This window comes from Marmota monax, unplaced genomic scaffold, assembly GCF_021218885.2.
Source record: "Marmota monax isolate L192 unplaced genomic scaffold, Marmota_monax_Labrador192_F-V1.1 WCK01_AAM20220418_F8-fsc00024, whole genome shotgun sequence".
Lineage (NCBI taxonomy): Eukaryota > Metazoa > Chordata > Mammalia > Rodentia > Sciuridae > Marmota > Marmota monax.
The window spans coordinates 1,625,866-2,202,581 of NW_026695224.1; the positions used below are offsets into that span (position 1 = coordinate 1,625,866).

Consider the following 576,716-nt stretch of genomic DNA (forward strand, 5'->3'; position numbering starts at 1 on the left):
TTGGCAAAGCAAATATCTTTAATTTAGATCAGATCAAATTTATTAATTTTTTCTTTTGTGGATCATGCTTTTAGTATCATTTCTAAGAACTCTGCTTAACCCCAGGTCATGAAGATATTCTTCTATGTTTCCCTCTAAAAGTTTTGTAGCTTTACATTTTATGTAAGGTTTACAAGCTGTTTCAAGTTAATACAAGGTATAAATTCAATTTTCTTTCTTCCCTTTGCATATAGATATCAATTGTTCTGACAGCATTTGTTGAAAATGCCTTCCATTGAATCATTTTTATACCTTTGTCAAATATTGTATAGTTATCTTTGTGTGGGTCTATTCTGGACTCTATTTTATTCCATTGACCTATGTGTCTGGCTTGATGAGTATAGTTTTATAATTAACAAGAAATCTGGTAGTTAGATTCCTTCAACTTCATCTTCTTTTTCCAAATTGTGTTAAGATATTCTAGCTCCTTTTGTCTTTCATATAAATTGTACAGTAGTCTTTTTTTTTGTCTACAAGAAATACTACTGGGATTTTGATAGGGATGGGGTGAAATCTATAAATCACCTCAGCAAGTGTTTACATCTTTATTATGTTGGGTTTTCACATCTCTGAATAGTGTCTTTCCATTTAAGTCTTCCTTGATTCTCCCATTATTATCTTTTTTTTAAAAAATATTTTTTAGTTGTTGATGGGCCTTTATTTTATTTATACGCGGTGCTGAGATTCGAACCCAGGGCCTCACACATGCCAGGCAAGCACTCTACCACTGAGCCACGATCCCAGCCCCTCCCATTATTATCTTGTAGTTTGTAGTTAAACAAATGGATCCCTTGCATGCTTTGTTATATTTCTACCTAAGACACTCATTGTTTGGATCTTATTTTGAATGACATTTTTAATATATTCATTTATTTGCTTTTAGATAATTTGTGTGTGTGTGTGCACTCGCGCGCATTGACCTTTGTATCCTGCAATCTTGGTGAACTCATTTACTAGTTCATTTGTTTGTTTGTTTTTTTGGTACTGGGATTTAACCCAGGAGCACTCAACCACTAAGCCACATCCCTACCCACTTTTTACATTTTATTTAGAGATAGGATCTCACTGAGTTGCTTAGGGCCTTGCTAAGTTGCTGAGGCTGGCTTTGAATTTGATCCTCCTGCCTCAGCTTCCCAAGCTGCTGGGATTACAGGCATACAAAACTGTACCTGGCTCATTTGTATTTGTATGTATGTGTGGGCTCTCTCTCGTCTAGGGAGGAGATCCATAAAACAGGATAGAGGAGAGTGTGGCTGTGCAGTCACGAATCAAGACTGCCAGATACCAAGCTGGAAGCAGATCTGATTTTATTGCGTAATTACCATGTATATATACTCAGGCAATAGCTAAGCAGATTATAGGCAGCCATGGATACAATTATTTGCCAACTGTCTTTGTAGCAACCAATCAAGGAGTGGGCCATGGAGCAAGCGCTGTGACTGCAATACCAGAACTCTGCCTTTGGGGCCATTTGCAGCTCAAGTGCCTAGCAGGAGGGGAGTAGTTTTGCCACTCAGGCACGCTTAGAGTAGGCCACATAGGCAGTACTCCGCGCACCTGTCCCCACATGTGTATGTAGATTTCTTGAGATTTTTCTGTATACCATCATCTCATCTAATAGGGAACATTTTGATTCTTCCATTCCAATCTGTCTTTTATTTTCCTTTCTTGGCTTTTTAATTCTGGTTAAGATTTCCACTAGTATTTTAGAAAGTATTAGTTATAGGGGGACATCCTTGCCCTTGGTCCTTTTATGTACAAACAATCATTTTGAACTCTCCTTTAAGGTAGGTATCACACTTAACTATCCTAGTTTACAGATGAAGAAATCCAAACTTGAAGAGCTAAAGTAATTGATTCAAAGTCATAAAATGGGGCAGTTGGGCTCTGAATTCAGTTTTGTCTGACCTCAAAGTCTTGTTTTCTTTGCACTACAGTATTCAAAATTAATATAAACATCTTTGTTACTGATTCTCAGTGTTGTGGCAATTTTTTACTTGCTGTCTCTTAATAAATAATATTAAAAGTTGTGTTTGGAGACACAGAAATAGTATTATTATCATAGACTATATTTTTGTCATTAACATTTTGTCTGTCATGCTATTCTTTGTAGACCCTGATTCTAAATAGTTTTAAGACTCATGCTTTATTAGTTGACAGATATGAAGTTTATTATCCTTGGAAATGTAAAACAGTGCATGGTTATAGCATTATGGGTTTATAGTGAATATAAGTAATGTCAGGAGAATCCTGCCTTGTCCCTGTCTCACAAAGTGGTAATGGGAAAGTCACCTTATCTTGGTCTTATGGTCCAGATAAGTGATTTATGTTCACTTAACCCTTGAGGACTCTTCATGTTCCAAAATAATTATTTCAAAACTCATCACAACACTTTGCTTCAATGAAGAATATTTATTAAGAAGACACATTCACATGCTCAGATAACAAAGTAAACTAATTTAATACATGCCACTTTCAGTGAACGATAAAGAAAAAAAATAACATGAAGAACGAAATTGTTTTCAGAGAGATTTTATATTTTGGAGCCATTACATGTCCGTGTGCACATTAGAAAATTATTATCCTTAATATATGAACTTTTTTCTCAATCTAAATTTAAGTCTTTTAAATTTAATTTTGGCAAAAGGAAGTTCATAGTGTAAAATTTGCATTCAAGTCTGAATGTAAATTATCAACTGTTGCAAGCCTTGAGAATAGAAATTCGATTGAAAATTTGTATTCCTAGATGCTGTCTATAGCAGGTTCCTTTGAAGAAATAAAATGTTCTTCATTGTCACATGATGATTAGTTTTTCAAATAAAAAATTTTAGGACATATTTATTCTTGGGTAATACTATAATTTTTAGTTAATTTATGATCAAGAAAATTTTATGTAAGATATAAACCACCAAGAATTTTAGTTTTCCAAAGAATGTGATTTCTTCATGCTTAAAAGTAAAATTCTATCAATTCTATATATTTTTATAATTATTTGTAGAAGTCTAATAAAATCACCTAAAATAGTAACAATGACAGCTGCTATGTATTGAGCACTTTACTCTGTGTTAAGCACTGAGCTTAAACACTTTATATACATTATCCCACTTACTCTTTTCAATAACTTAAGCGAGTAAGTATATTAGTCCCAATGTATAAACAAACCTAGGCTTACAGAGTTTAAGCAATAGCCAAATTCAAACAATCACTTTGTAAGCTGTGGAACCAGGAATTTAAGGCAAGTCTTACTGTGATTCCAAAGCAAGAGTACTCAATTATATTGTATGCCATCATTGAGCCCCCTGAACTGCTGTGTTGAAGGTGAATGTTTAATAACTTTAATCTGTGATACATTTGCAAAAGTAGAGTTTGCACCATTAGAATAAGAAACAAGATCAATTCAAGGGGAACAAAGAAAAATCCTGCTTATTTAAATATTTTTATTTATACATATTTTTTCTATGATTACCCCAATAAGATTATAAATACATAAACACCAAAGTACATGCAACACATTCCACAAAAGAACAAAAATGCACAGTAGTACTGAGTAAATAATTTAAATTACTGTTTACAAAGTGCTTTAAAAAAAAAAGACTTTGTGAGACATTCAGACTGTATTTATTTTAATATCTTTCAATAATTACCAAGAGATGCATCATTTATAAATAATATTCAAAATCCCCTATTTTCTTCTATAGGCCAGGATTTAGTATTTCAGCTAATCAAATGAATAGTCATTCCATTATGTAATATTAAAGCCAAATCACATAGCATCAAAATGAAACCGATGGGCCTCTTGTCGTTTTTCTCTATCATCTGCTTTCTGAAAAAAGAATTTTAAATTAGTTTATAAATGATAAGAAAACGTTAAGAAGACTCATTTCTGAAATAGAAGTGATTAATTTCTTAAAAAGCCCTCCCTCAGCAATTAGTAGATAATAGTTGTGATTTTATAATACAATAATCTTATGAAATATTTTTGTAGTTTATAGTAGCTACTTTATAATCAACGATCTACTAATTAAATTTAAAAATCAACAAAAATGTTACTTAGTTTGTTTTGTTGTTTGTTTGAAAATAAAAGTTAACACTTGATTCTATAAGGATAGAATCAACTATTCTATTTTTCTCCAATTCAACACTGATATTAATAAATGAACTAAACTAATTACATTAAAGTATATTAGTTTTTGTTTTTTTGTTTGACCTATGGATTTAGCAGATATTTATAGACCCTCTGCTCCCAGCAATGTATTATGCTCAGTATTTTGAAGAATTAAAAACCCCTCAGTTTTGTATTTTGTTCTCCAGGAACTTAAAGCCTCAGGAAAAAGAAGCAAAACATATTGTACTTCAGGATACAAGGTGAACAATGTTACTTCTAAGAGAGAGATTACTTCTGGGGTTGAGTGATGAAAGGGAATGCTTTGAAAAGACAGCATTTTTGGAAATGAGGTTTAGGAAGGGAGTACAACATGAGTGATCATGAGAAGTCTAGAAGGAAAATGGAATGTATGAAAAGAATAAGGTTGGAAAAGGTATATTGGAAGTAATATGAAAGCCAGGTTAAGGAATTTACACATTTTAGGCAGTGGATAGTGCCCTGAGGTTTTTTAGCAAGATAGTGTTATAATTAAGGCTAAACTTAATGAAGAACAGTCAGATAGCAGTTTGATAAGTGGAAAAGGAAGAGAATGAAACTGGAGAGGCCAGGCGGGATATAATAAGGGGCTGAAATGAAGAAGTGGTAGTAGGAATGCAGAGCAACAAAAAAAAAATTTTTTTTGGGGGGGGGACCTATACTGAAGTGTTTCATCTCCAAGCTATACCCCCAACTCTTTTTATTTCCTTTTTTTTTATTGAGACAGGGTCTTGCTTTGCTGCATGGGCTGGTCATCCTGGAGATCCTCCTGCCTCAGTTTTCTAAGTCACTGGGGGATTATAGGCATGAGCCACTGTGCCTGGCCTGATGAGATTCTTAGTGGAGGCAGAATCAATAGGGCAATAGATTAAATCTTGTGAGTAAAAAAAAAGAGAAGATATGAACTTTAGAATACTGATTTTGAGGTGCTTGTAAGATGGAAAGAGACCTTTAGAGAGAGGTGAGGGCTAGGAATATTTCGAGTTAATGACTGAAGCTATTATTAGATGAAATTGGCAGGGGAAGTGTAGAAAGAGGGCTTAGGGCAGATACTGTGGAAAGCCTGCCCTGAGAGAAAGGGAGAAGGCAGCAGCCAGCCTAGGTGAAAAGTTGGTCAAAGAAGCAGAACTACAGTGCCACCAATGATACTGTGTATCTATTTTTTGCCACAACATTATAATTGCTGTAAGCCCACAATCAGATGTCCTGAAAAATTGATGAAATTAATTTCCTTTCTTTCATAGGTCAAGAGCTGTCTTAAAATTTTAGACTATGTTCTGATAATTCTGGTCAAAGTACACAGGATGATCATTGGTCTTACCTCAAGCTGCAGTCTTAAAGTTAACTAAATATATAATTTTATATTACTATTTTTGATATGTAAAGAGTGACTTTATTTTCAAATGATAAATCTATGAATACTTATTAGAAAAATTATCGTGTTCTCTTTTTTGTAAGTTAAAAGAGAAGCTAAGAAAAAACAGTACTTTTAGTTAACAAAAATGATTATGATTGACATGATAATCCAAAGAGAGTAGGTGTAACAACAAAGTGTTTCTCTTTTGTGACACAAAGAAGCCCTTTTATTGGGGTCATTATTGGGATGAAATTACTAGTTATGTATTTAGTACTTTTTTGTTTTTGTGGTGCTAGGGTTGAACTGATGGCCTCATACATGCTAGATATGCACTTTACTATTAAGCTACATTCTCAGCTCTTTAATGATAATTTTAAAGAGCAATCAATACATATAATAAATTAACCAAAGTTAATGTTTCATTTAAATAAACAAACCTTTTCTTGCCAATGTAAAATGCCAATTATAGCCAAGATGAAGACACAGACACCAATGAGAGCTATAGCGGTAAGTAGCACAATATTACTTGGTGTAAGATATAGTTTGGCACTCCAGCTGTAGATAAAAACAGACAAATTAAAATTACAAATGTTAACTTAAAGATAAGCTTAAACTGAGATCAAAAAGCAAAATAGCTTATTAAGTGATAAAATGAGCCATTCATTAAATAACTCACCCTCCTATTCATTAACTATAAGTAAAACAAAAGCAATTAAATTTAGAAGAGTGCTAAGACTATGACTCCTGCAGAGTTCATATTTTTGTTAGAAGCTAGGTGGAATTTTGTTTTTTTTTTTTTTGGTCTGATGCTAGGGATTGAACCCAGGGCCTCATGCATGCTAGGCAAGTACTTTACCATTGAGCTATACCCCCAGCTACCTGAAGTAGAATTTTTGATGAGATATTTTGATATTTTTCTTTTTCCAAGTTTGACCCTCTAAAAATTATTATTACTTTTTGTGGTATCAGGGGTTGAACCTAGGAGTGCTCTACCACTGAGCTACAACCCCAGCTGTTTTTATTTATTTAATTTACTTTATAGAGATAGTCATGCAAAGTTAAGAAGGCTGGCCTTGAACTTGTGGTTCTCCTGCCTCATCCTTTGGAGTATCTGGGATTATAGGCATATGCCACTGTGCCCAGCTAAGAAGTATTATTAATTTATCAAGGGTACTTTGGATGAGCAAAGACATCGTTTTCACATTTTGACTGACCTGCTAAATTTGAAACCTGAACTCTTAAAGATATGTGGTCATGACTTCAATAAAGTTTCTGTATCATTTTTTTTTATTGACCCTTGCCTACACATGCAGTATGACCAACTGAAACAACTGTATACATAGACGGCATGTGCAGGACTCGCCCCATTTCTGTGTCTTGGTTAGAGGGTTTACATTACTATAATGATTTTTATATTGAGAACAATGATAAAATCACCTTCAGTCCTTCAATGTTAATGTCAACAAACAGGTTAAAGGTCATCAACATAAACATAACTAGTTCTTCTTGCCTGAAACAGTATATACAACACAACTTATATATACAACACAACTTATAAACCCCGAAAAGCTTAAAGCCAAGATCTTTATCACCAACACTGCAGGGGGTTATATACATAGAGCATTTTGTTCTCCATGGAAACAGAAAATGGATATTTTCATTTCAAAAGTTTAATAAAGGTAAGATCATTCTGAAGAATAGCAAATAGCTATTGATATATTTTGGGATAATTAAAATTTATTGATCCAGAAGGTAGATTCTAGTCAATAAATATTAAAATATACCTCAAACTAAAATCAATTTGATTTTTATTATGTACATAAATTTGAAAAGAACATTTCCTCAGAAAGAGCAAGATAAATTAGTTGAGGAACTCTGTAGATTGCTCATATTTTAAAAAACAGTTCTTTCATGAGATATTTTGGGTTTTGCTTTTTAAATATATATTTTTTAAAAGTCAGTAACAGACACAAGGTAAATCCTCAAGGCAGTTGCTTGTACCAACTATCTTGCATACATGAACATATATACATAGATACCTTTTAGATCACAGTGGTTGTTGATTACACATACTTTTTTGCATTCTTTTTTTTCCTTACCATTCCATGGCAGTAAGAATGAGTCATGATACTGTACTACATAGAAATACCTATATATAGTTTCCTGCTTATTATCTATTTTCTAATTTTTTAAATAAATTTCATGTATAGAAATATGAACCAGGCCTAGGTATGTATGGTAGTGCATGTCTGTAGTCTCAATTAAATGGGAGGGTAACTTGAATCCTTGAGTTCAAGACCAGCCTAGGCAACACTGACTCAAAACAAAACAAAATGGAACCAAGTTTCCAGTGAAACAGTTTCTATTGATGTTGAAGCATAATGCTGTAATAAAGTTTGTTTTCTCCAACATTTTGGTTCTAAAGGCCATATATCTGTCATAAAATTACGTATAGATGTGCTGGTAAACTTGTTCTCTGCAGGGTAGGGGGAAATAGAACTGATTTATGGCATTTGCCAGTTTTCAGAGAGTAAATTCTCCTACAATAACTGATTTTAATGTGACTTCACTGAATAGAAATGGAAAAAGATGCACACAGTTGTTGAGGTGTCATGAGATGGTCTGGTCTAGCACACCACAATAATACATCTCATCCAAAAACTTAATAAAGAAAAAGGCTGAGAGTGTAGCTTTGTGGTAGAATGTATGTTTGGCATACACAAGGCCCTGGGTTCAGTCCCAACCCAGGGGTTGGAGCAGGAGTTGGGGGAAGACAAAAATTCCTATATTTTGAGAATAAATGTAATAAGCAGGATCTTACTGATAGAACAGAATCAATGTAATTAAAAACTTAACAGATAAATTAAGGATTTAAAGTTAAATGCTATCTCAAGAAAGGAATGCATGCTGATAATAAGAATAAAAACATTTACCTACTATGTGCTTGGCACTGTGTTAACTATTTCGCATCCTTATCCTCTTAAGATAGGTGTTCTATCTCCCATTCTATAGACACAAAATTTGGGCCATAGAGAGCACAAAATATTAGCTCCCAATCTCACAGGACATCAGTGGAGCTGAGTTTTTCTAGTCTAGGTCTGTTTGGCTCTGAAATTTGTGTGCCCAATTTCTTGGGATGTATACTACTTTTCAAAGAATTTAGTTAAAAGATCAGTACTTATTAAAAAATGAACCATCTTAAGGCTGAAGTCATATAACTCAGTGGTAGAGTGTTTGCCTAACAGGTCTAGATCTGATCCCTGACACTCAAAACAAAAACAAAGCCAAAACAATTTAACATCCTGAAACATTAGAATTTATGAGTAGTAAAACAAAGAGTAATTCATTTAAGCAGAATATATATATATATATCCTTAACTAATTAACCTGCTATTTTTCTAATAGGATTGGATTTGTTCTTCATGAAAAATGTCAGAGACCTTTTGTTGTAGGTATGTTCAGTCATTTAAAATTTGCTGTAAGCAAATTGAGTGATGAGCATTCTTAGGAACATAGCAGGAATGTGGGTTTCTTTGTGTATGTTTATATGTGTACAGTGCTGGGGATCAAACCTAGGACCCCTAAGAATAAGAAAATTTTAGGGGCTGGGTGTGGCTCAGTGGTAGAGCACTTGCCTAGCATGTGAGAGGCCCTGTGTTTGATCCTCAGCATCACATAAAAATTAAATAAAATAAAGGTATTGTGTCCAACTAAAAGCAAAAATTAAAATAATTTAAAAAAGAATAAGAAAATTTTAAAGACATTACTATATCTATCATACAGAGTTGGCAGTATCTTTACTCAATTTAGTCAAACAGGAACATTACCTTCGAGGGACATTGTGAGGGTATGGAATGACAATTAGCTGGGAATTTGGAATGATTGCAGTCCACTCTTGTTTTCGTACAGACTGAAAAAAAGAATTTAAGAACATTTAACATCTAGGGTATAAAGAACACAATTATTTAATTCTAAGTAAACAAGGAAAAATTTCAAGTAATGTGAGATGATGAAATACCAGGTATGAATTAAAACTAAATTTACATATATAGGGCTTCTGTATCCTCTGTTTGAAAAATTTTCTTATTTTTTATATTATACTTGTATCTTATGAATTTATTCACCCAACAAATATTTATTGGGCAAAAATATTTAGCAGGTGCTGTGTACAAATGCACATTGAGGGGAGACTGACAAAAAGAGTAAGATGTAATTTACTAACACAAGTAAAATATTACTATTATATATTGTATTTTTATGTATTATACTTATATATTATTGTGCTTATGTCAGTAAAATATTAAATGTTAGGTGGTGAAAACTGTTAAGAATAAGCAGGAAAGAATAGGAAGTCATAAAATTTACGGGGGGTGAGATGGAAAAACTACACAATATCTTCAGATCATGATGTACTACTTAGTAAGATAAGCTTAGATAGGTCACCATCAATCAGTTTTTTTTTTTTATTCTTTTAAGGGAAAAACAATATTCAAATTATTTGTATCCAACTGGACTCAAATTATTGAATTGAAATATTTAAACATTGAATATTTAAGGTCAGAATTGTAAACAACTAAATTTTTACTTACTGTCTCTCCAGAAGGACGGGGAATACCAACATAAAGATGGTCAAGAAAATTTGCACTTCGACCTAAACCAAGTACGTTGTATGGTAGTTGGAGAGCTAAATGTGCTGATTGGCTGAGTTGTCCAGCTAGATTTTTTTTAAAACAATGCAAAACAAAAAACATCTTTGGAAACATTATTCCCATCAAAAGATAAAATGAGAAAAATGTAAACATTCAGGTAATAAAACTATTCATAAGTATAAAAAATGTGAAATTAACATCCAGTTCATTGATATTAATGATTTACTTTTTACAGAAAACAGATGTGATCCTTAAAGCTGATTTACAAATTTGATTCACATACCAGATATATCACCCATTTAAAGTATACATTTAAGTGGTTTTGAGTATATTCAAAGAGTTTAGCCATTACCACAATATAATTTTAGGACATTTCCAATACTTGAAAAAGAAACTCCATATCTACTTAGGGGTATTCTTGTTTCAACTCCCATACTTCCCACTGAAGGAAATCTCTAATCTGTTCTCTGTCTCTACAGATTTACCTATTCTGAAGACTTCACATAAATACAAACAAACAATATATATGGTTTATTGTCACTGGCTTCTTACATTTTGTTTCAATAATTAATTGCCAAATAATGTTGTATTATGTGATGTATACTATCATTTTATTTCATTTATTACTTAATGGATATTTGAGTGATTTCCCCTTTTTTGCTATCATGAAAAATACTGCTGTGGACATTAATATACAATTTTTGGAATCTCCTTACATTTTCCTGTCTTTTAATTAACATCTAAGAGTGTTTAACATCTTTAGGAACTACAAATTATTTTCCAAAGTAGCTGTACTGAAGTTTGATAGGATAAATAACTTTTAATGTTCTGTAGTATAGCAGGATAATTATGGTTGACAACAATTGTATATTTCAAAATGGCATAGAGGATTCTGAAGAATAATAATGTTCTAGGGTGATGGCTATGCCCATTACCCTCATTTGATCATTACATGTTGTATATATGTACTGAAATGTCAAACTGTATTCCATAAACATATATAATTATTATATCAATTAAAATATATATACATTTATAAAAAGTAGTTGTACTTTTACATATTCCTGCCAGCAATGTATGAAGGTTTCAATTTTTCTACATCCTTGATAACATTTTTTCTGTATTTTTTTTGACTATAACCATTTTCAAGGTTGTAAAGTGGCATCTCACTGGGGTTTTTATGTGCATTTTCCTAGTGACTAATGATATTATGCTTTTTTTCATGTGTTTATTTGTTATTTGTTTATCTTCATTTATATTTTCTGTAAGGTTACTAGTGGCTTCCTTTTGCATTCTGGATTTTAGTTAATTAGAATCTTCTCTTTTTACTGAAAACTTCAGACCAATATCCCTGATGAAAACAGACACAAAAATCCTTAATAAAAATACTGGCAAATTGCATGCAAAAACATTCAAAAGATGATCAAGTGGTTCAACATATGGAAATCAATAAACAATTCATCACATTAATAGACTTAAAGACAGGAATCACATGATTATCTCAGATGCAGAAAAAGCATTTGACAAAATACAGCATCCATTCATGTTCAAACTAGAAAAACTAGGGATAGTAGGAACATACTTCAACATTGTAAAAGCTATATATGTTAAACCTAAGGCCAATATCAATCTAAATGGAGAAAAATTGAAAGCATTCCCTCAAAAAATTGGAATAAGACAAGGATGCCCTCTTTCACTACTTCTATTCAACACAGTCCTTGAAACTCTAGCCAGAGCAATTAGAAGGAAAAAACTAAAGGGATATGAATAGAAAAAGAAGAACTCAAACTATCCCTATTTGCCGAAGTCATGACTGTATATTTAGAAGACCCAAGCTACTCCACCAGATAGCTTCTAGAGCTCATACATGAATTCAGCAAAGTAGCAGAATATAAAATTAACACCCATAAATCAATTGTGTTCCTATACATTAGTAATTAATCAACAGAGAAATTAAGAAAACTATTCCATTCAGAGTAGTCTCAAAAAAAAATTTGGGAATCAATCTAACAACTACAATGAAAACTACAGAACACTCAAGAAAGAAACCTTAGAAGATGGAAAAATCTCTCATGTTCTTGGAGAGGCAGAATAAATATTGCCAAAATGGCTATACTACCAAAAGTGCTATACGGATTTAATGCAATTCTTGTTAAAATTCCAATGATGTTCTTCATAGAAACAGAAAAAGCAGTCATGAAATTCACTTGGAAAAATGAGGCCCAGAATAGCCAAAGCAATTCTCAGCAAGAAAAGTGAAACAGAAGGCATCACAATATCAGACCTTAAATTGTACTGCAGAGCTATAGTAACAAAACAGCATGGTATTGTCACCAAAACAGACATGAAGACCACTGGTTGAAAACAGAAGACATACAGAAAAACCCACATAAATACAGTTATCTCATACTAGACAAAGGTGCCATAAACATACATTGGAGAAAAGATAGCCTCTTCAACAAATTGTGCTGGGAAAACTGGAAATCCATTTGTAGCGAAATGAAATTAAACCCTTCTCTCTCACCCTGCACAAAACTCAAAGTAGATCAAGGACCTAGGTATTTGACCAGAGACCCTGCCACCTACTAGAATAAAAAATAGGTCCAAGTCTCCATCATGTCAGCTTAGGAACTAACTTCTTCAATAAGATTCCTAAAGTGCAAGAAGTAAAATCAAGAATCAATAAATGGGGGCTGGGATTTTTAGCTTAGTGGTAGAGTGCTTGCCTAACACATGTAAGGCAATAGATTCGATCCTCAGTACCACATTAAAAAAAATAAAGGTATTGTGTCCATCTACAACTAAAATAATAATAAAAAAGAATAAACAGGATGAGATCAAACTAAAAACCTTCTTCACAGCAAAGGAAACTCCTTAATCATGAACATGAAGACAGCGCCTACAGCATGGTAGAAAATCTTTGCCATCTGCACCTCAGACAGAATGTTAATCTCCAGGATTTATAAAAAACTCAAAAAACACCAAAAAATAACAAACCCAAATAACCCAATTAATAAATGGGCTAAGGAACTGAACAGGCATGTTGCAGAAAGAGAAATACAAATGGTCAATAAATATATGAAAAAAATGTTCAACATCTCTCAAAATTAGAGAAATGCAAATTAAAACCACACAGATTTCCTCTTATTCCAGTCAGAATGGCAATTATCAAGAATACAAGTAACTATAAATGTTGGCAAGGGTGTGGGAAAAAGGTACACTCATACATTGCTGGTGGGACTGCAAATTAGTGCAACTACTCTGGAAAGCCATATGGAGATTCTTCAGAAAACTTGGAACGGAACCGCCATTTGTCCAAGTTATACCACTCCTCTACATATACCCAAAGTACTTAAAAATCATCATATTGTAGTGATCCAGGCACATCAGTGTTTATAGCAGCTCAATTCACAATATCTAAGCTATGGAACCAGCCTAGGTGCCCCTCAACACATGAATGTATAAAGAAAATGTGGTATATATACACAGTGAAATATAACTTAACCATAAAGAAGAATGAAATTATGGTATTTCCCAGTAAATGAATGGAACTAGAGACTATCATGCTAAGTGAAATAAGCCAGTCCCCAAAACCAAAGGCAAATATTCTCTCTGATATATGGATGTGAACACACAATAAGAGGGGAGTGGAGGGAAGAACCAGAAGTTCCCTGGATTAGACAAAAGGGAATGAAGGGAAGGGAGGGAGGGGATGGAAATAGGAAAAACAGTAGAATGAATCAGACATAACACTCCTATGTTCATACATGAACACCCGACCAGAGTAACTCGACATCATGTGTAACCATAAGAATGGGAAAGTACACACCATGCATATATAATATGTCAAAATACATCCTAATGTCATGTATAACTAAAAAAAAATAACAAAAAGAGAATCTTCTTTTTTTCCTGATATTTCTATTTAAAGGTTGGTCAATTTTGTTAGTATTAAAAGAAATAGTGTTCAGTTTATTCTGTTTCTGTATTATTTATTTTCTTCATTATTTGCCATCTTCTGCTTTCTTTAACTGTTGGCTTTACTTTTTCTAGTTTCTGAAAGTGGAAGATTAGGCTTATGCTACTTATTGGGGATTGTTCTGATTTTCAACAAAGGTATTTACAGTGGTAAATTACCCTATATGAACTGTTTTCGCTTCATTCCATTGATTTTGGTATGGTGTGTGTGTGTGTGTGTGTGTGTGTGTGTTTTATCTCAAAATGTTTTCGATGCCTAATGATTTTTTCTTTGCCTCATTGTTTATTTTGGAGTGTATTGTTTGATTTCCACACATTTATGAATTTCCAGTGTTCTGTGATTTTTAATGTCATTCCATTATGGTCAGAGAACATAACATGGTATGACTTCAATCCTTTTAAATTTATTTATTCAGGTTTGTTTCATGACATAGCATATGTATGGTCTATCCTAGAGACTGTTCAGTGTGATCCTGAAAAAAGTGCATATTCTGCCATTGTTGGTTAAAGTGTGCTATACACGTCTTTTAGGTTTAGATGGTTTATAGTTTTCAGATTCTTTCTCATTGATCTTAGTTGTTTGATCAATTCTGAAAGTGAGGTATTAACGTTTTCATTATTTATATTGAACTATCAATTTCTCTTTTTAATTCTTCATGTATTTGGGGGCTCTGTTAGCTGCATGCATCTTTAGAGTTGTTATATCTATCAGGTCTCTGGTTAATAAAATATCTGTCTTTAGTAACAGTTTTTATCTTACTGTTTACCATATACTGAAGGCAGTATATTTCCTTTATTTATTCTGCCAATCTATGTTTTGATAGAAGTATTTATTTAATTTACATTTAAAATAATTAACTGACAAGGCCATATTTATGTCTATCATTTGCTATCTGTTTTCTATGTCTGATGTTTATAAAATTCTTTTATTTCTCTGTTCCTGCTTTCTTTTGTTAAGTCTTTTCTATAAACCCTTTAAATTCCTTTGGTATTTCTTTTACTATATATATTTTTAGAGTTACTTACTGTCTTAATGATTGCCCTGGGGATTTCAATTAACATCTTACCTTAAAAAAAATCTAGTTCAGATTAATACCAATTTAATTCAAAGTGCATCTAAAAACTTTCCTCCAGTGTAGCTCCATTCCCTTCTTTTCTTCTGTGATGTTATTGTTATATAAATAAAATTTTATACATTAGTAGACCATTAATACAATTTTTCTCTTTTAAGATAGTTTAGTATTATTTTCACTTGATATTATTTTGTGAATACTCACTAATTGTTGAAAATCTTCAAAAACAGATGAGTAGAGAGAAAGATTATTGAAATATCAAAATTCTATTAATTGAGAGAAAATCAAAGGTAATGCAGTGTAAAACATACTATTATATATGTTAACAGCTATTTTTCTAAAATATCTCTGCAGATATTATACAATTCTTTCTTCATAATATCCTCTTATCATTTAAAACTAACCCTCTAATGTTAGATATGAAGAAATTTTCCTCATCTATCAGTTCTTTAGAGAACATCTCTGTATTATCAGTAGTTTGTATCCAGATTATTTTCTTACATTCCTAGATAATGAACAATGAATTAAGGAGTAAAAAGTTTAAAACTATTTTTAAATATGGAAAACTTGTTTTCTAAGAAGAGGTTGTGCCATTTTACATTTCCATTAGTTTTCAACAAAAGCTCCCATTTCAATTTAATTTTTCTTTAATTAAGGTGAAATTCACATAACATACAATTAGCCATTTTAAAGAATAAAATTACAGCATCTTAAGTATTTTCAAAATGTTTTGCAGCCACCAGTTCTCTGTTGTTCCTAGTTTTCACCCATCATTCCATAAACACACCTTGTACCCGTCATCCATAATATTCAAGCTTTCAATCCCTATGGATTTGTCTATTCTAGATACATCATATAAAAAGAATCATATAAAAATTGACCATTTGTGCCTGGCTTCTTTCACTTAGCATAATGTTCACAAGGGTCATATAAGTTGTAGCAAGTATCAGTACTTCCTTTCTTTATATGGAATGATACTACATTTTATGAATACACTTTGTTTATCTATCCTACTAATGATGAAAATTGGGAGTTGTTTTTGTTCTTTGGCTGTTATTGATGTTGCAGTAAACACAGATGTACAACTATTTCTTTAAGACTCTGCTTTCAACTCTTTGGATTATATACTCAGAATTGTAACTGTTGATCATATAGTAACTCTAGGTTTAATTTTTTGAGGAATTGCCATATTGATTTTCATAGCATTTGCACCATTTTACCTTCTCACCAACAATATATGAGGGTTTCTATTCTTCACATGATTGCTTATACTTATTTTTTTGGTCTTTTTAATTAAAGTTATCATTATGGTTGTAAAGTGTTAACTCATTTGTAGTTTTGATTTATATCTCATAATGAATGATGTAGAATAACTTTGAGACTTTGGGCTCTCTGGAGAAACATCTAGACCATTCTTAAATTGGGCTGTATGCATTTTTGCTGTTTGCTGCAAAGGTTCATTATGTGTTATGGATACAACAGCAGTATCAGTGGTGAGATTTCTAAATATTTTTTTCCCAACATTCCATGGGGCTATCTTTTCATTTTCTTGAAAATGTCCATTAATTTTTGCACAAAATTTTTAAACTTTTAGGAAATTCCATCTACTTTTTTAAAAAAAATTGTTACTAATGCTTTTAGTGTCAAATTTAAGAATCCACTGCTGCCAAATCTGATGAAATGTAGATTTACTTCTGTTTTTATTCTAAGACTTGTAATAATTTTAGTTCTTACATTTATGTGACTGACCCATTCTGAGTTAATTTTTTTTTTAAAATGTGGAGTACAACTTCATTCTGTTGCATGTCTATATACAGATATCCCAGCACACTGGCTTGTTGCAGAGGCTATTCTTTCCCCTTTGAATAGTCTTGCCATCTTTGTTAAAATTAATTGGCCATAGGTGTTTGAATTTATTTCTTGCCTCTAAATTCTACGTGATTTAGATGTCTGTCTTTATTCTAGTACTACAATGTTGATTTCCTATAGGAGGTTTTGAGCTTGGGAAGTATAAGTCCCCCCTTGCTAAAAGAATATGAGAGTCATATATGACCAAATTGACTTGAATCAGTTCTTAACATTTCTTCAAATTTGTAACTCCATTGTAGAATTCCAATCCCTGAATTCTAGGCTCATTTCCAATAGCATACTCAGCATCACTTTTTCTATGTCTAAGAGAGATTACAGTACATACAATGAATTCAAAACAGAATCCTTAATTTTACCCCCATTTCTGTTCCATCTCAGTTTTAGCAACACCATCTTTCCATTTGGTCAGGCCAGCGACCCTATAGTTATAGTACTCTCTTTTTCTCAAATCTTCCAAAGAATCAAATATATAATCAGAATAAAAACATATCCATAATCTAAGCACTTATTTCTGTTTCCACTGCTGTCCTCTTGGTCCAAACCATCATTATCTCTTGCCTGAATTACTTTAATGTACTTCTATTTGGCTTCCCTCCTCTGTTATTTCTTTTACAGTACACTGTTTTACTCAGAATAAAAGCCTGTCCTGGGTCCTACCTAGTTTACACTCCTCACCCCACATTTAACTTGTGACTTCATCTTCTATAGTTTAACTCTTCTGTTTCAGAACTTCCAATATACTATTCTTTTTGCCATGGAGATTCCAGGAATGCTTACAGCTAAGGAGTTCATGCCCTGGCTATCTCCTTTGTCTGGAATGTTCTTCCAAAGATAATTACTTGTCTAACTCCTTCACCTCTTTCAAATCTTTGTTTAAATGACACTTTCTCAGAAAGGCCCAATATGAAATAACATTGATGTGAATACCTTCCTGTGACAATCACTATTCCTCTTACTCAGCTTTCCCTGTCTCCCCCTATCCCTTTGCTCCCCTGCCCCATACTACTTGTCACTTCCTCACAATTACATAATATTACATAATTTACTCATTGCTTGTATTCCCCTACAAGGATTTCATTTTCATGAGAGCTGAGATTTAGTCTGCTCTATTCACATCTATATTTTAAGAGAATAAAATAGGCCCATCCCTGGCCCTGGCACATATTAGCTGCTCAATACATATTTGTTGAAAGAATGTGTATGTAAAAAAAATCTTAATCCTCTAAATGTGTCAGACCTGAGACTTGTAATGTTTTCCAGTTGAAATATGGTATTTGACAACAGAAAAATACTGTATCAATTTGTACAGCATAAATACAAATATATAGTCTACCTAGAGGTAAAGCATCAATGACAAATAAGAATTTTGAATAATTTTTAATGAATACATAAAAAATATTTGCAGTATCAGACTTCCCAACCACCAGATTCAAATGCTTGTGTCCTTCTGTCTGTGACTTCTGTGACATAGTCTGACTTTCCAGAATAGTTCAAGTATACATTATGCAATTAAAAAATAAGTTTTTAAGGTTGATTCATTCTTATTTTCCTGGAGAACACTATACTGACATGCAGTTTTGACTGTTAATGTCATTCTAAAGCAGGTTATGTTTTAATTTATAATCTTGAATTAAAGAATCAGGCAATATAGGAGAAAAAGTACATTGTAATAATTTTGTTATACTCTATTTTTAAGCAAGCTATTGAACCCAAATTATGAATATTAGATAGGACACCCTATCACAACTTTAGCTCTGACATCTATTTGTCAAAAATAAAACTTAATAATACCCATATGCTGACCTAAGAGGTAGGAAAAACATACAGGAAAAATATATTAGCCAAAGAAAAAGTCATTATTTTATGTGAACAAACGTGTTCAAAAGAACATTGAATTATTTTTCCTTGCAAGATTTTAAACCACAAGGAATTTTCATATTAACCGCATTATTTGTAACTCACTCTGGCACTGACCTAGCTTAAGCATCTCTATAAAAACGAGATGAAAGGACACATGCAAATAACCAATGTTTTGTTTAAATTTGGAAGAGAAAACTTTTCGAAAAAGTATCTGTTAATCTCAAGTTGATACTCAAACAAACTATGTTGCCATTGATTAAAATGGAGACAAAGAACACCAAAAGATGACAAAATATGAAAATTAAAAAAATACATTCTGTAAGCAATAATAAAGGAATTAACAGGCATTAGCTTTAGGTGTGCCAAAAATTGTGGCACAGCTTCTCGTGTATTTAATGTTTCTTAACAATAATTGTGTCAAAGGTAATACTATTACTTCTTTATATTCAGGAAATTGAGAGTTAAGCAATTTGATTGAAAAAAATATATATAGCTACTAAATGGTAGAACTAAGATTTAATTTCAGCAGCTTAATTCCAAATCCCACACCCTTTTCATCACCTGAGATCTTGTCTACAGTTGAAAAAGAAGTGTGATATTTGTCTACTGCACTATAAAAAGGACTTCTTATGACATAAAATAACTTTTCCCAATGTTAGCTCCTTTCTTTTACTATTTGTTTCTCTATAATATGCATGGGGTGCTATCCTGTTATTTGGGAATCTATAAAATTCTATACCCAGTTGAGGATTCTAGTTAGCATGACATTTGTTGATTTTTGTAATTCTAGGCTATCAGCTACACTTAATTTTTGTAGTGTTTGAGGTTGTTGAGCATGTCTTAGGCTTTGTGATATTCCCATTCTATACCCAAAGCCTGGGCTTATTTAGCCATCCTTCTTTGGGATAAAGTGATTAATCTTGTGGATCTTCATGGAAAGGCACCAATTTGCCTTTAAGAGTTTAACCCAATTATATTCCTGCTGGAAAAGATGATGAAAAAGTCAAGTGTTCTAGATATGGACTCTACACCAACTACCCTGGAATAGGCTCAGGTCCTCTGGCTCATTTCAGATGATTAAGAGTTACATTTGACAGAGATTCTCACTGCTTATATGGGAGGGGGATGCTAAGAGAAATAACACATTTTGGTTTATATGTATGAATGTTAAATTACATTTTTCTATAAGAAAATGAAAGAGGATAATAGTTTTCTGTAAGGAGAATTTTTTAAATTTTGAGAATGGCAAGTGGGATATATAACATGAATGGTAGAAGTTAATGAATATGAAACTAAGACTTTGAAAGAAAAATATTATTCAAGCTTTAATATTACATATATTTCACTATTACATATATTTCACTATACAAAGACTAACATACAAATAATTTGGCTAATAGCGTTTCCTGTTACTAATGGGCATGTGCTCCTTTTTGTTGTATTTGTTGTTTTTAGATATACATGACAGTAGGGTGTATTTGACATATTTTACATACATGGGGTGCAACCCATTACAACTGTGATTCCATTCATATGACCTACCCAAATTGTACTCCTTCTTTAATGGCCTGCTGGTGATTTTCATGCTTTTGTTGTACCGTCATATCTGCCTTGAGTTTTTCAAGTGTAAGTGACAAAAGTTCTCTTCATTAGCATGTTCTTTATTAAAAGGGACTGATTTATGATTCTTCTGACTGGGAAGGGTATAAAGGGATGGAGAAAGAGACTGTGTTCCAGATACTGATATATTTGTTTCTTAATCTAGTCTTATTCAGAGTAATTAGGATTCTATTAAAACCAAGGGTTCAAGGCTTTTTTGATAAAAGATGAAATTAAAAATTAAAACATTTTCTTTGCTGATATTCTGTTTTAATTGATAACAGGATAAGTTTCTGAAAGATGTATAGAAATCTTAGCTATAACAATTATCATGTTACCTTGTTCATAAATGCAAACCTGGAGTAATAGTTTTGTATTACTTAATGTGATAAAGCTCACTGTATATGCACATCAAAGTAGATTTTAAAAAAAGGTCTGGCAAATATATTGGTATTTATTGTCTATTCTGATAATACAGTTCTTTCCTGATATTTTAAAATAATTTTAAGAAAGCATTCCAAATTTTAAACTTATGGAAATGAATCTATATGTTAAATGCTGCACATATATACTTTAATTCTACTGGAATCAATTAAAAAAATCGAAGGTGATTTTTAGTGACTTCTTGTCAAAAAGATCTGACCTGAGACCTCAGAGCCCTACATATTCTGGATAGCACAGAATTTCACAATTGTTATCCTAGGAAAATTTCTTGACCACTATGCCACATCCCCAGCCCTTTTTTATATTTTATTTAGAGACAGGGTCTCACTGAGTTGCTTAGACTTGCCATTGCTGAGGCTGGCTTTGAACTTGTGATCCTCCTGCTTCAGCCTCCCAAGTGGCTGGGATTACAGGTGTGCACCACAGCAGCCAGCTCACTTTTTTAATTAAGAAGATTATCAACTAAGCAAGAACAGTGGTCAAAGAAAGCAAAAAAAAAAAAAATGTGTTACAAGTGTGGTGATTTTTAACATTTGGAGTTAATTTTTTTTAAATTTGTTATGTATAACAGAATGTATTACAATTCATATAACACATATAGAGCACAGTGTTTCATATCTTTGGTTGTACACAAAGTAGAGTCACACAATTTGTGTCTTCATACATGTACTTAGGATAATGATGTCCATCTCATTCAACATTTGGAGTTTTTTGATAAGTGTTTATCCAGCTAAAGGGAGATATTCCTAATTCTTATATGTAAAACACAGTAATTGCTAAAAAAATATTAGTTGTCAACAGGCTAAATTTACCTATATGAATATTATACATGACTCTAGAATTCAGATTTGTGGAGAAAAAAAAGGGACAAAATAGATATAAAGGTAGGAAGTCAATTTTGACAGTACTAAAAAAACAGAGGCATTTTATTTTAAAATTTGTAAACTTTCTAGGCCATAGTTACTTGATATTTAAAAACTTTGCTAAATCATCAGCTTTTTATTATCTTTTCTGTTTTAAAATAGATTTCAGTTAAATGAATGGTTACCCACATAGGAAAAAAAGAATAAATGGTCTCTATGGCTTATGTGACTAAGGTACATCATTTAACTTGGACTGAGTAAATCTAGTTTCCAATGTGAGTGGATCCTCACTAATCACTAAGTTTGTGTTTAATTACTCTGTTCATTAGATAGAAGTTAAGCATCTTCCATAAATCAGGCATTCTATTGAGTAGAGGAATACCTTAATCACTAGTGATAAAAATACAAATCTAAGACCTGTGTTAATTTAATGTCACTATATAAATATTCCTGGGTTTTAAACAGTCTAATTAGTGATCAATTTAAGAACAAGGAGGAGGAGGCTGTCCTCAAAGAAAGGGATAATCCATGAAGAGAAAATGGTCAAACCTTTTAAAAGTATGTGGTGTATGAGTGTTAAAGGGAGCACTCTTCTGAAGACTCTAGAATGTGGCTCCAGAAGAAAAAAGTCCCAAAGTATCCTACACATATGAGGAATCTGTGGTGATATATGCTTAAATGCTAAATTGATAGATTTTAGAAGTTGAGAAACTTTATGCAAAACTTCTTATAACAATGGTTGGCTCTGATAGTTGATGTGTGGCTTAAAATGAAGAATAAAGGAACCACTGACTTTGTTTTTCCTTTGGAATATTTTATATTATATCTGAACTTAGCTACATGGTAAGACTTTCTACTAGACTGAAAGTAGCTCCATCAAAAGAGGTGCCTAGATGCTTCTCTTCTTAGGGCACAGCATATTGGCTGTTACATGACAGCATTTAATAAATGTCTGATGTATAAACTGAAGGTTTGGTATAAATAACAAGTCTAATTTGTATAATTATTTCTCTTTAGTTTCCCCTGAGGCCTTATAATATGTCATATCAATGACTGCTGTTGAGACATACAATAACATGATACAAGTTTACCTGAATAACCGTGCAGAGAACATAGGAGACTTTTAATATATTATTGAAAACACATAGGATTTGAATGCCAACGATATATATTCTGACACTGCTTTGTTTGGTCTCTTGTCCTTCCTAAGCCTTAATTAATTTGTGTATTCGTTCACCTAAACATTTACTGAATGCCTTTTATACAAAGATGAAAAATACACAAACCTTTACCTGGAGATTCATAAGGATTCAAACAACAGAAAAAATATTATTTCCTCATTTGTAAAATTAGAATAACAATACCACCTACTGGATTTGGAGAGGCAATTATAGCAGTACATAAATTTTAATGTATATAAAAGTTCTTTATAAACTGTCAAGCACTATGTAAGTGTTAGTTCCTGAAAAACAGTATAAAAATTAAGTTTTTTTTTTGGGGGGGGGGTTTCTGGAGATTGAACTCACAGGCACTTGACCACTGAATCACATCCCCAACCCTATTTTGTATTTGCTTTTGCTGAGGCTGGCTTTGAACTGGCAATCCTCCTGCCTCAGCCTCCCAAGCCACTGGGATGATAGGCATGTGCCACCACTCCTGGCACAATTGACAGTTTTTAATGGAAGTTTTTTCTAATTAAATTTTTGGAATGAACTAAGAAGCCTGAAACTCTGTTTCAAGCTGTATTTGTCAACCTGCTTCCCAGTTATACATTATACATTTAGAATGTGAATTTTTTTTTGTCTCTTCTTTTTTGTTAAATTGATATATAATTCACATGCCACAAAACCTACCAATTAAAGTATAAAATGCAGTCATGTATATGAGGTTGTACAACTGTCACCATTTATTCCAGAGTATTTCTACTATCTCACAAAAAATATTCTGTCCATTAGCATTACTTCCCATTTCTTCTTCCAGCCCTGATAACCACTTATCTCTTCTTTCTAGCTCTAAGGATGTACCTACCTATTCTAGATCTTTCATAAATCTGCAATCATAAATATATGTGGCCTTTTGTATCTGGTTTCTTCCTCTGTGTTATAGCATGTTTCATATTTTTATGGCTAAATGATATTGCAGTGTATGAATACGTTTGGTTTATCCATCCATCAGTTAGTAGACATTTGGTTAGTTTCTACTTTTTGGCTATTATGAATAATGCTACTGTAAACATTCATATGCAAGTTTTTGAGTAGACATGTTTTAATTCCTCTTGGGAATACACCTAGGAATGTAATTAATGGGGGTTCCATGCTAACTTTAATTTTTTGAGGAACTGAGTAGCCTGAGTTGATAACTGCTTTTCTACAACCCAGTGCACACATACACATCTAATGAAAGAATTGTAAAAAGCCATTGCCAATGCTTGTGAAAAATGCAAAGGGAAACAATAAAAGATATTCACAGCTCTCATAAAACCAAATTGCATTAGGTGTTATTACCTATGGTGTTCCAATTTAATGGTCAGTGTTCCTTTTGAGTTGCATTAGGGAGTAAACTTTTCTGAGGTTATGTGCAATTATGTTTCAGTTGTCATTCTCTGATTAAAACAAAACAAAACTCTGGCTTCTTAAGTGGACAATGTCTTATAAATGAACTTAATGGGAAAGCTTTCCTTATGCTTTAGTGTACTTTATTTTCTATGGAGGAGATCTATACCTCTGAGAGGCAAACCAGTGGTCATTTTGCTGTAACAGGTCTTCTTTTTAAAGTAGCAACCTAAAACTGCTTAGTTCTGAATCAGGGAAAAAAGATGTGTAACTACCAATCAAAGGTGAGATTTTTTTTTTTTTTTAAGTTTCAAATTGCAAGTTGTTATTTATACTGAAACATGTAATTTTAAAAATAAATGTTCACTAGATTAAGGAAGCTGTTACATGCTACTCAACTTGGAGAGACCTGGAGGCAACTACTAGCTATCAATAGACATAAAATGCAAAAATACTGTATAATTTTTTTCTTTTGCAAAGTAATTTCTTTCACATGTGCCTTCTTTAAAGAGGACATGATTAAATTGTGAATATCAGTAACCATATTATTTTTAACTCCTGAATTCTTACCTTCTGCTTCTCTACATTTCTTTCCCTTTACTAGCCACTCAAGTCTGTACTGTCCATTTTTAAAAACTGATTTTAACCTTTGTAAATTCTTTCATATTTGGCTCTCAAGAGAATACATTCTTTTCATAATTATTTGTTGCTGTGTAATAAACTAAGCCCAAATTTAGTGGCTTACAACTCTAACCATTTTATTTCTCATGATTCTGTGGAGAGCTGGGCAGTATCTGCTGGTATTGCCTGGGCTCACTTAAGTGGCTGCATTAAGCTGCTGATGATTGGGTGGACCTTTCTCTTTATGGTCTTGCATCCTCAAGGAGACTGGACTGGACTTCTTCACATACAGTCTCAGGGCAACATACTAGGAAAGCAAGTTCCACTGAATGTTCATGATGTCTCCTTGACTAAAGCAGAATCAAGCTAGGAGGGGCTTAATTACAGATGGGAGGTGGGGAGGATAAGTATAGCACTTTATACTTGAATGTTTATTAAAATACAACTGAAGCTTTGTTTTGTAAATTAATGAATTCATTTATACCTGAATGTTCTTTAAAATAAAACTGAAACTTTGTTTTGTAAACTAATAAATTCATGTTGGTGAAGCTGGCTTCAAACTCCTCTACTTAAGTGATCCTTGTTGCTACCAGGCCTGGTTAAAATTATTTTTTATTATTTTTCTCTCATGTCTTTTCAGTTTGGGAAATTTCAACTAACGTATCTTCAAGGTAATTCATTCTTTCCTAGGCCATGTCCAATCTACTAGTGAGCCCATCACAGGCATTCATTTGTATTATACTGTTTTTATTTCCAACATTTATTTTTTCCATTAGAGTATATTAATTACAGTTATTTTAAATTCCTCTCTTTAAATTCCAAAGACTCTCTGCTTTGTTCAGACCGGTTTTCTGTTTTTGCCTTTTAGCATGCCTTATAATTTTTTGTTGAAAGCTGGACATGATTGATGTAAAAGGAACTAATATAAATAAGCTGTTAGTATGAAGTTTTACATTAGGCCATGAGTTAGGCTGTGTTTACTGGTTGTTGTAGCTATATGTCAGAGGCTAAAATGCGTTTCATGCTTGTTTTTGCCTCCTCTGTAGGCTTTGGGATTCCTTTTTAAATAGGGCCTGAAGGGGTCTGGGTGTAGCTCAGTGTTAGAATGCTTGCCTAGCATGTGTAAGGCCCTGGGTTTGATCTCCAGCACTGCAAATAAATAAATAAATAATATCACAGAGGGCCTTAACTTTGTTTACCTCTCTTTTTCTTTTTGGAGTGCTGGCAACTGAACCCCAGGGTCTTCTGCATGATAGGCAAGCACTACACCATTGAGATACAGTCCAGCTCTCCTTGATTATTATTTTACAGGAGACTGACTGATGTTGCTGTTAAGTTTTGAGAGAGGGTAAGTATTCTATAATGGGGTCACAGACTTCTCCATTCAGTCCCTACTGCAGCCCCCACCAAACTTCTGTTTGGTGGGGGCTGCAGTTAAGTATTTCACTTCTCTCAAGTCAGTCAGATAACTGGGTTTTACCAATAATAAGCAGGTTTTACCAAGGTTACAAGATTTGGTAAAATAATTTCCCTTGATGGCAGGTATTCATTAAGGAGAACAGTAGCTCTGTTAGTAGTCTTAAAAATATCTACTCCCCTCCTGCTACACACATATAAAAGTATAAGAGGATTATTTCTCATATTTCCTACTTGGCTATGGCTCTCAGCACAAGTGTACACACACACCCACACAAAGATATATGTTTATGTCTGCTATAGATTTAAAACACTGGAACAAATTTTTTTCTTTGTTGATAAATTATTTTTTGTATTCTCCTAATAAATTTGCATTTTGCATCATTTTGATTTAGCTAATTCTACAACTGTATTTCTTGTTTACTTCTTTATACATTTCAATCCTTCAATGTTCTTTCTTTCAGTTCCTGTTGCACATATTGTTACCACTAATTTGACATTTGATTAAGAAGATATTTAAAAATGTAAATGTTTAGTTCCTAATTTATAAAGTTTTTGATGGCAATAATCTTAATATTTTTCCACATTTATAGTTCCTGGAAAAGTGTCATGCTCAGTTGTTCAGGGAAAGATGAAAAGTATCAAATATCAAGGAAGTCTTGTAGGATATGGAATCCTAGTTCTTTAAAGATTCCACTCTAGACATCTAGATATTGTAGAAGAAACCACTGACTAGTGAAGTCAATCATTTTATTCTGGCAAAATTTTACTAGTGGCTCAGGCTATCTTTTTTTCTTGTTATCCCTCTGTAAATATATACTGCAGACTTTTTGAGAATAGTGAATACATGTTATTTTTCGTTAACATTCCCAGGATTATAGCTTTAGAAGATGCTCAGTACTTTTTGAATAATAATAATTTATCATATAAATCTGTAGGAATGGGGGTTTGGTTTTGTGAATGCTTGCCTAGCATGTGGGAGGCCCTGGGCTGGATCCCTAGTATTGCAAAACAAAACCAATTTTATAGATTAATCCACTATCACTATAGAGTTTACTGTGTACATGCACCCCAATACCCAGAAAACACACATTATATGATTCTAAGTGCTTTTATATTTTTCATTTGTCAATATTCAATTTCTCTTAAATTTTTATTTTCTTTTATAAAAATAACTTGATCATGCTTATTTTATAAATATATCCTTGTAAGTATCTTTCTCAAAAGGGAGAAATAAAACAAAAATTCTTATTGTTATGGTTTTGACATGTGGTAACCCTCAGAAGTTCATGTGTAATATAATGCAAGAATGTTCAGAGGTGAAAAGATTAGATATAAGATCTGTAAACTAATCGGTGAATTGATTCACTTATGGATTGTGTGGTAACTTGTGGGCAAACACGGTATGGCTAGAAGGTGGTCACTGGGGGCATTTCTTTGGGGTTTATATTCTATCTCTGAGCTGAATTCACTCTGCTTCCTGGCTGTCTTGGACTGAGCAGCTTTCTTCAGCCATGTCCTTCTGCCATTATGATCTGCCTCAGCTCTGGCCAAAGGTATGGAGTTGGCTGACCATGCATTGAACCTCTGAAACCATGAGCCAAAATAAACTTTCCCTCTTCCTTATCGTTCTTGTTGTGTCTTTTGGTCAGCTGACTAAAACATTATCCCTTACCTTACCTCATCTCTTCTCTACTTCTTTATAAATATATGTGAGAAAAGTGATGCGTCACTCATCTTTGAAGACATAATATATTAAAGGTTTTAGCCCACTACTAATTCATGGGAAGAGGTCGCTGCTAACAGCTGGTGGGAAGGAAAGGGCAAATTTTAATAAAAGAGTATGCCCAATTCCCATTTCTCATTTCTTATGGTATTGTTATTCATAGTGATTATCATAGGCCACTATTACCTAGTAGTATTATTACTTTAAACTGCTATTTTTCAGATTAACTAAGAAGAAAAAAAAAAGATCTTGGTTTATATCTCTTCATTCCTCTAAGACTTGACTCTTCTTAACTAGATGTGAATTTCAGATCTACCAGAAATTATCCCTGAGGATTATCTTTTAACATTTCTTTAGGGAGCAGATCTACATGTGAGAGTTCCCTCAGTTTTTGTCTGATAGTTTTTATCTTCCTTCATTTAAAAAAAATTTTTGCTGGATGTATAACTCCAGATTGGTAGTTTGTTCTTTTAGTACTTAAATGCTTTAAATATTTCACTTTATTCGTTTTTGTTTGCATGATTTTGTTCTGCTATAGGTAAGATATTTTCTTTTGGCTTATATCTAATTTTTTTCTTTGCATTTGCTTCTTTGTAGTTTGAATATGATATTCTTAGGTGAAGACAGTTTTGGTATTTATCCTGCTTGGTGTTTCCTGAGTTTTTTTGGATCCATGGTTTTGTATGTGTCATTAATTTTGGAAAACTCTTGACTATTAATTACTTCAAACACTTCTTTATTCTTTTTTTCTTTCTGATACTCCAATTATACACATTTCTCACACTTTTAAAATATTCCAGTTTTTGGATGTTCTGTTTTATTTCCCCTTCCTATTCTTTTTTTTTTTTTTTTTTTTGTCTTTGCTTTTCCTTTGGGGGAATGTCCTTGACAGTGTCCAGTCTACTGATAAGCCCATCAAAAAACATTATTTATTTCTGTACAGTGCTTTTGATTTCTAGCATTCCCTTTTGATTGTTTATCTGTTCTTAAATGATCACTTTTCTATTATTATCTCATTCACAGTTTTTATTAATAATTATTCATAATTCTCTACATCATAATTCCAAACTTTGCAAAATATCTGAGTCTGGTTCTTATGTTTGCTTTGTCTATTCAGACTATTTTCTTGATTTGTAACTTAGTTGAGAAGTTGTTATGATGTATTGGATCAGGTATTAAAGGAAATTAGGTAAACAGGCCTTTAGTGTTTAGTTTTATGTTAATTTTGCTACAACTTAGGCTGTGTTTAATGTTTGATATAGGTGTATGTGCCAGAGCCTTCAAATTCTTTTAGTGTCCTTGTTTTTGTCCCTCCTTTTGTCTAGGGCTTCATTATGAGCTCCTCATAGAGGCGGCCTGGCAGCTCTTTCAGCTATAATCCATTGCTATCACATTAAGCATTGCTGATATGGTGGTGTAGCAATAAAGTGGTAGGGATGGAAAGTATTCTATAATCTTATGATTAAAGCAGTCTTTTAGAAGGTTTCCTGATTAGTGAGTTTCATAAGTGTTTCTTAGTATTTCTGTAACCTCCACACCTACGTACCTGAGACTGCTGTTTAGAAGGCTGGAGCCAGGTAAATTTATACCCCTGTAAAATCTTTTTCCTTGGAGAGTAGGCTTTTGTTATGCTCTGGGCATATTTCAAAATGGTAACTGACCCATGTGAAGGGGAAACATGAGGGAATCTTTTTTGGATTTCTACAATGAGAAGCACGTAGAGGGGTAAAACTCATGAAAGTGTGGGGGCCACTCTTAATAAATATATGACAAAATAAATTTCTCTGTTTTTACTACAGCACATTTGCTCCATTGATTTTGTATGTCAAAATAGGGGAAGTCACTATATCATAAGTTCAATAGTATAATTTCTTCTAATAGAGCTTTTACAGAGATTACATTTTGGTAGATAGTATAATCAGATGGTTGTTGACTGAACTTTAAGAAAACATGAAATATTGGGTCTATCCCAATGAAATCATAAAGAAAATAGTAAAATTATTCAGCCATCAACCACAAAACTTTTAAATTGTCTTTACTTGAAATAGTTATAGGATGAGTAAATTGAGCTTAAATTTACGAGTGTATTGGATTGCCTCACCAAATTACTTGAAATTTTCATATTTACCACATGAAAAGTTTAAATAATATTTCAAATGTATGGGGGGCATTGCTAATTGTTCATTTATACATTTCTACATAGTGCATTCTACATTTCTACATAGTGAAACTCAAACACTAAAATATATAATAACTATTCTATAATGCTTTCTTTCCAAAAATGATATAAAGAAATAATAATGAGTTGGGCATGGTGGCACATGCCTGTAATCCCAACCACTCGGAAGGCTGAGGCAGGAAGATTGTGAGTTCAAAGCAGCCTCAGCAATGGCGAGGTGCTAAGCAACTCAGTGAGACCCTATCTCTAAAAATACAAAATAAGGCTGGGGATGTGGCTCAGTGGTTGAGAATGCCTGAGTTTAATCCCCAGTGCCCCCCCCCCCCAAAAAAAGAAATAATAATGAAAGTAATAATGACAGTGATTAATATGTTTATTTACCACCTTATATATTTAAATGTCATTATACTTAACATAAAAAGTTAATTTATGGGCAAATGGAGAAGCTGAATTAGTTATTATAGGTCATTCACATCAATTGTTCTACATATCTATAAAACTTTGTAAAAGGGAAAAGGAAAAAATGGAATACTTACACTTCAAACATTGGGTATATTTTTAGTTAAAAAATCCTTATATAAGAGTTCTAAAGATGTGGTCACTGGATGTCCTAACTACCCTTCAGAAGTTGTTATAAAGGCAAATTCTAATCTCTCACACCAGACCTACTGAGTTGAAACTTCAGTGTGGGTCCCAGAAATATGTATTTAGCATGTAAAGTCTGAGAATCATTATTCTAATTTAAAAAAATTTAATATGGTATTAAAAAGAGAACAGCTATAATATATAACAATTTACTAAATTCCCAGTTCATTTTCTTTATAATGTTTTAAAAGCCAACAAGATAGTAACAATGAATGTCAACAAATTTAAAAATGTTTTTTTGGAACCACTACAATAGAGAGAATATTTGTTTTCTATAGATTAAACCACAGCTAGCTATACTGAATATTTGACAGTGAAACTCAAACAGAATATATTTTCTAAAATTATTAAAACTTGAGAAGGAAGAGAATATTGCACTTAGTATGAATTTTTCATTTTATATATTAACTTAAAACTAGAAGTATTCTAACTGAATTCATCTTTGTATCAGAAGATTCTTAACTATTTATTTATGTAAGATAACATGAATTAAGTGCCAAACAGTATGGTAGAGTGAAGTGAGGATCCATGAATTACTACCTCAGTGAAGCTCTATGTCAGTAAATAAATGAATAAAGTTCCCTAAACTTAGTTTATATGAGTGCTCAGTATATGTTATTTGTAATTATTCATATTATCTATTCTGATAATGGTCTAAAATTATACAAATGTCAATAGAAACTACACAACAGGGATATTGCACAAGACTTCGAATGTAGAGTTAGTAATTAAAAATATGCACAGAAACAATGAAGTTCAAAGTGATCCTGTAATGTTTATAGCTTGGCGATAGTGGCATTTTTTTTCAGGATGCATTGTTGGATTTTAACAATTTTATATTCAGATATAGAGAGGATTGATAGATTTTTATCGTGTGGTTCTGATTTACAATGTAAATTATAGCATCAATCCTTCAATCATTATGCTAAAAACCAATAGAAATGGCAGCAATTTACATATTAGTAATGTGCCTTAAAGAGATTTTGTTTGATCTTAAAAAAATATGTAAATAGGGTAACAGTATATTTTTATGCCTGATACATGCCTAACATCAAAATAGTACATGGTTTATCATAGGTGTTTTTCATGTAGACATTCCACTTTTGCATTTTAATTGGTAAAATGATTACTCCTAAGAATTTACTATACTATTCTTATTTAATTAGGGGTCAATCATAAAAATAAATGGATAGAAATATGGAAATGAAAATCTTTGTTTTTCATCCTAGGTAAATAGCTGAACAATGATACTATGCTTATATTAATCTATATTACCTGTCAAATAATTACATAGGAATAGCTATGTTAAAATATAAATTACTCACATTTTAAATTACTGTTCATAATAAAATGAGTTGAACACAGTGCTAACCCACACCCCACCATCCAATCAGTGGATTTCAGAATGAATTGTGAGTACTATACAACCTGAGTACATTTTTGGCTGCATGATACATCATTCATGTATATTACAGTGATCACTTTTTCACACAAATGATGAGTGACTACATAAATTTTTTGGTAGAACCGCATAAATTAAGTTTTACTACATAGGGGATTCATATTTATTTTGTATTTTTTTATATGGAAGAATGTTATAGAAATCAAAGCCGCTATGTTATGAAGATAAGGTTTTAAAGATTTTTTTAAAATATATTTTGAATTTAAAAAAATTTTTTTTTAATTAGGTATATATGACAGCAGAATGCATTTTGATACATTGTACACAATTGCAGCACAACTTTACATTTCAATGTAGCATCACACCATATATGCATGCTGATTCATGATGGGGAGGGGAGATGCATGGGAAAAATGAAGGAACTCTGATTGGGTAAAGGGGAAGGAGTATAGGGGGAGGGTGAATGGGGCAGGAAAGATAGTGGAATGAGATATTTTTGAATATTGATTCAATTGAATCATCATAAAATTGTGGAATAAATAGTGTTTTAGTAATGCAAGACACACAAGTTTGAAGCTGTCCCCATCTCCAATACATATACACACATGTGCACACACAGTCTGCCAGTTTTTTGTTTGAGAAGCTTAGCCTCAACTGTGATAACAGGGACTGGGAAGGTCAAACTGTGAAGCATAAAACTTACAGGCAAAAATTTTCCCCATCAATTTTTCTTCAGAATCAAAATCACTGAGGCTGAACTTCCATTTCTGGAAACATGCTATATAGTAGATGTACTTTTCCCTATTCCTCCTGCTTAAGTATAACTAAAACCCCTGGAAAATAGATGGAGAGAAGGCAGGCCAGCAAATGATCTTGGGACTTAAGGAATGAAATGGTGGTGAGTTCTCTGGGTTTCCCTTTGGCATTGTATATCTTACAATTTGATCTACAGAAGCCAGAAACTTCAGAAATGCCCATAGATGTATATAAAAACAGTGTCAACAAAATAAAAACAGTGTCAACAAAATCCTGTTATCTTTAGCAAAAGGACCAGGAAAAGAGCAGCTTAGCAAGACAGAAAATTTTTAGGCAACAACTCATCTACTAAAACCAAATAGCACAGAAAATACCATGACATCACCTCTGCTGATGCTAGCAAATGCAGTAAATGCCAAATAGGGAGCTGTGACTTTCACCTTCATAACCATTATGATCCTCCCCTTCTACTGTGGTGGTAGTGGAGACCACATGGGTGCCTTGCCTGCCACTCCTATCTGGAAGTAATGAGGAGAAACAATAAAAGGAAATGTTACAAAAAGAAATCTTGAAACATGAGGAAAGAAGGCTATAAGCAACAATGTATGTAAATACAATAGGCTTTCTAACTCTTGAATTTTCCCAGTTATGTTTAATTGAAGTAATTATATGTTTGGTTGAAGTAAAAACTATAAGTGATGTACAGTTACTATAACTGATGTACAAACTATAACTGATGTGTGTACAGGAAGCATATGACAATTATATTTTATATATGTATGGTTAAAGGAATATTACCAAGGTAAGATTTTCATATCAAATTGGTAAACTGATGATGCCAGTACTCTGTCAAACCTGGAACAATCACTATAAAATCTTAGCAAAGAAATACTAAAACACTAACGATAGTTCAAAATGGTAAGTTGTAAGATGGGGAAGAAAATAAAATAAAAAGAAAAAACAGCAAAAACTAAAAAGGTAGATTATGCCATTATTTTTCAATAACTTATTACATTAAGCATAAGTGATCCAAATGGCAGAGCAAATTAAAAAATATTACTCAGCTATAAGCTATCCACAAGAAAATTACTTCAAATATAATGATATAAGCAGAGTAAAAATAAAAGGATGGAACTTTCAGTTTCTGGTTCCACATATAAGGGATCAGGAAGTTACCAATCTGTTGAAACAATAAGTAAAAATCTGAGCAAACTAAAAAACCAATAATTCTTAGATCTGTGCTAAAGTAAGGACATGGGGCAAACTGCTGCTCTTCAAATTGTAGAGACAGATAGGGGCACAGACTGTCATAATTTATCAGAGCAGATACCCTTATTCTAAAACTGCCATTGGAACCAGTGCTGGTGTAGGTAGACATGAAACATAATTGATGAATTTCTGGATGCCCACAAAAATATGCCCCCACTCTTGATCTGTGCCTGTTGAAGAATAAAGCTAAAGAAACTGCCAAGATCACACTGCTGAATTCATCCAGAATTAAAGCTTAGATGTGTCTCCTTAGGATCCACCCTCAAATAAAACAACTTTGTTAAATTCAAAAAGGTAGCTTTAAGGGGCTGGGGTTGTGGCTCTGTGGTACAGTACTTGCCTAGCATGCGTGAGGCACTGGGTTCAATTCTCAGCACCACATACAAATAAAGGTCCATCAACAACTAAAATATATTAAAAAAAAAAAAAAAAAGGTAACTGTTACACTGGATGCATAAGAAACATGAAAAAGGGCTGGGGTTGTAGTTCAGTGGTAGAACACTTGCCTAGCACGTGTGAGGCACTGGGTTTGATCCTCAGTACTACATAAAAATGAATAAATGAAACAAAGGTACTGTATCCATCTATAACTAAAAACAAAACCAAACCAAACCAAAAAACACCATGAAAAAGCAAGGAAACATGATACATCCCTAGAGATAACCATAAAGAAAAGGAAATTTACCAAATGCCTAAAAAAACAATTCTAAACAGTCGTCTTAAGGAAGCTCAGAGAAATACAAGAGAATATAGAGAAACACCTAAATGAAATCTGGAAAACAATTCATTATAGGAAGAAGAAATTCAACAGAGAGACAATTACCAGAAAAAAAAAAATTGATAGCCATATGATTAGATCAAGCAGAATGAAAGAATTCTGAACTTTTAAGACAGGTCTTTTGAATTGATCCAGTTAGAGAAATAAAAAACAATAAGAATGAAGGAAGACTGTTGAATCTATGGGACACCATTAAATGAACAAATAATCCCATTATGAGAATAAGGAAGGACACAGAAAAAGGCACAGGAAGCCTATTTAATGAAATTGTAGTTGAAAATTTCCCAAGTCTAGGGAAATTTCCTAGAAATTTCCATGAAGATCAAAGAACTTCAGTTAGACTCAAAGAGGCAAATTATAATCAAGGTAATAAAAGTAAAGGACACTTCTAAAAGCAGCAAGAAGCCAGGCATGGTAGTATATGCCTGTAATCCCAGCAACTCAGGAGGTTGAGGCAGGCTGAGATGAGACCCTGTCTTAAAAAAAAAAAAAAAGCCTGGTCCTTACCCACCAAAAAGGTGCAGTACAAGAAAAATGTCAAGTTTCTAACAAGTGAATTTCGATTAGAAAAAAGATTATTCAGCAGAAACCTTGCAGGACAGGAGAGAATGGGAACTTATTAACATTCAGAGTGCTGAAAAGAAAAATACTGCCTGCCAAGAATATTATGCCCACTAAAGTTATCCTTTAGAAATTGAGAAGAAATAAAGTCTTTTGCAGACAAGTAAAAATGGATAAAGGAGTCATACACCTAGAAGCAAAATGATAATTACCACCATGAAAACATGTGAAAGTATAAAGCTCTGTGATAGAGTAGCCACACAAAGAAGGAAGAGGAATGAATAAATCTTTATCACGATAGGAATCACCAGATCACAAAGATTCAGGGTAAGAGCAGAGGAGAGGAACAAAAGTGTACAAAACAACAAGAAACAGGAGCAGGTTTTTAATCTATCAATAATACCCTTGAATGATGTAAATGGATTGAATTCCTCAATTAAAAGACAGAAGCCAGGTATGCTGGCACAAGGATCGCTTGAACCCAGTAGAGGCTGGCCTTGGCAGGAAAAACAAACAAAAAGCTACAAACTAGCTGAGTGCATTAAAAATAACAAAACAAAACCAAATAAAAATGAAAAACCAATACCTAACATAACTCCCCTGTAGTCACACAGACCAAAAGTGAAGGTGTAAACATACTTTATATACAAACAGAGATATGAAAAATTGTTCTACATGTGTAATAAGAATTGTGATGCATTCCGCTGTCATGTATTTAAAAAACTAGAACCAATAAAAAAAAGTGAAGGGATGGAAAAACATTATTTCTCACAAATTGAAGCCAGAAATGAGTAGAAGTAGCTATACTCATGCAAAATAAAACAGATGGTTGGTCATTATATCACAACAGAACAATTTAGCAAAAGTACATATAACAATTGTAAATATATATCCACCCAACACCAAACCACTAAAATATGTAACATAAATATTAACAGATCTAAAGGAAGAGAGATTCTAATACAATATTAGTTAGAGAATCTGACATCCCAGTTTAAATCAACAGTTCATACAGAAGAAAATCAATAAAGAAACATCAGAGTTAAACTATATTATGGACATTGATATTTACAGAACATTTCATCCAATAGGTGTAGAATATACATTCTTTTCATCACCACATGGAATATTCTCCAGGATAAACTGTTTGTTAGGTCATAAAATAAGTCTCAAAAAAAAAATCAAAATAATATGAGCACAATGGAATGAAATTAGAAACGAACAAGAGGAATTGTGGAAACAGCACAAGTACATGGAAATTAAAAATGCTGCAGAATGATCAATGAATAAATGAAAAAGAAAAACATTTCTTCAATGAAAATGGAAGCACAAAATGATATAAATAAATAAAAATAAACCTATTTGATATAGCAAAATCAGGATTAAGAGGGAAGTTTATAGTAATAAACATATCACGAAGTAGAAATATTTCAAGTCATTAACCTAACAATGTAACTTGAAGAACTAAGACTAAAAAAATTACCAAAGACCAGAGAAACAAAGTTGTTTTTTTTTTTGGAAAAGATAAAGAAAATCAGCAAATGTTTTAAGACTGACTGGCTAGATAAAGACACAAATAAAGTTAGAGATTCGGAAGGATTCATTACATCTGATGCCACAGTAATACAAAAGATCATTTGGGACAACAAGAAATGAATAAGTTCCTGTACACATACAACTTGTCATTAAACTATAAAGAAATAGAAAACTAAATGACCAATGCTGAGCAATGAAATTGAATTGGTAATTAAAAAAGAAACTTCCAACAAAGAAAAGCCCAGAACTGGATGGCTTCATTTGCTAAATTCTACTAATCTTTTTGTTTTTTAGTTGTCAAAGAACCCTTATTATTAATTAATTAATTCACATGTAGTGCTGAGAATTGAACCCAGTGCCTTATAATGCCAGGCAAGTGTTCTACCATTGAGCCACAATCCCAGCCTTCTACTAAACTTTTTTTTTGGTACTGGGGATAGTACTCAGGGGCACTTGACCACAGAGCTACATCCTCAGCCCTATTTTGTATTTAATTTAGAGATAGGGTCACACTGAATTGCTTAGTGCCTCACTGTTGCTGAGGCTGGTTTTGAACTCACTATCCTCCTGCCTCGGCCTCCTGAACTGCTTGGGATTACAGGTGTGCACCACTGCACCCAGCTCTACTAAACTTTTAAAGAAGTAACACCAACTCTTCTTCTCACACCATTCCAAAAATTGGAAAGGTAGGAAATCCTTCCTTATTCTATGAGACCAGCATTTCTTTGATATGAAAACCAGAGAAAGATACAACAAAAAATAGGAAATAACATACCAGTATATTCTGTGGAAAATAAATGTAAAAATTCTTAACAAAGTACTACCAAATTGAATCTAACAGCACAACAAAAAGATTATACACCATGACCAAGTGGGACTTATCCTAGGGATATAAAGATGATGCAACATACACAAATCAATAACTGTGATATATTAAATATTTTTAATGAATAATTAAATATTTTGACATAATAAAGGACAACTCAAATGATTATCTCAGTAAAACACAGAAAAAAAAACATTTGATAAAAATCATGTCCCTTCATGATAAAAATACTCAACAAATTAGGTAATAAAAGAAATAAACAATACAATTAAGTCCTCCTTATATGGCAAACCAAACCCACAACTAATATATTTAACAGGAAATAGTCACAATTGTTAACTTTTAGATCTAGAACAATTCAAGGATACCCAATTTCATCACTTTTACTCAACACAGTACTGAAAGTTTTATCCAGAGCAATAATGAAAGAAAAAGGCATTTGAATTGGAAATGAGAAAGTCATATTATCCCTTTTTGTAGACATGATTTTATATATTAAAAAAAACCTGGGATGGATATGTAACTCAGTTATAGAACACGTGTCTAGCATGTATAAGGCTCCAGCACTGCAAAACCAAACCAAAAAGAAAACAAGACAAAGTCCCATCTAAACACTGTAGAACTGAGAAATGAATTCAGTAAAATTGCAGGATACAAGATCAATATATAATATGATATATCAAGAAATATGTAATGTTTTGAACAACCAACAATAAAAATTAAAAAAAAAATAAAAAATAAATACAAAGTTAAGTACAAAAAAAATGAGTTCCATGAAATGAACTTTTATAAAATCAATATATTAAGTCAATATCATTTCTATAAACCAACAAAAATGATTAGAAAAAAAAAAGATCAATATATAAAAACCAGTCATGTTCTTATATACTAACAATGAACTAGCTGAGGAAGAAATCAAGAAAGCAATTCCATTTACAACAGCTACTAAATCAAAACAAACAAACCAAATCAAATCAAACAAAGGCTAGGAATAATTGTTTCTTTAAATACTTTTATTTTATTTATTTACTTTTATGTGGTGCTGAGGATTGAACCCAGTGCCTCACACATGCTAGGCAAGCACTCTAACACTGAGCCATGACCCCAGCCCCAAGCTCGGAATACATTTATCCAAGTAGCTAAAAGAACTCCACCATAAAAACTAAAATGTCTGATTAAAAACATTAAAGAGGACACGCAAAAAAGGAAAGGTAGATCATATTCATATACTGGAGAAATAATATTGTTAAAATGACCATAATACACAAAACAATACACAGATGAATAATGAAATAAATTACCTATGATAATACCAATGAGAGTTTTTATAGAAATACAAAAACTCCTATTAAAGTTTCTATGGAACCACAAAAGATCCTGAAAAGTCAAAGCAATCCTGAGCAAAAATAACAAAGCTGGAGGCATTATAATACCTGACTTCAAAACATTATAGGACTGGGGTTGTAGCTAAGCGGTAGAGTGCTTGCTAACATGTATGTGTGAAGTACTGGGTTCGATCCTCAGCACAACATAAAAATAAAAGTAATTGTGTCCATCTATAACTAAAAAAATATATATTTAAAAAAACATTGCAAAGCTATAGCAACCAAATAGCGTGAGACTGGCATAAAAACCAGCACAAAGACCAAAGAAATAGAATAGAGAACTCAGAAATTAATCCATTGCACATAGAGTCAACTGATTTCTGATAGAGGCACCAAAAACTGAAGAAAAGACATCCAGTTTTCTCTGCACCTTTTATTGAAGAGGCTATCTATATGCAAATGAATGGAGCTATTGTTTTGAAGTATCATCAAAAGGCCTATGTGTTAAAGGCTTGGTCATTAGCCTATAGTGCTACTGGGAGGAGGTAGAACTTTTAAGGAGAGGAACCTAGTGGACCACTAAGCCACATCACCAGCCCTTTTTATTATTTATTATAATTTTTTTCTTTTTAGTTGTATATGGATACAATACCTTTTTTTATTCACTCATTTTTTATGTGGTACTGAGAATCAAACCCAGTGCCTCACACATAATAGGCAAGCGCTCTAGCCACAAACCCAGCCCTCATTTTTTATTTTGAGACAGGATTTTGCTAAGTTGTTTAGGGTCTTGCTAAGTTGCTGAGGCTGTCTTGAGATCCTCCCACCTGAACCTCCTAAGCCCCTAGGATTACAGGTGTGTGTCATGTCTGGCAGGGTCTCTAGTCTTAACTACTTATTATTATAAATAATCTGATCTAAGAAAGATTTTAAAGCATAGATAAGGTTTCTGAGTAAGTCCTCCTGATTTCAAGTTTTGGCTTTTCTAATCTCTTGTGTTATATCAGGCAAGTTATTTAACCTCTTCAAAGTATAGTTATCTCATTTATAAAACAATTAAATAATTATAACATGACATTTTATATATTAAAAGCATACATGACATTTGGTACTTAGTCATTTCTTCAATAAATACACCAATCATTCAATAAATGTTTATTATGTGAATGCATTAATCTGTGTCAGGCATAATTTTTGGCGGAATAAGTATATACTGTTGAACAAGCCAGGTATTGCTCTCAAGTCATTTAAGTTTTGTGGAAGGGATGGGAGGGTTAGGATAAAGAAAATAAGAAAATAATCTTATTGATAACTGCTATCATCCCTGGGGCCTGGCACAGTCTGAATCTCTATTATCTTACAACATCTATTTCTACTCTCATGCTCACTCTGCATCTGTTATATAGGCCTCCTTAATGCCATGATTTCACTAAGAACATTCCCATCTCAGAGCCATTTTACTTTTGGTTCCCCCTCCCTGGGACAACCCATCCTTCTGATATCTCAATGGTTCACTTCCTTAATATCTTTGTTCAAATGTCACCTCACCAAGCACTTCTCTGATCACCTTTTAATAAAAAACCACTTCCCACCTTCACTATTCCCAAGTACTTACCACTTATATTTTTATAAGTTCATGTGAGAAGGATCTTTGCTTTGTTCTCTTCTATAACCCCAGCATGTAGAGTAATACTAGCATAATACTGAATAGATATTTGTTGAATAAAGAATAATACAAATAAAAACAGGTTGATGTGATATAGAGTGGTTCAAGGCCTACTTTTGGTTAGTCAGAGAAGGCCTCTTTAGGAAGAAAACATGTAAGATCAGTTTGTGAATGATGGGAATACAGGTAAAAATATGGGAAGCATTTTAGGCTCAAGACGGTACATGTACTTGCAGGTTGAAGCAGTGATAGAAGGAAATCAACAGGGTAGGGGATATGTTATGAAGGTAGGATCAAATAGATTTTTTCATGGACTAATGTGGAGGTTGTGAAAGTAGGAGGTAATCAAGAAGGAATCTGAGATACTGAATGTTTTCAGCAGAAAGAAATGATGTTTAAATAGTTAAATATGATTATCCTAAGATGAATGTAAGTATGGTCAATATTTACGTGTTAATTTAAAAAAAAATCTGAGGAAGAACTTTGAAAACATTATGCAAAATGAAAAAAGCTTGCCACAAAAGGACATTTTTATGGTATGATCCCATTTATATGCAGTTTTCCGAATAGGTGGATTCATAGAGAAAGATGATGGTTGCTAGGGGCTGGAGGGAAAGGGTAATGAGGCATGAATACTAATGGGTATAGGGTTTTATTTTAAGGTTGATGAAAATTAGGAAGTGTCATGTCTGCAAAACTTTATACATAAACCAAAAACCACTGAACTGTACATGTTAAATGGTGAATTTTGTGGTATGTGAATTACATCTGAAAAGAATCATGGGATTTGGGGCTGGAGTAATAGATACTAGGTAGCTATCTCTTACAAGAAAGGTGGTTAATCACATGTTCTTTAGATCCAACTGGAGAGATCAAGTTTTTGGAAAATGAATACACACTATGGTCCTGATTGATTAAACTGATTGTTGTACACTGATGATATGATTGGAATCAGTGTTGAATCTCTGTATTTGTTCCTAGGATGAAGTCTGTTAAAGCACATAGCTCTCTCACTGAAGATCTCTTCAAAAGGCTGGAAACTAATAACTTTATTAGAATATTAAACTAATAATATAGCATAGAAAACACGGATGAATAAAAATAATCCCTTCTTCTTCCTCTAAATTGATTATGCAGAATATTAAGTGCCCCCTTCCCCATTTTTTATACCTTTATTTTATTTATTTATTCATCTTTATGTGGTACTGAGGATCAAACCCAGGGCCTCGCACATGCTAAGCAAGCGCTTTACTGCTGAGACACAACCCCAGCACCCCCTTTTTTTCTTAATCCTTATTCAGAAACATATCGTCTAGTGCAGGAAGAATCTGAGTAATAATTGTCTTTAGACTAGTTCTTAATCAAAGGTGATTTATACTCTCAGGAGACATCTAAAAATATCCGAAGACATTTTTGGTTGTCAAAACTGGAGCGTGCTATTGGACTATAGTGGTTAGAGGCCAGGAAGGCTGCTAAGAATCCAACAGTAAATAAAATAACGCACAACAAAAATTTAGCCCAAGTCAGTAATGCTGACTTGAAAAATTCTTATATAGGTTATAAGTCCCAACAATAAAACTTTATAAATTCATGAATACTCAGTTGATTCTAATTTTCTGTGGATATTTGCATATTTACTTTTTTGCACTGCTAGGGATTAAACCCAAGGCCTCGAGCATGTTAGGCAAGCACGCTACCACTGAGTTACTTTCTCATCCCTTTTTGTGGATATTTGGACTTCCTTCTATCTACTTATCTCAATGGTAATACTATTTGCTAGGTATTTTATGGCAATGCAAACAGAAAGCTGAATTAGGCAAAGATCTGCAAGATGAGGAACTTATGTTTCAAGGGCAAAGACAAGAAAGGCATATCCATATGGTCTGGGGCTCCTTTTCTCTTATTTTTTGATAGTTTAACAAGGAGCTGGGTCAGCCCTTTGAATAGCTTAATGATTAAGGCATAGTTGCAGATATGTTTTAAACAGGGAAACACCATATTAATCCATAGTGGCTGTACAGTTATTTTTCTTCATCCTTGTGTTATTTTCTTTCTTTTTTTTTTTTTTTAAAAAAAATAGATAGTAGTCATTCTGTTGGGTAGAATCTTTTTGCATTTTCCTACTGACTGATGATGTTGAGCATCTTTTCATGTGTTTACTGGCCATTTGAATATCTTCCCTAGAGAAATGTCTATTCAAGATTTATGCCCATTACAACATTTTATTGTTGAGTACCCCATATATTTAAAGATTCTTCTTGAGGCAACACTTTTATCTAAAGTGGCTTTTCTTTGTTTATTTTTGAATACTCAAAACTAATAGTAGCCTTTCAAAATAATTACTCCTTCATAGGGTGGACTATGAAAAGGAGAACATTACAGGATAACATTAAAGAATACTGATTAGGCTGGGCTAGGTGGTACATGTTTATAATCCCAGCTACATGGGGGAAGCTGACGCAGGAGGATTACAAGTTCAAGGCCAGTATCAGCAAATTAGTGAGACCCTGTGTCAAAAATTAAGGCTGAAGATGTAATTCAGTGGTAGAGTACCCCTGGGTTAAATCCCAGGAACACACACACACACACACACACACACACAAAGTGATTTGTGTATGTGGGTGAAGGAATGGCAGATATTTTAAGGGAAAGTTTTAAAGTTTTACCTATAAAATTTTTGTTCCTGAAATTTAGTTGTGTAATATAAAATTGAGGCCTGAGTTTGCCAATGTTGTGGAACAATTCTGTTTTAATGATAAGATGTTTATCAGACCACCACTGTCTCCATTTCTAAACTATTTGAGTGTATTAAATAGTATCTTCCTAGGTAAAAGAGATAATTTGCATCTTAAAAATGACCACCTACCCCATCTCATCTATTATTCAGAAGTCACTAAAAAAATGATGAAATATTTATTGACAGAATAAGTGCTTCTATTATCTAGTTTGACATAAAAGAATGTCAATAACCTTATATTTGCCTGAGAGCACTATTTGGTTTCTAGTATTCAGTCTGTAAGTTAGTACTGCATTTTCTAACTTGTGAATATAAATAAACTGTCATTTTTGTTTATTCAATCAAACCACCAATACTACGTATTATTGAAAAGTTTGTATGGAAAAGGCTTACATACTAAAGTAAGGCAGTTACAATGATACATTATTTTATCTATAAATATGACCAGGTTCTTTGATTAAAATGACTGAGTTTAATTACAGTTGAATAGTTGAAAATGTAACTTTTCTGGTCTTGAATGTTATAAATATCAGAAAGTTAAAATCTGTTTTTCTTTCTTAAACCATTGCAAGAGCAGAATATCAGGATAATAATTTGGACTTACTATACTGGGGAATTTTTTCTTTTTCCTTATCCATCAATAGATTTCCTGACAGAAGTCTCACAGCTAATACTATTAAATAAGAACATCATGAGAAGTACTTAGCATTGTACTAACTGGTACAAAGTAATTTCTAATGAATTTTAGCCATTATTATTACTTAGAAGTAGCTCCTAAGTCCTAGGTTATGAAAGAGATCTCTCAGGAATAAACATCAAGCTTTTTGCAAGATGACACCTACAAATAATGTTGTAGTTTTAAAATGTATAATTTTTGTTGTTAGATAGTCCTGAGTTTAAAAGATATTCTACAGCTGAAAAACCTGAGGCTCTGAAAGCTTAAGATCAGTAATTTGAGCTTTCAGAGCCTCAGTTTCCTCAGCTGTAGAATGGTGATAATAGGAGATACCATGCAGAGATACTGTAAAATTCAATGAAATAATATCCAGGGTCTGAAATAGCTCCTAGCACATGTAGGTGCTTTACAATTACAAATCTGTTGGCTTGCATTTAATTTTTATGAACGATTTCCATTACTTTATATTAGACTAAGTAATCTTACAACCAGAAATGAACTATAACTATGATATGTTTTAGTTAAGCACTCTTCAAGTTTTCTGCCTTAAGTTTTATTTTTAAAATATGAAAGCCTTTGAACTAATTTTAAGCAAGCATTTGTTTAACAAATACTTGGATGTCCTAGAATGGGTAAAACACATAGAATCAGTTCTCAAAGAGTCTCCAGGCCAACTTAGATAAGAAACACAAGAGACAGTTCTATTGACATTTGATAGGAAGAACTTATTTCTGGTTTGGAGAGTGAGGTTAATAAAGGATTGATGGGACAGTGCTATTTTTCTAAGTTGTAGAAATGCTGCAGTTATGAGATAGGGGAAGAGGGAGAGATTGAAAATGGAATGGAATGTGGAGGTGGAAAAGCTAGATATACCGGAAGTCAAGCTGGATATGTGTGGAGTTTATAAAAGGAATAGAAATAGATAAGGGTGATGAGTAATTAAATGGAAGATATAGCAGAAGAAAGAATATAAGAGATTAAAGACAACTCTGTCATAACAGTACATTCTGACAGCAATAAAAGAACTTCTTCATGACATACCTCATCTCCTGCCCCTCAGTACTGGCAATTGAACCCATGGCCTTGTGCATGCTAGACAAATAATTTACCACTGAGTTCCATCCCCAACTCCGTTTATTTTATTTTGAGAGAGGGTCTTACTGTCCTCCTCAGGCTGACTTTGAACTTTGTGATCCTTTGACAAGCACACACCACCATACCTTGTGCCATATTACATTTAAGTTGCCAAAAGTACAGAAGAAAGAAAGAATATAAAAAGCTGCAAGAGAGAAACACCAAGTCACATTTAGAGAGAAATCCATCAGAATAATAGCAGGGTAGGAGGGCATGGAATGATGTATTTCAAGTCAATTTTATTCTTCAGATTTGAATGAAGGTCTTCCAAGATAAGCATAAACTCCAGGAATTCATAACCACTAGAAAACCATTACAGAAGATACTTAAGGGAACCTGTCACTCAGAAGAGGAGGAAAGATTAGCACAATCATAAGATCATGGGAAAGAACAAATTGCATTAGAAGAGTAGACAAGCAAAAAAAAATAGTAAAGACTCAAATATTATCAATATAGTGATCAATCAAAATCTCAAGATCAATAGGACAGGATGAAATGAATGCAAAATATTCAAAACAAGCCAAAAAATCTGTAAAATGACAAGAACAATTATATACCTTTCAGTAATAACCCTGAATATAAATGGTCTTAATTCTCCAATTAAAATACAGATTAAAACAAGACCAACAATATGCTATCTTCAAAAACACATATCACCTGCAAAGACATATACAGACTAAAAGAATGGAAAATGATATTCCAAGTAAATGAAACCCCAAAGCAAGCAAGAGTAGCTATACTTCTAGCCAACAAAATAGCCAAATTAGAAGAGACAACGAAAGTGTATCATGAAAAAGATATAATGATTATAAATACTTATGCACTGAAAGGCTGGGGCAATGAATTTTATAAAATAATACTAGCCATGAAAAGGGACAGGCCCCGATACAATACAATAATAGTGGGTGACTTCAATACCCTGTTTTCACATATCATCCAGGCAAAAATTCAAACGGACTTAACAGTCATCTACAGACTATTTCATCCAATAGCTACAGAATGCATATTCTGTTCATCAGCACATGGATTTTAAGGAATTCGATTAAACTGAAGTAATCTCTTGCACCTTTTTTTTTTTCAAAAAATTTTGTATTTGTTTTAATTAGTTATACATGACAGAATGCACTTGTATACTTTGACGTATCATACATTGATGGGATATAATTTCTCAGTTCTCTGAGTATATTGTAGAATCACATTGGTCATACAGTCACATACATACATAAAGTAATAATGTCTGTTTCATTCTACTATCTTTCTTATCCCCACATCCCTTTCCTTCCCCTCCTTACACTTCCTTCTACCTAATCTAAGGTAATTTTTTTTGCATTACAATTTTTAATACACATATATACCACATCATTTTTTATCTCTGTATATAAAGTATGTTGACACTCAATTCAAGTCTTCATGCATGTACTGTGTATAATTATGTTCATCACATTCCACCATCCTTGCTAATCCCCTGACCCCCCTTTACCTCCCACTCCTCTTCCCTATGTAGAATTCATGTCCTCTCATGCTCTCCCTCCCAACCGCACTATGAGTCAACCTCCTTATATCAGAGAAAACATTCGGTATTTGTTTTTTTGGGATTGGCTGACTTCACTTAGCATTGTCTTCTCCAACTCCATCCATTTACCTGCAAATGCCATGGTTTTGTTCTTTTTTTAATGCTGAGTAAAATTCCATTGTGTATATATGCCACATTTTTTTATCCATTCATCCACTGAAGGACATCTAGGTTGGCTCCACAGTTTAGCTATTGTGAATTGTGCTGCTATAAACATCGATGTGGCTGTATCCCTGTAGTATGCTGTTTTTAAGTCCTTTGGGTATAGTCTGAGGAGAGGAATAGCTGGGTAAATGGTAGTTCCATACCCAGTTTTCCAAGGAATCTCCATACTGCTTTCCAAATTGGCGGCACCAATTTGCAGTCTCTTTTGCATCTTATTAAACCAGAAGGGACTTAAACTAGAAATCCATAGCAAGAGAAATTAGAGAAATTATACAAACACATGGAGATTGAACAACATACTATTGAATGTACAGTGGGTCACTGAAGCAAGTAGGGGGAAAATAAAATTTCTATATAATCAAATAAAAATATAAACACAACATATCAGAAATTAGAGATGAAAATAGAAACATTTAAATACTTTGAAGACCCATATATGAACTGGAAAATCTAGAAATAGACGAAACTTCGGTGCACATGATAATCTCAGAAATTGAATGAGGAGGATAAAAAAACATTTAAATATGTTAGTAACAAGTAATGAGACTGAAGCAGTAATTTGGTCTTCCAACAAAGAAAACCTCAAGTCTGGATGGATTTACTGCTGAATTTTATCAGAGTTTTTAAAGACACACAACAATTCTTCCCCAAACCATTTCATAAAATAAAGGGAAGAAATTGTTCCAAACTAATTTTATGAAGCCAAAGTTATCCTGCTTTTAAAAGAAACAAAGAAAATTATATACCTAATGAACATAGGTGTAGAAATATTTTTAATGTTTCTATTTTCATCTATAATTTTATTTATTTGGATCTTCTTTCTTCTGGTTAGTTTAGCTAAAGGTTTGTCAATTTTGCTAATCTTTTCAAAGAAACCAACTGATCCTCTGTATTGTTCTTTTAGTCTTTATTTCATTTATTTCTGTTAATGAATATAGATGTAGAAATCCTAAACAATATATTTACAAATCAAATTTAACACAACCTTAAAAAGATCATATAACCATGATCAAGCTGTTTTCATTCCAGGTATATAAGGATGGTTCAACATATACAAAACTAATAACTGTAATATAGCACATAAATAGAATCAAGGATAATAATCATGCAGTTATCTCAAAAGATGCAGAAAAGGCCTCATAAAATTCAGCATCCCTTCATGATAAAAGCCCTGAATAAATTAGAGGATCATACCTCAACATAATCAAGTTTATATATATTAAAAACATATAACCAACATCATAGTAAAATGAGGAAAAATGAAAGCATTTCTTCTAAGATAAGGAATAAGACAAGAGTGTTCACGTTTCATCATTCTTATTCAATATAATACTAGAAATTATAGCCAGAGAAAATTGTGCAAGAAAAAGAAAGAAAATAGATACAAATAAGAAAGGAACAAGTTTTTGTTTTTTTTTTTGATGATATGAATCTACTTAGAAAACCCTAATAACTTCACCAAAGACTCTCAGAGCTGATAAACTCAGCGAAATAAAAGGACACAAAATCAACATATAAAAACCAGGGACTTTTCTATATACGATACTTGCTGAGAAAGAATTCAGGAAAGCAATCCCATTTACAACAGCCTACAAAACAAAAAATAGCAATAACAAAACACCCTAGGAATGAACTGACCAAGGAGGTGAAAAACTGCTATAATGAAAAGTTACAGAACACTGAAGGTACAAATTGAAGAAGACAGTATAGAAGATGGAATGACCTCCCATGTTCTTGGGTAGGCAGAATTAATATTGTTAAAATGGCCATACTACCCAAAGTGATCTCCAGATTTATTGCAATTCCCATCAAAATGCCAATGACATTCCCAGGAAACAAAAATACAAAAATTCATATGGAAGAAAAAAAAAAAACCCAAATAGCTGAGCAAAAAGCAATACTAGAATTAATTATGTCAAAATGGCCATTCTACCAAAACTGTTATACAGATTTAATGCAATTCCTATTAAAATCCCAATGGCATTCTTCATAGAAATAGAAAAGGCAATCATGAAATTCATTTGGAAAAATAAGAGACCCAGAATAGCCAAAGCAATCCTTAACAAGAAAAGTGAAGCAGGAGGCAACATAATACCAGACCTTAAATTATACTACAGAGCCATAGCAACAAAAATGGCATAGTACGGGCACCAAAACAGACACTAGATCAATGGTACAAAATAGAAGACACATAGACAAATCCACATAAAGTTATCTCATACTAGACAAAGGCACCGAAAACATACATTGGAGAAAAGATATCCTCTTCAACAAATGGTTCTGGGAAAACTGGAAACCCATATGTAAAGCAGAATAAAATTAAACTCCTTTTTCTCACCCTGCTCAAAACTGAACTCAAAGTAGATCAAAGGATTAGGCACTAGAACAGAGACCCTGTGCCTAATAGAAGAAAAAGTAGGCCCAAATCTCTACCATGTCAGCTTAGGAACTGACTTCCTAAACAAGACCCCTAAAGCACAAGAAATAAAATCAAGAATCAATAAATGGCATGGAATCAAACTAAAAAGCTTCTTCACAGCGAAAGAAACAATAATGTGAACAGAGGAGCCTACAAAATGGGAGAAAATCTTTACCACATGCATCTCAGAGAATTACTCTGCAGGATATATAAAGAACTCAAAAAAACTTAACACCAGAAAAAAAAAATAACCCAATCAATAATTGAGTAAAGGAACAGAAAAGACACTTCACAGAAGAAAAAATACAATTGGTCAACAAATATATGAAAAAATGTTCAACATCTCTAGCAATTAGAGAAATACAAATCAAAACTAAATTGAGAATGGTAATTGTCAAGAATACAAAAAACAATAAATGTTGCTGAGGATGTGGGGAAACAGGGAACACTCATACATTGCATATATCATAATTCTATCAGAGCAAACTATGTAATCACTATGGAAAGCAGTATGGAGATTCCTCAGAAAACTTTCAATGGAACCATCATATGACCAAATTATCCCACTCCTTGGTTTATACCCAAAGGACTTAAAATCAACAAACTACAGTGATGCAGTCACATCAATGTTTATAGCGGCTCAATTCATAAAGTAGCTAAGCCATGGAACCAACCTAGGTGCCCTTCAACAAATGAATGGATAAAGAAACTGTGGTTTATATGTACAATAGAATATTACTCAACCTTAAAGAAGAATGAAATCATGGCATTTGCCAGTAAATGGATAAAGCTAGAGAATATCATACTAAGCAAAATACCCAATTCCCAAGGAACCAAAGGCCAAATGTTTTCTCTGATAATGTGGATGCTAATTCACAATAAGGGGAGGGGTTAGTAACAAATAGAGGTATTTTAGATTAGACAAAGGGGAGTGAAGGGAGGGGGTATGGATGTGGGAAGGATAGTGGAATGAATCAAACATTATTACCCTATGTGCATATATGACTATGTGACCAGTGTAATTCTATAACATGTACAACCAGAAGAATGAGAAGCTATACTCCATTTATGTATGATATGTCAAGATGTATTCTACTGTCATGTGCAACTAATTACAACAAATTTTTAAAAAGCAATACTGGAGAGAACATTATCTATTTCAAAATATACTATGCGGTCACAGTAACAAAAACAGAATGGTATTAACATAAGAATAGACATATAGAATGGAGGATTCAGAAATAAACCCACGACACCCACAGCCAACAGACTGTTGACAAAAGTACAAAAAGCTGGCCCAGTGATGTCAAATGTTGCTGGGAAAATTGGTTATCACTGTGTAGAGGATTGAAAGTAGGCCTCTATCTTCTATCCTGTATAAAAATCAACTCAAAATGGATCAAAGTCCTAAAACTTTGAAACTACTAGATGAAAACATAGGGGAAACAGTCCAGGCTACTGGTACAGGCACCTGAATAGAATTCCAATAGTTCAGGAACAAAAACAATTGAGAAGGGGGACTGCATAAAATTAAAAAGCTTCTGTACAACAATCAACAGAGTGAATTGGGAACCTGTAGAATGGGAGAAAAATCTGCCGACTATTCATCTGACTGAGGATTAATGGCCAGAACTTATAAAAAACTCCGTACATTTAACAAAAATGGACAATTAATCTAATAAAAATTGGCAAATGATTTGAACACATACTTCTTTTGAAGAAGTATAAATGGTCAATGAGTATATGAAAAAATGCTTAATATCTTTAGCTAACAGGGAAATGCAAATCAAAACTTCACTGATATTGTATCTCACCCCAGTTGGAATAGCTTAGAAAACAAAAGAAAACAAAATAATAAATGGTGGCTACAATGTGGAGGAAAAGGAACCTTATACACTATTTGTGGAAATGTAAATTGGTACATCCACTATGGAAAATACTATGAAGGTTGCTAAAAAACTAAAAACAAAACTACCATATGATCCAGTTATTCCACTCCTGAGTATAATATCCAAAGGAAATGATGCCAACATTCAAAAGAGATATCCACATATCTATGTTTATTTCAACAGTATTCATAATAGCTAAGAAAAGGAATCAGCTCAGATCAAGTTAACAGATAAATGTATAACAAGGACTTAGAATCTCTACCTTTATTTTGTATTCATCTTCAGGTCCCTCCTTAGCTCTGCACTTATGTGCATGTTAATCATTTAAAAAGTTCATCTAAAAACTGGTGATACAATGTTTATTAGCCCTAAATTTACTAACCTATCTCATCCCACTCAAGACTGAGGCAACATTTGTAGCATCCTGTTTTAGATCCCTGGGGTGGCATATAGAAATTTTTAGTCCTACTCCTTCCAGGAACATCAGAATGAAGGGTACCTCACCCTATGATAGGACTATCTCCTAAGCAGGAACAGTCATTTCTCAGGAACTGAAATGCTCCTTTCCAGGATCACAGATCTGATAGATAAATATCTTAAATAGAAAGTATCCTGAGATACCACCCCAAGCCAGATCTGAAATGTTCATCAACTAGTCCACAATTTGACAAAGACTACTTAATTATGCCTACCTCTCACCCCTGCCCAATTCTTGCTCCATTTAAACTGACAGGGCTGAAATGCTGCATCTCACCTTGCCTTCCCATGGTCATAATGATTAAAGTTCTGTTCCTACTTTTATCATTACTTTTTCTTTTGGTTTTTGTGATGAGTGGCTGGACCTGGTTATTTGGGATCCCTAGAGGTAGGCATCTGGCCTAGGACTCTGATAAAAAGTAGATAAAGAAAATATAGTCTGTACATAGACATGAATTACTATTAAAAAATAATTTCATTTGGAGAAAAATTGATGGAACTGGAGAAAGTTATGTTAAGTGAAATAGGTGAGATACAGACAAATATCAGGTTTACTCTCATGTGTAGAACCAAAAGCAAAGTAACACAAAACAAAACAAAACACAAAACACTACCTGAATGTATAAAAGACTTAGGTGAAGGGAGGGTGAACACAATCAAGGAAGGATATATATATATATATATGTAAATGTCAGAGTGAAAACCATTCATTTGTACAATTAGTTTATGTTAATAATTATAATCAAAACAAGTATCAAAAGTTTTAGGTACTGAAAAATGTAATGAATAATTATTGATTAAAGTGTAGAAATCAGAATGGTTATAATTAAAATTATATAAAGACAATATCCATGTGTTACAACCAATAATTTTCCTTAATAATCTGTTTATCAGCCATATTCATTTTATCATATTTTAAACCAAATTTTTCTTTGCTTTTCAGACATGATGAGTCTGCAGTACATTTTAATTGCTCTAAAATATGAGGTATGTGTGATACTCTAATGTATAATAAGAAATATATTGGGCTGGGGATATAGCACAGTGGTAGAAGGTTTGTCTTCCATGCTTGAGCCCCTGAATTCCATTCCTTAGACCATAAAAATAAAAGAAAAGTAAATGAATATTTTATTTTCCAGGTACATGACTCCTTGGAATCTCTGAAATGGTATCTTTTTTGTATGGTAATAATATGGCTAGAAGCTCCTTGAGAATCTCAGGATAGGGGCTGGTTGCAAGGGTAACTAACTATCCATGTAAGAATAGGTTAGAAACTTTCAGCCTCTACTTCCTTTCTAGGAAAAGAAGAGGGCTGAAGGTTGAGTTGATCACCAGTGGCTAATGATTTAATCAATTATGCCTAACCTAGGAAGCTTCCATAAAACCCAAGAGGAAAAGGTTGGAAAGTTTCCAGACTGGTGAACATATCAATGTTTTGGTAAAGTGGCACACCCCAAGCTCTTGTCCTATGTATTTGTTCTTCTGGCTATCTGTATCGTTTATAAGAAACCAGTAAATGTAAATGTTTTTTTCAGTTCTTTGAGCCATTTTAGGAACTGATTGAACCTAAGGATACAGCTATGGGACATATCAATTTAAAGAAGTACTGGATACCTGGACAGCACTGCATCTGGTGTCTAAAGTATAGGGCATTCTTGTGATAGTGACAGAAATTAGTAGAATTATAAGACACTTGATACTGGAGAATCAGTTGGTGTGGGAAAAACACACATATCTGGTTACAGATGTATTCTTTGTTGAGTGAGTGTGAACAAGAGAAAAAACAGTTGTCTTTTTTTCTTTTAATCATAGTATGTGACTGCTTAATACTACTTTTAGAATAGACCAACCAAGAGAACACAGAAGGTAGGGGTTACTTGGGTTTCTTTCCCGGCTATGTGAACAAATAATTAACTCAAAAGAAAAAGTAAGTAATTTAAGAGGGAGAGAAAAATTCTTGGTCTCAAAATATTATTATTCATAAATGACTAATAACCCACTGGCCCACCAAATTTTGCCAATATGATCCAACCTACTAAGTTCTTGGCAAAATATTAGTTAGGGAATTTAGGTCCCTGTTGCAGATTTTTGGCTAACTTATTAGCAGTGCACAAAGTCCTACATTCAAACTTAGAGTTGTTTAGCTTCTAAAATGTTCATAATAAATGTAGTTTTATGTTTTTTTTTTCCCATAGGAACTTTGGTTTATTTGCAAAATTAATGAGTCTTCTGTAATGTAACTCTCCAACAACATTTGGCCTTTCAGGCTTTGCTAGAAAGTAAAAACCACAGAATAGTGTATAAAAATGATAAGATCTACGTATAAGCAAAAAGAAAATTAGGCCAGGCCTATGCTGAGTAATATTATGTAATTATCTCTCTCTGGTTTTCAAACTTTTAAAACTATAGTCTACAATAAAAACCACATTTTATGTCATCACCAAGTATGAACAGACATACATATTCCTAAAATTAAAAAATATCATAAAATAATACTTTTCTGTGATATACTTTCATATTTCCTAGGGTTCTCTTTTATTTTGTTAAATAAAAATTTCTATTAGCCACTAAATTAATTTCATGATTGACTAATGGGTAGTGACCCTCAGTTGCTCTATGAGAAAGCCAGGAGTACAGTTTCTAAAATACATAAATGTAGTCATCCCTACATCCCTACAGAGAATTATCTACTGATAATGCAGGATGGAATGTGGGGAGGGTTATAGCTTCACCACAGAATATAAACATGTTTAACATTAAAATTTGGGGCAGGGTTTCATGATTATATTGCCTAAATCAATTAAATTCTCACTTTCCAGTTTAGAAAATATATTTATGCCTGAAACACAGCATATGCTTGTAATATTTTTAAAAACTTTTCATAATATTAAAATGTAACATATGCTCAGTATAGTAAAATAAAATGTAATCACCCGGTTGGTGCATTTTTTGAAATGTGGATGGATTTAAATTGTTAGTTTTAACATAGAAGTTTCACTGATAATTCACTGGGGAGCTAAGTTTTTGGTTTTAGGTATGTTGGGTTTGCCTGAATTTACTGGGTTTGTGAAATGAAATGAATAGCTTCATTTTATTTTTCTGTATTCTGGAACATTTTACATAGTAGTGAAATAGAAGATAAAACTAGCTGATCCTAGAGCCTTTTTTTTGTACAAAGTATAGTATGTACATAAATTAAAAATAATTTGTTCAAGTCATCTTATATCCTTAATTATTTTCATTTTTTGACAGACAGTGGTATATTAAAGTATTTGACTATAACTGACAATCTTTCCTGGAATTTTTAAAGTAGTTTTTGTTTTATGAATGTTTCTATGCTGAAACTGCAATTGTGAGTTTTAACTGTGTATAATTAGCTAAAAAGTACACTCATTATTATGTATGACTATCAAATAACACGAGAATGGTCATATTATGAGCTTTTTTTTTTTAAATCCAAAAAAAGTAGGAACATAGCAGGTCTGCTTATATTTCTTCATGGGTAAGACTTGGAGACACTAAGAAGTGTATTAGTGTGTTAGGATCCCTTTTCTTATTTAGATAATATAAATGATTACCATGTATTTATTGTATTTTGGATCTAATCTTATGTCAAATGTACTTTCTTTGCTTAGTCTTTTCCTTTTTTGACTTAATTGTATTTCCCTTTATTATTTATCTGAATGTATAACTAGATTTTTTCTTCATACTCACAACTCAAAAAAACCTCTCAATATTTTCCAGCTTTTATTTCACATATTAAAATCTAGCATTAATTTAGATTATAGTATTAATTGGATTCTAATTTTTACTTCTTCTAAAATGAGCTTAATTTAAATAATTTACCATTTTACTCTTTAAAATAAGTCTAATTTCTTCAAATTTCTCTCTTAGTTCAACTGAAAAAAATAATAAGAAAGGACTTGGGTCTATCACAATGGTGATAAATGAAGAATTAAATGTTAATATTTTGCCTTGAGAATCTTTTTATAATTTAGTGGTATAAGCCTAAAGACTAAGTCTAATAAAAAAAAATATTAGGGGGTATGAAACCAATTTTTGTCATCAGTTTACCTTGCCAATATATTGAATGAAGGTGCTTCTATACATTATGGACATTATATCTGGCCTTACCTGAGCCATTTTTCAGATACCCATTTGCATCTACAGCTGTATACATGATATATGGTCCAGGCTGATTCACTCCAAAAGGCTGCAATAAGAAAAGAAATAGTTTTGAAATGTAAGTGAGTGATTTGAAATTTCATGCAAATCTATCGTGAACACAGTAAAAAATTCTTACATGTAATTCTTATATGGATAAGAGTTACTTAGCACTTCTATAATACTTCAAAATAAAACTTGGTTAGTAGAAAATTCTTAACTTTGTAAATGACTTGATAGTTACATTTATATAGTTCAAACTGAGTATTTACAATATTTAATATTGTTTTTCTTTATAAGGACAAATATTTTAAGCAAAATTTTATTCACTACTTTCGATTTTACCTAGAATAGAACTACAACAGTTTTGGGATGGATGTAGCTCAGTGGTTGAGTGCTTGCTTTGCATGCATGAGATCCTGGGTTCAACCCTTAGCACTACAAAAAAACTAAAACAAAAAAACCCCCAAATCAATAGTTTTATTATATAATATTTCTGTTGAATATAGCATTGCTTTATTTCCTACAGTGATGGGTAATGTATACATTCTCTAACTAAAATATCAAAGTAAATAAAATTCATCTATAATAATTACAGTTGATGAAAAAGTTTATCTTCAACTTGTATATTGCTTCTTATACTAGAATTATTTTTCAAACTTTGAATGAAAGATGATATATTTATTTTCTTTACAAATTAAACAGGACATAAAGAAACTAATGGCTGCAATGGATTTTCCTATAGAGATGACAAAAAGTTTAAGAAATGCTTTAAACTCTTGAATATTGTCACAAAAATGAAATTGTATTTATCTTTCCAATAAAGTAGGGGAAAGTTAATAACATTTAGATAGTCTATTGATGCTCTGAAAATGATTTTCCTCCAGGATAGGCAAGAAATAATTAATTTCATCAATACCACAATTGCCTGATTGATATTTTTAAGAACCTTAGACTTTCATGTGCTTCCAAAGGCCATGAGAAACTAGAGTGCTATAAGAATGGAATAATTACTCATCAGAATTTATTTATTTATTTAGTTAAGTTGAATAAAATATGTGAATAATATCACACAAATAAAGCATATACTTTGTATTAAGTACTGTTTCATGAAAGAGTTAATGAGATTCCATATACGTATATATTCTTATTTTGTAGACAGGAAAGGAAAAGCATTATCTTTTAATATCCAGTTTTGAAGCCAACCACAGATAGTTTTTTGTTTTTTAAGTATAGCAGAGATTGAATGCAGGGGTGTTTTATCACCAAACTACCTTCCCAGCCTTTTATTTTGAGACAACTTCTTAATAAGTCTCTGAGGGCCCCGCTAAGTTGCTGAGACTGGCCTTGAATTTGAAATCCTCCTGTCCCAGCTTCTTGAGTTACTGGGATTACAGGGTCAAATTACCATATCATTTAACCACAGATAGGTGAACAAAAGTTAAGGTAAGAAATTATCTTCTTCATGCAATTTTTCTTTTTCTTTATAGTTTTACATATGCAAATTCATTATGTGCTTTGAAAAGTACATTATTTTGAGACTCATTCATAATTAAGCATATAGCTGTAGTACATTTCTGGTGCTTTAGGATATTCCATCATATAACATGTTTTTCTTATTGTTGACAGTTTCCCATTGCTTTTGCAGTAATAAACATAGCATTCTTATATATGAATTGGTATTACCTCTATATTCCTATCAGCAGCATATAAGAGATATTACTGGTTTATGTACTTAACATTGTGAATGCAGTACATACTTCTTAAAATAAATTTTTCTTTGTATGTGTTTCTTTGGCATAGGGTATGACCTTTCATACTTTAAATCTGTCTTATTCCCGGGAGATCTGGAGATACTTATGAGGTCACACTGTCCACTGTGATAATGACTTCAAATTTAATTTGTTATAGTGTAGTGTAGACACTGGAACAGCTATCTTGGGTTATAAGAATTCTCAGTGAATATTTCCAATTATATTCTTGAATATTTGTACTAATTCACCTGGCATATTTCATATTACTATACGTAGTATCTTATTTTTACAGGTTATGTGGGCATTTTTCTCTTTCCCACCCATATTCAATTAAAAAATTAGGTCAGCACGTCTCTGAATTAGAGAGCAAAAGTTCACCACATCATGAGCTAATCATTCTGATATTGAAAGACAATTTCCAGAAATCCAGGTTCAATTCCTCTACACAGTGTTTCTAAAAGTATAGCATAAAAGCTCCTAGGGCTCCCGACACACTCAGAGCAGATCACATTAGGTAAAATCACATTTCTATTTTAATAGTAAATTTAAATAGTACTTCACTTTTGCTGAGGCTGGCTTTGAACTTTGTATTTTACACTGTGTCAACAACTATACTAATGACACAAAAGCAAAGGTGGTTAATTAGCAGTAGCACCAAAAATGGGTATTTAGACTTGGTTATTAGTCAATGCTTTTCTGAAAATGGAGAAATAGAGTCTGAAAGTATTTGTTGATCATAAAAAAATTTGAGCTTCCAAGTGAAAACTAGAATCTAGAAAATTGCTACTGTAATCTGACATCTTCCCAATATTTAAAAGCTTTTCTGATGTAATTAATGGTGGTGTTAATTCAAAATATTATACTATGAAATGTGTCAACATCAGAATGATCTGTGTAACTCAGTATTCCAAAATTTTCCAAATGAACAATGCATAATATTACAAAACCATGCATATGTAAAACCATTTGTAGTTGAAGTTGAACCAATAGTTTTTTTTTTTTTTTTGGTACAAGGATTGAACTCTGGGGCACTTGACCACTGAGCCACATTTCCAGCCCTATTTTGTATTTTATTGAGAGACAAGGTGTCAGTGAGTTGCTTAGTACTTCGCTTTTGCTGAGGCTGGCTTTGAATTTGCTATTCCCTTGCTTCAGCCTCCCCAGCTCCTGGGATTGCCAGGTATGGGCCGCAGCACTAGGCAAACCAATAGATTTTAATAAGCCAAGTTAGGTCTATCACTTCTGAAGTGGTATAGTAAGGACCTCCAAAACTCTGCTTCTTCATAAAAGCAATGAGAACTTTGGCAAAACATTGTCAAAATCACCTTTTCAAAACTTCGAAGAATCTAAGCAGCAGTTATTCAAGAAAAACAGCTGAATCTTGTGAATAGTGACCTTTGGTGTATATTAATTTGCCCGACTTCCATTACCCTTATGTTAACTCTAATGAAATATTAAAAACCTACAGCTTTGGGGGGCTAGGTTTGTGGCTCAGTGGTAGAGCACTTGCCTAGCTTATTGAGGCACTGGGTTCGATTTTCAGCACCACATATAAATAAATGAATAAAATAAAGGTCCATCAATGTCTACAATATTAAAAAAAAGAAAAATCTATAGCTTTGCAACTAAGGTAGCTATGAAAATGAATAGCCTTATAGTTACTGGAGGGGGCAGAATAAGGTTCAGAACTCCTAAAAGCCCCATTTCCACAGAATTCATTATTTGACTTATCCAGAAGCTCCCTGGAAATCTCCATTCTCAGGATTTGTCTCTGTTTAGGAGACTGAGAATTTGCTTGTATGAACAGCCCTATCACTGGAATGCTTGTTTAAAATAATCATCATCAGAGGTTTACGACTACAGCTATCTGAGGCAGTGATATCAACTGGGGTTAATGAGACGCTGACAAAACCTTAAAAGGAAAGATAGAAAGAAGATGTCAGTAGGGGGATTTGAGAAGCTTTCATATATTTCTGGGAAATCAGAAGGTCACATACATGAATAGTATTATGTTCATGCCCCTAAAGCCCTGAGAAGGTTCTCATGTATCATTTAAGGCACTATCTGATCATCCAAGATGACCATTAAGCTGAGGGGGGAAACTTTAGTAGCCACATGCATAAGGAGTAGAGGCTTTATAGAATTTATCCAGGTGAATCATATGACAACAAGCAATAAAAAAAACTCAGGGTAGGTAGGGAATATCTGATATCCAGAGTTGATACATATTTTAAAATTCACATTTTCAACAATAACAAGAAAGTATGGCTCATATACTGGGGACGGGGGATAGTCAATAGAAACTGCCCCCAAGGAAGCTTAGGTGGCTGATTTACCAAAGATTTTAAATCAGCTCTAATAAATATATCCAAAGAACTAAAGGATATCATGATGAAAGAACTTACGGAAATCATAGAAAACAGTGTCTCACCAAAAAAGAATATGAATAAAGAGGCAGAAATCACAAAACAGAACCAAAACTAATTTCTGGAGTACAATGACTGAAATGAAAAATTCAGTACATTGGCCCAGTAGATTTAAATTGGCAGAAAAAATAATTGAAGATATGTCAATTCAGAAAATGAAGAGAGCTACAGAGACCTATGGGGTACCATTAAGAATATTAACTATAATAGGAGTTCTAGAAAGAGAGTAGAGAAGGGGAGAAACAATATATGAAGCAATAATGGCCGAGACTGCCCAAATTTAATGTTAACATTCACATGTAAAAATCCCAGTGACTACCCGGTAGGATGAACCATAGAGATAATACAGCATAATATATTACAGACAAATACTAACAATCATATCATAGTAAAAAAAAAAAATTTTTTTTTTTTTTTTTTTTTTTGTGGTCATGGGGCAAGTGCTAGGCAAGTGCTCTACCACCTCAGCCCTCATAGTGAAATTTGGAAATGAAATAGAGAATCTTGAAAGCAGTAAGGGAGGAGAATTCATTCATTATGTACAAGGGATCCTCAATAAGATTAATGGATGAGGGGCTGGGGCTGTGGCTCAGCGGTAGAGCATTCGCCTAGCATGTGCGAGGCCCTGGGTTCCATCCTCAGCACCACATAAAAATAAATAAAGGTATGGCATCCAACTACAACTAAAAAATAAATATTAAAAAAAAAAAGATTAATGGATGATTTCTCATTATAAACCCATGAGGCCAGAAGGTAGCAGAATGATACATTTGAAGTATGAAAGAAAATGACTATTAATCAAAAAGTCTAAAATATAGTACAACTGTCCATCAGAAATGAAAAGGAAATTAACACATTGCCAGATAAAAACAGAGAAGATTTTATTGGTACACTTAACTTACAGGAATACTGAAGGGACTTCTAGCTGAATGAACTAAAAGGACCCTAGAAAGTAAATTGAATCTACACATAAAGCAATAATATAAAGTTCCTGGGCTCAAAATGTTTGAAGATGTTACTTGTATGACAATAAAAGCAGAAAAAAGGGGGTAGTAAAAATGTATAATGGAATACAGTTTTTGTAGACAAGTGAAATATGAACCACACTGTTTCAGAGATAAAATGTTAATTGTAATTCTGAGCAATTACTAAGAAAATAACTTAAAAAATATAGAGATAACCTAGAGAATATTCTAAAATAAAGCAGTACGAATGCAGTAGAGGAATGAGAAAATTCAAGACAAAAGAAAACAAACAGAAAAAAGATATACATAAATACTGCCTTATCAATAGATACAATAAATGTAAGTGAATTAAATGCCCTTAACAAAAGATAGATTAATTACAGAATAATTAATAACAGTATGATCCAATTATATACTTTTTATAAAAAGACACTTTGTAAATTCAAAGATTATACTGTATGAAACCCATTGAAAAATACACCATGTAAACAGAAAACAATGAGAACTGGAGTGGCTAAAATATAGATTTTAATATACAAATTTTACTAGAGACAAAAAAGGACATGAAAAAAGGGTCAGTCCATCAAGAAGATATAACAATTTTAAGCACACATACACTTATCAATAGAGTCCCAAAATATATGAAGAACTGAAGGGAGAAATAGATAATTCAATAATAATTGGAGACTTTATTGCTCACTTTCAAAAAGGATTAAACAATTTTCTCCAGGAAAGGCCAAATACCAGAACTTAAAACAAGCTATAATAAATGTTAAAAGTATTGAAATTATACAAAGGATGATGATCTCTTTGTTATTTGGAAAATATATTTTTCATAATATACAGGCTATATTAACACAATATGTTATTATTATTATTTTTTTTGGGGGGGGGAGCAGGCACTGGGGATTGAACACTTGACCACTGAGCCATATCCCCAGCCTGTATTTTATTTAGAGACAGAGTCTCACTGAGTTGCTTAGCGCCTTGCTTTTGTGAAGGCTGGCTTTGAACTTGTGATCCTTCTGTCTTAGCCTCCTGAACTGCTGGGATTACAGGCATATGCATACCTGGTTTATTATTATTTTTTGTACTGGGTAGAACTCAGGGGCATTTTCCACTGAGTTATAGCACTAGTGTCCTCCCTGTTTTATAAATTTTGAGATGGAGTTATCTTGATAAGTTGCCCAGGCTGGCCTTGAACTTGAGATCCTCCTGCCTATGAGTGTGAAGAGAGAACCTACAGAATGGGAGAAAATCTTTGCTAGTTACTTTTCTGAAAGAGGATTAACATCAGAATATATAAAGAACTCAAAAAAACTTTACAGAAAAACCCAAATAACTCAATTAATAAATGGGCAAATGGATTAAAAGGAACTTCTCAAAGAAATACCAATGGGCAACAAACATGAAAAAATGTTCAGCATTACTAGCAATTAGGGAAATGCAAATTAAAACTACCCTGAGATTTTATCTCACACTAGTCAGAATGGCAGTCATCAAGAATACAAATAATAAATGCTGGAGAGGATGTGGAAAAAAAGAACACTTGTACTCTGTTGGTGGGACTATAAATTAGTTCAATCACTATGCAAATCAGTATGGAGGTTCCTCAAAAGACTAGGCTACACCCAACTAACTATACTACTACTTGGTACTTATCCTGAAGAATTAAACTCATCATACTATAGAAGTACATGCATATCCATGTTCATAGAAGCACAATTCACAATAGCCAAACTATGGAACCAGCCTAGGTATCCATCAATGGATGAATGGATAAATACAAGGTGGTACCTATACACAATGGAGTTTTATTCAGCCATTAAGAAAAATGAAATTATGTCATTTGTGGGAAAATGGATGGAACTAGATTATCACATTAAGCAAAATATCAAACTCAGAAGGTCAAGGGTTATAATGTTTTCTCTTACATGCAGAAGCTAGAGAGGAAAAAAGGAAAGAAATGTGGAGCTAATCTCATGAAAATCAAAGGGAGATCAGCAGAAGAAAGGGCTGAAGTGGTGGGAGATGGAGAGGGAGGGGGAAAGTACTGGGGAGTGATATTGGCCAAATTATATTGGTACATATTTGTACGTATACACAATATAACAATAAATCCCATCAAAATATAATGCACCAATAAAAAATGTGGAGGAACAACAACAACAAAAAAAAAGAGCGAGGGATATAGCTCAGTGGCAAACCATCTTTGAGTTTAGTCTATAGTACCAAAAAAGAAAGAAAGAAAGAGAAAGAAAGACTAATTTTCCAAGAAAGAAAGAAAGGAAGGAAGTAAGAAAAAAAGAAATATTAATTTTCCAGTTATTCCTTGATGTGAAACCTAAAAAGTTAATATGCAAGGAGCTCAACCTATGAGAATATCAGCATGCCTGGCACTATGATCTTGGACTTCCTTCTCCAGATCTGTGAGAAAATAATTTTCTGATGTTTAAATTACCCAGTTTATAATATTTTGTTATGGAAGCATTAGCTAATACAACAACCCAACGCCTGTGAGTTCTTACTACATATTTCATATTCTGAGAATATTTTAAATATTTTCTTTACAAATTTTGAAAATAATAATGTAGTCACCACACACACATTCTGGGTTCAAATTTCTTCTTTTCTACATAGTTTCTGTGTGATGTTGGGCAAGATATTTTTATTTCTCTGAGTTTCACTTTCCTCACTTTTAATTAGGGATGGTCAGAGTATCTATATAATAGGATTATAGTAAGGATGGAACAACTATGTGTAAGGTACATTAGACCCCTTTTATCCTCAAGGGATACATTTCAAGACCCCCAGTGGATGCCTAAAACCATAGATAGCACTTTACCCTACATATGTATAAGTATAATAAAGTTTAATTTAAATAGAACAATTATAACAATACGCTCTAATAAAAGTTATGTGAATGTGGCTTTCTCTCTCTCTCTTACTCTCAAAATATAATTTGTTTTTGAGAGTCCATGGTTCTTTGCTTTGAATACTATGCGTGGCATGTTTTCTCATGTAGCCTGCAGTGTTGCCATGCAGTACCAAAGTACCCTTCCATGTTTTATGCCCTGGATCATTCTTTGCACTTTTAGGAATATAGGTTCTAGCTGGCATCTTCTAGAAGATCCCAGTTTCATTATAATGTAAAGAATTGCTTTGGATGGTTTCCTTTCTCTCTATTTAAGTCTTTCACTTGTGCTGGATATATCACAGCAGTTTCTTTTTTTGGCAGACAAAGGCCTCTACATTAATCATTATGTTTTTCAGTCTAAATCTATTTCAATGTAGCAATTAAATATTATAGCATAAAATCTATTAAAATTACAAAAATACTAACATCTGTTAATACTAATGGACATTAATATCTATAAAATTAAAATATTTTATTTTATGATTTATATTAATTGATTAAATATAACAATATAAAATCTATTTCAGTATAACAATCCGTTCCTTGCAGTAAATGCTTTGGTGTCAGTAGTGGATATAGTGATGCATCATCCAGATCTTTCCAGAACTCTGACATTTGTTCTGTGGGCTTTCTGAAGTATTAGCTGCTATTTTCTCACAGCTGGGTCCTACCTGGAACTTGTTCTCAGCAAAAGAGGAGTGATGTCATAGATATTATAATCTACTCCTGGTGTTGTCTGAGTGCAATGAAGAAGTACAAAGGAGTACAAAGGTCAGACCCCTTTGCCCCAACTAGAGCCATCATCTTAGCTTCAGAGATCCCAAAACATTTTAGACGAACCTTTCTCCCCTGCCAATCCTCACTACTTCAGAGGTATTGCTCCCAAGTAGAGTTCAGATTAAATCTCTGGGTCAGGATCTGTTTCCACATGTTTTAAATATAGAAGTTTCCCAATTATATATATAATATTGGGAATACAGTGCTTTAATGGGATAGAAAGAATATGAAACTATAATCACAACACCTAATTTTATGTTGCAGTTCTACTATTAAACAACTTTATGACGAGGCTTGTTTTCTTGTGTTTAAATGGGGAACAATTTTTTTTTTTTATGAAATAAGGGTGATTGAGAGACCCAAGCAGGTCCATGAATAAACACACATATATGTATGAACATGCCTTCTCTCTCTCTCCCTCTATCTGTGGTGCTGGGGATTGAACCCAGGGCCTTGTGATTTCGAGGCAAGCACTCAACCAAATGAGATATATTCATAGCCCTGCACATGCCTTCTCATATAATGTAATATCCTCATTACATTTTACATGAAAAAAGCTACTTAGAAGAGTAAACTTGATTACTTTCTTTCTATCCTTTTTTTAAAACAATTATTTTACTGAACTGTTCCATTAGACAGAAGGCCAATATTAAGGCCATGCAGAAAAAGTCATCTATTGCCTAGTATGTATTTGACCCTTGCTCTATTTCAGGTATACAAGGATCAATGGCAAGGTTCTTGACCTTAAGAGCTTACAGTCTAGTATAGAGAGGCATCTAATCTAAAAAACGTTATGAGTGATCAAATATTATAAATGCCAAAATGTCCAGGAATGATGGTAGGATACCAGAAAATGCTTCATAAACGAGGCGATCCTTACTCTGAAAAATACCTTTAGGAAAGATAATAAATTCCAGAAAAGTTTTTGAGTAACTTGTAATGACAATTTTAATTATAACATATAACCACTATTTTGTGTGTATCTATTTACAAGGCAGAGACTTTTCATAGAAATATTTATGAACAAGAATTAAGTTTACTTACTGTTATCTTACGAGGACAGTCATTAGAACACAGACCACTAAGAACTGTGGAAAAATAAAGAAAAGGCTATTATTCCTGTTATAATGTAAGCTTATATTGAAAATGAGCTTTAATTTCCTCCCATAACCAATTAATACACCAATTTATTGATGACCACAAGCAGAAACCCTTTTAATTTCTTTGGATCTGAACCAATTAAATTTATGCTATTTACTTTATAATATTTCAAAAACCTTTACTATGCTGTCAAAATGGTGCTGTTTTGTATACTATATAGGTGAGATAATTAATTATGGCTATATTATACTGTACCTACTGTCATTTCTATTTTCCACTTGGTTAGTTAAATTCCAAGGATGACTTAGAATCTGTCAGAGAGGTGCTAAATGCAAACCAATTAAAATGTATACTGAAAAAACAAATAGAGCACTTAACACTTTATATCTCAAACAAAACTTTTTTTTTCATTTATCTTGTCAAAAATTTTGGGTACAAATATACAGAAATAATTTAGTGATAAATTTATTCTATGATCACCAAAAAAAGAAAAAAGATTACAATATCTGTACAACGTTTATATAAGTAACGTGAGTTTTGAAATAGAACTATAGTTTGATCACTTTTGGTGAAGTGATACCTTTTTAAGAAAGCAGGTATTGTGTGCTATTAAACACTTTATGTGTTATAAGTAAGCATAAATTATTTTAATTAAATTATGAATATCTGTGGATTAAAAATATTTGTAAGACTATGGCTTCTTATGTTTATTCATATTACATAAATGTAAAATAATAATCACTATATTAGAAATGTTGGTGTCTCTTTAAAATTCATGTTAGAACCTAACAATCAATGACAAGATTAAGAGATGAGGGCTTGTGGAAAGAAATTAAATCATGAAGGCTCCACTTTCATGAATGGGATTAGTACCCTGATAAAAGAAAGTTGAGCCAACTCCCTTGCTCCCTTCTATCATGTGAGGACACAACAAGGTACCATCTGAAGAAGAGTGAGCCTTACCTTGATTTTGGACTTCCCAGCATTAAGAATTATAAGCAAAAATTGATATTGTGTATAAATTACCTTATCTAAGGTATTTTGTTACAGCAGCCCAAACAAACCAGAATATAGAATAGGTAAAGTACACAGGCACCAAGTAATGAGCATCACAAAAGATATCTGTAGTATATTTACATTAACTTCAACTTGAGGAAAGAGTGAAAAAATATTTTACACTTGCAAAATGGGTTTTTAATATTAGATTTTCTACTTCGGCACAGTGCATGGTTCTTGCTATTTTACTCTGAAAGTTTCCTTGTCGTAACTTCTCAGTTTGTTTTTCTCCTCTCTAAACTTTTCCAATGGCCCCCAGATATTTTTCACAAACCTTTATTTAAACCATTATCTTGCTCAATAGTAATCCTTTACTCATACATCTGTCTTTGTACCTGGATGTTAGCTCTGCATCATATTATGCTTATTTTCCCCAGTATCTAATACCATATATTTCTTCAATAAATATTTTTTAAAGGATGAGAAAAGATGGATTATTTATTAAATGAACCGGATAATTGCTAGTTGAAGAAAAATAAAGCTTAGGTTTTAACTCACAACAAAAATTATAATCTGGCAGATACCTAATAATAAAAGAACTCTTATAACTTATTAATAAAAAGACAACTGATCTGATAGGCAAAGAATCTGAATAGACACTTTTCCAGAGATGACATAATCAATAAGCTCAGGAAAAAATGCTCATTAGGGAACAGTATATGAACACTGCTATGTTTATTGTAGAATTATAACAACCAAGAGGTAAAAGCAACCCAAATATCCATGGATGAATGAATAAGATGTGCTAAATACATATTAATCAGTCTTAAAAATGAAGGAAATAGAATCACGTGTTACAACATTGATGGTCCTTGAAGACAGTAAGTGAAAATTAAGTCATAAAGACAAAGACAGCTGGCCCTTTGTATCTGCAGGTTCAATACCTGAGGATTCAAGCAACCGAGGACTGCAAATGTTCAAAAAAAAAGTCCATCTATACTGAACATGCAGATACTTTACCTGTGATTATTACCTAATCAATAATAATAACTATTTACATAGTACTTAAGTTGTATTAGATATTATGAATAATCTAGAGATCATTAAAAGTACAGGGGAGGATATGCATAGTTTATATGCAAATACTATGCTATTTTAATAAGGACTTGAGCCCTTGGATTTTGTTATCTGCAGAGGAAGCTGGTATTCCTGGAACCAAGTACCTGCAGACACCAAAGGATGATTGTACTGTATGATTTCACTTAATGAGATATCTGAAGAGTCAGGTTCACAGAGACAGACACTATTCTACATAGTGGTTACCAGGGGCTTGGGTTAAGTTAAAAAGGGGAGTTGTTGTTCAATGGGTTCAGTTTTACAAGATGAAAAAGTTCTGGAGATGTGTTTTACAACAATGTGAATATCCCTACTATGAACTATACCTTAAAAAGTGTTTAAGATGACACACTTTATGTAACATGTTTTTTTTTTTTTTTTTTAGCCACAATTAAAATTTTGAGTTAAAAAGAACCCACCCTAACACAGACATACATACACACACACACACAAAAAAAAAAAAAAAAAAAAAAAAAAAAACAAACCAAAAAAAAAAAAAACCCCCCCAACCCACAATGATTTAACATTTCATAGTCAAGTACAAGTATAATTAAGTCAGATGAAAATAAATGTTATTGAAGATGTGAATATATTGGAACCCCTCATACATTGATGTTGGGGGGATGTGGAATGGTGTGTGCTTTGGAAAAAAGTTTAGCCAGTCCTTAAAAGGTTAATTAAGAGCTCTTATTTGACCAAGTGATTCACTGCAGCTATATCCCAAGAGGAAAGAAATATTCATACAATGACTTGTACACAAATATTCACAACTGCATTATTCATTTTGGCAAAAAGGTGAAAACAATATACATATCCATCAACAGATGAATGGATAAAGATAATGTGGTATACACATGTAATGGGATATAATTTAGCAATTGAAAGGAATAAAGTACAATACATATATTACAATATGAATGAGCCTTGGAGACATTATGCTAAGTGAAAGAAGCCAGTAACACAAGACTACATATTATATGATTCTCTAATTATATAAAATGTCCAGAATAGTCAGCAGAGAGGTTACCTAAGGGTTGTGGGGGCTAGGGGTTTCTTTTGAAGTAATGAAAATATTTAAAAATGATTGCAGTGAGGGATGCACAACTCTGAATATGGTATAGCCACTGAATTGTATACTTCAGGTGGTTAATGGTATGATATGTGAATTAGATCTTATTAAACCTGTTACAAAATAAAAAAGATGCCATAAAAATTTAAGACTAGTGACAAAGGGGATGAACATTTTTGTAATATATATTAAAAAGATTTATAGATATTAGTTATAAAATAACCTAAGAGAAAATAAAGAATTTCAGAAGTAATATCCAGAACAGAAAATGAAAATAATAAAAAAAAATCGAGACACTCTACCCCACTCGTTAGTGTTCAATGAGGTCAGAACAATATAATAAGATATATAAAGAAATACAGAGTGGGGGAAGGAGAGAAAGAGACCCAACTCACACAACTTATTACAGTATATTGTTATAACTATTTAATTATTATTACTAATCTCTTAGGCTTAACTTATAAATTAAACTTTATCATACGTATGTATAAGAAAGAACAGTATACATAGAGCTCAATAGTATTTGAGGTTATCTGCGGGTCATGAAATATATTCTCTCCAGATAAGAAGATTCTACTGCATATGAAAAGATTCTGGCCTTCACTCATTATAAGAGGCAAAATAAAAATTACATAATATTTAATTCACTTATTAAACTTTTGAAGTTGTCATTTATAAAGTCCCTGGACAGGTAAAGGTGCTAGATATATGTATTTTCCTACATAAGTTTGATAAAATTTATGCAAAAGGATAGCTATTAAAATAAAAGACTACAATATAAACTTTCAAATCTGGCATAAGTAATCTATTGTGTTAGAAATCAAAGTAGTGGTTCTCCTTATGTGAACTGGGGGGATAAAGAGAGTTAGGAATGTTGGTAATATCTGTTTCTTCATCTGGGAATAATTACATCAGTGCTTTTACTCTGGATAATTTATAGAACTGAATATTTATGTATGCTTTTCTGTATATTTCAATAAAGTTTATTTTAAAAATGTGTGTATATATACATATATAAGCACATATACATATATATATATATATATATATTCTTTTAACAATTCTAGTTTTGGGGGATTTATCCACAGGATATTTGTTGGAGCATTATTTATAATAAGAGAGTGAAGATAACATTGGTATCTGTTAGTAAGGAACTCATTAAATTATGGTGTACTCTTACTATGTGATACTATTCAGCAGCTAAAATAATGAGGCAGCTCTAGATTATACTGCTGTTATATACTTTCCATGATATATTGTTAAGCATAGAAAGTAAACTCTGGAGCTATTATTTATGTAATACAAAAGTATGATGTGTGTGTGTGTGTGTATTATATATATTTGTATATGCATAAAATATTCCGGGCAGACACAAATAAGTTTTTTTCTGGGAAGAAACAGAGTGAAAGGAACACTAACTTTTCACCACATAGTATTTTCTTCTTTCTCCTCTTCTTCTTCTTCTTTTTTTTTTTTTTAAACCATTTGTATGTATTACTTATTTCTTACAAAATAAGTAATTTATTTTAGAACTCTCAGAGGAGTATGTGGTAAACTGGACAATATCATATGCTGGTGGTAATAAATACAAATGCATTTTTGGTATTTTGGTAATTATTAATATTAAAATTGCAGTCCCTCCTACTCTTTTTCATGTCTATGAGATATTGAAAACCACCTAAATATCCACTGAGAAAAAGCTAAATAAAGTAATAAATATCCATAATATGAAATGATATGGAGCTATTAGGATGAGGGAGGCTAAGTTCTGACCTTAAGGCAAATGTTTAGTAAGATTATGTTTAAACATGTGTTAGATGAATCTTACAGGCACAGTGCTGACTGAAAGAAGCCAAACAAATATGTACATACTGTAGGATTTCATTTATATTCTGTTCAGAAACAGGGAAAGCGGGGCGGAGAAGCTGAATGTGTAATCAGCAGTGGATTGTAAGTACCCGAGGCAAAGAAAGCTCAGTGCGCCCCGCCTTTTTTTTTTCTTTTTTTTTTGAATATTTTTTATACAGGGAGAGTTTGTGGATTGGGATTGCTGGCGGGGCTGTGGTTTCTGTGCCGAAAATCCACTCCGCGGGAGCCGCCATTTGCTTTCTGCTTGCTGTCTTGATGGCTCTGTATACACTGTCCGGCAGCCGCACCTAGAGGTTGGAGCTGGGCTGCGTGCCGAGCCCTGTCCTCCGAAGGCTGGACTTCAGCCTCGAGCGTCTCTGTGGCCTGTTCGCCGCTGCACCTTCGGGCAGAGCCTGCTCTGGGGTCGTTCTGCACCCCCCTGCCAGGGGACCCGTGCTCCGGAGGAGGGGGACGGAGAGCCGCGGCGGCAGCCGCTTGGGCCCCTGGGGCCTGGCACCGGGCTGAAGAGCTGCGGAGGCCAGGGCGGCTCTGCTACGGTCGCAGACAAGCACGGACGCTCGTCAGCGCGGCCCAGAGTTTCATTTCTAGAAATCTGGACTGGAAACAGAAGCAGCAGTTTGTATAATCCCAAGAACTTGCTTATACCAGGAAGCTGTAAGGGCAACATGAATATCACTGAGGAGATGTAACATGGTGGCAGGCGCAGAGAGATCAAGTCTCTGACATCTTCAACTGCGCGGGCATAGGGAGCCGTAAACTGTCTAAATGCTGTTTGCTCAGGATCACTAGGCAATGCTGAGCTGACGTGGATCTGGGGTGTACAGGCTGGGCCCCTCAGAACACACACACAGAGCCCGAATCGGAGGCAATTAAGCTCCGGTTCGCCTGCTTCGTGTGACTCAGCACTAAAGATCCCGCTGAAATAATTGGCCGGCCCTTAGGAACTTACAGAGGTAAAAGCCAACCGAGCCTTCATAGGCAGTGGCCACAGGACTGAAACGGGGATTGGGAGAGACAGTCAGGACCCACCCGTTGCATTGGTCATCCGGCAAAGGGAACAAACGGTCACCATTTGCATGGGATATCACCATGGCAGAGAAATGGCGTCACGGGCGGAGGAGATAACTGCATTGAAACCAGCGCGACAGGTGTGTAATCCCCTAGCCATCTCTCTCCACACAGCGGGGAAACCTTAAGGGCCACTCCCAGCTCTCCTGTGAAAGCAATAACCAGACTGAGGGAATCAGGAGTGGCGCGGGACTCGCGGCGCGGAACTCCCGGCTACCGCTCCCACCAGTGCTGACAACTGAGGTCTCTTGCACCAGCTACCGGGGGCGTGGCTACAGGAGGGCAAGCAAATTCGCTGGGGGATCTCAGCCCCAAGCTCTACAAACTTAGGGTCTGAGGGAGGCAAACAGGGAGAGTGAGCCCAGGTGTTCATGAAAACAGGGCTCCCAGGAGCAGCAGACCTGGCGTGTAGCCAGTATTGTGGTGAGCGCCACAGGTGACCATGGCCTGGCTTGAGGAAACACAAGACAAGGCCCTAGACACTCAGGATTGGAGACCCGCCCAGTCTAGGAGAAAGAGCTGCTGCACAGTGAATGGTTCCCACCTATTGAGAGGAGAAGCTTGGCCCAGTGGGCACAGCTCCACCTACTGGAAGAGAAGTTAATAGAACTCTAGGACTGCATTTATTATTATTATTATTATTATCATTTTTTTTCTTTTCTTTTTCTTTTTTTTTCTTCTTTTTCTTTCATTTTCAATTTTTATTTGTTGTTGTTCTTTAATTTTTTTTGCAATGTTTCTATTTTTTTTAATTTTTTTTATTTTATTATTATTATTTTTTAATTTTAATTTTCATTTTTTATTATCACTATTATTTTTGTTAAAATTTTTTTTCGTCTTTTCTTTCTTTCTTTATTATCTAATCTTTGTTATTCTTGTTTCTTTTGTCTTTTCATTTCTTTTCAATCTTCTTATTCCCCCTTCCTTGAATTCTACCTGCCTACTCTCATTCTCTTTAGTAACTTCTTCCCTTCCCTTCTAATATCTTTCCTCTCAAGCATCAAATAAATCTATAAGAGTAAACAGTAACTCAGCAGTCAAACAGAACAAGAAGTAACATGAGCAGCATAAAAAAGCAAGGAAGAAAAGGAGTACAAACAATGAAGGACAGCCTAAATATTCAGGAGGACCTAGAGTCAGCAGAAAAATGGTCATATAAAGAACTCAAGGAATACCTTAGACAGATGGAATGGAACCTTAAAGAAGATACGAGACAGCAAATCCAAACAGTGAAAGAACACTTTGAAAATGAATTACATAGACAGATAAAAGAAGAAGTTAAGCATCTTTATCAGGAGATTGAGATTATAAAAAAAAAACCAAACAATAATTCTAGAAATGAAGGAAACGATAAACCAAATTAAAAACTCAATTGAGAGTATCACTAACAGAGTGGAGCAAGTAGAAGCCAGAACATCAGATAATGAAGACAAAATATATCATCTTGAAAAGAGCCTAGCCAACTCAGAAAGGCTGGTTAAAAACCACGAGAAAAACATCCAAGAGATATGGGATAACATAAAGAAACCAAACCTATGAGTCATCGGGATAGAAGAAGGTACAGAGATTCAAACCAAGGGAATGAGTAACCTGCTGAAAGAAATAATTACAGAAAACTTTCCAGAAATAAAAAAGGAAACGGATATACAAATTGTAGATGCATACAGGACACCGAGCACACAAAATCACAGTAGACCAACGCCAAGACACATTGTTATGAAGATATCCAATATACAGAACAAAGAGAAAATACTAAAAGCTACAAGAGAAAGGAGACAGATTACATTCAGGGGTAAACCAATAAGGTTAACAACGGATTTTTCATCACAGACGCTGAAAGCGAGAAGATCCTGGAACAACGTATTTCAAACACTGAAAGACAATGGATGCCAACCAAGAATTCTATATCCAGCAAAATTAAGCTTCAGGTACGATAATGAAATAAAAATCTTTCATGATAAACAAAAGCTAAAAGAATTTGCAGCCAGAAAACCAGCATTGCAAAGCATCTTGAGCAAAACACTACACGAGGAAGAAATGAAAAACAATAACCAAAACCATCAGTGGGAAGTGCCTCTATAAAGACAGAGGGCGGGGGGAAAGCTAACCATGGAGAAACAAACTAAATTAAAAAAAAAAAAAGAAGATAAATAATCAAACATGGCTGGAAGTACAAACCATATATCAATAGTAACTCTAAACATTAATGGCTTAAACTCTCCAATAAAGCGACATAGGCTGGTAACATGGATTAAAAAAACAAATCCAACAATATGCTGCCTCCAGGAGACACATCTGATTGGAAAAGACATACACAGGCTGAAGGTGAAAGGTTGGGAAAAAATATACCATGCACACGGTCCTCGTAAGCAAGCAGGGGTGACCATCCTCATATCGAATAAAATTGACTTCAAGACTAAATTAATCAAAAGGGATAAGGAAGGACATTATATACTGTTAAAAGGAACCATTCACCAACAAGACATAACAATTATCAATATTTATGCACCAAATAATGGTGCTGCGACATTCATAAAACAAATTCTCCTCAAGTTCAAGAATCAAATAGACCACAACACAATAATTATGGGTGACTTCAACACACCTCTCTCACAATTGGACAGATCCTCCAAACAAAAGCTGAATAAAGAAACTATAGAACTCAATATCACAATCAACAACCTAGACTTAACTGACATATATAGAATATATCAACCATCATCAAGTGGATATACTTTTTTCTCAGCAGCACATGGATCCTCCTCAAAAACAGACCATATATTATGCCATAGGGCAACCCTCAGTAAATATACAGGGGTGGAGATAATACCATGCATTTTATCTGATCATAATGGAATGAAACTGGAAATCAATGATAAAAGACAGAAGGAAAAATCCTACATCACATGGAAAATGAACAATATGTTACTGAATGATCAATGGGTTACAGAAGACATAAAGGAAGAAATCAAAAAATTCTTAGAGATAAATGAAAATACAGACACAACATATCGGAATCTATGGGACACAATGAAAGCAGTTTTAAGAGGGAAATTCATCGCTTGGAGGTCATTCCTCAAAAAAAGGAAAAACCAACAAATAAATGAGCTCACACTTCATCTCAAAGCCCTAGAAAAGGAAGAGCAAAACAACAGCAAATGTAGCAGAAGGCAAGAAATAATTAAAATCAGAGCGGAAATCAATGAAATTGAAACAAAAGAAACTATTGAAAAAATTAACAAAACTAAAAGTTGGTTCTTTGAAAAAATAAATAAGATCGACAGACCCTTAGCCATGCTAACGAAGAGAAGAAGAGAGAGAACTCAAATCACTAACATACGGGATGAAAAAGGCAATATCACAACAGACACTACAGAAATACAGAAGACAATTAGAAATTATTTTGAAAACCTATATTCCAATAAAATAGAAGATAGTGAAGACATTGATAAATTCCTTAAGTCATATGATTTGCCCAGACTGAGTCAGGAGGATACTCACAACTTAAACAGACCAATAACAATAGATGAAATAGAAGAAGCAATCAAAAGACTTCCAACCAAGAAAAGCCCAGGACCGGATGGGTATACAGCGGAGTTTTACAAAACCTTTAAGGAAGAATTAATACCAATACTTTTCAAGTTATTTCAGGAAATAGAAAAAGAAGGAGCTCTGCCAAATTCATTCTATGAGGCCAACATCACCCTGATTCCGAAACCAGACAAAGACACCTCAAAGAAAGAAAACTACAGACCAATATCTCTGATGAACATAGATGCAAAAATCCTCAATAAAATTCTGGCGAATCGGATACAAAGGCACATCAAAAAAATTGTGCACCATGATCAAGTAGGATTCATCCCTGGGATGCAAGGATGGTTCAATATACGGAAATCAATAAATGTTATTCACCACATCAATAGACTTAAAAATAAGAACCATATGATCATCTCAATAGACGCAGAAAAAGCATTCGACAAAGTACAGCATCCCTTTATGTTCAAAACATTAGAAAAACTAGGGATAACAGGAACTTACCTTGACATTGTAAAAGCTATCTATGCTAAGCCTCAGGCTAGCATCATTCTCAATGGAGAAAAATTGAAGGCATTCCCCCTAAAATCTGGAACAAGACAGGGATGCCCTCTATCACCACTTCTATTCAATATAGTTCTCGAAACACTGGCCAGAGCAATTAGACAGACGAAAGAAATTAAAGGCATAAAAATAGGAAAGGAAGAACTTAAATTATCACTATTTGCAGATGACATGATTCTATACCTAGAAGACCCAAAAGGGTCTACAAAAAAACTACTAGAACTAATAAATGAATTCAGCAAAGTGGCAGGATATAAAATCAACACGCATAAATCAAAGGCATTTCTGTATATCAGCGACAAAACTTCTGAAACGGAAATGAGGAAAAACACTCCATTCACAATATCCTCAAAAAAAATAAAATACTTGGGAATCAACCTAACAAAAGAGGTGAAAGATTTATATAATGAAAACTACAAAACCCTAAAAAGAGAAGTAGAAGAAGATCTTAGAAGATGGAAAAATATACCCTGTTCATGGATAGGCAGAACTAACATCATCAAAATGGCGATATTACCAAAAGTTCTCTATAGGTTTAATGCAATGCCAATCAAAATCCCAATGGCATTTCTTGTAGAAATGGATAAAGCAATCATGAAATTCATATGGAAAAATAAAAGACCCAGAATAGCAAAAGCAATTCTAAGCAGGAAGTGCGAATCAGGCGGTATAGCGATACCAGACTTAAAACTATATTACAGAGCAATAGTAACAAAAACAGCATGGTACTGGTACCAAAACAGGAGGGTGGACCAATGGTACAGAATAGAGGACACAGAGACTAATCCACAAAGCTACAACTATCTTATATTTGATAAAGGAGCTAAAAGCATGCAATGGAGGGAGGATAGCATCTTCAACAAATGGTGCTGGGAAAACTGGAAATCCATATGCAACAAAATGAAACTGAATCCCCTCCTCTCGCCATGCACAAAAGTTAACTCAAAGTGGATCAAGGAGCTAGATATCAAATCAGAGACTCTGCGTCTGATAGAAGAAAAAGTTGGCTCCGATCTACATATTGTAGGGTCGGGCTCCAAATTCCTCAATAGGACACCCATAGCACAAAAGTTGATAACAAAAATCAACAAATGGGACTTACTTAAACTGAAAAGTTTTCTCTCAGCAAGAGAAACAATAAAAGAGGTAAATAGGGAGCCTACATCATGGGAACAAATTTTTACTCCTCACACTTCAGATAGAGCCCTAATATCCAGAGTATACAAAGAACTCAAAAAATTAAACAATAAGAAAACAAATAACCCAATCAACAAATGGGCCAAAGACCTGAACAGACACTTCTCAGAGGAGGACATACAATCAATCAACAAGTACATGAAAAAATGCTCACCATCTCTAGCAGTCAGAGAAATGCAAATCAAAACCACCCTAAGATACCATCTCACTCCAGTAAGATTGGCAGCCATTATGAAGTCAAACAACAACAAGTGCTGGAGAGGATGTGGGGAAAAGGGTACTCTTGTACATTGCTGGTGGGACTGCAAACTGGTGCGGCCAATCTGGAAAACAGTATGGAGACTCCTGGGAAAGCTGGGAATGGAACCACCATTTGACCCAGCTATTTCCCTTCTTGGACTTTTCCCTGAAGACCTTAAAAGAGCGTACTACAGGGATACTGCTACATCGATGTTCATAGCAGCACAATTCACAATTGCTAGACTGTGGAACCAACCCAGATGCCCTTCAATAGATGAATGGATAAAAAAAATGTGGCATTTATACACCATGGAGTATTACGCAGCACTAAAAAATGACAAAATCATAGAATTTGCAGGGAAATGGATGGCACTAGAGCAGATTATGCTTAGTGAAGCTAGCCAATCCCTAAAAAACAAATACCAAATGTCTTCTTTGATATAATGAGAGCAACTAAGAACAGAGCAGGGAGGAAGAGCAGGAAGAAAAGATTAACATTAAACAGATACATGAGGTGGGATGGAAAGGGAGAGAAAAGGGAAATTGCATGGTAATGGAGGGAGACCCTCATTGTTATACAAAATTACATATAAGAGGTTGTGAGGGGAATGGGAAAATAAACAAGGAGAGATATGAATTACAGTGGATGGGGTAGAGAGAGAAGATGGGAGGGGAGGGAGGGGGGATGGTAGAGGATAGGAAAGGTAGCAGAATACAACAGTTACTAATAGGGCATTATGTAAAAATGTGGATGTGTAACCGATGTGATTCTGCAATCTGTATTTGGGGTAAAATTGGGAGTTCATAACCAACTTGAATCTAATGTATGAAATATGATATGTCAAGAGCTTTATAATGTTTTGAACAACCAATAAAAAAAATTAAAAAAAAAAAAAAAAGAAACAGGGAAAGCTAATTAATGGTGACAGTTTAGTGGCTACATCTATGGAGGGGTTACTGACTGAGTTGGGGGAATTCTTCTGAGATAAATGTATATATTTTATTTTAGAATGGGTATGGCTATAATTTACATAATTTTTAACTATGTAAAGATTCATCAAACTATATTCATCATTATTACCTTATTTCCTCTGTTAATACCTATTGCTACAATCTTCTTTATATTATAGTCTTACCTCACATCTAGACGACTATTCCAAGCTGGTCCTCATGGTTCTGTCCTCTTGATTCCATCTATTTTAAACTTCTGAACATTGTTGAAATATTCATCTTCTTAGTCCACACATTTTATCATAGCCTCTCTTTGACGAAGAATTTAAATACTAAGTATGATAGTTTATTTTGTCAATTTGACTGGGTCAAAAGGCTCTCAGATGGGATGTAAGTTTGATGCCAGCCTCTGTAACTTAGTGAACTCCTTGGCAACTCGGTGAGCCCCAGTTTTAATCTGGGGATTAAGCTCAGTGGTAGAGTAGCCCTGGTTTCTATCCCCAATATCAAAAATACTAATACTAGTGGATGAGATAAATATTTAAATTGATAAACTAAGGAAAACAGATTGCTTTACACAATTTGAATGAGCATCATCCAATTAGTTGAAGGTCTGATTAGAATCAAAGAATGAGCCTCCCTCTAGGAAGAGAATTCTCCTGTTTAATGGGATATTCACTCTGCAGGTTTTAGACTTGCCAGCTCCATAAACCGAATAAGCCAATTCCTTACAATAATTTTTTTCACACGCGCACACGCACACACAAATTGGCTGTGTTTGAAGAACCCTATTAAGTATCTAATTATTGGGTCACTAACAAAAATATTATCTTTGTCATAGATGTCTACTCATCAGTTCATATGTCAGTATGCTCTCTTACAAACCTTCAACAGCATTCAAGAAGGACAGCTAGTCTTTCTCCCTGTTCATTCTCTTACAGTGATTATGGCTTCCTATTTTGGTTATCCAAATTGTAACCATCCTATGGATCAAAGTTTTTATCTGTTATCTTCACGGAGCATTCTTTGACCTTAATAATTTTATAGCATGTATAATTCCACTCAATAGAAAGTATTTTCCACTGTTCTTTAGTTATTTTGTATATATGTACATTCCTGTTGATAGTAAAAAAAAAAAAAAAATGCGTGCCATGTAAATGGAGAAATCCTCACTGAAAAAACTGAGTAACAGTCAAAATATAAGACAGAAATGTGCAGTGTGGGAGAACTCATTCCATCTTTGCCAGTGTTATTTCCAAAACCTCAGATAAACACATACATTTTTAATAATGATGAGATATAATTCTATCTATCAAATAATTTATTTGTTTAAAATGTATTATTCACTTTTCTTTTACTATAGTCCCAGAATTATGCAACCATTACTGCAATTTTAGAATATACTCATCTTCTCAGGAAGAAACCTTGTGCCCTTTAGCTATCATGCTTTAATCCTCTCATTCCCCCCAGCTCTAAGCATCTACTAATTTACTGTTTCTATGCTCATTTTTTATAGAAAGAATTTTTAAACAGAAGTACAAAAAACCCCACATACATTCCAATCATCCAAAAGTCACTCAGAAGTACATGTTACAACCTGGGACTTGCAACTGACATCTGAAGTGGGGGCAGCAGTGTGGGGGTAAAACATCAATCTGTGGTATCTGACACCATTTCCAGGTAGATGGCATCAGAATGTTTGATAAAAGAAAGTTTGATTTTTCCCTGTCTCTATACTATCACATTATCCCCTCAAATTCATATGTTGAAATCCTAACCTGATGTGTGGCAATATTTGGAGACAGGTTTTGGGTTAAATGAGTTCATGATGTCTGACAGGATTAGTGTCTTATAAGAAAAGGAAGGACTTGTTATTTCTATGTGCATGTGTGTGGGCCTCCCTGACACCTCCCCACCCATATACACAGAGGTCATGTTTAGACCCAAGAGGCCTCAGAATAAAATCTAACTTGCCAGAACATTGATTTTAGATTTTTAGGCTTCAAAACTGAGAGAAAGAAATTACTGTTGTTTAAGTTACACGGCTTGTGGTATTGTGTTATAGAAGCCCAAGAAGACTGATACCACATATAGTTTTATTAAAAAAATCACATAAACAAAATCATAGTACACACTACTTTGTAATTTGCTTTGTTGGGGGGTAGTTAATTAAACCTAAACTTTCTCCACATAATTGCATGATATTCCATTATGTATGTGTTTATGATTTACCCTTTCTTCTTACTAGAACTTTTAGGTCTTCCCTACCTCAGAAGCCAACTTTTTCTCTTAAAACACTATTGGGGCTGGGTGCGGTGGCAACTGCCTATAATCCAGTGGCTTGTGAGGCTAAGGCAGGAGGATCACGAGTTCAAAGCCAGCTTCAGTTATTTAGCGAGGCCCTGCGCAACTTAGTGAGACTCTGACTCAAAATAAAATATAAAAAGAGCTAGTGCTTCTGGGTTCAATCCCTAGTACCAAAACCAAAACCAAAAAACAACCAAAACACTATTGGGAAGATAATTGTTGCTGTTATAGTTCATTCTTGCAAAGATCTTTGGCGTATCTCAGACCTTTACCTTGGGGATAAATTCATAGAAATAGAATTTCTGGGTGTAATCTTGAACATTTTAATATATAGACAAAATTATCATCCTTCAAAAGGGTTATCAAACACCTTTTTGGCAAACATTCATTGATCTTCCAAGAAGTATCAAGCTCAGAACATGAATTTACTTTTAGAAATGTTTTTACTTCAATCCTCATATGAAAACATGAAATTAGTTTAGTTGTTCCCCATCTCTTCCTTTGTTTTTCAGAAGAGGAAACTTAAAAATTCCACATAAACATAACTCAAGGTCACAAAGTGAATATACCTCTTTTGTAAGATCATATGGACACAGCCTTCAACAAGACACTAATTCCTTTAAAGAACATATATTCCTATTTCTATGACCACCCTGAATGCGTCCAATCTTGTCAGATCTTGGAAGTTAAGCAGGACTGGGACTGGTTAGTACTTGGATGGGCTATGGCAATTGGTGAATGATTTTATTTTCTGTATAACGTAAAATGTGTCTTGTTTAGCATAGTCAAAAGTATTTACTCAAAATTACATATTAGTCTCTTTCATTTTGTACATAATAAACTAAAAATGTAGTTCTTGCATCTAGTTTTTCTTTAAAACAAGATTTGCTTTTAAGTTTGATGTTCACCTTGTTAGAATCAAAACGTTAGTTGATATAATCTTAACTCTTTCACATCTTAGAGATTTTTCTCTACTAAAAATTGTATATGATAAAAGTCAAAGTAGATGTTATTAAACATTAATATATACCTAGATGTACTACATGTACATCACATACATGTTACAAAATGATGCCTACATACTACAAATGAGATATGCATTTACTTAGTTTTTGCAACCACAGATTCAAGAAAGAACAATACTAATCCTTGAGCTTAATTATAATAATTATTATAGCTTGATAATACACAGCTTGTTTAATACTATTGAATTAGGGATTCAAAACTCCCATCATTACCAATACAAAGGTCCAACCTGATCTAAATCTGAAACTATTTCACCTATAGTATGACTTCATCCTTTTCTAGGGACATGTGATGCCACCCCAGCAGATAAGGTAGACTTACACTATATAGCTTTGTATATCCGACATAGGTAGAAAAAAATTATGTTTTAGCCACTGTCAGTAATTACACTGCTAATGAAATTTTACTTTAAACTTTGGCCCTTATCACTAACATCCTCTGGTGAGCCATCATCTTAGGAAAAGAAGGGACACACTTTCACATCCATTGTGTTACTTTCTTCTTCCCCTCTTGAGTTAGTGAAATAAATACTTTCTGAAAAGTATTAGGTTTCTTGAAATTTACGAGCATATAAAGAACATTTTAATTCTTCTTGCCTTTTATTTTTCAGTATATTAATCTGACAGACTTATCAGGAATATGATTTAAATAGTAGTTTATTAAAATTGGACATAAGTTCTTCAAAAAAGAAAAGAACTGAATTAAATCCTGCTGGGAAATAAAATACAGTATAAGTTCTATATATGTTAGTAGTTTATCTTATGAATAGTTAGGTCCCCCACCCCTTAGTTTTTATTCATGCCAGATTAATTATAGTGTCTGTAGGTTGTGAGTGCTGATAAGAGCACATTTTGAAGTGAATATCTGATATCAACACTGACTAAATACTAAAAGCTCTAGTCCCTTCAGGCATCCTACTCATGCTGTACATGAAATTTCATCAAGTGAGGATTTCTTGCTGTGTTAGCTAATGGGATATGTAGTCATTAGCCAATCACTTCACTGTGTTCTCCTTATGGTTTTAGAAAAATCTTCAAGGTAATATAGCTGGATAAAATAATTTATAAAGTTTATAAAAACTCCTAAATTCTATGAATCCTAAATGCAGTCTACATTGATATTAGTTAGTTTCAGTTGCTTAATACTGTGCCCTAGCACAGCAGGAAGTAGTCTGGGTTTAAAGGGCCTTTTGTGTAAGGTTGCTCACATATAACAAAATTATCTATAAGAGGGAGAGCCTTGAAAAGCTGGGGTCTGAATGAATCATGGATGATACATCCTCTCTAAAGTAAGAAATGCAAAGAAAAATGAGGGCTACAATATGGTACTTGGTAAGCTAATTTCTGTTTTCTTTCTTTACATAATATATAGCATTATACTATTTTATAAAGGTATATATTATCATGTATTTTCATTTAAAATTATCATATAGAGGATGCTAAAATGGTACAACCTTGTAAAACACTTGGCAGAAGTTATGGTGCATGATAAATAATAAATATTTGCTAGTGTTGCTTTGTTTTTAAAACAAATTAAAGATTATATAATTCCAGATTCTGAATCAGCTTTCATTGCTATCGTTTCTTTTGGTGTGCTTGAAATTTCAGCAACCAACAGAAGGAAACAGAGAAGGTTCTATATTCATGGTAGTCATATGTATGAAGTGGCAAAGAGTATAACTTTAAAAAATGCTTTTCTAGACTTTCTAAATGTTTTAAAACAGGCTGTCTTACTTTTGCAGTCAGAAAATAAAACAAAATAAATACCAACCCAAAATTTTACCAATAAAAATAATGATTCAAAGTTGTACTATATAATTGAAAAAGTGAAAGGGTAGAATTTGATGTTGTTTCTACAATGTACCCCTGAAATTATAATTTTAAGACTTTATGACCAAGTAACAAGGTACCAGCAGTTTATTAAATGACTTCAAGAATGTAATATCCCCCAGTTATATCAGGATAGAAATTTCATCATTTGGTAGGAGAAAAAATTCCAATATAATAAACATCTAAATGATACAAGAAAAAATTTACTGTCACTACAGAAAAAGCCCACTTTCCAAAATGGGAGTTATATTTGTTGATATAAAGTATATGGTTATGAGTGAAGTAAAAATTTTCTTAAGCAACTATAATATCCTTGGTATGATAAAATACATAAAGGGCTATGGGAAACGAAATTTTAATAGGACAGACACCTGTATATAATTCCTGCTCTTTGTGTTGTTTGCTACTGTGAGTTTCTTGAAGGCAAGGACTATTTCCGATTGGTTGTTTTTTAAGTATCACTGTATTGATCAAGTATCAATATTTTCTAACTAGCTTGACTATGGCTAAAGCATAGTAAGAGGTTAAAAAAATTTTAACCATTTCATAAACTTTTAAAATTATATATTATTATTTATAATCATATTATAAAATTCCATAGATTTATTATTACATTTTATAATTCCCTTTAAAATAAACATCTCCCAAAGCAATTTTAAAAACTCCTAGACTTTCAAAACCAAATACTTTAAAAAAAGGTTAATAAAATATATATAAAGATAGCCTATTCACAGAATTAAATGAAAAATAGTAATTAAAATACTTAGGTAAGCAAAGTACTAGTTATCAGTAGATTTAATTAGTTTAAAATATGGCTAATGAGATGTGAAATTTATGTTTCCTTTAAAATGACAATGCTTGGGATTTTATTACTTCACTTTAAACCATACAATGTGTAACAAACCCATGTATTCTTGAAGATATTTCAAGTCTAAAAATTTGGCTTCTAACTTTGTAACTGAGTTTAAATTAGGTACTTCACACAAATGCCAAAAACAAACCCAAACACTAAACCATTGTGCAAGCTCAAAGAAGGATGAACTGGATAAAGCTGGAGCTGTAAAGGTCATTGTAAACCTATAATGGTTTTTGAAATGCTTAAAATGAAAAATCTATGCATGGATTATGGGTGACTGTTCACATTTGTTCTCTGAAAACATATGTTTGTTTAAGGCACAAAAATACACAACAAACAATGTATGGCAATTATTCAAGCTTTTGCATATATCTCTGAAATAGCCCACCACCATTCTTGTCATTTAGACAACATTATTTTAGACACTCCAAAGAAGGATTATATGTTATTGATTACCTATCTTTTATTTATTATTTTTTAAAGTATATGCTCTTTGTAAAAAACTTCAATACATAGGGCTGGGACTGTGGCTCAGTAGTAGAGTGCTTGCCTGGCATGTGTGAGGTGCTGGGCTCGATTCTCAGCACCATATAAAAAATAAATAATAATAAAGAAAGGTACTTTGTCCATCTACAACTAAAAACATTGTTTCTAGGTAAGTGTGTTTGAAAGAATGTCTTGGAAATAATTTCGAATATAAAACATTTTTACCTGCCTTAATGTTACTGTGATGATAGTTATTTTGGGAAACTTCTAAAGGAGATAGTATTGAATAAGAATAAGAAAAGAGTAATTAGTGCTGAACATGTCAGAGTCACTAGGTCAAGAGTGGATGGACTCCCAGCAGACCACCAAAATATTTTTCATCTCCAAATTGTAGCAGCTAAGAACATGCATGGTGGGACTGGGGAAAGAAAGGGGAGCTGAAGCTCTCTGATAAATTAGGCCAGAGGCTCATAATAGGAATAGCTACATGTGTCACTTAGTGGTTCATGCTAGCTAAGTGAAATGGGGGATTTCACTATACTTCTGTTATAGTGCTCTAAGTAACTTCAAACTATTGCCAAAAAACCCCTCCCAAACTTCTGACCTACAGGGTAAAATAACATAAAAGAGCTCAGCAAAATAGTGAGACTGTTATAAGCCCTTCCTGTGACTTGGCTTTTCTCCTTCCTGCTGGGAAGCACAACTCTTTGAGATTCAGAAAATCTACTGATTCACCTGGTTGAGGCTCAAAAACAGCATCTACCTTGGGGTGGCTCCCAGCTTAGAGGAGCTTCTACATGGAGACGGAAGAAAGGAAGGCATGGCTGTCATCTGCTGGGCAGAATTATATAGTGATACAAGTGTTTCTGCTATCCATATTCCTGTCAAAACTGATCTATTTTAGGAATATAAGCATAGAAAAATTCTCAGATACATGAAAAAAAAACCTTAAAAATGAGGAATCATATAAATATTCCCCACCTAAACACAACTTGCAGGAAAAGAGAATTTCAAAAACTACCATACTCTATTCAAGAAAAACCTGGAATAATGTCTATTAAATTCCATGTTAATATGTAAGGGCAAAAAAAATGATACCTTGAAATACTAGAATGTTCTCAGAAACTCTATTAATTATATACAGTTTTTCTAAAAAATCACTTAAGCCAGTGCTCCACCAAAATAAACTGAAGTTGGATGAAGACATGCGGTGTATGTATATGTGTGTGTGTGTGTGTATACACACACACAAACACACAAACACACAATGGCAATAAATGTGGTGAAACCTGTTGTTTAAATAATTATTGATAATATAGTTGTAATATGGTTTCATAACAAGAAAGGATTTGCAAAATAGAAAACATAAAAGGTAAAACAAAATTAATCATCCAGAAATAAACTTACATATTTAACAAAATCTGGAAACAGGTGGGGGAATAAAAGCTTTCTAAAGGAAAGATCTCATGTTGTTTGGTAATTAAAAGTACAGAAACGGTGATGACTTTAAAAGTGCTAGGGAAAAACAGGTTCATGATTGTTAGAAAATTGAGTTAAGTTCTAGCAGAAAAGAATTAGGATTTGGAACTTCCAAATGTAGCTGACAGTAATAAGAGAAAAAAAATTGGAGCTAGGAATTAGTCTTGATTTAGGAACACTATGGAAACTCACAATTCTGCAGTACACAGAGTCTGTTGTCTTCATATAAATGCTGTGGACTTGTGCTGTTGTATGAACCAGCAGCCAGCAAATGGATAGGCAGCACAGTTTTACCTTTCCATAGCCACATATAAATTCAAATATAAATATATATAATATTTATTTATTTATTTAAATTTCCTTAATTGGAAAACAATGATATTTAGTATAGGCTGGCTTGAGCATCAGAGTTACAGAATAATTTTAGAGCAAAATCAACTCTGGACATTATACATGGTTTTGAAAGGGTAATTATATACTAATAGCTGGCTGACTTAAGGCAAACAACTAATAATCAAAGGAAAGAGAGGAAGGGCATATCAAAATGACTAGAAGGTTATGTTTTTTTCAAATGATTGCTTTAAATTGGTATCTCATTTCCTGTGACCTTTCTGTAAAGCATGTTATTAATATTTATGTTAATGTCCTTAATGCAAAATTACTCAGCTTTCTAAAACTAAAACCTGCACCAAATTGGCTATTTCTGGGCTTTACGTTGGAGATGTGTGGAGAACTCTGTTTTCTCAGGAAAGTTAGTTAGATGGCAGTAAATGGTACTTATCCTGAGTTAGGGAGGTCACAGGCCAGAGACTGTCAAGAATCACTTGAAATTATGTATTATTATTATTTTATTTTATTTTATTTTTTTGTGGTACTGGGGATTGAACCCAGGGCCTTGTGCATACAAGGCAAACACTCTACCAACTGAGCTATATCCCTAACTTGGTTATGTATTTTTATAAATACTTTTGATCATGGGTTTTCAAACAAAATTTCAAGCACATACAAAATTAAAAAAAATAATATAATGAACCCTGCACAACACATTTCACATGACTTCAAAAATTGTCAACAAGAATTGGCTACATTCCACTTCTTGGATAACTTAAAAAACAAAACATTTATTGTTGTCTGTATTCTTGAGAACTACTATTTTGACTGGCATAAGATGAAATCTTAAGAGTAGCTTTGATTTGCATTTTTCTAATTACTACATATGTTGAACATTTTTTCATATATTTGGTGATCAAATGTATTATCTTCTTCTGAGAAGTGTCTGTTCAGCTCCTGAGTCCATTACTGATTGGGTTAATTTTTTTGGTGTTAAGTTTTTTGAGTTCTTTATATATCCTGGAGATTAATGCTCTATATGACATGTGTGTGGCAAAAATTAAGATTTCATCTCACACCAGTCAGAATGGCAGTTATCAAGAATACAGACAACAATAAATGTTGGCAAGGATGTGGGGAAAAAGGCACATTCATACATTGCTGGTGGGACTGTAAACTGGTGCAACCAATATGGAAAGCAGTATGGAGATTCCTTAGAAAACTTGAAATAAAACCACCACTCAGCTATCCCACTTGTTAGTCTATACCCAAAGGACGTAAAAGCAGCATACTATAGTAAAGCAGCTACATCAATGTTTATAACAGCTCAATTCACAATAGATAAACTGTGGAATCAACCTAGATGCTCTTCAATAAATGAATAGAAAAAAAACCTGTGGTATATATACATAATGTAATATTACTCACCATTAAAAGAGAATAAAATATGGAATTTGCAGGTAAATGGATGGAGTTAGAGAATACCATGCTAATCAAAGTAAGCCAATCTCAAAAAACCAAAGGCTGAATATTCTAATAAGTGGATGCTGATACAAAATGGGGAGCGGCATGGGAAAAATGGAGGAACTTTGATGAGGCAAAGGGGAGGGAGGGGTGGGAAGAAGGCATGGGGGCAGGAAAGATGGTGGCATGAGATGGGCATCATTACCCTAGATACATGTATGACTGCACATATGGTATGTTGCTACACCATGTACAACCAGAGAAATGAAAAATTGTGCTGCAATTGTGTACAATGAATCAAAATGTATTCTGCTGTCATATATACCTAATTGAAATAAATAAATTAATAAAAACAAAAGAGATTTCTGATTAAAGGCAAATGGCGAATTTAAAAAACAAAAGAAAACTATGTCAAAACTCAAGAAGTTTGTGGTACTTAATTATTTACAGAAGCTCATTTTTTCCTGAGCAAGACCATGATGTGCATATAGGTCTTCAGTTACTACAGTTTTCATTTACAATCTGTTTTAAGGATAAAACACACAATAATTTTATTGTTTTTTTAAAAAAATTATCAGATATTAATCAATGGTTTACTATATGCCAAATATTAGCTCAATGGACTTAAGTAACTATAAATGCATAATTGTGACTTGAGATGGAATAAATTTTGTTTTAGCTGTCTCCTATAAGAAGTTCATGTTATTTTATGACTCCAGTCTTAAGACTTCTCTGCAAGGCATCCAAGAAAAAAACAACTGAGATGCTGCACTAGGCTGGCCTTGAAAAAGATTGCATAGGAGGCCTTTCCCATCTCCATTATTCCCTGATCTTATTTTTGTAATTTTTAAGAATATAAATGAGTAAACATCAAGGAGGGGCTCAGGATATTAAATTAAATATATGTAATTTTCCAAATTATCAGTGTTAAAAAATGTCACTCCTTTTTTCTGTTTCATATTGAGAACTGCCTTTTCTCTTTAGTATTTTATTACTATAACTAAGAATTTGTAACTCTCATCAGTGTTAGATAAACTATGCTCTGATTTACTTCTGTACCACATGACAGAACATCTGTAGGAAGGAGTCTACAGACTCAAGCATGGAAAAAAATGGCATGAGATGCCCTCACAGTAGTTAGCAAATTTGTTACAAATGTAGAAAATTCCCTCATATTCCTTTTTGAAAGCACAAAAGAGAAATTTGTGGTTCTAAAGCTAGGTTAAAAGAACTGAGTGCAGGGAGAACATAATTTGACCTAACAATATACAAATTAATACCTTTTTCAGTTGAATTTTTCCTTACTACTCAATGTCTAACATCTGTTCTAGAAAGCATTAACCTTTACTCCATCTAGGCATACACATGAACATATCACACTCAGATGAACTAAGTAATAAGAGTGCACAAAATTTGAGAAACTAGTTTCTTTATAGTGGTAAAACTCAAATGAAAGACACAAATCCTATAGCTATCTCATTAAACAGAAAGAAAACAGTACTTTGAAATACAGTACTATTAACTAGAATTTAATATATATTTTTGAATAAATAACATTTAAGTTTGGAGCAAAGGGTTATTTTTATATCATCCCATTAAGGTAATGAGATAGAAACTCCTTCTCTCATTTTATATTATTCTTTCTGTGCAGTTCTGGTGTAAACCTGGAATTAAGTTAGAGTTTATGGTGACAGAGAATCTAAAAAGCTATGTAGTTCTGAGAACTAGAACAGGGTATTTCAACCTTCTTTTTCAAGAAATAAACTTTAAAAAGTTGTATTCCTGATAACAGAAAATGGGTAAAGGTGGAGATCTGTCCATGAATAGGAGTTTCATAGGTTGGTAGAATGCTTTCTAAAGATAGAATACAGGATCAGAGGCATCACATGCTGCTTGGGTACTAGAGGAGAAAGGAATATTCTTAAATCAAGATAGCTAAGCCAACCTCAAAAGGTAGGTTGGTAGAATGCTTTCTCGAGACAGAATACAGGATTTGAGGCATTACATGCTGCTTGGATACTAGAGGAGAAAAGTATATTCTTAAGACAACCAAGCCAACCTCAAAAGGTAGCTGGCTGTTCATTTGTCATAAATTTCCCAAATGCCTCTATGTTACAGACCCCGTGTTAGGCATTGGGGAATCAAAGACAAATAAGACAGACACTACGCCTTGAGTTGCTTCAACTATCACAATATACTAACTAGGACAGAGAGATTCTAATACAAATGCACAAATAATCTTAATTTTAGAGTGTTTCTCAAACATCCTGGGATGAAGGGAGAGAATGTATTATTAAATGTGTTATTTAATAATGTTATTAAATATATATGTTAAAATAAATGGAGACTAATGGTGTGTTGCTCTTCATAAAGGAGGATGATTCTAGTGCTTTAAGGCCAAAGGACAAATTTTTTTGAGATATTTTCTTCCTAATGATGATATGACTTCTTTTGAATCTCCCTTTTGGAACCAGAGTTTGCGTCAGTAGTCAAATGGCTAAATTGGAATTAATAGTTGGATTTAGTAGTTTATCACTATGGTATCAAATCCTAGATTTTTACTCCAATAGCCCTTTGGTTCTATTAACTGAAATACATTATTCTAATTATACACATGACAGTCTGAAAATGTTTTAAGGATTCCTTGTCTCATCTTGAGATTTAAATTAAAGTTGAAGGAAAACCACTGAGGAAAAAAATTCCAGATTATGTAAGTTAACAGCATACCAGATACACATTATAGGATATTTTAATATTTTTAGCTCTAAAATAGTAAAAAAAAAATCTCTTGAAAATGATAAAGGAGAGAATGTGCTCAAATGGATGATAAAAAGTATAGAAATGGTTAAAACCCATCTGTCAGTATTTTAAGGCTATAATATTAATGAAATGGGAGCCAGTGTTAGTTCATCATAATAAGACTGAATTTGCTGTTTAGAAAGAGGTTACATATTTTGTCATTTTCATCTCTTAAATCTTTCAACACATTCATTATACTGTTGCTTTTCTGTGTTCAGCTATTTATCTTCATTTCAAAACTAGTATTTTTACAAAGTATATGAGGCATTTCATTAATAAATGAATTGATATGATGATTGTCTTGATGTTGACTATAATAATAGAAACACAATAGTCGTTTTCCAACATGAATTCATCATAAAACTCCCAGTAAACTAGGAAGAGAGTAAACTTCTTTAATATGATACAGAGCATCTACAAAAAATCCTCTATAGCTAATAATATTTAATGGTGAAAGATGGACTGTTTTCTCTTAAGATTGGAAACAATGCAAGGGTTTCTACTCTTAACATTCTTTTAAGATAGCATAAGAGAAAGCATAAAAGGTATAGAGAAAGATGGAAATAAAACTGTCTTTCTTTTAAGATGATGTCTGTCTATGCAGAATATCCCAAGGAATCTAAAAAAAAAAAAAACCCTCCAATAATCAATAGTGACTGAGATTATAATCTTGCTTATATCAAGATCAAAAATCAATTTCCATATGCTAAAAACAAACATGTGGAAACCAAGCTTAAAAATACAACATCTATAGTCTTTCCATAAAAAATAAAATAATTATGCAAATACTTAATAAAACATAGAGGGTTTTTATGATGAACATCAACGTCAGATGGAGACGTTTGCATGGCCATGAATTGGTTACAGTGAAAATAGCACTGAGGAAAACAAGAGCCCAGATTCTCACTGCTAGAGAAGATAGCTACAAATACAGATGATATCAGAAAGAACCTTGAAGCACTGTGTTGGATTAGAAATCTAGATATTGATGACTTATGGTTTTACATTGTATATACAAATATGAACAGATACTGGCTTTTAAACAACATACTCTGCCAAAAGGAACCAGATCTCCTTAATGAAATGTCTGACTCAAGGCTTGGACAGGGAAGTATAAGATTCCAATCTAGAATAATGCAGAAGGAAAGGAGATAATCACTATTTCACAAAGAAGGCTGACTCAAGTAGTGTGGTTCAATGGAGCATAAGGGTAGCAGGTGGAGGTCTGATGAGAAAAGGATATTTAAGTAATAGCAGAATATGTCCCCATAAAATACTAATCAAATTAAAAGGGGAAAACAGTGAACTGGTTGGATGAAATCAGTAGTCATCAAAAAGACTAGGTGAGCAATGTTAACATGACAATGGCAGACCAGGTCACTACCATGTACTTCCTAATGAGATGAACTGAGAAGTGCACAGGATCAGTTCTGCATTTCTTTGCAGTGGAATTTCTGCAAAGCATTTATGATCTGAGTTACGAAATGAGGAAACAGCATTATCTCATACTTTTAAAATGGATATGGTCAGGACATGAAACAGAAAAAGACTAAGGAACTGTTGCATATTGAAGAAATCTAAAAAGATGTGACTTCTGCATCAGATTTTCTCGACAGAATTGTGGATCAGGAAAAAAATGTTATTTTTGGGGTAGGTGAAAAAATATGAATGGGGTCTATGCATAGATATAGATGATACTGAAGTTATTCCCTGACTTAGAGGGTTGTGTTTGGTACACAGGGCAATATCCTTGCTCTTTGGAATATGGGGCGGGAGGGAGAGAGAGAGAAGAACAAAGATGAAGAAGTAGAAAAGATAGGGTATAGGAACAAAATTATTTAGAATACTCACCAATGACTTTAACAAAATAAGCATCTGCTTCAAAGTTATTTTTTAGTGTATGGATGGCAAAATCATTCTTTGAATATCCTTTACTTAGTACTACAATGTCCAAGATTCCCTGGAAAAAAGAAAAACAGTTAAGAACAAACTATTAGATGAACTAAAAAAAAGAAAATGACCATTAAAAAGTATGGTGTGTGTTATAGTTTGGATAAGTGTCCTCCAGAGGCCTCTGGGTTAAAGGTTTGGTTGACAGCCTGTGGAACTACTGAGATGTGGTAAAACTCTTAGGAGCTGAGGCCTAGTGGAAGAAAGTTCAGTTATTGGGGGTATACTCTTGAAGGGGATATTTGGGCCTAGATGCTTCCAACTGCCATGAGGTGAGTAGCCTCCTCCAACCATGAACTCCTGCCACGATACTCTATCCTGCCAAAGGCCCAAAGCAACAGGGCCAACTGATTGTATACTAAAATCTCTCAAACTGAGGCCTTCCTCCTTTTAAGTTAAAATAAGCCTTCCTTCCTTTTAAGTTATTTCAGGTATTTTGTCACAGTGACAGAAAGCTTACACTGTATATTGACCACTTAAGCGTAAAATGTATTTACTCAAGTTGAAGTTGAATAGTAAAATAAAATGAAAACATCTAGTTTTATTCTTTGAAAAGAATTGTTAGCATTTTGGTGTATTTCCTTCTGGCCATATATGCATGAATTTTTAAAGCCTGTGACAGTGATCACCAGATCTTTTCCAATAATCAGAGAGAGGACCTTTTATCTGTCCTTGCCACCTCAAGGTGTCATTTTTCTTTTTTTCCGTAAAAAAGGGGGAAGCTTTGCTAATTATATTAAAATAGAGTGTACTCAATTTAAACTGACTCTGTCGTGTCTCATGAGGCTATTCATCTATCATATTTTTATGTATGTTAGCAAATTTTTCTTCCTGTAAATTGACTATGTGCTATTTTTTCCAAAGAGTTTTAGGTGACATATCAGTTTGTCTGAATCCTTTTGTATTAGGACATTAATTATTTCACTCATTCATAGAAAACTTGTTACCCAGTTTCAAAAATATAATTTTAAATTTCATTTATGATGTTTTGATGTAGAGAAATTAAAATTGATTCATAGTCAATTCTTGTGATTTTTTTCTCCTCTTGTGATATTTCTGCCAATTACTTTTCTGCTTGGAAATTTCTAAAATTGAATGAGATCTGGTAGGAGGAGAACAGAAGAAAACAAGTTCCTGCATTATTCATAATTGGAAATAGCCTCTTATAAAAACAAAATAAACCCAAAACAGGGATGAAGAAGAAATACATGTCCTGATGAGCACCTGACTTTTTAAAGTAAATTATCTTGCATGGATATGCTTGGATACTTTGAAATTTAACAAGTTTATTATTTTTTTTTCCTAAAATTTATTTTTCTGAGTGGTAAACTGACTTTCCTCCTTGGAGAAAAATCCAAGCCTTTCATAAGTTAACCTGGTAACCAAATAATCTGTAGCAATAGATGCTACTTCTAGTTCACAAGGATAAAAGTGAGTACATAACTTTTCTTTTGCAATGTAGTAAATGTTTAAGAGTTAGTTATCTATTGACTCTGCTTTTGTCTACTGCTGACCATGCACATTTACCAGTCTCAATGCATGATTCTTCAGTGGTTTAATCCAAATAATTACATAAGGGCATTTTCATATTTGACTGTAATGATAAATTTGTTTTCTCTGTCATTTAACATTAAAAGACGCTTTCTTTAATTCATTTGCTTTCATTATGTCGTCTACATTTTCTATTCAAAAAGAGTATAAAGCTAAAGGGAGATGAAGTAGATGGAAATTAAACCCCAAACACTTAGGACCGCTCTGAACTCACATCTTCATAAATGTCAAAAAAGGTGGCAACCATAGCATCCCTGATTTGATTTAGGTCTGTCAGCTCCCAGTAGACTTTAAACATCCGATGTGCCTCCTCACAGCTTACATTATTACAAGGGACATTTTCCAATAAAAAGGCTTGCTGGTTGCTGTATAATAAACAAAAGGCATTTAGTTAATATGACATCTCAAAACTGTGCAACAACAGGTGTAATGTATTTTTCTAGAATCAAAAAATAAATATATACAGTGAAATTATACTAACCCCCCCCAAAAAAAAATCCAGCAATCAATTATGATTGCTGTACTGTGACATTAAAAACAACAACAACAAAAACAATGAACTAAAATTGTTGTCACTTCTTTTCAGTCTTTGATAAAAATTGTCTGACTTTTTGAGGCAAGTCAGTTGCTTGCCTTTTTCCTCTTTACATAGAGTTTCTACATACATCCCTCTGGTGCTCTCTTGTTATTCTATTATCCATATACCTTGTGTTCTGTAACTGAGTTCCTGGACCAGTTATTACCATTTACACCTATATTCTTCTTCTTCTTTTTTTTTTTTTGAGAGAGAGAGAGAAAGATTACTGTTCAATTTTTCTCTAATAATCATTTTAACTAAATTAGTGGAGATTTCTTCTTTTTTTCCACATAAAAATGTTTGAGTCTCGGTGATTTAGGGGGAAAAAAAAGAATTATAAGAAAGGAACATTTCTAAGTATTTAACACATACTTGAAACCTATGTACAAAATATTCAATTTGTATGAAGTACTAATACATGATTGCTTATTTTTCCAAGACTAAAAAAATTTCCAGAACAAATAGTTCATTAGAACAATTATTTAATCAATGAAAGCTTTCTCAGACCATAACATTTACTTGGAAAACTTTGAGGTGACCTTTGCTCAAGATATAACATGTAACAGCATTCTCATTACAAAGAACAAATGATTTTTCTTTGTCTCTTATCTAATAATTGATTTTTAAATTCTGATTTGCAATTTTTTTTTCAGGTAACTTATGTATCCTACTTTTTAAGCTAAACCATTTTACTATAAATTTCATAGAGATGCAGCATATTCTAGCTTCTCATTAGAGAGTATGTTTAAATATGAAAATATGTGATAAAAGCAGCTTTCTACTATATTTTGTGATCACTGTATCACATTCATCAGCCTTCTGCATGTATTCTATTTCTCTTTTCAAAGCCACTGCATGGATTTCATTATAACAACTCTGGTCAGTTTCATGTAAACAATCTTTATTGTAACTGTATAATTTAAAATTCCATTCTTAATTTTTTTTGTGGGGGGGTGCCAGGGTTTGAACTCAGGGGCATCAACCAACCACTGAGCCACAATCCCCAGCCTATTTTGTATTTTATTTAGAGACAGGGCCTCAATGAGTTGTTTAGCGACTCTGGTTGCTGAGGCTGGCTTTGAACTCATTATCCTCCTGCCTCAGCTTCAGGAGCTGCTGGGATTACAGGTGTGTCCAACCGTGCCTTACACCATTCTTAATTTTTGATACATGTTTGTAAAATAACGAATGTCTCACTAGTTATACTGGTGTTATACTGTGCAACTTGGGGTCTGTAAAAGCTCAGTTCTTTTAAATTCTGATGAAATCTAAAGACATAGTCTTGCTCTATTTGGTTTTGAAACCCTTGCGGGAGAATGGTTTTGCCTCTTTGAGTCAGATTTTCTGTATTTTTGGCAATTGCAATGAATGCATTGTTTAAAAAATTGTTTTTCAAAATGATTACAAAATTCAAGTAACAGAGACATTTAAAAAGTCAAAATCCTTCCTTTCCTGTGATAAACATTGTTAATAATTTGGTATGTATCTCTCCAAACTTTCTCCTAGGCTATTCATGTATGTAAGAACCCACCCATATCCTTATAAACAAAAAAGAAAACCTTCAAACCAAACTGGGTTCTGCTATGGGAAAATGATACTAAATTATCAAGACTTCTGACACTATTTTGAAAATTTCCTTTGGAGAAGTTGCATATCTTTCACCAATAGCCCACCAAATTATCAATTTCCCCAGTCTCATTCTCCCCAGTGGCAACTCTATTGTACGGATAAGCTATCATTCATTTAAAAATTCTATTATTGATGGTCAGGTTATTGCCAGATGTTCCTCTTTTATTTTTCTTTGGAAACTTCTACAAGGATTTTCAGATGATAATCATCTGGCCAAAAGATATGTGTATTTAAAAATGTACCAATTTATAGTTCCAATTTAATATGAGTGTGTCTTTCATGTCTTGGCAATAATAGTAGCATTGCTTCTTACTCTTGCCAGTTGAATTGCTTACAAATGATCTATTTTTTTTTTTCTGATTATGAGAAACTATTACTTTCAGGTTCATCAGTCCTTTTTCTTCTGTGAATTGCCACTAAAATTTTTTCTAACTGATTCTTAGATCTCTGATTGTTAGGGACATTAGCCCTTTACCTGTTATTCTTATATCCTCATTCATAAAATAGTAGTAATAATAGCACATTGCCTCAAGTGACTGTTGTAACCCTAACCCTAACCCTAACCCTTAAGGATTTGAATAGATATTATTTCTCCAAGCAATAAAAAGCTCATTATGCACAAAAAGGATAGTCAACAAAATGAGCTATCAGAGAAGTCCAAATCAAAATCATAATAAGACACCAATTAACATCTAGTAGCATGGCTGTAATAAAAAGAGACAGAGCTAGCAAGGAAGCATTGCATGTGCCTGTAATCCCAGCTATTTGAGAAGCTGAAGCAGTAAGACTGCTTGGGGGAAGCAGTTTGGGGCCAGTCTGGGCAACAAAGCAAAACACTGTCACTTAGAAAGAGTGAGTGAGTTAGAGTGAGGGGTGGGGGTAGGGGGAGAAAGAGAGAGAGGAAGATAATAGCTAGTGTTGGAGAGAATATAGAGAAATTTGGACCACATACATTGATGGGAGGCTTATAAACTGGTGCAGCTGCTTTGGAAATTACTGGAAAGGTTAAACAAAGTTACTGTTTGACCTCGGATTTCATCCCTAGGTATACCCAAAAGAAATAAAACATACATTCATACAAAAATATGTATGGATAATTAATTGTTCATAGTAGCATTATTTGTAAAAGTCAAAAGTGAAAAGTATACAAATATCCATCAACTAATGAATGGACAAACAAAATATAGTATACAACGAAATATTACTTGGTCATTAAAAGGAACATATTACACCAATACATGGATGATCCTTGAAAATATGCTAAGTGAAAGAAGCTAGAAAGTGCATGATTCCATTTATGTGAAATGTCCACAACAGGCAAATCTATAGTGAGAAAAAGCATACTAACAGTTCCCTAGGGCTGAAGGAATTGGAAAGAAAAAAGCAAGACTGGTAATGGGTAGAGGTTTCTTTTGAGATAATGACAAGGTTCTAATCTAGCAGGACAGTTATATAACTGTATTTGAAAAACCACTGAATTGTACATATTAAGTGAATTGTATTGTAAGTGATCATATTCTAATAATGCTATTATATATGTTTAAAAAGTGATATACCAGTCTAAGGTAAATTAGAAGACTTGATTGGCTATATTGATAAAAGACATGGTAGACTTCAGAACAAAGAAAATCACCAGATCAAGTCAGTAATTTCATAATAGAAAGGTGTCAGTTCTTCTAGACAACATAAGAATCCTAAATGTTTATGCACCTAGTAACAGAGCTTACAATTATATGAAACAAAAAACTGAAAGAGTTACAAGGTGAAAAAGACAAATTTACACTGTGTTCAAAGATTTCAATATGCTTCTTCCAATTACTGGTAGATTAAAAAGACATAAATTCAGTGAGGATAAAGAAGACTTGAACAAGATTATCATCCATTTTAAACTGGCTGACATCTTTTGAGGTGTAAATTATATTTGTCAAGATAGAGCATATACTGATCATAAAATAAGTCTCAATAAATATAAAGGAACTAAAGTCAAAGAAAGTATGTTCTCTGGTCATAATGGAATTAGATTAGAAAGCAATAATAGATACTTGGAAAATCTCCAGATATTTGGAAATTACTTAAAACACTGCCAAATAATCCAGGAGTAAAAAGGAAAAATAGAAAGTACTTTGAACTGAATGAAAATGAAGATGATGAATATCAAGATTTGCGGGACGTCATTAATATAGTATTTAGAGGATACTTACAGCATCCTATATTAGTAAACACCTATATTAGTAAAGAAAAGTCTCAATTCAGTGATCTCAGTTTCTTTCTTAAGAAACTAGAAATAGAAGAGTCAGTTTAATGTGAAATAAGCAGAAAAGGGAAATATCATAGAAGATAAATGAAGTACAGGACAATAATTAATTAAAACAAAAGCTGTCTTTTTTCTTGCCAAGATTAATAAAGTTAGTAAACTTCCAGCTAAAATAGTCATTTTAAAAAATAAAGATACAAAATGCTAATATCAGGAATGAGAGAGGTGATATCACTATAGATTTTATTGGTATTTAAAGCCACCAAAGGAATATTATAAAATGGGTGAATTTCTTGGAAGTATCAAAGCTCACTCAAGAGCAGATTGAAAAAAAAAATTAAAGTGTAGTTCAAAAGAGAAAATTTCATACTGAGATGACTTCACTGACGAATTATACCAAATATTCAGAGGGAACCTCTCCCACCAATTCTACAAAAACTCTTAAGTAAACAGATGAGAAAGACATATTTCCCAACTCATTCTATGAATCAGCATCATACACCAAATCAGCAAAGACATAACAAAAGAACTATAGACCAACAGCATTCATGAACACAAGTGCAAAAATTTTAACCAAAATTCTAGTAAGTAAACTTCAGAGTACAGACAGATCTTGCTTTGCACAGTACACTCACTGTTCATTGCAACTTCAGCATTTTGAAAACAATCTTCTGCTTTATGATTACCACAGAACTGTGCAGACAAGAGAACATAGTTCTGATAATGGACATGTTTCAATGAACACAGTACTTGCAAAGTGAGGGCTAGAGGTATATGAAAAAGAGAAAAATCATGAGTAGTTGAGCTTATTGCAGGAATGCAGAATTGCTTTAATATTTGAAAATAAATCAGTTTGATTCAATAGTTGGACATAAAGCAAATCACACAGTCAAATAATTTCTCAACATTATGAAGGACATTTACAGAAAACCTATAGTGAACTTCATACTAATGGTAGAAAATTGAAAATATTTTCCTCCTAAGATCTTTTTTCCTAAAAAACAAGAATGCCTGCTCTCACATTTCAAAAAATGTAATACAGGTTCTTGCCATTGCAAAAAGAAAAAAGTCCTAAAAACAAAGCAAATCACCAAAAAAAACCAAAATAAAATGCAACCAGATTGGAGAGGAAGAATTAAAACTGTTTTTATTTGTAAATTATATTGACAACTTATTTAGAAAATCCTATGAAACATGCAAAAATTTTTAGAACTAGAAAGGAAGTTTAGCTGGGTGGAAAATACAAACACAACAGTCAACTGTATTTCTATATACCACCAAAGACCAATCAGAAATTAAAATGAAAATGTTCGAGTCATATGCATCAAACAAAAGAAATACCTAGGATGCACAAGACCTCCATATTAAAGCCTAGAACACACTAATGAGAAAATTATAAATCTAAAATAAAAAATACACACACACACAAACACACCATATTCATGGCCAGAGGACTTGGTATTACTAAAATGTAAATTAACCCCGAATTTACATCTTCAGTATAATCCCAATCAAAATTTCTGCAGATTTTTTTAAACTGTAGAAATGGTTACTAAAATTTATAGAAAATGCAAAGGATCTAGAAGAGTTAAAATAACCGGAAAAAAAGAGTAAAGTTGGAAGACTAAAGCCATTTGAATTTTAATCAAATGTCATCAAAATAGTGTGGTACTGTTGCAAAGCTGGATGATAGATAACTGAAACAGAAGAATAAATGTACTCATACAGATATTGTCAGTTGGTTTTCATCAACAATCAAAGATAACTGAGCAGAAAAAGGAAGTCTTTTCAATAAGTTGTACTGGGACAATTTACAAAAAAAAAAAAGAATTTGGATTCATACCTTGTACCATATTCAAACATTAATTCAAAATGGATCACAAACATAAATGGAAAACCTAAAACTATACAATGTTTAGAGCAAAAGAGTAGGAAATCTTTGTGTTAGGTAATGATTTCTTAGTAATGACATTAAAATCACAATCTATAAAAGAAAAATTCAAATACTGCATTTCCTCAAAATTCAGTGCTTCTGCCCTTTGAAAGAGACTGTTCAGAGAATAAAAATCTAGAGATTGAGAGAAAATATTTGCAAATGACTTTTCCTTTTTTTAGTACCAGGGATTGAACAAAGGGGCATTCAACCACTGAGCCACATTCCCAACCCTATAGTGTATTTTATTTAGAGACAGGGTCTCATTGAGTTACTTAGTGCCTCGCTATTGCTCAGCCTCCTGAGCTGCTGGGATTATATGAATGTGCCACTGCACCTGGTTGCAAATGACTAATTTTTTGGGGGGAGGTGGTGGTGATACTGGAGATTAAATCCAGGGGCAGTCTACCACTGAGCTACAGCCCAGCTCTTTTTGTTTTTCATTTGGAGACAGGTTCTCATTAAGTAATCAAGGTTAAAAGCCTTGATAAATTGCTGAGGCTGGCCTCTAATTTATGATGCTCCTGCTTCAGCCTCTTTAGGTGCTGGAATTTCAGGTGTGTGCCACTGCACATGGTTTTCTAACAACATATTTATTTAATAATAAAGGGCTTATATTAGAATATAATATTGAGAGTCTTCCATGTATCCCTAGTTCATTGACTATTTTGATTCGAATATTCCCTTGTATAGAATCTCAATATTATGATGATGAGTGGAAGAACCCAGACATTAGAGAGAATTCTAATTATATAAAATATTAGAAAATGCAATCTAAATTATAGTGGCAGAAAGAGAAGGGAAGGTTATAAAGGGTTAAGAGGGAACTCTGTGTGTGGTGGACATGTTCATTATTTTGATTAGCGGGTTTCATAGATGTACATATATGTAAAAATGTATCAACTAACATACATGACACACTCATAAAATGGACAACAGAAAGATGTGCTACAAGCTACCACATGAGCAAACACTGAAAACATTATGGTAAATGAAATAAATAAATATCACATACTGTATAACTGCATTTATATGAAATATCCAGAATAAGTAAAAGTGTATAGACAGAAAGAAAGTAGATTAGTGTTTTCCTAGGGCTAGTGGAAGTGGTTGAAGGAATATTAGGGGACTGGAAAGTGATAAGCTGAGTGAGCATCTTTGTATGATAGTGAAAATGTCCTAAAATTGATTGTGATGATGGATGCACAACTCTGTGAATATACTAAGTCACAGAATTGTATATATACTAAATGGGCGAATTGTATGGTGTGTGAATTATATTTCAATAAGCAAAATTTAAAAAGTTATTATAGAAAATTTTAACCCATTAAAACTGGAATGTTTAAGTTGTATAACATGTAAAATGCACATATCAAATGCCCCTTCTCTGAACAGGCTGATATTTACACATTTAGTTTGCAGTCTTTTGAGACTGTTTTTAATTTCTCTTCAAAGACCATAAAATCACTGTTGTTTCTCAATACACCACCCCTTGACAAAGTTTAGGTTATTCTAGATTCTTAATGTGCCGTGTGCATCTGTCTTATTTCTCATTAAGAAAGGTAGTTGATGGATCATTTAACTTGAAGTCTGATTGTCTCCCTGGCGGCTCTTAAAGTTGTGTGTCCATTTTAGTCATTTCTACCTTCAGTGGGTTCTGCTTTTCTAGATTGTTCTTAACTTTCTTCCTGTTAATTCCCCAATTTCATTATCCGCCTAGGCTCTCGTAGATGGAAAAGAGCTTCAATTTTCGGAAATGTTTATCTTTCCAGGTAAACCTTAGGAAAGGCAGTTTACATGCAGAAGAGAAACAAATTAAGAAGAAACACAAGTCTATTAGGAATTTAAAACTGAAACAAAAATATCTTTTTTTTTTTTTGAATTGCTGCTCTGAATCCATGCTGTCTACTATTGGTAAATGCAGAATACTCAGTCAGCTAAGCTAACATAAAACGTCTACTTTGAAATACTAAAAATTATTGAAGTGTTTTGTAATATAGACTATTGATAATTAGAAATGTTCAGATACAGTTTTAAAATCTGATATTTGGAAAAAAGTTCATTTAAGCTCTGGGCAAAAGCAATATATTTATTCTCGTGTGTCGGATATGAGATTCAGTGGGTATACAATAAGTGTTTCATGAATGAAAGAAAGCAAGTAACTTTTGTAAAGCAATGTCAATATATGGAATCTAAGACAGAATGCCTAGAAGTTCCCATCAAATGAATGGTTTGAAAACATTTTGCCATGTTTCCATTTATCTTTATTCAATGATATTCCTTATATTTGTTAATTTGGTGGTCATTACAATATTTTCTTTCTAGGTGTGATACATTTGTGTTTCTTATTGTAAAATATGAAATATAATTGTAATTTTCTTGGTTGGATAAATAAGCACATAAATAAATAAACAGAATATTCAACTTTTTATTTTTTTTTTCCTGTCTAGGGATTGAACCCAGGGCTTTGTGCATGGCAGGCACAAGCAATATACCACAAATTATGTACATCAATTTGTGGGTATGCTACAACTCATAAAGTATATAGGCAGAAGGATATGCAAAAGTATTCATAAGATGTTAAGTGAAGAAAGTGGGCCACAAAACAGTATGAATGGCATAATCTTGTGTTACAATGCAAGCAAATGTCACATACACACAAACTCATGAACACAATGAGGTAAAGCAGGAATACACAAACATGATTAATGGTGACTGTCTCTTTTGGACAGGTTTTATTTTACTTCTTTTCATTTGTATGCATATTTCTTTAGTATGTTGTAGCCACCAGTTACTCTTACTTCACCTATTTTAATTCACTACATTTTCAGAACTATCTTATAGTTTCCTTATTTGTTATTTGTTGTTTACCGTCTACCTTCCCCAACTTTTGTGTTTTATTCACACTTGTCTACCTAGTACCTGTAGCTTTGTTTCAATAGAACAGGTACTCAGTAGTTTCAAAAGTTAGCAAGTGAGGGTCTGGGGTTGTGGCTCAGCAGTACAGTACTCGCCTAGTACATGCAAGTGTGCTTGTTGATCCTTAACACTTAACACTTGATTGGATAGATATTTTTTTTAAATTTATATGCATTTATTTTATTCTATTCACATTGTACAATTGTTATATAACCTACATATAAATAAATAAAATAAAGGCATTGTGTCCAACTACAACTAAAAATAAATATTAAAAAAAGTAGGTGATTTCATTTGACAGGAAATAAATTCTAATGAAGATATAAAATGTTACATGGAGAAAAATTTGTGGCATATAAATATATATAAATATATAAAATTTTATAGCTCTAAATGTACTTATCAAAGAGGAAAAATTGAGAATTAATAAATTGTTGGAGAGTTGAAAAAAAAAAGCAGGTAAGTCTTTTTTAAGAAGAAAAATAAACACTAAAGGTTAATTTATTTTTAAGCACAGTTATCTGTCTCCTCAATTCCTCTCTTTGTGAGGTGACTGAATATCTTTGTATCAACAACAACAAAATGGTGAAGAGGGAGTGTGGCTAATAGGAACTTCATCTACATCCATTGTGGATGGTCAAACATTTCTCTGGGCTGTCTAAGCCCATTGTAGACTTAGACTGCTACAGCAGAAAACATGGAATGTGACCAGTTGATATGAATGACTTCTATAAAATAATAATCTCAGCACATGTACACACACACACCCACCCACACCCCTTGTGTTCTCCAAGTAAGTCCCCTATAGATCTCTTTACATATTTCAGTGTCATTGTTCACGTTTTTGTGATACCTCTTTGAGCATGCCTTCAGAAGTAATTTACTCTTCTAACATCCTCAGTGATGGTAAATCATTGATACGAGTGGTAGTACGAACTGAAGTGTTAAATGTTAAGGTCGGTTAATAAGTTGTGCTAAAATAATTAATTGGTAAGACATTAGACTGAGGCAGATCCACTGTACTTACTTCCTATTTAAACAAACAGAAATCTAAGTTAGTGTTAAAGGCAAAGGGAACTTAATACCTAGTAAGAATGCACCAACCAAACTAGAACTAGGGACTTTTCTATAGGAATGATCCAAAGACTGCTACTGCTCCACTTTAAACACTCATTTTTTTTTGCGGGGGGGTGCTTATTTGGACATTCACCCTATAAAATGCTTCTCAGAACCCCTTCATAAAGCCCAGTTACAGCTTGTGGTCTAGAAATTCAATTCATGAATTTCTGTCTGCTCAAATAAAATTTCAATGTGCCTAAATTTATCTTTAAACAGTTGGTTAGAATAGTATTTGTACAAAATCAAAGTACATGTAAAGTAGTAAGATTCATCTCAGTCTTTTTTTTAAAATAACATTTTTATTAATTGTTGATGGATATTTATTTACTTATTTATTTATATGTGGTACTGAGAATGGAACTCAATGCCTCACACATGTTAGGCAAGCACTCTACCACTGAGCCCTGAGTCTGACTCTTTAACTGAATTATTTTTATGGAGATATAACTCATATACCAAAAACATCACCATTTTAAAGTATATAATTTAGTGTTTTTCAGTATATTCATTCCCATATGGAATCCTATCCTGTTTGCAGTCATTCCCCTTATCAGTAATTCTTAAGTGCTTGCTTTAGCAGCACATATACTAAAATTGGAATGATAAGAGAAGATTAACATGCCCCCCGTGCAAGGATGACACGCAAATTTTGTGAAGCGTTCCGTATTTTTTAATGGATATTAAAATATAAACATTAATGATGAAAAAACAAAACAAAACAAAAAAGCAATTCTCAAAATTTCTAAAATGTTTAAATATTATTGAAGAAATGTTTATTCTACTCAGGAGACACCGCTAAAGGACACTGGATACATATGTATATATTATTTCTAGATAAATATTAGTCATATCACATACAACTTCTATGAATACTCACGAGCTCACAAAAGGTATGAAATCTATGTACCTTAATACTTGTGAGACCCAAGAACTAACCACATTTAAGATTTAATCTTATCTTTTTTTGAAATAGGCTGATGACATGCTGAGTTAAGATAATGATGTACCTTAAAAAAGGGCATTAGTCCACCATTGAAAATGAATTAAAATAAGATTAAGTCAGGAATGTACACATAATCACATATTAAACCCTTTATTAAGCAGAGGACAAAACATTTAGATAATGAACTAAAACTTGGGCTAAAAGGAAAAAAAAGATGTAACAATTAACCCTTGTAAAATATTGAAAATTTTTTCCTTGGCAAGTATTTGTTGGCACTGGATGACCCCCAAGTGACCCAGTTTAAATTTGAAATTCAGCATGCTAAGTTTCTTTTTACCATTAGTCAAAGATGAGATAAAATTCTCTATTTTGAGACAACGATGGCATTAAAACTGCCAAGTAATGGCATACCTATGATAAAGAAAACCTATAGAAAATACCATTAAGAAATTGACATCTATATTAGGATATTCATGCCAACAAATAAGTTGAAGATGTAGGACAAGGAACTATGTTAGGAAATACTGAGTCAAATTTATGTGCCGTGGGAAAAAAGATGAGTAAGTCTGTTTTGAAACCCTACCTTGCAAAAGGAGTTTTCAGGCAGTACCAAGATTCTACCTTTACTTCTTTAGAATTCTATTTCAAAATCTTCAGTATGTGGAAAATGACAATTTATAGCCTATTCTCACTTTGGTATTCTACTTGGTTTCTGATGTTCACTTATAGGAATAAAAGGGAGGGAAGAAACTCTAAAACTCATTAACATTTAAAAAGCTTTGACTAACATAATCAGAGTTTTTTTTTTTTTAAATGCTCATTTTTTCTTTTTTGTTATGTTTCTACATGTTCCTGAGAATGTATGAATCTGTTATTCCAATATGTTTAGTGGACAGTGGTTAACCTCAAGAATGAATATTTTCTCAGAATTTGAGAATTCCAGTCCCCACCCCTTGTTATATTCTATTACATTCCTTTGACTGTTTTTGTATTACAAAGGACACTATTTTTAAAATGTCAACTATGGGGCTAAACAAAAATGCTAGTGAGTAAAGACACAATAATAGGTATTTACAAAATGTAGTTATAAAAAATACAGTACATTTTAATTGAGGTGCATCTTATACAGCATAGGTTTTTCAGGTAAGGTAAAAACCATGTATATTCTAGAGTTAATCCATTTACACTAATATCCTAAATCTAACTAATGTGTAATGCTTGGCACACTCTAAGAAAATAATATATAACCTGTTATTCATAACTGAAAAAGTACAGTAAGAAGGCTAAAAATTGTATTTTCATTATGCAGTCTTTATTTCATATCACAGTAGAGGGAAGATCACACAAATGGACATATATATATTTTAACTTATGAATGACTGAATGTATAAGAGTAATATTGCCATTTTTAGATTAATTTTAAAACCTTATTTATTATTCTTTCCTATATGAAAAATATCTATAATGTTCTAATTTAAAATAATAATATTAGAAATAATAGAGTAGAGCCAGGAGGTCACAGGAAGGGAGGAGGGTAAGGAAAGGGGAGGTACGGAGGAATGAGATTAATCAAATTATGTGCATGTACAAATATGTCATAATGAATCCAACTTTTATATATAATTTTAATGTATCAATGAAAAATATTTAAAAATAGTGATCATCATTTGGTAATGTAATTATAGACATTAAATTTACATTTATTTGTACCTCCTATACTTCTATCATTTGTTAGAAAAATATGTACAATAAAAATACTGTATGGGATTGGGAGTGTAGCTCAGTGGTAGAATGTGTGTCACCACACACAAGCCCTGGGTTCAATCTCCAGCACCAAAACAACAATAAACAAAACCCAACCAACTAAACAAAAAAAAATTCTTATTTTTCAAATGAAACTGCATGGGAAATTTATGAGAACATACAAATTATGAGAATAAGAGAATAAAGCAAGATTGGTGAATATAAAATTCACATATTAAAATCAACAGGTTTCTTACATATGAATAATAATCACCAGAAAGTTAACAGAAAAAAATCTCATTATAGTAATAATGATGTCTCTAGGAATCAATATAAGAAAAACAGTATAGGAGTTTCATGAAGATAGTGACAAGACATTACTAAAGGATATTGAAAGAAAATGTGAATAAATGTTATGGCCTTGAAGAGTTAATGTCAGAAATATGCCAGTTCATCCCAAGTTAATCTTTAAATAAAATGTAATAAAAATCAATCAAAAGCCTAAAATTTTTAATTTTATTTTAAAATATTTGTATTGTTGCATAATACTTATATATAATAGTGGAATTCACAGTGACATATTTGTACCTATATATAATATAATTTGATCAGTTTCATCTCCAGAATCTCTCTCTTTCTTCCCCTTCTTCTGTCCCCCTTTTCTCTACCCTATTGGTTAGTCTCTTCTATTTTCATAAGATTCACTTAACATGATGTCTTCCAGTTCCATTCATTTTCCTGCAAGTGACATAATTTCACTCGTTTTTAGAGCTGACTAAAACACCATTGTGTATAGTGTCCATCCAATTAAGTATTGATGGACACTGAGGCCAGTTCTATAACTTGGTTATTCCAAATTGCTCTGCTGTGAACATTATGTACATATAACTATAGTAGGCTGACTTTAATTCTTTAGGATAAATACTGAGGAATAGAAAATCTGTCTCATATGGTGGTTCCATTCCTAATCTGCTCAGGAACCTCCAAGTTGATTTACATATTGGTTGTATTAATTTTCAATTCTATCAATAGTATTACAATTCCATAAAAGTGTTCCTTTTCCTTCACATTCTCACCATAATTTATTATTATTTGTATTCCTGATGATTTCCTTTCTAAATTGAAGGAGATGAAATCTCACTGTAGCTTTAATTTGCATTTTCTTCATTGCTAAGGATGTTGAACATTTTTTCATATATTTGTTGGTTATCTGTATTTCTTCTTTTGAGAAATGTCTGTTTCTTTAATTTGCTCACTTATTGAAATGGGTATTTGTCTTGGTGCTACATTTTTTTTTAGTTCTGGATATTAAACCACTGTTAGAAGAGTAGCTGGCAAAGATTTTCTTCTATTTTGTAGGCTCTGTCTTTATGTTCTTAACGGTTTTCTTTGCTGTGCAGAAACTTTTTCATTTCATGCTATCAATGCAGTAATTCTTGGTTTTATTTCCTAAACTTTAGTAGTCCTATTGAGGAAGTTGTTGCCTATACCTGTATATTGGAGCGTTGAACCTATGTATTCTAGTATTTGCTAAGTTTCTGCTCTAACTCTTTAGGTCTTTGTGCATGGGGAGAGAAAGATGTAGTTTCATTCTTCTGCATATAGATATCCAGTTCTCCCAGCATGATTTCTCCAATGTATGTTTTTAGTACCTTTGTCAAGGATCTGATGACTATATCTATGTGGGTTTGTCTCTGTGCCTTCTACTCTATTCCATCTGTCTTTGTGTCTTCCAATAGAGTTCTTCTGGTCAAATAAAAACAGTAACTCCAAATTTATGTGGATGGAGCAAGAGCACAAGAACAGTCAAGATAATTCTAAAGGAAAACTACACTGTAAGATCCTACCTTCCTTCCCCCCCCCCTTTTTTTTTGTTTTTTTTTTGGGGTACTGGAGATTGATCCCATGTCCTCACACAGATTAAGCAAGCACTGTACCATTGAGGTATATCCTCAGCCCTTAGAAGATTTTTCTTCACCAGATACAAAACATTGTTTAAGAGCTACAATAATTAACATAATAAGGAATCAGTGCAGACTGATAATCAAGGTAAGAAACCAGAACAGAAGACACAAAAACAGAACTACATACAGAGAAACTTGATAAATGACAAAGGTATCATTTTATGTCAGTGGACAAAGAACACTACTCATCAAACTTGGGGACAACTGGTTATCTAAGTGGAAAAGAATAAAATTAGATCTCTATGATGCTATAGCAACAAAATTAATTTTAGGTAGATTATATGAAAAGCAAAACTCTAAAGCTTTTCTGATGAAATAAAAGTAAATATTGTTCCTGATACTCTACACTCTAAAGGGAAGCTCAAGTTTATATCCATTCATGGGTACTGAGGTTTGTTTCCTTTTCATTTAAAGCAGAGTCTTACTAAAGAGACTACAAATGGAGGGTCTGTGCATGAGTATCAATGTTTAATACATGTTTTCATGTAAAGAAAAAAGACACATAGAGTGGGGGAAACACAAGATTCACAGAGTTCTCAGTTATAGTTTGAATGATCTGAAGTAGTTGTCACAAAAAGTTAGAAATTTCTCTGAGTGGTGGGACTTACAAATGCAGTTTTTATCTAGATACCAGGGCTCGGGCTTAGTAGAGTCTGGCATAGAACAGAAGAATCAGCTACTGCTACCATGTTCTACATTTTAGATGACAGAGTGTTATGCGCAAGTGTCCACAGTCCAAGCAGAATGGGAATGGGAGAGAGATTAAGCAAAAAAAAAAAAAAAGGGGGGGGGGGTGCGGAGAAGGAGACAATTGTTCTTGCTTTTTCTTAATCCTGCATGGACTGCCAATTCCACTATTCAAACTATGATATTCAGGATTAGATAAACATTATTTCTTGCATAGAAAAATAATTTGTGAAATTGCTATTTTTGAATTCCTGATGTTGCTACTGCAGGACAAACCAGTAGTAGCAATGGGGAGGAAGGTAGAGAGATACTATTTGAGGTGAAAATAACCAAGTAAATATAATAGAAACAGTGATTTCCATCAACTGAAAGCACAGTCATGTATAATCAGTGATAAGAATATAACTTAAGGAATGGTAAATACTTATGAAAGACTTGGAATTCCTATATTTCTTGTTCATTCAAAGTGTAATCCACATGTAAAATGAGGAATCAGGCTACATTGAACCTTCTTATTTTATTATTATTGAGTGTACAGTTCTTTATATATTATGGACACAGGCCCCAAATTAGCTTTAGGATGGAGTTTTAGGATGCAGTTTGGTTGCCAGAAAGTCAAATTAGTGTTCTAATCAATAATGTAATATTAATCTTCATGTCTGGTATTTGTCTTTGCTCTGAAGATTATTTTACTCATATTAAAATGGCTACTACAACTTACTTATTAAAAAGTGTATTCTTTTTAGATATAAATGCCAGTAGAGTGTATTTTGATATATAAATTCCCATTCAATATAAATTCCCATTCTTTTTTTTTTTTTTGGTATCAGGGATTGAACTCAGGGGCACAACCAATGAGCCACATTCCTATCCCTATTTTGTATTTTATTTAGAGACAGGGTCTCACTGAGTTGCTGGCTTTGAATTCGCAATCCTCCTACCTTAGCCTCCGGAGCTGCTGGGATTACAGACCTGTGCCACCATGCCCGGCCCTAAATTCACATTCTTGTGGTTGTACATGATGTGGAATTATACTGGCTGTGTATTCATATATGAACATAGAAAAGTTATGTCTGATTCATTTTACTGTCTTTCCTATTCCCACCTTCCCTCCCTCCCCCTCATTCTCCTTTGTCTAATCCACTGAACTTCTATTCTCTTCTCCCACTGCTTATTGTGTGTTAACATCCACATATCAGAGAGAACATTTGGCCTCTATTTTTGGGGGGATTGGTTTATTTCATTTAACATGATAGTCTCCAATTTTTTCCGTTTACTGGCAAACACCATACCTCATTCTTCTTTATGGCTGAGTAATATTTCATTGTGTATGTATACAACATTTTCTTTATCCACTCATGTGTTGAAGGGCACTTGAGTTGGTTCCAAAGCTTAGCTATTGTGAATTGAGCTTCTATAAACATTGATGTGGCTGGTTCACTATATTATGCTGATTTTAAGTTTTCACCAAGAAGTGAGACAACTGGGTCAAATAGGGGTTCCATTCCAAGCTTTCTAAAAAAAAATCTCCATACTATATAGTCTACTTTTCATTAGGGTTGGCATGGTACCTTTCCCTCCCTTTTAATGTGAACCTACCTATAAAAGTATATTTCAAGTGATTTGATTACAGACTGCATTCAATGGGTCATAAATTTTTAATCGAATTTGATATTACTTGCTACAGGAAATCTTATTTTTAAAAACTTTTTCAGATACAAATTATAGTGTTCATTTTGACATATTAATAAATGCATATAACATAGTTCTGTTCATTTCAATCCACAGTACTGCCCGTTTGTCTCCCTTGTCCCTCCCTTGATTCCTTTGCTCTACTGTATTGGTCTTCCTTCTATTTATTTACTAATTTAAAATATGCATTATAGTTATCTATAAAACTACAAAATGCATTGTGGTATATTCATACATGTACCGATATAATTTGGTCAACTTCATTTCCCAGTTCTATGTCTTTCCCAACCCTCCTCTCTCCACTTTGGTTTTCCACTTCGACTCTACTAATTTCCCTTCTATTTTCATGAGATCTTAATTTTATATCCAGTTTTTCTTCTAGCTTCTGAGTCTGGCCTTCTTCACTTAACATGATGCTCTACAATTGCATCCATTTACCAACAAATGACTTAACTGCATTCTTGTTTATGGATGAGTAGAACTTCATTGTGTACATAAACCACATTATCTTTATTCATCTATTGATGGGCACCTAGGCTGGTTCCATAACTTCAATATTGTGGATTGTGCTGCTGTAAACATTGGATGCATGCCTCACTATAGTATGCTGATTTTAGTTCTTTTTGGATAAATACCAAGGAATAGGATAGCTGGATTATATGGTGGTTCCACTCCCTTTCTTTTGAGAAATCGCCATACTGCTTTCCAAAGTTTGTATTAGTATGTAGTCCCACCGAGAATGTATAATGTACATGTCCCCCCTACATCCTTGCCAGCAGTTATTTGTATTCTCCATTCTAACCAGGGTGAGATAAGATAGTGTAGTTTTGATTTGGATTTTCTTGATTGCTAAGGATGTTTAACAACTTTTCATATATTTGTTGGCTGTTTATATTTATACTTTTTTTCTTAATTTTTATTATTGGTTGTTCAAAACATTACATACTTCTTGACATATCATATTTCATACATCTGATTCAAGTGGGTTATGAACTCCCATTTTCACCCCGTATACAGATTGCAGAATCACATCGGTTACACATCCACTGTTTTACATATTGCCATACTAGTGTTGATGTGTTCTGCTGCCTTTCCTATCCTCTACTATCCCCCCTCCCCTCCCCTCCCCTCCCATCTTCTCTCTCTACCCCATCTACTGTAATTCATTTCTCCCCCTTGTTTTTTTCCCCCTTTTATATTTATACTTTAGAGAAATGTTTCTTTAGATCTTTTGCCCAGTTATTAAGTGGTTTGTTAGTTTTTTGGTGTTTGGATTTTTGAATTCTTTGTATATTCTGGTTATTAATCCCCTATCAGAAGAATAGTTGGTAAAAAATGTTCTTCCATTCTGTAGGTTCTCTTCAAGCTCTTTATAGTTTCCATTGCTGTGAAGCAGCTTTTAAATTTTGTGCTATCCCACCTGTTGATTCTTGTTGAATTTTATTAAGAAAGCCAGGGCCTGCACCAATGTGTTGGCAAACTGCTTCTATGTTTTCTTCTAGAAGTTTCACTGTTTCTGGTGTATGATCTATGTTGAATTTATTTTTATGAAGGGTCAGAGGTAGGGATCTGGTTTTATTCTTCTGCATATGGATATTCAATTTCCCCAACATTATTTGGTAAAAAAGCTGTCTATTCTCCAACGATATGCTTTGGGCACCTTTCTCAAGAATTAGATGGCTATATTTAGGGAGCTTTGTCTCTATGGTTTCTAGTCTATTCCGCTGGTATTCATTTCCATTTTTAATGTCAATATCATACTATTTTTTGTTACTACTGCTCTATAGTATAATTTGAGGCCAGGTATTGTAATGCCTCTAGCCTTGCTCTTTTTTTTAAATTTAGTGTTTTATTCTAATTTGTTATGTATTTCAGTAGAATGCATTCCAATTCATATTAAACATATAGAGCATAAATTTTCATATCTCTGGTTGTATATAAAGTGTATTCACATCATTTGCATCTTCATACATATAATGATATCCATCTCATTCCACCATCTTTTTTACCCCACTCACCCTTCCCTACCCCCCACCCCTTTATCCTATCTAGAGTTCCTCTATTCCTCCCATGCTGTCCCTCCAACCCCACTATGAATCAGCCTCCTTATGTCCGAGAAAACATTTGGCATTTGGTTTTTTGGGATTGGCTAACTTCACTTAGGATTATATTCTCCAACTCCATCCATTTACCTGCAAATGCCATGATTTTATTTTCTTTTATTGCTGAGTAATATTCCATTGTGTATATATACCACATTTTCTTTATCCATTCATCTACTGAGGGCCAGCCTTGCTCTTGTTCCTCAGAACTGCTTTGTCTATTTTGGGTTATTTATTTTTCCACATAAATTTTAGGACTAGTTTTTCTAGTTCTGGGAAGAGTATGATTGGTATTTTGGTGGGGATTGCATGGAATCTGTAGATTGCTTTTGGTAATATAACCATTTTGCCCATTTTAATTCTACCTATTCATGAACATGGTAAGTCTTTCCATCTTCTAAGGTCTTCTTCAGTATCTTTCTTCAGTATTTGATTTATTATTATACACGTCTTTTACCTATTTAGATTTATTCCTAAAGTTTTTTTTCAGGTTATTGTGAATAGAGTAATTTTCTTGATTTCTTTTTTGGCATATTCATTATTGGAATATAAAAACATTTATATTCCAATAAATGAGAAGATCTAGAAGGTATAACAAATTTCTAGACCCACCCAAATGGAACCAAGAGGACACAGAGAACGTAATCAAATCATATCAAGCAACAAGATTCAAGCAGTAATAATAAATTTTCTGACAAAGAAAAGTCCAGGACAAGATGGATTCTCAGTTCAGTTTTGCCAGACCTGTAAAGAAGTAATGCTAATCACCTTCTCATTATTCCACAAAATAGAAAGGGAGGGAACACTCACAAACACATTTTATGAAACCAGTGTCCAACAAAGTCACTGGACTTTGAAGAAAGGAAGACAGAACACAAGAAAGCCTATTGTGACTATGATAACCTATCAAATGGGAAAGGGAAACAGATAGATTAGGTTCACATAAGCTCTCAGAAAATGGTGTTCCAAGTGCTTCAATCAAACTTATATTTTATTTTTTTAGAATGGACTATATTTTTTTAATTTTGATAATATTCTTTTAAAATTTTATTTATTTGTAGTTATACATGGTAGTAGAATGTATTTTGACATATTATACATACATAGAGTATAACTTGCCATTCTTGGGGTTGTACATGATCAACATAGTTCTTGATGTTGTAACAAGAACAACCAGGCAAGAGAAGACAAATAAAGCGATACAAATAGGAAAAGAAGCCAAATAATCTTTATTTGCTGATGACATTACTCTATACCTAAAGCACCAAAAATAGCCACCAGAAAACTTCTAAATCAATAAACAATTTCAGCAAAGTAGCAGCATATAAGACTAACACAGTAATCAGTAGCCCTATTTTTTTCCTTTAATTTTTTTTACGTTTCTGAAGGGGAATGCTAATGGCAACTATCTCATTCTTTGCCTCCACCCTCCTGTGATATTTTTTGGGAATAAATAGCTAATTTACTAGTTTCACAGGTTCACAGATGGAGAAGAACTGTGCCTTATGATGGTATGATATATTGAGAGCTCTAATTAGAGTGAAAGTCTTACTTAGGCCCAATTTGGATAATTTAGATAATGAGATTTAGGACTTTTGAACCAATGAGTCTTCAGTGACATCCTGTAATTCAGTTGATGTAATGGTTTGAGAATTTTGGGAATGTTACATAGAATAGATATATTTTGCATGTAGAACAAGGACTAATCTTCAGGAAGCCAGAAGGTGGACTGTGGTAGTAGACTGAATAATATTCCCCTACTGCTGGTCACAAGGGTCCTTAATAAAAAGCAAGTATGAGAATGAGAAAGAGCAGAAGAGTTCAGAAAGTAGATAAGATTGTGAGGATTAATTTGTGTGTCAATTTGGTCCATGGGATACCACAACATTTGGTCAAACATTACTTCTGGTGTGTCTGTGAGGATGTTTTTGGATACAGTTTATATTTGATTTGGTAGACCGAGAAAAGCAGACTGCCCTCTTTAATGTCAGTGGGTTTCAATTTATTCAATTAAAGAATCAAATGAGACAAAAATGCCGATTAAGAGGGAACTCCTCTTGATCACCTTGAGCTGTGGATACTGTTCTTTTATGGTCTTCATCCTTGGCCTGAATATTAGTTTTTCTTGGTTTTAGAGCCTGCTGATTTTGGATTGGAATTTACACCACTGACTTTCCTCACTCTCTGTTCTTTGGACTAGAACTACACATCAGATCTCCTGGATCTTCATCTTGTTGATTACAGGTCTAAGGAATACTAAGCCTCCTTAATAACATAAGCCAATTCCTTACAATAAATTTCTTTCTTTATTCTTTCTAATGGTTCTATATTCTGGAGAACCAAGACTAATACAAATATATTATAATACTGACTTTGAAAATGGATGAAGGGGCCATGAGTCAAGGGATGTTGGCAACCTTGAAAAACTTGACCAGGCAAGAAAATGGATTCCTTCCTGTAGCCTCCAGGAAAACCAGCAGTGTTAACACTCTGACTTTAGCTCAGTGAAACTAATTTTAGATCTCTGACTTCCAGATTGTAACTGAATAAAGTTGCATTTTTAAAAAAACACATTATGTGTTGCAATTTATTAGTAAGGCATTAGCAAACATACAATCCAATGCTATTCTTGACACCTTTCTACAATATTGTATCACCCGTTGAAAGTCATGAATGGATAAATAACATCTGGAACACCTATACTATGGAAGATTATTTGGCAATAAAAAGAAATGAAATACTGATATATATTATGATATGAGTAAATCTTGAATACACTATGGCAAATAAAAGAAGCCAATCATAAAGAATCATGTTTATGATTCCATTTATGTAAAATGACCAAAACAGCAAAGACACAGAGGCAAAAAATTAACTAGCATTGCCAACTTCTGGGGAGGTCATACCTTAGAGATACCGGGTATACTTTCGGGGATAATGTTCTAAATTGAATGTTGGGATGGATGCAAAACTCTGAAGTTTTTAAGTTGTATACTTTCAATGCAAAATTTTATGATATGTGTATTTTATCTTAATAAAGGTGCTAAACAATTATATATTTTAAAAATATTCATAGAACAAAAGTATTAAAAAACATAGTAAAGGGCACCAGTAAGATATATCATATTCTTCTATTCATGAATATATGCAACTTTTAAAAGCAGATACTATGTTCATTCTATACAAGCCTCAGAAAATACTCAAATTTCTGTATTTTTTAAAGCTACAATGTACAGTGCAACTATCAATTAAATAGATATAATTTTTTTCATAATAGTTTTTCCTTAAAACAAAGCAATAACTAAGAGATTTCAATACTTTCTTCAAACACCTGTAAGATTAGTCCATAAGTGAGAAGTAAAGTATGTTTATCTTTCCCAGAACCACTCATTGAAATTGTTCTCTGTGCTCCCTATAGTCAAGGGAACAAATGAAAGTGCCATTTTAAAATACATATATTTGAAAAAAAATCCATGTGCTTATTAGTATAATTCATACAAGGATAATCTTGTTTCTGAATTTATATAGCTGTTTTAGCTTCTCACCAATAAACAAAATGCTTCAATGAATTATTCTGATGTTACAGATGAACACCCAGATTATAAGATTTTTCTTGACTCATACATATATTTTATTAAAATTTACAGTGCAATATTTATTTGGAGCAATTAAAAGATTAAAAACTGTTGAAATCATATGTAATAGAAACTTACTTAGACCAAAAGTTAAAACTGATCAAAAGGGGCCGGGGATTTAGCTCAGTGGCAGAATGCTTGCCTGGTACACATGAGGCACTGGTTTGATACTAAGCATCCCATAAAAAATAAACAAAATAAAGGCATTCTGTCCACCTACAACTACAAAAAATTATTTTAAAAAACCAGATCAAAATGTTAAGTATTATCATTATTCTATTTCAAAGGAGCCACAGAAAACAGTGGGGGCCAATTCATAGAATTTTAGATATGTTAAAAAATTTGCTTTCTTTGCTATATCTTTTGCTTCAGATGATCTGTGTTTTGGCAAATGCAATTCTTCCTGCAAAGCATTTATTCCTGCCCCACCCCTCTTACTCACTGGCAAGTTGTTTCTAATTCCTTTGACACTCAGTTTAAATATGTTTCTCTCAAAAGACTTGGTAGACCCTGTAACCCACATTCTAGGGTACATGAGGAAGGAGCCATGTCATTTCACATGACCTTCAAGCACCTAGCATGGTGTTGAGTAGAAGGTACTAACATTACTGATCACTGCAAGTTGGGTTCCTAGGGCAAGAGACTGGAAAGGGAGATTAGGGAGACAATAATTTTATTAGGTTAGGTTGAACTCATCATCAGCACCTATGGGGAAGACAAGGAAGAAGAATAGGAAGAGGAATAATTCTGACAGCAATGTAGTCTTGGAGTTGTAGTCCATTAGGGTGTGGATGATAGGTCTTTTATTGACCAGTCACTAGATGAGATAAAGACAATTTCCAGAGAGTTCTAACAGTTGATAACACAATACAGCATCAACATACTGTCTATATATTAGGTGTTAGGTATGGAATGTTGGTACATTACTCAATTGAGAATCTTATAAAGTATGAATTACTATCCCTGTTAGGCTCAAGACACAACTGTGGCTGACAGAAGATACACCTGACAATGGGATTAATGTCCAAAGTCTGTGTTCTTTCTGCAATCATATAATTTCATACTGTTCACTTTTGTGGAATTTCACTGGTGGTATATTCATATATGAACATAGGAAAGTTATGTCTGATTCATTCCACTGTCATTCCTAATCCCAGATGCTCTATATTTTTGTAATGGCTTCTGAAATGTGGTTACTGCAATTGATGAACTGAATTTTAAAGTTTTATTTAACGATTTCATTCCTTTCTTGGGTTGAATAATATTCCATTGTATTCTTTCTTTTTTTTTTTTTTGGTATTTGTTCTTTTTAGATGTAGATAATAGTAGAGTGTATCTTGACATAGTATACACAGGTGGAGTATAACTTATTCTAATTCAGCTCCAATTCTTGTGGTTGTACATGATGTGGAGTTTTACTGTGTTGTATTCATATACAAACATAGAATAGTTATGTCTGATTTACTCCACTGTCATTCCTATTTTCATCCCCCCTTCCCTTCCCTTCATTCCCCTTTGTCTAATCCACTGAATTCTCCCCCCCTCTTGTTGTGTGTTAGCATCCACATATCAAAGAGATCATTTAACTTTTTTTTGGGGGGGGGATTGGCTTATTTTACTTAGCATGATAATCTCCAGATCCATCCATTTATCAGAAAAAGTTCCACCTATGTTTTAGTCGCCAGATCCATTATTTATCAGCAAAAGTTCCACTATATGTTTATCCATTCACTTGTTGATGAATATTTGGATTGTATCTACTTTGGATTCTTATGAATAAAAGTTTGCTTGTGAATATATGGTTCCAATTCTCTCAAGTATACATCTAGGATTGGGACTCATGTGTCACATGGCCATTGTATGTTCCATTTTTAAGAAATTGTCAAGAGTTTTCAAAAGTGGATGTATGACTTTATATTTTTACCAGCAACATATATACAACTGTGGCTATACTTGTTACAATGTAAATTTCTGATTTTAATTTCTTGTCAGTGTAAAGTGGTCACTTATTATGGTTTGATTTGTATTTCATTATTGATTAAATTTGTAGAGTAGCTTTTTAAGTACCTTTTGGCCATTTCTGTATCATCTGTTTAGTTTGTTTCCAAGGTTAAAAGTGAGCATTAGCCAGGTGCAGTGATGCACACCTGTAATCCCAGGGGCTGAAAAGGCTGAGGTAAGAGGTTCACAAATTAAAAGCCAGCCTCAGCAACTTAGGAAGGCCCTACGCAACTCAATGAGACCCTGTTTCTAATAAAATACAAAAAAGGGCTGGAGATATAGCTCAGTGAAAGAGTGCCCCTGGGTTCAATCCCTAATACCAAAAAACAAAGTCAAAGCAAATTAAACCAAAAACCAGACAAACAAAGTGAGCATTAACCTCTTCTGTTAAAATGCATGGCCAGTATTAATATACCTTCTTTTGTGTACAGTGTCATAGATATGTTAGAACTTCGACTACTGACAGCTCTTCCTCAAAGAAGCCATGACAAGAAGGATATTTATATCTTGCTCATTTCTGTATTTTCAGATCCTAGCATAATACTCCTTTCCAAGCACAGGCAAATTCTTGAATGAATAAATAATCAGTATAATACAACGAAAGCACAATGAACTGCATCTACTACTGCTTGATTCACAAGTCTACTAGTAATTGAGTGAACTTAGATAAGTCATTTAACCTTTCTAAGCCTTAATTAATTCATAAGAAAAAGAAATACACCATGTGATTTTAAATTTCCTTTCAGTCCGAAAAACTCAAGTCTAAATTAAAAGAAAGTTTTAGAACACAGAACTCTATGTGCCTTTACAAACATGAGTAAATAAAATTTCATTACTAGAGAAACTTACCAAATGAGAACAAAATACACTGACAAACAAATCAATGGCATATCAACAAAGATATTCTTGGTGCACATTTTTATTGAGATATAGTGGAATAAAAACTAGACAAAATAGAGGTTAATGCATAAGAATGTAGTAAGGTCAAACCTGTAGATGCCTTAGTGGGTGTGTGATTTAGGGTAAAAATAAATTCAAGTTTGGACTGCTAACATATCCAATTTTTCTAGCTAAATACATGATTTCATGATAAATGATCTCATTAAATATAGGTGATAATATAGAGACTAACTGATTTTTGCAGAATATCATTTAGAAAACAATTTTATCTTTATCTGGTGTATATTTTTAACAAACTATTCAGAGATCTCAGTTAAAAATTTGATTTAATAGGTCTCATTGATCAAAACAGAGGAAGATTTTTTATTGTTAGATTATAATACCTGATAAACTCAGAATTGCCTTCTAACTCAATTCATTAAATATTTTCACATGAATGCCAGCTGCAGAAGAGACATAGATGTGACCTTGCTCAGTGACTCTTTAAAAGAAAAAACAAAATCATTTCTGATTACAGAAGTAATACTATGGTGTAGTAAACTTGAAAAGAAATGCAAAAATAAATAAGAAAAAGAAATCCCTGTTAAAATAGGGTAACATTCTGGATTTTTATGATTTTTACTCTATATGAAATGATATTAATTTTTTCTATTACTGGAAATATTAACCCTAACTTTTAATCGTGAAAGTTTGTGTTCATATTTCTAATGCCAGAGAAATTTGAATTTTGTCTTTTAAAATAAGGCATAAGCATTACTTGCAAACATTTTGGTTAACATAAGTGCTGACAAGGTACAGAACTCTTTAGCTATGGCCATTTTGGACTTGCTTCTTTTCAGCAATGTTAATGGTGAAAATGTTAAGCCTACACTCTTAGAGTACTATACTCTCTAAACATCACAAATTTAAACACTGTAAAAACTTATTTTGGTAGGTAAAATGCTTCATTCCATATAGAAGGAAACTAATTTCTACTTTTCTGGCAAATCTTTTTATGCAAATTTAATTCTCACACCTCTGTGACATGTTGCCTTGTCTTACATTTGGTACATTTGTATACTGGGATAAAGAAAACACTTAGAATAGTCTGAATTAAGCCTTCTGTATTCAAAAATAGTCCATCTCTTAAACTTTCTATTTAAACTTAGTGATCAAGAAGAAAACCTGGTTTATATTTTCATCATATATATTTTGGTATTGAGAATTGCCCCTCTCATGCAATTTTCTTTACATATGTTATGTTCTTTATTATTATCTCCTTCTGTTTGCTCATAAAAGAGAAAAAATTATGTACTTATGTAAAGTGATACATTTTGCTATCATGGATCTATTATGTTTTCTAAAAAATATTCATGTACAGAACATTGAAAATGGTTATATATTATGGCATTAATCTAGTAACTACAGGGCAAAAGGGTTACAAAGAGAGGATGTAGAAAGACTTGGAAATTTTAAGTTACTTCTTGAAATCATCAGATGAAGAGAACTTTTTGCTGATGCTTTTTAATTCTCCCTTTTAGAGTTACTGATTTTGCTCTTCAAGTGTCAACCAATTCCACCTTTACTTCTGTTCTGTCTATACAACATATGTTTGAAGAAAAATTTTACTTTCATTGTTAGGCTATTTTTCACAAACATATACATTGCTTTTTGCAATTTAGATTGTGGAACAAAAAGAATAGAAATGAAAGAACTGAGTATTTTCCCCACCAACAATCTGTGTAGCCTCTATCTAGCTGTCACAGATCTTTTGGAACTGAAGTCCACATACACACTGTGTCAACCTAGCTTTTAATACAGATTTCTTATTAGGCTTGAGAGAAAAGGGGAAGAAATGGTATTTTGCTCAATCTTCAAAAGGAATTTGCTGGGAAGACATAACTACCCTAATTTTATTGACTTATAGAAATACAGATGGGTTTTATATGTTGCTGAAGAAAACAAGAGTTTTCAAGTGATAGTATTGGCATTTAAACTGAAGTCCAAATTTTATGCTCCCACCCCCCACTGCATCTTTAACTGTATTTAAAAATAAACTTCAATTTAATCTCATGTGACATATAATGTAGTGGAAGAAATAGTTTGTGTTACATATTATACTCTCACCTAAATTCCTTTTTATGATAAATTTTGTCCATAAATTTGAAAATGAAATTTCCATTTGTGTTTTTTTAATATACATAACTATATGTAACAGAGAGGTCTGAATCTAAGTCTTGCCCTATTTATGAACTATTAGGAAAGGGATTTTCCATTTGTTCATCCTTGAAAATAGATTCCACATACCACCACGGGATTGATTCATAAAGGCGTTAAAAAAAAAGTTTAATAAAAATTAAAAAAAGATTTATAAAAATAAAAGCTCCAAATCTTCCATGAAACTGCTTTTGTTTTATTGAAGAAGACAATCATATTCCTTAGAAGTCATAAAACTCTGTGGTTACTATTATTATAAAGAACCTGACTAAAATAAAAGAGATTTAAGTTTATTATTCTAGAATGCCTTTTTCCTTTCCGAGCACTACTATACCAAATACAAAAGTTAACTACATATGCTGATGATTCAATATCCAATACACTTATTTTACTTTAGCATAGTGTAATTTTATGCAAAAACATAGCATCACACCCACCAGTTACTTAGAAAATGCCTACTGGCATTTATCTTTGTAGTATAAAGATATTTATCAACATAATTTGGATAGTAAACATACTCAAACTCTACATCAACATATAAACTGCATTATAAAAATGATCCTCCTAACCCACTGTCAGTATTTATATTTTCTGAGTTCTTTTCACAGTGGTGACTAGTAGTTTGTAGTGATTAAATCTCAATTCAATCTTAACACTTTTGCAATCAAGGTAGTTAGCAAACTGAACAATGATACGTTTTCTACAACACAACACAAAGAAAAATAGATAAAAAATGTGAAAGGGTAGAAGGAATGATAAGGAGCACAGATCTAAAGTTACTTCTTTTGTTTTAATATTAGCTTCAGAAAACCTTAACAAGCAAATAAAGAACAGAAGAGAAGACACTTAATAAATAACAGAAGGAGTAATAATCAGACTCAATATATTAACATTAAGAACAGTATAGATAAAGTACAAATCCTGTATCATACAGGGAAGATAAACAAGGCTATCTGCAACAGAACAAACAGATTAGTACCAGACCTTTTACTACCAAAAGTAAGTACTAAAATTTAATCATTAATTATTTTAAAGGATAATAAAATAAAATGACTTTGAATGTAGACAGATCCCAATACTCAGCCAAGTTAACATTCAGACTATAGAAAAATATAGGAATTGTCAGACATGTATGATCTTTGAATTTATAGACCCTGTTAAAATTACTCAAAAACTTATCCTGAACAAACACATATAAATTTAAGAAAGAAGGAAAGACAAGTTGTTCAATGTTAATCAAAGAAACTAGCAAATCCTGTAGCTAAACAAAAAACTGTAGTATCAAAATGTGAAAATCAGTTAATCAATCAACTGATGATACTGAATGGGAAGTGACAGAAACTGAGAGAAAGAGAACTGAAAGTATGCTACAACTGTTGTTTCAGATTAAATTTGGTAGTTCATCAAAAATAAATTTCAGGCTTATGTGATAAACATTGAAATACAACCACTATAACAAAAATGGATAATATATAAACTCCCTTAGTAATTATAAAGGGGGGAAAAAGGTAGAAACCAAGGCATAAATGAAGGAAACCAGAAAAAGCAAAATTAAAGGAAAACATAAAATGGCATGAATAAATCAAATAATGTGTGACCTTTTAATAATAACAACATTAATATACATTAGCAACCATGCAGGACACCCAGCTGCTGTCCACGTGCAAGAACTCCGGCCGCCACTCCCATGTGGACCCCCATCTACCAATGTGGGACTCCTCTGGTCGCCTCCATCTTAGAGCACTACAACCACTGCCACAGTCCCCTACACACAGTAGCCTGCATCCAGGGACACTCCACTGGGTCTGGAGATAGCTGCCAGCCACAATACTGCACGCCACAGAGTTGTGTCTCTGAACACGCCTCTCAACACCACTACTCGGGCCCACCTACCTGACTCTACAACCCATCACTGAAAGCAGCCGCAAATCATGGCTCGATAATAGCCCTGAATATTTATAGCCTAAACTCACCAATCAAAAGACATAGAGTGACAGATTGGAATTTTAAAAAACACCCAACAATATGCTGCTTTCAAGAGACTCATCTCATAGGAAAATACACTGAAGGTGAAAGGTTGGGAAAAATCATACCATTCACTTGGACTGTGGAAACGAGCAGGGGTTTCCATCCTCATATCAAATAAAGTAGACTTTAAGTCAAAGTTAATCAAAAGGGATAAAGAAGGACATTTCATACTGCTTAAGGGAACCCCACATCAGCAAGACAACAATTATAAATATATATGCACAAACAATGGAGCATCTACATTCATCAAATAAACTCAAGTTCAAGAGTTAAAGAGACTACAATACAATAATTCTGGGTGACTTTAACAATCTTCTTTCACCACTGGATAGATCTTCCAAACAAAAGTTAAAAAAAAAAAAAAACCACAAACAAAACAACAACAACAACAAAAAAAAAACTGTAGAACTCAGTAACAGAATCAATAACTTAGACTTAACAGACATATATAGAATATTTCAGCCATCAATGAGGGAATTCATTTTCTTCTCAGCAGCACATGGATCCTCCTCTAAAATAGACCATATATTATACCACACAAAGTAACTCTTAACAAATACAAAAAAAAAAAATCATACTACCATACATTCTATCAGATCATAATGGAGTGAAATTAGAAATTAATGATAAACTAAAAAATTGAAGGTACTCCAACACCTGGAGACTAAATAACAGGGTACTGAATGAACAATGGGTTGTAAAAGACATCAAAGAGGAGATTAAAAAAATCTTAGAGGTAAATAAGAACACCAACACAACATATCAAAATCTCAAGGACACTGTGAGACACTAAGAGGTCATCACATGGAGTTCTTTCCTTAAAAGAAGAAAAAGTCAACAAATAAATGACTAACATTACATCTTAAAGTCCTAGAAAAAGAAGAACAAATAAAAACCCAAAGCAGCAGAATACTGGAAATAATTAAAATTAGAGCTGAAATCAATGAAATTGAAACAAAAGAAACAATTGAAAAAGTTGACAAGAAGTTGGTTCTTTAGTCATGCTAACAAAGAGAATGGACACTACAGAAATACAGAAGACAATGGGAAATTATTTTGAAAATTTGTACTCCAATAAAATAGAAAATATTGAAGGCATGAACAAATTTCTGGAGCCATATGGTTTGCCCAAACGGAAATGAGGATGACACACACATGTTAAGCAGATAAATTTCTTTTTTGTGAGGCAAGTGCTGTATACAACCCCAGCGCCTAAACAGATCAATTTCAAGAAATGAATAGAAGATGCCATCAGAAGTCTACCAAGCAAGAAAATCCCAGGACCAAATGGATACACAGCTGAGTTCTATATAAAGAAGAACTAATACCAATACTCCTCAAATTATTCCATGAAATAGAAAAAGAGAGAACACTTCCAAAACTCATTCTATGAGGCTAATATCACCCTGATTCCCAAACCGGATAAAGACACATCAAGGAAAGAAAACTTCAGACCAACATCTCTAATGAACACAGACACAAAAATTCTCAATAAAATTCTGGCAAATTGAATACAAAAACATATCAAAAAGATAGTGCACCACGATCAAGTGGGGTTTCATCCTAGGGATGTAAAACAAAGAAAAAAGAAAATACCTCAGGCAAGCAAATAAGAAGAAATTAAATATAAAAATGATAAAATAGCCATGGAAAAATTTATCTTATCATTGAAAATAAAGGTGATATATGTTTTGAAATCTTAGCCTGTATAACTCATTCTGTTTCATCATTGAAGAACTTATACTGGCTAGCCTTCACTTATTAACAACTCCAGCATCAATAGTAGTTAGAATTTATGGATAATTTTTTTCTGCAATAAGAATGCCTATTCTTTTACCCTAATAAATTGTATACTAAAATTCTTAATTCTGTATTAAAATAAAAAATAATCCCCTCATTAGTTATGAGGGGAAAACTCCAGTGAGCTAAAACATTGGCAGGAGTCTATAAATTCCAAAGGAGATATAGTGACCATTTATTTACTCTATCAGCAATTAGTATTGAACACTATATAGTCTGCCAGCAATCCACCTATAATCAAACTATTGATAATTATTCATATACACTAAATTTTCTGCCATAAAGCTGCTTTCTTCAATTTTCTATGAATCTACAGTTATAATTCCTTCATGTTTTTAATATTGTTTCCTTTTTTTATTTCTTTCATCAGACTTGATAGACTTATTTCATTCATGTCAGTGTTTTTGTTATCATAGTGGTGAAATTGCCTTTTTTTTTCAATTATTAATTTAGTATCCTTCCTCATTTGAGGTTCAGAAGCTACTGAATAAGATGATATAATCAGAAGTAGTGTAAAATCAAGTCAATAGCCTTAAAGACGCTCTACATTGTAAAAACTGATTTAAAAGAAAATAACATATTGAATATTTCTGTAAGCTTCAGAATAACTGCTCAGGAAGCAGTAAAGCATTGTTAAACCCAATGATGAAATGGATATGATTTTCATTTTAATTCTGAGAAGAAAACATTTGAGAAAAATATTCTACACCCCACCTGTAATTTTATGAGCAAAAATATTAAAACACTCCCTAGTCTTCTATAACTTGTGACTGCAGCTAATATACTTACTCAGAGTTACTTATTAACTGAAGATAAGTTAATAATTTAATGAGGTAGGTTGTTAGGTGAAAATTAGCCTATCCTTAGTAATGTCTGAACATGTGGATATGCTAATATCGAATATGAGAGCAAACCAAGATTTTCTTGGCGAAACTAACAGCAAACATTCCTAGGCAGAATATGCATGGACAATATTTTACTTTTGTTGCTAGTTACATTTTTCTCATCTATGAAAAAGTTGGCAAATAATGTTATTTCAAATTATGATGAACCACTTAAGGTATAAAATGTAAAATCAGTGAGATAATGAAGACTATTTTAGTATATTTCATAGTGAAAATGAAAAGTAATTGGCTAGAAATGTTCATACAGATCTAGGCCACTATACTATACATTACTTGACCTTTACAGTAAAATATCTAGATCATACTGTAACCTTCTCTTGCTGAGTCAGGGTAATTAGTGTAAAGCCAAGTGATTATTATGAAGCCAAGAATGCATATGAAAATGTAGATTATAACTGAACGGGCAATTAAGTAACTTCTGTTGAAGTGCCCAGCAATTACTGTCTGGAAAAATCTCAAATCTCAGTTTGCGGGATTCTAAGATTGTGGGCCAGAGGGAGGCAGCATCCTGTGTCGCTCTGTGATCCAGGTCTTAACTAGTTGGAATACTGCATTCTCAGAGAGTGTAAGAGGACCCCTATACAGCTGATTTCCGCAAAAAAACAACAACAACAACAAAAAAACATATCACCAGTGCTGTGACCCCCCCTGGAGGGCTCAGAGCCTCAGCTTTCAGTAGGACTCAGGGCCCCTGGCAGCCAGCCAAAACCCAAAGCCCTCAGTTCTAGCCTATGCACGGCTCCCAAGCACCTTAGCAGAATCACTTATCAGCACCTCTGTAGAACTCCAGAGTGCGTTCCGCTCCCACGCAGGTAACTCAGTTACTATCTACCCACATTCCCTGGCTCCCCCCACCTCACCAGACACCCCAGCGCTGAAATCAGACCGACTCCATCTTGGATAACCTTTATCGCCATATTTGGTGGGGATAGCTCTCAGATCCCATCTCCATCTGGCCAAGTATCAAGTATTCCCCCCCCCCCAGTGGCGATAACTGGGCACAGCAACCACTCAATACAAAAACAGCTCCCAGTTGGGCAGGTGTGCAGTGCAACCAGGGCGCTGCCCACCTGGTGTGAGCCTGAGTGTGAGAAATCCTATAGATGGGAACTGCTAAGTGAGAGGGGATGGGACTAAAGTTTGGAGCTGAAGAGAGAGACCAGGAGCTGGGAAATCTCCAGGCAAGAGAGGGAGATAATACTGGGTGCTCAAGTCAGAAGAGCCCTCCCAAACAGAGACCTGTGAGGTACAGTCTCCCTGCAGGGACTGGAAGGTGGCATTCCCCACTTCCAGATGACCTACATCAGGATCTGTCTTCCCACTCTGGTTACCTACACCATCCTGAGGGCAGAGACAACAGCTTAAAACAGACAACCCCACTTATTGGATGAGAAGAGAAACAGAAACGAAATGGATCTCTAAAACTAGCAACAATCCTGGTTTCTTTTTTTTTTTTTTTTTCTCTTTCTCTTCTACCCCTCTATCCTCTGGCCCTCACATCCCCAACATATGTGACTGGCCCTCACATCCCCTACATATGTGAACCAAGAACTTTGCATGAAATAGGATTTTGAGGACTGAGTCATCTGAATAATATAGAGGTGTTGTATATGCCCCACCTTTGTTCCTTTTTTCTTTCCCCCTCCAAATTTTTACTATTTTAACATCCAGTATTTTTCTAAATACATATGTGTGTTTGTTTTATGTATTCTATTGTCTTCCCACATACTTGTCTACCCTAAATTACTTCCTGTCCATTCTCTTCCTACTAACTCTCTTCATTAGATTACTCTTTCACATTTTCTAAGATATAAAAACTATACCCTCACATCTTTCCCTGTCAACATATGGTCCTATGCCCCAAACACAGTTCATTGTCCACCATCAGAAACTGTAAACCTTTTTATGAAACTACTGATAATATTTTAGATAATAATTGAATCCAACATTTATGTACATTGAGACTAAACTGTAAATGTCTTAATAACAACAAATTGTTCACAGGTGATATATTATGGATATTGGGATCAGTTAACATTGTCTTTCCCCACAAAGGATGGATCTTGGAACCCTACAAGAGCACTACAAACCTACAGAGTAAAAACATTAACACCCCAGTCCCACAGAGCTAGGAAGGAAGACACAAGAAACATAAAAAGACAAGGGAAGAAAGAATCACAAACAAATGAAGACACCACATCATTAGAATCATTGGCAGCCACAGCAGAAGAAAACTGACAGAGACAGAGGTCAGGATATACATGGTTAAAATGTTCTGTGAACTCAAGGAAGATACAAGAGCGCAAACACAAGCAGTGCAAGATTACTTTGACAAGGAGCTACAGAAACAAATCCAAGAAGCAAAAGACCACCTCAACAGGGAGATAGAGGTTCTGAAAAAAAGAAAAAAAAGAAATCCTTGAAATGAAAGAACCAATAAACCAAATTAAAAGCTCAAATGAAAAGGCAATATCACAACAGACACTTCAGAAATACAGAAGATAATTAGAAATTATTTTGAATCCTTATACTCCAATAAATTAGAAGATAGTGAAGGCATCGATAAATTTCTTAAGTCATATGATCTGCCCAGATTGAGTCAGGAGGATATAGACAACCTAAACAGACCAATATCAATTGAGGAAATAGAAGAAACCATCAAAAGACTACCAACTAAGAAAAGCCCAGGACCGGATGGGTATACAGCAGAGTTTTACAAAACCTTTAAAGAGGAACTAATACCAATACTTTTCAAGCTACTTCAGGAAATAGAAAAAGAGGGAGAACTTCCAAATTCATTCTATGAGGCCAACATCACCCTGATTCCTAAACCAGACAAAGACACTTCAAAGAAAGAAAACTACAGACCAATATCTCTAATGAACCTAGATGCAAAAATCCTCAATAAAATTCTGGCGAATCGGATACAAAAACATATCAAAAAAATTGTGCACCATGATCAAGTAGGATTCATCCCTGGGATGCAAGGCTGGTTCAATATACGGAAATCAATAAATGTTATTCACCACATCAATAGACTTAAAAATAAGAACCATATGATCATCTCGATAGATGCGGAAAAAGCATTCAACAAAGTACAGCATCGCTTTATGTTCAAAACTCTAGAAAAACTAGGGATAACAGGAACATACCTCAATATTGTAAAAGCAATCTATGCTAAGCCTCAGGCTAGCATCATTCTGAATGGAGAAAAATTGAAGGCATTCCCTCTAAAATCTGGAACAAGACAGGGATGCCTTCTCTCACCACTTCTGTTCAACATAGTTCTTGAAACACTGGCCAGAGCAATTAGACAGATGAAAGAAATTAAAGGCATAAAAATAGGAAAAGAAGAACTTAAATTATCAATATTTGCAGGTGACATGATTCTTTACCTAGCAGACCCAAAAGGGTCTACAAAGAAACTATTAGAGCTAATAAATGAATTCAGCAAAGTGGCAGGATATAAAATCAACACGCATAAATCAAAGGCATTCCTGTATATCAGCGACAAATCCTCTGAAATGGAAATGAGGACAACCACTCCATTCACAATATCCTCAGGGGAGGGGAGGGGGGATAGTAGAGGATAGGAAAGGCAGCAGAATACAACAGACATTAGTATGGCAATATGTAAATCAATGGATGTGTAACTGATGTGATTCTGCAATTTGTATACGGGGTAAAAATGGGAGTTCATAACCCACTTGAATCAAAGTGTGAAATATGATATATCAAGAACTATGTAATGTTTTGAACAACCAACAATAAAAAAATTACAAAAAAAAAAAAAGCTCAAATGAAAGCATCACCAACAGAGTAGGCACTTGGAAGTCATGACATCAGACAATGAAGATAAAATATATAATCTTAAAAAGAACAGAGACTACACAGTGATAATGGTAAGAAACCATGAGCAGAACATTCAAGAAATATGGAATAGCATAAAGAGACCAAATTTCCAAATTGGAAATCAACGATAAAATAAGGAAGAAAAATTCCTGTATCACATGGAGACTGAACAATATGCTACTGAATGAACAATGGGTTACAGAAGACATTAAGGAGGAAATTTAAAAAGTAAGAACACAGACACAACATATAAAAATCTCTGGTACACTATAAAAGCAGTACTAAGAGGGAAAATTCATTACATGGAATTCATTCCTTAAAAGAAGAAAAAGGTAACAAATAAATGACCTCACACTACATCTCAAAGCCCTAGAAAAAGAAGAACAAATCAGCAGCAAAAGCAGTAGAAGGCAAGAAATAATTAAAATTAGAAGTGAAGTCAATGAAATGGAAACAAAAGAAACAATTGAAAAAATTGAAAAAACAAAAAGTTAGTTGTTTGAGAAAAATAAATGAAATTGACAGACTATTAGCTATGCTAATGAAGAGAAGGAGAGAGAAAACTCAAATTACCAGCATATTGATGAAAAAGGTAATGTCACAAAAAATAGACACTACAGAAATACAGAGGATAATTAGAAATTTTCTTGAAAACTTATACTTCAATAAAATAGAAGACATTGAAGGCACTGACAAATTTCTTAAGTCATAAGCGATCTGCCCAGATTGAATCAGGAAGATATACACAATTTAAACATACCAATATCAAGTGATGAAACTGAAGACACCATCAGAAGCTTACCAACTGAGAAAAGCCCAGGATGGGATGGTAACAGCCAAGTTCTACAAGTCTTTAAAGAAGAACTAATACCAATACTCTACAATTTATTTCATGAAATAGAAAAAGAGGCAGCACTTCCAAACTCATTCTATGAGGCCAATATCACCCTGATCCCAAAACCAGGCAAAGACACATCAAAGAAAAAAACACGTCAGACCAATATCTCTAATGAACATAGATGCAAAAATTCTCAATAAAAATTCTGGCAAATCAAATACAAAAACATATCAAAAAGATTGTGCACCATGATCAACTGGGAGTCATCTCAGGGATGCAATGTTGGTTCAACATGTGGAAATCAATAAATGTAATAGACATATCAATAGACATATCAATAGACTCACCACATCAACAGAATCATATGATCATCTCAACAGATGCAGAAAAAAAGCATTTGACAAAATACAGCAACCATTCATGTTCAAAACACTAGAAAAACTAGGGAAAACGGGAACATATCTCAATATCGTAAAGGCTATCTATGCGAAGTCTCAGGCCAACATCATTCTAAATGGAGAAAAATTAAAGGCATTCCCTCTAAAAACTGGAACAAGACAGGGATGCCCTCTTTCACCATTTCTATTCAACATAGTTCTTGAAACACTGGCCAGAGCAATTAGACAGATGAACGAAATTAAAGGGATGTGTATAGGAAAAGAAGAACTGAAATTAGCACTATTTGCTGACGATATGATTCTATACCTAGAAGACCCAAATAGCTCCACCAGAAAACTTCTAGAACTAGTAAATGAATTCAGTAAAGTACCAGGATATAAAATCAACACCCATAAATGAAAAGGAATTTCTTTCTTTCTTTCTTTTTTTTTTTTTTTGGTGGTGCTGGGGATTGAACCCAGGGCCTTGTGCATGCAAGGAAATGAAAAGGAATTTCTGTATATCAGTGACAAATCCTCTGAGAAGGAAATAAGGAAAACTATCCCATTTACAATGACCTCAAAAAAAAAAAAAAAAGATACTTGGGAATCAAGGAAAGAGGTGAAAGATTTATACAACGAAAACTACAAAATCCTAAAGAAAGAAATTAAAGAAGACCTTTGAAGACGGAAAGATCTACATTGCTCTTGTATAGGCAGAATTAATACTATCAAAATAAGTATACTACCAAAAGCACTATACAGATTTAATGCAATTCTAATCAAAATCCCAATGGCATTCCTCATAGAAACAGAAAAAGCATATAATGGAATTCACCTGGAAAAATAAGAGACCCAGAATAGCTAAAGCAATCCTTATCAGGAAGAGTGAAGCAGGTGGTATCACTATACCAGACCTTAAACTATACTAGAGAGCAATAGTAACAAAAACAGTATGATATTGGAACCATAACAGACAGGTAGACCAATGGTACAGAATAGAGGAGACTAACCCACAAAATTACAATTATCTTATATTAGACAAAGGTGCCAAAAACATGCATTGGAGAAAAGATAGCCTCTTCAACAAATAGTGCTGGGAAAACTGGAAATCCATATGCAACAAAATGAAATTAAACCCCTATCTCTCACCATGCACAAAACTCAACTCAAAGTGAATCAAGGACCTTGGAATTAAACCAGAGACTCTGCATCTAATACAAGAAAAAGTAGGTCCTAATCTTCATCATGTGGGATTAGGCCCCAACTTCCTTAATAAGACTCATGTTGTGCAAGATTTAAAACCAAGAATCAATAAATGGGATGGAATCAAACTGTTTCTTTTCAGCAAAAGAAACAATCTGTGAAGTGAACAGAGTCTCCATCCTAGGAGCAAACTTTTACTCCTCACACATCAGATAGAGCACTACTAATCTCTAGGGTATAGAAAATAACTGAAAAAGCTAAGCACCAAAAAAATAAATAACCCACTCACAAATGGGCCCAGGAACTGAACAGACATTTCTCAGAAGAGGATATACAATCAAAAAACAAATATATGAAAAACTGTTCATCATCTCTAACAATTAGAGAAATGAAAATCAAAACTACTCTAAGATTCCATTTCACTTCAGTCAGAATGGTAGCTATTATGAAGACAAACAACAATAAGTGTTGGAGAGAATATGGGGGGAAAGTACACACATACATTGCTGGTGGTGCAGCCAATATGGAAATTGGTGCAGCTAATATGGAAAGCAGTATGGAGATTCCTTGGAAAGCTGGGAATGGAACCACCATTTGACCCAGCTATCCCTCTCCTCGATCTATACCCAAAAAGCTCAAAAACAGCATACTGCAGGGACACAGCCATGTTTATAGCAGCGACAATACACAATTGCTAAACTGTGGAGCCAACAAAGATGCCCTTCCGTGGATGAATGCATAAAAAAAATGTGGCATATATACACAATGGAATTTTACTCAGCAATAAAAGAGAATAAAATCATGGCATTTGCAGGTAAATGGATGGCGCTGGAGAAGATAATGCTAAGTGAAGTCAGCCAATCCCAAAAAACAAATGCTGAATGTTTCCTCTGATCTAAGGAAGCTGACTCATAGTGGGGTAGGGAGGGGGAGCATGGGAGGAATAGATGAATTCTAGATAGGGCAGAGAGGTGGGAAGGAAAGGGAGGAGGCAGGGGATCAGCAAAGATGGTGAAATGTGATAGACATCATTATCCAAAGTACATGTATGAAGACAAGAATTGGTGTCAACTTATTTTATAAAGAACCAGAGATATGAAATATTGTGCTATATAAGTGTAATAAGAATTGTAATGCATTCCACTGTCATTTATTTTTTAAAAAAAAAAATCAATAAAAAAATCTTAGTTTAATTCTGATCATTTTCCATCTTCTTATATAATGGCCTGAATGTGTCTCACTAATATATTCAAATATAACCTCTGGTTTCTGAATAAATAACACGGAAGTCTACATGCTTGCAAATAATCTCCTGGGCTAAAAAGCAGTTTCAATGAGGAATTGCTGCTATGTCATATAGAGAGAGATGTTTGCTTTGTCCTTTACAAGGCTCACAGAACTTCTGTATTTTGTCTTTCAGTTGCTCCTTTCCTTTTGTCAGAGTAACTAGTCGTCCACACTGTCATTTGTAATCTCTGCAAAAAAAAATGTGTTCTTTTTGCTTATCCAGCTTTCCCTTCCTTACAAAATTTTTTCTTACAAAGAAAGGTAAAGGATTTGGACTTTGAAACTTTAGAGTCCTGACTACAAGTTATTACCGGGTACTATTAGCAGTTTTCTGATTTGTCTATTTTCATATTTTAATATAAAGATAATACTACCCTATAAAACTTATACATAATAAAATCACATTAAAATTATAGTTGTTTTCTTCCCAGCACTAAATAATAGGTAATATGCTGTATTTGGCCATTTATTTACTTGATGTTTAAGAGGTTTTAGATATAATCAGACCGCTTCTTTGCTGGTAAGATTTTTTTTTTTTTAAAGATGCTTCTAGGTTTGGCTATCCAATAAAGCCTACTAGAAGATAAAGTTTGCTGTACAATTTTATCCACTGAATGACAATTTATTAATATCAATAACACTTCTTAAAAATACTAACATCCTGGTTGTATCTGATGAAGGTGTAATGGAATAGTAAAGTAAATCAGAAGTCATATTCTTAAAATATATGCTCAGAGAATAACAACATGACTATGCATAGAATACAATGGTAAGCAAAGGCAACTGAGCAGCAATGGGACAGCTAGGGTGAAAGAAACCAGAGCTTTTGGTTTGTGGTGAAATAGAGGAAAAACAGGGGATCTCTGACCATGCTTGTTTCTTCCATAAACTGTCATTAGTAAAGATCTTTTAAACGTAACATTATTTTAAAGGTTATCTTAAGACATATTAGGCCTTTAGATTAAAGTGAAAACAAATAGAAATCCAAACAAATAGAAATCCATCTTCTTAAAGTAATAAAAACCAAAAAACCAAGTTAAACATGGTTTCAAATTTCTGTTATAGTCTTTTTACAGATGTTATAGGTTTTATTTTCATTTACATAGTTGCTCTCTACCTGATTTTCAAAATCTGTAAAAGGAGATAGACTTCTCTAGATAGCAACACTTCAAATTAGAAACATCAACCCAGCACTAATTATCAGCAATACAGCAGTCTTGAAATCAGTCAAAAATTATAAACTATTTTTTGATTAAAGCAAATTCATGTAAGAAAGAGTTCTAATATATACCATATCTTTTCTATTCCTCACAATCTATACAAATTTCAGGGATATTTATTAACAATATATGTTTCTTTAAAAACTGGATTTCTAGACAATGTTATCTGGTGTTGAAAGCAATAAAAAATGTGATTTTTTTTTCCCTGGAGCACTGTATTACAATAGGAGCTTGGTAGTGAATGTGGAGCTGAGTTATTACTAATTCTGCAGTCATCAAATTAATTAATGCTCAGAACAAACTATAAAGAGATAAATGATGGGAGGCACGAAACAAAAAGAGCCAGGGAACACAACTTATTATAAGATAAATAAAAGAGTAAAGTATAATACCAATAATCATACTGGAATTTTCAATGCCATTGCCAAATAAGAAACAATAAGGTAGAGTGGGGTTATAGCTCATGGTAGAGGGCTTGCCTGGATTTGAAGTACCACATATAAATAAATAAAAGGTCCACTGACAACTAAAAAGAAAAAAAAAAAGAAACAATAGGTAACACCTATTGCAAAATAATATTACTATGTGCAGAGTATCCTACTAAATGATTTGTTTACTTTTCTTTTACCTCAGTTGTACCAGAAGTAGAATTTTACAGTTGAGGAGTTTAAGTAATCTGTCCAAGGTCACACAGATAGTAAGTAGTTGGACTGATACTGAAACCATGGTAGTTAATCTGCTCTTGACTACCATGGTATTCAGTTTCAAAATATAATTGGGTGGGCTGGGGATGTGACTCAAGTGGTAGCGCACGCACTCTCCTGGCATGTGCGGGGTGCTGGGTTCGAATCTCAGCACCACATAAAAATAAAATAAAGATGTTGCGTCCATCGAAAACTAAAAAATAAATATTAAAAAATTCTCTCTCTCTCTCTCAAAAAGAAAAAAAAAGTATTATATGTGTGTGTATGTATGTATGTATGTATGTATATATATATATATATATATATATATATATATATATATATATATATATAAATAAATGGGCAATTTGTAAATTTTTTGGTATCTTTTAAAAAATCAAATTTTATTGAATGAAAACCAGGTTTTTCCTTTAGATTAGTTAATCAATTTTTTTCTTAAAAAAAAATGAATCTGTGAAAAAGAATAGGTACTTTAAGTAGCTGGGAAGTTTGGGGACCAAATAAGAAAATAAGAACTGAGCATCATGATCTATACCTACAAGACTATATGATATTTACGTGCTGTTCAGTTATAAATTGCCATAGTGAAGGTATCTTATAAATATTTCTCAGTTAATTTAATTTCCCTACCTTCCAGATGTGTTCTTTAGTATGGCGAGAGCATCCGGATAGCCATCCATGTTGTAGTCTCCAATATGAAGGGTAATTGGAATTGGTATTTCAGTTGGTCGTTCTTCGTGCACAAATGGTACAAAGCCCCAGAGTGTACCCTTATTGTTGAAATCCTGTAGGACTGGAACCCACTGTAGATTTAGAGAAAAAAATTAGACTTCATAGTTACCTTGGGAAAAAAATTACAATTTGCCAAAGAAATGATCCATAAAAAGTATCCATAAAAAGTTCTGAAGATAAGCATATTTTATTTATCTTTTTCATCTCCATAGTATGGTAGGGTATTATGATTTCTTTTGATGAATAAGTTGTCTCCCTTAGAATTTATCAGTAGTCATCTTTGCTTTTTTCACAAAATCATAGAACCTTGGGATTAAATGGATATCAATATGCATATAGTCATATTACCCAATTTAAAATTAGTGTAAAGTAGAAATAAAACTTTACTTCTTTAAAATACAATGAGTATTTTAAAGAAGTAAAGCAGACTATAACATTATCTAATGCTAGTGAACTTTCAGGAGGCCCAACTTAGGAACGAAGTTAGAACATGATGAGTCTCCCTTGATCTGTTATGCTTTATTACACAAAGAGGACTAGTTATCACCTCAAGCCAAGCAGCTCACAAGGCTTTCCAAACACCATCAGGTCTGACAAGCTCTATCTGTAACTGATAGGTACTTCTCAGAAAAAGTAAATGAAGTGACACAAAAATAGCTCTAAGTTAAATTTTTACTGCATGTCTTTATTTTTATATTGATAATAGAAGACAAGGTTGATTTCTAAAAGAGTTTAGAATTCCTTTCTCTTCTGAGTACACAGATATTCACTTTTTGATAAACTAATATAAAGCTAAAAGTGGAAATCATGCAATTAAAATTAGAGGTGTGCCCACAATGTGCTGAGAGTATGGATGTTGTCATATAACTTGGAGATAATGTGAACCAAAGTTGGAACAGCTGACTGGAAACGGCAGGACAAACATGCCTACAGAACTTTTTGGTCTTATAAACAGGTGATTCATTTTTATAGTTGCAAGCTAAAGTGTATTAAAAACGGCTTCTTGAAAAGGGTTTAGCAAGTTATGTCATAGGTTTTCTAAAGAAAGTATAACTTGCCAAGGAAAAAGAAAGAAAAAAAATACTGATAAAGACATATTTTCAGAAAGTGAGATTTAAAAAAAAAAATTGGTCTGCAGCTTTAATTAGTTTTTACATTTTTCTTCAGGCAAAAAAGTATTATTTTACTTATCATAAGAAGTATTTCCCATTAAAACAATTGTATTATGCTCCAAAAGTAGTTAAGATTTTTCACTTAATGTGGTATACATAATAGTCCAACAAAGAACTGTGACCTTTATGCTCCTTCCTATGTACCGTATTCCTTCCTAAGGAGAAATGACCTTATAATTTGAAAATATTCTCATAGTAATCTGTGATTTGAATATATGCTATAATTACTAGGTTTGTTTATACCTATGAAACAGTGATGAAGTGTTACTTAACATGTTAACTGATTCAAAACTAAAAAAGTTTTAAGGTAATAAAATATAAAGGTGTAATAGTTAAATGGTTTGAGAATGCTGAGTGAATGATTTGTTTTAATATAAAATGTGATGTTCATAGAGATATAAAAGTCAATGTGGTATTTTTACTGTTTATTACCCTACAAAAGAAAATAAAGCTCATTAATTCTGTTGTCATAACTATCATTCCCATATTAATTCTCCAATATGATTCTCAGATTTCAAACTGTTTACTCACAAGCTATAGGTAAAAAGTCAGCATGACAAAATGAAACAGATCTAGATACCACAGACATAAACAAGGTTAGCTTTGAAAATAGATACGATATTCTATTATTCTTCTACAACATATCTTTATTATAGTGTTTTACCATTTCTTCTGGCATATAAAAATGCTAATAGTTCATTTAATTATAGGATTCAAAACGGGTTTTTTTAATCAGAAATGATTGTAGCAGTGCTTTCTGCTTCAATAAATAAATAAAATGAATTTAAATTTAACATGAGGAAAACAATAACTTAATTTTGTATTTCTCTTTGTTCTGATTCTTCAGATGTCTTTTCTAACCTTTGAAGATTTTTTTTAATATTTATTTTTTAGTTGTAGTTGGACATAATACCTTTATTTTATTTATTTTTATGTGGTGCTAAGGATCGAACCCAGGGCCTTGTATGTGCTCTCTCCAGCTGAGCCACAATCGCAGCCCCAAGATTTTTATTTTTTAAACACATAACTCTGTTGTGTTAAACAAAACAAAACAAAACAAAACAAAACTGATATACCTGTTTTGTTCCAGATCTCAGTAAGTAGATTGTGCTTCTCTGGCAGTTTTGATCTTCACAGCCTGGAAGTAAATGATCCATTTGTCCATCTCCATCTGCCAAAAGAAACTTTAAGAGTCCATTAACAGCCACAAAATAAAATGTGTGTGTATGGCAGATTAAAGTTCCTATTTGTTCTAAGTCTCCATCAATCTGGATAAAACCGAAAGAATTAGTTGACATATGGTTTTATAATAAATGTGTCTCAATTAAAATCAAATCACTTGGCCCTTAGTACTTAATATTTGAACTTTGTCTTGTTCTAAATTGCAAACTTTTCTGTGGTTAAATGCTTATCCAGGGTTGGAAAAAGGTCTTTTCAGGTTTTAATGTTAAAATCATCAATTTTTAAAAAGTCGCTTTGGATTTATTTATATAATTGTCACTACTGCCACAGAAGAAAAATAAGCAGCATGTCAATAGTAACATATTATTATACATCCTATTGTAAATGTGAGGCTAATCTTTTATACATACTTTTAAGTACCTTTATTTTAAGATGGATTTCAATCAAAGAGCTAAAATGTTTTCAGCACTCTGGCTTCTAAAAAAGCACAAATTTTAAAAAAAATCAACAAAAAAGTAAATGAAGGAAGTACAGGTTTTCTTTATAAGTTTTTTTTTTTTAAATTATTATTATTATTTTTTTGGTGTAGATGGACACAATACAATGCCTTTATTTTTATGTGGTGCTGAGGATTGAACCCGGATCCTGCCCACACTAGGCAAGCGCTCTACCGCTGAGCCAGAATCCCAGCCCCTTTATAAGTGTTTTTACAGAGCTGTACATTATTCTACAAACATCTCTAGAGGTGAGAGTATGGAGGAACCTGGATTCAGTTCTTTTTATGGTCATTCCTAAGTACCATATCTTTCCAAAGACAGTCGGTGTATATATATATATGCCATATATAATTTTGCACAAATAGTATAGTGTACTTTATTTTTTTTTGTACCATAAATTTTTGATTTAATATATCTCTAAGATGGTTTCATATTGGTAAATTTATATCTGCCTGATTTACAGTACAGTATTATATTGTATGAATATATTTCAATATAATCAATTTTCTATTATGTGCAAACACTGGGCTATTTGTAATCTTTTGGTAGTCTAAATCTAAAAATGAATAAATTTATATCTTTTTTACAGTCTTACAAAAGTGAGTATAAATTAGTAACCTTAAAAGTGAGTATATATTAGCAAAAGTAGTATACATTTCTAAAATGATAATTATTGGTTTGATCATTTATAAAATTCAAATTTTTATTTAATCTCCACAGAAGAATGAGTCTCCAACTTATAGATACCATAAGAACTGAGGAAATCAAAGAACTTTAAGTGGGTTACATCTATGGTTATTTGTAGTTTTAAAAATTAAGTAAAAAATAACAAATGTAAAAATATTGCATGTAAAATAATATTTTCATGAAAAATAACTATTTTCCAAAACAAATAGCTTTTGTGAGAAGACTGGAATTGCCTGGCTTCAATATCTGTCTTAACAAAAAATGATATTGAATTTTTACACTGCTTTCACAGGCCACTTATTACAGTATATTGCCACTTGTTATAGTATGGTTGATAAATGTGAAAATATGTAGTCTTAATAGCCTTTTCAGAAAACTCTGGATATTATTCATGGTACTACCAAAATGCAACAAGTGATAATCTACAGTAATGCCAATGAAAATTTCCTACTGTTAATTAAAACCCACTCATCTATATTTTAGATCACAAAGCAAGTCTTAGCAAATACTTAAAAAAATCAGTATAATCCCTTGACTTTTATTAGATCATAATGGAATAAAATTAGAAATCAACAATAAGAAAAGCAATAGAAAGTATATAAACACATGGAGATTGAACAATACAGTTTTAAATAATGAATGGATCATAAAATGAAGTCAGAGGAACAATTTAAAAATTCCTAGATGCAAAGGAGATAGAGATACAACATATTGAATCTCTGGGACAATATGAAGGTGGTTATAAGAGCAAACTTTACATTTCTTTGGGCATACATAAAAAAATCAGAAGATTCCTAGTAAACAACTTGATGCATATCAAAGTCCTAGAAAAACAAGTGCAAACCAATTCTGAAACCAGTAGATGGAAGGAGATAATTGAGATGGGAGCCAAAATTAATGAAATATAGTATGAAAAAATGTTATGGTTTTGATAAGTGTCCCATTAAAAGCTCATGAGTTAGGCAATGCAGGACTGTTCAGAGATAAAACAGGCTATGAGAGCTGTACCTATATGAATGGATTTCTGGGTGGTAACTATAGGCATGTGGGCATGGTTCGAGGAGTAGGTCACTGGGGGCGTGCCACTGGGGATTATACTTTGTCTCTAGCCCCCCCCCCCCCACTTTTTACTGACACCAGCAGGACAGTTTTCTTCCACCATGTCCTTCTACATGATGTTCTGTGTCACCTTAGGCCCAGAGCAAAGGGGTTGGCCAACCATGTACTAAAACCTCTGAAACTGTGAGCCCCAAATAAACTTTTCTTCCTTTGAGTTGTTTTGTCAGATATCATGGTCACATTAATGAAAAGCTGACTAACACAGGAATTAGTACTAAGAGTGGGAGTCTTTATTATGACTAACCTGACCATGCGATCCAAAAGGTTTTGGAGATGGGTATGGTGGTGAACCCCTGTAATCCCAGCAACTTAGGAGGCTGAGGCAGAAGGATTCCAAGTTTGAGGCTATTATTTATTAAGCAGTTTATTAAGGTCATAAGCAATAGCAAGATTCTCCAAAAAAAAAAAAAAAGTTCTTGTAACTGGTTTGCAGAAGAAAACTTAGAATACTGTTTACAGACAACAACACACTGGATGATTCTGGTAGAAGCTCAGAAGACCAGAATGCTAAGAATGTACACAGTAAAGATGACAATGAGTACTCAACTGGGAATTGGACTAGACACCATTCATGTTATGTCCTGCCAAGGAACTTGTCTACATTTTGCCCATGCTTGAGACTTCTGTGAGGTTGAAATTAAAAGTGATGGACAAATTAATCTGGTTCAGAAAATTTCAAGGCAGCATAATATTCAAACAGGGCATTTCAGAAATAAGCAACACCACACCCATGGCAGGCTCAAGGGCAAAAAAGCAAAAACTCATTTCAGAGACAACAATGGGAGCACCCTTCTCACACAGGGGTGACTAGGAAGTTGTTCTCTCAAGGTTCATTTCACCTTGCTCAACTGCTTAAGTACTGAGAAGTCAACTGCAGTCAGGGTCCAAGGGGGCATGGCTACTGCTTGAGCTAGCAGCCGACCTTGAAATCATCCACTTGGTGTTGGTTCTACAGGAATGCAGAATTCTAGAGATAGGGGGTCATGGAGGATTCCAGTGAGATTTCAAATCTAATCACACCAGTGCTTTTTTTGCCTTGACAACCATCATATTTGATGTATAGAACAGTTTTGCTGGGTGTGGAGGCATATGCCTGGAATCCCAGTAACTAGGGAGCTTTCTTGAAGGAGGACTGCAAATTCAAAGCAGCCTTAGCTACTTAGTGAGACACTCAGCAACTCAGCGAGACACTGTCTCAAAATAAAAAGCAAAAAGGGCTGGGGGCTGGAGCTTGGGCTCAGTGGTAAGGTGTTTGCCTAGCATATATGAGGCACGAGGTTCTATTCTCGGCACCACATATAAAGGTTCACCCACAAGTGAAAAATACATATTAAAAAAAAAAAAAGACTTAAAAAAAAAAGGGGCTGTGAATATAGCTCAGTGGTAAAGTACCTGAGTTTAATCTCCAGAACCAAAAATAAAACAAAAAACCCAACATAGAATATTAAAAAGATATACATGGAATATTGATATTTATTAAAATTATTGTTTGCTATTTCAACAAAAACATTCTTTAGTAAAACTATGTGTCTCATTTTCTTCCTTCTGCTGTGTTTTAATAGTGTAAGTGTAGGTGAGAGAAGAATACAAGGAATACTTGGATAGCTGGTGTTACCTCTTTGATTTGTGCTAAAATGAAAGCAGCTTTAACCGCCATTGACAATATAAATGTCAACACAGTGAAAAAGGCAAAAAATAATTTAGATGTTATGAAAACAGTTTTGACCTTGTGGACTCCCTGAAACAGTTGTAGGGCCTCCCATACAGGCCAATATTTTGGAGCACAGTTTGAAAATTATTGGCGGAGAGGTTGCACCAAGAACTGAACTATTACATGTTTTAATTTTTTCCAGTCTGATCTGTGAAAATGCTATTTTGTGAATTTTAGTTTTTCTATTAATGATAATGTTCGCCTTTCAAATGCCAATTCATAGAAGCCCTTCCCATATTAACAAAAGTATGTTTTTGTCTGTGATGCATTAATATGTTCCCTTCCTCCCCCTCCCCCTCCTTTCTGTTCTGGAGATCAAAGCCAAGGGCACTCTATCTCTGAGCGACATCCTAGCTCTTTTTATTTTAATTTTGAGACATGGTCTCACTAAGGTGCTGAGTATCTCGCCAGTTGAGAAGACTGGCCTCAAACTTGTGATCCCGCTGCCTAAGCCTCCTGAGTTGCTAGGACAATTGTCATGGGCCACTGCGCCCTGCTGATACATTCTTTTATGGTTTCTAAGTTTTGCTTATAACTTATAAAGGCCTACCACACAATAGTGGTGACTATTAGCCTAACCCCATTCTTTTTGTTCTAGTATGTTTGGGCATTAGTTTTACTTTTAAGCCCCTGAAATTTACTTTGGTATAAAACTTCAGTCATGATCCAATTATAGTTTCTAAAGATAAAAATCTAGTTGTCTCAAACCAAGAACTATTGAATGAAAAAAATTATTTAATACAGTTTTCAGAAAGGGAGGTCAAAATGGTTGGGGATGCGTCACAGTGGTAGAATAGTTGCATGCATATGTGAGGCCCTGGGTATGATCCTCAGCACAACCAAAAAAAATAACAAAAAACAAAACAAAACAAAAAAAAAAAAACAGAAAGAAAGAGATTCAATCTTTTGTATTTTGATCTGTAATGAGGAATTCTGAGTTAAATTACAAAAATAAATTAATGATTTTTTTAGTAAGGATATAGCATGACAGCTTAAAGGCAATAAGTCAAAATGTCACCTTTCTCCATCTGGAAAATTTACTCGTTGATGACTATAGAATCCATGAGATATAAATAATAAAGTCATATGATTATTAATGGTAGAAGGTTTTAAACAGAATTCAAAGTTTTCCTTAACTTTCAATAAGTAGGACTTAAGGATGAAAGATTTCTATCTTGAGTTTCTAAAGCTCCATTTCTGGCTAAAATAAAACCTGATTATAGGTAGAAATAACAGCTTTCCCGTAACATTTGTCAAGAGACAAAGTAGATATGTTATCACATATAAAACTACATTTTCTGGGCTAGGATTGTGGTTCAGCGATAGAGCACTCGCCTAACGTGTGAGGCCCTGGGTTCGATCCTCAGCACTATATAAAAATAAAAAAATAAAATAAAGATATTAAAAAAAAGACCCCTACATTTTCTTGTGACTCATCATTAATATAAAGTTGGAAATACATGTACTAAATGAAAAAAAGAGTTCCAAACATCCATTTCTTCTTCTACCAGAATATATGAATAATATAATTTTATATTTCTTAGAAGAGCACAGAAATGCACTGAATATGATAAAAATATTTTTATAATAACCAGATTAGATGCTTTTATGAAAACATACAATTTTTAAATAAGGAATGATCAGCATTAAAATAGATGGCATGCATGAAAATACTCAGATTATTGTTTATTTGCTTTAATATGTTTTAAAAAGAACATTATTTATTTTTAATTGATGAAAATGTATATATTTATGGAGTACAATATGTTTTAAAATATGTACCTGTTGTGGAATGGCTAAATTGAGCTTATTAGCATGTCATTACCTCACATACTTAACATGTTTTGTGTTACAAACCATTTAAATCTGTTCTTTTACCAATTTTCCATTATGTAATACATTATTAATTGTAGTCATCGTGTTGTGATAAGTTTATATATGTTAATATAATATTAAACTTTGTAACTAGCCTGCTGATAATTTTTCAGATTCAAATGATAAAAAAAACTCTTCCAGCTGGGTATGGTGACACAGGCTTCTAATCCCAGCAGCTTGGGAGGCTGAGGCAAGAGGATCATGAGTTCAAAGCCTTCCTCAGCAACTTAATGAGGCCCTAAGCAAATTAGGGAGACCCTGTCTCTAAATAAAACATAAAAAAAAAGGGGGTGGGGATGTGGCTCAGTGGTTGAATGCCCCTGGGTTCAATCGCCAGTACCAAACAACAAAAACAAAAACACTTTTTTTCTTCTCATTTTAATCACAAAATATGTAAAGATTTAATAATGTCTCCAAGATACTTAACTGCTACTGCTTTTCTGTTTTGCTGAACATATTGATTCTTTCAGAATTTTTTCCCCTCAGAGTTACACAAAGCAAAGTCATGACCTGTTTTACTTACTGTTCTGGCTTTGCTTTCACTTATGTGTGAATAGAGGTAAAAGACTATGTAGTGCTTAGGTGCTAATGGGGTGGAACGAGGCCTGGTTCCAGCCCGAAGTACATGATGGTATAAACCTCTAAACATTGTACATGGCAATAGCTTTGTTTATTTTAGTTTCTGAAGCTGGAAAGGTGAGGAGAGGAAGCTGGACTAGATTATTCTAAAGATTCCTATAATTAAATCTAAAACTCAATAAATAGTATCAAATGTGCTTTCAAATATTCTTTTAGCTTTCCTTATCAAAAAAACTGATTATTCATTGATACACAGATACAATATACTTTTCTATAATATTTATATATCATAAAAAACAAAGGGAATATTTCTATTGATAGGGTTTTAAAATATTTTAATTTATCTTTAAAAGTTAAGCTATACATTATTTAAGCATTTAATAGTTAATGTGATAGTTGGGAAATAGGAAACTAAACAGGTTAAATTTCCTACTATTGAGGTAAACATCAGTCAGTGTCTAGGAAGAATACTGTTCGTTTCTTGATTGTAAGAACTTCTACAAGGAAATGGAGCAGGCACAATGTCCCATGTGGTAAGCCATGCCCACAATGGCTCCTAGTGGCTCAGGAGGCTGAGGCAGGAGGATCACAAGTTCAAAGCCAGTCTCAAGAACTTAGTGAAGCTCTAAGCAACTTATCAAGACCCTATCTCAAAATAAAGAGTATAAGGAAAAAGTGGGGATGTGGCTCATTGAGTGACCCATTGATTGAGTGACTCTGGATTCAATCCAGGTTGGAGAAAAAAGAAAAAAAAAAGGAAGGAAATGGAGAAGTGGGCATTGGCCACTTCCCTTGTCCTCAATCTTTAGGTTGGGATTAAAGCAGCGCAGCCTTGGCTGTAATGTAAAAGAATGCACAAAGAAAACATCTGAAGAAATCCATCTGCATAGTGGGCATACAAATGATCCTGTTTCTCTTGAATGTAGGTTCAACTCTTCATATTGTCCTGGCCTGCAATACCACGCAGGAGCATAGGAGCTATAAAATGTACAAAGCTTCTCCATTGAGTCCTCCAACTACTTTGGAATTGGTAAGCAGAATGCGGAAGTGTTTGCAGCCCCAGGTTTGAACACCTACATACATTTATCATATTGGTAAAGAGCAGAGAAAATTTAAGAATATTCTTAAACTTGTAGGTAGGTCTGGTGGCTCATGCCCAGTCACTTAGGAGGCTAAGACGGAAGATCCTTGTCTCAAAATAAAATAAAAAGGGCTGGGGATATATCTCAGTGGTAAATGTACTTTTATACTACTGATCAGTTTACTTTAAATGTTCCTTTTTTCCACAGAGCAGAGTGCTATTTAAATAGTATTATTTTATCTATTTATTTTGGAGTACTCTCAATTTAAAAGGAAATTCTGGGGGATCATTTTAAGATTAGCTCACTTAAGTAAAAGAGATTAGAATTTTTCATCTCAAAGGTTTCTAAGCCTACTATTAAATTATAACCAAATTACTAGCTAACTCAAACCCATAATCTGAATTCTACAAAGAAACAAACTAAAACAAAATCCATTTTTTTGCTTTACATATTTATTCATATCTACTCTGTAGAGTAGGGAAAGGGGACTAATAGTCTCCATTCATAAAATCCTACATCCAAAATAAGGCCAAAGATGAAAAGAACAGAAATATATTTAAGCATGAAAATCCACATGTAAGCAAATGGGCAGCATAATGGCTCAAACTCTTATTTTGACAAGGATGAGAAAGTAAAAAATAACAGTCCAAGTAAAATTAGTATTTTTAAGAATGAAATCTTTACACAAAGCCTTAATTAAATGCCATTAATCTAGTATTTTATATCTGGGCAGAAGAAGAGAATCAAAACGTGTGTCATTTAAGCTGTTTCAAAGAATTCTCAAGAAATGCAGACATGCTTGGCGTAATAAAAAGGACAATGGGAAAGATTTTGCTTTCAGGATTGCTTTATAACTAGGGTGCTGGGCTAATTCAGTTTTTCCATCCACAAAATGAGAAGTATAGATTCCATGTATGACATTCTAAAATGCTATCAAGATTCTACTTCCAAAAAGGTCATGGTATATTTTAAGAGCATGGGCTTACGTACATCAGAAGGACCTGAATGCAAATATGAGCTATTATTTGCTTGCAGTATGGGCTTAGGCAAGGTATTTACTATTCTAGCCTCAGTTTCTTTTACTTGTAAAGTACACAAGTATCTCAATATTTTCTTGTAAAGATTAAATGATGATGATGATGAGTAGGATATGAGTAAGTACTCTTTATGTATTTACTATGTGGAAAACACTTCATAAGTCTTATAGTTGCATTATCTTCTTTAATCTTCACAATAACTTTGTGTTATCATCTGATACTATCATCCGCACTTATCTAAAGAAACAGAGGTAAAAAGAGGTTAAGTACCTTGCCCATAACCCCAGAGTTAGTCAAAGGCAGAATCAGAATCTTAGGCAACTTGTTTCCCATATTCTCAGTCACTGTCCTTTTCATAGTTCTTGGTACCTAAGAGTTTAATAAACAGTACTTTGTTGTTAGGATGATGAATACTTAAAAGACATCAAGTGCTTATACAATGTCAAAGACAGTTGCTTTTTATTTTCTTTTGATGGTGCTGGGGATTAAACCCAGGGCCTTGAGCATGCTAGGCAAGCACTCTACCAACTGAGCTATATCCCCAGCTCCAAAGACAATTGCTTAAACATAAGGGAGTCACCACTCCAAACCAGCAGAGCTGAGCTACAGCCTCTTAAGTTTCTTGTCCACACAGAAAGAAGGAGAGTGTTCAGCAAAGAAAGCCCAAAATGGCAAATTTCAGAAATTATAAAAAATAGTTTAAAATATTATTTTGAAAACTAAATGAGCACTTTGCTTATGATTTTGTAAAATTTATGTAAGTATTTTAGATGTTTTCAGTTTGGTTGTACAACGAATGAGTTAATTAGCATTTTTTCTCAGAATACAGATATTTTAAAATCACTTGACAATTGCAGTTATTTGCACTTGCAGGTATTTTAGATCAACTATGAAACCAAATGCATAATTTTTCCAATAGGCTGTAAGTTATTAGGACATCAAATTCGCATTTCTTAATACCTTGACTTTTTGTTCGTTTCAAAGAATCTTTTAAAAAATTAGTTATATTTAGATATACATGACAGTAGGGCATATTTTGACACATTATACATACATGGGGTGCAACCAATTACAATTTTGATCCCATTCTTGTGGTTGAACATGATGTGGAGTTACATTGGTTGTGTATTCATATGTGAATATAGACAAGTTATGATCCGATGAACTTCTATTTCCCCTCCCTACCATTCCTTCCTTGTTATGGGTTAGCATCCACATATCATAGAGAACATTTGCCTTTTGTTTTTTTTTGGGGGGGGATTAGCTTATATTATTGGCTTATCATATAGCATGATAGTCTCCAGTTCTCTCAACTTAACCAACAAATATCATAATTTCATTCTTCTTTATAGCAGAGTAATATTCCATTGTTGTTTCCTTAACTTGGCTATTGTAAATTGAGCTGCTAAAAACAGATGTGGCTTTGTCACTGCAGTATGATGATTTTAAGTTCTTTGGGTATAAGCATAGAAGTTCATTGGATTAGACAAAGGGGAATGAAGGGAAGTGGGGGATGGGAATAGGAAAGAAAGCATCTTGTCTTTAAGAAGTAGGTTTCTTTCTTCATAATGTTAACAAAGACCCTTATGTCTGGCTCAATGTTGCCTTTTATGAGCTCAGGCTAAATTCTTTTTCCACTGAGTGGTTGTGAACTTTTTGTCAGAAGGTTGGGAATGATAAAACAGCTAATAATAATACTCCATTTATCTCATAATGTATACATTTTCATGATTAAAAACTTTATTATCGATCCTTTTCAAAAGACAAATGGGGAACATAATGAAGTTGCTATATTCACAAGCAAGATGCCCAGAACATTCTATGAATTTTCTGTGACTTCTAAATTTCCTAGCTCCTAAAGGTAAATGTTCTAACTAATAATCCTTCTAAAATGTTTTTTAATATACTTGTTTTATTCATACTTTTCTAGTTACTGATCTATTTTAAATAATCAGTTAACAGAATTTAATAATCAGCAACAACTAGGTTAATTTCTCACTAATATCAAATGACATAATGTTTGAACTATAAAGGGCCTAAGAAATAATGTCCTTTACCATTTTATAGAAGAAAATACTGAGGCCCAGAAAACTTAAACCATTGGCTCAGGATCTCATAAAGAGGGAGAATCAAGACTAGCTAGCTGTTCATTCAACCAGGCAAGCTTTATTTAGAGATGGCCAGAACCAAGTAATTATTCAATTAGGTAGGCATAAATCACAGCACAACATTAGAATTACTGATGTCAGCCTTTTGAACTAACTTCTGCATTAGAGCACCAGTTTATTGAAAGGTACAAGAGCAATTTAAGAGGTTATTCATTTATAAAATAATTGAAACATCATTTAGTATAATATTTAGAAACATTTTAATTGTGTTCATAAGCACTGAATTAAAAAAGGGGAAACATCTAGATATGCAGTTATTTTTTAAAAAATATTTATTTTTAGTTGTAGTTAGACAGAATACGTTTATTTTATTTTTTATGTAGTGCTGAGGATCGAACCCAGGGCCTCACACGTGCTAGGTGAGTGCTCTACTGCTGAGCCACAACCCCAGCCCTAGACATGCAGTTACCTTTATGTTAATAAATATACAATGCTTAATGCTGCGATTATAAATTTTTTCCTATTTAGATACACACATGCTGGGATAGGGAAAGGCAATCAGTAATTCCCGAACAACCACTAATTCTTGGCAGAGGTTCCTTTATATATGCAATTGTATTTAATTTTTATGAAAACAATAAAGCAAATAATATTCTAATTTGAAAGATAAGGACATTAAAGTTTGGTAATATTAACCACCTGGCAAAAAGCCATTAAGGGGCAGGCAAAAGAGTGATTTCACTATCCAAAGCTGTCTCCTTCCATGACTGAAACCGACAAGCATTTCTGAAGGGTTTTTCCAGAATTAGAGATCTAATCTAATAGCTACAGAATATGAATCTTCTCTGGGTTGAAAGGGAATGGTCACTACTGGACAATACATCCTGAAATATGACTTTTAACCTCATTTTGAGTTAATCAGATCAGGTATAAAAAGAGTAAACATTTGCTGTAAAAATTTTCAGTTAAGAAAGTTTACTAGTACCGAATAATCCATAATATAAAATTGTCAAGTACTTTTCATAAATAATTTCAGGGTTGGAGGTGGTAGAGATAGAAGTTAGTAGGTGGTAGAGATAGAAGGCATGCCAAGAACTATCTGGCTTCAGAACAACACACAAGTTGCTGTAATTCATTATGGTCAGTCTTCTAATACACAAAACAAGAAGCATAGATACGAGGCCTCTTTCTTGCTGTAAGAAATTGACCTTCTTCTACCTTGGTCATCAAGCAGGAAAGCAAATATGTATTCTTTATCACCAAATAGGTGTTTATTAAGCAATATGAAATGTTGAAAAATACAACAGTGGGAATTTAGTGAATTGTGGTATCAACCTATACTTGACTTCACTGTACATTAAAAAATATCTTACTAATATGCACAAAAGCATTTAAAATATATCACTTACCATATTGTTATACTGGTTCACCAGTAGAAATGTAGTGAAATAGTAGGTGAAAAAACCGTTAGTTGTATTCCATTTGGTTTAGTTAATCACTGATTTTGCTAAGTATAAGGAAACTTATTAATATTTTGTCCTTAATACAGGAGTGAATTTTGTTAGTTTCTTGATAAAATGATGTTATTTTCCATAGGATGAGTTAAAATTATAGAATGTATGTCAGGTTGTACTAAACAAACACTTAAATCTAGGTGCAAAGAACCTTAAAAAATCTTAGGGCAAGTAATTCAATGTCTACATCTCTGTAAATATTTGAATCTATAATCTTCTAAGGCAAAACTTAGTATCTTTATGGGGTGAGCATAGAACTAGCAGTTAGGTTATAATACTGACACTTTGGATTATATAATTTCAACTCTGACAACCAAGAAATTTTTGTGATTTATTTAAAGGTATAGCAAACCATTATCAGTTATTGTAAATCTAATTTCTTAGGTCAAATTTTATGATATTACTATCAGTACACACAGATAATTAAGATGAGAAATGCTCTAAGTCAGTGGCTGAGTATAAAAAATCTTTTTGATAACACATAATTATCAAGAACTTACTTAAAATTAATGCAAAACAGATTACAGACCTAAGAAGCTAAAAATTAGAAAACTTAAAGAAAAAAGAATAGGAATAAATCTTCCTATCCTTAAGTTGGTAGGCAAAGATTTCTTAGATATGAAACTGAAAACATAATTTATAGCGTTACAGCCAGGTGCAATGGCACACCTATAATCCCAATGGCTTGAAAGGGTGAGGCAAGAGGCTTGTAAGTAAACTCTAAACAAAATACAAAAATGGAATGGAGATTTGGCTCAGTGGTTGAGTACCCCTGAGTTCAATCCTTGGTATAAAATGTGTATGTATGTATGTGTATGTGTATATATATATAATGTAATATATACATATATTATAATACACATAAATATATATTATATATGTATATACATATATATATATATATATATATATATATATATATATTTACAAAAGCAAAATTTGATAAACATGACTTCTTGAAAATTGGATATTTCTGCTTTATGGAGAATCCTTGGAAAACTGGGAATGGAACCACCAATTGACCCAGCTATCCTACTCCTTGGTCTATAACCAAAGGACTTAGAAATAGCATACTACAGCCACATCAATGTTTACTGCAGCACAACTCACAATTGCTAAACTGTGGAACCAACGTAGATGCTCCTCAGTAGATGAATGGATAAAGAAAATGTGGTATATATACACAATGGAATATTATTCAGCACTAAAGGAGAATAAAATCATGGCACTTGCAGGTAAATAAATGGAGTTGGAGAATATAATGCTAAGTGAAGTTAGCTAATCCCAAAAAACCAAATGCTGACTGTTTCCTCTGATTTAAGGATGCTGATTCATAATGGGGTCAGTTCATAATGAGAGGATTAGATGAACTCTAGATAGGGCAAAGGGGAGGGAGAGGAAGGAGGCATGGGAAATAGGAAAGACAGTGGAATGAGATGGACATCATTACCCTAAGAACATGTATGAAGACACAAATGGTGTGACTCTATTTTGTGTATTGTACAACCAGAGATATGAAAAATTGTGCTCTATATGTGCAATATGAATTGAAATGCATTCTGTTGTCATATATAACAAATTAAAATGAAAAGACAAGCCACAGACTGGAATAAAATATTTAAAAATCATATATATGCTACAGGATTTGTATTGAGAATATATGAAGTTCTTCGAATTAATAAGATGACAACCAATGAATTTTTTAAAAAATGGACAAAGAATAGAAATTTCACTACAGAAATTCTACAAATGACACAGCATTTGAAAAAACATAAAAAAAAATGCTCAGTATTATAAATCATAAGGAGGAAGCAAATAACAGGAACAGAAAGATACCACTACACATCCAACAGAATGACAATATCATTGTTGACAAGGATGTAGAAAAAGTAGAATCCACATATATTACTGATAGTAACATAACATGATATAGTCATTTTGGAAAATAGTTTAGCAGCTTTATAAAAAGTAAGTATACACCTATCATATGGATCTGTTAATTCCATTCCCAGTTATTACAGAAGAATAAACAAAATCATCCACGTTGGTTCCACAGTTTAGCTATTGTGAAATTTTGTATATACCTATCATATGGATCTGATAATTCCATTCCAAGTTATCATAGATGAATAAACAAAAAAACCCTTTTAAGCACATGTTCATAGTAGAATTATTCATAATAGTCTCAAACTGGAAATAGTCTAAAACAGCCATAAATGGGTGACAGATAAATAAAATGTGGTATTCTCATATAATGGAACACCGTTCAGCAATAAAAAGGAAAACAACTACTAATACACATTACAACATGAATGAACCTTAAACACATGATGCTAGCTACAAGGCAGAAGTGTTATATGATTCTGTTTATATAAAACTTCTAAAATTGGGAAAACTACAGAGACAAAAAGTGGATCAAATGATGTCAGCAAAATTGTAGAATTGGTAGCTCCAGGCTCTGGTTCCCTCATAGGCACATTGAATAAACAAGCAGAAAATGACAGAAAACAACTTTGTCAGAACTCAGAAACTGCCAAAGGTTGACAGCAACCAATCAAATTCTGCCTCAAGAAAAAAGGCAACTTGAAAATGAAAACTCAGCATGTATAGGACTCTGTTCAAAGTGTGAGGACTGGGTTCTAGTCTGGCAAACCAAACACACACTCCCATTCACAGACACAAACATATACACTCACACATGTGAAATTTGTGTAGCTTTTTTACTTGCCCTTGCCCCTGTGCCTAGTTCTGATGTGGTAGCAGTGTTAAAGCAGTAACTTCCCAAGTTACTGGATTCTGAGGCAAAAAAGCAGACCTTATTCACAAGTAATCGTATATGTCTGTTCTAGCCTGTCTAGGGACTATCTTGACAACGGACTCAAGGTGCTGTCTATTTCACCTTAACTTTGAACTTAGTCTATGAAAAAACCCTGCAAGGCCTGCAGATGCTTGAGCAAAAGATTTATGGATTAAAATATACAAGTGGCCACTGAAGGCACTACAGGAAAAATTGAGAGAGATTCTTTGGGATATTAGGATGTTTAAGCAAATGCTTATCAAAGTTGAAGACACTTGTACTTAAGAAACATTTGCCTCCAAATTCTAGCTGGAAATTAACCAGAATAATTATTTAAAAAAGAATCATAACACAAAGCTTTGCAAATTTTCATAACGTACTTAAGAACTGTATACAAAATGAAATGTTTATGTTTTAATCCTCCACAACCAGTAAAATCTCAATTATGAAAAAAAAAAAGCTCCTATATATGGTGGGAAGGATTTAGATAAATACATGCACATCTAGGTGAGATGCATGCTCAAAATAGACCCGAAAAAATCCTGAGCTTTCCCCTTGGGCTGCTCCCTCGACTCAGGGCAAGTGCTCAAGAGTGCCTTAGCACAAAGCTAGTCTGTAAAGAGTGGAAGAGGTGGTTCTTTGTTTCTCTGTTTGTTTTAATTCCTGATATTCAATAAAATCTCTGCCAAAACATTAGCTATGGGGTAAAGAAACAGACTTCAGGGAATGTACATGACAAGTAGTGCAGTCTATGTAGAAACATTTTTGAATGTTAGTAAACAAATAATCAAATAATCAAAAAGTCAACAAATCTTGGGCAAGGGTGAGAATCTGATTTCTACAGTTACTACATTATAATACTTTTATGTCCAGTTTATAACAATACACCACAAGGCATGTTCTAACTGATTCTTTTCTCATGTACAACATGGAGTTGTTATAATTTGGATTTGGTGAATATAAAATACAATTATATTTAGGTGCTTGAATGCCTCATACTTAATCCATGCTGAATAAATATAAGCTTCATTAATAATAATAATTGAAATTCTAGGAGAGCTAGAATTTCAATCTGGATCTATATGAATCAAAAGCATATGACAACTCTTTAAGAAAACAGTACTAACTCCTATGCTTGATTGGTAATAGATTTAAAATAAAATATATGTTATTCTTTAAAATAAAAAAAATATATATTTTATAAACCCTCAAAAACTTTTAATAGGTTGGTGGTTTATTCTGAAGTGTGTTAAGGTGTGATCTACTAAATTCATATTCTCTATTAACTTTAAAATCATAAATTATGTCACTTTGGGTTTATTTTGAAAAGACCATAAGAAATGAAAAAAGCACTTAATTGACATACAGGATGGAGAAAATAAAATTCTTCATATGCAGACTCCTAAATCAAAGGAGAAAAATGGAAAAGAAATCAATAGTGTAGTGAGATCATTTTGTTTTAATTTAAGAAATATGAAGTGGGAGTGGACATGAAGAACTTTTATATTTATTCCTGAATACTTAATAAAGAAAGTATTTGACTACAGAAAGGTCCTAGTCCCAAATGATGGATCACAATTTAGAAATGATCACAGCTTTGAAAACTGACTGAAAATTACTAATATGTGGCTATAATTCTAAACAACTGGAGTAGGGGGAAAATTGAAATCCACAAAGAGAGATCCAGGAGCTTATTTCTAAGAAATGCCTCTCATCTGAACATAACAGTCAAGTGATTTTACTCTTGTAATAACTTGAAATTTGTTATACTCGATAAAGGCATATTCTGCAAACACTACCTTATCTAACCTAAAGATACATCAATATTTAGTGAATTTTGTATTAAAATCACCATTGCTTGTTTTTTTCATAAGTCAACATCAAATTTTATTATTAAAAACATATAAAATACTATAATGAAAATAAAAAATAGTATCACAAAAAATAAAATAGACAATTTCAGAGGGGAAGGGAAGGAAAGCAATGGTAGGGGAGCTGGCATCGAGTCACCACCGCTTGGCTTTGATTTTTTCTCTACAATTTGTAGATATAGAATTACACATACACATAATCGTTTTTTGGAATGGATGACTTGGGAGAATGGTTACATAGTATAAAAATTCTAAAAATAATAAGAGAAAAGCCATCAGAAAATGTAAGGAGTAAAATGAAAAGATTTACTATCAAAATATTATATGGTTTAAAATTAAGTGAAATGGTGCAATTGACGAGGATGGTCATGCATTTTAATAAGTAATATAGAAGAAGGGGTACACAGCATTTAAGAATACAGCTTATGAGACAGGGCCCAAGGTCATTTCCCACCTCTACCAATTCTTTCCAAGATGTATGACCTTGGGCAAGTTTCTTAACCTCTCTGAATCCCTCCATTGTAAAATGAGAATAAATAATATTGTTCATCACAGAGAGGCCTTGAAGGATACTTGATAAAAATATACAATATTTTCAATTTTTTTCCTTATTATGTTGCCCAGGCTGGTCTTGAATTCTGCAACTCAAGTGAATCTCCTACCTTAGCCTATAGTGGCTGGGACTATTGATGTCCACCACTATGCTTGGTTAAGTAAAAAACCTCTTATAAAATGGTTCTTGACATAAAACAAGCATTTTAAAGTAATTTGAAGTAAACAAATATTTGCAATATACTAATCCCCTAAATCCTTTTGATGTTATTGATATAAAAAGACCTAAACCTTCCTCTTGATGAAATTAAAAATATGTTAGTTAGATGGGGTAATGTGATGACAGGAGGTTAAGTACAGACAATGTGAATTTGACTCTGTGGGAATAAAAGGGAACTGTCTGTTACAGAACAGTCAGGAAATGGAATTACTTTGTGAAAGTTGCTAAGGAATGGATTACTCTGGACAAAAGACATTCACTTTCATCCATTCATCCTCCATTCATTATGTATCATCTATCTAACCCCCATCTACTTACCCAATTCATCACTTAACTCTTTAGGGAGTGAAGATTAAGCACAGAGGAGCTACCTATTTACATACACGAAATACAACTGTGATTTTATCAATTCATGGGGTATTTACCCAGAAGGAAAAATGCAGAGCTATAGATTGTTGAGAGCCACAGCCAAAGGGGCCCCAGCAAACTTCCAGCTGCCAGCAACCTTCTGATGATTGGCTCACAGCTGATGATTGGCTCACAGCGGCCCCAGCAAACTTCTAGCTGCCAACTGATTGGCTCCTCTGCAGTGATGCTCATTGGGTTGTTTCCCCGACCTTTCAGACCACGGAGCTGCTCATTGGGGGACTTTTTTTGGCTCTGCCCAGGCTACCCAGCCAATCAGCCTCAAGAGCAGGAGGAGTGGGGGAGGTTGAGAGGCTTGTGGAAAGCTGGTGGTGGCAGTTGGGCTCTGAAGGTTTTTCCTGAGGAGCTGTGTGGTTTGGTGTGTGTGTTCTAAAAATAAAGTTCGTTTCTTTTGACAAGTGGCTCCTGAATTGTGCCCAGCCAGACTGCGGCAATAGATGAAAGAAAAGGGGTCAAAATGGAAGCCAGAGTTGTTTGAAAAATAGAGGATATTTAGAAAAGGCTCTTCATAATGTATTCTCAGGCTTCTGACTGATAGCAGAGAATTCCCTTTAGGTACATGTGCCAGAGAGAAATAAATTTCACTACTTTCCAGATATATGTATCTGTGAGATCTATGAATAGGCAAGGTATCTAAAACAATCACTTCCACAGTACTGTGGCAATCAAATAATGAAGAGATATGCATGGGAAGTTAATAGGGAAGTTTTATGGGAAGCTCCACTTATCACAGATCCATTCTACTAATTAGACTTAGAATGACAAAAGTTCCAATTAAGTCGTAGATTCTATTACAAAGTACTGAAAATGTCACCCATTAAAATACAATAATGTAACAATATAATATATAACATTATCCTATGGAGTTTTTATGTACTTTAAATATTGAAAGGGCTAATTACACATTCATAATGCCATGCATCATTAAAAATTAAATGCACAGTATAGTTTTGAAACTACAATGTCAGAGGTATAGCTTTACAAAAAGAACACTCTCATCAAGACAAGCAATAATTCACTATATACATAAAGGGTTCAGGGACCTATGGTTCTAGTTTTTCCTCATATTTATGTACTTTAAAAGGTGATGTTAAATGCTGAATATGTATATAATCAAGACTCTTCAGTAGCAATTTTATAATTTTTATATAAATTACTGTTTCCAATCAAAAAGTATTCAAAGAATTTATCACATCTTGCATTCATGAGTCACCATGATAAATGCCTCACCTGTGTCTCTGCTACAAAATAGAAACTCAGGGACTTTTGCCATGACAACCACTATTTTGCAATAATCACAATGACAAGGAATGGAAAGGGAATACTCATGAATTGGATTTATTATTTGTTTGAAAGAGCACTGTGAATGTTAGTAGAACACTCTAAGAACATCTAATCAATTTAAGTGTTGTACAGAAATGTATGCACTTAAAATATTTCAATTTTACCAAAAATGTTTTTTCTTGGTGGCACAAAGATAAGTGTTTAAACTGGTTACCTTTAATTTTTTCATGTGAGAATAAAACTGGCACTATAAGGATACAAAAGGATATTAAGAAACTGTTTAACTAATTGTTTATTTAAATGTTCAATAATAACATACTGTAGGTAATACATGCTGTTGTTCACTGGTCAGAATTCAATAACTAGGAAAAATAAAAAAGAAAATATAAAGATGAGAGTTATAAGTTTTAAGGCTCCAGGATATTTTCTACTGAAATCAGCATCCATCTACTTTAGTGAAATTCAGAACAATTTTTAGTTTAATCACTTAACTTCAATCAAAATAAGCAAAAGTCTCAATATATTAGTCTTCATCATGTGAATGACAGAAGTTTTCATTTAGGATTCTAGTTGAAGGTACTTAAGATGTCCTAAATTTGGGTTCTATTTTCAAAAACCAATAATTTATATCAATGAGAAGGTTTTCCCCATTTAATTAAATAGTTCATTCAAAATTATTTAGTCAATATGTACAGTATAACTGGCACTACTCTGTGCTTGAGAGAGAATAATAAAGAAAGTACACCAATGAATACATTCTATCGAGGGTACATGAGAAGAATGCATACTATGTCAGATGGTGATAAATGTTATAAAGAGGGAAAAGGAGTAAAGAGTCCTGATGGTAGGGCTTACAATTTTAACAAAGCAGCCAAGAAAGGCCTCCAGGAGAGGGTGATAATTTAACAAAATGAGAAGGTGGTGAGGGAGTAAGCCATGAGGAATACTTGGAGGACAGGATTCTATGTGGAGGGATGAGCAATGGCAAATGCCTCAAAAAGGAACTATTTGAAGAACACCAAAAAGGTCAGTGTGGCTGAAGAGCTACTTTAGTAAAAAAAGCAAGATGCTTTGAATTATACTCTTTCTTTTATTTATCCATTATTTATTGTCAATCTTCTAAAAGGTAGTTAAAGAAGGATATGCTGGTACCAGAACTGTCACTCCAGAGCTTCTCTCCTGCTTGTATCTTGTTTTGGTATCTAACAGACATATCCAAGCTAACTGTCCAAAACAAAAATCAAAATCTAGGTCATCTTTGATTTTTCTTTTACTCTTCCAACATCAAATCCTTCAACATGTCCTGGCAATTCTGTCTTCATTATACCCAAATAAGACTGCTTCTCTCCATTTCCTGATAATTGCCCTGGTCTAACTTATTCATAGTCTTTGCCTGGTTAATTGCAAGTTCTCTTAATTAACCTCCTCCAAACTTCCAATTATATTTAGATAAAATCTAAACTCCCTACTTTGGTTCTCAAAGTCATAAAAGGTCTTACTAAGGGGCTGCTTTCATTTTTTTTTTTTTCCCCATTGAATATTTGTCCTCAGAACCTTCCCTTAGGGTGTTCCCTCTGCATGGAGCATCCTCCCCTAAGATCTTGTATAATAGCTGAAAGCTCAACTTTCTGGTCAAATGTGACCTTCAACCAGCTACGTAAATTCTTATCAACTTTCTATCGCAGGACATTGCTTTATTTCCTGAAAGCTCTTAACACTTTCTAAAAATGCTTGCTTTTGCTTTTTTTTGTCTTTTCTCCTTCAATAGAATTTAAACTCCATGAAAGAGTTTAGCTATATGCCAAACATCTAAAACAGGGCTTGTCCAAATAATAGGCACTCAAAAATTATTTTTGAATACTTATATATAGCATAAATCCTTCATTACAAAACAGGAAGAAAACTAAATGGAAGAAAAACTGACAGAAATACATTTTAAAGAATATATACATTGAACTCTAATTGAATTGATGTCTGTACCACACAATTCATTCAAAGATGGCAAAAGTATTATATTTCAGATTCCTTGAACCTAATCCCTATATACCATTTGTTCATATTTCACATACTAAATAGTCTGCATTTGTGTTTACTTGATAAATTCTGACTGGTGGTAAAAGTTATATGATAGTACATTTAAGACAGAGTACCTGAAACTCCACACATTTTTTTGTTTTGTTTTATTGATGATTCTAACTGGAGTTTAGTGTCCTTTTAAAGCAAAAACAATAATAAAAAATGATAAGGGCACTTAACAAAACAGTCAATTTTCAACTATACAAAATAAATAAGTAAAATTCCACTATTAATTTAGGACTTTGGAATAAAAAGCAACCATAAATGACTCACATAAGACCGAATCCAGAAAGCATAACACCTAGACCTTTCCCCTATATAGCTTTTTTAGATATAATATCACTCATCTAATTGAAGGTATTTGATTTTTAAAATTATTTTGTAAGAGAAAATATGAACATTCAGATCCAATTAGCATACAGACTAAATATAAAATTTAAATCTTAGTATATGGCTTATTTGATTTACTTTTACTTCTAGATCAAGAGATATACTAATTTAAAACAAAGGGAGTATAATTGCTAAAAAGTATTGTTTTGAAGTAAACATTTCATGGTTAATTTGAAATTAACATTTAAATTTGTACCAGGCATTATGAAGACTTCATAACATAACTTCATTGATTATTTACTGTGCTATGCACAACTGAATTAGATTTGCTCTCAACCATCAATGACAATGCTTTTAAGTCGTTTCCTATCCTCCAATATGTTAATAAATTTGACGGATGACAAATTTTTCTGTTTTCATTAGCTCCACTGTTCATCACAGTACTGTTTATAGATCTGATTGACAATTCTGAGTCTCTAGTATCATGCCTGGTACTCTTTCCTGAAGAAGAAAATACCAGATCTTGTGATGATCTGATACATCAGTTAGCACTGGAATGGAATATATAAATTTAAACATTATATTTCAAATGATCTAATCTATAGATAATCCTAACATCCTGTATAATGTTTGATTTTCCTGTAGTTTGGAAGGGTTCCCCTCCCCCCCCCCCCCCACTATACGTGGGATTGCAAACAGTAAAAAACATCAACACATGGGGCTGGGGTTGTAGCTCAGTGATAGAGTGCTTGCCTTGCATGCGTGAGGTACTGGGTTCGATCCTCAGTACCATATAAAAATAAATAAAATAAAGATATTGTGTCCATCCGCAACTAAAAAAGTATCTTAAAAAAAAAAACCACCAAAAACGTCAACACATTTTCTCCAAGTTTGGTCTTATTCCTTTTTATTTTTTTAAACAGAAAAATACACCTTAATTCTATTGATTTTTGTCCTATATAATTTATGACAAACAACTGATTAAAAGAAATTTTTGAATTTGATATTCTGAGCCTAATATATTGTGTAAAGGGAAGAGACATAAAACACGTCTCCTCGAAGATATACACTCCTTAATGACCTCTTAGCTAACAGAAGCATTTATGTGTTGCAGATCTTCCAAGCATGAGAATAAGGACCTAGCACTTTGTCTAGCAGCCAGTAAGAGCTGCTATTTATTGGGTGACTTCTCTGGCTAAAGGACTTCTCCAACTTCTGTAAATGGTAGAAGAAAGAATCAGATCTTGTGATGATCTGATACATGAGTTAGCAGTGGAATGGAATTTTGTGACTTTTGTGAGACTGAGGGCCTGCTAAACTGCTGGTTTAGCAGGCCCTCAGTGTCATCCTGTTGCACTACATTTTAGTATCTATCAATGGTTTCTGACTACCTCTTTAGCATTCCTTTTTACTATCCTTAGCCCTCTCATATATATTTCCTTTGTTGGAGGGCTCATGCAGGTCTTGACCGCTAGGCTCGTGGAGGATTCTCCAACCTGCTTTGGTTTTATTCCATTTAGATTGGCTATATAGTCTTCCAGCTCCGTTGTCTTATCATCATGATTAATATGATAACTATCTTAATATTCAATCTAGCTTTCTCCGCTGATTTACCTGTCTTTATGAATAGTCCTGATTTACCTGTCTTTATGAATAGTATAATCATTCTCTTAATTAGTCACACAGTGTTTTCTTTTTTATCCTCTATAGGGTCAAACCAATCCGCAAATTTACTGATTCACTCTTTGTTAAGTTTCTTATGCCTATCAGTCTATTTATTGATGTAGTTGTGGCTCAAGCTCTCACCACCTCATTCCCTGACCTGTCTCCTTACTGGTTTCCATCCTAGAAAATATCTTAAAACTGTTTCAATCTGACTCTCTTTGGAAATAAAAGGCACCTCAGAGATTTTTATAATCTTCCTTGAACTCTAATTTAATATCCAAGAAACATTACTTTATGCATATCCCTCCAGATCAAAAGATCTCAACTCAACTTTATTTCCTGAAGTTAATAAAAAAAGTTATTAACAAAGAGCTGTTTGAAATTGTTACTACTTCTCATTAGTTCTACAGAATAAAATCAACATTTGTTTACCTGTTACTTACCTGATAATCCAAATGTGTTCACAGTTCATTTGTATGTTTCTACATTTTTATAGAAATTCTATTCAAGCCAATATGTTTTTAGCATTTACTAACCATGCCATTTCACATCACTATAAATTTAGATAAACCTTAGAGATGCTTTCAAGTCCAGACCAAAATTATCTCATGAGGCTTTCCTATCCTTTCTCAGTCTAGAATGATCTATATTACCACATACTTGGGTTGAATTTTTCCTGTGGCATTAATTTCATAATTAACAATGAAATACAGTCTTTTTTTTCCTCCTATATATATCCGGCCCTCCCTCCCGTCCTCCCTCCTTCCCTGCCTCCCTCTCTCCTACCCAGCCACACTCACTTTCTCTCTTTCTCTCTTATTCTAGAGATTAAACTCAAGAGCCTTGACAACTGAACTACATTCCCAATCCTTTTTATTTTGAGACAGGGTCTTGCTAAGTTACTTAGGGCCTCACTCAGTTGCTGAGGCTGACCTCGAATTTCAAATCCTTTTGCCTCAGCTTCTTGAATTTTATTTTTGTACATATTTGTCTTTTATCTTCCCAAATAGATTATAAATTTCTTGAGATCTTATTTGGAGATTCTAGCAGAGGAGCACAGCTATTCATATACTCTTGACCAAAGAATGATCCTCCTTTATGGGGGAAGGTCATCCTCTTCGACAGTGCGTGCAACTTTGGAAGGGACACACATGGAGAAGTGAGGGAGGAAGAGGTCACCTGCCTAGCCAGCCAGATAAGCCAAATCAATTCTGGCCATCCACCGAGGTGACAGAAGACACAGCTAGATTGCCTTCACATCTTAGATTATAAATTCTTAAAGGCAAGGACCTTAACTTAAAAATCTCAGCTTCCTTGCATGGTGTTCAGTAGAATATTTAAAGCATAATAGAGGCCCAATTTTTGTAATCTTACTTACAGGAGTTGATGACCTTGAGAAAATACACAACTTTTTCTAAGGGAGTTGTTAATGGAAATCAGAAGATAGAAACAATTTAACATGAGTTTAGAAAATCTCTTATAAAAATTCTAACATTTAAAAATTTATAGGATAATAAATACCTATTTTGGTTTCTTTATTACCACTCTTGACTATTACTCTTCTGTAATTTACTACTTTACTATTAATGTAACAACAGAAAATAGCGAAAACAGGGAGTAAAAGTAAGATAACCCACTGTTTATATACCCCCCCTTTTTTAAAAAAGACAAGTAATCTTGAAATCATTGTTTGAATGGAAATACTTGGAATACTCTTCTTTGATCCAGGCTTCTTCCTGTCACCTATATCATTTATTCAAACATGTGAATTTCTGAAATCATGTTGACTTCTTGGCTGTCAGTCACTTCCCTCATGTTGTTTCAAAGGGAGTGGGTGTAGTAGAAGATGAAGGGCAGAATGCAATTCACAGATGTATTCAAACATATACTTTTCATAGGAAAATGCATATTTCAATATATTAATATTCATAACCTTATTCAATGCCATCTGCTTTTTTGGACTCATTAGTAGTATTTTTGGCAATCTCCGACTAAAAACACACCTTTAAAAGGCATTGTCAAGTAGTTATTAAAGGTTTACTGATACATAAAGTTGTTGAAAAGAGGGAAGAAATATTTAGGTTTTTTTACTTTGACTATATCCTATGTTCTGCATGTCTTAATACTAATATGTAAATGTCCACATTTATGATTATCAAAACAAAAAATTTAAATTGAACCTACTCATAATTTTTGTTACAAGCAGAACACTTTATGATATAAACACAATCATAATACATACAAGTTTATTTTGTAGGTTTTTAACTAGGGGATTAGGGGGTCAAGGAGGTCTGTGAAATCCTAGAGAATTATATAGTACATATATGCTTTTTATTTTTTCATAGAGGATCACTCTCAAAGGCATCTGTTATTAATACAGCTAACCAAATTAATCAGTAAACTTTAAAAACAATAATTTCATTGTTTTATTGACTATTTTCAATAAAAACCATAAACCAGGCTCAAGAAATTTACTCCAAACTAAAGTAATACTCAATGAAATAAAGCTAAAATACAGTTCATCATTTTCATCCTATGGAAATATCCACTATATAACATTGTCAAACCTCCTGCTTTAGCTGCCTTGTTCAGTAGTTCAGTGTATTTCCATGACACTGAACATCAAATCGATTTAATCATTCAAGTAGCAGCAACAAAAGATAGGTAAATCCAATAAAAAGATTAAAATTTCTTATACTCTTGCTATGAGCTTGACTCATACTGTGTTATTTACAATAGACTTGAAGGTGGATATCATTGTCATTCTCATAATATAAGTGAGGAAACTGAGGTCTCTGGGATGGTGACATGTCTTTATGTTTTGAGGAACAGGCTGTGGTGTTTGTTAGCAAACTGAAGGAACAACAGGATGAGAGTGAGCTAGGGACACTTTTTAGGTGGTGGTCATGTAGAAGTCTTTCCCATATAATACAAAAATCCTTTTACAGTAACTCTAACAAATGATGAAAGGAATCATATGTTTCAGAAGTTCCCAATCAATGTGAACTTGATTAACTAACTACATAGAATCTTATGAAACCTGAAATCTTAGAAATTGTTATTCCTTAGAATTAATATGTAACTAAAAGTGTTTTTAAATATTCAAGTTTTAATAGTTCAGGTTAACTTAATTTTGTTTGTTTCATATTATGGATATAGAGGTTGAATATCTATAAACTGAAAATCTGAAATGTTCCACAATCTGAAACTTCTTGAGTGCCAACATGATGCCACAAGTAGAAAATTCCACACATGAATTCATGTCATGGGTTGGCATCAAAATGCAGGCACACTAGTTACATTCTATAAAATTATTTCTAGGCTATATACATGAGGTATATATGAAATAGAAATGAACTTTATTTTCACTGAGGCCCCATTCTCAAGATATGTCATTATGCATGTGTAAATATTCTAAAATATGAAAAAATCCAAAAATATGAAACACTCCTTGTCCTAAGCATTTGGAGTAAGGAATACTCAAATGTATATATGAAAATTCATAATTCCTATTTCTAATTATAGTAATTTCTAATTATTATTCAGAAAAGTTTCAGTATATTTTCTTGTTTTGCATGTCATTCCTATAAAGAAGATCAAGTTCAAACTATTTTAAAAACATATAAGCCAAAAATTCCTCATTATCAAGGAAGTAACCATATGCCATATTGTACTTTAGAATAGGTATCTTTTAAATCTACAATAGTTCTAGAAAAAACTGAAGTTATTTGCTGTTATAAGGAATAACATGACTAAGTCAGAAATAGGGGGAAAATCTGAAAGGCAAAAACAATCTTACCAAAGTCTGCGAATGCTGACTGTCCAACTACCATCATATTTTGAGGTTTTGTAAGTATACTATGGACAGAGAAGTTCCCACCCTGTGAAAGTCAGAAAACTTTGAATTAGATCATCATAATACACTCAACTGTCAAGGGTGAAACAAAGCATTTTAAATTAAAGCATCGAAAAAAGCTAAGACTTCTGTCATATTACACTAAAATCAATCAACAATCTCCTGTCCACTTTTATCACTTATTACGAAACAAAAGAACCATTATAAGAAAGTATGAATCTGGATTACTTTTTTTTGCTATCAATTCTGGTATAATACCCTTTACCAAATCATCATCATAATTTCAAACATAATGAGTGTATTCTGTGGAAGGCAATAAAAATATATATAAGCATAAAACTACCAGTTAGGAGACTGATGTAAGTCAGATAAAGAATTTCTAAAGGTAACATAGTGGTAGAAGGAAACAGGAAATTTTAAAATCTATTTTACACAATGTATGGTAATAAAATTCAGTCAGCTATATTTAAGAAAAGCTGTTCAGATGAGAGAAGAATTCTATTGATCCATAATGGGCCAATCCAAGATCAACTTAAGTTTATGTAATAATGAAAAGTATTACAACACCTGACATTGTACTATGTTGAGTCACCTATAGTAAACAGAACTCACTAGAGACCCTTTGTTTCAATGACTTTTTCCAAAATGAAATGGTACACATCTGACTTCCAAACATAATATGCATTAAAAATTGTTTCCTGGGGTTGGGGTTGTGACTCAGCAGTAGAATGCTTGCCTAGCACATGAGAGGCGCTGGGTTCGATCCTCAGCACCACATAGAAATAAATAAATAAATAAAATAAACTTATTGTGTCCAAATACAACTAAAAAAGAATATTTAAAAAATTGTTTCCTTTCCCTTCTATTGTTTTGTTTTTAACAAAACATTGAATTTGGAATTCTGAGCTCCCGTTTTTTTTTCCCCCTGCCTTTAGGTACTAGGATTGAACTTCGGGGTGCTTTATTATGGAGCTATATCACCAGGCCTTTTTTTACTTTTATTTTCAAATTTTGAGACAGGGTCTCACTAAGTTCTAGAGTCTGGCCTCAAACTTGCAATCCTGCTACCTCAGCCTTCTCAGCTGCTTGAGTACCAAGGTGCCTGATTGAGCTCTTAATTTTATAAAGAGTTCTCTTACCACTAAAAATCTCCATTCACTGATATATTGACTTTGATTTCTAAATCGTACATAGGATGTCTAAATATTTGAAAGTTTTTCCTTCTTTATTCCTCTAAGGATATTATAAATCTGAAAGTCAGTTTGTTAAGAAATCATTTCTGACCTTTACAGAGAAAGATACTGGTATAATGAAAACATGAAAATCAAATGCTTGAGCAGAAGGAATAAGATTTGTCCTGTGCCAGGCAATTTTCCAATTATTTTAACACCCCATTATCAATATACAGAAACATGTTTATCCCACCTTTATCTAAATATCTACTATACTTTTAAAATGATTTTTCTGTAGACATTTTATTTACAGAGGTGTATAAACTTCAGGTTTCCCCTTTAGTTCTTACTACATCCTAAGACTGCATTAGGGATATTGTGTTAAAGTTGCTAAATTTCTTTCTTTCTTTTTCTATTTTAGAGAGAGAGAGGGGTGGGGAGAGGGGGAGGGAGGGAGGGAGAGGGGGAGGGAGGGAGGGAGAGAGAGATTTTTAAAAAATATTTTTTAGTTTTCAGTGGACACAACATCTTTATTTTATTTTTATGTGGTGCTGAGGATCGAACCCAGAGCCCTGCACGTGCCAGGTGAGCGCGTTATCGTTTGAGCCACATCCCTAGCCCAAAAGTTGCTAAATTTCTGACTGGTGTATTAATTGCTCTTGCATTTTAGAAAGATGACAGTACTGTGTGGATACAATATTTCTTGAAAGGCTGAAAACAACTCTCTTAAAAAAAATTAGCATTATATGAGATATGAATATCAATTGAATATATTGATAAGTGAATGAATTACTCCAGTGAAGGTCTGTGAAATTTTGTGAGTATATCCTCATGATTCATCTCTATTGAGAAACATTGACAATTATCAAGTAATAGGATCTTATGTCTAACATGCCATATTCGCAGTGAGCATTGATATAAGAAAAGCAATACTTGTTTTTAATTAATGGAGAAAGAGAACACATACTGTCCAAAGTTAAGTATATGCAGAACACATTATATATTGACATAATTGGGGGAAAGACAATAATTTAATTTAGATGAATTTTCTATCACAACCACTATTTTTCTTCATTCCAGTTGCCAGTGAAAATCTATAACTGAATCCATTCAGATTAGTGTCATTTACATATTTATTATTTGATGAAAATGATTTAATAAACTGCTTCATCCATATGTTATTGCCCTCATTAGATAACACATTTCAAAGTGGAGCATGACTATACTTAATCAAAGGTGAAACTGCCATAGCTATTTAATGTAGAAGACAAACATGAGGTTTATTTTTCATTCTGAACCTATATTGAAAACAGAATAGTATGGTCGAAAGAGCATTAGACTTGAGTTTAGATGATATGGGTTCCAGTCTTGCTTTCATTGATAAGTTATTATAACACTCTGGGATAGACATTTACTAATCTCCGTTTTGTTTCCTCATTATCAGAATGGGATATATGTGCTGTCTAATTGCAGGACTCTGGAAAGGGCCAAATTAACAACAGAAAAGGAAGCATTAAAAAATATATCACACAACCGGAAGTTATTTTTATAATAGCAGTCCTATACTTATGATCTGACAGAAATTTTTTTCATGGACTCACCTACTCTGTGGTTTGCCTCATTCTTTGCTATGGTGTTCCCACTGGCCTTTACTGCAGTCCAAAATTGGGCCAACTCACTAGCGGTTCTCCTAAAGCTATATCCTTATTTTTTTCTTTTGTCTATTTAGTTTCTGAAATTATTATGCAACAATTTCAGGATAGATGTTTTAGAGACACATTTCCTACTTCAACTCCTAGTTCTACTCCTTGTTAGACTTGAGGCCTGAAAAAGTTCATTCTTCTATAAGCATCAGTTGACTTAACTCCTCAATGTGTTTTTACAAGTTTTCTCCCTACCATCTCAGGGGACAAATGATATCATCCATCTAAAGTTGCTATCATACAAAATGTATTTAGTTAACATAAACTGATATTAGTAGTGGAAATATTCTGCTACCATAACTGCCACCACCACTGAAGAAGCTAACCCATTGCTGTTGATAAGAAACACATTCTGCCATTTTCAGCTTGCATTCAAACCATAAGTGCTATGCTGTAACAAGTATCCTTTTCATTGATGACTGTTAGTGTTCTGGCCTGAATATTTTAGCATTTAGTGTTAAAACTGCTATATTCATAATATTAAAAAATGATCAGGAAGCAAAATGTATTAACTACTATGTAATCCTATCTTTATTCACGTAAAACAGTGGTTCTCAACCGGTGTGATTTTACCTCCACCTCCCTCTCTGAAAAACATTTGTCAATGTCTGCAGATATTTTTTATTGTTACAACTGGGGAAGGCTATTAGCATCTAGTGAGTAGAAGCCAGGGATACTACTAGACAACCTACAATGTAAAGGCTACCTTTCCATGACAAAGTAGCAATAATGTCAAAGTTGAAAAATTCTGAACATAACAGATGTTAAAGAGTCTGGCTTTGCCATTCTTCTTAATTCTTTTCCTATGACACTTATCTACATTTTTCCTTGAATTTCATTTTCACATTTTGAACTACTTGCTTGACATGTTTCTATTCTAAAATATTTGTTCCTACCCCAAATTAGACACTTCTTTTACTTTTTATATTTTTATAAGTCATCAGAACAAAACACAAGTTATCATTGTGTTATTGGTCATCCTTTCTTCTCCTATCTGTCCTTTCTTCACCATTCCCAACACTTTAATCACTCACTTCTTTCCCAGGTTATTGTGAATCCCACCTGAGTTATCTCCCTACCTCCAGACATTCCATGACAACTGATTTGATATGAAGTTTCAAGGTTAATTGAAATAGTGAAAGCTCCATTTATCTGACCCTCAGTCTTAAATTATTTAATAGTTTCTTAAAAGACCAAATTACTTAGTTTAGAAATTGGGCTTTTAATGTTTTGTTTAAATAAATTTTTCTAATCTTACCTTCCAACATCTCTTTCATATTGAGGCCCAAACCAGCCACTTGCTACTCTCTGAATGTATCCCATGTTTCCTGTGCACTTTCTTGCCTATCTCTTCCTCTTTCTTTCTTATTTCCCGTCACTAAAATCCTATTCCTTTGTACTAGCCATTGCAAACGCCATATCCTTCTTGAAGTCTTCACTAATAATCCTGGGGAGGTCAGAAGGACATCCCTTCTGTGTTACTCCTATAGAATGAGGTTTGTACTTCTTATACCAGTCTTTATACTCATATCTCATAAGCTCTGTTTACTTCTGTGTCTTCCAGAACAGCAGTACCATGTGGTTTTACACACAGCTGATACTCTACAAGAGATTTCTTGTAGCTCTTAAACTTCTACTAATCAATATAATTTTATAGGTTTGAGTTCTTTTTGGTCAGTTGGAATGCTATTGTACAGAGTTTGACCAGTTTCTCATTAAAAATGGTCATTTAAGATCTTTACTGACTTGATTATTGTTAATTGGGGTACTGACATAGATTCTATCTTTGCCCCAACTTTTGATAAGCTCTTCTGAGATCTATTTTCAGCCCAAACTTAGGCTTCCATCTCTATCCTTGTAAACTTTAGTTTTAGCAAGGATGCTACTAAGTCAATTTAGTTAGAATACCCTAGTTAAAAATCTAATCATTCTGGCCTATTTTCAGCCAGAATTCTGTTAGGGGAGTTTAGCAAAGAAATTATGCTACTCTCACAAAAATTTGTAATCTCTGCTCCTGGGATAGAAAGTGTTTTTGTTGTTGTTGTTGTTGTATTTGTAAATGCAAAACCCCATTATAAGCAGTCCTCTTGAATAAAATCTCCCTTTCCATCTTCAACAAGCATCTGAATAATATTTTCCTTAACAATATTCATTGACTCAGACACACTACAGAAAGAACAATTCTTAGTCCTATTATCCATATCCAATTTATTAATTTTCTTTAAAAACAATATTAAAGGAAAAAAATGTCCCAATCAAAATGTATTCACTACATGAAGATTGTTTTCCTAATGAGTTGCTTCACTTGATTACCTTTAAGATGAGTCTAGGCTGAAATTTTAAATCAGATGTCTAAAAGTGCTTCATAATTTTATATACATATTCTACTTATTTATATCGAGGCCCTTCCCCCCAGATACAAATTAATTAAATACATATCTCACTTTCTAATATCTCAAGATTCATTTGAAGTAGAAATGAAAGACCATCTGTAAACAAATATCCCCCAGCAGAGGAGTCTTAATGTAACAATCATGAAGAAAATAATAATCATATTTCTATAATCAGAAACACAAATATAAGTACATTTTTTAAAAGTAGTACACTAAATAAAGACAACCTTTTTAGGTTTAGATGTCTTTCTCACATTTCCTTGCCATGTTTAAAATAAAAAAAGGATCAATTACTTAGTTTAGAAGCAGTTAGAAGTTCTGATCTTGTCTAAATAAATTTCAAATCCCATCTTGGTTTCTGCCCATGAAGAAATGTAAGTTATGACCAACCCCACTGACCAGGCTCTAAGAGATGGCTAATGATCAATCTCCTTCCACAGTCTATGTTTTATCTTTGTTGGAACTGATTATTTTTATCAGCGTTTTCATAAAACCTATGAGTTTAATTTGGATGAAATAAATGATAATCAGGAGTAATTACGTGAGAAATTAAGAGATCTAAAACTAAAATTTGATTAGTGACTACTGTGTGCTGGGTACTTTACATATACTTACACATTTACATACTACATGTTTCATTTATTTTCACAAACATTTTATGAAGCAGATTTTTCCATAGAACAAAGGAAGGTATCATACTTGACCAATATGTGACAAATGTCACTGAGTTAGCCCATTTTAATTGGCCTTAAATCCTGTCTTCTATTGTGCAGTCTAAAATCAAATGTTAAGATTTTGGTGAATAAATAAAATAAATAAAATCACGCCACATCAGTTTAGGAATATTTAATCTACATCAAACTAAAAATAAAATCACGCCACATCAGATTGGGAATCTTTCATTGACAATTTAAAAAAGCAAAAACCTACTGGAAAAGACTCCTTAATCCTACCCAACTTAGCAGTAAGTTTAGTGTCTGTTGTTCTTATTTCTTTATATAAAGCCTAAAGGCAAAGAGGAAAAATAAGTCTTTTAAAAAGGATTTTCTTCATAAACCACCATGCTGAAAAATTAAATGACAGTAACTTCTTTCAACAGCTGACAGCGTAGCAGGGGTCCTGTTAACATGCACATTAGGATAGACTGATTGGTTTAATTGGCAGTCATGCCTAAAAACCTGCAGAGGAACTGATGCTGAATGAATCATTTCCTTCAGTAATATTCAGCAGTTTGAATGCAGCAATGCAACCAAAAGGCTCTTAAAGTTGTTCTATTTATTGTTGAAACCAACCCAACCAAGTGATTACTTTGATTTTATTTTCTAAATTGTGTGCCTTTACTGAAAACCATCATTTAAAAATGCTTCAAAGAAAAGATTTCTTACCAAATTTTCCCATATCTCAAACTGGAAGGAACTAGAGGCAGACAATGTTGTGAGGAATAAATCTAGAAGAAAAATAATACAAATGTAAATTTCTGCAGTTATACTGATGTGTACATTTGAAGGCAGGAACAAATGAATGCAATTATTAATGCAATTCTACAGAAACATATTTTAAAAAGTTTGATTCTCTAAAGAAAAAAGGAGAGAGAAGAGCGGGGTGGGTAAGAAGATGATGACCTTGTATTAGTACAATTAAGGGAAATGTATTTAAAAGAAGATTTTGGTATTGGTCCTTCAAAATTTTTTTTTATTTTAAAAATAATTATTTGTAGTGTGTGTGTGTTTGTGTGTGTGTGTGCAAGAGTGCGTGTGTGGTGCTGGATATTTAACTCAGGGTCTCAATGCTAGGCAAGTGTTCTATCACTGAACTACATCCTTAGCCTCACAAAATATATATTTTAAATAATCTTTCTTGTTTTCCAGAGTATGAGGTGATATTATGATCATAATCACATTTTACATTTGTACCCTAAAAGCAACACTTCTCTATGTCATAGGCAGGTTTCAGCATCATTTTAAATAGGCATCTCAGCATCCAGAATTTTTTGTACTCATACTAAATGAGCAATATGTTATTCCAAATTTTAAGTATTAGAAAAATTGTCTTCATGAATTCCAAGTAAAGAAAGTATGGTTTATTGGAAAGTGTAAGAATTTCAATAAAACATCTTTAAAAAACAAGGTTGACAGTAGAATCAAATATCCTAATGCAAAGACCAGTTGTTCCCTACATCGATTCTAGTATTGTCATTTAGTATAATGTTTGCATAATGGCAATTAGTGATCATTAAAGGTTTTAAACTTATGAAGGGACTCACAACCATATTATAATGACATAACTTTTTTATGATTTAAATAATGGGGCTGTGGATATGGCTCAGTGATAGAGCACTTGTCTAGCATGTGAGGCACTGTGTTCAATTCTCAGCACCACATAAAAATGAATAAACACAGGTATTGTGTCCATTAACTACCAAAAAATAAAAAAAAAATCCATTTTAAAAAATGGATTTAAATGACTTCTTAATCATTCATAGTAATGTAAAGACCATGACTATTCCAAATTTATTTTCCTTACATTAAGTATGCTTAGTAAAACTGATTCACATTTTAATGTTCTGTGTAATGTTTTATACAAATTTATGAAGTTAATTTATGTTATTATAATTATGAAGATGTACATAGAATCCCCCAAAAGCTAAGTAATTTTTTCATTTTTATAATTAATAAACTTGGAAACTCCCAATTCCAGAGACAATCATTCTTATGTGCTCATATCAAATATCTCTGCATTCATTTCCACTACTCTGGGTATGCTCTGCTTTTGGATACAGAATCATAGTCTTTATTATAAAGATGACAGGTTTCATTAGTGTCATACATGTACTCCCAATGAAATGATTACTTCCTTATTCATCTCGGAAAATCTCAAGTATAATCTGAGACTTGTAAGATGATATACCTATACCAGTTCCTCTCATTCTAAAGATTCTCCACATTGCCCTCAAATTATTTACAAGCAAAAGAACGAATTAGATCAGTTATTTTCTTCAAGACTAGGGCAGCAAACCCTTCATACTGTGTGTCAGATGAAGGCTATGTTATCTATGTTTACAGGCACATTTCCTATTACTCCTCTACAAGAAGGGTGTATTCCAGATAGAACATAGTTGTCACTAGATTTTATCATATTCTTTCACATATATTTGCCTCTGTACATGCCATTCCTTTTTTTCCATATTGCCCTTCTACCTCATAGCCACCCTGTGAATTAATTATTTAAAGTAGGCTTAAATGTCCCCTTCTTTTTGCAGACCTTAACTCTCCCTAGGCATATCCCAATTGTTATTCCATTGTGGTGCCTCCCATCACTGTGATGATTATTATAATGTACTATGACATTCTGGCTTCACATTTGTCCTTCTGTAGCTTCTTGAGGCTACAAGTTTTGTTTAATTGATTTTTATATGTTTGTAGCTTCTCTGTGGTTGGAAGTAGTATGTGTTCAAGTGATTATAGAATAACTAAGAGAGGCAATATTTTATTTATATATAAATATATAAATATATATATAAATATCTATATATATTTGGTGCAGGTCACACAAATTTGCTTGAAAAAAGGAGGGCTCTGTGTTAAATAATTTTATTAAAAATAAGTATGACTGAACATAGGAACTATTGATGAAATAATGTTTAAAAGCTATTATAGATTTTTCAATTATCTAAAAATGTAGATAGTTAGCATAAGAAAGTGATTAGGGATTAACAGTCCAGAGATTTTTTTTAGTGGTTCTCAGAATCACTAAGGAAGTCATGTCAATGCAAGCCCTGAGCTATCTGTAAGTAAAACCCAGACAGGGGCAATTACTTTGTTCTATAATAATTCAACACAGGCTGCATTTGTTCAAATTGAATATATCAAACTCTTATCCTGTTTAAGGCAGTTAGCTTCACGGGATTAGATCTATTCTGTTATCACACAAGGCTAAGCAGGCACAGTTAGAGCGAGTGGTGAATGAGTACTAGGAATCTATTGCTATTCCTAGAAAAAGAATTCAACAATTTTTTTTCTATTGGTATTGTATTCGTCTCAATATATGTTAAGGGTTGGAAATATGGTGTCCCCACCAAGGTCCTGTTAAGGCAGAAATATTCAGAGGTTAAATGATTAGATTATGAAAACTATAAAATAACAAACTATCCTATTCTGAATGGAGTGACTGGGTGATAGACTGTAAGCAGGGGTCATGGCTGAATGGCTGGAGGAAGTGGGTCATTGGATTGTGCCCTGGAAGAGTTAGTCTTCTTGTTGCCCCTTCCTCTTCATTCTCCCCAACCCCCAACTTCCTTTCTGCTATAAGGGGAATAGCTTTCCCATGCTGGATACAACCTCCATGATGTACTGACTCATCATGGGCCCAGAGCAAAGGAATCTACCACCTATGGACTGAGACCTCTGAAACAGTGAACCACAAATAAACTTTTTCTTCTCTAAGTTGTTCTGATAGGGTATTTGGTCACAATGACCCAAAAGCTAACTAAAGCAATATATGTATGCATAAAAGATGAGAAATTATGAGCTTCTTATTGTTTTATGCATATTTAGAAAATTTAAGAACTCTATTAACACAATGCTGATTCTATTTTCATAGTTTTGCTAGCTATTTATTAAAACTATGAGAATCACTTATAATAAATGATGAATTGAAAACACCCAGTAAAATAGATTTTTAAAAAAATCTCATTTCACTATTTAATTATGTAAAGAGGTTATAGAAATATGAATGATTCATTACACAGAGAAATAAAAATAGAGACAATTATTAATAATTCATTATGAAGAATCATGCTTCAGACTTTGAACAAAATGAGAATGAAATAACTGCTAGAGAAAAATTTTAGTCAACAATGTAATAACATTCTCACCCACATGGCTAAGAGTAATTCATACAACAAAATTAAAGGAAATGACATTCTACCCAGAGCACTAATTAGGAATAAAGGACTTATTCTCTTGGCTTTTGGAAGTAGTAGACAGCCCTAAGTAGTCTGTGCTCTCTGGAGCAGCTTTTGGGGAGCTCATATCCAAAATTCAGGACAACTCTGCGGGTCATTCCACTTTTCAGAGCTCCCCTGGAATTGAAGTTTTGTGCACTGACTCAATCAAAGTCCAACTCTGTCTGCTTCCTTCCATTCCTGCCCACTGGTGTTGATTATAAGGAAATATCTGAAAATGAAACTTTTACATATGAATCTCAGTTTTAGAACCTGTTTCCCAAGGAACCCAAACAATGACACTTGGTATCAATGATCTAAGGAAGAAGGCACCAAGATAAGATTTTAAATCACATGTAACAAGAAACTGGCAATAAGGATTCCTTCACTGGGCTGCTTCCAGTGGTACTTGCCTCTACAGGGCCTGAGAATAGGTCTACTCTGGTCCTTACTCCAGAGCCCCTGCTAACCCCCCATATCCACCAGAGGCCTCCAGTGTAAGTTGCATTCACCCGAGTGGAGCCTCAGGACATGTCTATCATGTACTACAACACCACAGACATTACTGCTGCTGCTAGAAGCCCCTACAACCAGTGGTACTTGCTCCTATAAGTTCTATGGACACATCTCCCCATCTCCATGCTCCTGATGCCTCTGCTATAGGAGTTCCCATGCAGTGGGTGCCCCAGTTTGCACCACACTTACATGGGACACTAAAGTGCCCCTACTCCTATTGCAGCCCTTAGGCAGAGGCAGGCTCTCTGACCCTGGTAAGCATCCTGACTAAAACCATCAATTACAGTTGAACAAGCTATAGAGAGACTAATACTATGGTGCCTAGTTAGGAATCAAGCCAAAGCTGCCCAACAAACTAACACCCTAATACACATTTTAAAGAGAAAATTTTCTACTGTGAAAACTGCCTTATTAAGTTGGTAAAGACAACTGATTTGGCAGATGGACAAATATCATTGAAATGAAAGAAACAGTATAAAAACATAAGTTCATTCACCAAGATCAAGTGGGATTTATCCCAGGAATGCAAGGATGTGTCTATATGTATGTCAAGAAACTAAAATATCACACCAACAGAATGAAGGACAAAAATCTCAAGAGATGCAGAAAAAACATTTCATAAAATTCAAGAATGCTTCATAATGAAATTCTGAACAAATTAGGTATAGAGGAATCTACTTTAACATAATAATGGCTGTATAAAACAAACCACATTCAACATAAAAGCAAACAGGGAAAAGCTGAAAGCATTTTATTTAAGATACAAAACAAGACAAGGATGTTCACTTTTACCATTCTTATTCAATATACTGTTGAAAGTATTAGAGTAATTAAGCAGGAGACCTAAATAAAAGGCACATATAAATGTATGCACACACTTGTGTGGGTGCGTGCGTGTGTGTATAGAGAGAGAGCAAAATTACCAGATAAAAAAACCCCAAACACTAAAATCAGTAGCTTGCCTTTTTACACATCAATAACAAACTTGCTGAGACAGAAAAGAGGAGAGCAATGCCATTTACAATAGCCACACACAAAAAAAATATGAAAAATTTAATCAAGGAAATGAAAGACTTTTACAACTGAAGTTACAAAACACTGAAGAAAGAAATTGAAGAAGGCACACAAAAATTGATAGACTTCTTATGTTCGTGGATTGGAAGAATATTAATTAACAATATTAACAAAATGTTCATACTACCCAAAGCAATTTATAAATTCAATGCAATCCCCATCAAAATACCAATGCATTCTTCTCAGAATGAGAAAATATAATCCTGAAATTCACATGGAATACAAATAACCCTGAATAGCCATTGTAGTCTTTAGCAAAGGGACAAAAATAGAGGTATAATCCTTGTTCCGAAGACATGCTCCGATGTTACAGTAATAAGACAGCATAGTACTAAGCATAAAAACACAAAGATCAGGAACAGGATAGAAATCCCACAATAAATCCACACATCTACAATCAACTGATTCTTAGCAAATGTGTCAAAAACATATGTTGGCAAAAGGACAGCCTCTTCAACATATAGTGCTGAGAAAATGGTTATCCATATGTAGAAGACTGAAACTTGACCCCTATCACCCTATACAAAAATCGCCTCAAAATACTTAAAAGCCTAAATGTAAAACCTGAAACAATAAAACAAATTAACAATGTTAGAAGAGTTATAACAAGCAAAAATAAAAAACACCAGAGAGGATGTAGAGAAAAGGAGACATACTTGTACACTGCTGGTGTCAACGTAAATTAGTGGAGTCATTATAAAGGAATAGTGTGAAGCTTCTTCAAAAAGTTAAAAATAGATCTATAATCTGATTCAGCTCTCCCATTCCTGGGCAATAAATTCTGTATATCAAAGAGAGAGCTGTACTTACATGAACATTGCAGCCTTAATCACAACAGGCAGGCTATGGAATCAATGTAGGTGTCCATGGATGGATGAATAATAGGTAAAGAATATGTAGAGAATACACATAATGAAACGTTATTTAGCATTTTTTTTTTAAAGAAGTACTCTCATTTACAGCAACATGGCTGAAGCAAGAGGACTTGCTTTATTAAATGATTAACCTAAAAAGAGAAAGACAGGTATTGCATATTCTCTCTCATAGACTAAAGCTAAAAAATTCAATTTGAAGGGAGAATACTAACTACTAGAAGTTAGGAAGGGTAGTGGGGAGAGGGGATAGAAAGAGTTTGGGTAATGGATATCAAAATAGATAAGAGGAATAAGTTCTATTGTTCTAAGCACAGTAAGGTGACAATAGTTCACAATAACTTATATATTTTATGAAGGCACCAAACATAGCAAGGTTCTCATCTCCTATAGCAGGAGGATTTTGACTATTAAATGGAGATAAGTTCCAAAGATTAAATTTCAACATAAATAGGTCTGCTATGTCAAATTTTGGGACAGAGGTGGAAAACAAAGACATTGGACCTATGGAATAAAGACATCTGGGTTGATGAGTCTGAATTTCTTAAATCCCCAGATACATTAAAAACTCTATAGAGTCTATGGGAGTGTTCTACTATTCACTGTCAGTGTTTTTCCATTTAAGATGATGGAGAAGTTTCTGTCATCATTAGACAGCATACTCTCCAGTTCCCATGGTCTGCCCTTCCTTTTCTCCTGACTAGTAGATCAAAAGAGTGGAGTTAAGTGACTTGTTAGGGATGTGCTAAACATGTAAGGGAAAATACCCTAAATTAAGTGCAAGACCTAGTTAACTGAGAAGAATAAGAGAATGCATGAGACTATACCCAAGGTGCGGGTAGACGATGAGGAGGTAGAGTGTGAAACAGGGGAATGAGGGATACAGGACAGAATAAAAATTTAGGGACACAGTGATTATATTAGACTCCTTCAACCCTGGAATTGAGCCCCAATTACTTGCACAGAAATAGATATATATTCTGGAAGTGGGTTCGTGTTTCTTCTCTTGAAGACTAACATTTAAATGCTAATAGGAACACCATGATAATAGCTGAAATCACAGTGTTGACTTGAAGAAATACTCTTTTAAGAAAAAAATCATACCATGATTTACTGAAAATTCAGAATATAAATCTCAAGTCAAATTAAATGTCTTTTCATTAGATTTATCTAACAAATAAAATTGTGAAAATATTCAATGCGTGCTGGGGATGTGGCTCAAGTGGTAACATGCTTGCCTGGCATGCGTGGGGTGCTGGGTTTGATCCTCAGCTCCACATAAAAAATAAAGATGTTGTGTCCACCGAAAACTGAAAAATAAATATTAAAATATTCTCTCTCTTTAAAAAAAAATTCAATGCATATGCATTTTGTTCTCCTCAAATAACAATCACATAGTCAATTATCTCAATTCATGGCTCAAAAGAAATAAACTAATAATCTTTGTCCAGATCAGCACAGTGTTCCCTTCAAATAAAAAGCCCTCTGTTTAAAATTGGCATTTAAATTTTTGATGGTTTGGTATATCCCCCAAAGGTTCATATACTGAAAGATTGGTCCCAGTGTGGTGGTGCAACCTTTAAGAGGTGGGACTCAGTGGAAGGTAGATAGGTGACAGGCCACTGTCCTTAAAAGGGATTAATGCTGGTCTCCTACAGTAGCTGTTCTGCCCAGAGTAGATTGCTATAAAAATAGTGAGCCTGGTCCCTCCAGAGTCTCTTTTTGTCTCCTTGTGTAATCTCTGCCACAAGTGATGCCATCAGCCAGAAGGCCTTCTCTAGAGGTGAGCAGAGAACTGTCATGCTCTTGAACCTTGAAAACTGTGACCTAAATAAACCTCTTTTCTTTATAAAGTACAAACCTAGACAAAAAACTTCAGGAGTTTTAGAAATTGATAACCGAAATTTGATGTGAATTAAATCATACTGGAAAAAATCAAAACAAAGCTAAATGATTAATGTCATGCTCATAGTGTGCTATTAATTTGTCAGGTTACTTGGTATACGAAAGAATAAGTTAAAGATGAAAGAATAAGTTAAAGAATAATGAAAGAATAAGTTAAAAATTATGATTCTGGTACTCTATCCTTTCAGTGTGAAGTCTTGACATTTTAAGTTGAATACTCCAATGGAAATGTTTATAAGTATTCATAATGTCACTATAGTTCCTGAATGAAGAAGTTCTCCTCAGATGATGTTACTATATTCCCATTAAAGTAATATTCTGATTCATTTTTGAAACACACAGTTAACAAAACAATTATAGTATTTTCTAGAAACCTCGGACATTCCCATAAAGAATGCCTGAAAACAGTACTACAACCTATACTGTTTAAAACTAGAGGTTATGCCAAGCTCATATTAATATCTATTCCATAAATATCACACAGTTCCTCTTAGGACCAATTATATTAGTGGAAGGGAAGAATAACTGTTTAGAATAAAAATATCCTTTAAATAAAATGTCATTTTTTTCTATTCATCTATAAAAAAGAATACAGAAAACCATGACTTTACTATGACAAACAAGTGAATGCCAACAACTCTCACTCCTTTTAGCAATTTAAGTGCATTCTGTAGCTCAGAGGTCATCAATTCAAATGTTGTCAGGCATAAGGTGCTAACTTAAGAGGGTACAAACAAGTTGGTCAAATAGTAAAAAAAAGGCACGGGGGTGGGGTGGTCTTGGGATGGAGAAATGAGGAAGTAGAGGGCTTAAATGAACCAAAAGAGCCCATCCTCGACACAGGGGACAGAAGTTAATTAGCTTCGGCCAAATGTTGTTATAGAAATATAATTTAAAAAATTTTTTTTTCAGTTTAAGATGGTCACAATACCTTTATTTATTTGTAAGCAGTGTTCAGGATTGAAACCAGTGCTCCACACATGCTAAGCAACCCTGAAATATAACTTTTTAAATATGAAAATTATATTTTTAAGGTACTAGAATTTTAATCCAAAATATTTTTTTAATATAGTATCAGTAAAAAAAAATCATGTCTCAGGACTGATGTTGGGCTATAAGTACTAGTTTGAAACTTTTGACAGAGATTATGGCTATAGTTGCATACTCTCTGTACATGAGAACTAACCCTATATTTCTCCGTATCAAATAATTCTGACAAATGATACTCTTCACAGATGCACTCATTTAATAAGATTATGAGGAGCCTATTTGAATAAGTCCTCATTCACAAGTTACTATGCTTAGGAAGAAGTCTAAATTTCCAGCAAACATTTTAAAATTTAATTCCTGAAGTTCCTAATCTTCTACCTAGACTTTTCCTCTTTATTTCCCCAGAAACATACCACTAACAAGACAGACAGGCTCAGACACTATGCCCTGTAGGCATGAGTTCTTTCTTCCTTTTTTTTTTTTTTTGAGAAAAGGAAAAAGATGGTTGTTTATTGCTTTGCTAGCAAAGGAGAAACACAGGGACTCCTGTTCCAAAGGCTGTGATTCTGGCCCAGCCGCAGGAACAGGGGGCTTTTATAGAGGTGATACAGAGAAAATGAGATTAGGGAGGAGAGACACAAGAAAAGGAGGAGAAAGTCATGGAGAAGAAGTTTGAGAAAGACAAAAATGTGTAAGTTTCAAAGCAACAAGGGATACAGTCAAAGCATCAAGTGAATCCCTGCTACAGCAAGACCTCTGCTTTGCAGTCCCATTGAACTGCTTCCTCTCCCTGGACACACACAGGCACATGTACATGCCCCCTGCCACACCAGATCTGCCTGTTCTCTGCCTGATCCCTCATCAATGGCTGTCCTAGTCAAAGCCCCCTCTTCTCAGCTCAATCCCGGCCTCACCCTGTATGCTAAAGCAGGGAGGCAGATATAATCTATGGAGTGCTCAAACCACCATCCCACCAGCTTCTTCATGTCTTATAAGCATTAGCTCATTTCCTGCTCACAGTGACCTTATAAAGTAGGCCTGTTGTTAGCTCCATTTCACAGACAGGGAAAGGGAGGCTTGGAGTGTGAATTAGCTTTCCTGTGTTCACCCAGATGCCACAACCCCCTCTTCCCCACTGCATGAGTTATTTCAAGAATAAAAACTGTTCATGCTGAGTAAACAATAAACATATTCCCATCCTATTTTCCCTCATTAGTTAAATCATGACCAGAAGTACATTTATTTTATTTCTAAAAAATGTTATTTGTTATTTTTAGATATACCTGATAGCAGAGTATATTTGACATATTTATATAAACATGGATTATATGTCTCCAGATCCATCCATTTACTGGCAAATGTCATAAAGTCATTATTTTTGATGACTGAGTAATACTCCACATTTTCATAATATATTCATCTGATGAAGGGCATCCTGGTTGGCTGCATATCATGTCTATTGTAATTTTAGGTGCTATAAACATCGATGTGGCTGTGTCATTATAGTATGCAGATTTTAACTTCTTTGAGTATATATCCAAGAGTGGTAAAACTAGGTCAAATGGTGGTTCCATTCCTAGTTTTTTGAGGAATCTCTAAGCTGCTTTTCAGTGTGGTTGCATCAATTTGCAGGTCCACCATCAATGTATGAGTGTACCCTTTTCCCCACATTCTCATCAGCATTTATTGTTACTTGTATTCTTGATTGTTGCCATTCTGACTAGAGTGTGATAAAATTTCAATGTAGTTTAATTTGCATTTCTTTAATTCCTTTAGGGATGAACATTTTCATATATTTGTTGACCATTCCTATTTCTTCTTCTTTGAAGTTCCTGTTCAGTTCCATTGCCCATTTATTAATTGGATTATTTGTCATTGTTATATTTTTTTGGGTTAAGTTTTTTGAGTTCTTTATATATCCTGGAGATAAATGCACTAATCTGAGGTACAGGTGGCAAAGCATTTTTCCCATTCTGTAGGCTCTCATCATGCTCTTGATTGTTGGCATTCCTGTGAAGATGATTTTAGTTTTATACCATCCCATTTATTGATTCTTGATTTTACTTCTTGTGCTTTAGGAGTCGTGTTGAGGAATTTGGTTTCTAAATTGACATAAAGGAGTGTGGGGACTATACTACTAGTTGCAGGGTTTCTGGTCTAATGCCTAGGTCTTTGATCCACTTTGAGTTTTGTGCAGGGTGAGATAGGCATTCAGTTTCATTCTGCTACCTACTGATTTCCAGTTTTCCCAGAACCACTTGTTGAAGAGACTAACTTTTCTCCATATATGTTTATGGTGCCTTTGTCTAGTATTGGAAAGCTGTATTTATATGGGTTTGTCTCTGTCTTCTATTCGGTTCCATTGGTCTTCATGTCAGTTTTGGTGCCAATAATATGCTATTTTTGTTACTATTGCTCTTAAGATTTATTATTGTGATTCCTCCTGCTTCGTTTTTCTCAATAAGGATTGCTTTGGTTATTCTGGGTCTCTTATTCTTCTAAATGAATTTCAGGACTGTTTTTCTATTTCTATGAAGAACATCATTGGAATTTTAAAATAATTACATTAAATCTGTAGAGTGCTCTTGGGAATATGTCCATTTTGATGGTATTAATTCTGAACCCCAGAGATCTTTCCATCTTCTAAGGTCTTTTTCAATCTCTTTCTTTAGTGTTCTGTAGTTTTCATCATAGAGGTCTTTCACCTCTTTTGTTAGATTGATTTCCAAGGGTTTTTTTTTTTTTTTTTTTTAAAGGCTACTGTGAATGGGATAGTTTTCCTAATTTTTCTTTCAGCTGATTTATCATTGGTGTATAGGGATGCAATTGATTTATGGATATTAGTTTTATACCCTGCTACTTTGCTGAATTTCTTTATGAGTCCTAGAAGTTTTCTGGTGGAGTTTTTTGGGTCTTCTAAATATAGAATGATGTGGTAGGCAAATAGAGACATTTTGAGCTCTTCCCCCTCCCCTATTTGTATCCCTTTAATTTCTTTATTTTGCCTAATTGTTCTGGCTAGAGTTTCAAGGACTATGTTGAATAGAAGTGATGAAACAGTACATCCCTGTCCTGTTCCAGTTTTTAAAGGGAATGTAAATGGGCCTAAACTCTTCAATTAAGACTCAGACTAGCAGACTGGATTAAAAAAAATAAAGCCAACAATATGCTATCGTTAGGAGACTCACTTTATAGGCAAAGACATCCATAGATTGAAGGTGAAAGGATGGGAAGAAACATATCACACACGTGGATCTCATAAACAAGCAGGGGTTTCTATCCTCATATCAGATAAAGTGGACTTTACTCCAAAGACAATCAGAAGAGAAAAAGAAGGACAGTTTGTACTGCTTAAGGGAATTATACAACAACAAAAAATCACAATCATAAATATTTATGCCCCAAACAGTGGAGCATATACATACATCAATTTCAACTTGACTTCTCAATTTCAAGAATCAAATAGACCACAACACAACAATACTGGGTGACTTTAACATACTTCTCTCATCACTGATAGATCTTTGAAACAAAAACAAGACAAAGAAGCTACAGAATTAAAAAATATAATCAATAATTTAGACTTAACAGACATATGCAGAATATTTTATCCATCAATGACTGAATACACTATCTTTTCAGCAGCACACAGATCATTTTCTAAACTAGACCATATCATAAGCACAAAATAACTCATAGCAAATACAAAATTATAGAGATAGTACCTTGCATTCTATCAGATTATAATGGAATGAAATAATAAATTGACAATGAAATAAAATATAGAAGCTACTCTAACTGTGAAGACTAAATAATACACTATTGAATGATAAAAGGATACTGCTGGGAGCCATTAGCCAAGTAGGTATGACAATTTCCTTGCCAGCGTACCCCATGTTGCTTAGTGGAAGGACTCATGGAAATAGGACATTCTGCAGTGACATTGCATGTAGGTGACCTTGCTCAAGGACCAAGGCGGATCCGGGTTTAGGGCGTTCCCGGTTTAGGATAATCCGGGTTTAGGGTGGTTCCAGGTTGAAGGTTATTCCTGCTGGGAATAGGGCGTATCCTGCTGCCTGAGTTCCCCTTGAGTTCTCACGGGATTCAGACAGTATTTTTTGGGAGACAGAAGCCCAGTGGGAGTGGATTTGGGCAGAGAACGTGGATTTCCCCAGAACCTGATTGTAGACGGCTGGTGTGAGTTCGGGAATAAAGAGTTGCTGTTTGAATCTACAAGCTGTGTGGTGGCTCGTGATTTTGTGCCCAGCCAGACTGCGGCAGGATAGCAGAAGCATCAGGGATAAAATAAAAAAAATAACTAGAGGTAAATAAGAACAGTGACACAACATATCAAAACCTCTGGAACACTATGAAAGTAGTTCTAAGAGGAAGTTTCATTGATGTGAGCTCATTCATGAAAAGAATAGAGAGTCACCAAAAAAAATAACCTAATATTACATCTCAAAGTCTTAGAAAAAGAGCAAATCAATACCCAAAATAGTAAAGGAGAGGAGTTAACTGAAATCAGCAAAAATCAATGAAACTGAAATAAAAAATAAAAAAATTAACAAAATGAAAAGCTGATTCTTTGAAAAAATGAACACAACTGATAAACCTTTAGCCAAGCTAACCAAGAAGGAAAACTCAAATTATTAAAATTTGTGATGAAAAAGGAAATATCAACAAAGACACTACTGAAATACAGAGGATAATCAGAATCTATTTTGAAAATTTAGACTCCAATAAAATAAAAAATCATGAGGACACTGACCAATTCCTACAGACATATTATCTACCCAGACTGAATCAGGAAGTCATAGAAAATTTATACTGATCATTTTTAGGCAATGAAATTGAGGATGCTATCCAAAGCCTACCAATAAGAATGGGATACTAATTAGAATAAGTTATATTCCCTGTATGTAAAATATGTCATAATACATGCTACTGTCATGTATATCTAAAAAGAACAACAACAAAAGAAACAAATAGAATAAAACAAAAGAATAGAAAGGATTGACAAGTTAAAAAAAAAAAAAGCCTATGAAGAAATAAAAGACTAGGACCAGATGGATTCTCAGTAAGTTCTACCAGATCATCAAAGAAGAACTAACATCAATTCTCCTCAAAGTATTCCACAAAGTAGAAAAGGAGGGAACACTTCCAAACTCATTCTATGAAGACAGTATCACTCTAATATCAAAATCAGACAAAGTCCTATCGAGGAAAGAAAACTTCAGATCAATATGCATTCTGAACATAGATGCAAACATTTTAAATAAAATACTGGCAAATTGCATTAAAAAAACCATAAAAGATACTGTACCTTAATCATTGGGGTTCATCCCAGGGATGCAAGGTTGATTCAACATATGGAAATGAACATATGTAATTCATCACATCAATAGACATAAAGACAAGAATTGCATGATTACCTCAATAGATGCAGAAAAGCAGTTGACAAAACATAGCATCCACTGATGTTCAAAACTCTAGACAAAGTAGGAATAGAAACATACCTCCACACTGTAAAAGCTATATATTTTAAACCCAGGGCCAACATCATTCTAAATGGAGAAAAACTGAAAGCAATTCTTTCTAAAAACTGGAATAAAAAAGAAGTACTTTTATTTTAGGGGGTGGGGAAAGGTTGGATTCATTTATTTCAGATTGTATATGAACATGAAAATCTTAGCTAAAACAATAAACTCCAAGTAGCATGTAGTTGGAAGCAAATAATGATAGGACCTATTAACTGCCCTGAAATAGAATGTCAAGGGGATTATAATATTTATGAGGGTTATTAACGATATTAAAAATTAAAAAGTAAACAAGTGTAAATTCTAATTAATACATTTTTTATTATAGGGGATTTATTCTTCATAATTTGTACATTGAACTGTTAAGAGAAACATAATCAAGGAAATTATGGTAAGTTAAAGATATTCAAATACGTGGCACTATTTTGAATTCAATTGTTATCTGTATATCTTAACTAATGTTACATATTTTCTCTACTAGATTTTATAGATTCAATATTTTCATTTTTACATTTTTTGTTTTAATTAGTTATACATGACAGTAGAATGCATTTATGCACTTTGATATATCATACGTAGATGGGATATAATTTCATTTTTCTGATTGTATGTGTTGCATAATCATATTGGTCATGTAGACACATATACACATACAGTAATAATATCTGTTTCATTCTGGGATGTTTCCTATCCCCACATTCCATCCCCTCCCCTTCCATCACTTCCCTCTACCTAATCTAAGGTAACACTATTCTTCCCTAGTCCCCCCTGCCTTATTGTGAATTAGTATCCGAATATTACAGAAAACATTCGGCCTTTGGTTTTGTGGGATTGGCTTTTTTCACTTAGCATGATATTCTCCAACTCCAACCATTTACTGGCAAATTCCATAATTTCATTCTTCTTTAAAGCTGAGTAATATATACCACATTTTCTTTATCTGTTCATATATTGAGTGACACCTAGTTTGGTTCCATAGTCTAACTATGGTGAATTGAACTACTATAAACACTGATGTGGCTGCATCATTATAGTATGCTGATTTTAAGTCCTTTGGGTATAAACCAAGGAGTGGGATAGCTGGGTTAAATGGTGGTTCCATCTCCAGTTTTTTGAGGCATCTCCATACTGCTTTCCATAGTAGTTGCACCAATTTGCAGCCCCTCTGGCAATGTAAGAGTGTACCTTTTCCCCCACATGCTCGCCAACATTTATTGTTGCCTGCATTCTTGATGATTACCATTCTGACAGGAGATGAAATCTTAGTTTTAATCTGCACTGCTCTAATTGCTAGAGATGTTGAATACTTTTTCATATATTTTTTGATCAATTGTATTTCTTCTATAAAATGTCTTTTCAGTTCCTTAGCCAATTTATTAAGTTGTTTTTTGGGTGTTAAGTTTTTTGAGTTCTTTATATATCCTAAAGATTAATGCTTTATCAAAGGCACATGTGGTAAAGATTTTCTCCCAATATGTAGGCTCTTTCCTCACGTTATTAATTGTTTGCTTCGCTGAGAAGAAGCTTATTAATTTGAATCCATCCCATTTACTGATTCTTGATTTTACTACTTGCGCTTGAGAAGTCTTGTTAAGGATGTCAAATAGTAGGCCGACGTGGAGATTTGGGTCTATTTTTAATTCTATTAGGCCCAGAGTCTCTGTTCTAGAGCCTAAGTCTTTGTTGTACTTTGAGTTGACTTTTGGGCAGGGTGAGAGATAGAGGCTTAATTTCATTTTGCTGCATATGGATTGCCAATTTTCCCAGCACCATTTGTTGAATAGGCTATCTTTTCTCCAGTGAATATTTTTGGTACCCTTGACTAGTATGAGATAACTGTATTTATGTGGGTTTGTCTCTGTGTCCTCTATTCTGCACCATTGGTCTACAAGTCTATTTTGGTGCCAATACACTACCAGTTTTGTTACTATAGCTCTGTAGTATAGTTTAAGGTCTGGTATTGTGATGCCTTCTGCTTCACTTTTCTTGCTAGAAGGATTGCTTCAGCTATTCTGGGTCTCTTATGTTTCCAAGTAAATTTCATGATTGCTTTTTCTATTTCTATGAAGAATATCATTGGGATTTTAATAGGAATTGCAGTAACTCTGTACAATGCTTTTGGTAGTATGGCCATTTAAAAAATGTTTTAGTAGTTGTTGATCAATATTTATTTGTTTATATGCAGTGCTAAGGATAGAACCCAGTGCCTCATACATGCCAGGCAAGTGTTCTATCACTGAGCCACAACCCAAGCCCAGTAGTATGGTCATTTTGACAATATTAATTCTGCCTATCCAGGAGCATGAGAGATCTTTCCATCTTCTGAGATTTTCTTTAATTTCTTTCTTTAGTGTTCTGTAGTTTTTATTGTAGAGGTCTCTCTCCTCTTTTGTTAGATTCCCAGGTATTTTCTTTTCTCTCTCTCTCTTTTTTTTTTTTTTTTGAGGCTATTGTGAATGGAGTAGTTTTCTTCTCTTTCAGTGGATTGATTGCTAAAGTAGAGGAATGTGTTTGATTTATGGGTGTAGATTTTATATCCTGCTACTTTGCTGAATTATTTATTAGTTCTAGAAGTTTTCTGGTGGAATTTTGTTTGGATATTCTAGATATAGAATCATGTCATCCACAAATAGTGATAGTTTGAATTCTTCTTTACCTATTTGTATCCCTTTAATTTCTTTATTCTGTCTAATTGCTCTGGCTAGATGATGTTGAACAGAAATGGTGAAAGAGACATCCTTGTCTTATTCCAGTTTCTAGCAGGAACGCTTTCAATTTTTCTCTATTTAGAATGATGATGGCCTTGGGTTTAGCATTATATAGCTTTTACAATGTTGAGGTATGTTCCTACCATTCCTAGTTTTTCTAGTATTCTGAACGGGAAGGTGTGCTGCATTTTGTAAAATGTTTTTATTTTTGCATCTACTGAGATGATCATATGATTCTTGTTTTTATGTCTATTAATATGATGAATTATGCTTATTGATTTCCATATGATGAACCACCCTGCATCCCTGGGATGAATCCTACTTGATCATGGTGCACCATCTTTTTAATATGTTTTTGTATTCAATATATCAGAATTTTATTGAGAATTTTTGCATCTATGATCATCAGGGATATTGGTCTAAAGTTTTCTTTCCTTGATGGGTCTTTGTCTGATTTTGGTATCAGGGTGATATTAACCTCATAGAATGAGTTTGAAAGGGTTCCCTCCTTTTCTATTTCATGGAATACTTTGAGGAGTATTGATATTAATTCTTCTTTGAAAGTCTTGTAGAACTCGGCTGAGAATCCATCTGGTCCTGGGTTTTTCATGGATGGTAGGCTTTTGATTTTTTTTTCTATTTCATTACTTGAAATTGATCTGTTTAAATCATGTATGACCTCCTCATTCATTTTGGGTAGGTCATATGTCTCTAGAAATTTGTCGATGTCTTCGATATTTTTCTATTTTACTGGAGCATAAATTTTCAAAATAATTTCTCATTATCTTCTGCATTTCAGATGTGTGTACTGTGATATTTCCTTCTTCATCTTGTATTTTAGTAATTTGAGTTTTCTCTCTTTTTTCTCTTTGTTAGCATGGCCAGGGTTTATCTATTTATTTTTTTTTTCAAAGAACCAACTTTTTGTTTTGTTAATTTTTTCAAGTGTTTGTTTTGATTTCATTAATTTCAGGTCTGATTTTAATTATTTCCTATCTTCTACTGCTTTTGGTGTTGATTTGTTCTTCTTTTTCTAGGGCTTTAAGATGTAGTGTTAGATCATTTATTTTTTGACTTTTTATTCTTTTAATGAAAGCACTCAATGCAATACACTTTCTTCTTACTACTGCCTTCATAGAGTCCCAGAGATTTTGATACGTTGTATCAGGTCTCTCTTTTACCTCCAAGAATGATTAGATTTCTTTTTTTTTTTTTATAATGGTCTCGGTTTTTTAATACCTTTATTTTATTTATTTATTTCATGTGGTACTGAGGATCGAATGCAGGGCCTTGCAGGTGCTAGGTTAGCTCTCTAGTGCTGAGCCACAACCCTACCCCCACCCCAGATTCCTTATACTATCCATTCATTATTCAATTGTGTATTATTTAGTCTCCATTTGTTAAAATAGCTTCTATTTTTTTTTTATCACTGATTTCTAATTTTATTCCATAGTGTTCTGATAGAATACAGGGTATTATCTCTGTTTTTTTGTATTTACTAAGAGTTGCTTTGTGGCATAAGATATGGTCTATTTTAGAGAAGGAGCCATGTTCTGATGAGAAGAAAGTATATTTGTTCATTGATGAATGAAATATTCTATATATGTCTGTTAAGTCTAAATTATTGATTGTATTATTTAGTTCTATAGTCCCTTATTTAGTTTTTGTTTGAAAGACCCGTCTAGTAGTGAGTGAGAGGTGTTAAGTCACCAAGTATTATTGTATCGTGGTCTATTTGACTTTTGATATTGAGAAGAGTTTGTTTGATATACATAGATGCTCCATGGTGTGGGCATAAATATTTATAATTCTTTTAATTTTCTTTCTTTTTTTATTAGTTGTTTTTATAATTCTTATGTCCAGCTTATATATACTTCCCTTAAGAAGTATGAAATGTCCTTTGTTTCTTCTGATTAACTTTAGTTTGAAGTCTACTTTATCTTAAATGAGAATGGAAACCCCTGCTTGTTTATGCAATCCATGAGTGATAAGTTTTTTCCCATTCTTTCACTTTCCGATTATAGATCTCTTTGCCCATGAGGTGAATCTCTTTAAGACAGCATATTATTGGATGTTGTTTTTCAATCCAATCTGCCAGTCTATGTCTTTTGATTAATGACATAGGCCATTAACATTCAAGATTATTACTGAGATATGACTTGTATTCCCTGTCATTTTGATTTACTTCTGGTGTTGGATTTGTTTTAGTTTGTCTTTTGGTTGAATATCCCTTTAGTGTAGATCCTCCCTTTGCTGATTTTCACTTTTTTTTTTAATCACTTTATCTTCAAGGAATATTTTGTTGAGAATGCTCTGTAGTGTAGGATTTCTATATTTTTTTTTATCATGGAATGTTTTAATTTCATCTTCAAACCTCAAAGTTAATTTTGCTAGATATAAAATTCTTGGTTGGCATCCATTTTCTTTCTGAGCCTGAAATATATTATTCCAGGACCTCCTAGCTTTAAGGGTCTGGGTTGAAAAATCAGTTGAGATCTGAATTGGTTTCCCCCTATTCATAATTTGATTTTTTCTCTCTCATAGCCTTTAAGATTTTATCTTTATTCTCTGTGTTCGTTATTCTCTTCATAATGTGTCTTGGTATGGGACTGCTATAATTTTGTACATTTGGGGTCCTGTAACTCTCTTGTAATTTGATTTTCCATTCCATTTTTAGATTTGAGAAATTTTCTATTATATCATTAAAAAGATGGTATATTCCTTTGGTTTGTATCTCTGCTCCTTTATCTATTTTGATAACTCTTAAATTTGGTCTTTTCATGTTATCCCATAATTCTTGGATGTTCTGTTTATGTTCAAATCCGCTTTCAAGATTATATATTTTGTCTTCATTTTCTGAGGTTCTGTCTTCCAAATGGTCTAGTCTGTTGGTGATGCTTTCTATTGAATTTATAATTTGGTTTACTGATTTCTTCATTTTGAGGATTTCTGCTAGTTTTTTGTTTTTTTCCCCACAATCTCTAATTATTGAAGTGGTCTTTCGCTTCCTGTATTTTTTCTTTGATTTTACTCCTTATACTGTTCTTACTTCACATATCAGTTTAACTATGATTAACTAGATGCTCCATGGTTTGGGTATAAATATTTATAATTCTTATGTCCAGCTTATTCCTTTTTGGACATTTCTTTTACACTGTTATCAGTGCCTTCTGTTGTTGAAGTATCTTGGTTTGTTTGGGGCACTTCATTCCCTTGTTTTTTCATGTTGTTAGGGCGTTTTCCCATCTAAAATTATAGATCTAAGGCAGGATAAATTCTACCCTGTACATCTATAGTGTCTCTGAAGGTTTCCAGCACTTTGCCTTTACTGGTGAGACCGGTATCAACAGCAGTACCCAGTGTACACAATATATAGCCTTAAACCTAACTTAGCGGGTGCTTACTAAGTCATCTACTACTTTCTCGCATTAAACCAAAATGATGAGTTCAATAACTATCTACAGTACCAACAGAATATTTGTTAAAACTATTTACAATTTCAAATGGTGGATGAGAGAACAGAGGTAGTGAAGTATGTAATATCTGCGAAGGAGGAAGAGAGAACTAGAAGTACAAATTCACAGGAAGAGTGGAAGAGGAGCTGACAGAGATTGGCTATTGGTTGGAGAAAAGTTGGAAAGAAAATCCGAGAAAATAGACAGGAGAGAGAAGCATACAAACAAAGAGAAAAAATTAAGGATTTAAGAATATAACAAAAATGCAAAACATCATTCATATATCATTGTCCTCCACTCACTGATGCAAAAAAAATCCTATTCTAAATATGGTAGAGAGATTAGTGAACCAAAAAATAAAATAAAATAAAATAAATCTTGCTGGAAAGTCGAACCATCTATGTCAGTGTTCAACAAGTTTTTCAGCCCTGTTTCTGAAATCTCTCAGCAATCACCAAACCCAGATCAGCCCTCAGAAACCCAGTCTCTATCACACTGATCTGGGATTCAGATACTTTAGGCTTGGCCATGCTGTAGTCCCAAGATCTCAATGCTGCTCCTATTGCAGAGAGACTACCAGGGATACACTCATGCAAAGGAGCAACCCTGAGATGCAGCAGTAAAACAAGGGCCACCAACACTCACAGCAGGAAGACCCTAGCTCCTCCAAATCCACAGGCACCACCACACTGGACCTGCAGGTCCCAGCTGGAGTACCCAGAGGCTCTTATGGTGGTAAACCTGTTGGCACCCAGGCTCTAGGCCCTGGCTTGTGTCTGAAAATGAGTGTAGCCATGTGCAACCAAACCTGGAGTCTCCCCCAAAGCAGTCTTCTGGGCCCCAGGTAGCAGCAATAGTGGTGCTGGTGGTTGGCAGCAGTAATGGCTACAATGGCAGCTGCAACTACTCCGGGGGTCAGGAGCAGTGTCAGCTTCAGTTGCATACAGGTTTGTTCTGTGGCATCAGCACCCAGAAAGAAGACCTCCAGGCAATCTCAGGCTTGCAGCAGCAGAGTCAGAGGCCGCAGCAATGGTGGTAGCAATGTGGGCTGTGGTAGACTGACAGGAGACTTCTGGTTCAGCAGCAGTGACCACGGAGGTAGCGCTGGAATTCATGCTTGAGGTATCAGAGAGAAGAGACCTCTGGTCATGGCAGCGGCTTGTGTAGCACCCCAGAAAGAAAACCTCCAGCTGACCTCTGGCTGGCAGCAGCGGAATCAGAGGCAGCAGCAATGGCAGTCCTGAGTAATTTTTAAATGGGGGAGCAGGCCAGGCACTGCCCACTTACACCAGCCAAAGGCTGTGGTCCCTGTGGGGCTTCTTCACTGGATGGCCTCAGATCTTGAGGGTCCAAGGCTCTGGCATGAGGGCACCTCTGACTCATAATTAAATCCAGTCCCTTGTGAGAAGAAAGCACACACCATGTGTGTTCAGTCTTGCTCTTGAAATCACCACATAAATGAAAACTAGACTATCGCTCCCTGGGGGTGACAGCATCAGAGGGGCAGGAAGGGGGCGGTGTTGCCACAAAGGGACAATGTAGCCACCTTGGGATGGCAGAGCTGATCTGCAGCCTGGCTGTAGTGGCAGACAAACCACTCTCCATATGTCAGATTCAATAATTTCAATCTTGGAACATTTCTATGTGTTAACAGATGTTAATTCAATATTCCAATATGAAAACCTTCCACCTTCTAGAAAGGTCCTTTATGTTCCAGATGATGAAAAACTCTCAAGGATGGAAAGAAAGAACTAGAGAATAGAATCTTGACATTATTACAAAGATTGTCTCACTTTCTATCAATTCTCAACTATGTATTTATTTACTTGAATAAAGGAATTTTAAAATGCAAATTTTAGAATTATATATGGTTGATGTTTTTTTCCCTAGGGCAATTTAGTCAGCCTGCACACATTTGGTTTATGCAGTAAAGATACCTACTTTCATTAGTACTGTTCATACTAAAACCCTGATCCTTTCTTATCATGTCCACCTGTTCCCCATTTAGAAATAAATGAGACTTTATACTTGCTAATCATTCTATAGCTACATATGTAAGCACTACTATCTGAAAATGTTTTGTTTTGACAGCTGAAACATGGGTTGTTGGATTTCTTAGTACTTATTTCCTCTGAATGAAAAGACTGTATTAGGCTCCTGTTGATAAGCACAATCAAAAAATGCTTATTGGAATGTACTTTAATTTTCTGATTTCATTTTTAACAGAAATTTAAATTCTCACTATATTGTGGGTTCTTACATCTGGGATTTAGTTAGAAAACAAAACAACCAAACCTTAATGCTGCTTACAAAACAGTGGCCAGATAGTTTTTTATATGTATTTTTTAGTTGTAGTTGGATACAAACCCTTTATTTTTATGGGGTTCTGAGGATGGAACCCAGTGCCTTGCATGTGCTAGATGAGTGCTCCACCACTGAGCCACAACCCCAGCCCCCAGTGGCCAGATATTTAAAATCAAATTCAACCTGAAAAATAATGTATTTCTGATGTGGCCCAATTTAATCAAGGTGATGAATGCTCTAAAACTATGGGTAGAAACTTGGTCATGGGTAGAAACTGTTGATTTCTCTAATAACTGCTTTATCAGACAATTACAAAACACAGTACAGACATTCAGCTGAGGTGTAGCAGTTTATTCGTCTAGAAAATCCAAGGACAGGATAGTTAGCAATACAAAATGAGTTATTTAAAATGATTTAAATTTCATCACTAAAAATCAAAACCTTGTGCCCCATCCAGTCCAGAACTCTTTATTTGTTTACTATCTTCCCAACTGTTCTTGGTTCCCCTTTATATACAACAGAGAGGAACTTAACTGCACACCAAGATAATAGTGGACTTACTGAGTAATGCAGACACATCAATGTTTATAGCAGCTCTATTCACAATAGCTAAACTATGGAACCCACTTAGATGCCCTTCAACAAATGAACAGATAAAGAAAATGTGGTACATATACACAAAGGAATATTACTTAGCCTTAAAGAAGAATAAAATTAGGGTACTTGCAGGTAAATGAATAGAGTCAAACCCAATAAACCAAAGGCTGAATGTTTTCTCTCATAATTGGATGCTAATCCACAATGGTGGGGGGTGGTGAGTAGGGAAGAATGAAGGATCTTTGGATTATACATAGGGAAATGATGGGAGGGAAGGTGGTGTGGGGATGGACAGGATGGTAGAATGAGATGGATAGTATAACCCTACACACACGTATGATTACACTACCAGTGTGACTCTGCACCATGTTTAGCAAGAGGAAAGAGAAGTTGTGCTCCATTTGTGCACAATGTGTCAAAATGCATTCTGCTGTCTTGTATAGCTAATTAGAACAAATTAAAAAATAAAATAAAAAAACATAGTAGTTGACTTATTGAGATGTCTATATGGTTTCTGAGGTAGGATAGAAGAAATAAGAAATAGTAGGAAATATAAAGGAAGGATAAAGGAAAAAGATTTTAATTCATAAGTTTTGCATACTTTTCAAGTCTGTCCTTTTCTAAGCCAATCTCTCTTCTAGGCCTGTTAGGCTCCCAAATTCTTAAGAAATCTATAAATCTACTTTAGCATTGTTAGTTACATGCCCCCCCCCAAAAAAAAAGATAAAGCAAAGAGAGAAATGATGTCTTGAGGAACGTATTATTTAGGGGAATTTCTGGCACTATACTAATCAAATAACAGAGACCACATCAGCCTGAGGAGCCTGAGAATGACTAGTACATCAGAAACCATCTTGAGATAATGAGACTGATATTATTCTTACCTATCTTGTGATACCCACCCCTCACCAAGTTTCCATTAAAAGAAGAGTCAGGAACCCCCAAAAGGTATCTCTGTCAAGAACGCTCTTATTCTACCTTGAATGTATATTTCTTGTTTTACTCCCAATGGTGTCTCTTTCTTGAGATTGCCCCATTCTTCCCTGATTATGAATCTGCTTTTCTACATAAACCTCTGTCTGGTTTGTTGACTAGCATGTGCTGAAATTCTTTTCCATTACATATGCCAAGAATGAGGCTGGTCCTAAACTGAGTTCTCCTTTCTCTCTGGGAACTCCTTGGATCCTTCTTTGGAAATACCTCTTCTCCATAAATTTCCACATATAATTTCTGGAAAATACTAGCAGGGAATATTTTTGCTAAATCTAGAGCAGTGTGATAAAATTCTTGAAGTATAATAAATTCTAATCACTATGGAAAAGTAAAACAATGTATTAATCTCTCTAGGTTGTCCATTTCCTTCCCTATAAAGTGATGTGGTTAGATTAAATGGTCTAAGATTTTTTTTTATATCACATCCATCCACTCATTCAACATCTTTTAAGTATCTCCATACACTTGACACTCAAATAGGCATCAGAGAGAGAAATAAAATGAAGTGTGCTTTTGACAAACTTTTTGTCCCTAGAAGAGACAGATATAACGGAAACAGATAAATATCATGTGGTAATGGTTCCATTAGAATTATGAACATGTACAATGGAAATAGAGCTGGCAGAAGTACTCATTGCACAGATGAGTTGTGGGGGGCATTACTGAAGAGGTGATATGTACACTAGTCAGAAACTTAATAGATCTACAGCAGATCTACAGATCTGCTGCATATTTATTATACTCATACCAGAGATAGGCTACAAAGCTCTCCTCTAAGGAATATAACATTTTTTCATCCATAGGGCTTTTAATATACAGAATAAGTTAAAATCAGATCATTATAAAATTTCAGGTTAAAACAACTTATGAAAATAAAAAGACATACTTGTGGCCTCTGGTTCCCCAAACCAAACCAAACTACAAAACCAAATAAAGCATGTCATATCAATAATGTAATATATACACTAAGTACATTTGACCATTATAAAAATTGCATATATACCCATTCCACCTGTGTAAAATCTGAAGTTAATAATTCGGAGAAGTAAATAATTTCCTCAGCTCTATGGCATTTGGTTAAAATAATCCCTAAACTTCACATGTAAAATTATGAATATATTTCTCTTTAATCACAAACAGGTATAACAGTGACTAAAATTAAATGCATATTAAATATTTAGCAAATGTCCTTTCAAATACCTACAAGAAATAATTTATGAAACAATGTTAACTCTAACAGTATATCTTTAATGATATGGAAAGTAGATAGTTGCAATGCAAATAGTAAACCTTACAGTGACTAATAAACTTCCAATTAACCTTTTTCTCAGCCTTCTCTGCCTGTTAGATTATAATGGAATACTATTTATAATAGAGTACTATTTATACTACTAGGTTAAGAGACCTAATCTCTTCAACAAGAAGAGATTTAACATTTTTTTTTTTTTAATTTTTAAATGTCAAAAGGCCTTACAGGAGAACTGGAATTTTTCCCATTTACAACTGACAACTTAATTAAAATGCTGTACCAAAAATAAGGAATGGCTTGTTAAGAAAGAAAAATTCTAATGCTGTTTTATAAAATTGTCATGTTAAATTTACACAGTAATCTGTAATATGGCAGAATAATCTCACTCAGCACCTGTTATAAATCCTAAAAAAAAGTTGCCTCATAAAAAGTGAACAACAATTTCCTAATGATATATAACATTACTATTGACCAATTTTAGGTAAGTGAATGCCTACCATATGCAAAGGTTCTGGAATCACACCATACAGAGCTCTACATATCTGCTGGAGCAAGTCTTTCCTGGGGAGGCAAGTCAAGATCAGAAGCTACCACTCCGTCTGTTTTGGTACCAGTACCATGCTGTTTTTGTTACTATTGCTCTGTAGTATAGTTTGAAGTCTGGTATCGCTATACCGCCTGATTCACACTTCCTGCTTAGCATTGTTTTTGCTATTCTGGGTCTTTTGTTTTTCCATATGAATTTCATGATTGCTTTCTCTATTTCTACAAGAAATGCCGTTGGGATTTTGATTGGCATTGCATTAAACCTATAGAGAACTTTTGGTAATATCGCCATTTTGATGATGTTAGTTCTGCCTATCCATGAACAGGGTATATTTTTCCATCTTCTAAGATCTTCTTCTATTTCTCTCTTTAGGGTTCTGTAGTTTTCATTGTATAAGTCTTTCACCTCTTTTGTTAGGTTGATTCCCAAGTATTTTATTTTTTTTGAAGATATTGTGAATGGAGTGGTTGTCCTCATTTCCATTTCAGAGGATTTGTCCCTGATATACAGGAATGCCTTTGATTTATGCGTGTTGATTTTATATCCTGCCACTTTGCTGAATAGAGGACACAGAAACCAATCCACAAAACTACAACTACCTTATATTTGATAAAGGGGCTAAAAGCATGCAATGGAGGAAGGATAGCATCTTCAACAAATGGTGCTGGGAAAACTGGAAATCCATATGCAACAAAATGAAACTGAATCCCTTTCTCTCGCCATGCACAAAAGTTAATTCAAAATGGATCAAGGAGCTTGATCTCAAATCAGAGACACGCCGTCTGATAGAAGAAAAAGTTGGCTACGATCTACATACTGTGGGGTCGGGCTCCAATTCCTCAATAGGACACCCATAGCACAAAAGTTAATAACTAGAATCAACAAATGGGACTTACTCAAACTAAAAAGTTTTTTCTCAGCAAAAGATACAATAAGAGAGGTAAATAGAGAACCTACATCCTGGGAACAAATCTTTACTCCTCACACTTCAGATAGAGCCCTAATATCCAGAGTATACAAAGAACTCAAAAAATTAGACAATAAGAGAACAAACAACCCAATCAACAAATGGGCCAAGGACCTGAGCAGACACTTCTCAGAGGAGGACATACAATCAATCAACAAGTACATGAAAAAATGCTCACCATCTCTAGCAGTCAGAGAAATGCAAATCAAAACCACCCTAAGATACCATCTCACTCCAGTTAGATTGGCAGCCATTATGAAGTCAAACAACAACAAGTGCTGGCGAGGATGTGGGGAAAAGGGTACACTTGTACATTGCTGGTGGGACTGCAAATTGGTGCAGCCAATTTGGAAAGCAGTATGGAGATTTCTTGGAAAGCTGGGAATGGAGCCACCATTTGACCCAGCTATTCCCCTTCTCGGTCTATTCCCTAAAGACCTAAAAAGAGCATGCTACAGGGACACTGCTACATCGATGTCCATAGCAGCACAATTCACAATAGCTAGACTGTGGAACCAACCTAGATGCCCTTCAATGGATGAATGGATAAAAAAAATGTGGCATTTATACACAATGGAGTATTACTCTGCATTAAAAAATGACAAAATCATAGAATTTACAGGGAAATGGATGGCATTAGAGCAGATTATGCTAAGTGAAGCTAGCCAATCCCTAAAAAACAAATGCCAAATGTCTTCTTTGATATAAGGAGAGTAACTAAGAACAGAGTAGGGTCGAAGAGCATGAGAAGAAGATTAACATTAAACAGGGATGAGAGGTGGGAGGGAAAGGGAGAGAGAAGGGAAAATGCATGGAAATGGAAGGAGACCCTCAGAGTTATACAAAAGTACATACAAGAGGAAGTGAGGGGAAGGGGAAAAATAATATAAGGGGGACAAATGAATGTCAGTAGAGGGAGCAGAGAGAGAAGAGGGGAGGGGAGGGGAGGGGAGGGGAGGGGAGGGGGGATAGTAGAGGATAGGAAAGGCAGCAGAATACAACAGACACTAGTATGGCAATATGTAAATCAATGGATGTGTAACTGATGTGATTCTGCAATCTGTATATGGGGTAAAAATGGGAGCTCATAACCCACTTGAATCAAATTGTGAAATATGATATATCAAGAACTATGTAATGTTTTGAACAGCCAACAATAAAAAATTAAAAAAAAAAAAAAAAAAAAAAAAAAGAAGCTACCACTCCAATCGAGCACTCAGCTCCTAAAATAAGGTTAGCACTCAGAAGGAAGGGCATCAATGTCTCTATTCTCTGCTCTGGGGACATGGCTCAAGAACTTTTCCCCAAGAACAGAGATAGGCTACAAAGCTCTCCTCTAAGGAACTGACTTTATTTGAAATGGCAAATGGGCAAGTTAAAACTTAAGGGCATGTTCAAAACCAATGTAGATTTGGTGGAAAGAAATTAAGAGGAGGCTGTCAGCTTCATGAAAGATACAACTCAAACCACAGACTTGCTAGTAAACCAAAGAGAATCAGGGAAAGAACTAGGAAGAGCCTTTATAAGGTCTGAACAAATCTACAACAATGACCTAAAAAAGTAAACCCACAAAGGGATCTGAACTCAATTATTAAGACTATGGAACACTTTATGTCCCCCAAACATTGTGAAGAACAATAGAATAATTAGCTGGCAACTAGTGGAGCCTAACAGCTCAATGTGATCAAAGAAAGAGAGCCCTGATAAAATCAATGCAATCCCAGAAAGACTGGGTATATGGGGAAAATATCTTCACAGAAGTATTGTATGTAGCCAGTCACCAAACAAATAAATAAGGAAAGAGATGCACATAGTAAAAATCATAGTAAATCACAGATAATAGGAAAAATGTTGAAAATCAAAGAAAAAGTCTTGAAAGGAGCAAGAAAATAATTGCTTGTCATGTACAATGGAATCCCAATATGTTTAACACAGACTTCTCATTGGAAAGAATGAAGAACAGAAGGTAGTAGGATAACTTATTTAAAGTGATAAAAGAAAAAGCCTATCAAACAAGAATCCCATATTTAGGAAAACCAATTTTCAAAAATTAAGGTTAAAAAAAAGACATTCCTAGGTAATTAAAAATCAGAAAATTCATCATAAACAGACTTGCCTTATTGTGAAATACTAATGAAAGCTATTCAGACAGAAGGGAAATAACCTCTGAGCATAATTCAAATGTACTTGAGAAAACAGGCACTGGTAAATAATTAATTGTAAAACATAGCATGAATTTGTTCATTTTTCATTTTTGGTGGTGTTAGGGATTGAATCCAGGGCCCTGCATATACCAGGTACACATTCTACCATGGAGTTACATCCCCAACTCAAAGATAGTATAAATGCATATTTCTCTGTTTTGAGTAACTTATACATGTATTTGTGTAAAAAATGTATATAATTGTACTACTGAGTTTATAATACATAGAAATATATTTTGGCAATAAGAGCACTAAGATGAGTAGGATAAACGTTATATTGCACTAAGGAAATGACACCAGATGATGACTTGAAGTCATAGGAATAAACCAAGAGAAAAAGAAATGGTGCCTAATAAGGTTAGTGTAACAAATGCTATGATTGTATAATTGTTCAACTTTCTTCTCTAAGCTTTTTTAAGAGATATAAAGGTATATAAAGTAATAATTATAATAATACATGGTTGGAGTTGTAACATACAGATATAATACATATAAAGAGTAAAGTTAATAGATCTATATAACACAACATTTTCATATCTCACTCCAATTAAATTAGTATACATCTGAAGTAGATTCTGATTAAATGTATGTGGTAAGCCCTATTGCAACCAGTTTAAAAAAGAAAGGAAAAATCTCATTAAGGAATTAAAATGCTACACTAGAAAATAATCACTAAATATAAAAGAAACCTGTAGAACAGGAATATAGAAACATACAAGATATGAGACATATAAAACAAAAGTAAAAGAGTAAAGATCTGAAGGAGATAAGGGGTTGAGCCATGTAGTTGCCTGGAAGAGCCTTGCTCAGAGTATTCAGCAAGGAGGCCTCTCTGAGGAGTACATATTGTGAAGGTCTGTGTGGGTGGGGAAGGATAATGAAGCAAGAGAAGATCAAGCCAGATAGGTGTTGTGGGGGGTGTCACTGAAGTCCACTGTAAGGACTTGAGTTTACCATTGTGGACAGAGTGCAAAGAACACAAAATTTTGGAACTAGTTAAGTCAGGTATGTTAATTGTGTCTAACCCATTGCTCTGCCCTAAGGTGTTAACAAATCTTAAGAGATGCTGTCACTCATAGGTATAGAGTTGAACAATACCTGACCCTAGTCTCAGAGAATTTACAAGGTCCTCAGTGACAAAATATCTAGCAGCCTAAACATAGGTCATAGAAATATCATTCAGTCACAGTTAGGAAGGAAGGCACTGACTAGCTCACAGGTGCCTTAATCCAATATGGTTTATCCACAACAGGCAGGTAACTCAAGAAGAGGCTGAGTGTAAAAGCTATGCAAAAGATAAGTAATAATGATTTGCTAGGCCAAAATTTTAAATAGAAAAATACAGAAAGATTGACCAGCTAGTAGAGGGAGGAGAAAAAAAAATGCATAAGGAGACACAAAAGTAGAAAAGAGTTGGAATTGACATTTTAGTACAACTGGAGCTTAGTTGTTCTAGAAGAGGTTAAGAAAGGTCATATGGTCCCCATCACTTTTTTGGTTCTGTAATAAGAGCCAAGGACACACCTTCCTAAAGTATGTGCTTCTCTTTTGACAACATCTTATGCAAGAATGCCCAAGTCTCTACTCCTCCAGTATAAGTAAATAAGCGGCAGTGATATGCCATGAGACACTGTAGAAATAAAATTTTCAAGAGACTATTGATGTTGCAAAGTCCTGGGAGTTCAGAAAATCTCTGGCTTTCAAAAAGATCCCCTATGAGCGGATAAAATAAGACATGCAAATTTGGGTTTTCTATAGTGCTTCCAGGATTGTTTTTATATAGTTAAGTGTGACTATATGTTATTATAAATACAAAGTTAAGATATTAAATACAAGAAAATGTATAACAAACTTCATCAAATATTTGGTTCATTTATGGTTTTGGGATTAAGCAAAATGATAGGCAACTATAACACATTAACACATCAGTGTAATTTGACATATGTAGGTTTTAAGTCTCTTGAGATAAACTGAACTCTCAATTAAAGAGTAGGTTAGTACTCATCCTTTGGGATATTAAACACTTTAAATACTTTGGTCTGCACTCTGGAATTACCACTTATTCTAGGATAATATGAGAAATACTTTTGTAAGAACTGGGAAAGGATATATTCCACAGCAGCCGGTTTTAACAACTCATTCTCTGTTCAGTAGCTCATGCTCTAAATGTTTTTATAAGCGAATTCATTTCTTTCATCTGCATTTATATATGTGTGTGTGTGTTAAGTGTGTGTGTGTGTGTGTATGCACCCGTGTGTGCACATGTGCGCAATTATTTACTTATTTTTTGTGGTACCAGGGATGGAACCCAGGGATACTTTACTGCTGAGCTATATCTCCAGACTTTTTTATTTTATATTTCGAGACAGGATCTCACTTTGTTGCTTAGGGCCTCACTAAATTGCTGAAGCTGGCCTCAAACTTGTGATCCTCTTGCCCCAGTTTCTTGAGTTGCTGGGATTAAAGGCATGGGCCACCATGCTTGGCTTGCATTATATTTTTAATGTTTATAAAAATTAACTCTGGCTTAAGAGGACAGAAAAATTTAAAGCTAGATCTAACTAAACCACTTCAAAGATATACTGTGTGGTTCTTTTAAGTAAAAACAGTGTGTGTGAGTGTGTGTGTGTGTGTGTGTGTCTGTGTATATGTGGGTACATTTAGCATACTGATCAGCATTACTAAATCAACTGGAGTCTATTACCTACTTTAAAGTCAGCTGATTTATTTACAACTCTATGAACTCTAAGAGTACCTGCTATTTTAGCTTGCTCAGCCCTGTAGCCAGATTTGTTTTCATAATCTGTAAGGATTCATTGACAAACATTATTTCCATTTTTTAAAGTTTACTACAGAAATAAAATTGTGTTTCATTTTAAGAAAAGGCCATAGAAATATAGACTCTCTTTGAGAATTTTCAAAAGTAATCCCACCCAGGCATTATGTGTTTTCCTATAGTGGAAAGGTTAAGATCTCATTACTTTGCAAGAAGCACTGTAATTAAAGTTCTTTTACAAATACAAATTGGGAAAAAAAATAAGGTGATTTCTTACTTTGCAGTAAGTCATCCTATGTGACTTCAGCTCATTTTACCTCATATCTTAATTAATTTGAAATTCTAAAAATGGACACTAAAAGTGTTCTCAAATATAAGCACCTGACCCCTGTTGATGATATCTGAGATGTTTGGTGCAAGGAAGAGTAAAATGAGGTCTATAGTAATTAAAAACTAAAGTTTCACTTTACTCCATGATTTCAGCTAGCTTTCATAAAAAAGCATTATAAGAAAAATTAGCTCTCTTGGTTTGAAGGGAAGGACAGGAACAGTGCAGCCAATATTTATTCCTTTTTGTTTTTCATGTCAATGTATATCATGAAGTAAGAGTCTTTTCTGATTATGTCCAATTTCTGCAAAGAGAAATGTGAACTTCTTGACCAAAACACTCTTAAATGACTTAGTTAAATGCTAATATATGTGTATGTATGTGTTTCTGTACATAATAGATTTTTATATATATATGATTTGTGTGTGTTACTGCAGATTGAGCTCAGGGACACTCTACCACTGAACTATATCCCCAGCCTTTGTAAAAAATTTTAATTTTGAGACAGAGTCTTGCTAAGTTGATGAGGTTGGCCTTGAACTTGTGATACTCCTGCCTCAGCCTCCCAAGTCGCTGGAATTGTGGTTGTGCACCACTGCTAATTTAAATTTTCCTTAACCAGACAAATATAAGAGTCTTAAACTCCAGAACATTAAGTTTGACAGACTTTTAGTTCATAGTAAAACAACTATTGGATAGTAATTACTTAGTTCATCTTGAATGTGACTAGGTAACAATTCAAAAAATTTAAGCTACTCAAATATAAATTCATTGCATTTGGGTAGTAAAATATGACATTCTGGTCAAAATATAAACAGCCAATTAAATAGTATCTTATCAATCAGTATCATTTATGTTAGCTGGCCGGCCATACAACATAATTCTGGTGAAGTGCCTAGGCAAAGAGCTTTTGTAATAACCCACAAAAACCTAGGTAGAAGAGTTAAAATATCAGTATAAATTTGCCAATTATGATTAAAAGCAATCTTTAGGTGACTGAGAACAACTGTGTGGAGTACATTAATACAAGGGAAAATACTGTCCAATAGAAACAAACTACTCAATTCTATTTTGACATTAAAAAAAGAGAAGTGTTTCTCATTATAGTAAGAGCTGAGTATCTAAGGGTAGCAAATACTGTTTTAAATTGGAATTTTATTGTAGAATTCAATTAATGAAAATATGCAATTCCATAGTATTAAAAAGCTGGATTTCAAAGATTTCTATTCATTTATGTAGAAAATATAGTATTATTGCCTTCTGTTTATCGTCAGCAGTATGCAATATGGGATATCAGATTCAGAACACATCTATATTCAGAAAGCAGGTGTGAAGAAATATCAAACCATGCAACACAATCTGCTACTAAATGTCATATCAGTCTCTTGGTAAAAGACTGCCTAATGTTTTAGATATCTGATGACCCAATTATATCTACTCAGTTATCCAAAGGGCATTTCTTTACTTTGTACCTACCTGATATGAGCAAAAAATGCTCAACTGTCCCTTTTCATTTTCTTATGTATTCTCTGTGTGTGGGGTGGTGTACATTTGCCTCAGAAGAAATGTTAATCGGCACCTCTCAGAGCAAATACATTGCTAAATGCCAAAATGAACCAGATACATCTGTTAGCTATGGCCAAAATGTGTGCATTGATTTCTTCTTCGAGGGCAGCAGAAAGAGGGAAGGAAGAAGAGAAGGGAGAAAGACAGATCAGCTGGCATATATCAAGACAGAAAGGAGACTTCAAATTCCAACTGTGATAGAAGTGAAGGAAATGTTCAGAACTATGAGGAAGAATAAAGTAAGGAATTGAATTTATAATGTGAAACAGAAATCAGGGACCACCTCCCAACTCAATGATTATATTTTTCTTAGAGACATATAAGTGCCTGGATAGTCATGCAGGAGCCTGAGAAAAGATAAATGTATTTGTAACACAGTATGTATGATGAATAGGGAGGGAATTAAGGGCTGGAAGGAGAATAGGTGAATATAAAGTCACAGGATCCACTAATGGAATGGAGATCTGAGAGATATCCGAAAAAAGCATGGCAAGGTAGGCACTTCAGAAATCAGCTTAGAAGGCTGGAAGGTGGAGGTAGGGTATTTGATTTGGGGAACATTATATTTTCTCCTACCTACAAGGTATAGGGTGTGAACTGAGGTTGAGGTGAGGAAGTCATGGAGCTGGGCTGGGCTCATCACTTGTGGACACTGAAGTCACCTAAAATAATGGCAAAAGTTGAACAACTATTCAGGAGGTGTTATGTCTCCAGGGAACCAGGAGATAGTAGTGATGAAAAGGGGATATAATGATCATGTAGGTAGGTGGCAGAAGCTTCCAGAGGAGTAGATTTGCATAAAAAGCTGAAATAACTTGTAACTGGTACTAAGGATTATAGACATTCATTAAATAACACCAAAATAAGAGAGAGACATGTAGCATATTACGTTTGAGATGGCTAAAAGAAAACACTGTGAAAAGAAGCTGACTATGAGGCTGGTGTGCTATAAGAGAGAAGTACTGGGAGGGAGACTGTGGGTCAGGGATGGTTAAATCAGGAGATAAAGGCGGGTGGTTATCCTTACCAGGTACTGGAAATACAGTTATTACGAAGACTGGAAATAGGCAAGCACAGAGAAAATATTAACAAGTCTTTAAGGAAACAGTATTTGAGATAAAGCTTGACAAAAAGAGTATGATGTAGAGCTTATTAGTTCACTTGGTACAGCAATAGTTCTCAATTGGCTATTTTGCCCTTTATGAGACTCTGGGCAATGTTTACAGACATTTTTGGTTGCTACTGGTATTTAGAAGGTACAGGTTAAGGATGCTTCTAAAAATCTACAATGCACAGAATGGTTCCCCATGAGGGAAAAAAAAAGTATGTAATTCAAAATGTCAATAGTGCCACAATCGAGAAGTTACGAGGCAGAGAAAACAGCAAAGGTATAGCAATGAAGAAAGTGAGAGGACAGTCAGTAAAAAGCAGAATTTAGTTAAGTAGAAGCAGAGGCTACAAGCCGGGGAACAAGAGATAAACCTGGAATTGAAGTTAGGAGACCACAATGTTTGCAGACAAAAGAACTAGAACCTATATTAAAAGATAAAGAAGAATCACTGAAGGTCTTTGAGCAAATAAATATTACATATCATATGACTGGAGTTTTATTGATAATTTGTTAGAGTCTGTAAACAAGTCTGGATGGTGCCTGGCAAAATGCCAGAGGGAGTGGTTCCTGAAGTAACACCAGGGAGCCATTAAGTGTGGAGATTCCTTATTGGTTGACTGATGTATCTAGTTTAAGCTAATTAAGATAAGCTGTGTGGAATGTATAAATACCTCTGTTGTCCTACAACAAATGGCTCCCACTCCTGCTGTATCAATCTACACAAGTTATTCGTCACCCCCCGGTTATTTTGCCCAGCCAGCCAGGCTCCGGCAATAATTTGTCTTTTCAGTATATAAGCACTTTTAGGAATGATCACCCTTTGAGATTTATTTATTCATTCATTCATTCATTTATTTATTTTGGTGCCATGGATTGATCTCAGGGGTATTCAACCACTGAGCCACATCTTTTTTTAAAGACAGGGTCTCACTGAGTTGCTTAGCACCTCGCTTTTGCTAAGGCTAGCTTTGACCTCTAGATCCTGCTGCTTAATGCTTTATTGACGTCTCACTTCCTTAACTGCACAGCAAGGCCCTGAGGGAGAGAAAACTGTCAATGCTCATAAAGACTACCCTAAAATTCAAGTCTGAAGTTAGATCACAGTTGAAAAAGTAAGTTTTGGGCTGGGTTGTGGCTCAGTAGTAGAGCTCTTGCCTAGCAAGTATGAAGCACTGAGTTCGATCCTCAGGACCACATAAAACTTAAAACTTAATAAATAAAATAAAGGTATTGTGTCCATCTACAACTAAATCCTTGAAGATTAGAGATGTTGAGTACCTTTTCATATATCTTTTAGTCATTTTTCTGCTGTCTTTGGGAAAATGTGTACTCAGGTCCTTTGGCTATTTTTTGTTTTTTAGTTGTAGATGAACACAATACCTTTATTTTTTGTTAATTTTTTTGTGGTGTCAGGGATTAAACACAGTGCCTCAGACATGCTAGGGAAGCGCTTTACTGCTGAGCCACAACCTTGACCCCCTTTGGCCATTTTTTAATTGCATTATATCCTTTGTTATTGAGTTGTATGAATTCCTTATGAATTTCGAATATTAACCCCTTATCAGATTTGTGGTTTGCAAATATTTTTCCCTAATCTGTAGGTTGCCTTTTCATTTTTAATAGCCTGTCATGCACTCCTTTTATCTACTAAAAATACAGAAAATGTGAAAATTTTTAATTTCCTCTCTATTCATTCCTGGTGTCTATTTCAAGGTGTCAAGGAACAATGAAGTGGCAGGAAGCATGAGGCAGAGAAATTAAAAAAAAAAAAAGTATGAATTAATAAAAGAAGTATCTAAATTCCTCCTGAAAAAACTGAAATTAAACTATACTGTAAGATTTTGGAAATCTTCATTAAAGCTACAACACAGGTCAACAAACTTCTTGATTCATTTTCACTCTTCCTCTTCAAGAGAGAATCATTATTAACAACTCAAGGAATGTGTACCATTTTCTTTCTTTCTTTTCTTTTTTCTTTTTTTTTTTTTTAGCTGTTCTATAAGTTCACTTGGCTCATTTCAGTCAGCAGCTACTTTCCGTAATGATGGTAATTTATAAAAGCCTGAATATAATCAAGGCAATCTGTTCCTAAGAAGAAAATATTTAAGTTGCCTTTTCTGCTCCTCTCCCTAAAAATAAATTAGACACCAAACAAGGTCACTAAGACAATAATACCCCCAAATAAATCAGATCCTTTCTGACAGGTAAAGAATTTAATCTGCTAGCAGGCATTCTATGGAGAATGATAACCACAATGCCAAAAAGTGTCATTTATTCCTTCACCAATGTACTAAATGGAGCCCTAGTGACATTAAAGAGCTAACAGTAATTCAACATCCCTCTGTTTATACTCAGGGAAAGCTTATTTATCAGAAAATATTTCAGTGAACATTTAGAGAGAGAGAGAGAAGCCCAATTCTCCAAAACATATGCATGGATCAGGGTAGATAAAACCCATAATGGTAAAAACCTTCTACATTAGGAAGGAAAGAGAATACTTCTTGTTTTTTAATAAGCTCAAAGAAGAGACTCCCTCTCTTCACAGATCAAATTTAGAAAGCTTGTGGTACTCAGACAGACTGCAGAGAGTAAAAGAAATGTTATCAAGGTACAAATGAATTAATTAATTGGTGTTACATATTAATAGATAATAAATTCAGAGAAAATGAGATAAAAGGTAAATGAAGCAATTCTATTAAATAAATTGTAACAGAGAACTACACTTTGTTTACCTTCTAGGAACACTTGAAGAGACACACCTTTGTATATAGTAGTTTGTTAGGAAAGTTCAGAAACCTCAAATTATTCAGCATATATTTATAAACTACATTTATAATATACTGTAGTTAGCCCAATGGATCCCTATAGCAAGAAAAGATTTCATTTATATCATATGATAATTAAGTTTTTATCCAACAGGGAAGTTAGTCAACTTTTGCTAATATTTTCAGGGATTAAAGTCCACACATAATAATGTCTTGTGTTTCTAGATTTTAATTAAGTAATTTCTGTCAGTGAAGTTATATATTCCTCTAAGCACACATTATACATATATATCTATGTTTATAATATGACAAAAATATGATAAAAATGAACTTAAACTGTACAGCAAGTTTATCATATACTATATATAGTGCGTGTGTATATGTGTGTGTGATATATACATATAGTGTGTGTATGTGTATACACACACACACACATATACTCACACATTTTTTTTTGTGTGTGTGTATATACATAATGTTATGGTTTAGATTTGGTGTTGCCCCAAAAGCTCATGTATGAGACTATGTAAGAAGGTTTGAAGGAGAAATAATTGGTTTATAGCCTTAACCTAATCAGTGAATCAATCTCTAATGGGATTAACTGAGTGGTAACTGGAAGCAGGTGGGGTGTAGCTGGAGGAGGTGTTCATTGGGGGTGTGCCTATGGGGCATATATTTTGTTTCTGGTGAGTGGAGTCTCTCTCTCTGCTTTCTGATCATCATGTAAGCTGGTTCCCTCTGCTACACTCTTCTGCCATGATGTTCTGCCTCACTTTGAGCCTTGAGGAATGGAGCTTGCCTTCTATGGACTAAGACCTCTGAAACCATGAGCATTCAAATAAACTTTTTTTCCCTAAAATTGTTCTGGTCAGATCCTTTAGTCACAGCAGCAAAACAGCTGATTTAAATACACAGACTCACACACATACGCATGCGTGTGCGTGTGTATGTACTGGGGATTAAACTCAGGGGCATGTTACCACAGTTACATTCCCCTCCTTTTTATTTTTTGAGAGAGGGTCTTGTTAAGTTGCTGAGGCTGGCCTCGAACTTGTAATCCTCAGCCTCCTAAGTTACTGGGATGACAGATGCATGACACCATGCCTGGCAGTATGTATGTTTTACTATCAAAATAAACAGCAAAAATTGGATGGTTTATTCATTCTATCTTTTCATATATCAGAATGGAATTATAGAATAATCTCTATTGTATGCTTATTATACTCCCAGAACTATGCTGGACATTTTACATGTGTTCTCTCATTTGATTTCTTATCCTGGAAGGTAGGAATTATTAACATTCCCATTTTTACAGATGAAGTGCTTGACAGGCTAAATAATTTGTCCAGCTGGTCAGTGACAAAAACCAGGATGGATACCTGGGTCCACTGGATCCAGCCTACATTATTAACCACAGTGGCCCATTGTCTTGCAATTGACTACTCCTCCCTTCCTTCCAAATATATGACTAGGCACCAGCATTGTGTCAGGAGATGAAGCTAAATAGTGAGGAGAGCAGTCACTCTGTTCAAGGGCTACTATTCTACCAGGTGACAAAAATAAGCAAACAAGTCACTTTGTAAGAGTTGTGGCCATTGCATTGGGGGTCCAGGAAAGTTTCCCAGAAATGGGAGGTCTCATTTGAGACCTGAAGAATATATAAATGGCAGCCTAGTCAAGGGATGTGGGGGAGATGAGAGTATCTCCGGCAGAGAAAATGCACGTAAGGTCTAGGTGGTAGGAACACAGAGAAAGAGATGGGGCAGAGAAAGTGATTAAGGCTGAAGCACTGGTCAGGGACTGGACAAAGAAAGGCCTGTGTGTCAGGATAAGGAGTACGAAATTCTGTTGGTAATGAGGCACCATATAGAGATTTTAATAAGATCAGTTCTCTACTTTTTTTTTTTTTTTGCAGAGGGGTACTTTTTTGGTACCAAGAGTGGTTAACTACGGTGCCACATCTCCACTCTTTTTAATATTTTATTTAGAGAGAGGGCCTCACTAAATTGTAAAGGTGTGCATTGAGCTCACAATCCTCCTGCCTCAGCCTCCAGAGTCACTGGGATTACAGGCTGTGCCACCTCACCTGGCTCATTTCTCCAATTTTGATGTTAAGATGCCATGTATAGACTGGACTAAAAAGGAAGAAGCCTAGAGGTCTCTTCCAGTAATAAAACTGTTCCAATAAAGTAAGCTAGTGATAATGATATAATAAACCTGGGTAGCTGCAATGGAATGCAGTTTACAAAAATTTTAGGAGGTGGAATCATGAAGATTTGGTTGTGAGGAGTTAGAAAGAGGGTGATCAAGAATGACTCTTGGAACCTATGAATACAGGAATGGTGAAATTCAAGAGATAGCTGGGATAGGAGATATAAATATGGGAGTCAGTGGCACAACTAATGTGATTGATGTAAGCTAGAAAAATAGGTAAGTCATTGAAGTGTCCAAGGAGAGTGACATGTGTAAAGAGGGAAGAGGGCTGACTATAAACTCCTGAGCTTTAGGCACATCTATGAGACAGAGAGAAGAAAAGGGACCCACAGAGGATTCGGAAAAGAAAGAAAATTGGATTTCATAGTGATCAGAGAAAACAAGTATTACAAGGACATAAAAGTACTAAGAATCAGATACATGCTGCCTAGAGGTTAAATAAGAAGCTACAAGGAGAGGAGGTTATAGTCAGTTTTGGGACATGCATTCATGGAAATGGGCTCCTGAAACGTGGTGGGGTGATGAACCACAGGGATAATAATTAAATGGAACAAAGATGAAACCATTTGTGAAAATAATCCATACAAAGTATTCTTTACGTGGTGAATTATAATTATGTCATTAAAAAATAATTATTGACTCATGCCCATTCTAGATGATCCTCCTTGGAATTCTTTCATATAGTACCTCACCTATGTGTTTCTTCATGACTTGGAAGAAACTCCACATCTGCACATTTTTTTTGTTCATTTTCTCTTTCCCTAAGGAATGTAAACTTTATAGGGATAAGAAGAGAAAGTTTTGTTCACATGGGCATATAACTGATTAATGAGTGTTTGGTGAGTGAATGACCAAATCGGCTATTTTTTTATAGCAGAATCTGAAACTAATTGAATCTTTTTTTTTTTTTTCAGACAGAGGCCATTACCCTTTAGTGTGTCCTGAAATCAATTGTCAACATTTTAAAATGAAATATACCATACACAGAATGAGTAAACCTTTTTAATGTAAAAGTGTTAACCTATATATGTCTGTACAAATGGTATAACTGTATGCACATGTTGTGGTATGAAATATTTTCTTACCATTTCTCAGTCAGAAGCATTCTAAAGCCACCACAACACCACATCAAGTTATATGATATTATCTTCATTTTTACAGATGAAACAGAGTCTCAAAGAACAAAAGGGGGGTTTGCTCAAAACCTAGCCTGCAAGGGGAAGAACACAAAGCCCAACCTGTTTGGATGCTACAGCATTGCTCCAAATTAGGGTCTGCTTCTGGCCATCAGGGCAAATGTGTATGATAGTTATATGATGTTCCCTTATACTTCTATCATTATAAATCTGGAAAATATTTTCATTTGGCAACAAATGCCAGGTTGACTACAACTAATTTTTTCTGATCACAACCTATTTAATAGTTAGAATTTATTGGGTAGTGATTTAGATGACCAAATTGATCATCCAAATAAGAAGACTTTTATTTCTAGAACTATAACGAATAAATGAATATTTAAGAGATGACAGAATAGATATGCAACATATTATCATCTGACATGCTAAAATCTACTTGAGTTCTTAATAAAGGGACAAAAATTATACTTCATACACACAAATACCATAACCTATTTTAACCAAAGGAAAAAATTTCATGTTGTTATTTCTGTACAATATCTAGAATCATGTACTATTTTAACAAGAAAAACTAGTATCTGATGCTTTTTAAAATATCTAAAAGTCTTTGTAACTGCTTATGGTCAACATATTAATTTCTCTGTAGAAATACAATTTATTATAATATAATAAACAATGTATTTGATACTTTTATTTAAAAAAAGATCATATTTAGAGTATTTATAGCATTTGCTCTTTCCCTTTCTTCATAAAAACAACAATGACAATAACAACAACAAACTAGCTCATTTATTTTGTTAAAATACCCCAAGGCAACAATGAGTTTACTGGGTTTCTTTTATTTTTTCTTTTACCTGTAAGAAGTCAGTGCCCCTAAGTTAAACTCCATATGGCAACAACTAGATAAATCCAGTGTGCAACATTAGAATACAAGTGGCCTTGACTCTTCAAAAATTCAATATTATAAAAACAACAAAAACAATAACAACAACAAAGGCAAGGATATACCTAGACTAAGAGAGACTGTGAAGAAATAACACTAAAAGCAAGCTAGAAAAATAGGTAAGTCATTGAAGTGTCCAAGGAGAGTGACATGTGTAAAGAGGGAAGAGGGCTGAGTATAAATGTAAATTCTGACATATGCATGTGGATTCTAAAAAGGAAAGAAAAGCAATAATAAAATATAATTCTTAGGACAACTAGGAATATCTGAATGGGTTCGCAAAGATGACATTAAGGAATTACTATTAATTTTTTTAGATGTGACAATGCCATTATGTTCATGCAAAACATATTTATTCTTTAGAGATGCATGCTTAAGTATTTGATCGTGAAGTGTTAAGATGTCCATAGTTTTAAATGGTTCAGGGAAAAAACTATATTTTGATTTATCACTTTTTATGCATATCAAACACATAAATATATATATAGATACTCTGATGTTGGAATCTATAGAAATAACATGTAAAGTCCTCATGGACACAGAATCGCTTCATAAACTGGATGACAGTGAATAGTATTTATTGCTGGGGACATTCTAATCTGTTTTTTAATAGCAAGATTTTAGTATGTTAAAATAAATATATATCCAAATAAGAGAATGTAATTTAGCTATGATATAAATGAGGTAGATCTAAGTATTGAGAACAATTGTTTCTAAGAAATTAAGTGAAAAAGGCAGCTATAAAATGGTGTGTATGATAGGACTCACTTTACTTACATGCAATCACTCTTCTGAGACAATTTTTTGCCAAACCTGTTTCTGAGCTTCACATATGTTGATATGTATCTAGTTTACTACAGTTTTCAGTTTTGGAAATCAAATCATGGTTGATTACATACGCTCAAAAATCTTCTTCCTATTTGTGGCTTGACTTTCACTTTAATGATATTTAAGGTTTTACATTTTCATATAGTTCTTACATAATAAAACAAAAAAGAAAACCCATAAAACTAAACATACATGCATACATATACATTTTTTGGCGGCCCCAGAGATTGTACCCAGGCACTCTTATATGCTAGATAAGCCCTGAGCTACATTCCCAGCTCTTTGTTTTGAGACAGGGTCTCATTAAGTTGTCCAAGCTGGCTTCAAGCTTGAGATCTTCCAGCTCAGCCTCTCTAGTTGCTACAATTACAAGTATGAACCACTATATCCAGCAAAAAAACATATATTTTCTTGCATGAAGTGAATATGCTTTAAAAAAATCTGATAAACACACATCAAATCAATAGCCGTGCAAATATCTTGGATTACGAGTTTTGCTTTCTATACCATCTATGTCTATAATTTTTGAATATTTAAAGTAGCAAGTATTAGTTCATTATTAACCAAGGAAACTTCTATGGATGTTCATGAACATAAAACTTTATTTTTATGGGAATTTTTCTTGGAAGAGGATCTATAACTTTATCTATAGATTCTCAAAGGGATATGGGACCACAAAATGTTAATAACACAGCTGTAGGTTATATGAAATGTTTAGTGAACTAAATTTTTAGAGGCAGAAAGCTTCTTGACATTCTCAAGGTAACTTTGGGGAATTTACATAATCTCTTGGTTAGTTTTACAATATGTATAACAAGATTAATTTAAAAAACCCTTTATTCTATAAAATTGTTTTAAAAAATAAGCAAATACATGTCAAGTATTTAGAAAAGGGTCAAGGGTCATCTAAGTGCTTGAAAAAATATGGTAGTCACTATTTTTAAACTATATTTCAGATGAAGACTAAAAAAAAAAAAAATAAAGAGATCCACTATTGTTTTTTGGGGGAAGAGTGTGCAGTAAATATACCTTAATCAAGCCCTGGTGCTACTTATTAATAGGTCCTCACAGTTACAAAATAAGCAAGTAGAAGAGTGCTACAACAGAAAAACCTATCTCTGTAAAGTTTTTCTTTGAAGTGTTTACTCTAGTAATAAACGTGTCAGTCTCAGGGAAGTTACAGCATAGGTGCAATAAAATATTTCCTATTATTTTCTTTCTCTGGTGCCCCATTCTTATGAGAGAACATAAATGATACTATCAGAAACAACTGCTGTTTTTAGCAAACAGGTCTCTTCATCTTTGCTGATAAAGATCAGCTATTATTTAGAACAGAATTTGAATCAGTTCAAACTAAATGTATTTAGAAGTGATTCATAGGATAGATAACCTTATGATATCTTAAGGTTAGAGTGATTTTATTTTTATTTTAGAAAAATGAACCAAATTCTTGAAGAAGATCTCCATTATTTTTATATATTATTTTTATAAGTACCTTTTATTCTAAAAGAAAGGCTCCTGCTTGAATTCCAATAGGAAGCAGGGTCTTTGTATATACTTCTGAGAAATCCCTTGTGAAATTTCTGAGAGACTATGTATGTCTAAACTTCTGCAAATGAACACTGATTTCATCAAAAGTTCTCTTTGTTAGCTGTAAAATCTTTAGCTGAAGACATCTCTTCCTCAATTAGGTATAGTTTGAGCAATGAAAAATGTTATAGCAGTTTTATGCTCTGTTCTGATGCCCCAAACATGACTATTCAACAGCACCTATTTAGGGCTAAGTACTGTTTCAAGCATTGGAGAAACAGCAGTGAATAGAATCAACAAAAATCTCTATCCTATGGGATGAAATAATAAAAACAATAAGTATATAATATTTTAGCAGGTTATAGGGCCCTGGAGAAAACTGAAGCTGTTACAAGGGCAAAAAGGAGTGGATGAAAGTTGCAATTTTGAATACAGAAGGCTCACTAAAGAAATCAGACAACAGCTAAGTAAAGATGTGAAGAAGATTAAGTATATTTAATGAAGTAACTTCAGTGAAGTGATACAGATGTCTGGAAGAATAAATTTCTAGATTGAAAAAATAGCTACCTAACCCAAACTCTATGATTGAACCATGATTTGTAATATTGCTGGAACAACAAGGTACTATATGTGCAAGGCATCAGAGTGGGATAATAGATGAACAGAAGGTCAAAGAAGTAATCTTGAGCCAAAGTATGTGGGCTCTAGAAGGCCATTTTAAGGACTTTGGCTAGTTTGCTAAATGAAGAAGCTACTGGAAGATTTTAAGAAAAAGGGCATTATCTGATTTACATTTTGAAAGATCAGGGCAGCTCATGTGTTGAAAAGAGATTGTAGATGAAAAAAGGGTAGGAGAAGGGTACCAGTAATAACTGGAATAACTCGGGTAAGAAATGACAATGTTTGTATGAGGAAAGTTTCAGTGATGAGGGGAAGAAGTGATCAGGCTGAAGATATATTTTGAAGGCTGAACAAGATTTTCCTAATAGACTTGATGTGGGTGTGATGGGAAGAGGCAGCAAGGATCATTGTATTACTCTCTCATTACTTTTTGACTCTCAATGAGCAAAAGGCATGAATTTGCTGAGGGTAAGAGTTCTCAAGGTTTTTGTTTTCAGGACCTCTTTATACTTTTAGAAATTACAGAGCACCTGAAAGAACTTTTGTTTATAAAATTTAAATCACTTTCACTCCATGGACCCTCTGACAGAGTCTTTGTGAATGTACGGGATATCCAGACTGTATGCTGGAAATTGCAGGCCTAAGCAAAGATTAGGGTTATTACAGCAGAACTGCAAAAGAGTCAACATTCAGCTTTTGACATCCAAAACAGCAGTTTTTGAATAGTTAAAGAATAAGTCGGTGGTGTGTGGCGGCACACACCTGTAATCCCAGTGACTCAGGGGGCTAAGGCAGGAGGATCCCAAGTTTGAGACCAACCTCTGCAACTTAGCAAGGCTCTAAGCAACTTAGTGAGACCCTGTCACAAAATGGTAAAAGGGCTAGAGATGTGGCTCAGTGGTTTAATGCTCCTGGGTTCAACCACCAGCACCAAAATAAATAAATAAAATAAAATTTAAAAACAGAGAAAAGAAATACTTTATTGAGAGGAGAAGAAGATTTTAATATTCTAATTTTCATATTTAATGGAAAACTTGAGGGTCTGAAAAAGTTTTACTTTAAATGATAGGTAGAAAAAACTCAAGTCAGGATACCAGGCTACATAAAAAGGTTTGGAGCTAGTGAAAGTCAGAAGGACAAGAGGAGATCTGATATCACTTTCCTTGACCAGTTTTCCTGACAGTCTTAGTGTCCAACTTGTAGAGGCATAGTGCCCAAAACATAGAAATTAATGCTGCTAAAGGGGAAACAGGGTGCATAGGGAACTAGACCCTGCTTCCTATTGGAATTCAAGCAGGAGCCCTTCTTTTAGAATAAAAGGTACTTATAGGGGTTCTCCTAAGTGTCTTTTCTAGACAGTGTAGAAGGGACCAACCTAGTATTTTCAAACTGACCTTAACTTTCATTTGTAGAGACGGAATTCAAAATCACCTGTGGTGAACATAAAAGGTAGCCAATTTGAGAGTCAATGGACCTTCAAAGGGACTAATATAGTACAAGGAAAATGAATTATATGGCAAAAGATGGGGCCATAGACAGTCCAAGTTATAGATATATGGTAAGATGGGAGTTTCAAAGGAATACATAAGAAGCAGAATTAAGTCTGCTAAAGTGAACTATTAGCCTTTGACTGTGTCAGGAAAAGAGGTCAGGAACTCTTGGTGCCCAACTGCCAACTTAGGGAGCAAATGCTAGCAGGGCACTTAATACATAAGGGCTACCAAAGTAAAGGCACAAGGATCTAAGGGCAATACAAAGGTCTCCTTCTAATCCTTTAACATATAAGCCTATTCTTAGGTTCTAACCAGTTCCTATTTTTGCTAGGGGAAGAAAGAATGTGAAAAGATACAGAAAAACTAAAACTTAACCCCCAAAAGACTAAAAGGTTAAACACTCAGATAATTCCACCCTACACCTTTTGTGTATGTGTGTGAGACAGATATGCTGGGGATCAAACCCAGGGCAAGCTCACTAACACTGCAAAGTACATCCAGCCTAAAGATAAATTTAATTGACAAGTTTAAATTTCCTTGGGTAACAAACAAATTACCCAAGGTAAGGCATTCAGCCTTCTATCAGTTTTAGAAAACAAACAGGTTACCTTTCGTATATACACATATTATAAATTGGTAAAATTTTAATGTCACCACATAATATTTTAAAGTAACCCTTTTTATTTAAATGTAATAAATCTCTTATTTAAATGACCAATCATCAGACTATTTCTTTTACTTAAGGAAAACTTCCAGAAGAATAATATACCAACATAGTCTATAAGGGAGAATGCAAGTAAACAATAAGTGAAGAAATTAATTCCTCCATAGCAAGGCAGGACTTAGACGGCCTGTTCTGTTGAATAGACAATACTGATGACAATTAAAATGGAGAAGTGAATATCTAAATATATAACTAAAATACCAATGAGAAAATTTAACTGTGTCAAAGATTTAAATGCAAAAGCATAAAACCACCAAAAATAATTAAAAACTTGTTTGTTACCCAAAATATTACATCCAAGTGGCATTTGCCAAGCATGACACAAAACAAAGATACCATGAAAGAAAAGACAAATTTGATTAATAAATATTTAACAGTTATATATGATCAAAAGAAAAAAGGCATTTATACAAATTAAAACACGCAACATACATATATCATGTACCAAAAAGCAGAAATAATTTTCTTAAAGTAAAAAGAACTTTTGTAAATAAACTTTTAAAAAAGAAAAAAAAAAAAAAAAAAAACTCTAACAGAAAAATGGGTAAATACTTGAATAGGCAATTCCAAAATAAAGAATTATAAATGGTCAGTAAGTGTATGTAAAGCTGTTTGACATTAATGATATAACTCAAGAAATGCAAATCAAAATAAGATGCAATATTCCCCTGTGAAACTGACAAAAATGGAAAATACCAAAAGTCATATATATTTTTTGGTATGCCTGAAATAACTCATAATTAATAATTATATATTTTACAATGTAAAAGAAAATACCAAATTTGGTAAGAATGACTACTTTCATACACTTTTTGTAGGAAGGTAAATTTGGTATAAACTCTGAAGGGAAACTACAATATTTATTAGAATTCAAAATAAAAGTTGTAATTATTTGTTTATTCTTTATCCACTTTTCTGAAAAACATTATTTAAGGGAAAATACACATAATTACAACCTTAATAAACTTCTGATAATAGCTAATATACTTATGTTTGCACAAGAACAGAGAGATATACGTACAAAAATATTTACTGGAACACTGTTGCAAACAAACAAGAAACATATCTGTCTACCAAGAGATGAATATTTAAGTAAATTATAGCATCTCTATATAATGGAATGATATGAATCTATAAAAGGTCAATTTTATACTGCTGATATGCTTATATGAATTAAGACAGAATGACAGTTATCTACACACTAATTCAACTTGGACCAAACACAAAATTGTGTGTAGATCTGCACAGCTAGAAGAAACTGAATATACATTTGAACTGTTTAAAATTTCTTACCATAACCATGCTACTTTAAAATAATTCAAAAGCAAACAAAGTTTGTAGCCCTCTGTCTATCCATGGCCTTAAAAATACTGAAGACTCCTATACTTCAGGTTATGACCTAGACCTTCTTCTCTAGCTCTGGGATCAAGCTGACAATGGACATCTACATGTAGGCACAAATACTTTTTATTGAAAATCAAATTATCCCAAATAAAGAATATTAAGAGAAAGTAATGGTCTACATATTGGACAAGGAATTCTGATATTTTCTCTCTCTCTCTCTCTCTCTCTTTTTTTTGAAGGTAGATACTTATTCTTTAGTTATCAAATGAGCTAAACAGACAGTAAGGCTGATTTTCATTTGCAGAAGAAAAGAAGTGTTTCAGGATCTGCTCTAGCTGATTAATGGTCATTGCTGTTATGAATGGAGGGGTAGCCTGAAGAATTAATAGCCAGATTTGATTTTCTTGAGATGTATTACTGATGTAAATGAGATGATGAGAATAATGTGATCAGATCACTATATAGAATAGTTCACAGTATTAAGTAACTTGAATACTTGAAGTCTATTTAAAAAGCTGTAGTAGTCATGAATCAGAATTGCCAGTGGTTATAAATAAGTCTTTGCCTGACAGAGTAACAGAACTTAAACCAAAATAAAAACATTAGGAAGAGACAGTGATCTGAAAAGGAAAACACAGCAATCCATAGGGAAAACTAAGAAATGGTCAACTCACAAAAGCAAAGAAAATGTACTTCAATAGTAATCTGAGAAATGCATACTAAAATCATAATAAATACCATTATTTTCCATCCTTTACATTGATGATAATTTAAAAAGGTAATAAGTTCAATTCCCAATAATACCAAAAAAAAATTTTATTTTTGTTTTGTTTTTCTTCTAAGGCTTATTCTTCAGAAAGTTTTCTATATCCTAAGGAATGAGTACACTCTGGACAATGAGAAGCTCACCATAGTTTAAAATTTGGTCAAATTCTTTGATCAATTTTGTAGGGTTCCATAGTCCTAAGCCTTGTGAGATGATCTCCTTTGTCATTAAGAACAGTTTGTCTAACTAATAAAGATTTACTTCATTCTTCCGCATATTATGGCTAAATTTGTCTGCTTCTTCCAGACTAACTAAATGATCTTTGACAGCTGAAGGCACTTCTTGCCATCTTTATAACTCAAAAATGATTACAGAGGGCTTTACAATAGAACAAGTACTCAATGAATGCTGACATAACTTTAAAGGAGATAGTAATTTGAATGTCACAACTCTAATAATTATAAATTTTTAATATTTCCTTAATATATTTTAACTTCTTAAAAGTGATTATCAGAATTTTTTTACATTTTATATAATAGATTGTTTACTTAAAACTCATACTTCCTGTAAACACAATTGTGTCATTTTATGTCAGAATTTCATAAGGCAGATTTTGTTGATTGTGTAAAAATACCCAAGAATTCTTTAGAAATTATTTAAATGCAAAGTCAATATTGTTTAAGAAAGTCTAATATTATTGAACTCAAAGTAAATTTCTAAAACATCATGACAGAATTTTCCTAAAAAAAAAAAAAAAAAAAAAAAATTATGTGGGGAAATGTATGTGTATGTGTAATGTCAATGAGGTAACAGAAAAATTAGCCTACAACTATAGAATTTCCTCATCTTGAAAAATGAGTTGTTAAGACCACTTCCATGGCAAGAAGTACTCATACCATTACTACTGACAGTTTCATATGATTTAGTGTCCCAGATAAGCCAAACTAAAAATAACCTCTGTTTTCCTTGTTCAATTCCCTCTTTTTTTTCCATTGTAAGTGTACATTTGAAACCAAACAACTCAGAACCATAAAGAGCTCACTCTGTAAAGGACTGGCTTTGTTTGTTTTAAATCAGTAAAATTCAGAGTACATTTGGGTGCTAATTTCTTAACTGTTCAAATGGTATTCATAAAAATGTGCTAGCAAAATTCATAACAAATTTAGAGTTAATAAAAGGCTTAAAGAACATAATTTTAGTTGTCTTTTCTTTTTTAAATTTTATTACTTTTAGCCTTTTTTGTTCATTTGCAATTAGTTCAGTGACTAAAAATGTCATAGCAAAATCAGATCAGAAGCCTTTGAAAACTGGAGTCAAAAAATGGGGAGAAGAAAAAAATAAAGGATTTATCTTTGCCTATCACACTGTACACTATATATGTACATTGATTGAAGATCACGGTGGTAGTTTTTTCTTCTTTTTTTTTTTTTTAAATAGGAAACACCAATTAATAATATATACAGAAGAGTGACATATCTAGTGTGCCACAATTTTGCAACTCCTGTTGAAATAACGGACCTGACAACAATTATCATTGCTAAAACCATTAAGGAGCAGTATAGTAGATGACCCATGCTGAGCAAACCCTAAGCTAGAGAACAATTTTACACTATAAAAGAAAAGTTAAATGATCAGTCTGCATAATGAGCTGAAACACACAGCAACACACTGGAAGGATTCCTGACCACTACTCCTGCCTGTTGATTCTACAAAGCTGGATTCTGGTTAAGGTTCTAAATCTAAACACTAAGAACAGAAGCCAGAGTAACATGCTAATATCATGGGGATACAATGAGAAAAATCCAGACACAGATAATTTTTTTTTTGTCTGTTATGAGTCCTGTTTAGCTCCTGGTTTGATAAAAACAAGTGGGATATTTTGAATAGTGACAGGATATTTGATGATATTCAACTTTATTATTTAATTTTTTAGGTTTCAAAATGATTTTTTTGGTGGCTACAGAGATACAGAGAGTGAAGTATGTATAAATGAAATTATATGTTTGGATTTTGTTTAAAATTATCTGGAGTGGAGAGACTTGTGTGGATGGGTACAGAAAGGAAACATGATTGGCATTCATAACTAAGATATCATTTATAACTAAGCTAGGGAATTAAGTGCGCATATATTTATATTATTTTGCCTACTATTCTATGTTAAAATTTTTCCACATTAAAAAGTTTTTTTTAAAAAAATCGTTTTGGAGTACATAAACTAAATATTTTTCTTTAGCATTAGTCAAAGACTTTTAAAAAGAAAGGAAAGAAACATCAGGCAACATGACAAAATTATCATGAATTCATAAAAATGGGAGAATTCAAATTTTGAGGTGGATAACAAACAACAACAATAAAATAACTACAAACTTATTTATTATATTCAGTACTGTTTTTATGTTTCAAATGATTTCTTATAAACTTTTAACAGTCGGGTCTTAACATTCAGTCCACGAGCAAGTGAATACAAGAATAAGTAAAATCTGTAATTCTTAGGCAGTTTAAATTACATATTTCACATTTATGTGCAACTTACCTGCTGTAAAATCTTCAGTCAGATCAATAAATGCATGAGAATGTGGAATTCGCATTTTACTTTTAGTGGTCAAAGCAGGATGCCATGATAAATTTCTAAAATATAAAATAAAAATAACTTTTTTAAGGTAAACATCAAATGAGTATTGCTCAAGTAGAAAAATCTCCCTGCATGCCAAACATTTTAAGATTATTTGTTTTTATTGAGATATTGTTATTGTTTGGATGGGAGGTGTCCTCCCAAAGCTTACTTGTGGCACAATGCAAGTAGGTTCAGAGAAGAAATGATTGGGTTCCGAGAGTCTTAACCGAACTGGTGAATTCATCACCTTATAGGATTAACTGAATGGTAAAAGAAGGCAGGTGAGTTGTTGCAGGAGGAGGTAGAGCATTGGGGGGGTGTGGCTTTGTGGTATATATTTTGTATCTGGCCAGGGGAGTCTACCATGTGAGCTGCTTCTCTCTGCTACATTTTTCTGCCATGATATTCAGCCTCACCTTGAGCCTCCAAGGAATGGAGTCTCTTGTCTATGGATTGAGACCTCTGAAACTGTGTACCCTCAAATAAACTTTCCCACCTCTACAGTTTTTCTAGTTGGGTCCTTTTAGTCACAGCAGCAAAAAAGCTAACTAAAACAGAAATTGGCACCAGATATTGGTTGTTGATGTAACCATCTTGACTATGTAGCTCATAAGCTCAGAGCATTTTGGAATTGGTTGGAGGAATTTTGAGGTGTTTAACAGGGCAAGCTGGAAATGCTTTCGACTGTTGCAGAGTTTAATGGCTGATTCTCATGGGAGCTCAGAAGACCAGATTGCCAATGGGATAGTGAGCAGTGAAAACAGGGCTCAAGAGGGTTCATAGAAGACCTCCACTGGAATTTGGAATAGAGGCCATTTGTGTTATGTTCTGGCTGAAAAACTGTCTGCATTTTGCCCATGATTTGAGACTTTCTGTGAGGATAATTTTAAAAGTGAAGGACTTCTTAATCTGGTGAAAGTAATTTCTAGATAGCATAGCATTCAGGCAGTGACATGGATATTGCTGGTGGGTATAAGCCAAATTTATTGTGTTAATCAGGAGCAGAAAGCAAAGCAGAAATATTTGAAAAACTTGGACTTGAAACGTGGGAATAAAACTGGAACTCAGGGGCTGGGGTTATAGCTCAGTGGTAGAGTGCTTGCCTCATATGTGTGAGCCCCTGGATTCAATCAGCAGCAGCACATTAAAAAAATAAATATTTGTTTGGAAGATCTATCCAGTGGTGAGAGAGGTATAAGTCACCCAAGATTACTTGCATTGTGGTCAATTTGACTTTTGAACTTGTGAAGAGTTTGAGAAATGTAGATGCTCCATTGTTTGTGTATATGTAATATTTATAATTGTTGTCTTTTTGATGTGTGGTTCCCTTATGGCATTTGCAGCTATATGGATGGCGTTGGAGAAGATAATGCTAAGTGAAGTTAGCCAATACCAAAAAAACAAATGCCGAATGTTTTCTCCCATATAAGGAGGCTGATTCATAGTGGGGTAGGAAGGGGGAGCATGGGAGGAATAGAGGAACTCTAGATAGGGCAGAGGGGTGGGAGGTTAAGGGAGGGGGCAGGGGCTTAACAAGGATGGTGGAAAATAATGGACATCATCTTTCAAAGTACATGTATGAAGACACAAATTGGTGTCAACATACTTTATATACAAACAGAGATAAGAAAAATTGTGTTCTATATGTGTAATAAGAATTGTAATGCATTCCACGGTCATTTTTTAAAAAAATCAATAAAAAATAAAAAATATATTGTGTCCAACTGCAACTAAAAAAAATATTTTAAAAAATTGGGCTAAGGAAGTTGCAGTTGTTAAAGACATTATTGCTACTAAAGGAATGCTAAAGACTGCCCAGATAAAATAAGAAAGATGGTTTGAGGGCATCTCAGGAGTTGGCAAGACAATACGCATTTCAAGCTCAAGGGAATAAAAGTAAAAATTCTCTTGAGAAGAGATCAGTGGGCGCACTTCTTGCACAAGAGTGCCTAGGAAGTTTTTTCAACAAGTTCAGCTACCCAGGCACTGAGAGGCTCTGTAACCAGGGTCCCCAGAAGCTTGGAAACTGCTCGAAATTGTGGCAGATCTTGGCATCAACCAGGTGATGCTGATTCTTCAGGAATGCAGGATGCTGGACTTAGGGGGTCATGGAGGCTTCTACCTCCATGGTAGAAGATTTCAAGGGAGGGCCTGGGAGGCCAGACAAAGCACAGCAGGGTCAGAGTCCCTGGGGGCACCCCTGAGAGGGTAACCTGTGGAGATGTGGAGGAAGCTGAAGCTGCAGTGCAGACCGGAGATAAGAAATGCCAGTGGTGAGGAACACCATCCTAGGAAAGTTTCAGGATTTGAGCAGATAATTATCAACAAAAAGGCCACTTTGAATGCAACCAGTATAGCCACATGGGCGAATCTACACAATAATCTGCTTTTTATTTCTATGCGTTTCTCTATTTGGGATATTTCATATAAGTAAATGATACAATACGGCATTTTGTGTCTGGCTTCTCACATTTAGAATAATGTTTTCAAGTTCATCAGTGTTGAAATATGTGTCAGTCCTTTTATGTTGGACAATATTGCATGATTATCTGCATATGTTTATTCATTCATGTGTCAAAGGACATTGGCTTGATTCCACTATTTTTCTGCTATTAATGTTCATGTACAAGTATTCATGGAGATATATGATTTCAACTCTTTTCAGTATCAGGAGTGGAATGCCTGGGCTATAAGGCATCTAACTGTATGTTTGACTTTTTGAACAATTTTCCAAAGTGGTTTCACTATCTGAGATTCCTGCAAGCAATATAAGTGGGTGTTAATATCTCCATATGTTTGTTAAATTGTTATCATTCATTTGTTTTAACATAGCCATTCTAGAAGTCTTATTTGTATTTTCCTGATGTATAAAGATGCTGAGCATGTTTTCATGTGCTTTTTGGATATATGCATATCTTCTCTGGAAAACTATCTACTCATATCCTTTACCCATTTAAAAATTATATTATATATTGCTTTAATATTGAGTTATAAGTGTTCTTTATATAATTTGGATACTAGATTTTTATCTATTTCTTAATTTACAGTATTTTCCTCTCTGTGGGTGTTATTTCATTTTCTTGATAGTGACCTTTAAAGTCAAGTTTTTACTTTTGATAAGGTCCAACTCATCTATTCTAATTTTTTCTTCTTATTTTTTGGTACCATATTTAACGATTCACTATGTAATGATGCAAGGTTACAAAGATTTACGAGTTCTAAGAGTTTTATGGTTTCAACTCTTTTGTCTTTAATTTTTATCTTGAGAATAAGAAAGCAAATGTTTTAATGTCACAGATGATTTTTTAAGACTGTGGAAAATGACACGATTCTCTTTAATATATATTAATTCACAGTTTTAGACCATGCAAAAGAATTTATGTGTACCTCACAGTAAATGGAAAATATTAACTCAAAAACAGATTAAAAAGCTAAAATCATAGAAGCTAAAACCTAGGAGAAAACAGAGGGTACATCTTAATAACCTTATATTTAGCAATGAATTCTTAGATATGACACCAAAAAAATTTAAAAAAAAAAGAAGAACCTGAACCACTCAAAATTAAAAACCTTGTACAAAGGACACATGAAGAAAGTGAAAAAAAACAAAAACAAAAACAAAAACAAAACAACAACAAAAAATCCACAGAATAGGAAAATACATTTGGAAATCCTATCTTTGTAAAAGTCTAATCAGAGTAAAGAGTACTTTTACAACTCAAGTACCAGAAGACCTAATTTAAAAATGGACAAAGGTAGAGCAATAGGCAAGAGAAGGAAATGAAAATGGACAAAAATAGAAAAGAAGTCAAATTATCACTATTTGTAGATAATATGATCCTATACTTAGAAGATCCAAAAAGGTCCACCAAAAGATTGTTAGAATTAATAAACAAATTCAGCAAAAGTAGCAGGTACAAAATCAACATGCAAAAATCCATGGATTTTCTTACAACAATGATGAATCTGCTGAGAAAGAAATCACAAAAATAATAGCATTCACAATAGCCTCAAAAAGTAAATTAAAATAAAATATCTAGAAATAAATTTAACCCAGGAGGGTGAAAGACCTCTACAACTGAAAATTATAAATTATTGAAGAAAGAAATTGAAGAGGACCTCAGAAGATAGAAAGACCTACCATGTTCATGGATAGACACAATTAATATTGTTAAAATGGCCATATAACCAAAAGCAATGCAATCCACATTGAAATACCAATGACATTTTCCACAGAACTAGAAAAAAAATGGTGGAATGAGATGAACATCATTACCCTAGTTATATGTATGACTGCACATATGGTGCAACTCTACATTGTGTAAAACCAAAGAAATGAAAATTTGTGATCCATTTGTGTACAATGAATTGAAAAGTTTTCTGCTATCATGTATAACTGATTAGAAGTATAAAAAAATAAATTTTAAAAAAGTACTAAAATTCATTTGGAAGAATAAAAGATCCAGAATACTTAATGCAATTCTAGTCAAAAAAGCAATGTCAGAGGCATCACAATACCTGAATGCAAATTATACTACAATGCTACAGTAACAAAAACTGCATGGTACTGGCATAAAAACAGACACACAGACCAGTGAAACAGAACAGAAGACACAGAGACAAACACACATAGCCATATCCATCCTTGAAAAAGGAGGAAAAAGACACGCTTTTAACAAATGGTGCTAGAAAAATGGGATATTTTATTTATTTTTATATGTATATGATGAGACTAGATCCATATTTCTCATTCTGCATAAAAATGATATGAAAATGGATCAAAGGTCTAGGAATGTCACCAGAAGCTATGCAATTCTTAGAAAGAAACATAAGATCAAAAATCAACATACAGGCACAAGCAAAATGACTTTCTCAATAGGACTAAAACTCAGGAAATAATACCAAGAATTAATAAATGAGATGACATGAAATTAAAAAGCTTCTGTTCAGCTTCACAGTTAAGAATGTGAAGAGGGAACCCATGGAATGAGAGAAAATCTTTGGTAGCTACTTTTCTGAGAAAGGATTGATATCAAGATATATAAAGAACTAAAACAAACAAACAAACAAACAAAAAAAACAACCAGCAACAAATTGTTGTTAAAAATAACAAACAATCTAATTAATAACTGGGCAAATGGATTAAACAGATACTTCTCAAAAGAAAAAATACTAATGGATGACAAATATATAAAAATATACTCATCATCATTAGCAAGTAAAGAAATGCAAATCAAAACTAAGATTTCATCTCACAGTAGTCTGTGTGGCAGTTATCAGAAACACAAATAAGGGTTGGGGTTGTGGCTCGGTGGTAGAGTGCTCATCCAGCATGCATGAAGCACTGGGTTCAATCCTTAGCACCACATAAAAATGAAATAAAGATATTAAAAAATACAAACAATAATAAATGAAGAAGAGAATGTGGAGAAAAAGAAACATTTTTACACTGTTGGTGGAATTGTAAATTAGTACAACCACTATGGAAATTACTATGGAGATTCCTATCAAGGTTAGGAATGAAACTACCATAAGATCCACTATACCCCTTCTCAGTATTTATCCTAAAGAATTAAAGTCAGCATTTTATAGAGATATATGCAGAACCATGTACTATAGCAGCACAATTCATAGTAGCCAAACTATGGAACTAGTCTAGGGTCCATTAATTGATGAATGGATAAAGAAAATATGGTATAAGTATATACAATGGAGTTTTTTCCAGCCACAAAGAAGAATGAAATTATGTTGCTTGCAGGAAAATTAATGGAACTTGAGAATAATATGTTAAGTGAAATAAAGCAATCTCAGAAAGTCAAGGGTAGTATGTTTTCTCTTATATATGAAAGAAAGAGAGGACAAAGAAAAGTGAAGGGTGAGCCCATGAAAATCAAAGAGAAATCAATAGAATAGAGGAAATAGATCAGGTGGAGGGAGGAAGAGAGGAAACAGGAAATTATTATAGAATGATATTGGCCAAATTATATTGAATACAAATATGTAAAAATGAATCTTCATATTATGTATAACTATCATGCACCATTAAAAATATGGGATTTAAAAACAAAATAAATAAAAATGGGCAAGGACTGGACACTTCTACAGAGAAAATTTACAACTGGCCATTAAGCACATCAAGAGATGTTCAATATAATTTGTAATTACAAAATGCAAATTAAAACCATATGTGACAGCATTTTGTCACCACCAAGATGGCAATAGTCTAAAAGTAGAAAATAACAAGTCTTAGGATGTTGGAGAAGCAGGATTCTTTTTTATTTATTTATTTTTAAAATTTATATATAACAGCAGAATACATTACAATTCTTATTACATATATACAGCACAATTTTTCATATCTCTGGTTGTGTATATAATATATTCACACCAATTCGTGTCTTCATACACGTACTTTGGATAATAATGATCATCACATTCAACCATCATTAATTACCCCATGCCCACTTCATTACCCTCTCACCCCTCTGCCCTATATAGAATTCCTCTATTCCTCCCATGCTCCCTCTCCCTATCCCACTATGAATCAGCCTCCTTATGTCAAAGAAAATCAGTCAGCATTTGGATTTTTGGAATTGGCTAATTTCACTTAGCATTATCTTCTCTAACTCTATCCATTTACCTGCAAATGCCATGATTTTATTCTCTTTTATTGCTGAGTAATTTTCCATTGTGTATACATGTCACACTTTTTTTTTTAATCCATTTATCTATTGCAGGGCATCTAGGTTGGTTCCACAATTTAGCTATTGTGAATTGTGCTGCTATAAACATTGATGTGGCTGTGTCCCTGTACTATGCTATTTTTAAGTTCTTTGTGTATAGACCGAGGAGAGGAATAGCTGGGTCAAATGGTGGTTCCTTTTCCAATTTTCCAAGAAATCTCCATACTGCTTTCCAGATTGGCTGCACCAATTTGCAGTCCCACCAGCAGTGTATGAATGTACTGATTCCCCCACATCCTTGCCAACACTTATTGTTTGTATGCATAACAGTTGCCATTCTGACTGGAAAGAGATGAAATCTTAGAGTGGTATTGATTTGCATTTCTCTAATTGCTAGTGATGATGAACATTTTTTCATGTGTTTGTTTATTGATTGTACATCATCTTCTGAGAAGTGTATCTTCAGGTCCTTGGCCCATTTGTCTCTGCTTCACTATAATAACAGAGAAGCAGGATTCTTTATACATTACCATGGGGAATGTAAAATGGTATAGTTGTGAAGAAATCAATTTTGAAAAGTTAAAAAAAAAAAACTACCATAGAACCTTTTACTTCTACACTGAGTTATATAGGTTAAAAAAAAATGAAAAACAGATATTCATATACTTGTACAAGAATGCTCTTAACAATGTTATTCACAATATTTCAAAGGTGAAAATAACACAAATGAATGTCACTGCATGAATGGACAGACAGAATGTCATTGACTTTTGCTCCCTACCATCAATCTTTGGATTTGAACAGCTGCTAACTGAAACTATTGGTGGTTGGGGGAGAGAAACTGTATGTACAGACATTTTTTATTGCCATTAATCCCTAAACAATACAGTACAACAACTACTTATGTAGCATTTGCATTGTATTGGGTATTATATGTAATCTGCAGATGATTTAAACTATATGGGAGGATGTACAAATATTATGCCATTTCATGTAAAGGGGTTGAGCTTTCTTAGATTTTAGTATCCTAAAAAATGCACTGAAGTACTGATATCTGTATAGATGACTAAAAATACAGTAATGTTCTTTATAATTCAGTTTACATGAGATATTCATAATAGGAAAATATATTGCAAAAAAAAGATTACTTGTTATAAGGGGTTGAGGAGCAAGAGACCAATCGCTTAATGGTACAGGGTTTCCTTTTATAGCATAGAAAAGCCATTGGAACTAGTTAGAAGTGATGGACGCATATTTAAAAATAACATACTAAATAACTCATATAACTAGAGATTTTATGACAAGCATGATTATTAGTTTTATATTATGTGAACATTACTTCATTTAGAAAATTTATCCTATGTTTACTTATATTCCTCATTCAGTTTCCCCTAGTGTTAACATTTAATATAACCAGAGTATAATTATCAAAAGTAGAACATAATACAGGTAGACTAAGTCAACTAAAAAAGTAAAAGCAAATTTAAACCACTTCCCTACAATTTCTCAACAGTAGAGAACAACCTAGTATCAAAGGCATTCCTATTTATAAAGACCATACTCAAAATCAGTTTACTCTAAAAGTTCTTTTTTTTTTTTACAGTTTTCCTAATATACTTTACTAATAAGGTTTTGTTTTTATTAATGTTACTTGAATAACTTTCCCTTTGATGCTATAAAGTTTCTGCAGAAACCATGACTCATTTGTATCAACAATGCTTTACCAGGATCTGACTCCAGGAAATGGTCAGCAGATAATTGATATTTCCTATTCTTTTCTACTTCAGTCAGAAGTATTTTTTCATAATACTGTGTTTGAGTTCAATATGGAAACATACATAGGCTATCTCTAAAAACAAATTTGATGCTATTTAAGTCCAACATAATGGTCAACACAGTATTCAACTGACTGGATAGCAACCAAAATTTTATTCATGGATTGATTCTGATGTCTTTGGAAAGCAGAGACACAATGGACTAATTTGTTCTTGGCAGGTGGAATCTGGGAAGAAGATATGTCTATGTACACAAAAATGTTTGCTTTTGTAAACAAGCTTTATCTCAGGCGAAATACATATAAGAAAGAAAACTAGAAACTCTCTTAGTTTAGCATATGTTGATTAAAAGGAGGTTTCTCCTGCTTTTGGAACTTCTGGGTTTTCATCCCGCAGGAAATGAAGCATTAGTAAGATTTAGGAAGGGTAAGGAATATGGAATCTTTATGTAAAGGAGGAAGAAGTCATAGTGAAAACAAGTACATGGTTAGATACAATAATTTTAGTTACGAGCAATTATGAAATGTACGCATCTAGAAGGTGATTTCCATAGAATGATCTGTGCTTGAATATTCTTTTGCCAGTATAGTTATTGTAAGATAAATAAACATAGCCTACTATGTTGTGTTTGCAAGGATGAAAACATTATTTCCCATCTCAAATGGTTTTTTGCATTTCAATTTTTATACCTATTCATATTTGTTTCTTTTTTCACTTTCTAGCATTTTTTGAAGTCAGTTATTTTTCATGAATCAGTATTTTAAGGATTAGGATGCTTGATTAATATATATTGGCTTTGTTTTATATTCTTATTTTTTAAAATAAGAATATATTTGAAATTTTTTTTATTGTTTTAAAGTTTTTTATTTTTTTTTAAAAATTATTTTATGTATTTTCCTCTCACTTATCTATTTTCCTTGACTGCCTTTCTCTTTTTCTGCTACTAGCCAATCTCTATTGTTCTCTCTTTCACTCATCCTTTAATTTTTTACTTCTATTTTTTCTTTCTTCCCCCATTATCATCACATCCTCTATCACTTCTCTTCTCTCCCTGTCCAAAATTTGAAATTGTAAACCTTTTGCACACATACTTCTTTTACTGTGGGCAATAACTCATCACATCATTTCAGTTTATTGTGACATTACAGATGTCCTAGCAGAAACTATTTGGGTCAATGCTATACACTGTTTGTATGGGTTGTTGTTAATATTTGTTTCCCCCAAATTGTGAAGTACTTACTGGAAACTTTCCAGTACACTATAAGTCTACAGGGTAGAAATCTACTGGCTCAGATCCATACTGTTAGATGGGTAGAAACATGAACAACATGAAAAAGCAAGGGAACAAATCACACCAAACAAAGCAAGATAATTCAATAAGAGAATCCATTGATACAACAGTGCAAGAAATGTTAGAGAAGTAGCTTAGAAAATTCATAGTTCAACTGATCTGCTAAGTAAAGGACAAGGTAATAATGAAATCAAAAAGAAAATACAGGATTTAGCCGGGCATGGTAGTGCATGCCTGCAATCTTGGCAGCTCGAGAGGCTGAGGCAGGAGGATCACAAGTTCAAAGCAAGCCTTAGCAATAATGAGGTGCAAAGCAACTCAGTGAGACCATCTCTCAATAAAATACAAAATAGCAAGGAGATTTTGCTCAGTGGTTAAGTGCCCCAAGTTCAATCCCTGATTACTCTCCCTGAAAAGAAAAAAGAATGAAAAAAATAAAGGAAATGAATAACCACTTCAATAAAGAGAGAAATTCTGAACAAAAGTCCAGGGGCAGTGGCACATGCCTGTAATCCCAGCAGCTGAGGAGGCTGAGGCATGACAAAGCCAGTCCCAGCAATGGTGAGGCTCGAAACAACTCAGTGAGACCTTGTCTCTAAATAAAATACAAAATAGGGCTGGAATGTGGCTCAGTGTTGAGTGCCCCTGAGTTTAATCCCTGGTACAAAAACAACAAAAACAAACAAACAAACAAACAAACAAAAAAGAAAATCTGAACTAAAAAATATCGAGAAGAAATCCTCAAAATGAAGGAATCCTCAAAATGAAGAAATCCTCAAAATGAAGGAATCAATAAACTAAATTAAAAATTCAATGGAAAGTATCTCTAGCACAGTAGACCATATGGAAGACAGAATTTCAAGCAATAAAGGCAAAAATATATAATCTTGAAAATAATGTTGACCATGGAGAAAAGATATGAAGAGAACTTCCAAGATACATGGGATATCATGAAAAGACCAAATTTAAGAGTTAGTCAGATTGGTAAAGGCTTGGGGATACAAGCCAAAGGAATGCACAGTTTTTTCAACAAAATAATATTTGAAAATTCCCCAAAACTTAAAATGAAATGGGAAATCACATATAAGATGCTTATTGAACCCCAAATATTCAAACTCACAACAGACCAACACCAACACACACTATTGTGAAAATGCCTAACATACAGAATAAGGATTGGAAAAAGAAGCAAAAACAAAAACAGAACAAGAATAAGTAATGGGCATATCTGGGATTTGAACCCAGGATTCTTTTGTCCCAGAGTCTGGGTTCCTAATCACTGTACTATCCATGCCCCCAGAACAAGAATAAAATACTAAAGTGTTGAGAGCCACAGTTTAGTCAGAATGATGCCTGGCATTTTTGCCAGAAGGAATGGTTGAAAGGTGACCTGGCTCCAGGCTTAGGGTGTTTCCGAGATTAGGGCGGATCCTGCTGGGAATAGGGTGGCTCCAGGATTAGGGCAGATCCTGCTGGGATTAGGGCGGACCCTGCTACCTACTTGGGAGTTGCCCTACTTGGGAGTTCCCTTTGAGTTTTCTTGGGGTTCTGAGAGAATTGGCACTCAGAGCCAGGTGGAGGCAGTATATTCCCGGGAAGTGTTGTAGAGTTCGGGAATAAAGGTTGCTGTTTGAATCTACAAGGCTGTGTGGCAGCTCCTTATTTTGTGCCCAGCCAGACTGTGGCACTAAAGGATTTCAGAGAAAAATAACACTTCACATTTAGCGGAAAACCAATCTGGATCTCAGCTGATTTCTCAATTCAGACCCTAAAAACAAGGCGATCTTGCAATAGTATATACAAAGCTGTGAAAGAATATAAATATCTACCAAGAATACTATACCCAGCAAAATAAAGCTTAAGAATTGATGATGAAATAAAAACCTTTCAGGATAAAAATTCACAACTAGAAAGCCTACAATACAAAATGTACTCAATATTCCATATAGAATGAAAAGTAAAAGTGAAAACCAGCAAAGGGAGGAACTACACTAGAAGTACAGTCAATCAAAGGAGAAACTAATTCAAATGAAAAGCCAGAAATAAATCAAAATGACACAGAATAAAAATCAATTCTCAATAACAACATTGAGTGCAAATGGCTCACGCTATCAATCAAAATACACAGACTAGCAAATTGGAAAGAACCAACAATGTGCTGTCTCCAAGAGACTCACCCATAAGCAATGATATCCACAGACTGAAGATGAAAGGATGGGAAAAAAATATATATCATTAACATTGACCTCTTAAACAAGCAAGGGTTTCTAATCTCATATCAGATAAAGTGGACTTCAAGCCAAAGTTAATTAGAAGGGAAAAAGAAGAACATTTCATAAGGCTGAAGGGAATTATACATCTATAAGGCAACAATTATAAATACATATGCCCCAAACAATGGAGTATCTATATTCATCAAACTCTTCTCAATATCAAGAATCAAGGGGTTGGAGTTATGGCTCAGTGGCAGAGCAACTGCCTGGCATGTGTGAGGCCCTGGGTTCGATCCTCAGCACCACATATAAATGAATAAAAGATTCATTTACATCTAAAAAAAAAAAAAGAATCAAATAGACCACAACACAATAATACTGAGTGATTTGAACATACTTTTCTCATCACTACAAACAAAAACTAAATAAAGAAGCAATAGAAACAAAAAATACAATGAATAAATTACACCGAACAGACATATATTGAATATTGCGTCCAACAATATATACTTCCTTCTTAGCACCAAAGGATACGTCCCTAAAATACACACATCTTAGATCATAAAGTAACTCTCAGCAAATACAAAAAAATTGAAAATACCTTGCATTTTATCAGATCATAATGGAATAAAATTAGAAATCAATGATAAAATAAAACATAGAAACTATTCTAACATCTGGAGACTAAATAATATACTATTGAATCATCAATGGATAGCAGAAGAAATGAGAGGTAAGTGAGAACAGTGAAACTACGAAGGCAGTTTTAAGAGGAAAGTTCATTGCATCAAGCTCATTGATTAAAAGAATAGAAAGTCACCAAAAAAACAGTATGACATTACATCTCAAACTTTAGGAAAAGAAGAACAAATCAACCTGAAAAGCAGTAAGAGACAGGAAATAATAAAAATCAGAGCCAAAATCAATGAAATTGAAATTTTAAAAAATTCAAAAAAAAAAAAAAAATCAACAAAACAAAAACTGGTTTGCTTAAAATAATGAGTAAAATCAATATGTCCTTGGGCAAGCTTCCCAAGAGGAAGAGGGGAAAAAACTCAAGTTACTAAAATCTGTGATGAAAAAGGAAATTCAAGAAGGACATTACTGAAATACAGAGGTTAATCAGAAACTATTTTTGAAAACATATACTCCAAAACAATAGAAAACCTTGAAGACATCAACAAATTTTACCTAACAAATATTACCTAATCAAATCGAAACAGGACATAGAAAATCTAAACAGATCAATTTCAAGCAATATAATTGAAGATGACATCCAAAGTCTACCAGCAAGAATGGGATCCTAATTAGAATAAGTTATATTCCATGTATATATGTCAAAACACACTCTAGTGTTATGTATATCAAAAAATAACAAAAAAGGGAAGAATATGAATCAAAAGTTCTCAGCCAAGTGCTATCAGAACTTCAAAGAATACCAATCCTCCTCAAATTACTCCATGAAATAGAGTAAAACTCATCCTATGAAGCTATTATCACCCTGATCCCAAAACCATGCAAAGACACATCAAAGAAAGAAAACTTTAGACCAATATCCCTGATGAACATAAATGCAAAAATTCTCAATAAAATACTGGTAAACTGCATACAAAACATTTTGAAAAGATAGTGCAGCATGATGATGTGGTTTCTTTCCAGGTATGCAAGCTTGGTTCCACGTACAGAAATCAATAGACTTAAAGACAAGAATTATATGATTATCTAAATAGATGAGAAAAAAATTGACAAAATACAGCATCCATTTGTGTTCAAAACCCTAGAAAAACTATGGAGAGTAGGTACATACCTCAACATTATAAAAGCTACGTACGTTAAACCTGAGGTCAACATCAATCTAAGTGGAGAAAACCTGACAGCGATCCCTCTAAAAACTAGAACAAATAGGGATGTTCTCTTTCACCACTTGAATTCCACATAGTCCTTGAACCTCTAGCTAGAATAATTACACAAAAGAATGACATTAAAGGAATTCAAATAGGAAATGGAAAGCTGAAACTATATATTTTTAATGACTATATCATTCTATATTTAGAAGACCCCAAAAAAAACTCCATCAGAAAACTTCTAGAACTCATAAATGAATTCAGCAAAGTAGCAGGATATAAAACTAACACCCATAAAGCAATTGTGTTCCTATACACCAATGATGAAGCAACTGAAAGAGAAATTAAGAAAACTATTCCATTCATAATAGCTTCAACAAAACAAAACAAATCAAATCAAAACAAAACAAAACAAAAAACTTGGGAACCAATCTAACAAAAGAAGTGAAAGACGTCTCCAATAAAAACTACAGAACACTAATGAAAGAAATTGAAGAAGATCTTAGAAGATGGAAAGAGCTCCCATGTTCTTGGATAGGCAGAATTAATATTGTCAATACTACCAAAAGCACTATACACATTTAATGCAACTCATTAAAATTCCAATGATGTTCTTCATAGAAATAGAAAAGGCAGTCCTGAAATTCAAAGGCGCAGGATAACTAAGTCAATCCTTTGCAAGAAAAGTGAAGCAGAAGGCATCTCAATACCACGTTTTCAATTATGCCACAGAGGTTTTCAATTACAGTACAGAGCTATAACATGAAAAACAGGATACTATTGGTATCGAAACAGACATGAAGTCCAATGGAAAGACTAGAAGGCAGAGACAAACCCACATAAGTACAGCTACCTCATACTAGACAAAGGTGAGACACAGATGTTAACAACAATAAAGTGGGGGAGGGGTGCAAGGACAGAAGTTCAGTGGATTAGACAAAGGAGAATGTAGGGATGGGAGGGGATGACAGGAATAGGAACGACAGCAGATTGAATCAGACATAACTTTTCTATGTTTATATATGCATATACCACCACTTAAATTCCACATCAGGTATAAGCAGAAAAATGGGCTTCTAATAAGAATAAGTTATATCCATGTATGCATAATATGTGAAAATACACTCTACTGTCATGTGTAAGTAACGAGAACTAATAAAAAAAAGTACGCATTGAAAGTATGTTTTAAAATAAATAATAACCTCTCTAAAATAAATGAATAAATAAATGGTGAATACATTGTGAAAACAATATCTTAAGGCATTCATTTAGAATAAAAAAAATTCACTTAAATATCCACCAAAATCAAACAAAGCCATGTGGTAAATCATCAGGGAATTTAATTGGCCCATCTAAAGTGTCAAGCAGATCTCCAGAAAATATAATTTTGTATCCTTAAATAACTATAACATTATTTCATTGAATAGATTGTTCATTCCTTTGGTTTGTAACTCTATGCCTTTCTTGAACCCAATAATTCTTAAATTTGGTCTTTTTGTGTTATCCTTTAATTCTTGACTGTTCTGCTCATGGTTTCTTACCATCTTCATTGTGTGGTCAACTTTATTTTAAAGAATACATATTTTGTCTTCATTGTCTGAGGTTCTGTCTTCTAAGTGATCTAATCTCCTGGTGGTGCTTTCTATTGAGTTTTTAATTTGGTTTATTGTTCCCTTCATTTCAAAGATTTCTGGTTTTTTGTTGTTGTTTTTTTGCAGAACCTCCATCTCCTTATTGAAGTCTTGAAGTCATCTTTTTTTTTTTTTTTTTTTAGAGAGAGAGAGAGAGAATTTTTAATATTTTATTTTTTAATTTTCAGCGGACACATCTTTGTTCGTATGTGGTGCTGAGGATCGAACTCAGGCTGCACGCATGCCAGGCGAGCGTGCTACCACTTGAGCCACATCCCCAACCCCCTTGAAGTCATCTTTTGCTTCCTATATTTGCTTATGTAGCTCTTTATTGAAATGATCTTTTGGTGCTTCTATTTGATCTCTTTTATCATCTGTTAATTCAAAGAACATTTTAATTATGTATATTCTGAACCCCTTCTCTGTCATTTCTTCTGCTGTGCTGGCCATGGATTCTAATAATATAGTATCTTGCTTTGTATGGAGCACTTACTTCCCTTGTTTTTTCATGTTGTTTGTGTGTGTCTTCCTTTCTAGATCCAAGGTGTTATAGTTTTTACGCTGTAGGCTGACAGTGTCCCTGCAGGGTTCCAAATACTAACATCCATGATGAAAACGGAAATATCACAACAGACACTACAGAAATACAGAAGATAATTAGAAAATACTTTGAAAAACTGTATTCAGATAAAATACAAAATATCGAAGGCATGGACAAATTTCTAGAGTCCTATGATTTGCCCAGTCAGAATAACATACACAAGAAAAGCCCAGGACCAGATGGATTTACCACTGAGTTCTACAAGACATATAAAGAAGAACTAATACCAATATTCCTCAAATTATTCCATGAAATAGAAAAAGAGGGAACACTTCCAAACTCAATCTACAAGGCCAATATCACCCTGATTCCAAAACAAGACGAAGGCACATCAAAGAAAGAAAACTTAAGACAAATATCCATAATGAACAAAGATGTAAAAATTTCAATAAAATTCTGGAAAATTGAATACAAAAACATATTAAAAAGAGTGTACCACGGTCAAGTGAGGTTCATCCCAGGGATGAACATACAAAAATCAATAAATGTAATTCATCACATCAATAGACTTAAAGATAAGAATCATATTATCTTTCAATAGGCGCAGAAAAAGCACTCAGCAAAATATAGCACTCCTTCATGTACAAAACACTAGAAAAAGTCGGGATAATAGGAACATATCTCAACACTGTAAAAGCTATCCATGCTAAACCCAAGGCCAACATTTTTCTAAATGGAGAAAAATTGAAAGCATTCCCTCTAACTACTGGAACCAGACAGGAATGCCCTCTTTCACCATTTCTATTTAACATAGTTCTTGAAACTCTAGCCAGAGTAATTAGACAGATGAATGAAACTAAAGGGATATGGATAGGAAAAGAAGAACTCGAACTTCCACTATTTGCAGAAGACATGATTCTATACTTAGAGGATCCAAAAAATTCCAACAGAAAACGTCTACAACTAATAAATAAATTTAGCAAAGCAGCTGCACATAAAATCAACACCCATTAATCTAAGGCATTTCTTTAAATCAGTGACAAATCCTCTGAAACTAGGAAAACTACCCCATTTACAACAGCCTCAAAAAAAAATATTAAATACTTGGGAATCAACGAAAGAGGTGAAAGACCTCTACAATGAAAACTACAGAACATTAAGGAAAGAAATTAAAGAAGATGGAAAGATCTCCTTTGTTCTTGGATAGGCAGAATTAATATTGTCAAAATGACCATACTACCAAAAGCACTATATAGATATAATGTATTTTGACCCCCTGCCTAATGGAGGAAAAAATAATCCCAAATCTTCTTTATGTTAGATTAGGCCCCGACTTCCTTAGTAAGACTCCTATAGTGCAAGAAATAAAATGAAGAATCAATAAATGGGATAGATTGAAACTGAAAAGCTTCTTCTCAGCAAAAGAAACAATTAGTGAGGCGAAGAGAGAGCCTATAGAATGGGACCAAGTTTTTACCACAAGCACAGATATAGTACTAATCTCTAGGATATATAAAGAACTGAGAAAACTTAACACCCCAAAAATAAATAACCCAATTGATAAATGGGCTAACAAACTGAACAGACATTTCTCAGAAGATGATATACAATCAATCAACAAATGTATGAAAAAATGTTCAGTGTCTCTAACAATTAAAGAAATGCAAATCAAAACTTCTCTAAAATTTCATTTCACTCCAGGCAGAACAACAGCTATTAAAGAATACAAACAACAATAAGTGTTGGCAAGGACTGGGGAAAAAGGCACACTCATACATTGCTGGAGGGACTGCAAATTGATGCAACCAATCTGGAAAGCAGTATGAAGATTCCTTGGAAAGCTGGGAATGGAACCATCACTTGACCCAGCTATCCCACTCCTCGGTCTATACCAAAAGGACTTAAAAACAGCTTACTTCAGTGATGCAGCCACATCAATGTTCATAGCAGCACAATTCATAATAACACCAACTGTAGAAGTAACCTAGATGACCTTCAATAGATGAATGGATAAGAAAACTGTGGTATATATACAAAATGGAATGTTACTCAGCATTAAAAGATAATAAAATTATGGCATTTGCAGGAGTTGGAGAATATCATTCTAAGTGAAGCAAGCTAGTCCCAAAAAACCAAATGCCAAATGTGTTCTCTGATACATAGATGCTCATCCACAATGGGGACTGGGTAGAGCATGGGAGGAATGGAGGAACTTTAGGTAGGGCAAAGGGGAGGGAGGGGAAGAGAGAGGTATGGGGGTAAGAAAGACGGTGAAATCTTTAGAAACAAACATCTTTACCCTAGGTAGAGGTATGAAGATAGAAATGGTGTGACTCTACTTTGTATACAAGCAGAGACATGAAAAATTGTGCTCTATATGGGTACTACAAATTGAAATGCATTCTGCTGTCATGTATAACAAATTAGAATAAATAAATAAATTTAAAAAATAACTATGACATACCATTAAAGTAATCACAGCAATATAAAATTAAAAGTCATCTACTAAAGTTTTTCATTATTTCTTAATAATTTTTTTAAAATTATAGATGGACACAATACATTTAATTTATATATTTTCATGTGAGGCTGAGGATTGAAACCAGTGCCCCTCTCGAGGGCAAGTGCTCTACCACTGACTATAACCCCAGCCTTGTTGTTTGATTTTGAAATAAAAATATTTGGGTGACAGTGGGGAAATAAATGAATTTATCACAAGTAGCAAAGTTTAGGAAAAGAGAAAAGTTAGCAAATGGACGTCATATTTTCATGGAAATACTGACAAATATCTGATTTGTGAAATTCTAATAGATTGCTTTTACCAACAGTGTTAAAAAATATAAGTGGTATATAGGTTGAGAAGTGTAGGGATTGCCAGGGGAATGATAAAAAACCATGAATCATCCCCAAGCTACCTTTTTGGTTATGATTCTGAGTACTAATGTGGACTATAAAATTAAAACATTTCTTAAGGATTATCATTTGGTTTTATTTTGTGCCATAATTCCCAAAGTAATTTTCAATTTTTTTCTAAATAATACATGTTAATGGCTCAATATCACATTATTGTTTAAAGATGAATAATATGTGACAGAACATTATATTTTCCTTTAATAAAAATCATAGGTACAGGTGTTTGCATTTTAATATTAAAAACAATATTCTGAATGCTTGTGCAACATCAGTTTTAAATACCCTTTTACTTAAAATTCTAATTAATGATAACCTCACATCACTGCAGAAGCTGCTCTAACATTTAATAGGAAGGTGTTATACCTAAGTAATGTGGCACATTACTACATGATTTCAAGTGACTGTAAAGTGAATTTGAGGTGCAAAGAAAAGCTTTGCCTTTGATTATCTAACATACCATACTAAGGTAGCTTCACCACCCTTCCTATTCCTGCCAGAGAACCCCACTGTACCCATTACTTTAGATCCTTCTACTTATTACCACTGCCTTCTTAGTCTGACTGTATTGACATTTATTCCAGCTAAAGTGTTTCCAAAGTTTTATTTGTGGGTAGTCTCCTATTTCCAAGCATGTACTGGGTCAGGTTATAGGCATGTGCATGTGTTCCAGCCTAATCTTATGGGGGTACTCTGCTTAAAGATCATTATAGAGTTCCCATAAAGCTAAATTGCTGGCCAAATTTAACTAATTAAATTTAACAAATTTAACTTCTGTTTGACATAGTATTTAAGTTGCATAAAGCATAGTATTTAAGTTGAAAAAGGTAAATTAGGTTACTTAATAAATCAGGCAAGTTTACACTTCTTGATCAATAACATTGGGTTAACAACCAAGGTCTTCTGAGTTTTTAGAGTGTCAATGCTGATGGCTCTTTTTACTTACATAGCTATACATATATGTCTACTGTTTGTAAAACTGATTCTGTTATGGTTTGGACATTAAATGTTCTCTGAAGATTTGTTGAAGAGCCTGAGGCGCTATTAGGGGAGTGGTTATAGCCTTTAGGAGGTTGGGCCTTCTAGAGGAAAGTTGGTGCAGAGTGTTCTTAAAGGAGATATGTGAGCCTTGGTGTGTCTGTCTGTCTCTCACTCTGCAACTTGGTGGCTATGAGGTGAACAGATCTTCTCTGCCACATATTCCTCACCTTAACACAGACCCAGAAACCATGATGCCAACTGACAACTGAATGAAACCTCTGAAGCTGTGAGCCAAAATACCGTTCCCCCCGCTTTTTAAAATATTTTATTTTTTAGTTGTAGTTGAACACAATACCTTTATTTTATTTATTTATTTTTATGTGGTGCTGAGGATTGAACCCAGGGCCTCAAGTGCTAAGCAAGCACTCTCCTACTGAGCCACAACCCCAGCCCCCAAATTTTCCCCTTTTATGTTTTGTCATAGTAATAGAAAGCTAAAAAATGACCTAAATGTCATTTTCTTATTTTAGAAATTGCCTTCACAAGGACATATTCAGCTTTTGCTGGTATGTTGTCAACCTAACAATGCTATGGACAGAATTTATTTATTTATTTTTTGGGTGCAGGGGATTCAACCATTATATCCTGGTCTGTGCATGTTAAGCACTTGTTCTATCACTTAACTAAACACATAGCCCTGAGACACAGTCTTTTCTTTAAATTAGTATCAAGACAAAACTTACATTGAAATTTGTCTCTCAGAGTAAGTTTAGTAACTATTATTTAATATGTACCTGAAGTTTAAATGAGAGCTATTATAATAGAATATTATTCCAGTATATAGAACTGGAATAAAATGTATAAAAAGTGCAAGTGAACTTGTTTTTAAACAGAATAACTTTTAAAAGCTATGCATTTTGAATAAGTATTAGATAAAATATAAAATTCAGAACAAATGAGCTATGACACTATCACATGATATTCTAAATCATAATGATAGTAGAATTTTACTTTTTGAGTTATTAAAACAGTTGTTTCGCATGTTTTAATTTCTAAGGTTCAAACTATAACACATTAAGGATATTCCAATGATGTCTGATTAAAATGGTGATTATCATGAAATGAACCTGGCCAGACAAACCATCACATTTTCAATCACATGTGTCCATTTGAAGAAAGCAAAGACAAGCAGCTTCCTTTACTGTCCTAACCTGCTATGATCAGAATGGAGGGGCCTGTGTCTTCACCTCTCTTCACCTGTACTCAGTTCCTCCTAGACATGGCCACACAGGCAAATTAAGATCTGTTTCCAATTCATCTTTAAAGCAGGACTTAGTTTGTCAAATATTTTGCCAAGTATGTGGGAGAAAGTTTCTCATTCAAGATCCATAATAATTCTTTCAAAATTTACTATGATCAGCCTTGAAACACTATATTCTTTATGGAAAACCTTCAGAAAAAGTGAAAAGAAATTTGACATTTTCCCCTCAGAATACCTTAAACTTTGATAATTTTCACATCTACGTGAATCACATTTCATGACCAAGGTAAACTCTAATTAAGACTATAGCTATCCATCCTATTTAAATCAAAGTGTCCTATTTCTAAAAACACCTAATGAACCAATATTTAAATGAGGATCTATAAAGTTTGTATCTCTAATTCTCAAGGGGATAGAAGAACTAAGCAAGTTCTATACAGAAAGCAGTTATATAAGTCTAAATTCTTTGAAAAACCCAATATGTTGACCAAATGGTCTTTAAAATTTTTTTTGAAAACAAGGATTTCCAATCAGCTGTTTTTTTCACAATTGTTAAAGCAATTAGTTCATACAGATATGTAATTTCTGCAGCAGCAACAACACATACAATTAATTATATGGCTTTAATCATATTTACTCACCCTCCTAATAGTATCTGTGGTTGGCTGGATTCATTTGTGATACCAAATATATCAGGAATTAGATCACCATTGAAGCTGTAAAAAAATCATAAAAAACATTAAATAGCTATTTTATTAAAAAAGAAGAAAAAACAAAACTCTGGGAGGTCTGGTAGACATCACAATGTTCACCAGTGTTCTACTTATACTCAATAAAATGTCGGCAGAAGTAACACATATCACTTCCAAGCCAGTGTTTAGTCACTGTTGCTTGCTACTAGCCCTTACTAAGCATGTTACAATAATGTAAGAACATGCATTTTGGATGGTCTAGCTACAAATGTAGTGGGGTCTCTGATAGCCTACCTTTCTGAGCAATGTCACAGCAGCACCTACTGCTGACCTACAGTGGACACATTGTAGAGTGAACAAAAAAAAATAATAAAGTTTGTTGTGAGATTTTGGGATTGCTGTAACTTCTACATAATCTAGCCTACTCCTGAGGGATAAGGAGATGGTTTCGATTCCTAGAAAGTTATTTCTGAGCCATGACCCAACTTGTTTATTTAGGTGGATTTATTGAGAGGCTATAACTCCTCACATGCTCACATGATAACAATGCTCACATGATATAAAATTCCATACTATTTGTTGACTCTTGTAACAACAATGAAAAAAACACAAGCATGAAAGAAATCAAGGTGAGCACCCTTAAGAAGATTAACCCATGGATTTATCAGTCATGCTTCAAATGGTCACTGACCTACGGATAGGGTTTTAACAACTATAAGAAAGTTCTTAATGGAAGAAGAGGGCCATTTGTAGCTGTAGCTCCAAGAATGATTGCTACTGTATTATCAAAACATCCTGTCAGAAATTTGGAATAAATTATCCTAGTACGTGAGACTATTTTGAGGACAAACAAAACACAAAGGAAGAGCTGCAAAAAGGGCAAAATTTCTCTTTAATGTAAGAATCTTTCTATATTTCTAGAGGAAACCCTATATTCTTCATATCTGTCAATTGGGCATAAACAATTTTAATTAAAAACTACTCTCTTAGTTCTTTTAATAATGACATAACTACTAACATCGGTCCATTATGGATATATATGAAGCTATAAAAGCACAGATCTTCCTTTTTTCAAAATAATAAACTTCATTTTTCTCTCCTTCATAATGGCAAACCACCAACATACAATCAATAATATAGCCCTCTATTAGCTTTAAGAAACTAATTTAATGTCAATACTACTTAGCAAAGTAGCTTCTGTCATAAAAGATTATATTTGTAAATTTAAACCATTCCCAGGGAAGCAGAGTACATACTTACTCCATAATTAGTGGCTGATCTTGAAAAGTCCTATTGAGTATGGTCATATTGTTAGGATCTATAAAGAGAGAATACACGTAAATTAGTGGGCATTTATATATTATTTTTGATATTTACAGTTAGGGAAAATATTGTTTTATTCTTTGCAAGATTTGTTTCTAATTCATTCCAACTATTATCATTAATGAGACATTGTAAATCTAATTTCAGGATAAAATATTGACAGAGTTCATCCTATAGTGAAAACCAGCATGAGTTTTGTTTAAGATTCCTTCTAACTATCTGCCAATTCTCCTTTGTTTTTTTTTTTTTTTTTAGAGAGAGAGAGAGAGAGAGAATTTTAATATTTACTTTTTTTTAGTTTTCAGCGGACACAACATCTTTGTTTGTATGTGGTGCTGAGGATCGAACCCGTGCGCACATATGCCAGGCGAGCGCGCTACCGCTTGAGCCACATCCCCAGCCCGCCAATTCTTTGTATACAATTTAGCATTAAAGTAACTGACAATGAACAAGGTATTCGTGCACAGAAGCCAATATATGCAACACTATCTAACTCTGTTTTATCTATGCTCACTGACAAGCAATGCTTTGCACACAGTACTCCTTTAAATACTTCATAGTAATGAATGGATGATTATAAAGCATTGATTGAGATTATTATCTATAGTTCCAAATGTGACAAAGCACAACTGCATTTGCCTTCCTTGAAATCTGGCTCCATGAACAAAGTTTCTATCATTATTTCCTCTTCAGATAAGACTTGAAGGTTCATGGGTGGATATGGTTAGATAACTCTCAATCTCTACTTCAACTTTTTTGTGCTTTCCTGTACTGGGGAGTAGCAACCAAAAATAGTACTTCCTAGATATCCTTGCATCTAAGATATTGGATTAAGTTAAGCTTTGTCAATCATTTACACTTTGAGTTCTATCTCTGTATCTGCTCACTAATTTGAAAGTTTTAAGAGGTCATGTGTAGCATCCACTCTGCTGACAAGAATCATGGAAAGCACTGCATCACTGTGACAGCTATTTTGCAACTGACCACTTCTGATTATAGCTTTCTTAATGGCACTGAGAACTATTCCTGAGTATTTAACCCTGAATTTATTCTTTAGCTATCTCAACAATCTCACAAGCCATTAAAATCTTTTGATAAATCTTGTTTCCTTAAACTAATAAGAATGGACTTTGTTCTTTGAAATTGACCCCAGGTTGCTTCTGAGTTGAAAAAGAATAATGAGAACTTCTAAAAATTTTTTACAATTATTAACACCCAAGAACAGCATTTTGAACTGATTTCAGAACAATATTTCTGCCATATTTTCCTAAGACTATCAGGCATATTTTCCTACATCTTTCCAATGATAAATATTAAAAATTCTTAAAACACATTCACCTAATGTTTGATTTTGTCCCCAGAAGATAACAGCTCCTAATTCATTGTTGGCATGATTTTGGGGAAAATATGTTAGAAGGACATCCATTTGTGAATCACCATCATAATCCCCAGGAACTACACTTGTTATCAATGCACTGTGATTCCTAAAAGAAATAAACATTTTAAAATATTAGAGAAGTTACAACAGTAAAGGACATCTTTATATTTCTACCATAAAATATTTTCAATGCCAAATTGAAAACATCACAGAACTGATTAATCTTATTCTTTTCTTTATTATCACTACTTCTGTATGAAGACTACTTTGTTCTATAAGAATTGAGAATGAATGCAGAGCAGTCCTACAAAACAATAGATCTGAAACATACCAAGAGAAAACCTATCTATCTCTGTACCTGCCAATATTAAACATTGGCTAATACAGTCATTTTAGTTAGTTCTTTTGTCAAAAATACTAAGCTATTTGGATAGTGTTTGTAATAAGTGGAGGAGCATAACTGCTAAAGCAACAAAGAATATCAGTGTGACCTATCAATTAAGATATTTGTAAGACATTTAACTTGGATTTTAATGTACATTCAAAACTTATAATAAAATTAAGGATTTTATTTTTCATTTTTATATATTTTTTTTAGTTGTAGATGGACACAATACCTTTATTTTGTTTGTTTCTATTTCTATATGGTTTGATCAAACCCAGCACTTCATGCATGCTAGGCAAGTGCTCTACACTGAGCCACAACCCTGGCTCCTTTTGAAAGCTAGTCTGAATTCACAAGGGAAAACAAATTTTTATGAAATCTGATAATTCGCTATCCAAACATATATATCTAATTTTATATTTTTAATAAAATAATTCTAAAACTATTTATATTAACCTTGAACACTTAACATCCTGGAGTCTTCTCATAATGTTGTCTGAATGATCAACCAAAAAATAGGGCTTATATTACATTTATATTTAATTCTACTTAGAGCAAATAGCAAGACAACAAACTTCCAATTAGACGATGTATAATTATTTTTTAAATGCATGCCCCCCCAAAAAAATAAATAAATAAATGCATGCCCTTCTCCCTCTCAATCACCATGGTAAGAATTAATAGGTGTATTTCTAGAAAGTTTCAGACGTTAAGGATTTAAGTAATAGCAGAAGGTAAGGTTTTGGCCTTAAGTTAAAAACAGGGAGTTAACAGAAAGTTCACAAACAAAACAAAACAAAACCAGTCTGATCATTGCCCCTACCTCCACCCCTGGCATGCCAGCCAAAGAGGAAAATATATAAAGGACAAGATAGAGTATAGAAGTCCCATCATGCAAAGAATTTTCAATTAGCGCTTTAATGACTTAATCAAAGATGAATAGACTATGAATATTAAAGAAAGCAAAAATAAATAGCAATGTGAAAGAATGTGAAGAAAACAGAGCTAATGAAGGGAACCAAAGAAAACTTCAAAATTACAGTTGAAGCCAGAAAAGAAAAGTATGATCATAAAAACAAACAAACAAACAAAAACCCATCATGCTAAGGTGCTAAGGGATAAAAATAGAAAGAGAAGAAAGAAAACTTCGGAAATAAAAAAATATCACAACTAACATATGGAAGTCTTAGAAGATAAAGTACAGAACCCCTCTCAGAAAACAAAACAAATAAAAACCAAGATGACCAAAGTAAAAACAAACAAAAAGATAAAGGAACAGGGATGAATTGAGCAAATCAATAACCAACTGGTAAGAATTTCTTAATGAACAACAAGGGCCCACCTATGCCCAACAGAGCAAATGAAAAACAATCTGTATCTAAAAACATCACCAAGAAATTAGAGCAAAAGGGATAAAGAAGAGACTCTATAGCTTCCAAAATATACAAGTCACATTTGAAGGATTAGGATAAACAATAGGACTAGATTTTAAAAGAACCCATGAAGCTAAGATTCTCCTCATGGAACTGAGTTTAAACTCTATGCTATTTATGATAGCTCCTACTCTGCTCTGATTCCAGCTTCCTAGACTATGACTCTCCAAAGTGTACCATCCTGTTCTGTCAGGCAAAATTTTTTTTTTAACCTCTTCTTCATAACATGTTGTCTTTACTACCATCTCTTTCTCTTTCTTAAAAGATTCTTACTATTTTTTTAATTGTTTTATGTTGTAGACACACATCTTTATTTTATTTCTTTATGTGGTGCTGAGAATCAAACCCAGTGCCGCACACATGCTAGGCAAGCAAGCACTCTACCACTGAACCACAACCCCAGCCCACAATGTTTTTTATTGGAAGAAAGCATTAGGGAGAGCATTATAGCTATACATATTGATGATATTTATTTCTACATATTCATATATGTAAACAATATAATTCTTTTAAAGGCAGTGTCCCTAAACTTGAACATCCTCACCTAAATTTACTCATATTATAGTCAAGCTAGAATTCAGTGACTCTCTGGAGGTGCTACTTTGGCCTGCAATGAGCCATCTCTTTCCCCTTAAATACATAATTCCTCATTTCCTATAATTTCAAAATTGTGATGGCTCACTATCATTTGTGGTGGGGGACACTGTTTCATACAATGCCAACCATGAAAAAGAAAAATAAGATTAGATACTTTTTCAAAATTCAGATAATTTCATTTCAAAAGACTGAATTGAATTCCTTCAGAATCTACCTTAATAACTAATCAACTATTAGTCAATTAAAAAGTTAAGACAGAAGTCATTGATCTGCAAATTACACTCCCTGTTTCCCATGCAAAACGATGTTAACCTGAAGAACCTCATATAATTAATCTACTCCCACAGGCATGCTCTGGATGAGGAACAATATCTAATACATCCAAGAAAGCCTGTTAGACTGCAAAGGAATGAAAAATGTTCACATAGGAATAGATCTCATTCCACTCAAATTTATTTCTTTTTATTTTTTAAAGAGGAAATTATTTTAAACTTTAGTACTTTCATTATCTTTCTTGACTAATTACTTACTACTCATACCTTTTAACTAGTAGTTTTGTGTCACATCACAGGTGAGAGTGAGTTCATAAACAACCCAACCAGGTAATCCATATCAATAATTTTGCTAATGACTAAATGTTTAAAAAAACGTATAACTTTGTACTTACTTGAAGGATATCTTTACTTTGGGTTTAAAATAGGGTGCATTCTGGTCTGCCAAAAAGACGATTAAATCATTTTCTAAAAGAAGAAAATACATGATGTTAGAAAAATGTTTCCTGGTAAAATATTCATCCAATGGTTATAAACTTTCTGGGCACTGTTGTCAACAAGAAAACTTACTCTATTCCAGTTCATGTACACTTTCAAAGATAGCCCTATTAATCTAACGGGATGGGAACTTAACAGTATATCATAAGTTTAATATTCAAAGAAGCAGAGGAAGGATAACCATAAAAATACATAGTTGGATCAAGACAAACCAAAGTCAGTGGATTCTGCCAAGAGTCAGATGGGCTGACATTAAAAAAAAAAAAAACAAACAAAGAATATCCCTTAAAACTGTACTATTGTGTAACAGTGAGACTCTGAATTTAATTCACAACAAAAACAAAACAACAAAAAACCCTATATTATACCATACTATATATCAATCCCAGTGCTCCCCACGTCCATGATGTTGTTCTTTTAAAAGGTCATTTAGCTCATCACAGAACTTTAACTCTTGTTGTAGATATTTGACAACATGGACACAATAAAACATTTAAGCAGCAATAACTGAATCCTCCAAGACCCTTCTGCTCTGGCTCCTATAAAATCATCTCTGAGGTTGATGCATTCTTGGAATTCAATTAGCATTCAATGAGATAGACTTTTAAAACCATTTAAGAAAGGACAGGCCAACTACCATCTACCAAGATTGGATGAAGTAGTTACTTGTTTGGCAGCATAAACACTTCTTGCAAAATGGGGAGTCATTAAAAACAGGAAAAATATCCAGAGTCCACAAGAGGTCCGGATCCTGTCAGTCAGGCTCTGCACTAGCTCCTCACTTTCTTTATGGCCTTGACCTTTATGCAATACCTGCTTTTATTGGTACTCAAGAATGTTAAGATCCCTTCTATGCCCACTGTCAGCATCAAGATTTTTTTGGGGAAAAAAAAAAAGGTCTTTGTGATGGTTAAAGCAAATAACTTCCAAGAACCACAAAGTTGGCAAAAAAAAAAAAAAAAAAAAAAGCGCAGATTTGGAAGATTAGGGTGGTGAAGGTAATGAGAAAGAGTCAGTTGTGCACTAACGACTAGGGAGTCCATGAGGTAGAAGAGTTTGTAGTTTGTGAAGACTTTCTCAATAAAGCTCTGGGTTTATTAGTGGTCCTTGCACAACGTTTGTGAAAGGGATGGAGTGTTTGGGGCCTTAAGAGGTTACAGTAGCTTCAGAGAAAACTGAAACCCTGACATAGGGGGAGGGATTAGTTAAATGGGGAAGCAAAGATAAGTCCTCTATGAGAAGAAACTGTGAAGTTGCATCTTCTGTTCATCAAAGGGGAAACCTGAAGTAAAGCCAAAGCAAATAAAGAGGCCTTAAGAACAGACGGAGAGGACAGCTACAAAGACTCTTGGGAATCAGGAAGGACTCTGAGAGGCAGGTGATTCCACGGGGACGAGTGGGGTGCGTGACTGAAGGCCGCGGGCTTCTCAGGAAAAATATGGGGTGTTGCCAGGGCTTTGAGGGGCAGGTCAAAACGTGAAGTGACCGGGACAGAACCCGGGGTTGGAAAAATGGAGAAAAAGGACAAGCTGTCAAGGATGCTGGAGATAAAGGGAGGGCCACAGGGCTAGGAGAGAAGGACTGGGTAATGCAAGAGGACCGGCTACGGGAACAGGGGATGTGGAGAACACCGGGAGGGCACACGGACAGCGGAGAGAGGGAGGGCCGGGCAAGCACTGACTTTCCCGCAGCACGAAGAGGTCCGTCTGCTTGTCGGAGTTGAGGTCCCCGAAGGCCGCCAGGGTGCCCCAGGCCTCAGCCCCAAAGAGTTCGGCCGTGACGTTGTGCAGCGCTCGTGCCGGGACCGGCCCGACTCCCAGCAGAGCGAGCCCAGCAAGGAGCGGCGCCAGCAGCGCCCAGGAGCTCGGCAGCCGGCCCGCCGCCGCCATGGCAGCCCCTTGGCCCCCGCCCGCCGGCCCAGCGCCGCGCTTGACGGCAGCCGCAAAGCACTACCCGACCGATCAAGACAGAAAGGACGCAGCCTTGAGGCGCTTTCGAGCCGCAGACGACTTTCCACGCCTTCTCGCGACAAGGGCTGCCCCTCTGACGATAGGGAAGCGTGGAGCTGGGGTGAAGCGCGCCTTCGCGCTCACTTCCGGCCGGCGCGCCTCTCGACAGTGTCGCGCGGGGGGGCGGGGCCGGGCGGGTGGTGCACACAGGCGTCCCCCAGGGCTTTTGCCAATTCAGTGGCCGCAGCCCGATGGCCGGGGCGGAGGGTCTCATGGCTGATGTGAGCTGGAAGGTCTTGGAGCGAAGAGCCCGGGCCAAGCGCTCAGGTTTGGCTGGCTGGGGCGCCGCTCCCTACCCCCGCACAGTGGGTGGTTCCTCCCCTTAAGCACCTTGGGCGAGAGGGAGGTGGGGGTCCTGGGATTGAACCTGTTGGATGTGAATTTTTCCTTAGAAAGTCGGCGGCGGCCCTGCCTTTGCTCCCGATGTGCACCCCGCCCCCAGCAAAAAAAGAAAAAAACAGGTGGCGGCCCTCCCGTCTAGTTTTGTTTCTCTCCCGATCTATTCCGTATTTCCCCTCAGAAAGTAGCGGCTACACGACTTCTCATGGAGTCTTGCCCCTAGAAATCAGGCGGCGACACATAACTGGGAAACGGACTATGGCTTCCCTCTGTGTATTCTATCCACAAAAGCCAAAGAGCTTCAATTTTAGATTTTGACCCTAAAAACGTGGCGACTGCTCGTTGCCTTATTTCATACTTCCCTTTTATATTCCCATTAGTTTTAAGCTGTAGCCAGTTATCTATGTGACAGATATTGATGGAGTCGGTGGCTGGGGCCACAAAGTAAGTCATATTGAGCATACTTAGGGCCCAGAATGAAGTGAGCCCCTTCCCTGGACAAGTGGCCTTTAGGACCTATACTTTCCTTTCATGGTTTTGGGAATCCGAGGCTGTAGAGGTCAGAGGATGCCAACAGTGCTTGTGTCCTCAACTGACTTGTTCAAATTGCAAAGTCAGGACTTTAAATTAGCACTTGTGGCTGATAGCTTCTCCAAGATCTGAGAATGAAACTTACCAAATTTCTCACTGACTAAATATAATATTTTTTTAAATGTCTTTATTCTTTTTCTTTCTTTCTTTTTAATGTTGCTGGGGATTGAACTCAGAGCCTTTTTGCACGTGAGGCAAGCACTCTACCAACTGAGCTATATCCCCACCCCTAGATATAGTCTTGATCAAAAAGTGCACCCTTAAAGCTGGAGAGGTGTGGATGGCGAGTCTTCCACTAAGGAAACTATGTATCATTATTGAGGGATGGAAAAGATATTGTCCAAGAAAATTAAATCTGCATTTGCATTAATATTAAGCAAGGTTTTCTTGGTTTTTTTGTTTGTTTTCTTTTTTCTTCTATTATGTTTTGAACTTTGCTCATTTAATGAAGTTCTTAGTTATCTGTTGTGTACCCTGACTTTTTTTTCCTTTAAAACACATAGAAAGTGTTTTATTTCATCAATCATCTTTGTTGCCAATTAAATTGTTTTTAAATGTTAATTTGTACATTTATTTACTTAAAGTTATAAGAAAACTCACAAGGTATGAGAGAATTTTTAGAATAGGAGTCGCCAGTACATTTTAGAGTCAATACAATAATTTGAAATAGTCTAAAGTATTTTTGTTTCATGTTTCTTTAAGTGTTTTTTTTTTTTTAATGTCATATGGAAATACTGAGTTGGCTATTAACTATGTGGTTATCTGGGCTATAAGAAATGTTAATGAATTGGTTATGTCTGGACCAAGAATAATCAGAGTTTTCTCACAGGGAATGGAGCACTGCCCCCAGCATTTATTTTTGCAGTATTTTTCTTTTCTTTTAATAAGCACATGGAGTTTATTTTCTTTAGTCTTTGCTTTGTTTTTTCTTAAATACATGTTATAACAATAAACTTTGAAAACCTTATTTTTCTTTTAAATGAGAAAAACATTTGTTTTACGTAACTTGTTGAATGCAGTTGCTTAAATCCAGTTTCATGTAGAAAGTAGTTAAGTAGATAGTATTAATTTTGGATGTTCCTACACGTTTACTTCTTTGTAGTTAAAAGAGAAAACAGTTGAAGCTAGTCCTCCAAATTAGCTGTTTTAAGTTTTATATTCTTTTAACTGTATGAAGTATAGATAATAAAACTTCTCAGTGAGTCACTTACTTCTTGGGTTGTTAAAAACAACTTCATTGTGACTTTTAGAAGAATATGTAAATAGTTTTGTTTGAAAGTTGAACTAACCTGCTTCTGGTATAGACTGCTCTGCAGAATTCTAAGCATTGTTACATAGTAGCATAATTATTTTACTGCACAATTAAGCATGCTACTCTTATGTAATGTGTAATAAATGAATATTATTTTTGCTGCCTCATCTTTATAAGCAAATGTAATTTATCAAACAAAGGAAATAAAATTTTCAAGTCATAAAACAGAAAATAAAATTATATAATGATCCTCAATTATTGCCTTTTGTTTTGCACTGCATCATGTTAATAACTGCTCACACTGCTTTCAATTAATCTAATGCTGATTGCTTCTAACCTTCACTAAACAGTTTTAAAATTGCTGTAATGTAGCCTGCGACACTTATTATTAGAGTCAACAATTTGAAATGGCCAACTCACCTGGTGCAGTCGTCTCTTCTCCACCAGCTTTCTTAAGGTCTGGTAAGTGTGTAGACCCCGAAAGGGTCACTTGGTAATTTTAAATACCTTTATTTTTAAAGGTTGTTGTCACCATATATCATTTTGGTTTTATTTCCTCTTTGGTGGGCCCAAACCTAAGCACCATTTCAGCTAGGCTTAGGCTCATGTTAGCATTGTGTTTTGAATGTGGCCTGTTGTGGTTTTGTGGTGTAGGGCTTGAGAAGGGCAGAGTAGAAGCCCTGCCTGTGTGACACTTGGCAAGCTCTTTGTCTAAGGGCAGTTCCTTAGTGCCTGGGAACCTCAATAGTCAAATGGGTACATAGTATAGCTTCTTAAATGACTTTTTGTCTTCTTACATAATGAAAGCAACTTTCATAAATCAGAAATTTTGGATCAACACCCCACATGTTTCTACTCATTATCAACTCCTTATGAAGTAGGTATTTTTATTTCATAGATCTTTCCACAGACAGGAAGTGATTAGTCCTGAGACTATTGTTTCAGAACTATGCTTTGCACTCCATCCCATGGTTTCTTGGTGTAAGGACTAGAGTTGTTGGTACAGTGGCTTCTTAGAGTGTTGTGCTGAGAGCTGATTGAAAGCTGCAGAATCAGCTTCCCAGATGAGTGCATATGATTTTGAAAAGAATTTTAAGGTAATTTATGGCCCCAGGAGTGAATATATATGGATTCTGATTAGAAACCTAGTCCTTTGGACGCTGGCAGTCTTACTTTACTGAAGAAGAAACAGGTTTTAAGTGGTCACATAGCTGAAATGAAGACTGAAGCCTTTAGGGCCTTTTTCTGTAGTTTGTGATCCATCTTAGGCCTTTCAAAACCTGTAACTGGTTAAAACACTCTAGAAGAAGCCTTTGGCAACAGACTGCTTTGTTTCTAATGAGTCTTTTTTTTTTTTTAATTTTTTCTAATGAGACTTAAGGAGAATGTTCAAGCTTTAGTACTCATTAACAGGTAAATGTGAGATGAAGCCCACAAAAGATTGAAAACTCTTTTCTTTTGGATTTACCATAGCCATTCAGAAGCTTGGCTGCCATTTATATTTCCCTTCCTGTTTTAGGAGGGAGGAAAATGTGGAAAAAAGGATCAATCAATAAGGAGAAAACAAAACTTTATATTTAAGAACAAAAATTATCCTTATCCTTAGTTGTCATCTGCTAAATGACTAAATATTATTTCAATGTTAATTGATTTCTTACTTTATCTTTGAACAGGAGGACATGTGTCTCTAAAGGCTCTTTTCTTTTTAAGCACCAGGTTGTTTTACATCTTGGCTTTCCCTCTAACAGTTAGGTTTTCGGCATTAGCAAAGTCATTCAGTACGGGGAAAACAGAATGCTAACGATATGCTTTTGTACAGCAATAGTTCTTATAATCAAGAATTATTCTTTGACATTACATAGAGTGTTTGAAGGCAGTATAGAAGAAGCTTTTCCAGTACCATCTTATGAAATTTAAATTGAGTGCACTAAGAAACAAAATAGAAAAATAGCAAACTTCAGTGTTATAATCCATGTTAAAGAATCATTAATATAGTAAGACTATAAAGAAATACTTAAAACTTTTATCTGTTAATAATTATATAAAGTGTTCAGATGTATCATTTATTTACTTATTTAGAAATACTGCATTTATATTGGAAATGATTTGCTTTTCCTTATTGTACCTTGAACATTATAATTATAGGAGATTGTTTTATTGCATGTTTTCATCTAATAAGCTTTTTTTTTATAATTTCTTTTTTAGTTGTAGGTGGACACAATAATGTAGCTGATTATTTTATGTATTTTAACCTTCCTTATTCTTTCTGGATCTGTTTCTACTCTTTTTTCTTTTTTGGGTACTGGGGATTGAACCACATCCCCAGCCCTGTTTTGTATTTTATTAGAGACAGGGTCTCACTGAGTTGCTTAGCACCTCTCTTTTGCTGAGGCTGGCTTTGAACTCGCAATCCTCTTGTCTCAGCCTCTCGAGCCACTGGGATTACAGGCGTGTGCCACCGTGCCTGCCTGTTTTTACTTTTTATGGAATTTAGTGTGAATTCTGCATTTTTATTTCTATGTGTGCATATATGAGTTATGCTCTGACTGCTAATGCATCAGTATGTATAGTGGTTGAATGTAATTTGTTTTGACTGCTTAAAAGGAAAGAGAAATCTTGATATCCAGGGTTTTCTCTAAAGGAGCTTGGGGAAAAAATAAAGAACATTTGAAAAAAATGTACAAGACAATGAATTCATAAAGAAATGCAAAAGTCAAAAGAAATTAAATAATTATTAGGGAAGGAATATGGTATCCAGTACCCCAGATTGCTTCCATTTCTCCAGTGGCTACTACAGTATTCAGCATATTAGTTTAACTGAGTTGGCCAGCTGTAGCAAACACTTTGGCTTTGCTACAGGTGATTATAATAGTGATGATACCATAGTCTGAAGAGAAATGAAACAGCTTGGTATTTTTTCTTTAGTAATTTATGAGAAAATAACCTAATAAATTATTCCTTTGTGAAATAAATCATCACCTTTTCTATATCTTGCTGAGTGTATCAGCATCCAATAAGCTGGTTTCACTGTGACTTGAAAACAGGTTTGAGACTTCTGGAATCCGATGGATTAGAGCCCTCTAATGAAGTCCTAATGAAAGAGTATATGGTTTCTGGCTCTGCTGTTTACTACCTGTTTGATCTTGAGCAAGTTACTTTACATCTTTGGAAACTCAGTTCACTTTATTATTTTCTAAAACAACAACAACAAAAAAAGGGGGGGATAATAAAACCTACCTGGAGAGATTATTGTGAGGATTAAAGAAGATATTAAATGCACAGCATTTTGGTATTTAGTAGCTGCTCATATATTTTAGTTTTTTTTCTTTCCTAAAACTATGTCTTTTACAATATTGCTTTTTTTAAATTTTAAGAGTAAGGTCTTACACATAGACATGGTTACTTATCTCTTTCTCATTTTGAGATTTACTCTTAAATTAGCCATTTGATTAAGAAAACCTGTCTTGCTAAATTATAATTAGCTTGAATCAGGTTACCCAGAATTGATAGAGCTGTGTTATTTAATGGATCATTCCATCTTAGAAATTCTGAGTCCATGTCATTTTTGTCAATCCATTATGACTCTAAAAACATTGTTTCTGACAATTTCTATAGAAATTCCTGTTAGATAGCAAGTAGAGCAGTTGTTATTTTATATATAGTCAGAAGATTTTTGTCTTATATGGAGTATGTAATGAGCTCCCTTCATGTAGGGTGGAATTTTCAGAAGTACTTATAAATTTTATTCTATTGGGAGCTTTGATTTCTTCTTACTAGGTCTTGCCCTGTAATCTTATAAGATTTAGGAAATGGAAACCGTATGATATCACATAACTCCCTTGGCATGAATCTCATTGACCTTAAAGCTTCTCTTCCTGTATCATTATGCTCAGCAAAGATGATACTTCAGATTTCATAAGTGAAACGGTTACATGAAAAGCACAACATCGTGTCTCACTGTTTTAGATTGTTACCTACTCACATTGTGTATTCTAAAAGCTATTTTCCTCTTGCTGCTTTTTTTTTTTTTTTCCCTTCAGTCTTCTCTGAAATCAGAGAAAGAGAAGAAATCTCCAGAATTCCTGATTCAGATCCAGGTGCCCACTGAGCATTTCCAAGTGGGCATATGCTGAGTATCTCAAATATAACCTGGCCAAAACAGGACTCTTTTCCCAACCACATTTCTTATTAAATGTTTTCTGTCTTGTTAAACTAAACCATTATTTTTCCAGCTGCTCAAGATAAATATGTGAGAATTATTTCTCTCTTTTCTCCACCTAATTTGTTCAGTTCACCAGGAAATCTTTTTAACTTAATCTCTAAAGTGTGTACCAAATCTTTCCATTTTCTCCAACCTTCATAGTCCAGGCCTCTCTCATGTCTGGTCTATACTATAAAAATATCTTGTTTTCCTATATCCGTATTCTTGCCTCATTAAAGTCTATGCTTAAACCCAGAAGTAAGAAGGCTCTTAAAAAATGTAAGTCACATCATGTCATTTCCTTTTTAAAATCTTATCTTTTTAGCATAAAATCCATAATCCCTTCCCTTAGATGGCAGAGCCCCAAGTGACCTAACTCTTTCCCTAATTCTTTCCACTTCAACTGATTCTCATCCATGCTAGCTTGCTTTGGATCGTTAATTCACAGTCTCATTTTCCTTTTAGCTCATTGTAGTAGCTATTTTCTCTGTCTGGTGAGTTTTCTCTTCTGCCATTTGGGTAACTTATTCCTTCTTTTTGTCTTTTAGGTTCTCAGAAGGATCTTTGCTTCCCAATCTATGTCCAGACGTTCCTCTGCAGTATACTTCTTGCTGTTTTGATATTTTTTTCTTTCTTAAATTTTCTGTCCACTAGAATATAAACTGTAAGAGAGCAGAGATGTCATCATTTTTGTTCACTGCTGTGTCCCTAAAGGACAGAAGAGTACTTGAAACATAATTAATGTTCATTAAATCAGAAGTTCTTATTATCATGCCTGAGTTCCTACTGCCCTTTTTGAAAGACAATGTCACAAGGTGATTATTAGGTGGACTTTATTTCACTGGGCTCAAGTATCAGTACTGATATATACAAAAAAGTGTAAACTGCTTTTGCACCTAATTTTCCTCATTATACACTAAATAAACACATAGTTCTTTTGTGAAGATGAAATAATATCTATGAAGTATTTGCTGGTAGTGCTACTGGTACTAATAATGGCAATAATGATTGTTGTGTTGATAATAGCTGTGACAACCACTTAAGCAGCTAATATTTATTGAGTACTTAATATATGACAAATAGTATTTTAAGTGTTTTACACTTAAATCTCACAACAATTTTGTGCTGTAGGTAATACTGCTGTCTGCTTTTGAAAAAAAGCAATCAACACATGGAGGAGTAATGTAGCTCCTTTAACATGAGTAGTAGAGCTAGGATACAAACTCTGAAAGAGCCTCTGCTTCTAACCACTCCTGCCTTTTCTCTCTTCATCTTTGATCATGCCCAGTACTTCATAAAAAATGGCAGTGATTACTACTTGCTCTTGGTAATGTTCACTGTTTTCTCATTCATTTCAGATTAGCTAGGATTATTGGACCTCTCAGATGTCATAGAAATTTTGCACTATAGGTTCTCCTCAATTTACAATGGTGTTATATCCTCATAAACTCATTGTAAATTGAAAATGTTGTACATCTTATCTCTTTCTTTGTAAATTGTTATGAACTATAGTCACCCTACTATGCTATAGAACATTAGAACTTATTTCTCCTATCTAACTGTATTTTGGAACCAATTATCCTATCTCCATCTACTCTTCTACCATCTACTTTTTGTAGCATCTAGTGACCACTATTTTTTTCTGTTTCTATGAAATCATCTTTTTTAAGCTTCTACATAAGAACATGCACTATCTCTCTGTGGCTCACTTATTTTACTTAACATAATGTCCTCCAGATCCATCCATGTTACTACAGTTGACAGGATTTCATTCTATTTTGTGGCTGCAGGAGGGTGGCTAACTGTCTTCTGAGGCAATGGCAGGTGATGTACTCAGGGTAGATTGCCAGGCTGCTTTCTGGGACCAAGCATAGGTGACCAAGTGTAGACACAAGGCTGTTTTGTGGGGCCAAAGCTAGATGCATAGGGTGGAAGAGGCCACCAGGCAACCTTCAGTGTTCATATTAGGGTGGACAGGACTACCTGGCATCCTCATTGTGGTTACTAGTGGGTTGATGCCGCCACTGTGTGGGTTTGCAAGACCAGGAGGGCTTTGACAACTGAGTGGTTTGGAATAGCTGCCCTGCTGCTTTACCTGATCTTGGGATGGGCCTGCTTTAAAGATTAAGTTGTGCAACAGGAACCTAAGTGGGGGAGGGGACAATATGGACTCTTTTTTTTTTTTTCCCTGGGGCAATGTAGTGGTGTGTGTTCCCTGGCAGTTCCCCAGACTGCCTACTGTGATTGCAGTAGGCTTCTCCAACAGCAAATACTTCAGGATTTCCCTGACATTAGTAAGGATTGCTGGGGGCCTCCTGCTTATCTTTCCCCACAGTGAAATTCCCTTTTGGTTCCCTCTCACCTGGAGAGATGAGATGTATTTAGTTTTGTTTGTAAGGCCAGTGCGAGTCTCCCTGCTCCTTGAAGTCTCCAGGATATCCCTATGGAACTCTGGCACTCCACCTTAAACCCTCTAGGGGAATAGTAGTTGTTCATTTGTTTTGGTCATTTGTTGTTCATTTGTTGTGGAGAGAAGTGTACTCTTGTACCTCTAGTCAACCATCTTGCTCCATCAAAGACTGGTATTTTTGTTTACATGCAGTTTCTTTTTGCCCTGGATTCCTTCAGCTGTTTCCTGCCTATAGTCATTACCTCCCACTGGACCACCTCTCTAGTTAACACATCCTACAAGTTGCTGCCTGTTTGTTTCTAAAATGAAGGACTGACCCTGTTATTTCCTTGATTAACACCATTCATCAACTTCCTATTTCTTGCAGGATTGGGTTGGGAACTTCAAGGAAGGTCTCTCTGCAAATGACATTTCAGCTGAAGGAGGAAATGAATGAAGGGAAAAGAGGAGATGAGTATTCTAGGATAGGATGTTGAAGCTAAACAACTTTTGTGGGCAAAGAATGGGTAAGAGAGCAGGGATTGTAAAGAGCAGGGCCTTGAGAACCTAGAAGATATTTAGGTTTTATTATAAGTGGAGTTGAATGATCTGATTAATATTTTATGAAAATTATCTGGCTACTATGTAAAAAAATGGACTAGAAGGTGGTGAGAAGACAGGGAGCAGTCTTATGACAGAAACCATTTCTTAAATGTGTGTATGTTGAACATGTAACGCAGTGCACGCAGTGCTGGCATATGGCGATACTCTGTCCATTCTTGATAATGAAGATGCAGATATTGACAGTGATTCAGAAAATGTGACATTGGTTATGCACATGACCCTATTTCCCATTTATAACATAACTTTTAGAATGCAGCCCATTTAACATAGGAAGGTTTTCTGTAAAATCTTAGTTATTTTTCTATGATTGTAGTAATCCTTGTCCATACTTTTTTTAAAAAAAAATTTATTGGTGTACTTTAATTATACAAAAAAATAGGATTACTTGTGATATATTTGTACCTGTACACAACATAATTTGGTCTCTGCCCACATTACTTCCTTTACCCTCACCTCCCCTTTCTAATCTCCTTCCTCTACTTGAATGGCATCCCTTCTATTTTTTTTTAAGTGACTGTCAAGCATTCTTCTTTTTTTTTTTTTCAAAATGTTTTTTAGTTGTATCTGGATCTTTATTTATTTATATGTGGTGCTGAGAAACTAACCCTGTCTCTCACACATGCTAGGCAAGCACTCTACTACTGAGCTACAAGCCTAGCCCTGTTTCTCCTATTTTTATGAGAGACCTTTTTCTCTCACTTTTTTTTTCCCTCTAGCTTTGACATATGAGAGAAAACATACAACCCTTGACTTTCTGAGACTGGCTGATTTCATCTATAGGTGGTCCAGCGACAACTAGAAAACATTTTAGAAAAAAAAGAATAATGTTTGACAGTCACATAAAAAAAAAAAAAAATAGAAGGGATGCCATTCAAGTAGAGGAAGGAGATTAGAGAGAGGGGAGGTGAGGGTAAAGGGAAGTAATGGTGAATGAAATTGATTCCATATTTGGCTTCTGTGAATTCTGCTGCTACATGGGTATGCATGTATTTCTATAAAATGCTAATGTTAGTTCCTCTGGATAAGTACTGAGGAGTGATAGAGGTGGGTCATATAGTGGTTTCAAACCTAGTTGATAAACGTCCATACTGATTTACATAGTGGTTGAAGTAACTTACAGTCCCGCCAAGAGTATATAAGAATTTCTTTTTTTCTTGCATACTTACCAGCATTTATTATTCTTTGTACTGATGATTCGACATGGAGTGAGATGAAATCTTAATGTAGTTTCAGTTTGCATTTCCCAGATTACTAAAGATGTTGGACATTTTGTTGTGTATTTTTTTGTTGGCTATTTATATATCTTCTCTGAAGAATTGCCTATTTCTTTCTTTTTTATTTGCCCATTTATGAATTGAGTTCTTTGGACTTTTTTTTTTTTGAATTTTTTATATATTCTGATTATTGATCCTCTCTTGGAACAGTAGCTGGCAAAAATTTTATCCCCTTCTATAGGCTCTCTTTTCATACACTTAATTGTTTCCTTTTTTATACAGAAGCTTTTTAACTTAGTGCCATCCCATTCTTCATGGAGAATCAGTTGCCTGAAGATAAAATACAGGGATTTATTTCTGGTACCTCTATTGTGTTCTTTTGGTCTGTGTATCTCTTTTATGTCAACATCATGTTGTTTTGGTCACTGTGGCTTTGTAGTATATCTTGAAATCTCATATTGGACATCTTCAGCTTTACTCTTTTTACTCATGATTGTTTTGGCTTTTGGGGGTCTTTTGTTTCCATGTGAATTTTAGGATTTTTTTTTCTAGTTCTGTGAGGGATGTCATTGTTATTTTGATGGAGAATGCATTGAATCTGTGGATTTTTGGGGGTAATGGCCATTTTTCAATTTCTCCAGCATTTTATAATTTTCATTTTAGAGATTTTTTTATACTCTTAGTTTTATGTCTAGATATTTTTTTAAGTGGCTATTGTAAATTAGAGTGTTTATTTCTTTGCAGGGTGTCATTATTAGTATATAGAAAAGCTACTGATTTTCATATGCTGATTTTGTATCCTGCCACTTTACAGAGTCAAAGAGTCTTCTGATTAAATTTTTTAGGTTTCTCCATGTGTAGAATAATATATGCAGACAGATAATTTTACTTCCTCCTCCTCCTGTTGTTGTTGTTGTTTTTGCCATGCAGGTGATTTGACCTCATGCATGCCAGGCAAGCACTGTACCACTGAGCCACATCCCCAGACCAAGTTTTTCCTTTTCCATTTATATGCCTGTACTTCTTTCTCTTGCCTAATATTTCTGCTAAAATTTCTATTACTACATTATGAAAATAGTGAGAATGTATACCCTTGTTTTGTTTTATTCCTGATCTTAGAGGAAATGTTTTTGGTTTTTTCTCATTCGATATGATATGGGCTATGGGTTTGTAATATATACTTTTATTATGTTGAGGCATGATCCTTCAAGGCCTAATTTATTCAGAGATGTTATTATGAAAAGATGTTGAATTTTATCAAAGAGTTTGTATTTGTTTATTGAGATGATCACATGACTTTTATCCATGGTTCTATTATGTGCTATATTGCATTTATTATTTGTGTATGTGGAACCAACCATCTTCACATTCCTGGAATGAAGTCAACTTGATCATGTTGTATTATCTTTATAATGTGCCATTTAATTCAATTTGCAAGTATTTTCTTTAGGATTTTTATATATAAAATTTAAAAAGTTTTAAAAGTGTTTCACTTTGTTGTCAGGAACCTTATGCCATTTATATGGCTCTCCTTTCTGGCCATTTTTAAAGTCAATTGTTTGGCCTGGAGATGTGACAAAGGAGTTACCAAAGAAGCATGACGCTCTGGAGTCAATTCACAGCACAGCCCTCCAATTTCCCCCTCACACACAAAAAAGTAAAAATAAAAAAGAAGGAAGGAAAGAAAGAAGAGGGAGGAAGTAAGGGGGAAAGGAAAGAAAAGAGATCCAAGTTTTAATGACTCATAACTGAAGTTTGCAAATATTTAGGCCCTGATCATGGAGATGAACATTCATACTATTATTTGGATTATAGATCAATTCTTATTGGTAAAGATGTGAATGGGAACTGGGAAAGACAGGCACAGATTCTGGGGTTGAACAGTTGAGATTTTGAAAGTCCTTTATCGTGTATATTTTAGCTTCCTGGTATGTTTTGAAAACATTCCTATCACGTGCTTTATTTATATATTTACTGCATTTGTTTTCTTCCAACAATTAAATTAGTGACAATTTTCTGTATATTTAATTTTTTCATATGGTTACATTAATTTTTTTAATACCTTTATTTTGTTTATATATTTATTTATTTATTTATATGGTGCTGAGGATCAAACTCGGTGCCTCACGTGTGGAGACAAGCGCTCTACTGCTGAGCCACAACTCCAGCACCTGGTTAACATGAACCTTTAAGTTTGTTCTAAAAAACTGATGATTGGTGCACATTATTTAATCATTAATATGTCAAGAAAGTTGGCTTCTCTTGGCCTCATTTGGGAGACTTGTTTTTTCTACAGAGTTCTGAGATTACAGTGTTAGACCAGGACGCAAGAAAAGACCACTGACTCCAATTAAAATCAAATTAAAGCAAGCTTATTATTTCGACTGGCCGGGCTGCCTCTCCCTCCCAAAACGGCGTGAACAAGACAGCACCCTAGCTTTCCTACAGCCCAGCTTTATAGCCCAGAAAGTTACACAAAGGGGGGTTACAGATAACAGAACTCTGACAAACATCACACTAATGGTAGTTTACATTTTTTGCTGGCCCCAACATCAGAATTTATGAGGACCAATAGAGCCTCAGAGAGGGTCGTTGTCTGGCCAGGGAAGGCCAAGATTTGTGAGGTGTCACTAAATTTTCAGAGAGGGCTGCTATCTGGTCAGAGAGCCAGGCATGGGTGAGTTCAAGGCACGGGCAGGCATTCCAAGCAGGTTCAGAATTTGCAGTAATTTATAGTAAAGCCGAAATTATCTTTTCATGGCTTTGTGGCGAGATGCCCAATTTTAAGAAAAGATCAGGTTGGGTCTATCAACAGGGCAACTTTTTCATATATATATATATATATATATATATATATATATATATATATATATAAAATTTACATCCAAAATTTTAATGTAATGTCATCTGATTAGGATGATCTTATTCTCATCTTTTAAAATTTTTCCTCTGTCTTCTATATGTTCCCTTTATGAATTTTCATCTGTGCAAATAAATGACATTTGTGTGGTTCTGACTCTTCGAAAATGAAGGGCAAGAAACTAAGCTTCTAAATTTACTGTGACCTTTGATTTAAATTTTTTTGTTTGTTTATTTGTTTTGAGGTAATGGGATTGAGCCCTGGGCCTGGCAAGTGCTCTACCTCAGTCCTGTTTGTTTATATTTTGAGATAGGGTCTTGCAAGTTGCCCAAGGTTGCCCTTGAGTTTGTAACTCTATGCCCAAGGTTCCTGAGTAACTGGAGTTATAGGCATGTATCACCATACCCAGTGTAAGTGTTGCACTGTTAAGTATTTACTGATGTATTTTGAAGATGAAAATTTTGACATTTCAAGTAATATTCTGTCTCTACTAGTCTCTGTGTGTTTGCCTTTCTCGTGTATTCTTATTACATTTTCATTTTCTCCCAATAGTTAATCAGATCTTTTCTAATAGATCTTGCTATCTTAATGTAGGTGACCTTATTATTTCCTTCTTTCTTGAGCAAAAATAATATATTTTAAACATGTTGAACAGCAGAGCATCCTATGGCCAAATGATTCCCAAACCTACCACTGTTAGACTCGGACTAGTTTGGTGCTAAGGATTTGATTAAGTGGCCTCATCTGGAAATATCTAGTGAGAAACTTTTGCCACATGTAGGAAATAGAGCCTTGCTCCACTGGCTGGCCTTTTTCTGAACTCAGCAAACTTTCATGTTTTCAAATAACATTTAAAAATGTGTCATTTTTTTTTTAAATGTTATTTAAAAATCTTGTCCAAACATAATTTTATTTGATATTGTGGCAAGTACTGTTAGAGACCATTAATCATTTTCTATTATGTTTTTCCTGTTTTGATGGGAATTTTTTCCATTCAAATGAAAGAAAATTGAAATTAAATTAAAAACCTTTAAAAATACTGCTTATATATGTATGTTAATTTAACTTTCACTTATGTTAAACAGTTTTTGAGTGGTCTGCTGATAAAAAGGAGTTTCCATGCTAAATATTTTCAATATAGTCATTTTTAAAAAGATCTTTTTAAAAAAAATATATATTTGTAGGGTAATTATCTTTGCTTTGTAAAATCTTTTTATATGAGTTTTTATCTGTTGTTTATATCAGTTCAGAGATCCTCTTGTTTGGTTATGTTATCTTGTTTTCATGGAAATGCACAATGAAGCCCAATTAATTTGTTATACCCACTTAATTCCAGTTCTCACTAGACTTGTAGCTTTGATGATAATCATCTGCTCAGTGACCGCAAGGATAAAAAAAGTCCTATCCAGATGTAAACTTAATTATTTTAATTTGAAGGAATAAAAAACTGAGGATTAGAATTTATCAGTGGACTTTTCCTACTATTTTACTGTATGATATTGACATTTATACCTAAATCTAGACTAAATTTAAGCCTTTCGTTTTTATTCTATATTTAAAATGTTTCTTGACTATTTCTTCCTTTGGCGTCCCTGCAATTATTGTCTTAAATCAGTGCCAAAAATGATTATATTGACCAAAATTGGACTCTTGTGCCTAGGGCTCAACACCTTTCTGAGAATCCTTTACTAGTGCAGACTTAATCTTTCTAAAGTTTGTATTATATGACATCCCATTGGCTCTCCATTATCTAAAGGATAAAATACACACCTAAAATCTTGTTGAGAGCCACAGTTAAGTCGGAATGACGCCTGGCATTTTGCCAGAGGGAATGGTTTAAAGGTGACACTGGAATAGGGCGGCTCCGGGATTAGGGCAGATCCTGCTGCCTTGGGCGCCTGCTACTTTGGAGTTCTGGTTGAGTTCTCAAGGGGTTCCAGGAGAATTGGCCCTTGGAGCCCGGTGGAGGGAGAGTGTTCCCCGGAAGTGTGTGTGTAGAGTGCCGGTGAGAGTTCAGGAATAAAGAGTTGCTGTTTGAACCTACAGGGCTTTGTGGTGGCTCGGTTATTTGTGCCCAGCCAGACTGCAGCAAAATATGCTATTCCACATCTCCCATTGTTAGACTTCTGGATCTCTTTCCATCTTCCTTTCCTACTTAGATTCTCTGCTACAGCATCATTAATCTATCTGTAGCTCCCAGATCATTCTTTCTGAGTTCTGTGTCTTTATCATGAGATTCCGTCTGTATTAAGTAGCCTTTCTCTATAAATTCAGTTATTCCATTCCAGTGATCTCTTGTCTTCACATATTTTTTGACAACTTCCTTCTCTGCATCTTAGGTTTCAATTAATTGCTCTACCAGTTCCCATGGCACTTGATACATGCTTCTTTTACCTCTGATGTCACTGCATTGCTATTGGCTAACTGTATATTTGTCTCCTTTAGTAGGCCATGAAATCCTTCAGGTCAGGGTGTAGATCTGTTGCAGTTTTGTGTTAATGGTGCCTGTTACAAGGCTTAGTGTAAGCGACTCAAAGATAGATAAGCATAAAAGTTCAATGAATTAAGGAATCATGCTATATGAATTGATGCAGTTTGTACAGAATTAAATTTTCTGCTCTATTGTCTAATTATTTTAATTTTTTATTCTGTGAGTTTATTTTCTTGAATTTTTTGAATGAGAACATATTTATAGTGAAAAAGTATTTCTCCCATTTGGAGAAAAAGCTTCAGAATTAAGGTTCAAGAAACAAATATAAGATATTAAGCAAAATAATGACTAAAGTGTATAATAACTTTAGGACTTCGTGAAAGCATTCTTGACCTCTCTCTTAAACTGTGGACCATATCTCCATGGCCAAAATGCATGCCTCTGTTGACTTTTTCCCTGTGCTTAAAAATAGTCACCATGTACTGGGGTTTTCTTTCCCTGCAGGGAGAATCGAAGAAATCACATAGATTATTCATCCATTTGAAAAAGTTAAAATTCTGTTCATGTGTTTGTATTCAGTCTTGTGTATTGATAATTGCCTATAAGTGTGGCATTCTTAGGTGAGTTATACTAAAAAAAAGTAATATCTTTGTCCAGGACAAATAGACCAAAAAATGAATGTAAATTTTAAAAATATATCAAATCTGTGAACGGGAAGTCTGGAGATTTTGTTTCTGGTATTGGTTCTGCTTTTACCTAGCTCTGAATTCTTCAGCAAATTGTGGATTTCTTTGATAAAACAAGGGGCTTAGACCAGATGTTTGTTACATTCATTTCTGCTTTAAAATATTAGGACAATAATTATTGACTGTCAGGAGAGTCAGGGGAGAGTGTATGGTTAGGGTTTTATAGCCTAGGGTGTGTGGTTGTATGGGAGATTTTGCAAGATGGGGAACTGGTTGGGATTGTGCAGAGTTGAGTTGATGAGGTGATTTGTCTTTGGATTTGTCTGTACAACGATGCAATGTCCTTGAAGCAAGCTGTTCTGGTTGGTTGTGGTCTGACTTACTTGGGATTGTATAGTTGCATTGTCCTTATAAAACTAAGCGGTTATTTGATTTTGATCTTCAACTTCTTTAACACCTTTTATTCTTTTTGTCTTTCCTCTCCTCATGTCAGTTTTCGGCGGACACAACATCTTTGTTTGTATGTGGTGCTGAGGATCGAACCCAGGCCGCACGCATGCCAGGCGAGAGCGTTACCGCTTGAGCCACATCCTCAGCCCCTGCATCCCTTTTCTTATTGGGTACAACCCCACAGTTACTAAGTATAACTTGAATGTTTCTTGCAGTCAGTGTCCACCAATATGATTCTCTGCTTCTGATGGTTCGCTGGTCTACTCCAGTGCCTGATTTAGATTTACATGGCTCACATCCTTTTACCCAACTGAACCAGTTTAGGGCGTCTTTGTTTTAAACCATTGCTGTACATGAATAACGTAAGTTGAATGTGATATGACTGTACATCACATCTCTTTCCTGTCTCTTCATCACACAAGCCCATGATTACAGTAATTACATTTGGTGATCCCTTCTATGTTCAGATCACCATGCAGTTCCCTTTTCAAATGGGAAGTCTGTGAAGTGTAATGTCTTACCTCCAAATTCAGAGAGTTGCCTAGCTAACTGAGTGAAATGAGAGGCATTTTCAGCAGTAGAAGTTAAGGTGATCCTCAACCTCCACAGTCCAGTTTCTTTTTCCACAAGTATTCCTTTGAGAAACTGAAGTGCTGATTGCTTGAAGGTCTTTTGGGGGCCTCTTGGTAGTAGAGGTGGATAGAATTCCTTTTAGCTTCTTTTATGTCTCATGTAACTTATTTAAAACAAAATGATGCCAGTCAATACTGTTTGGGAAGACGTTTTTCTGTAAGAGATTTACCAGTCTTATAAAATGAACATAAAAGTTAGGGTAGATGGTAATTTTCTTTGAAAAGTAAAAGCAGCAGCAAGTAGCCTTCAAATCAGCTACAAAACACTTAACAAGTTCAAGAGTGATTTTCATTATAGTTTCATGTTATAGAAATAGTTTAGTGTCATTTGTATAAGCTGAATACCTTAAATATTCATTCATGACTCTAGTTTTCTTTTTAATTTTTTGCTATGATAAAATCCCTATAACTAAATTATAATGCAAATTAAAATAAAGCAGAATTTTAATAGATTCAGTGTTCACCCGCAATCACATTCTTGCAGTTTTATATTGCATAAAAAACTAATAGTCCATAAAAAAAGTTAAGCTACACACAGAAGAGACATGAAACATTTAAGCCAAACTAGATCCTCTGAATAGTGTATTGTGTGATGAATTAGAACTTAAAGAATGTCTATTTTAGTATTCTAGTTCTCTAATTTTAAATGTATGTATAAAAAGTGAATTAATTTACATTTTGATGTCTGTATTATACAATGTGTAATGGTCACAGCAGACTAGTTACATTTCTATCTCTTTAAACTTATTTATTTAATAATTTAAAAAATTTTTAATTGAGACATTAAAACATAAAAATTTTGCATATTCTCAGTACCATGTGATGTTTCAGTCATTCTGCACTTCTTGAGAGACTTGATTTCACTTGCCAAAATCTTGAGTTTGCTTTGTGTCTTCCTTTTCTGTTGACTGTTGGCTGTAGCTAGATTTGGAGGATGTTAGTGACTTGTTAGTGAAATGAAGGTTAGCTCTGAATAATCATTCTTCAGAAATCATTCATTTTGGTTATAAATTTTGCTTGAAGATCTGTTAGTATCATCCCTGTGTAGTACAGGGTCATATTTTAGTGGAACTTTCCTCCCTCTTTCATGCTTCTGTGAATGTTGTTAGACAAAGTGCTTATAGCTCCTATACTAACCCAGGCTGCTTTAATATCACATTTATTCCACTTAATTATCTTTCTCTCTTTCTTAAAAATTACCAGTTATTTGATTTGCTGATTTAAGAATCATTATGTGGGCCATCCATCCTTGCACTGAACAAAAAGAATCTGATGTTAAATTGACAAAGCTAATTAATCAAGAGTTCTTGATTTCCAATTTTGTGCCCAGTCTTGTCCTGAGTGTGAGAGATGACAGAGTATAAGGTGGGGAAGGAAGGACAGTTAGTATTTGATATGCATGCTGTTTTAAATAAATGTTTTACTTAAAATATTTTAACTTTCACACCTACCCCATGAGGTTATATAATTTCCCCCCACTTTTCAGTTGAGAAATCCTAGCTCAGGTAGAGCCAAGGTCCTGAAAGTTACTAAATGATTTGGCTGTGATAGTAGCCCAGTTGTTTTTTTTTTCTTCTTTTCAAAACTCACGTTCTTTCCATAGTCTGTTAGGTATTAAGACAATCTTCCTCAAGGAATTTGTGATTGAAATTTACTTGATTGAAACTTAGAATAATCTTATTCACCTAAAAGTGAAAATTGGCTTGTAAAATACGTGACTTGGGTTCTGTAGAAGAAAGCTTGAAATAGCTAATGATTGTGTGGTAAGTGGGTTTTTGAAAAAGGCAGTTCCTTATAATAGACCTTCAGCACAGCATTGGAACAAATTGTTAAAGACTAAAGGTTAAATAGAAGTGGAGTCTAGGAAAGATGAATGTCATCTCCTCCCTGCTTTATTTGGTCTGTGTTCTACTTCACTATATTTTGAGGTGAGGAAAATTAACTAGCTATTAGTTACCTATAGTTTGGATCTGGAATTTCCCTCAAAGGCCCATGTATTAAAGGCTTGGTCACCAGCCTGTGGTGCTGTTGGGAGATATAACCTTTGGTAGGTTGAACCTAGTGGAAGGAAGTTGGGTCATTAGGAAACTGCCCTTGAAGAGGTTGTTAGGACACTGATATCTTCCTCAGTCTTTGCTTCCTGCCCATCAGGAGGTGAACAGGCCTCTTTAGTTATATGCCCCCTCCATTATGTCCTGTGCTAGCACAGGCCCAAAACAACAGGGTCAAGTGTACATTGATTGAAGACTCAGAAACTGAAAGCCAAAATAAACCTTTCCTTCTTTTAAATTGATTGGTCATGTCAGGATTTTAATACAGCAACAGAAACTTGATTGATAAACCTACAAACTTTTCTTTCAGAAGTATTTCTACTTTTATTTTGTTTATGAACATTTTAATTTATGGCCAGTTTATTATACAGTACAAGTGAACCTAAACTATTTTGCTAATTCATAGCTTATAGTGTTTTTTCAAAATATTAGTATTCAAGGCTTCCTCTCATCATATCTACTCTACAATATATCAGGACAATTTTTAATTAGTAGTAATACCATTCATATTTAATGCACTGTTGAATTTTGCCAAGACAAGAATATAGAATAGGCATCATCAAAGTGTAAATGGAAATGGATCAAGTCCATTTTTTTGAAGTGCCAAATGACTTGAAAGCGTTATTTCTGTGGAATAAAATAGGACACAGCAAAATGCCTTCATCACAGTTTTATCACTACAATAACAGAAGACATAATAAAATTAAATAGTTCTTATAAAGATTGAGGATGCTTTATAGAAAAGTTCTTTTCCTTTCCATGTAATTCAGTTAATAGTGAACTAAGACTATCATTTAAGTCTTAGAAGTTTGGAATTTAAATTATTCACCTGTAAGTATGAAATAATGACCTTTAGTTTCTCTTGCAAAATCTTATATGTGCAGATTTTATTATTTTTTATAAAGTAATCCACTTTATAAGGCTACATGTGTATATTCTAGTGATGGTGCCATTGTTCAAATCATTTTTTAATCATCTCCTTTTCTGATTTCACTCATATCCCTTTTTATATGCAATAGAAAAACAGAATAGGATAGATGAATAGAAGAGAATAAGTTGAATTTATTGTCACAGTTTACTTATTAATGAGAGTCTTACTTCATCTGCCTTGACTAATCAGCTTATTCATTGCAGCTGATTCTTAGGAACTTTTGGCAATGTTCAGACATTAGAGGATGGTAATTTTATTTGTTCAATAAATATTTGTTAAGCACTCACTGTGTGCCAGCCCCTTTTGGCACCAGGGTTAATACAATGAATAAAACAATAAAGATTGAAAACATTAAATAACTTTTTATACTTCTGAATGCATTTTTTTCCTCAAAAGGAGTTCTTAAAACTTTTGGGAGATTAAAGTTGTTGGAATGTGACTTTGATCTCACAGAAATCATGCAAAATCATAATACATTATGGGGAGGTACTCTACTGGACTATAAATAAGAGAAGAAAATGAAATAGCTAATTGAGTGATTGGTATTCATAAGGTCAACATGTGAAACATCAACTGGATTTAATATCCTTAAATAGATTTTATGGGCCATGCTCCTTCTCTAAAGGTCACTGTAAGAACTTAATACCTTTTTATTAAAAATAAAATGGGAATGGTGGAATGGCCTTTTCACATCTTATTTGGATAAGTTGAATTGGCAAATTTTACTTCCTTTTTATAAAATTGTGTTATTCATATTTGCCAGTTCATACTTTATGTTTAAAATGTTTCTTAGCCAGCTTATTGTCTTCCATAGAGAACATGCAATTAAAATCTTGAAGGCTCAAATTAACTCTGATAATAGAGTCATTAAGTAAGTAGAGGTATGTATGTGAGTATATACACATATACATATTTTGGAGCAGTCTACTGTTTAAGGCAGAAAATGAAAGCATGAATTAAGGACTCTTAACTCTTCTCAGTAAAGCATTTTTTTGTGATGCTTTATAGTATAAGGAAAGGAACACTCCAACAGTTCTTTTTAGAGAGCCCTGTGTTCAAATTTAGACTGCCATTTATTAACTTCTTTGTGCCTCAAGTTAATAACAATCTCAGAGCTTGGTAATAATTTTGAAATGGGATCATGTGTATAAAATATCTTGTACAATATATAGTGGATAGGCATGAGATTTCCCGTTTTTAAAAAATACTCAAGTATTGATAAATATCTTATTATATAATATTTAAATATAAATATATGGAGTAAAAATTCCACTCTTCTTAAATAACTTTTTCTACAGAAATTGTGCAAAATCATAATACGTTATGGAGAAGTACTCTACTGGACTATAAATAAGAGAAGAAAATGAAATAGCATTGTGCATGGTGGAATTAAATAGAAAAGAAAATGAATTTAAGCTTTTTTTCTCAAGTCATCTGTAGTATATTCAAATTATTTAACTCTAAAAGTTAACATGCTTTCATTGTAAAGTGAATAAGATGAGTTTTCTAATTTGTCTAATCGTAGAAATCTTGCTGAGGAGATCATACTTCATCATTAAATCAGAGATGTCAGTGGTGAAGTAGGACAGGACGTAACTTCTGAGAATAAATTTATAAACTGGATAACAAGTTCTTGAAGTGTATTTTTGTTAGCTTCTCTCCTTTTCCCTCTTTCCTACCAAAGGTTTAAGGTCACCTACTGTGTCACTGAATACACCTGTTTTTGATCAACTTCCAATGCAGCATGCAGATAACACACTAAAATAATAGTGAAAATCAAATGTATTGTGAGAAGAGCTGTCATTAAAGTGTTTACTAAAAGTTTTTAGAATACAGATGATTGTGGGAATTCAAGAAGACCTCCCCATAATCATGTAATTCACTCAATTTAATAAATATTTCTTCTGAACTTAATATGTGCCAGCATTAGGGATACAAATTTGAGGATGTAGTAACTTGTTCCTTCTCTTGCAATATTCTTCTAGTTTATATCAGGGGAAGAACAAAGGGGAATTTTAAAATGAACTGCTCCTCTGAAGTTAGTGAAATAATTTAAATTTCAAAGTTGCTTGAAAATACATAATATTTAGATATATCAGATAAACAATTATTGTTCTTTGGGAACCCTTGCTATCTTCAAGGCTCAAAAATTAGTATTTTAATAATTTATTGATAAGCTAAGATATGGTTTGTATATATACTGTATTTTTATGTTTATATGTCAAGCTTTGTTTCTTTTGCTTTTTCATGCCTACTCTTGTCAATACCCATACCTACTTTGTCTATACCCTTCCTTTCCTCTTTACAGTTCTTTATTCATATGTGAGTACAGGGAATATATAATTCCATGAAATTATGGGACTATTTAATCCTGTGCAGTAGGCATACTCCCATTAGGTAATGGAGAAGAGTCTAAAGTTGGAATCATTAGAATTGGTGAATTTCAACTTACTCTGTTCTCAAAGTTAGATAATCATTAATAAAACACATATAGGAGATTCTGGTTGATTTTTTTTTTTTTTTTCGTTGAGCTCATATCCTTCTACATTCAAAAAGTTTGTATATTTTTCAGCTAGAACCCAAGACCCAAACAAATGTGAAAACATATTGTTGGTATTTTAATTTCAAATGACAATATCCAATATTGAGTAATATATAAAGTGCTTTTTAAAATCAATACATGAGAATTTTTGCAGACGTTAATGCAATTATATAAAAGCTCTGTTATTGTTAAAGCTATTCGTAAATATCATCTGCCTAAATTTGTTCTATCTGTGAGAAAACATAAGTTGGCTAAATGCTACATTATTAGTTACTTGAGGTTTTTATGTGGCTTTTGGGAATTAAGTTTTATTATTTCAAGAGGAAATGGTCTTTTTTGAATCCTGTAACTTGGGATGTTCTTTCCTTATGACTTAGCATAAAATATTCAATATTTTATAACCTGGAAAAGTTTTATAACCTAAAAAATGGACCATTACAAACTTCTTAAAAATTATGGAATACATTACTTGTTCTAAAATCAGTTTAGAAAACAAATTTCCAATAAACTAAATACCTAAGTGTAAAATTTTATTTTTTACATTAAAAACAAGAAACAACAGAAAACTGAGATGACTGTATATATATAGCAGGATTGTCAAAAAACATTTGAAAAAGGAAAATTAGAACTAAATGAAAAAAAACTTGATTTTTGACTGTTAATATTGGTTTCCTTGGAAATGTCAAGGAAAATGTTTCAAATCGAATACTAAATAAACACTATACAAATAATTCTTAGAAATTTATATCAAAAAGACAACAATCAACAATAGCAAATGACAAAAGGATGTAGACAATTCACAGAAGAGCAAATTGTGATGTCCAATTCGTAAGGATTCTCAAACTCACTGATAGTATGAAAAAAGAAGTTAAGTAGAACCTGTTCTTTTGGTGCTGGATATTGAACTCAGGCCCTTGTTCATGCTAAGTTCATGTTTTACCACTGAGTTACATGGACTTCCCCCAACCCCTAGATAAGTTTTTAAAGGAACAGAATATGCACTTTTTTGGCATTTGAAATATTCATTTGCTATTATTTTGTAAAAATTACACTTACTTAATTTAATACTGCTTTTGGATATTTAGACTAGAGGTAGACAAATTTCCCTATACAGATAATAAATATTTTAGGGTTTTTTGAATATGTGTTTTTTTGTCACAGATGCTCAATTTTATATTACATCACTGAATATACAAAACTGGGAAAATATGTGTTGTTATCTGCTTATATATGGTATTTTCAATGTATAGACATCTAGGTGAAAATAAATTTAAGTATAGGTAAAAGTAAATCATAGTGAAATAACTAGGAAGTGGTGAGTCTTCATTATTTTGTTTTTGATGATTTTTAAATTGGAAGTTTATAAAATTTAATGTTCAATAATGGTTGTGTTGACAGCCAGCTCCCCAAATTCCTGGAAACTTAATAATTGTGCTCTCTCCAGTTGGTACTAGTTGACTCCAGCAAATCATTGTATATAAGCAATATTGTTTATAGTGGCAAGAACAGGAAACAAATTATATTCCTACTGATAGGTACTAATTATTGTTCTATCTCTGCACCATGGAATGTAAAGTGGCTGTTAGGAAGAACCATTGCCTTGAAGTGATTCTCACATGTTGTTAAACAAGAGTTACAAAGTACAAGGATCAGCCCTATATCATGATCCCATTTTTAGAAAACTGGCAACAACACAGTACCCTCATTTATGCACATGTGTTTGATTATAATTATATAGACATCAACAAAAATGTGGTTACATTGGAATGAGAACATGGGTAGTGGTGATGTAAAGGACAAAAGGATTATTGTCTGATTAAAAACAGCATATATGTTATGATTGTATGTGTGGTAAATTTTGTATTTCTAAAAATGCCTTAGAGGAATGCACCAGAATGTTAATGATAAAACTGTTTCAGAGTGATTGAATGTGGTCCTTTTTTAAAAATCTGAAGTTATTTTAATTGAGGAAGAAAAATCAGAATATTATTGTCAAAAGGATTTAGATTTATAATAAAATTTTCTATTTTGTGAAAGGACACTCTTGGTTCAGTTTGTAAATAAAGTTGTTAGTGATATACCCTTTCTTTACCTAGACCTTTTCATGAACTTCGCTTCCAAAATTTAAGATTTGTACATTTTCTTGTTTTACAACTCTCAGTACTAAATATGATTGCATCTATGTACATGTTTATAGTTTTATGCCCGTCCAGATTTCAAATAATAATTCATTATTTGAAATGCTAATATTTTCAAGGTTACAAGGCAGATGTCCCCTGTTCTTTTAGCCCTACAGGGGAACTGAATTTTCTTGTCATTTATATTTTAAAATATTCTAACTCTCTACCTTCTACTATTTTTTACTCAAAACCTTAGCCTGCCATTGCCCTATAAACCTTAGTATCCTGCCAAATATATGATCCAGAATCTTATGAATATGTATAAATTAATTGAATGAATAAGTAAAATGATATTTGTCTTTTTACTATATATGGAGAAACAATAAAGCTACTCCAAGGATCATAAAACTCTTGATGAATAAACATTTTTGAATGTGTTAAACAGCTTTGAATCATATAATAGAAAGTATGATGCCAAAATAATAGACTATTGCTTTCATAGTAGTTTGCTCAACAGTTTTCTTTTAGAAGATTTCTTCTTAAAAAATCTTTTTTATTCTTTTAATATTTATTGTTTGAATTACCAGTGCAATTTGTGATTTCTGAAGAACTACTTCATAATTCTTAGCAACCTTCTTTGTGTTTCATAGTACACATTCACAAAGTTTATGCTTTTTTTAGTTTATACTCTTTCTTAATGTTCTTAAGGGTTAATGGAAATGTCTTAGGAAAGAACTTCTTTAATCTGCTTGTTAGTAAATAGCTCTTCCCTACTTCAAAATAAAGTTGTAATATTTCTCTTCAACTTCTGCCTATTGTTTTTTTCCGATTTCTCTATATCTCCTTGAAAATAGTGTGTTGTTAAATGAATAGTATACAGGTTATGTTATTCTAATACAAAGGCAGTTAATAAGTAAAAAATCATATTGAAATGTTTAAATTCATTTTAAAAACTTAATTAATAAGGTTTTTTTTTAACTGTTCTGTTTGGACATCGACATAATTAAAGTAGAAAAAGAATAGAAATGAAAAATGTACACATAAAATATTTATTTCGTTTTAAACCTAGATCATTTATTAGAATTTCCTGTGGGTTTTTATTTTATTTTTAATTTTTATTGTTGGTTGTTCAAAACATTACATAGTTCTTGACATATCATATTTCACACTTTGATTCAAGTGGGTTATGAACTCCCATTTTTACCCCATATACAGATTGCAGAATCACATCGGTTACACATCCACTGATTTACATATTGCCATACTAGTGTCTGTTGTATTCTGCTGCCTTTCCTATCCTCTACTATCCCCCCTTCGCTCCCCTCCCCTCCCCGCTTCTCTCTCTACCCTATCTACTGTAATTCATTTCTCCCCCTTGTTTTTCTTTTTTCCCTTTCCCCTCACTTCCTCTTGTATGTAATTTTGTATAACCCTGAGGGTCTCCTTCCATTTCCATGCAATTTCCATTCTCTCTCCCTTTCCCTCCCACCTCTCATCCCTGTTTAATGTTAATCTTCTTCTCATGCTCTTCCTCACAACTCTGTTCTTAGTTACTCTCCTTATATCAAAGAAGACATTTGGCATTTGTTTTTTAGGGATTGGCTAGCTTTACTTAGCATAATCTGCTCTAATGCCATCCATTTCCCTGCAAATTCTATGATTTTGTCATTTTTTAATGCAGAGTAATACTCCATTGTATATAAATGCCACATTTTTTTTATCCATTCGTCTATTGAAGGACATCTAGTTTGGTTCCACAGTCTTACTATTGTGAATTGTGCTGCTATGAACATCTATGTAGCAGTGTCCCTATAGTATGCTCTTTTTAGGTCTTTAGGGAATAGACCGAGAAGGGGAATAGCTGGGTCAAATGGTGGTTCCATTCCCAGCTTTCCAAGAAATCTCCATACTGCTTTCCAAATTGGCCGCACCAATTTGCAGTCCCGCCAGCAATGTACAAGTGTACCCTTTTCCCCACATCCTTGCCAGCACTTGTTGTTGTTTGACTTCATAATGGCTGCCAATCTTACTGGAGTGAGGTGGTATCTTAGGGTGGTTTTGATTTGCATTTCTCTGACTGCTAGAGATGGTGAGCATTTTTTCATGTACTTGTTGATTGATTGTATGTCCTCCTCTGAGAAGTGTCTGTTCAGGTCCTTGGCCCATTTGTTGATTGGGTTATTTGTTATCTTATTGTCTAATTCTTTGAGTTCTTTGTATACTCTGGATATTAGGGCTCTATCTGAAGTGTGAGGAGTAAAGATTTGTTCCCAGGATGTAGGTTCCCTATTTACCTCTCATATTGTTTCTTTTGATGAGAAAAAACTTTTTAGTTTGAGTAAGTCCCATTTGTTGATTCTAGTTATTAATTCTTGTGCTGTGGTGTCCTATTGAGGAATTTGGAGCCTGCCCCCACAGTATGTAGATCGTAGCCAACTTTTTCTTCTAACAGACGCCATGTCTCTGATTTGATATCAAGCTCCTTGATCCATTTTGAGTTAACTTTTGTGCATGGTGAGAGAAAGGGATTCAGTTTCATTTTGTTGCATATGGATTTCCAGTTTTCCCAGCACCGTTTGTTGAAGATGCTATCCTTCCTCCATTGCATACTTTTAGCCCCTTTATCAAATATAAGATAGTTGTAATTTTTTGGATTGGTTTCTGTGTCCTCTATTCTGTACCATTGGTCCACCCGCCTGTTTTGGTACCAGTACCATGCTGTTTTTGTTACTATTGCTCTGTAGTATAGTTTGAAGTCTGGTATCACTATACCGCCTAATTCACACTTCTTGCTTAGAGTTGTTTTTGCTATTCTGGGTCTTTTATTTTTCCATATGAATTTCATGATTGCTTTCTCTATTTCTACAAGAAATGCCTTTGGGATTTTGATTGGCATTGCATTAAACCTATAGAGAATTTTTGGTAATATCGCCATTTTGATGATGTTGGTTCTGCCTATCCATGAACAGGGTATATTTTTCCATCTTCTAAGATCTTCTTCTATTTCTCTCTTTAGGGTTTTGTAGTTTTCATTGTATAAGTCTTTCACCTCTTTTGTTAGGTTGATTCCCAAGTATTTTATTTTTTTTTTGAGGCTATTATGAATGGAGTGGTTGTCCTCATTTCCATTTCAGAGGATTTGTCGCTGATATACAGGAATGCCTTTGATTTATGCGTGTTGATTTTATATCCTGCCACTTTGCTGAATTCATTTATTAGCTCTAATATTTTCTTTGCAGACCCTTTTGGGTCTGCTAGGTAAAGAATCATGTCTTCCGAAAATAGTGATAATTTAAGTTCTTCTTTTCCTATTTTTATGCCTTTAATTTCTTTCGTCTGTCTAATTGCTCTGGCCAGTGTTTCGAGAACTATGTTGAACAGAAGTGGTGAGAGAGGGCATCCCTGTCTTATTCCAGATTTTAGAGGGAATGCCTTCAATTTTTCTCCATTCAGAATGATGCTAGCCTGAGGCTTAGCATAGATAGCTTTTACAATATTGAAGTATGTTCCTGTTATCCCTAGTTTAGATTTCTAGAGTTTTGAACATAAAGGGATGCTGTACTTTGTCGAATGCTTTTTCTGCATCTATCGATATTATCATATGGTTCTTATCTTTAAGTCTATTGATGTGGTGAATAACATTTATTGATTTCCGCGTTTTGAACCAGCCTTGCATCCCAGGGATGAATCCTACTTGATCATGGTGCACAATTTTTTTGATGTGTTTTTGTATCCGATTCGCCAGAATTTTATTGAGGATTTTTGCATCTAGGTTCATTAGAGATATTGGTCTGTAGTTTTCTTTCTTTGAGGTGTCTTTGTCTGGTTTAGGTATCAGGGTGATGTTGGCCTCGTAGAATGAATTTGGAAGTTCTCCCTCTTTCTCTATTTCCTGGAATAGCTTGAAAAGTATTGGTATTAGTTCTTCTTTAAAGGTTTTGTAAAACTCTGCTGTATACCCATCCTGTCCTGGGCTTTTCTTAGTTGGTAGTCTTTTGATGGCTTCTTCTATTTCCTCAATTGATATTGGTCTGTTTAGGTTGTCTATATCCTCCTGACTCAATCTGGGTAGATCATATGACCTAAGAAATTTATCGATGCCTTCACTATCTTCTATTTTATTGGAGTATAAGGATTCAAAATAATTTCTAATTATCTTCTGTATTTCTGAAGTGTCTGTTGTGATATTGCCTTTTTCATCCCGTATGCTACTAATTTGAGTTCTCTCTCTTCTTCTCTTCGTTAGCATGGCTAAGGGTCTGCCGATCTTATTTATTTTTTCAAAGAACCAACTTTAATTTTTGTCAATTTTTTCAATTGTTTCTTTTGTTTCGATTTCATTAATTTCAGCTCTGATTTTAATTTGCCTTCTACTTCTTTTGCTGTTGATTTGCTCTTCTTTTTCTAGGATTTTGAGATGAAGTGTGAGATCATTTATTTGTTGGTTTTTTTCTTTTTTTAAGGAATAAACTCCAGGCAATGAATTTTCCTCTTAGACCTGCTTTCATTGTGTCCCATAGATTCCGATATGTTGTGTCTGTGTTTTCATTTATCTCTAAGAATTTTTTAATTTCCTCCTTGATGTCTTCTATAACCCATTGATCATTCAGTAACCTATTGTTCATTCTCCAAGTGATGCATGATTTTTCCTTCCTTCTTTTATCATTGATTTCCAGTTTCATTCCATTATGATCAGATAAGATGAATGGTATTATCTCTACTCCTTTATAATGTCTAAGAGTTGCCCTGTGACATAATATATGATCTATTTTTGAGAAGGATCCATGTGCTGCTGAGAAAAAAGTGTAACTGCTTGATGTTGGGTGGTATATTCTATATATGTCAATTAAGTCTAGGTTATTAATTGTATTATTGAGTTCTATAGTTTCTTTATTCAACTTTTGTTTGGAAGATCTGTCCAGTGGTGAGAGAGGTGTGTTAAAGTCTCCCATGATTATTGTATGGTGGTCTATTACACTCTTGAACTTGAGAAGAGTTTGTTTGATGAACATAGCTGCACCATTGTTTGGAGCATATATATTTATGATTGTTATGTCTTGTTGGTGTATGGTTCCCTTGAGCAGTATATAGTGTCCCCCTTTATCCATTTTGATTAACTTTGGCTTGAAATCTATTTTATTTGATATGAGTATGGACACTCTGCTTGTTTCCGAAGTCCATATGAGTGATATGATTTTTCCCAACCATTCACGTTCAGTCTATGTATGTCTTTTCCTATCAAATGTGTCTCCTGTAGGCAGCATATTGTTGGATTTTTTTTTTTTATCCATTCTACTAGCCTGTGTCTCTTAATTGGTGAGTTTAAGCCATTAACATTTAGGGTTATTATTGAGATATGGATTGTTCTTCCAGCCATATTTGTTTATTTCTGTTACTTAACATGGTTTGTTTTTCCTCTTTGATTATTTTTCCCTTTACTGTCCTACCTCCCACTGTTGGATTTCATTGTTATTTTCCATTTCCTCTTCCTGTAATGTTTTGCCGAGGATGTTTTGAAGAGATGGTTTTCTAGCTGCAAATTCTTTTAACTTTTGTTTATCGTGAAAGGTTTTAATTTCCTCTTCCATCCTGAAGCTTAATTTCGCTGGATACACAATTCTTGATTGGAACCCATTTTCTTTCAGCGTTTGAAATATGTTGTTCCAGGATCTTCTAGCTTTCAGAGTCTGTGTTGAAAGATTAGCTGTTATCCTGATTGGTTTACCCCTAAATGTAATCTGCTTCCTTTCTCTTGAAGGTTTTAGAATTCTCTCCTTATTCTGTATGTTGGGCATCTTCATTATAATGTGTCTAGGTGTGGATCTCTTATGATTTTGCACATTCGGCGTCCTGTAGGCTTCTAGGATTTGGGATTCTGTCTCATTCTTCAAGTCTGGGAAGTTTTCTCGTATTATTTCGTTGAACAGATTGCTCATTGCTTTGGTTTGGACCTCTATACCTTCCAGTATCCCAATGACTCTTAAGTTTGGTCTCTTTATGTTATCCCAAATTTCTTGGATGTTCTGCTCATGGTTTCTTAACAGTCTCACTGAGCTGTCTATGTTCTTTTCAAGTTGAAATACTTTGTCTTCATTGTCTGATGTTCTATCTTCTAAGTGTTCTACTCTGCTGGTAGTATTCTCATTTGAGTTTTTAAGTTGGTTTATTGCTTCCTGCATTTCTAGGATTTCTCTTTGTTTCTTTTTTATAACCTCTATCTCCCTATGTAGTTGATCTTTTGCTTCTTGGATTTGTTTATGTAACTCATTGTCGAAGTGATCTTTCATTGTCTGATTTTGCTGTCTAATGTCTTCCTTGAGACTCCAGATCATCTGAAGCATGTAAATCTTGAATTCTTTATCTGACATTCCATCTGCGGCAGCTATTACCTCTTCTAAAGTTGAGTTGACCTGCACAGCTTGTGGTCCTTTCTTTCCTTGTCTTCTCATACTGCTCGCGTTTCTTTCTGCTTGGTGAAACTGTTGTGTTATTGAATTTTCCCCCTATATATTTATATTGCTCTTGTATAGTTGCAAATTCTTCCTTACAGGGGCGGGGTGGCGGCTGTGCTCCTCCTCCAATTGGGGTGATCTGTCTATCTCGCCGGCAGGCCGCTGGGACCCTTCTCCAGGTCGCATGGTCTGCCTACCTTGCGGGCAACGGCTGGGCCCCTCCTCCAATAGGGATGATCTGTCTACAACGCTGGCAGGCCGCTGGGCCTGTTCTCCAGGTTGCAGGTCTGCCTACCTTGCAGGTGTAGGCGGTGGCTGTGCCCCTCCTCCAATTGGGGTGATCTTTCAACTAGGCCGGTGTGCCGCCGGGCCCCTTCTCCGGGACGCGCAGTCTGCCTACCTTGTGGGCGGCAGCTGGGACCTTCCTCCAATTGGGCGATGTGTCTCCCACGCCGGCAGGCCGCTGGGCCTGCTCCGCTGGTCGGTCGCAGGTCTGCCTACCTTGCAGGCGCAGGAGGCGGCTCTGCTCCACCCCTCCTCCAATCGGGGCGATGTGTCTACCACGCCGGCAGGCCGCTGGGCCTGCTCCGCTGGTCGGTCGCAGGTCTGCCTACTTTGCAGACACGGGCAGCCGCTCTGCTCCGCCACTCCTCCAATTGGGACGATGTGTCTCGGATTTTTATTTTATCTTTTAAATTTTTGTTGGCAGTGCAGTGCTTTCTTCTTCATGTTTTTATTTGTATTGAAACTTCCTAGATGTTGAATTCTTATATACAATTGATACCATTAATTACTTGTTATTTGACATCCAGATTTTTGGTGATATTCACTATAAGTTGCATAGAACATCTTTGCTTAATTTCATGTAGTTACTGAAGAAGCAGTACAGTGGTGATCACTAAAATGTTAACATATATTTAACCAAGCTATTCTTAACTCAGCATGGTCATTCTTTGAATATTAGGGAGATGTAAAGATAATCGTAATTTTCAGTGAATCAGATGATTTAAATTTTATACTTTCTGCTGTACTTTGTACATCCCCCTCCCACCTACCCCCTATTTTTTTTCTCGGTGGTAGGGATTATACCAAGGCCTAGTACATGCTAGACAGTTACCCTATCACGGAATTATATCTCTAGCTCTCTTACCTCTTACTGGATAGGTATTTTCTTGAGAAGTATGATTTTCTTTTTGTTTGTTGTTGTTGTCTATTAAAAAAAAATCCATTGGTAATTTTTTTTTTTTTTTGAGGAAAATTAGATGACAGAATCATTGTAGTTCTACTGAACATGTTCTTGCCACTCTTTCCAACATTAGGATGTTAGAATCCTCCATCTTGAGTCCTTATTTGAGAACTTAATAGGATTGTGTTTTATTCAAGATGTTCAATCATCACACTTTCTTGGATGAAGTACATTTGTCGTGTACTTTCCCTCTACAAATTTAGCATGATGGTACCTGGCTCTGGAGCAAGGGAGCAGCAGTTTTCTTTCCTAATGTTTTCTAGAACTTCTTAATCTAAACTGATTAGAAAGCAGGAGACAATGTTGGTTTTCTGACTTCCCTCACCCTACAGATAAGAAGTCAGTAAAAAAAAAAAAAAAAAAAGTCATGACATCACACTGTCCCTACCCTGACCATTCATCTGCCCCTCTTCCTTATTCTCATCATCATAGATTCCATTGGCTCTTCATTCTTTCTCTGGAGAGCTGCTGACCATCTTTCTTAAAAAGAGATCTGGTGATTTCCCATACTTAGAGCATGGTTTCAGATAGTGTTTCTTGGAACGCTAGGAAACTGTTGAACATCTCCTCAACTTAGATATTTGTCATCTAAATGAGACTTTATTCAATAAAGGGTATGTATGGATGGTGGGGGAAGAGATTGAAAAGTACTGACAGACTGGTTTAATATACATTCAGACTCCTTCAAAGCTAATTTCTTATTTCATCTTCCTTCCAAGTGACTTCCCAATAATAATACAGTACTGTCCAGCCATACTTGAATGCTTACCTTGTTAGAAGAGGTCATGCACTATAGTGGTAGCATGAGGAGAAGCTCTTGCCATAATACATGCTGTCAAGAGATGATTGCTGTCATGTACAACTCTCTCTCTCCTCATATTTAAGAAACTTACATTAATCATCACCTTCTTTGGGAATATCAAATGGGATGAAATTTCTCTAGTTTATTTTTGGAAGTATTTCTGAAACTGTGACTTAACAAGATATGCTCAAGAACCAATGGGAGCTGAGAGCTAAGAATCTAGAAATCAAATTTTATCAGCTTTAAAGTATTTTAGTCTTGGGCTGGGATTGTGGCTCAGCGGTAGAGCCCTTGCCCAGCAAGGGCATTGTGTTGTGTCCATCTACACCTAAAAAAATAAATAAATAAATATTAAAAAAATATTTTAGTCCATTTTGTCTTAGATGTAAAAGCACTAGTAACAAATATTTTTTCAATCTAAAACCATGATTTAAAAGTATCATTCAAAATCAATTCACCTATTTTGGTAATGCAGATTGATTTTAATTTTGATTATTTGATTTCATATGAACATGTATTATCCATAATCCATATTATTTACCTAACTATAATGAAAGTGTATATTCAAATTGATGACTTTATTTTTCATAAGTAAGGCAAAATACTATGTCTGCTAATAGAGATTTAAAATAAAAACAAAAGTGTTATTCACTCACAATCCTTCTCTCCTGCAAAAGTGTCCCCTTTAATTTTTTTTTTTTTTTTGAGAGAGAGAGAGAGAGAATTTTTTTAATATTTATTTTTTAGTTTTTGGTGGACACAACATCTTTGTTTTATTTGTATGTGGTGCTGAGGATCGAACCCAGCGCCCCGCGCGTACCAGGTGAGCACGCTACCACTTGAGCCACATCCTCAGACCTCTTTTAATTTTTTATACACACAGTATTTATAATTTGTGATTATTTTGTACCTGATATTACTTTTTTCCTCAGTGGATTAGCTTTACTGGAGTGTATAGTCTTCCAGAGCTTAGTACTTTACTCTAGCTAGTACTTGCTCTGTTATTCCTTTCAAACTCCAGGCTGCTCACACACTTATACCTACCTTGAGCTGACTGGATACAAGAAGGCAACATACCTGGGCCCTTGGTTCCTGTGTAAGAGGAGGCAAGAGGTCCTGGTGATCTCCTATGTTGTTATATCTCTCCATTCTTTACTATAGAGACATTCTGGTTAGTGCCATTAGAAAATGTCTTCACTCAGAGAAGGTCATTTCCTCTTCCTTGTTTTTATCTATAAATCATCTTTTTTCAACAGAAGATAATGGGATTGTTGCTTGAATTTATAGGTTCTTTCTTTACTTCCTTCATTATGTGGACTGTTTGCCTAAAGTTAAGGAATTCCTAATAATCTGCCTTTAAACAACAATTTTATGAACATAAATTTTTAAATTTTCTTTAACATCAGAATTTTAACACATGTTGACATAATTTGTTTCCCTGTGCCCCAGGTAAATTATAGAATAATTTTTCTGCTGTGTTATCATACTATATGGTATGCATTATCTGAACCCAGAGGTGGTTTAATTGTGACCTTGAGATGGTGATGATTTCTGAGTGCTTTTATCCAGAATGGAGGTAGTGCTTATCTGATGGTTGAAGGTTCAGATATCTTTCTTTCAGTCAGCAGTTGAGAAAGTACACTAGTCAAGTGAACAATTTTCTGTACCCATTTTGTGGCAAATTATTCATGATTATTGTGTATTCTATAGCTTTTGAGTAGTATGTTCTGCTAATGCCTTAAAGTAGTTTTCATGGCTGAGAAGTAGAAAGTAGATCTCTGCTTAAAGTCCAGATAATAAGGTGAGACTATTATGTATGTAGGAGAAAGTGGAGGCTTAAGAATTTCATTATGAAATTATGGAGTGCATTTGACTTTAGAACATTTTTCCTTGAGGTTCTTGGTGTATGATCATTTGACAGAAAATCTCCTGGTGAAACATTGGCATAAGGAATCAGGTTTGGATTTAAAGGTATATAATTAGATGTATTTCTCAATAATGAGAAATTATTGAGCTAGTGGCTATTGCATGAGTATTTGTGATATTTGAGTTGTTAGCACCAGTATACATATCAGATAGTTGGATCAATGAGGGTGAGAGTGTCCTGTGATATTTAGAATGCTTGTTTCTCTCTTCTTCTCTTACCAAAAGTTTTACCAGTAGTGTGAGATGGTAGTTCATGAATAAAAATGAAAATTAGGTTGTTAAGTAGTGCTTCTTTATTTGTTTATAACTTTTGTTTATCTGAGTGAAAATGACCTAATTTGATAGGTTTTCATTTTTCTTCTAGGCTCAGTTTATGAACCTCTGAAAAGCATTAATCTTCCAAGACCTGATAATGAAACTCTGTGGGATAAATTGGATCATTATTACAGAATTGGTAAGCAAACCTGAGGGAAACATGGTAGCTGTGATTAGTATTCACTGTACCCTAGTTAGATTGTGTATATTATGTGAATGATGGTGTTCTATAATTTGGATATTGGATCATTTCAAGTGCTTAGACAGCAATGCAGTCTAGTTGCACATCTATACAGGAATTATAAAAGGAATCATTCAGATCGTACCTGGCCCTTGAATAAGTTTACAACTGTTAGCAGTATCTTCTGTGTTTTTAATCTTCCTAAGCATAATCAGATTTGAAAACTTGAGTGTTTTTTGATGAATACATTAATATTTCATATAAGCATTAACTTACTTACCTATACAAGGTACTCAGATAATACTAAATTCTTTGTATCCGTTTCTAATTCTCTGAGATACAAGAGGTAATCTCAGTTACTATAATGGCAGATAATATAAAATTTGGTTACTCCAGAGGTATGAAATTTTTTTCTTCTGTGTCAACCTTATGTAGACTTTATTTCCACTTATTTTTGGTAAAGATGGAATGCATTCTTATTTTGACTTTTTTTTGTTATCTTTGTAGCATTACCTGGCTAAAGAGAACTAATTATATTTTAAAAGGAAACAAGTTATTTAGCGTTTGAGAACTAATCATTTACTTTGTGAAAAATAATAAATAAATTAGTACTCTTAAAGAAATTTTCATAATAAGATCAGTTTAGTTTTAGAAAAATAAATTTTAATTCTTAACTCCCTGTGAAAGACTAGCATATTTCAGATGTTTGAAAAAAAACTTATCTTTTTTTTTTTTTTTGAGTACCAAGGACTGAACTCAGCCATCCCCAGCCCTATTTTGTATTTTATTTAGAGACAGGATCTCAATGAGTTGCTTAGCATGTTGCTATTACTGAGCCTGGCTTTGAACTCGTGATCCTCCTGAACTGCTGGGATTATAGGCATGTGCCACCATTCTTCACTGAAAAAAACTATCTTAAAAAGGTAGTCGACATGTGTCAATTTAGATTATATTAATGTGTTTATGAAAAAGCATTATTCATATATTTATAGTTAGGAGTAAAATTGTTCTTAAGAAATATAATTTTAGTGTCTTTGCTTTCCTATTTTAGAACTCTTATATAAAAGATTTAATTTCAGGCTTGTTTTATTTAAGTAAAATGTTCACAAACATAGTTATTTACTTGCTGCTATCTTAATGCTATTTAAATATTGGATTCAGTTTTGAAAGTCAAACGTGTCTCTAACTTGTATCATATAAAAAGTAACTTTACTTATTATATTAGTAATTAGTCATTACACATTAGCCATCAATGAAATCTGAGAGAAAATGACTAAATTTGATGGGTTTAATAAAATAAAATATATGTCTTACTTCATTATATTAGTCATCAGTGAAGTTTCATTGATGACTAGTGTGTAATGACTAATTACTAACATAATATAAAATATATAATAAAATATATAATATATAATGACTAATTAGTAATATATTTTATGTTATTAGTAATATATGATATATAATTTATAATATAATAATATATAATGTATCATATATTTTGTTATATTAGTAATTAGTCATTAATTAGTAATTAAAATATAAAATTCTGTATTTCATGAAGACTAATGTTCTGTGGTCTTTTCTCATACTTCTTAAATTACCGATAATTTACTGAAATTTACTCAATTGGCTTTGAGATTTAGCCATGCATGATATTCTTTGTTGTACATTTAAACTGATTTAGAAAAAAATATCGTTTAGTTTTAAATATGTCTGTCTTAATATGACATGTATTATGTATTAACATTAACTAGGATATGTTTAAAGCTTTTTAAGTTGAATCGGCTGAGTCCTTTTCTCAAAACTATAAGGACCCCTTCATATAGTGTGAATTACCACATGGCTAGAATGCCATGAAGTAGTTTCAGCATCTTCAAATTTTGATACTCTAACTAAATTTAGTAGCAACAAAACCTTCAGAAATGGTGTAAGGAAACCAAAAAGGATTAAGACATTTAGCCCAAGGAAAATGGCTGACGGTATAATTCATCCTTTGCCTTATCTTCCATTCTAGTCAAGTCAACATTGCTGTTATATCAAAGTCCAACCACAGGTCTCTTTCCAACTAAAACCTGTGGTGGTGATCAGAAGGCCAAGATCCAGGACAGTCTCTACTGTGCTGCTGGTGCCTGGGCTTTGGCTCTAGCATACAGGTGAGCTGTTGTGCAGTTTTCTAAAAAGACAAGCTGATAGAGTTTTGTGGGACCAAAACAATTGAGTGGCTGCTCTCTTTCTGCTCTGTTGCTGATTCACTCTGTGACTTCTTGTTGCTCAAGTCCCTTCCTATAAACCCTTTTAATTTATACAGGCTTATACAAGACCAGTTAAAATCAGTCTTAAGATCAAACATTTTTTATTTTTAGGTTTCTCAGTCTTCATTAGTCTTTGGCAGAATGAACTACCTACCCATTCTCATTGTGTTGATTTGTTTCAATGAAAGAAGTAATTGATGGTGATGGAACCCCATAATAGTTAATAGTCTTGTTTTAATTACACAATTAGTTAATGATAACACCAGAACCAGGACTCTTTTTTTCTTCTTCTTTTTCCAGTTTAGTGTTTTTCCCACCACACTTCATTAAGATTGTTAAATCTGGTTGTAAGTCAAATGATGATTTTATAAAGTAAAAATACATCATTTCACAATATGGAATTTTTTTCTTACTTCATTTTATTGTAAGCACCAAGTGTGGATGACATAGTCAGTAGTACATTTTAACTATTATTAAGGTTATTAAGTTTCTGAATGTAAATTTTCTGAAAGTGACTTACATATTTCTGAAAATTGTAGCATCTACATGAAATGGTTCCTCTGTCATAAATCATTGATATGTTGAATTTTTAAAAGAAGATCAAATATCAAGATAGTATGAAGTAGTTTTTATTAGCACACTTGCATGTGCTATGGTAGTAACACTAAAAATATTTCCTAACATATTCTGTATAAATACAGTTTAGGCTTATTAAATGTAAAGCTTCTACTGCTCTTAGGGGTATAGGAAGTATCACTGTAACATTACGGAGTGTAAGCCAGTAATGAGACAGATTAATGTCACCCATGCTAACTTCTTACTAAAATGTCTAACATGAGCCTAGACATGCATAAATAATCAACCAAAGCTGGACAGTTGATTGTTATAAGACAACTTTCTTGGATGCTTAAAAAATTTAGATGTATTGGTTACTGTTCCCTTTAGATGTATTGGTTATAGGAACGTAACCAATAGAATGTACATATAATTATAAAAGGGATTTTGTTAGATTGGGATACATGATAAAAGACCAGATAGTCCCATAATGTCCATCTGTAGTCTAAACAGCTGGAGGAATCAGTAGTTGCTCAGTTCTCTTTTCCACACACCAATAACTCTGGAAACACCCTCACAAACATACCAGAATGTGTTTTACCAGTTTTCTGGGCATCTGTCAATGCAGTCAACTTGACAGTTAAGACTAACCATCTGAATAGATATCATAGAAGAAGGAAATAAGTGCTCTAGATTAGTATGAGCATGGCTATATTGAGACTAAAGAAATAAGATCACCAAATGCAATAAGTTATTCTTGACTGTCAGATATTTTAAAAAAATTGTAGAAGCAGATTATTGTAGTGCAGATTATATATTAGATAATGTTGTATCAGTTTTAAATTCTTGGAGTAATAATGGTATTATATATATAGGAGAATGTCCTTGCTTTTTCAGAGAGACTTCTGAAGGGGAAAGGGTCATATAATATTTGTAGCTTACTTTCAAATAGTGAAGAAAAAAATGATAGTTAGATACAAACTGGTGTTAACAACTGGTGAGTCCAGGTGAAGAATAAAAGATTTATTCATTGTAGCATCCTTTTAATTTTTTGCAAATTTGAAATTTTTCTAAAACATTGTGATAAAAATTGGTTTAAAAATGGAGTAAATACTGACTAAAGTTGTTTATGATTTTTTTCCCGAAAGGCTTTAATCATTTGATAGAAAATTGAAAGCCCTTAGTTTGTTGGGCACCTTATATATGTAGAATTTGCTTTTATTAAAACACTTATGTCTGATAGTAGGGGAAAAATAGGATACAGAGCAAATTTATGCTAGTTTTACTGCAGTGCCTTCAATAAAATAAGAGAAATGATATGGCAGTGATGATTTTTTTTTTCTGACATTCACCATACTATGTTAAAATGATAGTCATTCTTTCCAGTAGTGGTATATGAAATCTACCAGAGTAGAAGTTAATTATAATGTAAAGGGCATGCAATACTTTTTATCGGCATTCAGTTCAGATATCAGATATTTTAATTAAAATGAAACAGTAAGTTGTTTTTATTGTTTCAGTAGTGGGTAATTCTCATCCACCTTTTAAAGTTCTAATCTATAAAAGTCATGATTTATTTTTCTTTGTTTTTATGTAGTACTGAGTATCGAACCCAGTGCCTCCCTGTCTTAGACAACTGTTCTACCACTGTTCTACAACCCCAGCCCCAAAAGTCGTGATCTGTAATAAAACAGCACCATATACACAGAAAAGTTTAGCCTTCTCGAATAATTAGACTTTAATTGCTCTTTATTTTTAAAAACCTAAAGATATAAGGTATGGTGAATTGATTTTAAATTAAGACCTGAGAATATAAAACTTTATGCCAGAAAAATATCATGTCCCAGTGATCGTGTACTTAGTTGAGGACAATTCTTTACTGTAACTAAAGTGTCTACCCTGGCATTATTTAGAATATGGTAGAGCAAAGAAGACTTGTGCCTTTTGTAACTTATGCTTCTTTATATCCTGGTGACCATTATGTAATCTGAAGGAATGAGTATTAAAAATTGCTTTTATTCTCAAACAGTGAATTTTAAAAATCTGTTGGAGCTTTTCCACTACAGAAATATCCTTTAAAGTTTTAGCCACATCATGGTAGAAAATATTGTGTGCCATTTTAAAAAGGAATTGGCTTACTTCCTTAAAAAAAGGAAAAATCTGCATAAGTTTCATCACAGGATTTTTATTTTTTTAATTGCAGCATTTTTACATCTGCTAGGAAAATGGAGTTTCACTGTGACAGAATTAGCAGACGTCACCAGAACACAGGATTAGCCAGATAGTTAAATACTTAATTATCAAAAGCTCTGCTTCCTTTTCAAATGCATTTCCAATTTGTTTCACGAGTTATCTCTCTCACCCAGGCGCATTGATGATGACAAGGGAAGGACCCATGAGCTGGAGCACTCGGCTATAAAATGTATGAGAGGAATTCTCTACTGCTATATGCGTCAGGCCGATAAGGTAAAACACTGTGATGAGGACTGGAATTCTCACATATTCTGAGAGATTAATTTAACCAGTATTGCAGTAGGTTTTCTGACGAAGAATGTTACTTTAAAAAGGTAAAACCATATCCCAGGGCAGTGTAGATAGTTTAAAATAGCCTTTGCTTTTCCAGTCTAGGGTTTTGAAATCCTGAAATTGAAGAAATAACTTCAGTGGGAGGTGATTGAGAATTGTTATTTAGACTTGGCTTTTTTTGTTTTGCATCTGGTGTCTGTTTGATAAAGACCAAGTTTCTCAGGAATTGTACAAATATTCATAATTCTAACCAGTATTACATTACTGAAAGAAAATCTTTGTCAGAATTATTTGTGAATATGTGAATTACTTAGGCTAACGTGGATTTTTCTTTAAAAATGTACTACTTCATTTATTTACATGCAAAGAGGCTAGGAATTACAGGCTTAGAAAATTGATTTTTATAGGGTTATGTTTTTGTAATTTAAAATAATATAGCAGATTTAAAAAAAATACTTTTTAGTTATATGTAATACCAGGATATACCCTGATATAGTCTCAAAAGCATGGAACATAACCTGCTCTAATTCAGTCCCCAGCACTTTTGCCCCCAACCCTCTACTCTATCAATCCCTCTTCAATCCATTTCAATCCATTTACGGTTTACCTTTTTTTAAATTAGTGTCCCATGGATACACCCAATGCTGGGACCCACTGTGCCACATCCATATAGCATCTGTTTTTGTTTTTGTTTTTTTTTTAAGCTGTAAAGTTTTATACAAATATAAGGTATTCTTTCCTCTACTTACTTTCTTCTGTGTGTCCTCAAGTCCTTTCATATGTTCATATATGAGCATCAGTGCATTGTGAGTTTACAAGACCACTGCCCATTTTATGATTCACTAGAAGGACTCACTTGACTTAGAAAATAGTCATAGTCATGTCTATGGTTTATTACAGCAAAAGAAGACAAAGCATAATCAGCAAAATGAAAAGATACCTGGGATACAGTTTTGAGGCAACAAGATGCCAGCTTGTAAGAGTCCTTTGGAGTGACCCAGCACTTAATGTCCCCATGAACTTATTGTGACAATACATGTAAAATGTTGTCTACCAAAGAAGCTTACTATAGTTTCAAAGTTTTTATTTCTCAAGATTTTTATTGGTGGCTTTTTATATAGATACTGTCTGTCTAGAACTAACCAACATTCCAGACTCCCAGAAGGAAACCAGGTTTTTAGCATAAACTACATAGTATAAACAGTGATCTGCTCTTATGAGAGCCTGCTTAGAAATCCTCTCCAAATTCAACTTCTCACATATCAGCCAAAGGTTATTTTTTATAAGTAGTCTTTTTTTTCTTATTTTTTATTGGTTCATTATAATTATTCTTATTATTGGGATTCATTGTTACATATTCATACATGCACACAATATCGCAATATAATTTAGCCAATATCATTCCCCAGTGTCTTCTCTTTCTAAGCAGTCTTTTCCGAGATTAGCAGTCTCAGGCCTGTTATGTTAACTCTATTCTGGACCATCAATGCAAACTAAGGCAGTGATGTAAATAAATTATTAGATGTACAAACCAATCACTTACTAGCTGAGTAATAATAGACAAATTATTTAACTTTGGTGTGCCTCATTTTTTAAAAAACTAAAATATAGGTACTAGTAGTACCTCCCTAATAGAGTTCTTGTAAGGATAATAAAATAATGTATAGAAAGCACCTAGAATGAATGGTACCAGGTGAACATAAAATACATTTATGTATTTTTTATCAGTATTTTTCCCATGACTTCTAGCCCATGTGTTTCAGATGTGTTTCTAACTTCTACATTTGTGCAAAGATGCATATCAGTAACTATGTAGACACTTTTCAACACTTACTATTTTGTACGTTTTTAATCATAAGACTGTGTTGTTTTAATTTATCCTGGAAAATAATTTTTTAAATGTGATAGTAGATCTTTTTCTTGGGGGGGTGTGTACCAGGGATTGAACTCAGGAGCACCTGGCCACTGAGCCACATCACCAGCCTTATTTTGTGTTTAATTATTTAGAGACAGGGTCTTATTGAGTTGCTAAGCTCCTTGCTTTTGCTGAGGCTAACTTTGAACTCGCAGTCCTCCTGTCTCAGCCTCCCGAGCTGCTGAGATTATAGGCATGCGCCACCACGCCTGGCTGAGAGAGCAGATCTTGAAACAGCAAAATTAAAAAAAAAAAAAAAAGTCATATTCTACCACCAGAATATGGCAACAAAAAAGTGTTGGTTGTCAGAAAAAGTAAATTCATTTGCCAGCTGATAATACATCTGTATTACATATGTTATTGGATAAAACTGTAATTTGTTTCCTAAGATTTGACTTTGTGGGTCATTATTGGAAAGGTTTTTAGATGCTTGAAATAAAGTAGTACACCAAGTAAATTAATATCCCGTGAGTCGTAGTGATATTATTATGACTATAAAGTTACTTTTTCCTGTTAATTTCCTATGTATCATTTCATGAAAGCCAAATGGTTTTTTGAATTCACCTTTTCTTTCTAGGTAACATCTTAAGAACCATGAATTTCAGGTGTTTGCTTGCTAAACAAGCTGAGAGACTTAAATTAGAGTTGTTTATCAGAAGGAAGGCAATGATGTAATGTCTTAAGTTCTTTTTTTCTTGGTGGCATGATTAGCCAATTGGTAATGGCTTTTTCTAAATATTATTCAGTTATACTAACCAATTATAAAATAATGTTCCCTGTTAAATAGAGCTTGAGTGTGACTTAAGCTGCTTGAAATCCCTCAAGTTACAAAGAATTAGCATTTCTTTCATCATGTATCTATAAGTGTAGAGCATTAAAATAATGTTGAGTTTTCAGAGCATCTAGGTCATATTGAGTATTTATATGTACCACAAATACTGGATTTTAATATTCATAGGAGTAAAAGATGCTTTATAAATTTTATTTTTTTGTTTATATATAACACCGGAATGCATTATAATTCTTATTACATATATAGAGTTCAATTTTTCATATCTGGTTGTATACATAGTATACTCACACCAATTCGTGTCTTCATACATGTACTTTGAGTAATATTGATCATCACATTCAACCATCATTAATTACCCCATGCCCCCTTCTTTATCCTCCCACCCCTCTGTACTATCTAGAGTTTGTCTATTCCTCCCATGCTCCCTCTCCCTATCCCACTATGAATCAGCTTCATTATATCAGAAAACATCAACATTTTTTTTTTGGGGATTGGCTAACTTAGATGGAGTTAGAGAAGATAATGCTTTACAAATTTTGAAGTCGTCTTCCTCCTCCACCTCCTCTTCCTCTCCACCGCCCTTTTCTTCTTCTTTTCCTCCTTCTCCTGTTTCCTTCATCCTCATAACCTTTTAGGAAAAGGGAATATTACTATGATACACATGTGAGTGTGAGGAGCTAAGAGAGAGATTGAACCATGCATTCAGCTCAGTGCCTCTTACTGGTTCTCACTGGTGCTCCAGCCTTGCCATTCTCTTCATGATTCTATAGCAATAGAGAATATGAACATAATGCTTAAAATGTGAAATATTCATATTTTGGCCTTTCCTTAAAATTAAAGTGAAGTATATTTGTTGTTTGACCTCAAGCCTCATCTTTGTTTTCTGCAGTAAAATCATGACCTAAAAAGTTTAAGATTCCCCCACTTTTATTGAATTTTTTCATTGTAAAATATGCTCCTTGTGTTTTAAATAATATCCAGCTAAAAGAGATATTTAAAATTTATTAACAAATTGAGTGAATAACTGGAATTGTCCTTGATTCATAAAATGTAAAGCAGTCTGATTTCTGTGTTTTATTGTCCTGACACTAGTCTTAATGCCTACTTATTAATGTCAGGTATGTTTTACTTCCTAATATTCACATATGTATTCTCCTAATACTCATTAAGGAGAAGCATTGAACGTTTTTCAAAGTTGATTCAATCTGCAGTTAGTAGTTTGGAGGGCAGAGATTTGCTTTACAATAGGCTATGAATGTTACTGTGCCTAATTATCTACTTAAAAATGTGTTTAAGACATTGCTAAGTAGTTTCTAGTTAATGAGAAATCACTGGGATTTTATAAAATTTATTCTTCTAGAAATCCCTTATGAGATGATTATTTTCCTCTAAGTGCATATTTTAAAACTATAAATTAAGAATGGATGACAAAACACTCAATTATCTCTTCTCATGATACATTGTTTATTTACAATGGTAAAAGTTTTTTTCTGGAAAAATATAAGTAAAATACAGGTGGGAAAAAACATTACTCTAGATTTATTTTAGTTAAGAAAATTTTGCTTTTATCTTTATTTTTACTTGCCAGATGCCAGATAGCATATAAAATACTAATTAATGTCCTTTTATTTTACTACTGTTTTCAAGAGTTCTTTTTGTTTATAGTTGACATACACCATGCCCCATTAATCTTAAAGGCTTATAGAGTTTGGATCTTGTTTTTAGTGATATTTAAAATTATTTGTCTTGCAGCAGCTTTAAAACTCAAGGCATAGTTATATAATTCCCCATTTGAACATCTTTAATCATTTAGTAGTTGCTTTTCCCTTGACATAGTGATTGAATATAAATTCTCCTGCTGGGTTCTTGCATGTCTAGAAGACAAATGACAAGCGCCATCTTGTCAGCTACAGCAGTGATTTTGTTAAACTTATAAAACTGTATTCTTTTAGATTCCCATCAAGTGGGAAAATTATATTTTGTTTCAGTGTAGCCATATTTTTGTATAGAAGCCTAGAATAATGTTCAAAACTTTGAATAATGTGAAAGGAGTGACCTCAGTGATTTCTATTTGTGTAGTTTCAAGCTATTGCTCATAGTTTCAGATATTGAGAGGATAACTCATCTGAGTTAAAACTGGATGCCTAGGTCAGTTTCTAAGTAGAGAACATACATCCCTAACTGTACCCTGATTCCCTCAGCCCTGATTACTTGTCAGTAAGTCCTGACTTTGGTTTGGTGATCAGGTTATTCAATAACAGGAAGGACTGTGTTTGTTTTTTACCCTGGGGAAGGTAAAAGGGTTTCCATCTTCTTGAGAAGTACTATTCAGTACAACTTTCTATGATGATAGAAAAGTTCCATATTGCCTGAGTTTATGCCTCTTGAATACACCCTGAGATAGCTTCAGCATGGGAGACAGGTTGCTGGAAGAACCAAACAAGTGATTCGAGGGCCGGACTTTGAACTTCAAACTACCTCAATTTGAAGTTTGAACATTTATTGCATTAGTATGTGACCCCAAATACTTTTTCATTATGAATGTCACAGAAGTATTTCCAAATACAGAGGAATACAATTGCTTGAAATCTTGTCTTGCAAAGTAAACTAGTATTTTATTCTGAAATACGGATGCAAAACATTGCAAAAGCTATTGCTATTATCTTAACATGCACCCTACTACTCTTTTATTACTTTGCTTGTGAAATATCAATTGACAATCATGTAAGCTTTAGTAGGTTAGTTGTTATGATCTTTATGTCTATCACTTCTTTAGAAAAGGTAATGTTTGCCTTGGAATTTGTCTGTCAGATCATTTAGCACTTATACTTGTATTCTAAACTAGTTAAGCTGGGCACAGTGACATGTGAGGGGGAGTGGCAGTGGCAAGAGGCTGAAATGGGAGGATCCCTTGAACACAGGAGCCTTACTTAGCTTTCGTCTTCAAAAAGTTCAAAACTACTTATAATCTGTAGTCTTAGATGGGTATGTGAATTACTAGCATTATTTAGTTTTTATATTTGATTATAGGTCCAGCAGTTTAAGCAGGATCCTCGTCCAACAACATGTCTTCACTCTATTTTCAATGTGCATACAGGGGATGAATTACTCTCCTATGAGGAATATGGTCATCTTCAGGTAAAAAAAATAGTTCATGAAATTTGTCTTCTCTGTTTATATGATACATTATAGAATATTTGAGGCTATTTGAAGTTTTTAAAAGTATATTCATTAATTTCTTAAGATAAAGGTATAAAATGAATAAAATGGAGGATAAGATGAACTGCTAACCACCAGGGCTAAAGTAATTACTATAATTACACATTAAATCTGGAGAAACTGGATGGCATATAATCTTTCTGTCTTGAAGAAGGAAGCATACCATTCTTTTAGTGACAAAAGCTTTTACTTGTTTTCAGAATTGGTAGAACTTCAATATTTAGAAACTAAAATATTTAGAAATAAAAGACAATTGACAGTTGTGTAACAGCTAATCAGGAGTTTTTGTTATGCAGCAGATTTTTTATTAATATTTCAACCTTTAAAAAATATATAATTGAAATGCCAAAAGGAATTTCTAAAATCCATAAATTTTGTCTTATATTAAATTTTATTCCTATGCTAAGAATATATTGTAGGATTTATGTTTTGTTTTTAATTTTTTCTTTCACATTCCTATATTGTTTTTAACTAGACATCCTGCATCCTTGTTTCTAAGATACAAATGTTATATATACTGTTTATCTATCTTTAATGGGTTTGTCTTCCTGCTCATCATTTCTTTCTGCTGTCCTTATTATGGAATATTTATTATTTACACACTCCTTTCTAAAAAGGGAGATTCTCCTTTTTATAGTGCCCCTCTCTATAGAGATCTGAAATATCTTACTTTAATGTTTTCTCCAAACACAGAAAGAATAATGTCCCCCTTTCTTACAGGAAAAATTCTTGTAATTGTTTGTAAACAGTTCCTTGGAGAATTAGTGTTATTCAAGTATATGGTTTCTCAAACTTAACCTGGTAACTGTAGTATAATTAGATTTTACATGTCTTTTGCTTTGACAAATATGTTTACTATTGAAATAGCATTTTCAGAATATAACAGTGCATTTTTGGTCAATAAATATCACTGCATTTTTAAAAACTAAATGTTTACACTGGATTATTAAATTTGAAATGCAAATTATAAAATATTATCTGACTTTTAAATATTATTTATTTATTTATTTTTGATAATTGAACATGAATCCAGGGACACTCTACCACTGAGCTACTTCCTAGTTTTTTCTATTTTTTATTTTGACACGGAATCTCACTAAATTTCTGAGACTGGCATCAAACTTGTGATTTTTCTGCCTCAACCTCCTAAATGGCTAGGATTACTGGCATGTTCTACCACACCAGGCTTGACAATATTTTTTACAATAAACATTTACATGATGATATTTATAAAAAGGCAGTAAAAAGAATAAAAGGGCTTCTATCAAAAGATTAACATTAGTCTTTTCTGGAGAGTGGGATTATGTGTTACTTTCTGTTCACTATTTTTTTCTAATTCTTTTATGAGTGTATACTATATAACTGAAAATTTTACTATAGTTTTAAATTTATATTTGACAGTGGAATGCAATACAATTCTTATTATACATCTAGAGCACAATTTTTTATATCTCTGGTTGTATACAAAGTATATTCACACCAATTCGTGTTTTCATTCACGTACTTTTCCACCATCATTTCTAACCCCATACCCTTTCCCTTCCCCTCCAACCCCTCTGCTCTATACAGAGTTTGTCTATGTCTCCCATGCTCCCTCTCCCTATCCCCCCACGTATCAGCCTCTTTATATCAGAGAAAACATTCAGCATCATCAGGAAATAGTGCCAATTTGATTGGGATTGGCTAACTTTACTTAGCATTATCTTTTTTGATTCCATCTCCATCCATTTGCCTGCATGCAAATGCCATGATTTTTTTTTTTATTGCTGAATAATATTTCATTGTGAATATATGCCACATTTTTTTATTCATTCATCTATTGAAGTGCATCTAGGTTGGTTCCACAGTTTAGCTATTGTGAATTGTGCTGCTGTAAACATTGATGTGGCTGTGTCCCTGTAGTATGATGTTTTTAAGTCCTTTTAAGTCTGAGGAGAGGGTAGCTGGATCAAATGGTGGTTCCATTCTCAATTTTCCAAGGAATCTCCATACAGCTTTCCAGATTGGTTGCACCAATTTACAGTCCCACCAGAAGTGCATGAGTGTACCTTTTTCTCCACATCCACTTATTGTTGCTTGTATTCATAATAGCAGCCATTCTGACTGGAGTGAGATGAATTCTTAGAGTGGTTTTGATTTGCATTTCTCTAATCACTAGTGATGATGAACATTTTTTCATATATTTGTTGATTGAGTGTATATCATCATCTGAGAAGTGTCTGTTCAGGTCCTTGGCCCATTTATTGATTGGGTTATTTGGGTTTTTTTTTTTTTTTTGGTGTTTAACTTTTGGAGTGCTATATCTGATGTGTGAGAGATAAAGATTTGCTCCCAAGATGTAGGCTCTCTATTTATCTCACAGATTGTTTCTTTTGCTGAGAAGAAACTTTTTATTTTGATTCCATCCCATTTATTGATTCTTGATTTTAATTCTTGCACCAAAGGAGTCTTATTATGGAAGTTGGGGCCTAATCCCACATGATGGAGATTAGACCTACTTTTTCTTCTATTAGACGCAGGGTCTCTGGTTGTATTCCTATGTTCTTGATCCATTTTGAGTTGAATTTTGTGCATGCTGAGAGATAGGAGTTTAATTTCATTTTGTTGCATATGGATTTCCAGTTTTCCCAGCATCATTTGTTGAAGACGCTATCTTTTCTCCAATGTATTTTTTGGCACCTTTGTCTAATATAAGATAATTGTAATTTGTGGGTTAGTCTCTGTGTCCTCTATTCTGTACCATTGGTCTACCAGTCTGTTTTGCTGCCAATACCATGCTGTTTTTGTTACTATTGCTCTGTAGTATAGTTTTAAGGTTTGGTATAGTGATTTCACCTGCTTCATTCTTCCTGCTAAGGATTGCTTTAGCTATTCTGGATCTCTTATTTTTCCAGATGAATTTCATGATTGCTTTTTCTTTCTATGAGGAATGTCATTGGGATTTTGATCAGAATTTCATTGAATCTATATAGTGCTTTTGGAAGTGTGGTCATTTTGATAATATTCTGCCTATCCAAAAGCAAGGTAGATCTTTCCATCTTCTAAGGTCTTCTTATAGGATTCTGTATTTTCATTATGTAGATCTTTCACCTCTTTTGTTAAGTTGATTCCCAAGTATTTCACTTTTTTTGAGGTTTGTAAATGGGGTAGTTTTCCTCATTTCCCTTTCAGAGGATTTGTCACTGATATACAGATATGCCTTTGATTTATGGGTGTTGATTTATATCCTGCTACTTTGCTGAATTAATTTACTAGTTCTAGACGATTTCTGGTGGAACTTTTAGGGTCTTCTAGGTATAGAATCATATCGTCAGCAAATAGTGCCAATTTGAGTTCTTCTTTTCCTATGTGTATCCCTTTAATTTTTTTGTCTCTCTAATTGCTCTGGCCAGTGTTTCAAGAACTATGTTAAATAGAAGTGGTGAAAGAGGGCATCGCTGTCTTGTTTTAGTTTTTAAAGGGAATACCTTCAAGTTTTCTCCATTTAGAATGATATTGGCTTGGGGCTTAGCATAGATAGCCTTTAGGATGTTGAGATATGTTCCTGTTATTTCTAATTTTTCTAGTGTTTTAAACATAAAGGGGTGCTGTATTTTGTCAAATGCTTTTTCTGCATCTATTGAGATGATCATATGATTCTTACCTTTAAGTCTATTTATGTGGTGAATTAAATTTATTGATTTCTGTATGTTGAACCTCCTTGCATCCCTGGGATGAATCCCACTTGATCGTGGTGCACGAACTTTTTTTATATTTTTATGTTTGACACAATATGTGTACATATTCATGAATTACATTGCAACAGACATATGTATGTATGCACATATAAATGTCTGTATACAATACATATATATATATATATATATATATATATATGTATGTATATACTTGTGTAATGATCAAATCAGGATAATTGGCTTAATTTTCACTTCAGATGTTTATAGTTTCTTTGTGTTGAGAACATTCAAAATCCTCCTTCTAGCTGTTTGGAAATATTCCTTTAATTGTTGTCAATGGTAGTTATCCTACTGTGGTATAGCACATTTTAAGTCATTCCTCCTATCTAAGTGTACCCTATTTCTGTTAACCATCCTGTCTGTATCCGTGCTCCGGATCCTTCCCAGGCTTTGGTAACAACTATTTTATTCTCTACTTCTTTGAGACCAACTTTTTTGTTTCTGCATGTAAGGAAAAGCATGCAGTATGTCTTTCTGTGCCTGATTTATTTCACGTAACATACTGTCCTTCAGCTCCATCCATGTTGCTGCATGACACAGTATTTCTTTTTCATGGCTAAAAAATATTGCACTGTTTTTACACCACATTTTCTTAATCCATTTATCCACTAATAGACACTTTATGTTCATTCTATGCTTTTGTTATTGGAAATAGTGCTGCAATAAACATATGAGTACAGATGTCTAACTGATTTATTTCAGTTCTTTTGGATATATATCCTTTAGTAGCATTGCTGCATCATTTGTTAGTTCTATTTCTAGTTTCTTGAAGACCCTCTATACTGTTTTCTTTTTTTCTTAATATTTATTTTTTAGTTTTAGGTGGACACAATATGTTTATTTTTTATTTTTATGTACTGCTGAGGATCGAATCCAGTACCTCATGCATGCTAGGCGAGCACTCTACCATTGAGCCCCAGCCCCTCCAAACTATTTTTCATAATGGCTATACTAGTTTACATTTCTAATAATACCATATGAGATTCCTCTCTCTCTACATCCTTTCCAGCATTTTTTTATTTTTTGTCTTACTCTGATAATAGCTATTATAACATGGCTAAAATGATATCTCATTATTGTTTTTATTTGCATTTCCCTCATGATTAGTGATGTTGAACATTTTTTTCATATACTTGTTGGCTATTTCTACATTCTCTTTCTTTGGGTCATTTGCCCATTTTTAAATCAGATTATTTTGTTGCTATTGAGTTCCTTGTATATATATTCTGAAAATTAATCTCTTCTAGGATGAATAGCTTGCAGGGTTTTTTTTCTGTTCTGTAGATTGTCTCTTCATTCTGTTGATTGTTTATTTTGCTCTGTAGAAACTTTTTAGTTTGATATACTCGCTTGTCCATTTTTGCTTTTACTTTTGTGGTGATACACAAAAAATCTTTGCCTAGACTAATATCCTAAAGCATTTCCCCTACATTTTCATTTAGTAATTTTAGTTTCAGATCTCCAAGTGAAGTCTTTGATATATTTTGAGCTGATTTTTGTATGAAAAAGATCTTGTTTCTTTCTTTTGCATGTAAATATCCATTTTTTTCAGCACCATTTATTGAAGAAACTTTATTTTCTTACTGCCTTTGTTGAAAATAAGTTGGATGCAAAATAAAAAAAATTCTGGGTTTTTTATTTTGTTCCATTTGTCTTTGTGCTAATTGTTTTGTTTGTTTTATTTTTGTGGTGCTGGGGATTGAATCCACAGCCTCTTGTATGCTAGGCAAGCACTCTACCACTGAGCTACATCTCCAACCCTGTACCTATTTTTATACACATTCCATACAGCTTCTGCATTTTTTGCCTTTGTTTTTCTTTTTAATTTAATAGATGGGGTCTTGTTTTGTTGTCCAGATTGGTCCCAAACTCCATGGACTCAGTCTTCTAAGTAGCTGGGACTATAGGTACATACCACTGTGCCTGGCTCCAGCTCATTTATTTTTGTATCACAGAATTTAAGCTCAGTGCCTGGCACATATAAGCATTAAATAAATGTTACAGCAGAGAGCTTTTCTGTCTTTCTTCTAAATTTCTGTAACCGATTTGTCCACAGGAATTAAATTTCTTTAAAATCATTTTCAGTAGGCCAGTGTCAATGCTAGAAGATATTTGAATGAGCCTCTCAGTGAGGTGAAATTCTTCTCTGCCATCTTCTAAGGAAGGTCTCTCAAATATTTATGTTGCTATCAAACCTGAAGACTCCTTTTTCCTATGGGACACTTGGATCGTGACATGACCCTGATACCCAATGGCCTGAGTGCTAAGAAGTCAGGAGACATCCGGGATAGGTCTGGTTCCTAAGAGCTCCACTAGTGGTGCTGGGCCCTGGTTGCAGAAGGAAAGTTTTGTCCAAGGCTTTGAGAGCACCAATAATTTTCTGCCCCCACTTTCTGTCTTTCTCTTGATAAGGTCAGTGAAAAGTTAAAGGAAACATAAGCCACTAAGCCCATTAGAGGTTAATAATCTTTCCCATTAGAATTGTATGTTAACAAACTTACACCTTGCTTTTTCTTTGTTTTTGACTTAAGTTTATAGTTTCCTTACTTCAACTAAAAATTTTCACTTAAAAGTTATTTAATAACTTTATTGAGATATAATACACATAGCATATAGTTCACCTGGTAAAGTGTACAATTCAGAGATGTTTAGTATTTTCAGACTCGTGTAACAATTATCACAGTCATTTTAAAAACGTTTTCTTTACCTCAAAAAGAAACATTGTACCCATGAGCAGCCACTCCCTATTTTCCCCGCAAAGCTCTCCATCCCTAAGCAAATACCAATTTCCTTTCTGACTGTGTGGATTTCCCTATTCTTGACTTTTCATATAAATGCAGTCATACAATGTATGATCTTTGTGACTGGCTTCTTTCATTCAAGATGTATTACTCAAGCTGGACATAGTGGTGTATATCTATAATCCCAATGGCTTGGGAGGAAAAGGCAGGAGCATCACAAATTTGAGACCAAACTTGGCAACTTAGCAGGATCCTTTCTCAAAATAAAATATAAGAAAAAGGATGGGGATGAGGCTCAGTAGTAGAGTGCCCTGAGTTTTCTATATTGACAGAACTATTAGGAGATAGATAGATCAATAGATATTTGAGAAGGGCTTCTTTAGGAGAATTGGCTCACTTGAATTACTATCTTTAAGTCCTACAATAGATCATCTATAAGCTAGAAAGGCAGGGATGCTGGTACCATGGCCCAGTCCTAGTTTGAAAGCCTCAGAACCAGAGAAGCTGCAGGTATAACTCTCTGATGAGTGCTGAGGGGAAGGGGCATTGATGTTAGTTCTGGAACCCAAAAGCCAAGGAACCTGGAGTTCTCACATTCAAGGGCAGAAGAGGAAGGGTGTCTTAGCCCTGGAAGAGAAAACAAGAATTTGCCCTAACTCCACCTTTTGGTTTCATCTGTACCTTAAGCAGATTAGAGAGTGCCCACCTGCATTGAAGGCAGATCTTCTCCACTCAGTCCACTGATACACATGCCAGTGTACTCCAGAAATGCCCTTGCAGAAATACCCAGAAATAATGTTTTATTAGTTTTATAGGTATCTTTTATCTAGTGAAGTTGACACCCCAAATTAACCATCATATAAGATTTGTCCATATTGTAACATGTATCTTTCCTACTTTTATGTGAGGCAGATTACAAATACTATTCAGGATTCTATGACAATTTTTTTTTTGTTAGAGTGTGTATTATTGTCTTTTTTTAAGACCATATATTGACTACCTTAATAGATTAATAATGTAAAAGAATATCTCATTTCTTTATAGAACTAATTTGTTCATAAATGTTTTAAATGATGTTATACCATTGGTTAAAATGAACATATTTCTGCAGTCGTTTACATAAATTTTTGTGTTGTCTGAAAATAAGAGTGTAGTGTCCTAGCATAGTTATACTGTTTTGCCTGCCAATAAATTTGTCATTTACATGTATTTCAGATAAGTTAATATTACATGGCATCCCCTGGAGCAAAACTATTCCAAAGTAGAAGTCTCAGAGTCTGAAAATAAATCTAACATATCACGTTGAATTTGAGGATTTTAGAATTTTACCTACAAACCTGAGATTTCATTATGAACTAAATCCACATCACCTTTATTTCACAATACAAAAGGAAATGATTTTATATGACACTATGAGAGCAAATGACTTTTAATCATTGCTTTTCTATTTATTTTCATAACTTAATATTTTGTTGTTTCCTTTAACCTTTTACTGTTGCTGATTATTTTCAGATAAATGCAGTATCACTCTATCTTCTTTACCTTGTGGAAATGATTTCCTCAGGACTCCAGATTATCTATAACACTGATGAGGTATGATTTCCCCCAATTCTTTACTATTAAATTTTATCTCTGAATTTTTTTGTTTTACATAAAAATGGGTTATTCTTAAATCAGATAATGAATTTGGATAGTGTATCAAAAGGTCTGTATTTTCAATGCACAATACATTTTTTTAAATGAGCACAATATTTAAGATGGTAAACTTAACTCCCATGAAGGTTCTATTTCAGGTATTCTGAAATAAAATGTACAACTTTCAAAAAATTTTAGTAACAATGAAAGTGAAATAATGGTTCCAGATTTTCTCAGTTCTTATGTCTTTTCACACCAAGGCTTTTTATAACATCCATTTAAAAGTGGAAAGATACTTTTATCATATTATTTGTATTTGTAGGACCTCAGTAGGGTTCTTCATGTTTTTCAAAAGACAAATACCATGTTCTTTTTCTTACTAGGAAAATTGAAAAGGATTTATATCCCGAAGTTGAGAAACTTTTCTTTCACAGGCACTGATGCCTGAACACGCAGGCATACATGCTGACACACTATGAAATGTGCCAGAGTGGCAGCAAAAAAGCTTTTTGTTATTCTAGAGGGTACATACAATGAGAACTCTATCAAAGAGTAGGTATTCTATATATACTTGTTATTCCTCCTGTCATCTGGGCAGGGAAGAACAATTATTGTGTATACTAAACATCAAAATAATCATTGGACTATGCTGAGGGTGTTTTGAAATAGGTAGAAGTAGTTCTGTTCTTTAGTAGTACATATTTTTGTAAAGTAAGTAAAGACTATTAAAATGTGAAGGTAAATAATGACAAGGAAATAATAATAGCCTATTGTGCTTTCTTGTATTTTGGTTATCTTTTATTTGATTCATCACACAACTCTGGGTTTTGTCTTATTCAAATACTTATTAGTTTTTATAATACTGCATATAATGCTATTCAAACATTTTGAGTGGAGCTGGAGCTGAAGACTCAGTTCAATCTTAATGAGAATCCTAAAATATAAAATAAAAGAGGTGTGACTCTGACTAAAGAGAAAAGGGTTTCTACAACCAGCTTGTTTAGCTTTTCATTTTTTTCACCCATAGAAGTTTCAAAGCACTGGGAGACATATTCCAGGTTCCAATAGAACATAGTATGTTAATCATTTGCAATAACCAGCAACTAACATCGTTGTGGAAAGTGATTTCACACTGATATTACTTGTGGCAAAATGTTAGTGGTGAAATTGCGTTAGTTAGCACTGGCTTTGTTTTGTTTGATATTTCAGTTTACTTTTAAATTATGTGTTGCTTTGTCAACATCAACTTTAATTATTTAAATCTTAATGTGTCAACTGCCATTTTTCATAAATATGATAGTTTTAACCTTTTCATTGTCTTTTATATAGCTTATGTATACTTAAGCAATTTTTAATATTTCTTTAAAATTTTTAAATTTTTTTCTTGGCCTTATAATTTTTATCTGGAGCATATAAAATTACTATATAGTAATATCAATAGTCTTTATTGTATACATAATAAAGAGTAAGAATCCTAGAATAATAAAATGTATCATTGCTGCTCACCATCTTTTTCCCTGAGATTTCCTTGATATTCAGGGATCATAGGGGTTATAGGCAATAAATTGACCTGCACAGAAATTTTTGGTGAATGAAGCTCCTTTTTTCTATTTTAGAGAATTTAATCCTTTGAAAGGTGGTAAAGATGACTATTATCTTTTCTGATTGTACCTTATGCCCTGGATTGGAAAGTGCTCCATCTCTTCTTCATTTCCTAGGCACATTCAGATCTTAGGGCAATCCATGGACCTTGAAGACAGTGAGGCTGCCACTTATTTCCTTTCATGTTTTTTTTTTTTTTAAATATTTATTTTTTTAGTTGAAATTGGAAATAATACCTTTGTTTTATTTGTTTATTTTTATGTGGTACTGAGGATCAAACCCAGGGCCTTGCACATGCTAGGTGAGTGCTCCACCGCTGAGCTACAACCCCAGCCCCTCTTTTTATGTTTACTATCACATTTTAAGTTTGCTAAAATTCTTCTTTGTCTTAGTATTGAAAATTTGGGGTATATTCATTCATGTATACATACATGCACAATATAATGTATATGCAACATATACATTACAATGTCTGTATTTTTTTTTCAGTACTAGGGATTGAACAACTACCACTGATTATATGTCCAGCCATTTTTTTTTATTTTGAGATAGGATCTTGTTAAATTTCTCATACTGGCCTCAAGTTTGAGATCCTCCTTCCTTAATCCCTGGAGTTGCTGGGATTATAGGTGAATGCCCCTGTTCCCAGCTCACTTTTGTTTTTCTAATACACTATTTTCATTCTTTTTGTAAGTCATTATCATATCCTTACTGATTCTTTTGTTTTTACAAACTTTGCATCCACAGGGTATTTCTTTAAGGAGAGGTTCATTTTCTTAAGGATCTTGTGTACTCTTACTAAGGTTCTGTGAACACACTGATTTCCAATGTTTGCGGTGATAAGTTGTATTAGAGATTATTTTTAAGTCAGTGACAGTGTTGTGTGCTAATTTTCTAACATCTTTCATAGCCCACACAGATGTGTCATGTATCCTGGGTTCTTAGTCTTCATTGGTATCTGTCAGTCTTGCAGTAGACATTTACAGATTGTTTTTTTTTATTAAAAATGAAAGCTGTGAAACTGACAGTTCTATTTTTTGCCTTTACACTGATTTGCTTTCTATATTGAAAGAGAAACACATAATATGTGTTAAACTTACACCTAACTTTAACATAAAGTTCCCGTAATGCGGTCTTTACTAATGGAGATAACTCATTTATATCTGTTGAAGAGGGCAAAGTAGTGAACTTGGCACTCTGTGTCCCATTTCATCATTTAGAAATGGTTCAAAGAACCACCATAAATTTATGTAAATACTGTTTGTTTTTCCTTTAGAATAATTTTTCTTGCCTTTTATAGAAAGCATTATTATATGAAAAGACATATTTCTTTCATAGAAGGAACTTTCTAGACTTTGAGTCTATAACTATAGAGTTCAAAAATACTCTGAAAGCAAATATTTATAAGGTTAAAATTTGTCTTCCCTTCCTACATTTTGGATTTGTTTTTATTTTTATTTATTTATTTATTTATTTTTATTTTGGGGGAGGCATACCAGGGATTGAACTCAGGGGCACCCAACCACTGAGCTACTTCTTCAACCCTATTTTGTATTTTATTTAGAGACAGGGTCTTACTGAGTTGCTTAGCACCTTGCTAAAGCTGGCTTTGAAGACTCCTGTGTCAGACTCCTAAGCCACTGGGATTATAGGCGTGCACCACCATGTCTGGCTTCTTTTTATTTTTAATGAAGATTTTAAAACCTCTAATTGTGTATCTCTTCATTACGTTCTATCAGCTAAACCTTTACACATGGGGGCATAGATACAACCTTAATGGTTCTTCCTCATGATTTTGCTGTTATATGACTCCAATTTTGATGCCTTTTAATGATTGGTCTCATAGTGTCATGTCATTATAGAAAAAACATCACTCTTTATTATTTTTCTTACGAACTTGAATTTTAAGTGGAAAAAACATTGAGTGAGGCTAATAATTGGAGGGTGGTCTATTGAGCCATTGTATTAACAGAAGTTTGTCAAATTGACCTACATATTCTTGTTCCCTTAGATAAATAAACCCAAGTGTTGCTTCCATGGATAAAAGTTTGTTTATTCAGGAATGTCCGGGTATTTTCATTTTTCTTTTTAGTTCTTTAAAAGAAGGTTTGTTTGTTTGTTTACTTGGTATTGGGATTTAACCCAGAGGTGCTTTACCCCTATTCTACATCCCCAGCTCTTTATATTTTTGACAGGGTCTTGCTAAGATGCCCGGGCTGGTCTTGTACTTGGTGGTTTTTCTGCTTCATCTTCCCAAGTCATTGAGATTAGCTGTGTGCCATCGTGTGGGGCTAATTGTTTATTTTTTTTAAGCTACTGAGTTCAAGGAATTTGGTACTGTACTGAGTCCTCAGTACCTGTGCTGCCCTAAAAAGTGGTAAATAAATGTTATCTCAAAGTATGTGAGTCAGAAATTGGAAATAGCTATCAGCTGGGCCTACAGTCATCTGAAGGCTTTACTCAGGCTGGAAGACCTGCTTCTAAAATGGCTCACACAAAATGTTCATCATCTCTAGCAATTAGAGAAATGCAAATCAGAACTACCCTAAGATTTCATCTTACTCCAGTCAGAATGGCAATTATCAAGAATATAAGCAATAATAAGTGTTGACGAGGATGTGGGGGAAAAGGTACACTCATACATTGTTGGTGGCACTGCAAATTGGTGCAACCACTATAGAAAGCAGTATGGAGATTCCTCAGAAACTTGGAATGTATCCACTGTTTGACCCAGCTATCCCACTCCTTGGTCTATACCCAAAGAACTTAAAAATAGCATACTGTAGTGATGCAGCCACATTAGCATTTATAGTAGGTCAATTCACAGTAGCTAAACTATGGAACCATTCTAGATGCCCTTCAACAGATGAATGGATAAATAAAATGTATACACATACTATGGAATATTACTCAACCCTAAAGAAGAATGAAATTATGGCATTTGCATGTAAATGTATGTAACTAGAGAATATCATATTAAATGAAATAAGCCAATTCCAAAAAACTGAAAGCGGAATGTTTTCTCTGATAAGCAAATGCTGATTCGTAGTGGGGTGGGGGATAGGGAAGAATGAAGGAACTTTGGTTTGTGTAGAGGGAGTGAAGAGAGGGGTGGGGTTGTGGGGATGGGATGGACAATAGAAAGAGACAGATATTATTCTATGTACATGTATGATTACATTACTGGAGTGACTCTGAACTATGTACAGCCAGATGAATGAGAACTTGTATTCCATTTGTGTAGTATATGTCAAAATGCACTCTACTGTTTAATAAATAAGTTAATTAATTTTAAAAAGTAAATTAAAAAAAAGTTAATAAAATGGCTCACTCATGTAGCTGTTGCTAGGAGACCTCAGTTCCCCCCTGACTGTTAGCAGGGTTTGTCTCTATAGAGCTACTTCAGTGTCCTCACATTGTGGCATGTGGCATTCTGTAGAACAAGTGATCCAAGAGAGCAAGATGCAAGTACTGTGTTTCATTGCTGTAGTCTGGCTAGGCACAAAATCACCACTCAAGCAGGAACAAACTTTATTTTTTGAAACTGCCGCCAATGTTCTGTACGCCCCCGGAAGATCGCTGATCCACACACGCGGGGTTCTCCCAGAACCCCCCAGAGGAAGTTCCTCCCCCGGAACTCCCTCCTACTGTACTTCCCCAACCACTTATTAATAACCCACTATGTATTTTTTTGTTAGATTGTTGGATTGTATTTTTCACTCTAAAGCCTCAAATATTTGATATAAAGTTCTTTTGAATATTCTTTTATATCTTTAGGTTCTATAATGACTTCCCCTTCCCTAAATTGATTGTTTTGTGGCAACTTGTTTTTCATGACTAGTCTTTCTTAATGGCTTTTCAGTTTAATTAGACTGCTTAAAGAACCAGTTTTCAACTACCCCATTCACAATAGCCTCAAAACAAAACAAAAAACTTGGAAATCAACAAAAGAGATGAAAGACCTCTACAATGAAACTACAGAACACTAAAGAAAAAAATTAAAAAGACCTTAGAAGATGGAAAGATCTCCCTTCTTCTTAGATAGGCAGAATTAATATTGTCAAAATGACCATACTACCAAAAGCACTATACAGATTTAATGCAATTCCAATCAAAATCCCCATGACATTCCTCATAGAAATAGAAAAACAATATCATGAAATTCATTCGGAAAAACAAGACATCCAGAATAGCCAAAGTAATTCTTAGCAAGAAGAGTGAAGCAGGTGGCATCACAATACCAGACCTTAAACTATACTTACAAAGCTATAATAATAAAAACGGCATGGTACTTGGCATAGCAATGCCAATATAGACTTGTAGACCAGTGGTACAAAATAGAGGACACAGAGACAAATCCACATAAATACAGTTATCTCATACTAGACAAAAATGCCAAAAACATGCACTGGAGAAAGGATAGCCTCTTCAACAAATGGTGCTGGGAAAACTGGAAATCCATATGCAGCAAAATGAAATTAAGTCCCTATCTATCACCATGTGCAAAACTGAACTCAAAATGGCTCAACGACCTAGGAATTAGACCAGAGACCCTTTACCTAATAGAAGAAAAAGTAGACCCAAATCTTTATCATGTCGGATTAGGCCCCTCCTTCCTTAGCAAGACTCCTATAGCTCAAGAAATAAAATCAAGAATCAATAAATGGGATGGATTCAAACTGAAAAGTTTCTTCTCAGCAAAAGAAACAATCGGTGAGGTGAAGAGAAAGTCTACAAAATGGGGGCAAATTTTTACCACACCCATATCATTTAGAACACTGATCTAGAGGATATATAAAGAACTAAAAAAACTAAACACTAAAAAACAAACAACCCAATCAATAAACAGGCTAAGGAGCTGAACAGACACTTCTCAGAAGAAGATAAACAATCGATCAATAAATATATGAAAAAATATTCAACATCTCTAGCAATTAGAAAAATGCAAATCGAAACTACTCTTAAGATTTCATATCACTCCAGTCAGAATGGCAATTTTTAAGAAAAAAGCAATAATAAGTGTTGACGAGGATATGAGTTGCAAAGCACACTCATACGTTGTTGGAGGGACTGCAAATTGGTGCAGCCAGTATGGAAAGCAATATGGAGATTCCTTGGAAAAGTGGGAATGGAATCACCTTTTGACCCAGCTATCCCACTCCTCGGTCTATACCCAGAAGACAGCATACTACAGTGAAGTAGCCACATCAATGATTATAGCAGCACAATTCACAATAGCTAAACTGTGGACTCAACCTAGATGCCCTTCAATTGATAAAGAAACTATGGTATATTTACATGATGGAATATTACACAGCATTAAAAGAGAATAAAATCATGTCATTTGCGGGTAAATGAATGGAATTTGAGAATATCATGCTAAGTGAAGTAAGCCAATCCCCCCAAACCACAGGCCAAATGTTTTCTCTGATATGTGGATGCTAATCCATAATGGGTTGGGTGGGGAGTATGGGAGGAATGGAGAAACTTTGGATAGGGCAATGGGGAGGGAGGGGGAGGGAGGAGGCATGGAGGTAGGAAAGATTGTAGGATGAGATGGATATCATTTCCCTAGGTACATGTATGAAGACACAAATGATTTGTCTCTACTTCATATACAACCAGAGAAACGAAAAATTGTGATCCATTTGTGTACTATGAATTTAAATGCATTCTACTGTCGTGTATAACAAATTATTACAAATTAATTAAGTTTAAAAAAGAACCAGTTTTCAGCTTTGTTAAATTTTCTATAGTTTCTGTTCATTCATTTCTGTCCATACCTTTATGTTTAATTTACCCCTTTAAAGTTTTTTAAAATACTTTATTTTAGTTGTAGATTGACATAATAACTTATTTATTTATTTACTTATTTATCTATCTATTTATTTATTTATTTTATGTGGTGCTCACATAACCCAGTGCCTCACCCATTCTAGGCAAGCACTCTTCCACTGAGCCACAACCTCAGCCCACAACTTTTTAATATAGAAACTTTTTTATCATTGATTTTTTTGTTTTTTCTTTTGATACATATACACACTTAAGACTTAATATTTTCTCTACTTTTTAGTTGCAGTCTAAGTTTGTCATATTTTTATTACCATTCAGTTAAAAATATCTTTTAGCCATCATTGTTATTATTTTTGGCCAGCTGTTTGTTTTTAAATATATTTCTTGATTTCCAAACATTTGAGTATTTTATATTTTTAAAATATTGATTTCTTGTTTTTATCTACACTGCTAGGAGAACATACTCCATATGTTTTACTCCTTTCATACTTGTTGAGATTTGCTTAGCATATGGTTATTATTGTTAAATATTTTAGATAAACCTGACAAGCATTCTGTTGTGTTCATTGTTCCTTATAATATTAATAAAGTAAACTGTGGCATAGTATTCGTGTCTTTTATATGCTATTGAATTTCCTGTCTTCTGCATTAGTCATTCTCTATGTAATTTTTTATTTCTCCATTTTAGAATTTTATGATTTGTGTATTATGTATATATGAATATATATGTATATATATACATGTACATATGAATATGTGTGTTTCAAAGCGTATGCAATTAATGCATATGATTTGGGATTGTTATACTTTTTTATTGACATGGAAATGTCCCAGTTCAAGTCCCTTAAAAATTTCTTTCTTATACTTTGTCTAAACCATTTCTGTTGATTAATATTTGTATGGTATGTCTTTTTAAATTACTTTTAAATTTTCTAAACTCTTATTTGTATGCTTTATATTTTGTAAACATCACTTTGTTTTTAAAACCACCTTGGCAATTTTTGAATTTGTTAATTTAATTTATTTACATTTAATGTAAATATTGGTAAATTTAGGTTAAATCTTTCATTATTTTATTGTTATTATCAGTTTTGTGTTTTTGTACGCCTTTTTTGTCCTATTTTATAGGTCCTTTGGACTAATCAAATATTCATATCATTACATCTCCCCTCCTTTAGCTTATTAATTAGACTTTCTTTTATTACTCTTACTTTAGAATTACTTTAGAAATCACAATGTACACCTTAACCTTTTAGAGTCTACTTGCCATTGTGCCATTTAATATTTATTTTAATTGTGCATATATTTCAAACTCCATAAAGCATTAATATTATTTCTATATACATTAATATTATTTCTATATATATTCTATATAGAATTGTATTGATTTATATACACAAATGTCTTCACATGTACATTTCTGATGATTATTTTTCTTTCCTAGGATTTCCTACCTGGGATTATTTTCCATTCCTTAGTTATTGTTTTTCTAAATATGTCTTGGTTTCAGTTTAAATTTTGAAAGATACTTTAGGTTCATGTTTATTTTTTTTTCAAAACTTTAAATATGTCATTACATTGTCTTCTGGCCTCAGTTGCTTTTAAGAAGAAATCTGCTTCAGTTCTATTATTGCCTATATGAAAACATTATGTTTGGCTGCTTTAAAATATTTTGTTTTTATCATTGATTTTTATTAGTTGTACTAAGATGTGGGGGGTTGTATTTGTCCTTGGGCTTATAGAAGTTTTTTTAATCTGGAGCTTTATGTCTTTCATAAGTTTGAAAATTCTCAGATATTATCTACTCAAATATTGCATATGCTCCATTTTTTATTTTCCTGTTACATTCACTTATCTGTAAGTTCCCTTGCACCTTGTTCCACTGTCTTTTAACTACTTTTTCTTATGCTTTTCACTATCCATTTTACTTTGATTTGGACTTTTTTTGCTGGTTTATCTTCCAATTCCCCAGCTTATATGTTCCAGTATGTGTAACTGTCTATTAAGCCCATCAAATGAATTTTATATTTTAGGCATTCTGCTTTTCAATTTTGAAATTTTTGCTTCAATCATAAACAAATATACAAATAATTTTCATTTGAGTGTTTTAGATTGATATCTTCTAAGAAATTACAATTTTTAAATTTATTTTTTTGAACTTTACTATTATTATAATTTTATGTTCTGTGCTTAATTACTTCAATGTATGGATTATCTGGGGATTTTTTTTTTCTTACCTCCACAGGTAACTCAGGTCCCCTCTCAGGTCAGATCCCAGATGGGGATTTGTTAATGTGATCTGTTTTTCCTATCATTTTTTGATTTGGTGTTGTCTTCTTTCATGCCTCTTGTACCTGGTAACTTTTATTTTTTTAATTCTGTGCTTTTGCTATATTCAGAGTTGTGAAACTATCCCCATAATCACATTTTTAACATTATCATCACCCCATAAATAATCCTGGAACCCAATAACAGTCATTCTCCATTTCTCCTTCCCCACTTCCCTTGACAATCACTATTCTGCTTTCTTTCTCTTTGGATTTGTTTATTTGCTAAAGTATAAATGGAATTAAACAATATGTGGCTTTTTTGTATAGCCTTTTTCATTTACTGTATTTTCAGACATTTGTATTCAATTTGTATTGTAACATGATTCAGTATGTCATTCACTTTAATTACTGAATATGTTTCATAGTGTGTGTGTGTGTGTGTATCACTTTATATATATACTAGAGAATTAACACAGGCGTGCTTTGTCACTGAGCTATATCCCCAGTCCTTTTTCTTTTTCTTTTTTTATTTCTTGGGGCTACTGCGGAATGAACTCAGGAGCAGTCAGCCACTGAACCACATCCCCAGCCTTGTTTTACATTTTATTTAGAGACAGGGTCTCACCGAGTTGCTTACATCTTCCTTTTTGCTGAGGCTGGCTTTGAACTCACAATCCTCCTACCTTAGCCTCCTGAGTCGCTGGGATTACAGGCATGAGCAACAACGCCCAACTTTATTTTTCATTTTGAGTCTCAGTAAGTTACTTAATGCCTTGCAAAGTTGCTCAAACTTGCAGTCTTCTTGCCTCAGTCTCCCAAGGCACTGGGATTTGAGGCATGTTCCACTATGGCCAGCATATATTTTTTATCCATTCATTAGTTGCTGAGTATTTTGGTGATTTCTACTTTTTTACTATTACAAATAATTCTGTTTATAAAATTCATGTACAAGTTTTTGTAGATTTGTCTTAAATTTTCCTTGATGTATACAAGTGTTCATGTGTAGGCATACATCCATTTTCCTGGACATATACCTAGAAGTAGAATCACTAGGCCACATGATAACTTAATGTTCATCTTTTTGAGGAACTACTGAATGGTTTTTCAAAGTTAACACATCATTTAACATTCTCATCAGTAAAAGAGGATCAGGTTTCATAACACCCTGCCAATTACTTCTTGTTTTCTTGTGTCACCATTCTTATTGGTCTGAAGCAGCATTTTATTGTAGTTTTGATTTGCATTTCTTGAGTTAATAATGATGTTCAGCATCTTTTAAGTGGTCTTTTATTGGTCGTTGGTTTATTGTTGTTGAAGAAACATCTGTTCATGATCCTTGCTTTTTTTTTTTTTTTTGAGTATGAATTGAACAAATACTTTACCAACTGAGCTACATCCCCACCTTTCATTTGCCCCTTTTAAATTGCATTATTTGTCCTTTAATTATTGAATTGTGAGTTCTTCTATAACCTGGGAACTAACTCTTTTATGATATGTGACTTGCAAATATTTTCTCCTATTCTGTGGATTTTCTTGAAATTGTATTTTAAGGAAAAAAAAGTTACTTTACTTTAATGGAATCCAATTTATCAAAAATTTTTTTTTGTTACTTATGCTTGTGTCATAGGTACTTTAAATATCTTCCAGTGAGGTTTTGTAGTTTTCAATATATGTCCTTTATCCCTTTTAAATTTTATTTCTGAATATTTTACTTTGTATGCTATTGTAAATGGAGTTTTAAAATTTCATTTTCAGAATATTCTTTGCTAGTATATAGAAATGCAGTAGAATTTTGCATCTTGATCTTGTATCCTGCAACTTTGTATTTGTTTAACAGTTTTTAAAAATTGCTTATTCTATGTAGAATATCATGTCATTTGCATATAGTGAAAGTTTACTTATTCATTTCTAGTATAGTGATGGTCTTCAAATCTTCTACTTCTTGGGTTTTTTTAGCAAAAGCCTTGTTATGGTTTAGATCTGGAATATTCGCTAAAGGCTCAATATTGAAGACTTGGTCCCCAGTTCAGCAATGTTCAGAGGTGGGGATTTGGGGAGGTAATTGGATCATGAGAGCTCTGACCTCATCAATGGATTGAATCATTGAAGGATTCATAGCTGAATACATAATTGGTAGAATTGTTTTTAAAAAATTAGAAATTTTAAGAGGTTAGATCTAGTTGAAGAGAGTGCATCCTTGAGGTGGGCCATCAGGGATTATGTCTTGAGCCTAGCTCCTTCCCCTCTCTCTGCCTCCAGGCTACAAGGAGGTTAGCAGCTTTATTTTATCACATCCTTGCACAATGATATCTGCCTCTCCACAGGCATAGAAAGAATGGAGCCATCTGAACGTGGACTGAAATTTCTGAAATTTTGAGCTAAAATAAATCTTTCCTCCATAATGATTTGTTCCAAAGATAAAAAGCTGATCAATATAACCCTCCAGTAGTTGAATACAAGTGGTAAAAGTGAAGATTCTAGTCTAGTTTCTGATCTTAGAGGGAAATCTCATCATTTAGTATTTACTATGATGTTACATGTGAGTTTGTAGATACCTTTCACCAGATTGAGAAGGTTTTCTTATATTCCTAGTTTCTTGAGTATTTTCATCTTGAAAAGTTGTTGGATTCTTTCAGATACTTTTTCTGTATCTGTTGAAAAGATTTTTTTAAAATCTGTTCATCTGAGTTATTTCTTTGGTTGACTTATTTTGAACTAACTTAAAATATGTGGAATAAATTCTACTTGATGTATAATTCTTTTTATATGTTACCAGATTTTTTTCATATTTGTTTTGAAGAGTTTGCACTAATTCTCAGATATTGGTATATATTGTGTATGTATGAGAGACAGACTTGTCTATCTGGTTATGGTATAATGGTAATGACCTCATAGAATGAATTAGGAAGTGTTTCCTCCTCTTCTGTTTTCTGGAAGAATTTGTGAAGTGTTGGTATTCATTCTACTTTGAATGATTAGTAACATTTATCAGTAAAGTTAGCTAGGTCTGGGCTTAATGGGAAGAATTTTGATTATTTTTTCAATTTCTTATCATATATATTCATGTTTTCTATTTCTTCTTGAATTAGTTTCTGAAGTTTGTGTTCTTCTAGGAATTTGTCCTTTTTATCTGTTATCTAAATTGTTGGCATACAATTGTTCATACTATTGACTTTAATTTTTTTTTTCTCTAAGCTTGGTCCCCTCTTTCATTTCTGATTTTAATAATTTGAGTCTTATTCCGTTTTTTCCTTGGTGAGCCTTGCCAAAAGTTCATCAATTTTATTGATCTTTTCAAAGAATCAACTTTTGGTTTTATTAATTTTTCTATTCTGTATTTTATTTTTCTTCTAGACTTTATTATTTCTATTTTTCTGTTGAATCTGGGTTCATTTTGCTGGTATTTTTCTAGTTTCTTCAGGTAGAAAGTTAAGATTGATTTTAAATATTTCTTCTTTTGAAAAAAGTAATTTAAAGCTATAAATTGCCTTCTATTTACTGTTTATGTACATTCTGCTAGTTTTGATGTATTTTGATTTTGTGTTCATTCATCTCAGTGCATTTTCTAATTTCTCTTGTGACTTCTTTGACCCATTGGTTATTTAGTAGTTTCTTTTTTAATTCTCATGTATTTGTGAACTTTCCATATTTCCCTCTTTTATTTTTTATTTCATCCCATAGTGCCATACTTGATTTCTATAAAATTATTTTATTATTAGAAAATTATTATTCTATAAAATTATTAAATGATTATTCTCATTATTGCTATCTACTCAAAATTTTATTTTTATTGCCTTTAATAATTTATTTCTCTTTATTGATTTTGTCAATTTGATAAGATATCTTTCTTAGTTCCTTATATATACTTTCCTTTATCTCTTTGATTGATTAAAATAGTTAAAGTCTTTACTTAGCAAGTCCAGTGTTTAAGCTTCATTAGGAACTGTTTCTGTTCTTTTTTTTTTTTCAAGATGTGGCCCTCCTCCCCAGTATATGGTGGTATTAATGTTTGTATTGGTGGTGTTATCTGTTATCTGTTTGTTTAATAGCTTTCCTGAAAAATTTCTGTGAATTCTATATAGTTTGTCATATATGACGTTTGAAGTATTTGCTCAAGTAGCTAAGTGATCAATGATTGAACCAAGATTTATTCAAATACTTTGAATCTACAAGTCTCCAAGACTTTGTAGAGGTCCTCTGTTTGGGGGACACTACTTGACAGCTCTCATAGTCAGTGCACAGCTTTATAGCTTTTACTTATTATTACAATACGTGGCTGCCTGAGACTCAGTACCATGTAAGAACAAGGCAACTAAATGTCTACTGTCCATCTTCAGGAATTGAGTGAGTATCTGTTTTATGCCAGGCCTTTGCTTGGGACATTTAGCCTTGCTATACTATTCTAATACAAATGCTGTTTTAATGTCCTGAATATTCATACCCATTTTTGAGCAACGTATTTAAGAAGTTCTTAGAATTCAGCTATTAACTTGAGATTCCTGTCACTTTATTGATTTAATAATCAGGTAGTGAACTTATACTTAGGTTCAAATTAATATCTTTGATTTTTTTAACTAAAATCCAACTCAAGTATTTATATAGAAAATAATTTTGTAAATTTTGTTGGATATATATATATATATATATATATATATATATATAGCTGTTACTGAATAAACTTAGGTTTATCATATTTGTAAAAAAATTGTTTTGTGATTATCTGGAATTTATATTCCAATCTAGCTCTTCCATAATTATGCTTCATTATAATATATTAATTCATCCTCTGGGATGACTACAGTGTCTTAAATGAACAGGTGCTTATTTTTCTCATTTAATGAGATGCATAGAGATGTGTAACAACCTGCTTTGTCAGTTTCCCTTTTCTTTATTACCTCAAAATCGCTGGTTATAAAAAGAAAAAAGCTGATTGTGGTGGTATATGCCTATAATCCTAGCAACTTTGGAGGCTTAGGCAAGAGGACTACATGTCTAAGGCCACCTTGGCAGCTTAGTGAGACCCTCAGCAATTTAGTGAGAACTTATCTCAAAGAGTAAAACTGCTGATATGTAGAAGCGAAACTACAATAAAGGGGGAAGGAAGAGGAAGAAGGGAAGTTTAATAGATTACACAAAGGGAAACAAAAGGAAGGAAGTGTGAGGGGGGTATAGGAATAGGGAAGACAGTAGAATAAATCTAACATAATTTTCCTATGTATACATATTCAATTACCTAAGTGAACCTCACAAAAATGGGGTCCTAAGTGGAATAAGATATATAGCCTGTGTTTGTATAATTTTATCAAAATGGATTCTGTCATGTATAACTAAGAAGGACCAATAACCAAAAAAAAAGGATTAGGAATGTAGCTCAGTGGTAAAGCACCCCTGCTTTCAATCCTTAGTAACCTCCCACTCCCAAACAAATGTAATCAGAAAGGAAAGATTGATTAAAGGGTGAGAGCGTTGTTAGCTACTTTTGATTAAAAGAAACCCTTTTTATGAGAAATATCAAAAGTCCCCAGCAGACTCCATGTCATGCCTTACTGACCAGGGCTATTATGAGGCCACCTGAAGTTGAGCAGGGAGGCTGGGAAAGTGTGTGTTTCTTTTCCAGTCTCTACAAGACTAAGAGAAATAAAATGTAAGCCATGTATGTTATTTAAATTTTTCTAGTAGCTACGTTTTTAAAAGATGCAATTATTTTTAATAATGTATTTAATATATTGCAGTGTATTTATAATGATGCTTCAATATTAATTAATATAAAAGATTATTCAAGAGATAATTTGCTTTTCCTAATTTTGTGTTAACTCTTCAAAATCTGGTATGTATTTTGCAGTGAAAACCCACCTCAATTCTGAGTAGCCACATGGCAAGTGCTCAGAAGCCATTTATAGCTAATAGCTACTTGATTTACTATTCACAGTTGTTTGCTTTCTTTACCCTTCATATATAGTATACTAAAGTTTCATAATGCAAATGTCCAGGAATTAGGACATTTTTTCTCTGAAATATTACCCCATTTATTCCTCCTTTCTCTTGAGAGAAAGCCTGCTTCATTTTGTTGTGTTGGTGGTAGTGCCTCTTAAGAGATTTAGTGTCTCCTATGCCATTTATTTATGTACATACCAATACGCTTTTTTAGACAAACAGGTAAAATGTTAATCTGTTTTAAGACTGTTGTTCTCTAGGCAGTAAATCGTGTCACCAAATGTATTGCGTAACCATTGCTACCATTCTGTGTCCCTTTTCATATCTCTTGAAATTTTCACTTTCTTTAAATTGCATATAAGAGTATATTACATTGTTGTTGAAGTTGTATTATGGTTAAGATGTTATTGAAAAATTTATATGTAAACCATTACTTATTAGTAGTCAAATTTTTTGTAATATTGCATCTAGCTTGGGCTGCAATAATTTGTGATTTATAGACATCAGAGAGGATTTAGATATTTTTGTATTAAAATCATTGGGCTTTGAAGATAATCAGTTTAAATGAATAAGAATGTACCTAAAAATGCTCACACATATAAAGATACGATTGGTACAGATAATCTTTTGAGAAATTTTCCAATCCATTTTATGAATTTTAAAAAATTACAACTTATTCTATTTTTGTTAACCAAATAAAAATGTTTTCTACACATAAATATTTACTCCTAGTTTTTAATTGTTGTCACATTGGTGTCTGCTTTCAGGTTAATATTATAACCGAAAGAGTTAAGAAAAATTGAGCCTGCAGTATGTTGGTTATAGATGTTTTTAAAAAATAGTGTCAGCCATTTTCTAAAAAATTAATTATTACTGAATAAAACAGATAGGAAAATTTATAATTTCATGAGACACATAGTAAGCTTGGAATAGCCACTTCTCTTATAGCTGAAATAGTTATTTAAAATACATAAAATGCTCATTGCTTTGTATGAGTTCACCTGTCTGTGTAACATGTGAAAAGGAATGAATACAGTATTAGTAACTATTCATAATAATGCATTTATGTTACCATTATATTTGCACTTAGACATAGTTAGTGAATGACTTGTGAAGCAGAATTTATTTGCCTTGGTCAAACCAATATATATTGTTACCTTTAGCTTCAAAGCAAATTTTGAGCTATCATTCTCTAATTATAGGATAAAATTTGACTTTCATAATTATTCCAAATTAATGTAAGAGGAAAGCAGGAACTTCTACAAGTAACTAAAATTTTGAACAATTGCCTTTCCTAATTAAGTGGTTCTTATTTGTCTTCTGTATTTTTTGTTAAAAATGAAACAGAAGAGAACCGTTAATATTCCAGAATGACAGAAAAGTATTTCTAATGACCGAAGTTATCTCTTTTTAATTGTTCCTTAGTCATTTCTCTGTATCATCCCTGTATTTTTGACTCTGTTACTATGTTAACTGCAAATTCTCAACTGCTGTGGGAATGAAGTCACTGAAAAGATTAAGTGCCAAAGTTGGTATTCAAACATTTGATTGGTTACCAATTGAGAACATTTTCTTTTCTAAACTTTTTTATTATTGAATATCCACAGGTTACCTTAGGGTTTTTTTGTTTGTTTGTTTGTTTTTGGTGTCCAAAACAAAACATCTTTTTTTTTTAGTTGTCAATGGGTCTTTATTTTATTTATTTGTATACAGTGCTGAGAATTGAACCCAGTGCCTCACACATGCTAGGCAAGTGGTGTACCACTGAGCCACCACCACAATAAAAAAGAAGCTAGTATTATCAATTAGTTGAAGTATCTTGGATATGGCAAAGTTTGTAATTATTTAGTAGGAAGACATAAATTCTCCATATTTTTCCTGAAATCTTAATTCCTGGATGAAAGTTCTGTAGTATTAAATACAAAAATTTGTTATGTGCAGCAGTATAACAGAGGTAGAAGAATAACTCCTCCCTACGGACAAACTATTTTGCTGTTTTTAGAAGAAGTCAAGGTACATTTTAGCTGAGAAAAGATGCATTGTTTGATTTTAACATCCCTAGGGTTTATGCCTGCAAATTTTCATTGTTTCAGGATAGGGGTGGCATTTTCTTCAATAACATCAAAACATTCAATAATGTCAAAGCATTCTGTCAGATGTATAAATATATGCACACCAATTTCAAAATACATGGAATTTGGAAAAGGCTCTATTTGGAGAGATGATGACTGACAATCTGAATTGAAGAAAATAAGTTTCTTGCAGAATAGATGAAACATGATACCACAAAAAAATCTGTATAAAGCTAGATGAAAGGAACATAGGTCCCTAATAACCTCATGGAATTAATTTGATGCATCTGTGCTTTATAATATTTAAGGGTTTTTTTGATATCTGGAAACAAAACAGTGATGAACTGTACAGTTACTCATTATTAGATTAAATGCACAATTCTTTGTTATTTACGGTTCTGAATGAGACAAAGCCACCTTATATGGCTACCCAGGAAATTTATTAGAGGACAGGTTAAATAGTGAGTATGAGCTGAAGCTATGGGGAATGGTTTGTGTAGGAAAGGAGGGTGGGGCAAGCAAGGTTTTTGTTCTTCCTGTGGATTAGCTAATTTACATGCTTATTTTGAGATTCAGTGCATTGGACTGACCCAAGTTATAAGGTATTTGGCCCTGAGGTAATTCAGGTAGAAGCATAATGGTCCATAGTGTGGGAAATGATAAGGGAATTGGGGTATTGATTCATTGTTGAAGAAGAGGAGCCTCTTAAACCAGGCCTCAAATTTGGGTTAGGGTGGCTTTTTTTTTTTTTTTTTCATTGAAAAAAAAAAGGAAGTAAAGGGAAGTAATAAAAATAAATAAAAATAAAAACTAGGAATAATGTTATAAAATATAAAATTTAAAAGTTAATAATACATACCAACTTCTTTAAAGAGTTGACTAGCAGAAAAGTAATAATTAAATAGATAAATATCAAGGAAAAGAAGAACATAACTAAAAATTAATTCACAGAGGTAGAATTTATCATAAATTATGCCACAGTAAGTTTTAAAACTATTCAAATGGAATGGGTTCTAGAAAAAAAAACACACATAAATTCCATTACAGACTGAATTATTTACCCCCAATGTTTTTATGTTGAAGACTGCAAAAGATGACTGTATTTAGATACAGATGTAGTTTGTAAAGTAGGGCCTTTAAAGAGATAAGTAGATTAAAATAAGGTCCTTGGATGAGAGCTAATATAATCTGACTGGTGTCCTTGGACATGGGAAGAAGATATAGAGGCATTTGGTCATAGAAGGGAAATCGTGTGAGGACAAAGTAGGAAGAGGATAACCATCCTTAAGCTAAGAAGAGAGGCTTTAGAAAAAAATTAAACCTGTTGATACTATGTCTTGGACGTCTGACCTTCAGAACTGTGAGACAAACAATTCTGTCATTTAAGCCACCCACTCCATGGTACATCATATGGCATCTCAAGCAAACTAATGGAGTTACCAAAACTGATATAGGAAGAAATTTTTTAAATGACATAGGGCTGGAGTTGTGGCTCAGTGGTGGAACGCTTGCCTAGCACACGTGGGGCACTGGGTTCAATCCTCAGCACCACATAAAAATGAAGGTACTGTGTCCACCTACAACTAGAAAATAAATATTTGAAGAAAATGACATAGAGCTATAATAGTTTTTTTTAACCTTTTTGTTGTTATAGGTACCAAGGAGGAGAAAACCATTTAAATTCACATTTTAATTTGTCAAATTAAGTATAAGGAATAAGATTTTGTCAGATCAAAGATTTTATCAGAACTTTGGAAAGCTGTATGTGATAGTAATGTCTCACTTTTTTTGTTGTTGTTGTTTTTGTTGTTTCTTCCTTTACCTCCCCAAGAACCAGTTTTTATCCCATAAGAATCTTTAGTCAAAAAGTAATACATCAGTCAAAAAATCTTAGGCCTCCCCTTCATCATACTTTTCTTCAAAGAAATAAAGAAAAAAAGAACAATTTTAGCTTTTTTTCCTAGGCAAATTTTATCAATGCTTAAAGGAACAGGTAGCTCCTACTTCATTAAACAGAGAAAGTACAACAATAAATTTTATAAGCTTAATATAGTTTTATGAAATTTGATATATTTAGTATGAAAAGTCAAGTTTTATACCAGTCTCACTTATATTCTTTTTTTTATCGTTTTTATGTATTCCTTTGCTCATTTAACAAACTTATTGAGCCTCTACCATGTGGAAATTACTGTTCTAGATACTAGAGAAAAAGACTGATGAAGACAAAGATCCCTGCCTTCTAAAAATTTTATTGTAGTAGGGGAAGTTGACAAAAACCCTGACTTTTAAATAGAAAAACGAATAGATTCAGTGCAGCAATTTCAAATACATGATGTTATAGAGAATGACAAATTGCTTTTGATTGATTGGATGGAAAATGTTAAGATCCTTAATTTTTTTGCAAACTGAACCTAACAGAAGAAGGGGATGACATTGAAAATCTGAATGAATCATGGTTGAAGTATCACTTAACATTGCATATGGCTACAAATAAAAGAAACCCTAACAATTGTAACTTCAACAAGTAAAGGTTTTATTTCATTCACCCAAAATTCTGGAAGTGGGAAGTCCTGGGCTTAAATAGCAAGTAATCAGTGCCACCAAGAATAGAGAATCCTCTTCTCTTGCTCCACTATCTTTAACATGAGATATTTATTCAAATAATTTTACAATAGCTACTGTTCCTCTAGGTATCATGTCTACACTGATAAGTAAGAATTAAGAAAGAGGAAGAGGCTCATAAAACATTCCTAGAAACTTGATCCATTGACTTCTGCTTTATCTTACTGACTTCTCATCAGTTTCAGAACTTAGTCACATAACCATTCCTGCTGCTGTGGAGTCTTATAAAGTTAAAATCAGGCTTCTATTAGTAAGAAACATAGTGAGATATTGGTGATCAATCACTAGTATCATGTGCCAAAACCAAGTATTTTAGTCTAGAAAATAAGGTTGATTTAAAGTGAGAAAATCCATTACTATAATTTATCACTGTAACAAATTAAGGGAGAAAAACCATATGATCACCTTAGTAGTTACAAAAAAAGGTGTGTAATGAAAACTTTCTTTCTTTTTTTTTTTTTTTTTTTTTTTGGTACCATGGACTAAACCTAGGGGCAACTAACCACTGAGCCATATACCCAGCCCTTTTATTATTTATTTTATTTTGTTTTGAGACAGGGTCTCACTAAGTTGCTTAGGGCCTCACTAAATTGCTGAGGCTGGCTTTGACCTTGTGATCTCTGAAGCTCTTGAGTCACTGGGATTACAGGTATACACCACCACACCCGACTGTTTAATGAAAATCCATCCTCACTTCATGAAAACTATTCTTGAATATTTGAAAATAAGGTGGAATTTCCTTAATCTCATAATGTGTACCTATGAAAAAGTCTACAACAGTTATAAGAAGCAGACTTTTAAATTCCCGGATCAGGAAAAGGACAAATTGTATAAATTTCTGTTTAATATAGTACAGATAACCTAGACAGGAACAGTAGAAATGAATGTTATAGTTTCTAGTGATGATATTGCTTACACACTAAATCCAAGTTGATTCTTAGATAAACTAATTTTAACAAGTTCAACTGCAATGATACATGTGGAGTTCAGTGGCAATTACCAATTAAAAATTAATTATAATTTTAAATATTCTACCCAGTATATGTGAACCTTACTAGCATATGGACAAAATTATAAAAAAGAAAACCTAAATATATATATTAGTGTAAATCATGTTAATATTCAGGATGGCATAATGTTTTGAAAATTTCAGTTCTCTTCATATTTATATCAAACTTCAATAAAATGTCCATAGAAATTCTAAATTTTAATGGAACTTGACAAAATGATCTTTAACTTTGTATAGAAGAGTGAACTGTGAAATACACAAGACCATTTTGGAGAAGGAAAAATATGAAGGAAATAAAAGGAAACTCACTTTACCAGATATAAAACCTACCACATGTCAACAGTAAATGAAATGAAACAATGTAATATTTGTACAGTGATAAACATAGAGTGGAATAGAATTTAGGGTCCAGAAACAGTTAATATATGCATACACATTCCACTACATACATATATGAAGCTTGATTTATGATAGTGTAAGCTTTTAAGAGCAGTAAGATAGACTGCAATAAATGGTGCTCCATTTTTCTTTAAAAATAACATCAAATGCTTCCTTTTACATAGAAAGTTTGGATTTTGAGAGGTAAAAGTTTATATTTTTAGAATAATGGTATTGAAACTTTGTGATCTCAGGATCCCCTGATATTCTTAATATTTCGAGAACCCCATCAAGCTTTAGTTTGTTCCTATATGCTTATTTTTGTTTTGTGTATATTTATATTTATTAATAGTTACTGTATTAGAAATTAAGGATTCATTATTTTTTTAAATTTTAAAATAATCCATTACATGCTACTATAAAATACTATGTTTTTATGAAAATAGCTGTTTTCCAAAGTAAACGTAATTGAGTGAAAAGAGAGTCATTGCTCTACATTTTTGGAAATCTCTCATTTCTGACTCACTAGAAGATGTGGATCTCATAATCTGCTTTTGCCTTCAGTCTTTTGCAATATCACATACCGTGTAGCCTCTAGAAAACTCACTTTCCATTTGTGAGAGAATGAAAATTAATAATTTTGAGGTTATGGGCCCCATGGTTTCTGTATCATACCTTGAAAATGATTATTATAGAGTAGACTATATAATATCTTTCTGACTTCCAGATAGGGAAGGCTTTCTACAACAAGGCATAAGTACAAACAGTAATCTTAAATTTCTGCAGATCCATAATGATGTTTCATGGTATTCTTTTTGTTGAATATACAAGAAATTTTCATTTCTAAATTTGGAAAGTTATATGGGTCTACAGTTTCCTATTTGTAAAAACCTTTGCTACTTTTTAGATTTCATTTTAGATTTTTTTTAGATTTCATTTTTTTAAATTGAAAAATGTGATATATGTGCTTGTGTACCATGGCACACACCCATCCATAATCCCAGCTAGTTGGTAGGCTGAAAAGTAGAAGGATTGCAGGTTCAAGGCCAGCTTGGGCAGCCTAATGATACCCTGTCTCAAAATAAAAAATAAAAATGAAGGATTTGAGGTATAGCTCAGTAGTAAAATGCCCTGTGGATTGATCCATAGTAGAGAGAGAGAGAGAGAGAGAGAGAGAGAGAAAGGAAAAGAGAGAAAAAGAAAAGAAAAAGGTAATACTGTTTAAATATATTAGGTAATAATCCAAGCAGGGTTTTTGTCAGAACCCCATAGTCTGCAGATTAATATTTTGACCTGAGTGGTGAGGGGGAAAAATGAAATAAAAATTAAGAGCTATAGTATTGCTCTAAGAAAAGTAAGTGTTAATAGAGCTCCCTCCTCTTGAACTAGGATTAAAGGAAAATTCATAGAAAAATAATTCAAGGTTAGAAATGAGCAAAACTAATGCCAACCAACCCAAATGGAATCCAGACTATCTGTCAGAGGATAATGAAATAAATAGACGCATAGGAGGACAGGGTGGGCAGATTATGGAGCATTATTAATGTCATGTGAATGTCATTACACTGTCAAGATTCATGAAGCTTTTTGACAGAAGAGGTGATAGAAAATATTATTAGACCTTTGTTGCTGGGTGAATACAGGGATGAAAGGATACATAGTTTGTTAAAAAAAAAAAATACAAATTCAGTTAAAGATCTAATTGGCTTTCATTAATGATTCACAGATTGGAGAGTATCTCTTCCAAAGATTTAGAAAAGGTGCTTCTTGAACTCAACAGAGCAGTTTGGCTTTATAGGCATAAAAGCGTTGAAAAAAGCAAAAGTATCAGATTGTGTTTCAAAGTTAGTTGTAAGATTAAAACAGGAGATTTCCTTATCAGGCCAACTCCGGTAAACAGGGCCTCTTCTGTTGGTTGGTTTGAATCTCATGTTTTCTGGCTTTTGTTGTTGTTGTTTGGTTGGTTTTGGTGCTTTAAAACTGTCTAAGAGTTTACTTTGATAAGGTAGCAGGGAGTAAAAGTGACTTTGTTCTTGTTTGGGCTGGTATTTTGGGCCTACTGTAGGAGCTCAGTCCAAATGAGTGATCTCTTATAATTTTTTTTTAACAGATCAAGATTTCTAGACTGAGAGCCTGGAAAGCAAGCAGTCTTATGGAGAAAAGCAAAATTGAGAAGTACTTCCAAATGGAAGAGTTCAGGACATGTTGTTTTAGTAAGACATCTAGGTAGAAAAACTTCATAATTAAAGATAGAAGCAAATGTATGTATTATAAATATTCAGGACTAGAATGGAAAATTGATAAATTGTAAATATGCATTAAATACATACAATAATTTATTTAATTTTATAGAAACCAGAACTGAGTGAGGTTAGTTTACCATATGTCACCCAGAGAGGCCATTGTATAACTGAGAGCGAACTAGGTCTTCCCCATCAATGTTCTTGCCTCTGTGTTTATGCTGTAAATTTTGATTCTTATACCACTATCATTAGTTCAAACCTTGATAATGACTGAGTTTACTTCAGGGAGAGGTACATTTGTATATGGAAAGAAGAGGGACAAGACAGCTTTGAAGAATGCCCACTGGTATGGATAAAAGCAAGAAGAGTTGGAGTCAGGAAGATGGGAAACAACTGGAGAATGTGATGTCAGTAGCTGAGGAAATGGGGACTTTCAGAAAGCACAAATGATCCATTTTATAAAACGTGTTGGGACAAAGAGATGGATAAGGCTTTTTATGAGAAGTATCTTTTCAACTAGTTTCTGTTGTTGGGAGTGATGAAAGTAAAAGTCAGTCTGCAAATAGGTATTGTGCGTCTGTTTTGTGTCAGACACTATTCTCCATGCATGTAGCAGTGAACAGAACAAGTTCAGGCCCTCAGGGAGCTCACATTGGGAGTTGGGACATTTAATAAACATAAATGGTATTTTAGTTTTCTCCACATACCTCATTAGTCTAGAACAGCCTTTCTAGTCATGTAGTCTCTTATTCAGATAGCCAGATTAGGCTCCCTTATCTGGGCCTATTCTTGGTCCTGATATCTTCCTAAAGTGGGAAGTTGGGGAAGAAGAGAGAAATGATAGCCAGGAATATAGGCTACACACTTGAGAAGCTTGTCAGGAAAGGTAGAGGAACTTGGATTATTTCAAGACTTTAAATTTAGAGACCTGACAAACTATGATGTATTTTCTGTATGTGTTATAAAATCTCAGCAGCTCTTAGAACCACAAATGAGTATGAAAATGGCCATGGGTGTGTGTGTGTGTTGCTGGGGATCAAACTCAAGGCCTTGTGCATGCTAGGCAAGTGCTCTCTAACTGATCTACATCCCCCGCCCCAGGGCCCAAGATTTTTATATAGGCAGGTTTCCCTTAGGGTCTGCTGGCAAGGTAATAGGGGCTAGGGAAAGCTTGGACTCTTGGGTAGAGAGATTGTGGAATAATGTTTGTTTTGTAGAAATGGAGGCTATAATACCTTAATTACTCTTTTCTTTCATTGAAAAGAATGAGCTGTTCTTTACCCTAAAGTCAAATGTGTCTTTGTTAGTGAGGAGAATGAAAGAGTTGAGATTCAAGTACCCTAACAATTCATCATTTGTGAATAGACTGGGTGGACTACTTCCTTATCAACTTTTTTTTTTTTTTTTTTTTGGTACCAGATATTGAACCCAGGGATGCTTAACCCTGAGTCACATCTGCAGCCCTTTTTTAAATTTTTTATTTTGAGACAAGTTCTCACTGAGTTGCTTAGGGCCTTGCTAAGTTGCTGAGGCTGGCTTTGAACTTAGGACCCTCCTGCTTCAACATCCCAAATTGCTGGGATTATAGGTGTGTGTCACTGTGCCCAGCCTTATCAACTCTTGATTAAGGTGTTTTTTTGACTCTGAGCTTAGAGATTTTTTGGAGGACCTGGACAACAAGGAAGAATTATTTTTGAGTGGCTGTGCTTTCCTCTAATTTCTCTACTGATTCCTTCCCATCTGTTTTCCTTCTTCCTGTGATTTTTCAAAGCTTCTCGACTGCCAGTGGATCCTTGTCTTGGTTTTGAGATTTATTACTGTTTCATTCTTAAAGTATATACATTATATTAATTATGTATGTGGAGGTTGGAGGTGTATATTGCCACTTCAAAAGGATCTTGTGATGAAAGACAGGTGCATTTATTCAGTTTGTCATATTGAACCATATACATGGAAACAAAATTTAAAACCTTGTGGTTAGAACCCATAGCCCACTTAAGAAATTGGCTTTATTAAAATGAATAAACCTTTATAAAATAAGAACTGACCATAATCTTCGTTTCATAGTTAGTTTTGAGAGTATAAACTTAATCCGATATCTGAAATCTGTATGGGAGCTTTGAGTTTATAACCAAAAGTACTTGCAGCTATAGAAAAAGCAGGAAGATTAGACTCTAGGAGAATCAGTAGACTCAAGACTCCAAGTTGATCCAACGAGGTACTAGCATTTTGTACAACAATGGAATACAATAAAGTTTTCAATGTATTTAACATTTAATGTGGACATATTAGACTGCAAATATTCTCTAGTATAAAAACAATGCTTTATATTTTACCTAGTTCTTAAGATACACAGTCCTCATAAGCAGTAATAGATACATCATTAAAGAATTACAGTTGGAGCATTGAAAGTATTTATATTTTATTTCTGTGTTGTATAATATTAGGTTCTCACTGAAAGTAAGCTTTATGTTAGAAAAACCAAGTAGTAGAGGATACATAGTAATGTAATACTCTCAAGAATTTCAGCATGTTAAAAAATACGTTGGGAGGCAGGTATGTATTTGAATTTCAAATGGTATCTAATTATTCTTGTCATTATCTAAAGATCCTATTATTGCATGTGTCCTTATATTTCATTTGTTTTCTTTTAGGTCTCTTTTATTCAAAACCTTGTATTTTGTGTAGAAAGAGTTTACCGTGTTCCTGACTTTGGTATTTGGGAAAGAGGAAGCAAATATAATAATGGCAGCACAGAGCTACATTCAAGGTAATTTCCCAATTCTGAGGGTGTTTTGTTGTTGTTGTTGTTGTTGTTGTTGTTTGCTTGTTTTTGTTGTTTAAATATATGGAAATTGAATATGAGTAAAAATCAAAGCAATGGATTTAAGCTGTAGTTTCTGTGTAAATTAGAGTCCCATTAATGAATTTCAAGAAAGGAGCAGGGCATCTTTCCCAACCTTCCAATGTGTCAGTCCATGCATTTCAGCTTTTACTCTTAATCCACAGCTTGCCTTTTTGTTCAACCAAGTCATTTTCTTGTCTTTGAAATTATGTTACTTGAAATGTCAAATACATCAAAGTTTTCAAACACCAGATACATGCACCTTACATTTGAAATTCCCTTTTGTGTTAAAAACCTGAATTTCATTCTAACCACAGATTCTTATACCCTTCAATAAATCTTATTCAGTGTATTCTATAAGAGTTCTGATCAACACCTTGAACTATAGTTTAGTATGTTTGAATAAACAACAGTTGCTGACAACTCATGTTAGGTAGTTTATTTACTATTAATAATAATAGTAGTTTATTTACTTAATAGTGTTAAAAAGTAGCTCTAGAGGATCCAAGATAGTGGGCCAGAGGGAGGCAGAATTCTTTGTTGCTCCGTAACCCAGGTCTCAACTAGTGGGAATACTGCTTCTCTGAGAGTGATAAAAGACCCCTACACAGCTGCTGTTGCACAGAAATCACCAGTGCTGTGCCTATACACAGGGTTCTGGGCATCCGCATTAAAGCAGGACTTCCGACTCCCGATACCCAATTCCTGACTACTAGCCCATGCAGGACTCCTGAGTGCCTTAGCAGGATCACCATATCAGCACCTGCGCAGAACTCCCAGACACTGCTCTTCTCCCATACAGGACACTCAGCTGCTACCCACCCACAGAACTCTGGCTGCCACTCCCCTGTTGACCCCCATCTACCAACGGGGGGGCTCCCCCGTCACCTCCATCTTGTGACTCTGCAGCTACTGCCATAGTCCCCTATGCACAGTAATCTGCCTACACCTGAGGACATCACACAAGCTCTGAAGACAGCCAAAAGCCACAACACTACACACAGAGCTCATTTCTGAACATATTGCACAACAGCCATCACCTGGCTCCCCCTACCCGACCTGATACCCCAGCTGGAAGCAGCCTGCGTCCATCTTGAGTCACCTTCCTTACCATCTTTGGTGGGAACAACACCCAGATTTGAACTCTAGCTGGCCAGGTACCTGGTTTCCAACTCCCCACTCTCCCCAGCAGATGGTAACCCAGAAGAGTAACTATCCAACACAAAACAGCTCTCAGTGGGATGGGTGTGCAGTGGGACCAGGGCATCACCCATGGGAGCTCCAGTGAGAGAGGTCCCTTAATTGGGAATTAGAAGGGAGAGGGTGCAACAGTTTGGAGACTAACAGAGAGACCAGGAACTGGTAAATCTTTAGGAAAGATAGGGAGATAGGACAGGGCCTTCAAGTCATACAAGTGGACCCAAAAAGAGACCCTTGAGGTGCAGTCTCCCTTCAGGGACTGGTGGGTGCTATACGTCATTTCAGGTACCCTGCACCAGGACCAGCCTTCCCACCCTGGTTACCTTCACCATCTTGAGGGCAGAGATACCAGCTAACAGAAGACAATTCCAGCTATTGGATGAGAAGGGAAGCAGAAACATACTCATCTCCAACCAAAACAATTAACAATCCTGGTTTCTTCCTTTGAGATTTTTTTTCTCTCTTTCTTTACCCCCTCTGTTCTCCTGCCCTCACATCCCCAACATATATGAAACCAAGAACTTTGCATGAATTAGGATTTTGAGGACTGGGACGTCTGAATAGCATTTTATAATTGTGCTGTACATGCCTTTTTTTTTTTTTTCTTTTACTTTCTTTTTTCCTCCAATTTTTACTATTTTAACATCCTTTATTTTTCTTAATACATATGTGTGTTTCTTTTATGTACTCCACTGTCTTTCCACATACTTGTCTACCCAAAATTACTTTTGTCTATTCCCCTGCTACTAACCTTCTTCATTAGATTTATTTCACTCTTCCTAAGATATACTAGATCTATATCCTCACATCCTGCCTCCCAGTACATCATCCTACGCCTCACTCCCAGTTCATTGTCCATCATCAGAAACTGTAAACCCTTTTACAAACCTACTGATTATATTATAGATAATAATCAAATTCAACATTTCTGTACATTGTGACCAAACTATAAATGTGCCAATAGAAACAAATTGTTTATAGGTGGTATATTGTTTACATTGGGATCTTTTAACATTGTTCTTCCCCACAAAGGAGAGGTATTGGAACCCTACAGGACCACAATATATTTTGTCTTCATTGTCTGAGGTCCTGTTTTCCAAGTGGTCTACTCTGTTGTGATGCTTTCAACTGAACTTTTAATTTGGTTTATTGTTTCTTTCATTTCAAGGATTCCTGTTTGTTTTTTAGAACCTCTGACTCCGTATTGAAGTAATCTTTTGCTGCCTGTATTTGTTTATGTAGCTCTTTGTGGAAATGATCTTTTAATGCCTGTATTTGCTCTCTTATATCATCCTTTAATTCACAAAACATTTTAATCATGTACATCTTAAACTCCTTCTCTGTAATTTCTTCTGCCATGCTGGCCATGGATTCTAATAATGTGGTATCTTGATTTGTTTGGGGCACTTTATTCCCTTGTCTGTTCATGTTGTTCGTGTGTCTTCCCTTCTAGTGCTGTGTGTCCTAGGCATTACCGTCTATGCCGCAGTCTGGCTGGGCACAAAATCACGAGCCACCACACAGCTTGTAGATTCAAACAGCAACTCTTTATTCCCGAACTCACACCGGCACTCTACACACGTTCTGGGGAAATCCACGTTCTCTGCCCAAATCCACCCCGACTGGGCTTCTGTCTCCCAAAAAATACTGTCTGAATCCCATGAGAACTCAAGGGGAACTCAGGCAGCAGGATACGCCCTATTCCCAGCAGGAATAACCTTCAACCTGGAACCACCCTAAACCGGGATAGCCCTAAACCGGGAACGCCCTAAACCCGGATTATCCTAAACCGGGAACACCCTAAACCCAGATCCGCCCTGGTCCTTGAGCAAGGTCACCTTAGATGCAATGTCACTGCAAAATGTCCTATTTCCATGAGTCCTTCCACTAAGCAACATGAGGTACGCTGGCAAGGAAATTGTCATACCTACTTGGCTAATGGCTCCCAGCATCTCCCCCGTTCTGATTAATTAAACAACAAGCAATGTGGCTTAAGGACCGTGCCTGGTAGGTTGTCCAATTCAACATATGGTTCTTACCTGTCATGGGAAAAACTGACCTCTAGGCGTCAGCCTCCTGTCTTAGGTTGATACCACTGCAATTGGATCATACCCGTCACTGACTACCGGTCCAGCATACAGCCATACTTGTGGATAGGTCTATGCACCAGTGGAGGGGTGAGGTTCTTTGCATCACCTCTGTTGGCCCCCAAATTTGGCCTTGGTGCCAGTGGGGGAGTGAGGTTAATGTGGCTTAAGGACCGTGCCTGGTAGGTTGTCCAATTCAACATATGGTTCTTACCCGTCATCGGAAAACTGACCTTTAGGCGTCAGCCTCCTGTCTTAGGTTGATACCACTGCAATTGGATCATACCCGTCACTGACTACCAGTCCAGCATATAGCCATTGGTCCCCAAATTTTAGACCATCACTAGCAGAAGGGAGGAGGATACAGAAATGCCACGACACCAAGCCAATTGACAGCTCCTTGGGAAAAATTGCTTCACTGGTGACACCATCAGCAAAGATATGCCAGCACTACCACAATTAACATGGGGTGCGCTGGCAAGGAAATAAAAATTGCATCACTGGTGACACCATCAGCAAAGATATGCCAGCATTACCACAATTTGCTGCACCAAACGATAGTTACATAGTCCAGGCAAGTTCTGCAAGCAGTTCAAAGCAGAGGAATCTATCAATATGTCCATTTCCTCCCAAAATCCGTTTCCTCCGAAAGTAAGTTGACTCCTTGATTGAGCATTACTTGTTGAGTTATATTCATTGATGCATCAGTTTATACAGTTTACTGTGATAGCTATCATAGAAGCTGTAGTTTGGTTTTATCTTTGTCTTCACCAGCACTGGTATGAAGATAGGAATTCTGGCAATGATGCTAAAGAGACATTATCCTGAAAAGAATTATTAATGTATGAGCTCAAAAAATAAAATAGAACTTTATGATGTGGGAAAAATGCAATAATAAAATAGATATTGAAAAAAGCACCCTGGTTAATCACTGTCGTAAATGTAAGAATAGCCAAGCTGGACCTCTGGATATCAGCTGTTATGGATTTGAGTCAAATCATCTTCTTTTTGGACTGTAGAAATTGCTTTAGTTAATCTCTCTGGAATCCAAATCGGCTGCTGTTCTCCCTGTGGAAAAACACAAACAGACCCCCGACTCCAGACAATCACTGGGTCAGGACCTTTCCATTGTCCTGTTAGAATATCTTTTCAAAGTACTTTAGGCTTATGTACATTTTTTGGATACATATGCCTTTCCGCAGCACTAAGTCCTGATGAATCCAAATTTAAAAAGTTTAGAGTAAAAAGCGTTATTTTAAGTTTATCTTTGGGGGATATGTACCCCCTTCCAATTCCCTCTTTTTGCTTTAATAAGTACGTTTTAATAGTTTGATGAGCTCTTTCAACTATGCCTTGTCCCTGTGGATTGTATGGGATTCCTGTTATATGAGTAATACCAAATGATGAGCAAAATTGTTTAAAAGAGGTAGAGGTATAGCCAGGACCATTATCGGTTTTTAACTGTTTAGGAACGCCCACAGTGGCAAAATTTTGTAAGCAATGAGCTATAACATCTTTAGTTTTTTCTCTGGCATGAAGGGGGCCCATCAAAAATCCAGAAGAAGTATCAACTGTAACGTGTAAATATTTTAATTTTCCAAATTCTGGCAAGTGTGTGACATCCATCTGCCAAATATGGTTAGGTATCAGTCCTCTAGGATTGACTCCAAGATTAACTTGTGGTAAAAATGTCACACAATTTTGACATTGTTTTATTATATGTCTGGCTTGTTCCTTAGTTATTTTAAAACGCTTTTGTAAAGTATTAGCATTAACATGAAACGTTTTATGAAAATTTGTAGCTTCTTCAAATGTAGAGAAAATATGTGTGTCATGTGTAGTTTTATCTGCTCAATCATTGCCTAAACTAAGGGCTCCAGGCAATCCTGTATGTGCCCTAATATGTCCTATAAAGAATGGATCTTTTCTGTCCCAGATTAGACTTTGTATAGTGGAAAACAAAGAGAAAACAGTAGAAGAAGGGGAAATCCTACCAGCATCTTCAAGAGATACTATAGCATTAACTACATACTGACAATCAGAAAATAAATTAAATACAGAATCTTTAAACATCACAAAAGCTTGTAAAACTGCATTAAGCTCTACCTTTTGAGCTGATTGTTTGGGTACTAAAAATGTAAAAGTTTGATCAGGGGTAACTACTGCTACTGTACCATTATTTGACCCATCAGTGAATATATTTGGAGCATTCATGATAGGTGTTTTTCTTGTCATTTTTGGAAAAACTACAGGATGCTTAGACCAAAAAGACAACAAAGGATTAGATGGTAAATGATTATCAAATGTAACATTAGATTTACACATGATTATTGCCCAAGTATTTAACTCATTAGCTAACTCATCAATTTGATCCATAGTATATGGAGTAATAATTTTATTGGGAGAAATTCCAAACACTCCCTTTGCTGCTCTTATTCCTTTGAGTATTAATTGTCCTACAGCCTCAGGATACCTAGTAAGAATAGTGTTAGGAGAATAAGATAAATGTATCCACAATAATGGACCTTCTTGCCAAAATACTCCTGTAGGAATATTTTTTGTTGGTAGTACAATAAATAATAAAGGCAAACTTATATCAATTCTATCCAAATGTATATTTTCCATATATGTTTCAATAATTTTTAATGCCTTTCTTGCTTTAGGAGTTAACATGCGGGGTGAATTTGGATCTGATGGACCTTTTAGAATATCAAATAAAGGTCCCAACTCTCCTGTTGGTATACCTAGATAAGGCCTTATCCAATTTATGTCTCCCAATAACTTTTGAAAGTCGTTAAGTGATTTGAGTTGATCTACTCGTATTTGAATTTTTGGTGGACGGACCATGGTTGAGGATAATAGAACTCCTAAATAATTAATTGGAAAATTTAATTGTACTTTATCTATTGCTATCTCTACATTATAATTTTTTAATAAGTTTGTAAGTGTGGCATAACATTCCAGCAATATGTTTTTATCTTTATGTGCCAATAATACATCATCCATATAGTGAAATATTTGTAGTTCAGGATTTTGATTTCTAAGTGGCTGGATTGCTTTGTTAACATATATTTGACACATAGTTGGACTGTTAGCCATCCCTTGAGGGAGTACTTTCCATTCATATCTCTGATCAGGACCTTCATGATTTAATGCAGGGATAGTAAATGCAAAACGTGGACTATCCTCAGGATGAATTGGAATCGAAAAAAAAAAACGATCTTTAATATCTGTAGCTAAAACATGCCAGGTTTTTGGCAAAGCAGACAATTGAGGAATCCCTGATTGAGCAGGTCCCATAATAACCATCTCATTATTAATGGCTCTTAAATCTTGCAATAATCTCCATTTACCAGATTTCTTTTTGATGACAAAAATGGTAGTATTATGGGGAGATATGGAAGGTTGTATATGTCCTTCCGCTAATTGTTGTTTGACCAGATCATGGGCTACTTGTATCTTTTCTTTAGTCCGGGGCCACTGAGGAACCCACACTGGTCTTTCTGATTTCCAAGTAATTTTGATTGTCTCAGTGGCCCTTTCTGAAAACCCAACCCATGTCTGTCTGTTCCTTGATCTATTTGTATTGGTGCTGCTATACCTTGCCCTTGTTTTCCTAATCTTTTTTCTTTCCTAAAGCCTTGTCTAGCCCTAGTAGTGGGCGCATTAGGATTGATGTTATTTGTTAACGTCAAACCTAATTGATCTAGGACATCTCGTCCCCATAAATTTATAGGAAGATGATCCAATACATATGGCTGTATAGTTCCTTCACATCCTTCAGGATCCTTCCAATCTAATATCATAGAACTTCTATGGGGATTAGTCGCCACTCCTAGGCCTCGAAGCGTTTGAGTGGCTTGTTGTAATGGCCAATGTTTTGGCCATTCTTGACGAGATATGATGCTAAGGTCAGCACCTGTGTCCAGTAGCCCATTAAACTCATGTCCTTGAATATTTAGTTTTAGCATTGGGCGAGAATCTAAATTTAAAGACAACATAGCCCAATCTACACCTGTGGAGCCTAATCCCCTGGAACCTCTTTCTACACTACGACTAGGAAATTTATTATGTAGGCTGGGTATTATTAACAACTGTGCTATTCTATCTCCAGGTGAAATTACTGATATACCTCTTGGAGAACTAGCTATAATTTTTATTTCACCTTCATAATCTGGATCAATTACCCCAGGACTTATCATAAGTCCTTTTAATGTAGATGAACTACGTCCCAATAATAAGCCTACTGTTCCTTTGGGAAGAGGTCCTTTTACTCCTGTGGGAATGATTTGAACTCCCATCTCTGGAGTTAATACTGCTCTGGCAGAGGCGCAAATGTCCAACCCTGCACTCCCTCGGGTTTGTCTGATGAGGGATTTAATGGACAATGTGTCCTGGGCACTACCCTGATGGTGTTGCTGGGTTCCTCCACTGCCCCGTAGATTTGTGGTTGTGGGCCCCAGAGCATTGGGCCCCCCTGTCCGTTTTTTGGCAATGGAGCCTGATGCCTTTCTCCACGATATCCGTTTTTTGATAAGGGAGTACCCTCTATGGTGGTTTGAGAACGGCATTCATTAGCCCAATGTCTCCCTCTTCCCCCAAAATTTTGGCAGCCGTTTGAATTAGCCTATCTACAAAGTCAGCGTAAGGTTCATTAGCTCTCTGTATTACCTTAGATAGCTGACCTTGTAAATCTCCATGTCCTTGTAAAGTCTTCCATGCCCTAACTGCGTCTGCAGCAATTTGTGCATATGTAGCAGGATCATATTCAATTTGTTGCCGTTGACCCTCATAAGGTCCTTTTCCTAACAACATATCTAGATTTCTTTGAGGGTAACCGGCTGCTGCATTTCGCCTAGCTGTCTCCGCACAAAATTCCTCATTGGCAACCTTCCATAACAAATATTGTCCTCCATTTAGTACAGATTTACACATGCTAGCCCAATCTGCTGGCGTCATGTCCAAGTTAGTAATGGACTCGACCATGCTTACCGTGAAGGGAGCTTGGGGACCATAGGTTGTTACAGCCTCCTTTAACTGCTTCACTGTTTTAAAATCTAAAGCACGGTGAATTCGCTGCCCTCCTACCTGTTCAAGTACAGGGCATGCTAACCTTTGAGGTCCTGTCTCAGGATCCCATTTATCAACTACGGGGTTTGAGGGCCACTCAGCTGTCGCCATCGTTGGTTGAATTACGCCCTCTTGTGATAAAACGGAGTTAGTAACAGCCTCCTGTTGTGGCCTTTTTCCTAACAACCCCTTTTCCTTTAAATTTTCTTCCTCTGTCTGACTAGCTCGAGAGACCTTCTCTTTTGCTTGATCTAAAATGTCTTTCTCCATGGTCTGAACCTCTAACAATTTACTTAACATCTTTTCGGTTTGTTTTTTACTAATTTCTAGTCTACTATAAAGATAACGCAACCCAATAAGATAACACAAAACAAAACCGAAACTGAATGAAACAAAAACGGAAGAAAAAATCGTTGTATCAATTTTCTCTTCCTCAGGGCCGACAAACTTCAAACCTTTAGTCAACCATTTTTTCCAGTTTGCCTGAGAAATTTCTAGGGATAGGCAGCTTGAAACAAAAACAAAATAAATCAAAACAAGAAAGCACTGTTTTTTTTTTTTTTTGAAATGGTCACCCATTCTTTTGCTCTTCCTCAGGGACGAGCAATTTCACTTACCTCCAAGCTTCAGAAGTTCCCCGCACGGGACGCCAAATGCCGCAGTCTGGCTGGGCACAAAATCACGAGCCACCACACAGCTTGTAGATTCAAACAGCAACTCTTTATTTCCGAACTCACACCAGCCGTCTACAATCACGTTCTGGGGAAATCCACGTTCTCTGCCCAAATCCACCCCCACTGGGCTTCTGTCTCCCAAAAAATACTGTCTGAATCCCATGAGAACTCAAGGGGAACTCAGGCAGCAGGATACGCCCTATTCCCAGCAGGAATAACCTTAAACCTGGAACCACCCTAAACCCGGATAGTCCTAAACCGGGAACACACTAAACCCGTATCCGCCCTGGTCTTTGAGCAAGGTCACCTTAGATGCAATGTCACTGCAGAATGTCCTATTTCCACGAGTCCTTCCACTAAGCAACATGAGGTACGCTGGCAAGGAAATTGTCATACCTACTTGGCTAATGGCTCCCAGCAGTCTATACCCTATATATTTATTCTTCTAATGAAGAAGGTTAGTAGAATGTAGACTACACAGGTAATATGGTACAGAACATTCAAGAAATATGGCATATCGTAAAAAGACCAAGTTTAAGAGTTATTGGGATAAAGGAGGGCACAGAGTTGCAAACCAAAGGAATGAACAATTTATTCAATGAAATAATATCAGAAAACTTTCCAAACATGAAAAATGAATTGGAAAACCAAATTCAAGAAGGATGCCAAATGTACAAAATCACAACAGATCCATACCAAGGCACATTATAATGAAAATGCCCAACATACAGAATAAAGAGAGAATATTAAAAGCCACAAAAGAAAGGAATCAGGTTGAAAAGTCTGCAGTAAGGAAAACTGCAGACTTTTCAACCCAGACCCTGAAAGCTGGAAGATCCTGGAACAACATATATCAAACTCTGAAGGAAAATGGATGCCAACCAAGAATCTTGTATCCAGCAAAACTAAGCTTTAGATTTGATGATAAAATAAAAACCTTCCATGAAAAACAACAGTTAAAAGAATTTATAGCTGGAAAGCTGGCACTACAAAACATACTTGGCACAATATTCCATGAAGAGGAAATGGAAAACAACAATGAAAATCAGCAGATGGAGGTATTACACTAAAGTAAAAACTAACCAAAGAAGAAACTAAGTCAAGTTAAATAAGAAAATAAACAATAATGGCTGGGAATACAAATCATATCTCAATAGTAACCCTGAATATTAATGGCCTAAACTCACCAATCAAAAGACGTAGACTAGCAGATTGGATTTAAAAAAAGACCCAACAATATGCTGCCTCCAGGAGACTCATTTGACAAGAAAAGACATACACAGACTGAAGGTGAAAGGTTGGGAAAAAATCATACCACTCACATGAACTGTGGAAGCAAGCAGGGGTTTCCATCCTTGTATCAAATAAAGTAGACTTCAACCTAAAGTTAATTATCTTGAGGCAATAAATAAGAACATTTCATATTGTTCAAGAGAACCATATGCCAACAAGACATAACAATTATAAATATATATGTCCCAAACAATGGAGCATCTATGTTCATCAACCAAAATTCTTCTCAAGTTCAAGAGTCAACACAATAATCTCGGGTGACTTTTAACACATTTCTTTCAACACTGGATTGATCTTCCAAACAAAAGCTGAACAAAAAAACTATATAACCTAATAATACTATCAATAACTTAGACTTAACTGACATATATAGAATATTTCATCCTTCAACAAGCGAGTACACTCTCTTAGCAGCACATGGATTCTTCTCTAAAATAGATCATATAATATACCATAAACCAACTCTTAGCAAATACAAAAGAGAAGAGATGATACCCTGCATTCTATTAGATCATAATGGACTGAAAATAGAAATCAATGACAAAATAAATAAAAAAGATTACTTCAACACCTGGAGACTAAATAATATGCTAATGAATGAACAGGGAGTTGCAAAAGACATCAAGGAAATCAAAAGTTTTTTAGAGGTAAATGAGAATACTGACACAACATATTTAAATCTCTGGGACACTATGAAAACAATATTAAGAGGAAAGTTCATTGCATAAAATTCATTCCTTAAAAAAAAAAAGCCAACAAATAAATGACCTAACATTATATCTCTAAGCCCTAGAAAAAGAAGAACAAATCAACATCAAAAGCAGTAGAAGACATGAACTAATTAAAATTAGAGTTGAAATCAATGAAATTGAAACAAAAGAAACAATTGAAAAATTGACAAAACAAAAAGTTGGTTCTTTGAAAAAATAAATAAAATTGACAGACCCTTAGCTACACTAATGAAGAGAAAGGAGAGAGACAATTCATATTACTAAAGTATCTGAAAACTTGTACTCCAATAAAATAGGAAATATTGAAGGTGCAACACGTTTCTTAAGTCATATGATTTGCCCAAATTGAATCAGGATGATATACACAATTTAAACTGACCAGTATCAAGTGATGAAACACAAGATGCCATCAGAAGTCTACCAACCAAGAAAAGCTCAGAACTGGATTTATACACAGCCAAGTTCTACAAGACCTTTAAAGAAGAACTAATACCAATACTCTCCAGTTTATTTCATGAAATAGAAAAATAGGGAGCACTTCCAATTAAGCCAATATCACCCTGATCCCAAAACCAGGCAAAGACACATCAAAGAAACAAAACTTTAGACAAATATCTCTAATGAACATAGATGCAAAAATTCTCAATAAAATTCTGGTGAATTGAATACAAAAGCATATTAAAAAGATAGTGCACCTCAATCAAGTGTGATTCATCCCAGGGATGCAAGGTGGGTTCAGCATTTGAAAATCAATAAATGTAATTCACCACATTAATAGACTTAAAGATAAGAATCATATGATCATCTCAATAAATGCAGAAAAAGCATTCGACAAAATATAGCACCTTTTATGTTCAAAACACTATACAAATTAGGGACAACAGGAACATATCTCAATATCCTAAAGGCTCTCTATGCTAAGCCCCAGGCCAATATCATTCTAAATGGAGAAGAATTGAAGACCTTCCCTCTAAAAACTGAAATAAGAGAGGATGCCCACTTTCACCACTTCTACTTAACATAGTTCTTGAAAAACTGGCCAGAGCAAGTAGAGAGACAAAAGAAAGTAAAGGGATACACATAGGAAAAGAAGAACTCAAATTGGCACTGTTTGCTGATGATATGATTCTATACCTGGAAGACACAAAAAGTTCCACCCATTTTCTAGAACTAGCAAATGAATTCAGCAAAGTAGCAGTATATAAAATCAACACCCATAAATCAAAGGCAAAGACCTTAGAAGATGGAAAGATCTACCTTGCTCTTAGAATGGCAGAATTAATATTATCAAAATGACCATACTACCAAAAGCAGTATAGAGATCTAATGCAATTCCAGTCAAAATCCCAAAGGCATTCCTCATAGAAATGGAAAGAGCAGTCATGAAATTCATCTGTAAAAATATGAGACCCAGAATAGCTAAAGCAGTTCTTATCAAGAAGAGAAAGCAGGTAGCATCACTATACCAGACCTTAAACTACACTACAGAGCAATAGTAACAAAAACAGCATGGTATTGGCACCAAAATAGACTGGTAGACCAATGGTACAGAATAGAGGACACAGAGACCAAATTACAGTTATCTTATATTAGACAAAGTTGCCAAAAACATACATTGGAGAAAAGATAGCCTCTTCAACAAATGTTGCTAGGAAAACTGGAAATCCACATGCAACAAAATGCACTGTCTTTCACCATGCACAAAAATCAACTCAAAGTAGATCAAGGACCTAGGAATTAATCCAGAAACCCTGCATCTAATAGAAGAAAAAGTAGTTCCTAATCTCCATCATGTAGGATTAGGCCCCAGCTTCCTTAATAAGATTACTATAGCACAGAATTAAAATTAAGAATCAATAAATGTGATGAATTCAAACTAAAAACTTTCTTTTCAGAAAATGAAACAATCAGTGAAGTGAATAGAGAGCCTATATCTTGGGAGCAAATTTTTCCCCCTTACACATCAGATAGAGCACTAATATCTAGTATATATAAAGAATGCAAAAAGCTAAACACCAAAAAACCCCAAATAACCCAACCAATAAATGGGCCAAAGACCTGAACAGTCACTTCTCAGGAGATGATAATATATGAAAAATTGTTCATCATCACTAACAATTAGAGAAATGCAAATCAAAACTATTCTAAGACTTCATCTCACTTCAGTCAGAATGGCAGCTATTAAGAATAGAAACAACAATAAATGTTGGCGAGTGAGGATGTAGGGAAAAGGCACACTCATACATTGCTGGTGGGACTGCAAATTGGTGCAACCAATATGGAAAGCAGTATGGAGATTCCTTGAAAAATTTGGAATGGAACCACTATTTGACCCAGCTATCCCACTTCTTGGTCTATACCAAAGGACTTCAGCTTAATACAGTGACGTAGCCACATTAATGTTTATAGCAGCACAATTCACAATAACCCAAGTGTGGAAGTAACCTAGATGACCTTCAATAGATGAATGGATAAAGAAACTGATATATATGTACACAATGGAATGTTACCCAGCATTAAAAGAATAAAATCATGGCATTTGCAGGAGTTGGAGAATATCATTGTAAGTGAAGTAAGCCAATTCCCAAAAAAACAAACGCCAGATGTTTTCTTTGATATAAGGAGGCTGATTCATAGGGTGAGGAGGGGAAGCATTGGAGGAATACACAAACTCTAGATAGGGCAGAGCGGTAGGAAGGGAATGCTAAATACTAGTGTACTGACACATTTGTAAACATTTTAATAACAAAAATTGAAATATAAATGTCAAATTAATCCTGGGAACTAACATACATACCTTTTTCTATAGTTTTACAGTTCATGTTAGGCATTTTTACATATAAAGCAGAATAGTAGCACTCAATGAAGAATTCAGTGAAGTATAGAAAATTTTGTGTCAGTTCAGAAATTAAACATTCAGACAAATGATAAGATAATGTTATATTCTAACCATCTTCCAAATTAAGTTATCATCATTTGAGATTATCAGTTAAATTACAAGAAAGAAAGTGGATCTGATTAGAAAAGATGATGTTAAAAATTTTCCTGTTTCAGTTCTTAGGTTCATCAGGTCTTTTCCTTGCTTTTTCTTTTTTTTTAATATTATTTTAGTTGTAGAAGATCACACAATATCCTTGTTTATTAATTTATTTTTAATGTGGTGCTGAGGATCAAACCATTGCCTCACACATAGTAGGCAAGTGCTCTATCATTGAGCTACAGCCCTAGCCCTTTAATAATCACTTAATAATACACCAATCTGATTCCACTGCTATTATTTTCATTATACAATATTTGGACTAGGAATTTTTTCTGTTTATAAAGTCTACAGTAAACTCAAAGACCATTGGGTAAAAGTTACCATTAACCCCAGCAAATGAGGATGTTGCAAGGTCCCTTAGTGAAAAAACAGAGAATCCAACTTGTTCTATAACTGAGGTACCAGTCATTAAATCATTAAAGATTTTATTTCAAGACTTGGAAAATCATTATGTGATGTTCTTTTTTTAAAAAAAATGAATATTTTTTTAGTTGTAGACGGACACAATACCTTTATTTTATTTATTTTATGTGGTGCTGAGGATTGAACCCAGTGCCTCACACATGCTAGGCTAGTGCTATACCACTGAGCCAGAACCCCAGCCCATGTGATGTTCTTTGCCACCTTTTGCATGCAAAATTAATCTTAATTGTAGCAGGCTAATTTTATTCAAATGGATAGGAAATTAAGTTTATCATTTAAATTTAGACAGTGGATTTTATACATTTAACATTGATCTTGTAATTGTTTATAATCTAATAATTTGTAATTCCCAAATTTTTAAAAAATGTTTTCGAGTGCACATTTCAACAAGTCTCTTTCGGATGCATCACCTCTGCTGCCAAAAGGGTTTATTTTGATGCTGCATGGTGCTTATAAACACAGTGATGGCATTGGTCCTGGGAGGCCAGTATTTCTGTACTTTGGCTTCTGTAATTATATGTGGAGCTGCTAACAGTCAGGGATCAAGTCACAACTCTTTTTTTTTTTTTTTTTTTTTTTGCTACTATAGGATACCTCTTCAGATTGTCTGGGCCTCCTTGGATCTATTTGTTACTAATTAGTGCAGTAATCTTGCTATATCCTTAAGCTGTTCTCATAATTTAAGACTGCTTGAATTAACCCCATTATGTCCCATAATCCCAAATATGGGACATGTACAAACTTAAATTGAGCATCAAATATACCCCTTATGGTAACTTTTCAAATAAATACTATGTTTTTATAGTTCTTTTCTTTTGAGAAAAGTAATAGGTGAATAATTAAATCATTTAAAAAATATATGCACATATAAAAATATATACAAAGGATATATGAGCTCTAGATTATGATTCCAACCTATTTTCATGTACCTGTGTCAGTTTCATTGAAATTTTTGCAGAATTGTAAACTTGGGAGTTAATGGATTAATAAATACAGAGGCTTTCAAATTGGATGGGTTTATTTCCCAATAAACCCATTGTAGTTTATGGATAACATAAGTAAAAAATGCACTTAATACACTTAATCTATAATTTAGCAACACAGTACACTGGAGTATCAGTTGTTTACCCTTGTGAATGCTGAGCTGACTGGGAGCTAATGCTCAGTATTGCTGCCTGCATCACTGGAGAGTATCATACCACATACTACTATCTTAGAGGGAAAATCGTAATTTGAAATACAGTGATGATCAGTTTTGTACCACTGTAATGTCAAAAAATCATGCAAACTGTCTGTTGTAATTTTTGCTGTAAGTACTTATACTTTTCATTGCCTTTTAACTCTCTTTTTCTCTCTCCAGCTATTTTTGTGCTCTAAGATTTCTCCTTAGAAGAAGGTAGAGCAAGAGCACAGCACAGTCTGACTCTTGCCTTGGTACAAAAGTGACTGGCTCTTCCTTCCCTTGCTATGCTAGATACAACCCTTTTGAGTTGTACCTTTATATTAAAGATTTATGTTCTGGAGCCCCCCAAAATGTGTACTTGTACTCTTCTGAAGTTGGAGGATGTCATTTATTTTAATGTTTTGAGGTACGAGGTGAGAATATATTAGATCACAGGAAAAGTGAAAGGAATCAAGAGAAGAAGGCTAGCAGGGATACCTGTGGTGTAACCAAGCCTGCAGGGACCTTGGTGATGGTCTTCTAGGTCCTAGCTATTGTCTCAAGATGAAAGTGGGTATGTCTCTTGTTGGTAGCGGCAGCAGCGTCAAACCTGTAGGTACCTTGATGTTAGGCTTCCAGGCCCTTGCTGATGTCCTAAGATGGAAGATGCACCAACAGTAGATGGTGGTAGTGGCAATGGAGGTAATCCAAAATGACGATGGAGGTTTCCAAAGATGGAGGTGACTGCTTTCAGAGATGGGGCTGAGAGGGCAGGCCAGGCGGTGGCTGGGCAGCCTATTCAGAGATGCAGTGCTGTGGGCGCAGTGCTACTTTGGGCTACTGCCTCTGTCTTTTGTCCCAAGGTGTAGGCTAACGTGGGGGGGGGAGGGGCTGTGAAGGTGGCTGCAGTGTCCCAAGATTGAAGTGGGCCAGGAGAACCACACATTGGTACATGGGGGAGCACAGCATGGTCACTCTCCTCCTCTGCATGCCTATTTTAATGTGTTGAAAAGTTTTTTCTGAAATTAGGATAAATAATTGGGCATAAATTCTTGATAAAACTGGGATAAATTTCAAGGTTATCTTTGACAATCGTATACCTTGATGCATCTTAATGTGTTGGTCGGATTCTTCTTGATCTGCCGTTTTTACCCCAGGTTTGCTGGTGTCTTTAGTCCAAATTCTTGAATTATTTAGTATTTTTTTTATTGAATCCCCCAATTTTTTTTTCTAAACAGACATTTCTTTCATTTATCAGAACCCCATCCTAGCAGCAACTTTACCCTTTCCCAGGGCTTTTGTAAAAGGGCCTATTGGTCTAAGCTCACTGATTCTTTTGAAATGTTTCCTAAGCAACCATTCACTGCAGTCTTGATTTTTCTGTTGATTTTACTTTCCTCAAGCAACTGGCCCCTTTCAGTTTCTCCTAGGATATCTGGAACTCTATCAGATAATGTTTTTCCTTTCTCTTCTAAGTATTTTAATAAATGCCCATACATCTTTTAATCCTGTATTATTAGATTGAATTATATTTCCCTCTGTATTTCATTTCAGTACCTATTTATTGTAGCACTAATTCTTAATACCCAGAATTACATATCCAGGTGAACTTATCAGCCTCTCCAGGTCTATTTTTTATTATTATTAATTCATATTAATTGTTCAGATTAATAGGTGTCATTTTGATACTTCTTTTCATGCATACATTGTGCTTCATTCATATCCACCTTCCTTGTTACCCTCTTTTTCTTTCTTCTCTTCCTCCCCTCCCCCTTTTCCTCTTCCCTTCCATAATAGTTCATCTTCTGTATTTGGGTCATCTTCATTTTTTTTGTTTTTTCATTTCCAAATGTGAGTGAAAACATGTGATAGTTGACTTTGTCAGCTTCTTCAAATTTAATTCACAAATTTTAATCTTTAAATTTCTTCCTCCTCATAATGTAAATTTGCATATTCCTGCTCCTTGGGGCTTCCTTTGAACCCATACTTCTTTGTTTTGGTGAAGAAACAAATTTTTCTTATGAAATGTGAATAGAATCCCCTAACTTTGAATTTTTTGGCTATTGAAAAACAAAAAGGAAAAATGTACTTAATAGTTTAAGTTGGATATATTTCCAAATGGGAAGAAAAGTTTTTGAAATTTTTTTACTCCTTTGTAGAACTTTACATTCAACAATTTCCTCTTTAAGTTTTGTGTTTATGATATAAAGATGATGTTTGAAGCAAATATAATTTGAATCTGATTTTTAAGGTTTTTAAAAACAGTTTAATGTTCTATTCCCTCATTTTCTCTAATAAGGAAAACCATCACTATAATATTAGATCTAAGTAACATGTGTTTAGTGATCATTTTATTCCATACAATGCTTATTATGTAAAGTAATTGCTTAGTCTTCTTAAGTCATTTTTGATGTTCCAGTCATTGAACTGTGATAAAGGCTTTTGTCCATCCATCTGATTCACTTTATGTATTTTTGCCATACTGAATAATTCGTGAACATCCATTAAAACCATAGTACTGTAAAGTCCTTGTTCTTTCAGGAAATGTGATTGGATAGCTTAGGGAGTTAAAAATGTAGTGTTATGAATAGGACAATGTGAATTTAGTTCTCATGCCTGTGAGTTACTTTTGTGGATTCCATGATGGGTTATAAATAACCCAGTCCAAACCCCATCATGTTTTCTAGAAAAGCCTTGATTATGTAATAAATCACCTTATTATAAACTCTATTGCAGGCAAGTGTTGCTATATTCTAGCCTTCTTAAATTAATGTTAGAACAAAAGACCTTGAGGTATCACCTTGCAAAAATTAGATCAGTATATGTTCTGTTGAACATAGTCACCTAATATTAATGTACTCAATAATAATAGAATAATTTAACATTCTGAGACTGTCTTGTACCATTTAAACGTTTCTTAACTTTTGCAGTAATATATACTGTATTTTCTAGCAAAATGTAAGATCACATCAAGAATGTATTTGAGTTTCTAAATAAACTGTTGTTGCCAGAGATTTAATAACTAGTGGACAATAAATTAATGTATTTGTGAATTTATAATATCTGTTTAACTATTTTTAATAAAATGTAAAGAATTCAACAATATTTACTTCAGTTCAGGTACAATGTTTCTATTTTAATGCTGTATTTCAAAAACAGTGTCCAAATTCAAATTCATTCCATAGCTTTCCCTTTTTAAATTTTTTTCTTCTTCTTTTTCCTTCCTTCTCCTCATCCTCTTCCCTGATTATTTTATTTATTTACTTTTTGTTGTGGTTTGTTTGATTGTTTGTTTTTTAAGATGGTGACTTGCTGTGTAGTCCAGGCAGGTCTCAAACTCCTGGGCTCAAATGATCCTCCTGCCCCAGCCTTCTGAGTATCTAGGATCACAGATGCATGCCACTTTTGGATGCACTTTGGATAGTTGTCTTTTGGCACCATTTTCTAAACTTGGACTGGACACATTATATATGTCCTCAATTATATAATTTCTTACATATTTGCATTTTGAATAAGTTATTTTTTACTACTTTCAGTTTTCTGATATTATGAGTTAACTGAATGTAAATGTTTGTGCATTAAAAGTTCAGGATATCATCAGGATCACATTCTTAAGAAAACCAGTTGACAATAAATGTTGTTATGTGGTGACAGCATATGACCTCCTTAGGTTCTAAGAGTCTTGAATTTTTGTTCAGGCAGTCATTTGTTTACAATTTGAAATATGAAAGTTTAGTATAGTTAGTCCAGTTGTTCTGGGTACACAATTAGGCTCTGTTTTTTTGTTTGTTTGTTTGTTTGTTTTGTTACCATCATTGCAATAAACATTCCAAATTTAATAAAAAGTACAATTAAATAAAATAATAGCCCTTTATTATTGTCTCAGTTTTCTGATGGTTGATTCTACTAAGCCTGGTAGTTCATAAATCAGGGTCTCTTATATGCTTTTTGTCAATTATGACTGGGGCTAGTGTTACCTTGAAGGCTCCCTCATTCAGGTCTTGCAGTGTTGACTAGGCCTTGGTAGGAGATATCTGTTGGAAGGCATATATGGAGTTTTTTTAATATAGATTTCATAATAGTGAAGTATGTAGGTTTCTAGGTTCAGCATCCCAAGACAGTTTTGCCTTTTATGACTGCCTCAGAAGGTACATGATACAAATTCTACTGCCTTTAACTTGTTCGAGTCACTAAGAACTCAATATTCTAGTAATAGATCTTAGACTCCACTTCTAAAGAGGAGGAATATTGAAGAATTTGCAAATATTCTTGAAACCACTACATGTTCTTTTCATGAATTTTATTCCTTCAGGTTCTATTCCTTGTCATTTCTCTCTAAAAACAACTTTGGATCTATAAAGAGGTCACTTACCTTTTTTTTGAGTAAGCAGTACCTTATGAATTGTCATAGAAGTTATTTCATCTGTGGAAACATCAAGTACTTCCCTCACTACCAGGAAGTCTTCCTTGGCAGTGAAATGCTAGACAACAGATTTCAAATCAGTAGAGCAGTATCTTAAATCCATATTATTAGTTCAGTTGTTCTTGAAAATTAGGGTGAATTTGGTCAGCATAGATTCTAGTAAGGAAAAGGTTTTCACCAGGAAAAAGGATACATTTGATAATTACACTTTAACATTTCTTGGCTATAGTGACCCTATCTTAAGTGTAGAGGGCAATAATAAGAGAAGTATAGACTTGTGCATTGAAAACTATTTTTTAGAATGTTGAAAGCGATTAACTCACTAATGAATCTAACTAAATGGAGGGAAATCCTGTTCAGTCAATGCTTTAAAATCCAACTGTCTGTTTTATAGAGCTTGAGGAGCTGATCCTAAAATTTACAAGGAAAAGCAAGGAACCCAGGCTAGCCAAAACAACCTTGACAAATAACAAAATTAGAAGATTCACACTTTTCAATTTTAAAATTAGCTACAGTAATTAACATAATGTGGTTCTGACATATGGATAAACATGAATGGTATAGAATTAACAGTCCAGAAATAAACCCATATATCCATGGTCAGCTGATTTTTTTAAGAACTTTATTTTATTTATTTACTTTTATGTGTGCAGGATGGAACCCAGTGCCTCACAAAGCCTAGGCAAGTACTCTAACACTTAGCTACAACCCCAGCCCTCAATTAATGTTGATAGAAGTACAAACAGTTCATTGAGGAAAAAGTAGTTTTTCATAGATGATTCTGAACGTTCACATGGAAACAAATGAATTTGAACCCTACCTCAAATTATATACAAAAAATCAGCCTTTAATAGATTAAATATCTACATGTAAAATAAAATCATAGAATTCTGAGGAGAAAACATAGTTATAAATCATCATGACCTTGGATTAGACAATGATTTCAAAGATGCAACATCTGAAGAATAAGCTTTTTTCCCCACATTTTTATTTGTGCATTATAGTAGTACATAATGATTGGATTTGATGTTACATTATTTGTACATGCACACAATATAAAATATAATTTGGCTATATTACTTCCCAGCACTTCTCCTCTCCCTCCCCACCTCTCACTCTTTGACTCCTTTCCTCTACTGATCTCCCTTTGATTTTTAGGAGATCCACCCCCACCTTTCTTTTTCTTTTTTTCCTCTCCAGTTCCTGCATGAAAGCAAAAAAATATGACCTTTAACCTTCTGAGTTTGACTTATTTCACTTACCATGATGATCTCTAGTTTCATCCATTTTCCTGCAAATTACAATTTCATTTTTATTTATGGCTAAATAAAATTCCATCATGTATATATACCACATTTTCTTTATCCATTCATCTGTTGATGGACACCTAGGCTGGTTCCATAGTTTGGCTGGTTCCATAGTTATGCTGTTATAAACATGTATAGTATGTGTCAGTGTAGTCAGGTGACTTTAATTTTTCAGTATAAATACCAAGATGTGGCATAGCTGGGTCATATGGTGGTTCCATGCCTGTCCTTGAACCTCCAAATTGATTTCCCTAATGGTGGTACTAATTTATAATCCCACCAACAGAAGCACAGGCATTTTTTTAGGAAAATTTTTTTACAAAGATAGTTTAACACTTTTATATGAACAGAACTTATTTTTTTTTCCTCTAAGATAAATGGCCAATAGTACATGCAGTAGGTGGGTCATATCATAGTTGTATCTTTAATTCCTAAGAAACTGTAAAACTATTCTCCAGAGTACCTATCCCATCATCAGTGCATAAATGATGTATTTTATCTCCTTCTATTTTTTTATTTTAGTCACTCTGACTGGGTTATAGTGATATCTCATTGTCATTTTGTTTTGTTTTAGTTGTAGTTGAGCATAATTCTCTGCATATTGTTAGTTTTTGAGAGTTCTTTATATCTTTGACATATTAACCCTTTGTCTGATATGTGTTTTGCAACTAATTTCTCTCATCTCTACCTTGTGTTTTCATCTTCACAGAGTAAAAGTTTTTAATTCTAATGAAGTCAAATTTATCAATGTTTTCCCTTTATAAATATACTTTTGGTGTCAAATTTGGTAACTCTTCACCTAGTCTTTGATCCTAAAGATTGTCTTCTATTTTGTTTTGTTATGATCAATTTTCAGTTAATTTTGTATAAGGTGTGAGACTTTGGTTGAAGTTGAAGCTTTTATTTTCTCTTTTGTATGTGGGTATGCAGTTCTCCAGCACCATTTATTAAAAGACTATTTCTTCCACTGAAATACTTTTTGACCCTCTTAAAAATACAGTGGCAGGCATTTACGTGTCATCTGTTTCTGGGTTCTGTATGTCTAGCCCTCTGCCAAAACCACAAAGACTTGATTAGTATAGTAATATAAGTCTTGAATTTGGATAAACTAATTCCTCCAACTTCATCCTTTGTTTTTCAAAATTGTTTTAACTATTGTAATTTTCTTTTGATTTTTCCATATACATTTTAAAATAGTCTTGTACTTAAAAAAATCTTGCTCAGATTTTGATAGGATTTGATATCTGTATTATATTGGGTCTTTTTGCTGCAGTCCGGCTGCAGCAAAATAACCGGGGGGTGACGAGCAACTTGTGTACATTGATACAGCAGGAGTGGGAGCCGTTTATTGTAGGACAGGAGGGGTATATATACATTCCACAGCTTACCTTAATTAACATAAACTAGATACAGCAGTCAACCAATAAGGAATCTCCACACTTAATGGCTTGCTGGCGTTACTTCACAAACCACTCCCTCTGGCAAAATGCCAGGTGCCATCTTGACTTGTTTACAGACCCTAACATCTTTTGAGGCCATGAACACAGTATTTCTCTCTATTTATTTAGATCACCTTTGATTTATTTTATCAGCATTGTATAATTTTCCACATAATTCTCAGGTACATGTTTTGGTACATTCACACATAACTATTTTTCTTTTCTTTCTTGGTAGATTGAAATGGAATTGTATTTTTAAATTTGGCTTCCATGTGTTCATTGCTAATATGTAGAAATGTAGTTTGTTTTTAAATGCTTATCATAAATCTTGTGATCTTGCTGTACTCACTAGCTTAAGAAGTTGTGTTTTTTAATAGACTTCCTAGGATTTTATTCATATATAATTATGTCATATGCAAATATGGACAGTTTTATTTCTGCCTTCCCAAACTATATTCTTTTTATTTCCTTTTCTTGCCATATAAAGCTTCCTAGAACATCTAGTACTGTGTTAAATAGTGGAAATGAGAGAAGACATCTGGCTTTTTCACAATTTAAGGAGAAAGTGTTCAATTTTTCTTTCACCATAAAGTATAAGGTTATTTGTAGTGGTTTTGGGGATCAAATTATATAATTCCTTTTATTTCTATTTCTCTGAGATGAATGTTGAATTTGTTTTTTCTTCATTGATAGATATAATCTTATGATTTTTCTTCCTACCCTGTTGATATAGAAAATTATATTGACTATTTTTGGTTATTAAACCAGAGTGTATCAGGTAGTACTTTATAAACTGAATTCTAAATGTTTCTTTTATAAAAGGTACTGCATATAATTGATTATGTAAATGTATATTGTTTTATTTTAAAGTATTATTTTAGTTATTTTTAAAATGTTTGGAAGAAGTCTCTAATGAAATCATCTAGGTGTGAAGATTTTGTTTTGACCTTCTTTAAATTGCAGTTTTCTCAGTAGTTATATATAATAAATCCAATTTATTGACTTCATGTTGAATAAGTAGTGGTATTTTGTGTTTTTCTGCTTTTCCAGGAATTGATTCATTTCTAAGTTGTCAAATTTATGTGTTTAGAATTCTCTCTAGTGTTTTTGTTTGTTTTTTTTTATCTTTTGCATGTCTACAGCACCTACAGTGATATCTTCTGATTAATTTCTAATTTTGATCATTTGTTTTATTTTTTTTTCCAATCTTGCAAGAGATTTGCCAAGTTTTTCATGATTTCTCTTTTAAAATATTAGTTCTTTGAAGGTGTATCTCAGTGATAGAGCATTTGTCCAACATGTGTGAGGCCTAGGGTTCAGTCCCCACTACTACAAGAAATAAAAATAAAATAAATTCTTTGTTTATTACTTTTTTCTGTTGTTTTTATGTCTTAAATTTTATTGATTCCTACTCTTATCAGTGTTATTACCTTCTGTTTGATTTGGGTTGAATTTGCTCTTTTCTAGGTTTTTAAGATGAGGGTTTAAATAATTGGTATGAGTTTTTGGTTTTTTTTTCCTAATAAACACTCTTAGGGATATAAATTTCTCAGCATTGTTTTAACTTCATTTTCATTTAGCTCAATGTAATTTTTTCTTTTCTTTTTTTTTGCGGTGCTGGGGTTTGAACACACGGATTGGTGCATGCAAGGAAAGCACTCTACTAACTGATCTATTTCCACAGTCCTCAATATACTTTTATTTCACTTGACACTTTCTCTTTGACCCATGTGGATTGTGTATATTGTTTTATTTAAAAGTATTATTAAACGATTTTTTTAAACATTTATTTATTTGTTTTAGTTCTCGGCAGACACAACATCTTTGTTTGTATGTGGTGCTGAGGATCGAACCCGGGCTGCAGGCATGCCAGGCGAGCACGCTACCGCTTGAGCCACATCCCCAGCCCTTAAACGATTTTTCTGTTATCTTTCTGTTATTGATTTTAGCGTGATTCCACTGTGGTCAGAGAAACAGTATGACTTCAGTTCTTTTACTTTTTTTGAGGTTTTTTATTGTTTATTTGTTTGGGTTTTTTTGGTGGGCTGGGGATTTTTTGAGGTTTTATTTACAGCCAGGATCAATCTTCATATAAGTTGGTATGCACTTCAAAACAAAACATGTATTTTACTGTTGTTTAACATTTTAAAACTATAAGTTACTGTTGATTGATAGCATTAAATTGTTCTATATTCTTGCTAAGTCTTTGCCCAGTTCTTCTATTAGGTGTTGGTACTGTGGAGAGAATATAATTGAAGCTTCCAACTGTGACTGTGGTTTATTTGTCCTTTCAGTTCTGTCAGCTTTGTTTCACATTTTTTGCAGCTCTGTTGTTTGGTACATATACATATATTTCTGTTTTCTTCTTGTACTAACTCTTTTATCATTATGTAATTTCTTTCTGTTTCTAGTAATTTTCTTTGTTATAAAGTCTGTTATTCATAGATTGACTCCTGTTCTCTTACAATTTAGTGTTTCCATGAAATATCTTTTACCATACTTTTACTTTTATCCTACCTATATTATTATCTTTGAAAAGAGTTTCTTACAAACAGTATTCAGTTGAATCATGTTTTAAGTTTGCTGATCTCTTAATTGGTGTTTTTAGAACTTTTATGTTAAACATATTTATTTATGTGTTTGCTCTTAAGTCTGCCCTTTTCCTAGTCCTTAACTAGAGAGAGCAAGGTTTCATTGATCCCTGCCAGCATTTTGTGGTTATTCTTTAGCTCAGTCTGGTATATATGAGACAAAAAAGCAATGCAGGGAATTATCACAGTGTTGTTCCTAGACTTCTGAAGTTCATAGTCAGTTTACCTTTCTGAGCCTACTTATATTTGTGTATATGTAATGTCCAAGATTTTTACTTGAGCTTAGGACAGGGAAAATTGTACCTATTCCATTTTTCCATCCATGTATTTTTATAATAAATGTCTGACCTATTTATTTTCCCATAATAAAAGTAATGTTTGCCTGAATACAGTTCATGTAAACAGCCATCCAAAAATGTAGATCATGATCTCATGAATAGCTTAGAACAGTGATTTTTATTTATTTATCTAACTTTTGGTTTGGTGATAGGGATGGAACCTATGACCATGCACATACAAGGCAAACACTCTATCACTGAACTATAACCCCAGCCAATGTATATGAAATTTAAATTGCATTCAGATACCTAGAAGGCTTTAAAAACACTTATTGTTGAGCCCTACTCCCAGGAAGGAACGAGAGTTGGCATTTTAACAAGTTCCAGGTAATACTGCTCTTGCTGCTCTGGAGACCACAGTTTGATAATCACTACTTTAGAGAAATGCTGAATTAATGACATCATTAACTTTCAATGATATTAATAACATATGCAGTCACTTGGAGTGAAACCAATAAAGTTTTGCAATAAGTAAAATAAATTGGACATGAGGTCTAAAGGGTTTTTTTAGGGGGGGTGGGGAGTACCAGTGGATTTAACTCAGTGGCACTCAACCACTGAGCCACAACCTGAGCCCTATTTTGTATTGTATTTAGGAACAGGATCTCAGAGTTGCTTAGCACCTCACTTTTACTGAGGCTGGCTTTGAACTCAAGATCCTCTTGCCTCAGCCTCCCGAGCCTCTGGGATTACAGGTGACCACGATTGTGCCCAGCTGATCTAAAAATTTTAAAGGTAGATATTTATAAGATGACAGTATAATATTTTAAATGAAATGGGTCTTCCTATTTTTTTTATCACTATTGTATGTGGCATTTGAGAGGCCAAAGGAGTAGGATACTGAGGGAAATAGTACTTATTTTATTACAAGGAGAAGAATAGCAAAAAATGAGAGGTAGAGAGATCATTTATTCTATAAGCATAAAATAATGCCTGACTTATTAGATCCTAGAAAATGAGTATTTGAAGGAATACATTAAACCATAATCTGTAATAAGTGTATGACATGCAAAATCTTTTTTAAGGTTTAGAATTGACATTAAAAAAGCTCTGTAACATTGATCTGAACTAATGATGCCCAACCTGGTAATTACAGCACATATCATCATAATACACCTTCCTCTAAAGTTCACCACTTTTTTTCAAGTTCTTGAATTGAAATGAAACCAGAATTAAACTACTTCCATAAATAGTATGGCCTATAGTCTGTGTCAAGGTGAACCCAGAAATACTTTTCCCAGATGATCACTAACTATAAAAAAGAAAAATTAAAATAGTGAAATGTCAGAAAGGTGTCTCTTAGACAATGTTCTCCTATGGAAGTTGTTATAATTGTTAATAAAGAAACTTGCTTGTGAATATTCATCAGGTAATGGTTCTTATTTTGTAGCCAGACTTTTCAGAGTAATGAAGTATTTCCTTTTCTCTTTTAGCTCTGTTGGTTTAGCAAAAGCAGCTCTAGAAGCAATTAATGGATTCAACCTTTTTGGCAACCAGGTAAAAAAAATAATAAGAAGTCTTTGATTATTTGAATTGTATGTTTAATTAATTTGGCTATTCCTTAAGTCATTTCCTTATAATCAATGAATATATGAAATTTATGTACCAGCCCATGCTTGAAAAGCTTTTACTTTGAAAATTATTTGCCAGTTAAGTTTTAGTTTTCTCACTAAAATTCATTCCTTATTTTTTAAAAATTTCTTGATAAATTAATTCTCTCATTTTCTTGGTTTAGTGTCAATAGCTTCCCTCAAGTCTCTTAGACATTTCTTAGGGATTTCATATTTTAAAATATTTCTGGCATTATATATTATTTATTTTTCATGTCAGTTCTCATGTAGGTTTCAATTTAATGTATATAAATGTATTTCTCATGCAGAGGGGAATATGTGTAATGTATGCAGCCATAGAATAGGCAGTTTTGATACTAGTTTCACCTTCATCTGCCTATAATCATATGTCTAATATCTCATTTTCTTTACGGATTAAAGGGAATCCTTGAGTGTCACCTTAGATCATAAGATGTTTAGCCAGTTATGCACCATAAAACTAATCAACTGACCACAGATTGAGTTGTCAATGGAAGGGAATAAAATGTAGAAATAAACATTACTATTCCAGATCAAGAAATAGGCTAATTTTCTTTAGCAGTTTTTATAAAGATTTCCAAAATGACAAGGCAATGTGAAGTTTCCAACTGGTATAATTAAGTCTAAGTTACTGAAATGCTACTTTAGCGAAAATATATTTTAGGAAGCTAATGCAGATGTGCCAAAGAGTCACCTTGGGTTTTGTTACAGCAATTATTATACTATGAATCTCTAGTCTTGAATTTAAGAAAGTTTCAAGTCATAGTATGGTAACACAACTGCCTGTCTTCTCTTCCCTTGATATATAAGCTTTCTTTTCACCCCAACTTTCTCTGGAAAATGAGATGTAGTTATATCTAGTGTATGAGGAATGACTAAAGACAGAATTGGGAGAATGGTACATAGTCTGTGCCCAAGAGGTGACCCAGGGTTTCCTTCTCACATGTATGGATAGACAGATGGCTAGATAATGACATTAAAGAATAGCATTATATTAGAATTAGGAGATGGCATTACTGTATTCTTTGTAACTAAAAAGGTAAGAGATATGATAATAGGATCTATTTCAGAAGGTTTACATGCAAATAATAGTTAACTTAGCTATTAGCTATTAACTTTAGCTCTGCTAAACCCTCAATAACAGTTATCTCTTATTGTTATTATTAATGAACTACAGTCCATTAATAATATGAAACAAAGGAAATGAAGAGATCTGATTGAAAGTCCTGTAGAGTATTTCAAGTGTACTGAGAAAAGTCATGGATCAAATCAGAGGTGGACTACCAGCATTCTGAAAAAAAAAAAAATATGGGTCTTGCTTGACTGCTTTCCATGGCATAGCAAATAGTAAACTGTTGTGAACCAGGAATGGCCAACTCTTTTTGAAATTATTTCCTTTCTTTGAAGTACCTGAATCTTCAGGTTGTTTATACACATCTGTATACATACATACAAGGTAGCTTTACTAACTCTATCTGGCTTTTTAAATAAGACATATTATTTATACAAATTAACAAAGTTTTACTGTGACATTTCCATACATGTATACCATTGTGCATTAATTATGTCCTTCCATCTTCCACCTTTCCCTAGGTCCCTGTCCTGTTCCCTAATAGTCTATCTTTTATTCAGTTCATCTTTTTTTTTTAAATATTGTTTTCACATATGATTAAAAACATACAATACTTATCTTTCTCTGTCTGGCTTATTTTGCTTAACATGATGTCCTCCAGTTCCATACATTTTCTTGCAGATTAAAGGATTTCTTTCTTTATAGCTGCATAATATTCCACTGTGTATATGTGCCATATTTTCTTTATCCATTCATGTATTGATAGGCACCTAAGCTGATTCCATATCTTAGCTATTGTAATAGTACAAGTATTTCTTTGCATTCTGAGTCATTTCCTTCCTGTATATACCCAGAGGTGGGATAGCTGGATCATATTATAGTTGTTTTAGTTTGTTGAGAAACCTTCATATGGTTTTCCAGAGTAGCTGTACTAGTTTATATTCTGACCAACAGTATATAAGGGTTCCTTTAGCCCCACATCCTTACCAGTATTCATTTTTATTATTTTAATATTAGCCATTCTGATTGGAGTGAGATTGAATCTCCACCAAGTTTTGATTTGCATTTTCCTGATGGCTAAAAATATTGAGCACTTTTTCATATATTTATGGTCATTTGTACTTTTTCTTTTGAGAAGTACAAATTCAGATTATTTTCCCACTTTTTATTGAATTACTTGTTTTCTTGTGTTTTTTTTTTTTTTCTTTTCAGTATTTTATGTATTCTGCTTGTTAATCAACTCTCAGATAAGGACCTACCAGGCAAAGATTTTGTCCCAGTATGTGTCTCTTCACTCTTTGTCTCTTCACTGTTTCTTTTGCTGTATAGAAATTTTTTAATCTGATGTATCCCATTTATCAACTTTTGTTTTTGTTTTTTGTGCTTATAGAAGTCCAGACAGGAAATCGTTGCTGGTGCCATTATCTTGAAGGGTTTTTCCCATTTTTCTTTTGGTAGTTTTAGAGTTTCATATCTTAATATTAAGATTTTTTATTCACTTTGAGTTGATTTTTGTATGGAATTGGGGTTTAGTTGCAATGTCTGCATGTGGGTATCCAGTTTTCCCAGCACCATTAGTTGAGAGACTATCTTTTGTCCAACATGTTCTTAAAACCTGTATGGAGAATCAATTGACTGAAGATACATGAATTTTTTTCTGGATCCACTGTTCTTTCTGTTGGTCTACATGTCTCTTTTTATGCTGATACCATGTTGTTTTTGTTACTATGGTTCTATAGTATGTGTTGAAATCTCACATTGTGATGCCTTCAGCTTTACTCTTTTTGCTCAAGAGTGGTTTGGCCTTTGGGCTCTTTCATGTTCTCACATAAATTTTAGGATTGTGTGATCTGGTTCTGTGAAGAATGTCATTGGTATTTGAATAGAGATTGCACTGAATGTGTAAATCACTTTGAATAGTCGAACTTTTTAAACAATATTAATTATCAGAATATATAAACATGGCAGTCCTTTCCACCTTCTAGTGTTTTCTACATTTTCTTTCTTTAATATTTTATAATTTTCATTGTAATGATATTTTACTTCCTTAATCAGGCTTATTCCTTGGAGGTTTGTTTTTGTTTTTGTTTTGAGGCTATTGTAAATGGGATTTATTTTCTTGATTTTTTTTTTTATTCAGCAAGTTCATTACTGGTATATAGAAAAGACACTTTAAAACAAAATTATTTTTAGTTGTAGATGGACCTTTATTTTAATCATTTATTTGTATATGGTGCTGAGAATCAAACCCAGTGCCTCACACATGTGAGGCAAGCACTCTACCACAGAGCCACAATCCCAGCCCAAGATTTTGTATCCTGCTACTTGGCTGCATTTGTTTATGAGTTCTAAGAGTCTTGGTGGAATCTGCAGGGTTTTCTAAGTACGGAATCATATCGTCAACGAACAGTCAATTTATATGCCATTTATTTCTTTCTCTTTCCTGATTGTTCTGGCTAAAGTTTCCAGAAGTATATTGAATCAGAGTAGTTACAGTGGACACCCTTGTCTCTTGATCTTAGAGGAACTCAGTGTTTCCCCATTCTGTATGATGTTTGCTATGGGTTTATCATGAATAAACTTTATGTTGAGATTTGGTCCTTCTAGGCCTAATTTATTCAAGGACTTTTATCATAAAGGGATGTTGAATTTTATTAAATGCTTTTTCCTGTATTTATTGGAGATGATCATGTAATGCTTTTATCTTTGATTCTGTTTAGGTGATGAATTATGTTTGTTGGTTTCTTCATGACAAAGCATCCTTGCATCCCTGGAATACAGCTTGATCATGCTGCATTATCTTTTTAATGTGCTATTGAATTCATCTTGCAATAATTTTTTTGGATCTTAATTTATCAAAGATATTGGTGTATAGTTTTCCTTTTTTATTGTGTCGTTATCAGATTTTGTAGCAGGTTAATACTGTCTTTATAGAATGAGTTTGAGAAGATTCATTCCCTTTCTGTCTGATGAAATAGTTGAGGTGCATTGGTGTTTAAAAATCTGGTAAAATTCAGTAGTGAATCTTTCTGGTTCTGGGCTTTCTTTATTGAGAGACTTTTTATTACCACTTCTATCTCATTACTTCTTTTGCTTTATTTAGGATTTTTATATTCTCTTGGTTCAATTTTGTTAATATATGTCCAGAAGTCTTTCTATTTTTTTCTAGATAGTCCAGTTTATTGACATGCAGTTTTTCAAAATGTCTCTTAATAAGCCTTTGAATTTCATTGGTATCTATATTGTATTAACTTCTTTTTCACCTCTAATTTTACTTATTTGAGTATTCGCTATCTTTCCTTTGGTTAATTTAACTAAAGCTTTGTCAATTTTATTTATCTTTTCAAAGAACCAGCTCTTTATTCTGTGGATTCTTTGTATTCTTTTCATCTTTATTTTATCTCTGATCTTCATTGTTTCTTTCCTTCTACTTATTTGGTGTTTGGTTTGTTCTTATTTTTTTAAGATCTTGAAATGTATTATTAGTTTATTTATTTGAGATCTCTATCTTTTTTTTTTTTTTTTGACACTAGGGATTGAACACAGGTGTGCTCAATCACTGAGGTATATATATCCCCAGCTTCTTGTGTGTGTGTGTGTGTGTTTTAGAGACAGGTTCTCACTGAGTTGCTTAGGGCTTTGCTAAGTTGCTGAGGGCTGGCATTCAACTTGAGATCCTCCTGCCTCAGACTCCTGAGCAGCTGGGATTACAGGCATGTGCCCCTATAACTGATTCTTTTTTATTTTGTTTTTTAATGTCAGCACTCATTGTTATAAATTTCCCTCTTAGTACTGCTTTCACTTTATCCCATAGGTATGTTTTGTTTCTATTTTTGGTTGATTCTTGGAAATTTTTTTATCCCCACCCTATTTTTTTCAGTAACCCACTATCTTTCAAGTGTGTTATTCAGTATTCATGTATTTGTATGATTTCTGTAATTTCCCTTGCTGTTAATTTCTGCTTTCTTGTATCTTATCTGATCAGAATGGAATGAAACTATTTCAGTTTTTTGAATTTTTTAAAATTTGCTTACTGTTGAAATATGTGGTCTATTTTGGAAAAAGTTCCATGAGCTGATGATCGATCCTCAAACATTGGATGGAATATTTTGTAGATGTCTATTAAAACCATTTGATCTATAGTGTATTTAACTGATATTTCTTTGTTCACTTCCCCCCCCCCAATGAGATTTATTGGTCAGAGTGGAGTACTGAATCCACCCACTAGTCTTGTATTGAGGCCTCTCTTCTTTATGTTTAGTATTTTTTTTTTCTTTGATGAAATTGCATGGTGTGATGTTGGTGCATATTCTACGTAGCTTTAAAACTTTACTTTTCCCAGGAAGTTTTCATATGTTATTTACTTATAATTCTAAAAGAACTGAAGGCTTTATTAGTCATTGTGATTATGAGTTAAAAATTTAATATCATTATTGTTTCACAGCCAGTTTCTCAGAGTTGACTTCACATTGGAATCCTGAGGAATTTAAAAAGCAATACTGATTCCTATACCCAGACATACTGATTTAGGTGTAGGAGGAGGCAGTGACACTAGGGTTTTCAAATCTGCTCAGGAATTCTAAAGTGCATCCAAGGATGAGAACAAGTGCTCTAATCAGTGTTAATTTTTTATCTTCTTTAGGTCATGTCATTTTACAATGTGTCTGTGCACCAAGTGTTTGCTAAATGAATGACCCTTTGATAATTTTGGATGGAAATATAGACAATGTCTTATTCTTTTAGTGACTGCATGTTGCGAAGTAGAACTTCTTCATCTTTCATTTTTATAGGATAGTATCAGTGTCCTAGTTTTATGAATTCCATTTCATCCTGTCTTCTGATGGGGAGCATAGCAAGAACCAATTTTGAAAATCTTAGTATTTCCACTTTTACAATTGTTAAAATAATAATGTGCCTGCTAAATAGTAGCACATTTAATACTGCATGGGATTTTTATTGAGTGTTTAATCATTTTATAATGTTGTTTAATGTATTAAAAGAGCTGTGCTCTCATTAAAAATTAGTTACTGGGATAAGAACTGACAATAAATATTTTTAAGTGAAAACCCAATGTAACCTCCTCACATCTTGGAGGATTTCAGATTGTATGGATATTTATTTCTAAAGATTTTTGATGTAGTGTTTTGAAAGATCTGATCTTATGTCTTTAGCCAAGTTAATTGAAAGCTTTCAAAAAGTCTATCTTTTCTTTGTGTCAACTTCAGGGAGTCAAAGTTCTTTGGAAATGGAAAATCCCTTCTTAAAAAGAATGGTCAGAGAGTTGACTTAGCTTTTCTTAGTTCACACAAAAGTAGGGTAGAACTAAGAACTAACCCAAAGCCACTCACAATGAATCTGGAAGGTGAATTATTGGTGTGGGAAATCTCAGATCTTTGATGTGTTCTGCCATAAGTTGCAAACTGTTTTCTTTTTTCCCCCCAATAGCTTTATTGAGGTAAAATTGACGTACCATAAAATGCACATATTTGAAGTGTGCAATTTTATCAGTTTTGACATATATGTATTTAATAAAATTAATATACGAGCATTATTATTACTTTTTTTAAAAAAAATTGAAGTAGTGCAGACTGTTTCTTTCATGGTTTATTACATTAGAAATCAATCACCTTGAGATATAAAGAATCCCACCCCCACATGTCAACTCTCTCAAAATTAAATGGCACACTTATAAATATCTTAGAGGTCAAGGAAGAAGCACAAAAAAGTGTAAAAAAAAAAAAAAAGAGCTTTGAACTAAGTGATAATAAAAGCTTAAAATATCAGGATCCCTGGGATGAAACACGACTCAGATGGACATTTATAACTTAAATTACTTGTAACAGAAAGAAGCTGGAATAACAATCAAATTATTTTCAAATTATGTAGTAGGAAAGAAAAATAAGAGTAAGAGCAGAAATATGTTAAACAGAGAAGAAATAAAACAGCTAAAATTTGATAAAATGTAAACAAGTTTAATCAAGAAAAAGTAAAAACACAAAAATTAATATCAATGGAAAGGGGATGATCAATCCTACAAATGCTAAAAATATATTAAGGTAATATTATAATTGTATGCCAACATATGTGATAGCTTACAGAACATGGTCTATATTAGAGAAACATCTGTGTACTGCTGAGAAGATGGTGTATTCAGTCATTGATGGATGAAATATTCTATATATGTCTGTTATATCTGAATTATCAGTTGTATTTTTTACTACTATACCTTATTTAGTTTTTGTTGGAGGAAAACAAAATCCAGTGGTGACAGAGGCATGTTAAAGTTATCAAGTATTGGTCTGGGGATATAGGCTCAGTTGGTATAGAGTGCTTGCCTAGCATGCACAAGGCCCTGGATTCAATCCCCAGCATGACCACAAAAAAAAGTTACCAAGTGTTATTGTGTTGTGGTCTATTTGATTCTTGAAGGGTTTGTTTGATGTATGTAGATACTCCATTGTTTGGGGCATAATTATTTATAATTGTTATGTCTTGTTGATGTATAATATAATTCTGTTAAGCTGAATGAAATGGTAGCCTTCTTTGTCACTTCTGATTATCTTTGGTTTAAAGTCCACTTTATCTGATAGGAGGATAGAAACTCCTTCTTTTGTTTATGCAATCCATGTGAGTAACATATTTTATCCCATCCTTTCACCTTTAGTCTGTGGATGTCTTAAAGTACTTGTAACAGAAAGAGATGAGTTTCTTGGAGATAGCATATTGTTGGGTGTTGTTTTTTAATCCAATCTGCCAATCTGTGTCTTTTCATCGATGAGTTTAGGCCATTACTGCTCAAGGTTATCATTGAGATATGATTTGTATTCCTGGTCACTTGGGCTTATTTCTAGCTTTTAATTTTAATTAGTTTACTTTGATTGACTATTCCTTTAGTGTAGTTTCTTCAATTGCTGGTTTTCACTTTTTTTTTTTTTTTTTTTTGGTCTTCATGGAATATTTTGTTGAGAATGTTCTGTAGTATAGGCTTTCTAGCTACAGATTCTTTTAACTTTCATTTTTCAAGGAGTGTTTTTATTTAATCTTCAAATCTGGAGCTTAATTTTGCTGGATATAGGATTCCTGCTTAGCATCCATTTTCTTTCAGAGCTTGGTGTATGTTATTCCAGGATCTAGCTTTGAGGGCCTGGGTTGACAAATCAGCTAAGATCTGAATTGGTTTCCCCACATACATAATCTGATATTTTTCTCTTGCAGCCTTTAAAATTCAGTCTGTATTCTGTACCATAAGCATTTTCATTATAATATCATTCTAATTTGATGCATTTGGGTCCTGTATTGATTTTCCATTTCATTCTTTAGGTTTGGAAAAATTTTCTGATATTATATCATTGAAAAAGTTGTACACTCCTTTGGTTTGTATCTCTGAACCTGAATCAATTTCAATAAATCTTAAATTTGGTCATTTCATGTTATCCCATAGTTCTTGGAATTTTTGTTCATGGTTTCTTACCATCTTCTTTCCTTGGTCAACTCTGTTTTCAAGATTATGTATTTTCTCTTCTTTGCCTGAGGTTATCTCTTCCAAATGATCTAGTCTGTTGGCGATGCTTTCTATTGAATTTTTAATTTAATTTGGCTTATTTTTTCCTTAATTTTGAGGATTTCTTCTTGGGTGTGTGTGTGTGTGTGTGTGTGTTTTGTTGTTGTTGTTTTTGGTTTTTTTTTTTTTTTTTGGTCAGAATCTCTGCCTCTTTATTGAAGTGATGTTTTACTTCCTCTTATTTTTTTTAAATTATTTTTATTTTTTTAGTTGTAGACGGACATAATACCTTTATTTTGTTTATTTATTTTTTTATGTGGTGCTGAGGATCAAACCCAGTGCCTCACACATGTTAGGCGAGTGCTCGACCTCTGAGCCACAACCCCAGCTCCACCTCTCATTTCTTATACTGTCCTTTACTTCACAGATCAGTTTAACTATGTACATTCTATGTACATTGGTTTGTTTGGGGCAATTTGTTCTTTTGCTTTTTCATGTTTTTGTCTCTCCTCATCTAACAGTATGGTTATGAGGCAGTAGAGTTTCTACTCTGTGGACTTATAGTGTCCCTGAAGGTTTCCAGTACCTCATTATTTAGGGGGAGACAAATAATAATAACAACCAATGCAAACAATATACAGTATTAAACCAAATAGTTTCTACTATGATGTCTACAATATTAATTATCACAATAAACAGAAGTGATATGATCAGTTGTTGCCTACAATAAAAACAGCAAGTTGTGATTATAATTTCAAATGGCAGACAGGGAGAGAAAAGAAGAGATAAAGGATGTGATAATTATGAGGGAGGAGGAGAGAAGAAGAAATAAAAGAGGAAGCATGAGAGAGAGAACAATTGAGATTGGCTGTTAACAGAAAAAATGAGAGAGTCAATGGAAACAGGAAAAAAATATATATGTAAAGTAAAAATTTAAAGAAATTACAAATAAAAATAAAATAATAGAAAACAAAACAAAAATATATTATTCTAACATTCTAGTTCACAAAAAATTCATCCATGAAAAATAACTGGCTTAAAAAATGCTAGAAATGAGGAAAAAATATAAATATGTATAAATGCTCATATACCATATTAAGGTAAGAATTAAACAGAGAAAATAATTTTTTTTAATCTTGATAAAAGTTAAAGTTCTGATAGAATTTCTGTTGGAGTTCAAAAGAGTCTCAGTTTTTCTTCTCAGCAGTTTTAGGTAGGGTTCACTGGATCATGATGCGTTACCCGCTGGATAGAAGGGCTCCAGCCTCTTTGCTGAATGCCAGTTGTTCTGGAGATTTTAAAACAGCTTACCTCCAGGGGCCAGTACTTTTTGATCCACACTAGAAGACTGTACCCCACAGATCTGCCCTGGGTTCCACTCATGTGTTGGGAGGCCCAATTCTTAGTCCCCTATGTCACTTTCAGATCCCTTTCGGGTTTAGTCTCCAATCTCTCCTACCCCCCACCCTTCCAAATTCCAGGCCAGAAGTGTCTCTACCTGTGAAACCTGCAAGCATTCGAATTTGAGGAGTGGGATAGAACGGATGGGTTTCCACAACCAGTTGTTCCCTGTGTAAACCTTTCTCCATGTTTGATTCTTTCCTGGTCACTTAAGCACACTCTGTGTCATGCTTTGTATGTTTACTTGGCCTGTATTTAGGGCCATCTTACGTTTGCCAGGAATTAGCCCTCTCAGCTGCTGGCCTCTGCACAGTGGCTGCAAAATGGTTCCTGCCTTTGTCCCCTACCTGGCACCTGGAGAGATGGTGGCTTCTATCCCTGCACATGGATATTGTGCAGCGCATCTTTCATGTTTATGAGGCAGTGTCCTTGATCTCTAAATGCTCTGTACCTAGGCACACCTCAGGCCTCCCTAAAATGCGGGTTCCGGGTTGGGGATGTGGCTCAAGTGGTAGCGCGCTGGCCTGGCATGCGTGCGGCCCAGGTTCGAGCCTCAGCACCACGTACAAACGAAGATGTTGTGTCCGCCGAAAACTAAAAACTAAATATTATAAATTCTCTCTCTCTTAAAAAAAAAAAAAAATGCAGGTTCCTTTAATTCCCTTATCCCTCCACTGTGCTCATAGAGGGGCTGCTCTGGTTGGTGCTTTTGGCCTGATTGTGACATTGGCTGTGCCCCTGGGGATTTCTTCCTTATTTTTTTATATCCAACCTACTGAGTCCCTGATCTGCTTTAATGTCCAATTTTAAATTCCAGTAAAGTCCCCCTGCTTGTTTGTTTGTTTAATGTTCACCCACCTTGCTGAGAAGCTGCCTGTCTGCTTTCTTGGTTTCACTCCACAGAGCAGCCAGGTAAGCAACCTCCTCTGTTCTTCCATCTTGAAATCCTCCCCTGTGTTTTCTTTGAGAATTCTTATTTTTAAAAAACTTTTAGTTTTTTTTTTTCCCCAATAATCAGTTTCCTTCTTATTCAAGGGGAAAAAAAAAAACAACACTATTTAAATCTACATTCTCAAACTATGTTTGTTACCAAATCTTGGTCCTTGTCCCCAATGCCAATTTATACCAATTTAATAATGAGGACATGGTTTTGAAAAAAAGGAAAAAGAAGGTTTATAGCTTTGCTAGCAAAGAAAAAAACACAAGGGACTTCTGTCCCAGAGGCTGTGATTCTGCCCAACAAACTCTTCAAGGGTTGCCTTCCAGGTGTGCTCTGGGTGCCCTGATGGTATGTTGGATATTCACTTCTTAGGTTCTCTGGCAGATAGTTCCTACCTGTGGTGGGTGTTGTTCAAGGATAATTAACTAGTGGCAGAAAGATAGCACTGTCTCCCTAATCTTGTTAGAGAGTGGGGAGAGGGGAGAAGAGAGAAAATACATATCCTTTTAAAAATAAGCCTCAGAGCAAGGAGGACTATATTTAAAAGGTTAAGTGGACCACTGTTACATTTTTCTTTGAGTCACTGTTTAGGAATCAAATGTGATAAGAGGACCTTAAAAGCAAATGCAGGGGCTGGGGGTGTGGTTTAAGTGGTAGCATGTGTGAGGCACTGGGTTAGATTCTTAGCACCACATAAAAATAAAATAAAGATATTGTGTCCACTTAAAAAAACTAAAATAAATTAATAAATTTTTTTTTAAAAAAAAGGAAATGAAGAATACAAAAAGAAAAAGAAATGGAGACAGACCTCAACGATCAGCAGAGCTTTATTAAGTAACCGAGGGGCACATTTTTGAGAGAGAAAATGGCAATGGCTACAGCAAGTTAAGACTGAGTTTTATAGGGTTTAGCAGGGCCAGGTCACGGGAGGAATTTCGGTTGTAGGCTCATTTAGGGCTGGTAGGGGAACAGTCATAGATAAGGGAAGTTCTTTGAGGCCTGTTGTACCAGGGACAGCCAGTTCAGGTATAGGTGGGGGCCAGGTGCAAGTCCCTTCTGTGTTCTCCCCATTTTCCCTTCCTACCTTTCCTATGACTAAGGCCTAGGCTTTTATTTTATCCCACTACAATGACAAAAGCTCCAATTTACCACAGACATCCCCCTACAAACCTGGCAGGAAAGCGGGTAGGGGAACAGTTTTAGATAAGGGAAGTTCCCTGGGGCCTATTGTCCATATCCTTCAAACCTAATTTCTATAATGATGAATTTGTAATAAAAGCTGATTTGGGGTCAGCTACATTTAGATACATACTAATGTAATCCTCCATTAGGGATACTTCATCAGGGTCTCAAATATGTTCTTAATAAATACAGTGACAAATATATTTAAATATTTTAAGTCATATTTGGCAGTGTTCAAATAATCACATTTAATAAACAAGTCAGAATATATTATCAAATGTCATGGACATAGTAAGCAACAGTTTTGTGATTCCTGATTTTGAGTCTCAGCTTTGCTGTTCTGAGAATTAATGATCAGATTTATCCTCCTCTTTACTTTGAAAATTCCTTTACTAGTATGTGAGCAGCATCTTCTGTAAAGAAGAGAAGGCTGTATTTTGAAAGGAGCTACTGGAAAAAACTCTTGGAGCAGGAAGCAAAAATTGACCGTTTATACACCTATTGCCATTACAATGGTGTAGAGGGGGAATTCCAGTCTGTAAACATTACTTTCTGGAAGAGTACTCCTCTCTGGGCTCTGCTAAGGGAAGCCTGATACTGAATTAGAGAAGAAAAAACACCTCATTGTAGCTTTGTTGTTTGATTTTGCTTCTAAAAGAAGAATAGAAGAGATCATGTGTAGTAGATCCCCACTAAATAATTTCACCTTATTTTATTTTTTGATTCTAGATAAGAGTAGCAATTCTAGTAGCTCAGACTTAGAGAAGTGATTAAAATGGGAGAGAGAGAGGGCCAGACAATTCTCCAAATCATTTCACTTTTAACCGAGATCATTGATATTAACAGTATGATGTGGTGCATATGGTACCATGGGCCTTAGGAACCATCTCAAAAGTGTTTATTCTTGTCATGAGAATTGAGGGGACAGGTAGATGGGTCAGTACAGCCCTTTCCCATCATTGAAACCATGCCCCCCATGACATTGTCAGGTAGAATCATTTAGTGCATTTACTAGAATTAAAATAAGTGCAGAAACTCAGAATAAAGTTTGAGCTCTGTGGGGTTGTAGCTCAGTGGGGGAGTGCTTGCCTTGCCTGTGTGGGGCCCTGGGTTCGATCCATAGTACCACATAAAAATAAATAAATAAAAATAAAGATACTGTGTCCATCTACAACTAAAAAAAATGTTTTTTAAAGAAGTTTGAACTCTCTGTTGTAAAAAAAAATATGCTCTCTATGTGGAATCAGGATATTACGACAGAGTTCTGATGATTTCAGGAAATGGAAGATGAAAATCAAATATCCAAAGTTAATAAGATACTCTGAAGTGACATATACACATAAAACATTTTTCATATTCTTGCTTTTAATTGGGGAAGTCAAGATACTGACAAATGAGCTGAGGCCAGAATCTAAAAGGGACAACTAGAAAGATTGCTCATGTTATGCAAAGTGTTCAAAGCAATGCAGACATGTAGCTTGCTTTGAAATTTGCAGGACTAAAATTAAGCGTCTGATGATTTAAAGTAGGTGATAATTAATTCCACATGAGGACTCTCCTTGATGACTTTTTTTTTTTTTAATATTTATTTATTTTTTTAGTTCTCGGTGGACACAACATCTTTGTTTGTATGTGGTGCTGAGGATCGAACCCGGGCCGCACGCATGACAGGCGAGCGCGCTACCACTTGAGCCACAGCCCCAGCCCTCCTTGATGACTTTTTAAAAGTCTTGCTTTGGGGAATAATTGCCCATGACCTTGGGTGATTTTACCCTCCTGGAAATATGGGCCTTAATGCATAAACTATTGTATATTTTGTAAGAGAACACAAACAGTATTGTTAACCTATGCTCTCAGTGTTAAAATATGATAAAATTGTGAGATTTTATTTCCCTTTGGGCATATTTCTTAGAGACTGGTAGAGGAAAATTGAAACCCAAACAAATATTTGATGAACTTAGATAAATAAGCTATCTTTTGTGGCCAGAAAATAGAAGTTGACTGTTTACATTATTAAATAATGGAGAGAATTACCAAATTTTTCATTTCAAAAGTAAATTATCCTATTTTGATTGTATCTTTTAAAAATTTAATTCCAGGCAGTTTGGCATGCAATTAACTTTATTAATTATTGGCCTAAGGACAAATTATGGTTCCTATATTTTGTGTATTCACAGGTTCCTAACATATTATACCCTTTATTTCTTGCTGTTTTATTCTTACTAATCTAGTTGCTTCTTTTTCCTCCAGAATTCAGATCCTAGCTTTGGTCCTTATCTTCTCCTACTTCCTTAGGCAACTATATAATTATTATTCTTCCATATAAACCATGTTCATGGTACTTTGCTGTGGTGACTTACTATAATTATAATTCTTTCATTAAGCCCTGTGCATGATACTTTGCCATGTATTGCCATGTGTGGTCTTTTGGTTCCTTTCATAATTGTCTTGCGCAGGACTGTCTATCACTAGGTCAGTTCCTTGAGAGAACAGGTCAAATTCAACCTTGTTTGTTTTCCTCAAAGCAGAGTGCATAGTACTCTGCCAACAGTACCTATTACATGACATTTTGTTGAATGAATAGATGAGTAGAGATGGGAGATTGGAACTCTTCAAATAACAGAACAGTTTAATATTAGCCTGGTTGTTGAGAGACAGCCTAACTCATTCCCTGTTCATTCATTAATTCACTTGCCAGAGTGAAATATTTTTTAAAAATTATGTTTTGAATGAAAAACTATTCTACTTTACAAGCTGATATTCTTGTATTAACATGGGTTAAGCGGAGAATTACATATCTAATAAGTCTAATATTTGGATCTAGGAACTAGTGCTATATGATTGATTCAAGGAGTTTTCATTTCCATTGAGTGTATCTTTGAAGTTTGTGAGAATTGAGATGAGATTTAGAAAGTAATATTGAAGCTACATGAAATGCGTGATAGTTCTGTTTTCCCCACATATATTTTTTCAGTGTTCTCTTATAATGAAAGCAGTCTTTGAATTCCCATTTCATTAGTTTTCAAATATTTAGCTCCACAGTAAAAGAATGTCAAGTTGACTTAAAATTGTGCTGTTTAATATGGAGTGAACTAGGGCTGGGGATGTGGCTCAAGCGGTAGCACACTCGCCTGGCATGCGTGCGGCCCGGGTTCGATCCTCAGCACCACATACAAACAAAGATGTTGTGTCCGCCGAGAACTAAAAAATAAAAATATTAAAAAAAAAAAAATATGGAATGAACTAAAGGCTAAATGGTAAACAAAAATTTTAATGTTTTAGAAGACCAGTTGACATTTTATAGTATACCTATCATTTAATTCAAGTTTTGTTGTTGTTGTTCTTACTTGAAAGATAGTTGTTTTGGTTTTTGCTTTTTTTTTTTTTTTAGTGTGGGAAATTGTAAAACTAAGTGATTAAGGCATGGGCTTCTATGTCAGACTTGATTTTATACCCTTGCTCTATTGAACTAAGGCTTAGTGTCCTTTTCAGTAAAACAGGGATAATAATATCTACATGTGGATATTTAGTGACATAAGCCATGTGAAACATAAAGCATTATGCTAACATATTAAATAATAGCTACTGTTATTTTCAGTATTATTATTGGAAATTCTGCTATCTTCATATTTTAATCAGATGTTTTAACAGTTCTTGATTTTATATAAATTTATTTAGTTTGATCATATAATTAACATTCCTTATAAGGAATGTACAAAGCTCAGATTTTATGAATTCAAATTATTTCTAGTTTTATTCCTTGTCATATTAGCTTAACTACTTGTATTTTCATTAAAGTAAATGTTATTAATTGACTATCTTGTAATCAGTACATTTTGATATATAAAAAAGGCAAAAAATTTCAACTGTAAATATATTTTATGATTGTTTAATATATTTACTGCAAGAAATTTGAGAAATACGGAAAGTATTTTAAAAAATCGTAAGATCTTTAGTAATCCCATACTTAGACAATCAGTGTTAATATTTTTTGTGAAATTTCCCACAGTAACAATGCCAAATGTTTGACAAGTTCTTGAAATGTTTTTCTTTTTCTCTCTCTTTCTAGGGCTGTTCTTGGTCAGTTATTTTCGTGGATCTTGATGCTCACAACCGCAACAGGCAAACTTTGTGCTCACTGTTACCCAGAGAATCAAGATCTCATGTGAGATATTTTTAGCATAAATTAAAATGAACTGTCATTTATGATTTTTATGTCATTTTAACTTCTTTTCCAAGAAAGTACTCTTAAAATGTTAGAGGTTGTCCATAAGAAAACATAATTAATATTGCCCCTGACTCCTCTGGCCTTTGGAAAGCTGACTTAGGAAGAAAATAGTTGTGGACAAAGCTTCTCTGTCCTTTGGATCTTTTGTAAGGCAATATTAAAAAAAAAAGACATTATTTTTCTTTTGGTGGAGTTAGCAACATTAGACCAAAATGAATTATTTTTTGTCATGGAATATTAGAAAAATATATTTCGATATATGTTTTTTAGGAGAGGGCTACTATGGATTGAACTCAGGGCCACTCAACCACTGAGCCACCCCACTTCTTTTTGTATTTTGAGACAGGGTCTCACTGAGTTGCTTATTAGTGCCTTGCCATTGCTGTGGCAGGCTTTGAACTTGAGATTCTCCTGCCTTAGCCTCCTGAATGGCTGGGATTACAGGCATAGGCCACTGCACCCAGTGATACTTCTTTTGAATAAATGTTCTTGTTTCTTTTCTCCCATTTTATTTACTCTATTTCTTTGTCTGATGAACTTTTGTATGCTTATTATACCAAATTGTACATTTTTCTAGATATTATTTGTGATTCTATTCTTTAAAAAATCCAAACATAATAATATAATTATTTAAAAATAACTTACATATATGTAATGTAAGATTATAGTAAAAGAAATCAAAACTCACAAATAAGCATCATTTGCTATTTAATAAAGTAATATCCATTTATTCTACCACTCAAATATACTCTTAGGTGGTATCATATACATGTTTCCATATATTTTTATGCACATGTATAATATTTTTACTTTACAAAATAGAACAGTATTGGTCACAGTCATTGTTATCCTAAATGTAGAAATACATTTCTATAATATAAATTTTAATTTCTCTTAGAATATAAATTTTAATTGCTGCTAATTGATGGACCTTTAACTTGTTTCTCTTTTTCAATATTATAAGCAAATTGCTATGGCAAACTAAATTGTGATGGCTATTGGTATTAAATTTTTACATATTGCTCTAATTAATATTTTAATGTTTGAGCCTATGTTGCACTTTGACAATTCTCTTTATTAATAACAAAGTTTTAACTCTTCTGTAAGGTCCACTGCAGCATGCCATAGAAATACTTGCCTGCTCTTCTGAGCAAGCTCACACTGTTGGTTGGATAATCTATTTGACTTTTCATATCCATGATTTTCCTTAGGCTTTGTTGATCATATCACTGTAGACACAATTTGTTTTTCTTATTGACCCCAGAATACAGATGCTGCCCTGCTTCCCTGCATCAGTTATCCTGCATTTGCCCTGGATGATGAAGTTCTGTTTAACCAGACACTTGATAAAGTAGTTAGAAAATTAAAAGGAAAATATGGTTTTAAACGTTTCTTGAGAGATGGATATAGAACCTCACTGGAGGATCCAAACAGACGCTACTACAAACCAGCTGAAATTAAGGTATCAAAAAATATTGTGCAAAAAAAAAAAAATGGGCTGGAGATGTGGCTCAAGCTGTAGCGCGCTCGCCTGGCATGCGTGCGGCCCGGGTTCGATCCTCAGCACCACATACAAAGAAAGATGTTGTGTCTGCCGAAAAAACTAAAAAATAAATAAAAATTCTCTCTCTCTCTCTCTCTCTTTAAAAAAAAAAAAATATATATTGTGCATTAGTACATGAAAATGGTCAAAATCACAAATTCCAGAGGCTGACTCCTTGGGTTAAAGTTCCAGCTCTTTAATAGCTATGTAGTCTTGGATAAGTTAATTGAACTCTGTGTTTAATATTATTCATTGGTGGGGCTGGGGATGTGGCTCAAGCGGTAGCGCGCTCGCCTGGCATGTGTGCAGCCCGGGTTCGATCCTCAGCACCACATACAAATAAAGATGTTGTGTCCGCCAAAAACTAAAAAATGAATATTAAAAAAATTCTCTCTCTCTCTAAAATATATATACATATATATATGTATATATATAAAATATTTTTCATTGGTAAAATAATAATACTAGCTATATCATGAGGTTTTTTTAATATTTATTTTTGGTGTAGATGGACACACAACACAATGCTTTTTTAAAATTTTTGTGTGGTGCAGAGGATCGAACCCAGGTCCTGCCCGTGCTAGGCGAGCGCTGTACCACGGAGCCACAATCCCAGCCCCTCATGAGTTTTTTTTTTTTTTTTTTTTTTTTTTTTTTTAAGAATTAAATCGGGGGCTGGGGATGTGGCTCAAGCGGTAGCGCGCTCACCTGGCATGCATGCGGCCCGGGTTCGATCCTCAGCACCACATACAAACAAAGATGTTGTGTCTGCCAAATACTAAAAAATAAATATTAAAAAATAAAAAATAAATAAATAAATAAATAAAAAGAATTAAATCGTTTAAAATGTTTAGAACAGTGCTTGACACATGGCAAGTGCTCAATAAATATTAGCTCTTATTCTATGAGGTCTGTTTGCTCATAGTAGGCCATCTTGATGCACTGGTCAAACAATTTTCTCTTGCATTTTCAGTCCTTTGCCTGTTTGTCTTATATAATATAAAGTTTCTATTTGTGATCTAGCTTTTAGTCTATTAAGCAAATGCTATTATTCAAACTGATACTACTCCGTCTGTCACTTTTGTTTCATTTAGACACTTCTCATTACAATATACTTCTCTGAATATTAGTTTTAAAATATTATTTATTTCAAACCACTATGTATAGTTTTGTACTAGCTGCTTTTAAGCCATATAAAATATTCTTAATACTCCGAAAAAGTAAGCATCCCCTCACATTGCTGAAGACTTTGCTTTACTGGGTACATTGAAAATTACTCTTTTTTCCTAATATTTTATTTTTTTGTTGTAGTTGGACACAATACCTATTTTTTATTAATTTACTTTTATGTGGTGCTGAGGATTGAACCCAGGGTCTCACACATGAGACCTAGGTGAGCACTCTGCTGCTGAGCCACAACCCCAGCCCCTCTTTTTTTTTTCTTTTAATATTTTTTAGTTGTCAATGGACCTTTATTTTATTTATTTATATGTGGTGCTGAGAATGGAACCTAGTTTCTCACACATGCTTTACAAGTGCTCTTCCACTGAGCTACAAACCCAGCCCTGAAAATTTTTAAAGCATGCTTATCACTTTGACTCACCCACTGAAGACCCATAAAATGGATTTGTAATATGGGGTATGTCTCAACAATATTAGACTTTGTAATTGTTTGGCAATTAAGGTACTACTCTTAAATTCAATATACACTTAGTTTTGCAAGACAAGTTGACAAATTATTCATGAATGTGTTAAATTTCATAGTCAATGTATCATTTGAGAGCTTTAGGAATCATTTATTGTGTATGGTATTGAATTTTTATAGCTGTTGAAATTTTGTAGTGTCAAAATTTGCTAAATTAATCAGTTTATCATTTAAATGCCTTCAAATGTTTTATTTCTATTTAATTCATTTCCTGAGCTGATTTACCTCACTTACATTTGAATTGAACCATCTGCAACTACCACCTTGCATACTTTGAACTTTGGATCAGTCTACCAGGCCTTCTCTACTTATGTACTCACTGCTGAGCACCACCAAGGAAAGCTACTAGCACTCTGTGGATAAATACCTCCTCTAATTCAGGATATCCTTTTGGTCAGTCCTTATCACTGTTTTCACCTCCTCTTGTCAGTTGTACTGTATGACCCTGCCAGGACCCCTTCTTGGAAGCTTTTCCGGCCTTTTTCCATTTGTACTCAAGTTTCCAGCCTTTGATTTCTTATTTTCTACTGAGAGTCTTTCATTTTGGTGTGGCCTTCTCCAGTGAATCTCTTCATCATACTTGTCTCTTTCTCTCCTGTCTCATAAAAGGTGCTCTCTCTTCTTAGCTCACTACACACATATACATTTCATCTTGTTCTCATTTATTTTCTTAGTTCTCTAACTGAAAGTTTTCTTTTCTTAATGACTGATGAACATTTCTCCTTTCTTACACTCATCTTTCCCACTTCTACACCTTCCCTCTGTTCTGTTTCCCCAAATTCAATCAATTTCTTTTCCTCAACATAAACACATTGATGTTTATCATTAAAAAAAAAAAAAAAGCAAAAAGCCTCCCTCAACCTATATTCGTATCTGCCTTTCATCCTCTTTCTCTTTGGAGCAACACTTCTGAAAAGCATGGTGTAAAAGTGGTGTATAGACCTTGTTTTCCTCCCATTCTCTTTGGGCCTATATAATCTGTCTTTTCTCCCTAACACTCCTCAGTAGCTATATTGATGTCAGTCACTTTGGGTCACTATATCATAAGGGATTGCTTTTCTGACCTTATTTCATTAAGCCTCTCTTTAGCATTTGCATACTTTAAATGAGTCTTTCTTCTTGGAAGCTGCTTCTCTATTTGTCATAACTCTGTTTTTCTAGTTTTCTACTTCCTTCTCTCACTGTTCTCTTTAGTCTCCTTTGCAGGTTTCTCTTTTTCTGTCCTCTTAAACATTGCTCTTTTGTGGTCCATCCTCAGTCCTACCCATGCTCTCACACCTTATCAATAATGCTCTTTATCTCATACTTCTTCATCCCAATTTCTTTACTCATTTATGCAACTATCATTTTGTTTGTTTGTTTGTTTGTTTTGGTGCTGGGCCACATCCCAGCCCTTTTTAATCTTCCATTTTGAAACAGGGCAGGATCTCACTAAGTTATTTAGTGCCTTGCTAAATTGCCAAGACTGGCCTTGAAGTTGCAATCCTCCTGCCTTAGCCTCCTGAGTCACTGGGATTATAGGGATGCACTACCATGTCCAGCTTAAAGCAACTGTCTTTTGAACATCTCTACTTAGATGCCCTACAGGCTCCTTGTACTCAGTTCTAACTCCTCTGCTCAAGCCCCAAACAAAATCATTCTAGCTTCTTCCCACTCAACTACCTTTGTCAGTCACAAAAGCTGGCTGATTTGGCTTTCTTAAAAATCTTAATATTATGTTCCTATTTCTCTATTACTCCTTGATATAGGCTACTGATTTATAACCTGGGGAAATTGTGTCCCTCAGGAGACCTTTGTTATTTTAAAATTCCTGCTTTGCACAGGACAACCCCTACAATGGAGAGCTATTTGACCCAAATGTCAGTAGCCCTGAAGTTGAAGTGCCCTGGTTTAGGCTAATCTTTTCTCTTTGTATTGCTCTAGCAGCCTCCTACCTGCTTTCCTTTTTTCTTACCCTGTATCTCTATTTAGCACTACCAATTGCCCAATTTAGCAAGTAAATGTATTGATAAGTCATCATTGGTTCCCTGTTCCAGGTCAAAGTCACAGTCTCTGAACATGAGCTGTGAGGCTCTTCTTCATTTGACTGGCCTAGGCAACACATTGTGGTTCTGTTTTTACTATTACTTTTTCCTTGCTTATCTTAGAATCATTGAATTACCAGCATTTTCTATCCATACTTTGTGTTTCTATGTATCTATAGTTTATATTTTTGCTTCCTCTGTGTGGACTTCCTTTAGCTCATCTCTCCAATGAAGCCCATCAAGGATTGGCTGAAACATCTCTTGTCCTATAAACCCTTCCCTGACCCTCAGGGAGACTAACATGATTCATTCACTGCTTTCCTAATGTATCATGTAGAGACGTTTTGTACTGCACTATAGCTGTTTATTTGTGTGCTAGCCTCTCCAGTAGGTTGTAAACTTCTTGGGGAAGTTGTATCTCTTTTGTGTCTTCATATTTCTTGGTCTAGTTGGTGCCAGGTATTAGCTTTTTAGTAAATACTTGGTAAATATTTATTGGATGATTGCTGTTTGATGGATTGAATAAATGAGGTTTTCAATAATAAGAGTCCTGATAATTTTTTTAAAAATAATTCACTATTATAAAAATCAATCCAACTTTAAGTTATTACTATAAATTAATATTTTACCTTTTTAGCCTAAATACAGTTGTTATAGTTTGTTGTTGAAATTTTTAATCTTTTATTTTCTGTTTTAGCTATTTGATGACATTGAATGTGAATTTCCCATATTTTTCCTTTATATGATGATTGATGGTAAGTGAGCTTTTTCCTGAAATGTAAGCTATAGGATATAAGTGGTTTAAAGAAGAGCAGAAATGAAATATGACTCCTTTCATCTAGCAAATAGACTGTACTTGGGTGATGTTAACTGCTCTGAATTTTTATGTACTACTCTTCTGCTTTCTGAGTGAATGTTAAATCATATACATAATTTTTAAAACTACATACAAATAAATAAAAGTATTGTGTCCAACTAAAACTAAAAAATAAATAAATAAATATAAATAAAGTTGTATAAAAAATTTTTAAAAACTACTTTGATTTTAAAATGATACTAATATATTATTTGTATTTACAAAGAAAGGTTTTTGATTAATATAAATCATGAATACTATAATCATGACATATAACATTTATGCTTAATCAGAGAGAAATTTTAATTAAAATTCAGTTTTCACTTCTAAGTGCTAATATGACTTTCTAAATTTCTTTGAAAAAAATCATTCAATTTGCATTACTTTTTAAATTATATTTTTATCATTTACATAAAAAATTATCACAATAATTTAAAAAGGACCAGTAAGTTTTCTAAGGTAAAATTTTTATGATACTTATTCAGTAAACCTGATATTATATTTTATATTTTACATTTTAGGAGTTTTTAGAGGCAATCCCAAACAAGTCAAGGAATATCAGGATCTTTTAACTCCAGTGCTTCATCAGACCACAGAAGGTATAGTTGCTTTTTCAAGAATTCTTCCTATTACCATTTCCTTAGTGTTCCTTTGAAATGTATAAGTGAGTCTTTTATAAAATACAATAATGTATATTAAATTGAAAAAATGGATTGAGCCTTATATGAAATCTTAGAGAATAGTCTATTAATTTATTATAATACATGTGTTTTTACATAAGGAATTCATCAGTCAATACAGGAATGCAGAAGAATTTAGATAGTCATGGCAGTACTAATGCCAAGGTAGTGTGAATGTGGACAGATCTTTTTCATCTGTTACTAAATTATGTAATTCCTTTACTCTGTGTAGTATGATAATAATATAAAGTGACTGATTTTTATCCATGTCACCAAAAATTGTATGATTGGTGAGTGCTGCTCCCACTCCAGACCCAGAAGGCTCCCTGGAGATGCTCTGCTCTTCTCTAAAGGCACTAGGGTTACCAAGAACATTCTATCCTCTTTGTAGTTGCTTCTAGGGCCTTTAGCATTGTGCTTTGAATGTATTTTATATGTTTAAGTGTTATTTTTCACTGATGTATTTAATATGTTAGAAATGGTCAAAATGTCCAGTCTTATAAGTGGGAATATATTGATTTCAATCAAACACCACCAGGGACCATTAAAGAACATAATTGACTTTTCTATATTATTGGAAAACTAATTCTCCAAGGAATTTCAAACATAAAGGTCTAGATATCTTTGGGATTTTGAAGTATAAATAGAATAAGAATATATTCTCATCTGAGAACAGTTTTGAAAACATATTTATACATAAGTTAAAAATTATGGTGTACTGGTAAAAAAAAAGTATGTGGTCTTATGGACCTGATAGAGATTAATTTAGGTTATTCATAAAGATGAATAAAATGTCATTTACAGTACTGGTCCTCATTCCTATCCCACAAAGAGTCTATGATTACTCTTTGGAGTTTTTCCTCAAATATCTCAGAATAAATGCTTCATTTTCTATCCACACCCTTTAAAATGCTTGTGATTTTAAAAATTATAGAAGGTTTATTGCTAAACGTTGAATGATAAATACTAATTTTTACAAAAAAGTTATTTTTGTCTTTATGCTCTGAATAATCACTTTGTGAGGATTATTGGATGAACATGAGGAATGATGTAATGAATGTAATATTTGAAATCTATTGAATCAGATCTTCAGTAGCAGATCATTAATGCATTGAGGTGATAGTTGAATATACTCCACTTTAGGCTTCATCATACCCAGGGTGATGTTTGTTCTCTATATATCATAGAATTTTTTTTTCCTGGTTTTAGACACATATATCAATAGTGATTGATCAATAGTGATTGAAGAAGGAAACACAATTTTAGGGAAATATGTGTAATTTACTGCAGGTTCATGCTGCAAAAAGTTTTCTGTAGCACTCTACAAAGACCCTACTCTTTAAATAATAATTTTAATTTCTGCAAGGAATATTTTTAAATGGGTTGGTCACAGGAAAAGATGGATTTTTTTTCCTCTTCAGTGATACTGAATGGTAGATAATGGGCTTAATATTTAAATAGGGATTTCTTTGCTCTAAGCAGTGGCTCAGGGTTATAATTCTTCATTTAAGATTACACAGTATCTCATTTGTGAAGCTTCCACAGACTAATCCTATTAAAAATAGCTTCCTCTATGGCTCTAAACATTTGCATACTGTTTATTTGATTCATTTAAAGGTGTTAAAATTAAATGTTGTTAAAGGAGTTGTGTACATAACTTTGGCTAAAGCATAATAGTATGCTGTTGATTTACAGTCAACAAGCTTTTTTGCGTGTTTTTAACTGGTAAAATCTGAAAGGAATGAGAATATCCCATTTCTGTAGCTTATCAGATCTATCTCCTGGACAGTCTTTCTCTTTCCTTGCTTTCTAGTCATTACAGACTCTTAAAGGACATTTGGGGAAGGGCATTACTTTGTTACATTTTAATATCCTTATTTTTAAACTGTAGGATGTCCTGTAGTTCCAAAGTACTATTATGTGCCAGCTGACTTTGTAGAATGTGAAAAAAGAAATCCTGGTAGTCAAAAGCGATTTCCTAGCAACTGTGGCCGTGATGGAAAACTGTTTCTTTGGGGACAAGCCCTATATATCATCGCAAAACTGCTGGGTAAGTATAGGAAAAGATGGTCAACATTTTTTCTTTACTTGTTATCAAACTGTAAGAAATACGTATGTATTTGGTGATGTTTTTCTTGGATTTGGGTGATATTTCATACTTTTTAGAGGTCTTTGGGGAGTTTCTTAGTGTGTAAAGGAGTATTAATGTATTTACTGAATGATGAGGGACAATTTCCAGGAAGAAAGTCAAATAGTTATGGGTACCATTATGATCATTTAGGGGGCTGAATTCAGCTTAGTAAATAGGTTTCTAGCAGAATGCTTTGAGAACTTTGTGTTACTTTTATGTGATATAATAAAGTTTACGATTAAATGTAGCAGTCGTGTTTGAACAGTGCTTTAGTAAAATATATGCCATAAGGAATTGGTCATCTTTGAAAATTCTCTCTTTACCAATAAATACATGTTGGTAATTTTCAGGGCTGGTTATAGGCTTACTGGGACTATTTATTCATAATTCTTAATTACTTTTTGGCTTCTCCTGCAAAAAAGCTAAATCAGGGTAGTCTTTGGGCACACTGAAACAAAGGCAAATTTGATAAGCACATACACACACACAAAAAAAAACTATTATGCATCTTCTTGCACCACTCCTTGCTAAAATTTCGAATATTGCCAGCATGTCCACCAAAGGGCTATCATTTCAATGTCAGAATTTCTTTATGATGAGTTATTAAATAAGCTAATTATAAAATCTGTACTTGTACTTTAAAAAGCCTGCTTACTATATGAAATACTCTTATTGTCTTTGTTTTTTCTAGCATTTCTGTATAAATGCTAAATTAGTTCGTCCTGCAAGAGTAATCATCTTTGGTTCCTTTTTTTTTACAGTCCATTAGGGAAGAATATTTCAAAAGTCAGATTTCCAATTTTAGCCTTACTCAAATGATGTGTAAGAGCAGACAGAAACTAACCAAAGAGGAGAAAATTAAGTTAATGCTGTTTTCAATTTGCTCCTTTCCTAACTCTATTTTCTGTGTCTCTTTATATACTGAATGCTAATTTAAGAACATGTAGAAAATTTTTCTTTCTTTAAAGGGACAGCTTTTTGACAAGGAGTTAATATTATTTATAAAGGCTTTGCTTTTTTGGTTTTTCCAAAGGAGGAATGGAATACACATGAAGTAATTTTTGTAGAATCAAGCCAAGTCAGAAAGGTTATCTCTGGTTAGAATGTTATTTCCATCTCATTAGCATAAATACAAAAAAGCTTTTTGATAGGGTTAAATAAAACATTTTAGTAGAGTAGTAGTTAACCTGGGTAAAGACAGTAATTTTAACTAGAATCACAATTTTCTATATACTTAGAAATTATAAATGCACATGATGAAACTGTTCTATAATTCTGAGACTGAAAACTGAACCCTGTGACAGAAAATTTAAAGTCTAAACCTTTTTCTTTCTTTCTCTTGGTAAATCTCCAGCCTGGGGTTGTTACAATGAGAAAAATTATTTTGGGGGCAAAGTATAAAATTGACAAAGCTGATGAGATGGGAATGCAGAATTGACCACACCCTTCTTAAGCAAATTGAGCTTTAAAAAATAAAAAGTCTGAGAATAGTACCAATCAATAGAAAAGTATTGGATCATCCTTATTCCAAAATAAATGTGACAAATGTAGACACATCTTGAATGTAGGCAGTATTTTCTCATGATAAGACCAGAGTGAATGTGAAGAGTATAGGTCATACCTCTATTTCTGTTTCATGACCAAAATGAAGAAGAACTACTGCAGGGCTGCCTTAAAAGAAAGAGTCAATTTCTCTTTTCCCTGTTGGGCTTCCAAAAAAAAAAAAACAGTAAAGAACATGTAAAAGGTATGTTGTGCAATATGAAACTGTATCCTGATTTCCAGATGCAAAAAAAAAAAAAAAAATGCTGCATATCCAATAGCACTCTGGCCTAGCCATGTGTCATCTGTTAACAGATCACTAGTAAGATGAGTAAGATTTCAGAAGACTAAATCATTTAGTTGCTGTTAACTATTGTTAAGAGCCATCAGACTTCTATGGATTTTCATTAAGATTCCAGATACCACATTTACTAACAAGTATTACTTATTCATTAAAGGAACCTCAGTTGAATATCTGTTTGGCAGCCTTTTGTATTCAGTTAATTTGGAGTTACTCTTTTTGCATAAAAATAATAGAATAGTGAATCTTTAAAAGCACTCTGTATATATAACTCTCACTAACTAATTCACGCCAGTTTTGTATCATGCTGAAATCTAATAAGAATACTTTATGTGTAAGTGAATAATTTTACAACAAAACTGTGTGGCTTCTATGGCATTGATAGAGAAAGAAGATATAGTATACTATTTTCTAAACAAAGCTTGAACTCCCATTCTATTTTTATAAAATGGTTTTTTTTTTTATAGTCTTTCCTTTTTTCTTAGGAAATTTGCTTTTAGGAAATCAATGATTATTATATAATAGGTAAATTAAATTATAAATATTTATTTTAAACTACATGACATATTTTATGATGTAATATTTAATTTGCTTTAAAATAAAATGATCATTTGTTGTACCTTCAACTATTATTTAAATTTGATAGTTTAGACATTGTTCATGTAAAATCAATCCAGAGAAAGCAGAGTATCTTTTTGACCTCTTTGTAAAACCCTAAAAGTATTTATCAATGTAAAAAGTCACTTGAAAATCATGATCTTTGTCTGAAATACTTTTTTTAAAGTTTATAAAACTGGAGAAATATAACAAAGTTAATCTACTTTAAAACTTCCCTGAGGCAGCTAAATTTTCTTACCCTGAATGTCACATACTTACCTTCATTCAAGTACTATTAGAAGATCCTCAATCATTAAAGAGTAGAACTTTACATATTATATAACTTAAGGAAGTGAATAGAGGAATTTTTTTTAGGATGGATATTTTGAAAACATTAATAATATCAAGGGTGAAAACAAGACATGTTTTTTGGTTAGGTTTGAATTATTTGCAATCTTAACTACCTATAGGTTTTTCTATAGTACATATAAACTCCCAAAATATTCAGGTAAATGAAAATTTTCTTGAATTTTGTGAATGATCATTGTCTTTTGGAGATGAGTATTTTTTAATTTCCTTTGAGCACTAATAGGAGACTTTTTTTTCTTTAAAAATATTTTAATTAGCAAATAATAATTGTACATAGTTATGAGATCCAGTGTGATGTTTCTACATACATACACACACACACACACAGACACTGAAATGGTTAATTCAAGCTAATTAACATATCCATCACTTCATATATGTAACTTTTTTGTGGTAAGAACATTGTTGGAAATTTTGACTGCATAATACAATATTATTATCTATTGTCACTTTGTTATCCTTTAGATCTCAAAAACTTATTGCTCCTGTCTACTGAAACTTTTTATCTTTTGACCAAAAACTTCACATTATCAGCCCCTGTAAACCACTAATAAATGTGATTCTATGCCCTACTTCAACTTATTTAGGTTCCACATACACAATTAAGTTCATGAGCTATATCTTTCTGTTCCTACTATGAGTTCTTTTATTATTATTATTATTATTATTATTATTATTATTATTATTATTATTCAATCATATTAATGGTATAAATTAATAGGTTTTACTATGTCATTGCATATGTGCATATATTGTGCTTTGATGATTGTATTCACCCTTTCTTGTTCTCTCCTCTCACTCCACTCCTCCTGTTCCCTTTCCCCTTCCCTAATATAGTAATACTCTATCTTCTCTTTTTTAGGTCATTGTTTTGTTTTTGTTTTAAGTTTCAAAAACAAAACATGATATACTTATTTTTCTCTGGCTAATTTCACTTAACTCATATGATTTCCTCTGGTTCTATCAGTTTTCCTGCAAATGAAAAAATTTCATTCTTCTTTATGACTGAATAGTACTCTATTTTGTGTGTGTGTGTGTGTGTGTGTGTGCCATACTTTCTTTATCCATCTGTTTGAGGGCATCTAGGCTGATTTCATATCTTGGTTATTGTGAGTACTGCCACAATAAACAAGGGTATCTGTTTTGTATGCTGACTTCATTCCCTTTGGATCTATAACTAGGAAAGAGATAACTGGATCCTATGGTAATTCTATTTTTAGTTTTTTGAGGAACGTGCATACTGTTTTTCATATTAGGTTTACTAATTTCCATTCCTACCAACAGTGTCTAAGGATTCCTTTTTCTCGACATCCTCACCATCATTTGGTTTTTTATTGGTTTTATTAGCCATTCTGACTGGGTTGAGATAGAATGTTAATGTCATTTTCATGTGCATTGATGGCTAAAGATATTTTAGCATTTCTTGTGGGTCATTTATTTCTTCTTTTGGGAAGTTCTAGTCAGATTATGTGCCCATGTTTTAATTGAATTGCTTGTTTTTTTAAGTTTTTTTTTTTAATTCTTTACATATTCTAGATGTTAATCTTTTGTCAGATGAATAGCTGACAAAGAGTTTCTCCCATTCAGTAAATTGTCTCTTCATTCTATTGACTGTTTTCTTTGTTGTGCAGAAGATATTTAATTTGATGTAATCCTGTTTGTCCATTCTTGCTTTTATTTCCCAAACTATTGGAGTCCTATTTAGGAAATCATTGCCTGCACCATCATCTTGAAGTATGTGCCCTGTTTTCCTCTAGTATTTAATAAGAGAGTTTTAAAGTGATAGCAGAAGCCCAGTGTGTTGGCACACACCTGTAATCCCAGCTACTCAAGCAGGAGCGTCGCAAGTTCTAGGCCAACTTCCACAACTTAGACCATGACTCAAAATAAGATATAAATAGGTTGGAGACATACCTCAGTAGTAAACCACCCCTGGGTTCAAAATCCAATAATTCTCCTTTTAAAAAAGTGATAGAATAAGTTTAGAAGTACCTTTAAATTTCTAAAGTGTTATACATATAAAGTTCACATTTTAATGTATTGGCTTCTTAAATTCTTGGATAAGTCACTGTTTGGAACCCAATTTGTTTTCCTGTAGGCATTTAAAATGATTGTTAATATCTAGTGAACTCCTATTTGATTGATATAAGTTAGTTCTCTGACATCATCATGTTTTTCCTTTACATCTTCCCTTATTTCTCTTCCTTTTTTTCCTTTTTTTCTACATGATTTTCTTGTACTGTACTAGAAAGGTCAGTGGTTTGGGGATCATGAATTTAGGAATCAGTTCCAAGTTCAAATACAAGTTCTATCACTTACTACCTCTGGGACTTGAAGAATATCTTTAACTTATGATGATCAGTTTCCATATTTTAATGTGCTAAGGATTAACTGATGAGGAACTATCATAAGGAATCATAAGAAATTTACATTAGGGCAAATACATCCTTGAATTGTTCTTCTATTTCCTGTCCTTTCATCTCCCCCTCCTTCCCTTTCCCAGTTACAATTTAGGAGTTAATATATTTGAAGAGCTTTTTTCAGGCAGTCAACTCAGGATGCTCGTGAGCCCTCCTTTCAGATACCCCCATATCCTCAAAATTCATCACAAGAAGAAAGTGCTTCTCCAGTTGCTACTTAACCATTCTTCTATTTGCTGATTCTCCTTCTATTTGTAGAGAGAACAGCCTAATTATTGTGATATAGTACTTCTAATTCCAGTATTAGTAACTAAGATAAGTCTATTTGCATTTGTTTTCATTCATTTTTCTTGCCAATTGACCCCAAATATAAAAACTCCTGATTAAGACTAGAAATGCTTTTGAATGTCAAAATCGTTAATCAAATGCCTTAGTGTGTAGTGGACATTATGAAACTGAGATCCTGATTTTTATTGTTCTGTTGATTTCAAACACAGTTGACTCTAAACTCCATATAGCACAGTTTTTTTACTGATCAAAGATAAAATGAGTTGATAAGAGTATATAGATATTTTTCTATATTAGTTGCTAAGAGAATTTCCCAGTTATTATACTTCAGGAAACTTCAAGCAGAAAGACATCGATTACTGAGCACTTTCATTATCTTTTTCATGATGTCCACGTGATTACTAGTGACCTAAAGTGGGATTTGTGTGGAACATATAACATTTTGAGAGCCCATGTAGTATTACTTTAAATTGTTAGTCTAGGAAGATTTTCTTTCTGTAAATGATTATATAAATAACTCCTTTTCTTTTTCTTTCTTTTTTTTTTTTAATGGTACCAGGAAATCAAACCCAGGGTTTCATGCATGCTATATATGCACTCTACCCCTAAGCTATATCTCAGCATTTTTTATTCTATTTTGGCCAGGAACTTGCAATCCTTATGTCTCAGTCTTCCAAGTAGTTGGAATTACAGGCATGTGTCACTGTATCCAGTATATCCGACTTTCTTAAAATATTTTAGTTGACTAGCTTCTAAGATTAGAAAAATAAAATTACAGTCCTACTCTCACAAGTATTAGTAAAGTTGAATATGAAAACAGTGATGCCTAGAGTCTGAGTAGGTACTTCAAATATACTGTCACACTGTTTATCAGAAATACTAATAATACCTACCTTAAAATTTATCAGATTCTGTGTTCTGCCTTTTACAAATATTATCCTAAGTGATCCTCCTAACTTCTCTATAAGAGTATTATAAGTACTATGTGGTATAGACGAGGAAACTGAGAACCAGAAGACTTTAGCAGCTCACCTAAGATCACACAGTTCCCGACTGATAGAGTTTATTGATTTATTCAGTAGTCTGCAAGGTGTTTGTATCACCTATAACCTCCATAGCAGTAAATACTATTATTAGGAACAAAAACTTTACTAACATAGTAAGATATTAAATTGTATCTTGGTTTCATTTACATGCTCATAAAATACATTTCTTAGTTCTTCTGTAAATTGTCTAGTAGTTTGCTTTGCCCATTTAACCTTGGTTTTGTTGTTTTTCTTATCAGTCTACATGAATATTTTATATATTAAGTATATTAAACCTTTCCAATTTTTTCTGGTTTTTTTGCTTCAGAAATTTGTGTATGCTAGTTTTCTTTTGATGAGAAAAATTAAAAATCTTTATATACCTAGATCTGTCATTGTTTCCTTATTTAGTTTTTTGCCATCATGATACCGAAAGCTCGATCCTTGTCCCCAGTGCCAGTCCAGAAGCGAGGACATGATTTTGAGAAAAAGGAAAAAGAAGATTTATTGCTTTGTTAGCAAAGGAGAAACACAGGGGACTCCTGTCCCAGAGTCTGTGATTCCGCTCATCAGCAGGAAAGGGGACTTTTATAGAGGTGATTCAAAGGCTGCATTTCATGTGTTTTCTGTTGGAGTTATAATTCACTTGTTAATTTGGGAGATGGTAATTTCTGAGATCTTCTGGTACTGTAAGGGTAAAAGAAATTGAAGTTAAAGCGTAAAAGTTAAAGGGTAAAAGACCGGGTGTTGTAAAAGTTTCTAAGCTGCAAGGTCTGAGTTAAAATGTAAAGGAGGTATTGTTAGGTTTCTATGTTACCTGCAAAACCTGAAATTTCGGTAGCTGTTAAGACAATGCTTGGAACTGCCCAGTAAATATTTCCCCTGACTATTGGTTGTTTAATAAGGGCTCTGTGTGGTCGCACGTAGGCATTGCAGGGCCTGGACCAATCAGTTTAAATGTAACCCCCTCCTTAGGAATGACCTATCACTCCAGCCTGACCTATTCCCGCCAATGAATGAACCAATCATGTTTAGGAGTTGTTATTCAATTTTCCCGCGCCTCATGATGATTTGTTCTGATGTATACAAAGCCCTCCGCCCTCCCCAAAAAGTGTACTTAAGCAGTGCTCAGCCCCTGCTCGGGGCTCTGGGCTGCTTTCCCTTCTTGAGTGGGCACGGAGCCCCAGCATGCTGGTTCAATAAATCCCCCTTCTGCCAATTGCATGAGTGGTCCCTGGTGGTCTCTTTCTCCGACGTTTCGCGGGACCCTTACAGTACCATCCCAAAAATCTAGATTACTATGTTCCTATGGACAGATAAATCTGCCCAGGATGGGGAAGAAAGGTAATCCTGTTTCCCCTGAGATTAGGGAGGGTAAGAGTTTAGGGAGGAACAGAGAGAGAGAGAGAGAGGAAGAGAAAGAAGCATGTCCATTCTAAAAATCAGTTGCAGTGGCAGAGCATCAAGCATAAAGTGGACCACTGCTACAATAAGATTCAACATTTAATCCTAGAAAGTACACCTGTTAATCAATTGAGTTTGTACACACACCACACACTACCTCTCTGTGACAGAGGAATCTTTTGGTATAATATATGTTGCTGAAGATCTATGTTTATTGTTTTCAAAATGGCTCATTTCATAATGTCACCATGTAACAGTGCTCTGAATATAGCTCTTGCTGCTCTGCCACTGAAACTTATTTTTTAAACAAACAGGTTTCTTTCTCTTCCTCTCTCCTTGCTCCTCGATAATCTTTCCCCTTCCTAATTCAGGGGAAACAGGATTACCTTTCTTTCACTTCCTAGACAGATTTTTCTGTCCTTGAGTGCACACCCACTGTAGGAATTAAGTAATCCAGACTTTGGAGATTGTACCAGGAGATCTCAGAAATGACCATCTACCAAATTAACAAGTGAATTACAACTCTTAACATGTGGAATGTATCCTTTGAATCACCTCTATTAGCCTCCTGTTCCTACTGATGGGCAGAATCCCAACCTCTGGGAAAGTAGTCCCCTGTATTTCTCCTTTGCTAGCAAAGCAATAGACCTTCTTTTTCCTTTTTCTCCAAACCGTGACTTTGTTATTGGATTGGCATCAGGGACAAGGAGGCAACAACCAGAGAAGAAATATCTCTGCTATAGGGTCCCAAGGAATTCTCAAAGAAGGGAAGAACTTGACTCAGGACGAGTGGGAAGCTAAATGGAAATAATTTAAGCACATGTCAGTAGAGGCATAGAGATCTATTTAGTAAAGCAAGGAATAAACATTCAAAGGAGAATGCAGACCATCTTGAGAATTAGAAATATCTCAACAGTAGATGTGAACCATCTCCAAAGGGAGAGAGCAACAACTTGTTGTGAGCTATTGAAAGACCTAAGCAATCTCATTCTATTTTGCTCTGAAACTTAACCTCTGACCTACTGCAGTCCTAAAGTCAGGAAAATACCACAGAAAAGCTCTGTGGAAACAGTTCTCGGAAAAGCCGCAGGTGGTGATCACCTAAGATAGGCCAAGATATCGAAATATCTGAAATTCCAGATGGCCCCTGTAAAGAATGGTGGAAAAGCTCTGTAAACTCAACAGGCCCAAACAACCGTTTACCTGGACCATAGCGGCCACTCACAGAAGAGAAGGGGGTCGAGAGAGGGCAGGGGAGGGGGAGAGAGTAAGAGGGGTAGAGTAAGAGAGAGAGGGAGAGCAAGAGAGTAAGAGTAAGAGTAAGAGAGCGAACAGGAACAAGGTATTGATATTTATGGGCTTAACGCAGAATGAGGAGGAGCAAGGCGAGTGGGCTGTTACTTCTTCACTGGCTGAGAATTCTCGCCACTTCAGGGATTGAAGGTGCGCCATTCAAAGTTCGCGCCATTCACAGGGATTGGAGGTGGTGATTTGAGCACCATTCAGTGCATCATGGACTTCAGCTCCCGGAATAGAAGCGTTCCGGGCACCATCTTTACCAACAGCCCCCACTAGGTGTGGTGACCAATATCTAAACTAGAAGCCCTGCAGCTTGGCACGTACCCCCCTTGCGACATCCTCACGGTTTAAACCAATCAATTTTAAGTGCGTCAACCCCTTGAATTAACCAATAATCCTTTCTAGATTCTTTCCTGCCATTTCATACACTAATCATGTTTTAGAGTTGTTTGATTTTCCCGTGGTGTGTGATGATTTGCTGAGAGATGCTATGATGTATGTGGGGGTCCCAACCTTCTCCAAAGAATGTATAAAACTGCTGCAAACCCTTCTCAGCGTCACCATTTGTTGTGTGTGCGCGCCGAGGACCGAGCTAGCTTGCAATAAACACCTCTTTGCTGCCTACATATATCTTGGTCTCTGGTGGTCTTTTGGGGGTCCAGAATTCGAACATAACACTATTTTTAGGGAGACAGTTGCTGGGGGCTGGACAAGAGGTGGAGTCAAGGTGAAGTTTTGCATCAGTTTTTCTCTGTACTTAGGTATTGCCTGCATGTTGTTAATTTTTGCAGATCAGGACATGGGCCAAATTCTTGGGCTAAGAACTTGGGCAGGGTTGCTCTCAGTTGCTTGTTTTGCATTTCAAAGGCTCATGGGTGTTTTCTGCATTCCATGGACTTAATGGACTTTCTCTTTGGAGAACCCTTGTGTCTTTCTTTTTCTTATTCCTATCGCAGTAAAATGTGTTACTGATATGTGTCACCACAGCTTTGAAGTACATAATCTGCTTTGAAGTACATAAGTTTACCCTATAAATTATCTGCTTAGCCTATTTTAGTGTGTTCATTTGGATTTTGTGATTTTAATATCATGATGAAAAAAATTACTTGTTTTGTTAAATATCCTTTAACTTGTTTCATGGAAGAAACAAATGCTTCCGAATATTTCCCTTTTTAATTTTTTTATTTTTAAATTGACATATAAAATTGTACATATTTGGGGGGGATACAGAGCCATTGCTCTTTTATTCTTGTTCTTTTATTTTTGTTTTAAATATTCTATAAGTGGTCAGGTATAAGTTCTTTCAGGCCTGTCACCCTTCATCAGAAAATTAATGTCATTGCATTGGCTCAATTTTTTTGCCTCCTGAATGATAAAAATTAGTGCTGTAAGGAGAAACATATCTATTAACTTGACCTTTTGTTACTTTTTAAAATCAGTATGGAAATTAATTATTATGGCAATTAGTTTTTCTATATTTTGTTAAGCCACCAGTTTTTTGTTGTATTTATTAGGTCAGTCTATTAAGATTCCACTCTGTGAGTTGCCATGCTAGGTGCTGGGGCACAGCCATGAATAAGAAGCATACAGCCTAAAGGGTTATTGATGAGTACGTGGTGTAAGCTGAAAAATCATGCTAGATGTGGAAGTGGTACTAGGAGAAATGGGAAGGAAATGCAAAGAAGCAAGCTTTCAAAGTACTTGGCTAGCCATTTGATTCTTACCAGTTTTAATAGGTTAACATTTTGCTTTCTAAGGATATAAAATTTCTTAATTTGTGTGTCATCAGTTAAAAATAACAAGATAAAGAGAATTTTACTTCTATAGAATAATAGTGAAATATTAATTATGTAACATGCTTGTTGGTTGTGGAAATTTTTCACACCTCAGTAATCATACAAATGAGCTAGGGAAATAATTTGCTGCTTATTTAGAATATCAGAGTACTAATCAAACTTGCATCATGAGCTAAACCTAAATTAATAAATCAAAGTTACATATCAATATCTACTACAATTGAACCTATATTGATTTGGTTTAAATTTGGCAAAAGTGGTTTTTTATCCCTCACAGAAAAAAAAAAATTGTCTCATTGTGTTACTGTTGTTTACCGATGAGGAGTCCTTGCTTCCCCTATGCTGAAGTATAACACCAGAGAAGCACACGCCAAGGCAAGTTTGGAGTGGAAAGTAGAAGCTTTATTAAGCGACACCAAAAAAGACTTCTCCCTGAGGAAGAAGGGGACCCAAGAGGTGGAATCCATGGAAGGGTGATGTCTTCCCCTTTTTATAGCTAAGGTCTTCTTTTAGCTTTCCCTCATTCCTGTAGCATTCCTGTCCTTTGTTCTGTTATCTTTCAGTGATAGAATGTAGGTGGGAAGGCCCAAAGGGTGGGGTACAGGTGGGCCAAAGGAGTAATCTGGGCAGGAAGGACTTTTGGATTAGCATCTCCCTGTTTGCTGGGAGCTGCTTCATTAACATTTCCTTGGGATGGGCTCTGGGCCTTGGAACATTAACATTTCAGTTTCCCAGGAGCTGCTCTGCTTTCCTGGGCTCCGTTCTCAACATGGCCTTCATTTTCGATTTTATTCAATATTAGACCAGATTTACCTAACTACACTAACTACCTATCTTTAAATCTGGCTTCACTAGCCATAGCAAGTTGTTTAAACACAATATGCCTCTTTGCTGTTTTCTATAAAATGATCAAGTTGTGAGGATTAATGTACATGAATTTCTTAAACAATGCCAGGAGCTTGGTAAGCAAAATCCAAATGCTGTGATGCCTGCTGCCCTTCCTCCTCCTTTTTCTTGTTATTTTACTTTTAGTATTATTTTTATTATTATTGAGGAGATCCTCCAAGAATTACTAAAGCACGCTTTGGTGATTTTGTTTGTTGAATAACATTACAGATGTGCCTGGGAGGTACCCCAGAATAGAAATATAATGTAGAAATGTTCCCAAAGCTGGAAAGAAATTTTCAATCATTGACTCCCTGGTCTATTTTTCGGAGTTAACTGCTTAAAAGCAGTACCTAAAAATCTATAGAAAATGAATTGTAATTTTTAAAATAAAGATTATACACACATACATTTATGAAGAACTGAGATGGTGTGGTTTTCATATGAACAGTTTAGAACTGAAAATCAAGAATGAAATTAATATATTTTTATAACTTAGGTGTAGTAAAAATATAGAAGGAAGCCATCTTATTTTAGTAGAAATTGGATTCATTTTTTTGTTATTATTGCATTAATTTGCACATGTGTGAGCATAATTAAGATAATTTTATAGATGTGGAATTACTGGTTTAAAGAGTATTCTCACTATATATTTGCATAGATACTGCCAACTTGGACTCAAAGGAGTTTATGCAGAATTACATTTTAGGGGCCTTTTCCACAACCATCTCTTCCCTCCTGTATTCCCTTCAAGGTCCGTGCAGGAACTCAACTACAGCCAGCCTCATGTGTGGATGATGGGCATCACTTGCATGTGTGAGAGAAGACATTAGAGATAAAAGGGCCTTCATCTACCTCCTTCCTTTCCAGTCTAAATTGCCTTCTTTGTTATATCTTTGGATTTTTTATCCAAAATTGCTGTAGGGAACTACCAGATGAAAAGAGCTTCCTTGTTTACAGTATGACAGCCATTGAGGACATTACCCTAAGAAATTCTCCATCTCAGAATTCTCTTTTATGATTTATTATCAAGAACCATGTCTGTCCTAACAAACTAGTTTCCTTCTTTGACAATACAAGTGTAATATTTTAAAAGCAGCTTTATTGAGGTATAACTCACTAAAGTTTACAATTTAATTCTTTTTAATTTATTTGCTGAGTTGTGCAGCCATGACCACAATTTCACAAGGTTTTTATCATACTTCAAAAGAACTACTTCAAAAGAACTTCCTACCCTTTAGCATCATTCCTCATTTCCCTCTAGTCACTTCCATAGTGCCCATCAACACTAGGCAATCTAATCTACTTTCTGTTACCTATTTTGAACCTTTCATATACCCTAAATCATATAATGTGTGGCGTTTTGTATCTTAGCTTCTTTCACTTGGCTTCATATTTTCTTTATATGTTATAGCCTGTATTAGCCCTTCTTTCTTTTTTTTTTATATGATAGCATTACATTGTATGCATATACCTAATTTTTTTAATTTGGGTTGTTGCCTTTTGCGGAGGGGGGCGGGTACGGGAGATTGAACTCAGGGTCACTCAACCACTGAGCCACATCCCCAGCCTTATTTTGTATTGTATTTAGAGACAGGGTCTCACTGAGTTGCTTAGTGCCTCACCATTGCTGAGGCTGACTTTGAACTCACAATCCTCAGCCTTCCCAAGCTGCTGGGATTATAGGCATGTGCTGCATCCGCCTAGGGTTGTTGCTGTTTTTTTGACTCTTCAGAATAATGTTTCTGTGAGCTTTCATGTATAAATTATTATTTGACATTTTTTAATTTTTCTTGGGTATATGTCTGTTAAGGATTTGCTACATCATATGCTAACTCTTAGGTTTAACATTTTAAACAATTTCCAAGCAGTTTTTCAAAGCAGCTGCATCATATTGCTTTCCCACCAACAACATATATGAGGGTTCCAGATTCTCTACATTCTTGCTAACACTTGCTTTTATCTGTTTTTTTTTTATTATTATTATTATTATTATTATTATTCTCCAAATGTAGAAAGAAGTCCACTTTCATTATTTTGCTTTTAGATATTTAGTCATCCTGGCACTATTTGTTGAGGGAAAAAAAAAAAGAGTATATTCTTCTATTTACTGAATTATTTTGGCCTCCTATAAAAACCAGTTAACCATAAATGTAATAGTTTATTTTTGGACTCACAGTTCTATTTCATTGATCTATATGTCTATTCTTATTCCAGTACCATGTTGTTTTAATTACTTTCCAGTCTGAGTGCATTTGTTACTTTTTCTTTCCCAACTAGAACCCTTTCTTCAATGGAGACTAGAAGTGAACATTTTTCTGTTTATGATTTCTGGGGAACAGTAGTCATTCTTTCACCACTGAACATGATGTTAGCTATAGATTTTTCATAGATATGCCTTATATCAGGTTGAGGAAGTTCCCTTCTATCTTGTCTTAATCAGCCTTTTGTCACTGTGACCAAAATGCCTGACAAGAAAAACTTAGAGGAGGAGAAGTTTATTTGGGGCTCACAGTTTCAGAAGTTTTAGTCCACTGTTTGCCAACTTTCTTCTCTTGGCCTGAGGCATCATGGTGGAAGGGCACAGCAGGGGAAAGCTGATCAGCTCATGGCACCTAGGAAGCAGAGAGAGACTGATCAAGGAGTCAAGGACAAAATATAATTCACAAAATATATAATCCCCAAGGACACACCCACAGTGACCTACTTTCTAGCCACACCCTACCTGCCTATAGTTACTACCCAGTACTTATAGTTCATTCAAATTGGTGCATCAAATGGAATCCCCTGATAAGGTTAAGCTCCTATAATCTGATCATTTCACCCCTGGACATTATTGCGTTATCTAATATTTGAGTAATACCTCATATCCAAACTATATCAAATTCCTAGTTTATTTGCTTTGTATCATGAAAAAAAAATGTTCATTTTTAACTAAATCTTTTTCTGTGTCTATTAAAGAGATCTGGGCTGGGGATGTGGCTCAAGCAGTAGCGCGCTCGCCTGGCATGCGTGCAGCCCAGGTTCAATCCTCAGCATCACATACAAACAAAGATGTTGTGTCCGCCAAAAAAAAAAAAAAACTAAAAAATTAATATTAAAGAGATCCTAGAGCTTTTTTGTCCTTTATTCTATTGATATGTTTTTATATGTTACCAGATTTAATTTACTGATATCATGTTGAGAATTTTTGTGTCTGTATTCATTAGCAGGGGTATAGTTCAGTGATCACTGAGGTTGGGGTTTGTGTGTGCGCATGCATGTATTATCTGTGTATGTGAGAGTTTCAGTCACTTTGCTTTTTAAAAATCTGTTCAAACTTTTTATTTTTTTTTATTCAGTTTTGGTAGTTTGGTCTTTTCAGGAATATGTCCATTTCTTCTAGGTTATCTAATTTGTTGGCATGCGTTTTTTGATATTATTCTATTATAATTTTTAGGATCATCAGTGATTTTTTTTTCTTCTTTCATTCCTGATTTAATAATTTGAGTATTTTCTCTCCTTTTCTCTCCCCCATCTTTCATCTTTTCCCCTCTTGTTTGTGTTGGTCAGTCTAGCTAAAAGTCTTGACAATTGTTGGGCTTTTCAAGAATGTATTTTTGATTTCATTGATATTCTCCATTATTTGTGTATACTATAATCATAAATTTTCACTCTGTTTTTCTTTCTGCTTTTGATTTAGTTTTTTTTTTTTTTTGACGTCTTAAGGTAGAACAATAGATTATTGATTTGAAATTTTTCTTTTATTTAATGTGGGAATTTGTAGCTATAAATTCCCCTAATGGGCATTGCTTATCTACAGCTCCACATTTTCATATATTATATGTTCATTTTCATTCATCTCATCAAAATTACACTAGAAAGTATATTTCTTTCTTTTTGTTGTTGCTTTTTGTTTTCCTTTTTTCTGTGGTGCTGGGAATCAAACCCAGGGTTGAGCACATCGTAAGGTAGGTACTATACCACTGAGCTAGTCTCCGAAAGTATTTTCTGATTTCCTTTTTGATTTCTTATTTGTCTCATTGGTTGTTTAGGAATATTATACCCCACAAATTTTTTTAAATATTTATTTTTTAGTTGTAGTTGGACATAATACTTGTATTTTATTGATTTATTTTTATGTAGTGCTGAGGATTGAACCCAGGGCCTCACACCTGCTAGGCAAGCGCTCTACCGCTGAGCCGCAACCCTAGCCCAAAGCTGATTTTTTTGTTTGTTTGTTTGTTTGGTGCTAGGGATTGAACCCAGGGACTTGTGCATGCTAGGCAAGCACTCTACCAACTGAGCCATATCCCCAGCCCTCCACACATTTTGAGTTTCAGAAATTTGTTATTGATTTATCATTTCATTGTAGACAGGTTATACTCTTTATTATTTCAAGTTTTTATAGTTATTGAGACTTATTTCATGACCTACCGTATGTTATATCCTAAAGGATGTTCCATGTGCCTTGAAAAAATGGATATTTTGCTCTTGAGCGAAATGGTCTATTGCTCTCTCTTAAGTTTTGTTGGTTTATAATGTTGTGTAAATGTTTATTTGATTATGTTATTTTTTTCCTTAGCTGATGAATTAATCAGTCCTAAAGACATTGATCCTATTCAGCGTTATATCCCACAACAAAATCAACGTAATGTGAGCATGAGATACTCCAATCAGGTAAAGATATATTTTTTCTTAATTTAGACACATGCATAGATATTTAAAGCTTAATTAAAGAGGAAATTTTATTCTGAATGAGTTTTTCTTGTTTCTTCTGAGGGATCGGCTTCTCTTTGTTCTGGTTAGTTAAGATTTGTTAGTGGTAAAGGGCTGTTAATGAAGATGTAGGAGTCAGATGTGTCCAGCAAGTCATCTTTCAGGGAAACATTTGCATCTTCAGAATGATTGAACTTAAGATGTGAAGTGTTTTGAGAAGGTGCAGTGCATATGGTGGCATTGGGACAGATGACATATTATTGAAGAGAGTGGGTTCCCATAAAAGGCTCTGTGTTTAAGGTCTCTTCTGTGCTCTGTGACAGGAGTAAGTGACTGATAGAGTTGTTCTTAGCACTTGGTGACTTGTCAGGGGAAGGAATAGTTTTTAAATTTTTACATTTAGTAGCTATGGATTTAGACTATGTTGTGTCAACAAAATAAGTGTTTGCAGAATCAGCAAGATTGATGTTGACTTGAGCAAACCCTCAAGTATTAAATGATACCAGTAATGAGGACTGTTAAAATGAAAATGTTGTGGATTGTGGAAACTGCCTGAGGAGAAAGGAAATGAACCTGAATGTGTGCCTGGGATTCTAAGCAGTTAACATGCATTTAATAAGAATGGCATCAGCACTCACAGACGCTAAGCTTACAGATTGAAATGTTCCCTTATTTTATATATGTGTGTGTGTGTGTGTGTGTGTGTGTGCGCGCGCGCGCGCGCACAACACATACATGATAAATATTTGTTTTAATGAGGGAAAGGCAGGGCAAACAGCTCCATTAGGTTCTATTGTACTATGTCTTTGACTCTTGCTGGTCTTCAACAAAACATGTGATTAGTTTGAGTGATTTATAGATGAGAAGCTATTTGAGAGACTTGTAAATAAAATATTAAGATTTTCCCCAAAATATAAAATCTCTGTGTTGATATGTGACTGTTGATATGTGACAAATTTTTCACTGGCCTGTTAGCTCCTATACAATGGGAATTTGGCATTTCTCTTAGGCTAGTGTACCATGTGGTACAAATGTACAATCTCTACTAATTTGAGATATTCAGTTTTACTATAAGAAGTGATAAAAACGGGAATATATTTAACTTCGTATTACCCAGTGCTGTGACTCTGAGCTATTTTAAGACTATCATGTATTATTTAAGTAGCATTTTACATGCTTGACCCATTTCTCTAGGGTGATGAAACCTCAAAGCCTTTTCTTAGAAAATTAAATAATAGGTCATAGACTTGAGATATAGGAGCAGGAAATAGAGGACATTAAAACATTTTGTGGATACATGGCTGACAAAAATCATGAATTTAAACTATGGTTTCATGCTTGACACACATAAGGCAGGTTGTTGGTTATGTGTAATTTTTAGCATAATTTACTGGCATCTTTTTCTTTCCCACTTAAGAATGCTTCTCAAAGTACAACCGAGTGGAAGTGAATTTTATAGAGAATTCATTCTACTTTTTTATATTAAACTGATTTCTAATGTTGCTACTAAAATATCTATCTATGGCATGCCTTTCAGGTGGAACCACATCCTCACTAAGAGAAGTGCTCTAAGGGTATGAATTGAGGCTTGTCTCCTGCATGCATGTGGTAGATAATATCTGTGTAGCACTGTGTAGAGTTTCTAAAAGGAAGGTGATGGAAACAAGTGCAATAGAAAACTGTTGCAAGCTACTGTTCTCCTACTTCGTTGGCAGCTTAATTGTGGTGATATATAAATGATAAGATTCCCTTACCACTTTCTCAACCATTTCAAACTGTAGATAAGTTGGGCATGCCCAGGTCCATTGCAGAGTCTGGATGAAGTAGACTGATGGAATACAGGGGCCACACATATCCCCAGATGTGCAGCTCTCTGCTTGAAATGTTTGTTTCAGTGGTCACTGTAACTTCAATTATTCATGTTGTCTGGTAAAGTAACATTTGAAAGAAAAATAATTTACACTCTTAATTTGTCTGTCCTTTATCTTCTAAGTAAGGTAACAATGTCTGCTCCTCTACCCTACTTTCCTATATCACCTTTGATTTGGGAAAAATACAAAAAACCCTATTATTCCATCCTATAAATTACTCTCTGGAAACGAGTCATTTGGGTTTGGAGTTGTACTATTAAACATGCTTTCTTAAAACCCTTTGCATACTATGTTACAATACTTGTCATGCTGTTGCAGTTGGTTGTATTCCTGACTCCCTGACGGAGGTCCTCAGAGTACAGAATATGTCTTATTCTTTATCTTCTCTTATGTGAAGAGCATGAGACAAGCATGAGACAGGGTATGTGACAGGGCATGAGAATGGAAGTGAGAGCTACAAAAATAACCATATTTGTGCTCCTACTATTTATGGACATTATGCATGCCATTTTATATGCATTGTGTCTGATTTTAACACTTTTTCTAAATATTACTGTACCCATTATAGATACTGTGAGTCTCAGTGAGGTTTATTAATTTCTCCAAAATCACACAGTTATCAGGTGGCAGAACCAATATGAAGTTGTTCACTGAAGAGGAAAAGCAAAGAGAGAATGTCATACCCCTTCAAAAGCATCTGAAGCCAGTGATTTTCTTAAAGGTGTGAAGGAGTTAACAAAAGAAGTAGCTTATTTCCTCAAAAGATTGACTCAGTATCACATCAGAGGAAAACAGTTTTCTTTTCACCTGTGGTGCCTTAGGACACTGAGAGACCTGTAGAAGTGATCTGAAAAATTAAATGCCAAGATGTTGTACATTAGTACAAAATGTATGCTGGGATCATTATATGTGACATTTATCATGTTAAAATGGTCTAATTATTTCCATCTGCCTTCTTACCTGCTGTGTGTGCAAGGATGAGGCCAAGTACACAGATCTAACAGTCAGTAATTTTATTAGGGATTTCTTTCTTCATCAAAGGAAGCCCCTTTCACGAGGCTAGAAGCTTCTTTAAGTGTTTACTCCCTCTGCATTCACCCCAACTTGTTCCTTATAGGGGCCCCATCACTTTCTGTTGCCTAGATAATTCTGATGCTGGGTGTTCACTGATTATCTGTGAAAGAGAATCATTGTTCATAGTTCACCACCTCTGCCATGTTAATATGAGATAATGGTCACTTGAAAATTGTTTCTAGCCTTTGCTACTCTCATTCTTGGAAGAGGTCTGATTACAGCAGAAATTGTAAGCAGCTGACTATGTGTATTTCACTGATTCATTCTATTTTTTCATTGCCACTGGGGATGAGGTGACCCTATAGAGAACATCCATTTATAGTAACAGGAGGGTGGGTTTCTGGAATTCAGCAAATATCTTTGTTTTGAAGTGTGTATTATCCTCATTAGAATACAGGATATTCCTTATTAGAAAGAAAAATATGTATTATAACCTTTTTAAATATTTGTGGAATTCTGACTTGAGACTACCATATTTTGATAGGCAAGAACCAGCTAAGCATTTTTTTTTTCTGTTCATAAGTAAGTTTGGGGAAAATTGATTTGTTTCCTGAAATAAATGGTAAATTCCATAGAATTTTTACATGAATAAGACATTTTAATATCAAAAGAATAGTCATAGAAAAAATACTGATATAAAAATGTTGTTCTGCTGGGCACAGTGGCACTCCCAGTGCCACTGAGGCAGGAAGATTGCAAGTTCAAGGTTAGCCATAGTGACTTAGCGACTTAGCTTTGTCAAAATAAACAAAATTTTTAAAAGGGCTGGGGATGTGGCTCGGTGGTTAAGCACCCCTGGATTTGATCACTGATGCCCCTCTAAAAAAGTTATTTTAATATTCAAGACTATCAATAGGAGAACTTTCATATTTTTGGATATTCAAATATATATCATATATTTGGATATTTTGGATAGGCAATCAAAATGTTATGAACTCAGTCTCCAGAGGCACACTGCACACTTTTGAATCCAAGCTTGGACAAATATATCAACCTCTGTGTGCCTTAATTTCCTCACATGTAAAACTAAAATAATACTGTCACGTGAGGGTATCTGAGGTGTGAAGGACACCTCTACTTGGACCTTCCAGTTCCTTCCCTTCATTGCAGAAAACAATTTAAGGATGAGTCATATTTTAGTATACAGAGAAAGAGCTTTATTAAAAAGCAAAAGGCAAAGACACACTTTTAGAACAGGCAATCTCAAAAGTGAGATATGCTGCCAATGCTTGAGTATTAATTAGGGTGCATACTTATATGGAATATGTATGATCCAAAGCATGGGGACTGAGCTTCTCTCACAGCTGGGAAATATTCAGCATGATTGTGTTCCTCCATTAGGCCACCTGGTCTGGTTTGTGTGTTTGAGCATACATCAACATCTCTGGTGGTCACTGGGTAGTTAGAGGTTTGTGGTCCAATCAAACATTAGCCCCTAGATCACAAGGTTAATGGTCTCTCTTCTATCAAGGCCTTTTTTTCTGTTTTACTGCATTCAAAAAAAATGTATAAGGAGCTGGAAAGTTATAAAATAATTTGTGGGCTGTTTAGTGCATCCTTACATTTTGGTTCTTTTCTGTCCCTTAGGCTCTTTTGTGTCCGGCTCAGGAATTGTTTATGAGTTGTTTGTTCTATATTTTAACAGAGATTTTTTTTTTTTCCTGTGTTTCTAACTCAGTATCTAATAAAATTGTTGTCAGAATTAAGTGAGTTAATAAAGAGCTTAGAAAAGCTCCTGGCTTATACTTCAACATCAATAAATTTTACTTATTATTATTTGTATTTTGATAGTTCCAATGCAGACATAGTACTTAAATAAGGTACCAGTAGTTATGAAAACAAGATGTGCAAGATCACATTGCTGTTGAGCACAACTCATGAGAAAGCTGAATCACATAGCAGACACTTCATGGAAGGCCAGCTTGCAAGCTTAGTTCTTTGCCAGGGTAGTGCTGATGGTGGAGTAAAGTGTGTTCTGTAACAGCGGGACAAAGGAATATAGCAAGAAGATGAAAACAGTGTCATAGATATGAAAGTTAGAGACTGGTTCAGGATGGCTGACTACCTAGCTGGGAGGAGCAGCAAAGCACTGGCTGAAATCCAGATGCTGGTCTTTAGATCCTGCATGGTTCACCTGCAGTGTAATCTGGGGAAGGTGTCCTGACACCTCTGGAGTGTAGTTCTTTAATCTATAAAATTATTTGGCGAGGATTGATTCATAAATTCCCTCTTAGTATCTCTGTTGCTGATTCTCATGATCTAGGTTATTGGTAACCTTTGAGTAGTTTTTGTGGAGTGGGATGCCCAGAAGGCAGATTTTAGGGAGTTGAAGAGCAATCAGATGATGGAAGACCATCTCTTCAGAAGTTGTTGAGTTTATTTCCATCCAAAAGAGGTTATATGCCCCACCCCCTGCAAATTTAGTAGATGCATTATATAGCATTCCTACAATATAGACATATGACTGTTTCCCTAGTTTTAAAATTTTTATTTCAAATCTATTCAGTTTTTAAAGGTGTATTAATCTTAGGTGATTTAGGGAAATTTTGCATGTGGTTCAGTTTTATTTGGTTCAGTTCATCCTAATGCTTTCAAATGGTTTAAGCTGTTTGAGACATAATTTCTACTTAAAGAATTAAAAAAAAAAAAAAAAAAAAACTTCACTAGCCTGTTAAAGAAAGAAAGTGTTTGTGTGGGACCAAAAAGCCAATTTTATTTATAAGTATGGGAATGAAATTGAGTACTAAACAGAAATTCTTATGATTTTCCTAATAAAACAGAATAAAATAGTCCAGCCATCAAAAATTCTTCTGAAAGCCCAGCCTGAACATGCTACAGCTACACAGAGAATATTCTCAGGTAATACTGCCTGAAGTCTTTGAAGGAAATGAAATTCTCTTATCAATTGGTATTTATACTAGAGCCAATTAAAATTAAATGCCTTGATCACAAAATCCAGAACTGAGTAAAGTTGAATTGATAGTTAAAAGAGAAGAGTTTAAACACATTTATTAAGATCATTCTAATTAGCCCACTGAACGTATTCAAATTAAAAGTTCCAGTAATAGGCATGAAATATAATGAAATATTTGATCTACATAATGAAGACTTAGTCATTGCTAAAGTGTCAAAGGGGAAAAATAGATTCATAATAAAGATGTACAGGAATATTAATCTAGTATTATTTTGATGAATCTATATTCCTGTTTTTTTACATACATACTTATTCATTTGTATGGTTTTGTTTTGTTTGGTACTGGGAACTGAACCCAAGGGCACTCAACCCTTTAGCCACATTCCCAACTTTTTTTATATTTTATTTTGAGACAAGGTCTCACTGAGTTGCTTAGGGCCTTGCTAAATTGCTGAGCCTGGCTTTGAACTCAGGATTCTCCTGCCTCAGCCTCCCAAGCTGCTAGGATCACAGGTATGACCACAGCACTCAGCTTATATTCCTGGTATTTTACTCTGAGAAAAAAAAACATACTTATTCATATGTATGAATAAACTTATTAAACTAGAACTTACCTAGTTAAAGTTATTAAATATCTATTAATCTTTGAAGAAAAACCTATCAGTTGGACCTATTCTAACGCTGCTTATTTAATAATCCATATTTTACGGAGTTTCTGTCTTTGAAAGCAAAGGATTGGGCTTTTGGGAGCCCCCATTTCTCTGAATGATTTTCTCTTGAGTGGCCTTGAAGAGAGTTCCAAATGTTTTTGTCATCATTCTGGTGAATAGAATATGAACATTTCGGATCAGTTCCTTGAGGCAATATTTTACATTAATTGCATAATTATCATGATAGAGCAGATCATGTGTGTTGATGCACCCTTGAGAGAATTCAGTTTCACATTCATTGACACTCAAGCTTTGAATCTAAGAAATAGGCTAGCGCATTTAATGTGCCAATTAAAATGGATTGATCTGTTTTGACAGCCTTTGGAGCAAAGGCAAATATGAAAGGAATGTTTTTTAGTCATAAGGGCTTATTTTCCAAGGCTGTAAAGTTCCAAATTTAAGCTAAAAGTCAATATACATTTACTAAATCATGTACATATTTTATGGATCTGAGCTAAAAATATATACACTTGTTTTCTCATTTTTCAAATAAATGGGGAAGAGGCAGTTTAATGCTTTATTTTCTTAAAATACAGATGCATAAATTTTTGCATGAATTATTAGCCTTAAGGCTAAATAATGCCATATATATGTAATAGTTTTGTGTTTTGAAGGAGGTGATATTGTGTAGTGTCTTTGCATTATACAAGCCTAACTATAAAGAGACCCTGTGTCTTTTCCACTGATAACTGTGTGACCTTGAACAATTAATGTCTTTAAGCCTCCCTTTCTTCATTTATTAAATTGGGGTAATAATTCCTAATATATGATCTTTCAATGAATTGTAAGAGCTAAATAAATATTTCTGTTTTTATTTTATTTCAAATAATTTCTCAAATCAATAATATTACATTTTTATTTAAAAGTTGAGGAAAAATCCTGAAAGCCTGGAGGAAAATGTTATCTTTCCAACATTTGGTCTATTATTATATGTAGGCTTTCTTATTAGATGATTATAGTCTTATCAGATATTCAGTTTTATATTTATTAATACTTATACTTAGTTATTTCTCATATTATTCCTATAAAATAGTATTTTTTTTGATGGGCCTTTATTTTGTTTATTTATATGTGTTGCTGAGAATAGAATCTAGTGCCTCACACATGCTAGGCAAGTGCTTACACTGAGCTTCAACCCCAGCCCCTAAAATATTATTTTAAATGTTCATATAGGTCTTCTTCATTTGACTGTATCAAGGTTTCCTTTATCATACATCATTTAACATAATATTTTCTGTTCTACAAATTTATCATAATAATAACCAATCAATGTTTGATGTTTCTTTGGGTATTGACATTTTAAAATAATTGATGTTGCTTAATTGTTTTTTATTTAAAGGCCTTTATTTACTCAATTCTTTTATATTCCTAAGTGAACCATCTTCTACTTCATAGTGTTGCTTAGCTAATGAAAACAAGGCAAGAGATTATAATTAAACTTAAATTTATACTTATATAAAAATTATGAAAATAAAATTACTTTCTAAAAACTTTCTTTCCTGGAGACCGACTTAATCAATAGACCTTATCCCAGATTAGGGAATGTTGCCTTTTTTGATTAAATGTCTTATTTTGTGTGTTTGTGTTTCACTAAGAAACTTCAGAAATCATTTGCCATTCTCTTAGGATTATTGCCTGCATCTCAAATATATGAAAGAATATTATGATTATTAAAAACATCTTTTTAGCTTCATTTTATAGATCAGGAAACTGAAATTCAAAAAGAAGTAATATGTCCAAGGTCATACAGGTGCAGATCCAAGTCTGGAGCCTGGGTATCCTTATGTGGGGACTAGTGAATCATGGTGATACACAGTGTGGTGAAAAGTGTGCATTACTGATGAGGCTTACATTATTAATGCCATTTTTTGTATTCCTGTCTTCCCTTAGTCATCACCAAGCTAGATGAGTCATACAAAGCATGTTTTACATTATTGCATCTCCCATACCAACACAGTGCTTCTGTAGTTAGCTGTCAAATATTTATTTATCAATCAATACCTACCAATAAGAATATGAAACCACTGTGCATTTTCTGTCACTCCTGTGTCTTTTTCATATGCTGGAAAATTTCCCAGTTATTTTTCTTTTCTGAGTACTCAAGGAGTTTAACCTTATTGATAATCTACATGTTATTTCTTGTATACCCTTTTATAATTTCCATGGATTAAACATTATAGTTGGTCTGTTTTACAAATAACAAGTTAAGTTTTGAATTTGTGAAGAATTTTGAAGGATATCCAAGAAGTAATAGCCTTACTAAATAGAGAGCCATTCCATTATGAAATTTTAGCTTATAATCAACAGAGAAAAAAAAAATGAAATGTTCAATACTTCACCTGTTAAATTTCTTCTTTCTTATGTGTCTCTAATTAAGACTATCCCTATACACATCCAAGCCAGTGTTTTAATTTGGGCAGATATTTTTTTTAAAATTTAGTTCCACTAACATACTAACTCTGTATATTGATTGTTAGTATTTAGTGTAGATAAAACTTAATTGTCTCTTGCTTATTCTCAGATATTATTCTCTTGTATTCTGAAGAATGGCATAGATCTCCAACCAGTAACTTAACTTTCTTCCTTGAGGAACTAGAAGAGGATGGGTGTGGTGGTGCATACCTCTAATCCCAGTGCTTGGGAAGCTGAGGCAGGAGGATCTGAAGTTCAAAGCCAGCCTCAGCAACTTAGCAAGGGCCTAAGCAAGTCATCGAGACCCTGTCTCTAAATAAAATATAAAAAAGGGTGGAGATGTGGCTCAGTGGTTGAGTACCCCTGGGTTCAGTCCTCAGTACCAGGAAAAAAAAAGAAAAAAAAAATGACATTGAACTAGAAACATCAGAACATAATAATATCTTAAGAAATATTACCTTTTGAAAATCATTTGCAGAAACTAGAAAGCCATATATTCATATAATTCATGTGATAATAATTTTCATAATGTCACTTGTTTGATGATATATGAGCATACATTCATAGTTTATTTTATTAACTTACTATTTTTGTGTGAGCATTATATTGTTTCCCAAGGCTTATTTAAAACTGCTTACATCATGGGAACCTATAGTTTATAGATCTAGATTCCTCATGATACGAATTGAAAATACTGTGGCATGGTCAGATATCTGGGCACTAACTATGACTTTTCTAATCATATCATTAATCAGAGGTTGAAGAAATATAACGTCAGCCCAAGAATATGAGTTAAATGTGAGAATGAAATAAGACTAATCCAATGTAGCACAGCATGAGTCCTTCTTGTACTTATTAATGTCAAAAGTGTTGAAAGTAGGAGATACAGATTTGAGTTCTTAAGAGAATTTATAAAAAATAAAATTAAAACTGTACTAATGCTAAGATCCTTTCCTCTAATTGTGACTGGATTTTTTTCTAAGGTCTTCTTTAATTACTTTCTTTAGCATTCTGCAGTTTTCCTCAAATATGTTTTTTACCTCTTTTATTAAGCTGATTCCCAAGTATTTTATTTTTTATAAGGCTATTGAAAATGGGGTAGTTTTCCTAGTTTCTCTTTCAGAGGATTTTTCACTGAGCTACAGAAATGCCTTTGATTTATTGGTGTTGATTTTGTATCCTGCTGCTTTGATGAATTCCTTTACTAGTTCAAGAAGTATTCTGATAAAATTTTTGGTGTCTTCTAGGCATAGAATCATATCATCAGCAAATAGTGCTAATTTGAGTTCTTCTTTTCCTATCTGTATCCCTTTAATTTCTTTCATCTGTCTAATTGTCTGGCTAGAGTTTCAAGTACTTTGTTAAATAGAAGTGGTGAGAGAGGGCATCCCTCTCTTGTTCCAGTTTTTAGAGGGAATGCTTTCAATATTTCTCCATTTAGAATGATGTTGGCCTGAGCCTTATCATAGATAGTTTTACAATGTTGAGATATGTTCTTTTTATCCCTAGTTTATCTAGTGTTTTAAACAAGAAGGGGGTACTGTATTTTGTCAAATGTTTTTTCTGCATCTACTGAAATGATATGATTTTTATCTTTAAGTCTCTTGATGTGATGAATTACATTTTTTGATTTCCGTATGTTGAACCAATCTTGCAGCCCTGGGATGAACCCCACATGATTGTGGTGCACTATCATTTTGATATGTTTTTTAATTCGATTTGCCAGAATTTTATTGAGAATTTTTGCATCTATGTTCATTAGAGATATCGGTCTGAAGTTTTCTTTCTTTAATGTGTCTTTGTCTGGTTTTGGAATCAGGGTGATATTGGCCTCATAGAATGAGTTTGGAAGTGTTTCCTCTTTTTTCTATTTCATGAAATTATTTGAGGAGCATTGGTATTAGTTCTACTTTGAAGGTCTTGTATAACTCAACTGTGTATCCATCTGGTCCTGGACTTTTCTTGGTTGGTAGACTTCTGATGGCATCTTCTATTTTGTTGCTTGAAATTGATCTATTTAACTTGTGTATATTATCCTGGTTCAATTTGTGCAAATCATATGACTCTAGAAATTTGTCAATGCCTTCAATATTTTCTATTTTATTGTAGTGTGAATTTTCAAAAGAGTCTCTGATTGTCTTCTGTATTTTAATATTATCTGTCACAATGTTTCCTTTTTCATCATGAATTTTAGTAATTTGGGTTTTCTCTCTCCTTTTTGTTGGGATGGCTAAGGATTTGTCAATTTTGTTTACTCTTTCGAAGAACCTATTTTTGTTTTCTCAATTTTTTGAATTTTTTTTTTGTTTCAATTTTATTGATTTCTGCCTTGATTTTAATTATTTCCTGTCTTCTAGTACTTTTGGTGTTGGTTTGTTCCTCTTTTTCTAGGGCTTGGAGCTATAATGTCAGTTTGTTTATTTGTTGACTTTTTCTTCTTTTAAGGAATGAACTCCATGCGATGAACTTTCCTCTTGGTACTGCCTTCATATGTCCCAGAAATTTCTTCTTTTTAATTTATTTTACTTTATTTTTTTATTCTGATTTGTTATATATGATAAAGAATGCATTACAATTCATACTACATATATAGAGCACAATTTTTCATATTTCTGGTTGCATTATACAAAGTATATTCACACCATTCGTGTCTTCATATATGTACTTTGGATAATCGTGTCCATCACATTCTACCATCATTTCTAACCCCTTGCCCCCTCCCTTTCTCTCCCACCCCTTTGCTCTATCTAGAGTTTGTCTATTCCTCCCATGCTCCCCCTCCCTACCTTACTATGAAACAGCTTGATGCTAGTTGTTTTAATGAATCATAATAATAGCCATTATTTATCAGGTGGTTAGTATGTGCCCAGTACTGTTAAATCACTTCATGAACTAGATTTATTTTTAAAGTCATGTTTTTGAGATATAATTTATATATGGTACAGTGGTACAATTTAGCCCATTTAGTTTTATAGTTATATGAATTTTGATAACAAATATAAAAAATGAATATATATATATGTATATAGTACTACCATCAACCGAATGTGTTACCTTTTTCTCCTTTACTTCTTTTTTTAAGCAAATAGATAAATTAATTTTAATATATTTTTATTTAACCCAATGGATTACCAACATAATTTGTAAAGAAAATAATTGTTAGATATTTCATGTTCATTTTCTTTGTCCTATTAATTCTTTGGAATCAAATGTCTATTTAACATATAGCATACCTCAATTCAGACTAGACACATTTCAAATACTTGTGGCCTCATGTAACCAATGGCTGCCATATTGGCTCCTTTCTCCATCTTTTATCTTTTGGTGAGACATAGGCTGTAGGTTGCATGATAAGTCCCCTTGTTGTGTGGTTTCTTGTTGAATTCTATCAGAAAGGATCACCAAACAGATGAACTTAGAATATACAAGAATACAGCATGGTGTTTTATTTCTCTCTATAAGACTCTATTAGACTGTCAGTCTAATAGAGTTTCTACATGCTTTTGGTGGGAATAACTTCAGTTAGGTCCCTTCTCCTACAAGTTTTTCATAATGGCTCTCTCTTATTTCACCTCCTACCTTTCCAAGTTTATAGAAGAAAAGGTGCTTCACAAAACTTGTTAGTTACCCTCAACCTTGCTCTTACCTTTATAAATACCTTATTAAACAATTTTTATAAGAGTAAAATATACCTCATCTCATATCACAGGCAATGTATATACACATTCCAGATTAATTATATATTAAAATATAACATAAAATACTAAGACTTTTAAAGAACATATTTATAACTTTGAGAAGAGAAATTTAAAACAAAAAAATACAAAATAAACAAAAACCTGAAAAATTAGATGATATTGTAGTTAAAATTTTTATGTGTAAAAATTTATCAAAAAGAGTTGAAGGAGACATGAATTCTATTACAGGTCATTTTTGTTTATATTTTATATTTAGCTTTACTTGCTATCCCCTTTGATTGGTTTTCCTTTATTTTAGTTCTTCTCTTTGCAGATTTTCATTATTGTTTTTTATTTCTTCCTTGTGGAATACTTTGCCAAGAATATTCTGTAATGCAGGTTTTCTTGCTGTAAATTCTTTTATCTTTTGTTTATCACGGCGGGTTTTTATTTCATCTTTACATTTGAAGCTTAATTTTGCTGGATATAAGATTCTTAGTTGGCATTCATTATCTTTTAAAGCTTGGTATATGTTGTTCCAGAATCACCTAGCTTTGAGAGTCTGGGTTGAACAAATCTGCTGAGATCTGAATTGGTCTTCCCTTAAGGATAATCTGATTTTTCTCTCTTGTGGCCTTTAAAATTCTGTCCTTATTCTGTATGCTAGGCATTTTCATTATAATGTGTCTTGATGTAGATCTGTTGTAATTTTGTTTATTTGATGTTCTATAGACCTCTTGTATTTGGTTTTTTCAGTTCATTCTTCATGCTTGGGAAATTTTCTGCTATTATTTCATTGAAGAGATTGTTCATTCCTTTGGTTTGAATCTCTGAACCTTCCTCTATCCCAATAAATCTTAAATTTGGTCTTTTGATGGTATCCCGTAATTCTTGGATATTCTGTTCATGATTTCTTACTATCTTTGCTGTGAGGTCAACTTTATTTTCAAGATTATATATTTTGTCTTCATTGTCTTGAGGTAGGTCCTGACTTCCAAGTGATCTAATCTGTTGGTTATGCTATCTATTGAGTTTTCTAATTGTCATATTGTTTCTTTCATTTTGAGGATTTCTATTTTTTTTTTCCAGTATCTCTATCTCTTTCTTGAAGTAATCTCTTGCAACTTGTATTTGCTCTCTTATCTCTTGGTTGGAGTGATTGATTTCTGCCTGTATCTCCTCACTTAGGTCATTCTTTAATTCCCAAATCATTTTAAATCCCAAATATGTATATTCCGAACTCCTCTGACATTTCTTGGCTATCTGGATTCTATTGTAGTATCTTAGTTTGTGTGGGGCACTTTCCTCCCTTGTTTTTTCATGATGTCTATAAGTCTTCCTCACTTGCAGTGTAGATCCAAGGTATGACAGCTTCTGCCCTATTGTCTTATAGTGTCCCTATAGGTTACCAATACCTCAATTTTTAAGAGAGAGATCAATATTACAGCTCTAAATGTATCCAGTGTGCAGCCATATATCAGTTAGCTTCTATTTTTACACTTGCAGTTTTGTCACTATAATCAGAAATGATGAGTTTGGTTATCTTCTACCTTATATTCAATAGGTTTGTGTAATAGTTTACAGTTTCTAATGGTAGAAGGGGGTCTAGGGAGTTGGTTGAGATGTTTGTGAGGTAGGATGTGAGGATATGGAGGGATTAGATTATATGACTAGGGAGAGGGTAATCATAAGAAGTTGGCTGTTAATAGGAGAAACAAGAGATAGGCAACCCCATGCAAGACTCCCTATTACCTCAGCAACAGGATAACTGATAGCACCCCTAGTAGAAATACCTTTGGTGCAGCCAGGCCCACAGGGACCTTGATGATATCTTACCAAATCCTTATTGTTGTCCCTTGATACAAGTGGTGATATCCCAGTTTTGTGGTGGTGACAGCCTCAAGCCTATATGTTGGAGTGATCTTATAGTGTTATTGAATTATTGTGTTGTCTATTTGACTCTTGAAATAGAGAAGAGTTTGTTTGATGAATGTAGATGCTCCATTGTTTGGGGCATATATATTTCTAATTGTTATATCTTGTTGATGTATGGTTCCCTTAAACAGTATGAAATGTCCTTCTTTATTCCTTTTGATTAACTTTGGCTTGAAGTCTACTTTATTTGATATGAAGATGGAATCCCCTGCTTATTTCTGCAGCTTATGTAAGTGGTATGTTTTATCCCAATCTTTTACCTTTAGTCTGTGGATGCCTTTTAACTGTAATATACTATTTAGACATCCCCTCTCATCCCATGAGATGAGTCTTTTGAAGGCAGCATATTATTGGGTCTTTTTCTTCAATACAATCTGTCAGTCTATGTCTTTTGATTGATGAGTTTAGGCCATTAACATTCAGAGTTATTATTGAGACATGATTTGTATTCCCAGTCACATTTGTTCATTTTGGGTATTTAACTTGACTTGGTTTCTCCTTTGATTATTATTTCCTTTAGTGTATTACCTCCCTTTGCCAGTTTTCATTTCCTCCTCATGTAATATTTTGCCAAGGATGTTCTGTAGTGTAGGCTTTCTAGTTGTAAATTCTTTTAACTTTTGTTTATCATGGAAGGTTTTTATTTCATCATCAAATCTAAAGCTTAATTTTGCTGGATAAAAGATTTTTGGCTGGCATTCATTTTCTTTCAGAGCTTGGTATATGTTGTTCCAGAATCTTATAGCTTTCAGGGTCTGTCTGGGTTGAAAAATCTGCAGTTATCCTAATTGTTTTCCCTCTATATGTAATTTGCTTCCTTTCTCTTGGGGCTCTCCTTTGTCTCCTTGTTCTATATGCTAGACGTTTTCATTATAATGTGCCTTGGTGTGTATCTTTTGTGATTTTGTACATTTGGTGTCCTGTAAGCCTCTTGTATTTGATTTTCCAATTCATTCTTTATGTTTGGAAATTTTTCTTGTATTATTTCATTGAATAGATTGCTCATTCCTTTGATTTGTAACTCTGTGCCTTTCTCTATCCTAATAATTCTTAAATTTGGTCTTTTTATGTTATCCCATAATTCTTGAATGTTCTGCTCATGGTTTCTTACCATTTTCACTGTGTGGACAACATTCTTTTCAAAATTATTTGTCTTCATTGTCTGAGGTCTGTTCTTAATCTGTTGGTGATACTTTCTGTTGAGCTTTTGATTTGGTTTATTTTTTTCTTTCATTTCAAGGATTTCTGTTTTTTGTTTTTTGTTTTTTTGTTTTGTTGTTGTTTTTTTTTTTTTTTTTTAGGACCTCTGTCTCCTTATTGAAGTAATTTTTTGCTTCTTGTATTTGGTTATGTAACTCTTTATTGAAATGATCTTTTGATGCCTATATTTGCTAATATCATCCTTTAATTCACAGAACATTTTAATTATGTACATCTGAATTTCTTCTCTGTCATTTCTTCGGTTGTGCTGGCCATGGATTCTAATAATGTAATATTTTGGTTTGTTGGGGGCACTTTCTTCCCTTGTTTTTTCATGTCGTTCATATGTCTTCCCTTGTAGCACTGCAGATCTGAGGCATTACAGTTTTACCCTCTAGCTTGATAGTGTCCCCGTACATTTCCAATACCTCTCCTTTTTTATGTGAAGTTTTTTTTTTAGTTGTTGATAGACCTTTATTTTATTTTATTTTATTTATTTTCATGTGGTGCTGAGAATCTAACCCAGTGCCTCACTCACCCCAGGGAAGTGTACACCCGCTGAGCCCCGGTAATACCTCTAATACCTCTTCTTTAAGGGGGAAAACAATATAAACAGATCCCAATACAAACAGTATACAACCTTAAACCCAATAGCTGCTACTAAGACGTTTATGGTTTTGTCAGAACATACAGAAATGGTTAAGTTCAGATTTTATCTACAATGTAAACAGTAGGTTTACAAAAGGGTCTACAGTTTATGATGGTGGACAAAGAACCAGGGTTGAAGTGTAGGATGAGATGTTGAAGGGGGTAAGAGTTGAGGATATAGAGTTATTAGATCTTAGAAAGTGTGAAAGAAGAATCTAAAGAAATTGGTTAGTAGCAGGAGAAGAGAGAGAAAGTAATTTTGGGGAGACAAGTAAGTACAAAAGACAAACATAAATGTTAAGAAAAATTTTAAAAATGTAAAAATAGGAGATAAAAGTATATAGAATACCACTGTAATATAGTATTTAGACATCCCCTCCTCCGTAGCCTAATTCATGAAAAGTACTTTGTTTCACAAAGTTTTTCATTTGTTTCACAAATGTCAGGGATGTGAGGGCAGGAAAAGAGAGAGAGAAAAAAAAAAAAAGAAAACCTGGAAGGAAGATACAAGGATTGTTTTTGCTGGAGATCAGTATCTTTCCAGCTTCCCTTTTCATCCAGTAGGTGGGATTGTCTGTTGTTTGCTGGTATTCCCACCCTCAGGATGGTGAAGGTTATTAGAGTGGGAGGGTTGGTCTTAGGGGCATAGCTCCTGGAGGCGGGGCATAACACTTGCCATCCCAGATGGGAGACTGCACCCCAAGGATCTCCTTTGAGGTCCACTGGTGTGATTTTAGGCACTTTGTCTTATCTCCTGTAAACCTTATCACCTGTAAACCTTGTAATTCTCTAAGTCTCTAAACTCTACCTCACTCACCTTCTCCCTTTCTACTTCCCAATCAGGAACCTTTTTCTCTGGAGGTCTTGTGGGCTGTGCTCGCGGGGCTGTGCACCTGTTGCAGAGAGCTGTTTTAAATTGACTGGGCAATTCAAGACCCGGTTTTGCAATCTGTGGACAGGCTGAGTAGCCACAAGCACTGTGCTGGGTTAGCACCTGCCAGGGAGAGGGGGGGAATTAGGGACTTCCTGTAACTTGATATTGCTTCTAAGCCCCAGCTGGTGTTCCAAGCTGGGAGTTGCCCCAACTAGAGATGGTGATGAATGTGTCCCCAGATGGAGGCCTCTGCTTTTAGCAATGGGGTGTTTGATCCAGTGGGGCCCAGTGGTGGCGTTGAGCAGCATGTTCAGAGATGCAGTGACATGCAGTATTGTGGCTGGTGGCTGTCTCTGGACCCAGTGCGGTGTTCCCAGGTGCAGGCTACCACGTGTAGGGGACTACAGCAGTAGATGGAGGTGACTTGGAGAGCCCACAGAGCTCCTGTGCAGGTAGGTGTCCAGGAGTCCTGGTGGGTGCTAATGCCAGTGGTCATACTCAGGTATTAGAAGGTCCTCTGTGAATAAGTGGCCAGGAGTCCTATGCTGCACAGCAGCCATGATTCCTGTGTGGAAGCAGCTGTCAGAGGGTCCTCTAATCACTCACAGAGAAATAGTATTCCCGCTACTTGAATCCCAGGTCCCTGAGCAACATAGAATGTAACCTCCCTCTAGACCACCATCTTGGATCCCCTAAAATTTTTTTAAAAGAAGTTTTTCTAAACACATGTCCTCTCTCAAGAGCCTTTTTTCCTTCACTTTTAGATGTCATGGAAAATATACTTGGACTTTCTTCATTTGTTCAGCTTTCAGTCACTCCTCGCAGTGCACACTCTGACTGCTTATACCACTACTCTACTAAAACCACATGTAAAAGCTTATTAGTGACCTCCTAATTGATAAATCCAGCAACCTCTTTCCAATTTTAGTCTGTTTAATCTCAAAGACATTAAACATTATTGAACATTACATCTTCCTTTAAACTCTTAGAAGCATAAAAGTAATCTTGATTTCTCACTGCCTGCCTTAGTGACTTCTCCCTTTCCAAATCCAGACCTATCGCTTCTTTTTCCTAAATATTCCCCAAATCTTTTCACTTACTCCATTCTTCATTCCCATCACTACAGTCCAGCTCACCATCATCTCTCAACTTCAGGCTCCAGCTCATCTTCATATGTTTCCTTCTGCCCTCTACAAGCATCTATGTTGCAGTTAGGGCTATTATGAGTTAATATATATAAAGTGCTCAGACAGAGCCTGGCCCATGGTAAGTACTGTATATGTGTTCTGTTTTTCTAAAAAAAATATAAATTACATTGAGTCTTTTCCTTGTTTGAAAACTCTTTTAGTATCTATTTTGCTGAGATGAAAAACAAATGCCTTGTTGCCTCTCAGGATCTTTTGGGTTCTAACTATCTCCTTTGTTTCATATCTCCACCTTAACCCCCCCACCCCCAGCCCCCACCCTCCACTGGAGATTGAACTCAGGAGCATTCCACCTCTGATCTACATCCCCAGCACTTTTTGTTGTTGTTGCTAATTTGATTTTGAGACAGGGTTTCACTATGTCACCCATGTAGGCCCCTGCAAACCTCCTGCCTCCAGAGTACCACCACACCTGGCGCCCTTCATCTTTTGTCATTATTATGCCTTCCTCTAGTGCTCCAGTGCTTTGATCTCCTCTCAGTTCATTAACACTTCAAGCCCTTTCTGTCTAGGGGCTTTTTCACATGCTATTTCTTCTGCTTAGAGTGTTTCTTACTAGATCATTGCTTAGCATACTGCTTTTCGTCGTTGAGGTCTGTAATTTAATGATAACCCCTAAAAGTTATATTCTGACCATCAATCTGTAGCCTTTGTCTTCAGTTATTCTGTTATATTGCCCTTTACTTTCTGTCATGGGACTTATTATTGTCTGGTTTTAATCATTTGATATTTTTCATGTATATACATATACCCGTATATATAAATAAGATCATGTGTCTCTCCCACTAAAATGTAAGATTCATTAGAGAAGACTTATGTTTTATTTGTCTCAATAAATAATAAATAGTAACTGAACAAATTCATTAATGGCAAGTTTTTAATCTTTCAAAAACACCTCAGATATCTCTTCCCTGGAGTCCTCCTTAGTTATTTGTGCGTTCCCTCTCTGACCTTCAAAATACTCATTAGGGGCATCATATTTAATATCCTATTGGATTCCATATACAGTTATCTTCTTTGTTATATGGTGGGTTCTTGACAAATAGGATAAAGTCTCATTTGTCTTTCTGCCATCGCTAGTACTTATATGTGGTATCTGGATGTGTGAACAAATGAACAAGCCCTCAAAGGCCAGAACCTTTCCAGTATACAGAACTGTTGAGTTGTGACTTTTCTGATATAAAAAATCCTGAAGTTCACTTGCTAAGATTAATGGTCTAGTATCTCCAGAGTCAGGTCCCTATGAAGATCCACAATAGAACCAGTTGGGCCTGAACCAGTGACGAAGGCTCTACAGCTAAAAAGGCCTATTGGATTCAGGAGACTGCCTGTGCCTCTCTAGTTGTTTGGTCTAATCCAGTTGCTATAAATCTTGTCAACAAGTTGTATACAAGTTGCCCTTGTACTCTTTCTAGCCCAGTTTTTGTTGTTGTTGTTGTTGTTTGTTTGTTTGTTTGTTTTGGTTGGGGGTGTGGGGTTGGTCCATGGGATGATTATCTAGTGCCAAAAAAGAAAGTAGAACTCTTTCCCCATCAGGGCCACTCTTCTTAGACTTTCACGCTGTAATGACTGCATGTGTCCTTTACATTCATCCCACTCCTAAGAGGAGTGGTGCAGTTCTCTAGTAAATTGGAATGGTTTCTGTGTAGCCAGTAAGATGCAACAGTCTGATTTAGAGTTCTAGACCAAGACAGTTCAGAAATCTGCATTTTGCTTCTGTGTCTACCATCAACTCATTATGAGTCCTGGGCCATCTCCCTTCTTTAAGTTTCAGTCTCCTCATCCATCAAGTGGATTACTGATTTAATCAAGGAAACCCATTTTTCAGACAAAATTTTTGCTGGTGTTTCAGCATATAAAGTAGTTAAAAGTTGTAGTGCTCTGGCTAAAGTGGAGTCCTGCCATTCCATCTGTTTCACAGGCCTGTTCTACCTCTTCCATTATCTGCCATCATCCACATCTACTACCAAATGATAAAAATGCCCCCTTCCATCTGACATTTTCAACTCAGGTATAAGAGGACTGATCCAGTCAGTAGAAGCCCCCAAAGAGAAAAACCAGTAATCAAATTGGTTTGTTGTAGTTGCTGCTTTTTTCCTCTATGATTCTAAAACCTAGTTTCCTTTTTTTCTGGCTATTAAAATGTTTTCTTGGCTCTTTTTATGACACAGAAAACCCTAATGGTACAATGACTAGATTTTTGGAAACTATACTTCGCCATCTTCCTCTGCTTTCTCCTTTGTTTTACTCATCTTTCCCACTCTGTTTCTGTAAGTTTCTCATAATTTGTTCTCCTTGGTTGTGATTATAGATATGTGAATACCATGGGTCAGAGTTCTTCTACTTGGGCTCATGTAGTCATTTTTATTGTTTCCAGGAAGAAAGCAAGGCGTTTAGCATTGTCATTTCTTTAAGATGAATATATAGAAGTACCTAGTTACAGCAAGTGCTTAGAAAGGTATAAAAACAGTTTTACAAATCAGTTTATTGTGACAAAGAATTCGGTATTCTCTTCCAAGATAATTGCAGTCATTGAAAGAACTGGAAAGCATTGCCTAATGTATTCATTTGGGCATTTGAAACTGTGTGTCTAAGTTCTAGGAATACTTTTTACATTTCATTTGTTTTACTGTTAAATAGAAAGCCTGTATAATCACCAATCCAGTATATAAATACACAGAACCTTAAGGGCCATTTTCTCCCTGGCCAGCTCTATTCTCAAACCAGAAAAGAAACCATGCTTGATGTTGTTATTCCTTTCATATTTCTACTTAACTTTCCTCTGCTTCCCTATTAATTTTTGCCACATTGCTGCTTTGGCTTGGTTGGAAATGTCAGAACAAGATGCATCTCAGTCAGGATGTGACTGTGTTCAAACTGCATAACCTCTTACTTGGCTCCTACAGGAGAAATGCTGTGGGTGCAGTGTCTGTAGTTGGAATTGAGATATATAAAGCATCTGCCTGGTTTCTTCAGCTAATGAGGTTTTGCTGAAAAATGAGTGTAATGAAAAAATGCTGAATGTTGGCAGGACCTACTGATGAAGGCTAATGAGCATAAATGAATGTTCTATAAGGCCCCAAAGCAGAGGCATAGAATGTTTCAAAAGCACTGCCCTTGAGGCAAGACCAGCCTTGGATGAGGTGTGACTTGTTTATTTGTGGGCTTCTTTTTTCCATTTCCTTCTCTTTTTCCTCCATTGCCTTTCTTTCAGTAAGAGGCTTATATAAACCAGCCACAGTAGATTATTTTATGCAGCATAGGGCATATTAAAAATGAAACTAATTAGACCAGGTCTTAGTACAGTGTTGCAAAAGTAAGAATTAGGTGCTGTACATACTGTATAGGTGATTTAATAGAAGAGTTGTCAATTTTTAAATTTAATCATCAAGAACTAAAGCATTATATTCTATCAAAAAGCAGATAAGAAAATGGGGCAATTTGTAGACAACACTTAGAGTTGAGTTGTCTTAAAACCTGATCTCAAGTGGACAAAATGTGCACTGGACTATATTGGTGGGACTTTGCGCCTTTCTGCCCTCCCTACATTGTAACACATTTCTGTAACCATAGGATGGTTAGTTTTATGTGTCAAATTGTCTGAACCATGGGTTACCAGGTATTTGGCCAAACATTACTCTGGATATTTTTATAAAGGTGTTTCTGGATGAGATTAATATCTAAATTAATATACCGAATATATCTGAATAAATTATGCAGATGGGCTTCATCCAATCAGTTGAAGGTCTGAAAAGAACAATAGATATCTAAGTTTAAAAACATAAAAAGTTTAAATATATTATTGGTCCTGTCTCTCTGAAGAGCCTTGTCTAATACAAACCACAATAGCAGCAGTAGATAACCTGTGAAATATATATTATGGCATGTGCCATATTCATTTCAGACTTGGACATAACTACAGTCAAGTTTCACTCTATCACTGAAAAGCACCCGTGGTAGTACCTCTGAATGATTTAGGTTGAGTGCTTGTTCCATTCTTAAAAGCAAAATTAAAACCTGGTGTTTAATGGTGCCACTCTGTTAACCATAACTGTTTCCAAATATTTCAGTGCAAAAGGTTGATTAGCTTTAAATTATTAAAAATGTAAAAATATGACATTAATTCTTATGGTACATCTACAAAATGGAATATTAAACAGTAAATATGAGGCATGTTCTAAGTGCTAATACATAAGAACACCTTGATATATGATTATAAGTGGGAAAAAATACGAAGAATATTTTACCTTTTGTGTAGAAATGTGAGAAGTAAGAATATATATCCTCATTTGTTTTTATAGATATGAGAAAGAGGATGAATAATTATAGCAATTACCTGGTTGTTAGATGGTGGGGAACTGGATGGATGAGGTGGGAGCCCAGGTGGAATAGATTCACTGAAAATTTCTTCATAATATTTGAACCTTATGAATGAATTATTTATTGAAAAAAATAGATTAAACATAAAACAAGGAGAAAAAATCTGAGGGCAAATTCACATTAAAGTTTCTCTGTATACCCTTTGAAAGTCTTTTATACTGTTTTATTTATAGCTCCCAGGTGCAAATCTCCTAGCCTTATTACTTTGACCTCATTTGAGTAATTTAAAAACTAGAATCTAGACAGATGTACATGCAATGTCTTAATTACCATAATTTTAAATATTGAGCAGGATGAGTTGCAGTTTTAATACAGGTAGTGTGATCTTTTTTTTTTTTTTAAGAGAGAGAGAATTTTTTAGTATTTATTTTTTATTTTATTTTTTTATTTTTATCTTTTTTTTTAAAAAGGAGGAGTTTTTTTTTAAGAGAGAGAGAGAATTTTAATATTTATTTTTTAGTTATCGGCGGACACAACATCTTTGTTTGTATGTGGTGCTGAGGATCGAACCCGGGCTGCACGCATGCCAGGCGAGCACGCTACCGCTTGAGCCACATCCCCAGCCCCGGTAGTGTGATCTTATGGACACGTTATGCTTTGAAAGTTCCTCCTCTGTTGTACACTTAAAATAATTAATATGATGAATTTATTATTTATGTGTTTTTGCTATGACAATGAAAAATATTCAAAAATATAACCTGACTTTATTAGAGAAATGAAAAATTTGAACCAGAATATTTCCAACTACAGATTATTCGTCTTCAATTGTGATTAACATGATTTGTTACATTCTTTCATAGCTATTTAAATGTGTTATACATTTATTTATGATTATCTCCCTTTGTTTTATATTCACAAATATTTGGCATGTGTGCTCAAGGGAAGATTTGTGTATTGCCAAAGTTCCTTTTCCAGATCATAAACTACTTACAAGCATTCCAAAGGCTAAATGACACTTCCATATATGTGGCATATGGTAGTCCATCACTAGTGTTCTGTAACTGGTGTATTACCTGCTCTTGCTAGTAGATACAGAAGATTATAGAACACCCTGATGTTTGGGGGAGTTTGGAGTGGAGATTGGATTGAAAAAATGGGCCAGTCAGACATGAAGGACAGTAAGCAAAATCTTGAGAGGACATAAGTGAGATATTTTCCTCACTAGTGTCTTCTTAAACAGATGGGAGACAGGCAGGGAACAGTAGGTTGCAGCTAAGTTATAAAGGTGCTTTGGAAATTTGGGCTTTATTTAGGAAACACTGGTTTTGGAGTATAGAACTAATGTCCTAAATATTAAACAGGTATATCTGTTTACTCACCCATAATTCTTCCTTCATTCATTTAACAAATATTTTTTATCACCTCCTTCATAAAAATCACAGATACAAGAAAATTAACCTGATTGAAATACAGAAGATGGACAAAGGCAGATGTGAGGCAGAAAACCAAGGAAACCTATTGTATAAACCAATGTTGTGTTTGTTACTGTAGTTGATAAAAAAGCAAATATTTTTGAACACTTCTTATATGTGTATTTGTGTTCTCTATTATCTTCCTAATTCCACAAAGTAGATATTTTTATTATTCCTCATTTGCAAATGAGCAAACCAAGGCTTGTTGAGGTTAAGTAACAGAGATTCACACAACAAATAATACTACAAATATCGTTCATGTAGCAGATCAGAGTTTAAACATTTCACATGCCCTCTTTTGTTTGCTCCTCCCCATGTGTGGAAGGAATTCTAAATATTATTATTCCCATTTTACAGATAAACACAGAATTGAGAAACTTGTCTGGGCAGTCATTCATCAAATAGTAATGATACCTACTGTGTGCAATGATACCTACTGTGTGCCAGGCTTTGAGGACAGAGCAGAAGACAAGGTATATCAAGGTCTAAGGAGTGATTGTCTAGAGGATGAATAATAATAAATAAATATAATTTCTGGAGCTGACAGGTACTGTGAGGTAGACAAATAAGGGTAACATAGTAGAAGGGCCTGGGAATGCCTGAGAGCAGCTTTGGCCACAATGAAGGGAGAAGGTCTCTAAGAAGAAGGGATGATGACTGAGACCTTCATCGTGAGAAGATATTCATTTACCAATCTGGAGGAAAAAAACATTTTAAACAAGTGCAGCCAGTCCAAAAACCCCATAATGGGAACACAGTTCTTTCAGTTCAATGTGACTAAAACATGGTGAAGTGAAAGGAGAATGAGAAAGAGGTAAGCTGGAGCTAGATGATGAGTGGCCTTATAGGCGATGGTAAGCTGTTTGGTTCTTATTCCCTGGGTGATAGGTGGGGTGGGGTGCTGATGAGATGATATATGATTTATACTTTAAGTATCCTCATTACTACTTGCAGAATGAACTGCTATGAATGGTTGGGGTTTAAGGCTAAGGTAGATAGACCAGTCAGTTGACCAAATGAAAGGTCAGGATGACTTTGAGTAGGGTGGTAGCAGTAGTGGAGATAAAGAGAAATGGTATGTTTGAGATATATTTTGAAGGGGTAGAGGAAATGGAACTTACTGATGTGTTAGTAACACATTAGAAAGTTATAGAGTATACTATAAAAATAGAGCTATTGTTAAGGCATGTTTGAAATAAACTACCAGGTCAGACTTGAAGCAAGACATGGAGCTTTATTTGCCATGGCAGTTTGGAAGGGCAGCAAGCAAATTGCCATTGCAACCCTTGACCCTTTGCAGAAGGTAGGGTACATTTTTACAGCTAAAACCTGCAAGCTACCAGTAAGTCAAAACCATAGCCACGTAGGAAGTGGGTCAGAATGACCCAGGTTTGGGTACAGTACTCTGCCCAAGAAAAATGGGAATTAAAAAGAGAACATCTTACATTGTATACGAATAACAGAAATATTTTTTAGCTGTTATGTATTGTCAAACAGGGTGTGCTTAGCAGGAGGTGGGTTACATAGGCAGGGTTTTCACACAGGAGAAATATTTCTTATATGAAATGAATGAAGTGTCCAGGTAAAATGGAGTTTGTCTGGTGAAGGCACATGTAGTTTGGCCCATAACACTACATAGAATTCAACCCCTACCTTGTCACTTATTAGTTTTTCTTTTTGTGTGTTTGTGTGCTAAGGATCAAATCCAGAGCCTCATGCTTTCTATGAAAGCACTTTACCACTGAGCTACACCTGCAGCCTCTGAATAAGATAGTTTTGTTTGTTTGTTTGTTTGTTTTCAGAACTAGGAATTGAAGCAGGGGCCTCATACATACTGGGCAAGTGCTGTACCACTGAGCTACACCCCCAACCCTGGATAAGGTTTTAAACCACTCTATGCCTCAGTTTTCTCATCAGTAAATGAGAATAATTATAGTAACCTACCTAAATGAGGTGATTTCATGAGTAAATGGTTATGGGAAATAAGTTTATGGGAAAAAAGAGGAACCAAAGAGTATTACACATTTTCCCCCCAGAGGAAATGGTTCATAGTGCAGTGCTTTACCTGGATAAGGAATGCTTTGAAGGTGAGGAGAGTGAGGATGAGTTCACTTTAAGCTTCCTATTAGATGACCAGTATCATTGCTGAAAGGAATTGATAAAATGGATTTGTATGTGGCTCTGGCAAGTCAAAAACCTGCCCTCTTTCCACACTTTGAGTCCAGTGATTATGAGTCCAGACTCTGCAGTCAAGCTGACTGGGTCTGAATTCCAGCCCTGCCATTTACCAGTTCAAAGTCCTTGGAAGCTTTCTGAGCTGTTTTTGTTTTCTGTTAAGTGGGAATAATAGGTTTTTTTTTTTTTAAGCACTTAAAACAATTCCTGGCACATAGAATATATAGTTGTTTTTGTAGTTGTTTTGTTGTTGTTGTTTTAGTACTGGGGATTGAACCCAGGGATGCTTTACCATTTAGCCACATCCCCAGTCCCTTTTATTTTTTATTTTGAGATAGGGTCTAAGTTGCCAAAGGTCTCACTAAGTTACCAAGGCTGACCTTGAACTTGTGATCCTCCTTCCTGGAGCCTCCTGAGTTGCTGGGGTTACAAGTGTGCATTACTGCAACCTTCTTAAAGTATAATGCTTTTAAGTGTTTGCTGTTGTTATTTTTCAATACTAAAGGTTGCTATAGATATGAAAAATAGAAAACAAGATTCAAGGTACTTTATGAAGGAGGGATTAATAGGATTTTAGTGACTAATTGAATTTAGTGTAAAAGAGAGTCATCAAAGGTGATCCTGAGGTTCTGATAATATAGTGACCCATTAGGCAAAGTAAGGAATAAGAGCCTATTTGGTGTGGAGATAGGGCTGATAAAGAGTTGAGTTTTATAATTAACTTTGGAAAGAGCCAAGAGAAAATATTTAAAAAGCAGTTTGAAATGTGGGAATCAGAACCAAAGTAAAATTTAAAACTGAAGGTATAAACAAACATTATCTCCTTAGAGATAATAATTTAAAGCTACCAGAGTGAATGAGGTATGTGTGAGGACAAAATAAAAGAAGTGGTATGAATGTATGACCAAGGACTTAAATGTGAGGTATTATCTATTTCTAAAGGCAAAGCAGGTTAGAGGGCAGAGTTGCAGAGGCAAGGAAGATAAGGAAATATTTACAGTCTTATATTTTAGAAATGAAAGTAGAAAGAATTGGGTAGTAAATGTTTTAGTTTGTGCAGGCTGCTATAACAAATTACATAAATTGGGTGGCTTATAAGCAATAGAAGTTTTCTAGAAGTTCTAAAAGCTCAAGGAGCTGGCAGATTCAGTGTCTGGGTGTGGATCTGTTTTCTAATTCACAATGGCATCTTCTCATGTCTTCACATGGTAGAAAGAGTTTCTCCCCAGCCACTCCCGTTCATGAGGGTTTCACACCCATGACCTAATCATCTCCTAAAGCACTCACCCTTTAATACCATCAATTCAGGGTTAAAATTTCAACATATGAATTTGGAGGGTAGGGGAGCCAAACATTCAGACCACAGAATTAAGGAAGATGGAAAACCACCATCTTTTAAAAGATGTCAAGAATTCTTTGGGGAAGAACTAACCTATATATAAAATAGGATAATGGATGGTTCACATGTCTTAAAATGGTACAAGGCAATGCAATCTAGGATGACATGGGTTTTAACAGAACATCTCAACAAAGAAGAACCAAGCAACTGTCCTTGGGTGGGTTTGAAAATAACAATAAGTACAACTGCAGCAAGAATTAGTACCCTAAAAGTTGTTTTATGTGTCAGATATTATGTTCATTTGTCTTATGTGTCTAGGTACTGTACTTAGTTCTCTTTCTAAATCATCAATAATTCTCTTAAAGACAATTAATTATATTCTTTGGAGAAATGGAAAATTAGAAAACACCTAAATGTCCAATAAAATAAACATTTATTAAATAAAACATGGTGTATACATATAATTAAAATGCCCTGAAGCCATTTTTCTAATGAGGTAGATCTGCCAAAAATACCAGTGAAATAACTTTTATGTGATAATATACATGTGAAAATTTATCTGTTATTCATCTCTTCCAGTAGGCTTTGAACTCCTCAAAGAAGAACAGTAGACTGTATTCATCTGTAAATGTTAAGGTCTAACATGGATTCCTGTATATTGTTATGCTCTTGGTCAAATGAATGAGTGAATGAATGCATATAAAGTGGAGAATGATGGCACTATACAGAGCTTAAGTATGTGTGTGCATGTATTATATGTGCATTTGTGTGTGTACATCTGAATATAAAAGCTGAAAATATTGCAATATTATTAGAGAAAATACCATTCAGGAAAAAAGTGATACTGATTAATATTAGGAAGTTACATCATGGGTTTTAGACAACAACGTTGGTAGTTAGAAGAAAATGATAAAAATAGAGAAAAGATAGTTCCAACTTTTGTGGTGAAAGGGAGGAAGTTAACGAGGTGGTATTTTCTGTTCTGAATTGTTTCTGTGGGTGGAGAATGAGGTGAGTAGTCCTACTTGGATGGAAATTGAAGGCCCAACCCCATTATGGTAGATGGTTCCTGAATCACAACTTTCTGAAATGCTGGGCTTTTATAGTTAAGTAATTCTTTAGCCATCTAATAAACCCAAACCAGATACTTACTGTGATTCAGCATGTATAGTGGCCATTTTAGATCTGAGTACTCTGTCATACAAATGGAAACAACATTATTCTAAACAGGCCTATGATTCAAAAAGAAGATACTAATTTGCCAATTAGAATCTATAAACTGCCTTATTTATTGTTGCTGAAATAACATCTGTATTTTAGTATATGTTTTCACTTGCTTTTCATTTAAGAATTCCATAATTACCCTGAAGATTATAGATAATGGCCCACTCTAAGGTTAATCCTGTTTTTGATGAAGTAAATACTAGGTCTCATTGGCTTAGTTTTTTTATTTGTTGCTAGAAATCTCAGACTCTGAATAATTTTTTCTCGTACTTTTGAGGAACATTTAATTATGAGCTCTTTATCAAATAAAAATATAATTTATAACATTTTTAATATGTACTTGTTTTGCTGGGTTGTAACATATTTTCTCTTATACATTCATTTAAATCACATGGAATTCTGATACTTTCATCATCATGGTACTTTCATAATGATTCTGGGAACCATCCCTTTGATTGTATGATATTTACTACTGATATATGTATTCTGGTGTTTCTTGCCTGCCACCATACATAAATTCTAGTGGCATATTGAATATTATAGAGAGGAACTGACTGATTGTAAATCAAATGCTTTACAGCATACTATTGGGAATGTTGGATTCATTACTATAAAGGAGTTATATCTGATGAGTATTTTCAGAGCTCCCTAGTACAGTAATTTATTGGTGCTTGTTAATGTTCTCTGTTAATTATATACAGGCTCAAAATGGGGTTCATTTTAACAATGTATAATATATGTTATAGTGAATCTTTTCAACATACAAAAAAAGAGCAGCAAATATCCAATGCTGTCTTTGATTAGAACTATTAAGTCCAACAGCTTGTATTTAATGAACATAATGCTAATTATATAGTCAACTGGGTAGTTCATTCTCATCCATAGGAACTATATACTAGAATAAAGCTATTTCAGTGTATGAAGTACCAAAGGAAATTGACTAAAAAGAAAGAGAATAACCTTATATGTGGTTAAGATGTCAAATGGATAGTTTTAACCCACAATCATTTTCTAAAACAGGAATACATAAATTGGACTTTTATTTTTAGTTCCTCCTCTTCCCTTCAGAGTTAAATGATAGAAAATGACTCTCAGTCCCCAAACTACTCTTATGCATCATTCAAAATAGCCCTGACAGACTAGCCCCTCTGGTGGTGATGAGATTTATGGCTTTCCATTCCTTGGTGTTCCATTACTCTGTCTACACTATCAAATTGATTAGTAGGCAGTGGCAAGCAAGGAAAGAGAGGCTGCTGCTTAGAGCCAGCTGGTGTCCATCATTTTAATGAACTGCTAGAGATAGTTAATATTGTCCTTGATTCTCATTGTAGCTGATGATGACCAAATCTTTTAAAATGTTTTCTCCTCCCTTATTCTGTATTACAGGGCCCACTGGAAAATGATTTGGTGGTTCATGTAGCACTTGTAGCAGAAAGCCAACGGTATGAAATTCAGATGGGTGGTGTGTTCTTTTGTGGGGAGTGGAAAGGGAATAATGGCTTTATGCTTACTGTATTGATATAATAGTAGAGATTAATTTTATAGACCTCTTCACAGGGTTTTAAGAATGTTGTTAACATCATTTTAAGTGCCAGCACAACATTCTTTTCATGTTGAAAAATAATTTTATCTTAGTTCATGTGAATGTTAAAATCTGTGACCATTGCCAGTGATGTCTGGGGCATAGTTATGAGAAATTTGTGAAACACATTATGAGGATTCCCAAAATCAGTACTCATCCTTCCTGCCAGCCTCCAAAGCACATATGATGCTTTGGAGACAATCTAGGAGGGCTTCTGGATTCCAGTATAAATTGCATATTGCTGATTTAACAAATGTATAATATGTTCCAAGCTAATGTAGTTCATAGTCCATCCCCTCCATCCCCTTTAATCTTCTTCAATCACCATTCCCTAAACTATAAATGCATTGTTTAAAATCTCTCTCTCTCTCTCCCTCCCTCCCCCCTTCCCACCTCCCTCCCTCCCCCTATGTTCTTTAGCCTTCAAGTTTTTCTTAACACATATGGTATTCAAACTCAAACTCCTCAGCAGGTGGAACCCATTCAGATATGGCCTCAGCAAGAGCTTGTGAAAGTAAGTGATTCTGCTTCTGTGCTTTCTGGCTCCTTTGTGGAGGAAATAGAGCATAGTGATTGGACTTAGTTTATAAGCAAGATGCATTGTTAAAATCTAATTCTGGGATATGATCATTAATACCAAGGTTTTAAAGTAAGTTAGAAGTCCATTATATTGGGTATTGTTAATTTAATGCATTGTATTGTGAACATTTTATATAGGTCTTACTGATATTTTACTCCTTGCAAAAATCTATTACCGACTTACACTAAGCACTTACATTAGTCTTAATTTTAGTTGTCATATATAAAACTATCCTTTATATTTTGATTTTTTTCCATTTTTATTCACCGTTAAACTCATCTGAATTTTTTTTAAAATCACTACTTCCCCTTTTCTCTTGTCTTACAACTTAGACTCTGAAGTAATTCCTACTCCTTTGGTTTGGTGGGTCTCAAAGAAATTATAAAATAATGTTTGAATTTACTTTTGATGTAGTTATATGCCTATTTAGGATGAGCTTAAAAGGTAGGTTTTGCTCTGCAGCTGGATCCAAAAAGTGCCTGTGTTTATGACTATTCTTACTCATTAGAGACAGGAAATTGTTGACTCATATTTACTCATAAACTATCATTTTTATTTGGTAATTTTTAAAAACAATACAGTAATAAACTCCCCAGAGTTTAGCAGAAGTGTTTGTAACAATTTCTGTCAAGTAATCAAGGTTAAGTTGATTATAATGTAGTGGTTGTGGTCAAAGCCTTCATGCTACAAGAGAATGAAGGCATAGAGAAGTGAGGTGCACATTACATGGGAAAATGCAGGACCCCATAATTTCTGGTCACCAGGCTGGATCTGTAGGCAACACAACCCAGAATCTGGCTGTCAGGTCACCAGGAACACCACTTCTTAAAGGGTCCTTATACCTCCTAACAAACTTAGAGTCTTACCGTCTTCCTAGTACATAAGACTCCTATGAATAACTAACATTTTAAAGTTATACCAAGATGTAAATGATGAGGAGCTATATTTTAAAGTAGAAGATGATACATGAGATCAAGAGGGAAATGAAGAACTACAAAGCAAGGATAGGAAGCAACAGGAGAAAAGCATGCCCGAATCTAAAGCTCTCACACAGTGCCCTTGTCTGAATAAGGTTATACAGATAGTTCCTTATGACAAACTTTTATGGTCTTTCACTGAAAGGTCTAGAGAATGGTGACAAATGGTTAGTCTTTCATGAATATACCCTTAAAGTAAATTAGCCCAAATTCATTTTTTAAAGTCTAATTAATATTAGCAAAATTGTTTTATGGTACCTGAGTCTACCAGATAACATACAGTCAAGATGTAAAAGGCCAACATGGCTAGCAAATTATCTGAATTTGACATTTTATTCATTTATAAGCAGACACTTGCTATATACACAGCTCTGTAGGACACTTAAATGACCTTTGAGTCTACTGGTATGGAAGGAAAAAAATAGTTAATGATAGTCTATTTGATAATTGCTATAATAAGTGTTTGTACAATGTTCTGTGGCATCACAGAGGCTTATATTTTATTGTTTTAAAGAGGGTGTTAACAAATTATTTACAATTTGGTTGCGTGGTATGGCTAAAAAGACAGATTTGTAACCAAGAACCCAGTTTCCCTATGCATGTGTTAAGAAGGAAGATTGTTCTTTGTGGCTGCAGCCTTTGTGTTCCAAACTAACTCCTCTTTGAGATTCTATCAACTAAAATGTATTGCTTAGCATACTGCTCCATATAAGTCTTCCTTTTGAAAGTAAAGGTATTTCCTCAATCTTAGTTGATGCACACATCTCTACTCCTTTTCCTCTAAGAAGCTACACCCTCTTTCAACCTGCTGAAGAAGATGTGAGGGCAAAGAGCTGAGGGCAGGACTTCTATAGTGTGAGGTTGATGTTCACAGTGCAGCCACTGTGGTGTGATTTGCTTCATGGTGGTCTGAACACAGAGTTCTGCTGTATGGTGCAGACTTAGTATGAAGTACTTCTGCATTTTTATGTGGTTTGGACAACTATGTATTTCAGTATTAAATGGTGTGAATGAATATAAGGTGGACAGCATTATCTGTACCCTAGAATGCACTGTCTACATGGTCACAGACCTGCTGTAATATAGTTTAGAAAGCTAAGGAGAATCCTTTTACTGTATTAAAGAGTACTATTTGAGAGTTCTCAATCTTGTAGGGTTGAGAACCCTAACTTGTGCATGATTAATTTATATAACCACTTGTCTAAATGAAATCTAAAATAGTTTAGACATACTTTTATTTTTTAAAATATTTGAAAGAAAAGGGGACTCCATCTTGTGTTCTTGCTATAGTTTCAATGCAGCCATGTAATATAATGCTTATATTTTTTTTCCTGGCCTGTTGACTTTGTCTAAAACCAGTGCTATTCTAGAATCAATATTCAGAGCACAGTGGCTCAGGAGGACATTCAGTTGTTCATCCATCAAGTATTCCTGAGTACCAGCTATATGCCAGGCACAGAGCCAACTCAGGGGATGCTATCCTTGAAGAATGTACAATGCCAAAGGAGACAGAGAAACAGCTAACTGTGACATGACAGACTATATAAAGAACCTGGAAACAACATTAATTTTGTATATGATGAAGTTGTTATTTGCATCAGTTCAAACCACAATCAGCAGATTGTGCAGATACACTTGCTTTGATTTTTCATTTAAAAAAAAATTTAGGTTAGATTTTGTTTTTTACCTCATCAAATACAAAAGTAAATTATAGATAAATTACAGTTTTGAATATTTTTCAGGTAATCTAAATATAAAATCACCAGAATAAAAAACAATAGAATACTTATATGGTTATTGGGAGGAGAAGTCCATTCTTAGAATGGTACCAGTGCCAGGAAGCCACTCAGAAAACAATTGAAAAATTTAACTAAATATAGCATAAACAACCTAGTACATCAAAGGGGCTTGTGAAACATTCTAGTAGAAAAATATTTATATTTAAATACCACATGCTGAAATGATGTTTGACCTACTATGTAGTCAGTCTCACATTTCATAACAACATTGAAGAAGAGCAAACTGGTAGAATATTCAAAGGGTAATATCCTCAAAATCTCTTATAAATCAAAAAGAATGACAGATATCCAGATGAAAAGAGAACAAGTGAGAAAAATTATAAGAACTTTCAAAAGTAACTTAATATATCAGAAAATGTTCAACCACAAAATATTTCAATATATTAGTTCAAAAGTAATTCGAAATATCATTTTGATCGAAGAGAATGACAAAAAAGGCCTATGTGCTATAAATGCCAATGTAAATTAGCACATTATTTTAGAGGGTAACCAATCAGGCATTGTGTTTCAGAGAGATGGTACATTCTCTTTGATCAAACTAGTTTGGGAAATTATCCTGCATATGTAATTTCCTACTGTCCAGAGACGTTAATTGAATTATTTTTAAAATAACAAAAAATTGATGGGGTGGATGTTAAATGGATTAAGGGTATCTTAGTTGGATTAAATGCTCATCTCTGGCATTGATTAACTCCTAATTCATTCTAACTATTCATTTTTACTTTATATAAATTCTAGAACTTTCTACTCCACTGTGGCACCCTCTTTTCTTATATTTCTACAGACTTTTTCTTCTTATTTGTTATATTTCTTTAGTCATTTCAACATTGAAATGTAAAGAAAATGTATAGACTAATTTTAACATGTTGAAATTGGAGCAAAACAATATTAAGTTTAAAAATTAGAATACTAGACAGATTGTATATTACATGAATGTGTAAGGGGTTAAAAGAGTATTTATATTGGAGTTGGGGTTGTGTCTCAGTGGTAGAGAGCTTGCCTAGTAAGAGTGAGGCACTGGGTTTGATCCTCAGCACCACATAAAAATAAATAAATAAAGGTATTGTGTCCATCTACAACTAAAAAAATATTTTTTAAAAAATAATATTTATATTATCAGAAAAATCAATAAAGATTCCATTTTGGTGGGAAATACTTGGAGGTGGACACCCAGGAGATGTATGATCCTGTTTTATTTTTTCTTTGTTTTTTTTACTAAAAGTAGTCAAATTGTTCTAATGACACAGGAATAATTTGTCTCTTTGAGTTCTTTTATAAATCAAATAGAGCCATTGAAGTTGAACATTTATGACAACATAACAGCAATGTCAAATTTTAGAATGTTCATTAGTGGATCTGCAAACGTTTTGTTCTTAAGAACTTAGTAACCCAAAATCTAGGTTGACAGCTTTTGCTGGCTTGTAGTCCTTGGAAGAGGTTCCCCTGGTCTCTTTTTCTCAAGAAAGACCATAAATTAGCAGGATAATAGTCAAGGGGAAGAAAATAGGAAAAACAAAAGTGTTGATTCCTGCCTGATTCTACTTCACAAACTGTGTGTTACAGGCTTATTTCCACCTGGGCATCAATGAAAAGTTAGGACTTTCCGGAAGGCCAGATAGGCCTATTGGCTGCCTCGGTACATCAAAGGTACTCACAAATTTTTCTTATAGATGTATTTCAATTATAATGTCACCTCTAAAATGATTTGTGACCTGTTATCCATCCATTGTCATATTGCACTATGTACTTAGGCTAATTATCTGGATTATTGTTTTCTGCAAGTAAATCTTATTTTTCATCATGTCACAGGAGCTTTCTGGGAATCTCACTGCTATATTATTTCTAAGCTTTGTAAAATACTTTATTTATAACAATACTTACTCAAACACAGACTTTTCTTAATAAAGGTGGTTTACTTTATTAGCATACTAATTCAATCAGGACATTTAAAAAATAGTATTATGTGGTTTTTATATGATTTATTTGCTTTCAGAATTAAGCATCAATTTAATATCTGAAAGACTTAAGATACTGCACCTTTGCCTTTAGTATGTTTTGTGTTTTTTTTTTTTTTTCCTTATAGATTTACCGTATTCTGGGAAAGACTGTGGTTTGTTACCCTATCATCTTTGACCTAAGTGATTTCTACATGTCTCAAGATGTTTTATTGCTGATAGATGACATAAAGGTAACTTTAGACTGCCTTTTGATTGAAATGGGATGACATTGTTTCCACTGATTTTATCACATGTTGTTAAATTGAGTGCTCCTGGGTGTTTATTAACACAGTGTAAAATACGAAAGTAAAGCAATACCATTGGAGAAAGAGTTTAGGTTACTTGCAGCATTAGAATAATAGATGGAGTATGTCTTATATCAAATAGTATGACATTGCTTATTATACCTTTCTACAAATGGAATGAAAGATAAAGTTTTGTAAAAGCAGATAGAGAACTATTTGAAAACTCTATGATAGTAATAGTTTCATCTCTTTTTGAACAAAAGTTGAATTGGCAGAATAATTATGAAGAATGTCCAGGAAGACCTCAACTAACTCATATCTCTGTAAATTAAAACCTTCTCTACTCCCTTTCCTACTTGTAAAGTAGAGAAGCTTGGAATCATGGTCCAGAGCCTGAAATCTGGAATCAAATTGCATTTGTCAAAATGTTGACTATCACTTATCAGCTGTGTGTTCTTAGGCAAGTTATTTAGCTCTTCTGTACCTCTGCTTCCTTATCTGTAAAACTGAATAATAATAGGGTTGTTCTAAAGATTGAGTTAGTATGTGTAAAGCATCTAGAATAGTGCCTGGCATGGGATGAAGTGTTATATAAATCTTTGATATTATAATGATAATGATAGGTAGGTACATAAATAGTTAAAGAACTCCTTCCACTTTGCTGATGGTTTTAATTGATTCAATTCAGTCTCTCCTACCTGTTGTAATATAAATCTGCAGTAACATGGAGTGAGAATTAATGTTCTGAATGTTAACAGGTGGCTTTGTTTTCTTTCTGGTACCATTCCTAGACTGTATTATTTTTAGGCAAAGAGAGAATAAACATGTGTATGAGCAAGGAAGCCTTAAAACATGGGTGATATATATGATTACTTGTAAGAACAAATTTTGAAATCAAAATGATTTCTGTACTTGTAAGTAGTCTGAGTTATTCAAGGTTTAATTGTGAACTGTTTTGATATTTAAGAGTGTTATTGGCGCTTTGCCTCACATGGTTAAGGATCTTAATTTGCTCAGATACTGTGCCATTACACCATACCTTACTCATATTTTGATAGAATGCACTACAGTTCATTAAGCAGTATTGGAAAATGCATGGACGTCCACTTTTCCTTGTTCTTATCCGGGAAGACAATATAAGGTAGGTTGCTGAAGAAGTAAAATGCGTGTATCTTACAGTCATTAACACAGTAAACCCTTTGGAAGCAGGGCCTCCTTGTATTTTTTTGTATCCCTCTATAATCATGAAGCAGAGTGTTTTGCATATATGAAATACACTTAGTATTTGATTATTGATTTCCCATTATGTTGTTAATATGCTCATTTGTTTGCCTCTTTTATTTCTAGAGGTAGCCGGTTCAACCCCATATTAGATATGCTGGCAGCTTTTAAAAAAGGGATGATTGGAGGAGTCAAAGTTCATGTTGATCGTCTCCAGGTAGTCTCTTGAATTTCAGTGTGTTTCTGTTTTTAGGACAATTAATCTGAAATACAGATATTTCTTAATATATGTTCTATTTAAGGTTTTTGTCCTAAAGTTTCATTATGTATTTATCTTCCTATTCCTGTTGTCACTATCCCAGTTTATCTGATTGATTATACCAGTCAGTTGCTTGAACATTTTCAGTTGTTTCCTAAGCAGAATGTTAAGGTCAGAGAAGCTCATCTTTAACCTCATTTTTGCATTTGAGGAAGCTGGGGTCCAGAAGTACAGAAGTGACCTGCTATGTAATCTTGGGATTGTAGGCACAAGTTAGTTGACTGTTGATTCAGTGCTCTTTTCCTTTTTTCTACTACAACATCAACCAGGATTTTGTAGTAGAAATCCTCATTCCATTTGAACATCACAGCATTATTTTCACATCTCATAAATTACATGAACCCTCTTTTGTTCCCTGATAGTCATAGCAGCTTCTCTGTCCACCATTATCTCCTACTAAATACTTTTTGTGCTTCAGCCAATACAAATTAATTACTGTGCACTGAATTTTGTGGAGTTCTGCCCCTCTGCTCATGCTGTTTCTTGTGCTGGGAATATTCTTCCTTTTAAAGTCTCTGGATTTTGAAGTCTTAGAAATTTTAAAGGCCAATTCTGCAAAATGACCCAGACTAGAAATGACACTTCTCTGCTTTACCATACTTTTATGACCTTTAATTTAACTATTTGAATTGTAGTCCATCATGAACTTACATGTCTTATTTTCTACGAAATAATTGTGATAATCCCACAGGGTCTTTCACATAGTAGGTGCTCAATTTTAAGAAAGGAAAATTTACAAGGAGGACCTATGCAGGTGGTGTTATAAATGACGTGTTTATATACCCATTCACTGGTAGTTGCATTTTTTTAAAACATTTTTTTAGATGTTGATGGACCTTTATTTTACTCATTTATTTATATGTGTGCTGAGAATTGAATCTAGTGCCTCATACAGGCTAGGCAAGTAAGTACTCTACCACTGAGTCACAACCCCAGCCCTGGTAGTTGCATTTTGCATACTTAATGATTTTTTCCTAAATTATAATTTTTCACCTTATCTTTTGTTGCTTTGTCTTTTTGTAATGCTTCTGAGCAATTTCTTAGATTTTAATTTTGCAGCTCTTCTATTGAGTTTTACATTTTGCCTATTATGTTTTTAATTTTTCCTTTTCATAGTAGCCTGCTCTTGTTTTATAGATGTCACATTTTGTGTTGTTTTTTAAGGATATGAACTAAAAGGTTTTGAAATTTCCCTCTCCTCTATATTATCCCATTGATACTTTTTTTATTATTTCTTTTTTTGCGGTGCTCAGGATCGAATGAACCCCGGGCTATCTGCATGCTAGGCAGTCACTGTACCACTGAGTCAGATCCCCAGCCCCCTGCATTAACGCTTTCAGGTTTCTTTTTCTCTGTCTTTCATGTTGAAGATATTTTTCATATATCTGGTAATCTTTAGCTATCCATTCATTTGTAAGAATAAAGGAGTAAAAATTTTATAGGAAGCTATGTTTAGGGAGAAAGGATTCAAGGCTTGATGAATGTCCTTATAAATTGGTCTGGTGGCAAAAGCCTCTGTGAGGGAAACCTCTAGGTGCCAATATCTGGAAGTCTTTTCTCCAGGGCTCTTCAGTTTCTCCAAAAAACAAACATGTCATGACTAAATGATACACACTTTCCTTCCATGTCCTGAGAACAGGGTAGGAGAAGGGACACAGAGGTCCCACTGGGAGGTATGTAAACTGTCAGCTCATCTATTTTTAATTCTTGTTTTTCCTGCCTTCTACTATACTTTATTTTCTTGATACACAGCTATTAACCAGAGAAAAAGGGCTAGGATTGTAGCTCAGTGGTAAAGTACTTGCCTAGCATATATGAGGCCCTGGGTTTAATTACCAGCACTGAAATAAATAAATAAATAAATAAATAAGAGAAAAATCCTCTTGTTTCCCCAAAATTAGGGTGATACAAAATTCTTAGCTGTTTAGGGAAGGAGGTGGAAATTTCAAATTACAGCCACTTTATAATAATGTCCAAATCCTACTGTTTTTAGCTCCCTCTCCCCTACTTCCAACAGTATCCTGGGCATCCAGGTCCTGAGGCTCTTCTCTGTACTTCTTGTCCTAATGAATTTATACTTCAGTGGGTTTACACCTTAAACATTTTTCTACTATTATTTTAGTAAGATTTAAAGAAAGATATGAGTTAAAGATATCTGATGGTCATATTAAACATAAATCTACTCTTGCTTTTATATGTAAATATCTCTTGCATTCCAGCATCTACATAGATATTTTTTAATTTTTTAAGAAACACATGGACTATACCCAAAAGACCTAAAAACAGCATACTACAAGGACACAGCCACATCAATGTTTATAGCAGCACAATTCACAATAGCTAGACTGTGGAACCAACCTAGATTCCCTTCAATGGATGAATGGATTAAAAAAATGTGGCATGTATACACAATGGAGTATTACTCAGCACTTAAAAAATAACAAGATCATGGCATTTGCAGGGAAATGGATGGCATTAGAGCAGATTATGCTAAGTGAAGTTAGCCAATGCCTAAAAAACAAATCCCGAATGTCTTCTCTGATATAAGGGGGGTGACTCAAAATGGGGTAGGGAGGAAGAGCATGAGAAGAAGATTACCTCTAGATAGTGAAGAGACGTGGGAGGAAAAGGGAGGGAGAAGGGGAATTGCACGGAAGATGGAAGGAGACCCTCATCGTTATACAGAATACATGTATGACGAAGTGAGAAAAAAGAAAAAAAAAATGTGTGTCCCATTAGATTGGGTAGAGAGAAGTGATGGGAGGGGAGGGGAGGGGAAGGGGGGAAAGGAAGGACAGCAGAATAAAATAGATTTTATTATTGCCATATGTATATACGTGACTGCATGACCAATGTGATTCTGCAACCTGTACACTCAGAAAAATGAGAAATTATACCCCATCTGATTCAAATGGATGATATCTCAAGATCATTGTACTGTCATGTGTAACTAATTAAAACAAATAAAAAAAGAAACACATGGAATTATGCTTTAAAAATTAGACAATTTTGATGAAAATATAAGATTTGAATAAATGATAGGCAAGTAGAAAATAACATCATTCAGACCCTCAAAATATTTCTGCAGTGACTTATATGCAATGACTGTCTTGCATTTAATTTACCAGGTAAATTAGGAGAGAAGCTCAACAATAAAGAGCAAAGAGGAAAGACTATGGAAATGGAATTACATTTGGTTCAGATATTGGTGTCATTAGAAGTAGACTTTAAAATAACTATGATTAATATGTTTAAGAAATTAGATAACAAGTTGGACAATTTTACTAGAGATGCAAAAACTCTAAAAAAAGAAATTCTAAATGAAAAATTTAAAGTGCTGATATTGAAAATTCATTGAAACAGTGTGGTACTTGCCTTCTATAACTGATAACACTGTATATATTTAAGTAAACTTCATTTAAAGTAGTTCTTGCTTATAGAAAAGTGTGTGCATAGAACATAATAGTATGGATTGAAGAATATAAGAGTTTCCCGTCATATTCTAGACACTAATATCTGGAGCTGTAGTAGAACAACTTGACTTCCTACGAATCAGTGACACAGAGAAGTAAGTCCCTTTTTGTTATTTAGTTTTTGTTTCTTGTGATTACATTAGAAAGCAGGAATTTAAAGACACTTTCTTTTAATTTCCAGGCTTCCAGAATTTAAGAGTTTTGAGGAATTACAATTTCCCAAACATTCAAAAGTCAAACGACAAAGCAGCACCCCCGATAGCCCTGAACTGAAGCAACAACCAGACGTTACCATTACTGAATGGAAGAACAAATCCACCCATGATATTCTTCAAAAATTGAATGTGAGAAAGATGCAATTCCCTCATGGCCCTAAGTGAGGTTGCTACAGCAGGAATTTTCAGAATCAGGCTCTGTGTCTTTTTGTCCTCTCAGAAGGTAGTAATTAATCTGGAAGTGGATAGCTGGTCTGCACCCAGGGCAAACATGAAAGGTTGTTCTTTTGATACAAAATTGGCATAGATTATTTTAAATGAGAGTGCAAATGAATAGGACCATCTTGGATATGAAAGTATTGTGAGTCATTAATTTAAGTCAGAGATAGTTGCTTCTGGGTCCTCCAGATATTTTTGTCAGTGCCCTTCCTCTTCCTTTCCCATCCCCATCTTAACAATCCTGCCCCAATGTTTAGGTCTACTGCTTGCTTTAAATCTATCCTGTCACTAAGGAAAATAGTTCTCTGATTGCATCCATTTCAATATTTTAGCAACTTAATATTTTATCTTTCCACATTTTTATTAGGATAGGTAGGGATAGGGTGTAGGACTTATTGAAAGAATCGAAATTCTACTGGTAGAACTGTAAACATTGATATCTTATTTGGAGCATAGTAGTGTGAGCATGTAGACAACATGTAAATCTTTCCAGACATCATCAGTTCTTATTATTGATCTATGTTATATAGATCCACTTAAGCATGAATACAACAGTGATAAAACTCATAGCACACTGCCCTAATATATGATCAGCACTCTTAATGTCTCATCCTACTAAGCATCTCTTAACAATAGGTTGATAGCAACCTATTCTCCCATTTATGAATAAGTGAAGTCAAGAAGAGAATGGTTAAATGCCTTGGCCAAATCGCAGAGTATGGCAGAATCAGTATAAATCTCATACACAAATATTTTCTCTACATTGTTTATTTCTTGAAATTTTTTATTATTAAATTCTGCTACATCAGGAAACTCGGTTGTCTACCCTCTATCTCCAAAGTATCTAATATAAATAGTTGTATTATATCATCTTATGCTTGGTATATCAGTGACAATTTATCTTTCCTGAATTCCATAACAGGGTACGTCCTCTCTGCATCATGTAATTCTGTTATTAGTTGCCCACTGTGGTAACACTTGTATTTATTTCATTCTAGTTTCTCACACTGATTTATATTTTTAGGATTGTAGTTGTCTAGCTAGCCAAACCATCCTGCTGGGTATACTGCTCAAAAGAGAAGGCCCCAACTTCATCACAAAGGAAGGTAAGAGTCCGTGTATTGGAAACATTTTAAATAACAGGACACCTATCAGATATGATAGGTGTTTTGAACACCTATCAGATATGGATAAAAATATCCACTAAAAGTTATTTGGTCCTCCATTAAGCTTTTTTCCCTCCTTTAAAAGGAATATGTGCATTCATACCCCCAGAGTGGAATATACTGTTCAATGTATGAATTCCTAAATGGCTTTCATGCAATGATGCTTGATTGTTTCTCTGATTGAACAGTATTGGAGCCTGGGTTCTGCCTGTGACTGTTAACCTCTGATGATGCCATAGTTATTTATTGATAGTTTTTGTTTCCAGTTTTATTTCCTATAATTTTTTAAGAATATTATTGAATAGTTTATGTCTATAACAATTAGCTCCTTCATGGTCTGCAGCAGCCATTTGGAATGGAACATAGCATATAATAGGATTGCACTCAGAAGATGTGTAAAAAAGAATAAATCATTTCTAGGGCTGCAGTTGTGGCTCAGTGGTAATGCGCTTGCCTAGCATGCGTGAGGCACTGGGTTCGATTCTCAGCACCACATACAAATAAATAAAATAAAGGTCCATCAACAACTAAAAAATATATATAAAAGAATAAATCATTTCTAATCACATCTACATACACTCTGCATTAAGGACAAAATCCAGTTATCCTAGTAGTCCACATTCCTATGTTGGGTCATTACTGTAAGGAATCCTTGAGTTCTATATTCTGGTCTGCTTTGCTCATTTTATAGTGTAGAATGATCAGAATATATTTCAAGTACATAATGTCCAGCTACTCAAAAAATTTTGGTTCATCTGGAAATACTCTTTATTCAGAAGTACATGTTGATTTGAGTTAGAATGGAAAATTGGGTTAGTATCCTAAAGAGCAATGTAATTAATAATATTTATGGTTTTAGTAATGAACTAAGCATAATTTTTTATTCAAATGACGTCTATTTAGTTTTTGCATTATGGTAGCTAAAAGATAAACTTCTTGAATATTATTAAGCAAATTTCAAGCAAAATTCTTCATGTTTCTAATTAGTCCTAAAACTATAAGCAAAATCTTAATTGGATTGAGGACAATCAATGACATCTGAACTTTAGTTAAAAAACAAAAAGGTAGGATTTTTAAAAATCAAACTTTTTTTTAGGAACCTAGAATTCAGAGTGATCATTATTGTAGTGCTTTTAAATAAATTTATATAAAATAATTGATAATGAAAATGCTGAGGGAATTCTTTTTAAACCATTTATTGTAAAGTTGGAAATAGTATTCACCTTTTACTTAGAAACTTGAAAGACTCTAAATGTTTTAAATCTGTAAATTTAAAATGATAAATTAAAAATCACAAATATCTACAGAATCTGAAAATAATTTTATCTAATTTGTTACAAAGCTATTAAAATATTAAAAATCTTGTTCTTTACCCTTATTTCCTTTTTGGTGTTGTCACATTGTTTCTTTGCTAATGAAACCTCTCATAAGGTCAGACCACATTTAATTATGGCCAAATAATGAAGCCCAGTGGTGTGTTTTGAGCTCTACTGTATATTGGAAAGATCATAGCCTCATACACTTAACAAGGCCTCAGTTAACTTTCATTAAACAAATAAATAAAGAGTTATTACATTAAGAGTCTATAGTAGGGCTGGAATTGTAGCTCAGTAGTAGAGTGTTTGCCTGACATGCATGAGGCACTGGGTTTGATCCTCAGTATCACATAAAAATAAACAAACAAAATAAAAGTATTGTGTTCATCTTCAACTAAAAACAAAACAAAAAAGTCTATGGTATTTGTTCAATTTCCTACTTCATTATAGCTTTTTATTTTCTGCAGTAAATTAAAATAGTATTTGCATCTGTTTAAAGCTTAGATTACATATTAATTAAGAAAACAGTAAGAATTCAAGAAATAAAATACCAAAATTGTTTACTCAGACTAAATAGTAACAAGTGCTAGGGACATTTACACTCTACTTGTCAAATAGTTCAGACCATTAATGGGTGGATTATCAACTCTAGAGGAACAAAATGAAAAATTTGAGTCATTTGTTAAAGGGGAATAAATGTTATGTCTTTAATTAAAAGCTTTCTTCATCAAAGACTCTATTATCCAATGTCTAGGTACTGTTTCTGATCACATTGAGAGACTCTATAGAAGAGCTGGCAGCAAAAAGCTTTGGTTTGTATTAGTGTCCCTGTCATTGTGAGTTTTTGTGGGTTTTTTTGTTTTTTTTTGTGTGTGTGTGTGTGTATGTTGTCATATTCAGTAGCTTTAAGATAATGGATCAATCTTAAAGATGGTTATTCACCCTAATTTTTACCTTTAAACTCTGAGGTTATGACACCATGACTATCTACTTTCTAAGGATGTGCCTACATTTCATTGCAGCGTGACTATCCCAATATTTTTCTAAAAAAGAAAATGTCTGAGAATAAAAACCTCCATAGGGATTCAACCTGGAGAGTATTTCCTGGGATGACATCCTAATGACTCTTTCCTACTCTATACCTCCTCTGTCTCAGCAAAGTACTTTAGTTTTTGTTTTTCAAAAACTTATAGAAAGCCACAAAGAGAGACCAATGGCTCATTTACTTACAATTAATTATAAATAAGGTACTTAAAAGACAGTTCTCTTTATCACTTAAGTCGAATAAATCCCAGTGATTATAGTTGCTTCATGAAAAATAACCAATTTGTTCTACAGAGGTAGTCACTTCTTGGGGATTAAAAAAAAATTAGGTAAATTTAGATAAAGTTGTTTAAATTCACAATGGGAAAGATATGCTTACATTATGACCCTTTGCATTTTGATGCAGTTCTAATCATCTTATTAGCAGAACTTAACAAACATTGAGTGTGTGTGTGTACATTTTTGTCAAATAACTCATTTAATTTTTTATAAGTGTCAAGCCTCATGTTTCTAATCTCTAATATAAGGGGGCTCTACCAAATAACCTATGTATAGAACTTCAACTCTTATTTTTATAGTATATATCATTTCTACTCAGAAGAAATAATGGAGTAATCCTGTGATTAAATCTCAAATTCTCAGTACAGTAAGTCATGCAAGCCAATAAATATTGCTTTTTAGCCAGTAAATTTCAAATATGATCTATATTCTTATTTTTGGCTAAGCAAACCTATTCTTATTTACGTATTATGCTTGTATTCTAGGTTAAATCATTAACTAGCAAACATTTAGACTGATGAATGTTATGTTTAAAAGAACAAACTCCTGGAAGTTTTATTTATTCTATTTTCCCTTTTATGGCTTTCCACTGACACACCCAGGTTGGCGGTACGCTACGGGGCTGCATTTACCCAGAAATTTTCTTCCTCTATAGCCCCACACATTACTACTTTTCTGGTACATGGGAAACAGGTAACATGCACAGAATCTGGAAGCTCAAGCTGCTTGAAACGTGTGGGCTTATTTGCAGTCTACAGTTTAAACGTGTCTTTTGGTCTTATGGTGTGTGGATGAAAGCGTCTCTAAAAGTAGGAAATGTTTGTTTTACTAACTATCAGTTTTTGACTTAATTTTCTACTACTCCTATTTATGTTGAAATTAAGAAATATAAATGCTTTTTATAGGCCAGTTTCTGCGGATATCCTGAATTTTTTTTAAAAAATTGTAGTTAATTTCAAACCTACATTTTTATTTCCTTTTCTCCATCTGAACATTCCACATGAATTTTTACTTTGAGTGGGAAAATGTCTTATGTATTGCATGTGCTGTACTTTAAAAAAAAAAATCTGTTCTCCCTATGTTCTAAGACTTTTTCAGGAATGTAAAAATAGCAGTGTGAATTCCTTTCCCCAACATTCTGGCTTTATCAAGAAAAAAAGTGCTGGTATTTCATTGTAGCACTTTCTAAAATTCAGTACTGAGTCCTCTGATCCAGGGATTGGGTTATGAGGTACAAAAAGAAACGAATTGGTTATAGGAATAGGTCATATGTATCAGTGACAGACTTAATAGTGAATTTGTTAATGCAAAATCAGAATACCCTCTTAATTCTTTCCCATACTCCCTTCCTCCACCCCAATTAAAGGAATACTTAGGCTCCGTGTTCTTTTAAAATTGATAATGATACCGATAATGCCTTTGGTACAGCCTGGTGGCAGAGGTAAGGGTGAAGGATCATCCCTCCCTTATTCTGGATGATCCAATAGTCTGGAATGTTTCAGCTGTTAATTCTAATGTCTTGGGCTCACAGTGTTTCCTCCAAATACTTATGTGAGGACTCAACCATATATATTTTTATAAATCCCTAATCGAGGTCCCATTCATTCATCATTTTTTAGACTTGTGAACATCTGGCCTGCTCTCTTCTTTGCCCCCAGGTCGGTTGTACGTCGTGCAGCAAGTCTATTAAGTAAAGTAGTGGACAGCCTGGCCCCATCCATTACTAATGTTTTAGTTCAGGGCAAACAGGTAAGTATCTGCTTTTCAGACATTCACTCAGTCACAGTTACAAAGGTTTCTGGCACATCTCAGTGTCAAAGGCCTCTCACAAACAGATCAATAGTGCTCAGGCATTCCTTCAAAAGGCTCCTTCTCCAAGCAAAAACACGCACAATCTCAAAAACTCACAGTTGTTTTATGAACCATTCATTTTTCCTGCACACCTTAGAGCTGTAACTTTCAACTTCTATGTTGAGATCAATGCAGACGCTGACATAGAAAATCTAATAGTACTTATTGAAGTGCTCCAGACAGGTTTAGGATAAGCAGAGCAAAGGCAGTGGTTAGCAAAGGACACATTTCTCCTTCTACTTCACATTAGCTCCTCCTGCCCCTTAGATCAGTGATGGTATTCAAGCAGAACCAGAGTTTTCATGACAGTGCTGCTCCCTAGATCCTTCACCCTCCAGGCCAACTTTGTTACCTTCTTGTCACAGAGCCATCTCCTGCTAGCAGTGATCCCTTCTCTCCTTTGTATTATCGTAACAGGCCTATGACACTTCCCACAACCTGTCCACAATACCAATTCATTTGAATGTATGTCTCTTACCTCATTGTAGGCTTTGAGCCCCCCAGAAATCAAGGCCTAGATCTTGTCTAGTATATGTCCCAGTGTGCCTAGCATGGATCTGGCGTAGAATAGATACTTGATAAATGTGGGAGTTTGTGCATGAAGATATGGAATGGCTTGTGACTGCTCATTTTTTGTTTCGTTTTCAGTAATCTCTAATTACCTTGCTGAATCATTCTTTGATTAGAATGAAAATCTATTTGCTTGTTTTCTCTTTAGAAATATATGTGCTTTATTGTGTTTTCCTGATAGCTAACCTAGGGATATAATATGCTTTAGGAATATGAAATGCTATAACCCTCTTTAGTAGAAACAACCCATTGACCATATTGCAAGATTCTTAATTAAGATTAAAATTATTTTATACTGATATCCAGCTTTTAGAATATTAGAATAATAAGCTATTTTACTTCTTCCTGTGATTTTAAGTAACAATTTTAATTTAATAACAATTAAAAATAATAGTATTAATTTTAAAACTTCTGAGAAAAAGTTGAGTTTCTTTTCACATATGCTGTTATCTCTGTGCTTGCCAAATTTATTCAAGAGACTTTTATACCCATTTATCAGTAGACCAAGATACGGGAAGTAGCTTATCCAGTGCCTTACCTTGCCAGAAGCCTCACCTCCAGCCAAAGCATTATATTTTTGCCCTGGACCATTTCACCTGTGAAAGAAAATTAAGCAGTCTTTGGGAAACTATTTTTCCTTGATTTGGGGTCTCTATAGTATATCTGAAAATAGAGTTACTTCCACTACATATGAGCATTCATAAGGTTTTGGAAGATTTTTGAGATAACTGGTACCTGACACTAGGAGGAGAGGTGGGTTTGGGTTGGTCATGTCCATTGTATATAATATCCAGAGGGGAGTTGCAGCCTGTGTCCTGAAACCTGAGAAGTTTCAGAGCCTGCCCTGAGGCTATGAGTGGACCATTGCCCCACAGACCATTAAGTCTCCCAGGGATATAGTCATTTTTAGAACTGGGTAAGCATGGAAGGACAGCAGCTCAGCTTCATGACCAGGTGCCTGAAGTCCATTTATTGATTGCCTCATAAACCTTTACAAAAAAGAAATGAAAATGGAGCAAAGTTTGTATTAGCTCATTTATGAAATTCTACCCTGAAAACTGAAGTTTGTTTCTACAAAGCACTTGTAGATCACCTCAAGCTCTGTGGAATGAAATAGTGATTTAGTCATTATTGCTTCCAGAGGCAATGATACACCTTCTGTTTTCTTCTTTGCACAGTGACATTTTAATAAATCATACTCAGACTAACTGGTTAATATCACTATGGTATGATAAAGTACTTCTTGGATTTCACTCCATTACAATATTGGGGCCAAAACCCCATGTTTACTTTCTTCCCTGATCTCTGACAACACAAGGGCTTTGATATGCTCTTCTTTTTCCTGCCTCTTATAATTGTGCACTGTACACAGAAGAAAGAAAGCACTGGTGAGGAGGAAGAAAGGCTGCGGACTCCTTTGGGAAGCAGAATGCAGAGGAGTGAAGGAAACTGGAATATTCTTTTTCCCGCTTCAGCAGCACTTTCTGCTTTGAGTTTTCTTTGCCATTTCCCTTTGTGCTTTTTCCTTTCCCAGACTTGTGGGCAGTGTCATTCATTCACTTCCATAGGTGAGAGATCTTTCACCATGGATCTTCACCCTCATTAGGTACCTAGCATTATGCCAGATAAAGTGAGGGCTACACAAGAACTGTATGACCTCACACCTGCCTTTGAAAAGGTCACAGTGTTGTTAAAGAGCAAAAGGTTCTGCCTGAGAAACTGGAAAAGTATATTTCTCAAACACTAAATTATGTAGACTGTGCAGTAAAATAAAACTATTCAACATATTCCAGTTTTCTCTGGGGAATTTCTAATACAAAAGTTGTTTCAAATAATTTTATCTTAAGAGTTATTTATATCCACTCACCTTCATTCCCCTGAGACCCTCACCTGCCCTTATATTTTAGACCAGACTGTGAACCATTATGAACTCTACTGGGAATCATGCTTTGAAAGCCATTTTAATAAATAGCAGGAATAGTTATTCTACCTAATTCCCTAGCTTGTATAGAGCAATTTCAGCCTGCCAGTCATCTGAGCCTTGAACTTTTTTCTGTTATCTTTTAGTATCTAGGAAATTTTTACAATAAAATTCTGCCACTTGTAGGTAACTCTGGGTGCCTTTGGGCATGAAGAAGAGGTTATCTCTAATCCTTTGTCACCAAGAGTGATTAAGAACATCATCTATTATAAGTGTAATACCCATGATGAGAGGGAAGCCGTCATTCAGCAAGAACTGGTCATCCATATTGGCTGGATCATATCCAATAACCCTGAGTTATTCCGTGGAATGCTAAAAATTCGAATTGGGTGAGTAAAGCACTTTGCATTTGTATAAAGAGAATTATTCAAGGGGTCCTCTAAAAGACTTAGCCTTCCCACATGAAGTCATGTTCTAGGTATCTGGTAGGTATTTAGGGAAGTGCACTTTTGCCCTAAGCTGTGGAGGCAGTGTCTGGTGGTATGAAGAAATAATGCCAGGGGCCTAAAAGAATCATCATGTTTATTTATAATATATAAATAGTAAAATTTTGTCTATTTCCCAAATTAGATATAGTGAAGTAATTCTATTCTCTGGTAAAATCAAATTCCAAGGATTTCAATAGCTGCATCATGTAAAAACTAAGCACAATAATTGTAAAAATACCTACAATGGAGTTGGTAAGCCTTAAAGGAAAAATTATTTTTGGTAAAAGTGGGTGTCAGGAGGACACACTCAGATAAAAATGTGATCCTTTTAAGAATATTCTATATCCACTTTCTACTAAAATCTAATGCTTAATTTTTAATATCATAAGCTTAGAAAATAAATTGATAGTAAGAGTCTGACAACCTAGAATCTTCTTAATCATGAATATTGTGAGGCAATAACTAAGCTATGGAACCAACCTAGGTGCCCTTCAACAGATGTATGTATAAAGAAATGTGGTATATATATACACAATGGAATATTGCTCAACCATAAAGAAGAATGAAAGTATGGCATTGTCAGTAAATATGGAACTGTAGACTATCATGCTAAGTGAAATAAGCCAATCCCCAAAATCCAAAGGCCAAATCTTCTAATATGTGTATGCTAACCTACAATAAGAAGGTAGGGGGAAGAATAGAAGTTCATTGGATTAGACAAAGGAGAATGAAAGGAAGGGAGCGGGGAGATGGGAATAGGAAAGAGAGTAGAATACATGACTAGTGTAGCTCCACATCACGTACAACCACAAGAAAAGAAAGTTATACTCCATGTATGTATAATATATCAAAATACATTCTACTGTCATCTTAATTAAAAAAACAAATAAAAAATTTTCAAAAAAATGAGTTTTGTGAGGAAGGCTGATGTAAAGTCAACCAGGCTCTGTTTTCAGCAGATCTAAATTCAAGTCCTGACTGCCGTTTATCAACTCTGTATCCTTGGATAAATGGCCAAACCTCTCTAGTCTCACTTTCATACCAGCTTCACTGTTTTATGTGAGAATGAAATGAGATAATATGTTTCATAAAGCCTTTATGAGTTTGTCATATGTTTTATGACATAAAGTATTATGTTAATGTGTCCTAATTGTAATAGAGTCAGATGACATCTGAGCATATAAATAACCTAACATATGGCCAATTGGAGGAGGGAAGTTTTCCAAAAAAATGTTTGAAAAGAATATATATTTCCTGTTTATTGTGTCCAAATATATATATGAATGTGAATATATGTACATAGCTTGTTAACTATATAATTGCATTGTTAGTATCTTATTTCTGTTCTACTTAATCCATGATTGCTGATAAAAAGTCTTCATAATTTCTCATTACTCTTGAGAATATATTCCTGAGTTTCTACCTAGAATCTTTATCAGCTTTGCTTTATATATTTTAAAATTTTATTTTTGTACATGTTACTTCGTTGCTTTTAATAACATATCCTCCTTTGTATCATTTGTTGCTTTTCAACAGTTTAAAACAACCAACAATAAAAAAATAATAAAAAAAAAATTTCAAACATCTACAAAAATATATAGACATATAATAAAGCCATGTATGTCCATAATATTACCCCACCCAAACCCCCTTTTAAATTCTTTAAGGCAGATTCATCTTATCATCTAATATATAAATCCTTTAGTTTGTAAAAGATATAGACTTTTTCTAAATAAAACCATGATGCATAAAAAATAACAGCTGCATTATAATTTGACATTTGTCGAATATCACTGCCTGCTTTTTTTAACTGTCATTATTAGCTTGGTATACTATCTTCCATCTCTCTACATTCATTGTTCTTTTATAATTTTGTGTGTATGTAGCTATATGTGTATGTATATATTTATTTATGCTCAACATTTATGCTGTTTTTTTTTGTATTAGTGCACTTAATAATGGATTCCATCTTGACATTCATAAATGCATATAAGATAGTTTTCTCCATTTCAATCTATAGTACTTCCTCTTTCTTTCCCCCTCCTTTATTCCCCAGAACCCCTTCCTCTACTCTGTTGTTCTTTCTTCCATATTTATTTTTGAGATAGTCTGAGTGTCTTTTTTATAGTGAAAAACATAAAATTTACCATTTTTAAGTGTACTGTTCAGTAGTGGTAATGCGTATTTTTATCTTTTAATAGAAATATATATTTGACATTTATGTCATTTTTTAAATGTATTTACTTGTTTTGCATTTTATTTTGTTTTCTATTTACTGTGATTTCTTGTTACTTTCTTCCTTTTCTGTTTATTGTTGTTGGATTGATTTACCTTTCATTTCTTAATTTTAGTTTTACATGTGAATATGAAGCACTTTCTGAAAGATGATTACCCATTTTTTCCTTCAGAATTACATATAAAATCTCCTTGCTTATTTAGCAATATCTACATATCTCTTGATTCATTAATTTTTATCCTAGGAATTTACAGTAATACACAAATAATAAAGACATATTTTATAGCAGTCTTAATTTCAGCACTTTTTGAAAAAATGAAACATTAGGAACAACCTAGGACTTCATCAGTAGGAAAGAATTTAAATAAATTATTATAGCCATATAGTAAAATGAGATGCAACAATTTCAAGGAATAAGATAAAGTTCTACATGCTGCATTTATAAATGACCAAGACAGATTAAATGAAAAGATAAGTTGCAAATGTATTATTTAAATTCTTTAAAAAGAACAATAATAATTCTATTATACATATATGTGTAAAGTGTATATGTGGAAAAATATCTAAAAAATGTATATCAAATAAATGTCAGTTATTTTCTTTAGGAGATTCCTACTGTTATATTTTTTGGTATTATTTAAATTATTTTTCGTTAGCTTATTATTTTTAAACTATTTGCCTGACTTCAACTGTAGTATTTTTTACATGAATTTCTCATTCTTTGTCTCCTCTTTGATTAAAAATAAATTACTATATCCGCATAGACCCTAACATTCATTTTTATCCCCTAAAATTGTTTCTTTCAAACATTTAGAGGTATTTCAACTGTAAGAATTTGGAATCAGGGGCTGGGGATGTGGCTCAAGCCATAGGGCACTCGCCTGGCATGCACAAGGCGCTGGGTTCGATCCTCAGCACCACATACAAATAAAATAAAGATGCTGTGTCCACCGAAAACTAAAAAATAAATTAAAATAGTCTCTCTCTCTCTCTCTCTCTCTCTCTAATCATAACCTGATTTGTTCAGTCTGTCTGCCCTAATATTTTCAACTCCAACATCTGACAACATATGAGGATACAGATATGTGTCTCTCATTTGAGTTGACTCTAAATGAGAAGAAATATGATTCTTTATCTCTGTGCAGGGTATGAAAGTACTCTGTTATCATAGCCTCAGGAATTTCTCCAAGATAGAGAAGTATAGGTTATAACTTTTCCAAAGCATAATAAATGTTCTAATCAAGAGTCTCTTCAAATGACAGCCATCCTTGCAAAAGTTTAAACAAAGCCTTAAAATAATTGTTAAGTTTCCCAGGATTTTACAAGACTGTCTTTTCAGTCTCTTATAGTTTTTCCTTTAGTATTTATTCTAGACCAACTTTCATTCTTTCACAACTCCCATGTAATTTCCTTTCTTGAATTCAAATCTGACCTGAAGTTAATTTCTCTCTCTTCCTAGGATATGCATTTAGTTTATTCTTTTTAAAATTTTTTATTTGTTATTTTTAGTGCATTTAGTTTATTCTGAATATAATTTTCCTCCTGTCTTTGTATCTGCTCTTCTATGTGTTCAGTGCCTTCCATGAGAAATAACATACATCTTAAACTATGTGTTGTCAAGAAATAGCATGTGGTAGTATTTAAAAATAAGAGAGCCAGGTGCAGTGGCACATACCTGTAATCCCAGCAGCTCAGGAGGCGATGAGACAGGAGGAGTGTGAGTTTGAAGACAGCCTCAGCAACTTAGCAAAGCCCTAAGCAACTCACCAAGACCCTATCTCAAAAATAAAATATAAAAAAGGGCTGGGGATGTAGCTCAGTGGTTAAGTGTACCTGATTCAATCGCTGGTATCAAAATAAATAAATAAATAAAACAATAGCAGAACACTTCATGAACAAACTTCCATGAAACATTAATTATTCACTGTCTTGAAACCCATTCTGGCGTTGTGATATTATATTCCCAGTGTATTAACAGTGTCCCTGCCCAGCTCATTATGTACATTTCTCTCTTACACAGGTCTCATAGGGTCAACTCCTAGTCACTATGACATTTATGTTTTAAGGATTTATTTAAGAATTTTACTTCTTCTAAAGCTAGAGACTAGATCTTATATTATTTCCTATCTTGCAATCTAGCTTATTGGAGATGCTCAATAAATATTTGATTGCTTAGTATATAGGATATAAGCAGAGTGAGATGGTTTGCCTTGAGGTAGTGATAGGGAATTTCAGAAAAACAAAAGAGACCATGCCTCTGTGCTCATTGGAGAGAGAGGAAAAAGGACTTTTAATTTTGATAAATATAGTTGGTTTGTGCCACATGATGTTGAAATTAAGTATAAAAGAATATTTAGTGCTAGAGTGCTTGCCTTGTACATATGAGGCACTGGGTTTGATCCTCGGCACCACATAAAAAATGAATAAATAAAATAAAGGTATTGTGTCCATATACAACTAAAAAAAATTAACCATGTCATTTAGGAAATTACCAAGTTTATATGAAAGTCCAGTAATGCCTATAGAAGATATCAGGATGTAGCACTCTTCTCCATTCACTTATTAACAGAATGGTGCAGTAAATCACATCTGTACAATACAGGTTGTCTTATATCTCTAAACAATGTTCTTCATAAGATCTAAGGGTATACAAGTGTGAATAGTACATGATCATTGCACTCTAAACTATAGTAAACCATCCTCCCCTTCTTGTATCATCACCATAACCACAAATATTATTTGTTGAGTTTTTATTATGCTAGGTAGGGTGCTAAAATTTTTTTCACATATATTATCTGATTTAATCCTGTAACAACTTTGGTAGATACTTAGGATCCCCACTTTATAGTAAAGAATCTGAGACTCAGGAGCTTAAAAGATCTCTCTTAGTCTAACCAGTAAATGGAAGAACTGGAATTTATACCCTGACTCCATAGTTCCTGTTGTTCAGTCTCAAGTACTGTGAGTGTGTTTTCACTTAAGTATCTGTATCATTGCCATCTCATGCAAAAGGGCTTTATTGTTTATTTCTAAAACCTTATGACCTTTATAGTCTCTCCTACATGATTTTAACTTATGATCTATGTTGTGTTCAAGTATTTATGGAATTACTGTGATGTTCCATAGACCCCTGATGTTTTGTCTTTTATCTGTCAGTCCTCCAATCTAGGATCAATACTATTTAGCATTTTATGGTGTAAGTCATACCATGGTACTTGAATACAAGTTTTCCTCCACTTATGATGGGTTATATTCAAATAAATCTATTGTAAATTGAAAAATTACATGAAAAAATAGACTTAATTCATCTATCTGTCTGGTAGCTGTGGCTCACTGCTGCTACCCAGAATCGTGAGAGAATATTGTGCCACATATCACTAACCTGGGAAAAGATCACACTTCAGAATTTGAAGTGTGTTCTACTAAATACATATCACTTTCATATCATCATAAAGTAAAAAAGAAAAACCAGTCAGTAAAGCCCATTGTAAGTCAGGGACTATTTGAGGTTATAAGGTTAAAAACCTAAGAAAAAAGATTTTGCATCTTTGTTTAACATGAGAACAAGAAATTGGGGGATGTCTTGACAGTGATTCTAAGGTTCTCTTATATGCCCCAAGAGATATAAGATGCTATGAAAAGTTAAAAGAGAGGTTACAGAACAAGCTTTTTGCTCCCTTGTAATGTTGTTACCACTAGTAAGAAATCAACATTACTTCCTTATAATATTGATATCACTAGTAAGTGGAGAGTTTCATCATGTTGAGCACGTGTGCGCGCGCGCATACACACACACACACACACACACCCCCCTTTTATATCAGTCTTCCTGCTTGTTGCTGGATCAAAATTGGTTTAGGAAACAAAGTTTAAGAGCAGTTTAAAAGTATTTATTTTTGTCATTTTTTTCAGTTAGTATTTGTAGTGGAAGTAATACTTTCCTGTGAACTAAGTCTTTGTAATTAGAGGATTGATGCCTGTGTTCCAAGTTCCAGTCTAAAATGTTGTAAATTAATCAACATCCACTGGGCCCTTGGAGCCATTTAGGAGAACAACTTGACTTTGATTACCATTTCTGCTACTAACTTCTGTGACTATCAGGGGCAAATAAGTTATCCTTGTGTATTCTCACAGAAAGAGATTTAATGTTTACCAAGGGCCCACTTTCTGGCCCTTTGGAATATATTGAAATTGTCAGTAGAGAAGGCAAAGGGGAATGAGGTGAAGGAAGTAGGGATGCTTTGGAAAAGGAAAGACAGTGCAGTGAATCTTACGTAACTTTCCTGTGTACGTATATGTATATCCACAAGAAATTAATTTTTAAAAATAACTGTAGGTAAATGCCAGAAAGATCAATAGAGGGAAGGGAGCAGAGGGTTGAGAAGGGAAAGGAAAGGAGAGGTACTGGGGATTGAATTAGAACAAGATATATTCCATGCTTTTATAATTATGTCAAAATGAATTCTACTGTCATGTATAACTAAAAAGAACCAATTTTAAAAAATGAGATAAGTTTAGGACAGGCTATTTGAAATTCAGCAAATTTAAGTAACTTGCCCAAGTCATAGGATCAAGAATCAGGCTTTAAAACTAGTGTGAATGACTGCAGAGTTCTTAATTGCCTAACCTGCCCTCCATCTCTCTGATCTATAAAACAGGGAGGCTTCCCCTGCTTTGGCTTCTTCATTGAATTGTGACCATTCTGGGTAAGGAATGTGAAGATATTTTATAAAGGTTAAAGTATGAACATTATCACTGTGGCACTTGAAAATTGAGGTCCTCTCTAGGGATTTTGGAGAAAAGTTCCTCTGGAGATTTCTTTTTATGTACCATAAATCTCAAGAATCCATAGGAGGAAACAACTCCTACCTACACACATCTCTATCTTTCTCTCTACCTACCCCCCCCCCCATTATCTTCTGATCCTACATCTGAAAACCACCTGTGCTCCCGCAGGAGATGTTCACCGTGGAAGATATGCTCCTTTCAACCATGATTGATTCTCCTTTAGTGTTCAATGGAATGATCCCAAAGCATTTCATCATCCACTGCCTCAGCTGCTTTGTACACTCCAATAGCACTGTTTCTTCTCTATTTCCAAGGTTAATCCTGCCAGTGCAATTTCTTCAGCTTTATGCTCTCAGGCACTCTTGTGAACAAAATTAACCTGCTCACAGGAATGGTATTCTAGCCTGATAATGATTTGATTTGCTGTCTCATTATTGATTTGTGCACCAGCTTTCATGTTGAAATAGATCAAGTTCCTGACAGGCCCATTACTGTAAAGACCTCCAATCAACTGCTTTCTGCTACAGGTCTGTCAGTCAAGCTTCAGTGGGAGATAACCCCTGAGGATATATTTTATCAGGCCTTTTTCATCTCTACTTTTCGTACTGCCAAGACATTCTGTAAGCAATTATGATCCAGACATATCTTGTCCTCTGATGCCCAAATAGTATCTGTGAATCACATATTCCGTGTTTAGAGGCCATTGGTGTCAAAGGTACCAACTCTTAACACTGCTTATACAAATAAAGGAAAAAAGAAGTAATTACAACTCTTAAGTTCATTACTGTGGTTCTGATACTTAAAGTTTAATATGAGGTAAGGAAATGGGATTGTAAGAGCTCTCCTCATTCTATGCTGTTATGCTTAGATGGAGGGTAGAGTCATTGTTCTCCAGTTTCCAAACTAGAAGCCCAGTTTGCCTCATCTAATTATTATTATTATCCAAATTACTATGATTCAAGCAAAAAAGTCCTTTGTAACTTTTCTGTCTCTTGTTATATATTAGTTATCTTGGGCTGCTGTAACAAAAAATACCATAGGTAAAATGGCTTAAACAAAAGAAATTTAGCCAGGCATAGCTGCACATGCCTGTAATCCTGCTACTCAGAAGGCTGAGACAGGAGGATTGCAAGTTCCAGGCCATCCAGGGTAACTTAGTGAGACCCTGTCTCAAATAAAAAATAAAGAGGGTTGGGAATATGGGTCAGTGGTAGGGCACCCCCCAACCCCAGTACTATAAACAACAACAATAGAAAATTCCTTTTTCCACAGTCTGAAGGCTTGGAAGTTCAAGGGTAAGCTACCAAATGATTTGGTTTCTGGTAAGGACTGTATTCCTGGCTTGTAGACTTTCTTGCTATTTCCTTCCATGGTAAAGAGAGAAAGAGCTCTGGTTACTGATCCTGTCATAAGGGCCCCACCCTCATGACCTTGTCTCCTGTTGAGGTTCAGATTCAACATAGGAATTAAAGTGGAAGGGGAGCTCAGTTTAGTTCATAATATATGGCTTAATAAAATGTTGGAATGGAGTAAAATGTTTACTTGTATAACAGCAAACCACAAATCTTTCCTATTATGGAGATAATATCAGAATGATTGTTAAAGAATTCTTTTTTTTTAATATATTGTTTAGTTGTTGATAAACCTTTATTTAATTTATTTAGTTATATGCGGTGCTGAGAATTGAACCCAGTGCCTCACACATGCTAAAGGCAGGCACTCTACCACTGAGCCACCACCCCAGCCCAAGAATTGTTTCTTACCAAGGAGAATGCTATTCTTTTTTTTTTTAATATTTAATTTTTAGTTGTAGATGGACACAATACCTTTTATTTTATTTATTTATTTTTATGTGGTGCTGAGGATAGAGCTCAGGGGCAGGCACATGCTAGGCAAGCACTCTACTGCTGGGCCACAACCAGCCCCTCAATGCTATTCTTTATGGCATTTTTTTCAGAAAATGCAGCTGTCTGGTTTACTAGTAGTCAGATTTCCATGTACTTTATTTTATATTTCACTCCTTGATTTAGGCATGTCAGAAAGACAAATGCCAATACATAAAACAGTATCCTTACTAACCTCACAAGAGTTTCTAGAAGGGCAAGTTTATTCCTGGGACTAGTCCACTTTTTTACACCTTGCTAGCAGTCCTAAGGAATTCATTGTCCTCGAGTCAAACCTTGATATGTATGAAGGTTGAATTGATCAGTCGGGTGTATCTGCCGCTTTCTCATTTGCTTATTGGCAAGTACAGCCTATCTCTGATTCTTTAGACAGACTGATTTATAGGACTTTGGTCAAAGAATAACCTTCATTCTTTTGACTTTCCTCCTTCCTCTCTACCTCCCCTCCCCTTCACATCTTTTCTCTTCCCTTTTCTCTTTCCTTCCCTTCCCCATATTTGCATTTAAGTATTTTTATGCTAGAATTGTCAAATCTTGTTCATGGAAATGAGGGTAGGAAGTTGGATTTTTTTTTCATGCCTTTTTTTGTTAGTAGCCCTAAAAATGGATAAAATGCCTTTGATTTTTTTAACCGTGTTGCTCACTTGATTATTTACTTCCTCTGAGTGTCTGATAGCTATTCTAGTAGTTCAAGTCTAATGCTGTTTTACAACAAAGAATAGGGAAGAAAATAGGAAGAATAGAGGGTTGTCTTCACCTATGGCAGTGGAGATTGAAACAGTCACAGAACTGAAACACTGTGAACTGGTCCAGCAGGCAGGGCAATATGTCTAGTTGAGGTCCTCTCTGGCTCACCTGGGAACATTTTAACATTTTTTTCTTCCATCTGCCGCACCCAGGCATTAAAGTTATCTCATAAGTATGTATCACCATTATTTTTCAAACCAGCCTTAGCAGAAAGAAGGACCTAACTTTTTCATTATTATACCTGCCTTATGGGCTTATCTTTCAAGGAATATGTCAAGAGAAAGATAATGCTACATCTGTGTGCAGTAATTTGACCCCTCTAAATCTTCATGCTATACATAATCATTTACCCTGGTGGGCTGGCTTGTGGCCCCACCTTTGTGAGACAAGCAAAATAGGAGAAGGAAAGCAGATTGATTCCACATACTAGGGGTGTATTATCCCTGTTATTCGTTGTCCACCAAAGGATTTAAGGGTAAAGCATAGGAATCTGCTGTGTAAAAGTAATTCCCTGGCTTTTCCTAATAGTATATAGAATTCTGGTTCCCTAAGGCACAGTATTATTTCTAGAGTTTCTTTGGTTTTCATAACTAGTTTATTTGAGTTCTCTTTCATAAGAATACAGTACATAAAAGAAATGAAATGAAACTGCAGAAATGTTTTTTTTTAAAAATTCCAAATTAAAAAATAAAATTACACATAAAATAATTAAATATTTTAGCTTTTCTGAAATCTATTGGTAAAAGTACATTCTCAAATATGGTAGTATAAGTTATAACTGATTGCATCCTTTTATTTCAAAGACAGGTATTTCTTCCTCTGTCCCTTTCTATCCCAAAAGAATAACTGCAAAGTAAAAGAAATTATATTTTTAAAATTCCTCGGGAAAGAATATTTATATAATAGCATATCTCAGCCTGTTTCTTAAAATGCATTATTTATGTCCCATTTATGTTTTGCATATATCTAGTGTTAAGAAAACAATGTGGTAGCTATTTGTATATAGTATGCTATCATATTACACTGATAAAAATCTTACTTTGTAAGAACCTAGGTACTTTAAACCCATTTTTATGCTTTATAATGTAACTACATGTGTAAGAGCAGGCCTCATTTTTAACAGTCTGATCATGTCACACAATCTTGATGGAAGTAATTAAATCAACGGTTCAGGAAATTCAAATAGCTTTTTCTTCATTCACCTTTGAATGGGTCAGTGCTATTAAGGGCATTACTAAGAGGAACACAAGGTGATTTTATTTCAAGAATTATTGATTCCTGCTTCCCCTGCTTTGTTTTAGGTGGATCATCCATGCTATGGAGTATGAACTACAGATCCGAAGTGGGGACAAGCCAGCCATAGACTTATATCAGCTGTCACCTAGTGAAGTTAAACAACTTCTGTTAGATATTCTCCAGCCTCAACAGAATGAAAGGTAACAAGGCCCTTTATTACATACAGAACACTCTGTATGTAATACAGCAATAATCTAGTTTTTAATTTGATAGATATATGTGAAAATAATAAAGCTGGATGTGGCTCAAGCAGTAACGCGCTCGCCTGGCATGCACAGGGCGCTGGGTTCGATCCTCAGCACCACATAAATATAAAATAAAGATGTTGTGTCAACCGAAAAATAAAAAACTGTTTTAAAAAAAAAAAAGAAAGAAAGTGCAGCGGAGTATCAGAGGCCACCTTACTAGATGGATTAGATAAACAGACTAATGTCAGTCAGTGATTTGTGTTGATTTGAACTTTATACTTCTTTTGGATATAGTGTATAAGTATTTCCTCATTTTTTTTTTATTCTGTGCAAAATGTAGCACTTCATACCACCTTAGTCAATTCCCTTTTTTGTTTGTTTGGTTTTTTTTTTAATTTTTTTTAATATTTATTTTTTAGTTTTCGGCAGACACAACATCTTTGTATGTGGTGCTGAGGATCGAACCCGGGCCGCACTCATGCCAGACGAGCGCACTACCGCTTGAGCCACATCCCCAGCCCAGTCAATTCCCTTTCTGAACCTTTATAGCACTCAGTGTCTCTTCCCAACAGTTTGGCAGAAGGGATTGGGTTGGTCACATTACTTAAAAATGTCGCCTGTAACTCTGTCTTCCTAAAAAGACTGTAAGTTTCAGGGCTAAATCCTTTCATGTTCTTAACTTGTACTAGCCTTTGAATAAGAACAAAACAAATATTTGTGGATTGCATTGGACTTAAGACATTTTTTTATTCTAGAAAGAACTTTAATGATTATTTAGGCAAGTATTTATTGAGCATATCAATGCCTAGCATTTTCCAAGATTATATTGTTAAATGCTTAGAAATATAAGCATATATTTATATTTCCTTATAAACAAATATATATTTATGCACAAATAGATCTGTTGAAGAGGGGGCTGGCGTTGTGGCTCTGTGGTAAAGCGCTCGCAAGCATGGGGCACTGAGTTTGATCCTCAGCACCACATAAATAAATAAAGATCTGTTGAAGAGAATAGAAAGTCCAGAAATAGACCCCCCTCCAAGTACAGTTTAGACTTGTAATTCATGATAAATGTGACATCAAATCACTGGATCAAGGATGGACTTTTTAAATAAATAACATTAAGACAACTAGATAGTCATTTGCAAAAAGTAAAATCAAGTACTTTATACCATATACAGTAATCAACTCCAAACATATTAGAAATCTAAATGTAAAAATGGAAATTATATAAATATTAAAGGAGTACCTCAGTAAATTTCTTTTTAACTTTGGTGTGGAAAAGACTTTCTAACTATGACTCAACCCAAGGGCATCAAAAAGAAAATTGTAAAACTATATAAACATTAAGAACATTTTCTATGGCAAGAAATAATGTCAAAAGACTGCCGAAAAAATGGAAAAATATATATGGTATAAAAAATGAATAGTCATGAATTCTTAAATATTGAGAGATAACCAAAACTCTAGGGAGAAAAATGGGGGAATAAAAAGACTTATCAATTCATTTAAAACATATGAAAAATGGCCTTTATGTATTTGGGAATATATTAAAACTAACTTATAATTACATCAATTTAAATTAAAACATTGAACCATTTTTCATCTTTCACACTGGCAGAAGTTAAAAACTGTAATAAATATTTGGTGAGGCTGTGGGAAATAGGCACTCTTATATGTAACTGATGGGTACAGCCCTTATGGGTGAGAATTTAACAACATCTAAAAAAAAAAATCTACATTTGCACTTGTCCTTTGACACAGCAAACATTTTAGGAATCTCTCTGAAACCATGAAACCATGCCTCAAACAATATGAAAAAATGTGCATAAGATTATTCATTAACCCCTTATGTCCATCCTGTGTACAGGACACTTATAAAGAACTTAAATTGAGCAACAAATATAACACTTACGGTCAATTTGAAATAAATAATATGTTTTTAGAGTTCTGTTCTTTTGAGAAAATATTTGAATAATTAGACTATTTGCACATACATATGTAGAGAGAAAGAGCAATAAAAATATATCTAAGGGATATATAAACTCCAGATTGTGATTTCCAACCTATCTTAATGTACCTCTGTCAATTTTGTTAAAATATTTGCAGAATTGGAAACTTAGGAATTAATGGGTTAATCCAGTATAGTTTATAATTGAAAATTTTAGAATTCCAATAATATAACTGCCCACCCACATAGGAAATTATTTGAATAAACTGTGGCATGTCCATTTAACAGTACTCCATACCTGTGAAAAAAAATGAATATGGTTTCTGTGAACTTGATGGAGTGATTTCTAGAATTTATTGTTGAATAGGAATAGTAAAGTACAAAAGAATATTTATAGTCTACTCTTCATGTAAGAAAGAACGGAATATAAAAATAAATGTGTATCTGCTCATTGTACAGAAGAAAGGTAGAGAAGATAAATCAGAAAGTAATGTGATTGGTTACCTTCAGGGAATGGGTAGGAGCAGGATAAAAATGGAAAAGTAGGTAGAGGATGAGAGAAAGAGTAGTACTTCCCTTAGTGTACCTTGTGTTTAGCTCTGACTTAAACAATGGTAATATTTCACATACCCAAAGCACAAATAATTAAAATTAGTCCAGATGTGAAATGAATCCAAAATATAATACAGACAATAACAAATGTGCCTAACTATATTACAAATGATTATTATTACCACACTGAGAGAATGAGGAAGAAAATAATTAAGTACTTTTGGAAAATATTGCTTTGATACTATAAGGCTAAAGAAAAAAAAACCTGCACCTAAATATTGTAATGTAGTTAATAATTTTTTCTCACAGATGTGTGAATTGGCAATTCTGAAATTACTTTATGTATATATTAGGATTGAATAAACAAGTAAATATATTATGAATAATAAGAACCAGATTTCTTAGTTAGAAACAATAGTTACAAATACAGAAAACAAGAAAACAAGGAAAGGTAGGTGTTGAATGGAAATTGATAGTGTCAGTAAGTGTAAGAAGGAAGGTAATATAAAAATATATGTGTATCTGTGACAAAGTCATCATGGTTTTTACACAGACTGATAAAGAAATGTGGATATGTATATGTACATGCATATGTGTATCTATATACTTCCTAGATCTGTCTATTGAGGTAACCTAGAAAAAATGAAACCCTAACAGTAGTGAGCAAAACCAGATCCCAGATATTACTTTCTAAGTACCATTCTTTAATAAAAAGAAACAGCATTCCTTGGAGAAATGGTTGAATCCGGAGCAGGAAGGAAAAATACAAGATTAGCCTAGAGCATCCTGTGCCAGAAAGTAAGGAAATCTCAAAATACAAGAGAAATATGTTAGGTGGACACTGGAAGCAACAAGAAGGAGCCCCCATCACCACAGCTAGGACAGTTGGAGCAAGATAATAAATAATGATAGTGTTGGATTTAACCCATAGAATAGATAACCATTAGTTCATGATGATAAATAAAGGGAAAGAAGGGACTCCTCCTTTTAGCAGAATTCTAATTATAATGATGGAAACAAAGTCATCATTAGGCAAAAACCATCATTGAATAGAAGCAGTATGGGAATAGCAAATTTACATATTTTATTAAAAGAAAAATGAAACAGTGGCTTTACAGTAGAGAAACCCAGTGGACTCCACCCAAATGATTAATGTATCACCAGTAATAGATACACCAATATCACATACCTCCTGCTATGATATATTGAAAAGGACAGAACATCACTTCTGAATATTCCTGCCAAAATTGAGTAATTTCAGTCTGTTCATAAGAAAACATCAGAAAAACCCAAATTGAGGTATATCCTCTTAAGTCATTAAAAATACAGGTAGGCTGGGATATGGCCACAAATTAGAAGTACCTGAGGAACATGGAAACTAAATGCCATGTAGAGGTTCCAGATTGGATCCTGGACCAAAGCAAGAACATTCATGGTAAAAATTTGAGTAAGTACCATAGATTAGTTAATATTGTGTTGCTGTTCATTTTCTGGTTTCAATAATTGTACTGTGGTTATATAAGGTAATTAGAGCATGGTAAGCTAAGTGACAAGTATAGAGGAACTTTATGAAATATTTTATGACTTCTGTTAAGTCTAAAATTTTTCCAAAATAAAAATACAGCAGAAGTCTTCTAAAATAATTCTCCACCTCCATTGTATTTTCATGTTTCTTTTTATATTCTAGCAAACTCTCCTTTTTAAAATATTCATCATGACTTCACAGAACTCTGAAAATGTCTTTTTTGTTGTTGTTGTTAACAAAAGAAATAAGGGGGGAAATGCAGTGTAGGGTGGTTATTTGAAGTAAAACATCACCAAGAGACTCCTAAGACCTTTGGGCTTCTTCACTTTAGCAAAACACTGAAAACCTAGCAATACAAGAAGTCTGGTCTAATAAAAGAAACTTCATACATTCAAACAAACCCCAGTGCCTCTCTTACTTATGTAGTTATCAAATTTTACTGCACCTCTTTTTCAAGAGCCACTTCTATTTACTATACCCTGCATTACTACTATTATATCTAGAAATAATGTAAATCACACCTTCCATGTAATTGATGACACATTTTACTCTGATGACTTTTAAATACCAAATGTAAAAACATATATATATGTGTATGTGTAATATATGTGTGTGTGTGTGTGTGTGCCTTCAGCTTTTGAAAGAATGTACACTACTGTGTATTCTTTAGAAATTATACAAATTCTACATCTAGCAGCTTATGAATTCTGTATCTTTAAGATTTAAGACTTATCCATGAAAATAAAAGATCTAGAGTTTTAGCTTATCATTGAATTCTGATTATTATGACACATAGGTTTTATATCTGGTTTTTCAGCACTGAAATTTTAGCCATATTTAAATAACAAACCTTCATAAGATTTTAAATTATGCATATAATATTATGCATATTATACTATTTTTGATCCTTTATTCATTTGCTTATCAAGTGTTTATTAAGCACAGTTCTTCTAGAGATGTGTAGGAATGATCAAGTTATACGTTTCCCAGCCTTCATGGAGTCATTTTGCATTATGTGAGAATCATATAAAGTTATTGTGAAAGTGCTTGCTCCTGTGTTTGTTACTATTTTGTTTTGCTTTGCTTTGCTGTGTTTTTAAATGGAGCTGCTTTATGTATTAGAAAATCATTTGATAATATAGTGAGCATCTCATAGCTTACTAGAAGAATATCATTTTGCTTATTAAATTTTTTAAAATCTTGGAGACTTCCTCCTCTCCTGCAAGCTCTGTTATCACTATGAAATATTTACTAACCTCTGTAACACATGGCAAATATGCATCATTGATGGGTTTTGGCTTTTATTGCTCACCCTATTGAAGCAGTTAATCCATATGGAAAGCTCTGCTTTCTACCACAACAAGCTTGTTTTTCAACTTTGAAGCAATTTCCTTTGGTCTACAGGTGTTGGCTGAACAGACGTCAGATTGATGGGTCTTTGAATAGAACTCCCCCCGGGTTCTATGATCGAGTGTGGCAGATCTTGGAACGCACACCCAATGGCATCATTGTAGCTGGGAAGCATTTGCCACAGGTAAAGCCCCACTGTGTTGTCAGGAAAAGGATATATAAAGAAATAAGGATTCTTTCCCTTTCTGCATGGCAAATAACTTCTACTTTTCTGTGTTCTAGTATTCAAAGAAGGAATGTCCAGATAACTGGAGGGATGAAAATTAGAAAATAAGAAGTCTAATCAGCTAGAATGGAAATATTTTCCCCAGTCTGATTTACTTTTGTTTTTCAATTTTAGTATTCCTCTAATCATAAAAAAGTTTTCTTTACCAAATAGATATATTGCTGAGAAGTTGTATTTAATTAAGATTTTTTTGTATTGTCATATTTCCTGTTTCAAAGAGGCTGACTTTAGAGATAGCACATTACCAAACCTATTGCTGAGCAAGCTGTCCTTCCTTTGATTACTTATAATGAACTTAGCATTTCTTGTATTGACTTTATTTTATGTAGGAGTATCCCATTACCACCAGCTGGTGGTTGGCCTGTGCTGGGAACCTCATAAGCAGTAAAGCATACATTGAAAAGGCTGAAAGAGAACAAGCCTAAGAAGGAAACACTACTTAGGCATTACATGGAATGTGAAAAATGCAGTAACTTTTTAGGTCATTGAACAGATAACCACTTATTTTACTTGAGTTGTAACTTACCTATGGTCCAGATGAGTGTGTGTCCTCTCATGAATATGGTTTCCCAAGTTAATATACTGGTCTGCTTCTTTGATATGATTATTTTATTTACTTTATCCTGTCATGTAAATCATTTTTTTACACACAGAAGCAGAAATATTGTATTTATTTTTACTGTTGAAATTTTAATTGAATTAGTTATAATGTAGTTCTTTAAAAAAAAAAAAGGTCTTCTCAAATATACACCCACACTCATTTTAGGGTATCTCTGGAAGGACTCACAAGAAATTGGTAGCATTCTTTTCTTTGGGAAGTAGAACTGTGTGTTTAGGGAGATGCTTTGCACTGAGAAACCCTTTTAACCTTTCAAAATTTTAACTATATGAACACACATTTCTTATTCCAAAAAATGAGTAAAAGCTTTTTAAAAAATATTGTTATACTATTTTAGGACTGTGAGTTGTTTATTTGATTGCCAATATAAGGGTCTCAGCCCTTCCCGAGGTGCCCTGTGATTGCTGCTCTGGGCAGCACTGTTTCCTGGGAGCAGAGACAAAGTGTTTGTTATTGGCATCCTGCTGCTTCTGCTAAGCCTCCTCTCTACACACCTCGGCAGTACACTATGGCAACTTGTTGTCAGCAACCTGTCTCAATCCCTACTAGACTACTTTAACAGATTTCATGGTAGCCTGGATCATTTGTGTTTAGTATACCCTTTGTTTGCTAACAATAACAACAATAAGTGCAAGTTAAATATTTTATGTTGCAGACACTTTGCAAATGCTCATTTATCCTAACAATTTTGTGAGAAATGTATTATATTATTCCAGTTTGACAGATGAGGAAACTGAAGCACAGCTAAATGATTTTCCCAAGGTCACACATCTCTAGTGAGTAGCTGACTTGAGGTGTGACAACCGGCAGGCAGACTTCTGAGCCTTTTCTGTTAACTCCTCTGCTACCTGACTTTCCCTGAGTCCTTTCAGTAGAGTAGAAAATAAAAAAACCTCCATTATCTCTTTTCTATGCTTCATTGTAGTTGCATAGTAGCCAAGTTGGCTTTTAAATGAGATACATTAAGGGGAAATTAATGTGAAACCATGAAAAGATCTTCCTTTCCTTCTGTACTCGTATTAATCCCATTGTTAGACATCTAAACAATTATAATACCTATATTTGGTAATCAGGCTTCATTTTTCCAATATTGAATACTACTTGTAAATATTAACAATATGTTGGATTATTTTGACTCTAGAGTATAATGAATGTATTGAATATACAGCTAAATCATTTTGCTGTCACTTGATTGCAAGAGAAGAATCAGGGTCCCTCAGCCCCATGTTAAATATCAAGTAGAAACACATTGTTCTGAAGCTATGTTTAAGTTGATTATAAATCATCATTAAGGTAAAAGTGAATAGGTATGTCTCATCTTCTCTGCATCTCTGGTAATAATTCTAGTGACTCCATTTGTTTTGTACCACACACAGCTAGCATTTACATCCTTCCATCCCATCCTTTGAAGTTTACCCACCATGCCCAGATTTGGATTTGGATTTGAGTTTATTTTCTGCTTTCATTTGTTTTGTGAAACATGAATAGAATATTGTATGGGATTTTTATTTTAAATAAAAGATAAAGGTTAGTGTAGAGAAAATTATTTAGTTTTGCTTTATTTCTATTTCCTTGCCATTTCTGCACATCATATTGTTTTTGCTTATTTATATGCATTTTTATGCCACCACCTCAGAAAGGACCTGCAAAGAAATGATGTAAATTCAATAGCAAGTGACTTACATGCTGAAGTCTGACAGCAAACATAACTTCTTGTGTTAATTCTGAAAGCAATATGTACTCTATTTGTTGCCTCATTTTTGGCTGTTCCCTCTGTATATTCAAGTAGCTTTCTAATATAGTCCTTTCCCCCTGAAAACATTAACATAGTGAAGACAACTACTAAAAATGGAAGGCTTAATTTATCACAATAGTCAGCTGGTTGGCTTCAGTAGTCTGACATATATAAAATTCAGTCATAGAGCTGAAAATGCTCTCTAAGGTTGTATAGAAAACTGAAAAAGATTATTGATTAGAAAATGAAATTATTTTATTAAATGAGAACCAGAGTATAACATTCAGCATATTAATGTGGAGTCGTTTTTTTTCAGCAACCAACCTTGTCAGATATGACCATGTATGAGATGAATTTTTCTCTCCTTGTTGAAGACATGTTGGGAAATATTGACCAGCCAAAGTACAGACAGATCATTGTGGAGGTTTGTATTTAAAAATGTAGGTTGCTGAAAATGTGCTTTCTTCTACTCCCTGAAAACCAGTGTAGGAAAACTGCCCAAAGACCAAGGATTTCATTCCTCACCTAACTTCACACTTCTCCATGGAGTCAAGAAGATGGTCATTCTTGATCCAAGCTGAGGCACACAAAACACCTCTGACTCTTTCAGGGTAGAAAGACTGGTAGCCCAGCCTTTCAACTGTACCTCCCCGCCCAACAGCAAGCATATCAGCAATGTCATAAAAGAAGTAGAGGAAGTCATCTTTTCCTATACATTTTGTTTTCAGTTTTTTTCTATTTACAAAAATAATACACTACTATGGTAGAAAATTTCAATAGTTCAGAAAATTATAGAAAAGAAAACAAAAACATCCCCCCATGCCCGTGAGCAAGAGATGGTTGCTGTTAATCTTTTGAAGAACAACTTCCCACATGTCTCTGTGAAATGAAGATATATAATTGTATGCAGTAGCATCATTGTTTCATATAAAGTAAAATGCTAAAATACATAGGCATGTGCACACATGTGCTTACATGTGCTCTTTTGTCACCTTAAAACATTGTATCAAATACATAGTGAATCTCCTAAGTGATGGATTTAATATGTAGTTCATCCTCATTTTGTCTCTTTTTCTGGGACTTGTGTTTCTTGAAGGTAGGTAATATGTCTTACTGATAATAGTGTTAAATGCATGGGATGTGAAATCTCCTACAATACAGCATTTCTGGAGCTAGTCAAAGCTAAGTGAGATTTGGCTTCTTCTCCAATGTCCTAGAATATGGAGCAGTATTAGCAATCAGTTCCATATTATGCAAGAATGAGGTAGAGACTAGGGTCAGGAAAAGATGGAGTATTAGAAGAGTGAATGCCTTCCCTGTGCTGTGACTTTAACCTTCCATGTATAATACCAGCATCTGGGACACACAGTGGACATAGAGGTCCTTCTTATTGATCAAAGTCACATCATTCCCTTTGCAGAAGAAATTTTCCTTTAGAACTGTAGCAAAATGTTATATTCTCCTGGCTGAAGCCCTGCCTCATAAGTCTTCTACATGTGACCTTGGATTTTAACTGAAAGTGTTTCCTTTGGTCCTTTCAGGTTCTGCTTAGGAAATATTTAGATAAAATACACTCGGTAAGATTCCCAAGTTGAGAATTAAGGGGTCTGTTTCCTGTTCATTATACCAAGTATGTACCATAAAAGCCATCAGGAAGTCTTTAACAGTCACCGCATACTGATTTTTGCATTAAAATTTTGCAAATTTTAAGAGTTTGACATTTAAAATGAACATAACTTCTTGAGATAAATGTCTGGGATGACCAAACAATAGGGTGATGCATTAAACTGAGATACAGTACTTATGTCATAAAAAAAATCAGTTAGGTGTATTTTTTTAAAATATTGTATTTCAAACATACATATGGCCATCCCCTGAAAAACTTCCCTAGCATCCCAGACTTAATCTCATTTTCAGGTAGGGGGTTCTAAGTCATCTGATCCCAAACCTAGTTCCAGAGTCTTCATTGAACCCATCTGCCTTCTCTGGCTTTGTTCCCTGCCACCTCTTCCCTGGTAGCCCTACTCCGTTGGACATTGTTTTGATGTCTTGCCAACAAGGATTTATGCCCAAAGGCCCAAAAGAGTTCAGATACTTTTGGTAAATAGAGCCCCTCATATTATGTACTAGGTTAGGAACATCATTTTTTTAGAAGTTATTAGATTTATTTAAGTGACTATATATATGTATCAAAGATACATATGATGAAAAAAATGTCCAGTTACCAAATAGAACTACACTAATTTTCAAAATTAAGAAGATTCTATCTATAGGTGATCTTTATGCCTCTGATTTATCATCCAGAATATACTATGGAATACTAGAATCATCCAACAGTCTGATTAAAGAGTGAAAACATGTCCAGATTTGGTCATTATTATGGTTCATGTAATTGGCTTTCAATGTCTGCCTCTTCTAGTTACTAATGGTTGTATCCATTGTACTGGAAAGAAACCCTGAGCTGGAATTTCAAGACAAAGTAGATCTAGACAGACTGGTGAAAGAAGCATTTCATGAATTTCAAAAAGATGAGAGTCGGCTAAAAGAAATTGAAAAACAAGTAAGTAAAGAAAACAGCTTTTGTAGGCTATTTTAATTGTCTCAATTCTTTAAAATATCCCTAATCTTTTATCATTTAATTTACAAAACAGATTCACAGAATGTAAATACTTGAGAGGCAGTCTGACTTATTTGAGGAATAGTTACTTTTTAACTATTAGTCAATTCAGCTATGAAATTTTGACAAAAAAGAAATCTAAGGTGAGATAAATTTTCTTTATATAGTTGACAATTAAATGTGTTTTACCAGGGAGGAGCCATTGATTCCAGAAGATTATAAAATGAAATTTCTGAAGAAGATGGGAATGCAGAACAGGGTACATTGGTGCCTAATTTAGTCCCTTCTAGGTTCTCTGTTTACTATTTTATGCTCATCTGTGAAACAGTTCCCTAAGTAAATAAAAATTGTCAGCAAAGTAGAGAATACTAAAAATATCTATTTTATATGCTGAGAAGATGCCTCAGGAAAATGAAAGAAAAGCTTGGGAAACTCATATTTTCCATGAGGAAATCTTTCAGTGAATTTATTTTTCCCTGTAGGCTGACACTGATTTTACCTGTCAACTCTTTACACATTAAAAAAAAAAAAAAAATCAAACAACTTGCTTACTGTTTTCCTTTGTAGGATGACATGACTTCCTTTTACAACACTGCCCCCCTGGGAAAAAGAGGAACATGCAGCTATTTGACAAAGGTTGTAATGAATTTGCTGCTGGAAGGAGAAGTCAAGCCAAGCAATGACGACTCGTGTCTAGTTAGCTAGTGAGGAAGGTGTAAAAGGCTCTACTGAGAAAACTTTTTGGAAGTGTGTTAAGCTTTGTGTTGCAGCTCAATAAAGGTAGTGATTAATGTCTGACCTGATGGTGCTGGTGAGGTGATTGCCATACCCTTGACCTTTGCATGTCATTGCCAATCTAATGATATGAAATGATTTTAATCAAGTAAAAGAAAAGTTTTCATAATTATGCCAACTATAATGATATCTTCACTGGACGATAGATATAGTTATGAATTGAAACACTGCACGTTTTATGATCAAATAGCTCATCAAAATGAAAATTTGCTCTTTCAACTGAATTCTCACCTTCCTGCCATTAAAATGAATCTGCCAACTAGTACTGCTTACTGGGAATCAAAATGTACTGGAAGAATGGTGAACATTTCCTATGTGGCCTTGTCATGTTAGAAAAAGATGTTAATACACATCAATAAAGCAAAAATATCCAGCTGATACATGATTTTCAGCAACTGCATATTAATATTTCAGTATACAGAGCTATTGTACAATTTTTACTCTGTAAACATGACTAGTTTTATATTTGTGCTGAAACACAAATACATTTGAACTAAAACATTATGTAATAAATCTATACTTTATCAAACATTTCTATGAGCTTCTGTTAAATATAGAACATGTGTAGGATTGTTCAAAGGTATGTTAAATTTAAAATTATCAGCCTTGTAAAAGTCATTAAATTTTATTTCTGAATTAATGGGTGTATCTGGGCACATTTTTTGTTCAGGTTCACAATATTGAATTTAATACTTCTGAATATCTTCATTTAAACACTTTCAATATGGAATGAAAAAGGATCTTTGGTACCTATTACATATGTTTTGCTACCAAATTTACTTAATCAAACATTAATAAAAATATAAATGTTGAAATTTTATGAATCTATTTCCTTCCATAATGTTACACAGCAGCTAATTTGAACTCTGGTCCCAAAGAGATTTTTCTGATCAGTCTTAGATGTTTTCTCCTAAGAAATCATATTTGTCACATCAAACATGCAACCCATTTGTAGAATATTGAAAAGATTAAGAAAAGACAGGTAGTTTTTGTAACAAGTCAGTAGATATCAAATAAGTGGGTATGTGAGCACATGGGAAAATCTGAAGAGTTGGTTACATTTCTCCCATAACTTTGAGGTACAGTACCTAAGGCAGTGCCTAGGTCTGCCATAAGAAATTGCATGTACATTAGTTGGCAAAATGGAAAAGAATGATATAAAATCTGACCTATAGAACATCTTAAGGGGATAACATCTTTGTCATCTTTGCCAAAGAGAATTAAATTATTGATTCAATATGTTAAGAGAATTTTTGAAAAGATGGTCCTGGATTATGAAGCTAGTTTACAAAACTTAAGCAATTAAAAAACAACAACAACAAAAAAAAAACCCACAAAAGCGTGAAGCCCATAGAGAGAGATTTGAGGTCTGACACTTCATAACTGAAGAAACTGGAAATGAAAGAAATGAGGGGGGGAACCTTGAATTATTTAATATTTGTTGACATTTGAAAGAAAATAAACTCTGTTGTATATTAAGAATTAATTTTTTTTATTAGCTGAGCAAAGTTTCCAGAAGACTGCTGTCTTCATTGAAATCAAACATCATTTGCAAATGTATGTTTCCTGAACAAACGTTAGCTTCCTGTTTAACTGTTAGATATGCAAAATTTTGACGTTTTCCTCTGCTACTGAAAGCATACAGAATCTGTAACATATGTATCAACTTTGTGCTTTCATGAAATTCAAATTTTATTGTTCTGAAAGATATGTTTGGATCAGTAAATCTTTTTTTTTTTTTAATTTTTTTTTATTGGTTGTTCAAAACATTATAAAGCTCTTGACATATCATATTTCATACATTAGATTCAAGTTGGTTATGAACTCCCAATTTTATGGATCAGTAAATCTTGATGTTCATCTAATCAGAAGCCAATATCTGTTTTCTAATTAGAAAAGCAAAAAATAATAAGAATTAGAACACAGAACTCATATGAAATTTAGAAGTCCCATTTGGTCTGTAGAGCCCAAATGTTTTAACAGCTGCACTAGAGACTGACTGAAAATATTAGCACATTTACCCAGGCATGACAAGATTTAAATCTGATTTAAAGCTTCCTCTATCGCAATGGCAGATTCACTGTGTAAGTTTATTGTACAAGCTACGTCTGTTGGAAACTCCTGACTGAATAACAAATTCAAGTATATTTCCAGAGTATCATTTTAAGAAACATGATGTTTTCCAGATTTCCTGCCATTTTATTTAAGTCTAAAAAGTCATATTTCAATTTTTAAAAATCAGAACGTGGGATCATCTTGCTGTCATCTTTGATATGTGATAAGCTTGTTAGTGCCTTATGGACACCAATAAACATTTGTTGAGCACCTGAATACATGTAACTTTTCACCAGAACTATTAAAGAATAGATTCACACATGCTGTTCACTCTCTGTGAGCATGCATATTAAATAGATGGCATATGAAAGTACAGGAATCAACACATTTTGAAAACAATTATAGCAGCACAGAGAACCCCACTTAAATCAAGGAGAGGTTGGAAGTAACAGTAGTAGCAAACAGTCAGATCATAAAAATCCTCTATCTCAAACTAAAAACACAAATAAAAAATGGGGGAGAAAGGATCCGCAGAAACACCAGCAGCATTCAAACACAGGAAGTGCACAGCTTTATACAGTAAACTCTGAAAAGCAGCAAGAAAACAGAAGATCCTCTGGAGGTAACATATGACTTCTATACTCTGTCCTCCCAGAAGCTGTCCAAGAGTGAGAACAGGGTTAGTAGGCAAAGTCTGAAACACCTAATGCATCAGGAGAGAATCAGATGTGTGTGGAGTCAGTATCCAGGGAGGGAAGGTGGGAACTGTCCCTCCAAAGTGGAAGCTCTTCCCACACCACTTACCACCATCCCACTTTATTCTCTAGCAGGGCTACTACTGCCAGCCCAAAAGAGAAAGGTACCCTCTCTGGGCATCTCAGCCCTGTAGACACAGGCTTAAGTGAGCACAAAGGAAAGTGTCCTCTTTGAGCAGATGGAACCTCATACCAGGACATATGACTAGGAGTAAGCTGGATTCCAACCCTCAGCTGCACTCTCTCCAGGCACCTTATGTAGTGTACAAACCACGACTGCCAAGCTCCTGCTCCCCAAGAAGAGGAAAGGATTTTGGAAGTGGGCATTTTGCCTTTTCAGCTGGAAGGAAGGCAAAAGAGGGGCAAGAGTGACCAGCATCCCCCAGAACCAGTTATGCTGAACAGTAGATGATCTCAGAGCTTGTTCTCCAGACCTATCTGTGTCTTGTTACATGCAAGGGTTGGCTTTACAGACAGTGACAACTGTATTTGATGACTACCCTTCTCCCCCCTTTTTTCCTATAATGTATTTGAAATTACTAGACCTGAATTCACTCTGCCCTGGTCAAGGGCAAAATATCCTATTTCCAAGGACAGTGCCTTACAGTATGGGTTGTTCCACCAAAGTCAACTTTGGTTTTTCACTTGTGGCAGAAATGGTCAGCCTTAGGGTTAAATCCCACCTCCTATCCCCACTGTTTTTCACTCTCCCCAGAAGTTGCCCCTGCTCTTCTCCTAGCTATACAGGAAGCTGTGAAATAAATGACTTTGGGCCCTTACTCCTCAGTGGGTGAGGGCAAGTGAATGTAGGACTTTCCATCAACCCATATCCCATCTGCTCAGTTGGGGTTTTTGTTTCCTTTTGTTATTTTGCAGGGCTGGGCATCAAACCCAGGGCTTCAGAGTACACTTCCACTGAGCTATATCCCCAGCCTGGTTCTTATACTAGTACTTTTTGATCTTTTGTGTCATTCTGGGGGCTGCTAACTCCTCACTTGTGTCTTACTGCCTGAGAAGGAAGGACTTAGCTGAAAGAAACTAGGAGAGGACAAAGGAGTTCAGAACGGGTGTGAAGAGGTTCAGAAGATCACATTTGCTGGCACACACAAAGCTGCTGTGCCGTCATGAGAAACAAAGAAACTGCCTGTGAACTGGGTTAAAAAAAAATACAGAAAACTAAAAAGACACAGAACCCATTCTGAAAGAAACTTTAGGAAGTAGAATATCCTCCACAACCAATAACCTATACCCTAAAAGAAATTAAAGACAAGGAATCAATGAAAAAAAGAGAACTAAGGCAGCACAATAAGATAGGAAACTAGAGCTAAGGAAACAAGCTTCGTAAATTAGAAACAGCAAAAAGCAATATATATACAGCTAAAGCTGAATTTCTGACACACGGGGAGAGTTCAATCAAGTACTTATTGACATCGACTATATATGCCGAACATTGTGTTGGCACAGTGGTGAGGGAAAAAAAGATTTCCTCTCCTGGGGGAGCTTCTGTTCTAGTTGGTTTGGGGACATGGAGTAGCCAGTAGCAATAAGTGCTATAATGCTTTGGCATGCTAAATGCTTTGAAGGAAAACCTAGGTCTCTTTGACCTCCCCCACTCAAGTGTCACCCTTGTATTCCTCCTGAAGTACAAGAAGAGGCTTTCTCTGAAATTTCCCTAAAGGTCAGATCCTCCAGAAGATTGACCCACAAGAAGAAAAAGGAGAGTTGACATCACATCCAGAGCCCAGAAGCAGCAGATTGCTGTCTATCCTTCATGCCATTCATCTCCCCTAAAAATCACTTATTCTTCCTGTAATATTGCCTACAGCCCCCACATCCTTCTACCTTGCAGAGATTATTTAAGCTCCAAACACAGGTCCTATTTTGAATTTCTTACTTTGTGACTCCATGCACAGGTTATTAGGTTGCCTATGGTTGCAGGGAGCCTCTGATAAGCCTCTGATATTTTATCTGTGATATAATCACGGTGAATGCAAATGAAAGGAAGGGATGCAGGGTAGACAAGGTTGATCCAACATAAAACTGGTAGGTAGAGAAGGCTGCAATTAGCACAGATAAAAATTAAAAGATAAAAAGTTTCCAAAAATAAAGAAATAAATCTGCATGTAAAGAGAACACATCATGTGCCAGAAAAAGAACTGATGAGAATAAGTAACATTGGAACACACCTTGGGGAAGTTCAAGCCAAAAAAAAAACAAACTAAAAAACAAGTCATCTTCTAGTATGCAAATTCTCCACATAGTTCAATGTTGCACAATAAACGTGACCTAAGATTTTTTTTTATTCCAACCTTTCTGAAGGCCAATGAAGAATTCTTAAATATACAAGGATTCAGGCATTATAACAACTGTGAACCTTCCTTGAAAATATTTGACTAAATCCAGTCAATCATTGTGAAGAGTATGGTAATGGAGAAGGTATAATATATAAGAACTATTTATGAATCATGAACATATTGAAATATAAAAAGTGAGATTTGATTACATAAAATAATATAAAATGACTTGAAAGACGAACTTCAAATTTTTAAATGGTACAACTAAATGGACTGGGACAAAGCCCTAGAGCTTGTTGACAACTCAGTAGGAGACTGAGAAAGAAGTGAAAGTGAGATAATTTCTCTTTCACAGCAAAAAGGCAATATACACTTCATTTTTTTAAGGCAAGTAAATGAAAAAGCTTTTAAAGTTTACAATGTAAAATACAAAAGTAATTTTAAATTATTGGAATATGATAGGGGAAATATATATAGCAAGTAACTGAAAAGGGAAAAAGAAATATAATCAGAGACAAATATAATAAATGACATCTACAAGCATAAATAATGGCACAGAGAATGGTAAAAATATTACTAATATATAAATATCTAATTGCCTATCCAAACAGATTGGATCTTCTATTTCCTCTGAAACATTTCTTCAAACCAAACGTATTTTAGGTGCCAAAAAAAATCTTCCATGCTCTTCAAAATAAGGAATAGTGCAGATTGCATTTTCTTATGTCAGACAAAAGAAAATAAACTTCCATTTAATAACCAAAATAGAAAAGAAAAAATTAAGCCTTTTGTAAATTTTGAAATTCATTTCCAAATTGAAACCAAAACTAAAATTTCAGACACAGTAGTGCACACCTGTAATACCAGAGGCTCAGGAGGCTAAGACGGAAGGATTGCAAGTTCAAAGCCAGCCTCAGCAACTTAATGAGGACCTGTCTCAAAATAAAAAATAAAACAGGCTGAGGGTGTAGCTCAGTGGTTAAATGTCCCTGGATTTAATCCCCAGTACCAAAAATAAAAAACATAAAAAAGAATGAAAGTGATAAAGTGAAGCAGAAATTAATGAATTTAATAATAGAAAAACAGAATAAATCCAAGATGAGACATCCCCAGTTTTATTAAGATATACCTGACAAATAAAAAGTATATGTTTATGGTATAAAATATAATGTTTTGATACGTGTCTGCATGGTTAAGTGTTTAAATCAAACCAACTAACATAGCCATCACCTCATTTTTTGTGTGGTGAAAATATATAAGATCTACCCCCTTACCAATTTTCAAGTACATATACATTATTTTTAACTATAGTCACCAAGAACTGGCTTTTTGAAGAAAATGTTAGATAGCTATGCAGCCAGTTAGCATTTCAATTGAATAAGAATGGAGAATAATAATAGCTTATATTTATTGAGCACTTAACGCTTTATGTATATTAGTTCTATTTTATGAGGTAGGAATGATTGTCCTATCTCACGTGTGAGAAAACTGAAGCACAGAGTTTATACATCTTTCCCAAGGTCTCCCAAATAGTAAATGCATGAACAGTCAGATTCCAGATCACAAAATTAGAGCTCAGAAAGTCACCAGAGGTGCAGAGAAAACTTTAAATGTGAATGACACATTTATAGATATTAGAAAATCCTCAAACTTTTAACAAGAAATAAACACATCTATTTTTTCCAGCTTGAAAAATCTGGGGTAGTGTGGGGAAAATGCCCTGTTGAGAGCTAGTGCTTGGCTACATTCCAACAGCACTGGGCCTCTGTGATGTGGAGGGTGCTAGAGACAGCAGAACCAGGACAAGGGGAGCAGTTTCCCTAAATGAGGAAGCTGGGAAACTTGAAGCCTTGAGAGAAGCACATTTGCTCTAAAGCCAGGTTTAATCCTCCTCTTTCCTCTCAAAACGATTACCTGAAATACAGCTGACAGAAAAGACAGGTCCCTGTTCCATCTTGCGGGAAGCATTGAAGGATACCAGAGAAGCTCAAAAGTTCACAGCATGAGTGTATTTTACTTTCTTTTTGAGTGTATTTTACTTTCATTATAAAATGAGAATGAAGAAACTCAATAACATCAGTCACTCTCCATCAAGCGTCCACCCTACCATGTTCTAGTATTTGGGAGAGAAATACAATGTGAGGTGGATAATTAACTCCAATCTTGTGTGATCAGTACAGTGAACCAAAGGGGCAAGTTTAAGTGGCAATTTGGGTACAAATACCGACTGAGCCACCAGTAAAGATGATGGGTTCAGATGGGGTTTGGATCATTTAGAGAAGTGTTTGTTTTTTTGAGCTTGAGAGTGGCTGCTGTAATCACAAATCTTTCATGCAACACACATTTCTGACTCTTCAGAATCAATTGTTTTTAGATAGAGACATTGCAAATTATGAAAGCAGAGCATACGGCCCAGAAATTTGGCAGCAAAAATCGTTTTTCTTCTGGTCAACTTCATGCAAGATTCTAAGTTGAAAAAAAAGCAGGATGAACCCAAGCAGAAAAAAAATGTTTTGAATCTGATTTTGTTCTGCCACTTCCTTATCCTGAAAAAAAAAATTAGAGGAATGATTGTCCAGCCTTTGAAATCATTAATCTACCCTTAACTAAAGAGATTCCATGTAATTTGATATTTTTCTGGTTTCATTTTGTGTGTGTGTGTTTATGACCTATGTTAAAGGACAAAACCTATGCACTCTTTAAGTATTCATGATTCCTTGGCTCATAAGTTTATTTTATCCCAATTTAAAGGTTCACAATTGCCAATTTCATCCTGTTGGCCAATGTCAATTAACATTCACCTTACACGTAGCCATTTCCTGGTCTCCAGCTTATAATTGTTGGAAAGGACAAAACTGAGAGTCTGAGAACTTGAGTTCAGACTCCAGATCTCCCATTTTCTGAATGTTGTGGGCTACTTGACAAATCACTGATGCTCTCTGAACCTCTGTTTCTTTATCTTTCAAGTTAATGAGATCGGTTACATTTTTGCCAAGGTACCTTCCAACTCTATCATTTTATCAATTCATCTTCCACTTATGTAGCTGTGGGCCTTCCCTTTTCTTTAAACATTCTACTCCCATGTATCTGTCACTCAAAGAAGTCCTCCATTCTCTTGTCTTAAATACCACTTCTATTCTGATAACTCCTAAATACACACAAAAAACGTACATAGGTCTCCATCTCCCTCTCCCTCTTTCTCTCTCATACACACACACACACACACACATACACACACAGAGAGAGAGAGAGAGAGAGAGAGAGAGAGAGAGATTTATGTGCATGTGTATATATATATATATATGTATATATATATATATATATATATAGCCTTTATCTCTGTTTGCCCAATGGAAATTTCTGTTTATCTGTCCCACTATCATTTATCAAACATCTTTCTTGTGCAAATTATGTAGAACATGCTTTTTTCCTCCTGATATAGTATAGACAGTTCTGCACTCAGACTTCAAGATCTCTTCTCTATGGCATCCTATTATCCCCGAACCTACGGTCATATTTAATGGCCCTCTTCATCAGTTGTCAAGTCCCATTGTCTTATTACTTCCGTCTTTGAAATCTGCCATCTCCTTGCTATTCCCACTGCCAGGACCCAAAGTGCCTTATTCCTCTGTAACTGCTCATTTGATACACGGCTTGAACTGGAAGAAAGTTCCCCACACTGGGAGTGGGATTTGCTTACCAATCTGACTGTAATCATGAAAATCCCAAATGGGACAAAGAAAACATGGTTTGAGACTCAGCTCTCAGCCCAGGAGAAAGGATATCTGCTGCCCCTAGAGGAGACTGAAAACCCACAGAACCAGGGACTCAGAGAATGTTGCCAGGGTTGGGGCCCAGAGCCTGGCTACAGACTTGCCTGGGAGTCCACACCATGATCCATCAGGAGTTTGGGCTCCCCCACTGCTAAGCTCTTTGCATAATTTAACTCATTTAGACACAACACCAGTTTGGTGAGGAAAGCACTGTTATTACTCCCATTTTTAAAAAGAGGAAACTCTGTAGCTGAGAGGTTAAACAGCCAGCACAAGGCCAGTGCTTAAAACCAAGTTCTGTATCATGTCAGATCTGGGCTCTGAACTTACACTAACTTGCCTTACCTTTCTTAATCATCTAATAATGGTAAAAATAATGGTCTTAAACCAATGGTTATTTTAAACCACCTACATTATTCTTCTTTTCTTGATCGCCGACCAAAGCAATTCTGAGATAGTGTCCTCAGTGGAGGGAGAATCCTCCTTGTTGTAGACATGGCAGAATGGAAGCTGTCTTCCATTCCTGCGGCTCAGCTTCTGCTCCATTGCATTCTCCCTCCCTCTTAACAGAGTTCTGCCAGCTCAATTAAGGATATCTCTCCCTAAAACCCAGGAGGTTTGGTTTTCTCTTGGGGTGTTGTCTCTTGGGTAAGTTCTTCCCAGGGCCATGATTCCCGTGAACATGGAACATTTGATTGACAGGGACAATAAGGCTTGTAAATATCTCTTCCTACCCTGAAAGAGCCATTGTTTCAAAACCAACCCTGGATTGGTTTGGACCATGCAGTTTTTTACGCCATAATCAGGACCTCATCTTGGATCCCAGAGAGGAGCTACAGGGAGCTGAAACCCCTGAGAGTCAAGGGAGGGAGGTAGCAGGGACTACAGCCAGGCCCTGGAAGGACAGGGGGTTGTATGCATTCAAAATGGTTCTTTTGAACCTGGAGGTCAAGTACCCAAATGCACATCTTCCATGGAGAGGGCACCTTTTCACATTAGAGTCCAAGATATACTGCACCACCTCTCTGTCCCTCCTCTCCCCAGATCCCATCAAAAAGAAAAGTGATCTAGACTGGTTTGTAAAGATATTTTCTTTGCCTTAGGAGAGAAATGATGCCATCCTGGTGAATCTAGAATACTTAAAGGAAATCATAATTGAACTGCAGAACAGCTTCCACACTGAGATCGCTGCGAATTAATATGCTTCTCCCCATTCTCTCTCATACCCTAAGTAGCCTTTGGGGTTTCTTTGTTTTTCCTGGGCTTCTCCACTGGCAAAACATGAGAAGCTCGCTTTCCGTTGCTAACAGATACATCCCGTTGCTAGATTCTATACCCTTTGCCCATCCATTTTCAGGACTTGCTATCTGTGCCCCTTATGTTCACCACAACAGAACTGAACTTCTGCAAACACTGTTCATTTTGTAAATGAACCTTCAATAGCTCCCTGTTGTCTGCCTCTGTGATTCAGCCCAGGCTATTCATAATCCTCAAAACAAAGACACAGATGTGGTCTCTGAAGTGTACTTTCTGTCCTTGTCTCTTACTCAGTCTCTCCATCCTGTGTCCTCTAATCATCCAGGACTCTTGAAGTTCTCCCAATCTCTATCTTGATACGCCCAAGAATGCCATGATTATCCTATGCAATCATAGACTTCCGGTGACCTACTAGTGCTTTCATTATTTCATAAGGTCAAATTTTTCTTTAGATGACTTCATAAGACTTCTGAGGCCCGGGACTCAATAAAGGCTCAGTAAATTGGGTGTCTCCATCCAGTACCCACTACAAATGAACATGTAAGCAGAAGCGAAATAAATGCTTGCTGATTGATTTTTAAAAAGGCTAGGGGAGTGAACAATAAATAATATAAATGGGGATTTGCTCAAGGGAAGATATAATTGAAAATTATATCTAAAAATAGGAAAGGGACTGAGGGCTGTTTGGATAGTTTTACATATGACTGTGCAGTTGGAGAAATTCAGTAAACCTGTACAAGTTTATCTCATCTAGAAAATGGAAGGGAAAAAAATTGTAAACTTGACGTTTATGAGAACAGCTGATGAATGACTTTAGTCATTTGAAAGCAAAAGCTGAGAATTTCAACTTTGTAAAAATAGCTTTGGAGTCAAATTCTGAAGCTGGAAGATTTTACGCAAATTAATAATACAGGTGATTTTTCAACTTCTATTGAACAGGGAAGTAAATAACTAGAACTAGCAGAGTCAGCGGTTAGTTAAGTGGTTCTCTCAAATGCATCAAGGATGGTGTCATTAATTTTCTCTGTTGTGGAGGAGGAGGATTATACCAACAGAATCCCTTCTTCTTTTGGCCCAGCGCCCCATATCCCTGATAGGAGTTCAGTTGGCAGCTGTTTGGTTAAAATACATCGCATCAGTGAAATGTGTCTTAGATTCTCTAAGAAGAAACCCAGGGCAGCAGTGTGCAGTATTAGTTGCAACAAAATTCAGCCTTCATTCACCTTGCTTTATCATGAGCTGGAGGAAATCGATGCTCCTTCCTGGGTCTCTCTTAGCTCCTCTTCATCATCAGACATATGAGGAAAAACCAGTAGGTACCCCAGCACACCTCAGAGGGCCATTGTGAAGAAAAATGGGGTAATAAACGAGAGAGCACTGAAAATTATAATACCACTTTAATATATGGTATGTAATTATTGAAGTTTTCTTGGCATAAGAGGACAGATCTGCATAGAAGTTGTCCCATTACACATGCATAAAGTGAAGTTTTAACCACACACAGGCATTGTATTGTTGTACATACGGGAGTCTGACTTTAATATGTTCATGATGCTATTAAGAAGAGTGACCGTACAAGCTTTTGGCCCACCTCATTACACCCATCAGAAGTCCGCATGAAGGCCTGACTTGAGTGCTCTGACTTTTGGTCCACCTTTATGGCCACCTGTGCTCCTAAGGATCTCACTGCTTGCTTGCTTATTTATTTATTTATTCTTTTATTTATTTGTTTGTTTATGCTGAGCCCTTGACTGTCACTTGACCACAGAAGAACTGACTCTGGAGCTTGAACTTATTTGACTCCACCCTGTCTGGGGTCACCTCCTGCCCACCTGGCCACTCCACTGGCTTGGTGGAGAGCTGTAGCTGTTACTGAGTGCCTTCACCCCTGGCTTTGCACCCCTGGCTCCCCACATGGGCTCTGAGCAGTCACCCTTGCCCACCTTGCCTACTGTGACCTACACTACTATGTAGGGCAACGAGACGGAGCTGAGACCTTCTCAGAGAGTGGACACTGCCACTATGGGGCTAGATGCCAGTTTGCCCATGGCCTGGGTAACCGATGCCAGTCCAACTGCCACCCCAAGTACAAGATGGAACTCAGCCACAAGTTCTACCTCCAGGGCTGCTGGCATAAAGTGTACAAAGCCACATCATTCACATCCTACTGCCACCCCCACATACTGCACCAGAGCATCAGCTTCTCTGGCTTGCCCTCAGGCCACCAAACCTCCCTCCACCCCCAGGCCTGGCAGGCCCTTCCCTGTCCTCATGTTCCTTCTGGCCTTCCAGCTCCCCACCACCACCTGGGACCTTGCACTTTCCCCTTCAGCCTTCTTTGCTGCCTCTGGAGCCCGTGTGGCTTGAAAGGACCCCACCCCAGCCTGTGGCCCTCTTACCAAAGGCAACTCCTGGCAGCAACTGGGGGGCCCTAGGGTGACCTGGCTCAGAGCCCTTCTGCACACTTCCTGGGATCTGACCCTGATGGATACGTCAGCAGCCTCAGCAGCCTGGGGGACCTGACTCATTGATCTTTGAGGCTGGGTTTTGGGGCCATCCCAGGCCCATGACAACTTCCTATCTTCAATAGCATCTCTGCTTCTGAGTGACAAGTGTCTGCCTAGTATGTATCAGGATCTCAAGGGAAGACACTTGTACTATGAGGACCTGGGGGACTCCTAATTTAATCCGGTGACCCTCCTCCCACATTCCACGAATTCCAGTGTATTAACCTACTCCCCTGATGCCACACTGGGGCAGGTTCCCCAGTGCACAAGTCCGGTGTTCATGGTGGTAGGGGAATATATATATATATATATATGTATGTATATTTACATCAGGTTAAATATACCTATCTCTTCAAATATTTGTCATTTCTTTATATTTATATAAGTGTAAATATAAATATATATAAATATATATTTATAATATATATATATATATATATATATATATATATATACACACACACACACACATACACACACACACTTATAGTCTATTTTGTGGGGTTTAAAATAATTTAAATATTAAAAACTGTGTGAAGAAACAAAGGAGGTCCATATGAATCTTGGCCAAATCCCTCCAACATTAATAAATCACCATAATGTTAGTGACCTGCTAAATGACCATTCAGAGGCATTATCCCCTTTGATCCTTACAACCCTGAGTTTCTGCTCTGGGACCTAAGTTCTAAGACCTAGAGTCACAACACAATGCCAGCTCAACCCTTACCCTGCCTGACCACCCTGGAGCTGCACTAACAGCCATTTCACTTGAACTGTGGCTAGTGCTGGACAAAGTGGGCCCAGTGGTGGGTAGGGATGGGAGGGATGGGCAGTTGCCTCCCTTGCATTTCAGGCTTGAGTCTTGTTGAGTTCTACAGAACAGAAGGGGCAGGGAGCCAGGCAGCAGCTGCGCCCTCTGTTACCACTGTTCATTTTAGAGGCTATCTTGTTGCCTTTGGGAAAATGATGTCTTGGAGCAACCCAAGCACCACCTCTCCAAAAGGATATGATCCTTCTGACCTGCATTTTGCTGTTTATTGTTACTCAATTGGCCTGAGACGTGGCCATGGGTCCTGGCTATTTATTACCATCCTGAGACAGTGAAAGACAGAAAATCTGAACTCAGAGGATCAGGGGGTATGAAGAAAGGGTATTCTGATGTGTGAAGTATAAAGTGAGGTGTCAGATGTGCAAGGAAACTACTTAAGCAGGAAGTACAAGTACATTCTCCCTTTTGGAGGTTCCTGGATGCCTCTCATTTCCTGTTGGCTAAACATGTGTTTAATAAGAGACAGAAACAGAGAGGCAGCTGTGTTTGTTGGGAACAAAGAGAAAATCTCCTACCCACCCCTAGCGGTGTTAGAAAAAGCAACCATGCTCAGTGAGGCTTTTTGAGGATGTCCCCTGCTTCCAGTGTCGCACGGGTTCATCCCTGGCAATAGCTGACTCCAAAGATTGCCTCAGTCTCCACAAGGTGGAAGCAGATTTACCTTCCAACCAAGGCCACCCCTGCAGCTGGGCTGCCATCTCACCAGTTTCTCAGGCACCTTGTCCATCCATCATCTCCTCTTCTCTACTGTTCACTAGCTCCTTCCTACCAGCATTAAAATTTGCATATTCCTCTTCTATCTTAAAATAAGCCTTCTTCCTTCACCTCACATGGCCCTTCATCCACATCATTTTCCTCCTGCCACTTCCTGCCAAATTTCTCACAAGACTGGCTGCACATGTTCTGTTATTTTTTTTCACCATCTGCTCTCTCACTGAAACAACTGTTCCTAAGGTCATTAATGGTTTTCATGTCACCAAGTGCAAAGGACATTCTTTTAGGCCTCATTTCTCAGCAGTATTTAAACAAATAGCCTCTCTCTCCTTAAAACACCATCTTACCTTGGCTTCCAGGTCACCGTATTATCCTGGTTTCTCTCTTCCTCTCTGGCAGGTCTTCCTCAGCTTCTTTTACCAGTTGATATTACAATCATAAAGTTGGATTTCTCCTTGGCTTGGCCCAAGGCCCCTTCTCTGCTCTGCAGAATCCTGCTGGGTGTTCTCACCTTCTCTCACGACATCAGTAGCCAATTGCCTATTATATGACATTGATTCCTACATTTATCTCTTCAGCCCAGATCTTGCCGCCGACATCAGACTCAGATTCAGCTACCTATTTGACAGCTCGTTCAATAGCACTTCATTGTCAATATGTCCAAAATTGAGCTCATGATAATCTCTTTCCTAATTCTAAAAATTCTGCTTTTATTTCAGTTTTCATCCCATCACTCACATATCGAGCTGAGGAGGCATTGGATTTGGGGGTTATCACTACCACAGGTCTTTGGATTCTGTCCCTAACACATCTTTTTATATATATAAATATATATATATATATATATATATATATATATATATAATCTTTATTTTATTTATTTTTTATGTGGTACTGAGGATAAAAAGATATAGATATAGATATATATAGATACACACACACATATATAGCTTATCTTTATTTTATTTTATTTATTTATTTTAATGTCGTGCTGAGGGTAGAACCCAATGCCTCACATGTGGGAGGCAAGTGCTCTACCACTGAGCTATAACCCCAGCCCCCTAAAACATCTTGAATCAACTGCCTGGTCTCATTTCCACTCTACCACCCTGATTTCTGCCACTACTATTTCCTACCTGGGCTTCTGTGATGGGCTCCTGTCATCACCCTTGCCTTCTTCCAATCCATTCTTCAACCATTAGCTGGAGGTAGCCTTTTGAAATGTAAATCTAACTATTATGGGGAGTAAGGACAAGTAGACAAGATGCTTTTTATTCCTTTTTCTTCTTCTTTTTTTTTCCTGTACTCTATCACTGAGCTACATTCCCACCCCACTTCCCTTTTTAAAAATTTTGAGATAGGATCTCACCAAATTGTGCTTAGGCTGGCCTTGAACTTGAGGTCCTCCTGCCTCAGCCTCCCCAGTTGCTGGGATTATAGGGATGCACCACCATACCTAGCACTTACAACAATAGAAAATCAATTGTTTGAAGATACCATTCAAAATCCTTTTCGTGGTTCCTCAGTTTTCCCACAGAGCCTCTGACTCTGTGTTTTCTCCACCTCCGTCTCTCTTTACCTGACTCTGTTCTACTCATCTGTCAGCTCTCAGCACAAAGATCTCTTCACAGGGATCCTTCTCAGAGCCCCAAGACAGAGCTCCTCATGCTGCATGCCTCATTTTGTGAGAAGTAGAAGTGGTGATCACAATTGTAACTCAATAATTGACTTAAAGGATGAGCTCCTTAAAACCTTACCTTTTAGGATAATAAAAATAGTCTAGAAATTGATTGTGGTCATAGTTGAACAAATCCACGAATATATTAAAAGTCAATGAGTTGTAAACTTGAAATGAGTGAATTATATAGTATGAGAATTATATCTCAACAAAGCAATCTTAAAAACAAAGGAGAGACAGCTTTCCTCTAGAGGAAAAGACCAGTTGAGGGGGGAACCTGTCTACCTTTATCACTGGATACTTAGTACCCAACTTTGTGCCCTGTACATGATCTTTACTTAAATATTGGCTGAATATTGATGAAGAGGACAAGGACAAGGCTGCCCTTCTGAGCAGGTCTGGCCTTGTAAATGCTTTGTGTTTTCTTAGATTTGGGGGGAAAAGGTTGGCTTTGATGTATTCCACTCTATTATTTTAATGCTTTTTATGTAAATGCCCTTGGACCTCTGTCACGCTGCAGAGGGAGGCAGTGCAGTCTAGAGGTTTCAAGCTGCACTGAGCCCTGGAATTTCCTCCCTTTGAAAGCTTTCCTCCTGCATCAGCAGGCCAGTTCTCCACCTGCAGATAACAGCCAAATGATACCAAGTGTCAGTCTTCATGCGGAGGCAATAATCAGAGGTCTGTGCACAGCTTCATTCCACAGAGTCATTACCTGCAATTCCCAGGAAAGAAAATGAGCAGTGGCAAGTGGACAGCTGAATTATGATTGCCATTATGATTATTTTACATCCTGTGAACAGTTCCTTTGTTGTTTGGCTTGGCTCCACAGCTGTGTCACCACTGATGAAATTCTGTAACCAACAGACATCGGTTAGTTAGTCATGGTGGAAGCCACAGGAGAGAATTCAGCCTGATCGGGTCCCCTTGTTTCTACAAAGCACTGTTATTTGTTTGTTTATTTAGGTACTGAGGATTGAACCCAGGCGTGCTCTACATCCTCAGCCCTTTTTATTTTTTATTTTGAGGTAGGGTCTTACTAAGATGCTGAAGGTCTCACTAGGTTGCTGACGCTGGCTTCAAATTTGGTGATCCTCCTGCCTCAGCCTCCAGAGTGTCTGGGAGTGCAGGCACAGGCCACTCTGCCTGGCTGACCTTTGTTTTAGAATTGCTCTAAGGAGAACCGAACATAGTCAACGTGTTTGGTCCCTTTGGTTCCATCTCCTTCTACTTTCCTTTTCAGATCAATGAATCAAGATGAAGTAAAACATGCTCCAGCAAGCATCCTCACTGGGAAAACTGCCTTATCTTCATGTTCCCTGGGTGTGTGAAAGCCGAAGGCAATATCTAAATAGATACGTAAGAGGGCAAGTGAATGGAGGGTCTGATTCCATTCTCTTTTAAGGCAGACTCCTCTTTCCCAAGCAGAGGCATCACTCTGGCTTTGAAATTACTGCCTGTGCACAGACTGCATGAGACTTTCAACTGATGGCCCTTGTTGCTTGTTTATGTAAAATATTAATGGAGCTGGCTACAGGATGCATCTGTAGGTAAAAGTACCCATGAGGCATATAGATAGCTCTGGGGAGTAAAAACTAAGACCCCTGATTTTTCTATACGACTTTCTACAAATTACTTCTGTCCAGTAACAGCTGGGGGCACAGGGTGGCTGCAGATTCAGCAGTGGCTATGATCCAAAAGCGTGCAGAATTCTCTCTCAAACCCACCCAGATTGTCACATTCCCACATATACTCACCTGATGGCTGTAAGACTTCGAAAGATTTATTTCTAGAACTTAAATTATTTGTGGCAGTGAATCTATTAACAAATTCATTCATTCACTCACTCAGAAATACTGACCGAGCCCTGTTACAGATGCTGAGGAGCCAGTGGTAAAAAAGACGGGCAAGGTCTCTATTATCACAAAGCTTATATTCTAGCCTGGAGAGACAAGGCAATAAGAAACTAAAGAAATAAGGCAGTGTCAGAGGCTGGACACACACACAGAGAAAGCAAAAAAAAAAAAAAAAAAAAAGTAGCAATTAGATAGTAGTGGAGGAAGCAAGGGATATTCTACATGAAGTAGGTCCAGAAAGCTTCCGTGAGCAGGTAATATTTGAACTCAGTGAGAGGAAGGAACCAGCCATGCTTTGAGAGAAGAATGATCCAGAAAGAGAACTACCCAACTGCAAAGGTCTGGAGAAGAAAGAAGCCCAGAGCTACCGAGCTGGTGTGAACAAAGCCAACTGGGTAGACGTGAGTTTTGAGGGCAGAAAAGGAGAGACAGCAGGTGGGAACCCTGCAGGCCTGGGCCACAGGTTTGGCCATCAGTAACTGGGAAGACATGGGAGGATTTTAAGGGGTGTGAATGGGGGGTGGTCTACATAAGCATCTTGGTATGGGGAAGAAGAACTCAGGGACTCATCACAGAGTCAGAAACAAAGAAGGACAGTTGCAGCTCAGGCCAAACCTGATGGAGTTTTGTGCAGTTTCTAGGCCCAGTTCCCAAGTCACTGTTACTCAGTAAACTGCGTCTCTTGGCTCCAGTTAGCTATTTGGCTTTTTCATTCGAGACAAGCTTTAAGAAAAGGCAACTAAAAATCCTTTGTGCTGTTAGCTGCGGATATAGCCACTGACCTCCATTTTTTCCAATTGAGGGTGACAACTTATATTAGATTTCTGAGCTCAAGTGCCATTTTGTTTTATTAAAGAGGCTCTGGCCTTAAGATGAGTTGGCCACGTTTGCAGACTTCACTTTCTACCTTTAGTACTACGGCCACCAACTGCTGGGTGCCTGAAGTCAGCCAGCCTCCTCCAAAAGCCGCTTTCCTCTGTGTCTTCTGTCAGGGCATGGGCTGGCCTCTAAGGGCTTCCAAGAGACCTCTTCTCCAAGTGCTGGCCAAGGCTCTTCTGCAACACTTGTCACGGTCCTTAAAGGCAGAGAATTGCCAATTATCCACGTCATCTACTTTTGGAATCCAGTCCAAACATCATTTACTCAAACTGAGCTAAATTATAAATTTTTCTGCTGATTGAAGATAAGAGATTGGAGCATTTCTAAAGTGTATTACTCTTTTCCAGAGGAGGAGTGAAAATTCTGACACTTAAAAAAAATAGCAGCAACCAACCATCACAGTGTTTTTGCTAGGATGTGCAGGAGCAAATCTTTATGTTCTTCACAAATGAGGGTTATTGTCTGGGTCATCTCGGAGTGTGGGAGGTGAAAATGACTTCATGATGAATTTTGGCTCTACTTTATTCTTGCCTACTTGTGATTTCAACTCCCACTAGTGTTTTTTGGTAAGCTAATATACTGAATTATAGCACTCTTTTTTTTAGTAACGTTTCTTGACAGCTAGAACTAAAGTTATAATAATGGGTGGGGGCAGGAGGAGGAAATGGATCTTTAAACAGCTTTTACGCTTGTGATAGATGGAGAAAGTAGGGCATGGTGTTAGCACTGAGTGAAGTCCAGGGGTAGGTAGAGCTGGGTAATAGGACTGATGATTGTAGAGTCCATTCTGCACTTTATTTATTTTTTTTTTCAAGAGAATTAAATCGTTTATTGATTACACATGATAATGGATGATACACAAGCTTCATTCCCATCTATTATTTATCTGGTACCATTATTCAATTTAGATATTGCATAGGATATGCCAACAATCATTTTTTTAACCAAATAATTCCATGACTGCTTGGGTGACCCTTTCAATGGTGAACTTCAGAAGGTCACAACTACACCAAGGTTTCTGAACCTGGCATCATCCTGAATGAATTCTAACTTCACACTGTTGGGGAAGTTTTACCAAGATGGCTTCAGAGTAGACTAACTTTACACAGCACATTTAAAAAAAGACACATTTATTCAGCGTCATGATCAGACTATTACATTTAGCAATCAACAGCATGGGTGCAAAAAAAAAAAAAAGTCTACATTAAAACCCTTTGTTGGAATGCTTTACACTTTCCACAGAACAGAAACTAAAATATCCTGTTATACAATTAGTCACAAATACAGTCCTCGAGTTTTTTTTGCCCATACACATGAGTATTGTCTAAACCATGTCTTCTTTGTAGCAGCTAGGCCCTGCCACCACTGTGCTTGGCTGAGTTCACAAATCTGTTGTAACCTGTAGCTTCCCTGTCACTTCTCTGGCTCTCCTCTCCTGCTAAGCTTTGTTTCCTGGCAGTATTAAAACCTTCTGCCACTGCCATAGCTACTGCTGCTGCTGGAACCGCCATAGCCACCTTGGTTTCGTGGTTTGGCAAAATATTGGCCTCCACCACCGTAAGGTCCAGAGCTTCTGCCTCCAAAGTTTCCACCCTTCAAGGGTCCAAAATTTGATGACTGATTGTTGTAACTGCCAAAATCATTGTAGCTTCCACCACCTCCAAAATTGCTTCCATCATTACCAAATCCATTGTAGCCATCCCCGCTGCCACCATATCCACCACCACCACGACTGCCACCAAAGCCACCACGACCACTGAAGTTCCCTCCACGACCGAAATTGTCATTTCCACCAAAACCACCTCCACGACCACCACCGAAGTTTCCAGAACCACTTCGACCTCTTTGGCTAGATGAGGCGCTAGCCATCTCTTGCTTTGACAGGGCTTTCCTCACTTCACAGTTGTGGCCATTCACAGTATGGTATTTCTGAATGACAATCTTATCCACAGTGTCATGGTCATCAAAAGTTACAAAAGCAAAGCCCCTTTTCTTTCCACTGCCTCGGTCAGTCATGATTTCAATAACTTCTATTTTCCCATACTGTTCAAAATAATCTCGTAGGTGATGTTCTTCAGTGTCTTCTTTAATGCCACCAACAAAGATCTTTTTCACAGTTAAGTGGGCCCCTGGTCTTTGAGAATCTTCTCGTGAGACAGCTCTCTTTGGTTCCACAACTCTACCATCCACTTTGTGTGGTCTTGCATTCATGGCTGCATCCACTTCCTCCACAGTGGCATAAGTGACAAACCCAAAGCCTCTGGAGCGCTTGGTGTTTGGATCTCTCATTACCACACAATCCGTGAGTGTTCCCCATTGCTCAAAATGGCTTCTCAGACTCTCATCAGTTGTTTCAAAGCTCAGCCCTCCGATGAATAGCTTCCGCAGCTGTTCGGGCTCTTTAGGGGACTCTGATTTAGACATGACGGCAGCAGGAAGACCCCATTCTGCACTTTAAAAACAGTTAATCATCAAAGTGCTTTCATAATAGTTCCACAGGAGCAAGACAGGACACTTCCTGTTTTTCAGGTAATCAGCAAAGTGGCTTTGGAGGCTAAACATTATCTCCAGATGAGGAGATAGAACAAAGGAAAGGGAAAGGACAAGGACTCAGGAGATAGAGCAGCAAAAAATATACCCCTTTCTCTTCATTTCCCAGGAGTCTTTGGCTTTTGTGGTTAAAAAAAAAAAAATTCTCTCTGGTTATGGGCTTCTCTCCCAACTAGAAACAAAGCAAGAGGTGTTTTGCCAGGGGTTGAGAGCTTCTAGTACCTCTCCTTCCAGAAAGACTTCTTCATGCAATTCCCTACAGGCAGGCATACCTTCCTTACCTCAAGCCCTTTGACCCCAAGCCATCCTCTCCAGGAGACTCTTGAGAAACGCATGCCCAGTGGTCCCATGCCATAGAAATACACTTACCCAGATCAGTCATACCAGCCATCTAAAGTAGGTAGTTTTTCCTCCTTTCCATGGGTAGTTTTCTCCTTTTCCTCTTTCCACTTTTATCACCTCTCTTCCTTACCTCTTATCTTGAAAGCTTTTCAAATCTGAGTTTTGCCTTTTCAGTCTAGACCCCTCATATCCAATCAAGCTCCTCTTCTACTCAGAAACTTTTTTTTTTGACTCTTCACTCTTTATAGAATAAAGTCCATGCTTCCTAAAACTGTGTCTTGGGAAAGTCTCAAGTTTGTACTCTGCAACACATTAGCTCTGTGCTAATGCTCAGCCATGCAGCCTCTCTGGTCCAGAAGCAGAGCAAAGGTGCTTTGGAAGTAACACTTCCCTGGGCATATGGACATGGTGATGCTGCAGACACCAAAGAATGTTTATTTCCTTTTTCCATGTTACAGCTTTTAGATCTGCCAACACATCCATTTTTATGAGCACATTCTAGTCTCTCTATTAATTTACCTATTTCCAACTAAATTTTGGAGAGGCGTAGGAAAAGAATGCACAAACACATCACATTGTCTCTTTCTCTGATGTTTCTCTCTGTTTAGAGAGAAAACAATGCTTAGCTCAGTCGCTCGCTCTATGAAAGTGACATTCGCCAGAGCTGGTCCCCACTTTGCTGCATCGTTCCTCCCTATGTCCCTCTGGTGGGTTTTTCTTACAACTCTGTATGCTCAGAAGGGCTCCTCACACATTGGATACTCATTTCTCTGCTTAAAGCTGCTTGAGGTCCCCCCAAGAGCTGCAGTAAAATTTCAACCCAGCTGAATTCTAAGAGGACTCGCCTACTTATCATCACATTGTATCTGTTGTCCAGAGTCTACCTGACTACTGGCTTTGAACCCTTTAATTGTTATTTTTAAGGTTTGTAGACTCCTAGGTCTGCGGAGGACTTTGAAAGATTCTCGTGAGCTGTTGCAATTGTAAGAAAAGCAGTACTTTTTTTTCATAACTTCAATAAAGGAAATTCCCATTAATCCAAGCACATTGCAGCATTTAACTTCCTATTGAAAGAGTTTTCTCTCTACCCCATCCACTGTAATTCATATCTCTCCTTGTTTATTTTCCCATTCCCCTCACAACCTCTTATATGTAATTTTGTATAACAATGAGGGTCTCCCTCCATTACCATGCAATTTCCCTTTTCTCTCCCTTTCCATCCCACCTCATGTATCTGTTTAATGTTAATCTTTTCTTCCTGCTCTTCCTCCCTGCTCTGTTCTTAGTTGCTCTCATTATATCAAAGAAGCCATTTGGTATTTGTTTTTTAGGGATTGGCTAGCTTCACTAAGCATAATCTGCTCTAGTGCCATCCATTTCCCTGCAAATTCTATGATTTTGTCATTTTTTAGTGCTGCGTAATACTCCATGGTGTATAAATGCCACATTTTTTTTATCCATTCATCTATTGAAGGGCATCTGGGTTGGTTCCACAGTCTAGGGGAGGGAGGGGGGATGGTAGAGGATAGGAAAGGTAGCAGAATACAACAGTTACTAATAGGGCATTATGTAAAAATTGTGGATGTGTAACCGATGTGATTCTGCAATCTGTATTTGGGGTAAAATTGGGAGTTCATAACCAACTTGAATCTAATGTATGAAATATGATATGTCAAGAGCTTTATAATGTTTTGAACAACCAATAAAAAAATTAAAAAAAAAAAAGATTATCAACCTCAAAAAAAAAAAAAAGAAAGAAAGAGTTTTGTTCCTCTAATCAGTGTAGCTTCCAGTTCGAATTTCATCTCTGACCTTGGTTGTGCAAACCTACAGAAGGAATGAGTTACTCTTTCCAGGCCATGCCTGTCTCACTTGTAAATGATGGGGGAAGAGGAGGAGATGATTCCCAACTTCATTTCCCCAAGCCTCGGTTTATTTGTCCTCTTGTTCATGCCTCAGTGGAGATGAACAGCACACTGACAACATCCTTTCTGTAGAAGCCCTAGATGAATCTATTCCATAACATTTCCCAGAGGCAAAATGGCAGCAGTACTGCAGCTGGTAGATGCAAATGAATCTCTGAGTTTCATGGCTGGCTGAGAGCAGAGGTGGGGCTGGAGGCTTAAGCAGGCACTAACCTGGCACCCACTGTTTGGGGGAAAGAGCTGTAACAAGCACGTGCCACCTTCAGACTGTTTTTCTCCCAACCTATTGTGGTCTTGCTTTCACAGTCAGGCCCTGTTAGTGGATCAACCAGAAAAGCACCACCTTGGTAGTGCATGCTCAATCTCTTCCCTCTGCACCAGACCCCATTGTGCTTCTAGATGGGAATAGAAGTTTCCTTTACTACTAGTCCAATCATGTTCGTGTTCCCATGAGGTCTTCAGATCCCAGCTGACCCCTCTCATCTCCCCACTGGGGGACTCATGCTCCTTGTTTGTTTTGGCAGTAGACTCAGATATAAGACCTTTTTTTTCCTTATTCCTAGTTGTTCTTCTAACCTTTTAAAAGGTTGTTCACACTCCTTCTAGTTTGGGAAACCTTGATAGAGATGTCACCACACTCTATAGCATCCTGGTTTCTTTTATGCCTTTTGCTATGGGATGTGGTCTTTCCCTGAGGTCCTTCCAAGAGAAAACAAAAAATGTATCTCTCCCAGTTCTGCTGTTCTGCTTGTTTCTGCTCCATTAATGCAGGATGGTCTGCTCTGTAAACAGCCACAGCTGGCCAGCTTGCCATCCTTCACTGGTTTCTTAGGGAGTGGGAGAATTATGTTGCAGTGATTTAATTTCATCTCTGCTCCTCAGTTGAATATGGCAGATGGCTGGCCCTAGGAGCCAGGGGATTGAAATGGGGTCTCTTGCAGCACGCCCTGTGTTCAAGGATCATCTCATTCAAGGGTGCGGCACACAGAACAGTCTTAATCAAAGTGAAAACCATAGGTGATGAGGCTCCCCACTTCGTCTCAGCTCCACATTCCTCTGCCTCCAGCTCCAGCATTACCAAAATCACAGCTCTTCCTCTGCTGTGAAACCAGTAGACCAGACTTCCTACCAGATCCCTCCTGCCTGGTCCAGTTTGGGTGGTAATTCCAATTTAATTAGTGCTTATCACCATCATGGCAAATTATCAACAGTTAACTTTGTAAGTCCATCTGTTGGAGCTTGCTTACCTAAAAATCTCAAGCTGCTTCACCATGGATTGAAAAGAGATTAAGCCAAGGAAAATAGTATAAGAAATAATAACAGCCAGCACTGACTGAATACTTACCCTGTGACAGATACCATGCATGCATTATGACTTCATCTAATCCTTTGCAAAGCAGAGGGGGGCATCTCCATCTTAAAGATGAGGATGTCAAGGCTTAGCAGGGTTCAAATGGCTTTGTCAAGGTCATAGAGCTAGAAAGCAGTAAAGCTAGGATTCAAACCTAAGTTAGTCTGCTCCCAGAGTTTATACTCTCAACCATGGCTCACTGTCCACTGAAAAGAAGTAGATGGAACCTGGACTTGTTTTCTCAAATTGTCTAACAGCATTTTCTTTTGGGGGGTTTATGGGACTAGGAATTGAACTCAGGGACACTCCACCACTGAGCCACATCCCCAGCCCTATTTTGTATTTTATTTAGAGAGATGGTCTCACTGGAAAGTTGCTTAGCGCCTCCCTGTTGTTGAGTCTGGCTTTGAACTCAAGATCCTCCTGTCTCAGCCTCCTGAGCCACTGGAATTATAGGCATGCGCCACTGTGCCCGGCCTAACAGCATTTTCTTATTGTGATTCTTACCTCCCACCTGTCTGTGAGCACATTTACCCAAGTAAGGTGGTTAAGATTAAGTGAATTCATGTGCACCAAGTGATTTGTGTTGTGCCAGAAAGTCTTGGTTGCATTTCTTAAGAGGAGTCTATACATAGATACTTGGTTCTTATTCATAAAGAGACATCTGGATGCACACCTTTTGCAAAAGATCCCTCTTACAGGTCACTTTTTCAAACATGGAGAATGGCCTTGGTGGTGACTGATATACTCAGATAAGTGAACTGTTTAGCCTCAAAGATTTATGGTTTAGAAGCTAAGGTAAGTCCTCACAGCTTGGTCAGGCTAGAGGGGAAGAAACAATGGGCGAGACCAACAATGCCACCTGAGCAGCTTGAAGGTTTCCTTCTTCAGCTGTTGCCTCCCCTGCATTGAAGACTGCACAGGAGATTATGAACCTCGTTTCATTTCTGCTCTTTTTACACCTAGGAGCAAAATCAAAGCCTTTGTGGTTAAAGCCTATTGAAGTCCTGGGGCTTCCTTCTTCAATTTCATTTTTCCTCCTAGTTTTCCAAGGGCTCACTTCAAGAGGGGCCTGAGAAATCACGTGGTGTAATTGAATGATTGTTGTACTTAAATTAAGGCAGTGAGACGCAACGTGTAGCACATTTCGGGTTGATTGAGAGAGGCCAGGAAGTCGTCTGCTGAGCAAAGATCAGAGGCTCATTTTAATAACCTGCAAGGTGAAATTGCCATCTGTAGTTTGGTCTGAGTTGTCAGGACTGTGGGATCGCATTTGTACTTAAAACTAGCGAGCCTCCTGAATGATGGCTCCTTAATCTAGCTCCATGTTCCTTGTATCTTAATGAATAATGATGATCAGTTCTCTGGCAGTGCAGGAAATACTCACTGCATAGAATTAAATGATCTCTTGATAAATTTTAAATCAGTCTGGTTTCCTTCCAGCCTCAGAGCTATCCTCTCTAATCATGCAGTTTGTGCATAGTCGAATACTTAACTAACTTCCCTACGAAATTAGTCAGAGAACAATTCAGGAAGTAAGAAGAAAAATACCCTAGCTTGGATGTAAATTACTTTTAGATTACTTGGCATTTTGGAAAATAGGCTACAATTGTATTGAAAACCAACTGTGCAAAGATAAAGTTTTTTTTTTCCTTAATTTAAAAAAAAATGAAAGCTTAGAAAACTTGGGAGTATAGATAATTATAAGATCAGCACGTGAAGAGTGCAAGAAAGTGCTATTTTATCATAGTGGTAGTTACGCATCCAGATGGCAATCCACAGAAAGCTTTCTAAGAATTTCTATTCACAGGGACTAACCGAAAGAGGCTTTTGTTGTGGGTTTCTGATTCACATGTCTAGTGTGCTCTTGTCTCAGTGGTAACACATGGGACCATTTTTTTCTCTGGGAATGTACCTGTCCCAGGTGACTTCTAGCTCAAGATAATGTGAAGAAATGACAATAATGCCCTACTACATAGCTGTCTCTCCTGAGACTCTTAGGAGACAGGGATGGTTTGATGAAACAAATATAGTACACTATCACTGTGGGGTGTGTGGAGGGGGGAGAGAAAGAGGGAGAGGGAGAACAAAGAGCCAGCCAGGAGGCACTTCTAGGAATATTTTATAAATAGCACTTTCAGTCTCTCTATTGGTCTCTGGATTTTTCCATGGCTTTTCCTGACTTACCCAGTTCACTCGGTGGATGTCAGCAAGCTCTGATGTCCTCTCACTCCAGTAACCGAAACCACTGACCATCTGAATTAATCTCCCGAAACTGCTGATTTACACATAACTGTTCTCAGGTATGTCCATGTTGTCTCCTCAACCAGACTGTTAGTTCCTTGAGAACCCGACCCATGGGAGATGGCTTCCTCACCCCTCAGAATGACTAGACAAAGACTCATCGACATGCTTCACTATTAAGAGGAAAAAGCAATTTCCTTAATTAGTCTTCCACTTATCTGGAAATGAGACTTCTATTTACCTGGGAGTAGATCTGGCTTCCCAAAACAAATTTTTTTTTTTTTTTTGGCACTGCCCCTTTGTCACACATAGCCACCCACTTCCCTCAAAAGCCATGAATGACCTTAAAATGGGATTATGTGGCTGGTTTTGTTCCCTTCTTAGCAAACTCAAGTCATATATGAAGGCAAGAAGAGGTTTGCAGAAACCCAGTCTTCATCTTATGAGAAGCAGAATAATTCTCTCTCCTACAAAGCTGATTTGTTAGGGGAGAGACAGGACTGAATCTCTGATGCATGCGGTACCTTTTAAATGCTTATTTTGTTTTTCCTTTTTTTCTTTTGCCATGTCAGCTAAATTTTAAATTAATTTTAGAACTGTTAAGAATACTGAAAACAGTTTCTTCTGGAACTGTTTGATTTTCTTAGTAAGTTTGCAGAGAACCTTAGGACACATATCTTTTGCAAAATCATATTAGGTCATAATTATGTAAAGAATCTCTATACTTGGTATTAGTCAGCTTTCACTGTGAGAAAATACCTAAAATGAACAACTTATGCAGATGAAAGGTTTATTTGGCTCATGGTTTCAGTCCATGGTTGGTTGGCTCTGTTGTTCTTAAGTCTACGGCAAGGCGGTAGGTACATCTTGGTAGGTAGCAAATGATAGAGCAAAGTTGCTCACCCCATGGTGGCCAGGAAGCAAAAAGAGACAGGAAGGAATTGGTGTCTCAATATCTCCTTCAAGGCCATGCTCCCAGTGACCTAACTTCCTCCCATTAGGCCCACCTCCGAAAGTTCCACCGCCTTACAATCGCACCAGTGGCTAGGAACCAAACCTCCTCTGGAGGACATTCCAGATTCAAATAATAGCATTTGGTGTTTTCCAGAAAGTGTACATTACTCACATCTAAATTTAGTCTTAAAATTAAGAAGACCAATATCTCTGGGATAGAAATATAAAGGGAATTGTAGTGTTGGCAGTATCAGGAGGTAGATAGGGATCACTTACTAGGGTTATCCTCAGAGTATGTCTCACTTTCAACTAATTTGCCCTTGTGTACTGCTACTTGACCTTGCAAGGTAACACAAGAGTCCCAAAGTGGTCCAATGAAAAAACAAAATTGGCAAGAGGGCCTTGTCATTCTTTACTTAGTCTCAGGTTCAGCTTGACTGTTCTCTGGTTGCTTATTTCTTTTTTTAATTTTTTTATTTGTTCTTTTTAGTGTATAACTAAAAGTAGAATGTATTTTGACATATCATACCCATATGGGGTATAATTTCCATTCTTGTGGTTGTACATGATATGGAATTATACTGGTCATGTATTCATATATACCCATAGGAAAGTTATGTTGGATTCATTCTACTGTCTTTTCCATTTCCATGTCCCCTCTCTTACCCCCATTCCCCCACAAGTTATTTATTTCTTTGAACTTTAGTTATTTAGAATTTTAATGACTAAGTTGAAAATCCCTAGGCTGGGTAGGCTAGTTATTTATTGTAACAAACTACTCCAAAACAAATCAAGTATTTATGTAACTCATGATGCTGTGGGATAGTTGGGGGATTCCTCTGGTCTCGGTGGAGCTTGCTCATGTTTCTTTGGTTAAATGTGGATTGGGTAAGTGACTCTAATGATGCTGCTGGCCATTCTCAAATGTTGAGAGTGCTGGCTATCAATTGCTCTGGGAAGGCCTTCAGTCTTTTCCAAGTCCAGCTAATCCAGCTTGTTTACACTGCTGTAGCAATGGTACAGGACAGAGAGAAGCAGGATGCATGGTCTTTTGCAACTTAGGCTCAGAACTAACACAATGTCACTTATGCCCATTCGATTGGCTAAAGGAAGTAACTAAGTCAGCCCAGGTATAAGGGAGGAGTAACAGACTCTGGTGAGAGCAGAAGCCACCAGTTTGCATTGCACAGGGTATGGATATAGGAGGGATAAAGAATTGTGGACTTGGTTTTAGTTTGCAATTTATCACACTAGGAAAATTTTATACATTCTTACAGATGCAAATAAAAAGCTTGTTTTAGCTGCAGGAACGTAGGAAAAATGATCAGAGAGACAAGATTAAGTGTCAGAATTTTTTAAAAATAAATTTTCCTACTCTCTAATTTTAGATGTCCTTGCTCTCAGGGTTCAACCTTGGTTAGTTTTCTATTTTTACTCTTGCCCTTCTCATTTGGCCGCAAATGCGAAAGACTGGAATTTTCAGATGTCTGAGATCATGCAAGATGCAGGTCTGTGTTAGCCCTGTGTGTTTGGAATCTTTGTACCGTGTAATAGAGTACCTTTTGGTTCTAGTAGCTTATTTTCCTAAGATGTCAATGTTCAATATTTCTTTGTGTATTTACAAAAGTCCTGTCTCCCGATCTAGGACAAAATTTGAAGAATTTTTTTCAACACTCCCCACCTCCTCCTCCTCTACTCCCAATTTGTTTTCTGACAGTATTTGTAGATCAACGACTTGTAACTTCTGTGAAAGTCTTTGAAACTCCAGACGAGGTATTGTCCACCCAGGGGCCAAGACAAATAAGACCTAAGTGAATTGTTGGGTAAATCATCTGGGAGTCAACAGGAAGGGGTGGGCCTTATGGGAGAGTAGCAGTCTTGACATTCACTCATGTTATAGTCACCAAGGGAGCTTTAAAGAAATCTCTAGTCATTGTCTGGCTGTGTTTCAGAAATATTAAAATAGAATCTCTGGGCATGGGACCCAGATCTCAGTATCTTTTAAAGTTCCTCAGGTAATGTCAGTATACAAGCCAAATGTATAACAGAGGAATGAAGCCAATGCTTCTTTGTCTTTAATAGACAGCCAGATGGCCCGGAGACTTTGTTAAAATACAGATTCTGATCCTACAGGTCTAGAGTGGGCCTATGATTCTGATCCTGCTGGACCATACTAGGAACAACAAGAATCAAAAGTGGAGATCTCAAGTTGGAGTTATAGCTTGCCTAATGTGCATGAAGTCCTGGGTTCCATCCCCAGCACTGCACAAAATAATTTTTAAAATTATGTATCTCAAGAAGCCCTCCAAACCTCTTATTTTTTTCTGGTGTAAGTAGGAGGGAGGGATTGGTCTACAGCAATTTTAAACACAATTTTAGTCAACAACTCAAAATTAAGACATTTTTCATAAAAACCACATCTCTGGTTTCTCTTTAAAAAAAAAAAATGAAAGATTCTATCATCACAGCTCTGCAATGCCACCACTAGTGCTGAAGAATGGCTGCCCCATAGATGGAGGAGCAGATGACCCACCCAAGGAGGCTCTATAACGCCCTTCTCTTCACTTGTTTATGAGTAGGATAAGTATACCTTTAATTTTTTCCATATAGAGGAGCATATCTACATACAACACAAAGTGCACTTGTGCCTCTCCTGCAAAAGTCACAGAGTCACCGTAAGTGAACAAGTGGGAAAAGGTCAGAGAAGAGACAGAATGTTGTAATTTTAAAACTTAGAAATGTTTACTAGTAAAGACCTTATTGGTTGCATCAGAACACTACTTGAGATACTTTAATGAAAAAAAAATGAGAGGGAATTATTATAAGTATATGGGGGTGCCTCACAGGACCATGACACAGCTAATGTTTGAGAAAAGGTGGGACCAGGGATGTGAGTGCTGACAAGGAGGACCATTTCTTTGTCTTCATCTCAACTCTTCTCTGCACATCTTCGTCATTATGTGTTCTCAAGTCTACACTGTAGGAGACATGGTCACCAGCAGTACCTAGGTTTGCATGTTGGAGATCTTTCTGTGCAAGATCTCCAGTAGAGAGATGACTCAGCCCAGTAGAGGGGCTTATACTGTTGAGGACACCAGTGTTACCACGTCACTGGCAGGGCTGGAGGATGACCTGAATGGCTTTTCCAAAGTAAGGAATTTTGGGGCAGCTGAGCATGGATGTTGAACCCTCATGCAGGCAGAAAAAATGCTCTGGAACTCTAGAATAACACCAGCCCATCCCAGAGGAAGGGGATAAACAAGTCCCTAGACTCTTTTGCCTCATGAAATATCTTTGCCTTGAAAGGACTCACTGGACTTACCTGTTTCTCAATAAAATAATAAAACCTCTAGGTGACACCAGGGCAGAGGGACTATCTGCATTGATTTCTTTCCTTTCCAAAATACAATGCAAAGCATGGAAATTACATGAAGACATCAAGTCCTGACACTCACTACAGGCAAACTTGTGTGCTGTGAGCATGACTGGTGGGTGGTATTAAGTAAATAACCCATGGAATTCATCTCTGACTTTGAGGTTAGAGGAACACACCCAAAGCAACACAAGACAGAGATGCTCCAGCTGAATTTCAAAAGGTGAGGAAACTAGGTTAAATGTGAAAAGAGAACAGGAAAATGTTAATAAGCCAGGTTATTGAGAAAGAGTGGTTCATAAGAGTGTGCATTTACTCCCCTATAATGAGATCTGGGATTACCTGTAAAAACATTTAGCTCTGATTGTTTTAAAGAGAAGAGATAAAATGTTTAATATGTGGCACCCTGGAGTGTGCCTTTTTTTTTGCATTTTAAATGATAATCCTAATGAAACACATATAATGTGCAAGAGATCAAGTTATACAGCTTCCCATCAGAGAGTGAAATTGAGAGCAATGGCACAGATGTTGTATATTCAAATGCTGAGGTGAGAGCAGTTTTGAGGATAGGAGGAACTGAAGTGCTTTATACAAGACTTTACGAAGGCTCCCACCTGTCCTAGGACTCCACGGTCTGACTTTGGCCAAGATGTTTCATTATACCTGGGGCTAACTGCTGACTCTACCTTATAATTAAAAACGGTACCTTAGGGCTCTTTCTTGAGATCTGAGAAAATGTGATTGTATTGAAATTACATTAAGTCCTTGGGAGCCAGACACTGGAATGTGGCCTTCAAAGGCTGAGAGAATACATATAAGAAGTAGGGAGGAAATATCAAGGTAACTCACACTACTTGTCCTGGGGCAAAAATCTTCAGTTAAACTCCTCAGAGTTCCTAAAGTTTATCTGTTCATCTTTCCCTGGATCTGTTTTCTCTCCGAAAAAAATGAAGGGTGGTACATTCTTCTAAATCATCTCAGGTGATTCCTGCAGGCTTTAGTGGAATCATGTAGAGAGAGAGACAAACTCCTTGGCTCCTTTCTCAGGCCCCTTCCTTTCAGTGCTTTCCTGTGGAATCAGGCCCTGGAACAACCATTAAAATAAGTCTGAGTGGTAACGGAAAGAGAATCCATGTTTATTGAGGCATGGCTTTTATCCACGAGGAAGGATAAAATTTGGAAAACCAAATCTTGCTTGTTAAGAACTCTCAAGTGAGACAAAAAGACTACTGCAGCCACCTCTTATCAGCAGGGCTGGCTTGGCTGGCTCCTTCCCAGAGCTGAAGCTTGAGACTCTCTGCTCTATTTGTCTTAAACACTCCCTTTCCTACAGGCCAAGCTGCTGTCTCAGTTAGGCTGAATGTGTTAACATTTGCATTATACATTTTCTGGTGGCTCCAGGCAGGTGAACTCTAGCAACCTCCAATTGCTCTATACACACCTAGAGATTTCTGAGATTGTCTCATGGAAGAGAAAAACTGCCACTTTCCCCAGACAGGAACTAAGTCTTCCTAACCTTCTGCAGAAATCAAGGGATAGAGAAAAAGTTTGTCTCTCTCCATTAACAACTTCCTACATTGTTCACAAACTTCAGAATCCCTTTGGTTTATAAAACAGTGAATGCTTTAAATATGGATCTAAAAATTTATTTTTATGCAAAAGTTAGAATATCATTCACATGCTCCATTGAAGAAAATACTAAGGAAAAGACTGATGCCCCTCCCCGACGCCCCGCCAAAATAAAGAATAGAGAACCCAAGTTGGGGAAAGCCAGAAAAATAATAAAGATAACAGAAGATGGGTAGGTGAACTATGGATAGATTGACCTCATTAAGTAAGAGCACAAAGTCCAATGTTCTTGGAACAGAAGGTCAATGAGGGGAAGTGCAATTGGGAGATGGGGACACAGGTGAAGGAAAAGTTCCAGAAGTCGTGACTTTGAAGTGGTCTGTGCAAAGGGAGGAAGACCATAAAAATATTTGAAAGATCCCATTTTACTGTGATTAGGTAGAAATCACATGTGTCATGGATGCACTAAAATGGCCAAGTTAAATTGTTAAGTTTGGCCTAAGTCTGTTTTTGTACTTGGATGATAAACTTAGGCCTAACGTTCCCTTTCTATGTAGTGAACTGCACGGGAAGCTGGATGTGCTGGCAAGTTGTAACCTACCTTATGTGCACACCCTAGCAACTGAACCTCAGCCAATCAGCAATCCAACCCTCAGCCAAATTATGACCATATAAGGTAAAAGCCAACTGCAGGCAATCAGGTTGTTTCTGCATGTCACTTCCTTTCCGCTGGCTATAAATATAACCTGCACATATGGTAGAGTCGGGCATTATGAACCAACTTCTTTCAGGAACGTCTCCCAGTTTCTAAAACCTTCTTCTTCCTCAGATAAATTTTACTAAATTTAATCCATCACAGATTTTTCTTTAAAAAAATTAATGTGTGATTTAAAGGTGAAAGCACTAAATAGAGTTAGAAGATAATGACAAGAACTACACTTTATAAATAATGTAAGTAAAATCTGTGTACACCAAAACTAACAGCTCCAAATACATAAAACAAAGGAAAATTGATTAAAAAAAATTTTTAAAGAAGCATCTTAATCACCTCTCCTAGAATTGTAAATTTTTAAAAAACTATAGTTTTAGAATTTTAGTTCAAAGAAAAATTGCAAAAATAATAAGAGTTCCCATGTGCCCCCTACACAATTTTTCCTACCATTAACATCTTAAAATAGTATAGCACATTCATCACAATTAATGGACCATTATTGATGTATTTTAACTAAATAGATACTTCATCTTTCCTTAGTTTTTTTTTTTTTCCTATTCCAGGATCCCATGCAGGACACCACATCACATTTGGTTATCATGTCTCTGCTTAGCTGCATCAGTTTCTGAGACTTTCTTTGTTTTGATAGACCTTGACTATTGCTTATTTACTTTTTGGTAACAACATTACTGAAATATAAGTCACATACCATGAATCCCCCCATTTGCAGTGTATGGTTCACTGTTTTTTTAGTGTACCTTCAGAGTATTGAAACCATCACCACAATAAATTGAAAAACATTTCAATCAATTTTAAAAAAAAATTTTATAGGTAGAACCATATGATCTGTGGCCTTTGTTACTTCACTTTGCATAAATATTTGCTCCTGTGTAGCATGTATCACACTTAATGTTCTATAACATATATACATATGTATAGGGGTATTTCCCACATTTTGAACATCTATACATCATTTGATAGATATTTGGCTGGTTTCTACTTTTTGACTACAATGAATAATGCTGATTTCTTTCAATAATATTTTACAGTCTTCTTGTGTTTATTTTGTTGGCTTTGTTCCTAAGTATTTCCTTCATTTTTATGCTATTGTACATGGAATTGCTTTTATCAATTTCATTTTCAAGTTGTTCAGTGAAAGTGTATAAAAATAGAACTATTTTTGCATATTGGCCTTCTATCTTGCAGTTCTGTTGGACTCATTCATTAACTCTGATAGTTTTGTGTGGGGGTTCTTTAGAGTTTTCTAGGCATAGTACCATGCCCTTTGTGAATACAAATGGTTTTGTTCTTTTTCAAAATGCATGCTTTTCAACTCACAGAAAAATAGAGATAATACCTTGCATTCTATCAGATCATAATGGAATGAAATTAGAAATAAAAGATAAAATAAAAATACAAGCTACTTTAACACCTGGAGACTAAATAACACGCTATCGAATGACCAATGGATAGTAGAAGAAATCAGGGATGAAGTAAAAAAAAAAACACTTATAAGTAAATGAGGATAGCAACACAACACATAAAAATCTGTGGGACACAGGGCTGGGGCTATAGCTCAGTGGTAGAGCGCTTGCCTCACATGTGTGAGGCACCGGGTTTGATCCTCAGCACCACATAAAAATAAATAAATATTGTGTCCATCTACAACTACAATTTTTTTTTTTTAATCTCTGGTATTATGATGCCTCCTGCTTCACTCTTCTGGCTAAGGATTGCTTTGTCTACTCTGGGTCTATTATTTTTTCAAATGAATTTCATGATTGCCTTTTCTATTTCTATAAGAAATGACAATGGGATTTTAATTGGAATTGCATTGAATCTGTGTAGCACTTTGGGTAGTATGGCCATTTTGACAATATTAATTTTGCCTATCCAAGAGCATGGGATAAAGTCTAAAGTCTTCTTCAATTTCTTTCTTTAGTGTTCTGTAGTTTTCATTGTAGAGGGCTTACACCTCTTTTGTTAAGTTAATTCCCAAGTATTTTATTTTATTTTTTTTGAGGCTATTGTGAATGGATATTTTTTCTAATTTCTCTTTCAGAGGATTCATCACTGATGTATATTGACTTATGGGTATTGATTTTATATCCTGCTACTTTTCTGAATTCATTAATTAATTTTAGTGGAGTTTTGATGGAGTTTTTTGGATCCTCTAAGTATAGAATCATGTCATCAGCAAATTTTGATAGTTTGAGTTCTTCTTTTCCTATTCATATCCCTTTAATTTCTTTCATCTATCTAATTGTTCTGGCTAGAGTTTCCAGGACTATGTTGAAGAGAAGTGGCAAAAGAGGGCATCCCTGTATTGTTCCAGTTTTTAAAGGGAATGCTTCCAATTTCTCTCCATTTAGGATAATGTTGGTCTTGTTTTTAGCATAGTTGGCTTTTACAATGTTGAGGTATGTTCCTACTATCCCTAGTTTTTCTAATGCTTTGAACACGAAAGGGTGCTATATTTTGTCAAGTGCTTTCTCTGCATCAATTGATATAACCATATGATTCTTATCTTTAAGTTTATTGATGTAATGAATTATATTTATTGATTTCCGTATGTTGAACCAACCTTGCATCCCTGGAATGAACTCCACTGGATCATGGTGCACTATTTTTAAAATATGTTTTTGTATGTGATCTGTTAGAATTTTATTGAGAATTTTTGCATCAATGTTCATCAGAGATATTGGTCTGAAATTTTCTTTCCTTGATGTGTCTCTGCCTTGTTTTGGTATCAGTATGATACTAGCTTCATAGAATGAGTTTGGAAGGGTTCCTTCCTTTTCTATTTCATGGAATATTTGAGGAGTATTGCTAAACCTTAAACTATACTACAAAGCAATAGTAACAAAAACAGCATGGTATGGGCATCAAAATAGACTTGTAGACCAATGGTACAGAATAGAAGATACAGAGACAAACACACATAAATACAGTTATCTCATATTAGACAAAGGTGCCAAAAACATAAATTGGAAAAAAGATAGCCTCTTCAACAAATGGTGCTGGGAGAACTGGAAATTTATATGCAGCAAAATGAAAATAAACTCCTATCTCTCACAATGCACAAATCACAACTCAAAGTGGATCAAGGACCTAGGGATTAGACCTGAGACCCTGTGCCTAATAGAGGAAAAAATAGGCCTAAATCTTCATCACTTTGGATTAGGTCCTGACTTTGTTAACAAGACAAATAAGAAACATAATCTTAAGTTTCATAAGAAATATAATCAAGAATTAATAAATGGGATGCACTCAAACAAAAAAGCTTTTTCTCAGCAAAACAAACAAAACAACAACAACAAAAAACAATCAATGAAGTGAAGATAGAGCCTACATTTTGGGAGCAAATTTTTGCCACACGCACATCAGATAGAGCACTAATCTCCAGGCTATATAGAGAACTCAAAAAACACCAAAGAATGAAACAACCCAATCAATAAATGGGCCAAGGGACTGAACAGACATTTCTAAGAAGATGATATACATTCGATCAACATATATATGAAAAAATGTTCAACATCTCTAGTAATTAGAGAAATGCAAATTAAAACTACTGTAAGATTTCATTTCACATCCATCTGAATGGCAGTTATCAAGAATACAGACAACAATAAATGTTGGCAAGGATATGAGAGAAAAGGCACACTCATTCATTGCTGGTGGGACTGCAAATTGGTGCAACCAATATGGAAAGCAGTGTGGAGATTCCTTAGAAAACTTGGAATGAAACCACCATTTGACCCAGCTATCCCACTCCTCAGTCCATATCCAAAGGACTTAAAAACAGTATACTGAAGGGACACAGCCACATCAAAGTTTATAGCAGCTCAATTCACAATAGCTAAACTGTGGAACCAACCTAGATGCCCTTCAATAGATGAATGGATAAATAAAATGTGGCATATATACACAATGGAATATTACTCAGCATTAAAAGAGAATAAAATTATAATATTTGCAGGTAAATGGATGGAGTTGGAAAATATCATGCTAAGTGAAGTAAGACAATCCCCCAAAACCAAAGGCCAAATGTTCTCTCTGATAAATGGATGCTGATCCATAATGGGAGGATATGGGAAAAAAGGAGGAACACTGATGGGGCAAAGAGGAGGGAGGAGTAGAGAGGGGGTGTCCACTTAGATAAATTTTAGATTTTGGTCTTTTGAAGATTTGTTCTTTTGAATTCTTGGATATTCTGTTCATGGTTTCTTACCATCTTCACTGTGTTGTCAACTTTATTTTCCAGATTGTATATTTTGTCTTCATTTTCCAAGGTTCTGTCTTCCAAGTGATCTAGTCTGTTGGTGATGCTTTCTATTCAGTTTTATACTTGGTTTATTGTTTCTTTCATTTCAAGGATTTCTGGTGTTTTGGGTTTTTTTTTTTTTTTTTTTGCAAAATCTCTATCTCTTTCTTGAAGTAATCTTTTGCTACCTGTATTTGCTCTCTTATTTCTTTGTTGGAGTCAAGTTTTGCCTGCATTTACTCACTTAAGTCATTCTTTAATTTGCAGATCATTTTTTAAAAAAATATTTATTTATTTATTTTAGTTTAAGGTGGACACAATATCTTTATTTTATTTCAGTGTGGTGCTGAGGATCGAACCCAGTGCCTCGTGCATGCTAGGCAAGCACTCTACCACTGAGACACAACCCCAACCCTCACAGATCATTTTTTTTAAAATCCTGTATATTCTGAACTCCTTCTCTGTCATTTCATCTACTGCACTGTCAGTGGATTCTATCATGGTATCTTGGTTTGTTTGGTGCATTTTCCTTCACTGTTTTTTTCATGTTGTCTATGTGTCATCCTCTCTTGCAGTGCGGATCTGAGATATTACTGTTTCTACCTATAATCTTGTAGTGTCCCTGTAGGTTAGGAATACCTCACCCTCAAGGGGGACATCAATGTGTATAGCACCCAATGCAACTAATAATATATAATAAATAATCAATTGGCTTCTATTTAAACACTTACATTTTTGCCTCTATAAACAGAAATGATGAGTATGGTTATCATCTACCATATAGCCAGTAGGTTTGCATAAGGGTTCACCATTTCTAGTGGTGAACAGAGAGAGGAGAAGGGGTAGGATGTGATGTTTATGAGGTAGGATTTGAGAATATATAGAGGTATTATATTATAGGACGAGTGAAAGGAGAATCAACAAAAGCTAGTTGTTAGCAGGAGAGAAAAAAGAGGAGAGAGGTGACCCCATGCAAGGCTCCCTATTGCCCCTGCAACAGGATGGTGACTGTAAGCACACCTAGTCAGGATACCTCTGGTGCAACTGGTCCCACAGGGATCTTGGTGATGGTCTTCTAGGTCCCGGTTGTTGCCCTTAGATGGAAGCAGCCATGTCCCTAGTTGGTGGCATCAGTAGCGTCAAGCCTGTTATCTTGCTGTGGGCTTCCAGGCCTCAGTCAATGTCCCAAGATGGAATCTGCTCCAACTAAAGATGGCGGAGGTTGCAGCGGAGGTACCCCAAGATGGTGGTAGAGGTGTCCCAAGATAGAGGCAACTGCTTTCAGAGGTGGGGGCTGGAAGGATGGACTGTGCATTGGTGTTGGGCAGCCTTTTTGGTGATGGCATACTGTGGCATGCTGTGCTTCATGGGCTGCTGCCTCCTGGCTGTCCGTTGTCCCACAGTTGAGATTACCATGTGGGAAGGGCTACAATGGTGGCTACAGTGTCCCAAGATAGAGGTGGTTTGGGTGCAGTCACACTTTGGTGGATAGGGAACCACAGCACGGGGGCCCAGTGGTTCCTGGCTCCCAGTGAGGTGGTGGGTTCTGGTCCCTTGATTTTTTTTTTCTTTTTGATCAATTGCCCTAACTAGAACTTCCAATACAATATTGAATAGAAGTGGTGAGAGTGGACATCTGTGTCTTGTTCCTGGTCTGCAGGGAAAGAATTCAGTCTTGTCACTTTTCGGTTTTGTGTTAGTTATGATTTTTGATGATGTTATTGTTCATTTGTTTATTTTTTTGGTTTCACTTCATTAGTTTGAGCATGATCCCTTCTATTATATATTATTTTGAAAGGGTGTTGGATTTTGTCAAATATTTTTCTGCATCTATTGGGATGATTATATGGGTTTTAAAATTTATTCTTTTGATATAGTCTGTTATATTTGTTTTTCAGATACTGAAACAACCTTGAATTCCTGGGATAAATTCTACATGGTCATGGTGACCTATTAAACCTTTTCATATGCTACTAGATTTAGTTTGCTGATACTTTGTTAAGGAGTTTTGTGTCCATTTCCAAGTAGTTTTTTTTTTAATTATTATTATGTCTTTGTCTGATTTTTGAATTAGGGTACTGAATCTTCCCTTCTTACCTAGTTTTTTGGAAGAGTTTATGAAGGATTGGTGTAAATTCAATTCTTTATATGTTTTATAGACTTGCCAGTCTGTTGGGATCATATCTCTGATTATTTCATATAACCTTTAACTTGTAGGTAAAATTACTGTATACTATCTGCACAACCAAAGTGATTCAGGTTTGAGAAGTAACTTCACTGGAAAGTCTATGAAACAAAGTCTCCTTACAAAGTACCAGCAAACTAAATCTACTACAAATGTTTCAGATTTTAGACTTGTTTGAGTTTGTAATATCTGTGTATATACACTGAGACATTTTGGAGATAAGACCCAAGTCTAAACATGGTAGATTTATGTTTGCCATTTCAATATTTGTGTATTACTTATACACACAGCATGAAAATAATTTTATATAATATTTTTAATGCACCAGTGTTTTGACAGTGATGCATCACATGAGGTCACATGTAGAATTTTCCACTCGTGGCATCAAAATCAGTACTCACAAAATTTTTCATTTTGGATTTTTTATTTTTGAATTAGGGAAGCTCAGCCTGTGTATCTTTCTTAATCTTTCAATTTAAATCCAATTATGTTTTTGAATGCAAAATAAATCTCTCATCATTAGACCATATTTTAAAATTCATTCTGTCAATCTCTTATCTTTAATGGGAGATTTGAACCACTTACTTTTAAAGTAATTACTGATGATATAGAATGTACCATTTTACTATTCATATTTTATATGTCATTTTTATTTATATTTTACTATATATTTTGAGTTGCCCTGAAAATTACCATTCCTAATGGTGGCTCTGGAAATTATCATTGCCGTATTAATTTATAACAATCTAGTTCAGAGAAATTCTATCTTAATTTCAATAGTTTACATAAACTTTGCTCCTATATATCACTATTTTCCTCCCTTTTATGTTTTTGACCAAAATTATGTCTTTACTCATTTGTACCCATAAACCTAGGCTTATAATTTTTTTTGCAGTTTTTAAAAAAAATCAGAGAGAAAAAAGTAGTTATAAGCAAAAAAAAAATACATTTGGAATGTCATTTATATTTATCTAAGTAGCTGACTTTACTGGTGTTCTTTATTTCTTCATGTAGATTTGAGTTACTGCTGAGTGTCCTTTCATTACAGCATAAATAACCCTCTTTCATTGCTTTTTATATAGTAGGTCTACTAGTGATGAACTCTCAGCTTTTGTTTACCTGAAAATATCTAAAATTCTCCATTTTTTGAAAGATAGCTTATTTGCTCAATAGTACCCCTAAAGCTCAGGAAAGAATGCTAAGAGTTAATAAATGGGATGGCATCAAATTTTCTTTCAGCACTTTCAATGTGTCATTGTATTTAGTACCCCTAAAGCTCAGGAAAGAATGCTAAGAGTTAATAAATGGGATGGCATCAAATTTTCTTTCAGCACTTTCAATATGTCAGTGTATTGCCTATTAATGTCCAGCATATCTGGTAAGAAATTCACTCTTAATCTTATTAAGAATTTCTTGCTCGCAGACTAACACTCAATATTGGTAACATATCCTTAACAAAATATTAGCAAATTGTATTCAAAAACATATTAAAAATGTTGAACATTATGACCAAGTTGGTTTTATCCCACTGATGCAAGGATGTTTCAATACAAAAATCAATAAATGCAATTCATCACATAAACAGAATTAAGGACAAAAATCATTTATCATCTCAATAGATGCAAAGAAAGCCTTTGACAAAATTCATCCCTCATTCATGATTAAAAACACTGAAGATACTAGGAATAAAATAATTCTAAGTCAACATCAGAAGGGTTAAATATGAGAGACCAAGCAAGGCCAACCTCATAGAATTTCCTTTAAAAATCTGAAACAAAACAAAGATCCTCACTCTCACTACTGCTATTTAATATAGTGCTAGAAATTCTAGCCAGAGCAATTGGGTAAGAGAAAGAAATAAAAAGGATACAAATAAGAAAGGAAGTCATTACTGTTTGCAGATGATATGACTGTATACTCAGAAGATCCAAAAATCTCCACCAAAAGACTACTACTAGAATTAATAAACAAATTCAGTAAAATAGCAGGTTACAAAATCAACATACAAAAATCAATAGCTTCCTTGTATACCAACAATGAGTTTGCTGAGAAAGAAATCAGAAAAAATAAAATAAAATAAAACAACAACAACAACAAAAAAAAATCCTAGGAATAAATTTAACCAAGGGGGTGAAAGACCTCTGTAAATGAAAAATATAGAACATTGAAGAAAGAAATTAAGGAAGACCTCAGAAAATGGAAAGACTTCCCATGTTCATGGAGAAGCAGAATTAATATTGTTAAAATGGCAATACTACCAAAAGCAATATACAGATTCAATGTAATCCCTACCAAAATACCAATGATATTCTTCACAGAAGTAGAAAAAAAACAGTTCTAAAATTTATTTAGAAGAAAAAGACCCAGAATAGCCAAAGAATTCTAAGCAAAAAAAAAAAAAAAAGCAATACTGGAGTTGTTACAATACCGGACTTCAAACCTTACTACAGAGCTACAGTAATAAAAACTGCACATTCCTGTCATAAAAAAATAGATATATAGGCTAATGATACAGAATAGAAGACATGGAGACACACTCTTACATCTATATTCATCTAATTCTTGACAAGGGTACAAAAACATACCCTGGAGAGAAGATAGCCTTTTAAACCAGCTGGGAAAACTGGTTACTGTACATAGAATAAGACTGTACCTTTTTCTCTCACCATGTAAAAAAGTCAATTTGAAATGGATCATAAACCTAGGAGTTAGATGAGAAACTACACAAGTCATAGAAGGAAATATAGCATCAACACTCCAGCATATACACACTGGAATGACTTTCTCAATAGTACCCCTAAAGCTCAGGAAAGAATGCTAAGAGTTAATAAATGGGATGGCATCAAATTCAACAGCTCTGTAGCCGGAAATAATTAAGAATGTGAAGGGAGAAACTTCAGAATGGGAGAAAATCTTTGATAGCTACTCTTTTGACAGGATTAATATCTAGAATATATATATATATATATATATATATATAATATATATATAATATCTAGAATATATATATATATATATATATTTTTTTTTTAGTTAAAAAAAATCCCACCAAAACAAAGGAAACAAAACCAACAAGTAACCCAATTAATAAGTGGGAAAATGAATTAAATAGATACTTTTCAGAAGAAGAAATACAAATGGCCGGCAAATACATGAAAACATGTTCAGCATCATTAGCAATTAGGGAAATAAAAATCAAAACTACACTGAGATTTCATCTCACTGCAATCAGAATGGCAGTTATCAAGAATACAAGCAATAATAAATGGTGGAAAGGAGGTAGAGTAAAAGGAACACTTTTACACTGTTGGTGGGATTGTAAATTATTTACAAGCATTAAAGAAGAATATGGAAATTCCTTAAAAGACTAGGCATGGAACTACCATATGACCTAGCTATATAAGTCCTTGGTATTTCTCCTAATGAATTAAAGTTATCTTACAATAGTGATGCATGCATACCCATGTGTGTAACAGCATGATTCACAATAGCCAAATTATGGAACCAGCCTCGGTGTCTGTCAGTAGATGAATGGATAAAGAAATGTGATACACACACACACACACACACATACACAATGGAGTTTTTTTTATTCAGCCATAAAGAAAAATAAAATGTCATATGTTGGAAGATGAATGGATTGTGAGAACACTATGTTAAGCAAAATAAGCCAAACTCACCTCAAGGATCATATGTTTTCTCTCATATCTGAAAACTAGAGAGGAAAAAGGAAGAGAAAGGCAGAGGTGATTGCAAGAAAAGCCAACGGAGAGTAGTAGAATGGAAGAAAGAGACCGGGAAGAGGGAGGAGAAGAGGGAGGGGGAAGTACTAAGCCAAATACTATTGTTCTATTGTTTGTGTCTATGCATATGTGACAACAAAATCTCACCATTGTGTACAATTACAACGCACCAATTTAAAAATGTTGAAGAAGGAATTTATTGTTTTTGAAGAGTCACTTCTCTCTTGGCACTTTCAATATTCTTTGCCTTTGTTTTTTGACTATTTGATTATGATGCTGTAGATGTAGATCTCTGAGTTTTACTTGGAGGTCATTGGCATCTTGGATGTGTACATTCAATATCTTTTATTAAATATGGAAAATTTTTATCCAGTGTTTCTTCAAATATCCTTTCTGCCCCTCCCTCCCTTCCCCTCTCTCTTTTCTGGCAGCTGGAAGTTTGGGGTCTGTTTGTGTGTTTCCACAGGGAGAACAGCAGCTGATTTGGATTCCAGAGAGATTAACCAAGGTCCTGACCCAGTGATTGTCTGGAGTCGGGGGTCTGTTTATGTGTTTCCACAGGGAGAACAGCAGCCGATTTGGATTCCAGAAAGATTAACTAAAGCGATTTCTACAGACCAAAAAGAAGATGATTTGGCTCAAATCCATAACAACTGATATCCAAAACTCCAGTTTGGCTATTCTTACATCTGCAACAGAACCAGGATGCTTTTTTCAATATCTATTTTATTATTGCCCTTTGCCATATCATGAAGTTCTATTTTGTTTTTTGAGCTCATACAGACCTAGGTTAATGTTTTGCTGATCAGTTCTATTTTTTGACTATAGAGTTTTTAAACATTGCAATGGAGATTTCACCTGTAAAAAGTTATAAGGCCTTTACTATAATGTTATGTGTTGTATGTATTCTATTATGTGTGCACACTTGTGTTTTGTGTTATATGTTTGAATGTATGTATGTCCATATATCATATATGATGAGCGCTCATGATAAAATGGATCCAAATTTTTTATTCACGTGATTTATATGGTTTAATTTAAATTGGGTAAACAACTGTTGAGGATTGTTTTAATATGTAAACAAAAAAGAAGGTTAACAGATCTGTTTGTTTACTTTCACCTTTCCTTTTCATTATATTTAATAATTCTCTTAAAGACAATGTAAATTGTTAAGAAAATTGTTTTCTTTTAGTGCCTTCTGTAATGTTACATAATTTTTTCTTTAGCCATTATTGCCAGAATTCCTATCTTCATCCCAGTGCTGGTGAAGTCAAAGATAAAACCAATCTACAGCTTCTACAATAGCCATCACTGAACTGCTTGCAGAACTTGCCTGGACACATTGTGAGCTCACCTGTATGCATTGTGAACTATCTGTTGGTGCAGCAACTTGTGGTAGTGTTGGGGTATTTTTGCTGATGATGTCATTGGTGGTACAATTTTTCCAAAAGGAGCCGTCAATTGGCTTGGTGTATCTTCCTCCCTTCTGCTTGTCATGATCGTCCAGCTACAGAGGTGAGGCAAAGAACCTCACCCCCCCCACCCCCCCGCTGGTACAAAGACCTCTTCACAGGTGTGGCTGTACTGGACCGGTAGTCAGTGATGGGTAAGATCCAATTGCAATGGTACCAACCTAAGGACCATATGTACTATTGGACAACCTAAGGCAGGCACGGTCCCTAAGCCACATGCTTGTTGTTTAAACAGAGAGGGGGAGATGTTGAGAGCCACAGCCGAAGGGGCCCCAGCAAACTTCCAGCTGCCAGCTGATGATTGGCTCACAGCGGCCCCAGCAACATCTAGCTGATTGGCTCCTCTGCGGTGATGCTCATTGGGCTGTTTCCCTGCCCTTTCAGACCACGGAGCTGCTCACTGGGGGACTTTTTTGGCTCTGCCCACGTGACCCAGCCAATCGGCCTCAAGAGCAGGAGGATTGTGGGAGGTGGAGAGAAGCTTGTGTGGGAGAGAGAGGCTTGTGGAAAGCCGGTGGTGGCAGTTGAGGCTCTGAGGGTTTTTCCTGAGAGGCTGTTTTGTTTGGCGTGTGTGGTTCTAAAAATAAAGTTAGTTTCTTTTGACAAGTGGCTCCTGATTGTGCCCAGCCAGACTGCGGCACTTTTCCTTCTGAGACTCTCACTTTGCTTGTGTGGTCATTCTTGATGATGTCCCACAGGTATTTGAGACTCTACTCATTTCTCTACAGTCTTTTTCCTTTCTATTCCTCAGAATGAGTAATCTCAACTGATCTATCTTAATATTCATTCATCCCTTCTTCTGCCTACTTACATATACATTATATCTTGTGTGTGTTGTGGTGGTAGGTACTGGGAATTTAAGTGAAGAGTACTTTACCTCTGAGCTATATCCCCAGCCCTTTTAAATATATATATTTTTTTTAATTTTGAGAGAGTCTTTCTTGAGTATGTGCACAGGCTTACCCTGCTTATGCTATGGCCTTTAAACAACTATGGGCACCTCATTCCTCGGCTTTTTCTTTGAAGCTTTTGGTTAGTCTCTTGTTTGATCAACTGTTATTCATTACCTAAAACAGCCACGATTTTAAAATACCTGACGAATGCATTTCAGAGAGAAGCTTTTAGTTCTAGGATAATTCTGATGAGGTCAAATAAAGATAAGCCAAAGAAACACTGGAATGTTCAAATAATACCTTCTTGTTGGTAATGAGTTTTTGAGAGTGGGTTTGAGCCTTCTTTTGCTGCTTTTTATACCAGTAATGCAGTTGTTATATTTTAAGGCTTACACAGTGCTGAGGGATGGGGTACAGAACATAGTAAGTTAATGCTGCAAAGCTTCTTGATTTAAGAGAGTTTTCAGGCTTTCTCTTTGTTTGTTTGGGCTACATCTTTCCAAAGTTGCTTACAGCCCTTCATTAACCTCCAGAGTTTTGTAGAGTTGATTTTGACCATTTTTTTCCTTCAACTCTTTCATTGCTTTGATGGGTGGAAAATTTGGGGTGGTCCTTAATCTGATGTTTTTGTTGCTGTGCAACTTTGAGAGTTTGGAGTACTGTCAGATATTTTGAAGAGCCCCTCCAGTGAGATTTGTCTGATATTTTCCTCACGGATTGACTGGAATTGTGCTTTTGGGGAGGAACACCACAAGAGTCTTTCCCACTACATACTATCAAGAGGCCATACTATTGGTATGAATTACCATGCAGTTGCTGACCTTGGTGCCTGAGTTAAGTAGTGTTTGTCCTGTTTCTCCACTGTCAGGTTATGTTCCCACTTGCCCTCCTTCCATACTGCACTCTGTGGAAGGAAGTCACAAGAAATATCCCACACGTAAGAAGTGGGCAGTTAGGCTCCATGGCCAAGATGGTAGAGTTGCTATGTCAATTATTTGGAATTATGAACAGGTGATTTATCTATCTTCTCCTGATTTTAAAATTCCGTCTTCATAAAATATGGGGTTATTGTTATTTATTTTATCCTTTGGGATATAACTCTTTGTTAGTCAGCTTTCCATTGCTGTAAAAAGTACCTGAGATAAATAACTAAAAAGGAGGAAAGGTTTATTTTGGCTCACACATCAGTCCACGGTCACTTGGCTGTTACTCTGGGGCTGTGGCAGCACAGTACATCATGCTGCTGCTTAACTTATCGTGGATGAAAAGGAAGAGAGAGATGGGGGGAATGCGGGAGGAAATGTTTCAGAACAAAGGAAAAATAATGTCACCGTCAGTATCGATTTGTATATTCCACAACTCCGTTGTAACACTGTTGCAACTCTATACTATAGGAATAGAATGTCCCATCATAATGTGTATCACCTACTATGGGAGACCAAGAGCTGGCAAGTAAAAGAGAAATCAACAAAAGGCATATAAGGCAACACTTCCTGCATTTGGTGCCCAGCCTTTGGGTAGAAATCTGCTGGGTCAGTGCTGACACAAATAAATGCTGCTTCCTGTTGAATACCCTGGTTCCCTCTCTCTTTCTATGGGAATCTCACAACAAGGAAAGAGGCTGGGCTGTGACTATCTCCTTCACGATCAAGTCTCCCCCAATGTTCTAACTTCCTTTCACCTGGCCCCACCTCTTAAAAGTTTCACTACCTCCTAATGGCACCACAAACTGGCAATCAGGATATGTAACAGGTGAGACTTTAGGGAAAACTTTAGATCCAAACTATAGCATTCTACCCTAGATCCCAAAGGCTCATGCCCATCTCATAGTGCAAAATGTCTTTGGTTCATCTACAAAAGTCTCCAAACTCTTAATTGTTTTAGCATTTTTAATAATTTCATGTCCAACATCTCCTCTGATAATCAAGGGGGAAATTTAGCTGTGAGATCCTGTAACAATCAAAAAGAAATGTCATACTTCTAAGTGTAGGGAAACAAAATAACCATTTCCATTCTAAAAGGTAGCAATCGAAAAATAATAAGGAATCAGACCAAAATAAGACCTGAACCCAGCAGGGTCAAATTAAATCTTACAGTTCTACCTCTGCCATCTAGACACAGAGTGCCATGTGGAGTTCCAAAGGGCTTGGGAAAGCCCACCCCTGTGGCTTTTCTGGCTTCAGCTCACATGGCCGTGTCTTGGACTGGTTCTGCATACTGCTTACAGCTTCTCTCCATAGGCAGTCCATGCTCCTGGCACCTCCAACTTCCTGGGGTCTTCACTGCCTATTTAGTTTCCCTATCACAGCTTCACACATTACCCTGTCAGGGGTTGCTGGCAGGGCTTCCAAATCTGCTTATTCACTGCCTGTTCTTCCAGTATTTCCTTTGAAACCTCAGTGGAAGCCTTGACCTCATAACTCTTACATTCTGCATGCCTGCAAAATCAGTGTCACCTAGATGATGAATGACAAAATCTGTTGAGCATGAGCTATACCTTGGCCTTCTTGGACCATGTATTCAGCAGATTCTGAAGTGTGTTGATGAGTGAACATGGGGAAAGGAATCCTGTGGAAACAATTCCTTAGTGGTCTCAAACCAGCAGGGTGCCCTGGGGCTATATTCTCAGATGAAAGTCTTTGAAAGAAATTTATGCTTTTACAACTTTTGAACCTTGTATGGGTGATGTCCTGCTGATCCCTAGGTGCCATCAAGATATATTTCTTCTTGTCCTGGTATAAATTACTTGGCTTCTATTTAATGGCACTATTACTTCAGGAACCACATCCTCCTTAGCTCTAACATTATAAATACTTCCTTTCTCACCAAACTGCAAGGTTTTAAAATTATTTTACCTTGATTATTGCTCATGATTCTCACTGACAATATTGCCAAAAGAAGCCAGCAAAACCCATGCCACTGCTTGAATATTGTGCTGCCTTGAAATTTCCTCCATTAGTCTGTCACCTTTAAACTCAGCTCACACAAAGTCTCAGGGAAAAGAAAAAAGGTAGACAGGTTCTTTGCCAGAATTTAATGAGTGTCCTTCAGTCCAGTTCCAAGAGAATTCTCATTTCCATCTGAAACCTCATCAGCATAGAATTTAGTGCCCACATTTATCATCAATCTGGTCTTTTGAGTTTCCACCAGAACGATCTATTAAATTCCACTTATACTGATCTAGAATTCTCTTGAATCTGTCTTCAAACCTTTCCAAATTTCTCTCACAAATCAACTCCAAATCTTTGGACCACATTGTGAGTTATAGTCACAGCAGTGGTCCCACTACCCAAACCCATCATCTGTGTTAGTCAGCTTTCCATTGCCATGACAAATATTCCCAAGATAAACAATTTAAAAGAAGGAAAGATTTGTTTTGGCTGCTTTTAGACAAATTTACAGTAATATCATTATCAAAGATCAGAAAGATTTAAAAACAGGTTTGAAAGACTGCTTTGAGAAGATAGTGCAGGGCAGCCTGCTTGCACAAGACCACCTAGGGAACTGGTTTCCTGTGACTTGTTTCTTCATGTTCACTCATTAAGGCACTTAATGGCTACTACAGCCATGGTCTGAATAGGCCTGTGTTCTGTTCAAGCCAGTAGCAGAAGTTGGGGTCATCCATGTGATGCTGGTTTTGCAGACATGCAGAATGCAAGAGTTAAGGGGTCATGAAGGTTTCCACTGAGATGTCAAAGGAAATCCTGGAAACTGGGCAGTCATGGCAGGCTTGGCAGCCCTACCAGCAACCCCAGATAGGGTGATGCTCCAAACTATAAGAGTGAAACTAAACAAGCAATGGAGACTCCAGGAAGTTGGAGATGCCAGGAATGTGCCATAGGAAGCAAGCAGAGCCAGCCCAAGAGAGTGACCATGTGGGGAGAAGATGGAAAGGCTTCAGAAGAGGAGTTTCCCAAGTCCTTTAGAGCACACATCCCATCACTGTGTGCTCCAGATGCTGGACATGGAGCTACAAGATTTAATGTTTACTCTGCTGGGTTTCCGTATTGCTTAAATACAATGATTCCTTGTTATTCCTCCCATCCTCCCTTTTGGAATGGGAATGTTTACACTGTTCATGACATCTTGGAGATACGTAATTTTCTTTTTAATTTCTATAAGGACTCACAGTAAGAGTCTGTCTTGAATCTCAGAGAAACTGTTAAGACTCGGGGGCTCATACATGAATGCATTTTGCATTGTGAGACAAGAACAAGCCTTTTGGGTGCAGGTTCATGTGTTGAAAACTTGGCCCTCACCTAGTGGCACCACTGGGATATGAAGGAAGCCTTGTGTTGTGGGGTCTAGTTAGAAGAAGTAGGTCACTGGGGGTGTGGCTCTTTCTTTCTCGTTCTTCTCCCCAGATGCCATGAAGCTCTGCTCCACCATGCCTTCTACGCCATGATGCTCTATCTCACAACAGGCCCAGTAACTGCAAAGCCAAGTGACTATGGACAGAAACCTATGAAACTAGAGCAAAAATAAATCTTTCCTTTTAAAAGTTGTTTCCCCAGGTATTTTGTCACAGCAAAGGAAGGCTGATGAAGGCAGATGCAGAAAATATATTTGATAAAATGCATAGCTATTAAAATTGTGAGTAAAATAAATATAAGAGGAAGCTACTTGAATTGTGATTATAAATCATTGTTCAAAAATACCAATAACAAAGTGAAGTAAACTGATTTTAATTAATCTGACAAGAGATACAGGATAAAAGGTATAACCACTGTTTACTATTGATTCTCTAAAAATAGCAATGATATAAAGCATGAAATAAAACTGGTCTAAATGTTGGGAAAAAGAAATAGTAACAACTGTTGTTTTTTTTTTTTTTTTTTTGCTAATGGTTATCTGTAAACTTAGAAAATTAAAAGGTAAGCTCATATGGATTTTTAAATCATTTCTTTTAAAGAAACCATCAAATTTGGAAAGGTTGCAGATTATAAATAACATAAAAATAAATTATATTTTGCTAGAAATCAGTACATAAAATATTAAACATTGTTTATTAAAGACAAATTATATAATGTTCACAGTAAAATGCGAATTTATTTCAAAGGCACAGGGTGTGTTTGAAGATAATTATAAAATCTTACTGATAATAGAAAGCTATTCCCAAGAAACTTGGTTCCTGAATGGGAAGACTTATTTTAAGAGTCAGTTCTCCCTAAATGAATACATGAACCTCATGCCTTTCCAACTCATAACATAAATGCTTTTTAAAATATGTATGAATAATCCTAGAATATACATTAAAGAATAAATATCTAGGAAGAACCTAGAAAACTATGAAGAATAACTCTGATGGAGAATTTTTCTTTAAAGATTATACCATGAAGTTACTCTTTGTAAATCAATGTCTTTGTTGTATGGGAATGGAATGATAAGGACAACAGAAAAAAGACCTAAAAATATCAATACTTGAGAATTTGATACATGACAAAATAGTTAATTATGTGTGGCAAAGATGGTTTGTGTAATAAACTGTTTGCCACTTGAACTATTTGCCACTTAGACTTCCTGACTTTATTCTTATATTCTTAAAAAAAATTAGTTCTGCACAGACTCCCCCAAGTTTCCTGTTACGATAGGTTAGGGCCACACTGGGTAACCAAGACTGTGGTGTAAGTATGATTTGAGTGTGTCCCCCAAAGAGTCATATGCTGGAAGCTGATCCCCCATGTGGTGATATAAGGAGAGGTGATGGAACTTTTTAAGAGATGGGACTTAGAGCAAGATACTTAAGTCATTGTCCTTGAAATGGATTAATGTAGTTCTCTAATTGGTTCTTATGAAAGTGAGTTGTTATAACTTGAGTGGGCTTGACCCTGAATCATTCTGGCTTCCTGTCATGCCATCTGATCTTTCTCTTTGCATACCATGATGCCCCCTGCCATGTTGTGACATGGTTAGGAGAACCCTCATCACAGGTGAAATCAATAAGGTTGCCTGATCTCTGACTTTTGCCCTACAGAATTGTGAGCTAATTTTTTTTTTCTTTATAAAGTTCTCAGCCTCAGGTACTTTGTGATAGCTACAAAAATGGATTAAGACACTTGCCCACATTCTCTTCTTTCCTACCTCAGAAAACAAACATAAAATCTAGACATAACACAAAAAGTATTATGCCTGAAAATATAGAAAAGTGAAGAGAAGCAGACAGGTTTTAGTAGAAAGTGCCCAATTACTTGGAGAAAGGGAGATGAGATGCTCTACATCTATCTCTAGGGCTCCACACAGAATTCATAGCAGCTATAGGTGCATATGGAAAAACCTGATTTCTTTATGGACAAACAGAAAATTGAAGTTGGAGTACTGTAAACATTAAAAAAAAATGTGTGTAAAGGGAAAGTCTGTGTGCACACATATCTGACCCTCATACCAGACCTATGCAGAGAAGCTCAATTAAAGACAGAAGTTTGGAACTGAGACTACAGCCACTGCTCAGGAAACAGAGTTTGAAGGATAAGTGCAGGCAAGAAAATTATCAGCTAAATCAGAAAACACTCACAAGAGACAAATAATAGAATCCAGAATTTTTACAACCTAATAACCATAATGTCCAGAATATAACCCAAAATAACATAACACACACACACACACACACACATCTAAGAAAATAGAACATATTCTCAACAGGCTGTGACAATTCTAACTTTCCTTAATGAAATAAAACGTATTTTCAGTGAATGAAAATTTTGACATGGATAAGGAAATCGCAGCAGAAAAATAGAAATGGAAATGCTAGAACTGAAAATTATGATTTCTGAAATTAAAAATTCACAGATGGACCTCAAATCCAAATGGATATGGCAGAATAAAGTTAAGTGAATTTGAAGACAGGGTGATAAATATTATACAAAATGATGAGGAGAAAGGATTAGGAAAAGAAAAGCCAGCTTTGGGTGTTTTGTTTTAAAAATATCTTCCATGTCCCTTCTTATCATGTTTCATCTTCCTCTAGCTTCTTGAACACATGCAAGGCAGTTACAATGATTTAATGTTTTTGTCTAACTCTATTATCGGTATCATTTCTGGGTCAGCTTGATTGATTGACTTTTCTCCTTATTATGGCTTGTATTTGCCCTACTTTGCATGCTTCATAATTTTTGAATGTGTGCCAAATTCTGTCAAATTTTCCCTGTTGGAAAATTATTGTCTTCTCATAAATACACTTGAGATTCAGTTTTTAGAATGCATTTAAGTTACCTGAAAAGAGTCTGATCCTGTTGGGTCTGATTTAAAGTTTGTTAGGAGGCAGCAGAGCAACATTTAGTTTAAGACAAAATTTTCTCCGCTATGAAGCAAAACTATTTTGAAGATTCTACCAATGCTTATAATTATGAGGATTTTCCACTCCAGATTGTGGGAACAGGCACTGTTCTGGCCCATTTTAAGAATTTTCCCTCTAATCCTATCGATGGTTTTCTCACCTGCCTGTGCTGAAGACTACCAAGACTGGAGATGTCTGTAGTTCTCGTTCTTTGCGACGCTGTAACCATTGTGAATTCTAGTCACCTCAGCCCCTACTCCTTCCCCAATGCCACCCTTTCTCTTCAGGGTAGGGAGATTCTGCTGTGCTCTATCTAGTTGCCTTGCCCTATTCTGTGTCTGGAAAAATCTGTCCAGGCCATAGGTAGGGCAATTGCAGTGGTCACCTCATATATATATATTCTCTCAAGGACCACTGTCCTAAATTCTGATGTCTTGAGAAGTTTTCTTTTATATACTTTCCCCATTTTTTTAGTTATTTCAGGTAAGAAGGCAAATCTGTTCCCTGTTACTCCCCGTCTACTCTCTTACTCCATCTATTCTGAGCTTTCTTAGTAGCCACTCACGTGGTCAGAGCTCTGCATCCAGGATGCTCTGAAAAGATGAAAATCAAAAGGATTTTTTAGTAAATTGACAAGCTGATTTAAAACTTCATATAGAAGGGCAAAGGGTTTAGAATAGGTAATATAATCTTGAAAAGAAGATTCAATTTGGAAAATTTATACTATCTGATTTAAAGACTTACTAAAAGTCTGTAGCAATCAAGAGGAAATAAGAACAGTCATATGGACCAATGGAGCAGAATAGAGTTTAGAAATAGAACCACAGTTACATATGTTGTCAATTGAACACTGTGGCCATGGAGAAAGATTACTATTTTTTCAACAAATGGTGCAGACCTCAGCCCCTGCTCCTTTGCAAACAAAAATGTATATCCCTTTGCAAACAAAACAAAACAACAACAACAAAAAACTGAACTAATGCCCTTACCTAACACTATGCAAAAATTAACTCCCAGTAAATCATAGACTTAAATGTGTGAGTTCAAATGAAAAACTTCTGAAAGAAAAGAGAGGAGAAAATCTTTATGGATAGGACCCAATAAGCATAAGATGAAAATAAAAATTGATAAAGTAGGCTTCATTCAGACTAAAAGCTTTTGGATTTTAAGAACACAGTTGGGAGAAAAAGTTTTGGAAAACGTATATCAGATAAAAGATTTGTACCTAGAATACACAAAGAACCCTTACAACTCAAGAAAATGTAGCTGAAGCAACCCAATGAAAATAATCAGAAGGTTATAGAACAATTGATGTACAACAATTGTAACTCTTATTCATTGCTGGTGAAAAAGTTAAAAAGGTTCAGTCACTTGTAATTTGGGATCCTAGAAAACAGTAAGACACTGTCTCTAACTGACATCTCTTATCATATGACTCTGAAGTTCCAGATGTTTAGATATTTACCCACGAGAAATAAAAATACATCCACAAACATGTGTATACAAAAATTTGTAGCAGAATATAATTGACAAAAATAGGGGAATGGATAAATCGTGATTTAAATGTACTATGGAATTCTGTATTTCACTAAGAAGCAACAGAAGATTAATGCATTCAACCTCATGGATAAATCTAAAAAAACATGCTAAGATAAAGGATTCAAACACACAGGTATAGGCTGGGGGATTCAGAAAATTGCAAAACTATAACAGAAAATTCAGTGATTATAGTGATTATCTGGGTTTGGGGTGGAGAGTAGAGGGAGCACAAGAAAACATTTTATAATGATGAAACTATTCCATATCTTGATTATGATTACTTGATCTTATACAATTACCACAATTCATCAGACTGTATGCTTAAAATATGTGCAATTATTTTATATAAATCATACCTTAATTTAAAACAAAAAAGGAAAATGGGTTTCTCATCAAGTATAAAAAGCAAAATAAAACAAACCAAGAGAAACCTCTTTTGGGAAATTTGGGGTCCTGAATAATTCAGGGTCTTTACTAAGACAAGAAAAGTTGGATGCTTTGAAAGAAATAATAATGGCCTTTGTGTGGCTAAAGAAGTAACTTAAATAAAAACCAATAGATCAAGGAAAAATAGTGAATTGTGAATGGTTGACAGGGGTCAGCTGCCTATATGTTCAAACTGCTTCTCCAAGGTGACAGGAAAAATAGAATACTATTAACAAGTTGACTAAGGAAAAGTCACAGAAGAAGAAGTCTGAATGGCCAGAGGTATATGAAAAGATACTTAAGTTTACCGGTGGTCAAGAGAATGCAAATTTAAAAAGCAACAAGGTCTCAGTTTACAGTAATGAGGGAAAAAAAAACCCACAACACTAATACTCTTAGGGATTGGAAGAAAATACTCTTATGTTCCTGGTAGAAGGGTGTTCCATGGCCTTTGTCAGAAGAAATCTAACAACACTTATGAAAAATAAAAACACATACTGTATATCATTTAACCTTCCTAGGCCTCGCCTGAGAATGCCAACAGAAATAGAGGCAGATGCATTTAATGCACTAAAATATTTATTGCCCTGTTGTTTCTGATAGAATAAAACTAGATGAAAGTGGATGCCCATCAAGTGGGGAATATTGGTTGAATAAATTCTACTGTATACATAAGACATTCCATTGAGCAATCCATCAAATAAGTGCATTAGAGCTACAGTAAATGACTTTATTTTACTGCTTATTGAGTAAGAGATACAAAATGCAGAAAAGGATGTAAAATAGTCTACATTTTTATAAAACAAAAACTAAAGTCAAACTTAGTGCACAAACAATTCTATGTATATTTGTATAGTGTTATGAGCATGAAGGAAAAATATGGGAAGATACATGCCAGATTTTCAAACTCTCACCCAAGATGACTCATGGTATGTGTGTTGATATATGTGTAGGCAAGGGTGGAGTTGAGCAACAAGTAAACAAACCAATCAAACAGGAGCATAAGCATTTGAAAAGCACGTCTCTGATCACATGTCTGTTGGGTCAGTCAGGGTAGGTTAGGTTATTCTTCACCTGTAAAGAACCCAGCAACTTGGTTCATAGTGGGATAGGGAGCAGGAGCATGGGAGGAATAGAAGAACTCTAGATAGGGCAGAGGGGTTGGGGGGAAGGAAGGGGGCATAGGGTAATTAATGATGGTGGAAGGTGATGATCATTACTATCCAAAGTACATGTATGAAGACATGAATTAGTGTGAATATACTATGTATACAACCAGAGATATGAAAAATTGTGCTCTATATATGTAATAAGAATTGTAATGCATTCTGCTGTCATATATAAATAAAAAATAATGAAAAAAAGAACCCAGCGACTTTGATATTAGTATTAAAAAACAAAACACTCATACAAACTTACTCATACAAACTCATGCAAACTCTGAGGGTGTAGACATTTTAGGGCAATTTTTCTCAATGAATTATCCTAGACTTCCACTTAAGTGTTATAAAATCTTCCTACCAACATGTGTTTTTGTGATTGCTGTGGAAGGGGAAGAGATAACATAGGAATTGTGTGCCCAGAATTAAACCTTTTCTCCAGAAATTCATCCTTGTCAGTTTTCGCTTTTTTATTTTTTTTTTTCAAATCAAGGCATATGGCCATATATAGTTCAAAGAATTAGGGAAATCGATTCTTCCTATTTTTCTCTTAAAGAGGTGGAGGCATGAAAATACTGGTTGTGCAATAACAATGTATATTAAGTACATTATATAATATATAACAGAATAATAAATATATTAATATGCATTAAATTATTTATTTATATAACTTTAAAGTGACTTTGAAGTGGTTTATTTTTTTACAAATAATCAACTTAATGAATGTAAGACATAAGTAGTAAAAATGAAATTATGTATATCACAGCAGATTGACTAAGATTATAAAGGTTGATAAAATCTAGTGATGATGAAAATGTGAGAAACGGAAACTCTCATATGCTCTGTCAGTGTGGGATTAAATTTATACATTTCTGAAGTATAGTCAGACTGAATACATCAAAATATAATTTGAATTCTCTAATACTAATACTCTTAGGGATTGAAAATGTAGCCCAGTAACATGACTTAGAATAATTCATCCCTGAAAATAGTCAGATGGATGCAGGTAAATAAATGTCCACTGCAGCATAACAAAAGGGAAGATAGTCTAAAAATACAACTCTTAGGGGCGAGTTAATTGGCATATATTAAACATGTAGAATAGAACACCATGAGACCCACTAAAAGAGGTGGATTTAATTTAACATTAAAATAATTGTTCAAAGCATGCATTTTGGTTATCTATTGTTAATGTTATAAACAATGCCAGACTTAGCAGTTTAAAGCAGCTATTTTATTCTACTTCTGCTTTGATAGACTGGGAATCCAGAAGTCCTCTGCTGGATGGCATGTCTTTGGTCCCCATGGCTGCAACAGGAGGCTCTTCCTCTGAGATGGCTTCTTCACTGACATGTCTGGGGACCTTGGTGTACTTTGATTTCTTTCCCACTCTATAGGGAATCTCTTCTTCCATGCCTTCTTGGGTTTCTTCACAGTATGGTGGTCTCAGGATAGTCCTATTTTTAACACAGTGATGGTTTCAAAGAGTAGGAAGTGGACGTCACCAGGCCTGTTATGAGCTACACACAGAGCTGGTACAACATGAGGTTACCTCTTTTCTATTGAGTGAAGCAATCCAAAATTCTACTCAGATTCCTGGGGGTGGAGAAATAGCATTTCCTGTAGAAGAGTGGCAAAGGAAACTTGTGGAAGAGCATGCAAGTTTAGGGATATCGTCGTGGGTGGCCATCTTTGGAAAATTCAGTCTGCTGCAGCATCATGTGCTTTGATTTATGTAAATAGTCATGCTTCTATAGATTTAAAAATTTAGAAAAAGTATAGAGACGAAAATGTTTCTGTAGGACACAGCGATTTTGGATATAACATTACTTTCTACTTTAGCTTCTTCAGTGTTTGATTTGCTTTTTTACAGTAAACATGAATTATTTTTATAATCAAAAAAATTTAAATCCCAGTTTTATTTAAACAGAAACAGGTTGTTTCAAATTGTGTTCCTGCTGAATTTGCAGTGGTCAAAGCATACATTTAAATGGATGACTTTTTTTTTTTCCTCCCTGTGGAAAATTTCAGGAGAAATCTCTGCATTTAAGTTTCCATATTTGCAGATGGAGTAGGAGTGATAGCTTCTTAGCAAAATTGAATTTGAGTAATGGATTTAAATAATAGAAGCCATTATTCAGGATAAGCTTTATGCAGTCCCCACCCAGATGAAAGATTTAGGCAATGAAATGGAGCAGATAAAAGCCCTACAGTTGCCTCATGCAAATTGTGCTCTATTAAAAATTTAAACAAAAATTAATCACGATACAGACAAAAAACTTCAAGGAGGAAGGGTGTAGGGCCTCTGGTGGGCATCTGTCTGGTTCCTACTCTCTATTTTCAGCAGCATCATTTCTGTAGCTGTCAGTTATCAGAATAACAACAAATGTGTATATTTGAAGATTTTTTCATTGCTTTCCCCCATTTTCTCAAACATACCCAGAAGTCATAATGCTGGAATTACATTGACACAATCATCCCCATGGAAACAGAGCCCGGTGTCATAAACATGGCATTATGACTTCTCAGCGGGAGGATGCAGATGGAATTTTGGCACTCAATGTGTAAGATTTATTCAAAAACACAAATGTCTTGGAGAATAACACCAAGGCGAGGTGGGGGTGGGGGTGGGGGAGGGAGAAAGAAAGAAAAGGGCATGAATTTCCCCCTGTCAAATGCATTTTTAAAAAATGGTTTCCTAGGATTACATTCACTTCCGACAAGACTAGATTTACTTAATTCTTTTTCTTTTCATTGTTTCTGGCATGGCATGTTCTCATCTTAGTGTTGGCCGTTCAGCCTGCGATTACAGATGGAGAAGCTGAGACCTGTTAGAAGTGAATGATCTTGTGCAAGTTAGTGGCCCCGATGAAGACAGAGACTTTCCCCTGACTCCCAATCCACATATTTGAGTTTCCTTTTCTGTGTCTCAGTTTTACTTTTGGAGCATAATTGTGTGCATTAGTTAGAACATTGGTTGGGCTGTTTGCTACGGTCTGGATACTTCTGAGTGCGTCCTCCAAAGGTTTGTGTGCTTGGAATGGTCTTCAGTGTGGTGATATTGGGGGTGTTGGGAGTTGGTGGAACTTTTAAGAGGAAGAACCTAGTGGGATGTAATTAGATCATTGAAGCATCACTCTAAGAGATTGGTGTCATTCTTTCAGGACTCTGGTTAGTTCCCACGAAAGTGCACTGTTACACAAAGAGCAAGTCTGACCTCTCTCTGAATCTCTCTGACTTGTTTTCTATGTGATCTGTCATGTCCCACCATTGTGATATCATCTGCCATTAGGTCGATACCAGAAGCTGAACAAATAGAGCCTCTGATTTTGGACTTTCAAACTCCAAAAACTGTTAGCAAAATAGGCTTCTTTTCTTTATAAAGTACTCAGACTTAGGTATTCTGTTAGAGCAACAGAAAATGAACTAAGACATTATTCTAATGAGACCTTTCCTCTTGTGCCCTCTGCAAAAATAAACAAATAACTAAGTAAGTAAGTAAATAAATAAAAAGTATTTCAAATAAGATAGAAGATTTTCCTTCTTTCACTGCTGTTTCTGGTGTCACAGACCTAGTGTCTATGTGGGTTTTTTTGGCTATATCTACTGTGATACTCTGATCCACTAGCAAGCCTCTCACACCACATTTGTATTTTAGATAGAGGGAGTGGAGGGCATTCTCTCATCTTTGAAAAGTCCAATCTGAAAGCTGCACAAATCACTTCTGTTTATACCCCATTGGCTAGGACTTAGTCATATACCTGGTTTCAAAGAAATCTGGTTGGTCATGTATTAAAACTAGAGGTGGATGATCTATTATTGTGGGAGAGGGGGAGGACAGAGCGGGCAATAACCTGGCAAATCTTGCATCACCTCTCACAAAGCAATGCTCTGTAAGATGAACTATCAATTAATTTCCTCTCAGTTCCTGCAAAGGCTGAAGTTTGATTATAGCATTTATTTCCTCAAGAGTATTTAAAACTGTACTGAATCGATTGGTTATAGACATCACTGAATTGTCAGAAAGGTGGAACACCAGACCTGAGATCAGTCAGAAATGAGCTATTAGAGTGTGAATTAGAATTGAAACAGAGACTTTCTGAATTGGTGACTGTAAGAACAAATTCGCTGATTTCTTTTTTTCATCTAATAATCCAGAGTGTGTGGGCTAATGTTGGTGAAACTTTGCTTACTATGGAAGATAGGAGAATAAATATTAGTGAACAGCTAGAGGTTTTCTCTGCAGGGTAGCACTGCCAGAAGGACTGGCCTCCAACCATTCCTTTCGTCTTGGTATCTCTCACTAAAAGATGAAAGGTGGGAAAGGAGGGAGAATGATTGATTTTCTGATGAGCAGACCATGCATAAACTCCTTAGTAGCTATTGGGAGGCAGGAAGGAAGATTTTGGCGCTTCTTTGTGTACCAGGATTTACATTCTCACTGAGACTGCTCACAGTGCAATATTGGTCAGGAGTTACTTTCAAGGATCCTCTGGATCCAGAAATATTCCTTCTTGTTCTCATTATGAAGCAACACTCCTATTGCTTCTTGAAAATTAGGATCAATTGCTGCACAAAGAGCAATTGGTTGTTTATGCAGTGGTATGAAGATCCCAAAATAATCATGGGGAATTTTCAACTTCCAGCTCAATGTCCAGCTCATTGTCACAATTTCCTGGTGGAAATCTTTTTTTTTTTTTAATCAAAAGTCTTCAAATTAACAAAGGCAAAGTTACAGAAATGGAAAGAAAATTTTCTAAGTCCACCTCTGACCAGTAGATGAGAGAATATTCTGGAATTCTTCTAAGAATTGGTGTTGACTCACAGCCAGAATCCAGTAATTTCTGTATTTTCCTATTGTCCTAGCATTTTCTGATGGTCAGTTATCTTGGTCTCTAGCTTGGTCTCTTAAGTTAACTTGACCACAGTAATAAAGAATATTTGAAGTATGCATTTGTGTTATCTCAACATACAAACTCATTGCTTACCTGGTCTCCCCCTTGTTCCAGGGATTTTTGCATCTAATAATTGAATTATGCTTTGAATAATGGAATGAGACTTTTTTTTCCCCTAGTGACTCAAATAAGTTCTGTTTGCCAGACCCATTTCATGATTGATCATACAAAGCAAGATCTCAAAAAAACTCCACACACACACACACACACACACACACACACACACACAGAGACACACACATACACAAGAAAAAACCCAAATAGCCCCATCAATAAATGGACAACAAAGATAAACAGACTTTTCTCAACAGAAGAAACAAATGGGCCAGATGTTCTTCCAGAGAGTCGCTGCGGTTTCCTGCTTCAACAGTGCTTGGACGGAACCCGGCGCTCGACCCCCACCCCAGCCGCTGCTCAGAGCCAGCAGCCCTTCGCCACCTCTTCACAGCGCTCTCGGACCGCCCCAGGCCTCTGCCGCCGCTCCAGCGCCGCGCCTCTCCTCAGCCGCCCGCCATGGCTACCACGTCCCCCTCGCAGGTGCGCCAGAACTACCACCAGGACTCGGAGGCCTCCATCAACCGCCAGATCAACCTGGAGCTCTAGGCCTCCTTTGTCTACCTGTCCATGTCTTACTATTTTGACCGTGATGATGTGGCTTTGAAGAACTTTGCCAAATATTTTCTTCACCAATCTCATGAGGAGAGGGAACATGCCGAGAAATTGATGAAGCTGCAGAACCAACGAGGTGGCCGAATCTTCCTTCAGGATATCAAGAAACCAGACCGTGATGACTGGGAGAGTGGGCTCAATGCAATGGAATGTGCTTTGCACTTGGAGAAAAGTGTGAACCAGTCACTTCTGGAACTGCACAAACTGGCCACTGACAAAAATGACCCCCACTTGTGTGACTTCATTGAGACTCATTACCTGAATGAGCAGGTGAAATCCATCAAAGAATTGGGTGACCATGTAACCAACTTGCGCAAGATGGGAGCCCCAGAATCGGGCATGGCAGAGTATCTCTTTGACAAGCACACCCTGGGAGACAGTGACAACGAGAGCTAAACCTCAGCCTGACTTTCCCATAGCCGTGCAAGTGACTTCCCTGGTCACCAAGGCAGTGCATGCATAATGTGGTTTTGATTTGCATTTCCCAGATTGCTAGAGATGTTGCATTTCTTCATATATTTGTTGACCATTTGTTTCTTCTGTTGAGAAAAGTCTGTTTAGCTTTTTTATCCATTTATTGATGGGGTTATTTGTTTTTTTCCGTTTGTGTGTGTGTGTGTTTTGAGTTTTTTTGAGATCTTGCTTTGTATGATCAATCATGAAATACACACACACACACACATTGGAGTTTTACTCAACCATAAAAAAGAATGAAATTATGACATTTGCTAATAAAGGGATGGAAATGGAGGACATCATGCTAAGTGAAATAAGCCAAACTGAGAAAATCAAAGGTTGAATGTCTTCTTCCATATGTGGAAGCTAGAGAAAAAATAAGGGAAAGAAGATGGGGGTATCTGATATCATAAAGATATAGAAAACATTTTGGAGTAGAAGAACAAGATCAAGAAGGAAAGAGAAAGAAAGGTAAAAGGGAGAGAATGTGGAGTGAATTCAACAAATCATGTTATGTAAAAAGCACCAATCAAAAGTAAATAAATAAATAAACAAAAGGAAGATCAGTGGAGTAGAGAAAGGAGAATGGGGGAGGGGGAGGGGAGGGAAAGGGGACAATGGGAACTGAGATGGAGTAAATCAGATTGTTCCCACGGATGATTTTGTAAAAATGAACCCAACTTCTATGTATAACTATAATGCTCTAAAACAAACAAACAAAAACACCCCCCCCAAACCATAACCCAAACCAATCCTTGGCTCCAAACATGCCATTAAAACACGTGGGGAACCTGAATTTCCATCCTTGTGAGGCTGTAAGAAGGCACCCAGACCCAGTCCAATGAGTCGAATGTTTCTTTCATATGTGGATGCTACAAGCAAAAAATAATCTGACGTCATAAAGCACTTTGGAGAAAGCCAAGCAGGGAGAGCCGGGACTTCATGCCTTGTGGAGTCAGTGGAGACCATGAGGAGCACCTGGACTTCCACTGCATTCAGCAGTTAGGCTGTGCCCTTTCTCTCCCATGCCATGGGTGAAAAAGCAGAACTGGGGAAGAGTCGGGACTTTCACTACAGCCTAGTGGTGATGGGGCCACACAGGGAGCTGGAAATCCCACCTCTGCTTGGCAGTAATGAGGAGCCCTTACCATACAGGTGTCCATGGAGGCTGAAAGGGAAACTTTCATCTCTACTTCCATCTGGTAGTAACAAGGCAGTGTCCCCACCTCCCTTGCCAGAGCAGTGTCGGAAACCTACAGCTCAAAAAAAGTGTAAAATGATATTTTTGAGTTTCATGTTACGTCATCTATTGAAGGGCATCTAGGTTGGTTTCACAGTTTAGCTATTGTGAATTGTGCTGCTATAAACATTGATGTGGCTGCCAAACATGAATTTTAGAGTTGAAAAATAACAATGACTCAAACTAATCTCAGTGGGTGGGATCAACAGCAGAATGGAGGGACAGAGAGAATAAATGACCATGGGATGATGATAGGAATTGCTTAGTCTAAACCAGAGAGAGAAAATGGAGTGAGAAGATTGAACAGAACCTCAGAGACATACGAAACTATTACAAAGATCTGTTACAAAAAGACTATTACAAAATATTTGCATTATTAGAGGCGCTCTCTCTCTCTCTCTCTCTCTCTCTCTCTGGGAATTGAACCCAAGAACTCATGTGTTAGGCAAGTGCTGTATACCAATGAGCTGTATCCCCAGTCCCAAGGAAATTCTTTAGACAGAAAAAGAATTAGGAATCTAGTAATGTTGGGAAGAAAGCAAGAACCACGGTAAGCAAAAATATAGCTAGGACAATATCTGCCAAGCGTCCAGCACTGGCTTCATTAAAGAAGGTTTGAATTGTGAGAAAATGCTAGGGAGTTTTAAATTAAAGAGACAAGACTCGAAATACCTTTAAAACCAGCTCCAGAACGGCTTCTCCTAGCTCCAGCCTCCAGCCACCTAATGCGGTAGTGAGGTTTACTGAAGAGGCTAGCAAGAGAGAGAACACGCCAGGGAGTGGACTTTTATTGGGAACAAAAAATTCCAGGGAAAATCCCATCCAATGAAGGTTAAGGGGGGCAGCATCCCAAGGTCAGGGGAGACGATTGGGTCTTCAGGGCAGTGGCCAGGCACGCCTCTGCATGGACAAGCCCTCGGACCTAGAGAAGGGTGGGGAAAATTCTGACACAGCTGTTTCTAAGCACCCCTCACCCAGCCAGGATGGCCTCCCACAACAATAGACTTTCTTTCTCTCAAGTTTTCAAAATTATTTTTAACTTTTGCAGTAGAAATTATAACACTGCATGATGTGGTTCTAAGTATGAGTCCTAACTGTGGAAATACTAAAGATAATTATATTATATATGGGGGATGGTAACAGAAAGCAAAAAGAGGTAAGATTTCTAAACTTTACTCATACTGGTAAAAGAACAGCAGCCATGAACTTGATAAGATGATGATGATGATGATGATGATGATGATGTGTGTGTGTGTGTGATGTAACACCTAGGGAAACCATTAAAGAAATTCTAATAAGAGATACACTGAATCTCTCTCTCTCTTTTTCTAAATATTTATTTTTTTAGTTGTAGTTGGACACAATACCTTTTATTTTATTTTTATGTGGTGCTGAGGATCGAACCCAGGGCCTCGAACATGCAAGGCGAGTGCTCTACCACTGAGCCCCAACCCCAATACACTGAATAGCTCTATAGGCAAAACAAAGTGGAATTCTACATAGTGTTCAGATAATCTCCAGAAAGGCAGGGACAAAAAAGTGGACAGAATGAACAAAAACTAAAGAGACTTAGGCTATAACATATCAAGGATCACATAAAATGCAAATTGTTTAAATACTCTTATGAAAGACAAATTCAAAGAATACATAAAAACTTGACCCAACTATATGATATCTGTCAGAAATTCACTTCAAGTGAAATGACAAAGCAAATTTAAAGTAAAAAAGGTTGGAGAAAGATAGGTCATGCAAACCTTAGCCAAACGAATGCTGAAGCTGTAATGGCTATATTAATAACAGATAAAATAGATATCAGAGCAAAGAAAATCTCTAGAAAGAGGAAGGGACATCACATAATCATAAAAGGATGTACCTGTCAACAAAACATAGCAATCCTAACTCTGTACGCACCCAATAGCAGAGTTGCAAAAAAATGTGAAGCAAAAACGTATAGAACTGAAAGAAGAAATACCCAACTTCACAATTACAGTTACAATTACAATTACTTCAAAGGCCACCTCTCAACAAGTGATAGAAAGACTAGACAGAAAAGCAGCAAGCATCTCCAAGTGGACAGCACCATCGACTAACAGGATCTAACAGATATTTGTAAAAGGCTCTATCCACAGCAGCAAAATGCACATTCTTCTCAAATGCCTGCAGAACGTATACCAACATAAGCTACATTCTAAGACATAAAACAAACGCCAACAAAATTTTAAAAATTGAAATCACACAGACTTTGTTTTCTAACCACAACAGAAATCGATATGAAAAAGAGAACAGGAAAAACTCCCAGGCACTTGGAAACTAAGTAGCACACTTCTAAACAACCATACATCTAAGAAGAGAAAGTCCATAGGCAAATAAAATAATATTTGAATTGAACAAAAAAAAAGAAAAAGAAAAGAAAATACAAAGTATCAAATTTTATGTAACAAAGTTCAGAAATTGCTGATAGAGAGAAAAAAAGAAAAATTCTAAAACCAATAATCCAAAATTCCCCTTGCAGAACCTAGAAAAACAAACACACAAAAAGAACAAAATAATCAAGCAGAACAAAGGAACAAATAGAGATATGTCAACAGGAATTCCTCAAACTAAAAGACAAACAGAAAAAAAAAAGAAAATATGGAGTAGAAAATCAAAGAACTGCTGGACAATTACAAAAGGTACAAGATGTATGTAGTGTGAATACCAGAAAAAGAACAACAGGAGAAATATTTTAAGCAATATTGGTTGAGAATTTTTCAAACCAAATGACAGATACCAGATCATAGATAAAGGAATTTCAGGCAGGATATATAACACATAACTCTACACCTAGGCATATTATATCCAAACGGCAGAAAACCCAATTCAAGGGGGAAAATCCTAAAAGAAGCCAGAGGAAAAAATATCATATCACTAAAGGATCAAGGATAAGAATTCCACTGAACATCTCTTTTCAGAAGTTATATAAGCAACAAAAAAGTGAACTAAAATATTTAAAATGATCAAAGGGAAAAGACCCCCATTTTAGAATTCTGTACCAAGAAAAATTTTGCTTTGAAAATGAAGGAGATCTAGAGACCCTCTTAGACAATGAAAACTGAGGAAATTTTTTGCCAGGAGACCTACCATGCAAAAAATGTTAAACAAAGTTCTTCAGAGAGAAGAAAAATGAGAAAGCTTGACACTCAGATCTAAGAGGAAGAGCATTAGAAAAGGAATAAATGGAGGTAAAATAAATTTTCATTTAAAAAATTCTTAATTGAAGTGATAACAGTTTGCTCAAAATGATGCATTCAATGGAAAAAAAAACAAAATTAGGTATTCAGTGATTATAATTCACAGGTAAATTAAATGAATGACAACAATGATACAAGTGATGGCAAGAAAATATTAAGAATACTTTATTATATGATACTTCCACTACTTGCAAACTGATACAGTATTATTTGAAACTGGACCTGGATTTGTCATAAATTTTTACTGCAAACTCTAGAGCCACCACTAAAAATATGTAAAAAGAAGAATAATTGATATGCTAACAGAGGAGATAAAATGGAATCATAAAATGCTCAATTAAATCCATAAGAGGCATAAAAGTATGGGAGACAGACAGAATAATCAACAGAAAATAGTTATAAATACCATAGGTATCAGTCAAACTCTATTAATAATAATTTAAGTATGTTTAATTGCTATATTTAGACATTTACGAAGTACAAATATAACAATTAAAAGACTAAGACTATCAGAGTAGATTAAAAAACAAGACCCAACGTTCTTTCTAAGAAACCCACTTTAAATATAAAGGCACAGATAGATTAAAAGTTAATGGATAGAACACATATGAAGAACCACAGTTAATATCGTCAGTGGTGAAATTGGGAGCCAGTTGAGAATGCTGCCTTCATTATTTCATCACAACATAGTACAGAAAAAAGAAAAAAAAATACGTCCAAATTGGAAAGAAGTAAAATTCTCTTTGTTCACAGATGCCATGGCCATATATATGTAGGAAATCCTAAAAATTGCACAATAGAACTAATAAGCAAATCCAACAAAGTTGCAGGATGCAATCAACACACAAAAATTAGTTGATAGCTATATACAAACAGTGAGCAATTAGAAAATGAAATTAACAAAATAATTCCATTTACAGTTGTGTCAAGAAGAATAATGTCATTGGGGACCTATCCAAGGGACCAAAAGACTTTTACAATGAAAATGACAACAGTTTGTGGAAATAGATGAAAGACACAAATAAATAAAAAGTCATCCTGTGTTCATGGATTGAAAGATTTGGTATTGTTAAGTACTACCTAAAGCAATCTGTAGATTCAGAAAATCCCTATTAAAATCCTTAATCTCTCCCTCTGTATATAGAGGAATTTATAGCACTAAAAAGCTATATATGTACCCATATATATGTATGCTTACATATGCATACATATATATGTAGGCATATATGTATATGTACACACACACACACACACACACACACACATCTTTTTCTTTTTGCAGAAACAGAAAAAAGTCACATAGAATCTCAAGGAACCTCAAATAGCCAAAATATATTTTTAAAAAGAACAAAGTTGAAGGACTCACACACTTCCTCTTTCAAAACATATTATAAAGCTATAGTAGTCAAAATAGTGTAGTACAGCATAGAGAAAGATATATAAAACAATGGAATAAAATGGACAGCCCAGAAAGAAAATCTCATAGGTTTGGTGAAAATTGTTGTTTTTTTTTTTTTTTTTTTCAGTATTGGTTATTGAACCCAGGGATGCTTTACTACTGAGTTACATCTCAGTCTTTTTAGAAACTTTTAAATTTTGAGACAATGTTTCACTAAGTTTCCGAAACTAACCTGGAGCTTGGGATCCTTCTAACTCAGCCTACTGAATTAGTGGGATTATAGGCATGTGCCACCATGCCCAGTTGGTCAAATTATCTTGGACAAGGATTTCAACAACCACCCAATGGTCTTCAACAATGGTGTCACGAAAACTAGACATTTATATGCAAAAGAATGAAGTAGGACTATTATTTTATACCATATACAGAAATAAATTCCACATGGATTAAGGATCTAAACTTAAGACCTAAAATTGTAACAACCCTAGAAGGAAACAGGAAAAAGTCTCATGACATTGGATTTCTTGAATATGACACCAAAAGCAACAAGGGAAATAAGAGAAAAAAATAGACAAATGGAAAAATTCACGGAAAAAGAAAGTAGAGTGGTAGGTGTCAAGGGCTAAGTGGAGGGAGAAATGGGAATCCCCTGCTTAATTGGCATAGAATTTCAGTACAACAATGTGCACATACTTAACACTCTGAACTTGTGCAGTTTTAAATGATTACTATGTTGAATTTCAAGTTGTGTTTTTGCCATAATTAAAAAGAAGGAAACAAAAGTAATGTAGAAAGATGTATCTTGCTAACACTCATCAATAGAAAGAGGGAATAGATGTATTAATTTCAGACAAAGCCCACCTCAGAGCAAGGGAAATTATTATTATTATAACAATAATAATAATATTTATTATTATTATAAGATGGATTATGGAATGATAAAGGGGACAATTCTCCATGATGATATAGCAATCTTTAATGTCTATGTTCCTATCAACACAGTCCACAATACCTGAGCAAAAACTGATAGAATTGTAAGGAGAAACAGATCCATTTTAGTGGATCCATGTAGCGGGAGTCAGATAATAAACAAAATAGGAAACAGAATGGGCAAATAGGTGCCATATATTTTGAAAGGAAAGAAACAGGCAAGGGGAATGTGATGTGTTAGAGAGTCATAGTTTAAATTGGGAGGTCAGCTGGTTTTGGTGGCACACGCTTGTCATCCCAGCAGTTTGAGAGGCGGAGGCAGGAAGATCGTCAGCCTCAGCAACTTAGCAAGGCCCTAAGCAACTCAGCAAGACCCTGCCTCTAAATAAAATATAAAAATGGACTGGGGCTATGACTCAGTGGGTTCAATCACTGGGACAAAAAAATAGAAGTCAGATAAAATTTTACATAAGCAACCTCCGAGAAAAGGAGGGAGGGAAGGAGCCATCTTGGTTCCAGGGGCTGAGCATCTGGTCAGGGGAAGCAGCTACTGTGCAGAAGCCTGTAGTGGGTACCTGCTGGGTTATCTGAGGCCTTTTTGGCTGGAGGGGAGTTAGTTAGGGGAAGGAGAGTAGAGTTCCAATGTCTAGTTTTGTGGATCATTATAGTAACTTTGTTTTACTCTAAAGGAAGTGAGGGTTTTGAACAGAGTTGTGATACAATGTGACTTGGAGTTTAGCAGAATGTAGTGCAATAAAAATATATATTTGAGCTTTGTCCCCAGTTATTGGCCCAGAACTCCTAAAGCCATTGACATTTGTTCAGTGACAGGAGTGTCTTTTGTATGCTAATGAGATGACTGAGGGGTAAGGAAGCCCTGGAAAGATCTAGGGCAGAGGCAGGTCACCAGAAAAACCAACCCAGGATTAGATGGTTAGAGTTGCCAGCCTCGCCCCTGCCACTGGGAGGGGAGTCCAGCCGGAGATTGAGGTCAATCACCAGTTGTGCCTGTCATGAAACCTCCACTGGAACTCTAAAACAACTAGGCTGGGGAAGCTTCCAGGTTGGTGAGCCCACGGACATGCCAGGGAGGTAGAGTCCCTGGAGAGGGTAGGAAAGGCCTAAACCCTATACTTTGTCATATGCATCTCTTCCATTTGTTTTTTCCTGAGATGTGTCCTTCATAATAAAATCATAATAGCATGTATGGCATTCACCTAAGTTCTGTGAGTCACTGTAGCAAATTATCAAAATTGAGGAGCAAAGAGTGAGTCATAGGACCCCTCAAATTTGTAATTGGCTAGGTAGAAAAGGGCAGGTAGCCTGGGGACCCCAGTTGTGGCTGAGTTCTGAAGTGGAGACAGTCTTGTGGGGCTGAACCCTTAACTTGGGGTCTGGGCTAACGCTGGGTGGATAATGTCAGAAATGAACTGAATTGTAGGAAACCCAGTTGGTATCATAAAATGGGAAAACTTGTTACTAGGGAAAAGACACAACACAAGGGTCACTCTGGCTAATTGATGGAAGGAAGAATGAAGAGGACCCACAGTAGAAGAAACAGGGAGACAGGTCAGTAGCCTAGTGTAGTAACCCAGGAGAGACATGGCAGTGATTGTGATGTGACTTGTTTGGATTGTGGGTGTATTTTGAAAGCAAAGTCAACATGATTTGCTGATGGAGTCAATGTGGGATAAGAGAAAAAGAGGTGTTGAGCCTCATTCCAGGATTTGGCAATGTGTTTCTCAATGCTCTCGTGTCCTTTAGGTCCTCATGAGAAATATAAAGGTTGGGTGAGTAGGTCACACATGACAAATCCATTCCAACCCTCCTCTCCTTCTCCCTGTGAATTTCTCTTTCTGTCTTGTATAAAGGAATTTCTGGCATTTGTGTTCACTGCAAGTCATTTATTGAGTCCAGTTTTGCTCAACCAAATAAATAAACTCTTAGAACTGCAATGAGCTCTATCTAGCCCACTGAATCCAGTCTCTGGAAGTGAATTCACATGGAAAGATGCAGCTTGAACTAAAACTGCTTCTGCCTTCTGTGCTTGGCACTTTCAGAATCCATTTCGTACGTTTCCCCAGGTTGTTACTAAGAAATCTGCAAATCTTGCAATTATTTTTAGTGTTTTGGCTTTTTCCTTGTGGGCTTGACTTTGAGTTTGAGCTGACTCTGTGATCTGGAGTTCATCCTAAAAGCCCTGGAAGGTATTGGGTATGGGATATGAGGAGAATTAATGTCCCTTGGAATGTTACCACCCCACGTAAGGTCATTATGGGCTCTTCAACAGAGGCAGCCTGGCTGTCTTCAGATATAGGAGGAATGGCTGTCTCTGCTGCAGACAGGTTTTCAGCAGGGCTCAGGGGTTTAGAACACTCAGAGGCAATTAAGTTCTCTCAAATATCGCCATTTCAGTCTTCAAGGTACCATTTCCCCTGATTCAATGTCTTAATTTTGAAATAAAACATTGGAAAAGAATTTGAATTCAGCAACCACAGGGTCAGATTTTTGATTCTAATTTTACTTATGTCCACCCTGTGGATATACAGAACCATATCCTTTTGTAAGTTATTAAAACACAACTCCACAGTTTTTCTTTTGTGCTTTGAGCTAAAGGTGTCTAAGTCAGAGCCTATAATATTTTTATTTTAAATTCACTAATACAATGAGAAATACCTCACATCCCTCATTCTTCATGAGCTCACAAATACGTATCCCATCAACCGTTCTGTCTTCCCAAGCCTGATCCAATAGACCTTTGATTTCAAGGTACCACATAACTTACCATGGGAGCCAAAGACTGGGTACAGCCTTCTGATTGTCATTGGATCTTCGCTGTCTTCAGACCCAATCATGTGAGTTAGCCAGTTTTGGTCTTGAAGCAACAACAACTGTGGTCTAGTTTACTGAGTAAAATTCTTAGTCACATTAAACTAATTTAATATATTTATTAATAGCTGTAGAAAGATCACAGGATGAATCAGAAAGCTGAATGAACAAACCTATAATGGTTAATTTTATGTGTCAACTTGACTGAGCCACTGGAAGCCCAGATAAGTGGTCAGATATTATTCTGGGCTTTTTTCTGTGTGATTCTTTTACCAGATTAATGTTCAAATCAGTAGGCTGAGTAAAGCAGATTAGCCCCACAGCATGGGTGGGCCTCATCCTATTGATTAAAGACCTGAAGAAAACAAAAAGGTTGGCCCTTTTCTTGGTAAGAATTCTCCCTGCCTGCTTGCCCTCTGACTGGGTCACCAGCATTTTGCTTGCCTGTGGACTTGAACTGAACCATCAGCTCTTCCTTGATCTTCAACTTGCTATCTCACTCTGCAGATCTTGGCCACCCTAATTACACGAGCCAGCTCCTTATAAAAGGCCTCTCTCTTTCTCTTCCCGCCTCTGTTCTTCTCTCCTATTGACTTTGCTTCTCTGGAAAACCCTTAACCAATGTGAGAATCTAGGCAGACCTTCTAATAACTCTGAAGATGAAGCAACGGGCAACCAAGGGAGTGTGGATGAATTGGTGCCTTGATCCTTTAAACTCCACCCATGTCCACACAGTCCCTGATTTGAATTGGTCTTAAGTGAATGCATTTATATGACAGAACACAAGCCACATCTAGAACCCTAAACTGCAAGGAATATATTCAATCTCTCCAATCTCTGCAGTATAGGAAGATGTGCCAGAATGTGATTAAGAAGAGTCTCAGCAAGCCACAGTGCCCCACCCAAAAGGCAATTGGAAGGAAGTTGGAAAGGGAAACTGAGCCCTGTTATTCCAAAGCACACAAAAGTCTAACACAGTTGCTTAAACTTACAAAAAGAATTCACAGATACGTGATAATAAAAATTCAAATATTTAAGAAAAAAAGAAAGTTTATCTTTACCATCTACCTTACCCAAGCTCACCAACCTCCTCAAAGTTAACTATCATCTATTTTTAATCCTTCTGAGTAATTTTCTATATATTTGTAAATACATAAGTAGAGTGAATATCCTGACCTCAATTCCTCCCTCTCTCTGGTCTCCTAATGGCTGGGTGGTCAGGGAAGACTGTTGATGTGGCTCCTTCACATCAGCCTCTTAGCACAGATCACACAGGGAGAGGAGACCTGGAGAGGAGAGATATACAACCTAGAGAGGCTGGAGAGAGATGAGAATGGTTATTTGTGGATGACTTTGAAGAGTAATCGTGGTTTGGGTTGTTCCCACATTCATGTCTTCCTGCTTGGTCTCAAGGAAGCATGAGGAGCAGACACATCAGCATCTCCCCATTACTCCTGCCCACCAACAGGAAGAGAAGTAGGAAGTCTCTCATACCCATGACAAATTCCTTGCAGTCATGAGCAAAGTCCTCTCTCCCTGTCCTCACTGAGGCTGGGCTAACACCTTCCAAGTGGTGTTCTGCAGCTTCAGCCTCTTGCTCTTGAGGCCACCCCTCCCTCTGTCCCAAGCCAGTCCAGTCACCTGGAGGGGCTTGGAAGGCTACCTCCACTGTGACAGAATTTTGTTGACCTCTCATTCTCCTCTGCTATAAGCAGCTGCTGAGGTGGATAAAATCCACCTTTATATCCTCAACTTAGACTACATAGGAACCAATACTCAACCTGGGCTGTGACCCGCCCATCTGGCACAGGCAGGGGTCAATTACTGGTGTCCTTGGATGGACATTTTCCAAACCCAGATATGCCTTAAATTTCCCAACTGATGCCCACAGATGAACTATTGGTTCAAAAAGTCTGTTTCCTTAAGAAACCTCTCCTTGTCTGTACATTATTGATTAGTCAGGAACAGAATTCAGTGAAAGTTTAAACATTTTTTTATTAGAGTTTTATGGTTATACATGGTAGTTGGCTTCATCCTGACAAACTCCTACATGCATGGAAATCAGTTTCTATTCATGATCCCCCTTCTCCCTCCGGTCCTTCTCTCACCTTCTCCTTCCTCTACACTACTAGACTTCCTTTCCCTCATCTATTTTATATTTGATTGGTTCTTTAAAAAAATTTTTTTTAGTTGTAGATGAACTATTTTTATATGGTGCTGATGATTGAACCCAGAGTCTCATATGTGCAATGCAAGCACTCTGCCACAGAGCCACAAACCCAGCCCTTGATTGGTTCTTTATGTAATGTTATCCCTCCCTCCCCCATTTCCTTTATTTTACTCTAGTTTCCACATATGAGAGAAAACATTCAACCATTGAGTTTCTGAGTTTGGCTAATTTCACTTAGCATGATGTTCTCCATTTTCATCTATTTACCAGCAAATGCAATAATTTCATTCTTTTTAATGGCTGAGTAGAATTCCATTGTACATACATACAGCAGTTTCTTACCCATTTATCTACTGACAGCATCGAGGTTGGTTCCATAATTTAGTTATTGTGAATTGTGCTGCTATATACATTGGTGTGACTGTGTCACTGTAGTATGCTGATTTGAGATCTTTGGGGAAAATACCCAGGAGTGGGATAGCTGGGTCATATGGTGGTTCCATGCCTAGTTTTTTAAGGAATCTCCAAACTGCTTTCCAGAGTGGTTGCACTAGTCTGCACTCCCATCAACAATGGTCAAGTGTTCCTTTCTCCCCACAACCTTGCCAGAATTTATTGCTGCTTGTATTCTTGATCACTACCGTTCTGACTGGAGAGGAAATCTTAGTGCAGACTTGATTTGCATTTCAGTGAAAGTTTTTGATGAAATTCCACCTTTGCTCTTAGCTCTGCCAGCCAATTCCTCGTAGGCCTCTGTCTTCGTCACATTCCTCTTAGTCACATAGTTTTTCCATCCAAATCCAGCTGAGGCCTCACCTCTGAGAAGAGGCTTCTGTGGGCTGCCCTGATTCCTACTTCTTTTCTGGTCGGTGTGCATATCTAGGCCTAGTCCTCAGTTACTCTTCTCTTTACTATTACTCCTGCATCTCATCTTCTGTGTAGATAGGAGCAGCAGGTGGTGTTGTGCAAAAGCCCACCTCTTCTCAGCCTGGGCGTCAGGGGTCCAGGTGTGGTGTAGCCATCAGCTGACTGACTCTGGGACTTTCTCTTCTCTGTTGGCTGGGCTTCTACATTGGTGATCAATGAAGCAGCAGATCTGGCCAGGCATGTAGGTGGTGTGTTAATTTTATCCTAAAGAATGTTTTTACTATCCCTGTTTTTAAGTGCAAATGTGCTTTCTAGATCATTGTAGCTCCTCTTGCGATGGCTTGGATAAGTGTCCCCAAAGGTCCAGGTGTAAAAGGCTTGTTCTCAGGGTGGTGCTATTGGGAGGTGGCAGAAACTTTGAGATATGGAGCCCAGTAGCAGTTCCTATGTCACTGGGGCCATGCCCTTGAAGGACTGTGGGACCCCCTGTCTCAGCTCCTCTTTGCTTCCTGGCTTATGATGTAAGCAGTTTACTCTACCACGCCCTCTCCAGAGGCCCAGCATTATGGTACTGCCTGGCCTTACACAGGAATCTCCAGAACCACCAGATTGTCAAACTTTTTATGATTGTCTCATTGTAGTGATGAAATAATAGGACTGACTAATAAATCTTTCATACTCAATCTGCCTGCTTCATGATCTGTAAGCATCTCTGTGGTGCATATGGATATGTACTCCTGACTACTGATTGTTACTCATTTTTCCTTAGTGTTTTGAGAGGTGTGAATCCTCCAGAGAATCAATGCAAGCTCTCTGTGCTCTTCCTAGAACAATACACTTATCACATACACATACAATTCTGTGAAAAATTTCAGTGTACCTAGAAACACTCTAGACCCATCCATGGATGAGCCCCCTCCCAGACTTGCATGAACACCTTCATTTAAATGATCTCTAAGTCCCCATAGCTGGCTGGGGTTGGGGGATTCTTTGCAATCCTCTCTTTTTGTGTGGTGGAGCACATTCAGCCACAGCTGTCCATGGGTAATTTACACCTTGCGATTGTCATGCACAAGGTTTTGTGCCCACATCCTTACAAGAAAGAGTTGACATAACAGGCATGAGGGGATTTGAGTTGACTGGGTCAGCAGCCCTAAAGTCTTCAGCAATTTTTCCCCAAGAGAATGACTTCTGCCAGAGTCTGGATATATATTGAACACAGGTATTCCTACTGAACTGTTTCCTGTCCTCATAAAAAGGAAAGATATTTCCCAAGGTCAGTGTCAGGAAGGAAAGGCAGTTCTTCAAAAAGCCAAGATCAAGAGACTTTGCACATGGCTACCTAACTAATTTCACAAGCTGTTGATGATTCCAAAATTATCACTGGGACCTGGAGGAAGAATATCTTTTATGGTTTTCTCCCAGAGGCAAGGTGGCAAGCTAGCCGCATGAGAACCAGCCCTCAGAGTAAACAATGTACAGTGTAGAGTCAGGGAAAGCAATAATGCTGGTCCCCAAGATACACAAATTCATTCCTGTATGATCACATTGATTGCTAGAGTCCCTTGTACCTCTGAGGAAACCAACACAATCCTAAGAGATAGATCCTATTATCTCTGTTTTTCAGATTGAACACTGGGGCTCTGAGAGGTAATCAGCATGCCCCAGGTCACACAGCTTGAAGGCAATTTGACTCTCAAATTAGTTCTTATCGGATGCACTAAGGCTGCTGGATGTGGGAGTGACTCAGGCTTCCCCTCCTCGGGGTGGGTCCTACTTGGCTGTGAAGGTAGTTGGAGGAAGGCCAGCTGTCAGCCAGCTCCTACAGCATCCCCCTCACCCCGACAGAGCGGCAACAGAGGCTGGGAGGGGGAGGAAGTCAGTTCCTTCACTACTCTCCATCTCTCCTGTCCACAGTCTTTCCTGACCTCCTTAGCTGCTATTTGCTTGCATCACTGCAAGAGCTCAGCTCTGAGCCTTTGCTGTGTCCCAGGAACTTCAGGAATCCCCTAAGAGAGCCCAGAAGGGACTCAATTCAGAACAAGAAACGAACTCTTAATCTAGACTCTCCTGCTGAAGATGTGAATGTCATTGACTCTGATTCAATAACCAGCTAGGTTGACTTAATTCTTTTACTCCCCAAAGTCTCTTCTCAGATATCATTTCATTTTCCCTTGAAATGGACTTGGAACTTTGTACATTTATTTTATCACTTTTTTGTGTACATTATATTTCACAATAAAAAGGTAGAAGAACACAACTCAAGCAGAGCGGTTGGTATTATCCCCCCCCCCGCTTTTTTTTATTTTTTATTTTTTTGCAGATGGGGAAATAGGCACAGAGGTTATGTGATTTGACTGAACAGAGTGCAGGCTGCTCACTGTATGAGAAATCTAGCAAATGGGCAAGTAGAACTGACATAGAGCCTGTGCTAGGTTTATCAAGCTGTTCATGGGTTTCAACTCTTAGAGAAAGGTCTCCTTCATCTGTTTTATACAAAGGGGCTTTGGGGATAGGGACAGTCCAGTGCCCAGGGTTGGGAGATGGGTCACTATTATTACCGGAAATAGAGGCCAAGCTTCCAGACTCTTGCAGCTTATCCATCACCCTCACTGTCCTTATCCACCTCCAGTTACCCTTGGGACTGCCTGCAACCCTCCTCCTTTGCCTTTTAAATCAACATCCTTGTAGAGAGAAAGAAAAAATTAAGGAAGAGGGAGGTCAAATGGAAGTGAAAACAGAACTATAATGAGCTTTAGAAAAACATGGGCAGCTTCCCCAGGGGGTACAGAAAGGTATGCAGATAGAGGAAGATGGAGCGCTGGCTTCCTGAGGCTCTCTCCTCTGTGGATGCCTCCTTGTGCCTGGCACCCTGCCAGGTGAGCTAACAGGTCCCCTTCTAATGGGTAATTTGGGGATCTATTTTTGCCACTCTGTTCCACTGGGCTAGCTTTATTCACTCCATCTTGGCAAGCCTTCTTTGGGTCCATTGGACCTGCCTGCAGCTTCCCTGATTTCCCCCATCCTGCTGTGCTCTGGGTGGTGGGAATGTTCTGGGGTCCCAGAGGCTCTGGACACTAGCAGGAAGCTCTGTGGGGGCTTTTGTGGTTGGTGAGGACAAAGAAGGAGGGGGCTGTCCTTCCCTTCCTCTTCCCTGTCCCAGGCTTGTTCACATTGACACCTGGGAGTGCATTTCCCACTTTTGACTGTCTGGAACCCACACTCCTGCCCAACAGCACCCACACCCACGTGCCTCCAGGGAAGCTTCCTCTCTCCCAGCATTTGCCATCTCCGCTTCCTCTCACCCCAGTTTTTGTCTGTTACTGTCCTGCCTCTGGTGCAGAAACCACGGAGGACGGAGACTTCCTCCTGATTACCTCACCAGTTTGCGGAGGACAGATGGACCATGATTGGATGGGGTGGGAGGCTAGACTGAGAAGAGGACTCACAAACGCGTGCCTGGAAGCCCTTCCTCGAGTGGTGCTGGAGCCTCCTGGCTGTCAGGTATGAGAAGGCGCTGCACCTCCCCAGGCCCATCTCTTTTTGTGTACTTGGGGAAGCCTGCTTGTTTCTAGCTCTTTCCCACAGATTCCAGTCTCCTGACTTACTCAACAGGTTTTTGTTCCTTTCAGACAAAAACCCAGACTATTCTAACCCTTAAATTCCCAAGAGGCATTTCCTGCCATTATCTGAAGACTCATCCTGAGGCACAGGTGCTGTGCATGTAGCCTCTCTACCCTCCTGGCCAGCGTCTCTGCTCCTCTCCCCAGTACTTTCCTCACCATCTCAAGTGCCCCAAGTGATCTCTCTCTAAATCAGGCTGCCTGGAGGCAGTGCCTCCCTAGCTCCCGCCTTCTGGTTTCTTAAGGTGGACACCCACACACTCTATGAGGAGGAGCTCAGGCAGAGGCAACAACAATGATCAGCTTCAGGGATTTCAGGAAAGGTGAACCCTCAAGCTCTCTGATTCTGGAAGAAACAGTCCCCTGTTGGGCACTTTCTTAGCTGTGTTGTCCTGGACAAGTTATTTAATCCTGTGCCTCCTGGTTCTCATCTAAAATATGGAATAATAATATCTATGTCTTAGGAATGTTGTGCAGATTAAATGAGATCAACATGAAGGGCTTAGTGTGTTGCTTCAAGTATAAGGGCTTAACAAACACTAGCTATTATGTCACTCTGTAATGTTGGTAGTTATGGAGTCTTTCCACTCTCCCCGTCATGATTCCTGACAACTCAGGACACCGTTTCTCCAGACTACTCCCGTGCACTCCCAGTCCTTGGGAGAGATGCCCAAGCCTCCAACATCCCTTTGGGAATAATCTCCCCACTCAGCACCAGCCTGGCTGTACACTTATAGTTGTGTGAACCCACCATCTGGGGCACCCTACACTTGGCGTGTGTATAATGACTTCAGGGGGCTCCCTTTCTATCTCGGGTCTGCCTCCTTAGCCTTTCTACTTCCTGTAGACAAATCACTGGCTCCTTAGACTCCTGAGAACTCAAGGCTCTGCAACTTTATCCATTCACTTATCAAAAGTTCTCCAGCTGCCTGCTCTTGCAATCCACCTCCTCTAGGAAATGCTCTCTGAGTCATTGACAGCACAATGACAAGTGTCCCCAAGATAAACCTACTTGCAAGCCTAACTCACTCTTCTCCTCTACTTGTGCTGGGGAGGAAGCTGCCTCCACAAGTTGGAACTCCTGGGCCCTGTGGGGATGCTGTCACTGGGATGGGGAGGATGGGGGCTCCTAGGCCTCTTCCTACTAGAGTGTTCTACAACCCCAGTGTTATTTCTTAGGATCTGAGAACTCAGAGTCCCAAGGAATCTCAAATAATCACTGACCTTCACAGAAATACTCCTATTGTTTTTGAAATTATGCGGAGTGAAATGGGAACAGGACTTGAATTTCCTTCCTCCTGGTCGAAAGCAGTGCCAGAGGACTCCTTAATCTCCCAGAGCAAGCCCATTCTTTAAATATGGTGTGCTTTGATTTTTCCTTTCCACCTGCTCCCTCTCTCTAACACTATGAAAGCAAGCGTCACTCTGTCTGATATGCAATTGGAATATTAACAGGCCAACAAAGAAAACCCTGTAGAAGGCAGTTTACAGGGGAAGAGGTTTCCTGAATTCCTCCTCCTTGACCCCGGTCTTGCTTGCTGGTTGCAGGAACCTGGCTCTGCCTCGGCTTGAAGCTCAGCATGTTCCCTTCCCTGCATTCTGCTGCTGCTTTATGAACTGGGTCAGCTTCCCATTGGCTTCACTGCTTCTACACTTTTAATGGGCCTGAAGATTTTGAGGCTCAGATCTGATTTCTCTCTGAGCCTCAGCACAGATGCAGGAGTTTAATAATTGATTTTAGGGTTACCCATTTGCAGATTATAGATGCGATTAGAAGAAACCAACCCCCTGAATGCAAGTGGAATACTTACTCAGGACCCAGGACATTTATTATGGATTTTTCTCCACTTAGGATGTTTACATAGAGGTTGAATATTTTTCACATGTGTTAGATATTCATTCTTTTGTGAATTACAGCGAGATGTTACCTTGGATTGGGGCCTCTGGTGTGTAAGAGGGCCCCATTTTAAAGTGTTAACAGACTCTTTAATAAAAGATGGGAGAAAGCAAGCGGCGATGAAGACAGATTGAAAAAAACTTTTTTTTTTCAGTAAGGAACTTGGAATTCTGAACATTTACATGTGAAAGTCAGCTGCAGCATATCTGGATATAAATAATACATTGAAAATTTTATGTAGTTAAGCATTACAGGAGTCGGACAAGCTCTGCAAGGATTTGCATTTGATTCTGTTTTAAAAAATGTGTTAACTAAAAATAAAATAATTTCAGGCATATAAAGTAACTAAGACAGTAAGGAGAATTTGCAATAGAAAATGATCCATTTAATTCAGCGCCTCTATCTTAAACCATTTATGGGGTTAATTTATAGGAAAAGGTCACCCTGGGACAGGGGAGGGAGGATGCTTCTCTGAATTATAAGCCAGTACATTGGTTTCGCCTTCAGTCATATTTCATCTTATTTATTTGAACTCTTCATAGAGCCAATTCTACTTTTCGTTTAAACAATGCTGGAGAAACATTCCTGCAGCTAGGGAGGCCAGAGGTGTGGGCAAAGACAGGAGATGAGAGGAAAAGCATAGATGAGGGAGGCCTGGAGAAGGCTCGCTCCCTTTGCATTCACCTTCTCTTTCTTGAGCAGGGGGCAATTCTGAGCAGGTATCCGACAGTCTCTTGATGATTGCATTAGTCTGCTTTATTACCATAACAAAATACCACCAACTGGGTGATTGAAATTTATTTCTATAGTCTGGAAAGCAAAAATTAAAGTGCTGCTAGATTTAGTGTCTGGTGAGGGCTCATTTCCTGGTTCAAAGAGGACACCTTTTACTGCATCTTCACAGGCACAGAGGCGCTACCTCTCTGAAGTTCTTTTAACAGGCCACTTATCTCAAGGATCACCTAATCATCTCCCCAGATCCCCACCTCAGAATCCCATCACCTTGGGGCTAGCTTTCAACATGTAAACTTTAAGACTACAACAGGGTATTTTCATTCTCTTTGCCTAAGTGGGAGTTTCTGAGTCCTATGGTAACTCTGTTTTACATTTTAAGGAACTGAAATAAGAACTTTTATTCTAATTCAACAGACAAGAAAAGGGAAGCTCAGATGATTTAGGTCAACTGACAAAAGGAGCTAGCAAACAGCAGAGCTGAGACCCAAGCAAGAGCTCCTGTCACCAGGGTCCATGCACTGAACCTCTCCATCACACAAGAAGCTTGAGATGCATCCTGATGGACTAGAAGTTATGCTGGTTGATGAGGGTGTTTGGGGAAGATGTGTTAAATATTAGAAATGTGAGAAAAGTTTTCCTTGTATTCATGCAGAGAGAGGTCGTTGAGGATGTCTAAAACATGCATTTTTGTGGGTTGAATTGATAGAGGACAGGTTAAAGAACTGGACCTCAAAGGGCCTTGCATATCATGTCTAGGAGTTGAGTGCAGAAAGATTTTAAGCAAAACAATTAAGTATAAAAAACATATGAATATAAAACAAAAATGAAACCCACAACTCTAATGAAAAGATGAGCACACTGAGAAAAATTATCGCAGCCACATGACATTGGGTTAATAGGTTTCTTGTAAGAAGAACTCCTAAAACTGATTATGAAAACATTTAAGCCAAACTGGATAAATGGGCATAGGACATGAACAGATGATTCACAAAATAAGAAAAGCAAAGCAGTAAACAAACATATGGAAAAATGTTTAGCTTCCAGTATAATCAAAGACATGCAAATTTAAACAACAGTAAGGGAACCATTCTTTGCCTACCAGATTAGCAAATGTTTGTCAAAATGATAATAGCTGATTCTGGCAAGAGGGAGCTATAAGACATCCTTGGGAATGTTCAAATCCTGAATGCCAAATGCTTCTTTCTCCATAACTCTGTAATTCCAGTTCTGGCAATCAATTCCCTCAGACGCTACATCTATACTTTGTTTACAACAAAGAAAAAAATCAGCAACAAGAAGGCAGAGGCTGTGGGTGACCCAAGTTCAGTATGTCACACTCTTTGAACACCAGCAAGGTCTCTCCACCACGACTTCTTGCGAGGCTCCAGAACACCTCATTCCAACTCTTCATTGTTTTTCCCAAATCTGCTTTGCCACATCCATTTTCACAATTTTTTTTTTTTGCTTCCATTAATGGTATCACTGGTCAAACTGTAATACAAGCTAAAAACTTGGGAATTATCCCAAATTTATTTTTTCTTCCTTTTTTCCTTCATTTAATCTATCATCCTTAAATTTTGTCTGTTATACCTGAGGAAGCCTCTGGAATCCATTCTCTCATCTTCCTTCTAATCGCCATTGATTTTACCCATCCCTTATTTTCTCACCTCTCAATCCTTTCCAGAGCTTCCTCTCTCTGGCTGTTCACTTGAGGAGTGTGGCATGAGACAGAAGGAGAGTATGAAGAGAGGGGATGCAAGAGGGACTTCTTATTTTATTTCTTATTTTAAAAGAAGATCTGAAGCAAATATCCAAAAGGTTAAGATTTATCGAATTTGAGTGGTATGCACCAAATGTTCATTCTATTCTATTATTCTCTGTATTTGAAATATTTAGTAATAAAAATGTTTCAGGTTTTTTTGTCTGGGCACCTTTCTGGAAGTTCTTTTTCATTCCTATTCTTTGTCCACAATTCGACTAAATATTTTAATCATCAATTGGATTCTGTCACTCTCTACTTAAAAACCTCTGCTAGGTTGGTTTCCCATCTCTTACAGATTAAACTCCTAACTACTAACCTGATACAACAGATCAAGCACATCCTATGTCCAAGCCATGGACAAACCTCAAACAACTTGGGAGCTTAGCCTGAACTTCCCCCTGCTACCATGTCTATCTCTCCATCTGGCAGCTCTTAACTCCCTTTTCAAAGCCCAAAACAAACATCTCCTCCAGAAGAAAACTTCCTTTGATATTCCCCTCAAAATGTTTAGTTTCTCAAACAAAATTTTGTTCATTATTGATCTTACCATATATTGTTTTGAGATTTGTTTTCATTATTTCTTTGAATAGATTTTGAGTTCCTCAAAAAAGGCTGGTGTCCTATTCATCTTTGCAAGTCCCAGGCTGAGTACAATGCCAAGAGCACCTGGGCACCCATGGGTGCTATTTGCATGGAGGAAATGGGAGAAACAGACAGCCAATATGCACTGGAATAGGAAGACTCTTCCTACTCAATGACAATTTCAGATAGTGTGGACAGAAGTGCGCACAGGAAACTCAAGTTTGGATATCAGGTAGAGTCAGTGATAGAGACTACTATTAGAAGAGACAATCTAATTCAAAGGCAGAAGGCAGGGTGGAAATTTCAGACATTCAAGGGTGTTCTCTATGGGCCCACTTCCAGTCTGACCAAGCGGGGGTACCAGTGGCCTTGGGTGATATGAGTGCTGTGTTCTGCAGCCCAAATCTGCTTTAAGATTGAGGTATCCATTCCTGTAGCTGCAGAGAGTGTGACAAGCAATGACTCTTAGCTGAGTCACTTTCTGGGAATTGCCCTCAGCCAAAGAAAGCTACCTCATCCATTCCATTCCTGAGGACATTCCCCAACCCATGATTGGTCATGGAAGAGTTTATAAAAGTCCAGTTGCTATTAGCTTGTATATTGCTATTAGCTTGGATAACTAAAGAGCAATCCCAGCAACAGAGCTCTACCTGGGATCTGTTGAGGCATTTGTGTGTGTGTGTGTGTGTGTGTGTGACTGCAACGAAGTTTAGCTTTCTCCCTTACCTGTTCCCACTTCCTTCTCTCCCCAATAGGTGCTAATTCCTAAGCTATTCTTTAATTGACTTCTAGCACATGATCTCTCAGAATCTATTCTCAGAGAACTGACCTAACAAAAATGATGCTTCAAATGTTTATGTTTCTATCCCAGTGTTTTCACTAGACTGGAAAATACTTCCTTGCACAAAGCCATCAAGATTAACTCCACAGATTTTTATTTGTTTGCTTGTTTGTTTGTCGAGATAGGCCTCAAACTCCTGAGTTCAAGTAACCCTCCTGTCTCAGCCTGGGATTATAGATGAACACTACTGTGCCCAGCTATAACTCTACAGATATTGAAGATATTGAAGATCCTTTTGTCATTTTGAAATTTTGTTAGCGGCCCAAGGTCACAGATCAATGGTATGCCTCACTGCCATCTATGACATAAGTGATTGGTTTGTTTGGTTTTGTTTTATAATGATTGCTAAGGTGCTATTTGAGCTATATTACATTTCATCATATAGAGCTCCTAAAATAAAACAGATTTGGCAGTGAGTTAGGAGGAGGTGGCAACATCTGACATTTTGGTACCTCTACAGCTGACTTTTTAAAGAACATTTAAACTTTTCAAATTCCTAAGGAATACTCTAACTTTTATTTTATTTATTTATTTTTATTTTAATTTTTTTTTTATACTCTAACTTTTAAAGAAAAAAAAATGACTTTGATCCAGAGGTGTTTTGATTCCTAGTTAGTTGAGTTAGAAAGAGGAAAGGCTATGATTTGGGAGAAGTGGCTTCAATTTGATTGAGATTTTTACTTCAGGGGTGGGGTGCCAAATATTTATTTTAAACAGAGAAGACTGCGATATCCAAACATCCTGGTGTTTGCTTCTGAATGGTTCCCTCCCCAAAGTCTCCATCCCTCGCTTTAGGGTTGTAGATGGCTGCAGTGTTGCATCAGAAGGTAGATAGAATCTATGGGAGGAATCTTGGAAGATGTTCTCCGAAGATAAGAACTTCCCTTCTTTTCCTTCTCAGAGTTCACTTCCATTCCTTTGTCTTTGGTCCTTTGTGGAGCTTGATCCTCATTTTTGGCCCTGAGTCCGAACAGGATCCCTTCTTTCTAGTAGTCCCTACAACTTCTGTGTTTGCACTCATGTCCCATTTACGTTGTGTCAGTTTCTCCATTTTCACCAGTTCATTATTTTATACATTTAAAAAGATATTTGTGAATTCATTTGGCAGACAGATGTTGCAATCACGGATAGGACTATTAGGAGAAATCCTCCCTCCTCTCATCCTCCCCCTGAGCAAGTGAATGGCATGCCAATCATTAAATCAAATGAGCAGGCATTAGCATCAGTTGTAAACAATTTACACCGCAGAACCACACCACCTTGCCAAATTCCCTCAGAATTAGATGTGGATTCCAACTCACCTTGCTAATTAATTCAGAACAGGAAGATTTTACAAAAAGCAGTATACTTTTTCATTGGGGAGAAAGTCACACAGCCGTTTAAAAATGCTTGGAAACTGGAGCAGGGTGGGATATCCATTCTGCCTGTTATTTTTAGACTAAGAAGATTTCTTTGCCAAGTTCTGCTCCCAAAATTTCATTGCTTTCTGAGAAAAAAATAATGTGCATAGAGGCATGTGGATATTATTACTATCTGATTCATCTTTGAAACCCCAGCACCTAGCCTAGTTCTGGGCATATTGTAAATAACTCAGTTGTTATGATATTGAATTAAATTCTAATGTGCTTCTGTAGCATGGTAGCCAATTCATGAATTCATAGGGATGACTGAGATAAATTCTAATACATTTCCAAGTACTGCAATTCTTGTTCCATGTGCTTTTGTAACCAACTTTCTAAGAATGGAAATTGCCCAAGGTCACACTGTTAGTAGGCCAGGGAGTAGGGAATCAGATTTTTAATTTAGTGCTGTTTGATTTCAGAGTTGACAATATCTCCTCACTGTATTGGAAGATCTGTTTTCAAGATTTGCCCTTGGTAACTTCGATTGGCCTTGGATGTCAGTACATTCTTGCCTGTATTCAAAGTCTCTAGTCAGAAACCCAGTGCTTTCTCCATACCTGTTTGAATGGGAATGCAAAAGTGGGGTGGGGCCGGTGAATGGGTATTATCAATAGATTCCAATTAAGACGCTATCTCCACCAGAGGTGTTTGCATTTTAAATGAAGAACCTGAAAAAGTCAGCATTTAAATTCCTGAAATAGGTCACAGAGTAGCCTGAGGGATCTTTGAGAAATATAGTTAAGGTAATGTCATTCCTTGTCTTAAAATCCCCAATTAGCCTCTCATTCCACACTGAGTACAACTCAAGTTCTACTAAGTCCTACCAAGTCCTACTGGATTGCTCTTTGCCATTTGGCTCCATCTCACTCCACTCTCCCTTTAATTCTAAACTCATTAACTTAGCATTATTTTATATTTTGTGTATATTGTCTGTCTTTTCCCCAGGATGCCCACTCCGTGGTTGCAGGGACCTTATTTATCTGCCTTATTCACTGGCTATGCCCTATGTGTTCTATTCTGGGACTGGCACTATTCTGTTAACTAAGTATCTGTAAAATGAATAAATGTCTTCAAAGGGAAAATCTGGGTATTTGTAGCTATGAGTGGGGAGAGACTTTGGAGGCCAGAGAACCTGTCTGAAGGCAACCTACCTCCTCTCCATATGAATCTATAATATCCCCTAGACCACATACTTAAAGGTTTGGTTGCCAACTATGACACTATTGGGAGGTATTGGAAACCTTAGGAAGTAAGGCCTCCTTGGAGAAAGTAGGTCACTGTGGGCATGTTCTTAAATGTGTATCTTTTCCTCTATGTCTCTGCTTCCTGGCTTCCCTAAGATGAGCAGCTTTGCTCTATCATGTACTTCTGGCCATGATGTTCTGCCTTGCCACAGGCCCACAGCAATGGAACCAGCTGACTGTGGACCAAATAGATCTTTCTCCGTTAAACTTATTATTTTTTTCAAGTATTTTTTTTTCATAGCAATGGAAAGCTGAGCTGACTAACATCCCATCTCTAGATGGGCTGGCTTTCTGTTGCCTCTAGTTCTGGACCCCTTGTTGATCTTAAGCTGTGCTTGGAGTCTGAGAGCTGATACATGTGTGTGGCTGTTTTTTGCAAGGCACCAGGAGGAAAGAGCTCAGTGGGTGGAGCTTTGCAACTCCAGTGGCTGTGTTGTGTTCTGGAACTCTTCATTATTTTATGAAGATGTGAAGCGACTAAATTTTGGTGAGGAGTTAATATTTGAACAAACTTGCTTGCTACTGTTGAGAGGATAAGTTCCTTGCAACCCGTTCTTTCTGATTTTGAGGCTCCCTGTGATTCATGTACAAGTGCAATACACAATAGCATATTTGTACCAACTGTCACCTAATCTCATCACAGAAGAGCAGATATTTATGGGCAATATTTTAATAACTAATATATTGAATGATCACTTCAGCCACTTTAATAAAACAGCAAGTTCTTGTGTTGAGTAACACACTTTTTTGAAGCTGATTTAAACTTCTTCCCTCTTTTTTGCATCGGGTGGGAGTTTTTCTACTCAACTGTGTAGCTTCGCTATCCGTGGTGCTGAAACAATTTTTCTTTCAGCAAGCGATTGAGCGGAAATAACATTTCTGCGGTCTTCCATTTCTTTGATGCTACAGGGAGATTTATTGGTTTCAAAACTCTTTTCACACATATCTTACGCCTTTTTTCCCTCAGAGTTTTTCAGCCAAGGCAAGGAAGTAGTTCTCTCTCACCACGCTTCATGGATTAAAAATTCTTGGTTAAAATCTAAAATCTTATCAGAATCTCTTAAAATAAATATTGTCTTTACATGTGTAAACAAAGTTATTGTGGAAACTTTTAGAAATATAGGTAACTGAAGAATCAAACCAAAATGCTTTTTTGTTTCATATACATGTAGAACTATTAAATTTTAATAAATATCACTTGATATAGATAGAAGATACATGAAATAAAACTATATATTGTTTACAACAATTTTTGCTTATGAAATTACTAGGTACTTTTTCTATGTTAATAAATACACTTCTATAACACTTCAAAATTGAAATAGTATGTAATCGTGGGTTCATACCATGATTTATGATAATTTTTTGGTTGATCTTTTAGATAACTTTATTATCTTTATGAGTATAGGCAAAACTGCAAGAAATAACACTTGTATCTAAATATTAATGCGTATTCTCATTTATTTCTTGAAGTTAATTCTTGGAATTGAAATTTCTGATTCACACAAATACCTTAAATAGATATTTTGACCCGTGTGGCTAAATAGACTAATTTGTATTCCCACCAGTACCCACTTTCCTCAACACCTATATACTCTGAGTACTATTATTTAAAATACATTTTAAAAATTTTATTGGTAGAAATAGCATGTTGCTACTTTAATTATGCATCATCTCATTCAATGCTTATAATGTCCTGAGAGGCAGATTGGGCAAAGTATGATGTTTACAGAGGGAGAGAGGCATATTGGGGCTAGGGGACTTCCTCAAGATCACAAACTGCACCTAAGCCAAGGTAAACTTGGCACTGGGACCTCTCAGAAGTCTACCTGGAAAAGTGATCTGATAACTCACTCATACTGATGTTTAATGACTCTCATAATGTATTATCTTTTCCAGAGTTATTTGCATTTAAATAGAGGAACCTCAGGCAATTACTACTTAATGTGCCCTGTCAAACCAGGGAAAGAACTATTTTAGGGTCTGGAGTCTGCCCACCCCTTAAATCATGCTGTGTGGGTTTCCACCTACTTCATCTATGTATAGTACTGGTTTTTCTCAGTATGGGTGGAATTGAAACACCAACTATGACAATCTGCATATACACAGTATAACTCCAAAACCAGAAAGAAAATAGAGGCAGCCCTCTCTTTTTCTTTCCCATTTTTATCTTTTATGCTCAAAGTCTGTTTTTCTATTTTCTTTATAAAATTACCTAGAGTCACTTTACTCTGATGTTAGTGAGTTACTAAGCACCTCTCAGAAAGGTTCTCTTGGCTCCCAGAAGAACAATAATCAGTTTATCAGAAAGTCATAGAACAGTGAGCAGAACCAGCTCAGCTCAGTCTGATGAGTTCAGGATGCAGTTTGCCCCAGCTCCCTTGGCTCCCTGACTTGATGTGGTAGATCATCTTGGGCCCAAATTGGATCCTTGCTTCTGCATAGCAGTGTGGATGCATCTAATCCTCACTTCTCCAGGCCTCTTGGTGTGTGCTGATATTTCACATTGCACAGGTTCACTAAGATACAGCAAGACATCTCGAGGGCACTTTCCTCCATCACCTTAGATGCTTGTCTTCCCCTGACATCATTGCTTAATTTTTCTCCCTGATAGAATTTACCTGAAATGACTTGAAAGGTCATATTGGGGCTTTGCAATATTTTCATGATTTTGTTTTTTTTTTTTACAGAATCTTTTTGCAATATTTTGTTCTTTTAATAACTATTGAAATGAATGGCTTATTTCAGTGACAAGCTAGTGCCCTTACTTTATTTTCCTTGTCTTTCTTTGTGTAATCTTTTGAAGAATTTTCTGAAGGTGTTTTTTTTTCCTGTACTTTAATATTTGTGGAGTTAGTCAACCAATGCTTGGAATCCTGAGGTTTGAGTTAGAATAGTGCACTACAGCATTGTGATTATTTTTTCCTGAAAAAATGTGAGAATTGATTCAGTCAACTGCAAATTGGCTGATAATCGCAGGAAGGAGGAAGGAGATCACAGATAGTTTCATAGTTTTATTAATATAGTTAACTCTTATCTAGTGGTAGATTAACCATTGCTAAGGCAAGGAAGGACAGAGAATGGTCTCACATCTCCGGGGGGGGCGGGAAATAATTATGCAGCAGATGATCACTAGGGATTGATAGTTCCCACTGTTTGTGTGTGTGTGTGTATGTGTGTGTCTGTTCTGCGTTTACATATGTAGAACAACAAGGAGGTCATACTATATATAGGAATCAGGGCCAACTCTCATTGTAGACCTTTTTATGGTCCACAGGGATATTTTTTTATCCTTCAAATGGTAATAATAATCCTCATCTTATAAACTTAATAATGTTGAAATCAAGTTTAAAATGGAAGGACTTTGAGAAGATCTGTGGAAATGCAAAGAATTTTTACTTCCTTCTCTTTATTGGAGTAAATGGGCTCCTGCAAGGATCCAGAGTGCATGGCCTGCCGAAGCTGGGTGACTAAGACATCAGGATATGTAGCTGCGAGGCCCCATGCTGACATGCTTACATCTTTGAAGAAAACATTTCAGAAGCTAGAATGACAAGTGCTGAGAATTGATTTTTGAAACACATTATTTTTCAAATAAGAAAGGAGCCCATATAATTCTCTTCAGAGAAAGACATGTCCCAGCCACAAGAGTCAGTTCCTTGGAGTGTCTCAGGCTGTTTCACCTCAGTGGGCATGGTGGCAGAGCTGTCCAGATGAGCACGCTGGGCACTAGCCTCATGGCAAGCAGCTGTTCCTGCTGGAACCAGAACTATACTTTTGTCTCATTTTGTCGGAAACAATGTGTTATTTTGGTAACTCTTTATTTTCCACTACTGCAGCTTCCCATGTAATTATTGAATGCAATTAGGTATTCCATGCTGCATAATTACTCAGCTCTCTGTGTCTCTGGAAGATATGAAAATAAATGATCATGAAAGTCCGTGGTGCAAAGCTTCCAGCCAAAGAATAAGCCCAAGGTTTCTGCTTACCTGACAATCTGCCTGAATCTGACAAAACAAAAATTCAAACATTTATTTTTTACTACTGCTGTACCCATGAATGAAATTTAACATTAGCAAGCAAACCAAACTGGCTTGGTTGAGTCTGTCATTTTAAGCAATGGCATCCTATTCTGCTTTGTGCAGCTATCCAAATAAAAACTCTCCATGGCATGAAAAAAGGAGTGATGGATGGATTAGGGTTTAAAGATGATCCATAAATCCAGTATAACTAACTGGTGCAAGGGTAGCTGAAAAGTCCTCTTTTATCTTTGCATCCAAATTCATTATTTATTTATTTATTTTTGGACAGAGAAGAAAAAGAAAAGAATAGCAAGGCATATCAAAATAGAGCAAAGGCTTTGCTTTTTCTACATGTCTATATTAACCAGGATTCTTTTGATTGCAAGTGACAGAAACCCAATTCCAGCCAGCTTAAGTGGAGGAGGGGATTTATTGGTAAGATACTGGGCTATCTTAGAGAATAAAAATGAGCTGCAAGAAAGTGTGAAGTTCAGAGATTGGAATAGGCGACTTGATTACACCAAGATTCTGTATCTCTATCCATCTCTGGGCAGTGTTTTTCTCTCAATCTTGGCTTCCTTCTCTTGTAAAGCTGGTATGCCTTCTCCATGTGGCAGTGATCCTCACAGCTGGAAACCTGGGTCCCATCTCTGTAGCTTCTATCAAATGAAAACAGAACCCTTCCATGGTCTTTTAAGGAAACAGAAACGACAGTGAAAACCTGTGGGTGACCTCAGTGGGATCAAGACCCCCCAAACCCCACCATTACATTGCAGGCTTGACGGGTAAGTACAGGTATTAAGATCGGTCCATCCTGGATCAAATACCACCCCATATAGGGAGCAATGTTTGTGATGGTAGGGGCAGGAGCAGGGGGTAGCACGCTGGGCAGATGACAACAATAATTCCCAACCGTCCAAATATGAATTTGTGCAAACTTGAATATCTTTAAGGCTCAAGAGAAAAACCCAACGTTTTGAAGTGAGACTGTTTTATACAGAATTTTAGAATTCACTTTTCCACTCTTGGAGCTATGTTTTCTGTCTTGATTGGAACTCGTTATTTTCTAGTCAGGCCATGTAGAAATGCAGAAAAATTTCCTGCAAAATTATTTTGAGAAGGAAGTAAGTATCAAAATGGTAGAGATGAATGGTGATGGTGGGGACAGTCAAAGCCTCAGGAAACCAGTGCTGGGTTATAAACTTGTTTATAAACTTGCTGGGTTCAAACCAAGCAAGGCAGCCATGAAAACCAGAATGCTGGTTATTTTCCCCCACAGGTAGATAAATGTCTCAGTGATGAGAGAGGGGTGTCCATATCTCATCTCTTGGCTTACCTGAAGATCATTTTTGAAAGGAATTTTATCTTTTTATCTAGAAGACAGATGGACAGACAGTCAGATACAATAAGTGCCCAATGACATTCTATTTTCTAAAAACAATCAAACTTGGGTGTTTATCATGGACTATCCACTGAATTTTACCTGGTCCAATTTGATTTATGAATATTACCAGTATCTTACTTTGGATTCTCTAGAAATCAAAACCTGAGCCAAAGCTCACATGCCACCTTTTTAATTAGAGAGTAAATCCCATGGACAAGGGGAGTGAAACAGGAAGAGGGAAAAACTTGATCAGTTGGCTACCACTTGGTAAGTGTGACCTATTACTCTATGTCATGGGACCATCTTCTGCAAGGCCTTATGAAAAGATGCTCCTTATAATATTCCATCTGACTGACTAAGGCAAATGATTTTCTGCCAGGTCCCATCACTCCAATGGCCAAACCTTTGACCTACAGGGCATAAATATCCTTGAACTTTGGATTTTGCAGTGTGGGTATTCATGTCTCAGTGTCAAATGAGTATGTCCCCAGAGGAAAGGCCAGAGAAGGATGGTGCAGCCCTTCAGCAAAACACTGTCATGTTGTATCCACGTGAAACTAAGCCTGATTCAAGCTGAGCTGGTGATCACAATGCAAGCTAGGGCTGAAACAAGTGGCCCAAGACCCAGATAAGGCTGAGAGAACTGAAGTATCATATGGGAGGTTTCTACTTCTTTCAGAAAAAAATCTGAATTTCCATCTTAAGAGACATCTTTGAGAGACTTTTCAGATAAGCAAATTAGAACCCAGAGAGTGTAAGGGACTTGCTAAAAAACTCACAGACAGTCGTAAAAGTTAGGGAAAGAGCTTAGAACATGCCTTGCTCCCAACTCTTTCTATTCATTGCTTCTTCATGGCTCCTCAAACATCAGACCCCCATTTGTGAACATTTATGGCAAAATTTCCCAGACACCTTATGGGGCGAGAAGCGAGTCACACCTCCTAAATATTCATGAGCTATTTAATGGTTCAATCTCAGTGGGTAGCAATATGTCTATCGGGATCTATTTATCCTCATTACTTCAGTGCTGTTCTGGAGCGATGCATTATAAACAATTTATGATGTGTTGACAGGACAGATGAATGCTAGTATAATAGGCTGAAGAGGAGAAAAATCTCACCATAGCAAACAGAATGCAGAGGCGTGATTCCAAGGAAGTGATGGGAAAGGTTTTGATGTTTATGTGTTTAGCACTTATACGCCAGCCTGCAGCCCTGGTAGTTTTGTATCACAGCAGTTGGCATGTCTCTCTTAGCCCTTGCTGGCATTGGGTATCTTCCTGACAGAACCTACAGAATCTCTGCTTCCAAAAGAAAAGGCCACCACAGGTGGGAAGGTTCAGTTGTCAATCACCTGTGAGCATAAGTATCCTTGAGTCCCCAAGGCCTTAGTAACTTTTGGATGGAGGTGTTCCTTTATTCACCAAATCCAAAAGTAATTTCCCTCAAGTTTTTGGTGAGGATTAATATTTTGAAAGTCAAGGCTGAAAGCTTTAGCTAAGCAGTTTTATCATTTAGAGCTGTTGTTTTGAAAAGCATGCCCAAGATCCGAGGCAGTAGATAGTAGATGAACTGCTTCCTCTCAAAGGATAGGCCTTCTCCCCTGCCATTCTTAATGATCATCTCCATTTAATGTTCACCCAGAGTCAGGGCAGAACACTACTTTCCTCTTACTCCTACATACCTCTCCTATAAAAGCTATAAACAAATAAAAGTCATGTTAAGTTTTTCCCCCTCCTAGAATAAATGTTAGAGGAAAAAATATTTGTTAAGCATCTGTTAAATATTATTCACATTTTATATGGAGATAAAAGAGGAGGAAAGGGGTTAAGAAATTTGCCCAGGGAGAAAGAGATGGCATACCTCTAAGCCTCATTGGTTAGATCCTGCCGTCTGGCTTTGAGCTTTAGCATGCCTCCTTGCAGCTTTGAGAAATGGTGTTTACCTCTCAGTCCCTCGCATTTCTCATCTATAAAATGTGGATTTAGATAAATTGCCCGCATACCTTAAAGGCAAGTTCTGAGGATGGAATAAATGGATAAATCTGAAATCCCATGGAGAAAAGTTAAAAGATACAGAAAAAATAAAGCAAGGATTTTTCCTCTTTTGTCTTTTGTTGGTGGTAGTTGGTTTCACTCCAGATTCTTGAGTGGCATTTGTATGATCTCACCAAGTGATCCTCGTGCTCCCCCGACATAGGTGAACTACGGTGGTCGATGCGTATCTCTCCACTTGAGCTTCAGAATTCTGTGAGCTAAGTAAGTCAGGGACGACATCCTTTTATTTCTGGGTTAATTTGGTCTACCATGGACTCATTTGCCCAGAACTGGTGAATGAGGTGCTCAGCTCTGCCCAGTATAGTAACAGAGCCAGACTCTGTCATACCTGGGTTCTTTTCTACATACCAGACAGTATCACACTAAGTCTCTATACAATCTTGAAGTCAGTGTTGTGATTTGTGCTGGGCGAGCTCCAGGGGCTGTAGGGGACAGAGAGAAGATCCTGGAGATTTCCTTGTCAGTTTTCAGTTGTTCCTTCACTTAGAAGTTATCGCACAACTTCTGAAGCACTTCTTTTCATTTTCTCAGCCTGGTTTCTGTCCCTGCACTCCTGTTTCTTCCTCGGTACAATGTCCAGAGTGGCCCAAGTCAAGAGAAGAAGAAAGAAACAATCCAATGGTGTTATCTAAATTTTATTTTGATTTAGTTGTTGCACCTGTAGTTAAAACAATTTTTAACTGTTTATATTTACGTCATGTAAATCATTGAATGGTTTGTAAGGGGCACCGAGGGAGACTTACAAAAGCCTACCTTCTAATGTAGGCATCTCCTGAGTTAATAATTACTGAAGCCGAGTGATGAGGATATGGGGGTTCATTAGATCAGGGATCAGTATACTATTTTT

General features: G+C 34.9%; 3 protein-coding genes, 2 non-coding genes and 2 pseudogenes across 9 annotated transcripts; 4 read left to right on the forward strand and 3 right to left on the reverse strand.

Moving 5' to 3' along the window:
* Nucleotides 1-2,431: 2,431 nt before the first annotated feature.
* On the reverse strand, nucleotides 2,432-256,528 carry Itfg1 (integrin alpha FG-GAP repeat containing 1). 2 transcript variants are annotated; one of them, XM_046435181.2, is made up of 19 exons: nucleotides 256,148-256,528; nucleotides 254,364-254,436; nucleotides 251,242-251,387; nucleotides 249,841-249,898; nucleotides 248,530-248,604; nucleotides 226,678-226,772; nucleotides 174,522-174,583; nucleotides 167,812-167,893; nucleotides 140,477-140,571; nucleotides 138,127-138,299; nucleotides 95,200-95,350; nucleotides 93,336-93,444; nucleotides 66,248-66,291; nucleotides 56,335-56,413; nucleotides 33,610-33,687; nucleotides 10,127-10,251; nucleotides 9,365-9,447; nucleotides 5,975-6,092; nucleotides 2,432-3,862 (listed from the first exon to the last, which is right to left on the reverse strand). In XM_046435181.2, exons 1-19 carry the CDS (start codon nucleotides 256,353-256,355, stop codon nucleotides 3,803-3,805), a joined length of 1,914 nt encoding a protein of 637 aa, XP_046291137.1. In that variant the 5' UTR covers nucleotides 256,356-256,528; the 3' UTR covers nucleotides 2,432-3,802. The 2 variants fall into 2 exon arrangements, with proteins under 2 accessions (XP_046291137.1, XP_046291138.1); XM_046435182.2 differs by lacking the exon at nucleotides 33,610-33,687 and having other exon boundaries at nucleotides 256,148-256,525.
* On the reverse strand, nucleotides 87,758-87,830 carry Trnat-ugu (transfer RNA threonine (anticodon UGU)). Its single transcript has one exon. It is a non-coding gene; the product is annotated as a tRNA-Thr (tRNA).
* LOC124086804 (U6 spliceosomal RNA) lies at nucleotides 105,981-106,087 on the forward strand. The gene has a single exon (XR_006849928.1). It is a non-coding gene; the product is annotated as a U6 spliceosomal RNA (small nuclear RNA).
* Nucleotides 256,529-256,590: 62 nt separating the features above from the next.
* Nucleotides 256,591-481,821, forward strand: Phkb (phosphorylase kinase regulatory subunit beta). Of its 4 annotated transcripts, none has more exons than XM_046435179.2 (32): nucleotides 256,591-256,742; nucleotides 259,008-259,119; nucleotides 292,579-292,668; nucleotides 294,725-294,863; nucleotides 297,884-297,983; nucleotides 303,782-303,889; nucleotides 311,961-312,041; nucleotides 338,661-338,776; nucleotides 366,063-366,126; nucleotides 382,384-382,479; nucleotides 383,807-384,004; nucleotides 388,512-388,569; nucleotides 389,192-389,269; nucleotides 391,242-391,400; nucleotides 407,972-408,066; nucleotides 438,542-438,597; nucleotides 439,158-439,251; nucleotides 443,657-443,740; nucleotides 444,177-444,281; nucleotides 445,394-445,476; nucleotides 445,683-445,773; nucleotides 449,382-449,443; nucleotides 449,530-449,692; nucleotides 450,807-450,888; nucleotides 453,019-453,076; nucleotides 455,246-455,336; nucleotides 458,116-458,318; nucleotides 469,394-469,528; nucleotides 475,009-475,138; nucleotides 477,911-478,018; nucleotides 480,014-480,154; nucleotides 480,779-481,821. In XM_046435179.2, the coding sequence occupies exons 2-32, from the start codon at nucleotides 259,065-259,067 to the stop codon at nucleotides 480,914-480,916; spliced, it is 3,261 nt and encodes a 1,086-aa protein (XP_046291135.1). In that variant the 5' UTR covers nucleotides 256,591-256,742; nucleotides 259,008-259,064; the 3' UTR covers nucleotides 480,917-481,821. The 4 variants fall into 4 exon arrangements, with proteins under 4 accessions (XP_046291135.1, XP_046291136.1, XP_046291134.1 ...); XM_058576017.1 differs by having other exon boundaries at nucleotides 256,649-256,742; nucleotides 259,105-259,119; XM_046435180.2 differs by lacking the exons at nucleotides 259,008-259,119; nucleotides 455,246-455,336 and adding an exon at nucleotides 454,190-454,280 and having other exon boundaries at nucleotides 256,598-256,742.
* Nucleotides 481,822-492,920: 11,099 nt separating this feature from the next.
* On the forward strand, nucleotides 492,921-493,749 carry LOC124086378 (mRNA decay activator protein ZFP36-like; annotated as a pseudogene).
* A 7,181-nt stretch (nucleotides 493,750-500,930) lies between these two features.
* Nucleotides 500,931-502,035, reverse strand: LOC124086478 (heterogeneous nuclear ribonucleoprotein A1). Its single transcript, XM_046434735.2, has one exon. The coding sequence runs from the start codon at nucleotides 502,022-502,024 to the stop codon at nucleotides 501,062-501,064; it is 963 nt and encodes a 320-aa protein (XP_046290691.1). The 5' UTR covers nucleotides 502,025-502,035; the 3' UTR covers nucleotides 500,931-501,061.
* A 40,319-nt stretch (nucleotides 502,036-542,354) lies between these two features.
* LOC124086383 (ferritin heavy chain-like) lies at nucleotides 542,355-543,663 on the forward strand (annotated as a pseudogene).
* Nucleotides 543,664-576,716: the final 33,053 nt, after the last annotated feature.

What these genes read in the sequence shown, in the direction of transcription:
- Itfg1 (XM_046435181.2), bottom strand. Translation starts at nt 256,355, where the DNA reads ATGGCGGCGGCGGGCCGGCTGCCGAGCTCCTGGGCGCTGCTGGCGCCG. An exon ending in TTATTTTGTTAAAGTCATTG is followed by an intron (nt 66,292 to 93,335) that starts GTGAGTATTCTA and finishes ATTTTTCCACAG; the next exon opens with TTCTTAGTGGTCTGTGTTCT. An exon ending in GGATCATAATGGTTATGAAG is followed by an intron (nt 10,252 to 33,609) that starts GTGAAAGTCACA and finishes AAAAAAATCTAG; the next exon opens with CTGGACAACTCAGCCAATCA.
- Phkb (XM_058576017.1), top strand. Translation starts at nt 256,667, where the DNA reads ATGGCCGGGGCGGAGGGTCTCATGGCTGATGTGAGCTGGAAGGTCTTG. An exon ending in GCTGGCAGCAAAAAGCTTTG is followed by an intron (nt 453,077 to 455,245) that starts GTTTGTATTAGT and finishes CTTTGCCCCCAG; the next exon opens with GTCGGTTGTACGTCGTGCAG. An exon ending in CAGCCTCAACAGAATGAAAG is followed by an intron (nt 469,529 to 475,008) that starts GTAACAAGGCCC and finishes TTTGGTCTACAG; the next exon opens with GTGTTGGCTGAACAGACGTC.
- LOC124086478 (XM_046434735.2), bottom strand. Translation starts at nt 502,024, where the DNA reads ATGTCTAAATCAGAGTCCCCTAAAGAGCCCGAACAGCTGCGGAAGCTA.